General features: G+C 39.5%; 1 protein-coding gene across 1 annotated transcript; it reads right to left on the reverse strand.

Moving 5' to 3' along the window:
- Nucleotides 1-103,244: 103,244 nt before the first annotated feature.
- On the reverse strand, nucleotides 103,245-457,741 carry SGCD (sarcoglycan delta). Its single transcript, XM_045551289.1, has 8 exons — nucleotides 457,626-457,741; nucleotides 435,045-435,233; nucleotides 295,160-295,261; nucleotides 228,865-228,952; nucleotides 222,967-223,086; nucleotides 187,928-188,000; nucleotides 105,474-105,597; nucleotides 103,245-103,640 (listed from the first exon to the last, which is right to left on the reverse strand). Exons 2-8 carry the CDS (start codon nucleotides 435,231-435,233, stop codon nucleotides 103,467-103,469), a joined length of 870 nt encoding a protein of 289 aa, XP_045407245.1. The 5' UTR covers nucleotides 457,626-457,741; the 3' UTR covers nucleotides 103,245-103,466.
- Between the last annotated feature and the right edge of the window lie 118,975 nt (nucleotides 457,742-576,716).

Below are 576,716 nucleotides of genomic sequence, written 5' to 3' on the forward strand. Positions count from 1 at the left end.
TGCCAGTTTTATCTCTGTTTGACAGATAGGAAATGGAAGCTCAGATAGAGTAGCCGGTGTGCAGATGAGCAGGGATTCCAACCCTGGAGCGGCTCCAAAGCCCAGGGCCTCGAGCGCTGTGCGTAAAGGTACCTTTTTGATCTCTTAATGACTACACCCCTGTGGAAGGTGGCAAGGACTGCAGCTGTGGGTTTCAGCTTGCTCCCATTCCCCCCCTTATCACCTTGGTAAGATGATATGTTCTCTGTCCCCAGTCTGTCTGAATGCCACCAACTTGGAGATGGGTGAGGGAGCGTGGAGTTAGAAGAGTCTTTGGGCCTGGGTCTCATATTCTCAAAGAGGCTTAAGTGTAGACCCAGATCTCCAAGGGAAGCAATGTATTCAGGCACAGAGATGGAATGATCAGTATCGAACATTTAAACTATACTAGGAATTTGTTTTCCTCCCTCCTTTAAAGTTGGACGCTGAAAGACTGGGGAAAAAGGGGGGTGGCCTGGGTCCCCTTCAGAGAGCCCTGGTCTCATCATCCTCCTCCCTGATCTTGCCCTTTCTCAATCTCTTATCTCTCTTCTCCACCATGTTTATTGAGGTTCTCTCTGTTCTATGCCTTTCCCATCTCCCCTCCCTCTGAGATGAGGGTGGTATCTTATCTCCCTTCAGCAGCTTCATCAACAAAGCCTTATTTTTTTCTGGATTTGGATTTCTCTACATCATTTTAATCTGTTCCTCTGAGTTCTGGTTTTCAATCTCTTCCCAAACTTAATCTCGGACCCTTCTTCACTGAGATGATGAAAAGGCCTGACCAAGATTGCAAATGCTGACCATGCCTTTTGGCTCTGGGATCAAGATGATCAGAAAAGACAGCAGGGTCCGGCTTCACCATAAATGCCCTGGGTACGCCGTGGTGAATCACGTTTCTTAATTAGCCGAAGACTCACCATCAAATTGATGCTATGACCTCCACTGCCCCTTTTTAAAAAACAATTATTAAAAATTTTTGCCACATATTGGCATGTGGAAAGAACACAGGTCTTGGAGTCAAACTGGCCTAGAACCTGAAGCTGCTGTTGCCCAGCTGGGTAGTCTAGGACGGGTTGCTTGGCTTTGCCTAGCCTCAGTTTCCTCATCTATAAACTGGGAACAATAGTGGTACCCTCCTTGTAAGTGGTAAATGTTGTAACACCAGTAAAGCCATCAGCACAGTGCTTGGCACAGTGTGGGTGCTCCATGATTAGTAGGTGCTGCTGTTGTTGTTAGCAAGCTGAGAGTTGTAAGTGTACGTTTATTGATATTTGCTGGCAGGACCTGTGTAGTTTTCCCAGGGAGGATACATCCAGTGTACATGGAGAACTGGATGCCAGCCATGGGGATTTCTGTCCTATCTCAGAAGCTGAGTATGTATCCCTGGGTCTGAGGTTTTCATACTTTAGAGAGCCTAAGAATGATCTGGGAACATGTTCAAATGCGTATGTCTCGGCCCGACCCCCAGAGAAGCCAAGTCAGTGAGTCTGGAATGGGGTCCTGCAGCTCCTCCTTGCCCTGTGGAGTTCTGAAGCAGAAGTCGGAGAATCACATTCTGACATGTAGATTCCTACCCAATCCCATCTTGCTACCCTCTTCTAAATTCTCACCCTGCTTGGTATTTGTTTGTGTTTGGACCCAGTGCTCAGCTCTGATTTTACTCTTTCTTGGCCCACTGTGGTCAACCCCAGGGCAGTACCCTCTTTTTCTCTGGTTCTTAACCTCAGCTATTGCTCCTGGTTCACAGCTAAGTTCTTTGGACACTCCTATCTGACTGAGGTATGGCTTTGGCTTAATTCTGGGTTCTATCCTCAATTCTTCCAAGGTGACACGGGCCCTCTTGTGACCTCCGTACACCTGGTATGGTCGAAATGTGGGTTCTCTGTGTAGGGTTGTCCCTTGCCGTCTTTTCTTGCCTCTCCTTCATGCCTCTGGTATAGTGCCCCTTTGGGCTTCCAATAGGATGGGGGATCTTGGAATATGGCTCTTGCTCGTGTGTCTTAGTTTCTTGTGTGCCTGGTTATCTTTGATTATATGGAGGTTATTGCATTTGAAAAATTATTTGTAGGAATAATTTGAGGCTCAGAAAAATGTGTGATCTTTTCTAGAAAACTTGCATTTATTTTTGTGCCACATCTTAATTCAAGTTCAAGGCTTTAAGTTCCATGAATCACTTAGGTGACCTGGAGCCAGGTTACAAGCCCTTGTGAGAATAGAGTTCCTACTGGTTCACACTCACTCTCAGAGTATAGCCCTTTTTGTCCTAGCTTATCCTGGGTAGTTGTTTGTCAAAGTCCCTAACTTTGGTGAGTTCTAGGTTTTGGCATGTTTCCTTTAGCTCTATGAAGCAGCCAAAAATACAGCTCAATTTTGCTGATATTCCTTCCAGTTTGGAAAATACATCCAAGGCAAAAGCAACTTTGAGTTTTAGACTTACCTCCATGGACTAGCATATTCTTTAGTTTTAAGTCTACCAATTTTTAATTATTTTTTTTAGCGATTTGATATTTTAAGGAATATTTAAAAATATTTGTTCACCTTTTATGTGTCTAATGTAGGATAGTTGGTCCAAATTACCTAATCAGCATTATCAGAACTGATCATCCTTGAAAATGTTTATTTCCCCAATAGCCTTGCCAACGCTTATCATTAACAAATTTATTAATAAAGCCATTTTCTTCAAAACCAAGATGAAAAGAGCAAAAATTAAAAGTTATATTTAGTTTCTACAGTAAGACTCTACTGTCTAGCTAATAGCATGTATTGATTTATTTCCAATCTGTATAGTCTACTGCCTGGTATGTAATGTTTAGCCTGGAAGTAAGTAGACCAGGGGAAATTCAATGTCTATCTATGAAGAGTTGAAGAATTGCCATTGGGAAGAGGAAGTAGTCTTGTTCTATGTGATTCCAGAAGGTAAATTTAGGACTGGCAACAGAAATTCCAGAAATTGATTTCTGTTTCACCAAAGAAATGTATTACTGAATAATTTACAGTGGTGAACATCATAGAGAGCAAGGTTTTGGGCATCTAGCATTCATTTGTTCTGTTTGTCCATTTGGATTTGTTTGATATCCCTTTTCTGATCTTTCATTATTTATAGGCCCCTTGGAATTGACTCAACCCCCATCCAACAATGGTATGAGAGCTGAGCCTGGCAAATCAGAGCACTGCATGACCCCACCTTACTCCCCACACCCCAATAAGATGCAGTCCTAAGACTTTTGTTTGAGTTATCCAGGATGCTGAGGATGCTGGCCCTAAAGAAGAGAATGGGAGGCTGCCATTGTGCTATCCCACTGAGAGAGCCTATTTGGGAAGAAGCAGAGCTCACATGTGGGAATAAAAACCAGACCCTGGTGACATAGGTTGAGTCTTGATCATGCCAAGATTGAAGTTATGATCCTAGATGGTTCATGATCTATGCTGTGAGAAAGTGAATTTCCATTTTGCTTAAGCCAATTTGGGTTGGGTTTTCTGCCATTTGAAATGGGAAGAGTTTTAACTAAAATGGGTAGCAAATTCCCCATCCATAATAGTATTCACACAGAAGAAGATGACCAGCCCTCAGAGTAGGTATGGATGCCCAGATTATGTGAAAGGTGGGCTTTGAGGACTTCCAACTCTAAACTCTTGGCTTCTCTCAAACTCCTTTGTTTCACTTGTACGTGGACTTGGTAGCCTCAGAGAGACTCCAAGAACAATGGACTGGCCATCCCTCAGGGCCAAGCAATATGGAAGTTAATACATGTCCAGGTCTACGATGCATATTTAATGGATAAATATATAATGTTTAATCCTGGAATGAATGATTTACAGAGAGCTAGATTATTCACTTTGCACTCAATTATCTTTTTTAACCAAAAGAAGGCTTCCTGATGGGATTTGCATCATAGCCTTGGCTGAGTAATGCGTTTCTTTGCCAGGATGAATTATTGATTAGACCTTGGTAGATGCCTGGCAGATGAAGGAAAACTGTTTAACTTTAAAGATGTTCATACTCAGACACATATGCACAATAGAAGTTTTGAGTACTGTACTTCAACACTCCATCGTTTAATCATCCCATGAATATTTATGGAAACTGGATCTGAGTTATAGCGCAGTGTTGGGTTATTTTTAGGCCAATATAAGTAATATTCCCCATCTGTGGATTTAAACATTTTCTCTTCTTTTGTTGCCATAATTATATATGGTTTAGGTCCAGATGTTTAATTTATTTTTTAAAAATGAGAAAATTTCTTTTCAAATCAACTGAAATAGCAAGTACGTAATAATGATGATGACTTACATTTGTGTGATGTGCTTAATTTTGCAAAATGTTTTCACCCCAATTTCCTCGATATATAATAGTTAATTAGCACTTACCAGGTACCAAGTACTTTGCTAGGAACATTACATGGATATTATTTAATTCTCAAAAAACCCTATAGATCGACTACTACTCTTATCCACACTTTGTAGATTAAGAAACTGAAGTGATGGGAGGGTAACTAGCTTTCCCAGAGCCACACAGAGAGGCTTACAGCGCCAGAGTTTAAACACAGGTGCTCTGACCCGCAGCCCAAGCTTTTAACCCATATCCTAAACAATCTCTACAAATCCTATGTTTATTTAAAATTTTGATATGGCCATTTGCATGGGAACCTAGAATTGTACCATTAATTTTAGGAAGTTATTGCATTATGATCTCTATTTATCAGAGGAGGGAAGTAAGACACAGAGAAATAAAATGACATGACAAGGGATCACATTGCTTTATATTGGGCTGAAATTCCTTCCATCGCCAAGAAAAATCAAAGTATTACCTCCAGATTAGATAGCATTGGAGGCAAGATGCCTTTCTTTTGAGTTCCTTCACAATACTTTACAGTTATAATGGAAATGCATTTTAAACAATAAATGCAAGTGTTAAAAAGATCAATGTATTTTATTTTCTCTAAATCATGCTCTGAACTTACAAGCAGGTGGGCTGTCAGGAAAGTAACTTTCAGTCATTTTTGGAGGTTCCCCTCCCCTTCCCAGCGGTAACATCCAAGTTTTAGCGATAGAGGTTGTGACCAGAAAATGGTGGAAAGACTCCTTTGTTTTTAGCCTGTCGTGACCTCTGCTGAAATCTCCATGGTGAAGCCTGAGGTGGGGAGGGTGGGATCTCCTGAACACAGCACTTCCATTGCTGTTGTGCCAAGTTCAGGTGGAATCGCCAATGACTATAGTCCAGTCCCCTCGGTTTCCCAGGCAGCCTTTCTCCTCTGCAAGATCTGGTCACATCTCTCAGGTACCACAATGGCAAAAGTCTCAGGACCTTGTGGATCACCTTCACCTCCTTTTGTTCTTGGGGCATCTCCTCTTTTTTTCTCTTGTTTCAAATGCACCCCCCTCTCTCTGCTCTTCCTGCCACCTCCAAGCCTTCCAAGAAGTAGAAGATCCTGGAAAAGGAAAGCCAAGTGCATCAGTGTTCTGGGGACAACATCTGCTCTTGACTTTGCAACACCAACCTCCCCAGAGATACAGGAGCACAAAGTTCCCACTACGTGGTCGGGGTGGCATGGAGAGACAAATAGGGAGAACAAAACATTAGCTAGTGTCTCAACAAATCATCCTGCCACGTCATACTTTCCTTTCAGTTCCTTTTCAGAAAGGAACCAGCAAAACACCCATGACTGAATCCTGCCTGGGATACCGATTTCAAGTCCAGGTGCCACTCTTTAAAAGGGATGTGAACCTACGAAAGAGATTTTAAACAACGTTGGAAGAAACAGGGTGCTTATTTAGAGAATAATAACTGGAAGTCTACTCTGAACAAGAGGGGTGCTATGGGGCTTAATGAAGAACCAGTCCTAGTGGGTAGAGTGACCAGAAGGCAGATCTGTGACCCATGAACAGAGGGAACTTTCTAGAGAACAGGTGGAATGGTGTGGGCTGCCATCGAGGTACTCGGTTTTCCCGATAATAAAGATACTCAAACAGAGACTAAGAGATGTGTCAGGGTATTGTAAAGGGGATATTAAATAGAAGTTGGGGTACTTGATCTTTAAGGAGGCTTTTTATCCTGAGATTCTATGTTAAGAATAATCAGCTGTGCTTACAGCCACTGTGGGTTGTAGAAAACTAAGATGATTAAAACTATGTGATGAACACCAAAAAACTATTCGTCTTCATAAATTCTCTGTGTGTGTGTTGAGAGAGAGAGAGAGAGAGAGAGAGAGAGGGATCCATCTTTCTGGGAAGGAGTCTGTTTTCCTGATGGAATCTTAGACTTCCAGGCATCCATGTCTAAGAGGACTCCCTGAAGGAAAAGGTCCAGGAAATGCAGCACAGCTGTCCTCAATGTAAAAACGTGAGGTCTTCTAGCAGGATGAAGGGCTGCTGACGCAACCAAGAAAGCCAAAAAGAGGAAAGGAGAGTTCTGGCAAGAAAGGCCTGGTCTAATCCAAGGGGCAATGAAGCAGAGAAAGTGGGGACCTGGCAGCAGCTACTGTTCTTCTCATGAATGCACCATAGACGTCACTGCCTAGGAGGGTGCTTAGAAGATGGTCCAGTTCTAAAGTCTTTGTGTTACACGTGGGCAGAGTGAGGTCTGGAAAGGGCCACGGTGTTAGCCATTAAGCTCAGAACAGAGCCTTTGTTGCAGGCTTCCTTCCCCGACCCCGGGAGAGCTGGGATACTGTGCATCTCTGCAGGAGTGTGTTTCCAAAGCATTCGTGTCATGCCAAGACTTGAGAAAATGGTAAGTTTTAAACATTTTGCAAGGCTAGGCTGAAAAGGGAGAGACTCTTCATTATGTGTTTGTAGCAAACATTTCTCATTCGTTCTACTCACCCTCAGGGCTACTCAAATTTACTGTGGATATGAATCACCTGGGGATCTGGTTAAAATGCAGATTCTGAATCAGTAGATCTGGGGTGGGGCCCGTGATTCTGCGTTTCTAACAAGCTCCCAGCTGCTGTTACGGCATCAATATGGTTTCCTAGTGCCTGCGTGCTGCAGCCAGAGCCCAGGCCCAGCTGTTAGCCCTCCTCGGCTACTCCTAAAACTTGCTACCCCCACCTTCTGCCTCTCAAGGACCTGCACCTGGTAGACTCACCTGAGTTGAGGCCTCACCAATTCCCCGTGAACTCATCATAAGGAAAGTGAGGCGGGACCAGCCATTTCTAACCCCGTTTCCCTTCTGCATGGATGCCCAGGTCAGAGTCTGCTAACGAATTCCGTTTTGGTGGAAGTTCCAAAGAGGCTCCGATTCCCAGTAAGGTAATTTGGCAGCAAGCAACATTGCAAATGATTCCCATTGCATTTAATTTTAAAATCTCCCAGACACTTGGGCTTAACAACACTGAGTGGAATTTGGGTAAATTCTGAGACTGAGGCTTTGGGGGTTTCCTTGTTGCTCTATAAAATTCAATTGAGTGACCTTCACATTCTGAATGCTTGGCGTCTCTTCCCTTGGCCCCCTCTACCCTGCCAAGAAAACCTATTTGGAGCTTACATAAATTCATTCTGAGAATTTCTTCATTGTTGTGCCATTCACAATTCATTATTTAACCTCTGTGGCTGGCAGGAAGTACAATTTTGAAAAGCCCTGATGGAATAAAATTGCAGAGTTAATAATCTCTGCTCTTGGTGTGCAATTGGAAAAAGTGGTATTCTGGTAACAAGATACTAGCAAAAAACTAGTTTGTATCAATTTTGGTAAGATGGAAGAAGTAGTGACTGGAATTATTTTATAAGTTTCTTTTCCCCTGACTCACAAGACCGGGGCAAACTTATGGGCACTGCATTCTGAGGTTGACCTTTTACAGCTTAAAAATAGGGTCCATCTGCAGCTTTTTGTTGTTGTTGTTGCCAAATCCCTATTTCTTTTTTATTTCAGCATATTATGGGGGTACAAAAGTTTAGGTTATGTATATTACCCTTGCCCTCCCCCACCAAATCAGAGCTTGCAGCGTTTTGATACAAATATCAGCATCTAGAGCCCCTTTCCTGGCTCAAATGGTAGAATGTGATGCATACTATTTTGCATCTTCTTCGTTTATCAGTATAGGGATCGTCACATATCAGTATATGTTGATCTGCCTCGTTTTTTAAGTGTTGAATGGTGCTTGACTGCATGGAGAATCCGTACTTCATTAACTGATCACATACTGATGGACATGTAGGATGTTTCCCAGTATCTTTAACTTGTAGTTTTAAGAAGTAGAGCGAGGGGGAAGCGAAAGGAGCTCCCGGTTTTCTCTGAAGCTGGATGAAATGCAGTCTGAGACAAAGCCAAGGCTCAGACTCTTCTTAAGTTTTCTAGAAATTCTTACCGAGAGGAAGTCATTTTTCCCAAATTGGTGGCCATGAAGATGGTTGAGAATTAAGACGGCTATTGTCTTGGCAGGGCAATGAACAGCCGGAGTTCAGGTGTGCAGAGATTGGCTGAGGGGAAGCAGCGTGATGCAGGTGTTTCTGGGGGTCGGGAGAGGCCACTGCCTGCATCAGCAGCAGCATTCATGAGCCCACGATCCCCTCACCTAGGGAGAGAGGCCATAGGTTACTGGATCAACCTAGCAACTGGCCGGGCGCTGTTGCTGAGAAACCCGAGTACAAGGGGAAAGATTTTACTAAATGAATGAGGCTGAGGTTTATGTGAAGCCATTTCTGGGCTTGGCTGACCGAGCAGGGCTGCTCGTAAGAGCCGTTTGTCCGTTTTTGTTTGTCTGTTTTTGCAGCAGACTGCCTGTGTTTGCTTGTATAGATGAATTTGCTCTGTTTCCATACTTCATACCTAGTTAAAGCGGTCGGGAGCCTGGCAGAGACTTGATCAATTTGACCTTGTTCTCTTGAGTGTTTCAACAGTCGATTAGCCATTTCCACTCTCACATCTCCCCAGCACTTGGAAACCAGCATGTTCCAAACATAGCACCTTATTGTCTAGCTTGTCCTTCTGGGGCTTCCTTGTGTCCATCCTCCCACACCCCTACTCTCTTGGTGGCTTCAGGCCCTTGTTATCTCCTGTCTGTACGATCACAGTAGCTTGCTAGCTGGTCCCTCTTCCTATGGTGTCTCCCCGTCGGTTCATCAAAGACCAACGCTCCCAGGGAACTTTCTAAATCACAACTCACACCACCCAAAACCTTCAATGACTCTCCTTGCCCAGAGGATACATCACTATTCCTCAGCTGTGCACCGAGTGGGCTCTGTGAGCTATCACCCCATTGCCGGCACTTACCGTTTTCCACCAGGGGCCTCTACTCTGCCAAAATGGCCAGAAGAGGGGCTCGATTTTCACTGCCTTCCTAGTTTATTTCATGACTTTTTATCTTTTAATGCAAAACAAACAAATTCAAAAACAAATTCAAAAACAAAGAAATTCAAAAACAAACTACACATCCTTAATAAGCCAGAAGGTATGGGGATTGCCACTTTCTGCATTAATTGCGTCTTCTTTATTATTAGAATTTTCTTCTTCCTCTGACCTACTCTCAAATCACAACTACTTCTGGATTTCATTGTTAAAAAAATCTTTCCAACTGTTCCTTTCTGCTCTCTTAGCACTTCCTAAGATGACTAAAAGAAAATTTTATTAGAACAACATTCTGAACCTCACCAATCACTGAAGAAGACTGTAGGTTGGGAAAAGTTTAAGCAATTAGGATGAAGGTAACCTGACCACAACCCTGACCTTGAAAGTGTTTTTCAGTTACCCAGGATGGACACATTATCTTGCAATGTGGCTCCCTCTCTAAAGAAGAGCCAATGTTAATGCATGGTGCAGGGGAGCCATAGGTAACCCCGAATTCCTGTAACCATCACATACTGCTATGAGAGAGAAAAAGTCAGAAGGAATTTTTGAGTTAATGCTTTAAAACGAAAACAAAGGACAGGAGGTGGTCACACACTTGCAAATCCACCCAAGAAATGCCCTTCAATGAACACTTTTTCTCATTTTTTCACTTTTGTGATTTCTTGCCTTTTTTCTTCAAGATTTCTGATGACCACTCTTCCAAAATGTATTCGCCTCTGCCTTTGTGTCCCATTCAAGGCTCTCTGGTGGTCCCAGTTGTCAGCTTCCCCAGGGACAACTTCTCCCCTTCAGTTGTGTGTGAGTCAAAGGTGAGTCTTAGGCACCATCTGATGCCCCAGTGGTTTACTCTGGCAGAGCTCTCATGAGATGGCAAGTGGGAACAGCACACAGGTTAGACGCAGTCAGTGGGGCCGATGACCTCCTAACTCGGTGGGGGGGGGGGAATCTCCATCTGGAGAACATTCTTGGAGTTTGGGGAATCTTTAACCCCTTTCTTACACCTGTGTTCAGTCTGGGTCAGTGACCAGGTGTTTTTTTTTTTTTTTTTTTTTTTTTTTTTTTTCATAAAGGGAGTTTAAGCTATTGTAGTAAGGGTCTGTAAGGGGTCTATTCTAGTAAGGGTCTATGAAGCTATTCTAGTGAGGGTCTGCATCTGTGCTGAGGTGGTCTGGCCTTCTGGAAATCTCTTGGCCAGGGCTGGAAATCCTCAGGCCGGATTGGATCATACTGAAAATTGACACAGTGCCAGCCCTGTGAGGTGTTTGAGTGGGCCTATGGCTATCATTAACCTTATAGTCTTGATATGTCTCTTATAGTGTCTCTTATAAATCTCACCTTGATATTATTTAAACAATGGTCTGACTTGTATTAAAAACAAAAGTTTGGTGTCCCAAGGCACAAGGCCTGCTTTGCCCTGGGTTTCTTAACACCCTGACGTTGATCTCAGGGGACTACAAGAGGATTTTCTTTTGCTTGAGGGTTTTGATTACATGGGGTCAGATGACTTGAAGTTCTCCTTTATTATTAATAATTGGTCAAATAATACTAGAGCTGAGCTTATTGAATTTTATTGACTTAAGCTTTGAAAACTCTTATGTCCACATTCTGGCAAGCTTTTCAAAATAAGATCTACTCCTTTACCATCTGCAGTTTGTGACAAGACAACAACCTCCTCCCTTATAATTTTCTGATTACTACCTCTTGGGGATGGCGGTGAGGCCTTGGGAAGAGAATGAAATAGTGGCCTGGGCTGAGAGATGATGCTATGCCCAAGCAAACTATATATACACCAATAGACTATTTACAAACACCTTGTTGTGAAAGCTGTTCATCCTCAGAGGGGAAATAATTGAGTTGAAGATCAGTCTTATTGATTTTTGTCTGATGCAGTTATTTGATTTGCTTCCAAGTTTTGTTTTGCTTTTCTTATTTTTTTTCTCACCACCAGAAAGTTTTACTTTGTCAATATGCTTCACAGGAAAGAATTGAAGGTGGGTTGGGAGTGTGGGGAAGGGAGCTATACATTTCCCTACTGTGTAGCTCCACCAACGCTAACACCAGATTTATAACTCAATCATTTCTAGGTATTTCTCTTTGGGCTTTACATTTCCCCATTGGGATAACTTATATTTGTATGCAAAGTCATTTAAAATAGTTATGACTAACTTTAAGGCATGCCAGATAATTGCATTTTTTTAGGGTCTTGTTGTCCCCCTTCTCACGAATGATTGTTTTTTCACTCTCCTTGCCAACAGTAAATTTTTGTATGCCTTGTCTTTGTTTGCCACAAATATTTGTTGAAGAGTGGATTTGGATAAACACTTTGGGTAGCTTTCAGCTTTATAAAAGGAAGGGAGATTAAGAGGGCATTTTGCTTAACTGCCAGCATTTTTATAGGACTCAGGCAAATTTCTCTGGTTACCCTGGAAGATTATTCTCAAAAATTAAAAAAAGGGGCTTTTGGAACTTGAAGCCCCTAATTGACCTCCTTTTGGTGGGAGAAAAAGGGCAGACTTCTAGTTTTGTTCGAAGAGGCCCATGTGATATGAAGGAACATTTTTTAAAATTATGTCCCTGGACAACACAACCATAATTGGATATTTTAGAGATATTACATGGTAATTGATTCCTAATGAGTTCCTAATAACACTGCTAAAAATATGGAAGAGAAAACATTCTGCCACTACTACATTTTTTTTTCTTTGGGGTGTGTGTATATTTCTCCCCCATTTTCCCGTGATGGTTATTGGCTATAAATTGGCATCTTCATGAAGTTATATTTATTGCTTCAAATGCTTTTGGCTATGAAGTACCCAAAACTCAGGACCTTAGCTTCATTCTTTTCACAATTTATTACACTTCTAAATAAATTTGTTTTTCCTGTCTTCAATTTTCTTATGCAGAAAAAAAAAGACTCTGGGTTATGCTATTAATATGTAACCTCAGACCTGTTGGTCTACCAAAACTGTGAAATACTGACTGGGCATCTCTTGGTCATTGATCACGCAGGCTTGTCTGAAGCACATCTCCGAGGAGGCAAATGCATTTAAAAGGCTTCATGAATTGCTCTGAAAACTCCGTGAGAACACAGAGTCCTGAAGGCTCTGTCCTTTTTCACCTTTGTGTAATATTGATGGATCAGGTGTGTGTGAGCGTGAGGTGGAGTCACAGCCAGGTCATCTGCAGGCAGATGTTTCTGTCCTTGTAGCCAGTGACTACCGTAGCAGGACGGTGCAATACAAATACCACTAACTCCAGCATAACGGCTTTCTTTTCACATCTCCCCTAGAATTTAATAATAGGATGGGATTTGGGGGAGCTATAACAGGCAGGGGACAAGCATATTTAGCCACAATATCTTATTATTGCTAACACCTTAGACCCACCCCATTCTAAGTAGTAGAGTTACCCAAGAGGAGCAACTCATGAGAAAACATAAACATGCACCCAACAAGGGCTCCAAATGTCAGAAATGCTAGAATTTTATGGGCAAAGTAGTCTCCCGAGTTGCTGAATAAATATCTTTGATCTCTGCCTTCTAAGCATACGCCCACCAACTCATCTCCTTGAGAGCCAATGGGCAAGAATTAAAATGCCACTTTCGGATCCTGATAGGTTATCCCTTGTACATAAACACATGCAAGTATGGTGAGCTACTTAGGGAAATGAAGACCTTCATGAATATGAAAATACTTGCTAACTACAGAGTAAGAATATGTTACGTGCAATTAAATCATAATTGGAAAGCAACGCTTGCTATTAATATTAATAACATGGTTCTAAGTTTTATAGCAGCATCAAGCTGTAGAATTGAAATCCAGATAGCAGAGATGGAGTAAGTTAATGTAAAGGTTGCCGGGAGTGGGGGTTTGTATATGTGGCTTCAGATCCAGCCTTTAGCCCTATTCTGTTTGTGTGGTCTTGGGGAAGTCACGCCACAGCTCTGCACCTCCTTTAACCCATTCGTAAAAAAAAAAAAAAAAGAGTTTGGTTAGGTGATAGCACTGGCCCGCCTGTGGTTATTGGGCATGCCTGGAGGTCTGTTCTGAGGGGTTGGCTCTGCCATGGTGGACAGTTAATAGGGACGCACACAATGCAGGGGACATTGAAGCTCAAAGAAGAATTATCTCATTTAAAATGCTAATCGTGCCCCAGCTGGAAAACACTGTGATGAGCTTGACCTGTCGTGCAGCTGTGATAGGCTATGAATAACAGGGCTCAAGAGAAAGGGGACTGAGAGTAGGAAACAAGAAACCATTGCCAGAGGACTTCTTGATGGGTTTTTATTTGTTTACTTTTTAACAAGGTGCTTTTATGGGAAAGAAGAAAATAGCGTTTCAGCTAGCTTTGGAATTCCTTAATGCCTCTAAGACATTTGTAAATCTTTTCCTATCCCTTTGATGCATTTTTCAAGAAGTACCTGCGGTCTTTCATGGGACATGCATAACCACAGCAAAAAACAAAAGTGTTCTCTCTCATTCCCCTTGGCCTGTCCCTGTCTGGTTTGTGCAGGACGGAATGCGAAGCACAATGTAAATAGCAGATGCCTGCTTCTGCGTGTGGCTCAGAGATTAACTTTTCCAGAACAAAATCAAATAACGCTCTGTGAAAACTGTCACCTTGTCCCAAAGTGATGGGCTAAAAATGTTCCTTTGCCTGGAAGAATTGGACAGTGACCTTAAAGCACAGGATTCAGAGAATGGAGAAGGTTGCTGAGAAAGGCCAATTGTCTCATTTTCTAGATCGGGAAGTTGAGGAAGACTTGCCTGAGGTCACACTACAAGTGGCTCAGACACAAGTCAGTGGCTCAGACGACACCATAGTTGTTAGACGACGGAGTATCTTGGTTTTGTACCAGACCCTTCCCGGGTTTCTTCTGCTGAGCAGAGGCTGATTATGGGGTTGCCCTCACAGCCCAGGCAAAGTGTCAAGGGCCTTTCTGCCCAACAACCAGTTCGCTTCCAGTGTGCCAGTGATTTGAATTTCCCTGATACTGGGGAAGAATAACCCCGACAGATTCTTAGAATGGACCCCCTGAAACAAAAGAAGAACAAGAGAAAAACAATGGATGTTTCTTAACATGTGTATTTCTTAGACACATGGGAGACACCCAGGGAATGAGTTGTTCCCAAAGAGGTGGCTTTGAATTCTAGTCCATGCAGCATCTTCAACAAAGAGCAGTAAATTTTAGAGAATTGACAAGACAAAGGAAAAGGACTTTGAGTCTCTATGGGGAGCACCTTGTGGGTAGACAAACAACTGATGGAGAAAGGCCAGTTAGTAAAGCTTGTTAATGTAGATTCCTCTGGGGCTGTCTCTGGGCTGAGAAGGTTTGAAGTTGGCTTCAGTGTTGAACCTTAGTTCTCCCTGGCAGAGAGAGGGGCAGGATACCTTTTGTCTTTGTACATCTCTGTCCTTCTTTAAGGTGATCAGGGAGGGTGGAGAGCTCTCCTGCATCTGTTTCTCAACTGTCTTTAGCTCAACAATCCTTATTTTAAGGCAGTCTATTCTGGTCTCCTACACCACCACCAGGCTAAGGGCTGTGGAGATACCAAGTGACCCTAACTCGGTCTTCTTCTGGTGGAGATAATTGCCCGGTTGATGAAGACGATTACATTGGTCAGGTCTCCTCCTGTTGGGAATGGCAGAAACGCAATCAGGTGAAGAAGAAGTAAGGCTTTCTTAGCTTCTGTGATCGGGAAGGACGAGGGGTGCTGTGTGATGCTGGGCTCCGAGGAAGCCGTGAGGACTCCCACCCCTCAGCTTCCTTCGCTCTCCACTGCCTCTCCCCTTACTGAAGGTGACCGTGCGTGGCTCCGCATGCACACGGTCGACAGGGTGTTGGCAGTCCCAGACTTAGAGCCTTCTAGTACTGTCACCGCAGAGACACAAAGCAATCTTTCTTATGGGTTCCAGCAGAACCCACCTGCCCACCGCTCCGCCCTGGAGAAGATTCTGTTGGGATCCCATTCCATCTCTGAATGAACGGCCGTAGCCTTGGAGCTGGGGTTCTCTCACTGGGCAGGCTTGAGCGGTACCCCAGAGGTTAGAGGACAAGGTGGGGAAGGCGTTTCATAACTGTGGGGAAAAATCTTTTGGTTATCCAAAACCACAAATATGCACAGTATAAACAAGGCCGAAGTACATACCGTAGGAGATACTTAAGGCTGGAGTTCAAAAATACAGAGTAAGGTGTAAGTCAGGGAAAACTCTACAGAGGGGATAGGATTTGAACCAAACTTGAAGGTTCAGAGAGCAGTGTCGATTTTGTAAGGATCGGTGAGGGGGTGGATTTTGGGGGGTTGAGAGTTACGGAGGATGGAGACCTGCTCTCTTACATAGTATTTATAATTACAGGGACCTGGGTTGCTCCTAGGCACACAGTAGGTGCTCAAAATCCTTGTTGGGTGAATGTGCACAGCAACTGTTACGTAGCATCTCCACTACAGCCTTTTAATTCAGGGATTGGCATTTTCTTTTTTTTTGTCAAGGGCCAGATAGTACATATTTTTGGATTTGCAGGCCATACACTCTCTGTTGCAGCTACTGAAGTGTGCTGTTGGGGTGTAAAAGTAGCCACAGACAACACGCAAATGAATGAGTGAGCAGCGCTGCAATAGAATTTTATTTACAAAAACATGGTATGCCAGATTCGGCTCGCAGACTTAGTTTGTTCTCACCCATCTCCCCGCTTCTACTTCTACAGCCTCTAAGCTGAGTCTGGACACAGCAGCCAGAGTGATCTTTTTCAAGGTATATTCAGAACATGTCACCCTTTTGCACCAGGATGATGAGTGGCTGCCATGTTTATTAATATTTCTGGATAAAAAGCCAACTCCTTACCGTGTGTCCAAGGCCCTGCCTGCTTCTTGAACCTCATCTGGAGCTGCTTTCTCTCCTCAATGGTGTGCACCAGCCATTCTGGCCGTCTTTTGCCCTGGACACTTAATCAGCTGTGTCCTAGCTCAGGGCATTGTACTCTTGCCTCAGCCTGGCACAGCCATTCTTCCTTCCTCCTTGTCCTTCAGTTCTTAGCTAAATAGAACTTCCTCACAGAGACCATCTATAACCCCCTTGTTTAAGTTGGACAACACCCTCCTCACCACTGTATTCTATCTATGCTATTTTTTATCTTTGTTTTCCCAGAGCACTTATCACAACGGGTAGTTATTCGTTTGCTTATTTTTTGTATTAAATATGTTCCTTTCACTAGACTAGAAGCTCAGGGAAGACAGAGACCATGTCTGTTTAACACACTGACTGCCACACTAGGAAAAAAAGTTTTTTCCCTTGGGGCCACGGTGTTTTATTATGAAAATAGAGTAAAAAATTTGAAAACAAAATGATCATTTCTAATTGAATGAAAATCTGTTATTTTGGGGGATATTGTTTTGGATGTGCCTTAGCGTGAAGCCAATACTTTCAGACCATTGGTCAAAAAACATTTTGTACGACAATTCAGTGAAAAAGCGTATATGATTTAACCACTTGAGAATGTTTCTGAGAATGTGGCATTTCTCTAACAATGAAGAATGTCTTCCTGGTGACCGTCTCTTCAAGATCCAGCCACTTCTTGGAAGGGTTCAGGTTGCTGTAGCTCCAGATAAGGAAATACGTATTGACGAAAAAATGGTGCCATTTTGTGGGTGTTATATACGCTTCACAAGGCCTTGGGCTCAAAACTAGCGTGAGTTAAATACAACTCACATGGTAATTAATTTGTTAAATCAGCCTTATGTCCTTAAGGCCTACAAAAGTGCCAGGTATACACTGGAGCTCTATAAATGTCTGAATCATTAAGCAAACAGAAGACTGGAGATTGAGCATTTGGTTCCTTACCTGAATCTTGCCTGACTTCAGATTCAAAATATGAGCTGTATGTATTACAAAATCGGGGTCCATTCAGGCTGTCCAGGACTTCTCATTCTCATGCTGGCTGGTCTTCTCAGCAATTTAGGTTTATTTTAAAAATTATGATATATTTCAAAGATATAGAAAAAGGGCTGTGTGCCTACCACCCACGTCCTATTTCCATGTTTGTTTCAGATTCTTCCTATAATCGAAATATTTTAAGTTCATTTTTAAAAATTTTAAACATCTATAAATTAAATAACTTAAAAAAGAGCATCATTTATTTTCTTCTCAGGCTTTGTTTCCCAGAGTGGGAATTGTTTCTGAAAAAATTCTGCTTGAGAAAGTCTTTTTTTAGCAAGTGTTTCCTGAGCCAGCGCATGTTCCCTTCCATTCTTGGCATAATAATTCATTAGTTTTCTTCTTTCCACTTCCCCTGAAGAACATGAAGCCAGATCATAACAAGGCCCAGTTACCTCATTTTGGATAGTTTTCAGTTTTGTTTTAAGGCAGAGGCCGTTGCCAAAAACTTAAGCTAAGGAAATAGACTAAAATCCAACCAGATTTAACCGAGTTTTCTTACAGGCAAGGTGGAAAAACATGGCTGTCTCTTATGGCCTCGTAAAAGCAAACAGTGATTCTTCAGGAGACAAACTGTTTCCTCCTCTAATGTCAAAGATGACACGCATTTGGCGGTCACCCGGGTTTATTCAGCATTTCCCCATCGTCTCCACGGGCAGCCTGCTTTCTCCTCACTTGATGACAACATTTTTCTCTTTGTGATGCCCGTCTGGATAAAGCCCCACCATGGGCTCCTGCTCCGTCCTTAGCTCTGGGTGCACAGAAGAGAAAGAGTGACGTCCACAGGAGGGTGACCGTGAAGTTCCCAGTGTGACTGTAGGAGGTGATTTTCAGACATGAAATCCTGAAAAACTCACAAAGCCTGCCTGAGCCACAAGAGGTCAGTGTTTAATACTCTCTTCCTTTTAACAGACGGCAGAGCGAAGTGCAGAGCAGCTGGGACTCTCACCACTGAGGAGCTGCCAAGAGAGAGTCTGATAAGCCCTAGGCTCTCAGTCTTAAGGTTGCTTGCTGCCTGTGAGCGCGGCACCTCTTAGATAAATTCCCTACTGTGTGCTGGGGAGAAAACCCTTTCATCTGAGGAAATCTTACAGAGAACTTCCATATAGTATGATGGCAAATGGCTGGGTTTAAATCTTGCTGCTACCAATTACTAGCTGTGTGACTCTGGGCAAGTTACTTGACCTCTCTGTGCTTTAGTTTGTTTGTTTGTTTGTTTTTTTGCCTGTATAATAGGCATATTGATAGCATCACCTCATTCTGTTGTTATGAGAACCAAGTGGGAGAGCACATGTGAAATGCTTCAGACAGTGTCTGGCATAGCATAAGCTCTGGGTAAATATTACTTATAACTTGAAACACATGGAAAAGTAAGGCTGTTCTGTTTGGAGCCCTGCCTGCTATTTCTCTTCATCTCGCCTCCACAGTCCCCCAGCCACTAATTCTGTTCCTGAAACATTTCATAGAATTCCTAAGACTTAGTAAAGCACAATGTGAAAACACTGGACTTGCTGGTTTTCCCCTGGGGTTTTCAGATTCCTTGGTGCACTGAGACTAGCAGGCTTGTCTTTCCACAACAAATTTTAAGATGGAGTGAATGAAGCAGCTGCCCCATGGTTCTCGGGTGTGACCAGTCGTGGTTCCAGAACAGAGCCAAGCCTCCCTGATCGCCCCAGGTGCATCCTTTCTCCCTAGGTGGAATGAGGCAGGCCGGCCAGGGATTCTGGCCCATCCTCTGCTGTTTAGCTCCTAAGGAGATCCCCTGTGAGTCTCTGATGTTTGCTAAAGGTGGGGACCCACAGCCAGCTCCCCTCGGCTTGCAGCCCTGGTACCAGCAGAGAACCTCATATCCTGGAAGGCAGTGAGATTACCTGTTCGCAAACTCATTGTTATGACATCGGGTGCCCAAGATCTCCTCCCATGTGTCCTTGAATCCTATTTTAAAAACTCCTCCAGCGCCACCTACCCCCTATTTTTCTTTTCGCTTCCTCACTCTTCGTGCAAGTCCGATACTCTTTGCTGCATCTCCCATGGCAAGTTGACAGCACCATCTAACTTCTCGCTTCTCTCTCCCGGTTTACTGTCTGTTTTTGACAATCTGGCTTCAATCACAGGCTGCCTCGGAGGAACCTATCCATCATGCCCGCACCACCAGCCCTGCGATTCTGGGCTGTTTCGTTTCCGTCTGCCTGGCCAAGTTCATCTTTTTCTTCGCAAAGTTTTTCCCTGCCACGCCATTGCTCCTCCTTAATCGCCTAGCCTTAAGTCACCTTGGGCTGTTGACATCCCTAACGCCCTCTGTAAGGAAACCAAGGTGCCCTAGTATTTGCGAAAGCTGATTTGCGTGAGTGGGTTCCATGGGAACGCCAAACCTGCTGTGTTTCCCGGGACATTCTTTTAAAGCTGCTTTGACAGATTAAGTTATTTCCAATGAAGCAACCCACCTGCCCACCCCAGAATATTGTCTGATGGTTGAGAGTCGGACCCAAGAATTCTGAAACTTATCATCTTTTCTTATATGGTTTGTGGAGAAGAAAACATTGAGTGAAATATTTGCCAGCTCTTTTTGGTACAAGAATCTACATATAAAATGATGATTTTTTTTTTTTCCTGGCACAAGGGGTAGAGAACACAGGTCTGAGTTGAAGTGTAAGGGATTGGTCTGAAAATTAGAGAAAGGTCCCAGCTTTACCACTTATAAAGATCCCAGTCACTTTCCTTCTCCAGGCATAATTGAATTATTTATCAAATAGGAATTATTTAGACTTACAGGGGCAGTGTAAGGATTGATGTGATGGTGTACTCAGTTCAGTACCTGGCTTTTAGTAGGCAGTTAACAAATGCTAGCTTCTCAGTGGGTGCCACATCTATTCAAAGAAAGGATTGGCTATGAGGCTCTTTAAGTAGGGCATTTGAGTTTCATTTGGCAATGAAATGCAAAAATAACATATTTTTAATTATAAGAGACAAGAAAACCCCAAATGTCAAAGAATAACATGAAAAGAGTTCTCTTCCCCCCCCCCCCCCCCACGGAACAGAATTAGCACTACAATCTTTATGGTTGACACCTCAACATCCATTCTGCCCAGAATGATTTGTCTAAGGCAATTATGCTGACCTGAATCCCTCACCAGTATTTGATTGGGGAATAAGTATTATTAGTTTAGGAATTGAGTGAGTGACTCAATCCTGGCCGTGAAGAGACATAAGGGGAAACTTGTCTTGGGGCCTTTAGAAAAGTTTTCTAACTTCTGAGAAAGAAACATAAGATATTTACCCTTCCTGCCTCTGTCATTACTTGATGTGATGCCTAGAACCGTGGTAGCCACCTTATGGGTGGCAAAGCCATCGCCTGAGGATGGCAGAACAGACGGGTAGAGCAAACCTCTTTCCTTGATGATGCTGCCAAGCTACAAAACTAATCAACCCTGAGAATAGTTCTACTTTTAGATTTCCTATGAAATTATTGTTTAAGCCACTTGAGTCGTAGTTTTCCTATTTGCAGTCCAAAGCATCTACTTGATACAACAATTACTAACATTTGCTAGTCTATACCTGCGCCAAATTATACATCGTGTTAATTACTATTAGTAAACCCTGTTATCTAGTAGGGCAAGTCCCTTTATTCTTTTTTCATTTGTTTGTTTTGAAACAGAGTCTCACTCTGTCGCCCCAGCTAGGGTGCAGTGGCGTCACCATAGCTCACAGCAGCCTCAAACTCCTGGGCTCAAATGATCCTCCTGCCTCTGCCTCTTGAGTAGCTGGGACTATAGGTGTGTACCACCATGCCTGGCTAATTTTTTTTTTTTTTTTTTTTTTTTTTAGTAGAAATGGGAGTCTCGCTCTTGCTCAGGCTGGTCTTGAACTTCTGACCTCAAGCAACTCCTCCTACCTCACAGCCCAGAGTGTTAGGATTACAGGCATGAGTCAACGCACCTGGCCTATTCTTTTTAAGGAATGTTACGATTATTCTTGGTTCTTTGTTCCTTTAATTAAATTTAAGTTCAACTTCTCCATTTATACATAGACACACACTCTCTTTTAAAAAGTAACAATAACAACTAGAACATTAACAATAACACTGGCAGGATAATTTGGAGAATAACTGATAATCTCTATAATAAAATATGCCATGTTGATAGTACCTACTTGTTTTTCAGGTCTTCAGTGTTTTATTAATATAAAATTTTTTTACTTTTTATTAGTAAGTTTTTACTTTATTCATAATTTTTTTATATCTGTTGCTATCATAAATGAGATCCTTACAATGTTACCTTTTCTAACAGTTGCTCATGCATAGGAACACAGCTCATGTCTGTAGGCTGACACATACCCCCAAACCCTTTGAACGCTTGTAAGTTTTGATCATTTTTGATTAGATGCTTTTGATTTTATATATAAAAACATATACCTTGTGAATGTTTAGTTTATTTCTTCCTGGACAATCTTTGTACCATACACACACACACACACACACACACATATTTTTAATGTGTTCTCTGGGAAATTTACAGAAAAGTCACAAAATAAAAATAGCACATGGTATATTTACATACTGTCATTGTATAATAAAGAATTTGGCTGGCTTTGTTCCTGGTTCCTGGGAGGGAACCTCGAAACCCTTGAAATTTCCTGAATGATAGGAAGTGACTCATGGTGGGCCTCTGGGACCATACCAGAGTTAGTGATTAAGGGGGGGGACTGGCTATGCCAGAAAGCCCACCCATGTGATTAGATGGCTGGGATTTAAGTCGGGTGATACCAGCCTGATCTTTAGGAATGGAAGGCTGGAGATTGAGTTCAATGAGGTAGCCAATGATTCAATCAACCATGCCTATGTGATGATGCCCCAGTGAGAAGTCTGAACACTGAGGCTCAGGACAGCATCCCTGTTTGGTGGTTAATCCTACATCAATGTACTAGGACGGTGATGTTTCCTGAGGACCTGGAATTTTTTCATTTGGTGTCTTCTCAGAACTTGTCCTATGTATTTCTTCATTTGGCTTGTCCTGAAAGCTATGATGGTAAGAATAGTTCCTTAGTGTCCTCAGGGGATTGGTTTCCCCCTCAATACCAAATCAATAGACTCTCAAGTCCCTTATATAAAATGGCATAGTATTTACATGTCACCTAGGCACAGCCTCTTGTATATGTTAAATCATCTCTAGAGTACTTACAATACAATATAAATGCTAAGTAAATAGTTATGCTATATTTTTATTTGTAATGTTTTTTATTGTTGTATTGTTATCTTTATTTTTCTTGAATATTTTCAACCCTCTGCTGGTTGAATTCATGAATGCAGAAACTGCATATAGGAAATCCAACTGTGCAGCATTTTCCTGAGTTCTGTGAGTTGTTTTAGCGAGTTAATCAAGCCTGAAGGGGTAGTGGGAGCTCCTGAATTTATAGCCAGGTGGTCAGAGGTGTGGCTGGTCTGGGAAACCCAGGGCTTGTGGCTGGTCTCTGAAGTGAGGGCCGTTTCATGGAGGACTATGCCCTTGAAATTTGACTCGGCTCTGGATAGCTCGTACCAGAATTGCATTCCGGTACGGCTTACCCTGACTCATCCACTGCTAAGATCTTACCCTGTGGGCTTTATCATTTGTAATATTCCTTTCTCTCTCTCCCTCCACCTCTCCCTAAATACTTTAGTGGTATTTATGAAGAATACAGATATTCTTTTACGCAGTAATCAACGTTGGTAAATTTAACATTAATATCATACTTTACAATGCATAGTCCAATTTTGTCAACTGACTTAATGTCACTTAGAGCAATTTTATTCCATCAGTACGGGATCCAGTCTTAGGTCAGATATTGCACTTAGTTGTCCTGTATTTTTAGTCTCTCTTAAGCAGAAACAGTTCCACAGCCTTTTTTTTTTTTTTTTATTATTTTGTCTTTTGTAACATTGGCATGTTTGAAATATACAGGCTCTTCTCCTTTTTTTTTTTGTCTTAAAAGGTTTTATTTTGAAATTATTTTAGATTTACAGAGTAGCTGTAAACATAATACAAAAGTTCCTGCATATCCTTTACTCAGTTTCCTCTAATGTTAATATCTAATATCACCATAGTACCTTGGTGAAAACTAAGGAAATAATATTGGAACAGTAGTATTAATGATAGACTTTATTCAGATTCACCGTCTTTCTACTGATGGCTTTTTTCTGTTGCAGTATCCAATCTAGGATACCATGTTGTATTTCATCTCTTCCCACCTACCCCCCATTCCATTTTTAAGAGAATGTTTCCCAGTTTGGGTTTGCCTTGTGATTATGTTTAAGTTACACATTCATGGCTGGAACACTGTGTAAGTGACATGTTCTTCAAAGAGTGTCACATCTGGAGGCACATCATGTCCATCTCTCCCTCTTTGTTGACATTAATTTTGTTCACTCATTTAAGATTCCGTCTGGCTTCTCCACTGTACTATTGCTTATTTTTCTCCCTTGCAACTAATAATAAAGACCACGCAATTATCCTTCTCTTTAAAATTTCCCTATAGATTTAACATTCATTGATACTTCTTGCTGATCCAATCTTTACTAGGATGGTTGCAAAATGCTAATTTTCCAACTCCAGCATGTCCTCCATACAAACCAGTCAGCCCTTAGCATTCTACTACAATTATTCTACTCTATTTACCTATTTACTTTTCCTAGGAATGAACCCATAAGTTCCTTCATTTTCTTCCAATGGTTTATAATTCATTTACTCTCCTTAATTACTTTGGTGCCCAAAGCTGACTCCTGTGTCTTTGTGACAGACATGCTCTCATCATTTTTTGAACACTACTTTCTGGCATATTCCAAAATGTTTCAGACTCATTTTGGCCAGTCTGGCCATACAATAGATTTTACAAAAGGATAGGTAGTGTATCCCCTGAAATTGTGTTGAGCTGTCTAGTTAAGAAATTTGTCCAAAATTCCCAAACTGCTTTACCAAATGAGTTTTCCTCACATAAGAAGTCATGGGGTAGGACTAGTGCAGTTGTTCAAGGATGTCTTGAAGAACATAAGCTCCTTCCCTATTTCTGTTCTGCATCCTTAGTGTGTGGCTCTCAGAGTCAGGGTTACAGGATGGAGGCTCAATCTCTGGGCATCACATCTGCATTCCAGTCAAGAAGATGGAGTGAGAACAAAGGGCAAAAGATAAGGCTCCAGTGTCCGGCCACTTTTAAGGAAGTACTTGGGAAGTGCTATCAGTGAATTCTGCTCATCTCATTGGCTACGACAGGCTCACATGACTATTTTTAGCTGCAAGGGAGGATGGGAGATTGAGTATTTAATAGGAACACCATTATATAAAACAAAATCAGGGTCCTCTTTGAAAGGGAAAATGGGAAATGGTATTGGATAGGCAACAAGCAGAGATGTGTATTTGTTCATACTGTTTTATTGTTAAAAACCAAAACTGAGGCTGGGCAGTTTGAGGAAAAAGGACACTGAGATTGTTCCCAGGATGGAGAAAGCCCTCGGAGGGGAGATGTGAGGGGAACCCTGGGCACTTCAGCAGCAGGAATCCATGGACTTTCTCTCAAGGGTACTGCCATTTATGGGGCTCAGTAATAAAACAAGCTCCTGGTCACCTTGTTCTAAACTTCAGATTCCTGAGGTGGAAAATTTGGTTGGCCAAGCTGAGGCTCTTTATTTGCCCTGGGTCAGTCAGCTTCGTCTGGGTTACAGCATCCTGAGCATGGAGATGGCCTTTGGGCTCTGCCGTCACCCAGTTACTACAGTTTGTTTCCAGAGACAAGCGAATTCTGGAGGGCTGGGCAGCTATCATTGTTGGTTTGGGCATAGGACAATTTGACATGGTGGTGGAATGCGGTTGTGCCAGGCTCTAGGGTTGCAAATTTCAAAACTTATCTGGGATTCTCACTCCTTGTCAATGAGTTGGCAATGTGTGGGAAGGATGTTCATATGTCTGGTCATAGATTAGTATGTTTATTTGACATACAATGCTTTTAAACAGGCTGGGGATTTATTTAATTTTTAAACTGGGTGGAATTTAGTTAAAACCAGTCAAGGGAGACACTGGGTTTCATGCATGGCCAGAAGGTAAGAATTCTAGCCTAATAGTGTTTGCACAAGACTCACATTGGAAAGAAGAGAGGGTTCTACGTGTTGACAAATTCTGCTTGTCTTTTTGGATTATCCCTGGGAAGGAAACATAGAGCTAAACATTCTTCTGCTGTATCAGCCTGTTCCCTTCAAGGACTTAAAGGTGACTATGCCTTTCTTTTGTAAAATTCCATTATTTCGTTTATTATAGATCTGCTCACTTTTACACCTGGTTGTTTGGGAAGTAGAAAGTAGGAAATGTCTTGCCATTTGTTTTCATGCTACTTTTGTCCTTTTAACATCATCAAATGGTATATAGCATCATGATTAACAATGTGAGCTTTGGAGTCTGACAGATCTGAGTTTAAATGTTCACTATTCATTGGCAGTAAGATCATCAACGAACTTGGGCCACAATTGGTATGATAGATATTTTCTAGGGTTAGTCTTAGCTAGTATATATTTCTTATGTGTGTGGGTATGTACATATAATATCTATAATACCTTTGTCCTTCTTTTATTACTTAACATTATATCTTAGAAGTCCTTTCTTATCAGCTCATATAAGTCAGCCTCAATCATCTTAATGGCTGCACAATATCACAATAGTGTCACTGTGCTGTCCTTTAGTTAACTCATTCCTCCTCAGCAAATGTTCAAATTGTTTCCAAATTTTTATTGTTACAAATTTTACTGCAGCCTTAGGCAATCCTCTTTACACATGTGTAAGAATATATCTATTGGGATATATCTCTAGAAGTATAATTGCTAAATCAAAGGGCATGTGGATTTTTTTTTTAAATTTTATTTATTTATTTTTCTGAGACAGAGTCTCCCTCTATTGCCCAGGCTAGAGTGCCGTGGCATCAGCCTAGCTCACAGCAACCTCAAACTCCTGGGCTCAAGCAGTCCTTCTGAGCCTTCTGAGTAGCTGGGATTACAGGCATGTGCCACCATGCCCAGCTAATTTTTTCTATATATTTTAGTTGTTCAGCTAATTTCTTTCTAGTTTTAGTAGAGATGGGGTCTTGCTGTTGCTCAGGCTGGTTGCGAACTCCTAAGCTCAAACGATCCACCCGCCTTGGCCTCCCAGAGTGCTAGGATTACAGGCGTGAGCCACTGCACCTGGCTGGGCATGTGGATTTTTAATTGTTATAGAAAGAGCCAAATAGTCCTTCACAATGGTTATACCAATTAACACTTCCACCAAGATTTGCTTAGGAGGGCCTGTTTCCTACACCCCTCATCAACAATTTATTTTCAAATTTTTAGTGTTAATATAAAATATTTATAATTTTAAGTTGCATTTTTTAACAGTTTTGAATGTGCATCTGTACATATGTTTAAAAGCCATTTGCATTTTTTTCTAAGTATCCACTTGTAGGGCAGTGGGAGATGGTTTGTCCTCTGTAATTAACTTATCAGAACTTTTTATGAATTGAGGAATTTACCTATTGTGTTATGTTGCATTTTCCTGCTGTAACTATCTTTTTACCATTTTATGGTTTTGAAGTTTTTCTGTAGTCACAGTCATTAATCTTTTCCCTTGGGGCTTTTGAGTTATGTATCTTGCTTTAGCTTTTCCATTCCAATCCGATATTATTCTTTTAGTGGCAATGTTTTCTTTGATGACTTTTACAATTTTATCTTTTTTTACCACTGGAATTTATTTTGGTGTAAGTAGTACTGATACATCTTTATTCCCCCCAGCACCCCACCCCCAGTGTCTGGTCTGTTATCCCACCACCATTTGTTGAACAATTCACATTTTCCCATTGCTTTTAAATGCTACCTTTGTAAGCAATTCTGTGTGTGTGTGTGGGTGGGGGTCAGGGGCCAGGAGGCCACCTTGAACTCTCAGTTCTGTTCCATTAATCTGTCTTTTCTCGCAAAAGCCACAGTTTGAAAGTTACGTGTACTGGCTCATCCTTATCCTAAGTTTACATTCCAAATTTTACTGATAGTCGAAATAAAACACATTAGGGCCACTTTGCTATTTTTGGCTAGCCTCTGGTCCTTGTGTATCACATTAGGAAGTAACATGTGATCTAGCAGATGAAATAGGGTTGGGTAAAATGGAAAAAAAAGAACATTTTACTTCCAAATAACCAGTAACTATTTTCCAATAATAAACTGCCTTGGAGCCTTGCTGACAAATGATGCGGCACATAGACGGAAGGGATTTATGAAGACTGGTGAAGTGTTGAGGACCCAAGGCAGCCCATCACTCATGATGTGCTTTGCTTACACAGATCAAGGCCTGTTTTCACTCTGTGTGACATTATCCTCTGTTCTTAGAAGATATTTGTTGGAACTGTCACTCCTCAGGGCCTTTGCACATACAGTTCCCCTCTGCCTGTAATTCTCTTTTCTAGGATGGCTGCTCCCTCCTATCCTTCAGGCTTCTGCCCAAATATCCCCATCAGGCAGGTCTGCCCCTGACCACCTTATCTAAAGTGTGGTTTCACCTTGTGTTCCCTTTTTTTTTTTTTTTTCCAGAGAGCACATTATTTTCTGACAGGTTTTTATTCTGACCTCTCCCCCATGAGCTCTGTGAGCTAAGCATCTAGAGTATGGCCTGGCATAGGCTATTTATTGGATGAGCAAATAAATACACACTACCATCTCCTCATCTTGACTGCTTATTACTAGTTTGTGACTAAGAAGTTGCTGAAATGGAGTGGGGTTTGATATTTCTCCCTTTTGGAAAAAAAGACTAGCTCACCTCTTTTTGCTTTCCTCTGTGTGAGGAAAGTATGACCCAGACATTGAGTCCTAAGAAGGTTAGCTCTCTCGGGTGGGTGTTCATATCTGTCTGAGAGATGTTGTTGTTTGTACAATGGAGGGAATACTGTCTAGAAAGCTTGGAGGACCACAACCCCTACCAGGACCTATAAAGCCAGCCAGCAAGTAAGCATGTGTCCAAAATGATGCATGCAGAAACCGACACGTTTTTTGTAATGTATGAGAGACTTCAGATTGCAAAATCCTAGGTCTTTACTTGTCAGAACCTTCAGCTGTTCATTATTTCTCCACTAGTATGATACAAGAAGATGAGAGATAAAGAACAGTTTTCATGGATAATATTTTGAATAGCCTTTTAATGACCCAGAATCTTTGCTATCGTGGGAATTTCTACCTATGAAGAATTGGGGCAAATTTTTACTTGTAAATAGTGGTTAGGAGCCTTAAGAGAAGGTTGTGTTTGCAAAGCAAGATTGAATGTTAATTTAGGAGTGATGGTTAATAAAGATTTTAGCATCTCCAAGCCATATTCTCCCTCTGGACATTTAACTGCAAGGAATGGAGGAGGAAAGTCACAGTGCAGATCTCATGGAGGTAGGCATTACACAGCCCTTGCGAGCAGGGGTTTCGAGTGTCAAGGTCCAAAGAGTCTGGTCCCCAGTTTCTTTGTATCTAGTGTGAAGCTGTCTGAGTTCTCAGAGCCTCAGATATGGATAGCATCTCCTCTGGCCTCTTGAATTGCACCTTGCACATTCTTTGTGATAATTGTTTTAGTTATGGTTCCTCAGGCTGCAAGAGAAATTCCTCAGACTAGTTGAAGCACAAAAGAAATTTTATGGACAGCTTCAGGGTCGTTGCATGGAACCCAGGAGAAATGACCCATACATGTATTTTACCCTGGAGACAGAAGTGCAAGGGGTGATGAGAAATCAGGTACCCCTCTGGGGGCTTTATTGACGTTTATATTTACTTCTGTCTGCACACCCCCTGTTCTCTCTCTCAGCAGAGCAGCTTTCTTTGCCTCTCGCTTGCATATGGTGGAAAATAGCATCTCCATCGTTCCTGAGCTTGCATGTCCTCCCTCGTCCAAAACTAGCAAAAACCAATGAGTTGATGGTTAATCTAATTCTGAACTCATGGAGGAGAGCATCTGATTAGACCATCTTGGTTCTGGTGTCATTCCTAGTGCGATTAGCCATGGCTAGAGGTCCAGGGTGGAGTGAAGCAGTGTTGGTCTGGGATTACACCCCTGTGAGATCCCTTCTCAGAGATGGGAGCTACTGATTGGGCAGGAATCCCAAAGCTGCTCTCCATCACAACCAACACTGCAAATCACCATCACACATATTTAGGTGTCTGAATTTTCACTTTTTTGGAAGTAGTATGAGAAGGGACTAGATTGTTTTCAATTGTTACATCTCCACACCTTGCAGAGGATTAATTTTAATGCAAAAAAATGCATTCTTCTCAGTATCATAGAAGTTGCCTGCACCAAAAGACAGGATCAAGGGAAGTGTTTAATGTTTCTGTTTGAGTTATAAAGGCCAGAGCAGGCGTACATGCTTGTTTTGCATTCCCACACACACATCATTACACGCAACACTGATTTTACTTTTGTCTGGTTTGGGTCATTACCTCCTCTGCTCGTGTAATTTTATTTCTGATAGTATTGCCGTTTATTAACTTCCCCCTTTTTTTTTTTACCCCCCTTTTAGAAGGTGAAATTCTCCCTCTCTCTGCTACCAACATCTTTTCCTATTTATTCTTCAGAAGTAACAACAGTTAATTTCCCTATCTGCCCAGAAATCTAACATGCAGATGTGTGGGTGTATCTGTGTTAACATTTTTTTCTCCATGTCAACACGTACATCTATCTCACTTTTCCTAACAGCTCAACATGAAAAAAAATTTAAACGTACAGAAAGATTAAAGAGATTTTATTTTCTACTTAGGTTCCACCATTCGCATTTTACTATGCTTGAGTTACCACATACCTATCCCTCTATTCCTCTCTCATTCCATCTTGCAGATGCTGGTGAACTTCTCCCTAAATTCTTCCTATACATATCATTAACCAAAGTTCAATATTTGTATACATTTCTCTCTTGTGGAGATAAATTTTACATGCAGTGAAATTTACAAATCTTAAGTGTAACATTTGATGAGTTTTGACAAATGCATGCACCTAAGTAACTCAAATCTCTACCAAAAAGTAGACAGTTATATATATAACCCCACAATGTATTCTTTTGTGGAAGGCTTCTTTCACTAAGCATTATGTTTTGTGCTTCATCCATGTTGTTGAGGATGGCAGCAGGATGTTCCTTTTCTTGCTGAGTGGGATAACATTGTATGGATATTACTACAATTTGTTTATCCATTTTCCAATCGATAGGCACCTGGGCTGTTACCAGTGTTTGGAAATTGAGTAAAGCTGCTATGAACATACTGGCACAGGTCTTTTTGTGTGCCTATTTCATTTCTTTTGTGAAAACAACTAGATTGGAATTGCTGAGTCACAGGGCAGTTGTATATTGCAGTTTTTAAAAAGAGATATGCATTGCCTTATATAGATGAACCATAATTTATATGACCATTCTCCTGATGATGGATAGTTAGATGTTTCCCTTTTTTTGCATTTATAAATTTGCTGTGGCAAACCTCTTATATTTTTGCCTTCTTGAGTAAGTGAATCCACAGGTAAATTATTTGCACTGCAGTGATTGAGACAGAGTTTCAACTTCACTTTAAATCATACCTTGCTGGGAAGTTGCTCCAAGGCCGTGCAACTCAAAATGTGGTCCTTGGACCAGAAACGTCAGCATCACCTGGGAGCTTGTTAGAAATAAAAACTCTTATGCCCCCTTCCAGACCTAATGAATCAGAGCCTGCATCTTTACCAGATTCCCAAGCAATTCCTATGTACCTGTAAAGAAAAGAAAATTGGAGGGAAGAGAGCTTTATTTTAACTCAAAAGACCTGCATAGCTCTCTAGTAACTTTTCCTGGAAGGTGTGCGATTTCAAATAGTTAAAGTTGGTACTTACACAGACGCAAAAATAATTGCCTGATGATCTGGTTTTACAATGAATCAAGAAGCATAATTTTGCAATGTTCAGAATGGGATAAGACCTGCAAATTTACCTATTTTAGTGGTTTTCTAACAGTGTTCTTCATGGGGCCTTCTTCCCAGAGTTCCTTTGGCCACTGTGAGGGCTGGGGAACAAAGTGGGCAGAGTTCTGGAATTAGTCCCTGTACCTCTCTCCCTCACCCCATGGAGTCACTAGACTTTTAAACAATTCTATTTATATACTGGGGATCTAAGCAATATTCAGTTTTGACACATAAACTTTGAGGTTGAAGAATTGAAAACCTACAGAAGAGCTGACAATATTAATTTAGACAATGATGTTTTAAAATAATAATTTATATAGATAAATGCACTGAATATCCAAGTACCCTTCATGTACATTCACAGATTACTAGATTTTTGCCACATCTACCTCTCTGTACTCATACCCACACCACACACATACATGCACACATATGCCATACATACCCAATCATACACTTGCTTATAGGTATCTTTTACTGTGTTTGCTTTCATTAGTGAATTGTAGCTATCCTGCCATTTAACCCGAAATGCTTTAGCATGTGTCTCCGAAGACCCAAGTCATTTTCTTACATAGCACTGATGATACATCTAAGAAATTTCGCATGGATACTGCATTATTTCGTATACAGTTCATAGTCAAATTTTTCCAATTGTCTTAGTAATGTCCTTTGTATCTATGGGTTCTCCCCAACCCAGATCTAATGAATAATCGCAATTGTATTTATTGTATTAGTGAGCTATTTCTGTGTAACACATTACTCCAAAATAGAGTGTCTTAACCCAACATTTAGTATCTCATGCTTTCTTTGGGTCAGGAAATCTGGTCCTGGTATGGCCGGGTCTCTACTTCAGTGTCTCTTGGAGGCCACAGTCAGAGTATTGCCTGGGACTCTAGTCATCTCAAGGTTCATTTCACGCTCATGGTTATTGACAAAATTTAGCTCCTAACTGGTTGTTGACTTGAGGCTGCCCATGGTAGCCAGAATTCTAAAGTAACCCTTGTATAATCCATCCTCTTTAGTGCAGGTAGAATCTGTAACTTACCTGTAGCCAATAGGCTATTGCAAATGTGATGGGCGAGTCACAGCCTTCATTAAATTATGTTACTCAAAGGTCTGTCTCAGCAGACTGGATCCAGAGGTGCTCCTGCTGGCTTTGAAGAACTAAGCTGCATGGGGGACCTTGGAAAGGGCCAACTTGCACAGAACTGCAGGGACGTTTGGAACTAAGAGCAGCCTAACAGCCAGCAAGAAAGTGGGACCTCAGTCCTATAACCACAAGAAACTGAAACTTGTCAACAACCATGTGAGCTTGGGGGAGAAGATGCTGAACATCACAAAAGAACATAGTCTCACCTAGCTGATTCCTAGGGGACAGTCTTATGACATCCTGAGCAGAGGACCCAGCTAAGACATGCCTTATCTGTTACGCCTAGCCTTTATTTATTTATATATATATATCATATAGACAGAGTCTGACTCTGTCATGCCAGCTAGAGTGCAGTGATGTCATCATAAGCTCACTGCAACCTCAAACTCCTGGGCTCAAGCGATCCTGCTGCCTTAGCCTTCCAAGTGGCAGGGACTACAGGCATGTGCCATTAGGCCCAGCTAATTTTTTCTATTTTTATAGAAATGGGGTATCCCTCAGGCTGGTCTTGAATTCCTGGCCTCAAATGGTCCTCCTGCCTTAGCCTCCCAAAGTGCTACAGGTGTGAGCCACAGTGCCCAGCCTAGATTCTTGACGTATAGAAAATGTGCAATAATAAATGTGTTTTTTTAAAGTCACTAAATTTGTGGTAATTTTGTTTTACATACCAGTAAAATACTACTGTACCACCCTAAATTCTTTGCCATACAGGCCTCTTCATTGGGGCAGTTTATCCCATGGCATCTTGCTTCCTCTGAAAGTGAGCAAGAAGGGCTGGAAAGAATACGAGCAAAATGGAATTCAATCTTTTGCAGCCTAATCTTGGAATGACTTCCCATCACTGCTGCAGTTTCCTGTTGATCGGGAGCAATTTTCTAGGTCCAACCTCCCTTACACACATAAGTGTGTGTACACGTGGGACCTGGAGCACATGCACACACTCAAGGCATGCATGAGGGTGTGAATGCCAGGAGGAGAGGTAGTCCTTTTACCCTGTGTGAATCATACTGGGAGCCATTTCAGAAGCTGCCTCCCACAGTTGTCCTGTCTCTTTAATCTGGAGTGTTTCTCTACCTTTTTTTTTTTTTTTAAAAAAAAAAAAACAATTTTCTGGCTAGGTCAGTTGTCTTCATGAATGTTCCATCATCCGGATTTGTCCTAGTCTTTCCTCATGACTAAATTGAAGCAAAGCATTTTTGGCAAGAACGCTATTGGCAATGTTGTATGTGTCTACATACTTCCCATTTTATCACATTCAAAGGCATATAATGTCACAGAGTTGGAGGCTGCTTGTATACATTATTTTTCTGTGAATTGTGCATTTATATCTTCTACCCATTTTTCTATCAAGTCAGTTGTCTTTTTCTTTCCCTCAAGAGTTTGTTACATAGCTGGGAAATTAAGCCTCTATCTGTGACATGTATTGCAAATATTTTCTCTCAACATGTCATTTGTATTTTGACTTTTATTATAGTTTTTGCCATTCGACACTTTTTATGCAGCTGAGGTCTGTCAAGTTTTCCTTTAGTTGTATCTAAGTGTTTCCTGCAACCAGATTATAAAGTAATTGATGCAGCTTTTCTTATAATATTTGCTGTTTCTATTGTTTTGGTGTAGATCTCTGATAAATTGCGAGGGTATTCTGGTATATTTGTGAGACATGAACCCAGATTTCTTCCTCCCAATTGTCTGCACATTTTCTCCCCAATTGTTATCCCATTCCATTGATTAAAAATGCCATTTTGTGGGGGGTTTTGTTTGTTTTGGGGGTTTTTTGCCCAGTGATTTGAGATTCCACTGTCATCATATATTAAAAGTCCATGTATACTTGGGTCTCTTTCTGCATTTTTTCTTCTGTACCATTGGTCTCTCTCACTTTCTAGTCAGATGCTAGTACTATGTTCTTTTAATTATAGAAACTTAATAATATGTTTTCATATTTCTCCATTTTTCTCCAAATTTTTGGAAAGCTATTTTGTGTGTGTATTTTTTTTTTTTCTACATGAACATTAAAAACCAAAACAATTGTGTGGGTCTAGAAACAAACTTTTCAAAATTGGGATCACATTGCATTTATAAATTAGAGGATTGTCATCTGAAGTTTATGAATCTTATCCTATAATGAGGAATGTCTGTCCATTTTTTCAAGTCTATTTTGTGACTTTCAGAAATACAATTTGCCTTATATAAGCTTCCTGCATTTGTTTTAGGGTTGTTTCTAAGTATTTTATCTTTTTTGGTGCTATGTAAAAGGGCTTTATCTTCCTTATTTCTTCTAAGTGGATGATATATGCAAATATGAAGGTTATTGATCTTTTTAATGACAATTTTATATCCTACAATCTTACTAATTTCTTTTATTGCTTGTATTAATTTTATCTTTGAGTCTTTTGATTTTTCCATTTGTAATATTATGTCATCTGTGAATAGAAATAGTTATACTTATCTTCCAATTCTCATGCTTTGGTTTGCTTTATGTGTTGTATTGACTAATACTTCCAGTTTAATCATAGTGGAGATTAAGGGCACTCCTGCTTTTTTCCTGATTTTACTGAGAATGCCTGTAATGTTTTCCCATTAAGTCAGGTGGTGATTTATGATGAAGGGATGTGTATCATTATGCTAAGGAAGTATTAATATATATCATTCCCTATATTATTGGGATGGTGAATTTTGTTGAAACTCAGTATCCTGTGTATATTATTTTCCTCCTTAAGCTCTATTAATATGGTGAATTATATTACTGGATTGTCTAATGTTACAATGATCCTGCAGTTATGAAAAATTTTTATAAAGTATTGGATTCTATTTGCTAATACTTTGTTTTTTATATAAATGAAATTGGATTGTACTCTTTGTAGTATGGTTCTTTATTACACACATATTTATCAAATTTAGGTATCCATGTTACAGGTTCTTCATAAAAAGAATCTGAATATTTTCTTTTCTTTTCTTTTTTTTTTTTTTTGAGTAATTTATGTGACATCAACATTACCCAGTTTTAGAAGTTTTGATGGAATTCCCCTGTGAAAACATCTGGACCTTGTGCCTTTGTAAGGTAGTACTTTGATAATTGTTTCTATTTCTCCTATGGAAATTCATCTGAGTTTTCTAACTTTATGAATTTAATTGTGGTAAATTGTGTTTTCCTGGGAAATTATCCATTTTATGTAAATTTTCAATTTTATTTGTGTAACATTGTGAAAAGTAATATCTGAAGAATTTTTTTCAAGATTTCTTCTATTTCAGGGCCTGCTTTCTCCTTGTGATTTCTTACTTGTTATATTTTTTTCCTATCCCTCACTTTTTTCTTCTTGAACAAGAAACTAATGATTTATCTATTTTGTTGATATTTTTAGTAAACCAAACCAGTATTTTGACTTATTAGTTGTACTGTTTTTTCTGTTTTCAACTTTGTTAATTTATACCTTTGTCTTCATTTTTTTCTATTCCTTCTGCTTCCTCCGTTGCACTTTTATTCAGAAATTAATCTGTTGACCTTTAACCTTTTTATTGATACAAATATTTAGGGTCATGAATGTTCTGCTTATTTGAAAGCTTTGCTTATATTTCATGAATTCTAAACTTTTAGCAATTCTGCAACTTCAGTTTACATTTTTCTTTTTAACTAAGCATTTTTACAAAGGAGTTTTCACAATTTCTAGGGAGAAAAACTTTTTATATTTTTCATTACAAATTTCTTATTGCATTGTATTCACTATATTTTATTGCATTGTGATCACAGTATGCATTGCTCTACCCTGTGGAACCTACTGAGTTTGTGTTTTTGTAATCTAATATATGGTCATTTTTTGGTGACTGTTCCACATGGCTAGAGAGGTATATTTTCTATTGTCAGTATGTATAGTTTGCTGTATACTTATCAGATCTACTTTATTGATTTTGAAGTTTAGGAACTTTCCATATGTTCACTTTCTGGCCACTTGATCTTCCTTTGACCAAGAGTAGTGTGTTAAAATCTATTATTACTAGTTTATAGATTATTGTTTATAGATTATAGTTTGTTTATTAGTCTATTTATCGCTGCATCTTTTATAGTTTCTGCTCTATGTGAGTGATTGCTATGTTAATTAGAGTCTAGATATACATAATTTCTATCTTAATTGTAGACTATGGCCTGTCAGAAAATAAACGGCCTTTCTTCTTTTAGGTTGTCTGCTATCAGGTTCGCAGTTATACTTAATGTTTACATTTACCTGGTGTAACTTCACTTAGCCTTTTATTTTTAGCCTTTCTGAATCGCTTTGTTTTAAGCATGCCTCTTGTGTATGGCATAGAGATGAGTTTACTTTGTAAGTCAACTGAAAATCTTTTTCTTCTAATAGATGAATTAAGCCTTTTTATGTATCTGATATGACTTAATATGTTCTCAAATATCTCATATTATTTTTGTTACATTTACTGTGTTCATTTTTTTATGTTGTGTATTTTCTCCTTTAATTTTTTTTTAAATTTAGGAAGGTATATGCTTTTGTGCTACTAGCAACCTTTATAAACGTTTATATAAAATGCCTTTTGTCACCCACACCTTCCATATGAGACAATCAGTATTTTACTCCTCTGTTCTTCTTTCTTCCATTTTTAAGTTGTGATATTTTTACTTTGGCAGAACATTTACCTTTTCTCCTTTGTTTTACTCTCAGTTCTATAATTAAACATTTTTCATTTGTAAATAAAAGATCATCAGTCCTTTTGCCAAAGTTTCCACAATCGTCTTTTGATTGAATGGAGCTTGTCAGACTCTTATGTGCATTGCTAAGATCCCTTGGGTATCTTGTTAATAGGCAGATTCTGATTCAGAAGGTCTAAGGCAGACCCTGAAATTTTGCATTTCTAGAAGTCTCCTAGGTGATGGTGCTGATGGCAAACTATATATCCAGTAGCAGGTTCTAGTAGATTCCTCAAGAAGAATTTGTAGGGTTAGTATTCCCCAGTTTAAAATTGTTTTTCTGTAGCCTTGATACTTGAAGGGGTAGTTGAACCATATTATTGGCTCAAGTTTTCTTTCCTTGAATTTCTTGAAAATGTTGGTGCATTGCTTCTTGCTGGTGAGACTTTAAATGACAACTAACAGTGACTGGAGAGTCATGGAAATTCTTTATCTTCCAAGCATAATTGTTTTACTAAGTTATGTCATGGAGTTGACCATTCTTTGCCAGTTTTTTGATGTGCAGAATGGGCCCTCTTACTATGTAGATTCAAGTCTAGTCTAATATCTACAAAGGTTTTTTGGGGGCTTATTGCTTTAAATTCTGTTCCACATTGAAAACTGGTAATTGTTTTTTGTCTTCAGGGACTCAACTTATGTATTTGTTGGGTCTTTGCTTCTCTTCTAGGTTTATCACTTTTTCTCTTATTCATTTTACCTCTATTTCATATTTTATTTTTTTAAACAATCACCAAGTCACCTCCTCGCAACACACACACACACACACACACACGCACGCACGCACGCACGCACGCACGCATGCTTCTAAATCTACCACCTGTAGTCCTGAGCAATTTCTCTTCCCCAGTAGCCAGTGCTCTGATACACACGATCTCGGCCTGTTTTAAGAACTTTGCCACTCAAGGTGGAACTCTTTTTCCTAAGAGGCAATTCTGTCTGTGTTCCACCAATGTTAGTATCCCATTGACCAATCTTGTTTTCCACTTTGTGTGACTCTGCTCTGACATGAGCTCTGAAAAGGCACTGGTGGTTTCAAAATGCTTATTCACTCAAACATACACATAATTTGAAGTTTAAAGTAGTATGTATTTCCTGGTTTTTTTTAAACATGGGTTTTTATTTGTGTTCTTTTGGAATGGTTTTTGGAAGATAGGTAGACAGATTCTGATTTCTATAGTTGTCATCATTTCCATGGGAACGCAGAAACCAAGATTTCATTTTCAATAAGGTCTTTTACTGCTAAGACATGTAAAATAAACTTGAAATTTGTTAACTATTTTAATATCTCATATTTGAGGGACCACTGAAATATTCTAATGGCTTATGTTCGAATATCTCCAGTGACAAGGAGCTCACTAAGTCCTATTATAACTCATTTCAAAATTAAATTTTTTTAAAGCAATAATGTTCACACTCATACTCAAAATATTTTCCCCTATAGCTTTTTTTTTTTCTAATAATACCTAAATACTGACCTTTGGGGTTACACAAAGTAAGTGTAAAATATTTTTTCCATCTAATGGCTTTTATATTTGATGATGAAAAATCATATCAAAGTTTTCTCTTTTTTCAGTATAAATGAATTCTAATTACTTCAATCTTACTGCTTCTAGATACAGAAATGAGGTATAATATAAGATCATATAGTAATGACCTTTTGTGCTCATTTTATTAGTGGTACTTATTTTTAACTAGTCCATTATCTCCTAAAAGAGCACTTTACACGACAGCTTTCTTAATTTAACAATGCCTATTTTCTTTATTGAACAAAATTTAGACAAATATTTTCTAAAACTGAAGTTTGGCTTTTAGGATTTGCATTGTTTATGTGTATGGTATAATTCTAAGTGAGTTCTGGAAAACTATACAAGTTTAGAATCTGAATACAGTTGTGCCTGTTTATCTTTAAAAATGCCTCAGTTTGAGGGTTTTATTGGAAAGTCCTAAGAAGGTACTAGTAGATGTGAAAATAGTGCAATAATAATGATGTATAATCAAAAGAAGGCCAATAAACATGTTAGGTTTTTATATTTACTGTGGAGATCAAGGGAAACCTAGAGCTGAAATTTGTTTTAACTTCATCCACCTTTCTTTTTGATTTTTTCATTTTTTTATGGGTTTCTCGATCACTTTACTTGTCTGCTGTAGGAGGCTTTTATTTGCTGATAAGGGCTGTTAACCACTTTCAAAGTTGGAGAAATGAAGTCACCATTACACACAAGGCTTGTACGTTATCATACTCGGCTAAACTGATCCTGTCTTTAACTAAACCAGTGGAGGGAAGAGCAAAGACAAGATATTAAAGGGAAACATCCCATAGGGCAAGTTCTGCAGAGGGGTAGAATAGCGAACTAAGCAAGGGGGAGGAGGGGGTGTTTTTGTAACAAATGAGAGAATTGTCTTTTCTGCCTCATTTCCTGATTTTCCAGAGTAAAGCCTCTAAAACTCTAATTAAAAGATAATTTGTGAGAAACACAAACATTAAAATTAGCCCAAACTATTCCTTTAGCCTCCTGATCCTAGAGCTACCAAGGAAGTTAATAGTTTGTGTGTAACACAATCCCCTAGTTTATTCATTGCTGAAAATTAATTCTTCTGAAAGGGCCTATATCTTTTTTTTGTATTTGTTCAGGAGTATGTCTTTAGGTTCTATCATACTGGTCTCCTTCCCCAACTGCCACATTATTGCCTCTGCTGCTGGTGACCCTAAGGCATCACTGTACCATGGGGTCTACTTTCCTCTACCAGAGACTGCTTCTGCTATCACTGCTCAGGCTTGGAAGAGGGGCAACTGCTTTTTTGCCTTAACTTAGGCTCATACCCTCCTAATTTTCCCTCAAAACAACTGGAGACAAGCTTTTACAGAATGATTAGCAATAACTGAAGGGATTTGGAAAATACTCAAAGAATAACAATTGCATCTGCCTGGCATCAGCCATGATGGCTCCTTTGCTTATTCCTGGCTCAACTCTGTGTGCACAGGACCAGTCTGTTTCCTATTACCAGAAACTCTGAAACTCTGTGCTGAAACTCAAGGCAAAAATGGTACCCCACTGTTCCCTTTTTCTTCTTCTCGCCTTACACCCAAGAGACAAGAGAGGACATTTCCTTATTTCCTGCCCTATAATTAGTATTTTTACAGGATAATCAACAGAAAGAATATCCATTTCCTTCAAGGTCATGAATTTCTTTCCTACAGTCTATTCAGTCTTTAAGAGCAACCTGTGAGCCCTAGGAGGGACTGCGCTGACTCAGTGCAGCTTCTTGGCAGCCTCATCTCCTTAAAGACTCAAATCTCACCTTCAATAACCTTATAGCATGGAGAGTACGTGAAGAAGTAGATGAAAGAAGAGGCTATATCACACTGGAATGATAGGATTAGTTCAAGGGCAGTCTTCTATACAAGTTACCTTCGAAACACGCGTCTATTGATAATATTAATCATTTGTCAATCTTCACTTTCAATCCTTATTTCAAATTTATCTCCTTTTTATCCACTCATATTACCTATGCTTTTTCTTCTGTTTTTAAATCATAATCCGTTTTCTTTTCTCCTCTCAAATTATATTTTAGACATGAAGGTAATATAAGTGATCTATTTGTCTATTCCTCCCTGTGGGCAATAAGATCTCTAATTTTAAAATAAAAAATGTCTCTCTTCCCTAAAGTAATTTTGTTTTACCATCACCTCAAACTAAGTTTGTCTCTTTCATTTATAATTCCCTCAAGTCATACTCTGGATATTGTCATTTCCTACTTTAAAATGTGTGGACAATCTATGATATTCATATCTCAGTGGAAGTAATTTGGAGGTAACATAGGAATAGTTAATTAAATTAAGGAAATTAGCAAAGCAAAATAAAACAAAAGCATTCACTGAAAAAAAGACCCCCCCCCCAAAAACCCAAAACCTAACAACAAGAAATGAATTTTGCTTCTATTTATATATTTGTTCTCAAGGCTTATTAGAGTCCTGAGGAATTCACAATTTGAAAGCATACTCATACCAACTGTACCTGGATAATAACTTTCTCAAGGTTTGGGAAGTTTTATTATTTCTTTGAATAAAGTTTCTATCCACTTATTCTTGTTGAGCTCCCTCTTGAACATCCATAATTTTTATATTGGGTCTTTTGAGCTAATTTTCTATATCTTGTATGCAATATTTGTTCCATTTTAATTCTTTTCTTCTCTGTGTATTTTTAAATAGCTTGTCTTCAAGCTCACTGATTCTTTCCTCTGCTTGATCCATTCTGCTTTTGAGAGATTCTAATAATTTTTTTAATTAAAACTACATTTTTATTTTCCCTCTTTTTATGAGGTGAAAACTATATTAATAAAGGTTCCCAGGCATATGTATAGAAAATAATATAGAAATAGTAATTATATAATAATGTATAACCAATATGTTAAACATGATGTATTGGGTAAAATCAGAGTGCTTCTAATTTTTCAGTTCAGCCAATGTATTTCTCAGTTTCAAGATTCCTGTTTAACTTTTTAATATTTCAATCTGTTAAATTTCTCTGATAAATTTCTGAATTACTTTTCTGTGTTGTCTTAGAGATCACTGAGTTTCCTTACAACAGCTATTGTGAATTCTTCATAAGAGAGCCTGCGTATAACCATCTCATCAGGGTTAGTCAGGCTTCTTCCTTTGTCCATTTGGAAAGTCATGGTTCCCTGTTTGCTGTTGCTTCTTAAGAATATGTATCTATGTCTTTTTCATTGAAGGATTAGTTATTTATTGCAGTCTTCTCTGTCCATCTTGTTTATTATTGGATACAGTTGCTTAGAGATTATTTGAGTTTACCTGTTGAATTTCCTTTTTTTCTTTATTCCTGCTTGGTCACTGCCTCCTTTTTGGGACTAGATGGCAACTTAAGCCCAAGTTTGCCTTGGATGTAGTAAACAATTGAGGCACTGCCAGTTCCAATGGCGGGGAGGTCCCAAAGGGGATATCCCAGCATTGTGGGAAGGCTGGCTATGGGTTAGTTTCCAGGGTCCTGTGGTACCTTCTACAGGTTGGTTCTGTTGACCAGCCACTCTGGTTTGGTGTCTTCTTTGGCCAAGTTACAGAGCAGAATTTTAAAGGCTGGGGGTGATAGTCCTACCTGCCCCCTTTGTCTCAGGTTGTCCTCAGAGATACTTGTTCCTTCAGGCACTTACAACGTTTCCCATGGGTTGAGACAGAAAACTAAGATGGTGGGGAAGCTGGTTGTCTGCCTCAATCTTACTTTTTCCAGTACAGAAACGGTGAGTTTGGACAAAACTTTCCATGTACTTGGTATCAGACAGTTTGGAGGGGATAGGCATTGTGAATATGTATGTCCAATTTTCTTACCATCTACTCAAAGTTTTTCCACTTGTTTATGCTCCCAGGGACTGTCCTATCCTCGTATTTGAGTTCTGAGATACTGTTGATGGTAATTTTTGTGCTGTACATTTGTTTTTGGTTTTCAGTGGCAGGGGGGAGGAGTGAAGTCAGATTGCTTCTATATTGCTATTTTGGAACCAGAAACTCCAAACTATCTTTTTTTTTTTTTTTTTTTTTGTGAGACAAAAAGTCTTGCTCTGTCACTGGGCTGGAGTGCTATGGTGTGTAAGCCTAGCTCACAGCACCCTCAAGCTCCTGGGCTCAAGTTATCCTCCTGCCTCAGCCTGCCAAGTAGCTGGGACTACAGGCACATGCCACGCTGTCTGGCTAATGTTTCTATTTCTACTAGAGATGGAGTCTCACTCTTGCTCAGGCTGGTCTCTAACTCCCTGACCTCAAGTGATCCTCCCACCTGGCCTCCCAGAGTGCTAGAATTACAGCTGTGAGTCACCATGCCCAGCCCCAAACTATCTTTTTAAAATCAACATTGAGATAAAATGCCTAAACTATGATGTAAATCTACTTTTCAGGAATACCAACTGTATTAGCTGTTATTCTTTTATCTTCCAGTATATTAAACAATACAGAACTGGCTACGGATTTTTAGACTCCTCAGCAATAGTAAAAATGAAGTCATCAACAATTCAAATAGACTTCTAAGAGTCTGCAATTTTGTATTTTACAATTTTTACAATACAATGATGGTGAACTTAATATGACTAGGTAACATTTATTGAGAACTTACTATGTATTAGGCACTGTGCTGAGTATTTTAAATGCCTCATCTCATTAAGTCCTCACAACAGTTCTGTGGAGGCGGGGTGAGGAAACTGAAATAACCTTAATACCCTTCTAGGTTAATAAGTGACAGTTCTAGAATTCCAGCCTGAACTGTCCAGTTCCTGAGCCTAGATGGTAGCCACTCTACTATGTGATCATCCCTACAATTAACACAGCCTTCCAGTTTTGTAACTTTAGTCAAACATAAACTCATGAGTTATTGCATAGAATAAGGAAATACATTTTATGTAAGCTCCAGTTTCTGCAATGTACTATATCCAGGGCTGAGTAGAAGCATTGAAGCATTTGGAGGAATATTAAAGTTTTATTTTTTCTTTTTAGTGTTTCAATGTGTGGTATATAAACACATTTTTATGTAGTGCTTTTATTTCCTTGTGCAACTCAACTTGTGACAAAAGACTTTTTCTATATACATATCACTCAAGGAAGTATAACATACCAATGGCTTTTAGACATTCTTAATTATTCTGCTAATCCATTACTTTTAGTTTTTAAAGCCACTCGAAGTGTAGAATAAAATAAAACTATATTTTCAAATGTTTGTATTTTCTGAGAACATCATAGTTTTACTCTTAGGCTTGCCCTCCCAGTGTTAGTGTAAGAACCCTAGATTTAGTTAGGCATCTTCTTTAGGTTACAGCCTTGCGAACATATTTTATGCTTGGTATAGGTATACTAGCAACAGCATCAGCAATGACATGAAAATCCAATATAAGTTCAACCCAGCCCTATGCCCAGCATAAAAACTTTGCCATGGCACCCAGGGAAATCTGACCTTGTATGAAGGGCTATGTGCTGTAGATTTTACTGTTGGACTTCACAATGCCTGTGATTTATTTCTAACTCCCCTCCTCTATATCCAACTTCCTCCCATAATTTGTTGAGCAAATTGAAACAGTCTTTTCCAAAGAAGAAAAATATTACTGCTTATCAAGAGCTTACACTGAACAAGGTTGTGTAAAGTGCTGGCACACACCAAGGGTCTGCAAAGTTTTTCTGTAAAGAACCAGACAGTCAATATTTGAGGATTTTGCATGCCAGATGGTCTGTAATTGTAATGGGAAAGCAGCCATAAACAACACCTACGCAAATGATGTGATTGTGTTCCAATAAAACTTTATTCAAAAAGAAATAGGGAGTAGGCCACGCAGCCCGTGGGCTGTAATTTGCCAACCCCTGGCATATATTCTCTTATTTAGTTCTCACAACAACCTAATGAGGTAGGCATTATTATTATCCTCGCTTTGCAGATTTGGATACAGAGGCACAGAATAGCTAAGATATTTGCTCAAGAGCACATGATTAAAATAGTGGAACTGGGGTTTGAATCCAGACAGACTGCCTGAAGAGTCTATGCTCTTAGTAGTAAGTATATCGTACTGTTTCTTAAGTAGAGAGGTAGCAGGAAAAGTATAATTTTATAACTATCATATATTTGAAGTTTCAGGCACCATGATGTGCTTTTACCATGCATAATTTAATCCTTAAACAATCCTTTTCCAATAAGGAAATGAAAGCAAATCTTAAGCAGTTTGCTCGAGGTCATATAGCTAATAAGCAGCAGAGTCTAAATTAGAATTTGGGTCAAATTCATCTCCGTCTGTGTCCCCTTCATGAATGTCAAGGGGAAGGCAATAAAGCATACTGATTTAAAAAAAACAAACCTTTATAAACTCCACTTCTCTCACTTAGCAGAGATGATGACCAAATTTAGGTATACTCATAGGAGTGGCCAAGAGTGTGTTAGTCTGCTTGGGCTTCCATAACAAAATACCATAGACTGAGTGGATTAAACAATAGCAATTTATTTTCTTACAGTTCTATAGACTAGAGGTCCAAGATTAAGGTGCTAGCTGCACCCCTTCCATAATTCTATTTCCTGTAACCTAGTCTCTGAGTACCACCTTCATCTTTCCACTCACTACCTCTAGCTCTCAACTCCAACAGACTTTTAAACCCACCTGGACTTCCAATTTATTAATTGTAAGGCTTTTTCACTACCCTCACCACCATAATGACCTCGCTTTCCTTTTTAAATTCCAAGGTCACTCATTATAATCATTACCTTTCATACACCCTTGACTCGCTCTCACTTTCTCATCCCTGCATCTGTGCAGCTGAACGTGGCTGGAATAAAACATGTAATTGGTCTGGTTTGGTCTCACTTTAAATTCATGACCATAAGTTTCAAGGGGACTCTTGAATGCTGCCAGGCAGGCATAACTACACATTCTTAGTCAATTCACTGTCCCATTTTCTACACAAGAATTTCATATCTTACTTTCTTCCTTAAAAACCTCAATACCTCCTCTCCCATCCTCACTCGGTGATGATCTCATTCCTGTTCCACTGAAAAAATTCACGCAAGAGGGATCTTCCTTGGGTGCCACCGTCACATCTACTCGTTGCCAGCTTTGGCATTTATACCCTCTGTCCTCCCAACTGTGACCAAGGATGAACTGTCCAGCCCTGATCTCACGTTCCACTTCTACCTTAGATCCAGTCACTTCTTGCCTACTCAAGGACATTGCTGCAATTCTTCCCTCTCACCTACATCATTAAATTTTACCTCTCTAATGGATCATTCCTATTAGCGATGAAACAGGCTATTATTTCTTACATGAAAAAAAAAAAAGTTTTCCTGACCCTCTCTCTCCCGTTTTCTCATTAGCTACATTGTTTTTGCTTCCTTGTACATCACAATTTTCTGGAAGAATCGATTCTTGCTGTCTCCAAATCTTTTCCTTTCATTCATTCTTGAACCTGTTCCAAACAGGTTGGCTTCCAACATTCTACTGGAACAGTGACCAGTGACTGATGGCCTCCCCTTGCAAATTTAATCTTTACTCTGATTCTTTATTTTCAGCCTATTAGCATTTGACACAATTCATCCCTACCTCCTCCTTGAAAACCCTTCTCTTGGTATCTGAAATATCATCCTTTCTCCCGTCCTACCCCAAAGACTGCTATTTCTGTCTCATTTGCTGGGTTTTCCTCATTTATGTAACCTATAAATGTTGGTGCACCCCAAGACCATTTCCCTGGGCCTCTGTTTTTCTCCATCTACATCCATCTCTCTGGGTTCTCATTCAAGGCTCTAAATACTGTCCACGTGTGGATTACCCCAAATTTACATTCCCAGTTCAGTCTTTGTCCTTGTTCTGAAGACTGGTCTATACAGCTGTCAACCTGATCGCTCCATTTGATGCCTAATAGGCATTTCAAGTGAAATGTGTCCAAAACCAAAGGGCTCCATCACACCCAACTTCCCTTTCCTACTTACAATCTTTTCTTTCCCTACTGGTTTTCTCTCTCAGTAGATAGATGAGTGTTTAGTAGCTACCTGCATAGGTTTTGCATGTAACTGGTTGCCACATAGGGTACATAGAAGTTTATCTCAGGATATCTTTCCTCAGCATTTAAAATTTAATAGAGAAGATGTGGCATAAACCAATAGCTCTCCCCTAGTAGACATTCTCCTTTCTTCCTTTAGGAATCCTGAGTTGTAGCTGGGCTCATGAGTGACTAATGTCAGGTGGATGATGGCAGTGCAACAAGATAGGAGGGACATTGTTCATCAGCCCTGGATTGCGTACACTCTGACTGCTATGTGACAGTGAAATAAACCATCTCATTTAACCTTCTATTTTATAGGAGCCTAATTGGCATCCTAAGTATGGAGGTAGGAACTCAAGCAAGTGGACTGTAGGATTTCCCAAAATTTGAAACACATCTGGGTGGGGGATCATTCTGGGGCCAGCTATGTAACTTGATTGTGTTAAGCAAGCTATTTATAAGACAAATGGAAGGTGTGGGGACCAGGTGCATTGTAGAGCTGTGACCCTGTCTGAAGACATTAACATTTATTTCAGCTCAAAGAGTCTGCTGTTGGAACTTGGCCAAGCCAGTTTGTCAATTCCCATAAACCAAGTGTTGTTCTAAAATATTTTGTCATTGCTAACAGCATGAAACTCTGTTTTCTGACTAATTTTCTGCAGAATTGAAATACATAGTGCCCTAAAACAGATCTGCTCTGGGTGGGTGGAGGCCGTATTCTTTCTGTTTCTTCCTAACCCTGCAGGTGGGCTCTGCTGTGAAACACAGTTCTAACATGATTTCTCTATTCTTAGCCCCTTATTTAACAGATGGTGAAGCTTGGGCTGAGAGAGATTTACTGTGAAACCAGAACTATGTCATTTCACTTCTCTGAGCCTTGATTTCCTCATATTTAAAACAAGTGTGAACTAATTAATCTCTGAAATCTTTCAGTGAGCAATAAAGGAAGCATATATAAAAGAAAGCAAATGACTAACTTATCAACTACTATGTGCTAGCATGAAAGAACAAATGCTTTGTGTTGTGTTGGTATCAGGTCTGCCAGACACATTTCTGATATCCTAGAGGGTAAGCTATTTCAGAACAACATTGAGTTGGTTATGCACCGAAATTCACTTATTCTGGTAACCGAAATGGCAAGTGATTTTACACTTGCTGGATTCATTGAGTTTGCTTAACCATCCGGTGAAATAACCAGGCTGGGCAAACTTCTCCCCATTTTACAGATGAGGAAACTGAGGGTAACTGCTTTGCTCAAGGTCACACAATTAGCAAATGTCAGAGATAACACTAAAATCCAGGTCTAGTGTTCTTTATGACAACTCATCTTATATTGGAAGACCTAAAATTGTGAATGAATTCACATAAATTCTCATAAATATTTATGGATCACAGGATGTTTTTCCTGCACTATTATTAGCAAAGACACAGGGTACCAGGGTGCACCCAAAGGTGAGGAGGTATCAGGAAGTGATACGGTTGTTCTGCTTGAGCCTAAGACACTTGACTTCAGAGAATAGCTTCAGGAGGCACTAATTAGATGCTACTATGAACAGTTAATTAGAGAAAACAATTCTGGTTTAAGGAGAGTTTGGTAGAAAGTAGTTAAACCCTATATTTTATCCAATATTTGGGCTGGTACTTGCAGCATCCATTCTTCTCGGTTGTCTTCATAACTCTGATATATTGAGGATGACCGGAAAAATTAATCTGTGGCCATTTCATCTGTCTCCTTTTAAAAAGAAAGGCTATTGAACCTTAAACTATATTAAGCATTAAATTTTTATGGTCAAATTGAGATTCTGCACAAATATAGTTAATTAAATTTGTAGATGATCTACTGTCTGGGTTTATATGGGAGCCCTTGATTGAAAATGAGCTATAAAACACATGTTGAGTGAACAACACCCAGCCTCCCCCGGCCAGGCAGCCATTCTGGAGCCAATGGGCTCCATGTCCTGTTCATTGCGTGAGTGTGTGTTAGCCGCTCAGTGAGCCAGGCACAGAATATGCTGGCTGCTTTTCCTCTGTCTGACCTCTACATGTTGCCACCCTCTTCTCACCTCCTTCCCCAGTCTTCCCTCTACCTGATTGTCCTGTAATGTCTAATAGACACTTCAGATGAGCATGTTTAGAACAAAACTTTTGGTATTCTAGCTTTATCAAGCTGTTCCCCTTCAGTCTTCCCCATCTTGGGACCACCTGCCATGATGCTCATGCCACAAACCTAGGAATCACTTAATTCTCCTTTTTCTACTTACCCCCATCAAATCCATCAGCAGGCCCTATTGAGGTCATCTTCTATACTGCAGCAGTCCCCAACCTTTTTTGGCACCAGGGACTGTTTTCATGGAAGACATTTTTCTATGGACAGTGGGGTGGGGGGCAGGTGATGGGAGCGGCCGTAAATACAGATGAAGCTTCATTCACTCGCCCTCCACTCACCTCCTGCTGTGTGGCCTGGTTCCTAACAGGCCACCGACCAGTACCAATCTGCAGCCCAGGGGTTGGGGACCGCAGTTCTATAGTATTTTCTCTATCAGAGTTTTTTTCTCCATCACGCTGGGGCTGTCCTGGTCTAAGGGGGTCCCCAAGCAGATAAGTCACCTTCATATATAGGGTAAAAATTATTCCCTTGGAGTAGACAACTTGTCAAAAGGCTCCTCTTTCTAGGCTGAATCGGCCTCTTGCCAAGTTGCGTTCAGGGTTTGGCAAGACGGCGAGGGCTAGATTTCAACCCCTGTTTGTCCCCTGGGTTGGGCTCATGTGCAGTGCAGACTGAGCAGCAGATGCCATCTGGTCTACTCCCGCTAGTCTTCTCCCAGTGTACCTCCCTGCATCTAGTCTGTTCCTCTGCAACCCTTTCTGCACACCAGGAAAGTGGATCTTTTCAAAACATACATCAGATCATCTTGCTTTCCTGATTAACATCCTCCCTTGCTTTCGTGTTATACGTAGTATGACCCTCATGGCCCAGGCCCTGCCCCCACATTTCCCACCTCACTCTGCTCTGAATGCTCTGGCCTCCCTCCCAGTCTTGAACATGCTAGTTTATTCCTGCCTGGGGGCCTTTATACATCTTTAGATGGTTGGCTCCTTCTCATCATCCAAGTACCAGTTTAAATGTCACCTCTTTGCAGAGGCCTTTCATGATACACTTATCTAAAGTTCATACCAAATGCCCCACCACCATCATTCTCCTTGTCACACCATTACCCAATTTATTTTTCTCCATAGCATTTAACACAATCTGAAATTAACTTGTTTATTGTCTGCTTCTCCAGGATATAAGCTCCTTGGGATGCAAAGAAGTTGTCTGAATTCCTCATTGTACCCATAGCACCTCTAGGGATATTTGGCACACAGTAGGCACTTAATAAACACTGATGAATGAGAGAGGATAGAGCCAGAGTGCTAAGTTAAGGACCAGTGGAAGGGGAAAATGGTATTCAGCAAATACATTTGGGAAAGTTTTTTTAAAAAAATACATATTTATTAAAAAAAAAAACAGCTTGAGATTATTTCCATCTTTGCTTTTCCCTCATCCTCTACCTGTGGTCTTTGATTTTTGAGTCCACAAAGTTGAATGAAGTGTGTGTGTGTGTGTGTGTATGTGTGTGTGTGTGTGCGCCCTGAGTTGCTCATTTTCGGGAGACTCTGCCTCTTCAAGGGTGTTGAACATCTCTCCCAAGCAGAGAGCAAGAGCTTGTCACCGAGGGAACTTTGCCATGAGGAATCCGCCTGGCACCAAGGTTGAGCCTCTTGTTGTCATTTGCTTTCTGGGTACAGCAGAGCTAAGCAGTATTGTTTAACCTTTTGGAAGCTGTGTATGAAATTTGCATTAGCAGGGTGTTGCTGTTCGGTTACAAACCGTTTATCCCATGAATATCAATGTGGCCATTTGCTCTAAGAAATTATCATCTTTCGGTAGAGGAGGAGTCGAGGAATCTGTAACAATATATAGGAGATTGGAGAGAGAGTTCCTCTTTGTTCTGAGATGCCTGGGAAGAGTGATTAGGGAGCAAGGTAACCTGTGCACTCTGAAGAAAGCTTCTGGGGAAATCCCATGGGAATCTTTCTTTTCCCTTACCGTGGATGATTTGGAATAAATATTTTGCTTTGCCTTTCAAAACCTTGCAAAGAGTAGGCACTTAATAAATATCTACTCAAATGAGTTGTCTTTTAATATTTAAAAATACAGATACTTAGAAAATTTACACTTCAATTAAGAAGAAATACAAACATGCAATTAAGGTAATGTCACTCTAAATCTACAATTTGCCACTAAGGACTTTTTTAAACTTCACTTTGAATAGACATTAATGACCAGAAAGGGAACTATGTTTTGTGTCTTTCTTCTTATTTACTGGACTTTATTTTTTAGGACAGTTTTAAGTTTACAGAAAATTAAGCAGGAAACAGATTGTTTCCATATGCCCTCTCTCCCCAGCTCCCTTTAGATTCCTCTGTTATTAACCTCTTGCCATTAGTGTGGTACATTTTTTACAATTGGTGAACCAATATTGATACATTCCTATTAACTAAATTCATAGTTTATATTCGGGTTCACACTTTGTGTTTGACAGTTCTGTGGGTTTTGACTCAGGCATGCTATTATGTATTCACTGCTACAGTATCATACAACATAGTTTCACCACCCTAAACCCCCCTGTGATTTACCTATACATTCCTCCCCACTCCCTTCCTGAACCGCTGGCAACCACTCTTTTTTTTTTGCCTTTTTAAAAATTATGATAAAATATAACATAAAATTTACCATTTTTACCATTTTTAAGTGTAGCATTTAGTGGCATTAAATATATTCAACCACTAATCTTTTTTCTGTCTGTACACCTTTGCCCTTTCCAAAATGTCATACGGAATCACACGGTGTGTAGCCTTTCAGACAGGCTTCTTTCACTAACCAATGTGCAATTAAGGGGCACTATGGTTTTAATAACCTCATCTGAAGTAGTCGTCTGCTGAAAATGTCAGTCATCAGAACTTCAGTCATGGGTGCAGGTTCATGAGCTCTGCTGTCTGGAATGAGGCTGGCCCTGGTAGTCTATTCTTGAGAAATCTAGAAACTTAGACTTGAGCAGCAGTCATCAAGTAGAATGATTTGAAGCAGAGATAGAGTAGCTACCAAATATTTATACGCATAGGCTTGTGATTGCTAGCAATCCTGTCCCTTTAAATATCACTCCATTATTGTTTCTATTTGTTATGATTTTAAACTTTATTTGATCTTTTTTATCTAAAAATATATTTATACCTCTTTGTAAGAAGGACTCAAAATGGCTTTGCTTTTTCTAACTAAATAGAAATATAGAACTTTTCTTTCTCTAATGGAAGAACAAAATAGAACAAAATTATATAATCATCAGTATCCAAACTTACTTAGAACATAAAGCCCTATATAAATGGAAAGAAGGGGAGGTCAAATTATTACCATTTTGTGGAAGAGTTGGTACGTATGGGTGAAGGACAATTTTTGTCAGCTTAAGTAAGATCACAGATGAACCAAGAGATTCCTGACAAACTTAAAATAGAACCAGAAATGGAAATGTTCATGCATTTTTACCAACATTTGGATGTTCTGAACTTTGTAATAGGGTATGGGGATAAATAGCAGGATAGACAGAGACAGAGGCATAGCTAGAGAAAATACCGAGTGTGACTTCAAGTTGCAAATGTCCACCTCGTGGCGATATGTGTGGACCTGGGAAGAGACATTCCAGGCGGAGGGAGTGTCAAGTGCAAAAGCCTTGAGGCTGGAATTAGGTCGGCATCCACTCAAGGAACAGAGGAACGCTAACATGGCTGCATGAAAGTGAACGAGTGGAAAGGGATAAAGATTGGGTTTTGAGAAGTAGACATGGACCACATCGCAGACGACCTGGTAGGCAAAGGAAAGGAATTTGGATTTTATTCCAAGGGCGTTGAAAAGCCATCTGGAGGGTTTGAGCAAGGGGTTGACATGATCTGACTTAACATCTTAAAATAGATTATTCTGGCATCTGTGTTAGAGATGGACTTGAGGAGGGAGGTAAGGATAGAATAAGGAGGCCAGAACAGAATTTGGGGGCTGTTTAGGAGGTCCAGATGAGAGCTAAAAGTGGCCTGCAGTAGGTGGTGCCAGTAGCATGGTCGGAAGTGATTTGGGGGGGATGTAGTATGGAAATAGCTCTGAAAAGACTTGCCGATGGACGTGATACTGGTGGTACATGCGATACAAACAGGGATTTTTGGATTTCAGAAGATGGAGCGTTCTTACTGCTTGCTGCAGAGAGGTAAAACTGTTCTGGGAGACGTGGAGGTGAGCAGGTGGTAGGGAAGGGCATTCTCGTTAGGGAACTGCCCTGAGCAAAAACACAAAGCAGGAGTGTGAACGTTCCTTTAGAGAAAGGCCAAGTTGGAGTCTTGGGGCTCATATAAGAAAAAAGGGGCCGGGCGCGGTGGCTCATGCCTGTAATCCTAGCACTCTGGGAGGCCAGAGGCCTAGCACTCTGGGAGGGTGGATCGTTTGAGCTCAGGAGTTCGAGACCAGCCTGAGCAAGAGCAAGACCCCGTCAGTACTAAAAATGAAAGAAATTATATGGACAACTAAAAACATACAGAAAAAATGAGCCGGGCATGGTGGTGCATGCCTGTAGTCCCAGCTACTCGGGAGGCTGAGGCAGGAGGATCGCTTGAGCCCAGGAGTCTGAGGTTGCTGTGAGCTAGGCTGATGCCACGGCACTCACTCTAGCCCGGGCAACAGAGTGAGACTCTGTCTCAAAAAAAAAAAAAAAAAATAAGAAAGAAAGAAAGAAAAAAGGGTGAGAGAAATCTGCAAAGGGATGTTGGGTGAGACTGGGAAGGCTCTTAAATGCCAGGCTAAGACATCTGATTCCTCAGAGTAGGCCGTGGGGAGCTGTATCTGTTAGGAGTGTATTGAGTAGGAAGTAACTGAAAACTTACCAAACAAAAAGGTCTTCGATTTTCTTTTGTAATAAGAAACCGGGGGAAAATCAGTTTGGATTGTGAGTCTGCTCATGCCGCAGGGACCCGGAGGCTGTCTTGCTACTCTATCCCGTTTAATACTGTGTTGCTTTCACCCTCACACTTGTTACCCTGTGGTCTCCGCAGACGGCTTCAGTGCCCATCTGGGCGCGATCTGCCCCCTGCACAGGAAGAACGGGCGGAGGGGGCAAAACAGCAGTCTGTGCCAGTCCCCCTCTTTTTGTATTGTGGTAAAATACATATAACATAGAATTTGCCATTTTAACCATTTTTTAAGATTTATTTATTTTTTGACACGAATCTTACCATGAAATTAAGTTTTATTAACTGACAAATAACAGTACCTATTTATGGGGTATAATGCAATGTTTTGATACATGTATACACGTGGAATAAGCAAATCTGGCTTAATTGGCATATCCATCACCTTGAATATTTTTGGTGAGAACATTTAAAATCCTCTCTTCTAGCTATTTTAAAATATGTAATACATCATTATTAATTACAGTCACCACTATCACCACTATCTATTTCCAAAAATTTTTTATCACCCCAGTGCGAAACCTTGTAATCATGAAGCAGCAGCCCATTCCTCCCAATCTCCTAGCCCTTGGTAACCTCTAAGCTACTTTCTGTCTCTGCACATTTTGTGCCCATCCATTTGATCAGGAAAATGAATATTTCCAAGACTCTCCATTCAGTACACCCATATCTACTCTCATCTAGAGAGAGATCTTGCTCTCATCTTCACTTGCGGTAAGTGTCTTCCCATGATGAGGTAACAGGAACACCAAAAAGGGATAGATATCAAATAATTTAACAAGGTATGGTAAGGAGTTGAATGAAGAGGCAAAGGTGAGGGGCACATCAGAGGTGATTTTAAGGCTTAAACGTGAATTGTTAAGATAACTGAATTAGAGAAGCAAAAGGAGGAGTAAACTTTTAGAGAAAGATTGGCTTTAGCTGTGGACACTTGGAGACTAAGGCGGCCAGCAAAGAGAGATGCCATTTCCAGTCCTCCCATTCTAATCTCTAGCTGGGCTGGGACTTCTCCAGAGGAGGGAAGTTCTCATCTGCCTGCAGGGTTTTGCACTTAGTTGTCTCAACATAAAAAGCCTTTGCCCACCAAGGGCTTAATCACCCTTTTGGGCTCAACTTGGATGTCTCTTCCATTAAGGAGCATTTTATGAATGTTCCCTACCTGCTTCCTCAGGAGTCCTCCCTCAGTGCATCTATTAGCTCCTCTGCTTACCCGCAGAATAGCACTTGTTACATTGCAAAGTTTTAGAAGAAGCTCAATTTGGAGTTTACCTAGGTTCATGTTTGAGTTCCAGTACCTGTGAGACTTCTAAGTAGGTCATTTTCTCTCTCTAAATCATTGTTTTCTTCCCCTAGATCTGTTTCAGTTTACAGTCCCCACACTCACCTGTGTGCATCTGTTTCCCCACACCTTTGCCAACAAGGAGGATAATACTTCGGATATTATACAGGTTCTAATAATTAAGACTATTGTGAGTCTTAAATCAGACAACATGTGCAATTTACTGTGTAACTTTGGATAGATTATTTCATTGCAATGTGGCTCACCACCTCTGTAAAATGAGGATAATAACATACATTTCCTGTGGATCTATTGTGTGGAACCCCTAATATGCATGTAAAGCACCTTGGTCAATGCCTATTTCATACTAGGATGTAAATAGCTATCACGATGCTAATGTGAAACATCTAATAAAGCATGGAAATATGATAGTTTTTCAAGAAGCTATAAACCTTTGGAAGGCAGGGGTGCCATGTCTTACTCATATTGGATTCCCAGTGTCTAGCATAGTGGCTCTCATGTAGATCTTTATCACTGCTTGTTGAATGGATGGTTTTGAGTTTCCAGCATCCCCTTGGAGCTGAGAAGAGAGGATGCTGGAGACAGATGTTTGGGAGACAATCGGGGATTATTCTCAAGGCAGAGAGAGTGGAAGCTATAGGAGTGCTCAGAAATTGTCATTAGCTCCTCTCTGACTCCTTTCCTTCATTCCTCCTTTTCTCTTTAGGTAAAAATTGTATGTCAACTTTTGAAAGCAATGTCTATTATCTTTCGGCCTGTTCTGTTTTGCATGATTAAAATATTTTGGCAGATCTCCACACTTGATGAGGGATAAAATTGCTTTTGTACTTCTTGAGCTGAGGAGGATTGAGGGTAGGGGGGAGTATAAGGAGACAGTGCTGTGTTGCCAGTGAGTGAGCTCCTGCCAACCTCAGACTGATCCGAGCCCAGATCTGAGCTTTGCTCTTCGCTAGTAGGTTGTTCTCACTGACCTTCACATTTCTCATTGACAAAATGTGGCTTCCCCACCCCTGACAGTTATTTTGTGATTTTTTTACTATGAATTAAGGGTTTCTGGTGCCTTAAAAGATAAAAAGCAAAGTCACTTGTATGGGTGAAAATTAGAATTAGCTGTAACTGAATGCAAAAATAGTGGCTCAAATCAGACTAGATGAGGGTCTACCTACTGAGTCTGACCTCATCTTAACCTGACTAGATCTACAAGGACCGTATTTACAAATAAGATCCCATTCATAGGTACTTAACACATCTTTCTAGGGGACACCATTCAACCTACAACACCACTTCAGGGATTTTTCTCTCTTTAGAATACAATAACTTTCTCTTTTATATATATTGTCTGTTCTTAGCTTTATTTTTTCCCTTCTATATCTACTGTGACTATCTTAAATCTTTCTTCTGTGTCTGTCATTTCATTTCCAATTACATCTATTCCATTTCTCACTGTTTCTAATTAAAAATGGTGTTACTTTATTCTTGATATTTTTCCCCCCTTAGGTCTACCATATTCATTTATATTGTTTATTGGCTAGACTTCAAGAGGTTTTATTTTAGTTTATTGCTTTTAAAATCTTATTAATTCTATTGGACAAAGTACTTGGGAAGGATTCTTGGGATGTGTTTTCTATGAAACCAAGGTATTCATCTTTCTAAATTATGTTTTATGCTGTACCTTCTTGGATATTTTTAGGTTAGCACATTACTCCTTTTTGCATTACTCCTGTTTAAAAGAGCTGCTCAGTATCCTACCTCCTCCTCTGATGGTCTGAGTGAATTCTCTCTGGCCCTCCTTCCACCGTTACCTGAGACCTGTCTTATCCTCCAGCTGTGACTGGAAGGCTCAGGTGCTGAATTCCATCCCCCTCTCTGCAGCCAGTGGGGTGGGGTGGGAAAAGGGAGAATTCAGCTGGGATAGGGTGCAATCATTTTTGGGGAAACTGGTTTCTGTTTCTCCTTCTTAAATTTTGTTTTCAGTCCTAAGCCTGAAATTGCTCCACTTAATGAAGCACAGAATAATACCTTCTAGATCGTTCCTCCAATGTAACATGAGTCCAGTAGCCTATGCTTCTGCACAAATGGATCAATTGGACTATTCACTTCTCTTTGAGATATTATGGTATCCAACTTCCTGGTTTGGTTGTGACTGATTTTTTTTTTTTGTTTGTTTACAACTTTATTTCATTGTTTATGAGAAGAGGGAGAGTCTATGATTCAGGTCATTTTTTCTTTACCTGAATGCATGTCTTGAGCCTGTCAGTTACGCCATGATACTAGCTAGTGTCTTTTCCACTAATAAAAAGGCCTGATCCTTAGATGCTTTTGTAACTAACATGAAGTCCTCCCACCTTTCTCACCAATGCCATTATTCTGAAATCTGATTTTGGAGTATTGCAATGAGATGTCAGCTTATGTTAGGATTGGAAGGCCAGACCACTTATCCTTTTTGTCAAAATGTAAAGCTTGTAGTATGAAATAATAATTATTAAAATACATTTTCACCCCTTTATTTTATTTCAATCAGCAGTCAGACTAAATGTCACCAAATGTCATAATTTAGATCTTGCTGATTTTAAAGCTCTGGAAATTATTACCTTGTTGGAAGTGAAAGAAGTTCTCAGAATGTGTTTCTCCTAATTCTGCTTCAGCCTTCAGTCCTATAGTAACCTCATTATCCCAAATTTAAGATTTAAGGCTGTGCAGAGAGTCACGAAACTAGTTAAACAGAGTCCCTGTCCTCATAATCTCAGATATTTATTTACTTTTCAGGGCTTGGAAGACTAATTAATAAATCAAAGTAATAATTATAGAACAGTTCAGAGTGTTTGGGCTTTTACCTCTTGGGAAACAAGTCTTGCATTTTCAAAAGCGTATTTGTTTTCATGATGTAAGAGAAATACATTGTTGAATACAAATGCTTTGATGTAATGCATATATTTAAGCCAAACAAAATATAGCCAGATTCTCATTACAGAAGTTTAGGAAACTAACCGGTACCTGCTATTTTTTAAGTGTCATTACTTTTGGTGGCCTTTTGTTTCCTGCATCTTCAGGACATGAAGATGTGGGCTGAGCTTGAATATCTAGCAGTCCTCAGAAATGTTAGGACATCAAATGGGAGCTGGTTACTGGACCACTGGGTGTCAGTATTGTCTTTTCTTACCCCAAAAGGACCTGAATTGGGTTGTCTTGTCCTTTTTAGAGATTTTTTGGCTTTGTCGGAATGCAGAATGTTAGATTTTCTCTTCAAACCAGGAGGGACCATCTAGTACAATCAGCTTCCTTCATAGTTGGAGGGACTGAGTCCTGAAGAAGAGACAGCTGATTCCCTGCAGGGTGGTTTGCACCATCCCAGGCTTCCCAATTGCTACATCAGGATCTCAAGCTTAAATGCGCACAGGGTCAGGCTGACAGCAGAGTAAAGTGGACTCTGCATTTGCCTAACAAACAAGACGAGGTACTCTTTTCTTCCACATAGAAATATGCTGTTTTCCATTTCTTCCTGATCAGTCTATTTGGTATATCTTTTATTTGCCCAATATTGATTCCAAAAAAATTTTCCTCTTTTTTTTTTGAAAATCCTGAAAATGCATGATGGTAGAAGGCAAATGGCCCTTGGCCACATGTTGGGGAACCAATAGTGAATGTATAAAGGGGCCAGCAGCATCATGCCAGCAAGGTGATGGGGACCTAGCACAGGTAGAGCTTCAGATTTTTCAAGGGAAATCTGGATTTTTATGTGATGTTTTTTCTCATGTACATAAACAAGTTCAAGCATGTTTTAAAAATCAAAACCCATCTGTAGGCCAGATATGGGACTTCTTAGGATAATAAGCTATAATGTCTATCCTATAACTTGAATGTTTTCTCTCCTGACTTGGATTCTTTTGTCTGCATCTTCTGGTTTGAGCTAATTGGATCCAGTACAATGAGGAAAGGTCCCTTGGGAGATGCAGGGGGTTTATTTGTCTTAGGCAACTGTATAACTTTATTATCCCAAGAAAAGAAGATACGTTGCACAGCTGATTGAGGCATGGTAAACCAGAAATGCTGAATATCCAGGCTTAACCTCATTTGATGCAAGAGAGGTTGGGAAACTTAGATTACTACCAAATTTTCAGTGCTAGGTAATTTTGTGAATGTTAATAGGAAGGGAGCCATGGGAGAGAAGCATCTAGAAGTCTCTCCCAATCCTGAGACTTTGCCTCTTTTATAGATAAGAGAGCTGAGAGTCTGAAAGAGCAGTTTTCAGACTTACAGCAATAGAACAGGCTTTAGAGACAGTCTACGCTAGACATTGACATATGCTGGATTAGGAAGGTGAAGTAGATGGCGGAGTCATCTATTCAAGGTCACATAGCTGGTGGCAAAGCACTCCTGATTCCAGCTCTCCTAATTCCTAATCTCACAAGGAGCTGGTGAGGAAGAACATGCAGCCCAGCCATTGGACACCATCATCTGTTGTATGCAAACATTCATGGACGGTAGTTTTCAGGAGAAAAAAGAATAGTCATATGAAGGAAGAAATAGACTCTGTAAGAAGAATATTTCTACATATAGCAATGGATAGATTCTAGAACAAATGCACAGGAAGCTGACTTGGTCATCATTAAAAAATATATTTGAGTTTGGAAATCATCTGATTTTTAGTGTTCATCACCTGTGCTTCTCTGGTATAGTCTTACTTATTAAGAGTTCTAGAGTTAGTGAAGGAGGAAAATGTTACCATAATCTGTAGGATGAATAACTTTAATTATAAAGAAGCAGGGATGATACAAAGACAACTTGCAGCATGAAGAACTTAAGTTAGATTCACTGAAGAACTTGATAAGGGAGGGTTTAAGATTAGAATGTATTCTTGGCAGAGATAACGGGATCCTCTTTAATCCTGTTATTGTAGCTATCATAGTTCAAGCAAACTGTCTCTGCTTTTAGAATTAGTATTGTAAAACACCAGTCAGACCATATTGATAGTCTTTTTATTTATTTATTTGTTTTGAGACAGGGTCTTGCTCTGTGTAACAGTGCAATCCTCATGCCTCAGTCTCCCGAGTAGCTGGGACTACAGGTGCACACTACCATGCCCAGCTAATTCTTCTTATTTTTGTAGAGATGGGAGTCTCCCTACGTTGTTCAGGCTGGTTTTGAATTCCAGGCCTCAAGTGATCTTCCTTCCTTGGCCTCCCAAAGTGCTGGGATTACAGGCACGAGCCACCTGTGCCTGGCCTGACAGCCTTTTCTTGGTTTGAGCACACAAGTTGCATTATAATGGGGTCTGAGGTAATTTTTCTTGTCTGGAGGTAATCGACTAATTTATTTTTTAATTAAAAACATGAAACAGAACTATCTGTGGTCAAATAAGTTGCGGAAGTGCTAAACACTATGCCTTTCTCATGGAGAATCACGAAGCATACCTTGAGAGCTTCAGGTCTTAAAGTTAAGCCAGCTCTGCTAGCCACAGCCCCTCCCCACCCCCTGTCACTTGGATGCCCCTTCTGCTCCAGCCCCACTGAACTGTCCCTGGGATAAATGCTGATTTTCTCCCTCTTTTCCTTGGCTGACAAACATAAACTCATTCTGTAAGTCCAGCTCAAATGCCAATTTTATCATTTTTTTTCTGTTAACCTTTCCCCAACTCCCATTAAAAGGGTTAGATAGTTCCTCCTGTAGTCACATAATCCTTTGTTCATAGTGTGTTTATCATAATTATGTGGAATTGTAAACCCAGGGGCACTTTCCTTTGCAACCTTACCTGGCCCATCTGGGAATCCCCAGTGCCTGGCACAGTGCTTGCCAACAGACAGTGCCTGATACATGTTTGTTCAATGAGTGAAAATTAGTCTAAGTTCAGGAACATAGAAGCCAGGAAAGTGGGTTAGTGATTATCTTAGTTACTATTACTTCTCTTTGAATACTTACTAGATTTTTTGGGGAGAGGAAACGTTTACTCAGTGCTGGGCTGGGCGTTTTTATATAGGTAGCAAACATTTCTGGGTGTAGCCATTAGCTTATGCATCCTTAGTGTAGTCACATTAGGGACAGGTAAGACTGGAGGATGTGCTTAATTTTATGACACTCATCAAAAGTTAGTTGAGCATGTGAACATTTTGATTAGTTCGTAGATGTCTTCAGCCCAGACTTGGCAATAGGTCAAGACTCTCTCACCTGCCTCTTAGGCTCTTGACTGACATGGCTCCCACCTGACTTCTCTCGGCCACAGTCACCTGTCACCTGCATTAGTGGCCTAGGCATCAGCTCTGCCCCCTGCAGGAGCAGCACAGCCTCGGCACGCTGGCCTCAGTTCTGGCCCTGGAGCATTGCGCACTGCACTCTTGTCCCAGCCGCAGGGCCTTTCCCCTGACTGTTGCTTCTCCTAGCAGAACTCCTCTCCCCGCTCTTCACCAGGTGGTTCCTTTTCATCCTTCAGTTCTCAGCTCACACGTCACCTCCTCAGGGACGGCTTTCGCCTTCCAGTCAATGGCACCGGTTTTCCCGGGAGGTGCGGGGGCAGCAGAGCCGAGAGCCGCCGACAGAGGGCGCCAGCTACCGCAGCGGCACTTCCGGGTTGCTGCTTGCTCTGCAGACAGGGCTGGTGAAATAGGCAAACACTGGCACTTAGAAGCAGGCCTGAGGAGCAGTTTTCAAAGTTGAGTGCGCACACAGACCCTGGGGATCTTGTTAAAATGCAGATTGGTTCTGGAGTTCTTGGAGGAGGCCTGAGATTCTGCAGCCCTTGCTGCTGTTCCGAGGAATCCCGTCACGAGCGTCAAGCAACCGAAGGCTACAGCCAAGGTCAGTCCCAGGGACGGGGAGGCCCTGGTGGGACCTGCGCTACCTTCCTCCCTGCCCATCCTCACGGAGATCTCCCCAGCTTCCCCCAGTCTACGTCCTTTGCGTCACAGATCACAGCCTGAAATGACTGCGTTTGTGGTTTGGGTGACTTGCTCGTTGCCCGGCTTCCCCATTAGGGTGTAAATTTCATGAGGGCATCATCTGCCTCCCTGAGTGTCCTTTCCCCAGGGACTAGCACAGTGCCTGGTGCGCAGAAGAATGCTCTGTAAATATTTATTAGATGGTTCAGTAACTTTTCATAGATGATATACTCATAAATAAACTCGCTAGGGCTATATTTATATCTAAAAAATGTTAAGACCCCCTCCCCTGAAAAAATTTCCATGATTAACACAAATGATGCAGCAAGTTCCAAATACCTTTCTCAGTTATTTTTTTTGCTGCAAGTTTTTTTTTTTCCTCCCTTAAGGCCATAGTAAAAATTTCATCATTAAGCTGATCATGATACTCGACTACCTGTTGCAAATGTGAATGTAATTGTGTTCCTTTGCCCACATCCGTGGTTTCCCAGCCAGAGGACCCCTTTGCTGTCCAACCACACCTCTTGTCTAGTTGGTGGGCTTCCAGCATTTTCTTGCACTCTTGCTGTAGCAGGTGCTGTAAGGCAGAAGTAGGTGGAGGGGGCTTGACATGGCAGAGGGGACATGCCCCAGTAGCAGTTTCTTCTTTCTACCCAATCCTTGCCAGACAGGTGGATGGGTGGCTGTATGAAATATACCTCCCTCTGCTTATTTCTTCTTCACTTTGGTGGCAACAAAACTGTGGTTCCCTGCATAACACTGAAAGATCACTCACTTATTCCTTCACTGCCTTTCTCTCTCCCTGATTAAATATCTATTGGGAGCCTGCTATGTCTAGGCACTCTTAGATGTGCTTGGGCTGTAGGAGTTAACAAAAAAGAAGCTAAACTCTGTAAAATAACCTTAAAAATTTTATTCTGAGCGTCCAGAGAGCCATGCCCAAGAAGCCTTGAGCAAGTGGTCTCGCCATAGCTGGGTTACAGTTTGGTTTTACATATATCAGGGAGACAGAAATTACATGTGGAGTCATAAATTAATACACGGAAGGTGTACATTGGTTTGGACCAAAAAGGTGGGACGTCTTGAGGTGGGGCATTATAGGTTATATAGGTGGGTTTAAAGATTCTTTGATTCGCAATTGGTTGAAGAAATGAAGAATGTTTTAAATTAAGGACTCAAAGTGATGTTAAGTAAATTGATGACCTGCAGGTGTGGTTTAAGCGTTGCCTTGATTAGCCTTAGGCCTGATAATGAGTTACAAAGGATATCTCTAAGAAGGGGAGGGGAGCATGAGGAGATGTGTCTGACCTCCTTTCTCATGGCCAGCAACTCAGCTTTAGGGTATTTCTGGGTTTCCCTTGGCAAAGAGAGGGTCCATTTAGTCAGCTGGGGTGGGGGTTAAGAATTTATTTTAGTTCAGAGTGAACAAGGCAGACAAGAATCCCTGCCCTAATGGAGTTCACTTTCTATTGAAGGAGACAGGCAATGATCAAGATAAGGACATAAAATAGAAAGAATAGAAAGGATAGCAGATTAGTGATCAATACTGTGGGGAAAAATAAAGTAGGGAAGGGAGGAGGGGAGGGCAGGGGGAGGTATTTGTGCAGAGAGCCGTGAGAAGTGGGGACTCACCAGAAGGGCCTGGTCTTCCTCTGGGAACAGGGTTAAAGGGCATAGAGAGAGGAGGCCTCACCCTCTCAAGGTAGAGCACGAAGGAAAGACGGTGAATTCTGGTTGAGAGTCTTGGGGAAAAACAAAGGGAGTCTTGCTTGACTCTTGCTGATTGTGAAATAAAATAGTAGCTGGGACTACAGGAGACTGTCACCATTTTTTCTATTTTTAGTAGAGAAATGGGTCTTGCTCTTGCTAGGCTGGTCTTCAACTCCTGAGCTCAAGTGATCCTCCTGCCTTGGCCTCCCAGAGTGCTAGGATTACAGATGTGAGCCACCACTCTTGGCCAGATAATTTCTTTATGGTCAGTTTTTACACAGAAAGGCAGGGGGAAAGTTAGAATAATATATTTAAGTTTTGTGGCTGGTTTTTGGGAAAAGGGGTTCTGGTTTCTATGACTTGCATTGGGGCGGAGGGATTCTAGTTTCTGTGGCCAACTTTGGGGGCCAGTGAGAGACAGGAAGGCAGGAGAAAGAGAAATTTTTGCTTCTGAGGCTGATTCTGAGGTCTACATTTCGAGATGCTGTTTTCTAAGCCCCAACAGTATAATAGAATTATTTTAATTTTTTAATTTAATGCGTGTATTTTTTTAAAAAATAGGCAATTCACTTAAAGGAGTGGTCAACATTTAAAAGGCACAAAAGCATATCTCATTGTAAAATAAAAAAACTCCCCTCCATTTTCTCTAAGAACTCAGTTTGCTTTTTTGGAGGCAGCTTTTCTAAATAGTTGATGTATTCTTTTGAGGATATTTTACTCATACATGGAAATGCACACACACAGACACACAGACACACACACATATATATATATGTTCATATCTGTATATATTTATGGAATATGTGTATGTAGAGTGGATATATATGCACATATGTATGTATGTGTTACACATGTATGCATGTATATGCAAATATATATTTGAAAGAAGAGTTTAAGATTATTCAGGGAGCTCTCATTTCATGAGGATTCTGCCAGTTGCTGGATTCTTTTAGTTGTCTGTAGCTTACACAAATCACATAAGGCTTTAGTAGGTTGCCTGTCTATTTCAATTTTTAGGAACACCATGATCAATTAGGCGATACTGAAGATCTCTGCAGGGCAAATCATTCTGATAAATGCTTTAGCTTTCTTTCCCACTATGGTAACTATGACCATCTTGTGACTAAAAGCATAGACTGGGAACGTAGAAAAACCTGAAAGTAAATCATAGTTGGGTAGACATATTAATTTTCCATTGGTGCTGTAATGAATTACCACAAACTTAGTGACTAAAAACCAACACCATTTGCCTTACAGTTCTGAAGGTCCGAAGTCTGACATAGTTTTCAGTAATCGAAATCAAGATGTCAGCAGGGCTGTGCTACCTTGAGAGGTTTTAGGAAAAAAATCCATTTCCTTGCCTTTCCTAGCTTCTACAGGTTGCCTGCATCCCTTGGCTTGAGGCCCCTTCCTACCATCTTCAAAGCCAGCAGTGTAGCACCTTCAAATCCCATTCATTCTTTCTTGCTCCCTCTCTCCCACCCCCTCTTTCCTCTCCCACCTCTTCTCCCGTCATATTATCTCCTCTCTGACTCTGACCCTCCTGCCTCCCTCTTATAAGAGATCCTGTGATTATGTGTGACCCACCCAGATAATCCAGGATCATCTGTCCATCTCCAGATGCTTAACACAGCTGCAGAGTCCCTTTAGCCATGTAAGGTGTTAATAACATATTCACAGGTTCTGGGGGTTTAGGGCATAAATATCTTTGGAGAGCCATTCTTCAGCTTCTAACAGATAGTCTTAGAAAAAGTCATTTAAATTCTGCAAGTCTGTTTCCTCATCTATTTAATACAAAATTTTGTTAAAACAAAGCCTCTTCCCACTACATGACAGTAGCAACTGTCCCCCAACCCTAGCTGTGACAACCAAAAAGGGTGGGGGTGGAGGAATGACCACGGCTTGAGAACCACTGTGCTAGCGATTACTATATGCATCCTCAATTTATTACTCCAATTTATCAAGATCATATAATCAGTATTTTACCACTTTATGAACAATGTAAAAACTTTGCAAGGATATAATTACATATTATCTCCCTCTAGTTCATTTTGCTATCGATGTCATATATTTTGTTTTTCTATATATTATGCACCCATGAATTTTATTGTGGTTTTTTAATAGTCAACAATTTTTAAAATTTTAAAATATTCTTTTATATTTATGCTCATATTTGACCTTTTTGGTGTTCTTCACTCCTTCCTGCAAATCTGTGCTTTCATCTTAAATTTTTCCCTCTTGGCCTAAAAAGCTAGTAACAATTTCTCATCTTTTGTCTGTCTAAAAAATTGTCTTTATATACATTTCATTTTTAGAATTCTAGTGTTTTTTCTGTTAGAACTTTAAAGATGTCAATTCTATTATCTTTTTTCTTTCATTGTTTTGATGTCTTTCATTGTTTTTTGATGAAAAGTCAGCCATCATTTTTATTGTTCTCCTGAATATATTTTCAATATGTGCCTTCAAGAACTTATGCTATGTCTGCATTTTAAAAATTTTCCTTTATTTTTGGTTTTCAATCAGTTTGAGATGATGTATATGAAATAACTGCTGTAGTTTTTCTCTGCTGTGTCCATTCTGCTTCAGGTCTAGTAAATAAATTTTTTTTTTTTTTTTTTGAGACAGAGTCTCACTTTGTTGCCCGGGCTAGAGTGAGTGCCATGGCATCAGCCTAGCTCACAGCAACCTCAAACTCCTGGGCTTAAGCGATCCTCCTGCCTCAGCCTCCCGAGTAGCTGGGACTACAGGCATGCGCCACTATGCCCGGCTAATTTTTTCTATATCTATATTTTAGTTGGCCAGATAATTTCTTTCTATTTTTTTTTTTTAGTAGAGACAGGGTCTTGCTCTTGCTGAGGCTGGTCTTGAACTCCTGACCTTGAGTGATCCACCCGCCTCGGCCTCCCAGAGTGCTAGGATTACAGGCGTGAGCCACCGTGCCCGGCCTAAATAAATTCTTAATTTTATATATTGTATTTTTTTCAGTTCTAGAATTTCTACCTGGTTCTATCTTAGAGGTTTTATTTCTTTTTTGCAATTCTCATTCTTATCAATTTTTGTCCATCTTTTCATCGAATTTCTTTAATATATTTTAATAGTTATTTTAAAGTCTTTGCTAATTGTAATATCTGAGCCATTTATGGGTCTGGTACTATTCAGGTTTTTTTCCTGAATTAGGAGTCATATACTACTCCTTCACTTGTTTCATAACTTCTTATTGCATGCCAAAAATTGTGTAATAAAAAAACCGGTAGACGTTGGTGTAAATACTATCTTTCTACAAGGGGAGGGCATGTCCTTTTCCTCTAAGTTAGGGAGAAAGGTCAATCTTTATAAATGAATCAGGATTTGAGCTGGTTTGTGGCTGGGATACAGCATTAGTTAGGTTCATTTAACCTGTTTTCATGTCTTTAGGGCTAACTTGGTCTGTCCTAATATATTTTATAGGCCACTTTCTATAGTAGGACTGCATGAATCTAAGCCCCAAGAGTCGACAGAGTGCTCTCTCTGCTTTTCCAATTCAGTGTTCATGCCACTTCTACACATGCAGCAAAAATTCCATGGGGAAGGTTGGCAGGCAAGAAGAACAAGTTCTTTGCATTTGAAGCTCCTGGAGACTTCAATCCTTTCATGCCAGCCCACAAGGTCTGCAGGCTTTTTCTATATCCCAGCAAAATTCCAGTGCCTGTGTTAACCCCAGTCTTCTACTGGCCTCTGTAGAAACTTTACAGAAGAGAATTGGACCGCTGGATCTGCTTGCCTAGAAAGACCTTATCCTCCTATGTAATTTTTTAGACCATTTTGTATCTGCAAATCTCCAATCTCTTAAATAAGATATGAGAGAGATGGGGAGGAGAATCCAATGCTTTTTTTTTTCTCCCAGTTTATCTGGTGGGAGCAATGGTCCCTCAAGCCCTTCTATGTCCTATCTGAAGGCTGGAAGTTACTATCTTTTAACTATATTTAAGATTGCTAATGATATCTCCTTTTGAATTCCTGAAATTTTTAATTTTTTCTCTCATTTCTGTGCAATTAGTCTTGCCAAATGTTAATTAATTTTATTAATCTCTTCGAAAAAGCAGATTTTTTGGTTTTTTCATTGTATGTTTTCTATTTTTTTGCTCTTCAGCATTTCTTCTACTTGTTTTCACAGTTAATTTGGTCTTCTTTTTTTAGCTTCTTAGAAGATGATTATGTAATTTTTTCAGTTTTTTCCCTTAAAGTATGCATTTGATTTTATCAGTTTCTCTGTAAGCACGACTTTAGCTACGTTCCCCAAATTCTGATAGCTATATTTTATTTTATTAATTAATCAGTTCAAAATCTTTTCTAATTTGCCTTATTTCTTCTCTGACTCATGGGCAATTTAGAAAACAATGCTTAATTTATAAACATTCAGGGACTTTCTAGTTATCTTCTGGTTGTTGGTGTAACGGGGAATGGCTTGGGATAAAAAAGCAGCAAAAAGCTTTTCCAAACCTTCTTCCAGTCTTCTGGGAACTGCGGCCTGGCCTGGATCCCTGAGGCAGGTTAAGTCTTTTGTTAAAACTCCCAGGTGACACCAGCTCCCCAGGTGGGCAGCTGATGGAGTTTGTAGGCTTTGTCTTTGGCAGAGACGGGACATTAGAATAGTGAACCACAGTAATTGCCTGAAACTGAGAACTCTTCCTTTAAAAGCTCTGTATTTCTGCCTGACTTCAGGGAAATTGGGATTTTTGAAACAAGAAGGTCTACCATTTTTCCTCCTTTGTCGGCAAAGTAAACTCTTTCCTTCCTCCCCAAACCACTTGTCCTCGTTCTTCTGATTCCGCCTCGTGGACAAGTGGCCAAGTGTTCAGTAATAGTGGTTTCTAACTTAATTCTACTATGGTCAAAGGACATATTCTTACTTCATGGTCCATTTTGGTAAAGAGACTATGTGCATTTGAAAAGAATATGTGTTCTACAGTTGTTTGGTGTAATGCTGTGTATATATATCGATTATGTCAAACTGGTTAATTGGGTTGTTCAAAAATATATCTTATTCTTTGTTTTTCTTTTTGTTCTATCGGTTACTAAGATATCTGAATTGTTCTCAAGCTGTAAATATGTATTTTTATGTTTCTCCTTTTAGTTTGGTCAGTTTGTGATTTATATATTTTGTGCCTGTGTTATTAGGTATATGTACATTTATATTCCACTAGCATTAATCTATTATTATTATAAGCTATACCTATTTATAGGTAATAACACTTCTCATCTTTAAATCTTCTTGGTTTTATATTAGTGTACCTATACCAGCTTTCTTTTGATTAGTATTTGCAAAATACCCTCTTTTCATGCTTTCTGGCTTTTGTTATATTAGGTATGAAGGAGCTCAGGAAATTTCACGTCAAAATACGACTGCTAGGTATAAACAGTATTTTGAATTAAAGGCCCTTAGCTTAACAGGCTCTTAGAAGAGGCCTCCCACCCCATCTGCATAACCTGGTGTACCTATCAAAAGAACAATTGACTTCCCTTCCCCTTCCCTGTTATATCTCATTATATTCCAGGAAAGAAAATCAAGAATGCAACCAGACCTGGCCCAAATCATTTTAAACATAATACCTGTCTCTCAGGTTAATTTACAAGTCAATCTGTTTCCCCCATCCATTCATTCTCTCAAGTATCTACTCATCCACTCTAGCATCTGTTTATTGCCCCTGAACAGAATTGCCTATACTCCTCCTATCCCCCCTCCCCTCTAAAAAGCATGTATAAAAATATCTGGACACCACTGGGATTTTGAGTAATCACTCTGTGATCTCCCCAGGTGCTTGGTAAATAAACCTCTCTCTCTTATTAATCTGCCTTAATTGTGAGTTGATCTTTCAATGAACTTTTGGAGGAAGGGGAAGGTTTCCTGCACCCCCACAGGTATGTCTCATGGAAGAGACATTTAGTAAAGTTTTTTTTTTTCCTATATTTTCCAATCTAGCCATGTTTGTGTTTTTACGGGATATTTAACCCATTTATATTTAATGCAACCGCCAGTATATTTGGGTTTAAGCCTATTACTCTGTTTTCTGTCTGTCCCACCTATTATACTTTTTTTCACCTGCTTTTTTGGTCATCCTTTGAATTAATCAAATATTTTTATATTATTTTCTTTTCCCTCTAATCGTTAAAGTTTTGATAACTATACATTCTTTTATTACATTTTAGATTTTATTCTAAAGATGACAAAATAAATCTTTGACTTATTCTATCTTAAATTTTGCTTTTGCTACTTATAGGATAAATCAAAGCTTAAAAACTTTAACTCCATTTACCATTCTTGCCCATTTTTTGTGTTGTTACTGTCACGTATTTAAAGTATGTATAAAATACAGTATATTCATTTGAGTGTGTGTATAACTTACTCCCATGAGTTTTAGTAACAGTCAGTATTTTAGATTTATCCATGTATTTATCCTTCACTTTTTTCTGCAATAGTGTTCTTCTATCAGGGATCATCTTCCTTCTACTGAAAGAACCTCCTTTAATATTTCTCTAATGTCACTCTACTGGTGACAAATTATCTCACTTTTAGGGAAGATTATCTGGAAATGTTTTCATTTTCTCCTAAATCTTGGCTTCCTGGGTAGCCTTGAGCTCATTTATTTTTGTCTTTCCAACCCAAAGAGATTGCCAGAATCTCTTGATTGCCACTTTCTGATCCGCTTCTCTGCTTTTCTCTTAAAAAATTGGCAAGGGTACCATGCAGGGAAAAAAATGACAAATGCAGGGATTTTCTCAATACATTTTCCTTCTCTTCAAGATCTTGATCTATTGAATCCTGGCTGCCTTAGTTGTTCTCTGGTAAACAAACAGTTTCTTATAATGTAAATTTATTTTACCTCACTTTTGTAGTTGCTTTCAGTGGCACATTTACTACGAATCAAGCTTCCCTGTCATAGTTAGAAGTAGAACCTGCAAACTATTGTTTGTTTTTAATAAAACATACGGATTCAAAGGAAGTTACTCCCCATCCATATGGTGACCTTTCAGATGTTTTCCCACAGCTCCTGTAAAGGCTGCCTGTCAAGCCTCTTTTCTCTAGATTAAATGGATAAAGTTCTTTCATGTGACATGGTCTCCAGACCTCCCACCATTCTAGCTTCCCAATTTATCTTTCATTTGATTTTTAAGTGGACAGCACAAAGATGATGATGTCCGGTTTTAGAGTAAAAAAGTTACTTTTAAATCCTAGATCTCTAACATTAATGCTTGACCATGAACCAGTTAACTTACTTAAGTCTTTGATTTTTCACTTGTAGGGTGACGAATACCACCAAGCTTGCAGAGTCATTTTGAAATAAAAGAGCACCTTGGTTATAGCAGGCACTCAATAAAGTGAGCTGCTGTAGTTGCTTTCGTAATTGCATCCTTGTTATCTCCTTGATAAGGCATCTCGGTAGGGTAAATTCTTGGTTGTGTTTGTATTGGTTTTCAGAAATATTTTGTGCACCTGTTCTTTACATGTACCTAGTTTAATTAGCCAGTTCCATAAACACTATAGACTCGCTCTCAAGGTATAAAATCTGAAGATACATTTTGCTTCCTCCTCAGCACTTCCCTCTTCTTGGCTGAACAAGAGGGAGAAAAGATTTTTTGGAAGAATTTAATTTCAGTGCAGGAATACCATTTAAACTGTAAGGTGTTCTCTCCCTCTCCACGATGACGCTTTATCAGGATTTCATTGTTTGCCTCTGTTTTATAGCAGAACATTAATACACGTTTTGGATGCAATCATAAGCCAAGGTCGGCAGCAGCTGCTGTGCACTTGTTTGAAATACCGATTTTTTCCCCCACTCATTTCTGACCCTTCTGAATCCTGTTATCAGTGCCTGCACATTTTTGGTAACTGATTGTCATTACATTGTAAGGATGCTGCTGAGACGATTGCTCCTCCACCAGAGATGTCAGCCAGCTGAAACATACCGGAAGACAACAAAGGACATTCCTGACTCCGGAAAAAATGGAGCAGGAGAAATTTACATGTGTTTGACATTTATATTCTTTTGAGTAGATTTTGTCTCTTTGAAAATTCCCTGAACTTACTACCTCAAGCAGAAGCATGGAATCTTAAATGCAAGGGAGAAAAGAAAGTCCACTTTGAAGGTGGAGAGTAGAATGAAGAATTAGAGGTGCTTCTCTTTCTTTTAAGGCCTTTTTTGGTTACGGAAAAGGAGAGAATTGTAAATTAATAAGGTCATAATAACTTTAGTTCCTGATGTGTTGGGGAATTATAGGTCTGTTAAATACATCATGTATTTAAAGGCTTGTGACGCCAATGCTTCCTAATAGCCTCCTCCTACCTCTCCTTTGCACCAAAGAGTGCCAGCTCAGGTTTTTTTGCATTATTGATCACATGTAAAGGGAATGCCTTGAAGGAATGTTGCTTATGTATGGAAATCTCTATATTGGAACAATACAAGTTTATTTGTGTGCTGAGCTCCTGATTGCAAATGGTAGAATTTTACATCAAGAGTGATAAGCCCAAGTGATTAAACCCTAGAGGCAGCACTAGTGTCCTGTCTCAATCTTTATTTTACTTCCTAACAAATGTATGCATGCTCTGGAGAGCAAGAGTCACAGAATCTTATTTTCTAATAAAGTGTTGGCAGAAGTGGGTGATCCTTTTAGATTAATACAATGCACATAATTTACAGTGCCAGAGGTACCTCTATCTATGTGAAACCAGTAGTGCTTTCTTCCCTTAAGACCCTCAATATCTGAGATACCAGAGAACACGATACCTGGATTTATGCTATTTATATAGTTAGAGCAGCTAGTTTCTAATTTTTTAAGCAGTCAAACCCCTTTTTTCACACAAGATTTCCTTGGGAGCCCAATGCGTAAAAGATAATTTTGTAAAAACAATATTTTGGTTGATCCAAGATGCTAAGAGAGTCCGTTCTATTGCTTTGCCCTTTATCCTGACAAATTCCCTGCTACATCTCAACACAATTCTTGGGCTCCAGGAAGCAGAATTTGCAAAACATTAGTCTAAGGAAGCCAAGGAAACATTTGCATTTTTAGGAGAGGGTTGTATTGACTAGACATGAGCTCTACAGGCCAATTAAAACAGTGGCATCCCTGGGGGGAGCAGGCTCTTCCCGTTGTCTTTCTTTTCACAAAATTGTTTTTAAGGACAATATGACAACTTTTGAATTTTTTTCATTTTCATGATCATATTGCCCCAGAACATTTTCAGAGTCTGAGAGAGATGGCTATGGATCATAGGAATATTTTTCTATTTTCTCGTCTTGCAAAATGGCTTAGTGTGATTTGTGATTTCTCTCTCCTATCCACTCATATGCAGTCATCACTAAAAGACACATTTGGCCTCTTGTGAATTTCCATAAATTTTAATCTGGGTTCCATGCAGTACAGAAGATATAGCTTATGGGTATGAAATCTGTGTTTTTAAAGTGAAATGAACAACTTTGTTTCTAGCTTATAAAAAAATCTATGGTAATGGGTGGGAGACTGCAGGAGAGATGAGGATTCCTAAGGAACCTCAAAGTTACATATGTCTCCAGAATTTCAGGCTGATCATTAGATGTAGGCCTATATTAATCAGAATTTGAGTTTGAAATGACAGAAACTGGCTGAAGGCAAAGGAATTTATTGGTTCATGTAACTGAAAACTCAGTGTAGGGCGATCCTCAAGATTCACAGTCATCCAGTCTCTGTCACTCTTGCTTTCTGTGCAATGTTTCTTTACCTAGGCTGTCTCCTATTTTCCCTTCCTCAGACTGGATTCTTCTGTGCATCCGGTGAAGGGGTAAGGTATGGGGCAGTGGTATTGCTGCAACAGTTTTAGGCTTAAACCAATCCAATCTGACAACTCAAGAAATCTGAGACAGTTTCTTTTCCTAGCATCAGATTATAAAACCCTAAGGAAGGACTCCCTTGGCTAGTTTGGGTCACATTCCCATCTGTGGGCCAATCAGTGGTCAGGGAACATGAAGATACCATTTTTAGTCCTGCATCCCAATAGGAATTTTCTTGGCATTTACCTCAATTCTCTCAGGATTCTGGTCATCTGAGTCTATTCTGTCATTTAGAATGTTCCATCACTATGTTATGCCACTTGTTACTGAAAGCTTGGACACTTGTCACGAGGCTGAATCAGAAGGACGTGGACAAGTGGTTTGGGGAGGAAGGAAAGAGAGTTTACTTTGTCAACAAAGGAGGAAAAATGGTAGACCTTCTCATCTCAAAATCCAAATTTCCTGAACATAGGCAGAAATACAGAGCTTTTAAAGGGAGGGTTCTCAGCCTCAGGCAGTTACTGTGGTTCACTATTCTAATGTCCCATCCTTGCCAAAGACAAAGTCTGTGAACTCTGCCAGCCGCCCACCTGGGGCACTGGTGCCATCTGGGAGTTTTAACGACCTAACCTGCCTCAGGGATGCAGGACAGGCTGCAGTTTCCAAAAAGAGTGGGGGAAGTTTTAAAGAGACAAAATCTCTTAGCCATTTTTTTTTTTTTTTTTTTTTTACCCAGGCCAGTCCCTCTGTTTGGAAACTCTCAATGTTTCCCTTCCATATCTATGGAAGGAGGGGTGACTACTCTGTTACACTCTGAAATAATACCTGTATTTTCATGGAACCCTCCAGAGCCACTACTTAAATGTTTTGGCAGTAAAGATACAGTAGCTACTTGGAATTGATGTGGCTTTACCAAGAAGGAATGGGAAACACAATGAAAGCAAAACCAAACAAGGTATCTGAACCGAGTAAAACAATGAGTATGGTCTTTCTTCAACTCAGTAACTCAGAAATGGCAAACACTTAGCATGTGGACCATCACTACCCCCCTTAGGCCATTGGCAAATGGCAGTGGTCATACTGCTCTTTTTCTACTAAGCCCAGACATCGCCTCAGAAATCTTTTCAAAATGGCCCTTTAGGAACTCATTATTCTTATGCAAAATAAGCTTATTTAGCATTCTTGACATAGCCCAAAGTCTCTATACTTCACCCTTCTTTCTTGTTCCTCTCTAACATTGCAGAACCTTAGGACCATTTTTGAAGTTCTAAAAATGGGTGAATTTAAATTTCCTAGTAGAGTCTATATGGGCACATTGAGATCACAGGATGCTGCTGTAGGTGTTTTTGTTCCACGGAAAAGAGGCAATGGACTAAAGGAAAACACAGGATGATGAGGCAATAAAGATACATTACGGTTTTCTTCTAAAATCCATCCGACAGTGCTGTTACTTTATGGCTGGCATATTCTCACTGATGTTGAAAAAGAAGCCAGCTACCTCCCACCCCCCAGCTTACTGTTCATATTAACATAACTTTACTATTCTACTGCCTTCATCAATATAAATTTATTCTTCTAGGAAATGCTTGGCCAGTATGGTAAATCATACAAATAATATTGTTCATTTGAAGACCCATTGACTCTCCAATAGAAAAATATTAAACAAGTTTCTGCCCTAAGACTTTAATATTTCCCCTCAAAATTCTTACCATATTTTGTCCGCCAGTCTTAAACTGCCATATAATTCTTAGTGAATCCTAATCAAGCTTCCCAGATTGAAAGGCCCTGCTTAAAACTAGATATCAAATCTCAGTAACATCTCAACTTTGCCCTTCCCCACTTATCAGAATATGAAGACTGTGTCATGGTAGTGTTCTTCCTTCCCTAGTAAGCAGAAACTCAGCTTTGTCTTACCAGGTGTTTGGGTGTATTTTAAGAGAGGCACCATTTGACAGTGTCAGCAGCTACTCACTATAAGTTTAAGTCTAGCTGAATGTAACCAGCATGTACTGTGTGACTTCTATGTGTAAAGCACTTAGACCTCAGTGGAACGAGCTCAGGACATGATGACTGAGACACAGTTCCTGTTCTCTAAATCCTTACAAACTAATGAAGGCATATAAGGCAAATAACTGCTGTAATACAGTAATACTATCATGTAATTTTGAGAGAAGGAATTAATTCCTACTAGGACATCTCAGAAGGCTTCTTGGAGGTTGTGTTTAAACTTGGCATTGAAGTATGGCTGATATATCCAAAGGGGAAGGGTGTGAGGGAGAACATTCCGGACTGAGGATAGAAGTAGAAGAGGTCAGAGTGCATCCCCAAAACTCAGGTAGACACATGGGCTGGTATGAATAGTGAGAAATGAGGCTGGACTGTTCTATATTTGGAATGCCAGAAAACAGTACCGATCTTATTTTTTGTGCGATGAGCACTCATGGAAGATTTTTGAGCTCACTCTTCCTGCTCTTAAGACCCTCTCCTCTTTCTCTCTCTACCTCTGTCCCTTATCCCTCTTACCTCCTCTTCTGCTACCGCCAATCCTGTCTCTCCCTCCTTTTCCCTTAACCTAATCTCTTGCTGATTATCTTTCTCCCCTCTGGTTCACAAACCACTTTTCCCTTTTGTATTCTCCACCACGATGTTTCTCTCTCTCCTTCTCTGTTTCTTTCTTTCCTTTTTCCTTCTCCTTTTTCCCTCTGCTTGTTTGCTTCCTCTTGTTTTCTTCCTTTTCTTTCCTTTTCTTTTCTTTTCCTGTGTATTCCTAAGAGGGTAGCTGACAAGGAACACAACTGTTACCTCATTCGATTCTTTAGTGTAAATTTCCTTCTTTTTACCAAGCATGGCATTCTAAGATTTCTAAGTGCTGATTTCTTGTTTTGTTTTGTTTTTTGTTTTTGTTCTGATCATCTGGTCTCTGTCAGGCATAAGTACCAATGATTTCTTAATACTGAAGTACCCACCTGCTAGGCTGCAGAGACCAGCTGGGTAGCTTGGTGAGAGACGCTACGATGATCAGACCAGAGCATGATTCTCTTTAACAGAACAGCGAGGGATGCCACAGGCTGCGCGTTCTAATGTCTAAGTAAATAAGCAGAATATCTCACTTTTTATCAAGATTGAAACTTTAAGCAGACGCAGCATGTGTCAAAACAGAACGGAAAATAGCAGTTCACTTCCAAGACGGAGAAAAGCGCCTTTGGTAAACTATAATTGCTTTTTACATTAGAGAAGAGGTATATTGCCGTTCTGCATAAATGGATTTATTTCTAAATATAAAAAGAATAAATGTACATTTGAAAAGTTTGGGCAAGTATATAATAGTACAGAAAAATAGGGGAGGAAAACACTAAGAGTTTGAGGGATATTTCTAGGCCTTTTCCCCCATTGATGTTTTTGATACAGGGCCTGCAGCTGTGAGCCCTCCTCACCCCAGGCATGGAAATAAAATCTTGAGTCCCTTTTGGGGAAGTTGAGGGCACCATCCTAGCCTTGAAATGCAAAGGGGCAACCTGATAACAATTGTCCTCCAAGTGAGCCAGCCTCAGGAGGTGTTTCGGTTCCCTATGGAAACTTCTTAACCTTATGTTCCTGAGTTGTTTTTCAGATAAGGGGGAACTGAGGAATTGAACTCTGACCTCTCCATACTTCGTTCCAAATATCCCTGAGGGGCCTGCTACACCCATCTCAATATTCCTTTCTGCCAATCCACGAAGCTCTGAATCCACTCATTCCCCCACCCTCTTTCAGGGTATCCTGCCTTTTGGGGCCAGGCCAATGTATAACCTCCATGTATTGATTTACAATTTTGCCTGCTTGAATCGTACTTCTCCCTTTAAAAATCCTGGCTCGTAAGCAGTAGAGGAGTTGAGGTTTTAAGCATTAGCTGCCTGTACTTGCACCTGCTGCAACTCTTGGCTTTGGTGTCCCCACTTGGGTTTGGTAACGTTGTATCATCCAAAATGCTGCTGCTAAGGCCAAGTGTACTGGCTCACACCTGTAATCCTAGCACTCTGGGAGACCGAGGCAGGAGGATTGCATGAGGTCAGGAGTTAGACACAAGCCTGAGCAGAAGCAAGACCCTGTCTCTACAAAAAACAGAAAAATTAGCTGGGCATGAGGTATGCACCTATAGTCCCAGCTACTCAGGAGCCTGAGGCAGGAGGATCACTTGAGCCCGGGAACAGTAAGCAGGTTGCCGTGAGCTATGATGATGCCACGGCACTCTAGCCTGGGTGACAGAGTGAGATTCTGCCTCAAAAACAAACAAACAAACAAACAAAAAAACCTGATGCTTTAATTTTGCATTATATATTTCTCAGTTACTTTCATATATAAAATTGCAAGATTTGCCACTGTTTCATGTCTTCCATATTCTTAGAAAACATCTTTAATTATTGGACAAAATATCACAGAATGGTTGTACCATAATTTATTTCCCTGGCGCTCCCTTTGAGGTGTTTTCTCAATGATAAGCTTCCTTGGGCATCTTTAGGGCTAAATCTGGCACATTCTCTGTGTGTGTTTCTGTTTTTTCCCCAACTTCCTTGACATGCATGTATAGTAGGCATAAAGAGCATAATGCAATTCTGTAGGAAATATTCCTAAAATGTTATTTAAATCAATATGATCTCAATATTGAGTCTCTGTTCCTTTAAGGCAGACGGGAAATTTGTTCTCAAACATTATTGGAGCCCAGAAGTGGGAAGCTTATGCCCCTCCCTCGACTAACTGGGAACTTGGGTATGCAGATACTACTGTCATAGCAGAGCATTGTTTTAAAAAATGTACTTTTATGAAACATTTCAAACTTTTCTCTAAAGTTCAGAGGCTTATGTAACAAATACCACATATATTTACCAAACTTTAACATTTTGTTATAGTTACTTTAGATACTTTGTTTAAGAAGTTTAAGAAACCAAGCCACACCAATACATTGCACGCTCAGTTTTTATACCTCCCTGGAAGTAACCATAATTCTAAACTTGGTGAGAATTCTATCCATATTTTTGTACTTTTAAAAACCTATACAGATATTCATAAATGATAAGTAATATTCCTTCTGTATTTGAAATTTTAATTTAAATATTATCATATTGTATATATCATACTTGGTTTTGTTTGTTTTTTGTTTTGAGGCAGGGTCTCACCATGTCACCCTGGGTGGAGTGCAGTGGTGTCATCATAGCTCACTGCAAACTCAAACGTCCTGGCCTCAAGTGATCTTCCTGCCTTGGCCTCCCAAAGACCACCACACCTGGCCGTTCATTCTTGTTTTTTAATTTAGCATGAAGTTTTGAGGATTATTCCAATTTTGCCTGTTTAACTGAGGGTCTGCCATTTTAATTTGTAAATAATATCCTCCTTATCTAAAAACACTACTGTAACCCACCCCATGAGCAAATTTCCATGACCCGTATGTGGTTTTTAAATAATCCTCTTCCTTAACTAACTACTTGACGTTTTGTGAGTTGTTTCCCAGAAATGGTGGATTTTCTGTAAGACAAAGGAGCTGAGATTCTGAAGGCCCCTGGCAGACTTCTGATGACTCACCTGTCCCAGGTATCCCCTTGTTAGGTACACCAGGACCTGTACCCAGGAATGTGGCCCCTCCTTTAAAAGTCTATGATCTCAGATAGTTGGAGAGATGGATAGGAAGCAGCTTCTCCTATTGTCTCAACAAGATGTCTTTAATACTAAAAATTCCTTTCTTTCTTGGCAATCCTGATTATCTCATTAATTGGATCTTTGTGCAATGAGCAGCTAGACCTAGGCTGGAACCCTCTCGTGGTTTTGACAACACTACCATTTATTTACCCATTGTCCCTTTAACAGGCAGTATGTCCTTAAGTGGTGTCCACACTGGTTAGGATGAGATTTTTTTAATTTCTAGACAATCTGAGGAGTATGCAAAGCTATTTGTTGTAGATTCAATTTGTATTTCCTTTTTTTATTAATAGTAGTGTGGTGGAGCATTTAGTCATATGTTTATTAGTCATTATCATTTCCTCTTCAGTGAATCACCTTTGCCTACCTCCTTTTTGCTTTCTGTTGGGTTGTGTGTCTCTTACTGATGAATTTATGAAATTGTTCATATATTCTTGATACTAGTTCTTTGTTGAGTAAATGCTTTTTAGTATCTCTTTACAGGCTTTGGCATGTCATTTTACTTTATTTATGATGGTGTTTGTTGTGTAGAAATGTAAATTCCTAAAGTAATCAAATTTGTAAGTTATTTCCCTTAATATTGTCTAAGAAATTCTTTTTTGTTATGTATTAAAAATTCATCTTCTTATAGTTTCTGCTAAATGTTTTAAAGTTTACTGTTCCTGTTTAGATCTTCATCTATGGAGAATTTATTTTAGTAAATGTTCTGAGGTAGGAATCTAATTTGATTTTACCTGTCCATACTGGAAACAGTTTTCCCAATGTTATTTATTGAGTCCACCATCTTTATCCACCAGTTTGAAGTGCTATTTATGTTATTTCCAATTTTCCATATGTGTATGGATCTATTTCTGGGCTTTCTGTTACACTGTTCTATTGCCTATCTCTGCTTTGATAATAACACTATTTTAATCATGATAGCTTCATAATAACTCTTGTTATCTGGTAGGTAGAGTTTTCCTGCATTATTACACTTGAAAATTATTTTAGGTATTCTTGGCCTATCAGTGCTACAGATGCGTCTAGAAAAATTTTAGTATCAGTTTCTCAGTGTACATGAGAAACCCTAGTATTTTTATTAAAATAGTATTGAAAACTAATAGATTACTTTGGAAAGATTAGACATTTTTCTGATACTGAATCTGCCCATGTATAAGCATGGAATATCACTCCACTTACTCAAATCTCTCACATTCTACAATAACATTTGGTAATCTATTTTAGGTAGGACTGATGTATTTTTGGTTAGATTATATTTAAGTACTTCACAGATACTCTTCCTAGGTTAAATAGGAGAGTTTGTCCTATTATATTTTCTGATTGTATTTTGTTAATGTGTAGAACAACTATTTTTATTTTGTCATCAGGTAACCAGCAAACTTGCTACACTCTTATTGGCTTTATCACAAAGAGATGTGGAATTTTAAAATAACTTTCCAAATTTATCAGATAATCAAATACTTCCTCTTATTTTTGATTAGTGTGGTAAATCACATTGATTTCTTTTTAAATGTTAAATCATTTTTGTATATGTGGGATACATTTTATTAATGCCTGATATATTTGCTTTTATACATATATTTGTAGAACCAACTTGCAAATTTTTTATTATGGTAAAATTCATATAACATTACATTCATCACTTAACCATTTTAAAAATGTAAAATTCAGTGGCATTTAACCCATTTATAATGCTGTGCGACTGTCATCATTAGCTAGTTCCAGAACATTTTCATCACCACAAAAGGAAACCTGTACCCGTTAAACAGTCACTTCCTGTCCCCCTTATCTCTCTCCCTGCCTCCTGGCAACCACTATCCTACTTTCTCTATGGATTTTCCTATCTAGGCACTTCATATATGTGGAATCATACAGTATGTTGCCTTTTGTGTCTGGTTGCTTTCATTTAGCAACTGTTTTCAAGTTTTATCTATGTTGTAGCATCTATTAGTACTTCATTCCTTTTTCTAGCTGCATAACATTTTATCATATGTATGTAGCACATTTTGCTTATCCACTCATCAGTTGATGGACACTTGATTTCTTTCTATCTCTTGGCTATTGTGAATGGTGCTACTATTCATATTTATGTACAAGTTTTATTTGAACATCTGTTAACAGTTATTTTGGGTATATACCTAAGAGTAGAATGACCAGGTCCTATGTTAAATCTGTGTTTAAATTATCGAGGAACCGCCAAACTGGTTTTCAAAGTTTGCACCATTTTACATTCCTATCAGTAGCATCTAAGACTATCAATTTCTTTCTTTTTAATTAGAAGTTGTAATTTAGTTAGGAGATCTAAATGTATTAATGAAAAGTAATACAATGACATTTCTCAAAGACATATGGAAAAATATCTTTGTAACTGTGGAGTAAGAATTACTTATTCTTTTTTTTAATTTAAAAGTATTACAAGGGTACAAATATTTTTGGTTACATGGATCACTTTTATAATGCTTGAGTCATGGTTATAAGTACTGCCCATCACCCAGATAGTGTTCATTGTACCAGTTAGGTAGGTTTTCACCCATCCTCTCCTTCCCACTTCCCCCTGCTTGATTTCTGTTGACTTTGACTTCCCTCTATGCACATGTGTGCTAATCGGTTAGTTCCAATTTAATGAGTACATGTGGTGTTTGTTTTTCCATTCTTTAGACACTTCATTTAGGGTAATGGTCTTCAGTTCCATCCAAATTGTTGCAAAACGCATTAATACATCCTTTCTATAGCTGAGTAGTATTCCATGGTATACATATACCACATTTGTTAATCCACTGATGAACTGATGAGCACTTGGGTTAATTCCACATCTTTGCAATTGTGAATTCTTTTGCAATAAACATTCAAGTGCCAGGTGTCTTTTTGATAAAATGACTTCTTTTTCTTTGGGTAAATATCCAGTAGAGGGATTGTTGGGTCAAATGATAGGTCAAGTTTCAGTTCTTTGAGGTATCTCCATACTGATTTCCATAGAGGTTGTACTAAGGTACAGTCCCCCCCACACTGTGGAAGCATTCGTTTCTGCATCCTCTTTGCATCCACACCAGTATATATTGTTTTTGGACTTTTTAATAAAACATTCTAACAGGGGCCAAGTGATAATCTCATGGTGATTTTCTTTTCCTTTTTTTTTTTTTTATTTCAGCATATTATGAGGGTACAAAAGTTTAGGTTATGTATATTGCCCATGCTCCCCACCCCCCGAGTCAGAGCTTCAAGCGTGTCCCTTCCCCAGACGGTGCGCATCACACACTCTTATGTAGGTATATACCCATCCCTTCTCATTGTGGTTTTCATTTGCATTTCCCAGATGATTAGTGACATTGAGCACTTTTTCAAATGTTTATTGGCCATTTGTCTATCTTCTTTTGAAAAGCCTTTGTTCATGTCTTCTGCCCACTTTTTGATGGGGTTGTTCAATTTTTTTGGCTGATTTGCTTGAGTTCATTGTAGATTCTGGTTATTGGCCCTTTATAGGATGTACAGCTTGTGAATATTTTCTTCTACTCTGTAGGTTGTCTGTTGGCTCTGTTGATTATTTCCTTTTTAATCTAATCTAATTTTATCCAATTAAGCTTTAATTTAGTTTAATCACATCCCATTTATTTATTTTTGTTGTTGCTGTAATTGCCATTAGGATCTTCTTAATAAATTCTTTGTCTAGACTGATATCTTAGAAGAGTTTTGCTACATTTTCTTCTAGTATTCTTATGTTTTCATGCCTTACATTTAAGTCTTTTACCCATCCTGGATTAATTTGGTAAGAGGTATGGATCCTGTTTAATTCTTCTGCATGTGGCTATCCACTTTTCCCAGCACTATTTATTGAATGGAGATTCTTTTCCCCAGTATATATTGTTTGCTTTGCCAAAGACAAGCTGGCTGTATGTGGATGGTTTTATATCTGAGTTGTATGTTCCATTGGTCTATGCCTCTGTTTTTGTGCGAATACCATGCTGTTTTGGTTACTATAGCCTTGTAGTGTAGTTTGAAGTCTGGTAATGTGATGCCTCCTGATTTGTTCCTTTTTACTTGATATCTTTGGCTATTCAGGCTCTTTTATGGTACCAAATGAAGCATAGAAATATTTCTTCTAGGTCTGTGAAGTATGATGTTGGTATTTTGATAGAGATTGCATTGAACCTGTAAATCACTTTGGGTGCTTTGTACCAATCCATGAGCATGATATGTGTTTCCATTTGTTCGTATCATCAATAATTTCTTTTCTCGGTGTAGTGTAGTTCTCTTGTAGACATACTTTACCTCCTTAAGTATATTCCTAGGTATTAATATTATTTCTGTTATAGCTGTTGTGAATGGTACTGATTCTTTGATTTCACTCTAAGCTTGACTGTTACTGGTATATAGGAATACTATTGAATTGTATACATTGATTTTGTACCCTGAGACTTTGCTGAATTTATTTATCTATTCCAGAGTCTCTTGGTGGAATCTTGGTTTTTTCTAGATATAAAATCATACCATCAGCAAAAAGTGATAGCTTGACCTCCTCTTTACCAGTTTGGATACCGTTTTCTTTCTTTCTTTCTCTTGCCTGATTGCCCTGGCTAGGACTTCTAGTACTATGTTGAATAGAAGTGGTGACAATGGGCAGCCTCGTCTTTTTGCAGTTCTTAGTGAGAATGCTTTCAGCTTTTACCAATTCAGTGTGATGTTGGCTGTGGGTTTGTCACAAATGGCTTTTATAATATTGAGATGTGTTCCTTCTATACCTAGTTTATTGAGGGTTTTTATCATGAGAGGGTGTTGAACTTTGTGGAATGCTTCTTCTTCATCTGTTAAGATGATCATACGATCTTTGCTCTTGCTTCTGTTGATGTGGTAAATAATATTTATTGCTTTATGTATGTTGAATTATCCTTCCACCACTGGGATGAAGCCTGCTTGGTCATGGTGGGTTATTTTTTTGATGTGCTGTTAAATTCAGTTTGCTAGCATTTTATTGAGTTTTTTTTACATAACAAGATCACCTTTGCTACCTAGTCAAGCCTCTTCCCAAAACCTGTTTTACTGCTTCCAAGTAAGTCCTCGTTCTTTAAAAACCTTTGAACCTCATTGAAAGACTGAATCTTCATTCTGTGGATTCCCGCGTATACACCTTAAATAAATTTGTATCTTTTCCCTCCTATTAATCAGTCTGCCCCATGTCAGTGGCTTCTCAGCAAACCTTTATGTGGGGACAAGGGCTTTGCTTTCTATAGTATGGCAAAACTGTAACAGAAGTAAAGGTCTGAAAAATGGCAGCGAAATGTTTTGTGAGGTGTCTCTTTAAAAACCCCCACCCTTTTTGGGAATTAAAACCTGCATTCCTGCCCCAGACCAGTAATCAAAGGGGCAGAAAAATGTTATTGGCTGTTTATTTTCTAATATCTTACTAGAAAATCTTCTAGTATTTTAAATCACAGGAGATGGCTGAACAGAATTGTCCAGACAGGGGTCATGGCACTGTTATCACCAGAGATAAGGTCCACTGAAACCACCAATTATAGTTAAACAACAATAGCCCAAAGTCATGACATGTGACGCTTTTCAAGTAGACCTGAGCCCTGCTGCGAAAACCTCTCCTTTTAACAAGCCCTGTATTTCTGCTTAAAGACAAGATGGTGGTCTTTCGAGATGCTAGTCCATTGCCCTCCTTATTTGCCAGCAAATTAATAAACTCTTTATGTTTCCTCAAACCACTTGTCCTCATTCTTTATTCTCACTGATTCGGCCTCGGGAACAAGTACTGAACTTTTGATAACAAAAGTTTGAGCAGCCAGGGGCCTTTGCTTCCTACAAATATATCTATATATGAATTGAGTTTTGTTTATCTTGTTCAGTGCATGTTCTACTTGAGAATTCTTGTATACTTTTTATTTCCGAAAATCCTTACTGTGTAAAGATTGCTTCTCCAACATTTCCTCTCTATTCTTCTGAAACTCCAATTAGACATAACAATAACTGTCTCCAATCTTCATCTTTCTTAATTCTTAACTTCAAGAATTGTTATCTCCTCTTTTCATGCTGTACTCTAGCTGAATTCTGTAGTACCATACTGTAATTCACTTATTTTCTTTTTGATTGTGCTCATTCTAGAGTTTATCTTTTCTGTTAAGTGTTTATACAGACTGAAATATTTCAGACTTTTATTTCAAAAAGTTTTACTTGATACTTTCATATATAGAGAGATATATCTATATATGTATATATACTTATATATAGGTATGTATTTTATACATAAGGGGAAGGAGGAGGAAGGAACTTTTTTAAGTTCTATACCTGTTTTCCATTTTTAAGAGTGCTTTTCTTTCATTTTCCCTTTGGGGATCTTATAGCTACTTGTATTAAAGTCTTATTCAGACTTTTCTATAATATTAATTTATCTAGATTGAATTTATTATTGGCTTATTGCTTGCTTATCTTAGTATTAGTGTCTTTCATATATTTTAGATAATTTTCTTGTCAGTTAGAGGTTTTTCTTTTGATAAAAATGATATTTTATCTGTCTTTTTCTAGGGTCCCCAATAGTCCTTAGTCCAGAACTATGTTTTATATTACTTGCTAAAGCTCTTTCCGCAGAGCAACATCAGGGAAAATTCTGTATGCCCCTAGGTGCTGTTGATGAGATTGTGTCTAATCTTTGCACTGTAGGCAGGGAGCTGCTTCTTACATACTGTGTAGGCGCAGGGGTAGAAAGCAGTGTGCAAGCTTCTCCTCTCCTCTGTCCTGCTCTTAGCTGTAAGCAGTGAGCATATTGCCCTTAGGCCACCTGTCTGCTCCCGGTCCTGGGCCCCAGCAATCCCAAAGCTTTAGCTTACATACTTTGTGTTTTCATCAGTTTCTGTTTTCACTATGTTTATTTTGTTTTAGAGACCATCTTAGGTCTTTTTATGTTTCCTGTTTTTATGTTTAATTTTGGTGTGTGGTTAGAGCAGAGAGGAGGCCTTAAGTTGTAAACTGATTACATTACCTTGCCTGAACTTTGAAGGACAGGACTTTGTCCTGAAGTGTAGGGGATTCTGGCCCCAGGGGTCCAGCCTTCCTTGGCAATCCATGTTGGCTTCTGAAGTTTTGGCCTCTGCCCTGGTGTGGTGTGACATGTCTGCTACTGGTGACTTCTGGCTTTTTCCTCTTCCTGTTAACCTCAAAGGATCTCTATACTGTCCCTTGTTGTTGTCCTCAAAGACACTCCCTTATCTTTGGCTTCTTTTATTACGGTCCTTGATGGTCAGCTACAGAAGCCATATTTAGCACCTTAAAAAGCGTTCTCATTTCCTGGAGGACAGATTAATATTCATGCTCTCCCAGCAGGTGAAAGGCAATAATTGCATTTCATACGTCTAACTCACAGAAGAAAATGAAGATGGGTAAAGCAGCTGAATGTTCAGTCTTTCTAAGTAATGAAGCTAATGACTTGCTGTACTTTTCTAAGAACTTTCTGTTTTCTCTGCTGGAACACTGTTCTCCTAAGTCTTTGTGTGCCTGACTTCCTCTCATCAAATCTCAGCTCAGATGTCACAGCCTCATGGAATATTTTAATTCTATTACTGCATTTTTCATTGTTTGGAAATTATCTTGATTGTTTGGATATTTTTGCATTGCCCCTTCCCAGTAGATTACAAACTCCATGATGATGGAGGCCACGCCTACCTTGTTGTTTGTTATAATCCCAAACACATAGAAGCATGCCAGCACTGAGTACACGTTCGTTAAATACTTGGATGAGGAATCAATTGACTAGTCCTGTTCATGATTCAGCACTGGTCACTCTGATGATAAATAGTTCACAGAGCACTAGGTAAAAATCACCAGATATGAGGGCTAGTGGAGGTCATTTTTGTGACACCTTCATTTTGCAGAGAAGGAACTGAGGCTCAAGGCTTGTCGCAGTCACATACATTGTGACTAGACTGGAAACAAGGCTGACTTTCTTTTGTTCATGCCACATCAACGGTTGTTGAAGGAGCACCAGCCCTCGGAGCCCCTGCCCATGATTGCTGCTCAGTAAATACAGGTGCACTGAACAGATTGCAGATCTGCTGCTGCTCCTATTACCCAGCTCAACTTGCGGTCACTAAGTCTCTCTGGCATTTAGTTTCTCTGTTTGTAAGATGATATAAGTGTCTTGCTTATACTATGGAGTTACTGTGGCCATTAAATGAGATAATTTAAAAGGTTATTTGGCAACACATATGAAACTTTATTTTGACAGAGGCAATAAAAAAATAGAAGCATAAAAGGCATGTCACTGCCCTTGTGTCAACATTTCATACAGACAAAGATTGATGGCCAGGGACTGGGGAAGATATTATAGGAGCCCTAAGACCTGAAGAAAGAGTTAATAGATGTGTTAGTTCATTTTCTGTGCTTATAGCAGAATAACTGAAACTGGGTAATTTATAAGAAAAGGAATTTATTTCTTATAGTTATGGATGGTAAGAAGTCCAAGGTTGGGGGGCTGCGTCTGGAGAGAGCCTTCTTGCTGATGGGGGCTCTCTGCAGAGGCCTGAGGTGGCACAGGGCATCACAGGGCAGAGGAACGGGGGCTGAGCGTACCAGCATGCCAGCTCAGGTCTGTCTTCCTCTTCTTATAAAGCCACCAGTTCCTCACCCATGACAACCCACTAATACATTAACCCATTAGCCCATGATTGGATTAACCCACTTACGAGGGCAGAGCTCTCATGATCCAATCACCTCTTAAAAGCCCCACCTCTCAACAATGCTACATTGGGGAATAAATTTCAACACGAGTTTTGGAAGGGACAAATATTCAAACCATAGCAACAGGCAAGAAGTAAGGTATGAGGAAAAGCTGGTATTGGAAACCCTGGTGACTGAGAAGTTGGCTAGTGGGCCCCTTTCTGTTCCTCTAAACAAAATGTTTTTGTAGCTATCAGAATCATGATAGAATTTTCAGAAAAAATGAAATCAACTATGCAAATTACAAAACATATGTCAGAGATCTGTCTGAGATGCCATGTAATCACCAAATTTTCATCAAATCGGAAAATAAAAACCAAAGAGCTCTGAGTGCTTTCATTTATCTATGGGCAAATTATTTATGAATAATATTTTATGGTTCCCTGAGTTACAGGGATGTCATGGGGGCAGGGTAGGGTGCCTGAACCAGATGGGGTTCTGTAAGGAAATGGGATGGGTAAATGGATGCTGAGTAGGCCGCCAACAGAGTCTGCTACAAACTGCATTCAGGACTAGATGGTGTCAAAGTGGAGAAATGGCCCTTGGAAAACTGATTTGACCATTAGGAGGTCAATGGTGACCTTTTTAGTGGAGAGTATTATGTTAGAGGTAGGAGCAAACATTAGATTGGAGGATATCGTTGTACGCAAATGCTGAGGAAGCCAGCATAGACTATGATTTCAAGAATTTGGGTGGTGAATTTTCTTAAGGTAGGCAGAGTCAAGAGAACACTTTTGGGTCTGTGTGTGCTACAGGGGAGATTTACTGGTAGGTAAAATATAGCAAGATCCAGGGGAAAAAAGAGGCTAGAGAAAAGGAATATGTTTTTATTCAAGGAAGGGAATAAATTATACAGATAATGAAGACTAAAGTAAAAAACTGAATGGGGATGGTTGAAGGTGTCATGAACCCAGATTGTTGAGATTAGAATTTACCAGCATTATTTTTGAGGGAACTTGGTCTTAAACACTGGTCTAGCTTAGACACAGGTTTAGCGAGCACCAAAACCAATGTCTTTCCTCAATGTCTGTACCCATCACTCCATGTTAAGCTTTTTTGATGTTCAGGGTCATAATTTGGTTGGAGAATACTCAGTTGACTGGAGAGGGAAAAATTAAAGCCAGTTGGCCTAGATTACAGTGTATCAGTTATTTAGCTTTTCAAGGGTAGAGAAGGACTCTTGTAGTAACTATCTATAGAACTGAAGAAAGGGGCGATTATTGGCTTCTGAGGATCTTGGTGCATTGTCTTTTATGGGGTCCTTTAGAGGAGAAGGATCAATCGGATGATAGAGAAGGAACCATGAACTGCAGTATCTTGGTAGCTAAGGGGAGGTCAGTTGTGAAGTCTAGAAAGCATGGAAGGGATAGATTCAAGATGTTCCAAATCTGTTTGAAATTAGAGAATATATGCTCTAACTTGACAAAACCAACCCGGAATGTTGAGGCAGGAAGGAGTTGTGGGAGCTTGAGGAATGAGAGTGAATAAACAGTAGCAGTGGTCAGAAAGGATCTCCAAGAGTGGACTACATCAGTAATTACAGTCACAGTTTATAGGCAACTATCCATTTCAAGGTGTGATTAAAGTTTTCTCTGGTTTCTTTTCATGTCTCTTAAAAGGGGGAAGGGTTGGGCCCTTTCTCACTTAGTCATTGCTTGAAACCCAGTAGGGGAGCCAAGCTCCTACAACCTTGGTGCCCAAACAGGGCTTAGATGTGTGGCTTGTTCTTTGATGTCAAATCCATAGTAGAGCTTTGTAACCATCATAAGGACCAGAAGAACATTTTCAAAGGTTTCATTTTTCTGTGGAATGGAAAGAGAGACAACCTTAAATCCCCAGGTGTTCTCTGTGTTCAGAGGTCTTTTCAAATTTGACTCATTGGTAGACTTGAATAAATGGACTGAAAATTAGAAATCAAAATTTTAAGCTAAGATAAAAATGATTTTTCACTCATTTAACAAAAATAATGCTTATAAAATAATTCTACTTAGGAAAGCAGGAATAAACAGCCATATTCATATTACCTTAACACCATAATTTAAAATTATCAATGATCTTTTTTTATCCTTAAAAATACATATTTTTTCACATAGCTTACAGTGTGCTGAATGTTTGTGACCCTCAAAATTTATATGTTGTAATCCTAACCCCTTAATGTGGTAGTATTAGGAGGTGGTGCCTTTGGGAGGTAATTAGATCATGAGGGTGGAGCCCTCATGAATGGGATTAGTGCCCTTGTAGAAGGGACCACAGAGAAATCTTTTGGCTTCTTTTTGCCTTGTGAGGATACAATGAGAAGTTGGCAGTTTGCAACCTGGACAGGGCCCTCCCCAGAACTTGACCATTCTGGCACCTTAATGTAGGACTCCCAGCCTCCAGAACTTGAGAAATAAATGTCTATTGTTTATGAGCACCTTTGATGCTTTGCTATAGCAGCCCAAATGACTAAGACAAAACTGCAATTATCTTTCATGTAATTCTAGGTCTTTTAAATTTATTTTAAACTTGTGACATTTTTTTATGGTTTCTAAAATTACTTTAATACTTATAATATTGCATTGATTGGATATGCCATGATTTATTTACCTATTACTCCTGTTGTTGGAAGGAAAAGGGAAATTTCAGATTTTTTTTCTTTATACCACTGCAGTGAACAATTTTGTTTCTAAATTTTCCTTGTGGATTATTTGTGGGATCAAAGTATGTACAATTAATTCTGTTTTATAGAAAAACAGCAGATACTAATGTTTTTTTCAAAAAGTTTTATTATACAAATAGTATAAACACAAGGATGATAATAAGAAATACCTACAATATCACCATCCAAATAAATCAACTTGCTTCATCTTTCTGTTTCCCTAGATGTCTTGATTCATGTGAATACATCATTTTTACATTTGTAACAGTAAATTTTAACACATTCAAATAAAATCCTCACAAATGTTTTTGAAGGCAGCATGATATTCCATAAAGTTGAAATAACCATGATCCTAATTAGCCTTCCCTTTTATCTGGTTAGGAAGCATTGCTAATTTTTCCCATCTTTAAATTCTGCAATGCCTATTGCTGCTGCTGACAACATTTCCTATTTAAATATTGTTGCCTGGAGGAATTTTTCAAATGGATTTACTAGGCTAAAGGGTATGAACATTTTTATGACTCTTTAAAAATACTGACCAGTTACTTTCTGAAAGAATATACCATTGTCTAACACAGATGTTTATTTATCTTGCTCCTTTTTGACAGAAAAGGTAGATAACTTCACATAATGGAATGAATTATACTTGAAATTAACACTCAACGCTGCCATTTGTAAACAGAATTACCCTGGACAAGTTCCATAATTTCTTTGAGCAATATTTCTATAAAATGGGGATAATAATGTCTACCTTTTAGGGTTCTTTTCAGGATTAAATATAAAGTATAAAACAGTTTTATTACATGGCCCTCAATACAGTCACTATTTAGCCGATCTGGTAGGTTAAAAAAAAAAGAAACTTAATTTTTTTTTTTTGGCAAGGATATGACCACGCTTAAACACATTTATTTGATATATTTAGCCACATTTTATTTAGTAGATTCTAAGTTGTACTTTTCACCGTTTCTAAAATCATGTTGCATTTTAAAGTCAAGGTGAATATGTAATATGGTGGTATTCCTTTGTTTCTCTTGAAAAGAGGTGGTTAATTTTGTTACATCTTCCAGTGTCTTAGAATGGGAAAAAAATGTACATTTTCTCTTGTGTGTATTATGTTCTCATTGGCTCTTTTGTTCATATATTTATTGATGTCTTAATGGTTTTCTTATTAATTTTCATGAACTCCTCAAAGCTCGTAATTTTTCAAAATTTCTCCTATTATTATTTATTTTAAGTTCTCTTATTTATGGAGGTGGGGCAGGGGGGGATGAAAGGACTTGAGAATTGCTTATGCTTGAATGTGTCAGTCTTTCCTCTTTGAGATTTCCTTTGTCATTCTTCCACAGATGGCAGGTAGGCTATTCTAATTCCTGTTACTTTGTATTATCTTTTTCACAGCTCTTTCATACTGTGCTGTAATTGACCATTTTAGATACTTGTCTACCCCACTAGGCTCTGAGATATTTATTCAAGAGCAAGGTGAATGTGTTATTTATTTAGAAGAGAATAAGCATTTAGTAGATGTTAGATGAACAAATATATCTAACTAACTCTGGTCCACTGGAGTTGATTTAAGGTGTGACTCTGAAGCTCCCTCAAACCACCCCCCAAAATTGTTGATCAGGTTTTTTTTTTTTAAATAATCAAATAATCATTACCTTTTCTTTGGTTCGTAATGGCATCCCAGCTATCTCCTCCCCTAGAACTATGTTCTTACCTATCACACTTACTCCATATCTGTGGCTGGCTGTTTTATTGTAAGATTGCCCATTGGTGACCTGTATGAGTACGAAGACCACCATCTTTCTCTCTGTCTTGATAAACGGATATAAGGCAAATTCTTATATTCACTTGAGTCTATTTCTGGGTTTTTCTGGTCTGTTCAGTTGTTTCCATGGAAGTGCCTGGCACTCTGCTGGGCTCAGGTCATAAAATGATGAGGAAGCTGTGCCTCTGTTCTTGAGCCCATATTCTAGCAGGGTGGGCAGAAGAATTAATAGGTTACTTCAACACTAGGACATAAACCATGATAGAGGTATGTCTAGGGTGCTCTGAAAGTACAGAGTTTTACTTGATCTATCGAGAGAACAAGTCAGAGAAGCTTTCCTGGAGGGGAGGATATCTGGGCAAAATCTCAGAGGGTGAGCAAGGGCAAGCCAGACAAAGAAGGCTGGAAGGTGTTTTCCAGGTAGGATATAATACCAAATACAATTGATCTGTATTTCTGTTTCTGAAATGTTATTATCTTTATTGTTGCTGTTTTGTGATTTTCAACAGTCTGTTCAGTTTTTATTATTTTTTTGCCTTTTTGGAGAGGCTATTTATTACCTTTATTTTCTACTTGATTTTGCCTGATAAATTTTAGAATTATTTCGTTTACTTCCTAGAAAATTTGTTGGGATTTTGAATGACATTTTGTTAAATGTTTAAATTAACTTGAAGGAAAATAAGATCTTTGCCAATTGTAGTCTGTACAGCTAAGAGTCTGTACGGTGTCTTCATTTTATACTTATCTCTCATAATTTTTAATTTTTTCTTAGTATAGGCTATGGCAGATCTTATTACATCTTTTCTTCACACATAAATTTATTAATTTTTGTATATAAGCATGTATATTATATTTGTAATATTTATATCAGAAAAGGTATCTTTGGTAGAATTTCCTAAACAAAAATTATTTTACTTTAAGAAACAAACACTAATTTTTACTAATTTTACTAATTTGTTTTTGTTAATTTTTTAAATTGTACATTTTCATTGAAGTTTTCTGTTTTTCCTATGAGGAAATAACATGTTACAATAACACATTTTTTATTTAATGTGTGTGATTTTTATATTTCTTAAGATTTATCAATGTTTTGTCTCTTTTGGATTTTTGCTTTTAATTTTTAAGACGTAAATTTAGAAATACTTAGCCCAACTTAGTTTTATTGTTAATTTTTGTTCTTTTGTTGATTGTTTTGGAATCTGAAGTTTGATACTTTATTTATTTATCTCTCTTTGGTAAGTTTAAATGCTTTTACTATGTTGAAGACTGCAGTGGCCAAGTTACACGATTTGTAGCACTTTTAATTACTATTTTTTAAATAGGCTGGTTCCTTTCTCAAATCACCAATTAGTTAGGCGGAAGTGCTTTTCAGTTCTTAAATTCCTGGGATTTGATGTTAATATAAAATATAACATCTATTTCCCCTTGCAGAGAATATAGTCTGAAACATTTTTAAACTTTTTCATTTTGAGATGTTTGTTTCATTTATATAATCATTGACAAAGAGAAGATTCTTTCTTTGCTGCCATGTGTAGAGGGATGTTTATTTCTCTGCACGCTGATTCCTATTCCCCTCCCCTTTGCCTTGGGTTCTATTCCTAGGGTTGAGTGGGTATAGTATTTTTATATCTTTTTTTAAAGGTCAAGATTGAGAGATATCTAAAAATTGGTGATTTACACCTACTTTTAAAAATTTCCTTCCTTAGAGGAAAAGGAATAGAGCTATTCTTCAGCTTCCCGCTATTTCATCTGCTTTCTAATTTTGTATCAACAATGATGTCAATTAGTTTCACTTGTCAGTAACAGCCTTTCTCTTTGTGTTTCCTTATCTTTTTAGCTAAGATTCAGCTCCACCCCCCCCACCAGTCCCTTGAATGGTGATTTCATTACCTTTGATTTAGATTTTTTATTTTTTGGTAAATTTTCCCAAAGGAGAAGCTAGGTAATAAAATGACTGCATTGTTAGAAATAAATTACACCCTGCGTGGGAATAAAATTTTTATTATACCCTTTTACCTTGAGAATTCTGTAATGTTGCTTCAGTGTTATTTGGAATCAGGAGGTAAATTTAATGAGATGTAGGCTTGGATGAAAACACAACTGGGCATGCACATTAGTTCTGTCATGTCTTGGCTATGCAAAATCTGCTTTAGATTTTCTAGGTGAGGAAATTACCTATCTACTTTATAATGTTACTGTGAACATCAATTGAGATATATGATCAATTCTGCATAAGCTTTAAAAATGAGTATAAGCATTTTAGGGTCCCAGATAGATAGATAAATAGGTAAACCATAGTACAAGGTAGGATTACAAAAATAAATTTGAACAAATTAATGCGGGAATCAAGAAAGAATGATAAAGGCCACAGAGAGAAGACGATATGTGAATTGGATCATGAAGGACGGTATTCTAGGGTGGCTGGTGCTAGATAGGAAGATACTCTAGGCAGATCTAGAAAGTGCAACAACTTGTCATTGTGGAAGGCCAGGAGAGGGATGAGATGCTTGAAACGAAGGATTGATTGTGGTGGGGTAGATCAGAGTGATCTGCCATGATACCTTCTATCATAAATTATCTCACCCATGGCCCCATCTAGGGGAGCAGTATGGGATATCCTTTGGAAAAGGATGGAAAACATGCTGGACCAGGGATGGGTACCAGATTCAAAGATGGCTTTTCCATAAGCTGACTAGGAATGCTAAGGTAGCTTGGTTAAAAGGTTTTACCCAATAGGAACTAGTCAGCCTGGCTTCTTCAAAGAAGAAGGGGAGTGTTACACTGTAGCCAGAGGAGACTGTGTAGGTGACTGGGAGAGCAGTTGAGGAGGATGGCTGTTACCTTGACCTGCTCCAAATCCTGGGGACTCCAAAATTCCAGGCCATGGATGCCTTATAACAAACTCTCTTTTCAGAAGGCAGCCTTGAGCGAATCTCTTCCTGAGAGCCAGAATAGCTTAATCAACACGTTAGGCCACTGATCAAAGAGGCAGAAGAGAAGTTAATCTGAAAATTTATTTCTGAGGTAGAGTCAATAGGAGTTGAGTGATTTATTAACTGTGAGGGAGGAATTCCCTAAAGAAGTGGACAAGGGTGCTTTCCTTCTTACCAATCATTATTTTTATTAATATATTTTACAAGACTGCAGTTGAAATAATATTAAATACAAATTTTTTTTTATACAGAAAGTGTAATAAAGTTAAAATAGTTCCTTGTAATTCATAGCATTATTGCAATGCTTACAAAATTTTTGCATAGAGTGTGCAAGGATTGATGTTACTCAAAACAAAACTAAAAAGCTCTTCTTCTTACATCACACCCAAACCCAGAGAAAACAAACAAAAAAACAACCTCCCCCCCAAAAAAAATAACCCAAAGGCTGAACTCGATTTATGGAAATGTGGTTCCTGTTTTTAAAATCTCCAAGCAAGTGGGACTTCTATGACCTCATCAGCTCTGTTAAGAACATCAGAATCTGGCTTCTTCAGGAGTGCATCTCGCCAGAATAATGATGGATGTCCTCTGCCTTTTCCTTCTAAAGCATGACCTCCTTACGAGGTGTGTTTCTGCTTTGTCACGCTCTCCAAAAGGGAGAAACTTGACTGGGGGATGTGGTTAACGTATGGAGAACTTCATTCCCTCCCTCATGAAAACACTGAATAAAAATTAAGTTAATTTTGTGTTCACCCAAATTTAGGTATGCCAACACTTTCCTTTACTTTGCTAGAATTTTCTCTCTCTTGCAGTTAGCCAGATTTCTGGCTCTGGTAAGGTTAGTTCTCTGAAATCCTTTAAGGGTACTCATCCCTGGCTTGCCATCTGGACATATCCATCATTAGAAAGGAAATCCCTGACCGACTTACCCTAAAATAGAGTCTTTGACATTTTTTCAGGTCATTCCTTTCTAAGCTTTTATGAAGAGGGTTGAGCCATGCAGGCATTAGCCCCAGGACTGAGTCTGTTGGGTATGGCGAGGAGCTCCATGCACAATCCCCCCAGCAGATCAGAAATGTGCTGTGGAGAAAGCACTGAAGAGCAAGATGGACCCCAGTCTCGCTGCTGTGGCCCTCTCTGCTCTGGGTGAAGGCGGGATGACAGCAGGACCTTGACAAGGGCATTCTGGTTTGTAACCTATTCGGATGATCCCTGGCTGAGTTAATTCTTCAAAATGACTTTGTCTTTTATAGATCAAACCCTGATCCCTTTGCTCAGAAGATGAAAGTATTCCAAAGCGACCAAGTTGTAAGGAACTTCAGACATACTCATTTTCTTCCTCCTAGTTGGAATGCCACCAACCTCGTTGCTGAAGCTAAGATGCCAGTGTAAAATGTACAGGCTCAAAGTTAAAGGGTGCCGCTGTTTAAGCAAAAATTGAGAGACAAATGGGCCTCATTTCCAACTCAGATGAGTTGGTAGTGACAGCCTGAGTGCTCTGGTAAGAATTCTGCACATAGAGAAGGCTTTGGCCTATTAGTGATGGCTGGCAAGGTATGGTGCATGGGGGCTCAAGCCGTTACAGAGCCGAAGTGGCCAGCTCAGCTCTGACCTGGAACCCCTAATGCTAATTGAATCCTTGGTGGTCCTGTTTTATTCTAGGGAAATAGGGACAATGATAGCATCCTATTTGATTGCTTTCTTGAGTTTTGCCACAATTACAGGTAGCGAAGAACAATGACCAAATAGCATCAAAGACCTCACCTAAAAGAAAACATTTGTCTTTTGAAGGGAGGTATAAGGAAAGGAAATCTATGTGGATGGAAATGGGGACTGGTTAAGCCACACCCACAGATCACTGAGCATTAAACTTTTCTCCGAAACATGAGGCTAACAACCCAGGTATCTTCCAACCTATAAGGAACATAACACTGACTTGACAAGAATCACAGAACAAACTAATTTTGTTTTCGGTTCTAAATTCTATTATTCAAGCAGACTTCGGATATATGACCCCAGGTAGCTATACGTTAGTCCTGGCTGCTGTTATGGTGAGAGACTACTGAAAGCAGGTAGATGAGATAAAAGTTCTATAGCCTCATGAAGAGCTAGTCTGTGACCTAGTATGGCACGTGTCTCAACAGCTTGAAAAATAGTTTGACAGGTTGGAGACTTCATAGTGTAGTTGTCAGGAGTTAGACTTATTTTCCAGCTCGCCATTTTCTAGCTAAAAGCTTTGGGCAAGTTTCTTAACCTCTTTAAGCCTCAGTTTTCACATCTGTATATTGGAAATATAACCCTACTCAAAGGATTGTTTTGAGAATGAAATAAGTGAATATATGTAAAACATCTAGCACAGTGCTTAGTACACTGTAAGTGCTCAATGAATGTTGATAATTATTATAATTAAAGACTAGAATCCAATTCTTTCCATGTCTTAGGATAGGCTTTGGGTCCAAGAAAACCTCTTTCAGTTTATGCAAAATTTCATGGGTGTGATTCTTCTTGGGGAGAAGTTCTATAGATTTTTACTAAGATTGCCAAAAGAATCCATGGCCCCCCTAAATGTTAGAACCCCATGAATTAGATGAATATGAGAACTAAAGAAACACCATTTGCCTTGTTGACAGTTGTCATCTTCTTGCCCTCAGACAATCCTTTGCATAGTGCTCCTATGTAACCAGTTTGGAGTTTCCCACTTTATAAAATCTGAGCTATCTCTGATTTCACCCCCCACCCCAAAAAGGTAGAAGTTGGTACTACTAGACAATTCTAAGCATACAGGGTAGATTTTAGACAAAGGAGATGTTTTCTTGTCTCTCTTCCCAGAGGGCAGCCTCATATTTGTGTTTTTTAGCTGACCTTAGCTAATGTTCAGTGATGAAGCAAAATCCACTCCCTGACTAGCGAGGGTGTCTCCATGCCTAATGAGGCATTTGGAACACAGCTCTGGCTCCCTATTATGACAGATGGATTCAGACTCTAAACATGCTGCTTGCCTATAGCGAATCTTCCTTTGTTCTATTCCAATTGCAAACCTCAGAGTGGATGCTGATAATACCAGCTGCTGGGCTGAAGTTGAGAAGTGAGCACTGCTGTTGGTTTGAGAGTGTTTATCGAGGGATTTGGTAGCACTGTTAGTACTGTTATGACATCACACTTCCTGTTGCATCAAGGGCTTGAGAGATTCTTGCCCTTTTTCCCAAAGGAAGATGCTAATTTCCTACACGGTAAGGGAGGTGGGGGAGAACCAAAGAAAATGTCATGTGTGAGCCTGCGTTGTCCCAAAGAAGGTGTTTTCTTTTTACACTTGTGCTCTAACAAAAGGAGACCCTCCCACAAGTAATTAATTTCCCCTTTGCCATTCAGACCTGCCTTGAGAAATTTCAAGGACTTCATTATGAAGAAAGCTTTTAAGAACCATAGAAATCACATTGCTTTTGAAAGTGCTGATGCATGTGGTGTGTTGTGTTGGCTGAAGCAGCAGCCTTCAGACTGCTCTATCTCTTATCAGTGGTTTGGCTTTGTGCATGAGAAATTCAGAGGCACCTATATAATTTTAAATTCCGATTACCACAAAGAAAGAGATGTGTCTGACATCCCAATGCAATACCTTTGACTATATTAATGGAAGCATGTTGGAACTGGGGGAACCTTCCACCAAGGCAATAGTGATGAAAGACCTCGAGAGAGACATTTTATCTTTGAGAGAAAAGGCCTGTTTTCTAAGGTTGCTTCTTTTATTACAACTTTTTTCCCTCACCTGCTACTGGGGCACCATGCAAATATCATTCCAGGACCTGCTTGCTTATCCATTTTGTGCCTACCATTTCCCGGGGGATGGGGAAGAGGGAGGACTGGTCTTGTTTGCAATTTAATGAAATGAAATTTTTCACCTTTCATAGAGCCTTGAAAAATAAGTATCAGGTGCTGGAGTGGATCTGTTTGCCTCTTTGGTCCAAACATCATGCTACCTTTTGCGTAACGCAAGGTATTCTTATCTAGGTGCTCCTGTTGAGGGCAGTGTTGCCAATTAATTCCTCTTTCAGCTGTATCCAGATAAAAGGCTGAGGAGCTCCCTCAAGTGACATTGATTAGGGTCTGGTAAATGGTGGTTGTTGACATTAAAAAAAAAAAAAATCCTTCCTCCCCAACACAGATACTCATACTTACAAGAGTCATTCATAGCTGATAACTATTTTGGCAATATTGAGTATAAAGCCCCGGATTAGCAAAAGGGATGTTGACTGATAGGAACCTGCCTTACCACACAGAAGCAGAGATGTCACAGTTCAAACTATGTCCTTTTTTATACTCCTTCTATTCAGAGAACAAAGACCCGGATTCTTGGAAACAAAACCAAACTGGCATAAATGTGGTTTCTCCCAGTAACAGCTTCAGAAAAAGAATTTTACTATATTTTTTTATTCCTATGTATTTTAAGATGCTTCTTCCAATTATTTATTGGTTCTTCCAATGCTTTAGGCCTGGTGTGGCTGGAGGAATAGTTGGTACAACACAAGTGTGGATAACTGAGGGGATGGGGGCCAAAAAGACATGTTAAGTCAAGAAAATGTTCTCTGGAGGACCATGGAATAGGCATCTCGAGTATGGGAAGGTGAGGTGGAAACCTCTACACAAGTGGAAACAGCAGAAATAATCTTTTCAGGAAAGAGATTCTAAATTTAAATCATAGGCTTCCCTGCTTTACTTCCTGTCACACAATGATGCTGACCCGAGGAACCACCTATCTGTTAAAAAAGACTCTTGGAGGATCACAGCTTTCCTTTTCCGCTAAGCTTGCCCTAATTTCATTCTGTCTGTTCCTAAGAATCCTCTGAGCCTGTGTTTCTCTGACAGGTGGTAACTTCCCCACGTAGTATAAAGAAGGACTTCCCTCCTACAATACCTTGCCAAATATTCCCAAGCCTATATGGAAGTGCAGGCTCACTCCCTACTCTCAGGAAATTTGCTCTCTTTCTTGCTATATCCAACACGTCCCACAAATGACCTCTGGGTCAGGGGTCAGCAAACTTTCTATAAAGGGCTAAACAGTAAGTATTTTATGCTTTGTGGGCTATGCAGTCTCTAACACCACTATTCAACCTTGCTGTTGTAGTGTGAGATCAGCCATGGACAACATGTAAGTGAACTTCCATGGCTTTGTTACACTAAAACTTTATTTACAAAAACAGGTGGTGAGTCAGGTTTGGTTTCCAGGTTGTGGTTTGCTGACCCCCGCTCTAAGGTTAGACCTCAAGCAATCTTTGGTCTATGGTTGCCTAGATATGCGATGAACACTATCCAAAGGGAAAAAGACCTAAAGGAAGTTAAAAGCTAGTTCAAGTTTATCAGATCTCTTGGGCAACGCAACAATTACAAAGTGGCCTGTCAAGTTTGCACCTAAATAGACAGATGCTGCCATAAGGGCTGTTGCAAACCTCTGTCACATTCTAGTAGTTTCCCAACACTGAACTTTTATGACATATTGAGCATATATCAAATAGAACTGAATGCTAAACATATTTGGGGATCAGTTTTTAATTTATAAAAATCTTCTGAAGAGTATTAACATACTAGAACTTCAAGTATAGTGAAAATGGGTTTGAAGTCTTCGTTATGCCACCAGCTGGCTTCATCTACCCAAAGGTGTGATTGTCTAGAAAATATTATTGATAAAGATTAGAAATAATCTCATTTTCTTTAAAGTACGGGTTAGTAGATTTTAATGTAAAGGCTATTTTTTTCCGACAATTTGGGTAAAACTTTCTCTCATAACCACAGATAAATATTTTAGTTGGAGGGTATTGGGAGAAAAAGATGTACATTGAGGAACGTAGAATGCGTTTTACAGATTTCTAAATCCTGAACAGAAATACATAATTTAACCCCTACCAAATTTCCTGCTTATTACCTTGTATATTGTGGTCACCTTATAGAAATGAAAAACAGAATTTTATATGATGGCTGTTTACCAGTAGGTCCTTGATTTATATTCTTGGTTGCTATTAACTATTGATATTTTGATTCTCTTTGTGATCTGATTACATCTAGGATTAAATTTGGCATGTGGGATCACACCAGTCTTTTTTATTGGCGTAAAACTTCCAAGAAGATGCTGATCACAGTCTTTCCAGTGATGACAGAACAAAATGAGAGGAAAGAGGTTCCGGGAACTTTTTGCTTTCTTGTCATCCATAGATTATGTACTTGAGATGGCAGAATGCAAAGATATTCTGTCTACTTAAAAAAGAAAAAAAGCAAAACCAAACCTGTCTTAAGGTATTGAGTCACAAAAGACCTTATAGCTATTATTATTTATCTAAATGATATGGGGTGCCTCCTCGTAGCCAAGGAGGGCCTTTCCTGGCTTGGAAAAACCCTGTACGTGGTGATATTACAGCTTGTGGCAGCGTGGCCCTACAGGATGTTAATAATACCGGTCCAGAGTAATCTGATGTCTTTTATGGTTTTAAGGTTTAGACCCTAGTGCTGTCAACCAGCCAATCATATGGTCTTGCCCTAAGATGGACCAGCCCAATTCTTCTGCATGGGATGTCATGTGAGAGTGCTTGGGGTCTAGAAGCCAGTAGCATCACGGGCCAGGCGAGGCCCGCCCATCCCCCCACTTCTAAGTGGCCAAGCAGCACACAGCTTGCCTGTACATCCCATGTGTGCAAGCCTCAGCCGGACGCTTGAATGTTATCTCAAAAAACATCAAGTCTCTCATTCGTTTCCTATGAAAAACCTTTCCCTGCTTGTGAAGTAAGAAACATTGGAATCTCACTGAGGGGGGAAAAAAAAAGGCAACAAACACCACTCAGGCCTACAAATACTACTTCATTTAGGATTGTGGGGCCACTGCTCTCCAAATGGCATCCTAGGACTAGCTAAGCCAGCACCGTCCCCATCCGGGGCTCCTCAGAGTCCACATCTGTCAGCCACTAGGTTTGTGTCTATCAGCTTTTTAGATGCCCAGTCACGACGAAACCAGCCCCTCCAATCACTCAAAATAAACTACAGGTAACAACAAGATAAATAAGATGTGCTTCTCCTTGCTGAGTGCATTGACTTAAGGCATAGGCACATTTCTCCCTCTTTGAACAGAGATGTTGTAATCCCCCGTCCCAGCACAAGAGCTGGCCAGGGTGACCCTGGAGCGTGACGATGAAGGTGGGGCGATGAGAGGTAGCTGATGGCGGGAATTAGAGTCCTGCTTCCCATCCGGGACAGCGGGTGCTGCTGGGCCCCAGGGCACACAGTGATTCTGATAAAGACACTTGACTCCGTCTACGCTAACTTTCAGTGAGCAAATCTGATGGGATCTAGGACTTTAGATCGCTGATTCTTGGAGAAAACGCAACAGTGGATTTAGGAATATGAATACCCCAGCACTGATAAAATACACAATAAGAGCAAAGCTTAGAGAGTTTGTGCACGCCTTTAAAAATAAAAGGCATGTCTCTACATTACATACCAATCCCAAGAAACATGGGAAACACAGGTTCCTTATGCTGTTCTTAATGTGACTTCCATCTCAAAATGGCTTCTCTTGGGATGGGACTTCTGCTCTTGGGATTTTTGATTGACCTGATCGTTTCGGGTTGGAATCTGTTGGATAATGAAGGTCAGAAGTGAGAACATAACAGCGTTTGAGCTGTTTTTCCTTTAAACAGAGACATATTACCCATTTATTCTTTGCCTGTCAGGCCATTGAGTAGCTTGCAGCCGCCGAGTAGCAGCTGTTATCTTATTTTCTGCTGATTTACAGCTCCTAATTTGACTGTGGGAGAATATGTGAGTTTGAAGGGAGCGAGATAGCAGAAGTTGGGGGGAGCAGTTCAAAATGCGCTAAAATTCCTCCTCCTCCATCCATAAAAGCCCTGATCCGTTTGGCTGCAAAGATGGGGCAGCCCTTTTGATGTTCCTACGGCTGACTTGTATGAAACTGCCCCTTCCCTCACTCGAAGAGGGGGAAGTTGGCCAGCTTTATGAAAGCTAAAAAAAAGGAAACCAAACGTCTGTTTTTAATACAAGGTTCTCAGAGCTCACTGTGACTTGGAGATTCCCGCCATCACTCCCTCCTGACGACCCTAAAGGAGGAGATACGCTGTTCCTCGAACACGTGGATGAACATTCGGTCAGTGTCCAGAACGCTGTGTGATTCTGACTAGCCTGGGCAATGTCGGGCCTGAATCAGTGTTTAGGTTTTTGTCACTTTGGGAGGGATGGGATGGAAAATGACAGTGGGCATCACAGGGTCACCCATGGTTCCTTTTGTACTGAAACCTCATTTTATACAGAGGATATATATATATTTATTTATATATATTTATATATATTTATATCCACCCACACAGCAAACACACTCAGGCATACACACACACGCACGCACACACATACACACACGCAAAAGGTCTTTGATAGGCTTTCTGTGTTCTAGTAAAAATAGCTGGCAGTCACTGTCTAAAGCCAAAAAAGGCCTTTATGCTGCCAACAGTGTCCACTATGGATAGTCTCTCAAAGGCAGACGCTTGTGTTTATGTGACAAGTGGACCCAGTTCCTGCCTGGGACAGGAATAATCTCCCGTTGGCGCAGACGCAGATCTCGAAGACTTTCTGCCTCGTTCCTGTAGGCGTGTAGGATCCGTGAGGCAGTCTAGGTAGTTTGATTTTCGCAGCATCTAACTTAATCTAAAGAGAGTGAATAGGAAGGAAAGAGTCAGTCAGAGGCTGTCATCTCTTGACGTTCAGAAACAGTAGGTGAGTGGTCATTTCAACTTTAATGAGCACCTACCATATGTTGATTATTCTGGGAACTGGGAATTGGAGATGAATAAGACAAAGTCCCTACCCTCACAGAAGCTTATAGTTTAGTAAGATAATGCTGCATTGGCCTGTGTTAGCATTTTGCAAAAGAATGTCATGTAGAATGTGAATCGAGTCCTTGAATCAAGGAAATGTTTGAAATGCTACATTTAACAATTTTCTTTACCACGGGACTTCTTAGCTCCCATAGATGTCCACGGGCAAGGTGAGTCTTCAAGAAGACAGTAGAATATGCGACATTTTTCAAGTTTTAAGTGACTAGCGAGCCTCTTTGTTTTTTTTCTTACAAATTATGTGGCTCATATTTTATAGAATATACTGTGAGAAAAACATGCCTATAAAAATAAACAGTGGTGGAAGTTGCCATTAGATTTATGATCAGCACTGATTCTTCCAGAGTTCAAATTTGGATAGCTATAAACTGTGTGTGTGAGGTAGTCACTATTTTTATGTGAGTGTGGTTTGCAGTTTGTGGCTGTTTGGAGAGGCAGTTGTGATAATTGAATGCTTTACCTATTTTAACACAAAATAACTTCTGGCTGGGCGCGGTGGCTCACGCCTGTAATCCTAGCACTCTGGGAGGCCGAGGCGGGTGGATCGCTCGAGGTCAGGAGTTCGAGACCAGCCTGAGCAACAGTGAGACCCCGTCTCTACTAAAAATAGAAAGAGATGATCTGGCCAACTAAAAATATATATAGAAAAAATTAGCCAGGCATGGTGGCGCATGCCTGTAGTCCCAGCTACTTGGGAGGCTGAGGCAGTAGGATTGCTTAAGCCCAGGAGTTTGAGGTTGCCGTGAGCTAGGCTGATGCCACAGCACTCATTCTAGCCAGGGCAACAAAGCGACACTGTCTCAAACAAAAAAAAAAAAAAAACAAAAACACACACAAAAAACAAAATAGCAAATGCTATACCCATCAAAGGGGGGGCTTTTATATCCCCAGATTGGATGCACAGAAGCAGGTGGAGACTGAAAACCCCTCTCATTGAATATAAGGTGGAATAGAGTTTTGCTTTAAATAAACAAATAGGTTTTTTCCCCTCTTATTTTTGTTCTTAAATAGAAAAGTTCACTCATGAACACTTAGAAGGCATTTTTAAATGTTTGCAGTCAAATAATATTTTTGTGGGGGGGGTGTTTGGTTTACTTTGCTTGCACAAACACAAGCAGCATTTCTGTTCACCCAACTGGGATTGCGTTGGGGCAAGAGAATGAATACCCTGCAATCCTTCATTCTCTTGTTGCCTAGTCTTACCCTATTAAGTTTTGCCTTGTTCTGGTTTTGAATAGCTATTGGATCTGATTCTTCATTCTTAATGAAAACAGAAATGCACAGCCTGAAATAACTATAAGTAAATTAAGTTTGTCTTTATCCAGATGTGTGTAATATACAGCCTAATTATGCCGGCTAACTGAATCTTATTTTAAGGTGACAACAGAGAGAATTTGAAAATAGCATTCATTTTTACGGTCATATAATTCTGTATTTGGAGTACATGCCATTATGTTACCCTTTTACAAATAATGAATCATAACATTATGTATTGGGGGTTTGGCTTATAGTCATGTTGCTCAGTTACTTGTTTTGGAAATAAAACCTTCTGCTTGGCACCTTTGTTGATACAGCGTAGGATTTACCTCCAGGAAAGGTTGGCCTGTGGGAGCCTTTTTGGACGTCTGTCCTTCCCAGCCCTCACCTCTCCATCTTTGGACTCCAGTCTCAGCTCTGTTCTGCACGTGGCTTCCATGTTGCCAGCCTCTGCATTGATTTCTACTCCTTTTGGGGCCTCCATCACCAGAGACCGGGTCGGAGACTCCAACCTGAAATACACACAAGACGGAGATTAAAGATCCCATTTCCTTCTTGGTAGATTTCAGAGGAAGGTCATGCTCAGGGCACTGAAAAAGCATTTCAGTATTTAATGAGGGAATTTTTCTAAGTTTTGCTTTAGAAACCTGGTCAAGTTTATAAGAAAGAACATGACAGGTCTAGGCCTTGTCTTCATTGCATTACACTAAGGTTGTATGGAAGGTGTTTCTAGGATCCTGGTTTCATTTTATCTTACATGTAGTTAATGTTTTACTGGCAAAATTAACCAAACTCTTAAGCAATATATGAATACGGCAATCCCAGGTCTAAACTGAGCTTCCTGGAATAGGCAGGTATTTTTTCTACTCTGTCCTGCTTTCTGTGCCTTCCATGGAGGTAGAATAAGGAGTTAAGAAAACAGATCTGGGAGTCAGATGTGCTTGGAGTCAAGCCTTGGGATGGCCACTATGTGACCACGGGCAAGTTTTTCTTTACCTCCTCTTTCCTTTTCTTTCTAAAATTTTTTAAAGCCTCAGTTCCCTCATCTATAAACTGACTCAAACAGTGCCTGACATTCTGGAAATGCAAATGTGTATTACATATTTCTATTATTGCTGTGACTGTTACCATGCCAGCGAATCATAAGGAAGTCTCGGGCCTTCCCCATCAGTGCAGTTGTCAAAAGAAGATTCAGACGAGATCAGTGGTGGCTGGGGTGGGGAGGTGGTTTCGCTGCAAATGGGCAGCATATGGAGGGAATGTTTTGGGTTTTGGAGCTGTTCTGTATCTTGACTGCACTGGTGGTTACATGCCTCTGTGTATTTGTGAAAACTCACAACTGAGTGAATTTTAGAGTACCTAAGATAAAAAATGAGAATCAGCCATACTCCATGATAAATATGATGGCATAACAGAGGATAATACTACTTATAAAGTTTTTTCTTTAATTCATTTCATGAGTAAAATATTAACCGAAACTCAATCATCTCCTGAAGATGCTAGATTTTAATATTACTACCAGATAGGAATGTGACAAGATCCTCATCTCTGTTACAAAGAAAATATCCCAGAGACCTCAGTAATGGCTCTCAAACAGCTCTGCTCCAGCCTGGTTTATTTCTCCATTCTAACTTTCAGGCATCTTGAACATGTTGAAAAGGAACATCATCCTTTCTGCCCATTGCTGACTCCTTGCTCTGTTTCCACCACTCCCCTTGGGTAGGACAAACCCTCTTGGGCCTCAGTAAGTGGTGAGAAGAGTGAGCTGACTAGTGGGATCCACCAGTGAGCACCCCAGCCACACAACACAGATGCCCACAGTAGCTTGTCCACACTGTTCAGGTCTGGGTTCTTGAGGATTGCTCCCAGGCAGCGGCCTTCCCCTGTGATTTTTTATTTCCCTCTCCAATGACTCAGCTAGAATCTTACAGAGAAGTGACAGGCCTATAGGACTTATGAAAGGAGGGACTTGAGCTTCTATTTAAGGAATCCTTTCCTTTCTGACTTCACCCCTTCATGGGTGGCTAAACCCTCTACCATTACCTCTCCGTCTCACAAGACCCACACCAGGTTGTGCCGAGCTGGGTGTGGTTCTGCCTGCTATGATGGTCTACTTCATGTGCATGTGGTTTTTCCCCAGGATAATGTCAAGTGCATTGAGGGAAGGGGGTCTTGTTACCATAGCAACAGGGGATGACTTCAGCAGTACCACCTTGCCTAGGGCCTTAATCCAACTCAGTGGAGCGCCCCCTGTGCTCTTGACCCCATGTCCCTTTTGAAATACCAAGATGGTTTTGTGCCATTTTCTCTTTGCCTCTTTCCTGTACAGTCTAGGTGACCTACACAGTTTATTCTGAGTTTTCTAACTCATTTGTGTCTGCTAATATTGATACCTTTCTCTTTGTAGCATGAGCTTCCTTACATTTTTTTTTTAATTATTTTTTTTAAAGAAAGGGTCTCACTCTGTTGTCCAGGCTAGAGTGCAGTGGCATCACTGTAGCTCACTATAGCCTCAAACTGCTGGACTCGAGTGATCCTCGTTCCACAGCCTCCTAAGTAGCTGGGGCTACAGGTGCATGCCACGATGCCCAGCTAATTTTTTCTATTTTTTGTAGAGATGGGGTCTTACTATGTTGCCCAGGCTGGTCTTGAAATCCTGGCCTCAAGCGATCCTCCTGCCTCAGCCTCCCAAAATGCTGGGATTATAGCATGAGCCACTCTACCTGGCTTCCTTATACTCTTATAATACTGTCTGCTCACTCAGTCCTTCCCCAGGTGAGTCTTCCTGCTATCTTTTCTTTCCCTTTCTTCCTTCCTTCTTCCCTCCTTCCCTCCTTGTACCGGTTAACTGAGCTTTTGACTCACAACATGTCCCTTCTCAGTATATTACGTCATCTCCTACCTGGGCTATTGGAACTGCTTTGCAAATTTTGTCGCTAATTTTTCCTTTTCCTCAATGTACTTCTCATGAAAATATGTCACTTCTGTTATCAAAACCTTCACAAGTTCCTTAGAAAACATCTGAACTCCATTTAGAATTTGGCCTGTCTTATTTCTTGCTGTAAACATCTAGTACATTTTATTGAGGGCTTACGAGGTGATGACATGGTGCAGAGGGCTTTACATGTGTTATTTCATTTAATTCTCATAAAACCCCATCAATCTGGTATTCCTGTGGTTCTCATTATACAAACATGGAAAGTAAGGCATAAGTGACTTGCTCAGGGTTATACTGTCAGTAAAATGGCAGAACCAAGATTTGAACTCAATTTAGTGGACTCCAAAGCCAGTATCTGTTTACTATACCAGATCACCTCCAGAAAAACTGTACTACTTTCTGTCCATCACGTCTACACCCTGTTCTCTATAATGAAACGCCACCTCTGTCCTCATGGAATTAATGCTTGTATTTCTAAAACCAATCTATGTAAATAAGAGTCAGGTGATAGTACCACGTATGGCTGGGTGATGCATACATTTCACCGTATATGATATTTCTCATAACTTAAACAGTCTACATCAGTAATATAAAATTTAGGAAGGTGTTCGGACTTGGAACATAGCATTCCAAGAATGATGCAGTATAAAAAAATGGTTGGGGGGGAGGGGAGAGAAAGAAAAAAAAAATGTATGGAGTTTCTAGAACTTTACCCGATGCAGTGCTGGGTATTTCAGACATTTATTAATATTTTATTAATTATTATAGATAAATTGAGATCAGCCAGTGGGTGCCCAGGGCAGAGAAGGTGGACTCAGAAGTCACTGCTGCCTCTTGGCCCTCTCAGCCTTAGAAGAACCAGGGTGCTGAGAGAGGGAGCTACTCTTGAGTGTCCTACTGTGAAAAGCTACAACAAGGTTTCCTGAAAGCAGAGACGAAAAGGTAACTGGCTTTCTGTTTCAAAGCTCATCTTAATGTCCTCTGATGTTCAGACAGGCTCAATACATTTGTTCACATGCTAATCTTTGCACGGAGAAAAAACTCCTCCAAGCGCCCTGTGGGAGCTGCAGAGAGCAGACAAAGCACTCCCGAAGTGATGTCAATTTCTGAGCACGGATGAACGACCACGACACAATTGCTTAGATGGCATGGAGCAAGGAACAATGGAAGGAGGTTTCCTCCTGACTGGAGGTTGTAGGGCAATTGAGGATCCTGCTGACTCGTCGAAATGAACACAGCTTCCATTAGGCCGAAGAGCCTCACTAAAGACATGCAGAAGGGAAGAATGGCCAGGAAGGGGGCCCCCCAGGGGCTGGGCCATGTCCTCAGGAAGAATGCAAGCATCAGAATACGTGGAGGGCTTGTGAAAACACAAAGTGCTCACCCCACCCTAGGAGTTTCTGATTCAGTAGGTCGAGGATGGTACCCAAACACCCACACTTTTAGCAAGTTCCAGGGGATGATGATGCTTGTTGGGGGACCACACTTTGGGAAGCAGTGCTCCAGAGCAAGGATCACAAACTCGGGTGCCCCCTAGGACTCAACAGGTGATGTCAGTGAGTGACCCCTAAGAAAGCTGTAAGTGAAATAACATCCTCAGCACAGTAACCTATGGCAAGTGGTCCTGGCTTGAGCGTGAACGAGGTGGTAGAGATGCTGTTACAGGGGCAGCTGCTAATCAAATCAGGCCGGTTGTTGCAAAGGCTGCTGATAGGTTTTTCCTAATTTATAACATTGTAAATTGTATTCTGAATTATTAAACTTCAGGAATGGATAAAAAAAGAATATTTATAAAATTATAAATATGGCATAAAGAATGCAAGGGCTTTTGTAAACTGCCTTTTTTAAGAAAAAAAAAAAAATCTTCGTAGCACCCTGAGCTCCTCTTCCTTCCCCAAGAGTAACTACTATTAGGAATGTTGTGTTGGATGTTTTCTTGCTTTTCTTTCCAGTATTACTACATTTTTGGACTTGACACACAGAATAAATTTCACTTACATATTTCTTTAGTGACTTTCTTTCCGGACTTCCGAACATGATGTTTCTGAGATTAATCTACGTTTTAGCACATAGTTGTAATTCATTCCGTTTCCCTGGTGGTATACACCATGATTTATTTGTCCATTCTATTCCCGGACATTGGGTAGGTTCCAGGTTTTTGCTTCTACACACAGCACATCTATGAACATTCTTGTGTGTGGCTTCTGGTGCCAATAGGCAAAAGTCTTTTTTAGACACACATGGGAGAGTAGAATTTCTACTCCTAGGGTGTGCATAGCTGCAGCTTTATTAGATAATGCCAAACAGCTTTGCAAAGCGATTGCTCCAGTTGAATGTCCCACTAGTAGTGTATAGAGTTCCAGTTGTTCTTTCTTGATAACATTTGATATTGTTAAGTAGGCCATTGTCTTTTAAAATTGTATTCCCCTAATTAGTAATGGAGGCAATATCTTTTCACTTGTTTGTCAACTGTTTGGGATTTTCTACAATGACCTGTTTTTGTGTATTTTAATTGTTTTATTTCTATGTTTATTTCAACTGATTTATTGTATGTATGATTTGTAGAATACTTCATATATTCTGAAAAACATTTTGCAGTTCAATGTGTTGACGATTTCTTCTTTTGGTTTGTGGTTTGTCTTTTGTGTTTAGCATCTGTGGATGCACAGAAGTTGTATATTTTAATTTAGACAAATTTATGAACTTGTCCTGTAGGGTTTGTACTTGGTGTCTTATTTGAACAGTCTTTCCCAACACTAAGGTCCTGAGGCTCTTTAATATTGTTTTCAAAGGTTTTATGTTTTTTTTTAATTAAATCTCTGAATCATCAGGTATTCATTTTTATATAGGGTCTGAGGTCAGGCTCTGATGAAATGCAGATTGTCTCAACATATGTTGAAAAGCCAATATTTAGCGCCATTGTATATGATATTTCCATACCTTTATGGCTCTTTTTTGGGGCTTTCTAGTCTGTTTCATTTTTCTATTTGTCTATTCTTTCAAAAAATTCTTTAATTAAATATTTTAGCTTATTTACTAGAGTTTATAAACTCTTTATATTTCATGAGTCAAGTCCTCCTAATATGTTCTTCTTCAAGACTATCTTAGTTATTCTTGGAGCCTCCTCATAAATTTTGAAATGAACTTAAGTTTCATAAGGAAACCCTGTTGGAATTTTGATTGGATTCAAGTTCACTCCATGAACATTGTATCTATCTCTAAGTTGTTATGTTTTCTTTGATGTTGTTCAATAGTTTTCTCCATGTGAGTATCCTTTGTGGTTATTGAAAATGATATTTCTTAAAAAGTATTTCTTACACTCCTATTCCTTTTTTCCTGGAGTATAAATACCCAATTTTTTTGTATGTTAATCTTATAGTCCACACCTAGGTGAATTAATTTTTATAATTTGTGTATAGGTTATTTTAGGTTTTAATTGTAGCCATGAATTATTCTAATTTTGACAGTTTAATATCTTTTCATTTCTTATACCTTTTAGTTCTTTTTCCTTTCATACTGTAGTGTCTAGGACTATCTAATACATTGTTGATTAGAAGTAAAGAAATGGAAATCTTTGTTCTTCCTGACCTTACAAAACTTTCAACAACTTAAGTATTTTTTTTGTTCTAGCTTTTTTCCTCCCTTACATACCTTTTAACAAGATAAGGTAGTTCCCTTCTATCCTTTATCTCCTAAGAGTTTTTGTAATTAATTAATTTTCCAATAATCACTCCTGTGTTTTTGGCATTAATTCAACTTTGTCATTGTGTCATTTTTTTCTATATATTTCTGAACTATTTAATATTTTTAGGATTTTGTGCCTATGTATAAATGAGTTTTATTATCTTTGTCAGGTTCTATCACTTTTCTGTAATACAGAATTGTTTATGAAAGATGAGTTAGTTCTCCCTTTATGTTTGAACTCGCTGATAAACTCTGTAGGCATAAAAAATACACCTTATTTCCATGTAAAAAATAGCATTATACATGTTATATGTTTTTTGTCAGGTTGGCTTTGTAAAGTTATCATGTTTCTTGGTATTTTTCCATTTCATATAAAGGTTTTGGTTTATTGGCAAAGTTTTTCATAATAGCCTCTTTTGTTTTGAATAACCCCTGCATTTGTAGCTGTGTCTTCTTTCTCCCTAGTACTGCCAGACGGTTTTTTAATCAGTCCTTTCAAAGAGCTAACTTTTGGTTTTGTCAGTCTGATCTATTTTATGTTTACTTCTAGTTCTTGAATTTCTCTTTGACTTCTTGTTTCAGACAAGTTAGGGTAATTCTCCAGTTCTAATTTTAATATCTGCATTTAAGGTTATGCATTTTTCCTTGACCGTACCCCAAAGGAGTATTTATAAAAATAGGTATAAATATTTTCTAATTTTGACTTCTCCTGTGGCTTACGAGTTTCATGGAAGGGTGTTCCTTAATTTCTAAATATATATTTCTAGTATCTATTTTCTCCATTGGTTTTGAACTTTTGAATCTTGTTTTTGAGCTGACAATCTTAGAGAACATTTTCTGTTTAAATTGAGACTAGCTTTTTGGCCCAGTACGTATCAATTTTTATATTCCATGCCTGTGTGAAAAAAATATGTTCCTCAGTTTTTGGTGCCATGTTCTATATATATGTCTTATTAATTCAAGACACTTAATCTGTTCAAATCTTTTATGTTCATATCCATTTGTATCTGTTTGATCTATCAGTTACTAAAAGAGGTATATTATTAATGCATACCAGCCAGAATTGTTCTATTTTCCTTATCTTCTTCTTAGTATTATATATGGTGGTTCTCTCTATTTCTTGTATTGCTGTCTTAAAATGCATTTGCCTGTTAGTATAGTCGTTCCACTGTATTTCTGTTATTTGTCTTGGACACATTTTTCTATACTTTTAAATATCAACCATTCTGCATGGTTATGATTTAGATGTGCTACTCATGTAACTGGATTTTTAAAAAAAATTTCAGATGACTTTTTATTGAGGGAAAACTTACATGTATTGAAATGCACAGATTTTAAGTATACACTTTGATGAATTCTGACAAATGTATAGTTTTATGTAATCACCACCCTGAAAGTCACCTCATGCTTCTCTGCAGTCTTACCCCCCACCCGCCCTCCAAAGGCTTTTCTGATTGCTGTCACCACAATTAGTCTCGCTTGTCTTTGAACTTCATGTAGTAAGAATAATAGGTTTTACTCTTTCGTGACTTTTGAAACTGTTGAGAGTCTTCCACGAGGCCGTGTCCACCAGTTGTTCATTCTCTTTATTGCCTCGTAGTGACTAGCCCATGATTTGTTTCTCCATTCAACTGTGACTTGACATCGGGTCGCTTCCAGTTTGTGGCTATTTTGTACAAAGGACTACAAACATTCTTAGGTCGTTTTGAGGAAAAGTTTTCATTTCCCTTGAATAAGCAGCTTTGAGTAGAATTACTAAGTTATAAGACAGGTTTTTAATAAGTGTGGTAAGGCAACACCTAAGATGGTCCCAGTGATCCTTGCCTCCTGGTGTTCACGCCTTTATGGAATTTTCTCCCCTTGATGTGGGCTGGATTAGTGACTCACTTCTACACAAATAGAATATGGCAAAAGTAATGAGATAGCACTTAGGAGATGATGATAAAAAAGACTGTGGCTTCCATCTTTATGCTCGTGTTCTCATTCCGTCACTCTGAGAGGAAGCCAGGTGCAGTGTTGACACCTGCTCCGTGGAGAGGACTAAAACTGAGGGACACAGTTATCTCAGGAGGAACGAAGGTCCTTAATTCAACAGTCTACAGAGAACTGAATCCTGCCCGCACCCAGATATGTGGCTGGAAATGGATCTTCTCCAAGTCAACCACTGGATAAGATCAGGGCCCTGGCCAACAGCTTAAATGCAGCCTCATGGAAGATCTTGAGTCAGAGGCATCAGCTGAGCTGCACTAGATTTCTGACCCACAGAAACAGAGATAATAAACATCTGTGGTTTTAAAGTGCTAAGTTTTGGGGTAATGTGTTACACAGCAATAGATTAATAATACAATAAGACTCTCAAACTGTTTTCTGAGAATTGCACAATTTTACATTCCTACCATCGATGATGTTGAGTGTCTTTTTAGTGGCTAAGAAAATGGTTCTTTATTGGAGTTTTCACTTCTCTGATGACTAATGCCATTTAACATCTTTTCATGTGATTATTGGATATTCAAATATGTTCTTTTGGAAAGAGTCTATTTAAAGCTTTTACCTGACTTTTAAGTTCATAAATTTGTTGTTGATGTGCTATATATATCTAGGTAAAAATTCTTTTTCATATATATCTCTCTCTCAAATATTTTCTCCCAATTCACGACCTGACCTTTCCTTTTATAGCAATGTCTCCTGATGAGAAGTTTTAAGTTTTGATTTTAATTTTGGTACATTTCAATTTATCAATATTTGTTATGTTTAGTACTTCTGTGTCTTCTCCAAAAAAACCATTGCCTACCTCAAGGTCACAAAGATGATCTCCCATGTTTTGTTCCAGAAGCTTTATGGTTTGAGCTTTTACATTTAAATTTGCTCAATCCTAAATTTTTAAGAAGAACATTAGGTTAATTTTTTCCCAATAGGTTTATCCAGTTGTTCCACGATGATTTATTGAAGAGACAATCCTTTCGCCATTGAACAGCACTGGTGCTTTTGTTGACAATCCGTTAACATTATGTGTAGATCTATTTCCAAACTTTTTCATCTGATCTCTTTATCTAAGTGTCTAGACTCATGCTAACTCTTGGTTTTCTTGATTACCATAAGTGTAAGTCTTAAAATCAAGTAGTGTAAGTCTCTTAACTTTTGCAAAATGAAAACAGATCATTTGGTCCTTTCCTTTGCCGTATGAATCTTAGAATTGTCAGTTTCTAAAAAAAAAAAAAAAAAAGCCTATAGGGATTTAGATTGGGATTGTGTTGATTCATAGATAAATATTAAGATCACCTCTCCCCAAACTTTAAGACTGTAATGGATTTTCTTTTTAATCTAACTGTCCAAATTTACTATTCTTGATTTATGTGCTATTGTTATGTATCTTGGTTCTGTATTATTGAATCCTGCAAGACTATTGTTAATACAATCAATTTATATCTATATATATCCATGTATTTATCACTTTTTAGGTTTTCCTTTTTTTTTTTTTTTAACATCAAGCGAGTCCTTGATATTTTCTTTTTGTAAGGGTCTTCTGGGGTAAGCCTTCAGTTTTGTTTTACTGGAATAAATCTTTAATTTGCCCTCCTTTGTGAAAGAGATTTTGTCTGGATGCACAACTCTACATTGACAGTTATTTTTTCTCAAGAATTGAAAATATTATTCGTCTGTATTCTGCTACGCATTGGTGTGATTAAGACATCACCTGTCAGTCTAACCTCAATCCTAGAACTACTATTTGGTTTTCTCTCCTACTGCTTTTTATTTGTGATCATCTGTGGTGTCATTCCGACATGTCTAGATGTGGATTTCACTTTATGTGCTCTACTTCAATTTTTTTTACTCTACATTTGTGGTCTTTTGCCTTTCATTACTTTTGGACAATAATACTCAGGTGATATGTCTTTAAAAACTGGTTTTGCTCCATTTTCTCTCCTCATTCTGGAACTTGCATTACACATTCCCACTCTAGCATCTGTTATTCTGCCTTTCTGGGTAATTCTTTGGATATATTTTCATGTTGACTTACTTACTTTTTCTTCATGTGTTTCTCATATCCATTGCGATTTTGCTTTCTGAGATTACATTTTCCTTTCTAGAAATTCTGTTCGCCATTTTTATATTTATTTTTTACTCTAACATTGTTCATTTTTGCATAGTAAAGATATTATTTCATATTCTTCCTCTACTGATTCCCATATCTGGAGCCTTTGTGGGTCTGAATTGGCTGCCTTGTTTCCCTGCTTGCTCCCTTGTGCACGGGTGCCTTGTTTCTGAGTGTGTTTTGTACTTCGTGACTGTAGGTTCATATTTCTTGGATTTGTATCTTCAGAAATTATCTCAAACCTGCATTTAAGGTGGTTTTCTCTAGAGAGGAATTCACATTTGTTTCCATCAATCACTGGTGCTACCATCAGCTTGGGCCCACTGTAGATTAATTTCTTTGCTTGAGGTTTCAGGCCAACCTAGGTACTACGAGTTCAGGCTACAGACCAGAGGGAGGGCCAGTTTGAAGTTACCAAGCTGTGGAGAAATGTTTTTCTTTCCCTTCTATTCAGTGCTGCGGTTCAAGACAGGCAGTTTCCCTTGCAGTCCTCCGGGTGGAAGGGTTGAGTAAAGCAGACAAACTAGGCAGGTTGAAGAGGGTTTGGTACTTAGGAGTCCCAGGTTTATCTTTGAGATCTCTTATCAGACTGCTCACTTCAGTGGGCCCTGAGATTTGCTTTGTTTCCATGACCCACTAGGCCATGAAAACTGAAGCTGAATTTCATCTGGGTCAACAAAATCTATAAAACGGGCCACAATAATCAGATAACTTCTGTGGGTTCTCACACTTCTTTAGGTTTTCAATTCTGAATAACTTTAACTAATATCCAGCTCATCAATTGCATTTAAAATATTTCTAAAATGTATTTTATCCAGTAATTTTAGTTGTTTTCAGAGGGTGGACTAGTCAGTGTACTTAAACTATACCATAGTGCTGCACTAGAGATCCAGGTTTCTGAGTTTTCAAAAGAAGATGGAATTTGACATTGTATAGTGAAATCACCTCATCTTTCTTTCTGAGACCGTATCTAGGCTAAAAGTTGCCAGTTTGCTAGAAAACTCTACAAGTTTATCAATCAGGGCTCAATTAGAGAACCTCTATGAGAGAGACAAACGTAATTAAGTTTATTATAGAAAGTTGACCTTATACAATTGGAGAGCTGGTTAAACGTTAGCCTGTGTAAGGCTGTTGTGTTTGTGTCTGATGCTGGAGCCTGAAGTCAGCAGGGCAGGTAGTAAGGAAGGAAAGATGTATGTGAAGTGGGGAGAATGAGGATGAACTAGAACCCACCAGGATGAACTTGTAATCCACGAGAACCTCCCACCAAAATCTCTGATCCCAGGGAGAGAAAGCTTCTTCCCTTCTTCCTGAAACCAAGCATGCACTTGGTCCAGGAGGTGAAGAAGCTGGAAGGAGGGTCCAGGGGGAGCCAGCAGACCTAAACCCATACTGCTGACCCACAGTAACAACGGGAGCCCCCAGGTGATTGCCAATGGTGCTTGGTGTTCTGTGCTGATATTCTAGAAAAAAAGGAGTATGGCAACTTCTATACTCCCGCCTTCCAGACCTGCTAACCACCTATAGTCCTGCGAACTGGGGGAAGAAATTATGGCAAATGTAGTCCCAGCTTATCTAAATTGATGATATACTACAAATCCATCCCATCATATTATCCATGTTTTAAGTGTCTGCTTTGACTTGAACACATGGTATTCAATCATCTGAAAACAGTAAGGAGAAACATAAGCTTTTCTAATTAGATAAGTTCCACTTTTAAGTCAAATACGGGTCACTCTGAAACTCAAGCTCCTCTTATCTGCAATAGGTATTTAAATTTTACAAATGATGATGCAGAGTTTGTAGTGATTGGTTGAAAAATCTATGCATAATAGTCTTGGGTTCTGCCCCAAAGATTTAAGAAATGGATTGGATAGTCTCATTTGAAGGCCATTCCTCTCAGAAAAGCAGTGATACTCTGTCTTCTAGAGCAAAACCATTCTGAGATTTGCTTTCATGATATGCAAGCTTGACCATCACAAAAAATTCTTTTGAATCAATGCTTCTTTCTCCCTATAGAGCTTGTTGATGTATTTAATACACATTTATTATACTAGAACAAAGGTGACACAGAAAAGTGGGCTGTATCCTAGATTGGCAGAGTCTAAGTTTTGAGGGTTCATTAGAAATTGGCTCATTTGTTTGTTCAGACATTTATTGATTTCCTAGTATGTGCAAATTGCTGGGGTTTCAGCTATAAACAAGACAGACCTAATTATTTTCCCAGTCAGTTTACTTGCTTATTGAGAACGATGAGATACATTAACTATTTGTTTATGGTCATCAGAACTCTGATAGAGAAGTATAGGACCTTGTAGAAACCTGTAACTGGGGACTGGGTAGTGGGAGGATTTGGGGTCTGGGAAGGCTGACGCTGACACCTGAAGGATGAGGAGGTAGCCTGATGAGAGTTCCAAGCAGAGGGAGCAGCATGAAGACTTTTAGGGGGAAAATAATTTTGTGAGTTAAAAGAAATTCAAAGAAGGTAGATAGAGAATGTGGTATTAGTAAGAAATAGGAGGCAAGTGAGGTGTGGTTTTGCATCATATGGTGATATAATAAAATATTTTAAATGGAGTGATGATATAAGGGGGTAAAAAATATTAGTGCTAGGCACCATGATCTCATTTCCATGTTACAAAGACTACTGTGGTGGCTACTTTTATTTGTGTACTTGACTCAACCACAGGGTGCCTAGACATTTGGTCAAACAGTATTCTGGGTATGTCTGTGAGAGTGTATCTGGATGAGGTTAACATGTGAATCTGAAGAAGGAGTAAAGCAGATTGTCCTTAATGGGGGTGGGCTTCCATTGAGAAATTGAATGGAACACAAAAGCTGAGTAAGAGAACTTTGTCTGCCTGACCACATTATAGTCTTTGGCCTTCAGACTTGGACTGAAACCACACCCTTGCCTCTCCTGGGTCTCTAGCTCACAGACAACAGATCAATAATTGCAGGAGCCAATTTCTTACAATAAATCTATCTCTTCTTGTTTCTGTTTCTCTATTATAGTGGCTCTCCCTACTGAGTGGAGAGTAGATAAGAAGGGGAAAGAGGATTATTGTCTACGTGACAGAAGATGGTGATTTGAGATGAAAAATGCTTCCAGGCTGATTTCCAGTGTGGATTTTGTGACTGGACACTGGTAGGGGCCAGCCACTGCGAAAAGGAACAGTATAAGCAGAATGTTCATGGAGTACAAAGATAGCAAATTATGAGTTCAGTTTTAGATATATTGAATAGGAGATGTTTGAGACATAGACAGTAAAATGGGAGGTATATTTGTGGTTGGTGGTATATTTCGGTATTGCTGAGTAAATGGTATGTGTGTATATCGAACCTCAGATATTTGAAAACACAATCAGCCTCTATGGAGTGTCAGCTGACCATTAACAAGGTGTACTTTGGGAGCTGGTTGTCTCGCCAGTTAGCCATGGAGCTCGTTCCCTACCAGGGTGAACATTTCCTCTGAAATGTTCTCCTTCTACAGCTAGAAAGGAAGCGAAGCCCTGACCACCGTTCCAAAGTGCCCAGCCTCTGTTTTTCGCTCTCTGAGATACTTTCACAGCTCCTGTTTGAAGAAGCACTAGCTTTGGTCCAAGGAGAAAACTGGCCATGTCTCCTAGGTTCAGGAAGCTCTGAAGAGATTTTTCTCTATCAAGCCTTAGTTTCCCGGCACAGTTCTGCATTGATTTGAAGCCTCTCCTCTGCTCAGATTCCATTCTGAGTACCTGTGAAACGCAGGACAGCAACTGTGCCCTTTCCTTCTCGGTTATATTCCCAAGTCTCATGAATCAAAAAAAGCCACAAAACTTTAACTGCTATCACAAGGTCCGTTTTAAAACTCAGAGAATAATTTATTTACTGTTGGCATTATCAGTTTGTTCTCTCTGTCTCAGGCTCATTTTTTGTTGAAATTGTTTTTGTTGAAACAGTGATTACTTATCCAGATTTCTCGTTTTCATTTCCTTCATCATAAGAATCTACATTAATCACTTCCAAACCGAGACAAGCTTTTAGATCATATTTTACTTCCATCCTCAGAGAATGGAGACAATGGCTTTTGTTACTTTTGGGAGCGACCTTCAGAACATCATAAAAACCCAATAATGTATGTGGTAGCTGAAATAGAAGAAGGTTAGCTTTGCTCTTTCCTAGGAAACATCAGAACCACACCAACACCTAGGATTACTGTGTTATAAGTTTGAGGAAAAAAATAATCAGAGAAAGTTATTGAAACGGAAAACACTGAGGAAAAAAAAAACTGGTGGGGGAGGGTTATAAAATTGGATATGTGGTCCATAAAAGTAGCTGCACTTGAGTAGTTCTCAGATTGGCTGGGAAATTTCAGTGTGGTCAGAATCAAATAGGGGAGCGTCTGAAGCTTGGGTCATGCCCCACACAAATTAAATTGGAATGTGGGGGCATCTATAGATGTTTTAATTCCTATGTACAGAGATGGTTGAGAACCACTGACAGCAGATCTTCTAACGTTAATACGGGAGGCACGCTACTATTCCACTGATGAGAACAGCATGGTTATTATATCACTTTGGACAAATAATCCAAGTTGTAACCACAAGAGCTAAATTAGTATACTTGATAAAATGAAGCTCTGCAGTGCCCACTCCATTTCTGTGCTGCCCGTCGAATGACACTGTGTATATAAAACTTCGGCAATTCAGTGGAATTCTCTGTTCAAAAGGTATTTCCAAGAAGGTGACATTATTTAAGGCAACTTTTAAAATCTGTGCATTTTTCAATGTCTTCATTGATCTGAAATACATTAGCTTAAAGTTTAAATTCTGATTCAAGAAAAGTGCTTTAAAAGTTGTATTTTGTGATAAACTAGTGACCCAACAGCCCTTCTTAAGAACACATCTATATCAATGTAATGGGCCATTCAAAGTCATGGTTAGTGAGATTTTAATGCCAGATGACCTTTTAACATTGGGGTATTGGCTACTATCACATTGAACTATGTGGTCCAATTAGTTGTCTGCTTGAAAATTAATAACGTCCCCTCTCACATCATTTTCTTGCAACTCATCCTGTTTTTTCGAGTTACGCTTTTCCAGAGTCTGATTCAAAGGAACCTCAAAAGACCTGGGGTTTTGAAATGAAAGTCCTGTGTCAAGTTCTAGTGACAGATTTAGATTCACATAGCTTAGTGAATCCATATTATATACATATGTATACTGTTCATGTAAGGTATTCCGTCTGGTATTCAGTACCACCTCCATTTGTGAGAGGAGGTTTAGAGAGGTTAAATGTGTGGCCAAGACCCACATGCCTAGAGAGTTGTGGTTTAAACCCAGCTCTCCTGGTTCCTAGCTGTATGCTTTGTAATATTCCATGGTTCTTAGGGTTGCAAAGTAGTTTTACATATTGAGTAGAAATCTCTTTTTCTGTAACCTGCGATGTCATCTGGAGCTTTCAGAGGTTAATATAGCAGATTTTTAAAGACGTACATTCTCGTTATCCTGATGTTTTGTTTATTCAATCTCAAAGGGATCTTCAGCAGTTCCCCTGGCAAGTGGCCTTGAATGGTCTTGGTCATCCTGCCCTGCAGCATATGGTAGACCCACTCTATACTGTAACTCTTGATATGTCTATTTCCTTCTCATCGTTCAAGTCTTCCTTAAATACTAACTCTTTACAGAGGCCTTCCCTGACCACTCCTCTATCACCTAGTGACATTTGCTGCATGCCAGTGGATGCCATATAGAATTATTTGTCTGTTTACTGGTTTTAGTTTCTTTCTTCCTTTAGATTAAGCTCTGTAAGGGCGGTAATTCTACTTGATTTATACCCAGCATCAAGGAAACTGCCTGGTGTTTTTGATAAATATTTGTCAAATCAATGTCCCTCTTAGAATCTGCTACCTTGCATTGACTACAAGTTTCCTATTATGTTTCTAGCAAGGTCTAGGGACCAAAAAAAAAAAACAAAAACAAAAACAAACAATCAAAAAAACTCTTTCTTTTCTTCTCCTTACCTTCCTGGTAAAATTCTGAATGTGAACAATTTAAGATTATTATTGCAGTCTACTTTCATTAGAATTGGCAGTTATAGCCGTATTATATTTAACTTATATTAAAAAAACTTGTGCTGCTAGGTCAACATTTTGCTGGGTTACCTTTTAGATTTTCTATGAGGGCCATAGTTTTCCCCCTGTTAAATTCCTTAAATTCTTCATTCTTCTAAAATATTAGCAATTTCATTACACCCTAGAATCTTTTATTCCAAATGTCTTAAAAGGAAAGGTAGGATAGTAGTCAAAGCTTGAGCTTCAGGCTCAGAATGTGGAGCCCCAAGCACCTCCATCCACTGGATATTTGACCTTGAAGAAGCCTTTTTGAGGCTGAGCTATTTCTCATATTCAACAGGGATATCAGTGTCTCCCTCATAGGACTGTTGGAAATATAAGAAAAGCCTTAGTCAAGGAAAAGGTATGCAGAATATGGTAAGAAGTGATAGGTGTTATTATGTTCCTCTAGATAAAAATTCAGTTAACACCTCTTCATTCCTTCTCTTAAACAAGGTAGAACTGATGATTTCTTCTATTCCTAACTCAAATCCCCTTTCTGCCTTTCTTATATTTTATCACGCAAAAGAAGCATCCTATTTTACATGGTGGCCAGATGACAGACTTTACAAAGAGCTTGAATGCAGAGAGTAATTTTAATACAAAATGTTCAACAGCGAGTAGTCAAAGAAGCCTTCTTCCTTTATGCTATGTTTTGATTGCTATAAGATTTACTAAAACTTCAAGGACTTTGAGAAGGGAAAAGCTTGGCAGATTCTCGGTAGAATTTATTGATTACCTTTGCCATAGGTCAAAAATGTTCACAAATAGCGTGCCTCAGTAGTGTAAGATGGGCTTCTGAATTGTGATTAGAAGCTGGGATGCTGTAGCAAATCATGTTCCTCAGAACCTGAGGTTTCCAAGGTGACAGCATATGAAACCATAGACATGATAATTGCACTTTCCAGAGGAACTCTCTCTCTAATCCTCCCCATATACACCATCCCCAAACCATTACATTTTTTACACTGTAATTCTTTCTTAAGTGAGATAGAAACTAAAGAATTGATTTGAGTATCAAAGAAAGGATGTACATTTCCACATTCCCAGCTTTCATCAGAGTACTAATTTTCAAGTCTTTGCAGTAAGGCCCAATGCTCTCGGAGCATCTCATGACCTATGCAACTAACCTGTTGATTACTTTAATTAGCAATTAAAATTAAGACATTCACAAATGCTATTTGGATTTCTCATTTAAATGAAATGTCCAGCTTTGATCATAATTGGAAGTCAGTTCAGCCCTGTGGGGCAGTGGACCAGGAGGTCATTTCTGTCACTGAGTTTGCCACTACCATGAGGACCCATTTTCTTCCATACAATGAAAGGGTGGGACTGGCAATTGAAAGGGTACCTCTCTCAGCCCTAAAATACACCTCCCATTTTTTATCAGCAAGCATATTTTGGAATACTAATAGCAAATAAGTATACTGCCTGCCTTACGATTATAATGCAAGAGATTTCTTGCACTGACTCAAGTGGTCACAGTGAGCTTTCTTTGTCTCCCATGCGAACACTCAACAGACATCCTCAAGAGTACTGCGCATCTGCTTATTAATATTTATACGTTGTCCAGGAATCTCTGTGAGGACCAAAATAGGTGAGCTACAAAGCTCTAAAAAGGCTTAAAGCAGGAATTGATGTCTCATATGTAAATAATTATCATTTATTCAAATTTAAGGTATTTAATAAAAAATTGTAGCTTAAAAGTATTGCATACGTACTACGCACCAGGCAATGTGCTAAACAAAACAATTCTAGGAGGAAACCCCTGCTAGAACTAATGTTATCATTATCCCCATTTTACACATGGGGGAAGTAAAGCTTTGGGATGTTAAGCCTAAGGTCACACAGCAGAGTGGATGTTCCAACGGCATCTCTATCACTAGAACACACACCTTAAGATGCTACCGTAAAACCGCCTCTATTTACTAAGAATAAGAAAATGTTAGAGTAATAGACTAAGTTTTTAGAGCTCCTGGCGGGGGGAAGTAAATTATAATCAAATAAAATTTAGGGCATACTTAATTTGTGTTGAGAGGTATTTTGGGTAAAGTGGATATATCCATTTAAAATGAAAGTAAATGGTTCACCTTTGGATATTAATTGAAAAACTTATATTTTGGGTCCAGCTATGAAATAATTTGGTCGGTAACTAGCCTACCTACCTTGCAATTTTCCATTACCCTTTCAGGAGCCTCTGTTAGTCAAAATGGTAACATGGGAAGCCTGAGGGGGTGGGCACACTGACAAGCCACCATGACTCAAGCATTACAAAAACAATCTGTGTAACCGAAAACATTTGTACCCCCTTAATATTTTGAAATAAAAACAAATGATGATGATGCAGAGAGGGGCGGATGGCTCTTGTCTTGGGCTCAGTGTGCTTAGCTGAGGGATTATGTTTAACAATGATCACTATGTACTGAGTACCTCTTAGGCTTTTAGCCTTCCACATGGTCCAGGGAGTTCTCAGGGTGTCTTACACGGTACGTGGTAGAATCCCCATTGGACAGATGAGGCTCAGGAAGGTGAAGTGACTTGCCCAAGGCCCCCCACTCACTGACGGGACTCAGGTAATCAGGACTGTTTGGCTTCCAAGTAGCCTTCTCAAAACTTCCCACTGAATTGCCAACTATCACAGAGGATCAGTACGTCCGGTGGGGGTCTAGGGACTGACTCATGAAAGGGCCAGTGTTTTTGTGTTCAGCTTAAAAAGTTGAACAAGGGTGGTGTTCAACACATAAACTATCCCAATGTAATGGAAATGTGATTTATTATTTGACTTCTATCCCAAAGCTTTAGGCAGAATATTTTCCAAGAGGAACAAGAGTGCAATAGAGTAAGTAAACAATCTGTTATGTCAGTGAGCAGATGTGATTTTGGACAAGAGCACAACGTATTCACCTATAAAATAAACGTAATGATGGTTCCAATAGTATCCTTTTAATGTATGTTTATGTAGTGTTTAGCACAGGTCTGGGCTATTCTAGTGTGGTAAATTGTGAAAGCAGATGGAGAAAACCTCTCTGATAGGGCTTAATTGTTGGCGATGCACAATGAAATTGGTTAACTCACTTCTTTCTGGCCACTGTTTTGATATTTCAGTTGATTCCCTGCTTGAAGCACAATTTCAGTTCTCTCTGTGGATGGCCTTTTTGTATTTTTCTTCATTTCAAGATCTAAATGGAATGGCTTTAATCTATAGGGCTTACAAAGTCACTAAAACTCTAGAAATAATTGTGTTTTCACTTCAGGGCCTTTGCAGGGATCGGGGGAGGACAGAAGTCGTCCTGCTTGTAGCTGATGAAGAGAATATTGTACATTTGAGTGTTTTTCAGGCACTTGTTAGAAATGGAGAAAAATATGCTTGTACATACTACTCTTCTTTTTATAATGCAATTTAAATAAAAGCTCACTCTAGAACTCAGGATGTCTCTCCTTAAAAGATCAGAGCAGCAAGACACTGATAGAAATGATAATACCATTTATTAATATTCATGGACTACTTCCTGTATTCCAAGATTTGCATCATCTCACAGCATGCGTGCTATAACCCTATCAGTAGCTGCATTTTGCCCAAGGGAGAGACCTCCTAGCCCAGGCTCACTGCCTCTAAGGCCTTTGCTCTAACCCACTGTTAGAAACATTTGTGTGAATACATGTAGGAGATGTTCATTTGAGGGATAGGGAGTAAATACGGATTTTACTGTCAATGAACATCAGAATGGTAAAGGAATGTGGCCATAAGGAGGAAAACAAAAATAATAGTATAATTATGTGTTATTCTTCACTTAGAGAAACAACAAGGTAAGTAAATGCTTCTCAGAAAAACCCAAGTATGATATATAGTATATACTATATTTTAATGTAAAGCAAATTCTCTGCATGGTGCAGATATCTCTGCTAACAATAATGTTTATCAAGATTATTTATTACAAGGCATTAAAATAAATCTTTTTTTCAATTACTTTCTAATGAAATGTACCAATTACCTTTTGAATGGTGACATATGGCTGTAATCTATTCCAGTGGGGATAAATCTTTTTTATATAAGGTTTCAAGGGCTCCCTCCTGAACTACATTAATTACAGATGTAAACAAAGACAGAGGATTATCATCACATTTATCGATAAATCCTCAGCCTCATTGCAATATAGTTCTCTGGGTTAGACAACATTAATCATGAGGTAATTTCCAACAGTTATAGAGCAAGTCTGTTCTAAAAGTGATGCTTTTCGAGCATGTTTATTAATGTGGTTGAATCCTGGGCTAATGGGGAAAGAAGGTGCACAGTGAAGTGAAAAGAAATTATGCTTTTCAACAACTTTTGGGTTATTGCATGGCCAAGAGATGACCGATTAGGACAGGAAAATGTCAATCACTATTTTAAAAAGCTTTATCTGAGGGATGCTAATGAAGAACCACCAAGTGCTACCAATGCCAAGTGTGTAAAGTGGCTTTACCTTTTGCAATAACTGTTTCCTGAATGGCACTACAGTATTTATTAAGTGGGAGGGGAGATAGGAAGGAGGGTATCATTACTATAAGAATCCCAAAATCTATTGTGTGTTTTTGTTTTGAGATGGCTTCTTTCCCTGTTGAATGGACTCTGGGATGTGTCCTAAAGTCATTCTTCCCTGTTTCTGATTATCTTTTGGTGGTCTTTAAAAACTTTTCCAAGCTTTACTTTACCCAACTGTTATATGAGGATATCACTAGTACTGACCTCATAGGAGCATTGGGAGGATAAATGAGGGACTTAGAGTAGCTTATGGCTACTTTGGTAGTTCAAACATTTTAGCTATTTTACTGTTTATGGAGTTAATGATTTAATATTCATGGGATAAAGAGGAAATTTTTACCTGTTCTTCTAAAACTACCCTCTGTACTTTACATTGAAGGTAAACTTATATAAAAGATGGAAAGTCATTTACCAAGGGAAATACAATGCATTGATTACCTTTTCTGTTTGCCACTGTGGTAGGTAATTCATATATACAATCTTAATTCATGACTTACTATATATAATAGTATTATTATTCCCATTTTATATATGAAGAAACTACATCGAGGGAAAAAAAGGGATTTACCTTATGGAGCATGTAGATAAACAACAAAGGGTAGACCTCAACCCCAGATCTAACTTCACGATTTGTATTCTTTCCAGTATGATTAACAATTTAGTTTCTAGCATATACCTGGTCAACATCTGCTCAATTCTTACTGACATTTTGTATCACTTTAAGAACCTGAGTGTTCTTGAGTTCTATATATGTTAAAGAATTGACTAGAAGATAGCATCAGTCTATCTACATTGTCACATGCCTGCCTTTACCTGTATTAAGGGACAGTCAGGTATTGCTCAATATTCAAATATTCTTTTCTTCACCAAAGTTTAGTCAGGGTTCTGACCTTTCTCCTAGTTTTAAAATCTAGTTTTTGCTAGAACGTTTTCCCCACCTCCCTTTTACCAGTAGGGTTCCTCCACCATACTCCAGGTGATGTCCGACACCCTTCAGCAAGAATCCTATTAGGTCAGTTTAGCCAGAGCTCCTATTACCTGTGATATTTCCTGTTGCTTATTTTACATTGACCACCCCCGCCCCAACCCGATTCCTTGGCTACAAATTTCCAGTTGTCTCAGTAGTATTTAGAGTTGAGCCCAATCTCTCTCCCTGGTGTAAACTCCCATTACACTGGTCCCTGCACCTATTGCAATGGTCCTGAATAAAGTCTGACTTCATTTTTAACACCATGACTTTTTAATAGATTCTGTTAAGAACTTGCCCACATTCCTACAGATGGGTAGAGGAAGAACTTGGATTTGAACCCAAGTACTCTGGTTCTAAAATCACTGCTTGTTTCACTTGCCTCTCCTGTGGAAGACAAACCTGTAAAGTGACAATTAAAATATAGCAGAGGTTTTTTTTTTTGGTGGGGGAGAAGGGGATTGGGGAAGATGGCTGACCAGAGATACCAGCTGCCAGATTGTCTTAGAAAGAATGTAAACAATCTTCGACTGCAGATATCTTGCAACTTCTTCCTGTGGAATCTTGTGTAGGGTCTGGCAATTTTCCTTCAGATTCAACACCAGAGGTTAACCCCCAAGAGGCTTGGGGTCCAGTGAAAAGGGTAAATGGAGCAGTTTATTTCTCACTCCCTCACATCTCTGGCAGTCAAGCAGGCATCTGAGCTGCGGGAGAGCCTTTCCACTCTCATGAGCCGCAAAGCTACAGCTGCCAGTGAACTGGGAGCTTCCTGAGGACAAAGCACCACACTGCCAGCCCCTTGGGGATCTTCCAGTCTCCACAGAGCTGAGCCAAGACAGCAGGTGCTACATTGTGTACCCCTGTCCTCCTCAGGGGGCTTCACCCCTCAGTTTTCCTCTGGCTTTTTCCCCACACAAACATTTCCCAACACCAGCCCAGGCTGCAGGAACTGCAGGGTCCTGTGTAACTCCAGATCCTGGACATTCCAGGTGGGCTGCCATCTGGAGAGAGGGACAGATTATATTTAGAAAAACCCACAGATTCCCCCAAGAGACTCTAGAATTGATAAATGAATTCAGCAAAGTCTGAGGGTACAAAATCAATGTACACAATTCAGTAGTATTCCTATACACCAATCACAGTCAAGCTGAGAGTCAAATCAAAGAATCAGTACCATTCACAATAGCTACAACAGAAGTAATATTAATACTAGGAATATACTTAATCAAGGAGGTAAAATATCTCTACAAAGAGAACTACACTATACTGAGAAAAGAAATTATGGATGATGTGAACAAATGGAAACACACATCATGCTCCTGGATTGGTACAAAGCACCCAAAGTGATTTACAGATTCAGTGCAATCCCCATCACAATACCAATATCATACTTCACAGACCTAGAGGAAATATTTCTATGCTTCATTTGGAACCATTAGCCAAAGCAATCAAGTAAAAGGAACAAATCAGGAAGCATCACATTACCAGACTTCAAACTATACTGCAAGGCTATAGTAACCAAAACAGCATGGTATTCGCACAGAAATAGAGGCATGGACCAATGGACCTTAAAACTCAGATATAAACAATGCACATACAGCCAGCTTGTCTTTGGCAAAGCAGACAACAATATACACTGGGGAAAACAATCTCCATTCCATAAATGGTGCTGGGAAAAGTGGATAGCCACATGCAGAAGAAGGAAGCAGGATCCATCTCTCTCACCACTCACAAAAATTAAAAATGTAAAGCATGAAACCATAAGAATTCTAGAAGAAAACAAAGGAAAAACTCTTCTAGTTATTGGCCTAGGTAAAGAACGGCAATCACAGCAAAAACAAATATTAATAAATGGGGCTTTATTAAATTAATGAGCTTCTACACAGCTAAGGAAACAATCAGCAGAGCAAATAGGCAACCTACAGAATGGGAGAAAATATCTGCATGCTATACATTAGATAAAGGGCTAAAAATCAGAATCTGCAAAGAACTTAAGCAAACAACAGCATTTAAGAGCAGGCATGAACAGGAGCTTTTCAAAGGAAGATATACAAATAGCCACTAAACCTATGAAACAATGCTCAATGTCACTAATCATCAGGGAAATGCACATTAAAACCCCAAGGAAATTTCTCATTACCCCTTTAAAACTTATTTATTAAAGCTTTAAAATAATAGATGCTGGCATGGATACAGAGAAAGGAATGCTTTATACACTGTTGATAGGACTTCAAAAGAATTAACAGTAATCCTACCCTTTGACCCAGCAATCCAACTCCTGGCTATTTACCTAAAGGAAAAGAAGTCATTTTATCAAAAAGACACCTGCACTGAAATGTTTATTACAGCACAATTCACAGTTGCAAAGATGTGGAATCAACCCAAGTGCCCATCAATTCATGAATGGAGTAACAAAATATAGTATACATATACCATCGAGTACTACTCAGCCATGAGGAAGGATGAATTAAGGCTCTTTGCAACCATTTCAATGGAACTGGAGACCATTATCCTAAGTGAAGTATCTTAAGAATGGAAAAACAAACACCACATGTACTTGCTTTTAAACTGGAACTGATGAGCACACATGTGCACAGAAGGAAGTAAAATGCAGTGGAAATCAAGCAGTGGGGAGAAGGGGATGGGTGAAAACCTGCCTAATGGGTACAATGAACACTATCTGGGTGATGGGCACACTTATAACCCTGCCTCAAGCACAATAAAATCAATACATGTGACCCAGTACATTTGTATCCCCATAATATTTTGAAATAAAAAATACATAGCAGAAAGTATTTATTATAAGACAAGTAAAGTGAGATGGAGGATCTAAGCTGGCAATGGGGAGGCAAGTCACACTTTCCCAAGGAGAAAGGAATAGGAGATGGGGAAGAAGCTTCTCCAGGCAGAGTGAGCATAGGAGTTTATTATGCATTGAGGGGAGTGTAAGGGTGAATGGTACACCAAAAATGAAAATGGGCCCTTAGGACCAGTTTGCCAAGGGAAGGAGCGTGGTGTCCTTCCTTTGAAGGCCATTAAACAGGGAGAGACATGATAGGACTGTGTTTAGAAGGACCATGTGGCAGGTAGGTAAAATATTCCAGAGGGTAGGTATGACAGAACGTACTTACACAGGTTAGAGGGTTAATGCAGCAGAGGGATATGGCAACCAGATTTATGTTTGTATGTTGCCATTTAGTCACTTTGAAAGCACAGGACAAGGAGCAGGGTGGAGCTAAGGGGTTCAGTTTCAGACAGGTTCAGGTGCCTATGATATTTTCAAGAGAGATGAACATCTTAGTGGGCTATTATATTAGGCTCTGAGGCTAACCCTGCTCATAATTATTGTAATAGGCAAGGTCTCTGAAAGATAAATAAGAATGCAAATATGTCTAAAGTATTTCAGGGATTTTCAGAATTTTTTAAGTATAGCCATCTTCAAGATGGATTACATGAAGATAACTACTTAGTGACAACACAAGATCAAACAGTGACATAAATACAATTGAGAAGTGTAAAATCCTAGGGAGATGACTAGAATTTGAAAAAGGAAATCTTAATATCCAGGGCTTCAAAGTGACAGAAAATACGGTAGACCGCAAGCATACGATTAATAATTCACCAAGGAGAAATATGGATGTACAAATTAGTAACCATCAAGATAATTAAGAGTTGTTGATTATAAAGCAGAAAGTTTTTTTTTTTTTCCTCCTTCAGAGATTGGAGGATCGTTAACTATTTTGTGATGCAGACACAGTAGTCAATTTGTGAGGCCTGATGCTACCGATTCTTAGAAATTCTGTTCCTGAAACCCTTGCTGAGTAAGCAGTGGGCTCAGGGAAGTCTCCTTGGACAGAGATGCTTGGAGATGGGCTGAAGAGGGTTCTGTCATTGGAGCAAGAATGTGCAATGAGCCAGTCTCTGTGGACCACTCTGGGTGGGGCAACCATTGTGTTTGACCTACAACAGGAGCAGGGGACACTCACCTGCAGAGGAAGGGATGACCTGCCTGACTTACTGATGGTGCCCAATTCCTATCTATGGATCCCATCAGCCCAGTGACTTTGGTTAGAAAGAAACAGGACTATGCAATAGAGTCCAATTAGAATCTAGTACTAAGGCAGCTTTTACCAGATGCCCAAGTGGTTTTAAGACTATCTATTAATAAATCATGGAACCTCAGAGTAGGGAGGCTCTGACCCAGCCTTCCTTGGATAAATGACCCTCTACAACAACACTTCTGATATACAATGCTTCTTGATCAAGCATGGCCCTCCCTTGAGACAGTCGAAGTTTTCCTTAGAGGCAGCATTCTAGACAACTCCTTAAACTCCAGAATCATGTTGTTTGTTAACATCTCCATTATCGTGTTTCATCTTAGATATGTCCCCAATTCAACTGCAGCATTTCCTCCCCAAGTCGGGCCCTCTTACAGTGCTTCCTATCCCAGTGAGTGGCATTGCCACCCTCGGTCACCACCTAGGATTTATTCCTGATACTGCAGATGTCCCACAGGAAACTATGTGAAAGGCTCAATAAAAATAAGCACCTTGACATGTCTATCCTAGAGAAGTTATATTTTACTCCAATAAACACAAAAGAGACATCCTCAGCAAGGCACCAGATCTCAAGTGGGAGGATGTTGAAGGAGAGAGATTTCTCAGTTCTCTCCAGATCATCCCAGAAGATGTGCTTGGATTGATGGCGATGAAGTTCTTTCAGTTCAGTGTGGGTTCCTGCTAGTCTGCAAAAATACCCTGAATGGGGGCTTGTACCCTCTAAACATATCATTCTGAAACTCTAGCACAATTAACTTCTACATTTGTAAATAAGAAAGTGTCTTCATAAGGTCACATCACCTGGAATAATGTCCAGTTATATTTTTCAACATCACAGTTCTATCTTGCTCCACGGTCCAGAAGTTACATAATAGTGATTAGGTGTCTTACATGAACATCACATTCAACCCCGTAACGATGCCCAGTGTTCGGCCACGTGCAGTAAGTTATCTTCCATGGCAGATGACCGACTGGTGAACGTGACAGGCCTGGCCAGGGATGCCTACAGTTACCGTGTTCTCCCTTGCCTCCCATTTCTAAATCACCATGCTATCTCTTGGAACTCTTGCAAATCTGTCATTTCGTTTCCAACTCCAACTGCTATCACCCTAGTCCAAGTCACTGACATCTCTCCTCTGTCCCATTGTTGATAGTTTCCTAACTGTATCTTCACTAGGGTCCCTTCCAATCTATTCTCTACACTGCAGCAAGAGTGACGTCTTCTAAATATACATTTGATCACATTGTACTTTTGCACACACACACATACCTGGCTTAAGACACTTTGGTGGATTCTCACTGCTCGTAGGCTGAACATGGAAAACTTAACATGGCCCATAAAGCCCTACTTTGTCTGGATCCTCCCTACCTCCCACGTTTCACCTCTGATCTTGGTCCTCCACACGGCCTTCCTTCCAGCCCTCACACAAGCCACTCCCTGCCAGTGACCTTCTCCTGCCCATGCTCTACAGCCCAACACAAGGATCACTGACTTCCTCAGGACAGGCTTTCCTAATCTTTGGGCCTAGGCTCCGGTTCCTCCTATTAAAGTTCTACTAGCATCCTGAATCTTCCCTTCATAGCATCTGTAACAGTTGCAGTTTTACATATGTTTCTGGGATTATTTGATTCACTTATTTTCCTTACTAGACAATTAGCTGTACAAAGAGAGGGATATTCTTTCTCTGGTTGTTCTGTTCACTTCTAGATCCCATTGGTAGGACAGTGCTGGTAACGTTTGGGTCCAAAATAAATAGGTATTGAGTAAGTAAAGGAAAGCTCACTATTGAAACCCTGGCACCTAGCTCCAAAACTGGAATCTGCAGGCACTGAATGAATATGTAACGGAAGAAAGATGCAGGAAGGGCAGAACTGAAACCTGAGTTTAACAGGAAAGTAAGCGATTCTCTCTCGTCTTGTCTCTCAATCTTAGATAATGAGGGTGCTCCTTCCCTTTCATTCCTTGTAGAAGTCCTGGGAGATGTATCATTTAAACATAATTTCATCCAGCTCCGATCTTTCCATTAGATTTGATAGTGCAGGCATTAAAGGACTATTCAGAACCTCACTTCAAGTAGGTATATTCTCTCTCTTTTAAAATGTTTAATTTACTAGTAGGCAAGGACTAGGCAAAAAGCTTTTGCTCTGAATGTGGGTGTAGTTGTGATTCCTAAGGTGACTGGATGTTTGCCGGGTAAGATGGAGGAAAGAACATGGCTAGTTCCCCACAAAAAGCGGACAGGAAGTGTATTTTCTCTGTGGCCCCACAGGGTAATCAGAGATTCAAAGGGTAGAGGTAGAAGGGAAAGATTTCAGTCTGTTACAATGCGAAACATTCCATAAGTGGAATGATCTGCCTTGTGGTGTGGTGAAGACTACAGCTAAGGCTGTTTTTAATAAAGTTTGAGTGGCAAGCTCTCAGGGAAGTTATAAATCTAGAACAGGAAGAAGTGTTGGATAAGATGAACTCCAAGCTTCCTTCTCTATATTCTACATTTGTTGTACAGTACATGTAAGCTTGGGACGAGGTACTAAAAGATGGTATGATAAGGAGAGCCTGCACAGCCATAGAAGAATTTATTGTGGTGAATTCTAAGCCTGTAATCCAGGCTCTAGAGTAAGCCCAAGCCCAGAGTAGTGGCTGTGCAGATTTTCTGACAACACTGTCATCAGGGCTTTGATTATAGTTGTGGGAATACAAAAATTATTAATGTGTGGAATGTTCACAGCTTTCCTTCCTCCCCATGTCTGTCAAAAAATAAACTTGGCCTTGCCTGCTCAGATTTGCTGCTCTGTTTTTTGTTTTCTTCTCCAGAACTTTCAGAATTTGGAGACACAGCTTGAGAGAAGAGGCCAGAGTCAAAAAGACAGGAGCACAGAAGGAGAACCAACCACCCCGTGGGCTGCAGGGCTGGAAGGGTGGGTTTGGGGCTAGAGGCGTGGAGAAGGTGGGGTACCAATATCAAATGCTGTGGACTGTGAGGCTGCTTCCCTGTTATATCTTTTAAGAAGGAATTCCACTCGTTATGTACATCTCTCAATCGTCTTTGCCTGTGGAATTTTGTTCCACCCTAGGAATAAACTGTATAGAACTTATGAGGATTACACATTGAGGACATAGTAATCAATTATCTCTGTATCACTCCCCCCTGTTTTTCAGATGTCAAGTACTTTCATGATCAATTGCGCCTGTCCTTCTGGAGTCCACTATGGGAGCAAATGGAATCAGAAGAGAAAGTGAGTGTCCTCCTTTGCTTTGCTAAGGACCTTGCTTCCTATTTCACTATGAAAAAGACAATCAGAAGAGGAGCTCCATATGTTCCCACCACCCCCTCATCCTGCGTCTGCCCTCCTTTCACTGTGCATGGACCCCCCCACGCTCCCACCCTTTGCTTACACTCTGGATCTTGCGTGTACCATCTTGCTCTTCTCTCTTCTGCAGCATCCGTTTTCCTTTCTCTTTTGCATCATTCTCATCAGCATAGAGACTTGCTGCATTAGATCTGCTGATGCCAGATACCTCTCCAGCTACTGCCTAATTTCTCTCCCTTTCATATAAAAAGTCCTTTAAATATTTCACTATTTTCTCTCTCCATTTTCATTATGGGGAAGAACCCACTGGTCCAGTCTCAGTCTAATTAGTCAGTCTCTCAGCAGTGTTTGCCTCTGTTCATTGCTCCCTCCTTCTTGAAACTTACAACATTTGGTTACTGAGACATCTCTCTCTCTTTCAACTCGCTGGCAGAGCTGTCTTAGATTTATAAACTAGTCCCTCCTCATTTCCCTGAGCTCAATCAATATTGTTCACTTCCCAGGTGGATCTTAACCGGCGTCCCAGCCTGGTTACCATCTCTACATCTGAATATATCCAACTTCACACATCTCAAATTTAACACATTTAAACTCCTGATTTCTTCCCCTCCAAATCCCCTTTCTGCAACCTCATTTTCCAGTTGCTACGGCCACAATCACTCAGTCATTGAGGGTATCATTGATGCCTTTTTTTCTCCCACACTCATACACCAATATGTCAGGGAATCTTGTTGTCTCTGCTTTCAGTATACATCAGAATCTAAGCCCTTTTCAAATGTCTAATGCTACCATCCTAGCCTAAGGCACCCTCATTTCCTCCCTGCCCTCATAGTCTTTACTATTCACAGAAGCCGGCATTTAATTAAAGGTGGCACCTCTGGACCGAAATCATCCCTTTACAAGCAAAATGTACCTCTGAGTGAATTAGAAAATAAACAGCATTTCTTTGGGAGATTGCACTTTGGTGCCAGAGTACAAGTCTTGAGAAGACAGCCCTTTGCTGGACACCCTTTGATTCTCCATTGCCCTGATTCCCTGCACTTCTCATAACCTACAGCTGCTGACCATCTCAACAGGGCAAAGCTGCAGGCCTCATGCTAAATGCTGGGCATTCAGAGACGAGCATGGCATGGAATTTAGGGTAGCCCAGCCAAATGAGGAGCAGACACATTTGTATTACATGCAGCTTGCACAGACAGCAAGCGTCTTTGCAGAAAGTGGCTTTGGGCTGAACTTTGAAACATGCTGTTTTAATCAAGAATGGCAAGATATGCAGACACAGAAATGACTTTCTTAAAGGAAGGAGCTTATTCTTAAGTTTGTGAGACGCAGGAGGCACGACATGCCACTGGGGGCAGCAGCGGTGCCCATGAGTAAACACCAGGGCTGGTCAGGGGAAAACGTGGACAAGTGCACCTTATGGTTTCCATGGGAGGGAACGAGCAAGGCACGTAAGCAAGTTTGAGGGCTATGTCAGTGGGGCTGTCCCTAGTCATCCACAATGTCAGTCTGATCATGGAGGTGGCTGGTTTGCATATAAAAGGGGGACTTGCAGGCAGGCAGTTGTCTGCTATCCCCAGGAACTCACTAACCCTGAAAGGGACAGTTCCTTCAGGTCAGCACAATGCCCCATGGGCAAAGCTTCAGAACACAGAAAATAAAGACATTGTAGATGCAGAGCAATTTATCCAAAAGACATGGGACAAGGCATTGCAGGGAGGGCCACACCACGTACAAAGCCACCAATGCCTGAAGGAGCCTGGTGGTTTTGGAGAACGATGCAGTTATAGAATCATGCAGGAGGTGTGTGTGTGTGTGTGGGGGGTGAGTTGGAATTAGAGCAAAGCACCCACTTTGAAGAGAAGCCTTGATCTTATCTCCAAGCACTGAGGTGACACTAAAGGCACACGATTAGAAGTCTTAGTTAAGACACGGAGTGCATGTGTTTCTCTGAGGCATCCGATGTAAAATGACCCATTTAAAACCATTCAGTTTTTCCAGCATCACTGGAAGAAAAACTCCTTTGAACTATTTATTTGCTGTCAACCTGGTGCCCAGGTAAATGCTTTAGATGTTTTCCTTTTTTAGATATTCAATGTATTAATTTCACACATGATGAGAAATCGTATTAATCTCACTACATAATTAGCCAAAGCACAAATACATTTTCAGAAACAAAGATGACTCATGTTGTTTCCTAAGTAAACCTTGAAAGGTTTAATTAAAAAGCATAATTTGGAGAAAACTAGTTTAGAAGGAATTGGGGCCTAACATCCTGATTGTGTGCACGGAAAGCTTCCCCTAGAACCAGGTCTGTAAATGATACAAGCAGGCCTTCCCAGGGGACGGGCCGTGTTTTTCTCACGCATGACACACCGCCTCAGAGATGACAGGGGGAGGGTTAGGGGGAAGAGGGAGCCTCTTAAGGAACCAAAACATTCTGCTACTTCTGTGCACTAGAGCCAGAGAACACAACGGCAAACTGGCAATGCAGCAAAATAAGAGCAACAGTAGAACATTTATGGCATGCTTACTGTATGCCTGGCACTGTGCTGACCACCTTGCATTGACGCCACAGTGATTTCTCATAACCACTCTGTGAAGTAGGTGGTAGTATTCACATTTTTTAAATAGGGAAACTGAGAGCACAGAGGCAGAGCTAAGACAGCTTGTCCGACTTCAGGGCTTTCTCTCCATCACATTCAAGTTCTGTCCAGAAATCAGTGAGAAGCCTGTGAGGCCCAGAGCAGAAAACGTGCATTTGAACTCCAGGTGCTACCTAGCTGTGAGACTTCTAGCCTCAGTTCCTCATCCATAAAATGAGATGATAAAACCTTAGAAGGGGCCAAGTGTGGTGGCTCACACCTGTAATCCTAGCACTCTGGGAGGCCGAAGCAGGGGATCACTTGAGCTCAGGAGTTAGAGAACAGGCTGAGCAAGAGCAAGACCCTGTCTCTACTAAAAATAGAAAAAATTAGCTACTCCTGTAGTCCCAGCTACTCGGGAGGCTGAGGCAGGAGGATCGCTTGAGCCCCGGAGTTTGAGGTTGCTGTGAGCTAGGCTGACGCCACAGCACTCACTCTAGCCCAGGCAACACAGCAAGACTCTGTCCCCCCAAAAACAAACAAAAAACCCCCAAAACCTTAGAAAGTAGTTGTGAGGTTCTAATAAAATAATGCATGTGCACCTGGCAAGGGCAGTCATGTCACCGATGTCCATTGCTGATACTTCTTTTACGAGTACTTCCATCATCAACACTGGACAAAGTTAGTGGGTCCCAGGAGAAGTTTGTGTCAGAGTATTTAGGAGCACCCCTGGGGTAGCTCAGAAGCCAGTCAGAACTGAAGAGAATTCAAGTAGTCAGGCTGTCGTGCAAATTGTTCAAGTTAGTATGTTGCAGACATATTTAGTATAGACATTCTTTTCTGGCAAACAATGTTGTCAGTGTCCTACTTAAAACCACGCAAAAGCATCTGAGAATCACTTTAAACATCCTTACCTCGGCTACCTACGAGGCCCTGCGGGAGGTGGCCTGCCTCCCTCATCTCGCACCACTCTTTGTTTGCTAAGGACACCTTGGCACTCTGGCCACCCTTCTGCTTCTCAGACAAGTACTCACTCTCTGCCAGGCACTGTGCTGAGCATTGATATGTGGATTATCTTATTTAATCCTCAGGACAGCCTTATGAGGTGGGTGCTAATGTTATCTATGCTTGACAGTGGTAGAAATTGAGGCCCTGGCAGGTTAATTAGGCAGCCTAAGACAACGCAGTTAATAAGTGGCGAGCTGTAATTCAAACCCAGGCGGTCTCGCATCACAGTCTTAACACTTAAACATAGACAATATAACATTCCCAAATTCCATCTTGCCTGGCATCTCATAGCAGCTCCAAGTAAATGTGTTTTGCATGAAGGTGACAGTGATGATGAAGTGGCAATGTGGGTTAGTCACCCAGGGTGGAGGAAAGCCACCAGGAGGAGCAAGCCAAAGCTGGCCAGAAAAGGGGACAATCTGCAAACTCTAAATGTGCAAGAGTGATGAGTACACCTTTCTTTTCGGTTTTTCCCTCCATAATCCTCCTCGAGTTTGAAGCTTGACTTCAGCAACCACATTGCCCTTTTCGGATGAGCTTCTACCGGCCTTAATGGCTATAATGTCCTGTTTTTTCCATTTACTCTAGAGTCAGTTCATACTAACTACATTGAATTGAATTTTCATTACTCATCTTATGTAGTCACCACCTCCCCCTCCCCATCATTTCTTAATTAATTTTGGGACCAAGACAAGTGGCGAGCCGTACGATGACTGACCAGACACGTTGGAAAGCATGGTCCATGCTTTCGTGCAGCTTCACTACTCCGGAGGTAGAGTGAATTTTGCCAAATGTCAACTTTCACGGCTCAGTGAGCCCTTTCCTGAGCCTGTCAACAGTGAACTATAAGAAATACAATCTCTTTCTCTAGTCAACAGTAGAAAAGTACATTCAGCCTCCGGTATTTATGGATGTGTATATATAGTTCTCACAAACCTGACTCCAATGGCCTAAGATCAATTGAGACCAATGGTAAAGAAAACCAAAGTGATTCATTGAAAGGATGCCATTTTTTTTTTTAATCAAGGGTTTGGGTTCTGAATGGCTTGGTTTGAAAGAAACAAAGATATAGAGAGTAAAAACAGGTACAAAAATCTCTCAAACTAAGTCTCGCTGGATTAATACAATCAGTTCTCATTATTCACAACAGCTATGTTCTATCAAGTCACCCTGAATGCTGGAATCACAAATACCGAGCCAGCACTCTTAGGGGAAATACAGGGTTAGGTTCCTGTGAGCCTCTGGTCATGACATTTTCATCACCTGATCGATACGTAACTTTATGTGAGCTTCTGTTTAACGACACCTCATTTAATACATCCTGCTGATTCATTCACATTGACCTCACAGCCAAGACCACTGTCTCTCATACCTGATGAAGCTTATCTAACGTGTGTGTTAACATCTTCTCTGTAAGGCACATCACAGCCTCCCTGTGCTCAGAAACACCAGGCAGCATTTCAACACCATGGTTTCAGGCCATTTTAAGTGGCAAAACCACCAAGAAAAAGTACAAAAATGCAAAACATTTGGCAGTAAATAGGCCACAGAAAAGATGCTTATAGAACGAAAGCTGAAAGAAGGCAGTAGAACATTGCCTCGTTCAACCTCAGTCTGGGAACGTGTATGTTGGGCGACTCGAATTTCTTACTACATTATACATTGTCCATGAATAACTGGAAACACCGTGACTATGATTTGGGAGTTACGAAACAATTTTAGCAGGAGGCAAATTCACAAATATAGAATCTGCAAATAATGAGGATCAACTGTAAATACTGATCACAAGCTTTCAGTCATGATTCCTTTCGTGTATGTTGGAGTGAAGTGATTGGGACCAATACCATGGTCCGCCATGAATGGCATAATTATGTAGCTCTGAGCTGGTGAAAAAGCTGATTGGATTGGTGAGGGGATTAGGATTAGGCAGTTCAAAGGCAGGGCCAGTGTGCAATATACCTCCTCATCCTTAGTTGAGAAAATACTAGAAGTTGGTTAAGGTAGCTTAAAGACATCAGAATATTTCACCCCAAAATATACTACTTTGTGGCACATTTTGAGATGTCTATTCAGAGGGGCTGCAACCACAAGAATAGCCTTGAAAGGCTTTCTTCTGTGTGGGAGATTTGCATCTGCAGAGGAAGTCTACATTAGTGAAGTGAAGTCAACAGCAGATGCAAACAGACTTTCTCTGAGGGCCTCCTTATCTGGATCTAGGAAAGATTAGCTCACAGGAAAAGGAGACTAAAGTCTAACACTGTCAAAGTTCTGGCAGAGAAACTTTATCACTGGCTACCATCTATTCTTTCTGAGAGTGGCTACCTGTGAGGGTTCATCTGCATAACAGGACAGCCTTGTGCCCAGGCCTTTCCTCCCCTCTCTCCCCGTGACCTGTCTGATGGTGCTTCAAGTCCCTCTTCATCCTGTAACCTCGGGTTGGTATACAAACTTCAGTCATCTGGTCCTTTCTTTGAGTCTCATACTTTGTATGCCTTCCTTGTCTGTAAGTGCATTAATGAATTTATATACCTTTTCTCCTCTTACTTGCAGCTTATTTTATATATTCTTATTATCAAATCTTCATAAGGAGGGAGGAAAGGAAATTCTGGTCTCCTCTATGTAGCCAAGTGGCAGTGGACACTTTGGGGACTATATCCTCATGCACAATAGTCTCCTTTACCTGTTGAGTCACCCCTAATCATAGGGGATTTGTACCTAACAAGAAATTGATTGGTGGGTTCCTCATAGCTGAACCTACATGTATATATTCAACCCATTTATTGACTACATATCATGTGGGAAGCACTATCTACATGACCGGATATGGAGGTGAACAAGCTTGTCATGAAGCTTCCATTCCAGTGTGGGGGACAGATAACAAACAAGTCAACAAGTGAGACAGTTTCCATTGGTTTAAGTGCTATGAAGGGAAGAATGTGGCAATAGAGAGCAACTGGGTAGAAGCCCAGGATCTTCTGGAAAAAGGGCTGGGCACTGCCACTCTGGAGGAGGAGAAGTAGTAGGAGCCTGTGGAAGGGCTCATGCCAGTCCACGGCCAAGCACAGGCAAGGGCAGGGAGGAGAACAGGGCTTGGTGTGACCATCGCGATGGGCTGGTTCCGCCATGTGACTAGGAAACAGAGTGAGGAGGTGGAGTGGAGACCAGATCTTGCCTCTAGTGTTTCCTGAGCCATTGGAGGCTGGTCCTTGGATTCTGAGAGATGCCCAGCAAGCTTATAATAAATTTCTCTGTTTTTTCTTAACCCAAGTCTGTCTAGTTTCTAATATTTGTAACTAACAATTTCTACCTAATGGGAAAGTTGGTTGGTATAGTTCAATGGGAACATTACCTTGGCTGGGAAAATAAACTTTAACGTATTAAATATGAGTTGATAAAATAATGACTGTCATCTGGCTGCCATAACATTCTCCATACCAACAGCTCGTTTTGAAAGTTTTCCAAAGATCTGCCGAGACTGTAGCATACCTTACCCCATCCTGCAACAACTGGCCCTCATTATCAGACTGTCATACCTCTGCAGAGAGATGTGTTTATGATGTACTTTTGCTTTGGGGAATTTGAGAAAGTCATTAGAATATAAAACCTGATAAACGAAAAATTGCACCCACTAGGTTACAGCTCCCAGGGATCCCTTACCAAGCAAACTCAGGTCAGGGCCTGGGGAAGACCTTTCCCTGCAGCCACAGCAAGATGTCAAGTGCAGTAGTTGCCACTCCTAACAGAGGGCCATCCTCTGGCAAAATACAATGGATTAAGTAGTATCATCCGTATGTTGATGCTGACGGCTGCCAGAGCTGCTTGCATCAAAAAGTTATTTTTTCCCCAACCTCATTTTCCCTCTTATCTCTGCCTGCTCTGGGAGGAAGATAATGAGAGACACATTTGCAGTAACTTAATGTTAACTTGGTAGAGAGCCACTGACGGTGTGGACACACAATGTTTAGTACAGTAGGAAATTCTAGGACTCTGCCTCTATGGGGAAAACATTATAAATCTTCTTAGAATATTGTACTCGGTTTGAAAAGTGGAAATATTTTTCAAAGTACCTGGTATAACTGGCAAGTGATCCTGCCCCAGGTCAAAAAATTTGTTTATTTAGAGAGGCACACTTTGGCTTGTTTTTCTAATGGTATTAGCATTGGCACTGACATCCAATCATCCATTGAGTATTTACTGAGCACCTGTTCACTGTCAAGCCTTGATCTATGTAGAAACATATGCACTTTTTGATTTTTTTCTTAAACCTCCTAGCTTGGCTTTTTTGTCCACCATTACTCTATAAGCCAGGGAGAGAGGGCTGGAGAGCGGAATCCTGTCATTCTTGGTAGACAAGACTGATAAGGAAGTGGGGGCTCAGGAAGCAAGAAAACACCCCCAGGGTCCCATGACTGCAACACTCATTGAGGGCTTTAAGACCGCCAAGCCTGGCCCCTTTCCGGGTACTTTGCAAAGTCTTCCATCAAAAGTCCCTGATGCCCAAGGGACTGTGACACTGGGGTATAGAGGTGCAGTGTGTTTTCCATGATGATTCTTTTCCCAACTCCCCAGAGGAGGAGGGAAGTAATATGAGCAGCGGGAAGTTTCCGCTACTCCATTCTAAGCCCATCACACAGATCACCAGGAGAATGATTTTCTGCTGTTTCTGAACCCAAACCCAAGTTTCTTTCTTGGCAATGTTACTAATGGGTACAGTGAAGGTGCTCCCCTCCCCCAATCTCAGCAAAACTCTAGACTCTATGAGCCCAGAGATGGTACAGAGAGGAGTATGTGTAACAAGTCTTACAAAAACCACCCTTATCTTCCATTAGTTTCCCCCATATATTTACCTTCTGAGAATTTCCTGCCCATAGAAGCTGAAAACCTTTTTTGTCTTCTCTACAAATTATTGCTCTTTTCAAAAATGGCATATAAGCCTTTGGGTCTGACTGCCTCTTTGGGGTTTTCATTTCATTTCTGTGAGGTCCCCTCCCTATACATATGCAATAAACCTTTTTCTCCTATTAATCTGGCCTCTATCAATTTACTTTGCAGGGTCCCAGGCATCACTTAAGAGGGTAGAGGAGTTGTTTTTTTCCTCCCTGACATCCTGTATTTAAGGGCATCCCAGATTCTATATCCACTAACGTAATCTGACACCTTTCCCTTCTCTAAAATACTGGACTTTCCCATTCGCTCAATTCTGCCCATTCAACACCAGGCAATAAATGTGTTTGAAGGCTAGTGGCTTATTCTGCAAATTCAAACACATTTCACATCCATTCTTGAATGCGTCCGTTTGTATGTGTGTTGTGTATGTATGTAACTGCTGAAGTCTTCAAGTAACGTGGATGCTGCAGAAGATGTGTACTGTTTAGATTCTGAAGCTCTATGCACTCTGCTTCATTGGCCAAAGGGGGGAAAACCTCACTTTTACCACACTGTTTTTTATCTTGACAAAAACCAAGGTAAGACAAAATAAAATTGGACTCAATGAAATGTCCTTTTAGATGGCCTATTCAGCAGTGTCGAAAATTGAGTCATACACATTCTACCTGCACTATCATTTACTTACATTTTTTTTCAATGAATACTTTTCTCAAATTTTAAAAGGCAACTCTGTTCTATGACCATATGTGGTAAATCAACATTCCTTGTACCAAAGAAGATAAGCAAAATAAGTAAATAAACACACAACAATGTTTTATCTAGAAGCTGTTACATATCCAAAAGCTCTAATTTCAAGGTTCGTTCTGTTCACTAAAAAGTGGGAAAAAAAATAACACCAAGTAACCCCAAAGCTAACACCAACAGGACTTTATCCTTGGGTTAATCAGGACGGCAGAGTTCACAAGGGAATGGCTCTCTCACTGTTACTTAATATGCCACCTCAAATGATCTCAAGTGACACCAGTGGTATGCTTTCCACACTGTGGGAAACACTGTCATAGTCCAGTCTCTTGCTATGGTTGAACAAAATACAGCTCAGATAAATGAAATGAATTACTTATTAGTGGAAGAGTCAAACTTAGAACCTCTTTTAGACCCTTAAGTAAGTGGTTTTTCCAAGTACACAGAATTCTCATTTGGGAAAAATGGAAAATAACAAAGGTTATTTTTAGTCTCCCTGTCATGTGTGTTTATCATCATTGGTTCAATCTACATCATTAATGGCTTGTCCAATAATCTAGCTCAAGATTCTTCTCATGTTAAGATTATCTCTAAAAGGAAAGGAATAATTGCTTATTATAAAAGATAAATACAGACTAGTTTTCATAAACCAGGGACACATATTTCTCATTTATTTGGTTGTATTCTCTTGTATCCTTAATTTGATTGTGTTCATTTTGGTTGTTTTCTTTCATGTTAGCTCAAGAGCTTGCTGTCTAGAATTACCATGAAACTTTTCTTGTTAAAAGAGAAAAGATGGGGTCTTATGGGAAGATCTGATAATGCATTAAAACATGTAATATTTGAGTACATTCAAGCCCTCTTTTCTGAGAGCAGTAATTACAATAAATGAAGAGGCTGTCTCTCTAAAGGAATAATTTTATTGAATAGAATAGGCATGAAGCCAGTTAGTGGGTTCCATGACATGCTGGTTGGCATAGATTTCTAGTATCCTCTAAAACACCACCCTGTTCTGCAGACAGGAATAGGTGGACAGACCAATGAAAACAAATACTAGTTTGCATATGAAAATGTCTGGTCTTTGATCAAAAGATGCTGTACCAAGAGCCCAGTTTGTGTTTTGTTTAATCTATGAATATACATCTTTATATGTGGACATGTGATAGAATAATATTTTGATATGATAATGACTGTGCTTTTTGTAACACATGTTCCTTTCTATTATTCTGTAACCCTTTTCCCTATTCAGGTAACCGATACTATGTTCCATGCAAACCACTTCAAGTAAGAAATGACAGAAAGATGGAGTCATAAGACAGTCAAGTTCTTGGCTTTTCAGTATGTCTCTGAGAATGGCACAGGAAGGAGCAAGATGTTTCCTACTGTCTAAGGGAAGCAGGAATGTGACATAGACAATGGATGGAATGCAGGGTCTCTTGGTCAGGATTAGGGGGATGCAGGAGTATCCTGGCACCACTCATGACTGATGCCAGTGTACGTGGAAAACGACAAGGGTCCAACTTTTACTGCCCAGAAGCCCTGACATGATGTACTTCCACGATGATTGAGCTACATGATCAGAGCGAGAATGAAGGATGGTGATGTCCTGAATTAAGTGATGATAAATTTATGCTATGTAGAAGAATAGGTGTTCTACATGAATTTTTTAAAAGTTGATCTTTTAAAAATTTCATCCCTACAGGTTGGAAGTTTTACCTGCTATAGATGCATATAATTTAGGATTATAAAATATGCTAAACTACTCTGTCCTTCAAAGAGAAGGGAAAGAAAAGAGAAAATATGGGTTTAAATATATCCTTCAAGTGACTTTTATTATACTATATAAAGTCTTACCAAATTGAATATGATTGTACCAGGTTGGTTGAAATAGTTTCGTAAATATTTTAACTTGTCATAAATTTGAAAAAAAGATACTAGAAGATAGCAGTGAAGGGCAAGATTTAAGTCCCATCACTACTAAAGACTGGCCAAGACAAAAAATAAAATATTAGAGTTCTCTGAAGCAAATTAGTAAGGGACTATTCAATACCTGTGATCACAGAGTCATGACAAAGAAACTCATCTTCCTTGAGAGCTATGCAATGTCTAAGCAGAATCAATGCAATTCAGTCACACACAGCTCATTGCCAATACTCAACATATTGAGTTCTCAGTACAGACTGTATCTCTCTGACCTTCAGCTGGGAGGGACTAGAAGAGCTTTCTATTTGCATATCAAAAGGGTAATCACATGTAAGATGATACAATATCCTTTTAATTTTTTGGATTTATATCGGTCAGTTTCAGTTTAGGCTGCTATGCTGTAATAACAAGGACCCAGTATTTCAAGGGCTTAACAAAAACAATTGCTGATATGACAGCAGACAGAGAACATGGCAAAAACAAGCAATGGCCCTTAAAGTTTCTGCTTGGAAGTGGTATGTGTTACTTATGCTCATATTTCCTTGGTCAAAGCAAATTATGTGATTCCCTGACATGGGCAGAGAAGGGGAGCAAATATATTTTGCTGTAATACAATTTAGATTGTATACAATCTAAATACAACATAGATATCCTTTCTATTATCACAAGTGACTTTCTTTAGCAACCTACCTATACAATTATTGTAATAAGATGGCTCAATTTATAAGTTAGCATTTTAATTTGTGAGTAAGGAAGTACCTACTTTGATTAACTGTCATATTAAGGATGCCTATAACAGTGTCTGCTATACAGGAGTTTTTAATAAAAGTTTGCTAAATCATCATTATGCATGACTTATTATAAATTAAAGATCTTCAAGGAACAGCTAAAATGTCATTTCTCCCAATCTATCTCTAACTTTTACTTTAGATTTGGTTCTTTGGGTTGATGTTAATAGGAAGAAAATAGCTAGGTAGGATTTTTAATTTATTTTATTTCATTTTTTTTTTTTTGAGACAGGGTCTCATTCTGTTGCCTGGGCTAGAGTGCAGTGCTGTCATCATAGCTCACAGCAATCCCAAGCTCGTGGGCTCAAGTGATCCCCTTGCCTCAGCCTCCCAAATAGCTGAGACTTCAGGTGTGTGCCACTGCTGGATAATTTTTCTATTTTTCGTAGAGACAGGGTCTTGCTCTTGCTCTTGCTCAGGCTGGTCTCGAACTTCTGGCCTCAAATGATCCTCCCACCTTAGCCTCCCAAAGCTCTAGGACTATAAGTACTAAGAGCCACCATGCCCAGCTGGCTAGGTAGGATTTTGAGATTAGCACTTCAGATTTTTTTTTTTTTAAATTTAGGCAAGCTACCACCAGATGGATGGTGGTACCTTAGGGATGACTACGCTGGCATCCTACAGGTATTATTAGCCGAATAAAAAAAAAAAAAAGAGGAAGATTATATAGTGAAGCTTTCACTACATTTTAATGATGTTAGACAATTCAGACCAACATTTAAAGCAGTAAAATGAACATACTATTTTATATCTTATCATTACTTAGTTGATACCTGCTTTACTAACAGACTTAAAAGTAACAACTTTCCTATTTTACTATAAATATTTTCTGACTTCAAGAAATTTTTATATATAGTTTCTATATTTGAACATCTTAAATAAAAAGAATCTTTAGGTAAACAATAGGCATCTTTTGTTTATGTTTGCCCATTGTTCATCTCCCATTCATCTAGCTGCAGCAAACTGAATTTCTTTGGGGATCCCCCTCTTTCATGTATTCAGGTAATATTGCCTTTATCTCCAACTCTAGGAAGAGCTATATAACCTATTCCCTGGACAATCTGAGCATTGTACTCCCTTGGCTAACCATTGTTTGTTTAGGAATAAGCGTGTGATCTAAGGCAGGTCACTGGGATTTCATACCAGGATTTTTATTGGAACTGTAGAGAAGAGATTATTTCTCTTTCCTTCTGGGATGAATTAAAGGACGGGATGGAAGCCTGGCAGGCATCTTGACAGAACTATGGGAGAGTCTTCCTGAGAATGAAAGCCATGCAAGGGAAAAAAGAACTTGGAAATGAAAAGAGTAAAGTAGAATTTTAATTAATACAATTTGTTTGCCTGGATCCAGAAGTGTCTGAGGCATATTACCCCCTGGATTTTTCAGTGATGTGAGCCAAACACTACTCTCCCCCAACCCTTTAAAAGTCTGCTTAAGTGTTCTTTCACTTGCAACCAAAGTTCTAATAATTTGCCGGTATGGTGGGGTTCATTTCTCCCTTAGTGTTATATGATAATGAACCAAGAAGAGATGGCAGGTTAAGAGTCATCATTTCCACACTGAGCCACAAAAGCAGTACAAAGCCATGGTTGGTGGAAACTTTGCTCTTTATGAGGCATTAATGGTGGGAGAAAATTAGATCTATACTGTCATAGATTTGTCACATCTTTGTCTTATCATTTTATATTCATTTACTCCTGGGCATCACTGAACTCAGAGTTCCCTATCTCTGTATCCTCAAGGTCCAACATTATGCCTTGCACATTAGGTACATAATAAATGTTTGAGCAAAAGAGTGAATGAACATTCCCTGGTAAAAGCGTTGCCTAGCACAGTACAAAAATGTGACTAATGACGAATCTGTTTATTTCAATCAGTTTTCATAGCATGAACCATTGATTTCTTAAATGCAAATTAAAAAGCAATGATATTCAAAAAACTTTCCAAATGCCAGCTGTTGAATGACTTAGATACATATGTGGAAGGAAGGAAATTCCAGGCAGAAGGATAGCTTGAGTAAAGACAGAAAAAGTATGGGCAAACTCTGAGGCATATGTTTCATGTTCCAGAATTAACCACTATAAATTTTAAATCAGTGTTTTATTTTTCCTTGTTTTAACATTATTTTAAAATATGTTTTTCATAGTTAGCAATAACTGTGAAGAATGTGAGATTTCATCCTACTTGCAGACTAACAAGGTAGCCTGCCACAGTTTCATGGATGCTGGTAGAAGACAGGAGACTCCTGGGTCAGAGATAAGGGATTTTATTACTCATGGCACAGCAAGCACTATAAGCAATGTCATGTCAGTCGACTTCCCTTGCTCCAAATCCCATGCATGGGGATCAACATAGATATGCCCAGATAGATGCCTGTAAATACAGTGCCTTATCTCACAAGACCCCTGAGCTTAGGGAACCCAAAGCTTTTTTAATGGGAAGTAACTTACCTGCCTTTTGCTCTAGAGGGAGGTAGTATTTTTTATTATACTGGGAAGTAAGCATGGCTGCACTTTGCCTTATAGTGAGACACTATCTCTATCTTTTAAAGCTGTCTGCCATTGGAACATCCTTGACAAGAGAGTTTGGAACTAAGAACAGCTAGTGCTTCACTCTCAAAACATGCAGAAATACATGAAACCCATCAGAACACTCTCCTCTCCATCGTAACAGAAATAGAAGAAAATCTAAATTAAAATATTAAAGTCTGACTTTATTAAGCCTTGGATATTTAATTTTCCCTCAAATACAACTCTTATCACATCAGAAAAAGAAGCTGTATAAAGCCCATTTGACTCTGGAGCTTCCTGAACAATTAAAAGTAAAAATCACATTGTTTTTTATTGAGAATCATTTTCTAAAGAAAGTTAGATTCTTTGGGCTTTGGTTTCATTAGGATGAGTTTCAATTTCAATACACTGAGTGTGTTTGGGGATGACTTAGGGAAGGAAAGTATCCACCTTTTTGCTGGAACATTAACTTGATGCCCAGGTAGAATTTATGATAAAAGGGTGAAAAAGTTAATAGAGAAAAAGATGGTGAGTTGAGAAATAAGAAGTTGTTAAGAGGACTGCAAATGCAGGGCTATACCTTTAGGAGTGGAAAATTAATCCCAAACAGAGGGCACATTGGCATGAATGAAGCAAATTTCAGTCACCCAGCCCTTAAGCACTGTTTTAAACAATTGGTGAAGTGCTAACTCAACATTTTATCTATAGCACCCTATAATACCTAAAACAAATGTATCTAGAGTCAAAGAAGGATTAGGCAACTTCAACGGAATGATAAGAATTTAACCTGTAGAAGCCTTATTTATAAATAAGCTAAACAGGGGAGCAAGATTATTTAAGTCTGTGAGACTCAAATCACAAAAGCAACCCTAATATAATCTCAAAAAATAAGGCTGAATTGGTTCTATGGATTTCTACCTACCTATTTGAATTTTTTGCATTTTATTTTTGTGCAAGTATTAAGAATTGGGAGAAATTGAATCTAATGTCTTCTTTTTAAAAAAAAAACATAGTCAATGCATGCAGATGCTACTGCTTTTAGCTTTTTTGTACAAATAAATTATAATATTGGTTATTGCATATCTCTAAGTTCTCAAATTCTAGGGGATACTGAAAACTGAGACTGTTGTACCAGGTCCCCTGTTAAATTTCTTCAGAGACTTTCCATTTTACTAAGGATGAGATCAGCTAGCCCCTTAAAAGCACTTATGGGTCCCTTCCCCATCTAGTCTTCCTTGGGTACCCCTGCCTCTCCTCCCTTCTCTTTCCCATTCCCCTCTCCATCCCCAATTAGATGATTTTGAGGGAGGAAGTGATATGATCTGACTTTGGCTAAAACATAGAAAATATAAACAGTCAATTGTGGAAGCAGGAAGATGATTAGCAATATAATAATCCAGGCAAGAGATAATGGCAGCTTGGGGAAGGAGAGTAGTTGTGACAATGATGAGAGATGGTCAGATGCTGTTTATTATTTTTAAGACAGAAGCAACAGGATTTTCTGACAAATTGGATATAAAGCATGAAAGAAAGAGAATATATATTTTTTTGCCTGAGCAACTGGAAGAATGGGATCGCCATTTACTGAGACAGCAAAAGACTATAAGAGTTCAGCATTGGTGAAAAAAAGTCAGGAAGTCAGGTTAGGATTTGAGATTTCTGTTAAATATCAAACAGGAAAGCAAGTAACTAGTTAGACATTCAAATCTGGAGTTCATAGGAGAAGTTCTGGGCTAGAGGAAAACAAATAAGAGTCATCAGCAGAGAGATGGTATTTAAAATTCTGAAACTAGATGAGATCCTCAAGGGGCTGAGTACAGATAAGGTCTGAGGGTTGAGTCTGGGGACATAGCAATGGGTAGAGGCCGGGAGATGAGAAGAAACACCAAAGATGCTGAGAAGGAGAGGCCAGCAGGACAGGAGGGGAATCTAGAGAAAGAAAACCTGAAGTGAAGCGAAGAAACTCTTAAGAATGAGGAGGGATCTACCACAGCAAATGCTGCTGAGAGATTTAATAAGAGAGGGACTAAAAAAATCCTGATCATTGGGTATGGCAATGTGGAAGTCAGGGACAGATCTAGGTTTGGTGGGGTCCAAAGCTGATGTAATTTTGGCACTCTTTGTAAGAGAGAGAATAATAATTATGCATAGGGACTTGAAAGGGCTCATGAAAATGAGGATCACTAAAGCTTAACCTTTATTAGTTTCGAGGTAAATCCACTAGTTGATTGACCTGTGGAAAAAATATTCTCTGGAGTGATGGAAGAGTCTACCGGAGTAGATCAAGAAAAAATGGGAAGACAGAGTAGAATCAAGGTTTTCAATAATTTTTCCAAAAGGGGAGAACAGAGAACTGCCTTGTGACTAAGATCAAGTGCAGTAACTGGGATGGTGGCCAGGGGCAATGAGGAGATTAAAGGAAGGTTTCTTCCTTTTCTTTTTTCTTGATAGATGAGCTTATATTTGACAACTGATGGGAATGATCCAGAGGGAAAAGTTGAAAATACAGGCGAGGGGATGGTGGTTAAATGATGGAATAATACCCTTACAGGGGTGGAAAGGAATGGGGTCCATTGCAGGAATGGAAGGGATGCTTTAGAGTGGAGTATGGGCACTTTATCCCAGTAAAGGAGGAAGACAGATGGCAAACACACAGGTAGATGTCATGGTCAGAGTGCATGAAAGATCTCTCTTGAATGCACCATTTTTTCCCCATGAAAAAAGGAAATGAAGCCATCAAGAAAAGAGGAAGGTATAGCAAGGGAATGTTCAAGATTTGAAGAGAAAGGAGAGGTATGAAGTAGCTCTTGGGGGCAGTACAGCAGGGAATGGACTGAAGACACATTGGAGGATTTCTGGACTACTTACAACCCACTGGAGGTTAGGGCTCATGACCTTAACGAGAGACTAGTTATTATGGTCGTATGTTGTTCTCTGGCCATTGTCTACTGCCCCAGGGAAGACAGAGGGTAGGCGAAGAATTAGATTAACCAGTGATGGGGTTTACTCAGGCAGGAATGACAGGGTAGTGGCAGGCAAGAGTCAGGCCCACATTCCGCATTCCAACCAAACTGGACTTCTTTCCTCATGTCTTTCCTCTCGTCTCTGGATCCTCCTCTATTCCCCTACTATGCACTTTCCCATCTTGTTCACTTCGCTAACTGCTACTTATCCTAAATGCCACTTTCTCAGGGAACTCACTGGTCCCTCCGACTAGACTGTAATAGACGTGCCTGTCACTTCAACTTTCCTCTCCCATAACAGGCACCCTTTGGTAGTTATTTATTCAATCCACGTCTTTCAGATCTGACCTGGAGCTCCCCACGGCCAGCACAATGAACATGCCGTGGATGGTGTGGTCACATGAATCACGCATCCAACACAAGCGCTGGGATTAGAACCAAACTCTCTGCTTCGTTAGTCGCAGGATGCCAAGGCCCAGGCCTGACAGTGGCAGCCAGTGAGTGACGCCACAGTGAGAATGACCAAAATGCAAGTGGCTAACTCTTCTCTATAACTTTCAAAGACAAGTGTGTATATGGTTCTAGTCAAGAAAAATTTAAGTCAAGCAAACATTTACTGAGCATCCATGAGGTGCCAGGACCTCTGCTGTATGTTTTTACAAATATTATCTCATTTAATTCTTACAACAACTATGTTTATATGCACTGAGACTGTAGACACTCAATATTAAAAGCAAATTACAGAAACCGTCAGGTGAGCAGGAACATTCTACCCACACCCTGATTCATCTTTAGGAATTTAAAACAGTCATTACTTGAAGGCAGAATGATTTGACTGTTTAGACATGTGCGTGTAGACGGGCCCTTTATTCCTTCCTTGACTCAGTGGCCATCAAACCTTAGAGTATGTTAGAATTTTTGTACAGGGTTGAACATACAGAACCATGTACTATAGGTTTGAGGTTTCCAAAGGTGATATATATATTTTTTACTATAATTTGTTCTCTTGGTCCTGCTGACTTTGGAAACTTGCTCCCTTATAATTTGCTATTCTTTAGGTATAATAACTCAATAAATATGTGTTGAATGAAAAAAATACTTCCATTAGAACAGTATTTTTGTCAGAGCTATGCAACAAAACCATTATTGGGTACGAAGGTGGAGCTCACAGTCTCCTGGGAACAGGGGTGGTAGGGAGAGCAGGTAATTACAGGACAATAGCACAGGCTACATACAAAGTACAGATGCCAGATGCTAGGGGAAGTCCAGGAATGACTTTCCAAGATAAGGAAGATTATCCAAAAAAGAGAATCAGGGCTGGGACAAAGGTATTGCAGATGAGGAAAAATAACAGGTTCAAGAACATAGGGCTTAGGAAAAAAAAAATCAGTCCTTTCAATTCTCCTAGAAGTTAGGCATGGCTCAGTTTACTGAAGGAAAGAAGCTTGGATTTTCCTAAATTTCTTTCAGTCAGAAACAAGTCTTCACATTCCTCCTGAACTTGAAGATGTCTCCAGGGGAATCAGACCCAGATGGGTTTTTGCAGTTGGAGGCAATGATGTAACAAGATGGAAATTGGTGACCAGAACACTCTGATCCCAGTTGTCCTAAAAGAAACTTGGAGGCCCTCACTCTTGGTTACTGAGGAGGTCTGTTTCACTCCAAACTTATGTTTAGCTTACATGCGTGAGATGTGCTTTACATTAAGTAGGTAACTGTCTAAGATCTTCATCAATGCCACCGTGGTAAAACACTGAAAAGTCCTTGGTCCCCCAAGAAGTACTCTCGGGTAGGTCTTAAGAGCTCTGTGCCCTGTATCTCCTGGCTACTCTGAAGAAACAGGTTCTGGTGCTAACTCGTCTTTCAGGAAGTAAAAGTGGGTGATGGTAGATCTTGTGGAGTCATTGTAAACCTTGTTCCTATTTTGGCTTGCTGAACTCAGAGCTGGGCTTGGAGTCATGCTCTTCTTACTGGTAAAGATCTCTCTTGATTATAATATAAGGTAATTAGGAGAAAATCAAGAACAATGGTCTTTTGTTTGAAAAGAACAAGCCAATTGCTTGCAGAGATTGGGCAGGGATTCCAATTATCACCTTGATGAGCTAGGTGATTTCAAGCTTCAGAAATAGGAAAACAATGAATTGAAATCACAATTGGAGTCATCAAACTCTGCATGCAGGCTCTTACAATAAAGAAATGGCCTTTTCATCTGTATTTAAAAAAATTTCATTTTTTTCCCATTTATTTTTCATTTGTATATATTCATGAAGTAAAAGTACAATTCTGTTACACTGATATATTGCACTGTAGTGAAGTCAGGGCCTTCATGCATCCATCACTGGAACAACACACATTGTATTTGTTTGACTTTGTGTTGTCTTGTGGTATTCAGTGGTAGTTGTGGTACTAACCAGCAGGCTTGCCAAAGCCAGATGGCCAAGGGGCACAGACAGGACCCAATAGAGTTTTCCCCTTCTTCTGTTCCACTTTTCCCTCTTAGGAAAATGGAGCACCCTAGTGTATGCCGTGATTCCCAGAAATAAATACCCTCTCTATATCTAGACAGCTATTGAGCCATTTCCCATGTAATAGAGTCTCTGCTTTGTAATTTCTGATCCTTAAGTCATTTTGATGGAGAATGAGTTCACAGTATGTCATTTGAAATCCAGGTAGAGTCATAGCATGCCATACACAGTAGAATAAGATATTGGCTTGACTTTGACAACCATAGTACCTGTAGCTTATTCTGTTCTTGACCTTTATCTGAAAATGTCATGCCAGTCTTAGAAAAAAGAAAAAATATATATATTAATATTCTTTTCTTTTTTTTTTTTTTGAGACAGGGTCTTACGCTGTTGTTGCTCAGTCTGGAGTATAGTGGCATCATCATAGGTCACTGCAACCTCAAACTCCTGGGCTCAAGCGATCCTCCTGCCTCAGCCGCCTCTTGAGGAGCTGGGCCTAGAGGTGAACGCCACCATGCCCAGCCAATTTTTTCTATGTTTTGTAGTGACAGGTTCTCACTATGTCGCTCGGGCTGGTCTCAAACTCCTGGGTGATCCTCCTGCTTCGGCCTCCCAGATACACGTGAGCCACTGCACCTGGCTTTAGAACCTTTTGAGAACTCTTTGGTTTGCTTGACTTTTAAGCGACTACTTATTGGATATTTCCTATGGGCCAGGCAACATACTAAATTTGTATATATTTTTCATTTAATCTTCATAATATAATAAGCCAGATATGACTAACTTCCCTTTTGTACGGACAGAGAAATGAGGTTTAAGTACCTTGTCCAAGGGCACCTAGCTGGTCAGGAGCAGAGCCAGGACTCTGAGGCTGGTTTGTCTTCAGGGATATGCACTTTTAGAGTCTGCTTCTATGAAGCCAACTTTCCGAGTCATCATCCAACAGTGACATCAGTTGTCTCTTGAGGTAATGAGTAATCATCGCTAGAGATGCACAAAGAACAAGCCAAATACTACCTGTTCAGAGTACTGTGGAAAGGACACCTGCATTAGTAGCAGATTAGACCATGTGGCCTTGAAGGCTCCTTCCAACTGATTGTTATATTTTGGTAAAAGGCTGACATATTTTTAGAGAGAGTCTTGGGGTACTGAGCTGGTGCCCATGTGAGACCATTGTGGGAACCGTTAGGGAGGGAACGGACAGAAAGAGAAGAGGCAGTCACCATAGAAATATTCACTTTTCAACATGTTATCCCTCCTTCTAGCCTGGGTAGAAATTGCTGGTCCTGCAAATAAATTCTCATGCTACTTGGTCCCGTTCCCGTGAGTGATTTCATGCCTAGAAAGTGTGGGACATCCTGTTCGAGCTGCAATGTTGTTTCTGAGTTGTCCTACACATACTGCCATCTTGCTATTCCTGTGTGAGACTACAGCTCCCCCACCAAGTTGAAAGATGCTCTCTAATTTATAGACAAGCAGGGAAAGCAGCAGGACAGCAGAGCTCGGTCAATTATAACAGCAACCATGGACGAGCACGATGCCCAGAGGAAGCCTTCATGACACGCCACTCAAAAAAAATAAAGATTCTGAGAAAACAAAATGACCCATGTTAGTTATAACCACCTCTCCTTTCTCTTTCTTCAGGCTTAAGAGAGAAAAACACCTCCTTTGTTGCTTGCATCAGTTTTTATCCCGCAGAAATAAAATCCTAAACTGTATATTAGTGGGTAGGTCATGCATGCATTCTGTGTCCATCATCCATCCACCCATCCTGCACACTATCTTCCAGGAACTGGGGGTACACCAGTGGACATGATGAACCTGATTCCTGCTCTTACAGGGCTCACAGTCCAGTAAGGAGACAGTCACAACCGAGTGATAGAGAATCTTCAAGGTAGCGTGTGAGCACGTGGCAGGGCCTCTTAGCTCACATTTGGCAGGTCCAGGAAATTCATGGAAGTAGATAATATCCAACTTGTCTTCCAAAGGATGAGTTGGGATTCTCTAGACCAAGCACAGATGTGTGGGATTTGGGGGAGAGGAGCACAAGTGTACTAGGGAGAGTTTTGTAGTATAGGATACATGGGAGGAGGACAACAAAGTACAGTGTTCAGGGAACAGAACATCTCCAAGTAGTTTCTGTCCACCTCGGACACAGAGTCAGGGGTCCCAGAGAGCTGTACCATTAAAAAAAATCTAAATGTTTTTCTTAAACAATTTCATTGAGATATAATTCACATACCATATAATTCACCCATGTAAAGTATACAATTCAATGACTTTTATTATATTTATGGAGTTGTGCAACCATTACCACGATCACTTCTAGAACATTCTCATTATCAAAAGGAAACCCCATGTTCCTTAGCTGTCACCCCCTAAGGTAATCAGTTTTAAACATGCAAGTGCTCTTTACATGTAAAAAAAAAAAAAAGCTTAAGAGTAAAGTGCTAATTGGTCCAGAGAATAAACAGCCAGAAACCCAAACTTCTGCAATCCAGGATGGCTTTCTATGCCCCTGCAGTGGCAGGGGGTGTGTATGTGTAGGGGATATGTAGGGAGGATGAGGAGAGAAGCGGGTTCTAAGAGATCCTAGAATAATGGGTGACATTCTTCACTTTTAGCTCTAAGATACGATCTTGAAAGCAGGAGTATTTAATTTTAAGAGTTGATATTTGGAGAGAAAGTTTGTTAAGCCCTCAAACATGGAATAGTAAGAGCAAACGGGTTTGAAATCTCCAAGCATGCATCTCTATATCGTAACAGTTTTCCTATACCCAAAACAGTTCAACGAGGGGCAATCAGGAGAAGAACTGAGGCGGGACACATTTAGGCACTGCCTGTGGCCCAGGGCTCCAGGATGCTGGATGGAGAATGTGCATCAGCAAACTGGAACTACACGTAAGTCATGGGGAAGGTTTCCAGAACAAAACTAACCATTGCTTAGCTTCACAATTATCACCAGAGGAAAGCAAAAGTCTCCATGAGGAAATCCAGGTCTTCCTTGGTGTCTGAGTAGCAACGAATGAGTGGTGTATCTAGAGAGAGAATTCCCTATGCTCCCGGCCCCACATGGACAGTTCCAGAGTCCCTAGGTGAGGGGCATCCTCAAATTTTCCAAGCACCCGTAAGAGGTAGCTAATGGCTAAGGACTGGCTGGTAGGCCCTGAGAGGCCTCACGGTTGGGGTAGAGCAAGCACAGATGTTTCATATTGCTGGATAGGCGCTGAAGCTTAAAATCAGTGCCTCATCTCAAGAGAAAGGACAAGTACTGATGACCATGGACCAGACATCTTCCTCCAAGTCAGGAAGACAAGGCATTCTTCTCCACAACTTACATGTCCCATCCGCTGATTCCTGTTAGTCCTGGAAGACTGAACTACTACCTCTTAAAGCCTTACCCTAACTCACAGTAATCTATGCTTTTTCTAAACTTGTAGCCTTGTGTATACTACTCATTTCCTACCAAGAGAATGCCTTGCGTTGCTTATTTTCCATTGATCTTGACTCTCAAATTAGTTTTCAGACATAGCAGACTGCAGTCTACTCCTATAGCAGAACATGCTGTTAAATATTGGATTAATATAACCCACTGGATGTTCAGACTCCTAGTTTTTGGGACAGGATGACTGTCATGTGAGTCCTAGGTCTATTGCTTGGGCAAAGGTTCAGTTTCTCTAAACGCTAGTCAGACATAGGAATTCACATTACTCCAAGTGTTGGGAGGATAGGATTATCAAATATTTACCAGTGTTTTATCTTGGCATTTTCTTTCTCACTTTGGCCATTCCTTCCATCCAAGAGCCAGGCATGTTTTGCTCACTGTCTCAGGGAAAGGATGTTATGGGGGGGGGAGGGGAAGCAGAGAAAACAGGAGTCTTTGGCCACCTTTTGAGCTGGACAAGTTTAGCTGACTACAAGAATGGAAGGATTCAAGACGTGATGAATAAGGGTAAGGTTTTCTCACTTCTGGACCAGGATAAAGTACACTGGGCTTAGAGAAGGATGAAAGACAGAAGTAGGGGTGACAGTTCCTATACTCTGCTCCATGGGCTGAGCCTGGAGGAGAGAAGAACAAAAGAGAAAGGAAGTTTATGAGATCCAATTTATTCCAACACTAGAAGGAGCCCAGGAGGGGTAGAACTTGGGTAAGATTGGCTTTTGGTGTATTAGGCAGGAAGGCCACAGCACTGTTTTCAGGCATTTTCTCTGTCCCATGTGATGCAAGAACAGAAAAATTATTGAGAGCAGCATGCAGAGAATACAAAGCATGTCTGGACGTGAAGGAGCCTTGCAGAAAAGAATGAGGAGTCTCTCAGTGGTGACCTGTGAAGACTATGGATCACATGTGACAATGAAAACCTCACTGGATATCAGCATGGACAGAAGACATCAAGTTCCACACGTACAAGATAAGCCCTGGGGAAATTATAGTGGCCGTTTAAGTTTTGTCAGTCTGGTGGAATGAAAGCTGGAATTAGATAGTAAGTTGTTACAGAAAATAAGGCATTGTATATCTTGTGTATTTGAGTTACGGTTGAAATGTGTACGTATTACGTGCCATAAAATGCTCGCGTATGTGGAAGATCCTCAGTATTTTATCTACCAGCCAATAAATGTGCTATGACTCTGCTGGATAGCAGAGGTTGGCAAACTCTGGCCTGTGGGCTGCATCTGACTTACCACTTACTTTTATAAATAAAATATTTTATCGAAGCAGCCATGCCATTTGTCTGTGGCTGCTTTGGAATAATGAAGGCAACAGAGTGGAATAGTTGCAGCAAAGATCATACGGCTCTCAAAGCCTAAAATATTTATTGACTTGCCCTTTACAGAAATTTGGAGTTTACCAATTCCTGGTGTAGACTCTTACTTGTTACAAGATGTAACACACACACTCAACACACACGCATGCACACATATATATACATATACCACATTAGTCAGAGTTCTCCAGAGAAACACTACCAATAGAACGTGTATGCATGTATATGCGCACGTACACACATACAGACAGATTTCTTTTAAGGAATTAGTCTATTCAGCTATGGAGACTGGCAAGTCCAAACTCTGCAGGGTGGGCCAGCTGGCTGAAGAAGAGCTGCCATTCAAGTCCCAAGCCAGTATGTTGGCAGAATTCCCTCCCCTGTCTTTTTCTGTTGAGGCCTTCAGCTCATTGAATGAGGCCTACCCACATTACGGGGCCTAATCTGCTTTGCTCAAAGTCTACTGTTACAAAGGTTAATCTCATCTAAAAAATACTTCCACAGAAACATCTAGAATGATGTTCAAGCAATTATCTGGGTGCTGTGGCTCAGCCATGTTTACACATCACATTAACCCCCCTCCCTCTCACAGTGTCCTCTGAAGTCAAGATGGCGGCATCCGCCCTTCGGTATTCCTTCTCAAGATTTCACTGAACTTGTTTCCATTGGTTTGCATTTACCAGGGAAGAGAACACAAAAACCCTGCCTAATATTCAGTTACTCAGTGCTCTGAGAAAGAATATATTTTGCTACCATGATTCACATTTTCTCTCGGAGAGTAAGATAAAGGTAAATATTTCACATTTCACATCCTGGTCGTTTTGGTGTAGCACCAGCATAAAAGGCTAAATCCAAGTGGATTTTTATTTAAATCAGCTGCCATCAAAGACGATACATTCCTTTTTTCTCTGTGGGAAAACCAGACGGGCCTAATTAATAAAATGTATCATATCAATCTTCAATTATGCCTCAGTGGGGAAGGAGAATAATGGAGTCTGGAAGTCTGTAGGCTTTGGAGAATGATGGTTTAATTAAATAAACATGTTTTTATTTTTGTATTTAGGAAACAGCTTTAAAACAAAAATACCAGGATCTGGTTTTAAGGAAAAAGACTGACATGTAAAAACCTTTGTTAATATCATTATTTTTTCCTCACTTTTGTCAAGTGGGCACAATATTTACTCTATCTCTCTGTCGGGGTCAGTGTGAAAAGTAAATGGTATTTAGAAGAGAATTTTGAAAATTGTAAAGGACTATATAAATAGACAGTGATAAAGCAGTGGCCAAATAGTCTAGTTGGCTCTAGTTCGGATTTGAACATCAATACCCAAGAAGTTTAAAAAAACCCTCCATGAATGAATGGCTGCTTACTATAGCAAGGCAAAGGCAGGGCGATGTGATTAAACAGAATGCAGGACTCCCAGATCCAGGAGTCAGCGTTTCCTTTCAAAATTACAGTGACTTGGGTGAGAAAGTGAGTCCTGTGGTTTTGACTCCAAAGCTCCCACTGCTGGAAAACTTTAATTAGACAACATAGTGCAATCTTAGCCATCTGAGATGTTATATTTTACCAGACAACCACAGTACCTTCTAGACCTTAAGAGTTCATAAAGTCCAGGTTTGCAATTGCAAATGTCTCCAGGGCCCAGGCAAGGAATGTAAGAGTAAAATATGTCAGAAGTCACTGCAAGTACAATGATAAATGGCAACTGAACCTCTGCCTCCTCGTCAAGGAGATAATGAGGAGTAGAGGGGGCTAGGGAGAATCACAGACCACCCATCCTTTCTGAAGGCAGCAGCTCTATTTGGAGATCCCCAATTCTTGCCATATAAGAATGAGGGGTCCAGAAAAGATAGGAAATCCACCAATTTTTAAATATTAGCAGCTAATTCAAATTAGAAAACCAAATCCCCATCCATATTCTAAACTAAGCATCGACAGGGTGTTGATCATAATTTCTGGCAGAGTCTACCCTTCCCATTTTACTAATGAGGAAACACGACCAGAGAAAAGTGACAAGCACAGAAACAACCAGCTAGAAGGAAGGTCCTTCTGCCTCTCAACCATTTCCTTTTCATTGCTACCCTAAGTTGAGATGTACTGATGCCCCCAACATCTTGATTATTCAACGGAAAACGTGTAACTGCCCCCAAATGTTCTTAAAGTTAAGAATATTTTCTCACGTCCATCTTTCTAACCATTTCTCAAGGTAGAAGTTAAACTATTGCGGAGTGTAAAGAAGGTTTGGAGGTCAGTCCACACAGCTCTTTTCTAAAGTGTGGGGATGTGGGGTGCACTGGTCACTTCTGCGGGTAGTCAGAACGTGCGCCCTGTCTCCTGGCAGGGTTAGTGTGAAGAACAGATGATTAATGAAAAGCAAACATGAGCTCTAAACTCACTTGTTCCCCTTCAGGTCTCTCTTCAAGGTCTTTGTCTGACATACCTGAACTTCATGGAGCTACTGGACTCAAGTTTCAAAGACAATTTGAGTAGAAAAAGTAAAATCTACCAAATGGAACATCTGAGAGTTCTGAGGTTTGGTAGAATAAGGCAGAGAGAGCTTAAATGTATTGGAAGCCATGTTTTATTACAATACTAAATTACTCTGTTATTTGCCCCTTTCTGGAACATTATGGATCCCCACGACATCTGAGAGTTCTGAGGTTTGGTAGAATAAGGCAGAGAGAGCTTAAAAGTATTGGAAGCCATGTTTTATTACAATACTAAATTACTCTGTTATTTGCCCCTTTCTGGAACATTATGGATCCCCACGATCAAGATCAGCCAGGCTCTGTCCTGTACTATTAATAGCTCTGTAATCATAGGCAAGTTGCCTAAACTCCCTGGTTCCCCTGTTCTCTCATCCAGAACTGGGATCACAGAGTATCTCCCTCCTAAGTGTGTACAAGATTAAGATTAAATGAATTAATATTTGTAAGGCATTTAGGACAGTGCCTGGAAGATAGTAACTTTTAAATGTATGTTACATTAAAGTGTCATGTTTTAAACATATAAATTACGTTTTGAGAATAATAACAGCCATTTCATGCAAGGAAAGGGATGCTATTTTGGTAATCTTTTACCAATATATTATAGACTACTACAAGCCATGAGTCCAATTCCAGATCTAATTTGGTTTTCTAGGTCGCAATAACAGCAAGTGGTCGGTGCCTCTATAAGATAATTCTGGATGTTTGGACAAACAGACTTTCATTGATGACTATTTCCCATGCTTAGGATACAGAACTGATTTGAATTGTATCTTAACTTGAATTTTGAACAATATTCCTGCCACTCTTCCTGCCTCCTGCTTCTCTGCTTAGAATCAGTGTCCTTTCCAAGAACATACCAAGTCAGAGTGTCCTTTCCAAGAATAGCCCGAAAGACCTCAACCAGCCACCAACAGAGAGGAGGAAGTCCCAAACTCTCAGTGTGGATGGTGGGGTCTTTCATGTGCCTACTTCATTTACAATTTCAGTCTCATTCTTCTATGATCCAGGGATTGTGTTTCCTAGTTCCTTCTCTTTGGAGATCCAAATTTCATCATCCTTTATGATGAACTCAAGTATCACTTTTCCTATAACTCTTCCCCCACATTTCCCTTCCCTCCTCCAAGATTTCTGAGTATGATGCTATCCTGCATACCCTTTTAGGTATGGCACTGCCCTTTCTAGGTTATTGCTTCCTTTCATACAAAGGCTGAGATTTCAAGATCTTTGGGAATTCCGTAGTGCCTTGCATCAGAAGACTGTCAATAAACATGTGTCACTTTGTCCCAAAGAAGTCCAAGGAGAGCTACTGACCCGACATTTTAAACACATATTTGGAATAATTTTAGATTTAGAGAAATGTAAAAATAGTAGAGAAAGATTCTATGTTCCCTTCACCCAGCTTCCTCTAATAGCACCATCTTACATAACCATAGCATGTTTGTCAAGATTAAGAAATTAACATTAGTATAACACTATTAACTAAGCTATAGACTTTATTTGGATTTTACCAATTTGCCCCCTATATTCTTTTTTAAATTAAAGACCCAGTCTGGAGTAGTGCACTGCACCTAGTGGCTTGTTTCAAGGTCTCAATGGGCACATTACGTAACTGTGGTATGGGAAAGAATGTGGAATTTGCAACTAGAAAAGCCAGGTTTGAGTCACTTTTTAAAGCACCTTATGTGTAACTTTGAAGAAATCAATTAAGCTCTGATCATCGGTGTTTCTATTTGTAAAGGAGATAAGGTAGACCCTGACGTGTTATTTGGCTGTCAAACATCCACTTCTCCTTTGCAGATTTCCTTTTGGGATTTTTCTCTTCACCGAATACAGTCCAATGGAGCCGTATTCTGGGCCCACGCTCTTGGAGCCAAGAGGTGGGCAAAGAACCCAATTTGGGACAATCTGGCACACTCTGCCTGGGACATCACTCTTGAACACGAAGGAGACAAAAACCAGTTGGAGTTTCTTCATCATGATCAGACAGTGCTGGTTCCTAGAATTTCTACTTGCTGGCCTCCTGAAGCTATCTTACTTTTTTCCTGCCTTTTAGTCCTCATTTCCCAGACTTCCATTGATTGTGGAAGCTCCTGCCATGCTTTAAAAAAAAAAAATCCCTCTTTAGGTAGTTAAGCCAGAATGAGTTTGTGTTGTCGACTACCAAGAAACCCCAGGTAAGAGGATACAGGTAGAGTAGCTACTGCTTTTGGTTATTGTGAAGATCAAATGAAAGCCCACTGAAGACAGTAGCTACTACGAATATCCTAGCTGATAAATCTATTTGGTTAAAATCCGTTTGGTCACTCATTCATTCAACAAACATTTAAATACCAAGTATTTATAGGTGGTCAGCTACAATGCTAAAAATAGCAAATGTTTCAAAATGATTATCAAGGTGATGCAATGCTGAAGTGTTCTGCAATCCCTCCTGCTCCCCAGCGAGACAGTGCTGGGTGTCGGGGGCATGGAGAAGGGCTGGTGTAGGTGTCAGCAGAATTTCTGGTGCTTCCTAGAGGAGTTGAATGTCTCTCCTCTGGTCACTGATGCTGCTGAAGTGTGTATCTGGAAATTGAGCCTGTGATGAATGATGGCTACCATCCTTCCCCCCTACACCAGCCGGTGACATGGTGATCAGCTTGGGATGAGCAAGGCTCACGTTCCCTGGCACTGGGAAAATGGCATGTTGCTCTCGTGCTGGAACCAGCGTCGAGTTCATGTCAGTACAGTTTGTCAGCAAATGGCAATTTATGACACGAGTCGATGCAGAGGGAGAGGAGGGTGGTGAATGGAAGTGTTACACGTTTTTCTGGCTGCGGCTGCCTATTTTAGTGGGCATATCATCTGCTGTCGTCTTCCTGTGCAGCTTGGATAGCAGTGACATTTGGGGCCCATTTAAAGTCGTGGAAACAGAGTCTCAGATAGCTATTCAGTTCAGTGACATAATGCCAACACAAGTTGAATTTTCTACCTCCAACACAGAGCTTGCTCGCCTCCCCCGTTTCTCTTTGTTCTGTTTTAGGATCCTTGCTAAATGGTTTTTAAAGAGGAAAAGAAAATAACATGGAATGAAAAGATGGGAAGCAAGGAAAGTTTCACCGGAAACTTGAATTTTAAACTTAAACTTTTTAATTCTGCTGATTTTCAGACTGCTTCCACGCCAGTCTGAGGCCATTTCAGTCCTTGAGATTCCTCATTTGTGCAAATGCTAATTCCTTTGCTGGGTAGGAGGGACGCATCAAGATGCGATAGTCCTGTTAAGTGCTCCTATTGTGTGGCTTCATTTCCTGGGATTTTGTCTCCATGTTCCCCTGGCCTGCTCTGCTTTCTTCCCCTGCCTAATCTGTCTTCTTACTTTGTCACAGTGGCGTATTTCTAGAAATCCATTAGTCCTCTGTGTGCCAGTTCCCAGGAGATTGTAGCATTGTCTGGTGAGGCATGAGCGTATCTGGAACTGCTGATTGCTGGAGCAGGTGCCGCTGATGGACGGCTACTGTGCAAAGAGCTGCTTGGAGCATGGGATATCCTTGAAAACTGGGACTGCCCCCAGAGGGAATCAGACACGTTAATAAATCACAGCCACAGGCTGTTAAATCCTGACAGAGGCTGACAATGAGAGAAGACATGGTCAGCTTTAAGGACTAGCCCTGTGAAGTCTTCAAGATCAAATTCCCTTGTAGCTCTGGCTTTGCTCATAGAATTCCTGAAAGCAGAGCTGATCGGAGATTCAAGCAGAGCCATCCCCAATTACTCAAAGGAGTTATTCAAATTGGTTACCTCAAAGCACCCTGCTTAAATCATTTGATGGATCTAAAGGAAATGTAATAAGCAGCTGCTGCTTTGTCCCCCAGACACTTGCAGACCTGTTAGCAACTGAGTAAGCTTTATGTCAGGTACTGAGCTATTCTGTGTCCAGCAGGGATTCTGTGCAAGGATGAAGACAGCTTGGGACCCACGGTGTGCAAGATACTAGGCTGCCTAGAGAGACTATCCATCAGGGTTCTGCTGCCAAACGAGGCAGTGTCTGTGCTAATCCTATCAGCAACCTTGGCTTCTACTAGGGCTGGAGGGCAAAACAGGAAAAAGGTAGAACAGTGCCATTGCAGATTACCACAGTCCTGACATTCTCTGGGTAGATGCCTCATGGAGTGGACCAGAGAGGAGCTGACCGTGCAAGGAGCAGTCAGTCCACTCTAGGGGTCTTTGGATTTAGACGAACCTGAATTCAAATAACAGCTGAGCCATGTACTTGCAACTTGACCTTGGATTAATAAACTCCTTAACCTCCCCAGGCCTTAGTTTCCTTATCAATGCGATGGGGATTAAAAATAGTACCTGCCTCATAGAATTGTTTTGAAGATTAAATGCATGTAAAGTGTTTCACACAGTGTTCAGTATATAGTAGCTGCTTTCCTTAATAATTCATAGAAGAGTAAATTTTTTCTAAAGTGTTTCTCATCCACTTAGAAGAAAGAGCAGGTAAGTGAAGCCTCATGGCATAAAAGAACATCAGCCCAGCCTGACTTCGCTTCAGTAAAGATTTGTTAAGTAGGTACTGTAGATACTGGTTACTGCCAAGACACTGAAATAAAGGACAATATCCCCGTTGTCACCCCAACTGTACTATAAACTTCTCGACAAGCTATGCGTGCATGAAGAAAACTTAGGAAGGGTTCCAAAGCAGCACATAAGCAAGCTGCAGTTTCTGTGGCTACAGAAACACCTAAATCCCTGGGAGCTATGACCCAAGGCAGAAAAACATTCATTGGGATTGCAGATGGCCTTTCCTGCTCCTCTCCAACCCCTCCGCTGCCTGCTCCATCAGATGTTTGGGAAACTGCTAAAACATCCTCCATGGCAACGTGCCTAAATCCGTTTCCCTCCCGGAAAGGAACAGAAGGAACAAAAAAGATTCAGAGACAAAATAGGATAACACCAGTGACTTTCTGTTTCATACCCACCTCCTTCAGTTTTTTCTCTACCATCTCTCCCTTTTTTACTGTCTTACATGGGCCTGAGTGTCACTTGCTTGGGTGACAGCTAATAGCCGCCCTTGGCTGAGGAGCGCATTTGAGATCCTGCCCAGCCAGCCTCGCCCCTGGACGCCCGAGCAGTTGACTCCACTTCTCCACCCATTTCCTTTCAGCATCTGCCCCTTTCCTTTAATGGCTTTCTAAACTTCCACTCGCAGGGCCTGACGCCATCTACTCCTTTGAGAAGCATTTTTCCCCTCTAGGCTTCTATATTTCATTCCTTTGTCAGCTCCTTTTCTTCCATCTGTTCCCCAAATGTCTGTCTGTCTTCTTTCTCCTCTGCAGATGGCATCCCCTGCAAGCCCTGCCTGGTCTCCTTTGCACTCCTGTTCTATTGCGTATGAGGGATTTCTACTCATCGGGCTTTCTGTTACTTCAAAGAAAACTAAAGACTGAAATTATCCAGTTTGAAGCCCCCACCATCCTGACAACCTTCCTATTTCTCCAGCCACAGTCCTGTGATTCTTCTAGGCTTGACATCTCCGACGGTGTCATTTATTCAGTGAATACTATGATGTGTCAGAGGCTGGTAAGTGTGCGTGAGGCAGGGACTGTCCCTGTCTTCCCCCAGCTTGCTAGGGGGAAAGGAGCAACTGAGCACAGAAATAAAATACAGTGAATAAATGCTCTGATTGTGTTAAAGCCTGAAACCAGTCTGGGGGTTTATAGAAGCCTTACAGGGGGAGATGATGTCTAAACTGGACCCAAAGAGTCAGAAGCAGTTGCAGATAACTGGGATACATAAGTGTTCTGGGCAGAGGATTATTCAAAGACCAACTGGGAAGAGAAAGCATTTGAGAATCTGGAAATAATTTACATATCTGGAGTCTATAACGCAGGGGAGGAAAACAGGGCTTAGGGCATGAAAGACTATTGCAGTCCCCATTGAAAGCACCTATGACCATGACCTCATGAGAGTCAACACTGTTATGCTTTCTTTTCCATCATGGTGTTGTCACTTCGTCATCCTCCCCACCCAGATGCCATCATCTTTTCTAGGGTTCTCTGACCCTCGATGGGCTGAACTCCAGTGTAGACCATAAACTACTCAATCTAGTTTGACAATTCATGATGTCTTACCTGGGGATTTACTTATTCATGCATCCATTCATTGATTTATCAAATGTTTATTAATGCCCTTCTATTAAAATATGCCAGGCCCAGTGCTCAGTACCACCTGGGAATGAACAAGATAAGCTTAGTCCCTGGCTTATGGATCTTAGTTTTATCCAGGAGACAATAAACCAGTAAACAAGTTAAAATGTGCTGAGCTGACACTTTTGCAGTTTGGCCTCATCTTTCCATTAAATCTCACTGAATCAATCTTAAACTCTCCAAAGTTTCCATTGAATTAGAATAGCTACTTTGTTACATTAGATATCTCTATATGCTGGTACTTTGCCTACCCAACCTCACAGAAGCCTTATGAGATGAATCTACTATCATTTGTCTTTACAGATGAAGCAACTGAGCATCCAAGAGGTTAGGAGATTTGCTCAAAGTCACATGACCCTGAAGTAGCCAAGCCAGGGAGTTAACTCAGGTCTCTGTGAGGCCACAGCTCAGAGTACACTGTAGGTATTTAGTGCTTCGTAAGTGCTAGCTTTGTTATTCCTGTTAATTAAGTTTCCAGGGTTTTTTTTTTTTTTTGATTATTTTTGGTGTTTGTTCGTTTATTTTGTCTAGCAAAGGCATTTAAACCTGTGTCAGGCACAATGAAGTATGAAAAGTTCTAGAACCCAGCAAAATGTAATTTTTGTCTGTAGGATTACCCAATCTCTTCTCTTAGGGTTAACCCATACCAGCCGGCTCATTCAACAAATATTTACTAACTTCCGTGTGTTAGGGACTGTGCTAGTCACTGGGGGATAAAACAGAGAGAAAAGACAGTTACTCTGTCTTCATGGTGCTTTTGGCTAATCAGGGATGAAGCAAGAATGAAATATATCTAAAAGTGAATGTGCAATAGAAACAGAAGTAAACTGGCCTGTGTCTTTTTCAAAAGCTCACGCAGTTTATCAACTCAGTAAAATCTTACAGAATGAACAATCCCACATTCAGATATTTCCTACCATCCAGTGAGGTTCCTTTGGTAGAACTAAACATCTCTCTGTATTGGGCATCTATGAGATGCAAAGACCTGTGCTGTTTGCAAAATGGGGATACTAAGCCAGGACCTGTGCTTGGCTTGTCACTCCTCACTCAGACACCCCCACTCCCTGCTGTTCCAGAAGCATTAGTGCAATTCTGCCTTTCCCTTCCTTCCACATTATATCACAGGCTTTGGCCTCCTTCACTGAAATGTGTCAACTGTTTTAATATCTTTTGCTTTCTTGGGGATTCTAAGTTAAACTTCCGGTGTGAATGCGGGCCAGGAGGCGGATGCCTGGGGCCCTGGGGCTGGGAAACACTGACATCAGCTTTGCTCACCTCCCATTAATCTGCTGTGTGTCTGTGTACATCTGCGTGGATGCTCTGGAGACCCTCAATGCTGATGCTGCGCCCAAAGTCATTATTAAGAGCTCTCGAGTGTAAACTAAGCTTCCCTCAGTCCTGGGGCTCGAATACCACGAAGCCTTGGAGAACCCAGCCCTGCTGATCCGACGATGTCCTCCGGTCTCTCTTCACAGTTGGACGTGCTGGGTTCTTCCTACATTTCCAATTAGTTTTCTGCCTGGAACTCTGACGTTCCTTATCCACACTACATTCTTTTTCTTTGTCTTGGTCACTGTGTTAAACTCTAAAGCAAGTCTGAAGTATACTGCCTTTTTGGCAGAAGCTGAAAAGAGTTTTGCATTTATGCAGTTTGCTTTTGGAGACTAGGAGTCAAGCAAAAGTCAACAGATTTTTTTTGTCTTAAAAACTTATTCCAGCTTAACAGTTTTTCCCAAAGATTTCTGTTCTTGCTACTTTCCCACACTTGAAGCTATTTAACGTGGACACTTCTACTGATGCCTCCTAGAATTTCATTTTAAAATTTTCAGGTGTCTGTAACCCCATATGAGAAAAAATAGAATTTTATTTCTCAAAGAAAAGGAAATCTATAAACTTACTATTTATGTGTTTTTGTGCCATTATAGCTTCAACAACAACTATAACGTTGCCACAGCTATATATATATATATATATATATATATATATATATATATAATATTTTTAATTACACATTCTGCATTATGGTTTTTTTTCCTTTTTAAATTACAATCCTCAAATAAGTGACATATGTCATATGTGATCTTTAGTAAGTCCTGAGAAATGCACCAGATATAAAATGCACCTAGCTTTCTACCCTTTTTATATAGACTTTAAGCAGGTTTTCATTAAATCCAGTGGCTGAGAACACACTATTTTAGCTACAGTGAACTCCTTCATTATGCTAGCCCTCAATTAAATAAAAGCCTGCAGAGATTGTATTTTCACCTTCATGACAGCATTTGGTTTGGCAACCTCATTTGACATAATCCATTTTTAGATGGACAGCTTAGAACTGGAATATTTTTCATTTTAGTAAAGTAACCATAAATTAAAAAGAAATCAAGAACATAGATGACAGCAAAAGATTTAAAAATAATTCCAATGATTAATATGGGGGTGTTTCCTTTATTTTGTGATGTTTGTTCTTCCCTATCATCTATAGGTTAAAATCCAAACTTACTGGTGTGACGTGTGAGTCGTTTTATCATCCCGCCCTAACATACCTCTCCAGTGCCATCTGCTATCACCCTCTGCCCCAAACGCTCTGTTGACATTTTCATCATACTATCGACATATCATACATGTACTTTTATGTCTCCATGCTGTACCACGTACTGCTACATCTCCCTACTGAAGTATTTTCACCTTTTTCTCTTTTTTGGCGAATTTCTACCCACCCTTGAGACACAGTCCACACATCTTCTGTTTTCCCCTTTCACATAGGCCTATTATAAATTGACTTTCACACTTTCTAGGTGGTGTGTTCACTGAGGTGGGACCATAGCTATTCATCTTTGCATTACTAGTATCTAAGCATGTATAAGATATGCTTACTAGTTGAGTGAATGAAGTACAGGACTCTAAAAACTCTGGCAAGCCCTTCCCACACCCAAACAGAGCATTTCAACCTGGATTTTCTTACTTAATGGTATTAGTATCCCCATTTTGCAAACAGTAAAACACAATCTCAGAGAGGTTAAGTCCCTGGTAATAAGTGACAGCGTTGGGATTGTCTGACTTTAATGCCAAGATTCATGAGACCAGGCTGGCCTGTGATTGAAAGAGAAAGTAGAGAGTAAATGGTGTAAGAATCATTCTAGTACGAGAAAATACCCGGGCCTGAGAGTCCGGAGACTTTGGTTCCAGTGCCGACTACCCCACTTAGCTGTGTGACTTGAGGCAGGTCATGCCATTGCTCTGGGCCTTAGTTTCCCCACTTGTAATATGACAGAACTGAGCCAGGTAATATCCGAGGATCATTTACATCTTCAATTCTTATGAAGTCTCTTCCCTTAATGGTTCCTTCCTGTTTGTGGCCTATAGAATGTTTACCAGATGGAAACAAGTTGCCACATTGAACAACTCCTAATTACAGTATGAATATTTGTAGCAATATTTAAAGGAAAACTCTGAATGCTTGCCCCAGACTTTTTTGTTAGGGAAGGAATTCTCTTTGTTTGGGGAAAATACTTTGATATGCAGCTCAAGGAATAGGTAAGCCCTTAAAGGCCTGGATCTGTAGGAACCTAAGTAACTGATACTCATGAAAAAGAATCCAGAAACCTGAGGATTAGGAGGAGAAGGTGAAGAAGAGAAGAAAGAAGGAAAGACTGCCAGAGAAGCCAGAGTACCACATAAAGTAGCCTGGAAACTTGGGAGAATAAGAGTATTTACCATTGAATTTTAGCTTGTTTTGCTTTCTCAAAATTTTAGTAAAATCTGTATACTTCAGAGCTGTGCATGAGCAGTCTGTTTAGTGGAAATTAAGTGAAAAATGCTGAGTTTCAAATTCCACTCAATATGTTATCAGATGGCCATCTGAGCAGGACGAGATGCTCTTTTAGGGGCTCCATGCGGGCTGTACATCGACCAGGGGTGTGTGTGTGTGTGTGTGTGTGTGTGTGTGTGTGTGTGTGTGTGTGTGTGTGTGTGTGTGTGTGTGTGTGTGTGTGTGTGTGTCTAGGGGCAATTCAAATCCTAGGCATCATAGATCTGTGCGTTTATTCAAAATTTCCAGTATATGGCAGTCAGTGTCTTGTTCTAACAAAATCACTATGTTATGACAATTTTTCTGACAGATGGAAGTAAAGTGACCTCCAAGAGGGGTATTTTTTTCTCATTTAAACAAAAGTGATCCGTGGTCTAGTGGTGGTGCTTGGTCTTTAATTGCATACATTGACAGAACAGAAGTTCAAAATCAGTCGATCATGCAACTAAAAGGAGGTCCTCAGGAAGGGCATCACATTTCTTGCAATCTGTCAAAAAGTGTTTTGCAACAGTCACTTCTAGGTAGATATTAGAGGAGAGGATAATCTCGGCTGACATCTGAGTAACATATTGACAAAGCTGTACTGGCTACCTCAACAGAAATCCATACACATGCTACTTTCTCCACTTGTCTTTCTGCTGCTCCCTCTTCTATGTGCAGACGTGCTTGAACTTTTATGGGAATCAGAACTAGAATAAAAAATTGATGTGCCCAACGTGGCATAGGTATTCCACAGAATTATCCAGGGGTGTAATCAACCCTGCACAAGGAAATTGTGGGTTTCCCAGGTGTGAAAGATACTTAGTGTCTTTCCCCCACCTCCAGTTACAATGTGAATAGGGCATAAACCGCTCGCTCTGCTCCGTTACTGCATCTGGAGGACAGACAGGGAATTCTCAATTGCTCACGCACACTTCTCTTTTACTGCTTGGTTTACAAGCAATCGTATCACTCCACACAAACTATAATTTCCTCTTTGTTATCTTTGCTTCTTTCAGACAAACACGATTCACGGAAGAAATAGTAATGAGCCATTACCTTTGATGTAACAGCCGCCTGCGCTGTCGAGATGGGAGTGTGCCAAGATGGGAGATTAATGCATAGTTAGGAAGGCAACGAGAATTACACTTCTAGATGATGTGTGGACCCTGTGGTTTGCTGTTCACTTTTTTATATACTTACATATTTATCTAAAACCTCTAATGATTTTTTTGGGTACAGTAATATATAGAATCTGAACTTCAATAAGTTCCACTGTAAATAATTATCTAATGACAGTTATTCTAAGAACTTACCTCCAACAACTATTAATAATCATTAGATTCTTTCTTTACTCACTTTCCCATTCTTCTACTTCTCCACCCACCTGCTTATTCAACAAGCATTTACTGAGTGTTTACTTGTCTGCAAGGCACTGTTTCACAGTATCAGTCTGTTTGCAGATGACAGCACGTGACATAGTACCTGTCCTGTTAGAACCCAGTCCTCAACCTTGGCCACACCCTAAGCAATACCAATGTCTGGGCTGCACCTCTGAAGACTCTGATTGAATTGTTCTGAGATGTGGACTAGGGATCAGGATTAGTCTAAAACTCTCCAGGTGGCTCCAATACAAAACAAAGGTGGAGAATCACTGGTGCAGCATTTAAAACCCAATAAGGGAGATGAACAATAAAGTCAGCAAATGAATAATAATAATTACGTGATGCAAAAGGCCATGAAAGTAAGTGTTTTACTCTTTCTGGTTAGCTCTATCAAGTTTCCTTTCTGAAATAAAGCCCAAAGTTTAAAAGGATGTAACTAAAAAGTAAATTTTGTTATTCTCTGCCTTTGTACATTTTTCCCCATGGTGTGACTGTGTTTGTAGTAACAGACATTTCTCTTGCAGCAGAATGTCAGGGAAGCAATGGGTAGAAAGCTTAACTTCAGGCTTCTCTTACTGTGTCCTCAAGTTACTTTTCCTTATCAGAAAGTGCGAAAGCCTTTCTAAATGAATTCAACTTCCACCATAAGAAATGCAGTATGACATGGAGATCCCTTCTGTCCTGAAAGCAGATCCTTTTTTGCATGGTGGTAGGGTTTAGCAGGAAGAATTAGGTTACAGTTAGGCATATATGAGATTTTTCTGCCCCTGGCTACTTTAACATTCTTTTACAGGTCCCTGAACCTGGGCAAGTCTCTGGCTCCTCATCTGTAAGACGGGGGTGAGTATAAGGCCTTCTCCCAGAGGAGGGTCCCCTGATGTGAAGATTAAATGACATAAGATACACAAAGGAACTAGGTTGGTTCCAGGCCCAGGGATGTGCCTGATAAATGCTAATCCCTTTGCCTGGGTTTTCAAGGCCTCCCCTGTTGGAACACAGACTAGATGAGGGGAAAGGCCATGTCTGGCTTGTTGATCATTGTATCACTAGCACATACGCCAGACACATAGCAGGCATTCCAACAGCTGTAGAAAGAATGCATTCATTTGGGTCGTGTTTATGTATTTAGCCTGGCAAGTCCAGCTAGAGCCCTATTCAGCTGAAATGCACAGACTCTGGCAGCAAATGTCATCTCAAAGCCTTTTGGATGGCTTGGACATGTGAAACGGCACTCGGAGGCTGCTTCGCCTTGTCCCCGCTTGCTAGGCTTTGTCAGGTGGGACATAAGAGCGTTGGTAAACCAAAGGGTTGGCGTTGCTTACCTTGGCTGGGGGTCCCAGTCTAAAATCCCTCAACCTGTTTCAAGTGCTGCCCCAGAAAGCCCAAGGAAGCAGCATTTTGACTGTGTATATTCATCCACTAGACCTCATTAGCAGTGTCTGTGCCAGTGACACCAGCCCTTTGAAAAATACTACTGAGGTTTGCTTTTAATGGCCATAGGGGAGTCTAACTACCTGTTATTACCAAGAAGAATTAATGTTCCTGGAAAAATCACAGCAGCCACTATATCTTACAGGTTAATCGGGCCCAGCAATAGGTTACAGGCAGGAAGCAAGAGTTCAATGGCAGCAACCTGTGGTTATGAGATTAAAAAAAAATCTGTCCAAGCCTTGCGAAAAATAGGTACCCACTTGACCTCCAGAGGGAGGAGAACAACATAACTCGTAAGAGTACGATTTAATGAAGGACCAAAAACTTCATGAGTGTATGTAAAAATAAATGGGCAATCTCTAGGATAGTACAAAATATTCAATTTTAAAAATTAAAACAAAATCTCATTAGAGTTTAATGTAATTTCATTTTCGTGCTATAGTTAGGAGAGAGCTATTGATTCCTGGCAGCAGTTAGCGATGGGGAGAAACCGTAACCAGACAAGGCATCTTGTTTCTGAGATTTTCTGCCTGGTCTGGTCCTCTATAAATGGCTGAAGGAGTCAGCAAGGAGGGTATTTTTGCCACGATAGTGTTAGAGTTAGTAGATTTTAAAACATTTGATACTTAAATGCCTTTTTCCCCATTTTAAGGCAATGCTGCCACCGCCATTCTTCATCATACTACAGTTAAATTTAAAAAAGAGTTCAAAAGCTCTTTCATTCATAATCACAATGCATACCACTTCGCCCTGTCTGTGTAGGGCTTATGTTTCTCGGTTTACCTCTCCTTAGGAAGATTGGGTTCTCTCATGCCTTCATACAGTGGCAAATACCTTTGCTCTAAGAACACTTCAAAAGCAGGGCTGTAGTTCACTTTCAATTTTGGGATCAACCTGGCAAATGAATTGGCTCACATTTGTTTTATTGTCGAGTGGATTATCTTGAGTTGTACAGAATAGGCTATTAACTTCTTGCTGAGCATTATCGATAAGGCACATACAGGCAAATTACACAATCACGGGGACTGACTCCTTGGCCATTCTCAAGAATAAGTTACATTCTGTTGCTTCCATAACAAAGCCCCTGAAATTAACATTTTTGTTCTAGGTAATGTTTGCAGTAGTTCATATACATCATGTTATTTCATTCTCAAAAAGATCCTTTTCAGGTTGGTGCTGTTCTTGCCTCTTTTTCACAAATGAGTGAACTGAGACAGAAAGAGGTTTTTAAACCTTGCCCAGAATCACGTGCTAGGAGGTGGTGACTCTAGGATCCGGCAGTCTGAAGCCAGATCTCTGCTCCTAATTTTCACCTTGTGCAGCCACCAGTGCACAGATTCTGCTTCCCTTACTAACCCCTTGAAATCTTGAGTTATGAGAAAGGGTACGACCTTTTTATTATGCCAAACAGGAGTGGTTTCATAGTAACCCATCGGTTTCCTCATCTGTACGATGAGAATAAAGTCAATGCCTCCCATCTGGCTGTAGGAAGTTTCTGAGGTTTAAATGCCTTGAAATTTACAAACTACTATAAGAATGTGAGTTGTTCTCTAAACACCCATAGTATAAGGAACAAAAAGGAATCAACGCTGGTCACAGATCCTGTCCTTCAACTACTCAATGAATAGAGCTTTTCAAGGAATTTAAGCTTAATGAGAGGTCCCTGGTTAAATAATATCATTGAGCAGCACTGAGAAGACCGAGTCTTAGAATTTTCATGTGAGAGCAGACCTGAACATCATTTAGATGAAATCATCCCTCCTTCTCACGCTTGACACACCTTTGTGATAGTCCTGCTATGACAGTCCCCTCCCCCGTGCCTGGGGTCCGTCAGCAATGGGACACTTATGACTCGCAGGGAGGTAGTTGACCACTCTGACCATTAGAAATTGCTTTCTTATATGAAGTTAGCTCACTTTTGGTTCTGTCTCCCCCACTCCTGAGCCAGTCTAAGTCATTAGAATAAAGTGCAAAATTCTCTTTTTTGTAAGAATATCTTTCCTTGCATAAAGAGAGGGGTTTGTGCCTTTACCTGTTCACTTAACTTAGTTGCTGCAATAGGATTATTGTGTAACAGGGGAAAGAACCGTCCATTCATCAGCATCTCCTGACATGCAGCTTTAGAAAGAGCCACCGAAATACTGAAGTGCTGAGAGTGGGCATGTCCAATCCATTATGGTCATGTGTCTCACGAATGGTCACCAAAGCACTTGCCAATCATTTGCTGGGGTACACAATCAGACAAATCCTAATGCCTTCTGCTCTCCATCTCAATTCCACTCATCACGCACATTTTCTACACACATCTGCATTCAAAGGCTGAATGGCGTTTTCATCATTTCCCAAAGAGCTTTCCAGGAGGACCAGAGGGAAAACCATACACTAATAGATGCATTATATTAGGAGGGGTGTCAAGACTTTCCTTTAATCAGTACACAGTCAATATTCTCCATCATGCATAACTAATTAGCTTCTCAACTCTGTTCCTCAGATGTCACTGCAAAAATCTAGCTGAGGAATGTCATCTGCCCTTAGAGAAGGGACGAGCATCGTAATTAAGTTTTAAGCTATTTCTTCAGCATGAAGCTGCCACGAAGTGTGAAATGACTATAATTCACATTTTTAAGACCCTGAATTTATTAGCATCTATTTTTCTATTCCAGGTTAGGGGTATGGCACTTGGACTGTCAAAGGATTCAAATTCCTCTGTGCTTTGTTATTCTGGAGTGAGTGTGTCTGAGCTCAAATGCCAGGCAAGGAGAATTATCATTAATGAGTCAGGTCTTATTTGTGAAAAAAATCCCAAAGAGCTGGAAGCTCATCTTCCTTTGTGAACAGGAATCGGTGATAAAAAGGTAGAACCAGGCAAAAGAGGACTTGGCATTGCTCTGTGAATCACGACAGCCATGGCGGAGAAGATGAATAGGAACTGTAGGCAAGGTGCTCCAAGCTAAGCACAGGCCTGCCGGAGTGTGACGAGCGCACAGCCCATGGACAAAAACAGGAATGTGAAGTTTTGAAACTGCTGTCAATAAATGAAATAGGAATGGATTGTTCTCTTTTGGAAATGACTTATTATGGATAGGAAAAAGAAAGGCATGGGATAAGTAAGTGCTTAGACAATACTGGAAGCGATCTTTACGCTGGCTGAGCACACACGTTTGGGGAAATGGATTTGTAATGACTCATCTAAACCAAGATCCCTCGAGGACAATGGCAAAGGTGGAAGACATCTCAGTCAGTGAAACCAAAAATGAAACCGAAGGGCAAGATGCTGTGTGTGTTCGTAATAGCAGAACCACAATGAGCCTTGGGTGTGCCAAGAAAGATCTCCTTAGGTTAGGAAGAGAGGTTTAAGCTGAGAGTTGAAAAATACATAGAATTATCCAGGAAGAGAGTAGAAAAGAGTGTTTCAAGAAAAGGGAATGGAAGCATGGAGGCTCTCAGGCATTCTAAAGCAAACAAGGAAAGGGCAGGATGGCTGAAGCCTGCAGGTAGAGGAGAGAGGACTCCCGGGTAAGCAGTAAACTGAACAGCCCCTGTCTACCCGTGCTCCTTCCTGAAATGCTAATAGAGTGACTATAAATGGACCCCCTAAAAAGTCCAAACTCACAAGGATGAGGAAAAATAGAAGAGGTAAGAACAGAAGAAAGGAAGTTGGAAAGCAAACAACAAATGGTAATTTCATTAGTAGATGACAGGAAACTAAAAGCTCAGAGCCTGTGCATTTGGTGAAGCCCAAGCTGCAAGTTGATTCAAGCTGCAAAATCATGGTGAGGCCCAGGAATTAGAGCGACCGGGCACCTCGGCAGTGGGAAGGATTAGGAAGACTTGCTCAGGTATTTGTGGGAAACTGCCAGGCCCCTAGAGACTGTTTCTTCGCTGTACACGCCCTAGCAGGCAGGCTGGCTGTCCTCGGTGGAAGACTTGAGGTTAACTCTGGGCTCGTGATGCCAGGACAGCCGAGGGTAGCAGAGATGGATGGAAACCAGGGAATTAAGTGGAAACCTACATACCAAAGAGTGACCCTTCCCAGGCCTCATCCACTGTGAACACACTGACAAGATTTCTCCCAAGCAAGGGATTAGGGCTCCTGTCTGAGGAAACTAACCAGCCCAAAGAAGATACCTACAGATTCTGACATTTGGGGCCCTCCACCTAAAATCCCAACAGACCATCATCCTACCTCCAAGCCCACCACCCAACGAGTCCCCTTTTTGCACACAAACTTTCCAACAAATTCATAGTGCTCCACTCTTAAAAACAGGCCAGGCATGGTGGCTCACGCCCATAATCCCAGCATTTTGGAAGGCCAAGGTGGAAGGATCTCCTTAGCCCAGGAGTTCGAGATCAACCTAAGCAACTTAGCGAGACCCCATCTCTACAAAAAAATAGAAAAATTAGCCAGGCAAGGTGGCGCGTACCTCTAGTCCCAGCTACTCAGGAGGCTGAGGTGGGAGGATCGCTTGAGCCCCAGAGTTGAGGTTGCAGTGAGCTATGATGATGCTACTGCACTCTAGCCTGGGCAACGGAGTGAGACCCTATTTCTAAAAAAGTAAAAATTAAAAAAATGAATATACATCCAGGAATCACCAACCATTTGATAAAGCTCCAATCAGAAAGCCAGAGACCTGACTGTAAAAAATAAATGTGGAGAACAGAAAACATGTGAAAGTATCATTAGTATAATATAATCAAAAAGAAAAGAGAAGATAGTACATCTATAAAATTAATATAGGATGCTATAAAAGAGAACTGCCACAGAATATAGAACTTTGGAAATTAAAATATGAGAGCAAGAATGAAAGGTTCAGTGGAAGGAATGCAAAATCGACAGGGGGAGAACAGAGGAGAAAGAGAAATAAAAGTAAGAAAAGGCAGAGGGAGGGAAAGGGTAATGGGAGATGACCAGATCAGTCATGTTACGCTTGTGTGGGGGGGCTTTTGTTTTGAAATTTCATCTTCTAGTCAGTGGGAGCCACTGAAGGATAGCAAAGGAGGGAGTGACATCTGGCCCAACGTGGCACACAGCCCATGGTCGGGAAATCAGACACACTTATCTAGCTCTCTCAGATCCTATTGTCTTACTCTCATTTATCTTATATTCTAATGAACCCTAGAAAATTCTGGATCAAGGAAAGAAAAAGATCTCCATGGCTGATATTTTTTAAAAATTCACTTTTGATTCTCAACTTATTTCAGGCGCAAACTCTTGCCAGCTTGTTTCTGTGAATTCCCATTACTCTTTGTTTTAAAAAGGTTATAATTGGAATAAAACAATTAAGACTTTTTGTTTCTACACCCAGCAGGGCCATCCTACAGAGGAGAAAAAAGGGAGACACAAAAGCCATTGTGTGTTTCTGAAGAATAACAGAACAATATACCCCATATTCTTTATGTACTAGATGACAGCAGTTGACATTTTAATCAAGATAAAAACAATAATAAGGGCACAGTGCTCTGTTTTGAGGCAGAAGGCAGCCCCAACTTAGGAATTCTGGAAAATAAACACACTCGGGCTGTTCTGCTCCAAAAGGCTGGGAGGTTAAGGATTTATTTTTAAGATGTCATGTCTTTCCTGACCACATGGATAAAAGTGCAATCTTATACTCTCCCATTACAGTTTTCTCTTTTTGAAACTTTTTTCATATTTTAATCCTTTATATTAAAAAATTAATCTAAATTATGTAATTTTAATGTTTAAATACAAGCCACTCATCTGGGATAATTATAATGATGTTGTCACACTGCCCCTCCCAAATTCAGTTGAAAAGGGGCTGATCGTGACAGGGACAATCGGTGCTTTGCTGTATACATATATCACCGATGGCTCTAGCTTTCATAGACAGTCCAGTATTGTTTAGATGATTTTGAGAGTGGCTTGTGAAATGTTTTGGCTCTCAAGGCATTTCCCCCAATACCTAGTTGAGTTTAAAAGGTTAAAAATCCAGGACCACTTTTGGGGAAGCTGTTTAGAGCATCAGTTGTGGACTATAGTTCCAACTGATGCTGGTTTAAGCCGTGCAAAGAAGTGGCGTCTAATGATGGATTCTGAAAGCATTTTTTTTCCCTTTGATCATATCCCTGGTTCCTACAAGACACAGAGGGGAAGACTCATGGCCTTTAAGGTTTGGCAAAGTCACATAAGATACCTTGTGACTGGGATAATACCCTGTATCAAAAGCTGGTCAAGTGACAAACCATCATCATCCATGCAAAGCCAATGGCATTTCTTTACTGTTCTTACCTGACTTAATTTTTCTCTCAAACTTCTTATCCTCCTGAGTTGTTGGGAAAATTTAAATTGAATTTATCCTGGCAACCTCTCTATGATCCAAAAGCTTTAACTTGTCTTTCAGGATAAATAGTCTTTTGAATTTTCTATGAAGATAGAGGGGAAGGGGTTTATGTGACCTCCTGGTGACAGGAACAAAGCAAATTCAGATTCCAGGAGATAATGTACTTCCTACTGGCATCAGGTATCTGGCTAGCCGTCATGCTGGGGCCCTCAGCGGATGAATTCTGGTTGGTTCTCTTGTGCCCACTCAGCATACACTGAGGGTCTGCTGTGAATGCTGTCGGTAGACCGTGAGATTTGGGCACACCTCCTACTCCACCCACAAGCTGGACTCTCTCCTTTGCAGCCTTCAGCCCTACTGCAAGGTGTCTCCCTAGGGCCCTAGCAGCCTTCACCATCAGCTCTCCATCTGCATTCCCCAACAGGGCCCCACATGGGTCCTTTTACAAACCATCCCCTCTTCTAGGAATTGAAGGAGATACCAGAATGCTGACCCTCACCTTGTTTTCCTCTCTAGCCACATGAGAGTTCAGGTGGTGTGGGACCACCCTGCATGTTGTCCTCCTCCCAGAGTCTCAAATGAAGATGTGCAATGACCCTTTTTTCTTTTTACCTTCCTTCAAACTCATCTAATTGGCTTTTTCCCTCCATCACTCAGAGGATAGAGGCCAATAGGACATATATTTCACCACTTGTTTTTCCTACATTTCCTATCTCCTTCTTCCCATACTTCACCAGAAAACAGAAGAGATGAGCTTTCAACTTCCTCTTCCTTTCTCCACAGGGCTTCCCCTCTGTCCTTGCCTCATTCCCCCCATTGCCTTCTATCCTTCCCTAGTATTGCCCATATACCACGTACCCACAGCTAAGAAGCTCAATACACAATCCTCTGCATGTGTGTGTGTCTCTTTCTATCCCTGTCTTTGTGTGTCTGTCTCTCTCTTTCAATATATACATTTATAAAGGTTGAATAATCCATATCTTAAATATGTGGGACCAGAAGTGTTTTGGATTTTGTATTTTTTTCGGATTTTGGAATACGTGCATTACTGGTGAACATCCCAATCCGAAAATCTGAAATCTGAAATGCTCCCATGAGCATTTCCTTTGAGCGTTATGTCAGTACTCGAAAAGCTTTGGATTTGTGGGCAGTTCAGATTTTGGATTTTTGCATTTGGGATGCTCCACCTGTATGTTTTTAAAAGTCAGACTGTCTATCCAATATTTTTGGCATTGTGACTTTTGGGGGAGGAATGTGTTCACCAAGCCTCTAATTACCTGAGCCCTCGGGCTCTGACAGACTGTTTTGATAGCTTAAATTTATAAATCACTGGGAGCCAATAAATATTTAGTTGGCCATGGACATTCTAAAATAAAATTAAAGAAATAAATTCATTTTTGTCAACCTGTGTGAGCCTTGTCTAATCCTTGTTTCCCTGTGATATACACAGACTTTAAATCTCACACATTCCCAAAGGAGTTCAGATTTGGTTACTTTTCCAATAAAAAAAAAACAAAGAAAAACCTAGAGAATGTTGGAATGCATGCTAGGAATAATAGATGTCTCTTAGAATCTTTCTGCTTTGTTACTAAAACCCTGGTAATATTGTGGATAAAAATAAACAGTAACAAAGTAATGCTTTCTTTATTTTGAGCTTTAGAATAGGTTTGAGGTTAGTGAATTTTTCACTCCTAAATTACGCGATGCACTAATTTTTGAAACTTATAAAAATCCTTAAAGTCTTTTGAAACCATATCTAAAATTGCCTCCGCACAATTTATAAAAGAACAAAATTGTCGTAAGGAAAATTATGTTACAAATCCCCATTTATGTAAATACCCAGTCATGTTTTTTGGGAGTTACAGAAATATGCCAGGCTATTTGCCCTACACTAAATGGCCCCAGAGAACCATTCCATTTGAATTCTAAGACCTATTTACTGGTTTTTACTTTTTCTCTTTTCATTCAATCAAAATGTCACTTTCTTTGGGCAGCCTTACCTAACTTTTCTAGGTACATTTTTGTCATTCTCTGTGTTTTCTTTGGCTTGGTTCATATCTCCATCCTAGCAACTTTCACACTGTATTGTATTTGGAGGTTACCTTTTTGTTGTATTCTCCTTAACTATAATTTGAGCTCTCGTTTTATTTATCTCTGTATTCAAAGTGTTTATCACATGTCTTAACTCATAATAAGCATGCAACAAATACTTGGTAGACAGTTCTTGACCTTCAAGGAGCTGGATAATCAGGTCACCATCCTTGTTATAAATGTATGTAAAGTAAGAGCACATCAGCATATTAGCTGAGTGAGGATGTGAAGAATTGTTTTATAAAGACCTTTAGGTTTCTTGTTTTTTTTTTTTTGTGGTTCCTGCCAAGCTTTGGGAGATATTTAGGGAACCAAAGTTCATTATATGAGCAAGAGTAGCAGTCTACATAATCTTCTTTCTTTTTTCACATTTGCCATGGCATGTGTCTGAGAAATAACATTTCATAGTCTACTTCCTGTTCTTGTAACATCAGAATCCTACAGGGAACTTCACAGTTAAACGGAATCTTTCGAGCAAGGTAGACATTCAAAGGAAGGCTCTGTTCTTATAGAAAATACATATGCAAAACTGAATAGCCTATTTCCTGTCTCAGATCATGAACAGCCTGAGATCAGTGATTTTTCCATTTCCCTTTATATAGACTTCAGGAGGAAAAAGAAAACAGTGAACAAGTGAACATTTAATATATTCACATTTTAAGATTGTGAATTTATTAAAATCCAATTTCAATTCAATATTAGTTTTTCTTATTTCAAGGGGCAGGCACAGTCCCTGGTATATTTTTAAGTATAGCTGGAATCCAGAAGAACATGTCATTACTGTAGAATTACCCTGCAAGGGTAAAGTCAGTAAACATTGCCTGAGATGGATGCCTGGCATAGTCCTTTGTAACACTCACTATTTGTCTGAAGAGAAGCAACCCTTTCTGTGAATTTGAGCTCAACTCTGGATTTATTTACAAACATGTTAAGCAAAAACTACAAGTACAGTAACTATAGTAACTCTGAAAAGAAAGGCAGCAAACCAAAACTGTAGCAAAGCGGAAGCTACCTCTCCTTTAACCCATATCTTCCAGAAAGAAATGCCAGAGGCCTCAAATCTGGTTTTCGTTAACAAAGGAGCAGACACAAAAAGCAAGAGAGAAAAAAACCCTCTAGCAGTCAAGAGAGAGGTTTGAGGACACAACAATTACCCAGTAGAAAAGGTTTTTAAAACAGATACAATTTTCTGACATTTGATTGTTTGGGTAAGTGAGGGATATGTATATTTAAGCTTTTGCTTGTTTATTTTAAAAGACAGTCTATGCATAAATAAGCTGTGGTCTTTTCACTCAATTTCTTTCCCATTAGTAACAAGTAGGACCAAGAAAATCTGGGTAGAGTACATTAAAGAAAAAAACAAAAATCCTTATTAAAAACATTCCAACTTAACTGCAGTGAGAGTTGTAAAAATCTATTAATTCACGTCTCAACAAATAGCTTTTTTGCTACACTCCTTTTTACATTTTGTAATCTAAAAGACATTCAGGTGATTTCATCCCTTTAAATTTTACATAAAGTATAATATTATAGGATTAAAATGTTAATTTCTTAGTTGTGATAACTGTAGCACAGATATGTAAGATGTTAATTTTGGAAAAAACTGAGTAAAATGTATATGGGAATAATCCATATAAATTTTACCATTCTTCTTTAGATTTTAAAATTATTTAAAAATAAAAAGTTAAAATTAAGGGATTAGCTTTTGGAGCTAGAAATGACCTGGCTTTTTAAAGACAGCAGTGCTCCACAATTAGCACAAGATCATATGATGATGTTGGGGCTCAGAAACTGACACCCCAAAAATGGCACCCTGGTAGGCTCATTATTTTACATTAAAGGCCCCTGGAGACCAGGAGAGGGAAGCTGTTCTCTGAAGTCCCCTTATCTGGCTGCAGTCCTGTTGCCAAAGAAGAGAACAATTAACTCTGGTCCCTTCCCTGAGTTTTCATTAACTGAACTCATATCGCAGAAAGAAAAACTGAAGTCCATCAACACACGTAGAAAGACTTTTATCACAAGCCATTGTCTGCTCTGTGGGCCCAACAGACTTTGTCCAGGCCATTGTATGTTCTCCAAGTACATTCATTCTCCCCTAAAAATCATTCAGTATCCCTGAAATTGCTACATTTCCCCCATCTCCCCTCCCCTATAAAGAATGACACATACGCATCTATACCCCGCTGGGTTATAGGGTAATCATTTTCCTATGATTCCCTGGTGCTATGCATATTAAAATACAATTTGTATGCCTTTTCTCCTATTAATCTTCCTGTTGTCAGTTGATTTTCAGAGACCCTTCAGGGTGAAGGGGAAGTTTCTCTTGGACCCCACAGTGGGTTTGCCGTAGGTACCTGACTCCCAGCACAGTGCTCTTTCCCTCCCCTGAGGAGTAGGCCACCTTCACTTCACCTGAAGAGCTCACTCATCTCCACCTGCTGATACAAGGCCAGGGACCGCACTTAAATTACTTCCTATACTTTTCTCTGAAGCCTTGAAGACATACCCGTGTGAACATGGCCCAGTAAGACTGATCCAATGCTAAGCTAAAGTCAGAGGCCAGAAGAGTTAGTCACCAAGTTCATTAATTATTGAGTCACCATCCAAGGTCAATACCAATCAATAGCATAGAGTAAAACGTGACACCATTAAATGACAAATGTGCAACATTCACAGACATGCTGTTCTGGGCTAATGTATCAACCACAATTGGTTATCTTTTCCATTGGTCAGAGACTCTCCTACAAAGTACCATTAAAAAACAATTTCAAAAGGATGAAGAGGCTAAATTATGAACTCTAGGTCCCTGACTCCGTCCAGGCTATCATGATCTTAACAACAGGTGCAAACAAAAGAACAGTTTTAGAATTACATAAGAAAATATTTTTATACTTCCTGTAAAAAAGTTTTATTTTTAGCCTTTGTGGAATAGACTTACTTATAACTTTAAAATAAGCAGGAAAAGTGAAGCAACTACCCCAAATCTTTATTTTTGTTGCACTAGACTTAGGAGGTTTACTTGTAAATTTTGGTGGTTTAATTTTTTTAAGCGAGTTTCAAGGTTTCTCACAGGTTGTATACAGGCACTCTAATTATGTCAATAGCATTATATGAGCAAATACTCTGTTCTATGTTTTTAGGATATGAATGTGGGATAACGCATGGAGAGCTGTCTTTCCATTTGCTTGGGTTGGGTTGGGTTGGGTTTGCTTTTAGCTACAGAAGCTTTATTTTACTACTTGAAGCCATGTTAGCTTAAATCCTTTCCTCCTATATTTCCCAAGTCTTTCAGGTAATGGAAAGCTTGTTCCTTAGGGGAAAAAAAAATCTGTATTGTACTTAGAGTTCAGATTCTTTTAGACAGCACTTTTCTTAAGGCTGATCAGCACTAATTACTGACTACTTCTGTAAGAAACCTGCTCCTACAGAAGGCTGTGAAAAGAAAGGGAACCAGGCCACCCATTAGCTTGTCTCGAAAGAGCTCTTACATCACAGACATGAGGGTTCACCGCCCTCTCAGGGAATAGCTCTTTCTCAAAGAGTCCTAAAATGCAAGTTTCCTCGAATGCATTTGCTTAAAAGATTCCAAGCTCCAGTACCTTATGAGAAACAAAGGATCTTGTTCACAGAAAGTCAGGTAATTTCTGGCATGTAGAAGCTCTGCTGAAAACAGTTATGGCAGTCAAAAGTAAAACCTTGTGCTAGGGTGTGTAATCTTAAAAAATACAACCCACTGTAAGTGGGATTTTGCTATGAAACTGTTCCCATTCCTCACCAATGATCCTCTTCTTTTGGCCCAATTTATTTCCCTATATTCACAAAGACTCACATGCTTGCAAAAAATGCTATGGGCTTTGTAATGAGGTGACATGTTTTCCACTTACTGACAATCTGTCTGTTAAGGGAAATACAAACACCAACATGGCTCTTGCTATTTTAGTAAAGCATAGATCCTGAGACAGCATCATGAAAGAGTAGATATGACTCGTACAATGCAAATACGTTTGCCTATTTTTAATGTCTCTTATGGAACAGTTATTCAATGCCATTGATAGTTATTTGGTGGTTTATGACTGGTTTTAGGTAAAAGAACTACCAGAAATGAAGAAAGTCAATATTCATGGAATTCTTCACAGTTATAATTATGCAACAGAAGTAGCAGTTATATGTGTATCAACATACCATTTTTTAGATATTTCATTTTGTAGGCTGGGTGATGGCCATTTGGTGGCTGGACTGGGTTTTAGGCTGTATCTCCATGTCTGTCTGTCTGCCTTCCTGCCTATCTATTTATCTATCTGTTGTTCTTTGTTGTTTTCCCTAGTTGTCAGTGGTAAGCACACAGCATCTCAGAGACATCCTCTGCTAATGCAGCACACTTATGAATATCTGAAGATTAAAACCAGTGCATGGAACATCCACAGAAGGAAATTCTAGCACCATACGACCTCAAGTAAGGAAGGGCTTGCTACATAGAAAAACATCTGTATTATACTTCGTCTTCAGCATCTTTTAGGTATCACTTTTCTTTGGGCTCATCAGCACAAATTATCAACTAGTTCTGTAACTGGATAGGTTTTTGTTACCTACCACAAAATACAGCAGGAAACAAACAATTGCAAATGAATGACTTTCAATCTCACAGTTAAAAAGCTCGCAACCTCTTATCCCAGACTCTCAATTTTCTTAAGTTCTCAGAAAAAAAAAATTTCCTTTGGTTGTAACTCATCTTCTGGTCCTCTCCAGACTCTCCCAGTGTAGGTATTCATGTTGTGACACTGTTATTATTTATTCAAAACGAATCATTGGCCAGTGGCACAGAGAAAGGCAATAGCCACTAATCAATGCAAACCAAAGTCAGAAGTTTACCTTAGTTCCTTGAAGGGGTCTGCCCTGACATTAGGTGTTTCTATAGATTTAGGGAACACTGTGCCCTCCGCTCCTGTAGACAAAAGAGAAAAGCAAACAGAGGTTGGAGATGTTGCAGGAGTCACCTGGAGGCACAATTAGTACACTGATTGGAGCTAAATGCAGCAAATCCCTCACATCACCCAATACCCACATATTTTTCCACTGGCTTTAGGGCTCCATGATAGCAGAGCTCTGAATCAACTCATGCAAACAGCCTTTGAAAAAACAAGGAACTTCTTTTGAAATTGTCCTTGCTGAGATCAGAGTGAGGCCATGAGGCAAATTCCATCTTGGCTTCAGAAAGAAAAAAGTACCTAGCAATGGTAAGGTCTGACTCCAGTCTCTCATAAACTATTAATAGTCACCTAACTGGAAATGTTTGAAAACCAGCAGCTGAAGCCCTTTTATTGCAACACAGGACACAAATCACACAACACCTATGACATTTAAGCAGTGGGGTAGATGGTAGAGAACACAGGAAGGTATTCACCTAATGACAAGCAGAAGTTTTTCTGTAAATAAAGTCCTACACTATTATCTTGAAAAGCTAAGCAAAACAGAACACTATGAAATACCATGTGAAGTTTGGTGCTTTTACACATTGAGTATTAACATTGATCCTTAACCCAATCTAGACATTTAGCTCTTAACTGTGCAATAAGCTTTTATCTTTACAACTTGTCAACACCAGCTGGACCTTTCCAGCCATAAAGATAGTGATTATCTGATTTGTCTGCTCCCAGAGTGTTTTCAAATCATTTAAGCCTCAGTTTATCACAGACAATTGCACTGGATATTAGTTTATCAATTAAACTTAGCTCAGGCAATATCCTTTGAAGTGAAGATGTTTCTTTTTATACATTTGGTGTATGTCTTCGATGCTGTAAGGAGGGGAGAATAATATCTTGCTTTCATGTGTGAATTTCTAGAATCCTCCTGTATTGTTATGATGTCTGGAAATCCTCCATTCATCACTATTATTCCAAATCTAGACTTATCCTGGCATAATGATAAATCTAGGAAAATTATTTGGTTTCTTTACTTTTGTAGCAATATAGAAATATTTAATCTTTTGATATGAGTAATAGACTCTTGCAGGTAAAATCAGAAAATAATGCATCTATTTAACATTATATGTGGTCATTAAAGGCATGTCTTGATTAATAATAACAATGTTATTCTTAACAAACATTTAGAGTGGCTACTATAGGCTAGGAACCTTCGTGTATATTTCATATGTACTAGCTCATTTTTTTCTCGGCAACAACCCCATAAAATGGACAGTTGCAGTACGCAAACATCACAGAGTATACTTATACAAACCCAGATGATATAGCCTACTGCACACTTAGGCTATATAGCGTAACCTATTGCTCCTAGGCTACAAACCTGTACAGTGTGTTATTGTACTGAATACTGTAGGCAACTGTAACAACAATGGTTATTTGCATATCTAAACATAGAAAAGGTAATACACTGTTCTACAACATTACAAGAGCTACTGTGTTCACTAAGCAACAGAAATTTTTTTGCTTCTTTATACTTTTATGGGGCTACCATCATACATGTGGCTTGTCATTGACTGAAACATTCTTATGTGATACCTGGCTATGTATGTATCTCAATAAGGCAAGGACAGTCATTTCTGTTTATTTACACTGTATAAACTCTTTAGTTCCTGCTCATATTTCCCTTCTTCTATCAAGAATTCTATGAAAACTACACTAGAAAGACCATTACCTCTATTCAAATCAGCCTTAATTGCCTGACTTACCCATATTGCAATTAGTACTGCCCATGGACAATTTTTATGATTTGAACTGCTGTTTTGACACTGTGAAGCTTAATGTTTTACCCATTTGTCATGCCCACTCCTACCATCATTTTATAAGGCCTTTGGAGCTCAAGAATACCACCTATTTCACAACTTTTGACTATGCAAAATATGTGCACACAGTAGGATACAAATCATCCAAAAATGAGGAATGACAGTTTCTCCTGTAAAATGAGTCTGAAATGCCTGGGCCAGTTTCTTTATCCCATCCAAACTTCCTGCTCAGTCTGTTTCTTCATTTGTCAGATATAATGATGAAAACTCATCTGTTGCTTTATTTCTTACATCAGGCTGTACAAGGCTCGAGAAGGAACTACAGCAGGTCCTCGGATAATGTTTCGTTCAGTGTCATTTCATTATAACGTTGATGAGAAACAAAAATTGATGCCTGGCCCGAGGCCCCTGTCAGTGTGCAGTGGGCACATTCTTCCCATGTCTTTGTGGTTTTCCTCCCACATCCTGAAGATGTGCCCGTTAGGTGAATTGGTGTGTCTACATGGCCCCAGTCTGAGTGAGCCTGGGTGGGTGTGTGAGTGCACCCTGTGATAGGATGGTCTGGGGGGGGTGGTTTCCAATCTTGTACCCTGGGCTGCCAGGACGGGCTCCCAAACCTGTGACCTTGAAGTGGAATAAGCAGTTTGGACAACCAATGAAGGAATGAATACAAACAATTGTAAAATAAAAATTCGTAAAGTATACGATAATCATACAATTGCATGACAATAAACGATGCGTTCCAAAGGTTCCCAATGAGCTGGTCATTTGTTACATTTGAACTGCGTCATGGTAGGAGGTGTTCCTGATGATTTTCAATTTGCTAACACTTATTCCTTAACTGAACCCACCACCACCACGACTACCGTCATTTGCCAATTCACCAAAAATTGGGTAAACAATTATCTCACTTGTTCTTATTCATCTCTAATGGTTCAGCTCTGAAAATGATGCCTTTGATCACTACTCTAAACCATCTCCCTAAGAAGAATAATTCACTCCCTACTTGCTCATCTTTTTATGAAATATGAAAAAAATACCATTGTTTATACCCTCAAGTAATGCTTCCTAAATCCCCAACTACCCCTCTTCTAAAAACAATTCACATATACAATGAGATGAGATATTAATACTCCTCAAAAAGACCATTTCTTTCCAAGTCCTATTAGGGTTCCGATTTTCACACTATTTTTCACTTTCCCAGAAGCTCCAGAGTGGACAGCCATCCATCAGGATGAATTCCCCCATCCCATCCTCTATCCATTCTTGGATAATAAATTATTCTCAATTTTATTATTTCAAAAAGGCTTCTATTAAAACCATACCTACTGATTCCCTCTTTTTGACACAATATAATTTACTGGCAATAAATGTTCATAAACAGTTTGAGTGAAAAATCCATAAAGCCATTTCAGCTTTATTTTAAGTTCCATTTAATGTCTCTCAAAAATGATTTCATCAATGTGTTTCCATTAGCTGGTTCTCTGCCCAATAACTTAATTCCACGCAATCAATCAGGAACTTATAAAGCATGTGACAGGATCCATCTAAAGTGTTTTGAATCACCATAAAGATCAGGCCTACAGCTCTTTTTCTCACTAGCACAGGTAGAGGCTAAACTTGCCAAAGAAAATCTCAAATGCACTCCACGGTCACAGTAACCAAAAGGATATTCAAGTCCAGAGCTCAGTTTGGGCATGCTTTCAGCTCAAAGTGTCCCAGATGTCAAGAGACCTGAAATCTAGTCCTACCTCTGTAATCTTAAGCAAATCAGATAAGCTGTGTGGCCTTCAAATTCCTCAGTTGTTCAATGAGGGATGAGATAAGTATCAGAGCTAAAGTGGTTTCCCCTAAATCTAAAATTTCATGAGGTTACAATCTAATCTAAGCAGGTAACTGTCTTTAGTCATACCCTTTCCCTACTAGGAAAACAAAATAACCCTGGAAGACCAAAGGAAATTGCTAAACATTTTCTCCTTCTTTAAGGAAGAAAACAAATACAAGTAAACAGACTTTTGTCCAATTTGAAGTTCATTTACTTGGTAGAAATAATCACCAGAAAATAAGCCCCTTGTAGGAGGCAGAATGGCAGAGAGCAAAATGTATTGTGGATGAAACTAAACAAAAAAACAAAAACAAAAACACATTGTTAGTGATTCCTTTCAACTCCAGAAACTAATGTGGGAAAATTAAATTTTGTGAAAAGTAATAAACACAAATGTGCCTAACACAATCCATGTTAATAATAGCTGTGGACTAAACACTGAAAGAAAAATTTAGATTCGCAAAATCTGACACAGGAAAATTGGACTTGGGAGAAACACTGAGCAGAAAAATTACTAGGACAGCAGCTATAATCAGTGAAATTTGGTACAGAAAATTTATAATGATTATATCTTTATTGTACATAGAGAAGAACTGATCTCTTAAAGGTAATAATTTAAAAAAATTGTCTTTTAAAAAATGAGAAATGGTTTAAGTAGACTGTTTAGAAAATGATTAAAGTAGCTTAATTCAGTTTGCTTTGGTAAATTCTTTCCTGATGATCATTAATATTGGTATAATTATGATTGATGCTTTTGTATTAATGAACATGAACTAAAAATCACCTTTAGGTTTAAACCATGGGGCCAAAATATTCAACAGTCTCAAAAGGCAAAGTTAAAATATCTGATGAATGGTGTTTGAAGTAAAAACATTGTAAGTTTTCTAACTCACATTGCTTGGGCTGATATAACCTGAATGACATCCTTACTACACATTTTTCTTGATAAGCATATATTTTTACATCAACATTAGATTATAAAATGGAGAAAGAAAGTCAATTCTAAAAATAGTGATAAGAGAATGAGAGAATGATTTCGTTTCTTGAAACATGTAAACAATGGGAAATTAAAGACCTGATTTTTAGTTCTAGTTTTGCATACTCATTACATGGGCTTTGTCAATTTTTCCTCTAGCATTATTTCCCCATTTGTGTTATAAAGTGGAGTGGGTGGATTACTTGAGCTACAAGGTCTCTTCTAGTTGTGCCATTTTTAAATTTTCCAAATAACTGATTGGACAAACTCTCTGGACCAGGAGAAGAGCATGATATGTCAGATAAACCCAAAGTTCAATTCATTTAACAAGTAATATCAAGCAGGAGGCTCTAGTGGTGAAGCAAAAAGGCATGGCATTCACAGTGTGGTAGAGTGTGGTATACTCCACTAGTGTACACTGATTGGTTTAAATATTTATTAATTAAATAATCTCACAAATAAAAATACATAGTAGTATAGATAAAGGTAATGACAAATAAAGGTACTGAAGACTTGAAAAGCAACATGTCTTTGAAAGTATAAAACTGAAGTCATAACCTGGTTTATCAGATAAGTTGCCTGAAGAAGTGAAGTTTTGAAGATATTTGAAAAATACTTGGGACTGACCTAGTCAAGAGGCGGCAGCAGTAGAGAAGAATATGCAAAGACTTCAGAGTTGAGCAATTCTAGTTAAGATAAAGAAGACTGGCGCGGCAAGACCATATTCAGCAATAGGAGGACATCATGGGATGAGACTGGGGAGTGACTTTGGCCCAAGGATGGCAGAGCCTAGAGCCCACAGTGAAGGTTTTAAGCAGGAGATCTGACTTGATCAAACTGACATTTTTTCAAAGATCACTGTGGCTGCATGTTGTGGATTGCATGTTTGTTTCCCCCCAAAATTCGTATGTTGAAACCCTAGCCTCCAATGTGATAGTACTAGGAGGTTGGGCCTTTGGGAAATAATTAAGTTTATGTAAGGGCATGAGGGTAGAGCCCCCATGATGGGATTAGTGTCCTCATAAGAAGAGAAAGGGACTGGAGTTCTCTTTCTCTCTCCACCATGTGAGGACCCAGTAAGAGGACAGCTGTCTGCAAGGCAGGATGGGGGCCCTCACCAAAACTCACCACCTGGCATCTGATCTCAGACTTCCCAGCCTCCAGAACCATGGGGAATAAATTTCTGTTGCTGAAGGCACCCAGTCTATGGGATCTCTTACAGTAAGTAGTCCAGACTGACTGAGACACTGCATCACGGAAAAGACACATGGGGAAGTCAAGGGTCCCTAAGGAGAAGCCAGGGGAGAGATGGTGGAACTAGAGAATTGGCAGTGAGGATGGAGAAGAGTGAATGGGTTGAGGAGATATTTAAGAGGAAAACCAATGGGATCTGGTGATGGGATGGACGGGAAGGAGACAGAAGGATGATTACAGAGACCATGGGAAGAGCTGAAATAGAAGATCAAAGCCAAGTGATTAATGCTCAAAGCCAGCTGTGCCCATGGAAACCGTATACTCCACAAATGATATCCAGAATTTTTCATATTGGATATTTAAGTCACAGTAGAAATTGCCTTTACTTAATAAAGGAACCTGCTCTGAATCCAACTACATTTTTCTTATGAAGGAACAAAAAACATGAAAAAAAAAATTTAAATTACATCTCCTACGGTACGTATAAGCAATATATTTTATTTAAAAAATTATGAATTATCTAATATTTCTTTGAGTGATGAACATTCTTCTGTGAAAGATAATCTTCTGCTCACTCCAGAGTTGTAGCTAAAGACATTTTCATGTATCTCCCATTGTTTAAAATCTTTCTAAAATATGCGAGATACAGTTTTTGTCTCTGTAAGTTCGGGCCATGAACACGGTTACATTTTGACATTTAAATATTCTTTAATATGGGACACATTTTCCTACAAACCAATCCCTTCTACAGCACATGGTAGTTGCAGGACAGTGAACTGTGGGACAACTGACCACAGGAAATGCCCCAGAAACAGTGTTTTTTGTATTTAATTCTTAAAATGAATTTTTGGCTTTCTCCTAAAAGTAATAGGCAGTGAAAGATCCTTTTTAAGGAAATGAGTTGAGCTATGTTTAATCAAAGATTCAAAATGAACTGAGCAATCAGTGATGATGCAGGGTTTCCGCAACTTTCAGGATTAAGCACATTGAAGGTGGCTGTCTATTTCTGAAAACCTTCCCCAGACATGAATGATACACAGATGGCAGATAGTAACTTTTATTAGAAAAAGTCACTTGGGGTATTTAATCCCTGTGTCTCCCCAGGCTGCTGGTGGCATTTAATAAGCTGCTAATGAAAAACATCTGTAGTTTCTGTAGTTATTACAAGCAGTTTCTAGGATACGTACCAAATATTTTCTTTTTAGGAATCAGGACAGATTCTCCTAATCCAAATGGTACAGATACTTAATTTATTCAACAAATATTTATATAGGGCCTACTCCATAAATGGTTTTGTGGGGAAACCAGATTTTCTTCTTCAGAGATTGCAAATTAATAGAAATTTCAAAATGTATATAAAATCTGTAGCCATTCCGAGTGTTGTAACATTCATTGTCTATAAACAGTTAACAAGTACCTACTATGTGAAGGGCAGTGCTCAAATAAAAAGATTTGATCTTTGCCTTTAGGATGCTTTATTATAGTTAGAGAAATACCTAAACTGATTTTAAAAATAACAATTATTATAAATCATGCATTCTTAATGGGGATGATATCACTCCCAAGTGGACAAAAATGGGTTCTTGGGGGGGACGAGCAAAAGAAATCTTACTGTATTTATGTATAAAGCACAGAGGTATATCTAGAGATATACAGAGATATATAAATATGTATATATACACATACACATAGTACATAAACAGATATACAGTATATCCGTGAGAGCAACATTTCATGAGAGGGGAGTTACTAGGGGAAAAAAACTCTGAAAAAATAATTTTAAGGTGCTCCTACATTTAAAGTTTGGGTATGGAATGATGAACCATTCAAGGAAACTATAAAGAAATAACTAGAGAGGTAGAAAAGCCAGAATGGGGTAACACAGAAGAGCCAAGAGAAAAAGTATGTATTTCAAGAAGGTGGGAACAGTTTATCTGTGTTAAACAGTGCTGGAAAGTAAGGAGAGCAATTAAAATGTCCACTGAATTTAGCAATACAGAAGACACTTACATCTCAAGGGCCATTCTGCGAAAAGCTAGAGGCAGACTGTCACGGGCAGAAGAATAAGTGGAAGGTGAAGAAATAGATATAGCAACAGTTGCAAGTTTTTGATCAGAGAAATATAGTAAGATAGTCCGGTACTAGATTCGGGGGACTACAGAGTGAAGGCCTAGCTGTGGTTAGAAACCACACTTTTATCGGGGCACCAGTCTGCTTTCTGGGACAGGCAGGGGGGAGGCACTTGTGCTCAGGTGCTTGGACTCAGGTGCACATAGAGTGGATATGTGGGCTCGTCTAGGCTGGGAGTTTTGGCAGATGTGTACAGTGAAAAGAGACTGCCAAGTTCAGAGTTTTCCATGAAGACTATAAAGAGGAAGATGATACTGAACAAGTTAATTTGTTTCTTCTAACCTCAGTTTCACTCTTTGTGAAATAGGAGTAATAATATTTAATAATACTTCTCTCACAAAGCTATTCTAAGGATTAGTGATTATATATATATATGTATGTGGTACAATACATATATCATATATATAAAAGTATATTATAATATATAATGAAATGTCATGTGTGTCTGGCACATCAAAATGCTCAATAGATGACACGTAATTTTTATTTATTATGATAGAAGATAATCATGAGGACAAGAATAGAAGGCCAGAAAAATAAAAGAATATTGTTAAATAATTTGAATGTTAACAATGAAGAAGAATAACATAAGGCAGGTTCCCTTTCAGATACTCTAACAATTTAACCGAACCAGCCATACCATCAAAGTGCACATTTTAAACATTTGTGTAGGATGTGAAACTGCGGGGCAATTTAAGATTCATGTATAGAAACACTCTGGCAGGATATGAAGAGACAAGGAGTTTAATTAAACAAACTCTACTCCGGAAACCAATGGACCAGAACTCATGCTCGGTGTATCATTAAACCAAAACTGGAAAAAAATAAAAGGAACCATCCAAGCAGTGAGCAACCTCATTTCAGTTCCTTATGATTACATTATTTTTGATAGTAAATAAAACTGCACCGTGTAACAAATACTTTCAGCTCACTGGTTGTGTCTAACATGGATGGAACATTCTGGAACAAGGCAGTCTCGAAGTAAGGACAGTATATGAAAAAGAGAGTATCAGCGCCAAGCTGCAAAGGCTACTTGACACTAACAGCAGAGAGTTGCACCCGTGGGAGACTCCTTGGTTCTCAAAGACGGTGCAGTGTGTATCCTGTGAATGACAGAGATGAATGCAGCACTCCCTGCACACCTCCGTGGGACAGGTAGCCAGAAACGGGCCGACAGTGCAGGGGGACAGGGAGAGAGAACCAGTATGAACAAAGTGAACAACTTCAGGAGAGCCTTGGGTCTACCCGCTCCACCACCGGGGTAAGATGGGAGCCGTGAACACTGTTTCCTCTGCAGAGAGCTCAGTTCTCAAGAGCCTCTCACAGGGTGAGAGCAGTCAAGACTCAGATAGTCAATGGATGCTGGTGAGATCTTAAAAAAAAAAAAAGAAAGAAAGAAAAGAAAAGAAACCACGCACATGATTTTAAGGGTTTCTTGGTCATGAAACAGAAGCAGAACATGTTGTTCCTGTGGCCAAGCAAGTGGGTGGTGATGCCTTCCCCTGGAAAAGGAAATTGAAACATTAATTGAGGACCACAGAGAAACACTCTCTCAAAAATAATTGGAGAAACTTATAAAAGCATTTGCAGGAGCTGAAGATGATGATGACCTGAAAAGCGAGAATTAGCAAGTTGAAATCTTAGTAAAGTATCCAAGGTTTCAAAGCATTAAAACAATTAAATGATTTAACTGCAGACTACAATCTTGTTAGGAAAGCAAGCCTTAACATGGGCACACTTAGGTGACTTAAAGAGTAATTTTGATTATATAATGTTTTTTTTTTTTTCCTTGTCCACTGACTTTATCTCCAGCATGTATTTGCTTGTCAACAACCATCCCCTGCTTTTCCCTGGCCTTGGAAATCCCAATATTATTCCTGGTTTAACCAGGGTTAGGGAATAGAGCTGTGGAGAAAAGACAGGGCAACAAAAGATAAAGTTTCAATTACTTGTCTCACCCATCATTGCAAATTTTAGCAAGACACAAAGTCCCAAGAAAGGTATTCAAAATAAGATGCCACCTCTGCCTATGAAGTAAGGGAGGGAAGAAGGGGAACGGTTACAATGCCTTTTGCCTGTTCAACATCATTTCATTCTTTTTCTGATACTAGCACATTTATTTGCTTTGGGGAAACCAACAGCTGGTAATCACATGTCCCTCCCCCAATCCCAACATATAGAAGGGAATGTGATCCAGGACGGCCAATCAGAATACCTGATTTCCTAGAAAGAGTGTTTGGTTCAAGGGTGTGTGACCCAAGCAGGGCTAATGAGTTCTTTCCAAGGATTGCTATGGCTCCCTGAATAACAATGTTTCTGTCTCTCTCCTTCTAAGATAATGTGTGATAAGGACCTGCCCCAAGGAAACCTGTGCAGAGGGAGAGATGCTCAAAGCACCAGAATTGGCCATGTCTAGACTTTTCAGTGATATGAGTCAGCAAATCTCCATTTAAAAAATCATGTTCTTTTCCTTATACTGGAATAATTTTGCTTTGTGTCACTTACAATTAGAAGCATGCTGAAAAATTCATTGTTTTTCTTATGGGGTGGAAGTTTTTATGTCTTGACTATCCCTAACACTCCACATCACTAAAGCAGGGAGACCTGTTCTCTAGAGCCATGGAGAAGTCTGCCTTTTGAGAGTGACCACGACTCCTCTACGACTCAGTGTCAAATGCCTGCTTAATATGAAATGGAAATCCACAGGACAACAGAAGCTCGTCAATTTTCACTACCAGACAAGAGTTGTGAAAACAGGTATGTTAAAAAAACGTTCTTCCAGTCTTCCTTCCATACCTTTGAGGGCATTTAGCATCTTTCTCTTTAACAATCCTAGGGCAAGCACAGCTTGTGAGCCTTTTATAGCCTTTTCCTGCATCTCCATAAACAGCACCAATGTCACACGGTAAAGAAAAAACCCAGTTGTCTATGAAGTTTGAATTATTCAGTGCCAAAGAGTATGTTCTTAGCTGTTGAACTGATTATCTTAAAAAAAAAAAAAAAAGCAAGTGTCAAAACCCATATCCGCAGAGATTTTCAGCTCTATTTGGGTATTTGCTAAGTGTATCGCGTGCTGCTTTGTCAATCCAAGTGACGGTTAATCAATACTAATCTGATGCCAGTTGATTCTTCCCTTTCCCTAAACAGGATTAAAGTATACTATCTATGAATATATTTCATCCCAGGCTGTAAATCCATATGCTTTAATGTAAATGCGTTAGCATCTCTTTTTAAATGGAATGTACTGTGTATACAAGGAAATAAAGATGAATTACCAAGTTGTCCTGAAAAATGCTGTTCTGACCCATTATGGAAATGATTCAGCTTTCAAGGCAGCAGTAAGTAGATTAGACATCTCCCATTATTTTATATTGTGATCTATAGCCCAGTTTCTGGAGGGACGTATTAAGTTAACTCTCAGAATATCTATAGCCATATTGCCCTTCCTTGGCTGGGGCAGGTGAATTTGCTCATTTATTTATTCCTCTGCTTGTTAGTTTATTTATTCTTCCTTTCATTAGTTTATTTATAAAGGACTATTTATTTAGTACATGCTGTGTGTTAGGCACTGCCCTAATATCTAGAGGCATAATGGTGAATAATATAGTAGTATCTATAAGACTCCACAATTTGGCCTAAGATTTCCCAATTTGTCCACAGCCAATTAAGCCAATATACACCTAATGTCAAACCTTGAAATCCTGGGCTGTCTCAGCTGGTTCATGTATACCAGAGCTGGGCTCAAACAACGATATACCACTAAAACATGAAGAACTATGACAGGAGGTTAATGCAACCTCACAGGTTACAATGTAACCTCATAGGTTATTGTAAAACATCGGTGAGAAAATACAGGCAAAACACTTACAACAGTGCCTGGCATACAGCAAGAGTGAAATAAATGTTAAATTATTGTTAACTGTGATAATGATGTTTTTGTTTAGAAACAGGCAATCATAAGCCACTGTGGGGTTGCCTGTCCATCCATCTATCAATTTGTCTGTCCGTCCATCCATCCAAGCAACAAACATTTATTGAGCACCTGTCATGTATCAAGCACTAGGAGAGATGCTGAAGATTCAGTGTTGAATAATCCCGTGCTCTCACACCTCTCACAATTTAGATTTACAGTCTTTGGTATTTGCATTTGGTATCAGACGTCACGGATTAAATAATGAAAAGGTAACAGAACCAGAATCTAGACCAGGAATTGACAAACTCTATCATCTATGGGCCAAATCTGCCCTACTACCTGTTTTTTGTAAGTAAAATTTTATTAGAACACAGCCATATTCATTTGATTACATATTATCTGTGGCTGCTTTCCCATTACAATGGTAGAGTTGAGTAGTTGCAACAGAGATACTAGGGTCCACAAACCTAAAATATTTACTATCTGGCCCTTTACAGGAAAAGATTCCTGGCCTGGATGGTTACATCCTTGCATCCTCTTAGCTGTTCCACCTTATCATCTCTTGGAATTGAAAAAAAATAAAAAGGTAATGGCTTGCCTGCATGGGCAAACCAGTTTGTTTATATCTGATGACATGCTCTAAATGCAAAAAAGTACTTTATAATTTTGACACTACAGATTTTCCTAGGGAAATTCTTTCTATCGATCCCCACAGGAGGCTGAATAACCTTGTGAGAACATTCCTCCAAAGCATGAACTCATTCTTCTGTGGTCCCACTGCTCTCTTTCTATCTATTGTCTCCTTATTAAGTCACAAAGACTCTCAGCAAGCCTTGGTTCCCTTATGATCTCATGCTTGGCCCAATTTTTTCCCATTACGTGACTCACTGGGCAGAGAACACCACTCCTGTGTTTCTCTGCTAGAAGTCGTTTTGATCCATATCACTTTGGCTTTTATTACTTAAGTCTGTGCAGGTTGATATGTTATTGGGCAGGTAGAATTTAAGACTATTTTGCATGAGTGTTTGAAGTATTCATTTAACTGTTGAGTTACAGGAAATCTCCAAGATTCTAGCAAGAACAATGCCTGACTTTAATGCCAGGCACCTTACCTGTACTATTTTATACAACCACTGTAACGACCCAGGAGTTAGATGCTCTTGTCATCTCCATTTGCAGATGAGGAAACTGAGGTTTTGAGACAGTTAATTTTAAAATGATAAAAAATAGTTATACTCATTAAGAATTTGGTATATCTGAGTATAAGGTTTACATAGCTTATTTTATTTAATTCCCACATTGACTATCTAGAAATGCACCATTGACGTCTCCAGTGTATACAGAAGGCTCAGTGAGGTCACCGACTGGCTTAGGATCCCATCTCCAGTTAAGTGGGAGTGCCAAAACTCTATACTAAAATCTGGTTGAGGTCAGGAAGGTGTGTTTTTAAGATAAGCACTTCAAGCTTATGCTGTGGTTCATTCCCACGGACACCTCTCTCCTCCCTCTTGTTCCACTGGAGTGAATGTGGTGCCCGCAGGCAGCTTCCTCGTTGAGTGGACGTTAAAATATTTTGCTTATTTCTTTTCTGTGGTTTAGTGATTAGAATGGCAGAAGAGGAAGAGAAAAACTGGCATGATGATGCCTTCTGCTCAAACGTGAATCAGCTTTAAGCTGTCAAGGATGCCTGACCCCAATTAATTCTTTACTATCTCTTATTTTAAAAGCATATCCCAGCCCATGCTCTGATTGTTAACAGAAGATAAATATTGGAACTCCTGTACATTAAGAAACCTATTCTTTAAATGAGAAGTTACCAACGGGCTGCTGAATTTGTTCCAAGGCATTTCCTTCACATTTTAAATTCCGAAGGTATTTCCCACTCTGGATTTTGAAAACTGAACCGAGTCTCTCTTGGCTCTTGCCATTTCATCTTTGCAGGTGATGAGATATAATCTTTCCATATGGCAAATTTTGGTTCTAAACTTCACCAAGCAGTGATACAGCCTTAATCTATGATAGTGTGGAGATTAGAACCTGGGTCCTATAACTCATTTTTTTAAAATTACACATTGTATTATTAGCATAGTTGTTGTTAGTATGTTCTAATATTGGGGCTTTATTCTTGGATATCCACCAAACTTACTGTGTGACTGTAAGCTTTTTAACTGTTCTGGGAATAGTTCCTATACCTATAAAGTAGGCATTATCCATAGTCTAACCTACAGCTCAAGTTTATCGTGGAAAACAAATGAGAGGAGAATGAGCTTTTCAACCTCTATAGCAAAATACAAATGTTAGTGATAGATGACACCACTCAGGACATTCTCTCTGGATCAAATAAAGACTCCCTTTTAATCTTTAAAAACTTCCCCTTTTATAAGTAGGTTCCCTTAAAGTCAGAAAAGCTAAATATGATTAATTTAAGATTAAAGGCAAGACTTCCATCTAAGTCTGTTAATTCTCTCTATGTATGTTTTCATAGTTCTCAAAAATCCTATCCTAAGGCCCAATTTTAGGGACACTGGACACTAACAAATTAATAAGCCCAGGCTCATTTTTCTGAACCTTCTTACTCAGGCAATGTAAAAACTCCTTCTAGATTTTCATGACAAATAGAAAGAGCTCAAAGAGAAGTTCACTAAATAGATGAAGCTGACATTCCCCCTAATCCATTAAAGCCAAAGGACTTTTAGAGACCCAGGGACCCCACTGAAATCATTCTCCCGCAGGGCAATTGATCATAACTGGAGGAATCATTTCAGGATTGGGCCAAATCAGCTTTAAAAGAGGAGAAGGAAATGTCTCTAATTTCAGCACAACTCAGACGTATAAAGAAACAGATCAAACTATGAGATCACACCTGTGCTACTGTACTCGTTTATAAGGGGTGCTTCTCATACTTAACATACAACTTAGCATTTGCCATTTTACATGCCCAACATGACAGGCCTAACTTCTCCTTTGCCCCCAGTAAGAGTGGGCTTTTTAACTGAGGAAACAACCCTGGTCCTCAGTGGAAGCGGGGTGGGGGAGTGGAGTCTCAAGAACAAGCCTTAAGTCACAGGGCGAGTGTAGAGTATAAAGCAATGCTAAGTACACCTTAGGTGCCTTAAATGTCAGTACTGTCATAAATCTCCTCTGAGGTCTATTTCAACTATAAGATTATATAAGTAAGGGAACTGGATATCCATCCTATATGACAGGCTTAATTTATGCTGTACCAAGTAGAAATGGACTTATCTCACCCACAGTACTATATTCTTTGCTTCACAGACAAAAGTAGGCCATTGTGTTCACTCTGCTCTGAATGGGAGGCAGAGATGCAAACCTCTACCCACGTCACTTCTGTTTCTCCCACTCCAAAGAGGCTTCTCCTAGAGAGCTCTCATCTTGAGTTTTTTTGCTTCTGCCACTACCTGGGGATCAAGGCTCAGGCTAAAGAGACAGCAGGGTCATACCTATCAGTGGTTAACGTTAGTTGTTCACCTGCTGTGTGCATGGCCTGACATCAGGCCTTATAGAGGGGGAAAAATGTAATCTGCAATGTCGAGGAAATAGAAAGGAGGGCTCACAACTTTCCAGGGGGTGGAGGGCATAGAACCAGGGACATGCAGGTTTACTTAGTGGCACTTCAGTCAGTGCCTATACACCTTTCCTCTTGCCCAGGGCTTCTCAACCTCAGCACTATGAATAGTTAGGGCCGGATAATTCTTCACTGTAGGGGGCTGTCCTGTGTACTGTAAGATGTTGAGCAGCATCCTGCCCTCTACCCACCTCCCCTCAGGTTGTGACAATCAAAGATGTCTCTAGACATTGCCAAGTGTCCCCTCTTTGGGGCAAAAATCTCCACCCTCCTCCACCATGCCCTGCTGAGAACGACTATTCAGGCCTAATGTGTTGTAACATCCACTCCCTGCCAACTCCAGGCTAACCCCATCGTCAGAATGTAATGACAGTTTCCACATGAAACAAGAGGCCCTTCCATCTGATCCATATTAAATGCATGAAATGATGTAGACATATCTCAGGGTTTGGAATCATGTCCTGTTACTGTTACAAACTAGCTGAATCCCCAAATTATCATAGTTACTGGACACAATAGGTGCTCACTAAGCACTTACATTAGGACAGGGGCATTGTCTGGGACAAGAGACCTCAGGGAATTCATGGATTCATGAACAGAATTCAGCGGGTCTGTGCACTTTGAAGGGGTACATTTTACATCATTCTTTTCACTAACCTCTAACTGAAATCTAGCATTTCCTTTGACTAGAAAGAAGAGAATGATCTGTAGTAATAATCACTCTGGGACTCTGTCACCAATAAAAATCACAGAATATTTCATATCCCTGTCCAGTTGTAGAAATATCTAAATATCATTTGTGCTCATCACTCCTTTGAAATGACAGTAGTTATTAGACAACGAAAGACATATATCACAACTACTTTGACAACTTTATATAATTGGTTTTCTTTGGTAATCCGTCAGCATTTTGTTTAATGCAGTTAAAAACATAATTCTGAGAAGGGGTCTGTAGTCTTCAACAGCTTGATAAACGGGTCCATGGCAGAAAAAAAGGAAAGGATCTCTGGTTCAGAAAGACCATCTAATATAAAAATCAGGCAAGTGTTTGGAAAACATAGTCAATCTTCTAGAACTTTCCGCATCATCCCCACGGTGTTTATGGGAGGGCCTTACTCATATTGGGGCCTAACTAGTATTTTTGAGAGGTGTGGGTGCCATCTTAATCTCTAAGATGGTGAGTTCTTTCTTTTTTTCCTTTTTCCCCCATTCTGATACCTTTAAGGGTGGCTTTGAGTATCAAATAAAATAATGGCTGAAATGTACAAGTTTTTGGATCCAACCAAATGCTACTAAGCAGATGTGATTACATGTTCAATTCTCTAGGATTTCATCAGTTCTGTACATTATTAGCCCACTTATGAATTGTGATAGCATAGACTTTACCCAGAACTGGTTTCTCTTACTTGTATAATTATTCTAAGAATCATGGAAGGAAAGGAGGGCAGGAAAAAGATGGGGAGGAAGAAAAGGAAAAAAAAACATTTAAAAAACCCCAGTTAATTCAACTCCTACAGCACAACTCATTTTTTAATCCCTCAACTGTCCAGATGATGGACTAAATTTTTAAGCTATAGTTCAGTTTCAAGGCTATACCATGAGAGTGAGAATGCTATTTGATGTTGTTTCTTTTCAGTGGGAACAGCTTCTCCTGCTTGCCCTGACTTCACGCATTGAAATCCTTCAAGAGCTAACTCAAATGCCCACTTCTCAGCAAAGGCCTTGTCTTGAAACTCCTAAGGCTCCAATTCTCTGGGCCACTTGTATGCAAGTCTCTCTGGCACACGTGCCAGCATAAGGTCCCAATGGCCAGTGGAGACCGTGCCTTATAAAGCCATGGCCCCGGCCCCTTTCTCTGTTCCACCAGAAATCTTTGGTCACAATTTGCTAAGGAGAGACCGGCAACCTCTCAGGTTTCAGAGTCCAGGGAGGAAGAATGAGGCCAAAGAAACTTGCTCAGGCTCTCACTCGAGGATGCCCTCATTAAACATACAGCTGAATCATAGAGCCTGAACACTCCCCAATAACCAATCAGCTAGATAGATAGGAAGTCAAGAGGGAAAGTCATTTTCCCTGGCAGCCAAGAAGCATTTAACAGCCAAAGAAGAAAAGCACATTCCCTTCCTTCATAGCTCATAGGCACCCTGCATACTGATTTCATATCAGCTCTCGTCTGTTTGCATACATGCAATCTCTTCCACGAGCCCATGGTACGATACAAGTACTTTCAATGTGCTTTGACATCTGATTAGCTCACCTCAAGCAACTTAGTGGGATGAACAATGCAGTGCCTTCAGCATTCATTGGATATGCCTGTATCTTTCCAGCTGGGATATTCCTGCCCTTCCTCATGGGCTCAGCCTGTTTCCTTTGGGCTAAGAGTAAAAAAGAACAATCTGGGCTGTTTGTGAGTTCTACAAGTCTTGCAGACCAGGCTGCCTAACCTGCTTTTGAGAATGCCTTTTTGAATTAAGCCCCTGAACATAGATCTCAAGTATGTGTTTGGTTTCATGATTAATACATCTGTCTAGCCCATCGTTGGCTAACTCTCCTCACAGTGTCCTGTAAAATTGCAGTCCCCAACCCCTGGGCCTGGTACCAGTCTGTGGCCTGTTAGGAAGCGGGCCTTGCATCACCACCTGAGCTCCATCTCTCACCCCCCCACACACTGTCAGTGGAAAAATTGTCTTCCATGGAATTTAGGAAACTGGCTGCACAGCAGGTGAGCGGGGGCCAGCAAGGAGCTTCATCATGAGTATTTACAGCCGCTCCCCACTGCATCACCACCTGAGCTCTGCCTCCCCACCCACCTCCATGGAACCAGTCCCTGGTGCCAAAAAGCCTGGGGACTACTGCTGTAAAACACAAATTGGATCTTGTCGGTCTCCAGTTAGAAGCCCTTCAATGTCTCCCCAGTGCCCTTAAAGTCTAAACACCTTAACATGACACACAGTGCCCGCTGTAATATTGGCGTTTTCTAACAGATTCATATACACATACACACATATCTCCAGTGAGCCATATAAATATATTTTTATCAAATGCACATGTGCACATAACATAATATATACACATACATAAAATATATACATCCTATACATACATATAAAGGATACACTATGGAAATGTATATGTCTATCTGTGGTTATGTGTACGTGATTGCCAGAGTTAACATACGCTATCCCAAAATACGGCACCCTGGCATTTGAGAACACATCAAAAGCAGGAAGGAATCTCTGACCCGTACCCACTGTTCTCCCCTGAAGCAGATCATGAAACCTAGAAAGTCACTCTCTGGCCTCTACTCTCCCTTCTTCCGGGAGTGACCTGCATGTAACAGGTGTCCTGCCCTATAACCAGAGGGAAGCAATGAAGACACACCGACGCCAATAAGAATTTGAACAAACAGGTCTTGCCAAGTTTCCCCCTATCTAGTACCATTAGCTCATACCCTTTTTTGTCTAATTATACTTCTACACGAATGTCTACTCTTACTCAAACCTTGGGTGTTCATTTCTGCAGGTTCCCATGTCATGCAAAATTTTTTATTAAATAAATTTCTTATGCTTTTTTCTCTTATTAATCTGTCTCTGCTATGGCGTGAACCTTGCAATGGGTGAAGAAAAGATATTTCTTTTCCTCTCCTACATAATATATGGTAAAAGCACAATCTCTTTATATTAAAAAAATTGACTTGTATACTTTAAATGGGTGAATTGCATGATATATGAATTATATCTCAATAATATCATTATAAAAAACAAAATACAGGTTCTAGAGTCTGATTACATGGCTTCGTAGTTCATTTCTGCCATTTAACTTGCTATATAGCCTTGGTGAACTTACCTATTTGTCAGTTTTCCCATATGTAAAATAAGTATAAAGAATGAAAACTGTCTTAGAGGACTGTCATGAGAATTAACTTACATAAAGAGATTAGAACAGTACCTGGTAGGGTGTTAGCATTTAATAAACATGAGCTACTATAATGATCTCTCCCCTTTTGTATCTGGGCTTCTAGCCTCTGTTGGCACTGGATTTCTAAAACTCTTTCTAAAAGGTTATGCGTGGCAGGGCACAGTGGCTCACACCTGTAATCCTAGCACTCTGGGAGGACAAGGCGGGAGGATCGCTTGAGGTCAGGAGTTCGAGACCAGCCTGAGCAAGAGTGATATCCCTGTCTCTATTAAAAATAAAAATAAATTAGATGCGCAACTAAAAATAGAAAAAAATTAGGCAGGCGTGTTGGCGCATGCCTGTAGCCCCAGCAACTCAGAAGGCTGAGGCAGAAGGATCACCTGAGCCCAGGAGTTTGAGGTTGCTGTGAGCTAGGCTGACGCCACGGCACTTTAGCCTGGGTGACAGAGCGAGACTCTGTCTCAAAAAAAAAAAAAAAAAAAAAAAAAAATTCATGCTTCACCAGGACTTTGCATATGCTGTGCCACGGTGCCAGAAACAGCCACTCCACACTCAGCTCTTCTAACCCTTGGACTGACTGACTCTAATTCATCCTTCTAGTTTCAACTGAATCATCACTTCCTTCAGGAACACTTCCCTTCCTTATAAAATTAGGTTACATAAATCTCCTAATTTTATGTTTCCATAGCATTTTGTACTTTTACCCCATAATAACACACATTCTTCTTAAATTCCTCTGTATGCAAACGTTTAAAACATCTGTCTTTCTTGCTTGGCTGCAGATTCCAGCAAAGCAGGGACCCCAGCGTGTCCCTTTGGTCAGCACAGCTGTTGGCCAGAGTTAAGTGCTCAATTAATACGAGTTCAATGTGACTGAATTTCTTTTTAAAGTAGAAGTGCCTATACCACAGTGTGAATAATGCCAAGAAGCTTCCTGTTACTATCACCTTCTTTCTTTTTCGAACCATGGAAGTCCTTGCATCATAAATAATGTTTGTGTCTAACGATACTTGTCTTTTCTCTTTGAAAAGCCACATCCTGCACCACGCGCTGCCAAAACAGAAAGTCCCCGGGAGGCTCTAGCAGAACCCTGAGATGACTCCTTAACTCAGGCTTTGGGGAAGTAAGCAATTCCTGTTTGCTATACACTGATAATGCAGTCTCTTCCCCAAAGAGAGATTCAAATGTGCTTATTTGCTGGAACAAAAACAATAGCAGCTCATCCCACCTTCTCGGCCACACGCAGGGTGTTCCTGGTTTCCCTGCTGCTGCGTGGAAGGCTGCGATTCCTTCCCTCCCATCTGCTACGTGCAACTCTGCCTCACCCCTTACACAATCCTTCTAGTTCTCCTCCAGGAAGTTTCTCCTGACCCCCTCGGTAGGCTTGGTCTACAATCCTAATTCCAGCACTTACCATCTAATCCTCTTAGCTCATACTACAGCCAAGTTCTATCTTATGTTTTCATTCACTTTTTAAAAAACACTTTCACTATTTAATATTTCACTGGGTAGATGCTTTGATACCCCTTACTGGATTATAACCTATTTGTGACCTTTTAAAGAGGAACTTTCATTCTGTGTCCTACATCTCTGTATTGAACTTAGTTTGGTGATAGTTGTACAAATGGTGCTAAGAATAGGTAGAAGGAACAACAGGCATGAATATATTGGGTATGAATTACGTGCTAAGCACTGCACCAGGTACTTTACATATAGTATGTGGTACTCTCATTAGCCCCATTTTACAGATGAGAAATCTGAGGCTTTAAGAGATGTAGAAACTTACCCAAGGTTGTACACTGCCAGAGTCAGCAGTAGAACACAGGAGGTCTATGTCCAGACCACATACTCACTCTCCTGTCCTAGACTATTGCTCTAAAGGGGAGAAACTTAGGCATTTGCCTCTATTCTGTGCCCTGAATAAGTCTGGGCATCTTCTCTCTCTCTCTCTCTCACTTTGTTTGGATTCACCCTCACCATCTTACCCACTATTCCTGGGGAAGACAGTACAAAAGGAGTGAAGATGAAAAGGGTACCACATGGCAAAAGTATAGAGCAAGGGAGGAGGGAAAACATAAGGAGCTTAAGAGAATATTTTTAGTACTCTTTTCTCCCAATCAAATAAGCAAATGAAATTCAAGTCTTCCCCATAAAGGACAATAAAGTTAATTTCCTTCCTTATTCTGTGCACTGAGAGTTTCTTATTCACATTGTCATCTCGTTAAATTCCTGGTGTCATTGTGGAATACCAACATTCCCCCGGCCTCTGCTGGAAAGGAGGAAAGAAAAAATTCTACTCAGGTGACTCTTGGTGGCGTTAAGAATGTTCTGCGTTGGTCGATATAATTAATGAGAAAGGAGGTGATGTACTTGGACTATATGGAAAGCTCCTGACACTGAACATGGCCTGGCAGGAGTTTATCTCCTCATTTGAAAATACTCTGTTTTTGATATTGACTCACAAGAAGAAAATTTTGATGATGAAAACAAGCCCTCAGATGCCAGAAAGCACATTGACTGTGGCTTGAAAGAGAAATCAAAGTCATATCAGTTCCATAAACAAAAAACCGAAAACATCTCCCTCTTTTGGTAAGTGCTGGAATTTGTTCTTTTCAACACAGCCAAGTAGCTAATCTTATCAACTCTTTAATCAAACCAGAAAGCTGACAAATGTCCCCAATTGCCTTTTCTCTCCTCCCTACCCCTCATCACTGAGAGCAACCATGGCATAACGACAGGGAAGTCTGCAGAGACCCCGCGGCTGGGACACTTGGGGCAGTGTACACAGAACCATGAATCCATCACGCTCCTATTAAATCACATCTCCCTCTTGCCGAAAGGGAAATCGTGTGGGGCCCAGCAAATGCCTTTTCCTCCTGCATCAAGAATTAACCTTTCAAGCCTGCAGCTCACGATGCCTCTATGTACAAGGGTGGATGAATGCGTGAAACCAGGCGGTGCAATCACCTAGGTGTTGGGGCTGGATCTTTTAAATTTTTTTTTTTTGGAGAATTATGAGAGTTCTACTCCCTGAAGCATTTCAAATGAAACCCCATTATTATTTCTCCCTTGTACAGCTGTGCTTTTTCTCATTAAGCATCTCTGGTTTAGTAGGTCCGGGGTTGTTCATCTGAGACTTTTTTTATGTTTGGCTTTCTGTCTGCATTATTTATGGGAAACATATCTCTATGATCTAATACATTATTCCTGTATTCCTGTAAATAATAAACCAGCTCTGGAATGAGGTGTCACAGAAGAACTATACAAGCAGCGATTCTTTTTAAACAGCTGAATCCCCAGCAGATTATCTCTGCTAATGATAACAGGGAGTAAAAGGAGGGCCCCGATGAGTTTCAGGCTCTGCTGATTTGCTACCCAAATGTTACGATTAGATCGGTAGACTCTCACCCCTCACAGATCGATGTACGAATGATTCCGTTTTCACCACCCCATATGAGAAACCGTGTTCTGCTCTATAACATAATCCTTCAGCCTCTCTCATGCTTCTTTCCACTTACTGATGAAATACTTCAGAAAGGAAAAGAAAAAAGAGGAGGACATAGAGGCAAAGAGAAAGGAAGGACGAGAGGCTGTTCATTTAGAACCTACAAATCACATCCAAGTGATTTGAATAACGTGACCGACTTTATGTTGCTGGTGAGTATGACAGAAGCCAGTTTTGTTGCATTCTAAAGCCTTTGAGTTCCTTCACATTGCCCCGGTGGAGGATTGGGTATGAAAACCAACAGAACATGGCACAGGGCCCTTGAGTTTTGAGGATGCATCAGGGAGGGTTATCATGGCCTCATAAACCACCCTGGACCCTCTTTCAGAGAAAGAAATGGGCTGGGTTGCTGGGGGCTCTTTGGTAAAGCTCCACTTGGTGAGCCTCTCTAAGTTCTTGCTCTGGAACACCTCCTAGGCCAGCCTCTCTCTGGAGTCCATCTGTTCAAGCTATGTTGATGACTCTGACCCTTCTCCTCAGTGAGCATTTTTTCCTGGCATTTCCCACTGGACGGTGGACCCTTCTCAGACAGACGTCAAACCACAAAGCCTAATATATCTAAAGCTGAACTGCTGATCTATGAACCCAAATTTGCTGTTGCTTCTATAAATCTCTGTTAATGATGCCGCAATTGTCTGATTGACAAGACTTACAACACCAGAGGTAGCCCCAACTTCCCTCTCTCCTGATCCTCCAAATCCAGTTATTTGCCACGTTTTATTAGTTCTATCTCGAGATGGTCTTTCCCATTTGTTCTCTAGCCTCAACACACATATTGTAATATTCTCCTAACTTAGGTGCAAGCTCTTCCTCCCTCCTTTTCACTACACTGTCAGGTGAGTTATGAGGCATTCCAGTGTCCACAATCTTTCAATCCCTTCACGGAACAAATATTACTGAACACTTACTATGTGCCAGGTGCTATTCTAGACTCTGCAAAAGAAAACTTCCTGCTGCCATAAAGCTTACATTCTAATGAGGAGGGATAGGGAAAAAAAGAAAAATATACACCATGTCATGTTATAATAACTGGCCTGAAGACAAATAAAGCATAATGAAGGTACAGACCAGGAATCAGCAAACTTTCTGCAAATGGCCTGATAGTAAATATTTTAGGCTTTGTGGGCCATACGATCTCTGCCTCAACTACTCAACTCTGCCACTATAGTGCGAAAGCAACCAAAGACAAACTTAAACACAAGAGTGTGGCTGTGTTGCAGTAGATATTATGCAAACAGCCTGAGTTGTTTGGCCTGAGTTGGCCAATGGGCTACAGTTTGCCAACTCCTGACGTAGACAGTGACAGTGGGAACATACTATTTTTCTAAAGGGGTCAGGGAAGATCTCTTTGATAAGGCAATATTTGAGCCATAAAGGAAGACACCCATTAGCATTTCCTGGAAAAGAGAATTCTATGAGGATTACTATTTCTACTAAGTAAAAATGCTAAGGTGTGAAAACATGCTTGGGGCCAGTAGTGGGGTTGCCAATATGTCTGGGGCTCCATGATCAAGGGAGAGAGAAATTTTACAAAGTATCTCCCACTGACACTCTTCACAATTTCTGGGTTCTGCTGTCTCATGTACAGCCACTGTGATTTTCCATCATCATACCCCTGATTACTGTAACAAATATTTGCTTTTTTTTTTCTGCCTAGCATCTGCTTAGCATTCCCTTTCCTGATGACAACACCCCAATTTTCCTTTGGAAAACAGCCCTATTTCCCTCTCAGTCATCCCATCCCTAGCTCTAGTAGTGGGAATATGACCTAAGCCTTGCTAACCAGCATATTCTATCACCCTGGTCTCAAAGCCTAGTCCCAGGGTAGGCATATGGCCCAAGGCAGTCCAGGCAGAGTAAAACCCAGGACCGTTGATGGGTTTATATTACGGAAGGTAAGCACTCCTTCCGCTCACCAGCAGAGCTGAAGACAGAATACAAGATTGGAAACCAGTGCTGAGACACAGTAAGAGAAAGAGAGACTAAGTTTTAGTCTCATTATTTGAGCCACTGAATCTAGCCTGCAACCAACTATTTCTCGGCTTTTCAATCACATGAGGCAATAAATTTCCCTGCCTCTGCCTCTGCCTTTGAGTTGCATTTATATCACTTACAACCAAGCGAGTCCTGCATGATAAATATGTGCAATTCCATTAAAGCAAACAATCTCCCTATATCTTTTTTCCTCCCTAATCTATACTCAAGATCTAGTTCAAATGCCCTTAAATGAAAGTTTAAGAAGATTTCTAAACTCCCTCCACCCCAACCCTGCCCAACCATAGCTGGATTTTATAGGCACTTTATTTTTCTCCTTTTAGGCATCTTGTTTCCTTCTTGGGCTCTCAGATCTCCATGTGTGTCCCACCTCCCTGATTAGACAGAGAGCTTCCTAAGACACCAGAAACAGTGGCAATCATCTCTGTATCTCCATGGCACTAGCAATGATTTGGAGATAACATATATATAAAAATATATATGATGGACATGCACATTTAATGAATGGACTACTAAGGCCACCCCCACTCCTTTCATTATAATTATCACTGGCCAGGTTGCAGTAGAGAGTTTCAACAAAAATGAATTCAAAAGGCTAAACATATCATCTGATATAGTCCTAAAAAAAAAAACCAGTTCAGCATCAGACCACATTTAAATTTCTATAAATCTTATGCTAATTTAAATGGCTTTAGATTTAATTAAAAATGTTTTTCAATGGATAATAATGTAACTCAGATAATTAGCATCAAGTAGCATCTAGACGACATACTTAAAAAAACTAATCTACAGTATAAGTAGACCTAATTAACAATTAGAATAGCACTTTATAATTATGCTTTGTTTATAAATACTATAATGTCCAATTCATTGTTCAATGAAACTGGTCATTAATGAAAACCAAAGTCATGTTTTCCCTGATGTCACCATGAAGATGCCTCTTAGGTACACTGGCCTTAATGTCGCCTACTTTCTTGGTGCTCTATAAAGGCCATTCCTGTCTAATATCTAATAATCATGTTCTGCAATTGAAGCTAAACTATATGCTTCCTATGAGAGACTCACCTTATTATTAAAGACAAATGTAGACTGAAAAAATATTCCATGCAAAAACAACAAAAACCCAAAGCAATCAGGAGTAGCCATACTTACATCAAACAAAATAGACTTTCAGTCAAAAACCACAAAAAAAGACAAAAAGGTCCTTATACAATGATGAAGGGGTCAATTGAACAAGAGGATATAACAATTATAAATATATATGCACCCAACATTGAAAACACCCCATTATATAAAGCAAATATTATTAGATTTAAAGGGAGAGATTTACTCCAATACAATAATGGTAGAGGACTTCAACACCTCACTTTTAACAATGGACTCATCATCTAGACAGAAAATCAACAAAGAAACATTGGACTTAAACTACACCATAGACCAAATAGACCTAACAGACATGTACAGAACAGTCCACCCGACAGGTGTAGAATACACATTCTTCTCAACTGCACATGAAACATGCTGCAGGATAGATCATATGTTAGGTCACAAAATAAGCCTTAACTAAGATAGATACCATATTGAGTATCTTCTGACAACAATGGTATAAAACTGGAAATTGATAACGAGCAGAACTTCACAAACTTTACAAATACATGGAAATTAAACAACATGACTCTCAATAAGCAATAGATCAACAAAGAAACTAAAAGAGAAATTTAAAAAAGAAAATTGAGACAAATGAGAATGGAACATATCATGTCACAACCTATGGGACACAGCAAAAGCAGTTCTAAGAGGGAAGTTTACAGCAATAAACACCTACATCAAAAAAGTAGAAAGATTTCTTTTAAAAAAAACCTGAAGATGCATCTCAAGGAACTAGAAAAACAAGAACAAACCCTAAATTGGTAGAAGGAATGAAATAATGAAGATCAGAGCAGAAATATACAAAATAGAGATTAGAAAGACAATTCAAAAGATCAAGAAAACAGAGAGTTTGTTTCTCTCAAAATATAAAGAAAATCAAATTTTTAGCTAGACTAAGAAAAAAGGAACACTCAAATAAATAAAAACATGAAAAGAGGAGAAAAGGAGACATTACAACTCATACCACAGAAATAAAAAGAATTATTAGTGAGCATTATGAGCAACTATATACCAACAAATTTGATAATCTAGAAGACACAAATAAACTTCTGGACCCATAAAGCTTACTAAGATTAAATGTGAATAAATAAATGTGAACAGAGCAACAATGAGTAAAGAAATAGAATCAGTAATAAAAATTATACCAAGGAAAACCACAGGACCCGATGGCTTCACTGCAGACTTCTACCAAATTGTTAAAGAAGAACTAAGACTAATTTTTCTCAAACTCTTCCAGAAGATTGAGGAGGAGGGACTACTTGCAAACTCATTTTATGAGGCCAGTATTACCCTTATACCAAAACCAGACAAGGACACAATAAAAAAAGAAAACTACAGGCCGATATCCCCAATGAACAAAGAAACAAAAATTCTCAACCAAATACTAACACATTGAATTCAATAGCACATTAGAAAGATCATTCACTATGATCAAGTGGGATTCATCCTAGTGAAGGAGCTCTGGAAATTTTACTCCAAAATATGGCTCCTTGATATAAAGAGCATTTTGAATTAAAGGCCCTTAGAGATCAACAGGTGTTGGAAGAGTTTTCCTTCTATCTGTATAAAACCATACAGACACATCAGAAAGAACAATTGCCTTTCTTTTCCCTCCCTGTTATGTCCATATTTTGCAGGAAAGAAGATCAAGAATGTAATCAGACCTGGCCCAACCCATTTTAAAGATAATACCTGTCTCTCAGGTTAATTTAATTTGCAAAGATAATAAAATTTACAAGTCAACTGGTTCTCTCCACCCTCCAAAGTATCTATTCATACTCCCTAGTAACCATTTATTGCCACTCAACAGGATCACCTATATTCCTCATCTCCTCCTCTCCTCTAAAATGAGGGTATGTAAACTTCTGGATCCCACTAGGATACTGGGCAATCACTCTGTGATTTCCCTGTGCGCATTGTAAATAACTGTTGCAATCTCTTTCTCTTATTAATCTACCTCATTGTGAGCTGATCTTTTAGCAAACCTTTCAGGGCAAAGAGGAAGTTTCCCTTCACCCCCGCAGCAGGAATGCAAAGATGGTTCAACATAAGCAAATCAATAAATGTGATATACCACATTAATAGAAAGAAAGACAAAAACCCTATGATAATTTCAATAAATGCAGAAAAAGCATTTGACAAAATTCCATGTTCCTTCATGAAAAAAAAAAATTGACAAACTAGGCCATGTATGACAAACCCACAGCTAGCATCATACTGAGTGGGGATTTCCGTCTAAGATCAAGACTAAGACAAGAATGAGCACTTTCATCACTTTTATTCAACATAGTATTGGAAGTCCTCACTTGAGCAATTAGGCATGAGAAAGAAATAAAAGGCATTCAAATTGGAAAGGAGGAAGCCAAACTGTCTTTGCTGCAGGTGACAGAATATTATATGGAAAACCCTAGAGACTCCATCAAAAAGGGTTAGAACTGATAAATTCAGTAAAGTCACTGGATACCAAGTAAACATACAAAGTCAGTAGTGTTTCTATATACTAATTGCAAACTACCTGAAAAAGAAATCACAAAGCAATCCCATTTAAAATAGCCACAAAAAATAAGATACCTAGGATTAAAAGTAACCAAGGAAATGACAGATCTCTAAACTGAAAACTATAAAACACTGATGAAGTGAATTGAAGAAGACACAAATAAATGGAAAGAGATCTCATATTCATGAAATGGAAGAATTAATATTATTAAAATAGCCATACTACCCAAAGCAATCCAGAGATTTAATGCAATTCCTTTGAAAATACCAATGACATTCTTCACAGAAATACAAAAAACAATCCTAAAATCCATATGGTACCACAGAAGATCCCAAATAGCCAAAGCAATTATGAGCAAAAAGAACAAAGCTTAAAGTGTCACAATACCTGACTTCAAAATATACTATAAAATTATAATAACCAAAACAGCATGGTGCTTGCATAAAAGCAGACCCACACAGACCAATGGAGCAGAATAGAAAGCTCAGCAATAAATTCACACACCTACAGCCAACTGCTTTTCCACAAAGTTGTCAAGAGCACATGTTGAGGAAAAGACAGTCTCTCTTCAGTAAATGATACTGGGAAAATTTGATAGCTACAGGCAGAAGAATGAGAGTAGACCCTTGCCTCTCCCCATGTACAAAAATCACCTCAAAATGGATTTAAGAAGTGTAAAACCCAAGAGGATGAAACTACTAGAAGAACACAGGGGAAATGCTTCATGATACTGGGCTGTGCAAGGATTTTTAGATGAAACCTCAAAAACACAGGCAGCAAAAGAAAAAATTGACAAATAGGATCACATAAAACTAAAATGCTTTTGCACAGCAAGGGAAACTATTAACAGAGTGAAGAGACAAGCTACAGACTGGGAGAAAATATTTGAAAACTACATATCCAACAAGGGGTTACTGTCCAGAATATATAAGGAACTTAACAGCAGAACAGACAAACAAAACAAAATAAAATACAACAAATAACCCGATTGAAAAATGGACAAAAGACCTTAATAGATATTTCTCAAAAGAAGACATATAAATGGCCAACAGGTAGATGAACAAAATGCTTAACATTACTAATCATCAGGGAAATACAAATAAAAATGATGAGGTCTCATCTCACCTCAGTTAACATGGCTATCATCAAAAAGGCAAAATAAATGAATAAATAAATAAAACCCCCCAAAAACAAAAACCCAAGTGTTGGCAAGGGTAGGGGAAAAAAAGAAAACCCTTAACATTGTTGGTGGGAATGTAAATTAGTATAACCCTTATGGAAAACAGTATGGAGGTGCCTCAGATAACCAAAAATATAATTCAGCAATCCTGCTACTGGATATATACCCAAAGGAATGAAATCAGTATGTCAAGGAGACATCTGAACTCCCGTGTTTACTGCAGCACTATTCACAATAGCCAAGACATGAAATCAATCTCAATGCCTAACAATGAATGAATGGATAAAGGAAATGTGTTATATCTACACAATGAAATATTATTCAGTCATAAAAAAGAATGATATCCTGTCATTTGAGATAAAATGGGCACACCTGGAGGACATGACTTAAGTGAAATAAGCCAGACACAAAGACAAATACTGTATGATCTCACTCATTTGTGGAAACTCAAATAAAGCTGACTTCATAGAGGGAGGAAGTATTAATAGAACAGTGGGTACCAGAGACCGGGGAGGGGATGGGACAGGGGAGGATGGGGGGAGGTTAGTCAACAGGTCGAAAGTTACAATGAGGAAGAATAAGTTCTGGTGTTCTATTGTGCAGTAAGGTGACAGTAAGTTACTGTATATTACAAAATAGCTAGAAGAGAGGTTTTTGAATGTTAACAAAGAAATGATAAATACATAGGGTGTTGGATATACTAACTGCTGTGATTTAATCATTAAATAATGTACACATGTATTGAAATATCACATTGTACCCCATAAATATGTTCAACTATAATGTGTCAATTAAAAGAAAAGAATCCATCACCGACAGAACAATAGTTGGCAGGTACCGAGTACTTCCTAGCATGCTGCACATTGTGCTGCTCACTCTAAACACATTTGCCACTCCGTTCTCCCAACAAGGCTGAGAGCCAGGCACTATTCCCCTATGTCACAGAGGAGTAAAAGGACATCTAGAAAGGTGAAGTGACATATCCAAAATCACTGGCTGACAAACGACGGAAACCAGGAGTATAAGTCCGAGCTAACAATACCCCTGTGCTATCAGTTACTCAACTGCATGGCCCCTGCCTGCTCCCTTCTCCCCAAGAAAGACATGCACATACGAGAGATTAGGAAATCTCTACCTACACATATTCCCCCCTCCCCCACATTCTTTCCAGGGTAAAAGTTTCCAGATAATTGAACCCTTCTGCATGAAGCATAGTTATGAGTCTTTTTGCCATACTATTCAAAGTCCCTTGAGCGTGCTCAAGGCTGTCACTGTCCTGAAAACTGAATAGGTGTGTGTGGTTATGCAGAGAAGAATTCTAAAAATTGTTCTGAAACTACCATATCCAAGAGGCGTTATCTTTTTGAGGCCCCTACTGCTTGTTCCTGCTCAACTATCAACTAAAATAACTGACTTTTTATATAACATGTACTTATGCTGCTTATTTTATTCATTCATCCTTCCACCCTTCATTTTGTTCCTTTCTCTTTGTTTTATACAGATGGAAACTAAAGCTTAAAGAGAAAAATGGGCGTGAACAGGGTCGTTCAGATCCTAAGTGGTTGAGCGAGGATTCAAAGCCAGCCACGCTCGACGCCACCGTGAAATGCACATCCAGATGCCAGCCTCCTCCCAAGAGTGCACGCGGGCTGACAACTCAGAAAGACAAACTTCTCATTAAGCGGAAAATGAAATTGCCTAAACTTCTCATTCCGCACCATATGGCCAAATCCCAGCTGACAGGAAGCTCATTCCTGCGACACCCTGGGCACGTTTCACTGAATAGGTTGATTCGAGATTTGTGGGGTGGTCATTTCCATTTACTTATTTATTTTTTGCATTGGTAGCAGCAGTGGTATTTATTTTGATGCTTCCTTTCTACATGTGCACATAAAAAATCAAATGCTCCTAATGATGGAGACAGACGGATTTTATCCTACATTGTTGTTTAAGTGAAATATCACAAATATAACCACAAACCAGAAAAATATCCACCTGCTTCAAAGTGAACGACAACTACAGTCATCTTCCAGTCCTTTGTCTAAGTAATCATGGCATGCGGGTGGCGGTAAGTTCTTAAATGATATCATCACAGAGTTTTGTATGCTGATTAAGCCCAAGTGCTTGGACATTTAAAATTTTCCTGTATCTTTGCAAAGTCAGATTTTAAAGTGGTAAAGTGACTCACCAAAGACCATGGAACAGGAAGTGCCACACCCCTTGCACAAAATGATCTGGGTGTGAGATGACATCATATTTCCCCCTGGGCAATTATTTAAGAGCTGGTACAGCAAAGTACTCTTTAACAAGAGGAGAGCCTGAAGTTTTTGTGTCCCCCTCCCAGCCTAGAATGAACATGGAAAATACCATTTCTGCACATAGAGAAAAGCATAAACCGTGAGAGCTGGAAAGGGCTTACTATGAACATATTTACGTGCGGTCAAGTGCACTGGGGCTGGAGTCCTCGCATCCACAGGCAGGAGTTTGAACACGGATCCTACTGCTTACTGGCACTTGATCTTGGGGAAATTTTCTCACTTTTTCAAGGCTTAGATTCCTCATCTGAAAATGGGATTAAGTCTAGGAGGCAGCAGAGTATAGAGCTTTAAGGTAAAGCTCTCTGCACTCACAACACAGCTGTCAGTCAGTACTATGGCTCAGCTCAGTTCTGTCCTCTGTAGAATAGGGGTGACAAAAACTGTGCCCACCTCACAAGGTGCTTGTAAGGTGTAAATATAGTGATGTATACAAGGTACGGTACCGAAATCATAGCAAGTAGTCAATAAACTATTTTACTTTTTTAAAGATTTTTCACTTAGGGGGTTTTAAAGAATAAGTTCTAAGTGGTCCCCAGAGGACATAGAGGGAGAAAGAATGAAACTCTACAGCTAAAACTCCAGTGTCTGACCTCTACCCTTCCAAATCCTCACCTACAACCCAGAGCAATCTTGGTCTCTTGTCTATTTTTATCTACTGGGGCTATGTACACATTTTTTTTTTTTCTTTTTGAGATAGAGTCTCACGTTATCACTCAGGCTAGAGTGCAGTGACATCATTATAGCTCAGTACAACCTCAAACTCCTCAGCTCAAGAGATCCTCCTGCCTCAGCCTCTCAGAGTGCTGAGATTACAGGCATAAGCCACCATGCCTGGCCTGGAATTTTATTTTTAAAAGCTTCTGTCACTGGAAAATATTTTATGAAAACTTCTGCCCTGGTTTACTCTCATTTTACAGATAGGAAAAGCACAGGCTTGAAAGACAAAGGGAGTTTTTCTGGATAGTGCCATAGGTAAAGTGCTGGCCAAGGGTTAGACTGCATCCCGCCTCCCAGCCTCAGCCCCCTACAGATGGTCACTTCCATTCCCTGACTCTGCTGTGCTGCCAATCGTCAGGAAATTGCTGAAGTTTTGAGATTGGGAGAAGGTGGCATAATGGGGCCAGGAAGAGTAATAGGGAAGGAAGTCAGGGCCAGATACAGGTGGGAGAAGGAGGTGAGGGTGACGGAATGTGCGTGCATGTATGTACATGTGTGTGCATCTGTGCATGTGTGACTATGCCAGGCATTCAAGACCCACTGGGTTTGAGAGGCTGGTGGAAGATCCAGATGGAAAGAAAGATCTAGACCTCAGGGAAGATATTAATACCAGGGCTAGAGATGAAGATCTAAGAGTCATCCAGTAAGAAAATCAGACATGAATGTGTCCTGAGAGAGACAGAGAGACCACCCAGACAAGCTGACCAAGCAAGGAGGTGACAGCCAGGAGAAGGACCAGAGTCAAGGAGGAGAAAGAAGATGCAGAGTACAAATGATAACGCAGAGGAAAATAATAATTTCAAATAAAAATAATACCATTTACGATAATAACACCTAACACTTACTGAACACTTGCAATTTTAGCTGATTTACTATTTTACGTAGATTAGTTTATGCAATCTTTCCAGCAATCTTGGAAGCTAGACATTTCTATTACCCCCATTTTATAGATAGATAAGAAAGCAGGGCCGGGTGTGGTATCTCATGCCTGTAATCCTAGCACTCTGGGAAGCCGAGGCGGGAGGATCGCTCGAGGTCAGGAGTTCGAGACCAGCCTGAGCAAGAGCGAGACCCCGTCTCTACTAAAAATAGACACAAATGATCTGGATAGCTAAAAATATATATACAAAAAAAATTAGCCGGGCATGGTGGCACATGCCTGTAGTCCCAGCTGCTTGGGAGGCTGAGGCAGGAGGATCCCTTGAACCCAGGAGTTTGAGGTTGCTGTGAGCTAGGCTGATGCCACGGCATTCTAGCCTGGGCAACAGAGCGAGACTCTATCTCAAAAAAAAAAAAAAGAAAGCAGGCAAAGAGAGGGTAGATGACTTGCTCAAGGTTACACAGCTAGTAAAGGACAGAAATAGGGTTAAAATCATAGTGGGGTAATTCCAGAGCCTGAGGTTTTAACTACTATGCTACAGTGAATTTTATGGAGCAAAAGGAGGAAAATTAATATAGTTTTAATAGTATTAGTTGCACAAGCAGTAACAGCAACAGTCAGTGCTGCCTGAGTGCTGTTCTGCGGTTGGCACTGCGATAAGTGCATATGACACGGTCTCATTTAACCCTTGAGACAACTCGAGATCGTGGATGTTTTTAGCCTTATTAAGTAGAAAAGGAAACTGGCTCAGTAATGTCAGTAACTCGCCCAAAGTCACACGACTAGTAGTTGACAGCTGGGGTTAGAAGCCAGGTACGTATGTGAGCACACCTCCTCACCCAAAGCTTGGTGTTGAAATACGCCCCAAAAAGTCTTCACAACTTGAGAAACTTTAACCAGGGGACCAGGCTCGGGGAGGTTCGGCTGCCTTGCTTTAAAAGAATCCAGGAAATTGGCCTAAATCACTCTTTTAGAGACCATTTGTCTTAGTTGGTTCAGGCTGCAATAACAAAGAACCATAGACTGGGTGGCTTATAAACAATAGAAATTTATTTCTTACAGTTCCGGAGGCTGAAGTCTGAGCTCAGGTGCCAGCCTGGCCGGGTTCCAGTGAGGGCTGTCTTCCAGGTGGCAGACTGCCGACTTCTCGTTCTGTCCTCACAGGGCGGACAGCGAGCTCCGGTCTCTCCATAAGGGCACTAATTCCAGTCACGAGGGCTCCAATCTCGTGACTTACTCATAATTACCCCTCAAAGGCCCCACCTCCAGATACCACCATCTTGGATTTTGGGAGGACACAAACATTGGGTCCATAACACCATTTCACTTTTCCTCTAAAATGTACCCAGTAGCATCAAACCAATGAAATGATTCAAATTTCCTTACCTAAAACTCTTAATCTTTCAGCTCCTACTACTACTTCGTTGTCATCTGCAGAGAAAAGCAATTTTCCAGAAACGGTTTTTACCTCGAACTTTTTGCCATAAGCCTCTACTGCTTTTGGACCTAGAGGAAAGGGAACGGGGCAGGGGGAGGGAGACAAAGAAAGAATATATTAGTTTCATTGCATTTGACTTCGAAAAGCTTTTCCTAGAACATACATCTGACAAGATTGTACTGGATTTTAATGTTAAGTGGATTGGTTTTCAAAAGCCAGCTGTGAAAATTAGTCTCTTGACTTTAGCCATGTCTTGTCAATTACTTTTAATCATATTCTCTCAGGCTATGATTTTAAAGACCATCATGTCCTTCCTCCAAACTAATGCTTGAATGAGATTTTCCTCAGCTAACCACTGAATTACTGTCAAATAGTTGTGGATTTTTGCTGGAATGTATCAAGGTACAAGAGGCTCAACACTTCTTGAGGCAACTGTGTACCTTTGGCCCCCCCTAACTGTCAGAAAGAGCGTCTTTAAATTCAGCTAAAATCTGGTTCACTGTGTACCCTTCACCCACTGGCTGCATTTGACAACAAAAAAAATCTATTTCCTCAGTATATAGATCACTTCCTGGTAGAAATGGTTATACTGTAATTAATTGCCTTGGAAGCTGTTGAATCTTTTATGCTAGAATTTCATTCAATAAAAAAAAATTAGAGGATTAATCAGATGAGCACAGATGATGTTTCTGAAGGTGGTGGATAAAAGGGAGACAAGGGCCCCTGATATTGCAGCACCCATATTCTGATGGAGACAGACCAACATAAATTTGAAAATGTATTAATAAATAAGCCAGAAAACTTCTAGAGCTTTAGGTACTATGGAAAAAGCAAAACAGGTTAATGAGTTAGAATTTCTAAAAGGAGGAGACATTCCAATCCAAGCTGGATCAACCAGAATACCTGAATTTCAGGTGGCTCCCCAAAGCTGGTCTATAGGAATTCATTAGAATAACCTAGGGGTACAGTCACCCTCACTAACCTAGCTCAGATCAAAAGACATTGATCTCTTTGTTAGAAATTTCTACAGAAAAATTTTTGAGGGTAGAGTCCAAAAATCATGTATTTTCGCAAAACTGTCTAGGAGATTCTGATATAGAATTTTTGTTTCCTTCTAAGTGTTTTTCAAGTGGGTGCCACTTTATAATAAATAACAACGAAAGCATCCCCAATGTCTTCCAGCCAAAGATCACTAGGAACACACCTGCAGTTGACCAAACTGTGCTTATTCCTTACTGCAGTGAAGGAGTAGGCATACCATAGGCACCATGAAGCATCTCAGTAAGAAGCTGCTAGAAAGAACTTACTACAGGATCTGACCTTATGGGGAAGGTTTCAGAAAACAAGGGTTTACTCTGGATTAAATACTGTCAGGAAGTGGGAGTAATTTCATGATTGGGTATCTTAATGAATCTCAGCTAGAAGTCAGAAAGAACAGAGCAATGCTAACACGTTCATTAATAAAGAAACAGCAGTCATTCATGTTAGCCAGGCTAGAAGGCCGTTTTGTCTTCTTTATGATCTGGACAACGTTTACATTCTTGTCTGTGTTCAGACACGGTCAGAATCATCTTTGTTTTTCTGTGTTTTGTTTTGTCTTGATCCATCACGGGCCACTGAGTGGCCTTGTCTGGTGTTGATGTTCTGTGAAAATATTTATGTTCCAGCAAGACAGCTCTAGGCCTGGCTGATGGAGCCTGCCAGCCCCTGGACATGCGGGGCAGCCTTTCTCTTTGTCAAGGCTATCAGACTAGGAATCAGAAGACATGAATCATGTCCCAACTCTCATTTTCTGGAAATGTGACTTTGAGTAAGTCATTGGATCCTTCTGATCCTCAGTTTCTGCATCTATAAAACTGGACTGTCACTACCTACTCTACCTTATAATAGGTTGAAAGGATCAAATGATACTGTGTTGACAAAAGAGATCTGTGGGTGGAAAAATGCTGTGAAATGTAGGGGAACACTCTTGAGGGCATCTCATTGCAGTCATCATTACCATTACCATTTTCTACTGCAATGGTGACAACATGTTGAAGAGAATCAGTGATGAGTGACCTTTGAGTGCTCTTTCCTAGTCACATAACCACATCCACCTGGCAGACCTCATCTCTTGCCAGTACATCCACAGTAAGTCCTCTGACACCAACAAGGGCATCGGAAAGGCTCCTTAGTGAGCGGGAGATCGAAACGGCAGAGATAGGACAGAATTTCCAAAGGTCGTGGGACCAGGATGTCATCTTTCTGTCTGCCATCATGCTGCAGGTGAGGGGAACAAGTGGCATGGAGGCCGAGGCTCTCGAAAGGACACTGAGTGAGCCAATGGCAGATCTGGGTCCGAACTCAAGCTCTCAGAACTGTTCCACAGAAGGGAAGAGAGGTATATTTGTCTCAGAAGAAGGCGGCTGGAGCCAACACATCTGCAGCAGTTAGGAGATGAGCTCTTTGGGGAAGAGGAACAAGCAGAAGAGACAAGTGCCAGAGGGAGATCTCGAAATAACTGAACTATCTGATGAAGGATTCGGAGTAGGCTTTTCTTCACGGTCTAAGACACAGTTGTCTTCTTGATTGCATCAATACCTTCAGTAAAGTCCATATTATTTGTCAATACTTTAGGGTTACCACCTTTTTTGGGTGGGGAGATTGGAGATGGGGAGGTAATGAAGTGCTAATGAATGAATGCATGGCCTCAGGACAGACATACGGTGAGCACAGTGTGCCCATTTGGGATCCATTCATATGGCCAAGCTGGGGTATGACTGCGTGGGGGGTGGGCACAATTGCTAGGGCTGTGCCTCCAGGGACCTGGGCAATAGCATCAGACTTGGGCCCTGAGGAGTCAAGGACACCTTTGTATAAAGTAAGTTTCCTCTGAACTTGTGAACATTTTTGTGAGACATACAGGAGAGTGGATTAAAGAGACTACAGCAGAGAACACAAAGCATAATTAAGTTATCTTGCTTTTCAGGGCTTCACAGAACACAAAATGGAATTTACCAAGGGCCAGAACCATTTGGGTATCTAAAGCTCAGTAATTGGTAGTTTGAGCCCAAATCCCACAGAGCTACTGCTGACTCAATGGCACAGACGCTTGTTCTTTGTCAATTTCACCTGGGGCTGCCCAACTTCCCCTGACACGGCTGGAATCTTAAAAAGCGACTCTAGAGGGAAATGCAAATGGAGCTGGAGACAGCTCAGGAGGTCCCTTGCTGAACCCATTGTTCCTCTCCGGGATGGAAAAAAAAATCACTATTTCTAATGTGAAACTAATCTTCACTTAATCCCCCTGTGTGTGTGATAGCCTATGCGTAAGGAGCCTCCCTAATTAATCTCCTAAAGAGGGAGGAAGACTGGAGCCCATCCGGATGCATCTGCAGTCTCTAGTCGCCACGACCTCAAATCTGGGGGCTGGAAAGGCCTGGCGGCCACCCAGCCTGACCTCTCCCCAACTCTGTTGCTACCAGACCCCCTCCCTACCCCCACACGATGCTGTCCAAGGCACCCCTACCACTTTGCTCCTTGCAGGTCAGGAGGTTCCCTGTTTGGACTCACTACCAAGACACTAAGTCAGCAGCCTTCTGGGTCAAATATGGCCTAATTTGAGAACTTAACTATCCCATAAAGAAAGCATTATTTGCTGTGAAAACATTACCTGAACATCTAACATGAGAATTTCTAATGGACTATTAAGACATTCTTTAGGTAAGCAGAATTCTTGATTCCTCGGGGTGGCCTTAGAAGACCTGACTGCTTAGAAGGCAGGAGTGATTTGCTTTCCAGTAAGTACACCACCCAGTGTAACGGGCGGTAGAAGGTATCATCTGCTGGGACAGCTCGGTGCTTTCCACTGTGTGCATAAATGTAATGTAAAAGGAAAAGCCCAAGGGAAGACTTTAGGGGTCTGTGTGCGTTTTGAATGATATTTTTAACACCTCTATTATCCTTTCTAGAAATCATATTGAAAGGCTCCTGTTAGCTACCATCGGAATGGCTTTTTGCCCAAATGGTTTTCAAGTTAGTTGTCTTGTACATGACCTTTAGAGTCAGGGATAGGTGTCATCCAGCTCCCAACTGGTGGGGACAGAAAAACAAAGACTGTTGGTGGGATGAAGGCAAGAGAGAATAGAGAAAAAAGGGAGGAGGAAAAGGAGGAGGAAAAAAGAAGGGTGAGATGGGAGGAGAGGAAGAAAAAGAGGGAGAAAGGGAGGTGGGAGGAGAGAGAGGAAGGAGACAGAGGAGGAAGAGGAGGGGCAGGGAGAAAGGTGGAGGGGAGGAAGAAGAGGATAGAGAGGGAGAAGGTGAGGAAAAGAGGGGTGGGCAGACAGTGGAGGGAGAAGGCAGAGAAGGAGGTGAGGATGAAGAAGGAGAAAGATGGAGAGAGGGAAGGAAGGAGGAGGGGGAGAGGGAACGAGGGAGAAACATAGACTCTTTTTGCTGAGTAATAGTCATTTGGGCAGTTCCAGCTTTATCAAAACAAAATCTCTCAAGTAAACCAAATCTCCCAGTGCAAATAAATGGCAAATGATCAACAGGCTAAATAAGCTCCTTTTGAACGCAGGAATCTGGGAGCTGGAGGTTGGATTTATTTCCCTCCTAGAGGCAATTTTCACATACGGCGCTTAAATCATTGCTTACTGAAGCTGTTTATTTAATTATTTAGCGTTGTGACTGCGGGCCAGATGTTATATAAGCAAGGCTGCCGATCCGGCCGCTCGCTGAAACAACATGTTTATGCATTATGGGCTGTGCCGTGCAGCCGTTCCTTCCATCCCTGAGTTCCACGATTGGCAGGTGGTCCAAGTCAGCCACCGGCTGTGAATCTCTGGCAGTCCCCACGCATCACTCTTGGGGCTGGGGGCGCCGGCTGTGGGGCTCCCTCCTCAGTAGAAGAGACCCTAGACACACAGGCACCTGCTTCCCCAGGGGCTATTAGTGGGGCTCTGGATAGCTTAGCCACAGTAACAGTAATGTGTCAGGGCATTTGGGTAAACTGGCTTCTCAAAACGTCCATCTGCATACTTTTCTGTTAGCCTTGAAGCCAAACAAATGGCATTTTCTGTCTGGAAGTAGAACAATGGCATTCAGACATACATTCCTTTTCCCTTTTGCTGTGGGGTTGCATAATGCCTCCCTGTTTACCGCCGCTTCCAACCTACAGAGGGGGCATTGATGGTACTGCTCAACACATTACCAAACCACGAGGCCCATGTTTATCATTACAATCATGATTGTGAATAACCAATCCTCGTTTAAATTTCAGGAATATGCAGCTTAAAAGCCAACGGGTGCTTTGCGCAGCTGTTAGGAGCATATCTGCTATATTAAAAGGAACTGTACAAACATATTCAGTGGAGATACATCTGCATCTTGCCATTGAGTTAGGTTCAAAGTCAGCGCATACGGCAAACATGGCATGGATTCAAACTATCATTAAAAATCCCTTTCACGACCCATAAAGTGTGCCACGTGGCTCTGTGGATACTGTGCTCTTCTCTCAATCAATCCAGCACAGCCAGTTTTTCCTCCAGCATTGGAGCGGGGGACTTTTCTTTGGTTAAGCATCAGATGAAGCAGCTAGCTTGAATTTAGAAGCTGTGCTCTATGGAAAATAGATTTTTCCCCCCTACGCAGGTATTATTAGATTTCATAAGTTAAATTATGAAGATTAGATGGGACTGCACCTTTTAGCAGAATCATGTAATACATGCTACATTCTCTTCCTCAACACAACAAATAAATATGTTAGCAGACATTCTTTTCAAGTTCGCATGGCAGTTTCATTTGACCTTCCCATTTCTGAGTGCCCAGCATGGACCAAGCACTGCTAAGCTTCTTCCTTTTCTTACCTGTTATTAGCTGAGTTAGCACTTTAGTCTGGTCATTGAGAATGTTCACTGTAACATTTCTGGCAGATTTGAAGTACAGGGCATTACCCTGCAAGAAGAAAATAAGAGAAACACATGAAAATGGCATCCCATCTCTCTAAGGGGCTGAACTGGTTTTAGCCAAGTACCAAACAATGTGTCTTTATTTGAAAACTCCAAATGTTTAATGATCTCCACACATGTAATAATTAATTGGCATTCATCTGCAATAGATTTGTCCCAAAGAGAGACACACAATGTAGATTTCCCCAGAACACACACTTTTTTTGTTTTCCCTATGCTATCGTTATTTATTTTTTTCACAGATACATTTTTATAGTTGAATCAGAGACAGCTGGGGCATAGAGCCCTTTAGACCTTATTGCAGACATTAGTTAGCCTTGGCACACAGAATTATCAGCAATGACTGGTCATCTCCTAACCTTATCTTCTCTCTAAAGGAACCATGCCAAGTCCTTAAAGGAAAGCAGAAAACTCCTGTGAAATACCCAAGGTCTACCCCACCTCGGGCATGCCTACGACTGTGAGAACCCTCTGTGGAGACTTCTGCAACACATGTATACAAAACCCAGTCGATCTGGCATCCCCCAGTAAGCCTCTTCTCCTTTCTTCCTTTTCATGTCTTCAGATTCCTTTTGCTCCAGATGCTCCGTGCCTTCACCCACTCTGCCCTTTATTAGAAGGGCTCCCTTACCCTCTCTCACACTCTGGTCGGCATTTCTGAGCCTGAGTCAGAACAGGGCTTGCCACACTTTACCTGTAAAGGATCTGATGCTAAAAATGTTAGGCTTTGTGTAATGTACGATCCCTGTTGTAAATACTCAGCTCTGCTCTCCTGGTGCAGGAACAGCCTTAGACCTTCCAGAGATACAGAGGGTCCAGCTCTATATCCCATTAAGCTTTATTCATGGGTGCTGGCAGCTAAATTTCATATAATTTTAATTTTATACTTAAAATTTAACATAACATAAATGTGTCATGATATATTACCTTATTCTTTTTTTAGTTTTGTTTTCCTTCCTTCAGTTATTTAAAAATGTAAAAAGCATTCTTAGATCTCTGGCGATATACGAACAGGCACACGGTTGGGTAGCTCGAAGGCTACCGTTTGCCAAGCCCTGGTTGAGAAGTTAGCCTGTTCTTGGAGTAAACTAAAGCCATAAACTACAGGATGAATCTCAGACAGAGAACATGTCAGCACCATCTAGTTCGTATCGGAAAAAAGAATTTAGTAGAGTCATTCCTGCCTTTCTGAACCTCTGTCACCACGTGACGTATTCCTGCCTGAAAATTCAATAATATCCCTATGCACCAAGCCCCAAATGCCTAAGAACCACTGTCCTACAAGTGGGGAACTGAAGATAAGCAAAACCCAGTCTTTACCTTCAAAGGCTTAGGTTCTAATAGGAACAATGAGACGGTCACAAATACACTAGATAGAGAACACTAAGAGTGATTAGGGAGTTACAAAGTGCTTGGGGGACTTTCCTGAAGGGTGAGCTCGTTCTCATCTTGAGGCTGTGGAATGGGGAGCAAAGGAGACTTCCAGAAGGAATTAACACATCAGCTGAGCCGTGAAAAGACTATAGATACAACTTTACCAAGTTGAAATGAAAAAACAAGGTCGTGGAGGTAAGAAAATTGTGGGCTGACTGTCCAATGTCTTTTTACTTCTAAAACTGGCGGGGCTGAGGACGGGAGGAGCCAGCCCCACCTGCACGTGCAGAGTGGCCGGGCAGCGCGATGACAGGCAGGCAGTGTCTATGCAGGCTGCAGGTGGCTTTCTCAAGGGACGAGAGGGGAGGGCGCTGGCAGCCACCACAGACTGATAGTCTGGAGTCATGGTCTCTCCCACTGAAGGTCAGCTGCTAAAATGGATGGCCATGACTCACGCAGGCCTTGATTTAACCTCGGGTGAGAGCTGCTGACCTAGTGTTGGGGAAAGACGACAACTACTAATACATCCAGCAACCAGAGATTCAGTGTAATCCCCCACAATGGTTTAAAATGAAAATTTCTTCCCCTGATGAGAAAGGTTTCTTTTAAAAAAAAAAAAAAATTGGATCAGGGAAGAATTAATATAATATTGTCATAGGTTTTTTTTTTTTTCCTGCCCATAAAGAAACAAATATGAGTCTAAAATAGTTTCTTCAGCATTGTCTCTGAGCGTGCTTAGCAATTCTATTTACAACTTCAGAATGATTCAAGTCAAGTGAGAATTTAGAACCTGGAACCTGGACAGAAGATTGTATGTTCCTAGAAGTTAATGTGCTAACGTTTCTTTTCACAAATTCAGCAACCTGGCACTGCAGAGAAAAGAGTGGCCTGGACCCAGAAAACTGGATAAATTCTGCTGCCACTGACTGCTATGTGACCTCGAGCAAATCAACTAACGGTTGTGCATTTCATTCTTCGCATTCTCCACCTTCCACGCCAATCTCATTATCAAGTTCATTCGTCGTCGTTGACATAACAGAGCACTCATTATGTGCCAGGCACACACTAGGAGCTCTGGAATCACACCAGCTACTTTCCAATCTCAGCTCTGCCACTTTCAAGTCGTGTGACACTGGGCAATTTACTTAATCATTCCAGTGTAAAGGTATGATGGCACAAATATTAGTTATTAAATTACTAAGATACACGTATTGTTGAAATTATTAAATTCCGCACATAATTACTATGACACATGTGGCCCAGTGCCAGGCACACATGAAGTCCTCAGTAATTGTTAGGGTAAGGAGAAGAGGGAGAGGAGGGAAAGAAGGAAAGTTGGGGGGAGGGAGAAGAAGGGGCAGAAAGGGGAGGGGAAGTGATGGAGACAAACGAGGAAGAACACCTCGTGTGCATCGCTCATTCTTTCCAAACCATCTGTACAGTGAGTCAGGGGATTTTTTGCATTTCCAACATTCTGTTTCCACATTTCAAAGGGTTTCCCTTTATGCAGTTGGCTCACCATTGTCTTTCAAATCCCAGTACTTGCCTGTTCTCAATATTCTTCAAATAATTCTATCATGGACAAATCTCATAACAGCTTCGCTCAAGATTCACAGCAAGGGATATAATAAAACCACCCATTCCTTTTTATTGCCATGCCAAAATATTATAGTTCAGGCACTGATTGTTCTAATATGCTAACATCCTGGGAAACAGAGTCTTCGCTCCATCGGAGTTTAAACAAAGAGCCTCATTCTAGCCTGGGACGTGTTGCTGTAATCCTCCCGTGTGCCTGATAACAGAAAGATCACCAGGAAAAAAAACATGAACCAGCTAGCAAACATGAAGAGTCTCACATGGCAGCTAGGTCAGTGCGATTTTTATTTTGTTCTCTGAATCTGCGCACTGAGACTGCACCAGGAAAATACCAGCCAAGCAAAGCATCCTCGGGGTCTCTGCGGTATTAGAACAAGTGGGAGAAACACTCTCTTGTGTCTGATGAGAAGCTAAATTCTGTCCTTTCAGCCTCTTTTCTTTCCCTGGTCCTCCTTCCCACCCAACACTGTAGCCTCCAGGCCTGGGGAGGTCAATTTCTGCCTTGGAGCTGGTGACTTTCACTAGCTGACCTCAAGGGAACCATCCTAGGGCAAGGGGGTTGCAGCTAGCTGCCTGGTGGCTCAGCTGTGCCGGGCGGAAAGAAGTCTGAGAGACCCATGGCTGATGATGAAGGTCAGAGCTCAGCAGGTCAGGTCGGTCTGCAGCCAGTCAGCCTGCGATTCTTCTGGACACAGTGGGAGGCAACACACCATTTCTCCCACGTGGACAGGACGGTCCATATCAGCACACGCCCCCAAATAACTAAAGTGTGTGGCATTTTGGACTGAAATCCTCATCACACAAACACTCTGATGGAGAAAAATCCCTGCCACAGCTTGATTTTTCTAAAGCAGAATATGCACATGTCTATTTCTCTAAAGTACAACATGCAGAAACCTTTTCCCGATGACTCGGGGCCACTGAAATGAACATTATTGGTTCCACTATGTCCTCCAGTGGCTCCTGTATGTGTGTGGCTATTTGATGACTGAATGACTCCATCAAGCTGACATTTTAAGATGACTGCATCTGATTTTTTAAACATGTATTATTTATTCTTATAACCAAACAGTACCTGTAAATGTCAAACACTATGCACAACGCATATAACAAAGAGCAGCAATTCACACCTCTCATCACTGCAAGAGTTTCAACTTGTCTGGATGTTTCTTTATGTCTCTTCCCTATTGTCAAAATACACTTCTGTGTTATCTCCTGATTCATCAACTTTAGATGTTATCCATTGAATTTCTCCAATGGTATGGACGCTTCCATATAACTTTGGTTAAATCAATATTCAGAATTGACATTATTATAATTATGTATATATTGTCCACAGATGAGCCAAGTAGGATACTTTAATTACATTTCTATTTTTTAAAATATAGACCTTTTTTTTCTCTTTCTAGAGTCAAAAAACACTCCAGTTTTTAAAAAATTTGCTTAGATTTCTAATATTTTTCCTCTCCTCTTGTTCAACCCCTTTTCTATAGGTTCTAGCTTCTGGGAGATACCTTCAAGTTTAATTTTCTATTGATTTTTTTAAACATTTCTACTATATCATTCCTTCTTTATTTGACTGACATACTACCTTCTCTCAGAGGGGAAGGAGAAAGTTGACCGGAAGCTCTGTGTTTCTGGAATGGTGACCCTGCCACAGGTCAATGGTGGGGATTTCACTAATTAAACGAAGAACCTCCAAATGTGAGTAACTATGTACCAGTCAGTAACCCCAATGCCAGGTTCATCAGAGAACAATTCTCCAAAGTCCTACTAGGAAGGTGGTGGGTACCATGTTATTAATAGGTATGAGTTTTGGGTATTAGGGGGAGCTGGGCATTTTGCTGGTCTGTGAACAGACTTTCAATGAAACCTTCTGTTTTCAGTGGCTCATTCCCAGCTTCATCTATGGCTGGCAGCCCACAGCCCACAGTTCCTCTGCTCCAAACTAGTTTCTAGAAAACAGTCCTATCTTCTAATGGGTGGAGATGAGGTACTTGCCTAGCTGAGTCACCTGGAATGGGATCTGGAGATAGATGATCCTTTAACTAGTCTTCAGTTAAAGGCAGATTTTCAACCAGTCCTCAGTCCTCTTTTCCAGCCCCACTTCAGGGGGGCAATAGTGACTTTCCTCTAATAGCTTTTTATCTCCAAGTATACCTAGCAGACAAGTCACCCTGTCCCACTTACTCCGTACCCTGACCTTCAGCTGTACAAGGGTATCTAGTTCCCGAGCCTTTCTAGGGCACCGTATGATGGGTTCTCTCATGTCTTTCTTGCTTCTCTCACTGCAAGATTGTAGATTTCAGTTTTGCCAGCTCAGCTACCTCTCATCTACTCACTTAACATCTTTTAAAATCAGGTTGACGTTTCTTGTCTATCATTTATTATCTCTTTCTCTATGACCATATGAGTTTAGTTCTTTCTAATTTGTCACCATTGACTGTGTCTTTCAGTGGAGTTTTTGAAGGGAACAGGGACCCATGATTTCTCACTGCCATCGGTTTGCCTACCTCTAGAGCCATCTCATACTACTGCCTTCTTAAGAGGAAAGCTGGTTAAAGTCGTATGCAACTCAAGAGCATGTAGTCTTTGGTGTTGGACCAAAGAGCTTCTCTGAAGCATTCTATGAACATATAGAGTTATCTAGGACATGTTAGATACTGTCTTAGGCCCTGGAGAATGGGAAACATATGACCTTTATCTTTAAAAAGATCCTACCTAGCCCAGGATAAGACTGAGTTAATGCAAAATAACTGTAACAACAAAGTGATATCACTCCAATCATGATTTATGCTCTCCTAGTATGAAAGGCACAGATTTTAATGTTTGCATTTGATAGTAACCGTATCATCACAGCCTGTTTTGAAGGGATGTGGCTGCCAGACATTACTTATCATGATAATCCCACTCTGTAGTATATTTTCCTTTCCCTCTGGAGGGCTAACAATCTGATTTGGGAATTTAGATAAATGGAGAAAATGAGACAGCACACAAACAACTTCCAGATTCAGGAAAGGCTTTGAACTCTCAGTGTGAATGAAGTTCAGGGAAGGAAGGGATCAGTGTGGGTAGAATCCTCAGGGAAATCTTCCCAGAGGAGAGTGTGGCTGGCTTTTGCCTTTTCCTCCCAGCAAAAAGGCAGGCTGGTTCACAGATGCCCTATTTCTATTTCTTGCTAACTTAGGTAATGAGTTAGGCTGGCCTTGTGAAGGCAAGGTTGAGTGTGAGCTTTGGAGTCAGACACATATGGGCTTTGATAACAACTCTACTTCTTCACTAACTGTGTGGCCTTGGGTAAATCATTTACTTCTGAGTTTCAGTTTGTGCATCTGTGTAATGAAGTTAAAGACCACATAATGGTGAAGAAAGAAAAAAAAATTAAGAAAAAAAATATATGTCAAGTGTCTGCACAGTGTCTCCAAAAAGACTTCAAAACTATAAACAACAACAACAACAAAGACAAACACAAGCTACATTAGAAAGTTTCCTAGAGAAATGACTGAGTCTAGTACTGGACCAAGAAATCTACTGCATGAGCCTGGAGCATCCATCTTTTGATGCTAGAAAGGAAGTGTTTAAAAAATAAACAAAAAGCAAAAACCTCACAATTATGGGTGTATGTCAACGGGACACAGGAGACAACTGAGAAAGCTCCCAATAGCCAAAGCTAGAAGAATTTGAGCAATAACAACAAGAAAAAAAAAATGATGTAGTATTGGATTATAACCCAGAGCATAAAATAAATATCCAGGAGTCCATGCAAATATAAATTTACAAAATATATAAATAAATGGGGAATAATAGTCAAACCTTCCCATATAAAAGAATTCCAAATAACTTACATAGATAGCTCTTTACTCCTTAAGGGTGGACTGTGGGTAGCATCTTCCTTTCAAAGAGAATGGTATAGAAAGGGGTATCAAAGAGTAAACTTACGGCTGAGAAATCTGACCAACACTACCTCAGCCAGGCAACCAAGGTCAACATCAACAGTGATGTGTCATGTTGATAGCATGTGCCCTTGATAGGACATAAAGAAAATGGCACTTTGTCTCTATGGTCTTCCATCTCAAAACCTGTAACTTGTACCTAATCATGAGGAAACAAATACCCACTGAGGGCCACGTTACAAAATACCTGACCAGTACTCCTCAAAACTGTCAAGATCATCAAAACCAAAGAAAACCTGAGAAACTATCATAGCCAAGAGCCTAAGGAGACAAGAGGACTAAATGTAACATGGTATTCTGGATTGGATCCTTGGACAGAAAAAGGATATTAGGTAACAAACCAAGGTGATCTGTATAAAGGGTGGACTTTAGTTAATAATAATGCATCAATACTGTTTCATTAATTGTGACAAAATGTACCTACTGATGGCAGATGTTAATAGGGAAGTCTGGGTGTGGGATTTATAGAGACACTCTGTACTCTCCTCACAGCTTTTTCTGTGAATATAAAACTATTGTAAAATATAACTTTTTTCCCTTTTGAAAGCTATATTAGGCTGCCAAATTTTAAGATCTGCAATTTAGGAATAGACCTTGGAAAGGCAGCCATCCTCAAGCAGGCAGGGAGTCTCATACATCTTGGACAAATGATTCTACTTTTGGTTTGATCCCATTAGAAAATTCTCCCTTACAGTGAGACAAAATCTACTTCCATGGGATTTTGTTTTTAGAAATACTAAACGAATAGCCCATGGGACCTTCTCGCAGCTAGCTGTTCACCCAGGGCTCTCTGTGCAGTATTTCTTCCCTGGTCAGTTACAGGAAACAGGGTAATCGGAAGTTGCTGTCTTCATCTTCTTTGAAGGGGGTGTCACAATATACTGGCTGTGGTGATCGATATTTACTAAAATAATACTAACTCTGGATATGACCCAGAAACAAACTGACTGATACAAACTTAGATTTGCCATTAAAATCATTTCCAAAGTGTAATTCGTTAAGTTTTTCTTCGGCAAACACCAAATGTCTCTATTATTATCATTCTTATTTTTAATAGGAAGCCTTAAAATATCTCTGAATTGACCCTTTTAAAAGCATGACAAGCATCCCAAAACAGTACTTTGGTACAGTTATTTCTATTTTACCTCGGAGTCTCTTTTTATAAGTCTACTTGGATGGATTTCTATTGTTTTGAAAATTTTTTTCCAGTCATGAATAATGATGCTACACTGTGAAGCATTTACTCAAAATAAGCTGGGAAATTGTCCAATTCTTCCACTGTAGCATTCCTATTCAGCTGCTCTCTGCACTGTGCCCAAATTTGGGTGCATTTTGGTTTCTCTCAACACTTCACTGAGTTGAGTTGTTCTGTCGCAACAATTTCTTTGAAGCATCATGTTAATATGTCAACGCTGCCAGAGGACTGCCAGCTTCTCTAGTGCCCACCACATTCCTGGCACCCACTGGGCTTTCAATAAATATTTGTTGAATAACTGAAGGTGGAGATCAAATTAAGAGTCAAGAGAGTGACAGTTGTCAACAAAAGAAGTAATTAAATGCAGGTTGACAGTAACTTTCAAAGAGAGTCTTCAAAAGGCAAGCCATTAAGCATGAGTGATGTGATGATAATCTCAGCATGGAAAGCTCAGAGTGGTGGGAGAAGGCGATATAGACATATAATCAACAAATATCTGTTTACCACCTAATGCGGTACAAGGAATGATAGGCAATGGAAACAAAGCTTAAGAGATGTGGAGTCTCTAGATGGCAGGGAGAAGCAGCAGTGTAAGATATCACCCCGAATTCTTGCTGGCATGAAGGTTAAATGATGCCCGGAATCCTCCCTGGGCATGTTACACTTATGTGGCACGTGGCATCAAATATGCCCTCTTTCAATTGCCCCTGATCAATCCATTCCACTTGCATTTTAAAAGTATCTTCTAAACAGAAAGCCCTGGACCAAGGGCTGAGCAGACGGCCTCTCATCTCCTAGAGCTTACAACCTGTTAGGACACGTGGACACTAAAGTAAGAGTTCCATAAATGATGATATAATTGCAACTGCAATGTGTGCAATGAATGCAAAGTAGAAGGTGAAATGAGATTACACTCAGTGAGACGTGGGACTACACTAATCCCGGTGGTCAGGGGAGGCCGTTCTAAAGAAGACACACTTCAGCTTAGGTCACAGGGATGAGCGGGAATTGGTTAGCTGAACCAGAAGAGAAAGAACTTTTCTGACGGAGCCATAGTCAAGTGTGCTGGCCTCACAGCACGACGGAGCTTGGTATAATTCAGGGACAAAGAGAAATGTCATTGTGGCTGGAGACTGATACTCAAGGGAGGCAGAAAATGTGTCAGCCTTGCCCACGCTGTCCTCTAATGAACAGCAATGTTTAGTTTTGATGTAAGAAAACATTTTTTTTTCCTCCTAATGGATGACGTCTTGGGATTTCATAATAAACTCTTTTTCCCGTCTTAGTTCATTCTTTGTATTTTCTCCTATTAACATTTGTTTTTTACTTTTCGTATTAGGTCTTTATTCTCCCTGTAGACTACTCTAGTATGCAGTTAGATAGGAATTCAAACAGAAGCCAGTTTCCTCAACACTATCCTCCAAATGATTGTTATTTTCCCCACTAATATGTAGAGTCACTTTTCTTTCTTTCTTTTTTTTTTTTGAGGCAGAGTCTCGCTCTGTTGCCCAGGCTGCAGTGAGTGCCGTGGCGTCGGCCTAGCTCACAGCAACCTCAAACTCCTGGGCTCAATGATCCTCCTGCCTCAGCCTCCCAAGCAGCTGGGACTACAGGCATGCACCACCATGCCTGGCTAATGTTTTCTATATATATTTTTAGTTGTCCAGATAATTTCTTTCTATTTTTAGTAGAGATGGGGTCTCGCTCTTGCTCAGGCTGGTCTTGAACTCCTGTCCTCGAGCAATCCTCCAGCCTCGGCCTCCCAGAGTGGTAGGATTACAGGCTTGAGCCACCGCGCCTGGCCTAGAGTCACTCTGATTATATATTAATTCCCAAATATACATGAGTCAGACTTAGCCTTCTAGTCTGTTCTACCGTCTACCTGTTCTTGCACCAATATCATATTGTTTTTATTTCTGTGGTTTTGTGACCTGTCTAATTATCTTATAGGTCTGTCCACCCACTTTGCTTTTATAGGCCATTTTAAGGGTTTTGAACTTTCTTCAAAAACAAGAAGTCATTGAAAGGTTTTAAGCAGGAGACTGTTGTGGGCTGATCTGCATTTAAACATGCTCACTCTGGTTATCCTGTGGGGGTCTACCAGAAAGAGGACTATGTGATACGGGAGACCAGGTAGGAGCCTATTGTAGTCACCCAGGTCAGAAATGATGGCAGCCTGAACTGAGAGGGGGAAGACAAGTAAAGAGATCAAATGGGGACACTTTCAGCGTTGGCAGGGGTTGGTGATTGACTGGGCTTGGCGGTGAGAAGGAGGCAAAGCCAGGGATGATGCCTGTGTTTCTCGGCAGTTAGAAAGGTGGGTTCCATTTACTGAGCTGCAGAGCGGTGGGTGAGAGACAGACCATCTGAAGAGAGAGTTTGGTAGGTAGGTAGCAGGCTGGGGGATGTTAAGCTTGGGAAATGTTAAGTGTGAAATGCCTGGGAGTCTGATGTATTGGGGTGCAGAGTTGGCATTTCTTTCAATCCTACATCATATCTTTTAAGCTGCACTGTGCATTCCGTGGGATCCTAAAAGCTCCTTTATAAAAATGTTCACAATTACACTATCTCAGCTGTCAACTCTCATACAAAAATCTGTGCATTTCCATGTTGATTCTTTCTGGCAGCTTAAAATTTGCTTTCTGCTCTCTCTAGACATCATCAGTGGGGATCCTCTGATAGGGCAGACATATTAAAAAATACAATTGTGAAGGTAAAGGTAACATCTCAAGTCAAATTTCTCGTAGTTTGAAGGTTACAAAGAATTCAAAGAAAATTCTTAAGAAGTGAAAAATCAGTGGTTCTCCTGGTGTGTGTGTATATGTGTCTGTGTGTGTCCAAAGGCTGAAGAGGGAGGGGTCCAAATTACATATATAGAGCCACGAATAAACAAATCAGAAGAAGACAAAAGTTAAGATTTAATTCTAATTTGCTACTTAAGGTTCCTAAAATGTAGCTAACTGCATAGGAGAAAAATCATGCTGATATATTTTCCTCTTTTGGGGTAAGGTCAGAAGTGAGGGTTAAATGGGATACCTTGGCTAAGAATGACTTCCTCAACATCCAACCAAAGAGCCAAGAAGTGACAGAGCAGACCTGGACCCAATTCTGTGGGAGTGCAGCTCTTAGGAAGATTGTTTTTAGGATGTGTAAACAGGCAGATGTTTTGTCCTTGCTTGGCTGGGGAAGCAAAGGCCAGAGCTCAATCGGTTGCCCTTTTATGGGCACATCAGAGCACTAGAAACTGTAACAGAGCAGTGTAAGATGTAGGGTGAAGGCTTGTGCTGTATTTAGAAAGACAAAATTAACATTCATGTACCATCCAAAACCCCCATGAGATCAAAGACCTAGAATGGGAAGGTGACACTTGGCAAGGTACAATGTAAGCTTCTATACATTACCTCAGGTGACAATTTAATCTTCATGACACGTAAAATAACACCTTTCATAACTGTCTGAACTTTTTTTCTAGCATTTTCCAGAGTTCTGGAGAAAAATTTTCCATATGTGAGTAGCCATTCTTACAGAACTAAATAAATTAAAAAAAAATTTGCCCCTAAAAGGTTTTTTGAAGAAAATAGTTCAAGAACTTCAACCTACTTTCTTCTACCTTCTGGCTGCACAGTTCGTGTTAGTATTTGGTCTCTGAGGAGACCAGCATCACCATAATTTGTATACCTTTGTGTACCCAACAGTCTCAACATTTATTTAATCAGAGAATTTTTTTTCTTAAAGTACATGTTAACAGGAAACACTGCAAAACCTATTTTGGTGAATGCTACTGACATGATTGCTTTAAATACACAAGTTTGGGCTTAGATAACTCCAGCTTTATCTCGTTTAAACCGTGGCTTAGCAGAGAACCTGATACACGATGGGCTCTCAGTAATGCTTGCTGGATGGCTTAATGTCGATAATCCTGGTGAGCAGGGGTTATTGCCATTTTACAGATGAGGAGACTGAGGCTAGGTGTGGGGTACAACTTGCCCAGGCTTGCATGCTGGTTAAGTTGCAAAGAGAGGTCTCAGGACTCCAGCACTGAGCACTTTCCTCCTGCTCTACCACTGTGGAATGTGTAGTCTAAGCTGTAAATGTAAGAGCTGTGATGAAGGAAAGATTTTCTGGCTGCAACAGTTACGGAAATCTTTACAGAGGGGGAGAGAGGCTTGATCAGGGTTTCTGAGAAAGCCAATAAGCAGAAACACCCTGCAGCGTAAGCAAGGAGACAGCTCTGCCTTTTCCCCATGAGGCCAATCCAATTGTCAATATCAAAGCATTAAAACTTGACAGCAAGATTAAAATATGCTTTTCACATAGAAGGTTGTTTTCATGACACAGAGAGCAATATGAAGACTGTTTCACCCCCTCTTTCTTGGTGCAGAAACTTCTAAGGCCAAACTTCTCCAACTTTTGGCCACATTTGCGAACGGGGTCTTCCATGCATGATGTCCTTGGCCTTGCAGTGGCCCGTGAGCACCCCCAGATCTGAAAGCACAAGTCCGGGCTTTGTGGCCGGCCCCCACACATTCCTGGGCTCTGTTTGCCTACTGTTCCTACCCCCTCCGAGGGCTTTGACCTTTCACAGAATGGTGTATGACATTCTCAGAAGCCACAAAGCTCTCTCTGGAAAAGCTGGGGTGAAGACCATGTGAGCCTTTCAGAAGGAAGTTCTAGCTGAGGCTGGAATTACTAACACAGACAGAAAAACAAGTGCTGCACAGGGACTGGCTTACGTCGTGGGAGGCAAACAATTTGATTTGTTGTAGAGGAAATATGCTCAGCTTAATGCTGATGGACCTGAAACAGGCTTGGCCTCCTAAAAATTTAGAATGACATAGGAAAACACAAAGCCCGAACTACTAACCCCAGGGTGACTGGAGCCTTTCTTTGTGGTGTGCTGTTGGGGTTATGTCAGGCTTTAGAGGTGCAGAGCCCCTAGCTGAGACCCTAAGCTTTGCCTTTTCTGAACTAGTAGCCTCAGTTTCCTCAACTGGAAAATGGGGATGATAACAGTACCTCCCTTACAGATCCATTTTTTAAAAAACAGATTTTTTAAAAAAGTGTTAATCATTGATGCTGATGGTAGATAAGCTCTGTCAGCCTCACTAAACTGACAGAACTATTAGGATATGAACAGTTTCTGCTTTATGCTTAGTGGTTAAGAGCATGATTTTAGGTAGGCGGGCTGGGACTTGAAGCTGGCTCTTCCATACAGCAAGTGTACAGGGGGTAACTGAATCTCTGCGTGCCTGTTTCCCCACCTGTAAAGTGGGGGGGAGAGAATAGCACCTGCCTCATGTTGCTCTGAGAAGATAAGACATGCAGACAGCAGCACAGTGCCTAGTAAACAGTACAGACTCAGTGTGTGGTCACAGTAACTACACTGAGAACAAGAAGAGCGCTTTGCATAGAATGGCTGGTGGTTCTCTGGTACCATTAAGGAGGCAAGGAAAGGCCCCTTGACCACAAAAGGTGTCCGTAGGTTCCACGGTCAAGGCTGCTCCTCACCTGTAGGCCTTTCTATCTGAGAGGAGGGAGGCACCTCACTAGCTGCTATGGAAAACCAGGCTTGGGGAGAATGGAGACAGGCCAGGTACCTGCTGATTAAAGTGAGGACATGAAACACTAAGGCCATGTGGGGTTCTGAATCAGGCTCACCTGAGTGGTACAGTCATGGCGGGTAGGTAGAAATGAAAAGGGAGTATTCAAATAAAATATTTCATCACTTGAGACAAAGTGTTTGCAACTTTGTATCCATATGGTCATCAGACTTAAAGAAAAGCTAAGTGATAATCCTCAGGTCACATGGAACTTGACCTAGAACTCAGGCTCATCCTCCAAATTCAGGGCTGTGACTTTCATATTGCCACCCCTCTAAATCCTTATAGCTCTTAAGCAGTGTTAGATAATATGTGTTTTTAATTTTCTTGTCCAAAAAAAGAAATGAGCGTCCAGGTGCGGTGGCTCATGCCTTTTATCCTAGCATCCTCATGCCTGTTATCTGTGAGGCCAAGGTGGGATGATTGCTTGAGGTCAGGAGTTTGAGACCAGATTGAGCAAGAGCGAGACTCGTCTTTACTAAAAATAGAAAGATATTAGCCAGGCAGCTAAAAATAGAAAAAAAATTAGCCGGGCATGGTGGCACATGCCTATAGTTCCAGCTACTCAGGAGGCTGAGGCAGAAGGATTGCTTGAGTCCAAGAGTTTGAGGTTGCTGTGAGCTAGGCTGACACCATGGCACTCTAGCCTAGGTGAGAGAGTGAGACTCTGTCTCAAAGGGGGAAAAAAAAAAGAAGAAATTAGTGTGCATTCCTTCTATGATCATAAAAAAATCATTACTATATGATATGTTCATGATACTATGAATATCAAATATAAAAATTCATAAGAGAATGTGACACATTATTAAAAAAAGAAGTACTGAAAAACCCGGGAAATATGTAAGCTTCTTAATTATTTTTGTGTGCTTTTAATTTCTTTCTTGGCAGGTCAAAATTTCTAATTTCTTGGACAGATCAAAAGAGAGAGAGAGAGAAAGTGATTTTATAGTTGTCACTGATCCTTTGAAAAGAAAGCTGAATTCTGTGGGAAAAGCACATTTGTTCTCTACTCTCCTCATTTAACTAGTGTAATATGTGCATTGTATTAGTCTGAAAAGGTGAGATGTCAAAGAAAGAAATCAGCTGAAGTAACCTTTGATGAAATTGGTGTGGGTCTATCTTACCTTACAAAGAAAGTATCATTCTTAGAAAAGTAATAGTATTATGCACTCAGATACTTGGCTTATGAGTTTTTGCCTTGGTTGCCCACTTAAGAAATATAGCCTGAATGGATGAAAGATTTGAGATTCTAATCAAAAGGGAGAGATAAGGTCCTGTTTTGAGGGGCCCCTTTGCTCCAACCCCACAGCCATGTTAGGGTACCAACAAAAACACAAATGGAAACCAGTTAGCCACAGTGGGACTGGAAAACTGGATAATTCTTCAAACCCACTAGAATGGCCATAATAAATAAACAAACAAACAGAAAATAACATACGTTGGAAAGGATGGGGAGAAACTGGAAATCTCATCCACTGCTGGTGGGAATGTAAAATGGTACCACTGCTATGCAAAGCAGTATGTTAAGTCCTCAATATGTTATGCATAGAATTACCATATGATCCAGCAATTCTACTCCTGGGTATACTCCCGAAAGAACTGGAAACAGGTATTCAAACAAAAACTTGTACACACATGTTCCTTGCAGCAGTATTCATACTAACCAAAGGGTGGAAACAAACCAAATGCTCAAAACAAATGAATGGACAAACAAAATGTGATATAACTGTATTAAGAACTATTATTCACCTATAAAAAGGAATGAAGTATGATACCTGTGCTACAATATGGATGAACTTTGTAAACATTATGTTAAGTAAAAGCAGCCTGACACAAAAGGCTATATTCTGTATGATCCCATGTAAATGAGACACCCAGAATAGGCAAATCCACAAAGACAGAATAGATTAAAGGCTGCCAGGGGCTAGAGGAAGAAACGGAAGTGACTGCTTAATGGGTATGGGGTTTCTGTTTGGGATGAAACTAGATGATGGTGAGGGTTGTACAACGTTGGAAATGTACTTGATGCCACTGAATTGTACATTTCAGTTAAAATGGTGAATTTTATGTTGTATTTTACCATAATAATTTTTTTTTTTTGAAAACCATCTTTATGGACTAAAAGCAGACATACTAAGAAGGGTGTGGGCTATAGCCACAGGCTTGCAGGCAAACGGGTCTAGAAGGCGGCCGTGGAGATTGTGATTGTGGGCTTAGCTCAGGCAAATCAGAGGGAACCTTAAGAGTTCTCTTGAAGGGAGACAGAGTCAATCTCACTGCAGGGAGGTTTACAAATTGGGGGTGAGAGGAGAAGGAAAGTGTGTTAACAGAGGTTAGTGGATAGTTAAAGCAGACTGATGCCTATGTTATATTTAAGAGGGAGGATATAAATACTGAAATCTACATGCTAAAAATTAGAGTGGCCATTAAAATAATTGAAATACAATCTATTGTCTTGAAGCCAGCAGAAAAGAAAAGGAATATAAAAAAATTTAATCCACCAGAAGGAAACACAAATTTCTATTTTTAAAAAAGGAGCAAAGAGAATAGTAGAGAAGAAATACAAACCACCATCGTAAAGAGTATAAAATATCTCTAACATATACAAAACAGTGCAAAGAAATGCTGCTTACAAAAGAAATAATTAAGACAAAACAACGTAGAAAGGCTGGAAATAACGATATAGCAAAAGATATCCAAGGCAAATACTAAGAGAAAGGTGGAGTATCAATATTCAACAAAACAGTATCTACAGCAAAATGCATTAATGCATTCAGTAAAAACTGCATATAAAAGAAAAAATCTAGCAGGAAGCTATACAAATCATGACTAGATATGTATCTATCAATGTAGCTTAAAAACATATTCATTAAAAGTTGTCAGAAGTGTGAGGCTGATTTAGCAAACCCTAGAATTTAACAAAAATCTATTAGACAATTATAGACACTGCCGACCAAATAATAGCAAGGATGATCTGAATACCAATATGTAACTAATTTGAACTAATGGATTATGTGGAACTCTGCACCCAACAAATTGAGGACCTGCATTATTTTCAAATACACAAAAGCATTAGCAAAAACGAAGGATGTGCTAGTTCACAAAGGAATTTTGCACAACAGTGTCATACAGAACACATTTTCTGACTGCAGTGCCATTACATAAATTAAAAAGATAATTAAAAATGAACGGGGGGGAGGGGATCGAGGTATGAATACATGGTGAGTGCCAGGCGCACTGTCTGGAGAGTGGGAGTGGACGCGCTTGGGACTCTGACTCGGGGGGATGGGCGGGACAGGGACAATGTATATGACCTGAACTTATGTACCCCCATGATGAGCTGAAATAAAAAAAAAAAAAAAAAATGAACTTATCGTGGAAATGTAAACATAGCTGTTTTAGTCCGTATTGATTTCCCTGCTCCACTGTTGCCCTCCTAAAGTCTATTATCCTCAGAGCAGTCGGGTAATCCTTTTCAAACTCAACACAGAGTGTATCGCTCCCATGGGGGAAAAACAATCTTCCAATGGCTTTCTGTTACAACTAGGCTTAAACTCAAACTCCTTACTACAAGACCCCACGTGATCTGTTCTGCTGCTACCTCTCCAGTCTTTATTCCTTACTGTGTCCCTCCACGTCATCTCTACTCCAGCGACCCTGGTCTCTTTCTGTTCTTCAAACCAGGTACCTTCACTGCTCCAGAAATTTGCACTGTCTGTTCCCTGTGCCTGGAATTACTTCCCCCCAGATATCCACCTGGCTGCCTTGACCTTCTTGTCTAACATAGTAGCCTCTTCAATCTCCATCCTTTTACTCCTGCTTTTTCTTTCTCCATTTCACTTAGCATAACTTAACATTTTATCATTTACCTATTTGATTATTTTTATCTGTCTCCTCCTACTACAATAAAAGATCAATGAGGCAGAGACTTTGTTTTGTTCACCATTCTATTCCTAGTGCCTAAAACAGGTGTCTCATGGATGGCAGGTATTTAAAAAATATTTTTCAGATGAACAAGTATCAAAGTCAATATGAGTTTGTTGAGTTCATTGATTGCCAGAAAGCTTGAGACGGTAATACCCAAAAAGGAGGAAGAATGGCCCTGCTTTTCCACATATAGGGACAGCGTGTCTGGAATACTATATTCAAATCCAGATACTAGGCTTTAAAGAATGAGGTAGAAAAAGGTGAACAACCAAGATGGTAACTACAGTATGGCCATAAAGTCTGAAATTGTTGGTGTATATACATAATAATGGTTTCATGGTATTTTATTATAACACATGATATGCTCAATGACATTACATAATACGGTCAATGTGCTATTCCTCATTAGCAACGCATAGTTCAATGAACTGTGAGAAACTGCAACAAATGTGGTTCATTACCACGTTTCCCTTAACCTTGAACTTCTGTCTGTGAGGTACTGTCTCAGATGATGTGTGTCTCTAATTTTCCCCTGAACACACCTGCACCTTTAGCAGGTCAGAAGGGTTCAAATCAGGCACACACGTAGCCCACTGCTGATGTCTGTATGGTCCAATCCAGGTTTTAGAAATTATCAACCAGTTCCTCATCACCCCCCCATGTGGATGGTGTACCAGCCTGTTGGAAATACTCTGAGTGATGTTCTAGCTGTCAAGTATAGGCATTAATTGGTCACTTAATATGGTCCAATAAGGCAAACAGACACCTACATTTCCAGACTTCATGGCCACCCTGTTTATTCTGCAGTGCTTTTTGATGGTTCAGTGCAGGAAGAGGAGAGGCTAGGGCCACTTGGTGGTTACAACATGGACACTGGAATCAGACTACCTGAGTTTGAATTCTACCGCTACCTCTCAAAAGCTCTGTATAAACCTGGACAAGTTACTTAATTCTTCTATAACTCAGGTACTGCATGTATATGATAGAGATAATAGTAGAAACTACTTTGCAGAGTATTATGAGGATTACATAATATCAGGAAAGCAATGAAAACTGTGCCTAGCAGAGAGTACACTCTCAATCCGTGTTAGCTATTGTTGTTGACAGGGCTGATATAACATCCCCGTCATCATCCAGCATCCTTCACTGACTGACCACACTCTCTGGGCTGCTTAGTTCAAATTCTCAGGAGAATATGGAATTTTCCACGTGCAGGGGTCGACCACATTCTAACAAGCCATTACCATGTGGTGGTCAAGTCACTTGACTATTGTGAACTCAAACTGTCAGTTATGAGCATGTTTTTGGATGAGATTTATACTTAAATCAGTGGACTCTGAGTAAAGCAGATTGCTGTCCATAATGTGGGCAGGCCTCATAGAATCAGTCGAAGGCCTGAATAGAACAAAGACTGACCTCCCGCGAGCAAGAGGGAATTCTACAGCAGATGGCCTTTAGACTGGAATTGCACACTGGCGCTTCCTGAGGCCTCCGGCCTGCTGGCCCACTCACTCTGCATGTCTTGGACTTGCCAGCTTCCATAATCACATGAGCCATGAGCTAATTTCTTAAAATTATCTATCTATGCATGCATCCATCCACCCACCCACCCCACACTTTGTTCATTCTGTTTCTCTGGAGAACTCTAAGTAGCAAACATATTGAAGGAGCAGAAACCAGATGAGCAATACTAAAGAATTATTTCCTATGAGGAAAGGTAGAAAGAATTGAAGGAATCTGGCCAAGAAAAAAGGCTAGTTGGGCTGTCAGAGTTGTCTTCAGATAGCCGAAGGACTGTCATAAGGAAGAGAGTTCAAACTTGCTCTGGGAGGCTCTGAAGTATAGAATAATTGGTGGGTACTCCATGGACATAGACAAATGTCACCTTAATGAGAAGACAACTTTCTAACAGTCAAGCTGTTCAAAAAATGCAATGGGAGGAAGAAACATTGTTTCCTAAAGTTTGGGACTCAGTAGTACGTAAGATGATTTTAGGTGTGACAATGCTTGGCATTATGTATGAGAAGGTCGCTTTCTTTTCTATTCTTTTTTAATATTTTTGTTGATGTTAAAGATAATGTCTCGTTTGGGGCTTGTGATGACAAGAATAGCTCCGTAAGACATTAACACTTCCATTTTTATCAAAGTCAAAGATGGCTTCAAGTTTAATATCTCGATATTTATAGTTGGTTTTATATCCACATTTCCTTCATGGAAAATCATGCTGATTTTTCACTTAGAATAGTGTTACATTCTCTTTTAAATTACCAAAGAAAAACAGAAGTCTACTAAAAGGAAAATATTAAGTAAACATTAAGGAAGGCACATAGTTATATCTCAAATCATGCTAGGGGAAAACGTGACTAAAGTTTGCATACAACAGGCCTGTGGGGAGTCAGGCAAAGGCTGGAAGACCACAGACCACTGAGTGGATTTGGCTGAGGTTGAGCGTGGGGTACTAAAATGAGCCATGTGAGTAACTTTCAAAAGTAAATAAACACTGGGAATATTCTTATTTTGGGAGATAGGTATTTGAAAAAGTGAGTTTAATTTGCTAAATTTATTTTAAAATGAAGGCTGAATAAAACACACACCTAAAAAAATTAAGTGTTCACTGCTTTGATTCATGTAATTTGGTCAGCAGGCGTGTGTAGGACCATAATGATGGACAGGTCTGTGATATGAGTTGAAAGAGAATAATCTAGGGCTGGCAGGTTTTTCCTTTTAATTATTGAAATTGAAATGACTTTCACTTATAATTAGTTTTATACATTCTTTGAAGAACTGTCAAATTGCATTTCCCCAAGGTTAGTATTTGAACAAATCTATTACTTACTATGGAAAGAAAAAGTTTCACAAAACCTAAATCCAGCCCAAAAATCAAACTGTTGTGCAAACAAGATGATTAGCTTAATTTAAGACAAATGAAACATAATAAATGAGATGAAAGAGTACAGTGGGAACTGCTCCACATTTCTGATTCTGTGAAAGAAAAGTCAACAGAAATTTCTGTCCCAGGAACAGTGAGACTATCCTGCTAATTGAAATACGTCCGTTTTTGAGTCTCTGATCCTTCAAATCTATCCTTATTTATAGGCTGGGAGCAAGGAAGACTCTCTGCTTTTGAGTCTCTAAGATGATGTGACTTCCGAAATTCAGTTGCTAAGTCAATGTGCTACAAGATTGTTAAAATGTGTTTTGATTCATCAAGAGCTAAATGCATAAACAAAACGTAATGTATACATACTATGAAATATTATTCGGCCTTTAAAAATAAGGAAATTCTGACACATGCTACCACATGAAGGAATCCTGAGGACATTATGTTAATTGAAATAAGCCAGTCACAAAATGACAGATACTATGTGATTCCACCTGTGTGAGGTACCTGGAATACTCCAATTCACAGAGGCAGAAAGTAGAATGGCAGTTGCCAGGGTTGTGGAGAGGAGGGAGTGGGAAGTTATTTGTTGAATGGGTGTAGAGTTTGGGTTTTACCAGATGAAAAGAGTTCCGTAGACAGACGATGATGGCTGAACAATGTGAATGTATTTAATGCCAGTCAACTGCACACTTAAAAATGGTTAAGATGATAAATTTCATATGTGTATTTTACCACAATTAAAATAAAAAAAAAATTCATCGTGATCTTGGCAGAGTAAAAAAAAGAAAAAAAGAGAATGTTTTGATACAATTGCTTGTTCCTTACTTTTTCTAATAAATCAATTCATCAAACAACCAACAAACTGACCAGTCCCCCAAAGGGCATACGTCTTCCACCATGAACCATCATATTTAACTGCTTCATTCTTTGCTAATGATTCCAGACAGAAATGAGACCGGGTGTGGCGAATCTTTCTGTGACTCAGTCTGAAAAACCTGAGGAACTGGGGAAAAACTGTCTTTCGGGGAAACCAGGTGGTGGGGCGGTGGTTGCAGTGCAGCTTGTATGGCTCTTCACGCTGTATAGACCACTCCTCACTGCATAGATCTAGAGTCAGGACAACAGGGTTTCTCTCCCAGCTCCACCACCGAGACGATGTGGGCCCCTGGATATATTCCTTGGTCTCTCTGTGCCTCAGATTCATCATCAGTCAAGAAGAGGTAATAATTATACTCACCTCATGCGGTTGATGGGTACTTAGCACAGTGCCTACTTAAGGGTAAGTGTCAATAATTGTCTATCATCACCATCTTCTTCCTATTAATCACTCTCTTAAGTTAATTAGGTAAATATTGTTACTACAACCCCAGAAATAGAAGGTAAATGGAAAGAGAGACCTTCAAATTATATTCAGAATCTGATCATTTCTCACCACCCCACGGCTCAGACCGCCCTCACCTGTTTCCCGGAATTCTGCAAAAGCCTCTCTCTGCTCCCAACCCTCTTGCTGCCCTAAAATAGCAACCTGAGAGGTCATCTAAAAAAAGTGTAAGTTAGATCATGTGTTTCCTTTGCTCGGAATCTTTCAATGTCTCCCCCACTTCCTCAGGGTAAAAGCTAAAACCCTTACAATGGCCTGCAGGGCCCTAGGTGGGTCTGGTGCACCACCCTGCCTGTCTGACACCATCTCCTACTGCTGTCGCCCAGTCACTCTGCTCCCAGGTAGAGTGCACTGGCCTCCAGGTGTGCCTCAGCTTGCCAGCCGTGCTCCTGCCTTTGCATTTCGGTCAGGATCCCTCTTCTAATAAGCCTCATGGCTAACGCCCTCCCCTCCTTCATGTCCTTCTTCAAATGGCCACTTCTCAAGAGGCCAAGCCTGACCACCCTCCTTAACTCTACCACCTTCCCCGCGCCCCTGCCCACTCACCTGGGCCCTTAATATCCTGTATACCTTGCTACGGTTTTCTTTCCCTCCCCCACAGTAATCATTACTTTCACACATAGTACATCATTTATTTGTTCTACTATAGTTATTGTTTATTTCCTGTTTCCTCCCCAGAAATTAAGCTCCGTAGACAGAGAATCTTGGTCTGTTTTGGTTTCAAATGTTTCCTGAGTAGCTAAAAGAGTGCCTGGCACATAGTAAGTGCTCAGTAGATATTTGTCATTTACTTAATTTATTGTCTTCCACGTATAACACATGAGCTTGGCTCTGCATGAGTTATCTTACTTAATCCTTTGATATAAGGAAGACTACCTCCATTTTAAAGAGAATGCAGCAGAAATTCAATGAAAGAGTAATTTATCTAAGATCATGGATGTGAGAGCTGGGATTTAGACCCACGTTCTTGACTCTGAATTCAGCCAGCCTACTTTCTGTATGACCACATGGTAATATGACAAAAGGAAACCCTATGTGATATATAACAAAATTTGATCCATTTGCAGATTACATTCCTACTGGAAGAAGTGACCCCAGTAACCCATTCAGACACTGAAAAACCACTTAAGTCCATTCAATACCATTAGGTTGATTATTTCTACCTTCAGAAAAGCAGGTGACACTGGCCCCTGACCTAACAAGAACAGTTCTAATCTATGTTCCTAACTCATCAAAGCCAAGTTATCCAAGCCTGAATAGTCAGAAAAACTTTCCTAAGACTTTCACTCCTTTGCTTATTAGACTAACACAAGGCTGCACAAATTTCAGCTGGTCTCTTGCTATAGTCTTGCTGGTTAATTCTTTTCAAGTGAAGAATCACTCATTATTCTTTATATATTCAGGTGAGGAGGATTATTTCTAGCAATTGCTTCAAATATGGCTCGGAATAACCCTTGGAGAAGCTCCTGGGAACACAGAAAACCAGATCTGGAAGGGTCCTCAGAGGTCATCTACTCTGACTGCTTGATTCACAGAAAAGGAAACTCAGGGCCAAAGGCTCATAACGAAAAAGAAGAACCAAATTATGTCAATAGAAAGACTTCATTCTTCTGTATGCAGGTAGAAGTTATAGAAGGAAATGTCTCCCCACATTTGCTTTCATTCAACTTTATCCTGCATAATGACTGCTTTTATCTGTGTGTTTCTCTCCCCCTTGGAGTAAATTCTAGTTAATGAGGTTGTTATTGAATGTCCATGCCTGATAAATAACTGTAATTGTAGCAATTATTGACCATATACTACATACCAGGGTAAGAAAGAGCCTTCCATTCATTGGGCCATTTCAAGCTAATAACAGCCTCATTAGTTATGGTCATTATTATCCCACATCTGCCTTTCTGATGAGAAGGCTAAAGATCAGAGACAGTTTACATTTTTACTGACTGACTAAGTTCATGTAGAGAACCACAGGCAGGGCACAGATTTGAATTGGGCAGGAGTTTGTCTAACTTCAAAGTAACTGTTCATAATCACTTTATTACACTGTATTTTTTTTCATTAAAATGGCTTCAAGTTAATTTCATTTGCCTAAAACATGGGGGGTGAGTAGAAAATAAGTCTTATCTTAAAGGCTAACAATTATCCAGTATTAACTTAATAATGGGGTATGAATTCCGTCTGAATCTGAATTTTCAACTTTCTTTTTTTATTTTTAAAGTCTTTCCATTCTATGGATTCCTTGACCCCTCCATTACAACATAAAAACAGCCCACAGGTGCACGGACACCACCACCATACGGACGTCTCATGTCTGCACTTAGCAGGATTGCTGGATATGGCCTGGAGTAAATTTCAGAAACTAGAAGATTTTCTTTCTGGATTTCCCTCTTTAACCAGCTGATGCAACATTATTTAAATTTAATTACATTCCATTGAGCATGAGGGCTTTTCCGCTTTCAAGGGGCTTTGTTGCTGTTCTGCTGCTGAGAACTTGGGGAGGGTGCAATTCTGAGAGAGGGAAGAAAAATCACATTATAGCATGTTTGCTTCTATTAAGAGATGTAAGAGGAAACTGTTACATCTGGCTCATTTTCCTTGCCAAATCCTTTAATCATTTTGTAATTTGAGAAAAACCAAAGGTGATGAAAGAAACCCAATAGAAGTAACTAACCATAAATGCAACAAGCTCCTAACAGACTCCTAAGTCCATCACCATGGCAATGCATACTTGTGTTTCTAACCTCTGACCTCTATTACCATTGGAGGCTTTTTATGGAAACTTCTGATATTGTCCTTTTTTCTCTTTCATCAGAGGGAAAAATTTAAAGAGACCCATAATTTTGGCTCCCTAGGGTTGACAAATATCATTAGACAGAAACTGACAATGCTTTATAATAAATGCAGTGTTCTCAGTACCCACAGAATCTAAAGCCAAAAACCCTCTTGAGAAGTCTTTGGGAAGGTAAATTCCCTCACATTGGCACAGATCTCTAACAAGCTAAAGATTAGAGAACAGTACACGTTTCCTACAGAGGTTTAGGAATTCAGTATTTTGCCTAACAGTCACTGTTACAGAGGACAATGCTAAACTCTTTAATTTGCAGGGTCTCTCAGAGAGGTAGGCATCATTATTCCCACTTTACAGATGAGGAAACTGAGGAGAGGTTAAAGGTCTCATAGCTAGAAATTGGAAAATTTGAAACTTCTTATTCTCGAGTCTGTATTTTTAATTATCATTCTAGTTTCTTGTGGAAACACTGTATCTGGGCCACCATAGATTTTTCACGCAGAAAGAGCCTCAATATCTATCTGAACAGCACACATTTTTTTTGTTTTTCATGTCCTACAGTGCACTCTACCTAGGTTCTATGTTGCAACTTTAATGGTACCAACTGACCTGCAGACACCCTTCTCACATTGGTGCTCCCATAGGCAGAAGCAGCAGCCAGGCAGAGATGGAGCCCAGGGAAGGGGAGGACGGCAGAGGGGGAGTTCCATGGCAGCTGTCTTCATGATGCAAAACCTCCTGGTCTGAGAGATCCAGGAGCCCTTTTGAAACTGGCCCAGTGTTCCTAACTCTATGGGCTAAAACCAAGATCAACAAACTGATAACGTTGACACGATGAGCACTCACATTTTATAGATGAGAAAGAGAAAGGAAGGGGCCTGCAAAAGGTCACTGAGCTAGTGAATAGTGATGATGAGAATCAACCCACTTCTGCCTGATGAGGAACGGAGCTCTCAGTGCTATTCTTCGCACAGCAAATGGACCTGGCAATCCATCCACCAAGTGCTGGCTTCTGCCTTCCAGAGAACTGTTAGTCATATCTCGCGATCGAAGACCAATGAGTACAAAACTTTTCTTAGGTCAGAACACTTGGGTGTCTTTTTACTCAAGGCCACCTCCAAGTACAGACAGAAACACTATCTCCGCATTCATCGGGGATCAGGATGCTTCTCTCGCCACAACACTGGACTCCTTGGCTGATGTCTGAAATTCCTTAGATACAGCATCATTTCATTCACTTAGTGGCTTTGTCCTCCCATTACAAAAATGGAAGGTCAATAATGCTCAGTTATTATCAATCTGCGATTCCCCTTAGTGACTGAGCTTCCATCATAAGTGGTAGCCTTAGGCTAAGTACTTGAGATTATGAAATGCTTAAGCATCATAATCACATCTGATCCATCTTTCTAGCCCAGTAGTTGGTGCAGTCAGACTGACACAGAGTAGGAGCCAAAATATTGGTTGTGCATGAAGGATATATTCATGCATACATGCAAGTAATAACTAATAAGTGTGGGGAAACTAACAGTGACATGACAGGGAGCTGAATTTTGTTTAAAAGAAATGACAGTCACCAGTCATGGGCATCATATGTTGGATACTTCATATGTGCTTGGTGCCATACTAAAACTTTGCATTGATTACCATGATTTTTTCTTCCACAACAAGGTAGGATGCAGGTAATACTGCTATCTCCATCTGACAGGTAAGGGAGCTGAAGCAGGAGAGGATATGTAATTTGACAGTTGACCAAAGATTCAGAGATAATAAGAGGTGAAAACAGGCTTTCACTGTGAGCCACTGGAGTCCAGAGACCACACACTTAACCCTAATCTCAAACTGTCTTTAAAAGACAGTAAAACAATATTTTTAATTTTCTTTACTAATAACTCATTCAGTCCATTCATTCATGCATTTGACATGTTTTGAGTGCATTCTTCATCCCAGGTACTAATATTACACATTGGGAATACAAGAAAGACAGACTGCTTCCTCAATAATGATGTTTCTTTTTTTTTTTTATGATGAACAACTATCTGAATCAGGCTATCACATGAGAATTTTCACAGGTTTAGAGGAAATAACAGACACAGAGATGTGTATTTTAGATATTAAGTTATTAAAGTCCTATATTAAGATACATTCAGTAACATTAGCTCACCCACAGTATTAGAGGACAGAAAAAGAACACTGCTCAGCTTCATGGGGGTGGCAGAGGGAAAGTTATCCTGGAAGACTTCCTGGAGGCAGTACTACTCTGTTGTAAGTTAACAGTTTCAAATCTAAAATGGACATGTGCCTCCCATGAAGGCCACACAGATTTAATGAGAGTAAAACGTCTTCTAATAATCTTCCAGTATGAGGATAGGCAAGCTTTGTCTGTAAAAGATTAGATAGTAAATAATATAGGCTCTACTGGCCATACAGTCTCTATTACAAGTATTCAGTTCTGCTGTGTTTTAAAAGGCACACATAATACATAAATGAATAGGCATGGCTGTGTTCCAATAAAACTTTATGCATATAAACAGGTCACACGCTGAATTTGGTCCATGGTCCGTAGTTTGCTGATTCCTGTTCTAGTATGAAAAACTTGATTCCACTATAGTATTAATTTCACCTTCCCCCACATTCATGAATACCCACACAGCCAGCAGTACTTCCTGGCACAGAAATCCTGGGAAATCAAATCAGCTCCCAATCCCAGCATGCAACTTGCCTAATTATGACTAATACCGCCCGTCTTTATCTGAGAGGAAATATTCCGTGAAGGGACAGATGGTATTACTATGGAGTCTTCAGCATCCTCCTCAGCTGCAGATGTAAATATGCAGGTTACAGGCTGAAAATGATCAACCAACTGGTGGCTTCCTGGGAAAATATTGAAAAGATAGAGATATTCTGCAGATGGAAAATTCACAGCCATGTTTGATTTTCTCAAATGAGGAATTATCTGTTAGCAAGAAGGGAAATCAACAGCGCTAGTTCTTAAAAGCCAGGAAATCACTAAAACTAGAGAAATTGTAAGATATTAAGAGCAGGCAAACCAAGATGCACTTATGACTTACAATGACTTCTTAACCCCAGAACCTGTGAAATTTTCTTTCTAAACAAAAGAAATTATCATGTGGTAAAACATAAGACCCTATATTTGTAAATATGTCTCTATGGAGTATAATCTGTAACTGCAGTTACAGAAAAGCAGCTATCTCCTCTGAGACTGTGAAAATTCTCACATTATGTGCTGATTTACACAGTTGTCCACCAAAAAAGAAAATGTTTCAGAAGGGGTTAAGGTATATCTCAGTCCACCAAAGAGTCAAATAGACATGATTTGACTCCACATTGGTTCTCACTTTAAACCAGCATGAGTCTAAAGAGATGATTATTTTCTTATATATTTCACAAATACGTATCTAGCACATACTCCGGCAAAACAAAGGAACCACCACAGGGATGTAGGGATTAACAAAAACTAAGTTACAATTCATGAGGACCTCAGCATTAGCATTAGTTGTTTTAAGCCACTGGTAACCACAGATGATTTCCCTGCTTTTTAGATTAGCATTAGATATTGGTAGTACACAGAAAGATAGAGCGGAGGGAAGAAAATTCTAGAACATGGCAGAAAAAGGGTAGCAAGGAAGGATAGACCCAAGCTGGACATTGGGAAAGCAGGAGTCTAGAAATCACAGAAAAGGACAAATTCTAGAAAAGGACACTTCAAAAGAGAGATACAGAAACAAAAATGATCCGAAGGCTTTTAGGTGACAAATAATCATGGGTAACTTAATTTTCTTAAGGATTTCTCTGCTCTACTAGGGAACACACTAATATCTGAATGGTTTGGGTTATTTGGAGGAAGGTAAATAAATATATAAGACTGACTCTGGGCCCATCCCTGCTATCTATTGTTTCTTATCATCTACATCAGAAAGTATTTTCTTAGATACCAAGCATTCAAGTTACTGTTAAGACAATTAAGTATGTGGCTGGGGATGACTGACTTAAGAAATGGGAGTTTTCAGGCAGAAAAGACGAATCTTTGGAAGGAAAACTAAGGCTTAAAAATTATGAAAAAAAAATTCATTGACAATAGTATCAAAAAATACTTAGGAATTTGTTTAATAAAAGAAGTTAAAGACTTGTATATAGGAAACTAGAAAACATTGCTAAAAGAAATTACAGAAGATCTCAATAAATGAAAAAGCATTTTGTGTTCATGTATTGGAAGACTTAATATTGTCAACATGACAATACTACCTAAATTGATCTATAGAGTCAGTGCAATCCTATCAAAATTCAAGCTGTTTTTTCTTTTTTAAAGATACGAACAGTTGATCTTGAAAATTCAAATGGAAAGGCAAAGAGCCCCACATAGTCAAAACAATCTTGAACAAGAAGAACAAATTTGGAGGCCTCATACTTTCTAGTTTCAAAACATACTACAAAGTTATAATAACTACAGTAGCATGGTATTGGCATAAAGAAGACTTAAGTGTAAGAACTAAAATGATAAAATTTCTACAAGGAAAAAAGCGTAAATCTACATGACATTAGATTAGGCAACAGCTTCCTAATTATGACACCCAAAGTATAATCAAAGAAAAAGTAGATAAGTTGGACTTTATCAAAATTTAGAAATGTGCATGACAAAGGACACTATCAAGAAAATGAAATGACCATCCAAAGAATGGGAAAAAATTTGGCAAACTTTTTATCTGTTCAGTGTCTAGTGTACAGGATATATACAGAACTCTTACAACTGAACAATAAAATGGCAAATAGCCAATTAAAAAATAGGAGAAGGAGTTGAATAAACATTTCTTTAAAGAAAGAGGATATACAAATGGCCAATAAGTCCATGAAAAGATGCCTGACATCTTTAGTCACTAGAGAAATGCATAGGAAAACTGTAATGAGATATCACTTCACACTACCATGATGGCTATAATACAAACAAAAAAACAGAAAACAACAAGTGTTGGTAAAGACATGGAGAAATTGGACACCTCACATATTGCTGGCAGGAAGGTAAAGGAGAGCAACTACTACGGAAAACACTTTGGTATTCCTTCAAGTCAGTTAAACACAGAATTACTATATGCCCCAGGAATTGTATTCCTAGGTTCAGCGGTCTCCCCTTATCTGCAAGGGATACATTCCAAGACCCCAGTGGATGCCTGAAACTTCCCATAGTATAGAACCCTATATATACATATGTACACACATTATGGTTTTTGCTATATATACAAACCTATGATAAATTTTAATTTATAAATTAGGCATAGTAAGAAATAAACTATAATAAGATGGAACAATTATAACAATATGCTGTAATAAATATTATGTGAATATGGGGTATGCATTTCTTTCCTCACTTGGTTGACTGTGGGTAACCAAAATCAGGGAAAGTGCAACTGCAGGTAAGAGGAGGCTACTGTACATAACCAACAGAATTAAAAATGTACAAAAATATATACACAAATGTTTATAGCAGCATTATTCATAACTGCCAAAAAAGTAGGAACAACCTGCCTGTCTGTCCACTGATGAATGCATAAATAAGATGTGGTCTACCCAAACTATAGAATATTTAATTCAGCCATAAAAAAATCAATTAAGTATGGATACATACCACAACACGGATAAATCTTTGAAGACATTAAGCCATGGGAACGAAGTCAGATGCAAAAGCCCATGTATTATATAATTCCATTTATATGAAATGTCCACAATAGACCCAATAAGGACAGAAAGCAGGTAAGTGCTTGCCGGGGGTTGGAGGGAGGGAGAATGGAGAATGACTGCTAATGGGTATGGGGTTTCTTTTTGGGGTGATAAAAATGTTCTGGAATTAACAGTGATGGTTGTACAACCTAGTAAATATACTAAAAAACCACTGAAATGTACTCTTTTTACCAGTGAATTTTATGTTATATGAATTGTATCTCAATAAAAGATACAGAAGGATTAGGAAGGCAGGCATGGGATGGACATGGGTTGGTCCTCAAATGGATAAAATCAGAGAAACTTATTCAAAGTATGGTAACAAGTGATTTTCAGAGCATCTTAAAGAAGAAATGCATTTGTGTAACTTGGTATCTGCTATGGTTTGGATATTTGTCCTCTTCAAACCTCATGTTAAAATTTGATCCCCATGTTAAAATTTGAGGTGAGGCCGAATGGGAGGTGTTTGGGTCATGGGAGTGGAGCTCTCATAAATAGATTAATGTGCTCCCTGGGGGTAAGTTCTTGCTCTATCAGTTCCCTCGAGAGCTGGTTTTTAAAAAGAGCCTGGCATCTTTCCCTCCCGCCCCCTGTCTGTCTGTCTGTCTCTCTCATGTCCTCTTGCCATGTGATCTCTGCACATGCCATCCTCCCCCTCTTTTCCTTCTACCATGAGTGGAAGCAGCTTGACGCCCTTGCCAGATGTAGATGCCCAACCTTGAACTTTCCAATCACGAAAACCTTGAGCTCAATCACCTCTTTCTCTTTATGAATTACTCAGCCTCAGGTATTCCTTTATAGCAACACTAAACAGACTAAGGCAGTACCCTTTAAGGTGGAAATGAGCTAAAGATAAAATCAGATTTGGGAGGGGTTTAAATCATGGATGAAGTGGGATTCTAAAAACAAATCTAAAAGTATTTTGGGCTGATGACAAAAACAGAGGACAGCTGTGCCCTATTACAACTCAGTTCATAGTACTTTTATTACTATTTTTATCATTAATAATATTATTGCTATCTTAGGGAGAAATAAGAGATAAGGTACCCAGGTGGACAGTCTTATTTTTCCATAAGGTGACTTATTTTATTTTTTAAGTAGGGTAGGGGCTTTCTTCCACTCACAGGAACTCCAAATCCATTTAGCTTGTTTCTACCACTGTACATACGATGGCTGGGTTAAAAACAAAAGCCTTCTGTTTGGATTTGGCTCTAATAAAAGATGAATAATTAACATAAGCATGCTTGCTGTGAATTATTCACAAATAAAAACACAGAATGTTAGCCCCCACTAGGGTAGGGAGGGCAAGCACGAATCTCGGACCACCCCATCCCCACTGCCGTGCCCAGGGCAAGCACTGCTGATTGAGAACTGCTCACTTTCTCTACTGGGTTACGTTCAGTTTCACAATCTCCCTTAACACAGCGCTTAGGCAGACAGGACCAATCTATCTGAGTGGGTGACCCAGAGAAACTGCTTGCTTACAGGCTCTCACTCTTATGTTCTCAGGGGAAATGAAGAGGGAAGAGGAGTGCTGGAGAGAAACACAGGTTGCGTGTCTGTGGCCTGAGCCGTGGGCAGTTCTTGTTGATGCTCCACATTTGAATGGCAACCCCCCAAAGGGGAAGACCTGCTCAGATGTCCCTGCAATGGACCGAGGCCTGGGCAGTCCATAACAGATGCCTCCCCCCACTAGGGTTAAATAAGTCAAACCAAATGTCACAGTATGAGTGACCAGGTCAAGTGAAGAGGAAACTAAACAGGAACCCCATCTATCCAGGTCTGTTAGGAAAGACTTTATGGTGAAAGTAATGTTTTTGTCATGGCTTTGAAGAACAGGAGAAAAATAGTTGAAGCTACAAGAAAAGAAGAATGTGAGAAAGCTTGGAATATGAATGTCAGGAAAGGGTAATTCCTATATCAAGGATGGCATAGAGCATATCAGCAAGCATTGGGGGGTGAGATTGCTAGAGCTTGGGAGGTATTTCTTAGTACCGGAAGCCACTATAACCGGGTTAAGCTAACATACACAGAAAAATGCAAGATCAGGTATGGTTTCTTTCCTCTTTTCCCTTCCTTCCTTCTTCCCTCTCTCCCTCCCTTCCTTCCTTTCTTCCCTACTCATCTCCATTTTTTCCTTCCTTCCCTTCTTTCATTCATTTAATGATTATCAATTTTCACCACAGTTCTAGCCATTAACAATTCAAAAAATAAAACAGAAACTCCCCTGTCCTGTTCCCTAGGATCACACACATTGGAGGAGAGGAACAAGGAAGGACAGACTTGACCGTGGCATTGTGAGAGTGAGGCTATGGTGGGTCAGAGGAGAGCATTCAGGGGCAAGAGTGTGTGTACGTGCATTTAGGGAAGGGTTGTGATGAGACAGAAACTAACTACATAACACGGCTAGTAGGAATAAGTTCCAGGATGAAAAATAAAACAGTACACGTTGGGAATAGCACGTTTTTCATAGAAAAGATGCTCTGCACCCATGGTGACTTTGGCAGAGATCTGGATGAAGTGAATGGATGAGACAGGTAGACAACTCAGCTAAAAACACCCCAGGTAGCAAGAATAAAAATGCAAAGGCCTTGAGGTAGGGGATGTTTGTGTTGTTAGAGGGGCTGAGGCTAAAGAGCTGATGGGCAAGTGTGAGGACAAGGCCAGAGAAGATCTGGGGGCAGGACCCTGTGCAGGTAGCAGGAGCAAGTGTGATAGTGGAGTCTATGTAGGGTACTGGAAGGGTGAGACGGTCAGGTGGCAAAGAAACATGCACACCAAATAAGATGGCTCTCTTGGAAAATGAAAGCAAAGAAGATGACCCACAAAGGCAGAAAAACAAAGCAAGAATTCAAGTGCCATCTTCGTGCAGCATGCTTGTCCCCGAGTCCTTCAATATCCCATTGAAAAAGCATTATGTCCACAACTCTTAAATTTCTGTTTGCTAATAAATGCCTTTCTTCAGTTCCCAGAGGAAAACTCAACCAGGTCCTGGTTTGAGCCCTAACTCAGAGATAACTGCTGGCCAAGAGAAGGGGCTCAGGGAGAGAGAATCTAATAATGATGTTTTATTTCAGACAACTCCTCCACAACTGAAGCCACTTGTCTGTACAAGCAGACGAATAAAATGGAGTCATAAACCTCCCTTCACTGACTCCGGGAGCAGGAGCGCTTGGTGATGTATCTGTGGGACCGAGGGACCCGGGGATAAATCTGTGGTCATAAAGTCAGCTCTCACAGCCTGCACCGGCAGGTCCCAGCCTGCACTGCACCTGCAGCAATGGCAGCAGGGAGACCAGGGTTAGAGGGGACACAAGGCCCTCTAGAGCTTATCACAGAAGGCAGGACATGAAGCAATGAGCCCACGTAGGCGCCAGCATCTCTTCCCTTTTTGCTCACAGCTGGAAAGCCCTTCTCCTGGAATGAGCCTTTCCCAATTCTGCACAACGGAATCCTCCTTGTTCCTTAAAGATCAGATTGAATCCCATGTCCTCCCTCAATGCCTTGTCCATTTACTCAGATAAGAAATACAAATTATCTCTGTGCTTTCCATAGAATCACATAATTTGTAACCTTGTGATGTGGTTAGCAGAGGTAGCAGTGTGATTATGAGCTGTAAGACAGATTTCTTGGTTTTAAATCCTGGAGTCACTTCTTTCTAACTGTTCATCAGCTCTTAAGTTTTCTGCAACTCAGTCTCCCCATTTGTGAAATTGGTATAATCATGGTAGAAACCTCATGGGGGTTCTTGTGAAGATTGAATGGGTTTATGTGTATAAAGAATTTGGAGTGGTGCCTCCTTGACAGTAAGGGCTCAATACTTGTAGTTATTATTTTTATGTAGGGGGTTATTTGTGTTCAGTTTTCACTCACCTATGAGGTGGTATCTGGGAAGCAGAATTATTTAGTGAAAAGGGCTTGGGCACCATAGTTAGACCGACATGAATTAGCATCTCAGTTCAACCCCCTATTGGCTCTGTGAGTTTGGGCAATGGCACGGAAAGCCAAGAGTCTGAGAGGCTATTAGTGGACATTCAGCATTTTAAGGAAGTACCTAAGGATCATGCAACTGAAGAAAAACTAATGCCACAATCAGAAGTAGATGGAATGAACAGGGCCGAGTACAACAGGGTAGCAAAATGAATTAGACAAAATAACATGTATATTTCTGGCCAGCATATTTTACTTCTAGCCCATCTACTGGTGTAGAACACATGCCTAATAAATGCTAAAGCCTTCCAGGTCCCCATCCTCTACCCCACTTCAGAGTCTCTGCACAAGAACCAAACTAAGTCCATGCCCTGTATCTCCTAGGTGCTTGACAAATAGTGTGTTTGATGGAATGGATGGACATCTGTAGCCAAGTATCTTGAACAGTAGAATAATATTTAAAATAGGTTTATGCAAGCCAGGGATATAAAATATCACCATTTTCACAACCAGGCTGACAATCTGAGCTCATCCTGCTTTGCTGGTAGAAATATTCTACATCTTGTTTTACTGAAAAATCCCCTGGAACAGATGTTTTCCTTCAGTACCAATCTGTGATCAAAGATGATACCATACCTTGGGCAAGGTAATACCAAGTTTAAATGCTCATGGAATGTTAAATACTCCTAAAAACACTGAATATATTACTATTTCCCAGATTTAGGGTTTTATTTTTATTTTTATTTTGTTTTCATTTTGTGGAGTTTACATTATTAGATTTTGCCTTTTGACACTGGGAAGGGAATGAGGTGGTGGAAAGGGAGGGATGATCTGAGTAACTTGCCGTCTGCTCTAGCAATTTTCCTAAGTTGACAGGACCTTACATAGCTCAAAGCTGAACCAAATTTGAAAGTGCTGTGATATTTACCTGGAGGTAGGGTATTTTAGAATACTATTCAAAGTTCTTTAAGGATACTCCAAGGAGTCATCTTCTCATGCAAGTTCAGAGACCTGCCCTGTGCTTTTAGTGCCCTCACTGTCCCCTCCGCTGCTGCTGCCTTTCACCCCTCCAGCTCAAAGACAATCAGCTCATCCACCACCACCAGTGACTGCACACGAATGTACTCCAAGGCTCATCACTTGATTCAGGGATCTGCACACAAGGCCTCACTTAATCCTTCCACCACTGTGACAAGGAAGGTCTTATTTTCTGAATTTTGCAAACAAGGAAAACAACACACAGAGAGGAAAAGTAACTTGGCCACGATCACATACCCAGCAGGTGGCATAGTCAGCTCTGTTTAGAACTAAGACCAAAGCTTTCAAACCATGACTTAATTACCAATACCCTATTTCCCTCCAGATCATGGTCTATAATCCTCTGTGCTCTTTCCTTTCTTCATGCTTGTTCAGTGAATTCTTCTTTTGGGTGTTTTCATTTTGTGTAAACCAACTTGTATTTTGGTGAGTAAGAGGCTAAGGAATGAAGCTAAACATCCCGCAATGCACAGGACAGTCCCCAAAATAGTACGTGATCTGGCCCAGAATGTAACACTGCCAAGGTTGAGAGACATGCTCTGGAAGGATCCACAGGACACTGGTAATTAGAGTTATCTCTGTACAGGAAAAATCGGTGGCTGAAGCAGAAGGGTGTTGAAAACAAATACAACTACCTTTCAAGAAATTTAAATTAATTATGAAGTATTCATAGAAGTATAAATTTTTCTAAATAAAACACTTGAGACATAGTTCAATACTTCTTACTTGAAATCTGATATATTCCTTCCTGCATGACAATGCATTACTATAGCCAGTCACCTTCCCTGCAATTACATCAAGAGCCTCCTACTGATCTCACCTCCCAGCTCTCCCTCCACTGAAACTCATTTTTCCCTGATATTTCTTTGTTAAGTAACTTATGATGGCTGCTAGGGTCCACGGAAACAAGTCAGGGTCTTTTCCTATCTTTCCAATCCTAGCTCCATCCTGGTTTATTCCATAGAGTTCCTACCTGACAACATCGTATTTCATAAATTTTCAGTCTCCACAAAATTTCATTTATTCCATAAAGCTTTCTATAATTATCTCAACCCATGATGATCTCTGTTTTGCTTTTTTTTTTGTTGTTGTTTACTTTTGTAGCACTTTAGTGCACAGAATTCAATGAAATAAAATAATCTGAAATCACTCAGCATTAGGATTTCATTCATAGATAGTAAAGTCCACAGTGGAGGTTTAAAGAACTATATTTTATGTTGTTCTTCCTTTGTCCATAGAATCTGTCACAGTAGTAGGCTCACTGGTGTTCAAAATACTTGCTAATAAAATGTACACTTGTGCACACGTTTATATGCCGGCTGACCCTCCAACTAAGAACACAAAATTATGACAGAGAGAGAGAGAAAGAGAGAGAGAGAGAGAAATAATACAGAAGAGTAGAATAAAGAAAGCGATTCAACACTTGTGATATAACATCCAACAGATAATCATAACCCCTCTCTACAATTCCTGAGAGAACGACATTATCTAATCCTGAATTTCCCAAATATATCTCATGGGATATTAACAAGTGTTCCAGAAAAAAGCATTACCTGGTTAACCCAATTTGGCAAATCCATTGAATAAAAACAAGTGTGTATCTTTATTGCAGAGTACCTGAGAATACGCCAATACTCATATCTAAGAGGGAGATCGAGTATGCCGTGTTTTCCAAATATATGTCCCTTAAACATTTTTTTCATGACAGATAGTTTTAGAAATGCTGATCTAGATTAATGCTTTCATTCTTCAAATGAAGAAACTGACACCCATATGACACATTGGATAATTAGTTACAGAACCAGGAGCTGAAGGTGGGTTTCCTGTAGCAGAATCCTTCCCTACTCCATTTATTTTGTGCTCTCAACATTCTTGGAATGTCTCCAATACCCACTTCCCCCCAGACATACCTAGACTTCTATTCCCAAATTCTGGGTGACAAGCTAGGTGCGTGTGCTCCCATTTGCTCGATGACAAAACCCAGGCCTCAGAGCGGCTCACCACCTCAATCACAACCACAGAAACAGTGGCCAAGCTGGGATTAGAAACCTGAGGCTCCAGACTCCATGCCAATCTACCACTCTTGCCACATTCCCTCTTCATTGTAGCAATAGAAATTACTTGTTGACAAAGTCTGAGTGTAGCCCCTTCATATTAAGTTACAACACATAGAGGTCTTATGAAAAGGTGTTTCATTTCATGGGATAAACACTCAAACCAAAAAATTTACTACCTAGAACAATGAGATATTAAAGCAAGGAGGGATTTTAAGAACCGCCTGGTCCAAACTTTTCATTCAAAGAAACTGATGTGCTAAAAGGAGACAAAGCATTCAGCTCTAGTGTCAGAACTAGCATTGAGTAAGTCACCCAGCCAAAATCCTGCTTGGAAGCCAGATGCAGTGGCTCCCACCTGTAATTCCAGCCCTTTGGGAGGCTGAGGCGGGAGGACTGCTTAAGGTCAGCAGCCGGTTGTAGTGGCCTGCACCTGTAGTCCCAGCTACTTGGGAGGCCGAGGTGGGAGCATCGCTTGAGCCCAGGAGTTTAAGGTTGCAGTGAGCTAGGATGATGTCACTGCACTCTAGCCTGGGTGATAGAGTGACACTGTCTCAAAAAAAGAAACAACAAAAAAGACTGCATGGATTCCTGTAAGTACCAGCTGTGTGACTGACCTTAGGCGAGTCATTACACCTTGCTAAGATGTTGTTTTTTTCCTGAAAAATAGGGCTATTTACATCAAACTCTGAGCGCTCCTTAGGCTTAAGGGAGACAGTATATAAAGAAGTTAGCATGGTCAAGGAGAGTAGTAGTTGTTAGTATGATTGTTACTATTATTACCTTTGGATGTGTATCTTGAAGCTTATGATACAAAATAATAACAGTTATCATCATCACTGTTACCTCTTGCCAGACAAATCAATGCTCATGTTTATGCAAAAAATGCTGTCCTTGTCTCGAGTGTTTTATTTCTGTTTTTTTTTGACCTTTAAAAAAAACTTTTACCTTCTTGGCCTTCTGACCTTTATTTTTGTTTTGCTAGTCCATTTGCTGCTGCCAACATAGCAATATGGAATTATTTCAAAACTGGCAGAAGCAAAACCCAAATGTCTTCAAGAGCCAAACAACAGAGCACGGCACTGTCTAAGATTGATGGGAGTGAACGTGTTGACCTAAGGACCCACAGGTTCAGCACTCTGATGACACTGGGATGCAAACACACTGCATATGAGCCCTCCTGTAGGGGCTGAACCTGAGACCCCAGTTAATGCAGAAGTGGCCATCTTTACCTTTTGCTTCTGATAAACATCCTTTTCTTTTCTCCTCATCCCTTGATAGATTCTTCCCCTAGTCTCTACTAGAAAACCCTTACTACAATATTGTTCTGTCCTCAATCTGTAGAAAGTAGTTATAATTCAGACAATGTCTATTTTTACCCTGGGGAACGAAGAAAAGGTCTCCCTTGGTCATTCGCAGCCGACTCCTTGCTCTGGAGCCTTCTAGAGCCCCCACTTTGGATGTTGGGAAGAACCAGACTGAGAAATATGGATGGAAGAGGACTACCACCCACATCCAGAGGCTCCAGACTAGCATGGAAAGAAATGATTGAACTAGAAACATTTCTACCAACTGGAAGAGAAGTCCTGAGCATGGAGTATCTTCCCAGGCCCCAGCCTTGGAAAGCTTAAGGCCTGGGAAATTTGTCATCTTGACCAAAATCAATTCTGACAACCTGCTGCTTCTCCAGTGGATCACTTTGCAATATTCACATGACACTACTCAGCGATTCATTCCAGTTCAGCCCCCATTTGCTATGTGCCACCACAGTGCCAACAGGGGACTAGGTGCTGGGGATCAGGGTCGGGCAGCAACTCGTAAATTTGGCAAAGTTACACATTTTGGATTTTCTGACTCAGCAATTTTCAAATTTCACCATCTACCAGTTCACAAATAATCCTCTTATTTAATTGACAAGTAAACTTATGTCCAGGTAGGTTTAGGGATCCTCCATAGTTTCCACAGGATATTACTCATAGGACCGAGCATTAGAAGGCAAGCCATTTAGCTAGCTCTCTACTGCACGATATTCAAAGCTTTCCTCCGACCAAGGAGAAGAAGGCTAATGGTGCACATCGTCTGTGGCTTCTCTTTGATATTCGCAGTAATCGTCTAGACTAGGGGATATCACTTAGCCTAGGTAGCCCAGTCCTTGTTAGCTTGAAATTAAGGTCTCCCTCCTTAACTCTGTGTTCACACACTGCCCGCTTTTCAGAGAAGAGATTTAATTCAGAAAATCCCTCTTCACTGGAATACACCCAACTGAGCTTTCTGTGCTACTTCCTGAAGAGATGTTGTTAATCTCCTAAATCCTTTAATCACAAAACTGCAGCGGAAGCTGAGCCAGTCCACCCTTTGGACTGACTCCATAGGGTCTACCAGCGTTTATGGAAAAGTTTTTCTACAATCACAGGAGAACAAACTCTTCACTGGCCACTTATTTAACTTTTGTCCTAAAAGTAAAGCCACAAAGGTAGTTTCTACAATGGCGGGCTCAGAGGACCAAAGACTATCTCTGGGTTCTCTTGGATGCGGAGGTGCAGATAGCATCTATAGTAAGGGTCGCTTAAGCACTTACCGTGTCTGGAACTTGGCCCAGCCTCTTACTTTTATTTTCCCATTTAATCCACACAACAAACCCATGTGTCCAGTATTATTATTATCTCTAGTTTGCACAGGGGACATTGTGGCTCAACAGAGTTAGTGACTTGCCCAAGGTAAAGGTGCCCCAATTCTAAGTGGATGAGACCCAGAACAGTGTGACCCAGAGCACATGCCCTCCATCACAGCACCACGTTGCCTCAAGTCTTTAAACCAGTATTACAAACCAGGAGTCCAGCTTTACTACTGGGGAAAAAACTCTGAAGTCACGTGATATTGAAAACAGAGTGGCACTTAGCAAGCACGCGTTGAACAAATAAATAGATTCTCTTACGTTTTTTTCTTCATTTAGGTCACTGGTTATCAATTTTTTGTGGGGAGGCATTTGGCAGACTTTTTTTTACTGGCATGACTGATGTGTATGTGAGGGGCTACATGCATCTACTAAGTAGAGGCCAGTGATTCCATAGTGCAGCGGTCCCCAACCTTTTTGGCACCAGGGACCGGTTTCATGGAAGATAATTTTTCCACAGACTGAGTGGGAGGGATGATTTAAGCACATTACATTTATTGTGCAGTCAAACCTCTCTGCTAACGATAACCTGTATTTGCAGCTGCTCCCCAGTGCTAGCATCACCACCTCAGCTCCACCTCAGATCATCAGGCATTAGATTCTCATACGGATCATGCAACTTAGATCCCTCCATGTGTACAGTTTATGGCAAGGTTTGCACTCCTATGAGAATCTAATGCCGCCACTGGCTGATCTGAGAGGAGGCGGAGCTTATATAGTGGTGCCAGTGATGGGGAGCGGCTGTAATCACAGATGAAGCTTCACTAGCTCGCCCAGCTGCTCACCTCCTGCTGGGAAGCCCAGTTCCTAACAGGCCACAGACTGGTTCCAGTACAGCATAGGGGTTGGGGACCCCAGCTATAGTGCACAGGACAGTCTCCTGCAATAAATAATTTTCCAACCCAAAATATCAATATTTGCAAGGTTGAAAACCCCTGGTCTAGATGAAGCCAGCCAAGCTGATATTTACAGACTATAAAGCTTCTTCTGCCTCGAGAAGGTTCTCAGAATCAGGATCTTCTTTGGTTTCTAGACCTGACTTTAACTTCATTTAGATTTATTTTTGTCTGTATCTTGGATGCTTGTCTCTGTTTACCTGAATTCATATACATAGGCTACATGGTCTGCAGGTTCTAATTTCAAGAAATTGTGGATGAGTATCTGGTTCTTTTGATCTGGAATTCTTGCTCTGTAGTTAGCCCTGATTTGCTGTGATACTCTGGAAAATTCTTTATTTTGAGCCAGTATGTGGCAAGGCAACAAAGCATAACACACGGGATGTGGTTATTGCTAAGGGAAGGCAGTAAAGAAGAGAGATCAAGGCTTGCTCTACACCACCCTCCCTAAGTGGGAATGCTGGGTGTGTAGCTTCTGGTCTTCAAGACAAGTTACTCCATCTCTCAGAGGCTCACTTTCCTGTTTTCTTATCTATGATATAGGATTACCTACTTCACTGAGCTGCTAGGAGCATTACAAGAATTAATATGTGTAACACACATTGCCTCAGAATATATGAAAGAGGGCTTAACTTAATTTTTTCCAGAAAGCTGGTTGTACTTCTATAAGCTGGTTTCAGAAAGTCAGATTACATTCAAATAATGCAGATAAATCATTCTAGTAAACTCTTGCATTTAGATGTAGAATTCAAAAGCAACCATATTTAATATATCCAGTGCAAACTAAACTACCTCAAAGGCCATGACAATTATTAAAAATAGGTGAAATGATTGCATTAAGAAAAAAAGGGGGTATCGGGAATGGTATACTTTGCCAAAAGGAATTGATTTTAAAAAAAGTTAATATCCTATGCTCCCTTCCAAAACATACCCCTCCCACTCCAAAATGCACCTGTTATCTTACAATTTGTAAAGTACTTCCCAGAGTTGCAATAACTTTCATCTTTTTTTCCATATAAACTACATGTAGTGACTTGCCAAATGTAAAGACACTCAAACTCCAAGTGGATTAGACCCAAAGTAGTCTAACCAAGATCGTGTTATAAACAAACACATACAAAGCCAAAGAAAACAGAAGTCATCTTTCCAAACACAGGACATAATCCTCTGGCCAGCTTAGTATACAGTGAATTCCTTCCCTTCCTCTTAACTCTTCCAACACTATTTGGCAATCAATCCTGGAACTTCTGTTGGCATCTTGTAATACGGCTCATAGGAAATTTAAAAAGATTGTTTTTGGGACGGTGGCTTTGTGCTTCATTCCACCAATTTGCTTGGACCAGTAGGAAAGCAAAAAGGCTTTTTTTCTAACTATTTTGATCAATGCATCTTGAAATATGCTTTATTTTCTACTAGGTTTATTCGCCTTTGAAATGTTTGACATTTCAGTAAAGGCAAATGTTCGCATTCATTTTAAACTTCTTATTTCACCAGTATATAATAAACATTCAACAGATGCCTAGCACAATGCTAGTCATTTTTGAAGGAATAAAATATCAAGCTATACGGCATCCATTTAGCCTTTGGAAATAGGATCGTGTTGTGGAAAGATGAGAGATTTTGGAGATAGGTCTCAATTTCTGGTTCCCATATTTCCCAACTCTATGACCTTTGGTGAGTTATTTGACTTCTTTAAGGCTTCATTTCCTCATGTATTAATATAAAATGTGCATGTCATGGTTTTTACTTTATGAGATTGTTATAAAGTAGAAGACTAAATAGCTTAGGCAAGGTTAGCATAATTCCCGACACACTTTAGGGTCTCTGTAAATGTTGGATCCCCTTTCCCTTTTCTTCTTATCATGTGTTCCTTCATTGCCCTCCTTTTGTGTCAAAGAGTTAGTTTATGACCTAGGCAAGACTAGAACACATTTCTTTAAAAAAAGCATTCTAAAAACCAAAAAAAATCCCAGAATCATCCTTCAATTCCACCTTTCTCTTCCTCTCCTCCTTCCCAGTGGCTGTCTCAGCAGCTCCCATCAACTGTACCTGTAAAATACTTCTCAAATTGCTCAGCTCTCCACCTCTTCTGCCCAATCCTGTTCGGAGTTGCCACTGACTCTCAACTGAACGGTTGAGTAGCACCCTCCCTACCTCTCTGTTCTTACCCCTGCTCCTCTAAGGTCTGGTTCTCCCCCCACATCAGCCATAATCAATTTTGCAAGACTTATATACATCCTCCCCCAGCTCAGAATTCTTCACTGACTTCCTAGCTCGTTTAGGATAAGTCCCCAGCCCCTCAACGTAACCTACACAGACTTGCTCCAACTTAGCTTGTACAAGTCTGCCCTTTTCTTATGCGTCCAACTGTATTAACATTTTTCTGCTCCTTGAGCATAGCAAGTGCTTTGCCTTGGAGTCTTTGTATTCACCCGCCTTTGGCCTGAAATATCCTCCTCCCTACTCTTGCCATGGCCAGCGTCCTTGGGTCTCAGAGACATCTTCCGTAACAACAACATCTAAATGAGGTCCTCCTTGCATCATGCTTTGTCTTCTTCAAGGCTCTTAACACAGTTGATATTTATTTGTTTCTTATGTTTGCTGTTTATCTTCCCCACTAGATTATGAACTCCACGGAAGCAGGAAAATGTTTATCTTTTTTAAAACATTGTATCTCCAGTCCACAGCCTCCTGCCCAACACCCATTGGATGCTCAATACATCTTGATGGAAAAAGTGAACTGACTTCCATCAAAATTATGCAGGGCCACCATGCTGACAGTAAGGCAATGGGGGTAATTAGCACACTTCTGAATTACTGCTTCCACCATGGAGAACGCAGCTCATTAGGATGGGATCAGCACTTTTGTATGCGCAGAGACAAAGCAACAAACTATGATGCAAAATAAGAATCAATAAATACCTGTTAAATTAATCACAAGTTTAAGGTCTAACAAGGCCCAGAAGCATTTTAAGGCCCCTATTCAGGGAGGAATAAGTGTTAAATGTCTATTTAAATTATGTGGCTTAGCTAAGGTTATATGTACAAAAGGGAAGACATCTCTTCTCTCTAGCTTTGTTTCAAGTACCGTCACAGATTTAAGTACAAATAAAACAAAAAAACTAGTATACCAATTACTTCTCTCAGAGAGAATATTGTAAGTCTTACCTATCCCCTAAATGGCCAGCTATTAAATACAAAGAAAAATCCTAAATAAAATAAGTAACAAATAATAATACCTTCCTAACATTTGAATGTCTTGCTGTGCTAGGGACTATGGCAAATGCTTTACACATAATATTTCTATTTTATTTCTAGCCGTATTGAGTTTAAAATAATTAGAAAATACAACAGCATGGTCAAGAATATGGAATTTGGAGTCAGGGAGTTTAGAGTCAAAAGTCCTAACTACCTGTAAGTCTTTAGACAAATTAAAAGCCTCTCAGCACCTGTTTCCTTCCCTACAGATGGAACGGGCTTCATATTTCAAAGGGGTGCTGTATGTGTGAAAGAGAAAAGGTTTTTATTATTCACTTAATATTCTGCAGGGTGCTTATAAGTTTCTTGACTCCATGAGCTCATACTCACATTTTACAGTTGAGTAAGATGAAGCTTAGACAGGTTCAACAATTTGTTCCAAAGACTGTGGTTTTCCAACATACCCTTTTTGTCCTTCCGATGAAGTCCATCTTTTGAAATGTATCAGAGCTGGAGCTCATGTCAAGAGGGACACCCAAGTGTGCCCAGCCCAGAAGACACTCCTTCCCTTCCTCCGACAGCTCTGAGGACTACTCCACACACAAAGGTCAGACACAGACATTGGCAGAGTAAGGGGCAGCACTTTTGTCTTGATTGTGGAAGGACCACACGGCACCCTCTCTCAGCGTGTCCCCAAAGGCTCTGCCAGAGGGCCCAAAAATATTATTTTAATTTTTGAGTCCCTTCTGTACTTTGTCACAATACAAACATCCCTTGAATATAATATATGAAACTGTAAGCTATTATCTATATCCCTGACTCAAATTAAACCCCAACTGGAAATTGTTTGGAAATGAATTAAGAATAGAAGAGAGAAATTTTGAAAAGATGAAGCGATAGTGTGAAATTTGCAAAATTGAGCGGAGGCAAGACATCACAGGAGAGGGTGTGCCTCCGTTACCCAATTCCTCCCTCCTTCCCTTAACTCTACTGATTCAATAATCATTTACTGAGCATCTACTCTGTGCCATAAAAATGTATCCAAACACTGAACACAACACTAGACAGAGTGTGGAGAGGTTTAAGTGTTATATACCCAGCAACACAGGGCAAGAAGAAATGAAGGTGTCTCAATTCACATTAAGTCCAAAAACTTAAGTCTACAAACTCTTGCTAAATACTTTCTTAGCAGAAGAGACCAGGAGCAATCATTGAACAGAAACAAAGGGGTGGTAATGGCAGCAAACTCACAGGCTGTATCTCCTGTCAGTCATGAGAGGGAAGTCTCCACGTACAGAGAGAAAAAGCCTTTCTTGATCCTGATCCTCAAATACTCCAAGATAACAGAGTCAGCAAAAACAGGTAACAAAAGAAAGCAACAAACAGAAAAGCAGAACATATTCAACTCCAAATTCTCATCACTTCCATTAGAAACAACATCTTTCATTGCAGTCTGTTTTATCTGTTCTTTAAACATATGCTTTCCCCCTCGTGGAAAATAAAGTGAATTGTTGCAGATGACATCACCGTAACATCCAGTGGAAGCACCTTCAGCCATCCACTTAGTTTATCTGTAGTCGGTGGCAGTTTTGGCCAAAATATTACTCTACAGACTCTGGGGCTCTGAGAAAGCCAAGAAAGATTTATCACTAACCAAGATGCCTTCTGAAAGCACCCCAAAATAGGCCTATAGAAGTCTGGCTACAAGGAAAAAATGAACCATTTTCTCATTCATTTAATTCTTCCAAGAAGAGAAGTCGGTGTGTCTCTCCAAGCCCAGGGCAGTGAGACGGCAGCAAAGTCAGGGCAGCAGAGCGTCTCTCTTATAGCCACTGGTGTGCTTAGTTTTCTTTCCATTCACTTGTGCATCCTGAGTGGTTATCAACATTGTCTTCCTTCACCTGTTAGGGTGTCAAGAACCTTATGCACAGGAGAGGAAGGGCCGGCAAGGCAGCACACCTAACTATTTTACTCGGAAAGTCAGCCAGTCACAGGGCACATTTAAGAGGATGTTACAAATGAAGTTTCAACCAGGCATGAAGACAAAACTGACGTGAAACCACCAAGTAAGGGACCAGATCAAATATGCAGAATCCAGAGAGGAAGTATCAAAGAACACTCTCACTGGTTTCAAAAAGATGTAAGGGTCACGGGAACGGAGGAAAGGGGATTTGTGAATAAATACATTTTGGGGGGGTAGGTGCTACCTTCTAACCTCAAGCCCAGTGAGAAGCAGCAGCTTCCATGAATCCAATCTGAGATCCTGGCCTGTGTTCCCTATCTCCAAAGTCACATGACTTCCCACAGCAGGATCCAGAAGGCACTAGAAATAGGAGAGGGCTGCTGCTTCAGAGAGAGAGACTGTCCTCTCAGAGTTTGTCAGGTAAAGGACATGTATGGTCCTTTTTCACAAAACAGAGGTGGGCCAAGAAGGGCAGAGTGCTGTCCTGGAGACATCTGAAGTCCTACTCAAGAGGACTTCTATAAGGCAAGAAGGTACCACGTGGAACAGAGTGGCAGGTGAAGTGGCCTGTCCAAGAACGCAATGCTTCACCTGCTTTGTCCATGGGAGCTGTAGGAGGAGATGGGTTGCAGTTCCAGGACCGGAACTCTACAAAGAACCCAGAAAATACTTGATGGGGAAAGAAGTCACCTTAACCCTTTACCAGTGCCAAAGAGCACAAAGTCACCCAGCCAAGCAAGAACTGCCCTCTCCTCCATTTCCCTCATCCTCACAGGGCCTAAAAATGACTCACAGCTAGTGAGTCAGAAGTTGACGGGGCACAGACAGCTGAAATGAATCCCACTCCCAGCGAGCCACCAACTGAACGCAGTATCTGGGTAAAATGAATACTTAACTTTGAATGAGGTTGGAAGCACTGATAAATATCTTAGATGGGACATTTAAAATGCCTGAACTGAGCCCTTATTTTTTTCCTGTTAAGTACCACCAGACTGTTTGTCATCTTTGAGTGGGCAGAAAATCCACTAGGGACTGCCCATGTTTTTGTGGGGAAGGCAGAAGAAAAGACCAGCCCCCCTCCCCCACCACATACTTCAAAGGAACAGTGAAAACAAAAATAAAGCTGCATTTTAATTATGTTATGAGTTGTGCTTATTTAACATACTAATTACAAAGTAATTCAATATTTGCTGAGCGCCAAGCACTGTCATGCACAAATGAATATGATGGTGACCAAGTTCTAACCATAGGACTCTTGCCTGCAAAGTGTTCACAGTGGCAGCTGCCTTGATAGAATGTGTTTCTCAAAGCAGACCAGTATCAAGATGGAAAACACGTGCTTTGGGTAGTTCCCACCTGGGTTTGAAGTCCAACTGTTCTGTACACCAGCTGGAGACCATTGCCTAACTATTTTTCATCTCAGTTCTCCTCACCTCCAGAATAATGATAATAGGAACCACTCTATACGACTGTTAGGAGGATTTAAGGGAAAATGTATATAAAGCACATAGTATCCTTCTTGACCAACAAAATCTCAAAAAGTAGTGGGGGACATTACCAAAAAGATGGTGATATGGCTAGTACCCAGACGAAACAAATGACTAAGGCCATTAAATGTTACCATCATAAAATTTAAAATGAAAGACTATATAACAGAAATTATCAATTATCCCTCAATAACTTATGTCTCACCACTCAGCTTTCTTATATGCTATAAAAATGCTCCTTCGACCAGCTGGAGTATTTTTATTTCCTGAACTTTTATTATATAAATAATCAGTACCATATGATCTAGGATTTAATCACCTCATTTCTGAGGCTTTAATTGTCTTCTTGCACAAAGGCTTATCTCCCAAATTATACTGTAATAGCTCATCAAAGACAGGGCAGGCAATAATATTTTGGAATATTTGCTACAATGTTTAAGACTCCCAATAAATATAGACAGAACTGAATAGAAATGACTTAAGTTTTAAAATTTATCATGTAAAAATACAGGCTAATCTTGTACTCTCTAAGCACAAACATTAACATGGAAGTCTTGGTAATCTTTTCTTCACCCAGAAAAAACTCTCCTAGTCAAAGCAGAAGCACTTCTTGATATGTGCCAAGTACCCTCTAACTGATAAGAAACTTCCTTTGGCCTTGAAGTGAGTCCCGTATATTACAAAGACAGGTAGGGAGAGAACAAACTTTGTCAAATAATTCTTCAAGTTGAATTTCAACATGGAATCTCATCGAGTCTGCCAATGGCATTTTGAAAAGAATTTCATTAAATGTTGCTAACATGTCATAAGCTCCCTTAAATGGAAGGGTAATGGCTCATAGCATTTGTAAGCTTTTTAATTTCATGGAATATGAGCAGCATAATCAGGACCTATTAAAGTCAATCAACTGTGCCAAGTGGGGCTACCTACCTTTGCTTTGTTTCTATTTTCCTTGTGGGTATACCCCATGAACCAAGAGGCAACAAGTGCCGGTATCATTCTTTAAGGCTAACAGTGGTGTGTGATATTCTAAACAACCTGACAAAACCAACACAGCTGCATTTGCTTGTGTGGGTTCACCAGAAACCTCTTGGGAAATGGCTTTTGGCTTCTGGAAAATAAAGATTGTTCTTTCCATTTGCTTCAGCTCAGAATGTGCAATTTTGGTAGGATTCAAAATCAGTCATCTGACCAGCATAACTGTAATTAATAAATGGAAATGAATATAAGGAAACTTACTTATATTTTTAATGACATAGAAGTGTCCAATATACCAATCCATCACGACTGATCTCAGGGTTTTCTTCTACCATGAAGCCTTTAACAATAGCAGTGGCCATATATAGTGGGCTAAGTGGCAGACACTTTTCTAAGCACCCTGTTTATATTTTCTCATTTAATTTTCAAAACAATTCCATGATACTACTAATTATCCACATTATGGGCAGAGAAATTAAAGTGCTAAAATGTCAAGTAACATGCCCCAAGTTACAAAGCTAGTGAGAAGGCAAGGCAAGCTTCACACACAATTTTTGTCCAGCTTTAAATTACATGTACTTTACACTACTATACTACATTGTATTCACAAGTGCCCTGATGCAAATCATCCCACAGGAATGGAAATATCCAGAGACAGCATTTCCACATGGGGACTAGAGAGGACCTTCTAGCCCAGTAAATAGGGATAAGTCACACCCCAGTTGAGGGAGAAAAGTACACACCAAAGTGAGAGAAGCAAAGCAGAGTATAAAGAAGATACGGCAAGGCTTTCCCAAAAGGATGATCTGGGAGTAAGGAAGGGTGAGGATGGATTAGGCCATGGAGTAGAGCTGGGTCAGGACAGCCTGTGAGCCTAAGACCATGAACACCTGGAAAGGTTAGATGTCCACTTCTGTACACTGCTGGCTGCATAGTATGAGGGCATGTTTGATGATTCCATGGAGTTGGGTAGGACGAGGTAAATCTTCACAGCAAAAACCAGAGAATGATGTGCACACAGATGGTGTCCAAATATATTCTCTGCATTTAATTATAATTCATGCAAATGATCAGGAAAACTTTCAGCTATTCCATAGGCTGCCATTAATAAGTACTGGGCCAAACAATACACAAATTTATGGAGTTACAATGACTGACACGCATAGCTACCATAACATCTGAAGGAGGTGGAGGAAAAGTTTTCATCCAAGAAGAGGAAGAAAACTTCATCCAAGAATATTTACTGTCCATGTGGGTGTACTATGCTTCTAACCATATTGTGAGTATGTCACTTTGGGTTGGTAAGAAATGAAGGAACAGTTCAAGGAATGAGAATCACTGTGCATTCTTATTATTATGAGAAGAATTTATAAGCTAAGTTGAATTTAGAATGAGGACAACCCTGTCTCCAAAGGTGCTCCCAGATATAATTAAGCCCTAAGGCATCCATTATGTATAATGAATTAACATCTCTCCTATGCATCTACAATGATAACTGGTATTTGGAGAACTGGAAGAACTAAGAAAATAGTCACTCATATTTTCTGTGTTCTATAGTTCAGCTAAGGAACCAGAGTTTAAAAAAAAAAAAAAAGGCTAGGTCTTTGGAAATTTTGAATTTATGTGAGTTTTTACATTAAATAATTTCATATTTGTTTCATTTTGATGGACTCAGAATGAGAAACCAGTAGAGCATTTAGAAATTTAAAAATTAACTTGTATAATTCTCAATAAAAACATATCTGTAGAACCTAGTATCTCTGAAATATCATGGCATTGTTTTTCTGAGTCAAGGACTTAATTTGCACATGGGTCCTTGATTATTTCCAAATAGATACTGCAAAGCAAGGCTAATAAAAGGCACGAATAGAGAGAAATAATAAATAGTGTAGTAGGAGATGGTACAATTTAGGGGATCTGTAGTTGGAATGGAGAAAAATGGGTTCCATAAGAAGCTGGTGACTACATGAGGAAAAATTACAGAAGACAGCTGTCAGAAGGGAGGTGGGGAATGGCCATAGAAATAGCAATTGGTAGAGAAAGGAAATAACATGGTCTCTTCTTCATAAAACGGACAAGGGCCCTATGTGTTTCCTTAGGCTACAGGGAAAGCAAGTTGGGCAAACAGCATAGGCCAACCTGTCATTACTGTCTACTATTTCAAGATAGCATAACATCCAAATTAAGGACAGGGTGTGACAGTCAACCTGGATTGGAATATTTGATGTGTGTTCTTTGTATGCTTTTCTTAGCCTTTGTTCCTCTTTAAATAGAAGATCAAAATGATAGGTTCTTCCTAAGGTCACTATAAGGACTAAATGAGATAATTTTACATTAAGCAATATGTTTGTTAGCTATTACAATGTGGGGGGTTTAATCACACATTATTTACATTCAAAATTCAGCAAATGCTTGTGAGCAATTCCTATGGGCTGGGCCCTCTGCAAGGTTCCTGTAATTTCCACAACAGCTAATCTTTTAATATGTACTAATGTTATAGTGCCTTCAATATTAGGACAACAAAAACCCTGCAGGCACTGAGGACCACGTTAACATTTTCTGAGTATTCCCTACTACCCGGGAGCAGTGTGCCAATACCTGAAGAACAGAACAGTTTGAGTGTCCAGACATCTACAGAGTCCTTTGTTCCTTTACTTACCAGCCTCAGAGATTCTCCCGGACATTGGATTTACTGTACAGGGCTGTGCATCTAAAGCCATGGATGCTATACTTTGAGAGCGATTTAGGGTTTTTCAAGTATAATTTTTAAAACAGGCGCTTTTTGCCATAGGGGCCAACTTTAAAAATCAAAACATGCAGCTTTACCATATAATCAATGTTGCAGGATCCCACAGGACCACCAGCCCTGTGATGCGCTGCAGTGGTGAGACCCCGGTGAAAACAGTTCCCAGGACCTTCACGCATGGAGAGAATGTAGTTGTGCCTCACCATCCACCACTGTATCGGGGCTGGCCATTTTTTTATACTTTATGTATTATCTGTCATAATGCCATCAAATCCTGTTTTCTTTAATTTAACTCCTTACTATCCATTTTTTGTCCCAGTCCATTTGTGCTGCTATAAAAAAATACCATAGCCTGGGTAACTTATAAACAACAGAAATTTAGTTTCTAACAGTTCTGGAGGCTGGGAAACCAAGGTAAAGGTGCCAGCAGGTTCAGTTGTCCGGTGACGGCCATTTCCAAGATGGCGCCTTGCTCCAGAGAAGAGGAACTGTGTGTCTTCACACAGCAGAAGGGATGGAAGGAGTGAAGACTGCATGAAGCCTCTTTTATAAGGGCACTAATCCCACTCATGAGGGAAGAGCTCTCATGACCTAATCAACTCTGAAAGGTCCCACCTCTTAAAGTTATCTCATTGGTCATTAAGTTTTAACAAATGCTTTCTGGAGGGGACACATTCAAAGTGTAGCATTCCCTAACTTCAGTTTTGCCAAGATAGGATGAGGGAGAAAGGAGCTCTCTGCGATTTACTAAACTCTTTGTGGCAGCAATAGAAAGAAAGCAAGGAGGTGAATTCCACAACTCAGAAAATTCACATGGTAAGACTTGTCAAAAAAAAAAATAATTGAATATGCCAAGAAATAAGTGAAAGACTTTGGTTTGTTAACAATTGGATGTGAGGGGCAAACATGGGAACTATATATCCATCCAATAATATGAATACCCATGCATTAATGACTTGAAAATAAATCCAACTCAATTTCTCCTCTCTTAATGAGCTACCACCTAAGAATAATTTTTCTTTCCATAAATACTACTCTTATATTTTTCCGGCATAACTACCTAAGCCTTAACTGATGGTTAAAACCAATCTACACTGCTTGATAGTAGAAAACTTCATTTATCATATAATCTGTAGTTGTCTTTCACTGTAGAAAGGTGCCTCTTTTTATTTTTGTAACTTTGATGCTGCAAAATAGAAGGTGTGGCTTGGTAGGTATGGAGAAATTCACCTTGTTTATTGCACCAAGCAAGGAAGAAAAAATGGCAGTCTGCTTGACTCATTCTTTCAATGTAGTGATTTTTATCACAGTCTATCTCTTCTTCCTCCTTTTCCTCTAACATGCAACAAGTGCATCTACAAAATATTTATCAGTCTTAAAAGCCTCATTTACTTTGCAGACCATTTGGTATGTGCCTAGAGGCAGAATCACGGCTGATAAAAACAGAATTGTTCGTGGAAATGGAAGGTGCCACACTCATAATTTAGGCTACTGCCATTTAAAACATCACTGGTAATGATTTACAGCGCACTGCATCAAAAGGTTACACTTAGCTGCTGATAGAGATCACAAACTCAAAGTGATAACATTTGCTTATGATTTCATATGAAAGGAAGTATTTTGAGCCTCTGAAACTGCATCTCCTGGGAAATTATCAGTGTTTTTGACAATGAACAAGTTTTTTAGAATTAAGACTAACACAGTGTAACACATTCATAGCAATTTTAAAGCACTAGGTGTGAAAAGAGTTGCCAGGAGATGAGTATACATTGATCGAAGCTTTTAAAAAAAATCTTTTTTAAAACAAAACTTTTTGCCAACAATTTAAAAGTGAAGAATAACAAAGCTTTTAAGAATATTTTAAAATATGCACCTTCCTTAAAGCTAGGTTCTCTCACCACTTTTCTCCCCAAGTATTCAGCAGGTATTCCTGGCTTTGAGATGCTCCCTAACTGAAGTACGATCCTTCTTACCACTAAGGGGACAAACCAAACCATGGTGGACTCTGGTATGCATTTTTTCCTCTTAAATATCATTTATGAAAGAACAAAAAAGCAGCCTCAGCACCAAGTAGTCATTATAGGCAGCTGGAATGTTCTTGAAATGAAAAGTGTTAGATGATGTTGATATGCCGTAATGATGATGATGAGAAGCTCAAAGATTTGAAGGACTGGAAGTGCTAATTCTGTTCTGTGAAACTGTCCTGTCTGTAGTACATAGCTCCATAGTTGGGAGCATTCATCAGCCTGTGGATGGCATGAATCAAGGCTCATAGGAGGACAAAACTGCAGAGTAGGGAGAGATGGACTTTACTACCTTCAGTCCACTCTTACCTCTTCCACCTAGTCTGTTCTTACTGCCCCATAGCCTTGCACTGCATAGTGGCTCGTGCCACTGTCTACATAATTGAATACTTAGTATGTGGTTAATAAGGACAATTAGTATAAGCTTCTATTAAAGAGATGTTTGTCTCTGTCTCCCCAAAAGCTTCTTAAGGAATCTTTGAGCCAGAAACTTCCTAAGAAAACATTCATGCATTCATTCCATTTGCTTTCCTGCTGTGTGGCAGGAACTGGTCTAGGAAATAAGGAGACAGTGATAAACAAAGCCAACAATAATATTAATAAATGTTAATAATATATAATCATTACACTCAATTTTTTATAGTGCTTTATATTCAAGGCACTGTACTATAAAGTTTACATAAATTAACTTTCATCATACTATACTAAGTTTATGAGGTAGTACTATTGTTATGCCCATTTTGTAGAGGAGTAAAGGGAGGCACAGAATAGGTCAAGTAACTTGCTCAAGGTCACATCGCTACTAAATGGCAGAGCAAGGAACTGAATCCAGGAAGTTGGAGTTCCAGACTCCTAAATACCACTTACTACCTTTCTCCATCCTTGCTGTCATGGTGATTATATACAGTAGTAGCAGAAGCAAACAGGTAAATGTATAAATATATAATTGTATGATAAATACATATATAAAATATATATAATTAACATGATATGACATAAGAAAATAAAGCTACTGGGTAAGACAATATATTTTAGATCGGGTAGTCCGGGGAGGTCTTCATGAAAAATACACCATTTGAGCAGAGACTTGGATAAAATGAAGCTAGGTTTTGACCCAGTCTGGTAGTTCTCAAACTGTGGTCTCCTCAACTCCACGCTAAAGCCTCAGCACCGTGTGGCTAGCAACAGGGAGGCTAACTGGGTATCGTAACAGGCTGCAAGGATTAAGATCAGGAAAAAGATAAATGAGAATAGGAGGCAGAAATTCCCTGCCCGATCACAACAGCTAAGCTTCCATCTGGTTTAGATTTCATGGTTGCAAGTAAAATTTGGCTTAAAAAAGATTCCATGACTTAAGAAAAAGTTATAGAAAACCAGTGATCACGTCCAACATCTTTAGTTCAGAGATAAAGGAACTGAGACATGAAGAGAAATAACAAGCTCAAGGGCTCACTACTGATTAGGAGGACAACGAGGGGAGAACCCAGATTGCCTAACTTTGAATCTAGTGAACTTCCTATAACACTAGACTATCAGCCCTAACCCCCCTCCCCATCCAGGACATTTAAATCAAATCTCTAGAGAGTACGGATAGAAGGTTTCACCTAATTCAGTGCCTTTCTTTTTGGAAAATTCATAACCAAACTCCATGTTTAGCAACAGCAACCACATGGGGCATTCTGGCCTTTCCCCTATATTCTATTAACTTTCTCCCATCCTTGCCTCTTTTCTAATTGATACTTTTCCCTGATTTTAACACATTACATTTTGGTTACTATGTTACTGAAATATTTCTCATTAGTTGTTTCTAATCTTTTGTAGAGATGTGTGTGTGTGCCTGGGGGAGAGGAGTGTTTACAGTAGGAATTTGGTATGCAAAGAAATGTATGACAGATCCAGAAGTCTTCAATTAAATTGGATTCTCATGATGGAGCTTCATGTACCACGATAGGAAACAAGAAGGAATGTGAGGAAGCCTACCTGCCCAATAGCCCTCAAACTGTACAACTAGACATTCTCAACTTTATATAAAGTTTGGACCCACTTCTTTTACCAGTACTCTAGCTGACATAGTTATAACTGAGATCTGACCAAAGCCCTCAGTAACTTTTATATTTCCAGCCAACATACGCTTCATTTAAGAAAAGCATGCGCAGTCAATTTCTCCCAAATTAAAGGAAGAACAAAAAGCCCATAAGCCATTTTAATTCTATGACAACCAAAAGTCTTTGAATAACTATCTCTGTATTCCAGGATAAACAAACTGACAAAGGTATTAAGTATTGATCTATACAAAGTTTGTGTGTCTTTTTAAAAAAAAAAAAACCCAAGCAGCTGGCTCACACTATTGTCCATAATAAATTACAAAATGTAAACAGATAGATACATTTGGGAAATGGCAATTGGCTTTGCAGTACAGATGGGCTTATAGATGACCCTTCCAATTTTTAATAATATCCATAATTTATGAGTGAGCAAAGAAATGCAAAGATGCCTAATGCACCCCTCTCACTTAGTACAAATCACTTTTATTTGCTCAGGCAATACTTCATGGTCCAGTTAACTTCTTAATTAAAGACAGCAAGATGCTCATGTTCCATGCAAGTAGCATGGAAAATACTGTTTTGTGCGCAATATGTTCAGTTGGGAGTTGAAGCTGTTTTGCTACTGAAGAGAAGGCACTGCAGCCTTCGTTTGGTTTCTAAACTAACCAGGGACGTGGCTGTGCTCATTGCAACCAAATTGTCATAGCCTCTTCAGAAAAATGTGTGCGTGCCTGCCATTCCACGTTACTTCTGCATTTGTTGCCTCTTACACAGCATGTAGAATCTAAATTTTCATACTTTGTGGTCTCTGTCTGCTCTTTCCCAGCATGAGCTCATTAGTGGTTAGAGGAATAAATACAAAAAGGAGGATGTTCTAAGAGAGTCAGGGTGGGCAATGGCTATGGTGGGGTCGTCTCAGCCTCCAGAAGTTGAAAGACCACTACCCCCTACTGAGCTTGCATATAATTTCAAAAGCAAGAAGAACAAAGCTGGAGGCATCACATTTCTGATTTCAGATTATATCACAAAGCTACAGGAATCAAAATGATACGGTACTGTCACAGAAACAGATATATTGACCAATGGAACAGAATAGAAAGTCCAGAAATCAACTCACACATACAGTCAACTCATCTTTAACAAAGGTGCCAAGAATACATGATGGGAAAAAGATAGCTTCTTCAATATATAGTCCTGGGAAAACTGGATATTCGCATGTAAAAACTGAAATTGGATCTTTATCTTATACCATACACAAAAATCAACTCAAAATGGATTAAAGACTTAAAAATAAGACCTGAAACAGTGAAACTACTACAAGAAAACACAGGGGGAAAGGTCTATGACGTTGGTTTTGGCAATGATTTTTCTGTATATGACACCAAAATCATAGGCAACAAAAGCAACATGAACAGCAAACAGGTAGGACTACATCAAACTAAAAAGTTTCTACACAGTAAAGGAAACAATCAACAAAGTGAAAAGCCAACCGATGGAATTGGAGAAAATATTTGCAAATGATATATCTGATAAGGAGTTAATATCCAAAATACATAAGGAACTCATAACTCAATAGCAAACAAACAAAAAACAGAAAGCCTACCAAATAACTCAATTAAAAATGCACAAAGGACCTCAATAGACATTTTTCCAAAGAAGACATACAAATGTCCAACAGGTATATGAAAAAGTACTCAACAACACTATTCATCAGGGAAGTGCAAATTAAAACCACAATGAGGTATCGTTTCACACATAAGGGTGGCTATTATCAAAAAGGTGAAAGATAGACAGTACTGGCAAGGATGAAGAGTAAAGGGAACCATTATGTATTGTTTGTGGGAACATAAATTGGTACAGCCATTATGGAAAACTACATGAAATTTTCTAAAAAAAAATTAGAACTACCATGTGATTCAGCAATCCCACTTCTGGGTATATATCTAGTGGAAATAAAATCACCATCTCAAACAGATAACTGCATGCCCATATTCATTGCAACATTATTCATAATAGCCAAGATGTGAATCAACCTAAGTGTGCACTGACAGATAAATGAATAAAGAAAATGTGGCGTAAATATACACAATGGAATACTATTCAGCCTTAAAAAAGAAGGAAATCCTGTCATTTTTAGCAACATGAATGAACCCGGAGGACACTGAGCTAAGTGAAATAAGCCAGTAACAGAAAGACAACTACTGCATAATCTCACTTTTATGCAGAATCTAAAAAAGTCAAATTCATAAAAACAGTAAGTAAAGGTTGTTACCAGGGATTGGGCAGTTGGAATGTGAGATGTTGGTCAAACAGTATAAACTTTTAGTTATAATATGAATCAGTTCTGGAGACCTAATATACAACATGTTGGCTATAGTTAGTAATCATGTATTATATACTGGAAATTTTCTAAGACAGGAGACCTGAGGTATTCTCACTACACACTTTAAATAAGGTGATTATGTGATGTGACAGATATGTTAATTAGCTGGATTGTGGCAGTCATTTCACAACGTATATTAAAACATCATTAAGGTTGTATACTTTAAATATACACAATTTTTACTTGTCAATTATACCTCAATAAAGTTTAGAGGGAAAACCCACAGGAGGCAGACCACCAGGAGAAACTGGGGCACAAGAGAGAGAAACAAGAAGTGAAGAACAATGAATTAGGAGTGAATGTGAATCTTATGAAACCAATATAAATTTTTTTTTTTTTTTGAGACAGAGTTTCACTCTGTTGCCCAGGCTAGAGTGCCGTGGCGTCAGCCTAGCTCACAGCAACCTCAAACCCCTGGGCTCAAGCGATCCTTCTGCCTCAGCCTCCCAAGTAGCTGGGACTACAGGCATGAGCCACCATGCCCAGCTAATTTTTCTATATATATTTTTAGCTGTCCATATAATTTCTTTCTATTTTTAGTAGAGACAAGGTCTCGCTCTTGCTCAGGCTGGTCTCAAACTCCTGAGCTCAAACAATCCTCCTGTCTCGGCCTCCCAGAGTGCTAGGATTACAGGCGTGAGCTACCGCGCCTGGCCAGAAACCAATATAAATTCTTGACTCCTGCATGAGGAGACATGCACAGTAAGTCCTCACTTAATGTCTTTAATAGGTTCTTGAAAACTGCAGCTTTAAGCAAAATAACATACAACAGGTCCTTGAATAAAATCATTTTGTTCAATACATTTTGTTATAACATTGATGAGAAAAAAATGGTTTTGGTGTATGTCATTTTTCTTAAAGTCACAGTTTCAAAGAACCTATGGACAATTTTGAGGACTTCTTGTACACTCACAATTCCATAAACCAAAGGCTACATCTGCAAGGGACTGCAGAGGTCTATAATATAATAGAGTTAAGCAATTGGGTGTGAGACAATAATGACTGGTGGAGACTGTGACAAACTGAAGAACAAACGTCCCATATAAAGGAGCTGCTACTGAGCTCCAGCCCTTAATAACAAACCCCTCTGCCAGATTTTCTGTTCTTTCATGAGAATCCGAAAATGTATATATTTTTAAATATTAGAAACACATGCATATTAAAAGACTACTATGTGAAGCAAATAAAGTATGTCTGTGAACTGGATTCATTATATAACTTCTGTCAAAAAAGCCTGGCCAGGCACGGTGGCTCACGCCTGTAACCCTAGCACTCTGGGAGGTCGAGGCTGGTGGATTGCTCGAGGTCAGGAGTTCAAGACCAGCCTCAGCAAGAGCGAGACCCCGTCTCTACTAAAAATAGAAAGAAATGATCTGGCCAACTAAAATATATATATAGAAAAAAATTAGCCGGGCATGGTGGCACATGCCTGTAGTCCCAGCTACTCAGGAGGCTGAGGCAGCAGGATTGCTTGAGCCCAGGAGTTTGAGGTTGCTGTGAGCTAGGCTGACGCCATGGCACTCACTCTAGCCAGGGCAAGACAGCAAGACTCTGTCTCAAAAAAAAAAAAAAAAAAAAAAAGCCTTCGTTTCAATAGGTCACTTGATAGTTTATAAGGTGGGGTACTTAAATTACTTAACCCTTACAAGAAATTTATTAAGTAGACAATATCATCACAGTGATTAGATCATGCATAATCACGCTCGGTTGTGTTGCATTATCCACCGTTGTGTCCAGTTTACTTTTCTCAGTGATTTTGAATCCCCCCCCGCAAAGGGACTCAATATGCCTTCTAGTCAGTTATTCCTCATCCAAGGAATCAGCATGTGTAACTCAACTTATACCAAATGAGACAATTATTCACCACCTTAAAGAGCATGATAACATGGAAGAATATTGCAATTCTGGATTTTAGTTCTGACTTTAGCCTGGTATAATTTGGTAAAGTCCCACTTCCTCTCTGGGCCTTAGTGCCCCAACCATTAAATGAAGTGTCTAGTCTAATTAAATTCTTAGGGCTTTCAACTTCCAGCCAAGATGTGTCTTGGTAATCTAAATCTTAACTGACATCACACTAAAATCACAATGGATTAAAAAAAAAACCCTCATCCTTCTGCAAAACAAAGAGATGATAGAACCCAAAGTAAAATTTATCATGAGGATGACCAGAGTTTCAAAGAGTATACAGATGTTTCTCTACTTTCATAAATATTGACAAATCTACATACCCTCAATGGGGTAAAAATACCCATTTTAGATGTGACATTCAGATTTTAATGTGAACCAACACTTACCCAGGCTTTTGTAAAGCACTAGTACGTGTATGTTTTGATCTTTAAATATTTTATTTTGCTTTTGTTATGTTATAAAATGAGTGAAAATGTCATTACTGAATCAAACTATATACACATTTTTAAGGTACTTTACATATACTGAACTATTAAGCTATTTTTTCGGAAAGACTGCGCTGAGAATGTCAGACCTAGCAAAAAATTTTAAGGATAAAAATGAGAGAAAAGTGAGTTAAACTTTGGAACTCACTGAGTTACAACTCAGTGAAAGAAAAATTTTAAATGAAAAGCTATTGAATATAAAATCGGTTTCCTTTGACAGTAGTGAGTTTGTCATTAAGAAGATATTCAAACAGAAGATGAAAGGTAATTTGGTTCAGAGGAAGTTCAAATATCCAATGAGATTTGGACTAGATGATGATGAAGGCAGTGAAAACTATTATTGCCATCATTTTCATCAGAAGCAGGTGACAGCAGGAGGTACCATTTCTAGACACTCACTTCATGTCAAGTTCTGTATTAGCAATTACACAAACATCTTACTTATTGACAACCACATATGATATAGGTATTAATATTGTCTCAGTTGTACTGGCAAGAAAACAAGTGTTTGCAAAGGTTAATAAATTGTTCAAAGACCAAATGGTACTACTGGCTGCTACCCAAGTCCAACAGAGCATATGCGCTTAAACCATGGTGTTATACTGCCTCTTGGTATAAGCAGCTTCTAAGAACCTCATTTATATATGATTTCACAATTCTATGTACCGATTTTGGTGGGTGAGAACATTTTAAAATAGGCAAGTATTTAATAGGGTACAATATTTAAAAGACATATAAATACCCTCAAAATGTATACAATAATTTTTCACTTTATTCGTCTAATACAAGTTAATTTTATTTGATCTTGCCTCCAAATTTTGCTTCTACTCTCTCCTCTCCTGAACTTCTATATTCAAGACAGCAATGAGCTAGGACCTCTATACCCATCCTCAAGTGTAGTTTGAGGTGGGCATGAAGATAAATTCATCATGCAACTTTCTTGTTGCTGTAGGTGTGGAACATAGTAGGTGCTCAGTAAATGCTAGCTTCTCCTCCTGTGCCGTTTCATGTTAAGTTATGCAAAAGCATCATCTAATTCCAGCATGATGAGATGAAAGGTAATAAGCCTCTTTAAAGAAGTAGGGATCTGCCACTTTTGTTCAAGTAATACTTTTTGAGTAAAGGTCTCCTTAGTACTTACTCATTCAATGTATCTACTAGTAACTCCTGACAAAAATTTATAGTTGTATTTAGCAATTAAAAAGATGTCTAATAACATTGAAATAGGGATTCAAATAAAGAGTTTTATAGCAGTAAACTCTTTAATTTTATAAACTTCTGTGCTAATGCATTCAAGTGGTATTTCTAAGACAGGCTGTTATGGTGGAATACTTAATTTAGTATATATCCTTCTCAATCTGAGTGACGTGATACTTTACTACTTAGAAGCTATATTTACATGTGGATGAAAGCTAGGAGTTCCTGGAGTTTTCAATCAATTCCCAGATGGAAATCTTTACAAGGATGAACATTTCTCATTAATTTACCTTCCTAAGTGATTGCTATCACACTAATCAATTTGCAGTGACTTTACCAGGATTGCAAACTTCAATAACGAAATCGGATACAGTATTGAATGCTGTGTAGATTACTTAACCAATCTCAACTGCTCTTAGATCAGTGAAACAAAATACCAAAATGAAGTCAAGTGTTGCTTCATTAGTTATCTTTACTTTGAGGAGCTGACTAATCTTGTTCAACTGGACACTGATCTTTTCTCAATAGGAAAAGCAGGAGGAAATGCCCCATGAAACAGTAGCAGCAGCTGTGATCTACAGAGAAGTGATACTGTAGTTAATTGTACAGAGGAGAGTCTTCCAGAAGTGGTCTACAAGCAATGGTCAAGTATACCAGAAAATAATCGATAAAGCTGAAGATGACAGAGTGGGGAACTGGAAGGTGACAAAAAGCACATGGAGGGTTCATATGAGCATTCACACGAGGCTATGATTTAGTAAATATGGTAGATCCTATTGGTTACCTGCCCAACAGTCATTCCTTCTGCCTTCTTTGCTACCAGAATCTCAGTTTGTTCAACTGGCCATAACCCCTGTGGCTTGAGGGGAGGGGAACCCTGTGGACTAAATCACCATCTTCTAATCTTATTCTTTCATCTTTTTGTGTCAACATACTTGTTTTCAGTATTTGTGATAATCCCAAGACAGACTCATTCTACCTTTGTTGCCACGCCTAGCTCACAGCAACCTCAAACTCCTGGGCTTAAGTTAGTAGTTATTCTCTACTTCCTTCTTCTGCTGATGTCATTCAAAAGGGAAATATTAAAGGCCCATGCATGCCCTGAACCACTTCTAATATCTCTCCTCGGCAAATCAAGGCAATAAACCCCACTGTAGGCAAAAGGAATCTTATTCTTCAGTTGGGCATTAGATAGATGTTTCTTAAAAACATCTTTATAAATTAAAATTTTATGATTAAAATTATTTAGTTACACTTATGGTATGATTCTGCTGATATAAAGTTCTATGGGAGAGAAAGCAGATCAATGGTTTTCTGGGGAACAGAGTAGAGACAGTAGGATGGAAGCAGTAGGATGGAGGGATTAAAATGAGGCAGGGAGAAACTCTTAGGGTTGGTGGACACATTCCTTATCTCAATTGTGGTGATGGTTTCACGTGTATAGACATATTTCAGAACTTATCAAATTGTACACTTTAAATATGTATAGTTTATGTCAATTATACCTCAAAAAAGCTCTTAAAATTTTAAATATTAGATACAGAAAATTAATAATTTATCATCCGTCACTTGTTGACAGGAATATGTTCTGAGAAATGCATTGGTAGGCAGATTTATCACTGTGTAAACATCATAAAGTGTACTTGAACAAACCTATGGTATTACCTACCATATACTTAGGTTATATGGTATAGTCTATTGCTCCTAGGCTATGAACCTATACCTGATGCTTCTGTACTGAATACTACAGACAACTGTAACACAATGGCAAGTGTTTGTGCATCTAAACATAGAAAAAGAACAATAAAAATATGGTAATACAATTTTATGAGACCACAGTCACACAGGCAGTCAGTTGTTGACCGGAACAGCATTATGTGGCACACGGCCATATATTATTTGGAGGAGAACAAAGTTGCAGAATAGTACGCAAACTATGGTTTGTTAAAAAATACATACTTGTGGAAAGTTTCTGAAAAAATATTACATTGTTAACAGTACAGTACTTGCCTCTGCAGGATAGATTTAAGAGATACTTCCATTTTCAGTGATTCACTGATTCAATTTCACAAGCCTCCACTGAGCACATACCGTGTGCTGGGCATGGCAGGAGGGCTGAGGCAGACAGCAGGGAAAACCCATACAGTCTGCTGCTCTTCCAAATACATATTTCTTACACAAAGAAGAATATGAAATAATGACAGTTATAAGGGAGGAAAAGAACAGAAGTCAATGGAGAATCCTCTGCAAAGAGGTGAAGTGACCTGACATTTTGAAGATGACTTTGGCTACAATTTGGATAAAGAGGCTAAGAGTGAAAGGCAGCGGATGGTGAGTTATTGCAAATGAGAAAGGATGGTGGCTGACCTGGGGTGTGGTGTGTGATGTGGAAGAGTGGATGGATTTGGGCACAGGTTTCAGGGAGAGCTCATATGATTTACTGATGGATTTTATTACGTATACATATTCCTAAGTCTTTTTTCTTTCAGTTAGGAAATACTTATTTTGTTATCAGAAACATACAAGGCTATAAAGCTTAATTTATTTACTTTTTTTGAAAGAAAAGCTTTATTAAGAACAATGGTGAATAATGAATTTGAACAGAATTTTCTTTAAACTGATTTAAAAGCAGTGAGTTTAACTCAGATTTTTTCCAATGTTAAAGTAAGTTTTTTTTCTTTTTTTCTTTTTTTTAAATTATCACTACTTTTTAAGCTTACAATCAAGTGTATCTCTGAGTTGGAATCAGCCAACTGTCAATTTTCAGACAGGCTGGCTGGCATGTTTGCTAAAAGTTCAATTCCTACATAAGAACTCAAGAGATCTATCAGGTACCCTGGTTCAGGCCTTCCAAAACACATTTCTCAATTCCTTTATACAACTCTAATTCTACACCAATGGAACTTATTTCAGGTTGTTTTACTTAACGTATGTCAACTATTCTACCCATGATCTTAAAATATACTCCCTGTACCACACCCAAACTCATCAGAACATTCATATATGTATGGAATATATGATATGTAATCCATATCACTAATACAGATTAAAGGGTTTGGTAAACTACAGCCTGTGCCCTATTTTTCTATGGCCCCTGAAGTAAGAATGGTTTTTACATCATTAAAGAGTTGTTTAAAAAAAAAAAAAAAAAAAAGGCTGTTCACTCTCTGGCCCTTCTTAAAAAAAGGATGCCCAACCATTAGAGGGTTATGACCAAACTGAACTAGTGAGTCAAACAAGTTTAATATAGATAAGATTGTTAATCTAAAGTACAACTAAAAACAAGCCGATGACTTAACTAACCAACTTGCCAGGTTGGGATAACTAACTAGATATAGATCAAGAACAACGCATATAATAGGTATTTCTCAAATGCTTGAGATTGACCCTGTATTGACCTGACCCTCCTCGTTACAGGGCCATCTCATTACTCCTCCTAGGGAATAGGTTCCCCAGGGACAGTGAATATGTTTACAATACTCTTGGCACTTTAAGTATCCAAGCCAATGTGTCATAGATTCTAGTTATATTTTATAAACAATCATTGTGTGGCTGAATTGACTTGCTATTTTTGATGATTTTAACATCCTGGCTCCCGCTCTTTTCACTAGGCACACAAAAAAGTAAACTTATTGGCAATTTAGCTGTTGTACTCAAGTTAACACAATTCAGGATTGAGATAGCATTCAGATAAAATTAACCACTGCCCCAAGCTGCTGAATTTCATTAATTATGCTCATCAATGCACACAACGCAAATGAACTTTCGTGTTGTTCCTTACTTTCAGGTGGACCAATCCTAGGCAGAGAAAGTGCATTAATAACCCCTTTCAACCAGCAAATTCGACCAGCCCACTAAAAAACAAAAATGAAAACTGAAGAAACCAACCAACCAACCCACAAAAAAACAAAAAACACCAAAAACCAAAAATTGATTTTGATAATACTGGTTAATACTATGTGCATATTCCTATATACCTACAAGGTAGGAATCACTTCTACCACGATAAAAAAGAAAAGAAAGAATGAAAGAAAAAGCTTAGGTAGGAGATAGTGGTTAAGACAGAAAGCCTGATATCCTTGCCCTGTTACTTGAAAAGTGTACGTACAGCTTTGGAAATGTTACTTCTCCAAGCCTCAATTCTTTAATCTGTAAAATAGAGGCAACAATTGTCCCCACCCCAGTGGATCAATCCATTATTTATTATCATTACATTAAGTGATGACAATGCATGCAAAGAAGCAATGTGCCTGGAGGAGGGCACACACTTTGTAGAGATTACTTAAAAACTATTTCAGAATGTAGTTGCTGATACTGAATTAATTCTAACTATCACTAGCTACACAGTCCAAAGACTTAATGAAAAACAAAATTCTAGTTCTTCAGCTCTGTGCTTCCAGAGATGGCTTTGAAGCACTTGATGATTAAAAACAATAGCAATATTGTCTTGCATTTATATACTATTCATGGCTTTTCTACACTTATCATCTTGCCTTATTTGCAGCATAATCTATAAAGTTGGTTAGAAGGGGTTTTTACCCTCTGTTATGCAAGAAGGAATCAAAGCTCAGAGGTCATCTCACTTGCTTACAGCATCACTGCTGTGATTATATTCAAAGATTCAGACATGAATGCAAATTTATCTCACTACCAGTATCATTCCCCACCCCAATCCTCTATACTTAGCCGATGGTAAGATCAATTTCCCCAGATTTAGATTCCAGAAGAACCATAATTTCCTCTCTCAGCAGAAACTTACTGGTCGGGACCGGATTTCTTTGGCGTAGAGAGGTTGTAAGAATTCTGAGTCTCCTTCTAGTCTGAGACCTTTTTCTGTGATCCTCAAGTTTCCCATTCCATCCTGAAATAGAAACACAGAGATAAAAGGAAAAATGTGATTAGCCAAAATTTCCAAATACCCAAGGGTTGTCAAAATTGAAATAGAATTTTTGCCCATTTTTTTTTTTTTTTTTAGGGTATGGGATGAGAGGGAGTACAAACACATAAAATACTAGGTGGCATCGTTCAATGCAATTATGCATATCACCCTTTTTGTTCACTTATTCTGAGAAATTTCTGTGTTGAGCAGTCTGTAGTGTCCCCTAGTCATTCATGTGCACAGATGCAGGGGCTGTTTTTTGCCAGGCAGCACCGAAAGAAGTGAGGCACAAAGTGAGTGGGAAGAGAGAAAAGGATGATTCTCCAGGTCAAAATGAACGATCCTGTTTCCAAAACTCTATGCAGAAATTTCATACTGGCAGCCTGTGGGCCAAATCCAGCTGTCGGACCTGGCTTGTTTGAATCACAAAACATTTAAGAAGTCAAATTAGTTACTAACATTTTTGTTAATATTTTATTACGGAAATAATATATACAAAAGTAGAAAAAATAAATATCAAACACCTAGGTATCTATCACTCATCTTTAACAATTATCATTTTGTGGCTGTTATTATTTTTTTAAGACATGGTCTCACTCTGTTGACTAGGCTAGAGTGCCATGGCATCATCACAGCTCCCTGCAACCTCAAACTCCTGGGCTCAAGCGATCCTCCTGCCTCAGCCTCCTGAGGAGCTGGGAGTACAGGTGAGTGCCAACATGGCAGACTAATTTTTCTATTTTTTGTAGAGACAAGATATCGCTATGTTGCTCAGGCTGGTCTTGAACTCCTGGCCTCAAGAGATCCTCCCACCCTGGCCTCCCAAAGTGCTGGGATTATAGGCATGAGCCACCATGCCTAACTTGCCATTGTTATCTATTACACCCAACTCCACTCCTCTCTTTTCTTTAAATATAACCATAATCCCAGTACTACCCCCACACACCCTAAAATAAAAATCATTCCTTAATATCAAATGCCCAGTATCAGCATTCAAATTTCACTAATGTATATTTTCTCTCTTTATAATTTCCTTATTTGAATTAAGTTCCCTATAGCAATTGGTTATTACATAAAATACTAGGTCATTCCCTAAAATCTACGAAGTTAGTTTCTCTCATATACATATACATACACTCTATTGGATAATTGTCATTTTTAATAGAATTTCTCAGAGTTTAGATTTTGCTGAACATTTCCATAATTTCACATAATGTGTTCCTGTGTCTGCTGTATTTTCTATAAATTGGTAGTTATATCAAGTAGCTTGATCAGATTTGGGCTGTTTTCTAGAAAGAATATATCCTAGGCAATGGGGTATATTAATTTTCTATGGTTACAGTAACAAATAATGGTGCTTAAAATGACACAATATGGAAATAACATTCATTGGAAATCAAGCAGGTAGGAGGGGGAGGAAGGGATGGGTAAATTCACACCTAATGGGTACAGTGCACACTATCTGAGGGATGGGCACACTTATAACTTTGACTCAAATGGTACAAAAGCGATCTATGTAACCAAAACGTTTGTACCTCCATAACAGTCTGGAATAAAAAAAGATAAAATAACACAAATTTATTATCTTACAGTTCTGTATGTCAGAAGTCTAACCCAAGACTGAATGGGCCAAAATCAAGGTATCTGAAAGGCTATGTTCCTTTCTGGAGTCTCTAAGGGGCAATCCATTTCACAGCTCTTTCTAGGCTCTGAGTTGCCCACGTTCCTGGGCTTATGACCCACTTCCATCTTCAAAGTCAGCAATGGCTGATTGAGCTTTTCTCACATCCAGTTACTCTGACACTGAATCTTTTGGGTCCCTCTCCCATTTCTAAAGACTTGTGATTTCACTGGGCACATCTGGATAATCCAGAATAATCTCCCCACCTTAAAATCACCAGATCAGCAACTGCAATTTTATCTGCAATCTTAATTTCCCTAATGTAAGGCAACATATTCACGAGATCTGAGATTAGGACGTGGATATCTCTTGGGGGGGAGGTTGTTTTTCTGCTTACTACACGCGATATTCTTCCATCAGGAGGCACATAACATTTTTTGCCGTGATGTTATCAGCCATTGGTGACCTTTGTCTAGGGGATTTCACTAGAGGTTTCAAACCAGTTATATCCTAACTCTATTATTTCTTCTTAATTTATTAGCTGGAATATTCTATCAAGAGAAACTGCATCTCAGCAAACATTTACTCACCCTAAATTACAGTTTGTAGAGGAACTTGACAGAGCTTGATTTTTTCCTCCTTTATTTATTTACTGATTTTCAAAATAGTGAATTGGTTACCTAATATCTCCCAAACCAAGAAAGGTTTTTATTTTTAAAATATCACTGTGAACACTTTGATTTGTTTCATTCTAGCACAGTTATTATTCCTATGATCTAACCATCCTACCTCTGGTCAGAAAAGTCTCTTCATGTTGACTCCTGAGTCCTTTTAATATTGCCTGGTGATCTTTGATGGTCCTCTTGCTTCTAGCATAAGATACTCCAGGATTATCTTACATAGTTTTGCCCCAGGCCTGGAATCAGTAATTTCTAGTAAGAAGCCCTGGTTTATCTTAGTGGAAATTGGTGTTTAGAGACCACAAGCTGGGAGCATTGGGTGCTCATTGCTACTGGATTAGCCTTTGTGTCTGTGTACAGAGCAAGAAGGTAAGTTTTGTTTCATTAAAATACACCTTGATTTTACATGAAACTTTAATTCAAATTCAGGACTTAAAGATTTCCATTTGACCTCATGGATTTCACAGTGTTATTACCTTTCTTCCAAAATTGCTGTTTTTAATAACACTAACATGGTTACTTATTTGATTTAACCCACAACACACACTTAACAGTTTAGAATACCAATGGCACCACCATACTAACATTATTTTAATAAAAACAACTGAAAATTTGTCAATTTTTAAAATCTTTAAAGCTTATCCCACTAGGAAAGTACAGTCAAACTGCTCAGTTTCAAAGTCACTTGAAATAATTCCTTTCTGTGTGGTCAGGCCACCAGCCTGACACCCAGTGAGGTTTAATTGTTTCATATTTTTTTTCCTCTTAATTTTTCATGACTACTTTTTTAAAGTCCAATTTTGTTTTATAGATCTGCAAACTATTTATGTGGTACGAAAGTCAAATCTACAAAGCAAAAAACATTCAAAGAAGTCTAGCTCTGTCTCTGTCCTTCTATCAGGTTTCCTCCCCCCAAGCAATGTGTGTGTGTGATTGTACGTGTACACACACACTATGCATACATGTGTTTTTAATGTGTTCATCGATTGTCCAGTAACATTTGAAAACTGAAGTAGCTGAATTAAAAAAACAAAACAGGTTTCTAGCTCCTCCTGAGAACTAGAACCCCTGGCAATTCTGAGACTGCCGTCTCACATGGCCACTGTCCACCGAGGTCAGCAACCACCATGCTTGGACACAATATATGGTGTCTAGTTTGCTACAGTCTCCCCCCGACCTATGTTACTATGTCATCTCAGACTCCTGCAGCTTTTCCCCTGTGGCACTGCCTCTGTGCCATATTCCTCAGTACATTCAGTACAGATTCCACACAGGAGGTTGAATGACCAAGTGGGCAGTGGGCACTTCCCCCTACCCCTTCTTTATAAAAGCACTTCAGCCTGTGGGTCAGCACAGATCCTGCAGGTCAATACTGTTCTTTCATGGATGGCGTGCCATCTGTATATTTCTGTTTCTGGCACGTGCGGGGACAGCTCTGCCAAGAGGGCCCCTGACTGGGCTTTCAAACCCAGCATGAGAGGCAGGAGGCTAGAAGACATGTCCCTGTCTCACCAGCAGCAAGTAGAACACACAACGAAGGGAAAGAAGCAAAAGCAAATATCCGAAGGTACCTCCAACCCTCTCAAAATAGACATATAGATTAGCGCTCATGTTGGGTTATTCTTCATCATTTCTGCTAGCCAGAGAGGCAGACTTTTTCACAGAAACACACATGAAACTTGACATCTATAAACTGACTAAACTGTTTTGGTTTTTATTTATTCGTTTATATTTTTGGCATGATGTGTTTTTATAAAACAAACAAGAACTTTTAAATATTCTTAAATAAAAGATTATATTTGGGGTATTCAGCAAGCTGATTCCAATTATATTCTCCTCTGACATTACATACATATACCCCCTACCCTTTATTTGTTGATTGATTTATGGATTACTTGCCATGCACTGATTACTGTGTGCTTTTCATTATCTCATTTTCTCTATTATTACTAAGAACTACCATGTTACTTCTTGTATTTTATCACGAGGACATAATCTCACAACTGTGAAAGTATTTAACTATAGAGTTCATTACTATGCCAGTGATAACAGGAAAAATAAAAACCTAGGAACTATCTGAAAGTTACATGTTAAAAAGATAATTGAATCTATTATAATATAATGGAATACTAGGTAGCTCTTGTACAGGAATATTTAAGAGCATAGGTAAATATTCATGATGCATTATTGAGGGAAATAATCAGTTAAAGAAATATGAAAAATAAGCTCATTTTTAAATAACTATATTAAACACTGATAATGCATATAATCATGTGGATATAACAGAAAAAATTCTAATGGAAATTTTATAGGGGCAAAATTCTAGGGGGAGATGTATTCAAATGTTAATATTTAGTATCTTTTCATGTCTGGGTTATGAGTGATTTGTTTTCCTTTTTGCTTACCTGTACTTTCTAATTTTTTACAGTTTTCTATACACACTAATTGCAATAAAAACTTATATAACAAAAAATAAATCTTTCCTCAGTGATTTATCTTAAAAATCAACATTTGTCAAGAATGTATACTTTACATCATCTACTAAGTACTACACATATATTATCTCATGTCATCTTTTCAATGACCCTGTGAAATAGTTATTATTTTCCTTATTTGACAAGTGAGCACATTTTTTGGTAAATAATTTGCTCAAAATCACACAGCTAGTTAATGACAGAACCAGGAATTTGAACCCAAGTCTTTCCAATTCAGACTATATACTCTTAGTTATTATCCTAACCTAATCTTCAATAGTATTATCCTTATTGTATCTAGATTTCTTACTGTCACTGATTTTTGCTCATTTGGTAATTGCACTCAGCTGTATTAGATAGGACCATCCTCAACCTCAAGACTAACATCATCTATTCTTATGGGAGAACATCTTCATTCCACTTTCCCAGGATCTAGAGGCTCCTGATTACGACCCATCTGGCTCCCATCCCCAAACACATAACAAGAAGGAATCTTCTGCTGTTTCTGGAAAGCCTTCTGTGTGCATCATTTCATGTGGCATGCCATGAAGAGTCACAAAAAGAGAAGACGCCTCCAAATCCTGTCCTATAAGACAGTTTATAATACAGGTGGTACAAAGCCACAGAAAAAATAGTAAAGGAGGCACAGGAATGACCGAAGTTTGAGAAACACACATCTAATCCAATAGTCAATTAACTCCTTTGTGAGTAATTATTTAATCTTTCCATACACACCTCTCGTGGCAGAAAACTCACCCCAGACTTGTCAAATCTCTATCATTTCTTCCACTTACAGGTTCTTCCTATTCTTATGCATCATTAGCTTCATTCTAGCCTGCTTCCCTGTTTCCAGGTCTGCCTAAAGGTATTTGGTGAAAAATGTCTATCGAACAGTGTGACCTTTTGTTATTGGCCTCTATTTCTAGAGTATAATACAAAGCAGATTGGGTAATCAACTAAATATGTTCCCACATTTAGAAAGTCTCCTTTATAGCTTTGGAGCAGTGAGAATGGATTGGAGACACATAAAAATATCTTGAGATCAGCCTTACTTAAAATCATTTCACCTTTAACTACAGAAAGTATGGGGGGTACCATTAAGATAGGAGTTTTAGGTTAGTTCTGAAGCACAACTTCCTTCCCAGTAAGACATAAAACAGCTATTTAGCAGACTGAGAATCATTCCCAAAGTAATTAGAAAAATACACAATATTTTATTTTCTTCTTTAAATGGTGAAACTAATTTTAAGGCAAGCAGGAACATTCTAGTAGCCAGATAGCTGGGTAGCTGGTCTTGACTGAGGGAGCGCTGTCCGGTGAATGGTCCTGAAGTCTATAAAGTGCATCTGAAACAGAAGTAGGAAGCCTGGCTCCCACTGTACTCCCAGTGAGGGCAGGGGACTGAAGGACTGTCCGGTTCATCACAGTGTCACCAGTGACCACCTTCCACACCTGGCGTGGTACTCACTCAGAATAGGAGTTTTCAAGAACACAGGAGCAAATCCTACTGTTTTCTCAGTCCAATTTAGAGTGTCACACCCCCTCCCCTCAACCAGTTAGATCTTTCAGGGGAGACAGGGCCTAGGGGCAGGGACAGAGGTGGGTAGAATCTGGGGACTGATGCAAGGATTATGGAATATGGTCTTTATTCTTGATCTACTCCAGACTGGTTAGTTGGTTGTTTTGAACAGACCATTTTCTACAAGATGAGTATAGAATAAATAAGAGATTTGAGAGTGGCAATACAAACAGATTGAAGTGTTAACTTGTCTCTTCCCTCATATCTCTCATGCTGGCCTCTGATCCCCTTCCTCACCATCTCAAACAGGTTCCCAGGCTTTGTAATTACTTGCCTTAGAGATTTTGAAAATGAAGCAGCAGAGGCAGCCTAATGGCAATGGGATTTCCTATCTTCTGTAAAAGGTAAATCTCATTAAATGGACTGTGCTAGGTGTGCTGAGAATGGAAGCAAGAAGAGGAGATATTTTCTAACTAAGGGGTGGACCTAGATCTGTGCTTCCCATGAGTTCTAGAGACCATGGTCATGCCGGTGTCCCCAGGAGGGGTTAAGGTCTCATAGGGAAATGGCTGCAGGACTCCAGTCTTTCAGGTTTCTCATCCAAGAGTGGCAGAGGGATAGCAGAACCTCTGGACCTCAAGGAATGCCATGGGTGGAACCACAACTCCCTTAGCATGGCCAGGACAATGACCAGTGCCCCCAGGGCCTCTCCACTGGTGCTGGGCAAGACTCCATGACATCTGCAAAATCCTGCGTGAGATGGACTTTCCTGGCGGCCCTTGTGGGATGGGGGCTGGAAATTGCTATGTTGATTTTAGGAAAGTGCTATTTCTTGCTCCTCTGATTTTCCTGCTGCGTCAGCATCAGACAGGTTTTTAATTCCGTCAGCACATTTGCAGGCTTGAAGTCATGCCAAGTCCTGTTTTAGTAAGCAGGTCTCAAGACTCTCTCTTGCTGGAGCAGTGTTAATGGCAGGCGTTCCTTAGTTCTGATCCAAGGGCAAAACCGTTACACCCACACACAGATTGCATTAGAATGTGAGCTTCATGAGGGGTGGTTTTTTTTTTACTGTTTTGTTCATAGCTGTAGTCTCGGTTCCTAAAATATTGCTTGGCAAATAGTATGGACTTAGCAAATTCTTGTTGAGTGATGGAATTTATTCATTCCAAATAGTTGCATTTTGAAAGGTAGTGTGGGGAGTACAAAAATGTTAAAACCTATACCTATTCCTACACCAGATTCTAATCTTTCAGAACACGCATGTACTCACCATCAAACTGGTACTAACTGATCAACACTTATGTGCACATCTAGTAGTAACATTCATCGGGTGTCAGGCAGGTGGCAGGGATGAGGGGATGGGTATATTCACACTTAATGTGTGCGGCACACATCATCTGGGGGACAGACACACTTGAAATTCTGACTTGGGTGGGGCAAAGGTAATATAAGTAACCTAAGCATTTGTACCCCTGTAATATGCTGAAACAAACAAACAAAAAGACCATGCATTCCCAACCAAGGGGATATAGTCCCCAATGGGTGAAAATTGGTTATTGAAAGGTTGGGAGAATGAAAAAAAATTTACTCTTTTAATATAGAAAGCATAAATAAGCTTATGTATAGAGTATATACACATATATCTGTGGTATGAAAATTTCATGTCAGAGGATAAATAAAAAAAAAACTAAAAAATCCTCCTGGGGAAGGAAGAGGCAATAATTTTTTAAAATTTGAGAAATACTGTGTTAGAGTATTATGTTTTGAGACTACTCTTTCATCCCTTTATATTTTAACCTATAAATGGTCACCTCTACCATTTGCAGATTGAATCTTCTTGTAGTGTCTCAGACTCTAAAATGTATTATGAGAGGAACACCAAAAGTAAAGAACAAATGTATTGATCTGTACTTGTCCACTTCTCCACACTTGTCAGTCTCCCTTTACTATGTCACACAGCATGCTAATGATTTTTCCAAACTCCTTCCCTTTTTGAGTCTTTGTAACTATTCCATGTCCCTCCCTTGGCCATTGGCACTCTTCCCAATCCTGTTCCTCTCTCCTGTCCTTTGGTTATAGTCAGATATCTTTTCTGAGCCCATGTGGGATTTCTAATTCATATCTCCCATCTCATATCTCCTCATATCTTATCTCATATGACATGCCATTGTAATTGTTCATTTATATCTATGTCTGTAGTCACTAGACTTTAAAGTTCTTGAGTTGAGGGATAAGATGTTACTTATTATTCCATCTCTGGGGCACAGTACACTGCCCATACCTAAATATGTAACCGCAAGAGAAAAAAAAGAAATTGGCTAAAACAGAGATTGTTTAGAAAATGTCCATCCATATGAATTTTAAAACATTAATAACAAAAGTTACCATTTCCATGTACATTCGACAAAACACATTATGTGCGTTATAGTCACTAATCTTCATGATAACTGTAGATGGTAGGCACTGTTAACCCCACCTCACGGTTGAAAAAACTGGTGCTCAGAGACCCTGGCAGTCTAACTCCAAAACAAAACTCCTTACCCAGTACACTCTATGCTGTACTATTAAGCTCCAACTGAGTGTCCAGCCCTGTGCTAAATGATAGCTAAAGAGATATGAAGAGTTTCAGACAGTATCCCTCCCTTCTGGAAGCTTCCAATCTAAAGGAAAACATATGAGTGGCCATTATGGCAAAGATGTGAAGATACCAGAAACTCTCATGTACCACTAAGGAGAACACAAAATGGTATAGCCACTTTGGAAAAGAGCTCGACTATTAAAAAATTAGACATAGACTTACCACATGACCCAGCAATTCCATTCTGAGCTCTCTTCGTAAGACAAATGAAAACCTATGTCCACACAAAGAATTACACATAAATGTTCACAGCAGCATAAGTCATAAGAGCCAAAAAGTGGAAATAACCTAAATGTTCATCAACTGACTGATGAACGGATAAATAAAGTAGTCTATATCCATGTAATGGAATACTATTTAGCAATCAAAAGGAATACTAAAAAATAAAGAAAGAAAGGAAGGAAAGGAGGACAGAAGGATGGAAAAAAGGAAGGAAGGAAGGAAATACTGATACATGCTACAACATGGATAATCCTCAAAATCATCATGCTAAGTAAAATAAGCCAAACATAAAACAACATATATTGCATGATTCTATTTATATATAATGTCCAGAGAGGCAAATCTATAGAGATAGAAGAAGATTAGTGGTTGCCTGGGGCTGAGAGTAGAAAAGGAGAATGACTGTAAATGGGCTCAAGGGATTTTACTGAGGTGCTGGAAATGCTCTAAAACCAGATCATCTCACTAGATGCAGACAAAGCATTTGATAAAATTCAGCACCCCTTCATAATAAAAATCCTCAACAAACTAGGCATTGAAGGAACATACCTAAAGAAAATAAAAGCCAGATAAGACAAACTCATAGGCAACTAATTTTGCATTAAGCTTGAGTATTCCTCCTTGGAAATTATTCAGATGATTCAGAAGACTTTCGGGGACAAGGCAATGAGTGCAGCCCAAATAGAAGTGTGGCATAAACACTTCAAAGATAGTCAAGAATCTGTTGAAGATGATCCACATTCTGGAAGGCCTACAACAAGCAGAACACCTGAGAATGTTGAACGTTTACGGGTTAGGTTAAGAGATGCTGGGAGAACTGTATGAGGTCCTAAGGTGCTACTTTGAAAGGGACTGAGGTGTCATTGTCCTGTGTACAATGTTTCTTATATTTTGTATCTGCTTCAATAAATGTCTCTATTTTTCATATTACATGGATGGATACTTTCCGGACAGACCTCATATACTGGTTAGAAGTGTGTGTGTGTGTGTGTGTGTGTGTGTGTGTGTGTGTGTGTGTGTGTTTGAGAGAGAGAGAGAGAGAGAGAGAGAATATTAACGTAAGACATATGTAACTGTCAAATTTCTTTGGTAGCTCAGGGGGTCAAGACTGATTTCTCACTTCTGTTTTGTAAATATCTCATAATATTGCTCTTAATGATTCACAGATCCAAGACCACTGTATTTGAAACATTCCGTATGTCCTGGTTGCTAACAGTAATGTATGCACAGGCATTCTTTACTCTATACTTTTCCTGGGGGTAAGTAAATCAAAGAAAGGAGGATTATCTGCCATTCCCAAAACACATACATAAGGAATAAGTCTAATTTTCTTTACTACCAAATTGCCTCGTTTCCACTTGTCTTTTAGGGCTTTGCTATCAATTTCTTTGGAAAGCCTTCCTTGATTCTTCTCAGTCCTTCAGAAACCATCTTTCCTCAGTAACTAGAGAATACATGCGCACGCGCGCGCACACACACACACACACACACACACACACACACACACACACACAGCCTTTTGCTCTATTGGCTAAGAATATGAGGTCTGGAATCAGACTGCATGGGTCAGAATGCTGGCTCACCCCCTTCCTAGGTACCCTTTCTAAGGTTCGTGCTTTGTATCTGGACACTACGGTAAGCAAGATAATGAAAGCTTCTAGATTGAGAGTTAAAACAGATAATCCATGTGTATCAGTCAAAAGAGGCTAGGATACACTATGGTAACGGACAGCAAAAATCTCAGTAGCTTTGAATAACAGAGGTTACTCACCCAAGCTACATGCCCAGGGAGGGTCAACAGAGTGTCACTGAGGGACAGAGAATGCTAAAGTTGCCACTGTCTTCAACACTTTGCTGCTCTGTATTCTTTGGGTACGTGTTTGACTGTATTTCCCCACCTGCATATGACTGGTGTGGCTAATGAAATTATAGCAATTCAGAGTCAATTCAGAGCATATGCTTTAAGAGCCACTGCAGGGTTGACCATACCCTCCTATTATTTTTCTCTTTCTACATTGCAAGCTTCTAACAACTGAAAAGAACCACAATTACAGCTCCTACAAGGAAGTGCGGCTTAAAAAATCAATAAACCCCAGCCGGTACTATGCTGGCTGGCCATTTGAGGAAACAGCTACATTAGCGTGGGGATTGCCATATACTTCTAGACATTAAAGATTACCCTTAAAAAATGTTTGTAAGGAAATGTAAGCACATGCTATGGGATTACAGGAAGAGTCTATCACTTGGCTTCTGGCCTCGACCCTTCTGCTAGCTGTCGGTACTAACATGGACAAGTCCTTTGAATGAATCTTTTGAATCTGTTTTCTTCCACTCCATAATGGGTAGCTGGACAGTAGAAATATTAAGGTCTATTGTACTTTTTTTTTTTTTTTAAAAAAAAAAAAGGTCCTATTTTATGATATACAGGAATGGGATACAACCTGGACAACAACTAATGTCAGCTGTTACTGGGAACTGATACCCACTACTCAGAGAGGCTATAATTAGGGCATCTTGTGTGACGTGTAGTCTAGCTTAGGAAATGCTTACAAAAACTCTTGTAAATCGCTCCAAATGCACACCTAGATTCAGGGACTACTTAGGCATAAAAACCAGTGCCAGCACATTGTTCTGAAACAGCAACTTGTAAGCAACCTTTAAAAAGACACATTGGCGGGGAATTTATCGATTGTTTGAAGGGAAGAAAATGAGAGATGGATAATAAAGTGCAAGTTGCTACATCCCCTGTCCTAGGTGAAAAATGTGAGCTTATAAATCCTGAGCTATTGTTGATAAAGGAGGGGACTCATTTATCTTAAGCAGGCACATAAAAGAAAATAAGTGAAATATGATTAGGCCTATGCCAAGTGTTCAGATTAAATTCCTACCATGGCAATCCCTGCTGCTGGGTGAGCACTTCCCACCAGTAAAGCCCAATTAAGATGCTGGCCCGAGTGATATTAAAAATGCACGCTGCGGAAATCCTACCCAAAATAGATTCTTTCACTTGGGTATACACCCCAAGGGAGCCACCTGCGTTGTCTTCTATTTTCATTAGGAAAAGCTGTCAGTTGTATATGACAGTGTCTTTCATGAGACTTCAACTCACAGCTTCAAAGGGCCCAGTGCCTTTTTGATACATGTGAGAAAGGTTTCAGGGATAAATTCAGAAATACAAAAGCTAGCATGAATACTCCTGGCACGAGTGCTGTCTTACCTATTAATTTGGCTCTCTCTTCAAGTTTTGATGTCCAAATTGGCCTTCCAAAAGATAGCAGCAGAGGTACTCTCAGTCTTTCAGATGTGTCACCAATTTCCACAATTATGTTTGGCCTTAAGCTAAAGAGATGAAGCAGTTGTCCAGAGAAGATGTCTGTTGCTATTTCTTTTGCTTATACTCCTAAGCTCTTATATTCTTTCCCTACTTCATCCATGTTTTTGCAGAACAGAACAACTGGATACTGGAGAATCCTGTTCGCTCAATGAACAAAGACATGACTTCTTCCCTTCTTTCCCCCTTACCGTAGAGCATCATATGGCCAGAGCTATGAAGTGCTGTGGAGAAGAATGAGGCAGAGTAGGAGGCGGAGTAGGAGATACACAGAAGACTAGAGGTCCATGAAGTTGTCTCTAAGAAGAAACCCAAATGATGTAAGGGAGCCAGGCATGGAAAGATCCAGGTAAGGGAAAAATGAGTTTGGTACATTTGAGGGTCACCAAGAATGCCAACTGGCAATGTGACCAGCGTGGTGTCACGCCAGTCTATGCAAGGTAAGGAGTAGGAAATGAATTCAGAGAGGTGGGAAGGGACAAGGATCAACAGAGCATCCTGCAGAAGTAGTTACCAAGGAGTTTGGATTTTTATTCTTTGTGTGACCAAACAGTAGTGGAATCTGTTAACCAAGGGAATGATGGGAGCAGATTTACATTTTAATTTAAATTCTAAGACTTCCTTGAAAGTACAAAACCACACTTTGATGAATTCACTACCTTAGAATTAATTCCAAAAATAACTTCCTAATAAAGAACTTGCTGATAATAGATTCTGTGAATTTGTTCAACTGAAATAATTTTTTCACAATGGCTTCTCTGCCTCCTTTGTCTAGCCAAATCCATAGACACAATGGTTTCCACCCACCTCAGGTTTTGGAATCAGAATGGTCTCGACCACAGGTTTTGCCCATCTGCTCTGACTAGGACTTCCAGTACTCTGTTGAATAAGAATGATGACAGTGGGCACCCTTGTCTTGTTCCAGTTCTTGGAGGAAAGGCTTTTACCTTTTCCCCATTCGCTATGATTTTAGCTGTGCGTTTGTCATATATGATCTTTCTTACGCTAAAGTATGTTCCTTCTCTGCCTTGTTTCCTTTGCCCAGCCAAATTCATAGACACAGTGGTATAGATCATAGGTTTTAGAACCACAAAGAATTAATCCTAAGCGTGAGGGTTAGATCCCTCCAAAAAAGGAATTTTTGAGTCCAGGCCCCAGGTCCCATTACTTACTAGTCATAGAGCCTTTCCTAAACCTCTATTTCACTTGGAACATGGTGATCACAGCATCCCTCCTGGAAGAGTGTGTGAGTGCACATGCATTTGATCTGCTTGGCGTGGTGCCTGGTGCACTGTAAATGCTCAACAGCAGCCCTGCACTGAGCCCTTCATGCTCTGGGCCCCAGCTCCCACGTCTGTTTCCTTCTTGCTTCCTTTTGTGACTACCTCTTCTGATCTCCTGCAGCAGTTACACTCTGCCACACACAATTTAGCACTTACTTGATTCAATATGCTCAAACTGGCTCGTGTAACAGGGAGAGAAAAGAGAACTAATGATGGAGCTGTCAGTGTCGAAAGGATGCGGAATGAGCAGGTAAGGGGCAGGTACAGAGACATGAAAAGGAGCGTCTCAGAAAGTCTATCTTAGTTCCTAAGAGAAGGTGAAGGGATTAGAGCTCTCCCAATACCTCAAAGCTAGTAATACAGGAGAAAAGGAAAGCAGAAGAGATGTTTTAGGGTTTGCCAAAGTTGAGGACAAGATGGTACTTTAATAATTTTAACTAGAAATAAACAAATCATCAAATACTAAGAGCCCAAAACTGGTTAAAGAGATTTAATTTGTCCCGTTTTTTGCTTTTAATTACAATGTCAAGTATTATCCACACCCCTCCAAACTGCTCAAGCCATCCCTTAGAAAGGGAATCATTAATACTATGAGCAGTTTCAGGGACCCTGATTTGCGGTTATTCCCTGGGCAGGAAGCGCAGACAGTAAGACAACAGTGGAGATTACAAATTCATAGCAAACCCAATTATAACCATTTTTTAAGACTTATTTGGGATATTAGTTGGGATGGTGAAGTTTGTGTCAATTGGACTGGGCAAAGGGGTACCCAGATATTTGGTTAAACATAATTCTGGATAAGACAGGAGAAATAAGCTCAAGAGATCCATTGTATAACATGAAGACTATGGTTAACAACAATGTGCTATACGCTTCATCATTGCTAAGAGACTAGATTTTAAGGGCTCTCACTACAAAAAAAAATGACAAGTATGTGGGGTAATACATATATTACTTAGGTTGATTTAGCCATTCCACAATGTATAAATGTATTAAAATGTCATGTTATACACAATAAATATACAGAATTTTTACCTGTCATTTAAAATAAAAATGCTCCCCGCCCGCCCCAATGCTAGCTGTGATTGTGAGAGTGTTTCTAGATGAGACAAACATTTGAACTGGCAGACTGAGTAAAGCAGATAACCCTCCCTAACATGGGTGGGCCTTATCCAATCAGATGAAGGCCTGAGAAAGGCTGACCCTCCTTGAGTAAGGCGGGATTTTTTTCCTGCCTTGAGTCTTAAACTGAAACATTGGCTTTTTTGGGGTCTTAGGCATGTACACTTGGACTGGAGCTACACCATCAGCTCTCCTGTGTCTCCAGGTTGCAGACTGCACATTTAGGGTCCCATCAGCCTCCCAAGTCACATGAGCCAATTCCTTATTTAAAAAAAAAAAAAGACACACACACACTCTCTCTCTCTCTCTCTCTTGATTCCATTTCTCTGGAGAAGCCCAATTAATATAATTTCTGCTCTTACAGAGGGCAAGTTTGGTGTCTGTAGCAGTGGCCCCAGGCAGATAGCTTTCAGACTCTGGGGAGTACACACAGGTTCCCTTTGTCCTGGTGCACCTTCCACCACCTGTTCCCCAGGGCAGAGGACTCTGCAAGGGTTAGAGTGTTGGAGAACCCACCTATACCACTGGGCTCAGCTGGTGTCATGACACTGCTACCATCTGGGCAGACACAGGGGGATGTCAGTGGGGCTCCAGGGATGTGGAGATGCAGGATTTCTTGGGCCCCAGGCAGGATGTAACCTGGCGGGAGCTGGGCCCTCAAAATGGCATCTTGCTGCAGTGACTTTAGTCTTGGGGTATGCAGGGCCCAGTGTGAACTCCCTCTGAAGAACAGTGCCGTTGCACGAACTCCAGGTAGCTCTATTATACTAGTCTTAGAGCCCACAAGGGCTCAGGGGCTCTTCTGTAACTAGGATAACAGGAGTCCATGATGGGAATGTGCACCACTGGGGATCTCTTGCTTACCTTTCTCCCCGCACTGGGGAGTTTCTCCTGGCTCTGGACAAATCCCAGCTCGGCCAGTTGCTTCACTTCCCCTTCATTCCATACCTCAGAAGTTTCCTGTCACTCCCCTGCTGAATTTCATTGTTCTCTCTTAGACGGTCTATTTGATGTGGGATTATCTTACTCCCTGTTTTGGTTCTTCTTTGTAGAGGAGGCAAGTGCTGAATGCCTCTACACAGCTATCTTGAAGTTCCCTTTTCTACCTCTATTTTATTAATGGCTCTCTGTATATACTTTAGGTATAAGGAAGATGCAGTAAGTTTCACTTTTCCCGACATTCTATACAATGTGAGTATGTCAGAAAGGTTAACAAGCAAGATGCCTCCCACTCTTGTACTCAAAAATTGGCAGAAAAAAGCTGCCTACAATGAGTAGACAGAATAAAACATCCCTCAGTCCACACTTGAAAGTCACGGTGGGGAGACCTCAAGTTAGCCAGAAAAGATTCTTCTGAAGAGTATCTCTGTTTCTCGGGACTGTCAGATATATGCATTATAGTAACAACTTACACTGGCAAAATTCTTTCAGTTAAAAATAAAAAAAGACAAACTTGTTTCCAAAGGTAATGTGGCAGATAGTGCTCATTTATTTTACCAGCACTTTCAATTTTGGCTCAAATCGTATTATTCAGGACATGTGAATTGACTAGCGGGAACATTTCCAGCAACAATATTTTGGAATTAAAAGCTAATTTAACCAAGATGACCCTTGGAAATTACCAAGCTCAGGTAAAAGGAAATTCTTTGACATAAATGGCCATGTGTTATTCATTTTAAGAGGGTACAGGGAGAACTCTTCAATCATCTTTTATTATCTAAGCCACCTTTTTCTTCACACCACGCCTTGGAATGGCCGAGCCTTAATAAAACCTTCATGTACCCATGACTGATATATATGTGAAAATGAGTCCAGGTCCAGGAAACACAAAAAAGGCATTTCAGAGCAGCTGGATAAGACGGGAATCTGAATAGCTTGAAAAAGTATACTTTGTAACAAGCAATTATACAATGAAGATGTCGCTTAGGGAATAATTGAATACTTTCTTAACTTCAGATTTAAAAATGTCTTCTTTTTTTTTTTTAACAGACTAGCATGGTAGCAGCTTTAGAATCGAAGAGACCCATTCTCAAATGGCAGTTGTACTCTATTATTTATCTGACCTTGCGTAAGTCACCTGATATTTTTAGCTTCAGTTTTCTCCTCTATAAAATATGAACAAGTTATCTAGGTGGATGGGTGTATTTAACAACATATTTAAGTCACTGAGTGTAGTACATGGCACACCGTCAGTGCTTCATAAATGCCATTTCTGTTACTTCAGTTAAAAAACAGAAAAAGACTTGGCCTTCACATGCTCTTTTTAAGGCCTTCTGTTAAGGGTAGAGATTTCTGAGGCCGGGATTATTTCAGGTTTTCTCTCTCATTAATGATAACCTCAGGTACTGGAGTATGGGTTCTTTAGTGGATCCAGACAGAAGTCCACAGAGTTATTTCCCTTAGGTCCAAGCCTGACACGTGGGATTCAGTGGAGTTTGGTTCTCTGTTTATTACAAAGACCTGGTTTTCAGTATGTCAATTTCAGATGAGTGGAAGTAGTCACAAGTTTCTTTCAGCTGCTGTAGATTTAACCTTCAAATCCTGAAACCTCTAACCTCCAGGCCAAGACAGCCATTCTGTCGGGTAGCAGGGTACCGTCTCATTTAGCTCAGTGTCCTGAGACTTGCTCTGAGCTGTGTCCCCAAGTCTGTAAGGATGTCATTGGGCATCCTCCAGAAACACATATTTTAAATGAACTGGCTGGACTGGCAGGTAGGCAAGAGTGAATCTCAGTTTAAATGTATAAAATAGCATTGGGCTCTCATTTTGAGGGTCACAACATCATCCTTTACTCATCATGCTGCATATGCAAGGCACCGAGCTAGCTACTGAAGCTACTGCTCTCAAGAGACATTAAGAAATGCAGAAGAAAAGAAAGAATCTGAATTCCCACCATGGTTGACTCCACATACAAATGAAGCATCTGAATGCCCAGACACCCCCTCTTCTTTTTGGTTGTAGGTGAACTTGGGTATGTCGCAGGAGTCAGTAAGCACTGACTGTAAAGTATGCCCCTGCGGTGTGTCAACTGCAATTTCTATCAATCCTCTCTCTTTAACCTCAGGGTGACTCCCTTCTCCCTCACAGTCAGACTTCTGAGATTTGTTGTCTTTGGAAAATGTCACAGTCTGATACCTGTTAAATATCAAACATGTACATGAGAAAAGGAAGGATTCTGTCTAAGGCAAGTCCATGATCTCGGGGCCTCAGCGGCCAAATGGAAGAACACAGCTCCATTCTATCCACACTGACCTCCTTGCTGGTCCTCTGAACACACCAGACAGGTCCAACCTCAGAGCATCTGCATTTGCTATTCCCTCTGCCTGGAATGTTCTTCTCCAGACTTTCTGTACAACTGGCTCTTTCTCTTAGCTCACGTCTTTGTTCAAACATTATTCAGGAGTCCTTCCCAGACCATGCTCTCTGCAGTTGCACCCCTGGTTCCCTCTATCCTGCTGTACACTGCTTAATACCTAACCTTCCATTTTTATTTGCTTGTGTGTGGTTGGTATTACCTACTAGAATGTAGTAGCTCCATGGAGAGAGGGACATTGTTTTATTTATCGCTGGCAGAATGCCTCACATATATGACTAGGAGGTCAATAAATAATTTTTAAAAAATATTTTGTTATGTATGACAGACCACTAAATCCAAGTCATTTTCTTACCTATAAATGGAATAATAATGCTACCTACAATTACCAAGTTTTGTAAGAAAATTAAAATATTTTGAAAAACTACTTAATAAACCATAAAATGCACTAAAATATTAGCAGTTGTTCTTACCACCTTTGTTGTTAACTGGTTCTATCAGAGCCCCAGGGAGCAATGGATTTTAAAGCTTTTGGCTTGATTTATAAATATTTCTAAGAATCGGTCAACTCCTGAAAGTAGCCATCATATTTCATTTTTTTTTTCTTTCAGCTTGAGTTAAAGTCCAATAAATTCTTGCTGGATGGATAGATGGATAAATGTATGGATGGAGTAAATATGGTGCTTATAGAAGAGATGTAAAAGGAAAGGAGATGGGACCAAGTGTGTGGCTCTGACTCATAAAGCTGGGAATTAAGTCAAAACAGCGGATATGATACCAGACCAGCACCCTGAAGAGTAGCTGGATTGGGGCCAAATCCAGAGGTCCAAGTTGAATCACTGGTCAGACATCACTAAAACCGTCATGATTAATCAAATGCTCTGAAACCACAGTATGTCCCCCGCAATAAAGAATTATCCAGTGGAAAATGTCAAAAGTGCTGAGGTTGGAAACCCCTTACCTAGACAATTGAAATATTGCTAGGTCTCAGTTTAACTGAGCAAAACGATACTACAGCACTTGCTCTAACTCTCTATTTTGTAGGGAGTATAGAAATTGATATGTGTGCCTAAGTGTTTTGGAAAGTGCTTTATAAATGTTACTTTTCATTTTAGCCCTTCATACTTCTTCAGATCATACAACTAGGCTTAAAAGGTGCTTATAATCTTACTTATCTATAATACAATCATGGCACTTTGCCTTTAAAGAGGATCTTTATTCTAGAGAGAACACACAGCTTCTTATTTATCAAAGCCTAGTTAGCAAGTATTACTGCCCCTCCTTTCCAGATAACAGAATTGGCAGAAGGAACATCTGACCCCTTCCTCAAGGAAAAAAATAATAGGAGTTACAGGCACTTTGTTCATTGATTCAGTAATTATTATTTGATGTTAATATGTGTAAAACACTAACAAAGTGAAAAAATGTTACCGATCCCTTCCTATGTACCAAACAATGAGCTGAGTGCTCTTACATGTGGCTGGTGGGTACCATATTGGATAGTGGAGAGCTAAGCATATTCTACTCTTTAGCTTTTTTGTTTTCAGGATTTAATTTCTGAAAACTTCCAGCATAGACTCAAATCACAGTGATGATTCAGGCTACAGTGACCTTGTATGACTCCGTTCACCTCATAGCACTGGAATCCTGATCCCTTAGATTTTGTCTTGGCTCAAAGGTTGGTATGTCAGTGTGATTTCAGTTGCTTTGGTTTCCTCAACATCTCATTAAACACCGACAGTCACACAGAGGCACCCAGGTGTGGAAGGGGGAAAGGAGGAGATTTCTCCTTTGAGGGGCTCGTGGCCAGACTGCTTGCTCTGTGGGTCCCGCTGGTTCCTGAATCACCATGTGCAGGTGCCCCCAAAGGTGGCCTAAGAAGCCAGTGTCTGTGGTCTGTCAGGATCAATGATGCAGAAGGATGCAGGTGCCTTTTCACAGACAGCTGATCCTGGGTTCTGTACCTGACCCGGGCTCTGGGCTCTGGGCTCTGACCCTGATCCTGGGTCCTCAGCGTTTCCATGAAATATGCCTGTGTGGCAGTCTCCTTTTATTGACTGCCCCTAGGAAGGGATCTGAAACTCACTATAGAAACATCTCCATTCTCCTCTTTCCTAAAATCCTTTGGGGGCAGGTATTATTATTATCTCACTCTTCTGACAGATGCAGGTAAGAAAATCCCAGGGTCATGTAGTTCAAGAGACACAGAATAACAGATGTTTCAAACTAGGTGCCCGTGGGCTATTTGGGGCTAGCAGATGTAATCTTTTGGATCCACAAAGTGTTTTATTCTTTTATTTCATTTTATTTTTTTGAGACAGAGTCTCGCTTTGTTGCCCGGGCTAGAGTGAGTGCCGTGGCATCAGCCTAGCTCACAGCAACCTCAAACTCGTGGGCTTAAACGATCCTACTGCCTCAGCCTCCCTAGTAGCTGGGACTACAGGCATGCACCACCATACCCGGCTAATTTTTTCTATATATATTTTTTAGTTGGCCAGATAATTTCTTTCTATTTTTAGTAGAGACAAGGTCTCGCTCTTGCTCAGGCTGGTCTCAAACTCTTGAGCTCAAGCAATCCACCTCCACCTCGGCCTCCCAGAGAGCTAGGATTACAGGCGTGAGCCACCGCGCCCGGACCACAAAGTGTTTTAAATAAAACATAAAGCAAAACAAAAACTAAGATATTTGGATTGTGGGTTTCTTTTGCAAAATCCTAACATTTATAGCAAGAAGGCCCATATTCCCACATAATTACAACTGCAGAGGCTGAGTGGCCACCTTCCTTTCTGCACAGTCGAGGACCCAAAGTCCAGAATATCACAGTCCGTCTACCTCCTACAGGTCTTCCCCTGTCCCTTTTTATCCATTTGTTGCTGGTCAGTCCTTCTAGGTTTTTGAGTTTGAGGACCTAGCTTAATGCATTAGAGTTTGAGGTATTTATTTACTTTTTGTTTTAATGAAGGAGACTTTTACCTACAAGAATAAAGGTTTCATGGTAGAATTTCAAATACCAATATTCTAGATGAAAGAATACTTATTTTTATTATGAACCTTCTCTGTGATTTGATGCCACAAGCATGAGCCTAATCTTCCACCCAACACTATGGCATCCATCCTATCACTGTGTTCTTAATTTGTCAGATGACAAAACCAATGCCCTGAGAGATGAAGAAATAGGTTCAAAACCATAATTTTGTAAAATGGCTAGTGGATGCACGGGAATCAGCTCCCGGAATCATCTTTCTATTACTTTATAGAGCTCCTCTCATCCAATTCTCAAGAAATATCGTGACCTTTTACATAGTATTCTGTAGGTATGGCCTTTGAAGGCAATAAAATCTAAGTGTTAATACCTAATGGGCCTCTTAAGACCCATCAAGCAACTTCCTTAACCTCCTGAGATTTAGCTTTCAGAGTTTTCTTAAAAACAAAAAATAAAAAAACTGATTTTAAGTAGCAGCAATTCCAAAGTAAGTAAAGCACCTAGCACTATTCTTGGAATGGAGGCTCAGAAAATGTTAATTCCTTCCCCCTTAATCTGATTAGCTAAAAAAGTCATTGGAAGTTACTATGACTGTCCATGTGCCATAGGCAGCCATGCAGTTTGATGCCTGATACGGCTTGGGGGTTTGGCCCTTTCAAATCTCGTGTTGAAATTTGATTCCCCATGTTGAATATGAGGCCTGGTGGGAGGTATTTGGGCCATGGGGGCAGATCCCTCATGAATGGCTTGGTGCACTCCCAAGATAATAAGTGAGTTCTTACTTTATTAGTTCAGACCAAGAGCTGGTTGTTTAAAAGAGCCTGATGCCACCTCCTTCCTCTCTTGCTCCTCCTCTTCCCTTGTGACACGCCTGCTCCCCTTTACCTTCTGCCTTGATTGCAAGCTCCCTGAAACCCTCATCAGAAGCAGATGCTGGCATGATGCTTCTTATACAAACTGTGAACCATGAGCCAAATAAACCTCTTTTCTTTATAAATTGCCCAGCCTCAGGCATTCCTTTATAGCAACACAAAATGGACTAGCACAACTCTTCTTCCAGTCCCAAGGGAAGACCCTGACTCAAACTCATCAGGATCATCTGATTCCCCTTGCACAGTGATCAGTTCCAGTTGGTCTAATTAGAGTAAAGCCTAGGGTTTTTATTCAAAGGGGTCCTTGGGGAGAAGAGAAGCTCTTTCATGCTCTGGGTGTGTGGTGTGCATGTAATGCCTGGAGCAGCTGCTACCATTTTGCTACTATGAGTAAAAACATTTGAGGAGAATCTAACTCAAGAGAACAGCAAAGGTGTGGAGATCCCAGAAGAATGGAATCAAAACTCCAAAGACTCTTTCTATACTTTTCCATTCCCTACCAGTCAAGTACACTCTGCCTAATCCAGGCAGAGCTGTTAGGTACAGTTGAATGCACTCTTGGGGGGTAAGTCCAGAGAAATGGCTGCCAGACGATGCACAGGACCACGGAGTTGTGCTCACCAGCACATTTCCCTACAGATTGCTCAGAGTGTTTGTGACAGCAACTTGTCTTACTGCTGTGTCTGCCATCCCAGGCAGGTGGAGAAAGAAATGTGAGGCAAGACAGCTGGAGGGCTGAACCCTCCACCCACAAGGACTCGTCCAAGGCCACCACACTCAGCAAGGCAGCAGCTGGTGGTGTCTGCTTTGTTTTGAAGTTGTAGCAGCTTCATATGTGCAGGTCAAAGCAGGTAACTTCTTCATGAAAAGTATTGGAAAAACCAAGAGACCAGACTGCAGCACTTACTGTAATACCAGTCAGTGACCTGTGAGTGGGTGGTCTGTGTCAAAAACACCTTCTACGTCCTCTAGAAGAACACAATTAGGCAAGGAAGGAGAAGGAATTAAATCACTCCAAGACTTTCAGAAAAGCCAGAGCTGACGGCTTCTTAAGTGTCTTTTATATCTTCTCTCGTCTACTTGCCATTGTATGAAGGGCAAGGGCAGCTGTAGGAGTTCTTGGAGTTGTGAGCACAGGTAGGAGAACACAATGGATAGGAGCAACAGGTGTGCTCAGGTCTTAGAGCTTTAAAGTCTGAGGCCGGGGTCCCACAGAGGCAGGGCACATGACCTTGATGAATGATGTAGAGAGAACAGACCCTGACAGGGACAGAATGCTCAGCTCCAGTCACATGTCCTTGATAAGGGTCTTGAAATCTGTTTTTATTAAATATAATGTAAAATGTCCTTAATCTGAAAAATATATATATTTTTTCAAAGGGGTCTCAGTACTGAGAAGATCAAATAAAAATACTGGAGTGGGTGAGTTTGGCTGTCAGGCTAAAGACAATTGAGGGAATTGGTCAGATTAGCAGAAAGGACTAAGAGGTGGTAGCTCTTTGCTTTCAAGAATGGCAACCAGAGAGTGATTCAGCAAGATGGGGAAGGAGGATGGAGGGCGTGTGGATCCCCCCGAATGGCTCAAACACAGACACGTGAGGGGACAGAATGATGGCTACGTGGGTTCCCTTCAGGACTGGAAACTCAACTCAGCAACCTTGGGAGTTTCCACAAAGATTCCTGCGGCTCAGAGTAGCACAGAGGGGACAGAGCTGCCAGCCAAGGCACCTGATCTCAAAAGGACCCCACTGGTGGGGGATTAGCACCCTGAGTGACCACTAGCAGGGCCTGAGGCTGAGGCCACCTCCCGGCTGGGGGGAGGGAGCCCAGCCCAACTCCTGCTATAAGCTACTCAGCAATCTTAGTGAGGGTCCACTCAGAAACTGAGAAAAGATAACTAATGAACATAAAGAAATTCAACATGTCATGAAATAGTCATAACCATTACAGTTGGAAGTATTATTTCCACTGAAAAGATGAGGTAAAGGCCGGGCGCAGTGCCTCACGCCTGTAATCCTAGCACTCTGGGAGGCCAAGGTGGGTAGATCGCTTGAGGTTAGGAGTTCGAGACCAGACTGAGCAAGAGTGAGACCCTGTCTCTACTAAAAATAGAAAGAAATTAGCTGGACAACTAAAAAAAATATATATATATATATAGAAAAAATTAGCCAGGCATGGTGGCGCATGCCTGTAGTCCCAGCTACTCGGGAGGCTGAGGCAGGAGGATCACTGAAACCCAGGAGTCTGAGGTTGCTGTGAGCTAGGCTGACGCCACGGCACTCACTCTAGCCCGGGCAACAAAGCGAGACTCTGTCTCAAAAAAAAAAAAAAAAAAAAAAAAAAATGATGACGTAAGGATCAGAAATGTTACGCAACACCCGAAGTTCACATAGCTAGTAAGGGGCAGCCTTTGCACCCTCACCCTTGAGTCCAGCACCTGGACCCCAGTGGTCCACGCTGCCCCTCCAAGTGTTCTTCCCATATTTCACCCTTTCCCCATCCTTTATTATGTCCTGCACTAGCTACATGGCAACGGCAGTTTGATCCAGAGATTCCAAGAGGATTCTATTAAAACATTATTTTTCTCTACTATCTGTTAACCATCTGTGGAATGAATGTTCTGGAGAATATACTTTGAAAAATGCCACATTTTGCACTTAATGACATAGAATATAGTGGATTTAAAAATAAACTTCAGCTATCTATTTTACCTCCATTACTATTAGCTCAGATCATTAAGACAAAATTTAGATGTAGTGTCTATGGCCTCAAAGTTGCATTTTATTGGCGCTCAAATATTTTTTAACTCTGTTTGCAAAAAAAAAAAAACCAAAAAAAAAACCAGGAAGATGCAGCTGTCAATATTATCAAAGCAACAGCTAGTGAGAAATCCCTGAAAAGTCCCTCACCAGAGAAAGCTTCCTTAACAGAGGCCAAGTGCAGAGAGCCCTGGCACCAGCTACAATAGTGCCAGTCAAGGAAGGCTTCTCTGTCCTCCTTCCTCTTCTCCCTAGAATTACTGAGATTGTTTTGTGACTCAGAGTGTCCAGATGACTCCTCATTATCTGCCAGTGGCCAGAAAAGCCCTGGGGCCTCCTCTACATTTATCCAAGGACAGGGGAAACACTGGGTGTAATATGAGTTCTATGGAGTCTATTGTATTTGGAAGAATAAACTTGCTGTCTGATTGCATCTTATGATCCTCACTTGCTCAATGTACTGGTTCCACCACAGTGTTATATAAAAACATACATAAAAACATATCAAACAAATACCAAATTTTGCTAGTACCATTCTACTCAATGGGGCTGAGCAATACTAGAGGACTCCTTCAACGTAAAAACAGAATATAGAAAGAACTGAGTTTGAAATGTTCTTTCAAACTACTTTTCAGTTCATTTAGCACCGACAATTGTATGGGTTTTCCTTTTTTTTTTCCCCTTTTTCTTTTTCTCCTTAAATTCACTGAATTAATGTTCTAAAATTGCTGTTGCTTGCAGTTCAAGGATATTGTGAGTTCCAACAAAGCTGCTTCTAGGTTCATAAAATATCTTTCTCTAAAAAAGAAATCCCTGCTGAGTTCACAATGCTAAGATCTATTTCGAGACAAACCTGTGACTTAGATCAGTGATATCAGCTGGTGTGGGTGTTTTTTTTTTCTTTTTAAACTAAAAGGATTTAGTTTACCTGTAAGACACCTGATTAGGAAGCTCAGAGTCATTGTTCTAACTGAAGCAGCTGGGATGTGTTCCTCCCTCGGGTGACAATTTTCCTCTACAATGATCTTGCTGAAGAAGTTTGGGATTTACCGTTTACTGTGTTTCAATTCCCTCATGTGCAACATTTAGCTACAGAAGCATTTTACGATGCCCTATTTTTTTGAAGGCATTTTTCTTTTCTCCAGTCTCAGATATGGTTCTTCTATGCCCTGATTTCAAAATTTACTTCAAATGCTTTTCTTTAAAAAGTCTTAACCTTTAAGTCTGTTATGGCTGTTTGAAAATAATGACTACACTAGTATTTGGTCTTCCTAGACTATACAGGTAAAAAAAAATAAAATAAAATAAAGATTGCTGACTCTTTCATCTCTTCTAAATCACCCATCCCCAGGTCCTCTAGCAAATTAATTCTGCTTCCACCAGCTATTCCCACCTATACACACTCAATTCCTCTCTGGAATGTTCTCTCTCCCTTTTTTATACATTTTACCAGTTTTTCAAAGATTAACTCAAAACTTACTGTTTTACTGGGTTAAAATGCAAACCCTTAGAACTGCAACTGGAGGCTGCTGACGGGCCTGCAGGTTCCCCACAAATCCCCCTGCTATCCTTCTACACCCCAAGTTCAAGAACAGCCACGCAGGGAACCACTCCAATGCTGTCCGGTTCTTGGCTTGGTTTGACAATAAATCACATGGAGACCCAGGCTAGCCAAGCCCGCTCAGCATGAGTCAGGAGGAAGGAGTCACAGCTGACTGTTGCCTTCAGCCAGGGCAAGTCAAAACAGAGCAGGCGACTGCCTCTCTCTCTGATTTCTTACTCTGTGGCCCTGGGGAACTTAACCTTCAAACCCCAATGCACCCTGCTCTGAGGAACGTGCGGTGGCTTCTCCACATCTTTATTTTCGCCTCTTCTTTCTCCCTTCCCCAACTTTGGCCTCTTTCCCCACCAAGTGCTGCACAGCTCCTATTTCTCGGCCCCTGCCGTGATCCTCTAGGATTCTAATAGACCTCTTTGTAAACATAACATGCTGAGTCAGGGACCTGAAACCTCCAAAGAAATACACCCTTCTGCAGAACCCTCTAGGAATTGTTTGCAGCTGTTGCCATGTCTGGGGGTGTTTGCTTTGTTAGAGATAGACTGGCTGGAAGCATTGGGTTGAAATGTTGGATTGCAGGAAGGACTAGGAGAACATGGGAGTTATAGACTATCTTATTTCCTCCTGTCTTTGGATGGACTGAGGTCCCTTGGAGAGAGGAGCTAGAGGAATGAGCTGACAGAACTGGTCTGCACAGATTTCTAAATAAGAGGTGCACTGTGCTGCAGCCCATAAGAAAAAAGGCATAGGGTTGCAAGGAGATTTTTTTTTTCCTTTTCTGTGTGGATCCTAGAGGTTCTCTGACCTCTCTAATACCAGTAGCCTTGGGAGAACCCATAGTCTGAACTATCAGCATGAGCTCTGGGGTGCCGAAGCTCATGCTGATGAAGACACATCATGACAGAGCAGGGACATCACCAAATGGGTCTGTGGCCTGCTCAGGCAAGAAAGGCTAGTCAGGGGTAATGATGGCTGCAGCTGAAAGACTGTTAGGTGGGCATGTGGGAGAGACCCTTTTAGGGATGATTAAAAATAACGGATGGGTACCTTTAAGAGGGGCTAACTTATAGTATTAAGGCAGGGATAGCTTCTGCCAACATGCCATTGATAAAAAAGAGAAGAGGGGGACTTAATATATTAATCAGACGCTGGAAAAGCCTGGCATATTTTGCAAGTAAATGGTACAACAGAATAATAGCTCTTGGCTATCATTTATTTAGTGCTTACTACATATCAGTCGCTACACTAAACTCTTTCTCTACATGCATTAGGTCATTTAATCTTCACAACAACTCTATAGTATTGGCATTATTACCACCATTCCATAGTATGAAGACTAAGGCTTATGGCATTTTATTAAATTCCCAAGGTCACATAGGTAGGAAGTACTGATCCACCGAGACCTAATGCACATGCAGCAAGTTAATCCTACCCTAATATCACGGCAAAAATAGACCAAACAAACTCTGGGCACACAGTGAGCATCCATCGCTTTTTATATCCTGAGTTATGAGGTTCCCTTTCTACCTGTTACCCCAATTATCATTTTAAGAATCCCAAATTAGAAAGGGCACATCTCTAGACCGATTTCTGCTTCGCTGGGGACCAAAATTAAATCTGTTTTCCTTTCAAACCCAGCTGGCTGCCTCTTTCCGAGACCAGCTGGAGCATCTCCCACCTCACTAAAGAGAGCTGTCGGCAAGGCTGGAGTGGCCCATGTTCAGGGCTCCCTGCCCTGCTGCTGGCAGAAGCTTTGTCAAAGGAATGAGACAAGCTGCCACGGACGCAGTAAGGAGTCAGCTCAAGCTGCCTACTGGAGAGGAGAGTCGGCAGCCGGGCCTCCAGTTCAGAGACAGGAAGAGTATTCAGAAGCACACAGGACAACCTTAAAGGTGTATGGAACAGACCCTGACATGTACTGCTTGCACAAGGCTGAATCATTTTCAGGAGTATCTGGGACCATTGCATTCCACAGGGGCTATCCCACAGTTTCTACATCTTGCACTACTGACATTTTGGGCTTAATAGTTCACTGTCTTGGGGACTGTCCTGTACACTGTAGGGTGCTTAGCAGCATCCCACCAAATGGCAGCCATGCCCACCCTCCCAGGCTGGGATGACCAAACTTGTCTGCAGACATTGTCAGTTGTCTCACAGGAGACACGATGCACCCCCCACTGCGGAACCACTGAACTCTCCCCTCTTGATGTTTTGTGGCTTGACAGAAAGAACTAGCTTAGGTTGGGAGTCCAGAGACTTGAGTTCCAGGCTCTAATCAGCCCTTTCTTAGCTCTAGGATTTTGGGAAAGCCCTGTTGTTCTCTGGACCTCAGTTTCCACATTTGTAAAACAAAGGGGTTGGGAAAAATTATCTTTTAATTTAGGGTCCCTTCCTAGAATGCTATGTGAAATTTCTAATAGTGTCACACAAAAAGAGCTAGCCACAGTTGAAACTTGGCATGAGAAGGATTCAAATTTATCTAGTTTATTTATCAAACAGCTTCTTTGACACACAGCACTCAAGCCTTGTGAGTATGATAGAAACGTTCAAATGTGACATAGATCATTGTTTCTCAGGATGTGGGGGGTAGATAATCACCTGGAATGCTACTTAGAAACACAGACTCCCTAGATCAATGCCAAATCTAATGAATCACTGTTTCTACAGGGAGAGGCCTGAAATTCTGCATTTTCATAAACTCCTTGGATAATTCTCATGCATGTTAAAGTTTGAGAACTGCTGATGTAGACGGTACTCCCAAAGAGCTTACAATCTCTTTGAAGAGACAGAAAACAATTTAAAAACCTAAAAAGCCGAGTCACCCCACTTTGTCTGCAGTTTCGCTTTCTGCAATTTTAGTTACCTGTGGTCAATTGAGGTCTGAAAATATTACACAGAACATTCCAGAAATAAACAATTCAGTAAGTTTTAAATTGCCCATCATTCTGAGTAACATGATGAAATCTCACTGCATCCCACTTCATGCCTCCCGGGACGTGAATCAACCTTTTTTCCAGTGTCTCCACACTGTAGAGGCTACCCGGCCTATTGGTCACTTAATTAGTAGCTGTCTTAACAGATCAAAAAACACACAGTATATACAGATGTCCCCCAACCTACAATGGTTACACTTAATGATGCAAAAGCAATATGCATTCAGTAGAACCACACTTTGAGTACCCATACAATCATTCTGTTTTTTGCTTTCAATATAGTATTCAATAAATTACATGAGCTCTTCAACACTATTATAAAATAGACTACGTGTTAGATGATTTTGTCCAACTGTAGTCTAATGTAAGTGTTCTGATTACATTTAAGATAGGCTTTTATTTTTTGCTGATGAGTGTATGAATATACCAAAATTTATCTGTTCTTTCATTGATGGATATTTATTTCCATTTTTCAGCTAATGTGCAAAAGCTGCCTTATGTGTTCTTTTAAAAGTCCTTTTGGGGACATATATTTTCATGTCTCTTAGCTACTCAGAAGTGAAATAGCTTGGTCATAAGATACAAAAAATGTTTGACTTTTGAAGAAAACACCAAACAACCCTCTGATGTGATTGTACCATTTTATACTCTCAGCAATAATGTATGAGAGTTCCAGTTACTCCATATCCTCCAAATTTGGTGTAGTCAATCTCTCAATTATAGCTGTTCAAATGTGTGGAATACTATCTAATTGGTGTTTTAATTTGGGTATCCCTGATGCTTAATGATGTTGAGAACACTTTCATGTACTTATTGGCTATTCATAAATCTTCTGTGCAGTGCTTAAGTTTTTTTGTCCATTTTTTTATTATTGTCTTTTTGTCTTTTATTATTGATTGTAGAAATTCTTTATATATTGATATAAATTATTGATATAAATTCTTTACATATTAGTGATATGTATCTCTAACTCTCTTGGGAAAGCAAGCACTTTTATTTTCACAATGGTGTCTTTTGATGAGAAGTTTTTTATTTTGATGAAGTCTAATTAATCATTTTTTCTTTCATGTTTAGTGCTTTTTATATCCTAAGAAATCTTTGCCCATCCCAAACCCATGAAGATAATCTTTTATGTTTTCTTCCAGAAGTTTAATAGTTTTAGGTTTTATGTTTTAGTCTATGATCCATTTCAAATTAATTTTGTGTGTAGTGGGAGGTAGAGGTTGAAGTTCTTAAAAAATAAGTTCATTTTCTCCACCACCATTTGTGGAAAAGGTTTTCGTTTCTCTAAATTGAATTGTCTTAGCACCTTTGTCAAAAATCAGTTGACAGTATATGTATTGACTGTACATGCATGAGTCAACTTCTGGACTTTATGTTTTGTCTTATCATTCAATTTGCTAGTTCTTTTGCCATTACCAAACTGTCTTGATTCTGTAGCTTTATACTAACTCTGGTAGTGTGAATACTTTGACTTTTTTCTTTTTAAATAGTTTTGGCTATTAGGACTATTATCTTAGTCCTTTGTATTTTCAAATACATTTCAAAAATAATGTGTCAGCTTTTTTTTTTTCCCCCCTAAAGCCTGTTGGGCACTAAGTGCAATGGCATTATTACTATAGATCCATTTGAGGAGAAATGGTATACCTCTTTAATTATTATATGTTTTTTTTTAAATTTTCTCATCTAGAGAATAGTCTCTTTCCCATTTTATGCAAATCTGCTGTGTTTGTCTGCTGTAATGATACCTGTATCCTAGAAAGGGGCGGGAAGTCACCCAGCTAATGCTACCTAATGAATTCCCTCTCTCAGAAATTTAAATTTGAAGAGCTAAATCCTTCAGATTCAATATCAAAAAAATGATTTAGGGTTTTTGATTGAGCTTCCCAGAGATGACCTAATCCCTGTACCTCTATAAACTTCAGTTGCTGAGCTTTTCCTTTAATTTAGTGAGTTACCCAATATTTTTCTAAAAATTTCCTTAACTGCTGCTCTTGTGACCAAAAAATTCTAATGCAACACTTATTATTAGAGATGAGGATAATTTAATTCAAATTAATCTGTATAATGATTGCTTGTGAGATGCTCGTGTTCAAATGTTTTGATATGGCACAAATTTGTAACTTGGCAAAAAAACGTCTTTGAGAAAATTCAAAGCAAAAGAAATGATAGAAAAAAGTATCTCAAAATAACAGCAACTTCATGAATAATGTAGCAATCCTTCATAGTTAGGCACATAGCATATGGAATAATTCTTGTTTTAATTTTCTTTTCACATACTATTCCACAAGTGAGCTGACAAAGCTAATGTTGGATATACAAGTATTTTCATACATAAATTTATCTTGCTTCCCACATTTTCAAAAAATAAATAAATTTGAATTTGAAGAAACCTTGTTCACATCCCAAAAGAGGCTAGTTTACTGTACAAGGCAACTTATTTTTCCAAGGGCCATAGCAACCTAGCCCGGTGTGGAAGCACTGAATGTAATTTATAGGTAACTTCCCAGTAGAAGTTGATTACTATGCCCCTCTCTCTAACCAGCATATTTTCTGAGTTTATTAAACCAATTAGAACTTGGAAGAGAGAACTAGCGATGCTAGAGACCTTAGCTGGACCTGGCCCACATGCACACCTCTCTGAACGTGTTCTTCGATAGCTCTGGCCCTCACAGCATCTCTCCTTACAGCAAGTCTAACCAAGTGGTCATCACCAACAACAGCTAATGGAATCACTTGTTTCTTGCAGCTGCTTTCAGTTCCAATCCAACAAATAGCTAGGCGTCCTGTGACAGCAACCTATGAAAGGACTGATCTCAAACAACAAACCAAGAATGACTGTGAATCACCTGAGGGCTGAACGCCATAATACATATAAGTCACTCATTAGAAAGGCACCCAGAAAATGGTAAATACATATCAGCTACCATATATATATATATATATATATATATATATACGTGTATATATATATATACATATACACGTATATATATATACACACACACACACACACATATATATATATATATTTTTTTTTACCATGGCATGATCATTATCCAGAATCATTAAGAAATGAGTGGTTTCACTTGAATTCATTTTCCAAAGTACTGATATTTACACTTTTAAAGGAATCTCATTCTTTTGCTTGAAAATCAGTTCTTCAAGTGTCTGGAAATCTTACTGAAATATATTACTGTGTGTCTTTGGGTGTATGGTTTACTAATTTTAGGGAATAATTTCTCGATAACTTACATTAGCATCATTAGCAATGATAGGCTATGACGGATGCACTCAAAATGTGCTTTTGGACTGTTTGTCTAATGATATGATTTGCAAAACCTTTTGGGTTGTGGCTCTCTAAAAAGTACATGAAAGCTATGGGCCTTTTCTCTAGAAAAATGCACATATAGACCAAAAAAACTACAAAAACTTAAAAAAAAACACAAAACCTCTAATATATACAGATTTTTGAGAGGATTTATGTGATCTTAAAGGCCACCATACATCTCTTGGGGCACTCCAAGAACCCATGGCTAATAATAAGCAGTGATGAGAAAAGGGACATAAGTAGACATTTATGATATGCCAGGAACTTTTTGTACTATGCCAGACAATATTCCAAGCTTCATATGCATTATCATATTTAATATCCCCAACAGTCTTATGAGGGATGTTTGATTTGTACCCATTTTTCAGATCAGGAACTCAAGATCAGAAAAATAAGGAATCCTGTGCAGTGTAACACACTTAGCAATTGAATAGGGGGAAGATTCAAATTCTAAAGACCACAGTTTTAGCACCTGGTCTTTTTTTTTTTTTACATTGTCTCTTCTCTGTTGTCATTTTCCCTAGCAGTCATTATTCCTATCGCTAGTAAGAACTACAGCACAACCATTTATTGGGCACCCTCTGCATGTCAATCAATGACATAAGGACTTTCTATGTAAAATCTCATGCAATCCTCTCACTCGCCACAAACAACTTATAAATATTTTTTATCTGATTGCACAGTGACAAAAACTAAGACTTAAATGAAAATCACCTCCTTAATACCACCGAGTGAGCAAGTAGCAAACCTGGGTTTGAGTCCAAATTTACTACTAAAGGCTATGGTCTTTTCCCTTCCTCCACCTCTCATAGCCACACTGTTTTATATATACTTCCAACAAGGGTAGCCATTTGTTCCTCAGGCCAAAGCTGACGAGAATTAAAGATTCAACAGGTCGTGAACAGAGACCTTTGGTCCACAAATATACACCGTTAATATATGGGCTCCCTCTGTAGGGCCTCATAGTTCTTTTTACTGGACTGAGGCTTAGTCTAGGGGAAGACTTGCCTGCCCTTCTAACACAATTATCAAATGTCCTTTCTCTTTAAGCAACTGCCTGCTCTGCCAAAGTCGTCACAGGGAAAAACCTTCTATAAATTGAAATTACAACGGACAGTTGGAAATCATAATGAAATATGTCATCATGTACCATCTCTGTTTAGGGATTTGTATAAATACACATATTGCTCCTCAATACAGAACGTTTGCATTCAGGAGTGCATAACTTTTCCATACAGGTGCCCTCTGGGAACATAAAGGTGTGCCCACAGCATTTTGTTAGCTTATGCTTGATTTCTTTCTTTAGTACAGTGAGGAAAACTACGATGGCTTGTTCTGATTAGATGAAGCCTAAATAACTGAAATTTTAATGGGGTTCTTTTATTTGGCTATATGGAATACCCCAAAGTATATAACTTGTATCTTTCACCCTTGAATATATTCTCTGGGGGACATTTGATAATTGAATGAATAAGACTGAAATTCTTTTCAATACTATCAATAACGAGAGTGTTAGCCTTAAGTCAGAAGTCAGCAAATAAGACCTACCAACCAAATCTAGCCTGCTGCTTTTTGTTGTAAATAAAGATTTTTTGGAATGCAGCCTTTCCTGTTTGTTCACACATTGTCTACTTTCACACTACAATAGCAGAGTTGAGTAGCTGCAACAGAGACCATCTGGCCTGCAAAGCCTAAAATATTTACTATCTGGCCCTGTACGTTTACCAACTCTCAACATGCTTCCCATGTGCCAGTCACTGTGCTCAGTGATTTATACATCCCAGGCCCACGGTAAACTCTGTGGGTCCTAGGCATTTTTGCCTTTGTGGCTTCTTCCTCCATTGAAAAAAATCAAAACTCGTATTTATGACTACATTGGTACAGACAAAAATACATATAAAAAAATTTTACTTGACTTAAAATTTCATTGCTTTGATTTTGAAGGAAATTAAAACATTTTTGTGGACATTGTCTCCACTGTACTTAATAGAGAAGTCAGCCCTATCTACATCATGACATTTCTCCCACCCAGCAGCCCCCCACTATGAGGAAATCAAATCTTAAAGCATCTAAAGTCACCCTTGCAAGCCCACACAGCTAGTAAGAACCCAAATCCAGGTCTTGCCTGACTCTGGACAGAGTGTGGACTCTTCACCACGTTCCCATACATTCTCTGCACCTTGCATTTTGGCACTAGGGCTAATTGAGTGGCTTGTGTTCCTCATTATTCTCAAAGCTATGAGGTAGTTTAATTAGTGTTTGTAATGTGTTTTGAAAATAAACAGTTGTGGACAAGGGTTAAATATATTTATTTCTTGGTATCTTTTCATCCCCTAGAGCTGTTGTAGGAGAGTCTTGACCAAGAAAAGACATGAAATGACTTCTCTTGTCACCTAGTCCTCCCGTATAGTTCCCCAGTTAAGGAAACACTGCATTTTTACAGTTGCATCTGTGTGCTAAAATATATGACCTGGCTTTTTCACTCTCAGAATATATTGAGAAATAATTTAAGCTGCCTTCCGGTGTTATCTACAACTCGTATATGACACTGCTGGCTGCAGAGAAAGCTCGGGAGGCTGCATAGAAATGAGAGATTTGAAAGATAACTGTCCCAAAGGGGAAGAAACAAGTATACTGCTTTCTTTTTCTTTACAAACACATCCCAACTAAGAACTTTTGAAACAAAAAGAAAATGTCTGTTAGCACAAAAGCCTGATAGTCTGGGGGGTAATGAGTACAAAGAACCATCTACCCAGTAGAAAGAGCTGAGCCCTGCGGCTGCAAACTGTAACCAATACCTGTGTGACATCATCTCCAGGGTCCCAGGATTTCCTCTGCTCCAAAATCTCTCTTTATGCAACTTGCCCGACTCATTTGTTTTTAGTTAAAGCCTTTGAACTGAGTTGGTTGGAACCAGCTTGAGGGTAAGGCAAGTGTGGGACAGGAGACAGTTCACTGTTGATGTGGGTTAGAGAGAGAGAAGACAAAAGGCTTGGAGATACGGGGCCATGAGGGAAAGGAAGAGAGATGCTTTTGGAGGCCCCTGGGGTAGAAGAGCATGAACACTTGATGACTTGGGGAATAACAGCTACAAAAGGAGAGAACATGTGTGTGCTTGTATTTATGGTACTGTCTAAAAATAAATATTGCCAATTTTACAATGTTCCCATGAACCTTGCTACAACTAATTGTAAAAAGTTGACCATGGATTTTGTTCTCCCAAAGCTGACATGGTACATCGACACCTTCCACTAGGGTATGGCAGTGTCTGTCCTTATCCTGAGTTTCAAGATATCTGGGAGGGCCGGCAGCATCAGCATCACGTGGCACCACTCCAAACCTACAGAAAATGCAGAATCTGCATTTTCACTGGCTCCCCAGTGATTAATACACACATTAAGGCTGAGAAGCACCATTTAAGGACACACTTGAAGTACATTCCTACTTAACAAGTAGGTGGGCAGTTTCCTGGAGGGGATCCTAGAGGAAGTAATGCTGAACTCCTCCAATAAATATACACCCCCCAGGGCACAGCACTGTGGGTGAGTGTCCAATAATGGCCGATTTATTCTCAAGTTGCAGTTGAGACACTGAAAACTATGCTTTAAACAGAGCTCAACAAATCCAAAGTGTGCGGAATGACCTTATCCTAAGTAGCATTTTAGTTCAACTACAGAAAAATGCTGTAATTAATTGTAGAGTCAGGGAATGGCTGATGTTTTGACTTTAAAAAAAAATCAATAGCTATATAAAAGCCTTTCAATTATTTGGGGGCTGCAACATCTCTGCTACACTCTGCTCACTCCTAAATGTCATTACATTATTTGACAAAGATAACATGGAACATTCATGAACTGCGGTGTGTTGTATAAGCCGTATTTGTTCAGGGAGAAACCAGCTTGAAAAGGAAGTTAAAGTGCTATTCCCAATTTGTTACGAAAAATGGGGTCTGGTGAGTCAAGCACCCTTTCTCGCCATTGCTTTGATTTCAGCAAGAGTCTTTAAGAGAACTACAAAGAAACAATTTCCTATATTTCTGTACATGTCTATTCTCAAAATGCTTCCATATATAAAATGGAGTTTAGAAATGCAGATTCAAATCTAGATTCTTCTACTTACCAGCAGTGTGATTTGAGGGCAAGCTGTCTCATTTTTCCTAAGTCTCAAGTTTCCTTACCTGGGAAAGGGACATCACAGTAGCAGCTATTTCATAGGATTGTGGTGGGTTTAAATAAGACAGTGCATACAAAGTATTTAGCACAGTATTTGTCACATAGTACATTTAGCTAACATTGTCTTATCCTCATCAGGCAGGCAGTTTTTACTACGTTCATTTTGAGTGAAGTAAGAGCAACAGAGAAGTTCAGCAACTCAACCCAAGGTCATATGCTTCTGGGATTAGGACAACAAAGATCTACTCATTTCTCCCTTGCTGCTCCTTCTAGCCACCCATACCTCAGTAAACCCTAGGCTGACCTCAATGAAAACCATTCTACAGCTACACTGATTCATTCAAAGAATGTATGGTTCACATAAAAAATTGTGCCTCAAAGCCCAAGTGCATAGAACCTTATTACAAATTCATCATTTGCTTGGAAGCCCAAGAACTGCTCCCTAAAAAGGACTCCTTTGGAAAAGTCAACACCTTTTTTGCTGCTATTGATGTGTTTTCTCAGATGTTTCCCAGAGCTGGTCACCCTTCCACAGTGTCATTACAATCTTTACAAGTGTAGGGAAGAGTCTGAAAGAAGAGAGAGATGGGCTTACTTCATGGTGGACTTTTCTCAAGAACAAACCCTTGATGAATCAGAATATAATTAATAAGAATTTATATTTATCATAAATGCCTATTCTTCACAATTCTATATCAACTCACAGCCCATAAAACTATAGCCTTCTATAAAGGCTAAACCCATAAAAATTCTATAAACCCGTGACGTTACAGAAGCCCATGACAGCCTTCCTTCCTCTGGGAAGGTTACGGTGAAGATAAAAATATCTATATTCTAAACTCTTGGGTTCTATTCGTAAGAGAATGCTTTCCTCACTAATATCTCTATTACCAGCCACTCAAAGTCCAATTAATCCTCATTTACACATAATTCTAACAAGCCTAGCTATCTGATTTTTAAGTACAGTGAAATGGACCCTTCATTAGAATCAAGGAGATCAAAATTGTATCTACCCTCCCCAAATTCAATAAATTAAGTCATTACCATTGTGTCTTGATTTCCCCAACAGTAAAAAAAAAAAAAAGGTAGTTAAACTAAAAACTCTCTTTGGTTTCCTTCATTTCTGAAGTTATATATTAATAATATGAATTTCAACAGAGTAGCATCTTAAGTAGAGATAGGTATTGGAAGTCAGGAGATAACGTTAAAACAAACAAAAAAAAATGCATATACATAAGCCTAAGCTAACTTTGAACATTTTTTAAATGGTCCCTTCAGGGTATGAGCTGGATTCTTAGAAACATAATATTTCAGAATTGGCTGTTATTTTTATTTGCATTTGGCTGTGAATTCCTGGCCCATGGTACTACAAAGGCCAAGCTCTCATTTTAAAAGGAGGAAGGACATAACATTGATACCAAAACCAGGAAAGGATGCAACAAAAAAAGAAAACTACAGACCAATTTCTCTCATGAACGTAGATGCAAAAATTCTCAATAAAATCCTAGCAAATCGTATCCAAGTGCTGATTAAAAAAATAATTCATCACGACCAAGTAGGCTTCATCCCAGAGATGCAGGGGTGGTTCAACATACGAAAATCTATAAATGTAATTAACCACATAAATAGAAGCAAAAATAAAGACCATATGATCCTCTCAATAGATGCAGAAAAAGCATTTGACAAAATTCAACACCCTTTTATGATAAAAACACTTAACAACATAGGCATAAATGGGACCTACCTAAAAATAATACAAGCCATATATGACAAACCCACAGCCAACATCATACTGAATGGGGAAAAATTGAAAGCATTCCCACTCAGAACTGGAACCAGACAAGGCTGCCCACTGTCCCCATTACTTTTCAATATAGTTTTGGAAGTCCTTGCGAGAGCTATCAGACAAGAGAGCAGAATCAAAGGTGTCCAAATAGGGACAGAAGAGATCAAACTCTCACTCTTCGCTGATGACATGATGTTGTATCTGGAAAACCCCAAGGACTCAACCAAGAGACTCCTGGAATTAATTAATGAATTCAGTAATGTCTCAGGTTACAAAGTCAATACACACAAATCAGAGGCATTCATATATGCCAATACCATTCAATCGGAGAACCAAATTAAGGACTCAATACCTTTCAAAATAGCAACAAAGAAAATAAAATATCTAGGAATATATTTAACTAAAGAGGTAAAGGACCTCTATAAAGAAAACTATGAAATGCTAAGGAAGGAAATTGCAGAACACGTAAATAAGTGGAAATCCATACCATGCTCATGGATTGGAAGAATTAACATCGTTAAAATGTCTATACTACCCAAAGTAATCTATACATTCAATGTAATTCCTATTAAATTACCAACATCATTTTTCACAGATTAAGAAAAAATAATTATACACTTTGTATGGAAACAGAGAAGACCCCGTATAGCAAAAGCAATCTTAAGCAATAAAAACAAAATGGGAGGTATTGATTTGCCAGACTTCAAACTATACTACAAAGCTGTGGTTCTTAAAACTGCTTGGTATTGGCACAAGGGCAGGGACACAGACCAGTGGAACAGAACAGAAAACCCAAATATAAAACCATCCTCATATAACCACCTAATCTTTGACAAAATAGACAAACACATACTCTGGGGACAAGAGTCCCTATTCAATAAATGGTGCTGGGAAAACTGGATAGCCACATGTAGAAGACTGAAACAGGACCCACAGATTTCACCTCTCACAAAAATCAAATCACGGTGGATAACAGATTTAAACCTTAAATGGGAAACGATTAGAATTCTAGAAGAAAATGTAGGAAAGACTCTCACAGACGTTGGTCTAGGCAAAGAATTTATGAAGAAAACCCCTAAGGCAATCGCAGCAACAACAAAAATAAACGAATGGGACCTGATTAAATTAAAAAGCTTCTGCACAGCCAAAGAAACAGTCACGAAAATAAACAGACAGCCTACAGAATGGGAAAAAATTTTCGCATACTACACATCAGATAAAAGACTGATAATAAGAATCTATTTAGAACTCAGGAAAATCAGCAAGAAAAAATCAAACAATCCTATCAAAAAATGGGCAAAGGACATGAATAGAAATTTTTCAAAAGAAGACATAAGAATGGCCAAAAAACGTATCAAAAAATGCTCAACATCCCTAATCATCAGGGAAATGCAAATCAAAACCACAATGAGATACCACTTAACTCTGGTGAGAATGCCCTTTATCAAAAAATCCCAAAACAACACATGTTGGTGTGGATGCGGAGAGACAGGAACACTCATACACTGCTGGTGGGAATGCAAACTAGTGCAACCCCTATGGAAAGCAATATGGAGATACCTTCAACAGATTCAAGTAGACCTACCATTTGATCCAGCAATCCCATTATTGGGCATATACCCAGAAGAACAAAAGTCATTCTTTAACAAAGACACCTGTACCCGAATGTTTATAGCAGCACAATTCACAATCGCAAAGATGTGGAAACAACCCAAGTGCCCATCAATCCACGAATGGATTAGTAAACTGTGGTATATGTATACCATGGAGTATTACTCAGCTATAAGAAATAACGATGATACGACATCTCTTTGGTTCTCCTGGAGAGAGCTGGAACCCATTATACTAAGTGAAGTATCCAAAGAATGGAAAAACAAGCATCACATGTACTCACCAGAAAACTGGTTTCCCTGATCATCACCTAAATGTACATCGGGGAAGGATACCAATTGGATATCAGACTGGGATGGGGGGTGGGGGGAGGGGATGGGTGTATGCCTACATGACGAGTGCGTTGCGCACCCTCTGGGGAATGGTCATGCTTGAAGGTGCAGACCCGGGGAGGTGGGGGGGGAGGGGATGGAGGTATGACTACATGATGAGTGCCAGGCGCACTGTCTGGAGAATGAGAATGGACGTGCTTGGGACTCTGACTCGGGGGGATAGGCAGGACATGGACAATGTATATGACCTAAACTTATGTACCCCCATGATGAACTGAAATAAAAAAAAAAAAAAAGGAGGAAGGACAGAGAATATTTCCCTCTTTTCACCCCCTGCCCACACCCATTTCTCTTGCCCTTTGGAGAGCATTATATAATAGAATTTTACATAAAGCTTAGTATTATTCCCCTATAAAAAGGTTTTCACATGTTTCTTCCTTCATCCATAATTCTACCTATGGCTCAACTCTGTAATATTCGTTAAAACTATTATATATAGTTGAAAAGCTCAAGGTCTCAAGGTACAATTAGGGTCCCAATTTTCTTGATTTTCTATAGAGCACTAAGGACAATGCAGAACTGATTTATCCAGGAAGGAAGGAAATAGATGTTTACTTAGTCAATCACAAAGGATATTTTCAGCAGAAGAAAGTCGAGTGAGTATAAGATTTTACTCTGTGTCTCCCTTCTAAGTAGAACCCAAAGCCTTATTGCTCCTTGAGTATATTACACTATGGCTGAGCTGTGATTTAATTATTTGAAATGAGATTATAAAAATTAACTCCAGAGTAGAGTCCCTGTCTGTCCTAGTGAGTGAGAAGGTAAAGGACCAGAGGGAAAAACAGCATGAAAACCCATGACAAAAATTAATTTCCTAACAATATTTTATATATGAAAACTCATTTGTAGCATGAAAGATTTTTTCCCCTAAGAAAATTGGATTTCATTATAGCTGTCTTTAATGAAAAATTAAAATTGTTTAATTTTAGCCAATTGTCAGTCACATTAAATTTACTCTCATTTCATAGTAATAAAGTTCTCCTCATTTTCTTCCTTCCAGAATTTCTAGTAATGCTGTCCTATTACTGAAATTGCTATGAGAAGTACAATGCTTATGTTGACAATTGTTGAGTTAACTGGACAGGAAAGACCAGACATATCAAATAGCCTAATTATATGTAATTTTTAACCATTAAAAACAATATGTCTTTGGGAATGCAACACACATCTTTTGCAACCTATTCTGACATTTCCATGAGCTTATTAGAATTGACATTATAAAGAGGGAGAGTAGTTATAAGGAATGAAAAGTCTGGACATAGGCGAAAACTCACACTGAAAGGTATTCATAGATTTAGGAAAATCCTAGCAAAAGAAAACTGTTTTTAGGCCAGGTGCAGTGACTTACACCTGTCATCCTAGCACTCTAGGAGGCTGAGGAAGAAGGATCACTTGAGCTCAGGAGTTCTAGACCAGCCTGAGCAAGAGTGAGACCTCCGTCTCTACTAAAAATAGAAAAATTAGCCAGGCACTGTGGTGTGCACCTGTAGTCCCAGCTACATGGGAGGCTGAGGCAGGAGGATCGCTTGAGCCCAGGAGTTTGAGGTTGCCGTGAGCTAGGCTGATGCCACGACACTCTTTTCAGGGCAACAGAGTGAGACTCTGTGTCAAGGAAAAAAAAAAAAAGAAAAGAAAAAAGGAAACTGTTTTTTGAGCACTTCCCAAAGTATGCCCTGGGAACACTTTCCCTATGAGATGCTGTGGAAAAAAACAAAACAAACAAACAAAAAAACTATACTATGTCTATCTGTATATGTGTGTATAAATACACATATACACTGAATTAATTTCTTTCTTTCTGTGGCCAAATCATTTCAGGAAATGCTATGTACTCTATTAACTTCTTAGAGAATCACAAGGCATAGCCACCTATTCAAGGTTCCAGGAAGCCTGCAGTAAAACCTAATCTGCTTAACTTCATCCCAGTGTTCTGAAAATTTATTTGGCTGGGGGACTCTTTTTCATGAAACATCTTTTAATGCCCTGTAGAGCACACCATGAAACATTATGCTCTATCTCTTAGTTTGGAAATCTGGGGTTCTGGTATACTAGAGCAAATCACCTCTTAGCTTAACCATTTCAGGCTGTGGAATGTATGGGCTTAGACAAAACAAGCCCCAGAATATCATTCATTCATTCACTCACTCACACATTCAACAACACTGACGCCAGACACAATGTTAAGACTCCTCATTCTGGATACGTCACCATGTGGTCTCCCTGTCTGTGACATACATTACTAGGACTACATCCCTTACCTTTCCCATTCTTCAAAGTCCTGGTCAGATTCTACTTCTTTTATGAATTTTATTAGGATGCCTATTAGCCAATGGATCTTTCTCATATTTGAACTCCAAAAGCACTTAACATATACACACTTATGATAATGATTTCTAAATCTTTTAATATTTCTGTATCTTGATTTGATGCCTAAATTTTCAAGCTCTTAAAAGGCAGGGACTATATTTCATATAGTTCATATGTCGTCTTAGTCCAATACATCACTGTTCATTTGATACATGCAGCAACACTGCAGTCTCTGGCCTTATAAATTACATCACCCTAGACTGCCTGCCATTGAGGGTTGTTGTTCCCCTCCTTGAAATGCAGAAATCGATACTGCATTTCCTAGTCTCTATTCATAAACAGGAAATTAACCCCCTTCCATCATTGTTCTAATTGACCTTCGGCTCAGGTTTGAAAGGAAAGACCTCAGCCAGAGAGGAGGCTTTATGGATGGTATCAATCCATTAGTGATGCCTTTGGTTTCATTATAATGGTGCCATATGCAATAAAGAAGCACATTTCAATAGTCTGGGTGGAAGTGGGGGTGCTCTCTAGAAAAGGTTTCCCTGTAAAGGAGCCTGGAACATTTCAGCCAGTACTTATCTCTTGCTTGTTCAAATCTCCAGGGAGCATACAAAGGAAATCCTAGCTAACCTGCAGAGGGAAGCAGAAGTAGGTAAATGCATTCTCTCCAAATGAACCTAGGACTTTCCAAATCAGTTAATCCTCGATAATCACCTCACTTCAAAAAGTCATCAAGATGTTAATTAGTCTTTTCTAATTTTCAGTGCAGTGATGATATGTTAAGTGCATTAGATGTACTACTCCTTTAAATCACCAAGAACATATCAAAAAGCTCATATATATTTACTAAGAGTTCTTTAGAACATAGATACTTCTGGGAGAAGATATAGAAAACAAAGAAAGGGCTCTTAGTTTCTTCCTGTGTAAAATGTGGCCACTGAGCTAAAGAGTTCTGAGGCCCAGAAAAACAAAATTATTCCTCCAAGACATACAGGCAAAATGGAAAACAGCAGCCAAATCTCTTGCCTCTCACTCTCTTAAGACACTGTGCATTTTTAAACAGTCCCTTTATGTGATTCTCACGCACGTCAAAGTTTGAGAAGCACTGTTTGAAGGGACTGGAATAGTAAGTTAGACTGAACTCTCCACTTAGACTATAAGCTTTCTTCTAGAACACAGGACACTGGAGTGCAGGAAACCTATCTTATGTCTATATATCTCAGCATTCAAAACAGTGTAAGTCATATACTGTGCACACAACTAGGTGCTTATAAAGTGGAGAATGGGGGAAAAGGGAGAAGAGGAAGAAAAGAGGAACAGAGAAAGGGCAAAATAGAGTTATTTTATCCAGGGTGCTGGGACTCAGTTGATTTTGTTCCTGCCTTTGGCATCTAATCAAGAGTTTCTACATTCTTACATGCTTCCTGTTCAATGAAAAATAAGATAATGTCAATATTCTTTGAAAGGGATTTTATTCTTCATGATTCAGGTTAATTGCCTTTAAAAAAAAAAAAAAAGACTATCTTTAGTCTCTAATAACCCCCTGCTAAAATTGGCATCTTTCAAAGAGTTTCAAGTTTTGTAGGAAAGGAAGAAATTAAAATCCATTGAAAAACTGCCATGTTCTAGTCACTCGTTTAAACCCTTTCCAAAGATTCTCTCTTGTGATACTCATAACAGCCTCCAGGTTAAATCACCACCATCCTCATCCTGCAAGTGAAGATGATGGGACTAAGCTCGCACAGGCAACTGTTTCTATCCTTAATATCAATTAGCTCATTGAATTCTTACAGCATCTGCATGAAAAGAATATGGCATTTTCTTTTCACACTTTTATAGGTGAATATTTGAGGTTTGGAGATGTTAATCAAGGCGTGCAAAGTTACTCAGCTTGGTTGTGGAAGAGCCTGGACTGGACTGCAGGTCTCTCTCACTCCATCACTTGCACACATACACCCAACATGAGAAAATAAGGTTGGAGGGATTAACTGGCCTCCCAGCCCCAAGCTCTCAAATAGGGACTCATCTCCCAAGACCCCCTGAAGCAGGGCATGAGGGAGATTTACACTTTCCTATCCTTACCTAAAAGAGGCACAGGGAAAGGATCCAGCTTTTGAATATTCTCGGGGAGCTCTGTGTGCCCCAGGCTCAGACATCACTGGGCAGGCGGCCTTGAGGCAAAGGCAGACATAGTAGTGGAAAGAATTTTATTTTCCCCTCTATGTTTTTCTTAGTGTGAGCCAAAGCATGGGTATCAATTTGGTGCCTTAGTGAATAACCTAAAATATCTGAAGCTCCCATTAAGGGATGGGGTATTTGATACATTTTTTGGATGGATGTGTCAAATTTTTATTATACTTTTGGTACTTTTCATTGAAGTGGTTTCTATCTAGTTGAAGTATGTAACTTTTGGAAGTTGTAAAAGTTACAACATAAATTAAAATTCCTGTGAGTAACTACTGCATATTCATTCAAAAAATGCCAATTTAGCCTTTTATATATGCCAGAAATTATTTTAGGAGAATTGAAGGTATAGCATGAGTGACCAGCTTGAAGAAATAAAGCAGATTAAAAAGAAAAAGAGGCTATTTTCAGAAGGATTTGTATTATTAAAGAGAATAAAGGTGCCCCTGCTGAAATATTTACTATCTCACAGAAATACAGTTTCTGGATGGAGTATAAGAAACACAGATTTTCATGCAAGGAAAAAAAATAAAGATAGCATAACAGATGTCTTTTTGGTCTGTGTTCTAGTAAAAGGTAGATAACAAAACAATGCTAAGACCTAGAAACTGAAAATATTTCTTAAGGCAAAGGCTCCAATCAAGACAGGTCCACTGAGACCAAATTACTTTTGGATTAATGTAATCTTTATTACGATATAGAAAATAAAATGTCTATACTCTAACCAGCAAATCAATGTAATCACTATATGTGTTTAATTCAACATTTGAATGAATGAATGAAACTTGCCAAGTGTGTTAGTTTTCTAAGGCTGCTTTTAGAAAACAACTCTTGCCTTAAAACAATGGAAATTTACTGTCCCACAGAGGTGGAGGTTGAAAGTCAGAAATCAAGTTGTCAGCGGGGCCACGATCCCTCTCAGACCTGCAGGGGAGAAACTTTCCTTGCCTGTTCCAGCTTCTGGTAACCCAGTTCTTTTTTGCTAAATAATTCATTCCTCCATCTATCTTTCCTTCTGCACTTTACTAGAAATCAGCAAGGAGAAACCAAGCTGCACCATCTAAACCTGGCTTGGAAATCTCTTCACCTAAATATCCAAGTTCACAGCTTACAAGTTTTGCTTTGCTCCCAACAGCAGAACATAATTCAGCCGAGTCTTCTGCCACTTTATAGCAAGGGGCATCTTAACTCCAGTGTCTAAGAACATGTTCCTCATTTCCATTTGAGAACTCACCAGAAGCACGTTTAAGGTTCATATTTCTAGTAACATCTGTTCGTGACACTGTACGTATTCTCTAAGTGACACAGGCTTCCCCTGTGGCTCTTGTTCTTCCTTCTGAGCCCTCACCAGAATCACCTTCGATGTCCACATCTCTACCAACTATCTCTATGAGGCAGTCTAGGTGTTTTCTATCGAGTGCAGCAAATGCCTCCAGCCTTTATCCATTATCCTATTCCAAAGTTACTTCTACATATTTTGATATTTGCTAGAGTAGTCCCCCATTTCCTGGTACCAAAATCTGTCTTAGTTTTCCACTGTGGTCATAGCAGAGTAGCATAAACTGGGTAGCTCAGAACAACAGAAATGCCTTCTTTTGCAGTTCTGGAGGCTAGAAGTCTGGAATCAAGGTGTCAGCGGGACCATGCTGCATCTGAGACTGAGTCCTTCCTACCGTTTGGTGGTGGTTCTGAATCCTTGGCATTCTTTGGCCTGGAGTTCCATCAGTACAATTTCTGCTTCTAGTGTGACAATTTCTGCTTCTAGCTCTCCCTGTGTGTCTCTGTCTTCAAATGGCATTTTCTTATAATGACACCAGTCATACTGGATTAGGGCCCACCTCATCTTAACTTGGTTATATCCGCAAAGATCCTGTTTCCAAATACAGTCACATTCCAGGTACCGGGAGTTAGGACTTTGATGTATCTTTATTTGGGACACATTTCAACCCAGACAAAAAGTATGTCAAATATCAATTTATCACCTCCCAACTCCAAATTCACCATTCAATGCATGCTTTTTACCGATGGTCGGAATTTATGTAAACATCCCTTCTTTATGGGGAAGATGATGTTGAGCTTTCTCCTGAAGTAACGTTGCAGGAGAAAGAAGCTCTCTTGCTGTTTCTGCCTGCTGCACAGTGGATCAGCACTGTGGGTGTGAGGACTTCCAGTGGCACTCTGACCCACCCACGTGCCTAGGCCACACAGTCCCTCAGCAACACTGCAGCCTTTGCCTGGCCTGACAACCTATCAGCAGCTATTCTGATAGGCACATCACAAGCTCCGGCTCTCCTGCCCTCAAAGATCCCCGATTTCCTCTTCCAAGCCCACACTCAGCTCTTCTGCCACCAGGAGGGTCACTGCTCTTGCCAGTGTGTCATGCTCTCTTTGTAGATCCATGCATGGCTCACCTGTGCTCAGGACAGTTGCTGATTGCCTGTGCCCTATCTACACTCCAGAGGGCTGCTTGCTGCTTGGCCAGTGACCACAGATCAGCTCCTATCTGAGCAAACAAGCAAACTTCTTTGCTATCCACCTTCTCCAATGCAGTCTGAACCCTAGCCTTGGGGAAAAGGCTGCCTTCCAAGTTTAGCCTTCCAAGTTTAGCCGTCCTAGGGTGCTCTCCCTTAGCTCTCAGGTACCATGTAGAGTTTCCTTATGTCTTATAGTTACTCTTTCATTAGAATTTACTATTTATAACTAAACTTCCCCTCTTTAACTTATTGAGTTGTTTCTATACCATGATTGAACCCATGCTGATATAACAAGATTTTATACAGACTTTTTCTGTGTCCCCTAGATTGGCAACACAATGGACCTCAAGAATAAAATAATGACATGTTGGAACTGGGAAGCAAAACAGAAGATTTTGAGTGCAGCCCCTCCTAATGTAGGCATACTTTTTTTAAAAATAATTTTTGATGTATGACTTATATACAATCAAATGCACCTTTTTAAAAAAATACACAATGCAATGAGTTTGATGGTTGCATATACCTGTGAAAGCACCACCACAGTTAAGACACAGAACACTTCTATCACAACAGACTCTTCATGATGCTTTGCAATCCATTATCTCCCATCACCTTTGGCTCTTGGCTCCAGGACACCACTGATCACTTTTTCTCTCCCTAGAGTTTTCATGTTCCAAAATTTTGTACAAAAGAAATCATGCAGTATGTACTCTTCTGTGTCTGGCTTCTTTCACGCAGTGTAACAAATTTGAGATCCATCCACATTGTTGCATGTGCAACTGCTGTTGCATCAGCAGTTTGTTCTTTTTTATTGCTGACCAATCCATTTCCACTGTATGGATGCATCAGTTTATTTATTCTAGGGTGTCTCAACCTTGGGCACTATGGCCATTTTAGCTGGAGAATTCTACATCATCCTTGTATTATAGGATATTTAGCAGCATCCTTGGTCTCTAATCACTGGATACCAATAGGATCCCCATTCTCCACTGTGACAAACAAAAATGTCACCAGATATTGCTAAATGTCCCCTAGTTGAGCATCACTGGTTTATCCACCCATCTACTGATGGACTTTTAGGTTGTTTCCAGTTTGAGGCTACTGTGAATGAAGCTACTATGAACATTCATATTTATGTATAATACTTCCTTTGACAGCATCCACAATGTACAATTTTCCAGCCTCTAACTGAACACGTATGGGGAAGCGTGCTCACTATTTTGTAAAATAGCTAGTTCTGTAATTGGATACTTCAATGCAGTTCCCATCACATTCTCTGCATGAAGGAGAAATCATCTATCTGCTTTACACTGGAGGAACATGTGATAATCCTGTTTCCTCTTCTATATGACAATGCTTAAAATGTTAGTTTATCTCATTCCTCCACTGATTTTTCTCCCCTTCAGTGTAAAATATTTTAGTTTCTTCAGTCTTCCTTCATATATTGATACTACAGTTTCTAAAATCACACTATTCAGTTTGCCTACTTCAGGACACATTTCAATTTGGCAATGATACCTTTAGAATGTAATGTTCAAAACTGAATCAAATACTACTTAATAGTTAAAAAAAGAATATTCATAGTCATTAAGTAAAACTATTCTACTTAACGTAGTTTAGGACTGAGTTCGTTCATAGTAAATTTATGGCCAAGTCACTCTATTGCCAATCTTTTTCATGGTAATTGCTATTAATTAAGGTCTCCTTTATTCTGTGCTTATACAACTACTTGGGACAGGGAGCGAATATAAGATTTCATATTTCTCCACATTACCTTTCATCCTGTTGATATGAGCTATCATTCCAACATGTCAGGATTAATTTGAATCTTCATTGTGTCATTCACTGTGGTATCTTAGCTTTGTGGCATCCAGAAATCTCTTGAGAATAATTTCTAACTCTTCCTCTATGTTTTAAAATAAATGTTGAAGATGAGAATCCAAGAACCCTGTTGGCTTTCACGGATTTGGCATGCATCTACTGAATGTTTTCTAAAAAGCTTGGTGGCTATAGAAAGAAAAAGCTGTGATTATGGTTACCTCAGAAGAAACATTTGGTTTCTGAATAATTAGGAATTCTTTTTCCATGTGTAACCCAAAGACGGAACTACGCTTTTTTCCTTCAAAGAAGTGATGGCTTATAAAGCCTATTAAATGTAGTAGTACAATCCGAGAAATGGGTCGAAAGCAATGGGAGAATGTGGTCAGAGAGAAATGCAGAGAGTTGCAGCTTGCATTATGCAAAAAGAAAATATTGGGGTAAAAAGAAATTCTTTAGAAACACTTAATGAGGAGCTGTACTTGAAGTGTGATGTTTGAAGAAATGCAAGGACCATGAGCTCTGCATAATGAAGATGAAAAATGGTGATAGAAAGAAGCAGTCATTGGAGCCAAGATGAGCATGAGAATCAGGCAGTGGAAACAGTGGGTAAGGCCAGAGCAGGAGCTAAAGGGAAGGTCCTGTAACCACATGGAGTGGCTAGCACAGGCTCCAGAGCCACACTGGCTGGACTTGAGCCCCTGACATGCCCTGTGCCAACTGTGTGACCCTGGACAAGGTAAGTGGCCTCTCTGCCCCAGTTATCTCTTCTGTAAGCAGGAATAATGCTAATACCTGTACCATCCATTTGTTGGAAGAACAAATGCGGTAAGTCACATAAAGTCTTGTGCAGTATCTGGTACAGAGTGAAAGCTCAAAAAGGTCACCAATTTTGTTATCTACCAAGAAACTAGGTGGGGACATTCTCCTTAGCCATCAGCTAAGTGTACTAACTTCTCCATGTGGACAGAAAGAAGTGTGAATGACAGCCACGTACCATGCTGTAGTTTGATGTTCTTCTATGCTGCATCAAGTTAACTATCTAGTAAACTCTGTAGTTCACTAAGTAAGGATTCAGCTAGTATTTCAGAACTTTTGTCTTCTTGGTAAAATCTTTAGTTATAACAACTCCTCCAGATTTGGTAGCAAATCAGTGCCAGAGAGCAGATTTCTCATGTCTATAGCAATTGCAAATCCACCAACTCCAGTTTTATGACTCCACTCTCAGAAGACTTTTCCATCATTGCCTAATGGACTTTGATTGAAAGCTGCTATCAAGATTTTGGTATCTGAAGTAGATAAATTAGCATTTCTTAAAAAATTCCTTCACAAGGCATGATCTCAATACTGTCTGAATATCTGCTAAACATACTCTCACAAACACCACTGGGACCACCCTGTTGGTTAATATCTATATGTTAATCAAGACCCTTTGAGTACAACTGTTCAGCCAGCTGTGAACTCACCTAATCGTCCTGCCGTCGAGACTGCATTTTTCCATCCTGCCCATGAGTATGTAATAAGAGATTTTATTAAATGCCTCACTGAACCCAGACCCAAACATCTATGCTGTTAAACTGATCTTCTAATAAAACCCATCAATTTTTAGCTGAAAAAGGCTGTTGGAAAAAAGTATGATCATGAAAAAGAAAGAAAGGAAGAGAGAGAGAATGAGAATGGAAGGAAGGAAACAAAGAATAAAGCAGAAAAGAGAGAGAGGAAGAGAGAAGAAAGGGAACAGCAGGGAAGGAGGGAAGGAAAGGAATGAAGAAGAAATGAAAGTATAAGCAGGTTATACCAATCCATCTGCCTATCCCTGGAAAGAGAAAATAACAGGATTCTTTCAGGAATGATGGGACTCTTGAGTAAATTTTATTCATTTACTTTTTGCTCATTTTTTTTTGAAATTTCCTACAATATGTCTATATTACCTTAATAATATGAAATTTCTTTCCAAATCATATATATACAAATATACACACACACAAACACACACACACACTCGCACACTGATTTAATTTGTTCCTACCATTGTTGTAAGTTCCAGCTACCCTCCTCTTAATTAGTTTTCATTTAAAAACTAATTGAAATTGTACATGACTTTTACTGTGGTTCGAAAAGGAATGCCAGTGCTTTACTAGCAATCCGATTCCACCCCCATACCCCCACATAATAATAGAAAACAACTAGAACACTGTTTTTTGTTTAATCTCTTAATTTGGAGCACAAAAAACCTTTCCAAAGTAGATACAGTTAACCCATTTGATCTTTCAGTGGATATCTCAGCTTGCTGTATACAACACTTGTTCTGATTTGTTTATATTTGCTTAAAAAATGCAAAGTGAGTTTTGGATGACTTTAAGAACTCTCTCTTCCTGAACCAAATTCCTGGCTCTGGCAGCTTCACTCCCCTCAAGCCTCCCTATCCCGTGTGCACAAGAACATGGATGAGCCGGGGCAGGCTTTAAACAGGGCTCCACGTTGCCTAGCTCTGCACCTGGGTTCCCCTTGATGGTGTGTGGATGTGAAAAATTGACTGTTTTGGGCAATCACAAGCTGCCAACAAAGGTGGCAAATCCAATCTCCAGGAAAAATGGGCAATCCAGACTGCAGCCCACTGACGCTTTTCTGAGAAGAATAAGACAGAACAATATTGAAATATAGTAGCACCTGTTAACAGGGCTCTCTGACCAGCTGCCAGGGTGAGAAGGGTTTTGAAAGGAGGGTGCTCACAATAAGTTTGTTCCCCGATGCTCCCACCCTCCCTCCCATCTGGAGAATGCACAGTTTTTGGCTTTCAGAACCTAAAAGTAAATATAGCCATCCATCTTAATGAATCCTAACAACGCCAGCCTTGCACACACAGAGTTTATATTAGGTCCAGCTTTGGAGAAATTCTGAAGTTGAAAAGGTTTCTTTTTCATTCTCCTCATCTTTTTATTTCCCCCCACCTGGTAGATTCTCAGGTCACCACCGCCCCCTTTCCTTCCCTGTCTAGCTCCCTTCATTTCATTCTTTTACTCACTCATTCCTTCAGTTCACAAACATATGTTGAATCTCTCAGGCCTCGTGCTAGTTACTAGAGATTCAGAGGTGAGGAAATTCAGACTCAGTTCTGCCCTTATAAAACTCATGGTCTCGTATGAAACAGACATGATCCAAATAATCTGACAAATAAGATAAATTTGTAATTCAGAGCCAGTAAAGAAAGCTGCTTCAGTATGTTTAATCAACTTATCTGACTGCAGAAGCTTGTCCACAGTAAAACCTGCTCAATCCCGTAGAATTGATCCTTTGAAGAACACACCATTAGGAAGTGAGAACTGGCTCGTGAAGAAGGGACAGCACAAATGTGTCAGGTGCTTCGTTAAGACCCTTGCAGCAAAGCAAAATAAGGACTTGACACCTTCTCACGTGCTTTAAGCATTGCTGTGGATGAGGCTGTTCCTGCTCACACACTCACCAGGGGCAGTTGCCTGTCGTTGGAATAGGTAACTGTCAAGACTGTAAGTTTATATATATACAGAAGTGTCCTGAAAATTAATTTCCAGGCCACATGAGGCTATTTCAACCAGTCCTTCCAGCTCACGCTGCTTTACTCTGTGAAAAGACGAGATTGCCAAAGGTGTCCCATGGAGAGCTCACTGCTGTCTAGTGTCATACCACAGGCCACGCTAATAAAGAAATTAAAGAACTTTTTTTTTTTTCCATCCTCACGGTCTGATTGAGTGATCAGTATGATTCATCCCCAGTGGAGTGTTCTAATTAATGTGATCTCATTTTACCTTGCGTGAACCCAGGTAGGTGGTCAAGCTGAAATTGATGTCTTACGCAACGAGTCCAGCCCAAGGCTTAGCCAAAGCCCAGAGGTGGAAAGAGAATGGGAGGAATTGTGGGGTAAGATTAGGACAAATGTTCCAACAGGTGGAACCATCCAATGATAGTGGTGCCTCAGGAAGTGCTGACTTCAGTCACCGAGACACTTCAGATAGAGAAACGGTGACTTCAGGGGAGGATGCTGTCCCATGAGACTTTGCAAAGGCAGAGTACAGTGGGCATCGAAAGTACAGACCTAGACTCAGGCAGGCCTGGGTTGGAATTCTGTCTCCTGGGTTTGAAAACTGGTTTGACCTTGTGCAGAACTGCTTAATCCCATTGGCCCTCACTTTCTCCTCCTGTAAAACGGAGATTAACAGAGGTGTCTACACCTCATAGGGCAGTACTGAGAACACGATAATAAAGCTTTAATGTGATAGCTGACATACAGTAAATATTCAGTAACAGGTAATGATTACTATCACTCTTAAAAAATGTTTTTAATATGATTGGATTTTTAAACGTCTAGGTTTCCCATTGGGGTATTGATATCCTATGAGGCATATACAAATTATAGGAGAAAGAAGAATTTTGATGAAGGCAACATGACCATAGTAGGACTAGAAAATTTGGTTACGGGATTCAGGAAGTATGAATTATTTCTGGTCAGACTGCTGTGTTCTTTGACTACCAAATAAGCACTAATTTGTGTGTTGTATCAGATTGAATGTTACATACATTTCTATTTTTGTGTGTGCAAAATGGTCAGATATTGGCAAGTTTATATGGTTCTATCTCTACAGAGATAATTTGCTTCAAATCATACTTTCCTGTCTCACGTGTTAAGTAAAGATTTGATGGTGAGTGGAAGTGGTGTAAATTAACTTTGCTGAAGTATTTATCTCTGTAATGCTACATGACTTCCAATAAAAGGGTGCAAAATTTTCCGTGGACTTTTAAACAACGCACTTAATCCCATCTTTAGAGTCCTGTATTTATCTGTTTAACACCCTCCTGTGTTCTGAGCCCTCTTCTAGGCACAATACACATGGTCTCTGCCTTTGCTTGTGGAGACTTGGACTAAAGCTCTAGTCTTGCCACTATTTGATGTATGACCTTGGGAAATTTGCTTAATTTATCTGGGCCCCCTTTTCCCCACCTATAAGACAAAGGAGCTATAAGTGAGTGCTCCTGGATCTCTTGCAACTCTAAAATTCCATGATTCTATAGCTGGGCTCTCCTGGGAGAGGCCTGGGATGCATATTCTTTCCCACATTATCTCATCCTCATGGAATCATTCCATTTCAGGAATTTTACCAAAGGCTAATTTGCACAACAATTACTCCAACCCACCCAGCCTTTTCCTGGACTGTGTTCTTTCGGCCAGGGAAGGGAGGTAGAACCCCAGCCATCTGTCCTTTTATACTACAAACTCTGTTTTTGAATGGTTGCCTAGGATAAATTTAATTAGGCAAGTAAAACTGTTGGGGGAAAATCACAAAATACATTGCAAAACCAGAAAATAAAAGGGACCTGTGAATAAGATTTTTTTTCTATAACCCTGAAGCTGGCTGCATGTCTGGGTTTCTCCTTATCCCTAAAATAATACCAGTGTCCCAGTTCTCATTAGCCACCAAAACCCTCTTCCACACCTCAAGGTCCGTCAGAATCTTCACTGCTACAGCCAGTTTCTCTCACCTCCTAGCCCAGCACAACCACCTTCATGACTCGCTTTGTCTTATGATGCCTTTCCCATTTTGTTTTGTAAACTCTCCCAAATAGACCTCACTTTTCTTGTGTCTGTAAGGGACACTTATTTTTCCTGCCCAGCACCCATTCCATTTTGCTTTGGAGGAAACCCCTTCTGTGACTGCATTTCCTGGGGTTCTCTGGGTGGAGCTCAGGATCTTGGATGACTCATTCTGTCTCTTGGGAAGTAGCTTCGGCACCAACCATGTGCCAGGCACCGAGGATACTGGAAAAGAACGACAAGGCTCCTGCTTTTTTGGAACTTATATTCTTATAGAAACCCCTAGAGATTTAAGACTGCTTTATTTATTTTTACATTTTTCTCTCTCTAGCAATTAGCACACTGTACAGTACATACCACCCAAAGATTTGGTGAATGAATAAATCATCTCAACAGCACATGATGGTAATAATAGAGTGTGTGTGTGTGTGTGTGTGGGGTGCATGCATGCACGTGCACACGTGTGTGTGACCTTTGGGGTCGGTCATCACTATTTATGAGGATTGCTCCCACAATTTTGCGTGGATAAATCCATTTAATCTGTATAGCAATCCAGTGTGATAAATATTATTGTGATCCCCGTTTGTGGAGAAGGAAACCAAAGCACAGAGAGATTAAGTGACTTATCTAACGTCACAGAGGCCACAAACAGTAGAGAGAGGACTCAAACCCAAGCAGTCCAACTCCCTAGACCACACTTAGGATCATGCTGCTAACGCCGGCTCATTCTTAATCACGGATACGGGACCCAGTGATGGTACCATAAAGGCGGGAATTTATGTTCCTACTTCCCCCTTCCCATCCAAAAGGTGGTATTTTTTGTGTTTTACATTTTTTCTCATCCTCAAATCAAATAAATACACTTCAAAATAGAGTCCTATTTTGTAACCGTTTTGATGTTATGGGTCACATTTTACCAGGAAGATAGAAGGTCAAGATCTGAAGGATCGATACTTTTGGCCATCTATAGCAATGTTGATAAAAATACAGAAGAAAAGCCAATATCGGAGATCAAAACATATCCGTGCATAATACATACACACTCGTCAACATAACACACTGTCAACCGAGATAGGCAGCACTTCCTCGTGGAGCCCCACGAGATTTTTCTAAACTCCTCTGGGTCAGAGTAGTCAAAGAGAAGGACTGGAGACCGGCAGAGTTTCTAGGGTAACCTCTTACATTAGGGCCTCTCAGTGGCAAAGGAAATTCATCAGGTAGCGTTCCACGGAGCCCTGTTTACAGTCTGCGGGAACAGTCACTGGGCTATTATGAAGAACGCTAATGCTCTCAATTATACCTAAATTAAGATAAAGCAGTAACCTAGTTAATGTAAAAGTGGTTTTATTTATAGACAGCAATTTAATCTTTAATATGCAACCACCATCTGTAAAACTACTTAGCCCCATCTATCCCATTTAGGCCTTTATTATCGTCTTGTAAAAACACATGGAGCTTTCTTGGTTATAGATGTGAAATGAGTTCTCTCTCTAACATTTTTTTAAAGCTTAAAAATGTTGATGTAATTACAGTGGATAGAGACATTTTCATGCTGAATGTCCTTCATCCATTATATAGTATAATGAAATTAACCATCATCTATTACAGAAGGAAAAGCAATTTATGATAATTGAAGAGGAGAGGCGTTTTCTTCCTCCAATAGAAGCATTTGTTTCCGTGGCGCAGTGGGGGGCCATCTGGAGGTGGGAGTGGGGGTGGGAGTGGGGGAGGCACAGAGAGATTCCTGTATTCACGACTGTCAACCTTTTCAAGTAAATCATCTCTCAGAAGCAAGCCAACCTCTGAGCACATCCAGCCAGCTGTGCACTTTCAAATGGCATTGTTGGGGGCCCAGCTTTGAAAGTGCCAACTGCCTGCTGCATCAGAACACATCTGGAAACCTAAGCAGCTTCTAAGTTAAGCCTTTCAGCAGAGGCAGCCTGTCTATCCCAAAGGATAGAAACATTATTTTCCAGGCAGGGTTTCTAGGCTCTTGAGGAGTTATACAAAGCCTGACAGCCCCAGTCATTCCTCTAATGATGATGAGTTGACAGGTGGAGGGAAAAGTAAACAAACACATATACACACATAGAAGCAAGCCTTGAAAACCAGTGGGAGATCCAAAATCAGCTAGTTATCTGTTTTATTCAGGTGACTCTTGAGAATGCAGAGAATCTCAATTAATTGAGACTCTTATTTATAAAGGTAGCAGATTTTTACAGCTAGAAAAATGATCTGATTTGGGGTTGGCAGATGCAAGTCAAGTGTGGCAAAACCTCCCTTCTTCCTTGCCCACGGCCAGCAAAAACAGCGGTGTGTTCTTTCTCACTGGGCGCTGACCTAGTGTTCCCGGCTACCGATGGGCACATGGGATACAATCTAGAAGCCATTTCATGACAAACAGCCCCCTCATTATTACAGCTGAGGAACTGAATCCCAGAGAGGTTTAGTGTCTCTCTCAAAGACACACAGCAAGTTAGTGTCAGAGAAGGGAGCAGATCCAAAATACTCCTCCTCCTGGCCCTGGAGTCTTTATATGTCATGAGACTGTTATTTACACCAAATCTTCTGTGACCCAGGGTGGAATAAAACAGGAACCTGCAAACCAAACTTCAATTGATGATCATGAGATCAGCCTTTAATTGGCCCGGTCCAGTTTCTAACACAGTCCCAGACGACGGTGACAAAGACTCAGTCTGATGATTCCTGGGGTGGAAACACTACAGAACCACACCTGCTGTGGCTCATTCATGCTGACAAAACTATTTCCAACAAGAATATAGCTGTGTGTTCTACCAAGGGTTCATGAAATTGTTACTATCTTTTGAAATGTCAGTCTCAAACATTTGAAAAGGAAATAGTCCACAAGAAGGTAGAAAAGGCTAGATGCACTAAAATGTCCATCCACTCCCTCTTTTGCTCCATCATAGCTGTGTCCTTCAAAGGCACCAAATACAGTCTAAAATCATTTTGTGGTGGTTTTGTTTACTATCGGTATCCTCCACTAGAACATAAGCCCTATGAGGGCAGGGACATTTTCTGTCCTGCTTTCGGTCATCATCCCTCATACTTTCCATGGTACGTGATACAAGGTACACAAGGTATTGTATACAATGCTTAAACTGTATTTATTAATCTAAATAATGAATAAAGTTCAGAGCATTTATGAGAGAAGACAAAGGGCTTTTATCTAGATGAACGGCTAGGAAAGGGGGACTTATTAGGCAAGAATATAAATGACAGTTACAAAGATGACTTGGAAACTTGGGGAAATGCTCAAAATATAATGGAAAGAGAAAGAAGCAGGCTATACAATTGTATGCATACTGTGGATTGTCATATACTCTTGTACCTCTGAATTTTATCCTGCAGTGTACACGCACTACCTTCAAAAAAAATGAAATATTTGAACAGCCACCAAAAGAATTTTTAACTCCAATTTTTTCACTGTACAGTTGAGGAAACTGACTTCCAGAGATACGGAGACATATAAAAGGTGCAGAGATAGGGAATGGTACAGCTGATGTTGAAACCAGTGTAAAACAATTCCACCTTGATGTTTTGTCTATTCTATTAGCCAGACTCCTAGGGTTAAGAGTACCCTTAGAGCCCTTATTTGTTAACTCAGTCACACCTGCAGAACTTACTCAACTGATTTGAATATATTTCATCAGCTCAGAAAAACAAAGAAAAACAATGCATTTAGTAGAAGAATTACACTCAATCACCCCCCTGCCCTGAAAAACAACCCTGTTGCCAAATTCTAAACTCAATCTATTGTTTATTCTTCCTGGACCCTGCTATGTTGCTACTGCCACTCAGGCAAGTGCACCATTATTTGAGGCCAAAGTAGACTGCCAGATGTAGAACCTTCCAGTCTCAAACAGCAGCCTGCTACCTCCCTCTCTGGATAAGGAGTTAATTTCATGGAGAGGAAAGTGTGCTTACGACAGTACACAGAGTCACAGTCATTTCTTCCATCCAAATCACCCATTTCCACCCTCGGTTACTGAGAAACTTACCCATTTGCAGCACTCAGGAAGTGCATGAAATGACCCCTCACGGTCTGAAGATGTCCTAACAATCAGCTGCAGAGAGCTGAGTGAGGAAACAGCCTTGGCTGGATTCCACATACTTTTCTAGGCAAACGGCCCCTGTACCTATACAGGTGACCAACAGGCCTCTCATTATGAAACCCACGGAGAAAGACACACCTAAGCTACATGGCAATGGCAAATCTTCATTGAATATGCAGGAGGTTTATCTGCATAAGCATCTTTAAATTAGTCACACTAAAGGAAAAGAACTGTGTTATAGATAATGCAGAATCACTCAATGTGGAAATGAGCGTTTTTAGTTCTGTACCATATGTAATGATTAGGAAAGAATAACGTAGTAAGTGTTAATAATATAAATGACAATGAGAACATCTAGTGAGCCTGCACTACGTGCCACATGTGGAATTAAGCTGCGTACAAAAGGTCCACATGAAGGAGGGTATTATGATCCTCCCTTTACAGAATAAGACAACTATGAGATGGTCATTACTTTGTTCAAGGGCACACAGCTAGCAAGTATATGCCAGATGAAAACTCAGGTCTCTTTTGCTCCAAAGCTGTGCCTATGACCAAGGAGCTACACCTGTTAGAGGTGCACCTTCCCTGTCCTCAGGGTGGCTATACTGTGTTCAAAGTGGGAGGCTGATGACATGTGAACTAGAAAGATGCTGCTCCAAGGCCACTCCCACCAAAACTAGTCTTGATCCAATCTACTTCAGAGCCCAAAATCACAAGAGGAAAGTTCCAATCTGTTACATTAAGCGTTTAATAGCTATAAAAATTCCATTAAAATGCCAGTACATCTTAGCTATGACACCAAAAGCACAAAAACAAAGGGGAAATAAAAACAATGACTTGTACTTTGCCTAAACTAAACACTATCGTGTGTCACAGGACATCATTAAGAACATGTAAAGAAACTCACGGAATGGGAGGAGATATTTGCATTTTGTATCTGATAAGGGTCTAGTGTCCTGAAATTATACAAAGAATTCTTACAACTTAATAAAAAGACAACCCATTTTTTTTTTAAAAAACAAAAAAGGAAAGAAAAGGATTTGAACAGAAATTTCCCTGAAGAAGATACATCAAATGGCCAATAAGGCCAGGTGTGGTGGCTCCTGCCTGTAATCCTAGCACTCTGGGAGGCTGAGGTGGGAGGATTGCTTGAGCTCAGAAGTTTGAAACCAGCCTGAGCAACAGCGAGACCCCATCTCTACTAAAAATAGAAAGAAATTAGCTGGACAACTAAAAATATACAGAAAAAATTACCCAGGCATGGTGGCACATGCCTGTAGTCCCAGTTACTTGGGAGGCTGAGGCAGGAGGATCGCTTGAGCCCACGAGTTTGAGGTTTCTGTGAGCTAGACTGACGCCACAGCACTCTAGACCTGGCAACAGAGTGAGACTCTGTCTCAAAAAAAAAAAAAAAAAAAAAAAAAAAAAAGGCCAATAAGTACAGGAAATTATGCTCAATATCATTCCTTATTGGGGAAATGCAAATTGAAACCACAATGAGATACTATTTCACACCCACTAAGATGGCAATAAGAAAGATGAATGGTAAGTGTTGGCCAGGATGTGGAAAAACGGGAGCCCTTTTACACTGCTGGTCGAAATGCAAAATAGTACAACTGCAATGGAAAACAGTGTGGCAGTTCCTCCCTAAGTTAATCCTAGAGTTACCATATGATCCAGCAACTTCATGCCACATTCAAGAGAACTGAAAACGTATGCCCCCAAATTTGTACACAAATGTTCATAGAAGCATTATTCATAATAACCAAAAAGTAGAAACAACTCAAATGTCCGTCAACTGATTAATGGGTAAACAAAATGTGGCACAATCTATAAAAAGAAATGTCAGCCATATCAAGGAATGAGGTACCAGGGCAGCAACATTACACTGATTTAAAGAAACCAGACACAAAAAGCCACATCATACGATTCCATCTATGTGAAACATTTAGAACAGATAAATCCACAGAGACAGCTACAGATGGGTGGTTGTCAGTGGCTGGTGTGGCTGGGTGGGGGTGAAAATGGGAAGTGACTGCTTAATGGATGTGGGAGTTTCCTTCTGGGGTGATGAAAATGCCTTGGAATTAAAGAGGGATGGCAGTCAGACAACATTCTGAATATCCTAAATGCCACTGCATTGCTCACTTTAGAAGGGCTGTTTTTATGTTATATGAATTTCACCTCAATTGAAAAAACAGACTTACTTTCTGTTGGGTAGGTCTCCTATGAGTTCTGGGCCTCAAAAGTTTGAGCAGAAGACACAGAAGGCAAATCTTGCTGATTTCTTTTCTTTCTTTCTCTCTCTCTTTTTTTTTTTTTTTTTTTTGCAGAACAATCTGATACAACCAGGAAAAGTATTCATTAAGGGCATAAACATAAAGGATTCCTGGCTAATTAAGTGGAACATCTTCCATAGTGAGCTCTCACTTTCACCCAAATTTTCACCTGTGCCTTGCTTTTCAAGAACACATGCTAACTAATGCAGCTTAAAAATGGGGGTGTGGAGAGACTCAGCCATTCTCACTGGGGTGATGTTGCCCTGACGAGATGAAAACTGGTTCCTGATGGCTAAAATTTCTTATTCTTCTCATGTAGAAGGCACAAATACACATACAGTACATACACAGACATGCAGTATATCTGCAGTGTTAACGTCTCACGGTGGGGGGCGATTATGCAAAGAGACTTCAACAGGCCTCTGAGGGGACACCAATAAACAGAAGGATTCTGAAATTTTACCCTAAAGCAAGAAAACCAGGCAAAATCCATTTCTCTTGGGAAATGAGGACGTTTCCCTCAGGAGGAATGCTCACGTAAATAATATTCGTTTGCCACCCAGATAAACGTCAAGTACGTCCTGAAGCACAATGTCCCACCTTGACTAAGAGAGAAAGATCCTCAGCACCTCTGCATTCTGGCTGCATTACACTGAGCAACCAATAACCTCTCTAAACCTCAGTTTTCACAAATGGAAAAGGGGGTTGGAGAGAGCACCTACTTCAGTGGGTTACTGAGTTAAATAGGATTCCACCTCGACGACACCTGAAGCAGTGCCCGAGTCTAACTTCTCTAGAAAGGTCAGGTGCCATCCTTTATTTTTCACTGCTTAGGGGGAAGAGGCTCAGTGGTTAGCAGTGGCAGCTATGAGGGCAGACTGCTTGGGCCTGAGCATTTGCTCTCACTTTGCACATACTCTTAACACACTTCTTGCCTTCAATGCCCCTACAATTTGCCAAATGAAGAAAATAACAGCCACTCTCTTAGGGCTGTTCAAAGATTAAAAGACTGAATTCCTAGAAAGCTTAAACAGCGTTTGCCAGCTAAAACACATTCAATACATGTTAAGTTTGTTATGAAGGTTATTACTACAAGTATTACTGCAGCTATTACTATTATTAGCCTCTCTGCCTGTCATAATTAAACTAGATGCCTTTATTATAAAGGGTACAAAAGACTTAGAAATGCAGAAAATGGGACGCCACTTGGTTAGGGTTCCCTGTGAAGAATGGAAGGAAAAAAGAAAAGAGATGGTAGAACATGACTTAATTGCCAAATATTGCAGCAGAGATGACAGGAACTTTGCAATTTTAAAAGCAAGAGAGAACAGCATGAGCTGGAGGAGCTAAAGCAAGCTTCCTGGAAGAGGTGGGAGTGGAAATGAAGTTTCCTTTCTATCATTTAGAAATGTAAACACCTCTCTTTATGTTCTCCTTGCCGCTGCCCATGAAAACAACCTCTTGAAAAATATCCTTCCATCTTTACTTAACCTCCCATTGGCTTCCTTCCCTTGCTGCAAATTGCCCACCTGAAAGCACATAGAAAACAGAGCCAAAGTCCACTGCACAGAATAATAGGTCCTTAAGCTGCAGTGACTGCCAGAAAATGTCAGCTCTCAGAGCAGGAGCATATGGTCAAAACCGCCAGAAAAGCAGTGGTAATTTTTACAGCAGGTTATTACTACAAACCTCCTTTGAGAGGCCAATTCACAGCTTGTCCTGAACACTACATTAACTCATTTATGGTTTTCCAAAGTGCTTGATCTCCTACTGTCCCCAAATCTGACAAATATGCTCTCCTGATTCATAACCCTCACGGAGACCCTTAAACTCCCAGTCGAGTGTGGTGCCATTTGGAGGTTGCAAATCCAGCCTTCGCAATGCATCCTCTAGGTAGCAGGCTTAGGCATAAGCCTTCAGTCCCTCTAAATGTAATATTCTTTGGGCTTCCAGGATTCTCATAGGTTCTCTGCCTCAAACCTAGAAAATGTGCAGCTGAAAACAATGGGGAGTGACCATTCAAATATCCCCTTGTAATGGGTCACAGTGGTGATTCCAAAACTTAAACTTGGTTATCATTTCAAAAAGTTAACATGTATATTTCCTTCCCCCTCCAAAACAGTGATATTAGTTATCTCCTCTTCATTTTTCCTGAATTACCACCTTTCCTTCTTGGTCAAGATTTAAACAATGAGCAGTCAAATTGTGACTCCCCTTTGTTGCTAAGTAAATATCAATCATTTTCAGCTGTTACAAGGACTCTGTTTTCTTGAAAATTATGCCAAATTTAGATGCTAACACAACACTGTTTATATTGCTTAATCACAGCATTCAAACAGCTCTTATATACTATAAAAGTTGCTAAACATACAAAGAGACCTTAATTTCTACCCTAGGAACTTTTGTGCTATGTATCTTTCTTTAAAAATAACCAAATAGTTTTGGGCATGGTATTAAAACAGAAGACTGTTGACCATGCTTTGCCACAGACAACACTTCAGAGGAATTAAGGTGACTCTAGAATACCATTTTTATTTTCATTTAAATTAGACCATAAATCATTTCTTTTGAAAATTTATGACTATTCTCCTTCAGGGTGTAATGGGAGGATGATAGAATCTAACTATTTTACTAATTATTTTAATGAGGAAGTCATATCCCAAAGCATGATGTATGTACCATCAATTATATGTAAGTTGACTTACATGGTACAAGGATGGTATTTAAAATAATATTTTAAAATAAGTACTAGGAAAAAAAGATTAGCACATCAAACACAAAGTTGCATGAATATTACTAATCAGGATGAACTCAGTATTTCTTTAAAAGTTCATTCAAAGGGAAATGTTTGGTATTTGGATATATCAAAACTGGCAAATGAATGGGAATGAATAAACTATGTGGCACTCTACGTGGACTACATGATAGTGAGGGCCTTTCTGGATACAAGATGTTCCAATACCATGGGACTGACCTTCCTAATTGATTTTTGCAACCTGAAATAATCAGCACCCTGACATTTGGGTAAGAACCTCTTCATTCGAAAGGGGTGGATGTTAGTTACATGTGAACTATGAAAAATTTGATTTGTTTCTGATTCTTTCTAAAACCAGGGAGTTCGGACATTTCCTTGAAAGAGACTGCAGCAAGAATAGCTTTGCTCCTTCAGGGGGCAGAGTCGTGGCACCAGGAGTGCAGTGTGACAGGGAAGGTGATGGGCTCACGTGGAAATACGGATTCTGATTCAGGCTCCACTGTTAATGTGCTCTGTGACCTTAGGCGAGTCTCTTTCCATCTGGCCATGTCAACCACAGAAGTGGATTGGAGGATTTTCAAAGACCCTTTTAACTTCCAGAATGTTATTACTCCTAAGCTTCTGCATCATCAGAGATAAGAAGCAGGAACCTATACCAGCAAAGCTATGAGTTAAATTCTTTGGGAATATTCTTAGCATATGACTTGACTACTGATTTCAATATGATCAGAATCCACTCATTCATGCATTCATTCAACAAATGCATATTTAGCGCTTCCTATGATCCTGTCCATCCTTCAGCCTAGCTCAGAGAACAATACAGTGTTTTAAAACCGTATAGTATGTAAGAATCACCTAAGAAATCTGCTAAAACACACCTTATATAATACCTCTTCCCCTCTGGTTAAGTGTGCGGCACAGACAAGCAATTCAAATTTTTGACAAATAATCCAGACAATTTTCATATGGTTGGTCTGCACTTTGAGAAGCTCTGGTCTAGTGAAACAGGCAGGTGATCAAGTAGGTTACTTTATTTATTTATTTTTAATGTGCAGGGGGTGTGGGAAGGACTAGGCAGGTTACTTTAAGTCAGAGTTGATAGCTGCCAAGATAAAGGGAGGCTTTCAGTGCTGGGGGCACACAAAGGGGGTTCCCATCTGGTCTGGGAGCTAGCAGAGCTACTTTATTAGAGGAAATGATATTCAAACTGAGCATGGAAAGATGAACAGAATTTCACCAGCTCAAGATGAGAACAAACAGCATCTTGGAGACAAAATCGCCTGGGTAAACACAGGGATGCAAGAGTTTCTTCCTTTCCCAACTCAGAAAGAATTCTCCAAAGGCCTGAACTGCCCAATGTTCCTCCATGACTCCTCTTCGGAAGTATTAATGAAATTAATACATGGATAGACAAATAGACAAATTAATTTTTTAAGTGATTGGTAGCCCATGGATGTTAGTATACTTGGACTCCGGAGGCCTATGCTAGTAATAGCATACAGAACTTGCAAAGGAATGCCTGTATCTCCTTTTCCCTTTCCAAAGAGATATTCAAGAGCAGACACAGAAAACAAATTTAGTCCTTAATGTGGCAAGAACTGGTTATCTAAATAGCACTAGTTACTTCCAGCATTTTCTCATGTATGATCCCATGCCAACAAATAAACAAATTACATTTGTCCATGGTATCAGATGTTTCATTTTCTCCACAATTGCAAGTATGGTTAGATTGTAATCTTTTGAGACAAATGTCTCTCTGTAAAAAAGAAAAAAAATAAAAAGTCCTGAGACTGTCCTTAGCATAGTGGCAAAAGGGGAAAACCCCACTTGCAATATTTAATGCACAAGTTACAGGACACAAAGAATCTTGTGTCTAAGGGACACATTAAAATGTGCTAAGCTATGTGGCCTTGGGCAAGGCATACAGTTTTCTGTGCCTTGTTTTCTTCTTGTAAATAGAAGGGCATGATTTAGATAATCTCTAAGAACTGTTTTTGTTCTGACAGTCCATGAATAAAAATAAAAGAAAATTTTTACAGGAATTAATTAATCCTCTGGGGACAAAATGAGATAAACATTTGCTTTTATTCTACATCGCTCTACAGACAATCTCTTCTCTACGATAATCAGATTTGAAGAAAAAAGACCACGTGACATGCTTAAGTGTAACTAGACTTTTCTAAGAGATAGCGTAAATTGAGGAGTGATTCTGTGAAGACGACTTACTTGGCAGCTGTAATTTTACTTCCTCAATGACTGAGCCAATTTTCTCCTCCAGCTCTCTTATACACCTTTAATGAATCCATGTTTCTTTGATTAAATTAACATTTTTGTCTAGCTAATTAGCCTGAAAAACCTGTGCTGAACTGATCTGGTAGCAACTTCATTACTGCTCACCGGTGCATGTTTGTGACCAATCACTGTCAGCTCAGTCGCCTAATGATTGGGGAAACATTAACTTTAGCTAATTTGGCTTTCTGTGGCCATCATCACAGTTCCAACGGCAGGTCAGTCCCCACCCTGAATCGACCCTGTTTGACAATGACAGATGTTTTAATCACACGGCTTCATTCGTTAATGTCTATCAGCATGGCTGGCCAGGTTTGCAGCAACTACCTTTATAGGAAACCAAAACTAATTAAATACTATCTTCATAATTATCTTATACAGTTAGCCTTCTCTAAACGGACCAATATGACAAGGGCTGAAAAATAAAGCCTTAAATGAGATTGGAGAGGAAGGGAATTCCTCTATCACTGAATTGTGCTTTCCTTCTGCATCTTTATTAAGTGGTATGCCTCTGTGGGAGCCATCTCTCCCCTCTCAACTCTATTCTCAGAAAAGTACATCTCAGTTTTGCCTGTCATACAACAGCCAGGTTGTGGAATTTATTTGTTTTCTTAGATTTATGATGTTTTAATAAGATTAAAGCAAAAAAAAAAAATGCCACCAAATCTTCCTTACCAATATAGTCATCCTTCTTTTGGTATGAGCCTCTTAGAGACACACACCTTCTATACTGCCTTTCTAGGTGGTTCTGATAATGTTGGTTCCATCCTTAGCCGCTATGGTGGCACATGGCCTGGGCCTCACCAATGAGCATTTGGCATCTCCTGGTAATAGGTATTGGTTTATAGCCAGGCATGTTACCCAACTGAAGCCAATTAGAAGCAATGAGATTTGATTGTGGGAGTCTCAGTTTGAGCTATGTAAGGAGCTGCCCTGTCTTTCCTGAGACATTTGACATTCAGAGACAAGGTCATCAACTGCTATAGCCATTGCAGAACCACAAGGGGAGACACTTTTGAGAAAGGGGCTTACATAAGGGAAGATGGAACCTGAGAACAGCACAGGGAGCAACCAACTTGTGTTGACATGTTTCGGCCCTCTTACCAAGCTGCACATTGTAACAGACCTACCTGCGAAATTTTCAGTTTTATGCCCTGATTAAAAGACATTTGTGCAAATAAGAGCAGTAACTGATAAGCCCCCTTTAACTGTTCAAAATGCTTTTATATCTGCTGTCCTATTTGATCTCCATAGTAATACCAAAGAGGTGGCAGGGCAGGACTCATTAGCCTCCTTAAGGAAACAAGAAGACGGAAGCACAAAGAGACAGGGGCTTCCTAATGCTCATGGAGCCAGGGCTGAACTGGGGTTTCAAGGTGAGTCAACCACCAACGTGGCCTTTTGTTCTCCTGCTTAAGTTCATGGTGGCTTGTTTTCCAATACGGTTGACCCCAGATCATTAGAATAGTATTTGGGAGTGGCAGTAGAACACACAGATAAGCCATGGCGTTGGCATCAGCCTGGTTCAGATCCCCGTTCCTCCCATTTACTAGACAGATGACATGTGGCAAATTGAGCATCTGTAAGCATTAGTGTCTGCATCTAAAGCAAGGAGAATGCAGGTAGAATGCTCAGCACATAGTGAGTGATTCCCCTTTCAATCAGAAAAGAGACACTATTTTCTAAACTGACTACAATGGAGAAATTAATCTAACATTTTTTTTGTTGAAAGTAACAAAAATTTTCACTTTGCTCTCAGGGGTTCAAAATACCCACCATCTAAGCAAGTTGTTTTTTTTTTTTTTTTTTTTTTAAAGTTTCCTTTCTCAGGACTGTGGCAGTGGCCAAACCCTACACTTAGGTGAATTTAATAACCTAAGGTTTTTTCCAGAATCTGCTCCCAAAATAAGAACATGACAGGTCAAGCTGTTTTCAGCAAAGAAAAAAATTATTAAATCTCATGTGTCTAATTACTAAGAATGAGCCTAAATTAATAGCAGAGAGAATGCCAATTTTTGAAGGCAGTTTAAAAAAGAGGTTGCTTTCTACCTAGGTAGTTTAGGGTACCATCCTGACTCCTCTTCTGAGCTCTTTGACTAAAGGCATGTTGCTTAACTTCTCTAAGCCTCAGTTTCCTCATTTTAAAATGAGAATATAATTATCAGCTTTTGTGTGCACTGACAGATAATACAAGTAAAATGTGCAGAAAAGAGTTAACATAGTGGGCTTGACTGCTGCTATCCTCTGAAAGCCTTGCTTATAAGGTTAGCCCTTGGCTGCAGTTTGGGAACTTGGATTTGGGGACGGTTCCCACCATTCCCAGAACTGATAAAAACGGCTATTCAACTGTTTGTGTAAACAGTATGGTTTATGCTGAACATCTGCTTTCCTTCTGGAAGTGTGGAATGTTGATGGGAGTGTGGAATGTTGATATATCTGAGGAATAGTCTGCCTATGTGACCAGCCCCAACAAAAACAAGCTTCCCTGGTTGACAACATTTTATAGGTGTTTTCACAACTTGCGGTTGGGGGGAATTGTGTTCAGTGTGACTCCACTGGGAGAGGGCTCTGCGCTTTGCCCCACCTGCCTTTTTCCTTTGCTGATTGCGCTTGGTATCCTTTCACTAAAAAAAAAATCACAGTAATGAGTCTGACTGACTGTTTGCTGAGTCTTGCGTCCTCCTAGCAAGTTACTGAACCTGAAGGTGGTCTTGCGGACATCAGATATGTAGCATATTTTAAAAAAGCATGCAATAAATAGACGTATCTATCACTGTCATCATCTTGATACTTTGATGTTATCGCTTTGAACAAAACTGCAGGCGATAGTTACACTGATGTGGCAAGACCACAAACTTGGAATGGCTTTCTCTATCAGCTTTCGAACAGGGATGTGTGAATGATATTTATGCCAAATACTTTCTCACATATATAAGGATTTATGAATGAGGATATTCGTGATTGTGTTATTCGTGGAGAATCGGAGGCCATTTGGGTGCTTTTCACTGAAGAATACAAAAGTAAAACATGTTGATGCATATTATCAAACATCAGGCAACTGCAAAGCAATATTTAAGCATGCATAAACAGTAAAAATAAAAAAATTAGATACAACACAATATCAATTACAAAAATTAAAGATACATGCATGTAAGATGATATACATTTTGTAAGAACAAATACAAACAAAAAGATACTCAATGACTACAGGTGAATAATTTCCTACAGCAAGGGGAAGGAGGGTGGAAATGGGATATGAGAATGAAAGCACTTATTTTATTCTTAAAATAAAAGTAGAGCCTTATACAGACCAATAATAAAATTGTGCCATGAACAGAAGGGTATGATTAACAAAACTTTCTGTCCCTGAGATCCAAAATAAATCTATTTCACTCTATAACTATTATACGCCAGTGATGATAATAATACTATTAGCTAACACTGAGCATCTAATATACCAAAGTATACACTTTTCACACATTATTTTATCCTCACCACAATTCTTTAAGATATGTACTGTTAATATCCCTACCTTACAGATGAGGAAACTAAGGCATAGAACAGCAAAGCAACTGCCAAGATTAAGTCAGTAGATTTCACAGAATCAAGACATGAACCAAGCATGAGTCTAATGTAGGGGTTGATAAAAGGATGCTGAGCTTTAGCCTGTACCTACATGATTACTAGGTCTTGGGGCTATTCTTGAGAGACTGTTTTCCCTCCTGCCCTTTAAAATTTTTTGAGAATATACTGTGTCAGGCAGTGTTTTCACAATCCTAACTGTAACATTCAAAAAGAAATGATGCAAGATACTAGATGAACTTTCACATCCAAGGTGCAGAGGGACTTCACTGCACCTGTATCCTTTGCCAATTTAATATTTTCTTTTTCAGTTGTTTCTAAGAACCCTTGTGAAATGGAGCCTTAGGTCCCTTTGCTAAGACTCATCCCACACTATGAGTTTTGTGTCTGCGTAAATCAATCTGTTTGTGAGTAAGGACTGCAGCCTCGCAGCCTTCACAACTGGCAGATTTCTTGGTCTCACCTTGCACACCATTTCCTTTAATTTAATAAAAGATTAAGTTTCCTTTAATCCTGCCAGCAACCTCCAAAAGGAAGTATTAACCTCACTTTACATCAATAGTTCTCAACTGGGACAAGGGGAATTTGCTTCACAGGGGACACGTGGCAATGTCTGAAGACATTTTTAGTTGTCACAACGGGGTGGGGAGTGTGCTACTGGCATCCAGTGTGGTAGAGGCCAAGCATGCTGCCAAACACCCTACAATGCACAGGACACGCACCACCACAAAAGTCTAGTTGCACAGCCACTTTCAATGAATCCTTTTCTACTATATTTCAGGAGCAGATTCCTTTAAAAAGTTTTGTGATGCTGCTGCCATTGATTAGATTTGAATGGAAGGTGGAAAGAGCAAAAGCAGATTCCTCTGACAGATACCTGTTCAAAACAGGCTTTTCTTTGACGGTCTGAGAAAGAGGAAACAAAGATAAAAGAAAAAAATTAGTGACTGTGTTACTGGGTCACATCATTCTGGCAAAAATGGATGGGTCAGATTCCACGTTTGGGGTGCAAATTGCGATATTGCTTTGGACATTCTGTTTCTGCCATATACGACCTGATTTTTATTTTTACTTAGACTCCTGCTCGCAGCAAACAGTCCCCCCAAGTGAATAGTTCTAAGCCCTCAAAAAGCAATCGGAATGGGAAAAAGAGGCTCAGTGATAAGATCAAGATATGAACTATCAACCCTGGCTACTGGGTGATAAGTTTAACTTTCTGACCTTCATTGGAAACCACATTAGTAAAGTGCTGATAAAACACTCCGAGCCAGTGGGTGGAAGGTGTATGTTTCCAAAAACACTCTACGGACTTGCGGGCCCAGCATAATATGAGGCTGTATTTATCTCTATAATTTCCGGAGGGCACACGCTGTCATTTCGAATTTATCCCAAGCACTGTGCCTGGTGAAGGCTCACTGATTGGTATTAGGACTTATCCTGGAACCAGAGCTTCATCAGAAATCTTTCTAAAGGCAATAAAGAGCAAGTGGAGGAATTTCCCTGCTTTCTAAGTAGCATCTGTGACTCTGAACTGGGCCTCTTCAGGCCACCACTGAGAGGCTGAAGTGCTGCTTAAAGTTCTCATTTACTTAAGGGTCCTTTTAGCAATTCAAATTCTGTGGCTATTGAGATGCCGCCTGTGTGCTCCTGTTATCACCCACTCACTCCCTGCCTCTCCAGTTCTGCCCTTTACCACCACTTAAGAGACTACTATAAAAGTATGACGATGATGCTATAGATTATAAAATTACATGTGTGGCTGGATTTCTTTTGTCACAGGGACAGTCCTGCTGACCTGTGTTTATCAAAGTCATGGTTGTGAAGAAAGCTGTCAGCGGTCATGTCGTAAAACAAAGATAATTATTTGAAGAACCAAACACAAATAGTAATATAATGGAGACGGGAAAATGTTACTTTCATTCCAAGTACCAGAGTTCCTCTAAACAGGGCAGATACCTGTATCTGATACAATATTTATTTGATTACTGTGGGTTTGGCAGATAAGGCCTCGAGTCCTTGGACTGAAGAATGGAGGAGTTTAGCAATATGGCGGAAGACAGACCCTAAAAAAAAAAAACAGCTCATTAGAGATTTCTGGTGGGGTTACAGCCAAAGGGCTTTTGACAAGGGAAGACAGGTATTTAAATTTTAAGTAATTTGTGATGTAAGCTACTTCTGTGGTCCCAAATAACAAGCAGCCATTTGCTTAACTCATAGCCTTGTGTTGGTGAAAACTTGGGGCACTGAAAACTTAGAATATGCCCAGTATAAAGAAGAGACGCAGTATAAATTGATCAGTGAGAAGATTCCTAAACTTCACTAAGGTAGTGAAAGCAAGAATTCAGAGCCAAAAGTGAAAAATACAAAGGTAAGTCTCTTTCCTCCAAGAATTTCTGATGCTATCAAAGAAGGATGCTAAGTTACTCAATGAATATATAACCAGAAGTTTGTGTTTATTTAATTTCAATCTCAAAGAGCAATTTGCCTCAGCAGACATCTAGGATACAATAATAGTATCCATTACTCCTAAGCCTTGTTAGAATATAAGCTTCCTAAAGGCAAGAGCATGGTCTGATTTTTGTTGTTTGACTTTTTAGCTGAATCTCCAGTGATTTACGCGGTGTGAGGCACATAATAGAGGCTCATAAATATCTGTGTGTGGATGAAAAAGGTTTTTAATCTAACAGTGGTGCCCTCCAGTTTACAATGAAGAAACCAATGCTAACATGAGATCAGCAACATATTCAAGGTCATAAAGTTTGTAGATTCGGGGTGGAATTCCTTGCTGCACACGTGTTGCTGTTTCCCCTAGACTATTCGAAACAATCGTTGCGACCTGATTATTATGATGCTTAAACTAAACTTATCTGGTAGAAAGTCCTTGAATGCACTGTATAATCTGGGCTGGGTTATTACTCTCTTTATTAATAACAGCTTAATGGGCATGGAAGAAATGAGGCCATTTCCATTCTAAACCCTTCCACATACTTTGTGCCTGTTCCTAACACTTTTCAGTGCAGTATCCCATGGAAACCATTTGGAGTTGTTTTGTATTTTCTAAAACTTTTTTTTTTTTTTAATTTGAATTTTTTTTTTTTTTTTTTTGTAATTTTCAGGTTCAGCTAAACTAAGCATTTGATTTAGGGGAAGTAACAGAGTTAAGAGAAAGACATTGGGAGACTTAAACATAACAGATGCTTGTTTGCAGACACCTGATTGAGCTGAATTGAAAGCCCCAGTTCAGATGCTGAAAGTCATAAATGTTAGTTGAGTAGAACTGACTCATAACCACTTTGAAGCATGGGGATCACCAGCCATTTCAGAATCATAACACCCAAAATGGCTCTTCATCTTATCCACATCACCGAGGGGTAGCATAACTCTTACACTGAGAAGCAGCCTTCATTTCTAAGAGATAGTAACTGTAGCTTGAAGCTAATTGTCTTAGCAATTACACCATAAAGAATCTCTTTAAAAAGTCATGATGGAAATATTGCATTGATCTCTTATCTCAGCAAAAATCTGAACATTGTTGCCCCAGTAGGTTGAAAAGTAGAATTTTTTTTTTTTTTTTTGTAAAGCAGAAAATGAAATTAGAATCTGGCTTCAATTGAGATGAATTTTTATGTAAACTCTATAGAAATATCAGTCCAAAAAAATCACAGCCCTGTAAAATTCACACAAAATTATCAACAAATTATTTGGTATATTATAGAGAATTCTTCCAATATTCTCTAACCTCCTAATGACATGGGCTTAGTAAAAATGCCCTAAGAACATATTTCATTTGTACTTTCCTCATGCTTTCCATTAGATATTATGTGCTTCACCTTTGAAACAGCTTCCACTGCATTTATGATAGACTGAACATTTTTAGATGTAAAATCACATGGTAGGAATTCACTGGACATTTTTAATCTGATGCTATTCAAACCATAAAGATAGGTCCATCAGTGTTCTGGACTCGCTGAATTAGGATATAGGTAATACTTAAAGAAGGAAGACTCAGGTGTTGCAAAGGAAAAAAAAAACGGTAAAGTTAAAGGCAAAATCTGAATAAATCTTTCTCCAATGTTACCAGGGGAAGAGGTTGAGAAAACTAAAACAAGATACCCCACGGCTAATGGACATCAATCAAGTCTCTGGAAGGGGAGAGGCTGAGGATGGGGGACACAGTATGTCCCAAGAGTCTTACCAGGTTCTGTCACCTGCTGCTATGGAGTCACCCTGGGCAAAGATAAAGAAAAACAGCTCACTGTCGTAGCAGTTTACAAGTTTATTCACAAAGCCTAGTGCCACCCACACAGACACATACTCACCTTGGCAACTGCCACTTATAAAGATGGAATTCCCATTCCCCTGTGTAACCCTGGGAATGGACCTAGGTCATACTTAGTTGAGAAAGATGTTTTTAAATGTTTCAGTCAAAGAGCAAAAACATGGATGGAGGCAGTCCTCTATTGTCTCTTGAGCACTTGCAAAACCAATAAGTATTGCAAATGGTAGGCACCTATCCCTACCTCCCCTTGCTTCTCAAGCCAGTGGCTGACCCAACCACACTTTGTCCTGCTTGCCAGCCAACGAGGGGGACACCTTTATCACATTCTTAGACTGATCCATGAATAGTGGCCTGGTGCCATTCTGAGTGGCAGTATTGTATTCCTGTTCAGCAGAAACTATAAATCTGATTCTAAAAAAGAAATTGATGGAGGTACTACTGTCAGAGACTAAATAAATATCCATATATTTTCTCACCCAGAAAACACCAGTTCCTGAACTTCCTTTCTTGGCTATGCTCTGGGAGACACATGATGGGCATGGGCTGTGGGATCCTGAGAAATCTCACAACACACATAATCTGGGATAATAATATTGCTGTTGACAAAATCCCATTTTTTGGTGAAGATAAATACATCTATTTCTGTTTAAGGGACTGATGATTGAGATTCTTAATTCTGTTTTAGTCAATTCTACTAGTGAAAAAGTGAACCATGTAGTCAAATACTTCCATGTGTATATAATTTCTTGGTAGCTGGATCATCAATGAACAAATGTACCTGCATTCTGTGAGTGGTTGGAAAAACATTTCCAAGAGTATACTGAAATATCCCTCTTAATAGTATGTAATAAGCTAATAAAGTAGGTTAATAAAGCCTACTTCCATTCTGAAACATCCAAGTTGCTATGTATCTCTAGAGACACAATCAGAACAGAATGCTAAAATCAACAAATATAAAAGAAGAAAATTCAACACTAGATGTCATTCTGAATGAGAAAATAAAAGGTAATGCCAAATGTACACTGGTCTAACAGTAGAACAGAGAGCTCTAGGGAAAGCTGAAAGATGAAACTTTTACTTGAAACAAACTTACCTTGGCACAAACCATCTTCAACTACAGAAACTCTTACACTGGAGACTGTAGCAGATATTTGTTTTTGCTCTATTTTGTTTTTTGAATATCTTGCACCTAACCACTTTCTATATCGGGATATCCCCTAATTCTTTGTAGAAATACGGCCCCCATCTCCTTACGGAAGATAAAAGGGTTGGATCTTCCCTTTTCTCTTTTCAGTCCTTAGCAAGGAAAGGCACAAACACACGATCTACAAGCGGATGATCAGAACCTTCCTGTCTGGCACTCTGGCATCCTATAAGGTCCCTGAAAGACAAAGGACTGATTTAAATTCACTCCATGTGATGATGGCAGAGGCTTTGCCCTCCAACAGCAGGGATGGTATCCTCTATATGCTGGTGACACTTCCTGCTCAGTGGCTGCTGGAGCCACCTGGGACCCTGCCCAGTCACCAGACCAAGTCCTTCCCTCCTCACCAATGCTGTGAGCCCCAGTAGCCTTTGTACTTAGGATCAGAGTCAATTTATGTTATTTGCAACCACAAGTATCCAGCTGATATCAAGACTTATTTCATGAAGTTGGAACTCACTTCAATAACATCTTCCACTGGGAAGCAGAATCACATCTGTTACCACACTGAGCACTGTCATGGGAGTGAAAAGACCTCCAGGATCATGTGGATAACTGCTTAGCAGAATGGCCTATGGCAAGGCTTGTCACCATTCTGAGCCTCAGTTTCTCCATCTGAAAAGCTGGGTGTAAGGTTTCGTCTGGGTGGCTGAGATTTCTGAGTCTATGATCTTCTATGAGCTTTGCAATCACCTCTTATGGTTGACAAGACAATGGACAAGAAATCACCCAACCTCCATCTTGAATCTTTTTTTCCAGTCCATGGTTTCCAGAAGGAAGAAGATGAGAAACACTTCTGATGCTTATGAACCAACTGTGACAGAAGATGAGGGCAAGACAGCATATCAGGATACTGGCAACTGCTCTAGACTAGCAATAGTTTGATTTCTGTATACACACCTGCTACGAATGGAATTGTGTCCCCTCAAAATTCATATGTTAAACTGTAACTCCCCATGTGACTGTACTGGAGACAGGATTTTAAGGAGGTGATTAAGGTTAAGTGAGGTCATGAGGACAGAGCCCTGATATGACAGAACCAGTGCCCTTGTCAGAAGGGGGAGAGACACCAGAACTCCTTCTCTCCACCATGTGAGCACACAGGAAGAAGGCAGCGATCTACATGCCAGGAACAGAGCCCTCATCAGAAACCAAACCCTGCTAGACCTTGATCTTGGATTTTACAGCCTCTAGAAGTGCAAAAACATAATTTATGTTCTTTAAGCCATCCAATCTACGATATTTTATTATGATGGTCCATGAAGACTAAGGTGACACCCAAGGCTTTCCCTGAAAATTGCTTGCAAATATTAAGCAAACTTCAAATAATTCATTTGCTTTTCCCCATTTATCTGTGAGGTATTCTTAGCATCATCATTCCCAAATATTTACATAGTGTTTTGCATTTTGAAGTGTCCACGATCATTTATTAACGACTAAAGAGAAATGCTACTGCCTTGTTGCTTGGAATGTTATTTCCAAAACTGAAATAGGGATGGAAATATACATGTGGCATTTGGAACAAGGGTAAAAACAGAGAAATAGAGGATTTTCCTTGGAGAATGAGATAAAATAATTCAACCGAAACATATGAAGCATCGCTGCATTATCAATGTGCGATGTGTTGTGGAAACAGTTTTCTCAAATAGTTTTTTTTTTTTTTTTTGCCCTAAAATGAGTTTGTTTTAAAAGCATTTTTCCCTCCTGCCCTTTCTTCTACTTCCTGCCACTAAAAAAGGATTTTCTTGGCAAAGAAAATCTAAGAACATGATATGGAATTGAAACTGCATTTGACTTAGAGCCAAAGTTTTGGATTCTTCGAACTCATTAATAATATAGGAAGAAAAAAAGCAAAACAATCACAGGCCATTTTTTACTCATTGGAATGACTAAAATTTTAAGTGGGACACAAAGCCCTTGATGGCACGGTTGTGATGGAATTAGTGCAGTCTGAGACTGCAGATAGCATTGCGAATTTGCCCACATTTTTGGAAAGCAACTTGACAATATGGATTCTGAGGCTATAAATGTCTTTTGAACGATTTTTTTTTCTAATGAGGGCAACAGAACAATGGAGACCAGAGATGCGAAGGAGTATGCCCAAGATCACACAGCAAGTTAGTGACTCACCCCCAGCACATAACGCAGGGTTTGCCATATAGTGTGATCCTTATTAAATGTTTGTGAACAAATAAACAAATTTAGGTGCCAAAGCACTTTCTTTTCCTCCTAGACATTTCTACAGAAAAAGAGGACAAATTTGTACGTCCAGCCATGTTTATTGGAGAATTCATTATATTAATAACTGTGGAAAGACACTAGAATAATTGTAATTGCTCTAATAGGAAAAATGGTTTAATTTTTCTAGCAACTTCATGAACCATATATTCACCAAATATATATTTGTCAATCCATGATTCTGTATTTGAAAATACAAAGCCTATTTTAGTTAAAGGTTTTAAAGAGACCTTCCTCTAATTAGTAGTAAATTAGAAACCATAGCTTTGCTCAATTTAACTGCTGTTTGAAATCCACCAAAAGCAGTCTTCACTGATAGGAAACATTACCAGATGGGGGAAATGTTTAGCTTGGTATTTTGGAGTCAAGTGGAAAATAGGCCATTCAGTACCTAGGAGTTCAGTTTCTGCTTTCATTTTCATTAACATGAGCTCTAACCTGGGCTACACTTTAATGTTCTTGTTCAGTCAACTGGACCTGGATATTGAATCTAAAATGCTGAATTATGGCCATTCATTTCATCTCAAGACCAGTAAAGGATTTGAACCTTGTAAAGTACTCAATCTGATCAATGGCTGAGTCATGAAATCAGAGACCCTCAGGGTTGGAAGGGACCTACAGAGCTAGTTATACCCAGCCACCGATCCCATCCATGCTCACATCTCATCTTCAACATTGTCGTCAGGCAAAAGAAATAACCACACAGAATAGGCTTTTAGGTAAGCTGCTTTCTCCTTTCAGTTGGGTTTATTAATGCCAGGTGATAGAAAAAAACTAAAGGTGCATTCTAATCTAGGGCAATATCATGCAAAAGAGGGGCAATGCTTTGATAAAGCAAAAATAAGAGTGTAGAGATTCCAGAACAGTCACAGTTCTAAGGTTTTATTATATTTTAAATTTTGCATTCCCTAAAGATTTTCATCAAGATTCATCTTATTCTAGAGAATGAGATCAGAGTATAACTAAAGATAGATTTTCACTGTTTATCTAGATACTCTTCAAGACTGAAAACTTGACCACAACTGAGGGCAATTACACTCTATTCTTGCATAAATTTAATTAGTTTCCATTTCTACCTCCAAAGAATAAAATACTAGCAATTTCTCTGATGGCATAGTAAAAACATAAATATTACTTATTTGGACTGAGCCACCCAGAATAGTACAAAATCTGATTTTTCATACAAATGGTAGTGTCATCACTATGCTGCTTATAAAACCAATCATTGCTTATTATAACATATCAAATGCTAATAAAATCACTCCATTATTCCATCCCTAAAACACAGTAAACATTAAACAATTTGGTACACATCCTTCCAAATATTTGTTTAATAACACATTATTTCCCATTCTACATAGTTTACTACAGGGGTCACTGCAAACTACAGCCTGTGAGCTCTCTGCCTGTTTTTGCAAAAACTTGTAAAAAGTTTTATTGGAATACAGCCATGCTCATTTGTTTGCATACTGTCTGTGGCTCCTTTCATGCCAAAACAGCAGAGAAGAACAATATGGCCTTGCAAAGCTTAAAATGTTTCCTATCTGGCCCTTTACAGAAAAAGCGTGACAACTTCTCCTCTATAACCTTTGTTTCCAGTCAAGGTTATATCAGGAATATCCTTTCATGATAATTTCATGTACATGTACTGCATTCTTTTTAAAAGATACATATCATTGAATTTTTATAGAATTTTTTTAACTGATATTCTACTGATGGACATTTTAAATGATTTTTATAGATTGGGTTTATAAGTGTTGAGAAACAGGGAATGGAGGGGTATTTAAAAAGTGGAGACTGATAGAGACCTGTAAGAAACTTGCTTTAGAAAACTGTAATAAAATGTTTGTGGAACCACTTCATACTGAGTTTTCCTTGATTATTTGGGATAGTTTAATATTGAATATTATTTTAAGTATTTTAAAGTTCCCCCCAGAAATCCTGGGACTAAAAAAAGCAATTGTCAAGACACCACATCACATGCTAACCAAGGAAATGGGATGCAAAGCAGAGTTCAAAATCCAGCCTTTCTGAAAGCTCAGAAACTCTGCACGACCTATGTTCAAACGAGTACATTTTATCGCTATTTTAAGGACAGTAACTCATCTGACTCCCATCTCCAAAGCCTCAGCACTGTGTCCCCCATTGATAAGTCCTAAGCTCTTTGTGACAGGTGCTTGCTACTATTGAAAAGGCTTCCTTTTCCCAGTTTTCTAGCCTCAGTCCAAGGATGCTAACCTATTAGAAATCCACTTCAAATGTCTGGTCCAACAAAGACAAAGTCGGGTTTACTGAGAAGGCTCAGGAATGAGGTAAATGTTAATACCATGACTGAGCAATTGAGCAGCTGCTGTAAGAAGTTCAAGGTTTCACCCTCGCGACAGGAGCACCCTCGGCCCCCCCACAACACACATACAGCATGTAGGATGCTCTTTTTGGCCTTCATGGTCTAAAGGGAGATGTTAGGTTTGCTGTTCTCCATGCTCTTTATCCCTATTTAACAGCTAAGCTGAGGTGTCACCAATGTGGTGGGCCACCTTCTTCCCATCTCGAGTCTTAGCTTTATTGTCACCGCTCCAAAAGTCTTTCCTTGAATGTTCGATCCAAACAGGGCCCTCTCCTCACCCTCTGCTCACCATCTCAGCACCTGGTGCCTTTAGTTACGGTGTTTATCACAGCGTTCAATTATCCTGTTTCCTCACTCACACGTCTACGCATTCACCCACCAGGCTATGAACTCGATAACAAGAACCAAGCCTGCCTGGTTCGCTCTGCATCCCCCATGATTTGAACCACCTGGCACATAATACGAGATTAATAAATATTTGCTGAATTAAGGAATTGTTCTGCCTGACTGCTAAGTTCTAAGACTCTGGACACAGACTCCACATTAGAATACAGACACCTGTGTTTGTGACAAGTGAGATTGTGGTCAAAAGTAAAACTTAATTTTCCTGTGCTCCTCTTTCCTCATTGGTAAAAGGCAAAAAAAAAAAAAAAGAAAGAAAGAAAAGAAAATGGAACCTAATCCGTAAGATTCGAGGTTCAAATTAGTTTGGTCCTGAAGCACAAGGAATACCCTCAAAAAAATATCTATCCTTAGCTGCTATTTCTATTACTATGTTATTTTTCAATGTATAAACATGGGTAGAAAACATCCCTTTTGTTGCATGTATTCATACAGAACTATAGTTTTTAAAAGCACTTTTATATACTGGTCTAATTTTACACTTTGAAATTCTTGGCAGTTTGGTCAATTGAGGGTCACTCTAATCATTGTGAGTAGAAACGATGAGGAAACTAAAGGCCCCAGCACTGGTGTGTCACACCAGGTAGGCTGTGGCAACGTCAAGTGCTACTCTGACCCCTACCCACTCTCACTTTTCAACATCCAGCTTCCCTAAGTCAGTTTAAAAGGGTGAACATAAAACACAAAGGTAGAATGAACTTTCTATTAAGGTCCACCCCAGAATGCACGACTACAAAGTATTACCTGAATTCCAGACTGCCTTATTGAATTCTCCTCTTAAGGGAACATAAAAATTGATCAGCTCTTGAAAATTCAAAGTGAAGGGAGAAAGGTAATTTTCAGACTTTTCTTTCTGGCAGTCAGGCAGGAAATAACAAAAACAGCCCTAGCTCACAGGTGTATTTTATCAAGTGTCCCTCCTGTTAAGCAAAATAATCAACTTCTAAACACGATTTTACCACAGGCCTGAATGTGCTTGAGAAGTTATTCGCAAACTTTTTGGTGTATGCATCAATGATTTCTGTAGTGTTCTCTTTGTTAGGAGGTGGGGAATCAAAACATCTCTGGGCCTGAAGAATACAGTATTCAATAGTGCTCTGAGCCAGGATCGATGCTCGGGGCTAATCTTACAACAGCCCTGGTAGGCTGGTGTTGCTATCCCCGCTTTACGGAATGGGAAACAGATTCAGAGAGGTTAATCGACCTGCCAAAGGTCTCGAAGCACAGAACAGGCAGAGCCAGGATCTGAGATCAGTCATGCCTGGTTCCTCAGTACCTTGTTCTTTCCACTGCACAGAGCTGCCCTGCCTAATTTCTTAGTGCCTTCGGGGGTAATAATCCTGAACCAGGATTTGACAAACTTGAGCCCACTTCCAACTCCCTGCTACTCCATCTGACCCCTACACTTCCACTTACCCAAAGGGGTTGCACCCTTCTGCTTTTACAGTTTGCCAAAAGGGTGGGAAATGACTTGTGCTAATTTCTGCAAAGCAGATGGAACATCTTGAAGAAAAAGGTTCTGTGCAGAGGCCAAGAAATAAATGGTGCGGCCTAAGGATCAGATGGTGTATGAGCTACAAATTCCATGAAAATCAACCTAGAAAATCACCAGTGAGAGTTTGCTGAGCTTTCATGGTGCAACTAATCAACACTTGTCTTGGAGAAACAAGGCAACAAAGAAAAAGCCATTAAGCAGGGGGAAAACATTAAAAATATGATTTTAAAATAATACCAAAGACTATAAAATCATTTGCTAATGTCATGGGTTTATACAATAAATATGAAAGGGTACCAATTATAGACTGGCATAGTAAGGTCTAGATCAGTAACAATCTCAAAATCTTTCGTTATGTTTTTATTTCATGTAGCGAGAGTTGATCTGGTCCTGGGAGAACAAGAGGGTATGGTCCAGAGAGAGAGAGAGAGAGGATTAGTATTGCAGAAAGAAGAGTGGAGAAAATAGCAGGACAGAGACTGAGAAAAATGAGGCCCCTTCCGTGGGTCAAATAGCTCATGTAAAGGATATAAGGAAGACAGACAGAAACGGCAGCTGGAAAGGGAGCTCCAGGCTGGACCGCGGAGGGGCTTAATTGTCCATCAAAGCTTTTATGAGTTCATTCTCTGGGCTAAAGAGAGCAAGAGGCTGATATAATATCAAATGTTATTTACTGAGTGCAAACTCTATACCATGCTCTATGCTAGGGGCTTCACAGTTTTAATTACTACATCATTCCTGCGTGGTACCTGAAACTATTTTGATTTTCAGGATGTGGCAACTGAAAGTCAGAGAGGTTCAGAAAGCCAGACCAAAATTACTCAGCTAGTAAGATGCAGAATAAGGATTCAAGCCAACATCTGCCACTTCCAAAGCCCATACTCTTATAATAATATTTGACTTCTTAAATCTTTACAATGCTCAGTGGTAGTACTGATCTAGGATTTGTGCAGGGGTCCTAGAATATTAGATGGGGAAGAGTGGAGGAATGCAAATTACTAATAGTAGGACTAAAATATGATAACTGCTTCTTGTTCCAGTGAAAAGAACCTAACCAGAGTGCCGCGGTGAGGTGGGACAGACAATAGCTAACACATGTGGACTGTTTAGTAGAGGAATAGACAAGACTATTATCCATTATTTCATTTACCTTCACAATAACTTGGAGGTAAAAACTACTATTATTATTCCCATTACCAATGAGGAAACCAAAGCTCAGACAAGTTGTTTACCACAGGCCAGAAAATTATTCTGAGGCTGGGCACAGACGCAATCAATACATCTAACCTGTCTACAGAGGGGAGGTGAAGGGGGGAAGGGGGAGGGGGAGGGGAGGGGCATCTGCATGTGAGGATTCCACAGAGCCTGAGGATTGGTAGGACATGAGCAAACAGAAAGGTCAGGTGACTCAAACTGTATGATATGGTCTGAAGCTTGGGAGACTAGAAGAGTTGTGTTATCTTGAATGAAAAAAGGGGGGAAACTCCCATTTTGGACAGAGAAAAGTGTTCATAGTGGTTTCAAAATAGGGGAATTTGACCATTGCAGTATAAAATAGCTGCAGAGACTTCAAAGAGAAGAAAAAAATGAACAAACGCTACTGGATTTGAAATTAAGGAAAAAGGGGGATTTTTAAAAGGTTAAGGGGCAGATGAAAGAATGGTGAGGCCGTGGAGATGGAAAATAGGGTTTTTCTTTTTCAGTGTGGCCAGACAAAATGCACAAAGCAAGCATGGCTTAACACAGAGCCAGAGTTAAAGAAAGTTCATGTCTTTTTAAAGAATAAAGAGAATAAAGGGGTCTTAAGTATATATTTTGTGTTTTTCCTTATATTACTATTCGATGTTTGTCTTCCTACTTCCTAGAGAATATAAACGCCATTCACTGGGGCAAAACTGCAACAGAGGGACCATTATCCCTTTTGTTATAGATGTGGAAACAGACTTTGAGAAGCTCACAGACTTGCCTAAAATCACCATGAAGTGGTAAATTTGACTGAAAGGCTCTCAATTTCCAGGCTATACCTCTTCCATACACACAGAGGTCTTGACCTTGGACAAGACGGCACACCTTTCTTTGGAATGGGGAAGGAGAGAATGACTAAAGATACGCACTTTGAGGAATTAAAGGGAATGTGACTTCAGAGGAGGAGGGAACAAAGGGAACAAAGAGGAAGTTGGCATAAGACAAGAGGTGACGAGCCAATGGAGTCCCATGCGGTTTCCTGCACAGGAAGCTGACAACGAGACACGGAGCTTTCCAGGGTTGCCTTTAGTGTAAGTCCTGTAGGGGCAAGTCCAGAGAGCCTAGGGTGGCTTCCTCATCTCGTTCTTACTAGATGTCCTTACCCCTTGTAAGGTGGTTAAGTCTCTGAGAAGCATTCAGACTTAAAGATGAAAGGACAAAAGCGTTAAGAGGATAAGTGATGAACTTTTAGTAGGTTGTGGCTTTATAATCTCAAATTACATATGCAACAGTAATATTAAAATGCGAATGTAAATATCACTTTTCACGGCCCTTTTCTCTTTACAACATCGTCTTTGAGCCGGACATTTACATTCCTGAAACCAAGTATTCAACGCCATCACCCTCCACTTTAAGGAAAAAAAAAAACCTTTCTTCTCCACATGTGTTACAGATGATGTCATAAAGTGGAAAGTTTGTAAAAGTGAGTTTTGGGAGTGGAATGTCTTAAAACCAATCCCCTGAACACTCTGCGATGGCATAAAGCAGACTTTATCCAATAATTAATAAATAAGAGGAATTAAGCATCAATGTTACAATAAAAACCATATACCTGTGAGAGAAATACACTTGCTCTCCCCTCTTATTTCCCCAACTCTGTGCAATTTCTCTTTGCAATTCTCCTTCTCCTTTCAATTAAACAAATGCTTGAGTCAAGGCACTCCTAGCAAGATCAATAATGGCCCTATCATAGAAAATTTAATTGAGCAGATTAGAATTTCCCTTAGATGTTTCTTCCATTTGATTCCTGTTTCCTTTGCCAATTACAAAAAAAAAAAAAATTATTTATGAAGCTCACGTGTGTTCAACATTGTCCAAGTAGTTGGGCATGTGCGTTAAGATAAAGCGAAGATGATACTGACCTCCTTAAGGCTCTCAGACCAAAGAGAAAGACAGATGTGGACAGACAGCGATGGGAAGGAATTACTGCTTCTTCAGAGACAATGTCTACAGTGCGGTGGGGGCCCAGGAGGCAGCACAGCTCAGAGGTTAAGAGAAGGGCTTTGACATTATAAGCACAGCTTTGGATTAAAATAGTCCCAGGCTTATGTGCTGGCTTAGCAGCTATAAAAACTTGGGCAGGTAACTTAACCTCCTTAAACCTTAGCTCCATCCTCTGTAAAATCAGGGATAATGTCCACCTCATCGAGTTGTTGTGAGCCTTATGTGAGATAACTTGTCTAAAGTGCTTATGACAGGGAAAATAATAAATGTCTTCAAAAAAGTCTACTCCCTGGGGAGGTCAGGGAAGGTGAAGGTGATACTTGAAGGGACTCTTGGAGGACAAATGTAGAAATCACTGGATGAAGGGGATTGAGGAAGAGATGGTAGGAAATTGCACTCTACAACAGGGAATTGCATGCCCCAAAATTAGGGAAGACAAAAACCATGGGGCACGGGAGGGCTGCAGGTAGGTGAGCAAAACCGATCACAGCTTGCACCGGGACAGCAGTAGGGAAGAAGCTGGAAGGGAATGAGAAGGTAGCAGTGCCACCCGGAGAGGAGATGTTGGAGGTTTTCCTGCGTTTAATGAGAAGCTATTGAAGGGTGTCCATGTTAACGGCTCAAGAATTATAACATGATGCCTCGAGGAAGGACATCACCACCAACAATCTTTTTCATGCCATCTCCAAGGTCTCTGGCTCTCAGGTTATTTCTTGCCTTATGGAATTCCTAACAAGCCAACCATGGGCTGAACACATTACAGTCATTCAATCTTTAATGCCACGGACCAGCTGCTGCTAAAATTATTTCTCTCTCTGAAAGAGGGATTTATGCCCAGAGGTCTTTTTTTTTTTTTTTCTCTTTTCTTTAGCAAAGATGAGGCCAAATACAGCAGGTGATATCTATACACAGGAGCGGATAAAGAATCCAAAAGGTGTTGATCAACTATTTAGTAGGGAGTTTTGGCCCCTGCCTTGTAAAAATCAACCCATCCAAAAGTATGTGGGAGCACCCACTGCACACCAGGTACTGAGCCAGCCTCGGTGGGGGACACAGGAGCTAGAAATCGTGGTTGCGCCTTCGAGCCTACAGCTGGGGAGGCAAGACAAAAAGCAGGAAACTTTATATGGGATTCAAAACCATCTTGCCAACAAAATAAATGCTACAACTCAGGCACAAGCTTTAAGAACTCACTGTTAAGAGGAAGGTGATTCCTCGGGGACAGGAAACACCTCAAAACCCTTGAAGAAGTTGCCTTGCAGTGAGCTTTGGAGAGTGGTAAAATTTAGATGACTGAAGAGGAAAGGGGACATTTTCCATCTGTGATTTCTAGACTTGGCAATGTCATTGTTTACTAAAATTCCCAAATAAATCCTATAAGGCAGAGAGAGAATTGACATGAGTTTGTAAATTTTTGCCAAAGTAGGAACACTATGCTCAAAATAGAAAAATGTATCCTGTATTAGGACTATCATTTCGTAAAAGCAAGAATAATCTAACATCCAAAATGAAAGGAAAACAAGCTCAGAATAAAGTGCACATAATAATTTTCTATTGCTGTGTGATGGATGACGATAGATTTAGTAGCTTGAGTCAACAGCCATTTATTTTCTCACAGTTTCCATGGGTCAGAAGCCCAGGCACAGAACTGGGTTCTCCGCTGAGGGTCTCACAAGGCTGAAATCAAGGTGTCACCTGGTTTGAGGCTCCTGTTCTTTCGTTGACTGATGGCTGAAGGCCACTCTCACCTCCTGGTGGCTACTTCAGTTCTCTGCCTGTGTTTCCTTCCATGTGGCCTTTCACATTTCCACTCTCTTAGTCTGTGACCCCTATACCCCAATTTAAAGGGCTCATGTGATTAGGTCAGTAACACCCAGGAAATTTCCCTTTTGATTAACTCAGTCAACTGATTAATAGTCTTAATTGCATCTGTAAAATCCCTTAGGCAGTAACATAATCACAGAGTGAGACCTCATCCTATTTATAAGTTCCTCTGTCACAGAAAGGGAGGAAAATGTCCCAGGCATGCACACCAGGGGGTGGGCCTCTTGGCAGTCCTCTTAGATTTCTGTCTACCATGGTGTACCTCTTCCAAAGAAAGGAAGTGACCAAGTCATACCAAAATAGATCAAAGGATATCATTAAAAATTCTTGAAATGCAAAAATGATCACAGTTGTTATAGAAAACCCATTTTTACGTGAGTAAAAGAAAACATATGTGATTTGCCATTGCATTCTGAGGAAGGATATATATGGAAAGCCCTTTGAGACAGAAGCTGGCCTGACAGCTGCTCTATATGACATGGGCAGTGGGGAGGAATCTGAGATTAAAGAGATGAAATGCAGGAGGCAGGAAACAAGAAAAGAGATTCTAGGTGGATCAGGGGAGAAAGACAGAGGAGGGGCATCCCCATAGTGATCCAGAGAAGTATTGACTTAGGCGAGAAGACACATCTGGTGAATATGTTAAGGTCTTTGCTGTAGGAGGTGAGAGGTAAATGGCTCTCTTTGGCTCGCTTATGAAATCTTCAGTATTATCGACATTCCTCTGTCATGCTTTCTGCTGGACTGGAATTTCCCCCAACAAATATAAAGAAGTGTTGAGTTCTGCACAAAAGATGGATTGGGACAAGCAGAGAGAGAATGCATATGAAGGTGACACTGCATACACTTACACACAGGTAAGCTGAAAGGAATAAAAGCAACACTCTTAATACAAATGTGTTCAATTCCAAAAACTCTAGGGGAAATAAGATGTCAGAAAAGCACCTCCCTCCCAGGTCCTTTTCCATTTTCTCCCTAAAGATCTGGAGAAAAACACATCCATAGAACATATGTTTAACTGCAACGGCTACAGATGAACATCAAGACCTAGATCAATCCTCACGAGGTAGCTGGGAGTTTATCTGAGAGGGATACTGTGAGTGGCACTTGGGGACTGCAATTCTAGATGTGGACACAAACACAGGAGCAAGAAACTCTCAGTGTTTGGCAGCTGAGTGAACATCTGGCAAAAGACCTTGCAAATATCTGTTACTCTACCATTCCTGTTCCTTATCACGAGCTCCAAAGGGAGGTCATTGCAATCGTCTCGGTGAGGCAGAGAATTTGAGGGATGGTGGAGGCTAAAATGATCTGCCTGGGGCTGCTGCATAGCATGGAGCAAAGTTGAAATGAGAACTCCCCGGTGCCTATGCCCCAGGCCTTTGCTCAAGCTTAACAGAGCCTGAGTTTTCTAAAACCAGAAGCTTTTCCTGTTGGTTACTGCAACACGATTATGGAAAATTGTACCAGAGATGCAGGAAGTGTGATTCAGAGGGACACATGACAGTCCACCTGATGCTAGACTTGAAGACGCTTTGTCTCGGTGGCTTACTCTGAAAGCTGGAATGCAGCACTGTGGCTTTTCTTCGCTGGGATAATGGATGGAAGGATGAACAGAGGGAGGCAGGGATATGGGGGCATGTATGTGTGGGGTTTGGGACCTGGGGCTACAGTGTGGACTGAAAGTAACCAACCTTAATGTTTTTAAAACAGTTATGAAGAACAAATATTAACAAACTCCTCATAGGAATGATACCTAACTTCTCTTATCTTGCCAAAAGTCCATGGCTATAAAATGGTACAACCACTGGGGAAAACAGTATAGCAGCTCCTTGAAAAATTAAAGGTATAATAGAATTACCACATGATCCAGCAATTCCACTTTTAGGGATATACCCAAGAGAATGGTAAGCAGGGACTCAAACTGGTATTTGCACGTGAATGTTCACAATAACATGATGCCTCATAGACAAAAGGTGGAAACAACTCAAGTGCCCACGGACAGATGAAAGAATAAACAAAATGTGGTCTATACATACAATGGAATATTATTCAGTCTGAAAGGGGACTAAAATTCTGATACATGCCACCGTATGGATGAACCTTCAAGACATTATGCTAAGTGAAATAAGCCAGACACAAAAGGACAAATACTGTATGATTCTACTTAGAAGAGGGACTCAGAGAAGTCAAATTCAGAGGCAACAGACAGTAGACTGGTGGTTGCCAGGTGCTAGGGAAAGGGAACAATGACGAGTTATTGTTTTATAGGTACAGAGTTTCAGCTTGGAATGATGAAAAAGTTCTGGAGTGGACGGTAGTGATGGTTGCATAACAATGTTAGTGTATGTAATGTCACTAAACTTGAAAATGGTTTAAGATGGTAAATTTTATGTCATGTATATTTTACCGCAAATTTTTTAAATGGAGGGAAAGAACCATGACTACTTGTTTCCTATGTGTATCTCCACTAGACTCTAGGGCCTATGCATGCAAGGACCACTTATTTTGCATATTATCATATTCCCAGGGCCTTGCACGGTGCCTGGTACTTAGAAAGTTCTCAAGAAATAATCAAACCAATCCTGGTCCACTCTTGTGTAGTGCCACCACCTGTGGCTTTATCACAGTCTCTTGCTTTTTGACAATCTATTCATTTTTCTCTCAATGTGTTCACTGTCCCTCAGCTGTATTTGCAGACGGCCCTCTGTAGGCCATGCAGCCCTCTGTAGTTAGGCTACAACAAGGGCCCTGCACAGCTTTGCCACCTTTCAGTCCTCTCTACCAATGAAAGAACATGATTAGATAGTACAGACTCTGCACTGTTGAATAAACACAGGATGTGTTATCTGGATTAAGAAGAATTCATCATAATACTGTACAAGAGAGCATCCTTTATTATCCAAGAATTTTTCAGATAGCCAGTGGGTTCCACTTCTGCCTGGACATCAGCATCAATTAAAGAACTTCTTAAAAATATTCTCTGGCACCGCCCTTTACATTCCTGAGTTAATAGGTCTAGCATGGACCCTGGGAATCTGAATTTTTGTTTGCTTATTTGTTTAAGCTACCATGCAAGTAAGTTTAGAAACCTCTGCTCTAATTACTTTGTGAGTATGTACTGCTTCCCAAATTAGCTTACAAGCTCCATGAGGGCAAGAAATATGTTTCCTATATTTTATGTATCACCTACCATGTCCAAGAGATTAATAAGTGCTGAGTTGAGTGATTGATATCCCTAAAAGCATAAAACAGCATAGAATATTGTGTTAGCCTATAGCTATTCCACCATCCCAACATCTCAAAACATAAAGAACCAAATGCATCTCTTCATTCTTATGCAACTATATGTGTGTGTGTGTGTGTGTGTGTGTGTGTGTGTGTGTGTATATATATATATATATATATATATATATATATATATATATATATATATATCTCCTTTTGGAGCAATATTAGCAAGAGCTGATTATTCCTTTAGGTCCACATCTGTTCTTTCAAATATTTGGAATGTAGCAGACTTATGAATAACACATTTCAAATCACAGGAGTCCAAGAAGTAAAAAGCAGCCTGTTGTCAGGGCCAAGCAATGTGTGTTTAAATGAGAACAGCTGCAGACACAAAGCATCAGAATTTCACTAAACAATAGTAATGTCAATGACTGGAGTTATAAACAGTTCTTTTCCAGGCAATATAGGTTGTGATCAAACCCATTTTTTAACTAGGAGGAGTAAGTGATTTTTTTTTTTTGATACTCGACCCAACAATATTGTCCTTATTATTTTGGAATGAAATCTAAATGCTGTCAGCAGCCACACATTGTTTGTGCTTCAATAGTTCCCTGTCCAGCTGTCCCTTTTAAAATGCGGATGCATTAATTTATAATTCATTGGCACTTGAGTATAAAGTAGGTTAGCATATCCTTAAGTTAGAACTCTAGGTTTAAGAAGACCTCTAGTCAAACATTTTTGAGAAATGGTGGAAAAAGGATCTTTTCTGTTTAAGAGTCCAAAACACACTTCCATGTTGATTCTCAAAGTGTGCTCACTGGGACCAACAGCATCAGCATTACTTGGGTGCTTGCTAAAAATGCAAATTGTCAGGCCCACCTTTAGCCTACTAAATCAGAAACTCTGGGGGTGATGTGTATTTTAGCAGCCTTCAAGGTGAGGCTGGTGCTCACTGAAGTTAGAGAACCACCGTATTACCATATGAATGGTGCAAAAAGGCTGGCAATAATGAAACACATATACTTAAAGCAGCCTGACTCAAACACATTTGCCTCCACACCCCACCCCCATCATGTGACACCTTTTAACTTCTATAGAATCTCTGGTTCCTATGGTACACGTTAGAACTTCCTATACCAGATTATGAATAAAGCACAATATACTCTTTGCATGATTGTCAGTATCAAGTAACAGGAACAAATATTCATTGTGTTATGCTACATGCCAGATCCCAGGAATATCATGGTAGATGTGACAGACATAATCTCTTCCTCCCCAGGACAAACAGTCTACTAGGGATCAGTAGGAAAGCCAGATAAACGACGAATGTGTAAAGAATGTTATGTGTGAAATCCACACAGTGCAGGAAGAAAGGAAGGCACATTAAAGGGGAAAATGGACAATTCAACATTATTTGGGTCATTAATTCACTTTGTAAGCCATTTTCATCCTTCTCTTGTCTTAGTTACCTTGGCCAAGGGGACTGAAGCACCTTCCTCCTGCAGATAAAAGGCTACTCTACTCAGACACATTTGCAGGAAGCGCCAAGTACAAGGGCTCTGGAAAGTGATGGTCATGGTCAAAGGGAGCTGGCCAGTAAAGCTACAATGGACCCCCTCACAGACAGGCCTGTTTTTCTTAGGTCACCTGATCATTTGAACCTGCAAAGGCAGGCCTCTGGTTTGGTGAGCCTGCTGCTTGCAATGTAGTTGAAATTTGAGGAACTGGTGAAAGAGAATATTGCGCCCATAACGGGCAAGGAAAGCCTGGACTTGCATCTTGAGAAATCCTACAGCCAAGTCACATGGCCTGCTGCAAAAAGCTCATTGAGGTGGGGAATTTAGTCTGTTGTATTCACTGCTAAACTCCCAAACTCTAGAACTGTGGCTGATATACTGTACGCACTCAACAAATATTTATCTTTTAGGGGTCAATAAACCCTCTTTGTCAATCTTGTCCTGACCTGTGTATTCGTAGGAGTAGGCCAACTGCTAAAATAGATGTTAAAATACATAAAAGCTCATATACAATAGAGCAGAGCTATCCAATATAATTTTCTGCAATAATGGGAATTTTCTATATCTGTGTTGTTCAATATGGTAGCCACTAGTCTCACATAGTTGTTGAAGACTTGAAGTATGGCTAGTATGACTGAGGAACTGGAGTTTTAATTTAAGTTTAAATAGCTACTGTATCTAGTAGCTACGTATTAGACAACACACCAAAAGAGGTGCAGAATCCAGGCTGATGGGCGCTCTGTCACCCTTAATATATGACATTCAGGTCACCCTGGAAGTTCTCTATCCAGCCAGTTGGAAGAGGAAAAGAACATGGGGAAGTGTGGGTGGGGCAATTTTGTGGGCCAGGCGTGCAAGTGTGTTATTTCCATTTATATCCCATTAGTGAGAACCAGTCACATCTGAATGCAAGAGAGTCTGGAAAATGTAACCCCTGGGTGCGCAGGCAGGCACCTTATGCAAGAGGGGACACATATTATTTTGTTGAATAGCCAGCTGTCTCCACCATGCATGGCTATGATGAAAAAAAAATTTGTTTTCTAGGATCCTTTATCACCTCCTCCCCTCCCATTAACTATAGTCATGGAATACTATGGTTGGATAAAAACCAAAAGATCATTTCATTCAACTGTCCATCAGATGTTCAGGTAGTTCCTACTAGAACATTCCCCTGACAGACCTTTCTAGTTCTAAATAGGCTCCTCAAGAGACCTACAGGAAAGCATCTTTCCACACATTCATTCCAAATTTTCCATTTCTCTTTCTTTTCAAGTAAAACTTACCTGCACTTTCTCTTAGAGCCTAGCTGGATGGTATTAATCGGATTAACACTTGAATGTGAACAGTACCCACAATCCCATCACTTCATACTGCCAAGTCTGAGTTTCCCAGCTGACAAATGTGCACATCACACTGAGGGCTCTAAAGCCTAAGTAGAATAACAACCGGTAAGGGGACTTGAGGCAGGGCCTTGGGGGAGATGGTTCTAGCCAGTATTCCCTGGAATACTTGTACAAAGTGGTTAAAAAGGTTTAGATGCTAACCCAAGAGCAAAAAAGCACTGTGTTACTAAATCCTGCCTCTGTCAGCCACAGGACAGATTCAAAACCACTTCTCAGCAACTGGAAAACATGGAGAATAACAGATCCCTTTGAAGGGAAACTTATCAAACTTGCCCCTGCCCCTGACTGGGGGCTGTCAAAAATCACTTCACTCTGATTCCTTGGAACTCAGCATTTAAAATTCCAGTCTCTTTTCCTGACAACGACCTATGTACTGCTTTGGGGAGGGCTCTGTACTGCTGGTTAAAAACTTACCATGCATTTAAGACTTGTCTCTCCATAGACCCTAAGCTGCTAGGGGAGGCAGGGGTGCTTCCCTACACGTTTATCTGCCAAGCGTTTAGCACTGTGTTTGGCGTGCCATAGCACGCAGTCGACAGCTACCTGCCCAATTTGGTCAGCAGGGCCCATAAAGCTATTCTGGACAATCTGAGTCCTGCTCTTGGCTGTGTGACCTTAGGCAAGTCACTTTCCTTCTCTGAACTTTGGAATTTATCTTCTACAACATGGTTCAACAAACTACAGCCTGTGGGCCAAATCTAATTTGTGGACTATTTTTTTTTTAAATAGCATGTGAGCTAAGAATGGTTTTTATAATACATTTTTAAAGGTTTATGAAAAACAACGAAAAATGTATGCAACTGAGACTATATGTGGACCTCAAAGCCTAACACTTTCACTCTATGACCCTTGACAGAAAAAGTTTCCAGATCCCTGCTCTAAAATGAAAACTATAAACTACGGGGAAAAAAACAAACAAACTTTTTTCTTTTAAATTTTGTTCTCTCCCTACCGCTTATAGGAATGATCTCTCTAAAGGAGACCTGACAGGGAGTTCAAATACTGAACATTTAACATAAATGCCAACCTGCTCAGGTTAATCTAGGGGTTCCTTGGAAACTCCTTAGGTTCCTGGAGTCCAGTTTGAAACCCTTAGACCAAAGTATTGGTAAAGCTCTTTTTGCAGCTCAGACTTTATTTCTGGGAGACAAAAGAACCTAGTGTTTAGTGCTTAGGCTTGGGAATCAGAGTACTTGGGGTGAGTTCTCACTTTATCTCTTACTACGTATAGGCACTGGGGAAGTCACTTAACCTCAAGCACTCAAAATAGCAATCATTATAGTAGCTACTTCTAGGGGTATAGTTAAGGTTAAATTAAACAATGCACAGACAGCATTTAGCAGAAGGCTCGGCACATACTAAGATGTCAGTCAGTATAAGCTATCATTATGATTGTGAGAACATTCTTTCTATGTTTCACACATGCCTGCCTCTTGAAACGGCTTCAACAATAGCATCCAGAGGTCAATACGTCACACCATGCTCCGCACCAGGGAACACTCAATACATATTAACCAATCAATACTGTTGGCAAAAGGCTCATCATCCCTCCGTTGAGAAGCCCAACAAGGGCATGAAATACTTTCTCTCCAAAACCCTGCTTACCTAAGCCCCAAACCCTCCTGATACCCTCCATGCTGCGACAATAAACACACACACACACACACACACAACCACATATATAAATAAAATACTTTGCTGCTAATGAGAGGCAACCCAGCAGTTTTCTCATCACTGCACTGACAAGTTTATGTGCTCTACAATTGCAGTCGAAATATTTTTGCTATTTTCATGATTTTCTTGGCTTCCTTCCCGAGGAATTAATCATTTCTCCAGCACTGGGGAGAAGCTGAGAAATCGCAGACATGACTAAATGACATGATAGTACATTCTTTTCGCCTACGCTGAATCTCTCTCTGTGCATGAAATTAAATCATTCCAGGGGAAAACGGATTGCAGTGGTGGGGAAAGTATGGAAGCATAACCCCTCCAGGGCTTGCTTCATCAAAAGGGTTCAGTTGGCCAGGTAGTTTGACTTCACTTCTTTTGAGTTTTCTAAATTCTAAGTAAAGAACTATGAACACAGTCAAGGTCCTGTGGATATGCCAAAATTAAACACACGGTGTCATTGGGTTGGAAGGAAATAGTTTCTCTGATAGACCAACTAAGGTCATAACTCAGAAGGAAGACTCTCGTGGTCAAGTTTTGAATCAGTGAATTTGACCTAGAAGCAATCTCAAGATCATCTTAATCTCATTTTGCAAATAAGAAAGCTGAAACCCAACAGAACATGGTGGTTAAATCTACAAGCCTTGAATGCAGACATATGTGTATTTGAAACCAGCCTCTGACTCTTTCTAACAAATCACATAACTTCTCTGTAAATGTTAGAGTACCTTGCTCACAGGATCATTAAGAGGAATAGATGTACTGTTCAGCACAGGGCTTGATACATGCTGAAAGACCGAATATACAAATGAACAATGGCCAGATCACACACAAAAACAGAACTCTGACCCCCACCTGCAGCAACCTGCCCAGGAAACCAACCTCCATCTACAATAAACAACTAATGAAGCTGCCTGCTATAAGTCAAACTGGTAAGAATCCAGACTGCTATCTCTACTGACAATCCAGGAAGCTAAACAATAACTCCGTAACAATCTGGCCTAAAATGGCCGGGATGTGATTCATAACTGACAGTTTCCCTAATTTGTGTTTCTGCTTCCAATTTAGGACCAATCAGAGAAAGCCAAATGGACATCCTAACTGATCACATGGGATGCCCCACTCCTAGTTAACCTGCCTCCAACTTCTCTACTCCATGCCCAATCAGGGCATACCTAAAGCTGTTCCTTCTTTCCACGATAAAGCCCACTCCTCTGTCTGCCTTAGAGTCTCTGTCAGAACACAATCTAGATGGTACGTTGACTCCCCTGCTATAGTAAGCTCAGAATAAATAGCCTTTGCTTTTCCCATTTGTTTGGTCCTCACTCATTTCCACAGTACACACACACTTACCCTGCACATGACCTGCATAATCACATACATGCTTTCATTCATTAAGGACAGATACAACCAGTGTTGGGATTTTTCAATCCACTGATAAAGCCAATAGTCAAGGAAGTAATCAATGCAGTATGATGACTCAAGCCTGTTCTAGCCAACATGAATTCTAAAAAGAGCGTATGTTGGTGTAGTATTTGCTCTTCTTTCAAGGGCTTATCCAACTGTTCCCTCATTTGCTATCAACTTTATCAATGAGTCAGAGGCAGAGTCAATTTATCCATTAAAGGACAGTAGGTACAAAGCCAAGACCACAATACTTTTAGAGGACCACAAAAAAGCTTTCATTTCTTTTAAAATCAGGAATAAAAAGCAGATATTTAGGTCAAAGAAGATATTTTATATAATATTAATGTATTAGTTTTTATACCAATGCAATTGTAAAATACAATTTTAAATATGTTTTTGTGGGGGAAGGGGCCCACAAAAGTAATAATTGTCCTTTTTTGTGGACTAGTAATGGTCACTTATCAGTTGTCTATTTCAGATTCCATCTTATAGTCTTTCTTCTACATCACGGGAATTCCCAAATTGGTCTTCCAGCTATTTTCTGATATATAATATTAATACTTTTCATTTATCTCTTCTGCAGTTATTGGAGCTAATACGTTCAAAATACAGAAGAGATCATTACCCAACTTATAAAAAATACTTTAAAAACTTTCTTGGCACCACACAATGCTTATCACAATATGGTCTTAATTTACAATCCTGTGTCATTCACTAGTATCACCCTCCAAAAGCCCCCCATCCTAAACCCAGGCATGACTAACTCAGAGCCTCCAAGATCCTCCTTCACCTCCTCTTGCATTAATACATTCTTCTCGGTTCCTGGTTCACATATCATACTCTTAACGAATTCCTTCCAAGTGTCCAATATGAGACTTTCTCATCTTACTCCCAAAGCACCACTAGATCAGAATTGATTATAACAAGATATACCTCTGTCTTTCACTGCTTAGAATATGGCCTCCTTGAGGGCAGGAATCACCTCCTACCCACCTCTTTTGAGCATCAAGGACTGACATTTATTAAATGACATATCAACAATGCAAACTCACCACCAGCAAACCTGGCACTGGAATCTGAGTCATCTGGGTCCTGGTTCTGCCTCCTTTCAGTTCCACCCACAACATCTCAATAATAGCCAGTCAGATCATAGAGGTAGTGGATGCCGTAGCTGTCAAACATTAAAGACAGACAGCACTTTACTAGTAACTGTTTAACAGGCTTGGGGGGAAGAGGGACCCTGATTTGTAGTGTTTGCCAATCTTTGTGGTTTAAATACTCTTCACCAGGGCTAATTTGAAGCTGTCAACATGACTTCACTGAACACGGAACTGGGAAGATACAGACAGGAGCACACCATGATCTGGTATTTCCACCACTATATAGATACAATAGCGTAAATAACTTTAAGAGCAGAAATAACCATAAAATGTAGTAAGAATAATGAGGAAGTGGTAAGTTTTATTTTTTTAACCTTCTATTTGATTTATCTGTATGTTTATAAGTAACTTAATTTTAACAATGACTGTGTTTAGCAACTGACCTGTTGGCAAAATGCCTGAAAATTTAGCAATGGGCTCCCATGAGCCAGCATGACTTGGCGTCACTATACGATGAACAGCATGACACTTGTTTCAATGTAGCCTATGTGACTGTCGTAAAATAAGCATCCATAGCATTTGAGAGTTTAGATCAATAACATGGTAAAGGCCCTGCTTAAATTGCATTGTGTTTATTCAGGCAGGTCTGCTCTGTCCCTGTCCAGTGCTTCCCTACTACATATTTTCCTTTTATCAACGTGTTCAGTGCCTACTTGTCCCACCAGATGGTAGGCACTATGAGGTTGACGACCTTGTCAATTTTTCACGACAATGTCTGAGGTCTAGACCTCAACAATGTTTGCTGAATGGGTGAAATAAATATGTGAGCATCTCGTTGCTACTCTATCACATTTATACGGACATGATAATGGTGATGTCACAAGACAGACAGCAAGTGTCTCAGAGTTTGAAACAGAAGCCATCACAGGGAAAGTCTTTTATGAGTGTGACCTAATATTTCTTGCATTTGAGAGCTTCCTGCGAATACATTCAATATACATAGTGCTAAAAGGACCAAGGTGGCAAATAGAGGTCGGCTGCAACACATTTCAAACAGTTCATACAAAGCACTAGATGTTAAAACTATGAATTAAAAGATGGCACAGCAAATAACTTCTTATGAAAACTGCAGTGATATTTCACAAGGTGTTACTTATTGTCCACAATTTAAGAAATTTCAACAAGAAAGAAAATGTTAGACTTCTTTGTTTTGCCCTGTACAATTTCAAAAAATGATAGTAATAGCAAGCATGTGTATGTATGTGTGTTGTGTGTGTGTGTGTGTGTGTATGTATAGTTATCCCTCAATATCTGTGGTGGGCTTGTTCCACGATCCCCCGCAGATACCAAAATCCATGGACTTTCAAGTCCCTTATAAAGAGTGGTGTAGTATTTGCATATAACCTACACACCTACTCCCATATACTTTAAATCATCTCTAGATTACTTAATACCTAATAAAATGTAAATGTTTCCTAAACAGTTGTTTCTCTGTATTGTTTAGGAAATGACAAGAGAAAAAGTCTTTACATCTATACATGTTCAGTACAGATGCAACCATGTTTGTTTTTTTTTTAATATTTTTGGCATGTAGTTGGTTAAATCCACAGATGTGGAACCCACAGATACAGAAGGCTGACTGTATATACATTCATACATTTCACACTGATGGGACAGGCTCTGAGAAATGTATCATTAAGCAATTTCACCATCGTGCAAACATCATAGGGTGCGCTTACACAAACCAAGATGGGATAGCATACTACACACCTGGGCTATATGGTATGGCCTGTTGCTCCTAGGCTACAAACCTGTACAGCATGTTACTGTACTGAATACTGTAGGCAAGCGTAACACAATGGGAAGTATTTGTGTATCTAAACACAAAAACAAACAATAAAAATATGATATATAAGATTAAAAAAAGTTCACCTATATAGAGCACTCACCATGAATGGAATGGATGGGAAGGCTCAGGACTTTACTGTAGACTTCATAAACACTGTACACTTAGGCTACACTAAACTGATTTAAAAATATTTTCTTTTTTCAATAATTAATTACCATTAGCTTACTATAACATTTTCACTTTATCAACTTTTTTTTTTTTTTAACTTTTTGACTCTTTTGTAATGGAACTTAGCTTAAAACACAAACACATTGTATACCGGTACACAAATATATTCTTTCTTTATATCCTTACCCTATAAGCTTTCTTTATTTTTAAAATATTTTTATTATTTACCTTTTCAAACTTTTTGTTAAAAACTTAGATACAGACACACAGTTTAGTCTAAGCCTATACAGGGTCAGGATCGTTGATATCACTGTCTTCCACCTCCTCATCTTATCCCACTGGAAGGTCTTCAGGGACAGCAATGTGCATGGAACTGTCATCTCCTGTGATAACAATGCCTTCTTCTGGAATACCTCCTGAAGGACCTGCCTGAGGCTGTTTTACAGTTGATTTCTTTTTTTTAATAAGTAGAAAGAATACACTCTAACATAATGATAAAAAGTGTAGTAAATACATAACCTGGTCGTAACATATTATCATATACTGTACATAATTCTGTGTGCTATACTTTTATATGACTGGCAGCACAGTAGGTTTGTTTACACCAGCATCACCACCAACACGTGAGTAACACATAGCAATACCATGAGATGATGACTATGACATCAACGGGCAATAGGAATTTTTTAGCTCCATTATAATCTTAGGGGACCCTGTCTTATATGTGGAGTCCATCATTGCCCCAAACATTATTATATGGCATATGACTCTGTGTGTGTATAAACTTTATATACCAGGCTCTGTTAACTCATTTAGTCATGTAACAACCTTTTAATGTATGGACTGTCATTATCATGAGGAAACTGAGGCACAGAGAAATTAAATCACTTGCCCAAGGTTACATAGAATGTAATGGCAGTCTGGCTCCAGATTCTGTTTTTAATCATTATGCTATATACTATAGCTGACAAAACAAACACTACTAAAACTCCTTAGACTTAAATACTTCTAAGAATTAGTCCCAGTTGTTCAAAAGTACGAGCTTTAATCTTCTTAAAAGGTGTCTGGAGCAGGCAACCAGTCTCCAGATCAGGAGAGAAACCACCCTAGTTTGGGGATGTATGAATGCCTCCCTTAACAAGTGGAATGAGGTCCAGGAATTTCCGATAGCTGCCCACCTTTGAGCAAGCCTCCCATAACACTTCAGATGGAGGTATGTCTTGCAGAAAAACAACAACAATAAAAAGTGAAGCCTCTATTTACCCCCAGATTAGATAACCAACAGAAAGTCCACGGGAAGAAGACAGAGAGGCTTAACTTTGAAGAGGCTCAGAGAGGGGAAGCTGCGGAAGTTTGTACCCATTCAAGGATTTGAGTGTTTACACGTTTGTGGAGGGTAGAGGGAGGAAATGTACAAATCAGCCTCACTCTAGGTAAGGATCATACCTTCCCCTTCTCTCCCATGCCCCTTACCACATTAAATCAGCATTGCAGGGACACACACATGATGAGATTTCAGTAGATTGTACAAATAACACTGATTTTATAAGACTGGCATGGGAATCTTCTGGTTTCAATATTGTATATTTCAAAATAGCATCTGTATTAGGTCTAAATGCTTAGGGAGATATTTAAAATACAAGTGGATTGCTATCATTCCTCTTCAGCTGCTGAAAGTTATAGCTTAATAAAGTCTTGGAAGATTAGCAAAAGTGGGAGTGAACAAATTTAGAAGTTAAACTTTTTTTGTTCAGTAAAATCCAGAGCTTTTCTGAAAAAAGTTGGAGGGACTGGTCTAATTAACTGATCCAAGCTCCTAGCTGTATTTTAATGTAGCCCATGCATAGATTCTGGCACAATGGGGTCTTCAGACTGCCAAATCCAAAATCAATTTGTAGGAGAAACAGCAATCAGTCATTAATTGATTTGTGATTTCACTCTGTTTTAAATTAAATGACACCTTTGGACTCTTGTAAATGAAATAAAATAATAGTAACTGGGCACATCTGATAGCCATTGGATTGCTGTCCATATCAGACCACCAGGTTTGCCAAAGACTGCCATTCGCCTGCCCCCTCTGTCGTTGAATGAATCGGTCTTCTGTATTTAATCCATCAATTATCTTTCTGTTAATGAACCAGGGTCCATGAAATAAACAGAAATGCTCAAGAAATCTATCATCAGGTGGCTTTTTAAAAGAACAAACAGAGTTCTACTTACATCCTGAATTTCTCAATAGCCTCCACACACACTTGTTTCTGATGATAACTCAGAATCAATTACAGATTGGTGGTGGCGTCAACAAAAAAGGGATTCACTGCAAAATTTACATATTACTTCTTTGTAGCCTCAGAATGTAAAATCCATCTTACACAGATCTTGTGGCTAGACAATCTATCAATATCAATCAAGCCTGAAAAGATGACTTTGCACAACTTCATACCTATTGAATCTTACTTAGAATCTCTCACCTTCTTCAAGATGAAAAATTGAAATGGAAAGAAAAGAGCACAAGAATTGGAGTTAAAGAAATCTTTGCTTCCAGAGATATCAAAACTGATAAGGTCAGTTTTAGACTGTGATATGAATGTGGGCAACGGGAAACTAACACCCTCCACCATCTTGTATATTTCGCTTCATGTCAAAGACAATACTCATTTCCCCTTCAACACACACATTCTCCTAAACAAGCATATTTTTCTTGATGTTGTTTTGGACACTTTTTTTCTTATTGAAAATGCATTTTCTTCTCAACATCTCAGGAAGTTATTTAGAGATCATACTCTATGCCAAACAATAATTCTGCTTTTATAAAGCCATGCCATGCTTCAACAGCTAATTCTTCATCTGCTAAGACAGAGTTAGCAAAGAATATTTTATCTTCAGCGGGGCCCTGTTAGTCCTTTGACTCAGATTATAGGTGCAATACATCATGCCTGGAGGCTCTCTGGTATTCTATAACCTCCCATGCAGAACTTGTATTAGCAAGGAAATGACATATTTACATAGCAATTAAAAATATGTTTAGCATTCCCTGAGGTGTCAACCCCCTCCCCCCACGCCCCAATTGTTTAAGCTAAAAGCACATTAATCATTTGGCAGGGTGTAGTATGATAGAGACAACAGTTGTTTCTGTATCCAGTGTTTAATCCTGCACACAGACACGGAATCTGAATTTCCACAACCTTGAAATGTCACCACACATTGATTATACTGATGCTTAAACATAGCATGCTCTTTCCGACAACAGCATTTGGAACTGTCACATACTGAGATGCATGAGACTCATGTGCTTTCATACCACCCACTTCCCAATAAGACAATTTATTACTGAGCACGAAAAAGAGGAAAAGGGAAGGCAAGCTCATTCCCAAAGGCCTTCTTGATATGGAAGCGTATGCTAGAGAGTTCTCCAGTGCAGTAAGATTCTAGAATCTTCTGGACATTCCGGAATGTTCTTTCCTGACTGCTCATAAATGGCATTAGTTTAAAAGCACACTTTAAAATGAGTATGTACTTCCCCAAACAAAACATAACAAGAGACAACCATGGATAAACATACCTTAAGTGAACTATTTTGAAATACCTTTTATGAGTATTTAAAAGTTTTGGACTGCTGAGATGAGCCTGAGGTGGTTTTGGCTGATGGCAAAGCAATGACAATCAAACGCAGAGACGCCAACACTGATACCCCATCCCTCCATGATCTGGAGCACTCTGCAGCTACAGATAGTGAAGGAGCCCCAAGGCGCTCACCATCAGCAAAATACCACTGACATGCACGTGAAGTTTTGTGCTTCCAAACATATTTCTACATAGTTCATTTCATTTAGGCATGTGGCAATATGATGAGGGACTATCACAATCCCTACTTTACAGTTGAGAAACTGAATTCCCTGAATTACACCTGACTTTTTAAACAACACTCATTTAAAACATTGCAAACTCAGATATTTCTCTTATGTCCAGCACTTCATGCATCAGATGTTATAATGCAGATGGTGACTGTAACCCTTGGGTCAAATGTACTGTCACTGTACACTACGTAACATTTGTATTAAGCTTCAAAATGTATTAATTCATTTAATCCTCATCGCTCCCTTTTATGGGTGGGGACATCTAGACTTAGAGAAGCCAGGAAACTTGCCCTCAGTCACACAGCCAGAAGGTGACCACAGACAGGGTGGCTAAAGAGCCCACTCTCTTCACCATTTACATTACAGGGTCCCCAGATCACACTGCTGACCCCACACTCAGCTTTAGCTTGGAGGCTTCAGTGCTTCAAGAACACTTATGAATAAGTAAACTAAGAAAAGCCAAATAATTATACTATCACTAAAACAGGTTGGAAGGATTTTTTTACACCTAAGAAACACTTTAAGTCATCATTACCTGCTACAAGATCTAGATTTGAGGATTCAGAATTCACGCTCTCTCACTAGCTGTGTGCTCTTGGGCAAAAAGTTTACTCTCCCTAAATCTCCACTTCTCCTCATTCAAGAACAGAGGTGGTAGTGAGAAAGACCCCTGAGGGTAGTTTGGATGACAGTATGAGACCATACATGTATATACCACTTACACAGTGTCTGCAAATTGACAAGGGCTCAATAAATGGGAATGTCTATAATTTTTAAACATTTAACAGTGCATCTAAATCCATAATTCTGAGCATATAAAGCTCTGGTTCTTTGCTTGAGGTGTTCCCTCATCCTGGAAGACCCTGTCTACCTCTCCCCCAACCTTATAATCAGTGACAGTCCTTTTCTTCTCTGCAGGCCAAGATAAGCTTTTACTTCTTCCAGAGAGAGTTCCCAGGTGGCCTAAGTTGGACCCCTTCTCTGACTCTGATATTTCCATACACTTTTCTGAATCACTCTTCCAAATGCATTGCGAAAAGGAAATACCAATAAAGGTTATCCAATTTAAAGAAATTTCCCCCAGTGGTTTTAATTTTGGCTTCAACACGTAGCATCCCTGCAAGGAACTGTGTTGCTTCATGGCCCCTCTTTTCCCCACTCTACTTCTCTCTTCACTTATTCTCACCTACTCCTAGGCTCTGATCTGCCCATACATAAAACTGACTTGGGTTTGAAGCAGGAAATATACCCGCAGGGGACCCTGCTTCAAAGCCTCCCTATGACAAACAAGCTACCATGGTATCCTAGTGCCTGATAACTAAAGAAAAATCTAGACTTTCAATTTAGACATGGCCCAATCTCCTCATTTTACAGGTAGGGAAAATGGAGCTAGAAAGGAGAGGCAGTTTTCTAAGGGTCACAGGACTGGTTACCAATCAAGTGGGAATTAGAACTCAGGTCTTGGAATTCCTAGGTTATGGCTCTTTGCACCTCACTGGCATCTGAATGCAGACCCCTGACTGCCCAGACTTCTGAGTGGTCTCTCCTGGGACTTATAATGGCCTGCATTTATGGCTGGATTCCTGGACCCTCCCAGCCGCACTCCAGAAGACTTACTGCCTGCCCAGGCAGAATGTTACAATGTGCTTTTGCTCCCTGTCCCAGCCAACCTGCTCTTTCTCTTGTCTGGATCTATCCCTGACTCCTCCCCTACATCATTTGAACAACTTCAGCTTCCACTGGAGTTACTGGCTTTCAATACCCACAAGTCTCGTCCCTACTTAAGCCTGATTTGCTGTCTAGGCAAGGTCCCTTATCCAAGCCTATCAAGGCCTGGAATGATAATCAAAATTCGCACATAAACATAGCACAACTTGTTTTTATAGTCTTGCATTAGAGAACACTATTTTAGATTCTGAAATTCTTAGAATCTACCCCAAATCCTATCTGATGCCACTGACAAGAACAGTAGAGAAAAAAACCTATTTTATTACGATGTGACTTCATTTTTTAATCGCATATTTATTCTGGGATACTTCTTAGTATTCTTCTATGTAGATAAAACCCTCAAGATTTTATTTTGGCATTTAACTTTTTAATTTATTTCTGCATTTATTCAGTTATTCAACACACATATGGTGTTCCGCCTCCACTGCCCAGCACAGTGTCTGGCACACAAGAGGAGCTCAATAAACAACAAAGACAAGGTCCTTATTCTCATGGAATTCTCATGAATAGGATGTTCACTTGATGAGGCAAATCACCAAGTAATTACACTACAGGATGAGAAAGGCTTTGATAGGAAACATCTAGAAAGAAGCAGAAGCATAGAGGAGGAGCATGTAATGTAGAATGAAGAACTTCTATTAAGAGCTTGTAGAAGAACAGGAGCTAAGGAAGCAAAGAAAGAGTCAAGAAGACCAGTGAACCAGGAAGAGAGAACCATATACTCAGAGACCTGGAGGGAAGAAAGAACACAGTCCGTTGCAGCAATGCAAAGTATCCACCCCTTCCAGTCCCTCTTCCTCAGCTCCTTCTCACAGCCACTGCAGCTGTGGATCCAACAGCATATACTTGACCCAAATAACCCAAACTCAGCCACAAAACACGTACACACAGACATGCACATAACTGTACACACACACGATATAAACAGCATGGGCTGTAGGATGAGCACGAGAGAGAGATTTGACACTCAGGCAATCTTGACAGTCCTCACATATATCTTACCCAGTCTCTTGCCATATTCAAATGATTCTGGCATTTAATTATACATACATATATATTTCCCCTAAGAATAAGCCAATTACTACATCTGGCATATGGTGCTTAATGGAAGAAACCATGATCTGCTCCAAAACTGGAGAAATGAAGCAGCTGTTTCAGACTCTGAAGAGATGACACGTCATTGCTAATGGGAAGGGATAGCCCAAGGCCATTTGGAACACATCTGTGTTTTGCATTATGGGCACTGGGTAGACTTCGCTTTAGACTCCAATGAAAGGTTCCATTTTGTAGCCAAGAGAATCAAGTTTGCTAAGCAGAACAATGACTCGCCCTGGCTCCACAGTGGCCAGAGGCAGAGCAGCCCCAGGACTCCTGTCTTCCCAGTGCATAACTCTACCTCCAGGCATCAAGTTTTCCACGTGGGTGAACCCTGGTGATGAGCACAGATGCCCCACACAGCACTCGGTCCAGGATTCATGACAGTGTCATGGTTAACCTCCCAGACTCCATCTCTCCTTTTTTACTATAATATCAGTCTTTTGAACCAGGTGGTATTCGTGAATGTCTGTCTACTCTGTAACAACCCTCACTGACATTGGCTGGAGGGCTTGTTACACGCAGGGATGAGCTTGGCTACTGCCAAGGATGCAATCAATTATACTAAATATAGCTATTTATCATAAATGGAATACCTTAGTTTTAGTCACCAGAATGCCCTTATCAACCAGATTAAAATCTAAGAATTCTTTTTCCTAAAATTATACTACTATCTTTGAAAGTCCATAAAGTTCCTTACCTAAGTCACCAGTTCTAATAACCTCAAATTAGATGAGGGAAAATTTGCTTTTGTTTACATATTTCAGTGAACAGAGTTTGGAAAGCTGACAAACTCAATCCCAACATAAATACATCCTCTACTGAATTTAGAACATGTTCTATTCCTACTAATATTATTACAACAAGACAAACTGTATGTTCCTGATTTTCACTACTTTTTGTTTTAAACTCATCATAGCTTTTGAAAATCACAATTTTTTGGTTTAGGTTTTGACTAACAACCTATTGGCATTTGAGCAAAAACGAGAGAGAAACCCTTAGCAAAATTTAGCCTTGATTTGCAAGTGAATCCAGACACAAAAATGCCCTGTCCATCACTCCACTAAAGCTGCTCTTCAGCATTTTCTTGGAACTTACGTTTGTGTACTCTTGATGTATTTTTTTACTTTTATTTCTTATGCATAGTAACATGAGTGAGCTTCTACAAGTCTTTGAAGCCCACAAAACAATTTTGCCATCTTTTTGCTGGCTTCTCTTGGAAGGGAAAAATTGAGGGCAAAGAAGGGCATGGCAATGCGCCACAAGACCATCTAAGAAACACTGATTAAATATTTGGAGAGGGACCAATGAGCACCATGTAGCCAAAGAGCTTGGGTTTTGGAACGAGACACACCTGGGCTTGATTCCTGCTCGCACTATTATTACTTATGTAATTTAACATTCCTGAGCCTTCGGTTTAACGGCCATCAAATAAAGATAAAACCATACATACTTTAACAACTTGTGGGAATTAAAGGAGATAATATAAAAATAATGATGATAATAAAAACATACATTGACCACCAGGTGCTAAGTGTTTTACACAGATTAGTCATTCAATCCTTCTAACAACCATGGGAGGAATATACTATCATTCTCCCATTTTATGGATGAGAAAACTAAGGTAAGGAGGGCTTAAGTAACTTACCCAAAGTCACGGAGGCTTAAATGGTAGAGCTGGAATCCACCCCTGAGCAGACTGCCCCTGGAGCTTCCAGTCAAACTACTGCCCTGACCTTTCTTATTGCTGTGCACCAAACCTTTATAGATCACTTTCAGCTCCAAAATGCTATACACATCTACGACTTCTACATCAATGTGCGCCTTTTAACACAGACACAGATGATTCAACTAGTTGTGCCACACAGCAGTACAAAATGCTAAAATAAAAATTCTTTAACTTACAAATACATACGTGTATGTTTACATGAGGGCTTATAGCTGTCTGAGCAAAGTACTACATTCCTACTGGAACCTAGGGCTTATGAATCAATTCTAAAACAAAAATTGTGCCATGCCCCTGTGCCCAGCCTCCCAAACCACCATCCCCAGAGTACAGATGGATATTCATATTCTGTGTAAAAGCTGAAGACCAATTTGATTTTTCCTGCCTGGAGTAAAAAATGATACTGACAGCTTGATTAGGATTCACAGAGGATACCCATTCTCTGCATCTGCAGCCTTAGGTTTCCTTTTACCATGAGGTTTTTTTTCTTTTTCTCGAGCCCATCACATGGTGATGAGGAGTGCTCAAGCCAGCTTTGCTTTGCAGCAGGGCCATCTTCTCAATTCATAGCCCTCATTACTTTTATTTAAGGGGCCTCAGGACTGCTACCATGTTGCAGGCAACTCACAATCCTGATGACCTTGGTCTCTACCCTGGGTTCTGGTGATAGCTCCAACTCAGTTCTTCCTGAGATGTTTGGGTCTTTGATTTCTCAATTGCCATTCTTTTTAGCAGATGTCACAGGAGAGGAAGGGGAGAGACTATTGGGAGAATTTCATTATTTATTCTCAATTTATTGTTACCTAAGTTATTGAAATGGTATCTCAAAGTCTAGCGATACCACAGTGCACACAACGCCTCTGGAAATGCACCTCACTCCTATCCAACTTGAGAGAAAAAGATGCATCGCCACCACCTTTCCTTTGGCTTTACCCTCAGGTACTTCCTCATAATTTAAGATTAAAATGCAAACCTCAACCTGCCTATATACAGTTCTGGACTCTGTACTATACATTTTGTATTAATTCCTTTGCTTCATACCCCAAAACTCAAGAGATTAGTACTACTATCCCCATTTTACGGATGAGGAAACCAAGGTTTAGAGACATATTTAATACAGCATGGGTAGGAAGTAGCTGAAATGGTATCTAATCCACACCAGTCTTAACCTCCCAGCCATGTTCTATGTATCTGCTACTCAGGCATCGTTATACCTAAAAACAAGTAAAAAATAAACCTTCTAGCCTTTTCAGTCACCATACCTCACACAAGTTATTTGGTAAGATTTTATTTGAATGAACTAACGAGGGTAAGCATGCTTCTCTAGCTTTTGCAGATTTAGCCTGGTCAACCTCTTCTGTTGTACGCTTGAACACGAAGGCTGTGTTTACATTTTTAAAATAAGAAATACAAAATACAAATTATGTGCTAATCAAATTACAGTTCCCTAAGATTTGGTTAAGTAGTATAGCATTGTTGAAGCCTGATTTGGCTTTGGCAAGATTTGTAGTACATTAACTTCCTTGTTACCACAGCAATTCTCTTGGAGACCCAGAGGGAACACAGATGAGCCCCAGAATAATCTAAAGCAGATTCTGTCATGGTAGTTTCCACTGAGAACAGAAAATTAAAGGGTAGGGTTCGAGGCTCAGCCACCAAGAGCTTTAGGTAACACCCACGGCCACAAAGGCAGTGCCTTGAATGGATGGACTCTAGACTGAACTCTTTGTTCTAGTTCAAACACAGGAAAATAATGCTAAACAATAGACACACCAAGTCTAAAACAAGTTCTTAACAGTGGGACATTTAAATTTCATTTGTAGTCAGGTTTGACTTTCTCCTTTTCTCCTAAGATATTTTCTGAACTATCCTGAAGGAATCTTCAAAGTAACATCAGTGGTGTCATCTTGGATTTCTCTTTCTTTTTCTTCTCACCATCAGCATCCTACCCAGCAGAAAATCCTACCAACTCTTCTTTAAAAATATCTCCGTCCCTCCTTCACCATCACCCTGGCCCAAGCCACTCTCTTTTTGAGCTCAGCTCATTGTAACAGCACTCTGTCTCATGCCCCCTTTCTCCCTCTGCCCTTCCCAAGTCTATTCTCATTACAGCAGCCAGAGAGATGCTTTAAATCAAAAATCTGATCATTACTCTTCTGCTTAAGAAGTGGCTTCTTTTGTTCCTCTGAATAAAATCACAAACTTTGTTCTGATATATATACAGACACTCCATGATTTGTTTCCTGCTAACTCTCTGATCTTGTCTCTACTACTCCCTGTCATTATTATAACTGCTTCGACCATGCAGGATACTTCTGTTTCTTGAATGTGCCAGCCACCCTTACACCTCAGGGCCTTTGCACATGCCAGTCCCTCTTAGGTTCTCTGCCCAGACATCTGTATGATTCCCCTACTGCTCGCAGGTCTTTAAGTCACCTAAACGAGGCTTTCCTTGTACTAGCTAAACTTTTAACTCCAATCCACCAATGACATATTGTAATCTCTATTTGTCACTTATTTTTCCTTCTTAGCAACTATCAGTATTTAAAATATATGTATTTCTCTGTTTATCTTATTTAATGTCAGATTCCACATTAGAAGGCAAACTTTATTTATAGCAGATATTTTTTGTTTATTTTCTTTTGCATCTTCAGAACCTAGAATAGTGCCTGGCACGTGACAGGCACTCCAAATGACTATTAAAAGAATAGCTGAATAAAGTAATTAATATATAGGTTTTTGGGTGGAGAAGTAGAGGGAATGGAAATAGATACAAAGATTTGGTACATAGTCGACACTCAATGACTGAATGGATGAAAAATGGATCAATCATAAAATGGTAGTATTTGGGATGGTGGTAATACTTGTGATTTTATTTTATACTTTAGGATTATCTATATTTTATCATACTTCATATAGGATGACATTTTTAAAATTATTTTTCATCTGCATAGAACTTTATGGTTTATGAATTTTTTCCACATACCACATCTTATTTTATCCTGTGGTGGTATATCGAATAGAATTATTTTCCCTCTTTACAGGTGAAGAACTGAGGCCACGAGAAAACAAACTAATTATCCACGAACTCGCTGCTAGTGACAAAAGTGGAAAAATAAGAAAGAACTGATTGTTTTGTTTACATAAAGGGATGGAAGTTGGCTTATATCAGAATTTCGACACACTGAGAGTATGTTGATGGTAAATGACATTGCATGGGTCTGGATAAGTGGGTGGATTTACATAAACCTGGAAAAAAAATTGAGAATAAACTGATTATTTTAAATTGTGGTAAAAATACAGAAACAAAATTGACCATCTTAATTTTTTTAAGTGTATAGTTCAGTCATATTGAGAACTTTCACAATATTGTGGAACCATCACCACCATCCATCTCCAGAACTTTCCATCACCAAAACTCTCTACCTGTTAAACAATAACGCCCGTCTCTCCACCTCCCCCCTAGCCCCTGCCAGCCACCATTCTACTTTGCTTCCCCAGGAATGTGACTACTCTAAATACTTCACATGAGTGGACTCAAACAGTATCTGCCTTTGTGACTGGCCTATTTCATTGAGCATAAAGTAGTCAAGGCTCATCCACGCTGCAGCACAGGTGAGAATGTACTTCTTTTCTAAGGATGAATAATATGCCATTGTATGTCTAAGCCACACTTGGTTTATCCATTCATCCACCAGTGGCCATGTGACTTGCTTCTACCTTTTGGCTCTTATGGAAAAGGCTGCTATGAACACAGGTGTACAAATACCTGTTTGAGTCCCCGATTTCACTTCTTTTGGGTATGTACCCAGACGTGGAATTGCTGAATCAATGGTAATTAGAAATATTTGTGTGTGTGAGACACAATAAGTGTTCATTGTTGTCTCAAGCCACTAAGTTACATAGCAATAGATCAAGAGCACAGCCCACAGAACTTGAGAGTTTTTCTTACACCACAGGGACTTCACATTCATGAATGAATTCACAATTAATGGAAAATATAACACCAGAAACAACACAGTTAACTTTACCATTTAAAAAAAATTATAACAAAGAATAGGGGTACCTGAGGACATTATTGGTAGAGAGTGGATGCTTACGCCTACACTTTTCTGGGCTTGAACACTAGAACACACACCAGTACACACCATTCCCACCCCAAAGTGCACAGCTGGCTTTATTTTCAGCAAGGACATCCACTTATGTAGCCCACTGTCCCCTGAATGCCTGTCATGCACTAGGCTCTGGGAATTTAGCATTGACCAAGACAAAAGCAGTCCTTGCTTGCATGGCGCTTACCATTATTTAGAGAAGACAGATAATGCATAAATCATACCAAATCTTTACTTTTTTGGCTGTGGTGTTTGCTTTAATGAGAAAACACAGTGTGCTATGAGAATACTGAATACACTAGACTGCAGCGTAGAAGCAGCAAGAATCAGGGTAAATTTTATAATGTAATGGGAGTTAGGCATCCATTAAGATATCAAATTTATTTTACAATGTAAACAACAAACGCTAAGCATCATTGAACTACTCCCTCCAAATTTAAAACCACACTCCAGAAGATTCAGAATCATGTTGGTAATATTAAGATGCTCATCAGATGAATTAATTAATTAGCTTAAAGTTTAATTAAGTAGTAGGTATTAAGTTCATTATCCCTATAATACTGGTTTATTTTTAAAATGGAGGCTTGGGATTTTACACAAATTCTTCTCCTCCACACTGTTTTATTTTCTGTTTTAGTGGCTTCAAGAAATGTATATCTTATGGGAAACTGTTGGAGAGGTGAGTTTTATCTTTTTGATCATTGTCAATGGTGATTAGTTTGGGCTCTCATCTGTTAATTAGCTATGCGTGCTCAAAGTGAAAACCAGGATTCAAAGGCCACAAACTTCCTACTTTCACCATTGTCTGTCACTAAATGGAAATTACATATATTTGTAAATTCTATTTTTATTAAACTATTTTAATAAAGAGCACTGTGGGTCACTTTTGATATTAATTCCTCAATAAATCAGGAGAATGTGGTAAGTTCAATCAATTTTTCCTAATAGTGTATACTTTTCCTAGAAAGTATAATTCAGGCTAAAAACATGAAAAAGACAAAAAAAAACCATGATTAGTAACCGAAAACAAACCAAAAATATCTGACATACATAAATCATTTTCATTTTATTCCATTCTAATACTTAAGACTCAGTTACTCCATTTATGAACGGGTGTATTTATACCTGGCCTCCCAATCTCAATAGAGTTAATGCAATAATTAACATATGATCAATGAAAAATAACAAAATCCAACTTGTAAATTATACATGTGTGATATGGATTTCTAGAGACTAGTTCATCAAAGATCTACGTTCACCTTTCGTATTTTGAAGCTGCTACTCAGAAGCAGCTACCAACCAGAAACAGCATTCTCCATCCTTCTTCCATCCACCATGCGGCTGAATTCTTGTCAACAGATGTGTGTGTAAATGATATTGGCCAGTTCCATGCAAACGTCCCCACAGTTCTCTGTATCCTCTCACTCACTCACCTTTTGCTATCTGGGTTAACACTCAAGATGATCTGAGGAGCCCTTGCAATAAAAATGGCAACAACTCCTTCAGCCTGGGTCCTGGACGCAACTGTGAGCAGCAGAGCCCACCCCGCCTGCCACTGTGTTCCAAGTAAGTCAGCAACACATGATTTTATTAAGCCACTGATACGGAATTACCTGCTACACAATCTAGTGTTTGTCTCGTACAGGAAGGCACTGCTATGAAGTCATGGATCTTATATCTATAATTATATCTATAGGAGAAATCAAGCATATTTTAAGCACAGATCTTACATGCTTTCATTACAAAATGTCACAGTCATTTTCAGTGTTCCAAAAGAAGGTTGGCTAGCTCACCATTTTACAGGAAATAATCAAAAGAGAAATCTATTTTTAAAGTGAAATAAATACAGTGAAAATATAGAACATCGTTTTCAAATTAAACCATGTAAGTAGCATGAGATGGTCGATCTACGGTCAGCTAAGTTAGAGAAATTCTAGGATACGTATGTCAGTACTCATATGCTTTTGCAAACCAGTGCACATTGCAAATCTCCAAGGAGTGAATGGAGTACGGGTGGAGCAAGAATTAAGTTTTTCCTCTACTTAGAACGTAAAATCTATTTTCCACAAAATTTCCTGAAACAAGCATTTTTTGGAGCACACTTTGGGAAATGCTCCCATAGCAAGCCTATTGTTAATAGAAAAAAGCTCCCAACTGTGTAAAATAATTGAATCGGGTTCATTGTGAACCAATGTTGGGTTACAATTTGGTTTTCTACATTTTAGAAAGACAAGAATTGTAAGTAAAATCATAAATCAGTACATGGAAGGTAAACATTGGTTTGGCCTAAAAAGGTGGGGCATCTCCAAGGGGATGAAGGTGTTACAGGTTATAGCTGGGTTCAATGATTCTCTGATTTGTAACTGGTTAAAGAAATAAAGCTTTGTCTAAAGGCTTGGAATGTTTTAAGATAAGGAAGTCTGTTAATCAGAGACAAGCCACAATTATAGACTCAAATGATTTGTTAAGCAAATTGATGGCCTGCAGATGATTTATCCTTTGGTCTTACGGCTTATTAATAATTTAGTGCCTTATTGTCACAAAGAGTCAGTTTTGTCAGTCTTAGGGTCTTTGTTTTAACACTAATGCTGGTCAGTGGTTGTATCTAAACTCTAAAAGGGAGGCACTTGTCTCACCTCCCTTCCCTTCATGGCCAGGAACTCTTGTTTTAAGGTTCTCCTGAGGTACCCTTGGCCAAGACGAGGTCTGTTCAGTAGGCAGGGGGGTTAGTATTTTATTTTAGTTCATACCTATTATCTTGAGATTAATATTATCTTTGGTACCACAGGTAACATTGCTAGTGCTTTAACAAGCGCTAGAGAAAAAAAAAAAAAGCTATGAAGGGCATTACTGGGACAAGTGATAAAACTTGAACGTGGCCTATGGATTAGATAGTAACATTGTAGCAATTTCAAGTGTCCTGAGGTTTAATTATTGTACTATGTTTATGTCAGAGAATGTTATTTTTTCTTAGGAAATGTACACTGAACTATTTACGAGCAAACGGCCATACCATATCTAAATTACTCTCAGAGAGTTTTTTTAAAAGCATGTATCAGGGAGCAGAGAAAAAAACAGAAGCAGAGGAAAAGGAAGAGATTGATAAACACAAAGAAAGAGAAAGGAAGGGAAGAAGAGGGGACAATGAGAAGCAAATGAAGTAAAATGTAAGTAACTGGTGAATCTTGGCTCTTGGTAGAGGATCTTCAGCAGCTCCTCCTCCAAGATGCACAGATCTCTCCTCCTGTCTCTCTCCCTCCCCTACCTGGCGGTGGGAACCCCAGAGATTACTTTAGTGTTATGCTATAGCTGGCCACATGCTACTTTTCTCCAGAGCTTTGAAGGTCCAAAACTCCCACTGTTCTCAATTCAGGTATGGGTGAACCTGTGTCGCAGCCATCTTCTGTGATACAGATTTTGGGTAAGAAAAGCCCCCAAATAAAATCTATTTTGGGCTAGAGTAAAATGAGCAATCTCAACACCGAGGATACTGTCCTGCACTTTCGTGTTTTAAACCTTTCTCCTCTCCTAAGGCTCCCTCTTCTCCAGCAGCATTCACTTTGTTCCCACTTCCCCACCAAAGCAACACAGTCTGGGTGGTCCTTCCATTCTCAGCCCTCCCTGCTGACCACTGGGTGACATGGTCACCAGGACAATATAAATCCAAACAAAAATATCCATGGGAATATGACACCCTCTTGGCCTCAGTTTACAACAGCCCCCTTTCCGGGACTTACTTTACTGTTTAAATGGCTATAAAATATCTGAAGCTGGGCAGTAGTATTCTAATCACAACTGCTATCCATTCACTTTCTTTCAAGCACTGAAATTGTGTGAATCTTAAACATTATTATTGAAGTCAGAGTCAGGGAGATTTCTGGAAATGTAAGGATGTTTTGCTTGCTGTGGCATTCTCTAAAATTAGGCCTAATTTCTTCTGGATAATAAATGCTTTCAAAGAGATGGAAAGAACCCTGGTGAATTTCCAAGGTAAAATGTGTAATATACTCTTGTTAAATTAATTCTTAAATGGAGTGATTTTTCCAAATATAGGTTAACCTTGAGCGGTCTTAATGCATTACTTACTTTTAAGTGATTAAAGGTAACTCTTACCAAATCAATAGAAGAGGAGATACCAAAGAGGGAACATTAAAGCTAACATTAGCACTGACGGAGGATAGATACAAAAATAATATGTGAGCCTGGTTTTCTTTAAAAATCTACCACAATTATTAGAGAGCATAGAAAAAGAAATGAGAAGTTGAAAATGTAATTGGATTGGCAAGTGTCCTCCCTTATAGATATCTTTTAGAGGAAATTATACTCGTCTCCTGTAAATTATCTAAAAGACATGAATGCTAACACCAACACAAATGAAACCTATCTGATGTCTGGACAGCTAAATTATGAGCTACTGTTAATACCCAACACCTCTCATGAGCAAGAATCGCTATTTCATCCCTCTGGGGCGGTACAAAAGCAAATGCAAATCATTACATTTCTCTACGCTTTATAAAATGTCATCTTCATTAGGGCATCTCAGACTGAACACACAAGGGCAAGAGAGTACAGGACTGTCACCTAGAAGGACCTGAAGGGAATAGAAAGGGAAATATAAAACCCTTATGGAGAGTTCTTTGAACTTGAAAGACATACGTTTAGAACGTATGAAACAAAAGTTTAGCACCCAATGGGTAGCAAACTTCAGGGATTCAGTGCCCTGAAAAAAAAGCTGAATGTAGCTTTAAAAGCTTCGAAATATCTACTTCATAAGAGGCAAAACTATGTCTCACAGTTCCAAGGTAACCAGCTAAAAGGCCTTATATTCCCCCACGAAGTATTCCGGATAAATTGCAACTCCTGCCTTCAAGGAACTCATACGTTAGTTGATGAGGAAAGATGTTTGTATAAAATCATCTACAAGTAAATGTTAGGTGTGATGACGCATGTTACTAAAATTTCGAAGCAGCCCAAGGGGAGGATGAGGGGAAATCTAATCACAACAGAGGATGGCTTCTTGGAGGAAGTAAATCCCAATGAGCCCTGACTGATGGCTTCTTAATAGACTGAAGGCAGCTGAGAGATTACAGCACCTCATTGCTGATGGCTACTGAACCATGTCCTCTTATTGCATCTCGTATCTGTACAAAGGTATGCCAAAGTGAAGTATGCAAGTCAAATAATAGGTTAACTCCCATCAAGGTGCTACAAAATATCAATCCCATTGTGGCACACCTCTCGGACCATCTTCAACAATGCCTTTCCTGCCTTTTGCCATGTTCTTCAATTTTTCTCTTTTCCATTATAATCTCACACAATCACCTGGCTTAGGTTCAAGGAGGACCCCGTGGAGAATACAAGTTCACCACTGTCAACTCTTCAGACCTTTGCTTTCCATCACTCATTGTTTCATTTTCCAATTTTTAAAATAAGAGGATTAAGGGAAATTCAGTGCCTTCCTAGAAGGATGGCAGAGACCCTGATGGAGACAAGGAGCTGGCAGTCACCATACAGTAGCATGAAATGTCAGTTGCCACACAAATGTCCAAATTCAACATGTGAAAGGCACGTTAGTACAGTCAACATGTCTTGTGTCTTTTGTTACCCAGAAGTCAAAGATGTGCTGTAAACATCAGGCCCAAAGGCATGGAGATAGGAAGGAACATGCCACGGGACGGTGACTGAATCACTCTAAAGGGAGTGGGGAGACATTAATTGGAGAATGTGAAAAGTCCAGTGCACAATTGGAAGGCTCCCTAATCAAGGTGCCCCCCAAATTAGAGCAATTTTGTTTTTATGCTGTTGGCAATTGCAAACTGATGAGCATTTCTCAGGAGGGAAGTGACCCATGAAAGTAGCATTTGAGGCCAGGCACAGTGGCTCACGCCTGTAATCCTAGCGCTCTGGGAGGCCAAGGTGGGTGGATCGTTCAAAGTCAGGAGTTCAAGACCAGCCTGAGCAAGAGCGAGACCCCGTCTCTACTAAAAAAATAGAAAGAAATTATCTGGCCAACTAAAATATATATAGAAAAAATTAGCCGGGCATGGTGGCGCATGCCTGTAGTCCCAGCTACTCGGGAGGCTGAGGCAGTAGGATCGCTTAAGCCCAGGAGTTTGAAGTTGCCGTGAGCTAGGCTGACGCCACGGCACTCACTCTAGCCTGGGCAACAAAGCGAGACTCTGTCTCAAAAAAAAAAAAAAAAAAAAAAAAAAGTAGCATTTGAGAAAGATTAGCTGGGCAGGGCATGACCTGCAGGAACCAGTGGGAATTAAATGAGATATAGAAGGCTTGAATCACAGTGGGGACTATGAAAATGGACGAGGAAGGAAAGACAGACAGGAGAAACATATAAAAGAAGATAAATGTCCCCACTGCCGTCAAAGACAAAAGGCTGACTCAGAGTCAGTATTGCAAACCTGGGTTCTGTAGGCAGTCTGCTAGAGATTAAGGAAGAGACACACATTTTGATCCTAGGCTCAACCTCCCACTTCTCTGAAGGAACAGTCTCAACAACAGGGTGGTGAGCATCTGACGCTTAGTCTCTCTTCCCTTCGTCCCTGCCTGTAGATCCCATCCTGGTTAGACAGTGTCTCCAAAAGGAAACCTTAACTTCTGCTATCCAAGTCCTAGACTTAGGGCTTTTGTCCTTCTTTTTTATTCCTTGCAAGTATCACGAAAAGAATTAGCGGAGTTCCCTACATCGATCCTAAAACCATTTGTCTTAGTAGAAAATAACCTTAATTAATGATTATTTTATCCGTCAACTTATGATATAAATAATTATTCCTAAAGATAAGCATCTTCTAGAGTGGGTTAAAAAACAAATAGAAACAAAAACCCAAAACAACTGGTTTTGCCTGATGCAAACACCAGAGAACTGCCTGTTTAAATTGCTCTCAATTCTGCTTAAAATAATCCCTAGGCATGAAAATATAAGCATTGTTTTCTATATTTAGCAGAAAGGTAAGAAAATGAATTCAACACATTTGCAGTTGCAGGTTTCCTAAATAAGGGAAAAACATGCTCGGGGACCAGGATAGAGTAAAAACAGAAACCTAAGCTGGTAACTGCATGTCATGAGGGGGAAAAAAAAAGTCATTGTTTTTTTCCCTCCAGTATACAAATCATCTACTTACTGGTTTGCAAATGGGAAACAACACAATAAATTCTCCATCTGCCTCCCATAGAATCTTAGGGAATTAGAGGCCAATTATTTTTAAATATTGCTTCACTGACTGTCTTAATATTCTACTTATTTATCATTCATCTGTTTGTTCACACAATCTCCCCCCTCCTTTTTTTTCTTCCTATTAATGTCATGAAATGATCTCTCTTTAACAACTCCATAAAATCTTGTCATGCTTCCACCTTACTCACTCTCGGAATGTGTATGTTTCAGCCTTGTAAGTTTCATACTGACAATTCCATGCAGGTGACAAAAGGTTTCTCATGTCAACATTTACTGGAAACTTATTTTCAGACATCGTAACATCAAAATAAATGAATAAAATGCATACATCATTCATCAGGCCCCAGTGTGCAGAGAATAGTGATGTGCCCTTCGTGGAATGTCATGCCGACTCTGGAAATGCTCTGACAAGGGCAGTTCCCTCACCTCTCCAAGCCTCACTTTCCTCATCTGTGATCCTGTGATAACAGCTCTTGCTTCCTGGGCCTCCAATCTCCTGGGGAGACTGGGCATGTGATGCTCTTAGCTGTGTGTGGCATACAGGGAATTCTCCCTCTTCAATTGCACCATGCACCCCCTGTAGGGGGGCTGTCCCCAATCCCATGGGCCCCACCGCTCTCGGCACTCTGGTGTTCCCCTAGCCTCTATGCTTTTCCTGGCACTGCCAACCATCAATCTCCCTGCGTAAAACCGTGCCTTCCGAGCCCGTGTCTAATAAGTAATTATTCCCCCAAGGTCACTGAGCGCAATCTGCAATCTTCAACTTGGAGGCTGATATCTGGAGAGTGACTGACCTTTAAGGATCGTGCCCTCTGAGAGCACCTGACTCAAGCCATGAAATGCTGAATCATTCACAATTTAGAGCAGAAAAGAATTTAACCAAGTTAGACAACCTGTAATAGCTCTTGTGACTGGGGTCATTAACCATTTTGATGTAGTTCAGGCCAAGCTAACGACTGTGAAGAGAAGGCCCCTGATTCAACTTTTCTATTTCCATTTTAAAACGCATTCGGAATTTCTCCGGTGTCCCTTCCTAGGTTGACACTTTTCCCCACATCAATCGTTCTATTTAGTCCAATAGTTTTTAACCTCCAATATCTATTAAAAAAAAAAACAAAACAAAACCAAAAACTTTGCACATGGTCTGGAGTGCACAGAGCAGAAGAGGTAACTCTAGATTTAAAATCTAACTCCGTCCTCCATCTGTTTTCCTTGATTACTATCAAATGCCTAGAAAGGTTAATAAAGGAAACCTAAATGAGTGGAATAGGCTGGGATTATGCAATAGTGAGTGGTCAGGACTACTATGAAATGCAGAGCACCTCCTCTGATGGCTTTCAAATTAACAACAAAAACAAAGACATTGTCTAATAACACACTTCTGTTTGGCCAACTACTAGTCTAGACGCCTCAAGCTAATCCAAAACCTTTCATTTTACAAATGAGAAAATTTAACCCAGGGAGCTCTAGATGGATTATTTTGGGGCACATAAGATGTAGATCTGCCAGTGGGATCTCTTGACTCCTAACCCAAAGCCCCCAATATCCTCTTCAGCTTGTTCCTGTATCCTTTGGTGACAGAAGGAAATACAACACAAACACAAGGCTCTATGCAGTATCAACTATGTTCACAACTCAGTTCTAAACCATGGGGATGAGTGGAAAAATCATGAATTTATGGCCTTTGGCCTGAAGAGGTTAATTATCTGTTACTTTTTCTGTTAAACCTAAGTCCTCTTTCTCATACACACAGCCTTCCACACACTCTTATAAATCTTAGGGCTGGAAGGAATTACAGGGAATCATCTGGTCTACCTCACTGCCTTTAGGCACATATAGTGTTGCCATTTTTAAAACATGAAGCTACACAGACCTTGAAAGAATGAGAAATTTATTGTAAGTAACAAAAAATCTTGTTTTCTTGATTTCTAGGGCAGAGGTCTTTTCTAGAAGGGACATTTCACATCATAAGAGAGCAAATAATAAACATGATTCTGTGTTAGAGCATACATTATGGGCTATGTAGGCTGAAGATAACTGGAGAGGAACTCTCGTCTCGCGAAGGGTGGGGATAGGCTAGAATGGGTTTTAGCATTTTGGGGGGAAGCGCCTCATCTAAAAAGTATTTAAAGTGCCAAAGAACTACGAACAATGGTTTCCACATAAGGGCACAGATTTCTCAACATTTTTGAAGGTCAAATTTAGCTAAGATAAACCATGCGATTTATCCCTGGCATGATGCTCATGCTGCGTCACCAAGCCTGTGTGGCACCACCCAAAACTATGTAGCTTACGACAGCAACCATGCCAGAGTGGAAGGCCCTCCACGGTCACCAGAGGGGCTGGGCCACAGCTGGGTCTGCTGCCACTTCCCGCCTAGTTAGTTGTGGTTAGGACCAGTCCACAAGGCGGCTGCATGACACATTCCACAGGGGACTTTCCGTGTCGCAAGAGGGAATGGTACAGTCTGTCTAAACGTACCTTCCTTGTCAAAGGTCTACGACTACATGTCATTCTGCATGTTCAAATATGCCATGAAACTACATGATTGTTTCCATGTTAGAATTAACAAATAGACTAAGTCTTTTAAATTAATCGGAATACAGTTCAAGCTTCTTTGACTGTCTATTTGGTGCTTTCTACCTATTGCTGCTGAATTACAATTTCCCATCCCTCCCTCCCTCCCTCCAAGGATTGTTAAAAAAAAATCTTAAAATGTTTATTTCTAATTCTTCAATCTATATTTCACTATCAAAGTGAAGACAGACATGTTAGTTTTTAAATTACTGTCACATAATACATATAATTTTACACAGATTCACAGCTCCACGCCCTATCCTATATCCTTTCTCTACCTCTTTCTGGTCTTTGTGGATGCAAATCTAGCACTTTAGACACTGAATTTTAGATAATTTAACATTTATCTTTTTTCCAACTGCTTATAACTGCATTGTATAGTTTGCACAAAATGTTTAGAAATCTTTCATATGTTAATGGTTCCAAAGCTTACCCCCCCCCATTCATTTTATAGCACAACCCTCTCACTTTGGGGTTCTTACTTTGTATTTAGTAGTTAATTGGCTCGAGCAAACTGTCAGAGTAAAAATTAATGTTCTTTGCGGCTTCAAGTACATGAGAAAGCATCTTAGTTTTCTTCATGTAAGATAAACAACTTCTGTGACTAACACATTCTTGGAATTGGTTTTTCCCTTCAAAAATCTCTAGATTTATTATTGTTTTCTGCTTTCTTCTAAAGGCGAATACTTGGATAAGCATGACTTTTGTTTGTAATGTTTTTTTTTTTTTTCACCCTTGTAACATATGCTTTCCCAGGATGTATCTGGCTATGGTTGTCTCTTCATTCATCGCATCTGGCTCTCAATGAAAACTCTCAGGAGGTCTGGCTCAGAAAAATGTTCTTCATTGTATCTTTGCCATGTTAGCCCCAGGTCTCGCCTCTTCCTCAGAAATTTATTATACTGTTCTCGGGAATTTCTGTAACTTATTCTCTGTCCTCCATATTAACCATATTTATTGTCTTTTGTTTTACCATTTTGCTTCCTTATTGGTTCTGGGAAAGCACCTCATTTTTATTCTTCACTTAGCCGATTTACTTTTTCCTCAGTATGAGTTTCTTGCTGATTCCAAAGTGGCTTTTAATTTTTCTATCATCTTTCCAGTACCCTTGTTTCCTAGGTGATTTCCCTTGATTTTAAAACCTCCTTGTGTCTCCCTGACCTATCCTTACAAATTTGCATTCTCTTGCCATGGAGAAATCACAGTGACCATTACCCGTCCTACCACTGCCTGGCCTGGTTTCTAAATCTTTCTCCTGATTTGTAAAGGAAATCACCTTCATCAGCTTGATGAAAATCCCTCCCAGAGTCTGGCAAAAGACTGATTACCATTCCTAGTTTTTGATGATGAAATAATTCCTCATTCTCGGTTTCATCTTTAGACACATTAGCAAACAGTTAAGAGAGGCCGAGGAAGTGGGTGTGAAGAAATGTCTCACTGTGGTTTTTATTTGCATATCTCTAATGATTCTGAGGTCCAGCGTCTTTGCATGTGTTTGTTGACCATTTGTTCATCTTCTCTGGAGAAATGTCCATGCAAATCTCTTGCCCATTGCTACAACTGCCACTTTTAAAATCAGAAGTCTCCTTTTTACATCTCCCCATTGCAGATGTGTGCCACGTTAGAGATAAAAGCCATTTGAGATGCCACCTGGTTCTGTACGTCCTTGCAACTCTCCATTTTATCAGCGTGCACACTGTGACGCCCAGAGGGAATGGGTAACGTGCCCAGTGTCCCACAGCTTGTGATAAAGCCCAGACCATAAGTCAAGCGTCCCGACTTTCCTTGTGATAGGTGCTACACGGTTACAGAAAGAAAATGGTAATAACAGCCATCTGGAAAAATCTACCAAGTCGTGTGTACTTTTGTTTTACCCATCTTTAGGGAAAAGGAGGAGTGACTCTCATTATTCTTGAAGCACTGCCCTGTCACTAACAATAGCCAGTCCCCATTTCTTATCTTCTGAAATGAGCAAAAATCCCACAAAGGGAGGGATGCCAACCTCACCCGCATAGGGGAAAGTAACCTTCCTATCGTCTTTGTACAAGACTAAAAAGGTAGTGAACCATTACAGATCCTTTGAAAGTCACACACATACTGGATTTCTCCTTCTTCAACTGTTTACAGGTAACTGCAGCCTAGAAAAGGAGCCAACGTTTTTCAATGCGTGCAACTGTCAAATACTTTTCCTTCCAACTGTAAGCCATGTACTGCCTCCAAAGCCAATTTTTCCAAGTGCCACAGTCCTTCTAAATATTCCATGGATTTCATTATGCATTTTGAAAAATGTAGCCCGGAAGCTAATAATAAGATAGGCACCAAAAACATGTTCCTTTTGAATTGATTCTATAATACTGGTTGTTAATGAACCTTGGAGAAATACAGCCAGGAAGAACACTTTGCAGATTGAAAATTCACATACACTGACCATCTTAAGGCAAAAGTCACTCTCAAATCAAGAGGTTGCTCAGGCTTCTGCTGTTACAATGCCAGTATACCTCAGTCCCCTCAGCTCTGTGACGGGCCTCTGACTGCCTTTCCTATATGCCCTTCTCCCTCACCTGGGAAGACTCATTTGTTTTCATTCTGCTCCTCATACCTCCCTGCAGAGTCCATACATAGGCCTTGGGAATTAGGCATGGGACTTGCGACTCAGGCCCAAGCTAGTGATCATACTCGCATTCCCTCGTCACAATTACTGGTATAGTCACAGACATGGGACTCCAGTCAGGCCAGTGAAATACATGGTGAGTTTCTCTGGGTGCTCCTGGAAAAGCCACTTCTGAAAGATCTCATGGAACAACACCCACGCTCCTCCCCTAACAAGGAACAGAGAAAAAGGGAAAATTCATCAGTTTCAATCTATATGTAAAACTTATTAGGGAAATGATGAAGGAAATAATAAAAAAGCTTAATTGCCAATCAAATGTGAAGGTATGCATTTAGATAATAATTGCTTAGGATTAAACATGGCTTTGTAAAGACCTCTGCAACGGCAATAGCTTATGCAGTAAAAGAATGTGGCTTGGTATAACAAAGTTATTCTTCTTAGGAATAGAAATTCTAGAAATATCAGATTTTAAAAGTAATAGCTATTCTTTTTGACATTTAGCTGATCAATGTAATTTGAACTGTCATTCAAATAAACTAAAAAAGCCTAGGTAACTTTATAAGAAGTGAACTTAGGAGAATATACCAAAATCATATTTCTAATTATTATTTTTTTGCTTCAAAAAAATGTTTCCATCAAAACAAAACCAATGCTATTCCAGTATACTTTTCCCATTGCATTTTCAAAACATGAAACATGATTTGTGGGGGAAATCACTGACTCCCTTGATAAAAGTCATAAATCAAAAGAAAGAGTAATGCTTTTAGAATTATGTGAGTTGATGTAGCATTACCAGGGAAGGCTAGAAATGTAGATAAACTGGAATCTGACATTTAGAGGTCAGTAGTAAAGAGGTTAGTGTTTACATGGAAAAGCTATTTGTGCAATTAACTGAAATTAACTATGCTTGTAAAAATTTCATAAACACATCACAGATCTGGATTTTTGACTAATTAAGCTCAATTCAGTTGCAAAACCTAAAGCGTATAAGCTTTTATCAGAAAACCCTGCACACCCATTAAAAGAAAAGAGGTAAAGCCATAGTTTTTAGGAACCATCTGGAGAAGTAAACAATTTAGGGAAAGCTGCAGAGACAGAAATTATAGTCAATTATCCAAGACATAAAGCCATATTTTGAGGTTATTCTGTCCTTCATTTTCTCAAGAGTGCCCCTTAATTAAATGCAAATAATCAAAAATGGCAATTAATAGATTGCTATAATTCCCTGATTAGATAGTGGAGCCCATTTACAATACTTTAAGGTTGCTGTGGACTCGGAAAAAACAAATAGAGTGTGTTTTCATGAATTGCTCCCAATGTATCCTTTACTGGAAAAGTTCTCTACAGTGGTTTACCTTGGAGGCTAGCCATGAGGTTAGCAACCATCATGCCATTGCCATTATATCCACAGCATTTGAACACTCAACTGTCACTGGCATATAGGGATATTGGCTTTGAATGGGGCTTCCAAGAAGGGGGAGGGATTTCAAACCACCTGATGTGAGCATCACACCATACAAATAAAAAATAAGGCATTATTTGACCTTTAAAGGTCAAATGGCTTCTCATGAATGACACAGTGCAGAATGTCATGCATGCTGGCTGTTCCTTCATTGCCTCTTACTCAAAGTGGGTGTTTCTACCATGGAGACTGAATGGCAACTCCTTTTTCTTGCCCTTATGCAGAGATTGCCTACTCCAAGCCTTTTCTCCAACAAGGCTTTTGAAGTTGCCTTTTCTGCTGCCTGGAACCTCGCCCAGCTCTCCCCATACCTGTCTCAATCTCATTTCTTCAGGATTCTATTGAAATTCACCTCTCCAGAGCGGCAAATGCTGACCCATGTCTAAAGCAAGCCTGGCCCAATTTCACATTGTCGTATCTCTCTGTTGAATTCAGAGGACACATCACAACCAACAATTATTTAGTTTACTTAGTAGCATGCTTTTTTATAGGCTATCTTATCCACTAATGAGTTTACTGTGCTTTGATATTGTTGATTTTAAATCAGCAACATAAAATATTTGAGTGACTGTAATTCTTATAACAATGATGACTTTCAGCAATATCCAAGTTAAAAATGCTTTTAAGATTCCATTAGTCATTCCTTTACAAGTAGGCTTATGACTCTGTGCTGAATTTTAGCAACTGAATCCTGTTTTCCTCTTTGTAAGGCAATTCTACAAGTGTGCAGTCCCCAACCCCTGGGCCAGAGCCTGGTACGAGTCTGTGGCCTGTTAGGAACTGAGCGCACATCAGCACCTGAGCTCCATGCTTCCCCCATAGGTGTAAAATTGTCTTCCATGAAACTGGTCCCTGGTGCCAAAAAAGTTGGAGATGGCTGCTCCAAGTGTTGAAGGTGACAATAATAATAACTAGCCCCGGATATGTACCATACTCTACTTTCTGGTTATCTCTAATCTTCCTAACAGCTCTGCAAGCAAGCATTGTTAATCATATTACTAAAGCAATAAAGTCAGGCTCAAAGAAGGTCACCTACTTTGTCAATTTCACCTAGATCACCGGTAGCAAAGCAGAAGTTTGAACCCAGGTCTGTCTTCTCCAAAGCCTGCTAAATCACATTGCTTCTCTCCTAAAATCACATTTTTTTTTTTTTTTTTTGCACATTAGGATTTTTCTGAATCATCCTTTGGCACTATGGCTTCAGAGTAAGCCTGAACAATGACAGCTCAATGGAAAATTAGTCAAGAACCTGGGAAGTCTGGACTGAGAGGATTTGCTCCAGCATAGTGAAGTCTGCTGGCTGATAGGAAAAGAGAACTGATAAGGTCCGTTAGAAAACACAAACAGAAAACAATTTCTCAATAGACTATGTGGGAAGCTTAGCCCCAGCTGTGAATTAGTAGTACTCATCCCCATATGTGTGCATTATCAAGGTTCCAGAAATGAGAGCATTTTAGGGATTCTGTGGGCCATCAGCATTCTTCGCGTGTCCTGCTGTTGACTTTTTGAACCATTCTAAAAATGCCACAAGCATGGAGGCTAAGGGCTCTGAGGAGTAAAGACAGCATCCTCTCAGACTGCAGAGCATCATGGCAAGAAGTTGGCATACCTGCTCGGAGTTCTCAGTTCAGACTGGCTTCATATCCTGGCTCTGTCACCTACTGCAACCTTAGGAAAGCGACCTGACCTCTCCCTTAAGCCTCAATTTCCTCATCTGGGAAAAGGGGATAATATAGGATGCATCTCCGAGGGTTGTCACAGGGATGAGATAAGATGTCCCAGGTTTAGTGTTCAGTATCGTACCTGGCACAGAATAAGCTCTTGATACATGTCATCCTATTTGTGACAATAATTGATCTGTAAATTCTGAGGTCAATATTAATGTACATGTGAGTGGCCAAATATTGTTTTGTGCCAATAAAGAAGGCAAAAGACTTGTTATAAACAAGCTCCCTTTTCCCAATGCATAAAGTATTTGTATGACGTGCAGGGAATGTTATCTGTCCTTACAGGTGAGGTCCCCAATTCAAACACAATGTAGCCAAGGGTCCTTAAGAAAGCAAATGTCATGACTTGCCCTTACTTCTTTCCTACTTATGATTCTGCCTTTCTTTTTACTTTTAAGTTTATTTTTAGTTTTTCTTGAAACGCACAAATATTACCTAAGTATATTCTCTTCACCAAATGCTCAACAGTATAAGGCAGCAAAGGAAAGTTGCTTTCTACCCACCTCTCCCACCTGCCTGCCCTTCCACAATCACCACTATTCAATTCCTCCCCCAGAGGACACTGTTCTCAGATTTTCTAGGGATCCACATACAACATTACTATTCCCTCTTTTCCCCTCGACTCCTTTTGTTCCGCTCTCAATTTTGGCATTGTACGATCATCTGGTCTTGAAAGCCCCTCTTTGCTTATGCTAACCCACCCCTTCATACATTCTTACACCATCCACTTATCACAGCTGCTTCTGTACAGTTCTTTGTTTGATAATGTGATTAATTCCTGTCTCTCCCCCCGTAGACAGAATGCTCCATGAGCGGGGAACTGCATTAGCTTTTGTTCCCTCTTGTACCTCCAAGCACTTAGTTTGGTGTTTGGCCCACAGGAAGAGCTCAAGAAGCCTTTGTTGAGGAAATGAATGTTATTTATTCATTAGGCTGTCAGCAGACTGTAACTATAGCAATAATACATTTGAAGAGGTGAGGATTTCAAATAGGAACCATTCACTTAACTGAGATTAGAAAATTATTATTATTATTGTTATTAAGCCAGAAACACAAGGCTCTCCACTAGTTAAAGAACAAGACACAAATTATCCCTGCTCTCATGAAACCCTCCCTGCCAAGAATTGCAATGGAAGTTTCAACTGAGAATATGTGAAATTGCTTAAGTGAACTATAAAGCATTTATTTCTTAAATATTAATAGCACTCAACGGTGTAAAGCTGCTTTGACCCAGTGAGTGATCAAGGGACCCAAATAATAATTTTTCTCTTTCTTTGGGTTTTAGGGACTGTGCTCCCTATTTTAGAATTAAGAGATTATCAGAGAGAGAGAGACAGAGAGAGAGAGAGAGAGAGAAAAAACATCCTTACTTAACATGGCAGATTACAGTCTTGTATATTAATGGTCAAAATTTCCTGACATTGATCAGCTCAAATTTCATGGTTAGCTAAGAGATAAGAACAAGCTGAGTTCCTATAGACACTGGTTCAGTAAGTTGTCCGAGTCTGCGAAAAGCAAATACTGCCTAGTTCTGCTATCCACTGCTCACTTTTGTTTATTTCAAAGTTGAGAGGTTGACTTTAGTACTTATTAGGCATGAAACCTAAGAGGTTCTCTCCTTAATAAAGCTGGTTTGTAATTAAAAGCTGGTAAAAATGCATTTGGTTAGGTTTCTCCAATAAATAGAAAGGCTATCCTCCTACTGAGGATTTTTTCCCCTATTAATGTTTTATTTCCAAAGCAACAAGTAGTTATTTCTATGTGACTTCATGAAGGCCAAAACATAACTCAAAAGCAACCAAACCATGTTTCTTACAACACCAGTTATGTAGTATCACCCCTTACCATTATTCATGAAGATAAAACTGCTAGAGTAGCCAATGGCTGAGCCAGTGACCACCTACACACTACACACTGACCACCACTGCTACTGAGTATGATATGAGTAAATTCATTACTCTTTATGAGACATATACTTTAAATTTTGACAGTGAATGTTTTCAGACAAAGCTAAGAAAAGCATGAACTTTGAAGTCAGACATATCTGGGTCTATATACTGACCCTGTTACTTCCTAGCTGTGGGAGCTGGACAGGTTAATTAAACTCTGTGCTTTGGTCTCCGTATATATAAAGAGGCAATAATAGGACCCTTCACAGGGTCCTGGTGAGGAATAAGAGAAAACACAGGCAGGGACTTAACACTGTGCCCAAAGAGTGTTCAATAATGCAAGGTGTGGTGTCTGCACACTTAACAGCAGGCAGTGGTGCTGGTATTGTTGTGCCACATGGATGGCCATGACAATTTCTCTATTTATTTTCTGTGGCTACCATAACAAATTACCACAAAACTGGTGGCTTAAAACAACATAATTTTATTTCCTTACAGTTCTGGAAGCCAGAATTCTGAAATCAAGTTGTCACCAGGGCTGCGTGCCCTCTGGAGGCTCTAGGGAGAATGTGTTCCTTGCCTCTTCCACCTTCCTGTGACTGTTGGCACCGCTTCATTTGTGGCCGCATCACTCCAACCTCTGCCTCTATGATCATATTGCCTCTTCCTCTTCTGTCTGTGCCAAATCTTCCTCTGCCTCACTGCTATAAGGTCACTTGTCATTAAATTTAGAGACCACCTGGATAATAATGCATGATAAATGTCCTCATCTCAAAATCCTTAATTTAGCTAAGACTCTTTTTCCAAATGAAGTAAGATACATAGATTCCAAGGACGAGGCCACGGAAATATCATTTTGGGGCCACCATTCAACCCACTACAATTTCCCATCTCACATACTCTTCTAGAACCTTGTAATGCCCCCATGAAGAATTATAGCCTACCTACCCTCCCCTTGCTTGAATCAGGCAGTACTTTTTGTCTGCCTTCAACACAGTAGAGTGGAAGCAACACTACCTGCCTACTCAGTCTAGGTCACAGCGATGCTGTGCTCTTTCACTTTCTTTAAATGGAACACACTCTGGAGCTTATCTACTCTGCTGAGAACCGGCCCAAAGCAGCCCTCCGGGAAGGGCCACGTGTAAGTGTTCTGGCCAGCTGAGGTCCCAGCTGACAACCCGCATCAACTGCCCACATATGTAAGTAAATACACTTTGAAATCATTCCAGCCACAGCTGTTGAGTCACCCAGCTCAAGTACTAGACATCGGGGAACAGAGACAAGCTGTCTCCACTGAGTGCTGCCCAAATTGGAGATTTGTGAACAAAATAAATTATTGCTGTTGTATTAAACCAGTAAGTTTGGGGGTAGTTTGTTGGGTAGCAATAGATAACCAGACCAATTATTTATTAAATAATTAAATGAATTAAGATTAAAAGTCTAAAAAGGCACATGAGATATATTTCCCTGGAACTTAGTATTCGTATCTTGGATCTCTGCCTAACTAGATATAGAGTGAGCAAGCAAACACACTCTCTCTCTCACTCTCTCTCTTTCTCTCTCTCTCTCTCTCTCACACACACACACACTTCTAGAGGAAAAAAGGCTCCCATCTCTCTCATTCTGGGTCAGAGTACAAGAGGACCCAGTAATTAGACAAAGAAACTATCTGAGCTTGGAGGACATTATATATTATCTAATCCAAACTGCATATCTTACATTTTGGGAGAACACAACTCAGAAACAGCCCCTGAACCTCCCTCTTCAATACAGCTCTTCACCCAACAGAAGCAAGAGGTCCATCATGCTCCTCCCAGGCAAGATGAAAAATCTATCATAGTCTCACTATCTTCCTAATTAAGAATACTGAAAGAAAGAGGAGACGGAGCATGAGTGTGTAGAAAAGGTACAAAGCTGATAAAAATGTAGTAGTTATTCTGACGATCTGTTAATCAGATTATGAGAAATTTTCTTCTCTTTCTGTTAAATTGTTTTTGTTTTCCTACCTTTATCTCATGGTTCCCAGTCTTGGAAAGTATCCAGGGCACAGAAAGGAATGGCCAAAAATTGTTGTATGGTGAGGAATGAAGAATTTCTTTGTTCAAGGGTCTTAGCATACCCTCGAAAACATATCTAAGATATAGGATGATAGTAGGTTATTAAATATAGAATGTCCAATTTCCTTAAGTACTAAATTTGACAGTGGTATCTCTGACATTTCACTTTAACACTTTTTTTTTTTTTTAACTGCCAAAGTGCACCCTCCTTCTTTCAAATGCACGTTTTGGCTTGTGATTATCTTTCAATTTTTTTTTAAAGCAATTGTTGTGAAACCATGAGTAAGTCAGATATTCATGTTATTTTGGAATATGAGTTCCATTGTAGAACCAATGCAGCACAGACAGCTCGAAATATCAACAAAATATTTGGTAAGGATGTGGCTAATGAAGTACATGGGGGGTTTGAGACGTTCCATTCTGGTGATTTTAATCTTGAAAATGAGCCACGTGGGTGACCTGAGAGCTATAGTGGAAGCGAATCCATCTCAACCTAGGCATGAATTAGCAGCAAGGTTTGATGTTACTATCCCAAAAATATTGTTCCATTTGAAACAAATGGACAAGGTAAAGAAGCTGGATAGATGGGTACTCACATGAATTAAACAAGCATAAGAAGAGAAATCGTCTTGAAGCTTGCCTTTCTTTACTGCCACAACATAAAGGTGAAACATTCTATACTATATTGTTACGTGTGTTGAAAAACGGATTCTTTTTGACAATCACAAGCATTCAGCACAAATGGATGGATAAAGATGAAGTCCTGAAACACAGTCAAAAACCGAACATTCCTCAAAAAAAGCTCATGGAGTCTGTTTGGTCCAGCGCTGGTATTATCCATTATAGCTTCATGAAACCTGGTCAATCAACTACAGTGGATGTCTACTGCAACCATTTGGATGAAATGATGAGGATGCTTGTGATTAAGCAGCTGAGATTGCACAACAGAGACAGGCCAATTCTCTTGCAAGACTACAAGCTGCAAAAAATAATGCTGTTCAAACTACAGAAGCTGGCCTTGGAAACTCCCTGTCATCCACTGTATTCACCAGACCTTGCACCGACTGACCACTTTTTCCAGGCTTGGGACCACTTCTTGCAGGGAAAAATAGTGAATTCTCAACAAGCTGTGAAAAACACCTTTCACGATTTCATCACCATTCACCCTCCAGGCTTCTTTGCTGCTGGCATAAGCAAGCTACTGTTAAGATGGCAAAACTGGACAGACAGTTTAGGCACAGACTTTGATTAATTATACTTTTTGTTTGTGATATAATAAGCTAAACTTTTGATTCGAAATCAGACATTTCATATTTAATGACCTAACAGATTCTAGACCAGTTCTGAAACAAAGAACTTCCTGTGATAATGGAAATGGTCCATATCCGCTCTGTCCAAGATGGCAGCTACTAGTCACATGTAGCTGTTGGACATTTGTGATGTGTCTAGTGTGAATAAGGAAATGAATTTTTAATGTTACTTAATTTTAATTTCTTAGTGGACAATTTTACTCTGGAAAGAGTATTTACAAAGCTCCCCTGAGCCTAAGAAATCCTAACTGATGAGTGTCAGGCAAACCACCTGACAGGAAACTTCCTGACATTCATTGGTTCTTTTCACAATTTGAATCACCTAACCCCCTTGCCTACCGTGGCAGGACCAACCTTCAGGTTATTTGTGGTAACATGTCCCTTAGGATTTGCGACTTCCCTCCTATGACTGCTTAATGTCTCAGTAAGAGTGAACAGATCTTTGAGATGTGGTTTGTTGAGATGTGGTCACAAGTGATTTCTGAGAGTTATTCAGAGTTTCACAACAACATGACCAACAAGACCCAAAAATTGTGTTTGTGAGCAGCTATGTGTGATATGTGAAGATAAAACTATTTCCAAGGAGATTTTCTAACATTCATTTTCTCAATTCTAGGACCGTAAAAAATAATTGTGGGTGTATGAAAATTCTCGTAAGTGGCAAAGGCCATGACTATTATCCAAATGATAGGATAAAATTACACAGTAATTTGTTTATAATTGGAATTCAAACTTCTCGGTTTGACCTCACAAGAGTCTCTATAATTTGTATTCTGTTCAACTTTTTCAGTGTCAAGCCCCCCTCTCTCCCTCCTTTCCCAGCCTCTCCTTCTTCAGTTCTCAGTAGCAGTTCTAGTTCTCAGTACTAGAACCATCATGTCTGAAGTTTCCCAATCATGTTTAACTCACCTGTTTCCAGGCTATAATCATGCTACTTTCTCTGCTTTAACCACAACTCAGAAGGCATTATCCATCCTTTAAGACTCAACAATCTTCCACTGCCTTCCAACTTAAGCTAATTTCTTCTTTCCTACTTCCTTAAAATATGTGTCATTTTTGGAAGGCATTAATATCGTGCATGTTTTTTTCCCTAGTAAACTGAGTTATCAGAATACAGAATTGTTTCTTATAATATTTAGTTTCTATCCAAAGCATAGTATACTGCACAGTGCACTTAAGAAATACTGATTGAAGAAAATCTGCCCAATAAATTGTATAACCTTATAGCAGTCTTGATTCATGTCATTTTGCAGCAATCACAATACCTAAATCATCCTCGATGATTTACATTCTTGCAAAGGTGTAAAATACAGGATACTTCCAACCAAAGAGGACATTAGAAGGCCATACCCTAGGACCCACCGTGGAATAAAATGAATTTTTGGTTTTTGTATTTCTCCATTACAATTTTCACATTGCTTCAGAAAATAACATTTTGGCAATTTTCAGACAGGTGGATTGAGCTAATGGATTACAAGTGATCACAGGAGTCAAAAGCACTGACAGACGCATGATGGTCCCAGTGTGGAAAGCCGTTCCAAGTCCCCAAGTGCAACTGACACCCACACTGAAGTGGACGCTACTCAAACACACAATATAGTCATTAACAGTGTTAAATGAAAAGTATAACTAACACCAATAATACCATTTTCTCTCCTTTGCTGAGCAAATCTGTATATTAACTAGGATGAAGTCTCCTGCTTCTAATCTATTTCACACACCACTATTACACCCTGCTCTTCTCATATAATTAAAATGTAGCAGATAGCTGATACCCAGGAGGGAGTTTCTGTATTAAAAATATCTTTCACAATAAAATTCAAACACTCATCTCATTTATGATCTGTCTACCTTAATAAATCAACTAATACTTCATTTTAAAAGCCATATAAAGCTCTATTAACCCATCTTTATACATTTTAATTTAGAGTGACTGCCTATTCATAATTTTCCCTTATTCATTTATTCAGTAAACATATTCTAAATATCTAGTATGTCCTAAGCAAGGTGCTTAAAGCTGGAGATACAAAGATGAACAGTTGAAGGTTACTGTCTTCCAGCTTAGTAGGGGAGTTTAATGTTACTGTCTTCACAGCCTAGTGGGGGAGACAGGAAAATAAATAAATGCAAGCACAACATAGCACAAAAGATGGAGTCATAAGCTCAATCTGGGAGGACATCAGACAATAAACGGAAGAAAACAATCTTAAAAAGGGCAATGTTGATAGAAGATCAAATGTAGATATGATTTGTAAGTGAATTCTGACTTCTTTTACAGCAAGGGTATCCAGACCAGCTGTACAGGTAGCAGGACTATGGAAAACGTGAGTCTGCCCTCCTAGGCCACAGCTGATAGGGGACCTGACTCTGTCTACAAGCATGCAAGCAACTACAATGTGAGGTGCAAAATCTACTGGGCCAATGTAAGTCCCTTTCTGGGATTTCGCCTGGGTAGTAACAAGAGACTGGACCAGGTGGAGATGGGAACTGTCAGGGAAAGGTCATTACATAGGGAAGGTCAAGGGCAGACACAAGCTGAAGTAGTAAGAACACAGAAAATGTGAATAAACAGAGGATTCATCAGTAGCACAGGAAGAGTCTGCGAAGAGAGGTGAGTCTTCTAAGGCAAGACTGATGCTATTTGGTCCAAGAAAGCCAGAGGGAGGACATCCCAGAGAGGTCTTGGCTCCTGACAGTGCTCTAGGTCCCACTGCTGTGAGGCTCACCCAAGCTGTCATCGATACCTTGGATTCCCAAGAGATCCCCCCCACCCCATTCCTGCTGCACGTGTATCCTCACTCCCCTCTACTGAGTTAGTCTGACAAGGTCACGGTTCTTTGAGCCTTCCCCAAACAGATGATGTTGTCAGTGTCCCGAGTTATGGAATACACCGGCCATTCTCTCTGGCTTTTACTGTTTTACACTGTGTCCAATTTACAAGTATTAGAATGCCTTCCTCTGACCCTCAGTGGATCTTTATCTTACTTTAGGGTAAATAAATCATGTTTTCGACATTGCACTCAACAAATTCAATTTGTCTTCGTGAAAAATAGCACTGGGAAAATGGGCCGCCTAGGGTCCTGAGGAAGAGCAGTGACTTTGGAGCCAGACTCCCTGCAGCCCATCCCAGCTGCACTGCTCACCGACTGGGTGGCGCTGGGCGAGTTACTGCACTTCTCAGAGCCTCTGCGTCCTCATCCGTAAAGTGGGGATAACAACAGTGCCTACCTCATAGGGCTTCTATGATTACCATATACGAAAATTGTAAAGTAAGTTCTGTATAAGTTTTTATTAAACAAGTGGATCTTCCTTTTTCACGTGATTACAAGTGACAGTGGTTTGGATTTTATAATTTTAATGAATAGATAAACAGAAGTCAGGTGATCTACATAACATAGTTACAGGTAGGTATAATTCACTGAGGACCTACCGTGCGGCCAGCACTGACCAGATGCTTGGCATCCATTATCTCATGTACACTGCCTGCAGAAGGCAACTTATAATGAACAAGCATATACTGAAAGCTTACTGGATAGCAGGCACTAGCAGGGCTACAAAGATGCATACAGCTTAGTCCCTGCTCCTGAGAAGTTCCCAGGGTGGCTGGGGTTCTCAAGCTGGGTCAGAAAACTTTGCTATTCACTTCAGTTCCATCATCAACAAAATAAGGAAATCCGATGGGGTGACTGCTAAGGTTCCTACGTCATCAAATTTTATAGGTACTGGGGTGAGAGATCATGCCACCTATTGATGACGGCTAAGACTTTTCGGTTTTGCCACTTAATAACCACTTGCGCTAAATGATTGTGTAGATGATCAATGCTGCGGTATTTTGAAAGGTCTTTGAGGCCAGGTTATTTGGAATAGGATGCTAGAATACACTGGTAGAAGCAATAGCCCTCTACAGACTGAGATTTCACAAGGCCAAGGGAAACACCAAAAAGGCAAAAATCATAGCATCCAAACAGGAATATGACATCTAGTTCAACTCATTCAGCTATATATTGGGTTCCAGAGGAGAAACGTAATACAGTTCATGGTCACGTTAGGCATCCAGTCTCTGACACTTGTGCTAGGACTTTTTGCACTGCCCCACAATATGTCAAACTATCTACTAGACCAGGCTCCAGAGTCAGACAGCTTGGGTCAAATCTCTAACTCTGCTGCTTATAGCTGTGTGATCTCAAATCAAGTTAGTGAGCCTCTCTCTCCCTTGGAAAGTTTGTATCATAATAGTATCTACCTGGATAAGAATTAAGTGAGATAATATTTGCACACTGCAACATCATAGTGCCTGGCATAGGAAGATCAATGAATGATGACAGCAAACACTTCTAGAAAGCTCTTACTATGTGCCAAGCTGTTCTGAACATGTTAAATTCATCACCTCCTCTAATCTTCAAAACAATCCTATGAGGGAGGTATTGCTATTACTCCTAGGAAGCAGCAAAAGAGGGTGAGAAAGGCTACAGTAAGTAGCAAAACCCAGAATTATACTTAAAACATTGGTCTCCTGTGTCTGAGCTCTGAACTACTACACCATCACAGAGGGTCTCTCATGACTTTCTGTTGCGAATACCGAATATTCCTACATGTCAGATGCTGCTAAAAATGTCTAAAATGAATTAACTCACTGAGTCTTCACACCAATCTATGAATACATGTTAAGTTTATATTAAATGCTTATTACACTAACACAAGAGGACAAAACAAAACGGTGCAAGGCGAGGGTCCTCAACTGCAATGCAAAGAGAAGTGAGATGAAGACTAAACATTCAGAACTAACAGGACATACTCTAAGCAGAAAATGCCACTGGATACCCCAGATGAGAGGGAACTTGGGACTGATGACACAGGGTGGGCAACAAAGATAATAAGCCATTTTATCAGCCTCAGAATTTTGATGAAGAACCAGATCATTACAGCAATTAGGGGGAGGAGGCAGACTGTAGTGGAAAAGTTTCACTATGACGTCAAACACCAGCTTTTCACTCATTAGCTGCGCGTCTTTCAGTAAGCCACTCAACTGCTGAGCCTTGGGTTTTCATTTAGTACAATGGGGAGAATAATACCTAATTTGCAGAGTTGCTTTGAAAATTAAATGAGAAAGTTTTTAAGGGCCATGCACAGGGACTAGCAGAGAACAGACAATTGTTCTTCTGGTTTACCTCTCAGACAAAGAAAACTTGGCTGGATGTTTATGCAGATTGCTAGCTTGAAAGGGCCCTTCCAGGATATAGCCTTGGGGATGGCACAGAATGCAAGTCTGACAACAAAGTAAAATTCCAGATATTCTATCTTGGGATAAATCACCACGTCTTCCGAAACACTTTCAGATGACATCACTCTCCTGGATCGTACTAACCAAGGGTTTTCACTACAGTGTGAGCTTTTCCAAATCCCAAATTACTGAACAATCCAAGCATAAAAAATAGCCACTCTTTCCTCTTGACAATATTTTTTTAAATCTCTGCATAAAATGCTTAACTGCTATCCTATTGATTTTTTCACTCTTTCTCCAACGTAACATTGCTTAATACCTCATTCTGTTCCTAAGATCTTCACTGTCAGTAAATTATTATTTGTGCAATAGAATTATAATTCTAAAAGAATATGTTTTATGCTGTGATTGATGGAAAATGTGCTTTTAACTTGCAGGGCAAGACCAATTTTCTAACACTTCAGTTCTATTTGCTGAAATGCATTACTGCTATAAAGCATCAATTATGGCTAATAACGGCATTATTCTTACCTCAGTAAGTACTTGGTTTGGTAAAGCTTTAAGGACTCTCAACTTTGGCAATCGATTTAGTTAACTACAGGAAAGAACCGATTTCATATAGATTATTACCTTAATGTCATATAAGTGGTGCTCAATATACATTTACATATACCTCTATTAAGCTTGCCAGATAAAACACACTCTGTGAGCTGTATTTGTATAATATCACAGTTATCAAAGTTTGAGCTCATATTTTCCACTACCTTACCCCTACATCTTTCAGGTTTTATAAATTAAATTCATGCCAGATTCAGGAAAAAAAAAAAAAATCACAAAAATAGGGAATTAGCCTCAAACAGGGGATTAGGGGGATACATTAGTCCCAGCTAAGTTCCAGTGGAAGGGTAATAAATTCTATCTTGCATTTTGGGCTCTACCACTCAACCACCTAACCACTAAAAACCTGGCAATCTTCCAAAATATCTTCTGATCCCTCAACTCTGCATCTAACTGGTAGGCAAGGAGCGTCAATTTCATCTTTTAAATGTCTTCTGAATCCTTCCTTTGATGCTATTATCCTAGGTTCAGTCTGCTTCTGCTTAATATTGCAATGCAGAAGGTTTTCTACTTAAGAACATCACAGAACATGCACATCAACAGATGGCAATTGCAGTCACTTGGACTTATGACCAAATGGACCCTGGGCACCCTCGGAGCCCTCATCTCTAAGAAACATTCCCCGTTCTATTGTATCCTCACTTGTTCAAGTTCCCTAGAATGCAAACTTGACCATCTCTCTCTTCCCTGCTTAAATACTTCTCTGCATTCTGCAGGCCCATAAAGAATGTACAGGTTCAAAAAGAGTTTATGGAGTCTGATTTTGAAACAGAAGTTAATGTGCTCCAATACTGCAGAATATATTACCTTAACCCCCATAACCCTATGGAAACTGACCTGAATAATCTCCCAAAGTTACTATTGCAATACAGAAGCTTTTCTGCATTTTTCAAAGGAACTGAACTCTTTTTCTCCCCTCAAGATAGAAATCTGTTACATCAAGGTAATTTTGATTAGATTGTTTCCTAGCTTTAACCACAAGCATTAAAAAGTGAGCCATCCTAAAGCCTGAAGCAGTGTCTGTAACCTTGGTTTATTGAGTTCTAATTAAGTCGAGCACCAACAAGCCCTACCATGAGGGATGGACACAGGCACAAGTAGAAAAGATGCAGCCCGTGCTCTTCTCACAATTCAGTCTCTCTGGGAAACACATGTCAAAATTATCACTTGGAATATGTATAATTAGAGATGTACATAAATGGAGATACAGGAACATCATGGAGGCACTTGACCAGGCAAGGAAGACAGAGAAAAGCAGTCCAAGCAGAAGAACCTGCCCATGCTTTTCCTTTCTCCAACTAGAGCTAAACAAACCTGTGTGGTTTTACTTACAATTGTGAAGTTCATGACTTTCAGAATCCAGATGGTCATGGCCAAGTTCACCAGTATTAAAATCATGAGGAGGAGGACGAAGAAATACAGGCATCTTTTCCGCCAGCCGTAAATCCCCACTTTGTATACTTGTGGCCCCTCAGAGCCGGGCATGGTGCTCCGGTGGTGTGTGTACTGCTCCTGAGGCATCTGAAATAAATGAGGCAAGGGAGAAGCACTCACATTAAACTGCTGAGAGAAGGAAAAAAAAAATCAACTGATGAAGAGATATGGCTGGCTGCTGTCTGTACATTTACACCCTCCTGACAACTCTAAAAATCTGCTTCCCCTGGACAAAAGCAGCTCCTCTGGATGCTTGCTGTAGTTCTCTCATTTTACGCAGCCCTCTCTCTTGATGAGCACTGAGACATCCTCATCCACCCCTATCCTGGGAAGAAAGGGACTCCTAGGAAGTTATTTTCCAAATGGCTCTTAAAATTCCAACATCCTGTGAGGGAGACACTCAAAGACCTACCAAAGGGCTGAAGGTAAAATTTAGAACGACTCAAGAAAATAAAGTAACCCTAGCAGTTCATCTTGATAGCATAAAGATACTACTCAGGCCATTTATTTGGGGGCTGGGAGCGGGTAAACAAAATCTCAAATGCAATCATTCTGTATTGCCAGGTAGTCAGTGGCAAAAGTATTTTAGACTTCAAAAGCATCCTGGTAGACAGAGCTCAAGCCTCAACTTGATTCAGAAATCTTCAACAAGCGATAGTCTAGTAAATACCTCACTACCCTCTGAGTTACTCCTTGTGAGTTAAGCAATTCTAATTGTTATCAATCAACTTATTTAAGAAACATAAAGGAGGGTCAAAAACAAGCAAGACGTAAACGCACTCTCAAGGAGCTTGCAGGCTAATGGGAGGATGAATTAGTTAAACACAGATTATAGGAGAGTGAGATAAGTTGGAAAAGTATTTGTCAGCCTTAAGTCATATGTTAATCCTCTTTAAAATAAGGAAGCTTTCCCAAATCCCTGCTGTTGACACAAATTATCTTTATACTAGCATTACTGATTAGGTACCAACACAAAGCTAGATAGACTCATCACTTTCATAAAACTCTAAAACCAAAGCAAATTTTAAAATTAAATACAAATAAAAGTACAAAATTCTTATCATTCAAAATGGAGAATAATCAAGCACTACAAAATAGGATGATTTGCTAAAACTGAATTGCATGAATGTGGTACCCAGGACTTTGGCACAGGGTCTTCAGATAATGGCGTAGCCATTATTTTGGCATTTTTTACTTCAGTCCTCATGTAGGCATACTGCATTCCATGAAAATGAAGCCTGCTCTATTTATTTTCTTCCTAGCCAATAGCAACTAGATTAGTAATATGTGGTGCCAATGTGACCATAATGACAAACCAAAATTTGGGCCTTCAAATCACATCCTTGGTTATTAGGTCACCTTCCAGATGGTTCAGAATATGATTATTTTATGATTTTTAGATAATCATCAAAATGCACATGTAAAACCTAAAAATCCCTCAGAGAACTCATGGCCGTTAGGCATCAGTGGAATTTCATTTGAAAAATTGAGTAGCTTCATCCTTATGGTCAACTAAAATGCTCCACGAAGGCCTACATGGCATCTGTCTCGTTCTAAACACTACCCAAGCACCGACATCAGTACTGAATATATGTTGGAATATGTGTGTGGAATGAATGAATGAGAAAAAATGCATAAACAATGACCAAATGAATGATTTCCCATCTGTTACTAGTTCTGGTGCTGTTTGGGGATATACAAAAGTCCAAGCCAAACATCACGGGGAAGTTCTTGTTTGTATACTTGCAAACTGCCATTTCAGCCTCCCAAGGCATTGGGTTCCCAGCCAAGCAGTGAGCTTTACACTGTAAGAGGATCACAACTTTACATCTCAGCTCCCGACAAGTGTTTTGTAGATCAGGGATGTGTTGTAAGAAGAGGGGTACAAAACAAAGCCATCAATCACTGGCCTTTTTACACACCGAGATCAAATAAAAATAAAAAGAACATTTTATAAGCCTGAAGAACATCAGGCCTTTATTTTCCATTAAATAAAATTCTGTGAATTAAGAAAATGATCACAAAATCGTAGAATCATATCTGCAAGGTCCTTTAGTTTCAATCAACTAATTTTATGAAAGAGCCAAATTAGGATTAGAGAAATTAATCCACTTGTGCAGGGCTCCGGGGACTGTGGTGGGGCAGGGGAGAGAACAATAATCCATGCTTCTCAGGGGCGTGATGAACAGTGAGAAACTCTTCTCAAATAAATGTACAGAAGCTAGTGACATTGTCACTACACCAGTTGCCTTTTCTCTATCATTCACCCCAACCAGTGGTGTCATTATACAATTTAACTATGAAATGGAAATGTGTTCAGTGACCATTTCTGAGATGATAGGATGGGGATATCGATATCACATTTGTGATTATTTTTTTTTCCACATAGATATTGTTACAGGCCTTGACAGAATGCAGTGATTATCCTGACAGGGGGTCCTCAGTCCTGGATGCACAGCAGAATCACTCATGGAGCTGTCAAAGAATCTACATGCAGGTTAATTAAATAACAATTACAGGGGTGGCACCCAGGTATGTGTGTTTTTAAAAAGGTCCCCAGATAATTCAAAGGGTACACAGGATTGCGTATCATTGGTCTAGAATAATGTCACTCTACCTTGATGATGCATCAGAATTGAAAAGGAACTTAAGTAATACAGTTCAAATTCTGAGCTCCAGCATTAGAATCTCAAGCTCAGGGTGATACATTACTTAAAAGCTCCCCAGGTGATTCCAAGCATTTGGGACAACAACTAAAAAATGGCTTTTTTTTTTTTTTTCTCCAAAGACTAACTTAAGGCAAAAGTCTTAAAAGAAACTCCAGCAAGTCAAACAGCAAAAATCAGAGCTCTTCTCCTGAAAGCAAGAATGAGGGTCTGGCTACTCTTGAGCACCTTCTGCAGAACCCGTGGGCTCCCAGGAGCCACTGATTTTGCCCAGCGTCACTAATGACCAGCTGAGGAGCTCAAGACCGGGAGAAGCAGCTCCCCTCCCACCACACAGTGAATTAGAAGCTGAGCAGAGATTATAACTCAGATTCTTCGCTGAAGGGTACAAGGCTCTTGCATCTCCACGACACCCACTTTAATGAGCCACATGAAACAAAATACTCCAGTGTCCAACTCTGTAACATACATAAATAAGGAACAGGGAAGCGGGTAATTTTCTATAAATGATCATAATAGGAGGCCTTGCAAGGCAAACATAAGGTAATGGATACATCTGTTATAAATAATCCCTTCATGCAAAAAAGAAATGTAGACATGCTGTGTATTTTAATTTTTCTAGTCAAAAATTAAAGCATGCTGAAATGATAAAAAGCAAAGGATGAAAGACGATCTCATCTCCAATCTGTGTTTCTTCTTGTTCCTTCCCGGAAGAAATTTACTGTCCAAGGAATGCAATTAAAGTTTTAAGTCCTCACTTGGGCCAGTCCCTTTGAAGGCCCTGGGAGAGGCCTGAGTAATGCATGAACATAGCCATACATTTTTGTAAAATTGAAAAAGGATGTTTTAATTGTAACTAGCTAAACCCTGTCTTTTTCTACTCTGACATGTCTATTTTGGTAATTAGAACAGTATCTTAAACTTTTTCATTATCACTGTATCTGTTATAGTGACCTATGATCAATGATCTTTGATATCACTATTAACATTGTTTGGTGGCACCACAAAACCCATTAATATAAGATAGCAAACTTGATCAACAAACGTTGTGTGTGTTCTGAATGCTCCACCGACCACCTGGTTCCTCCATCTCCCTCCTTCTCCTCAGGCTTCTTCATTCCCTGAGACATACTGAAATTAGGTCAAATAAGAATCCCACACCGGCCTCTAAGTGTTCAAGTGAAAGGAAAAGTCACATGTCTCTCACTTTAAATCAAAAGCTAGAAATGATCAAGTTTAGTGAGGAAGGCATGTCAAAAGCCAAGACAGGCCAAAAGCTAGGCCTCTCGTGACACTGAAGTTGTGAATGCAAAGGCAAAGTTCTCAAAAGTGCTGCTCCAGTGAACACACAATGGCAGAAAGTGAAACAGGCTTATTGCTGCTATGAAGAAAGTTTGACTGGTCTGGATAGAAGATCAAACTAGCCACAGCACGTCCTTAAGCCAAAACCTAGTCCAGAGCAAGGCCTTAACTCTCTTTAATTCTATGAAAGTTGAGAGCGATGAGGAAGCTGTAGAAGAACATTTGGAACCTAGCAGAGGTTGGTTCAGGAGGCTTAAGGAAAGAAGCCATCTCCTTAATATCAAGGTGAAGCAGCAAGTGCTGATGGAGAAGCTATAGCAAGTTATACAGAAGGTCAAGTGAAGATCACTGAGTGTGGTGGCCACACTGAACAACAGATTTTCAAAGTAGGAGAAACAGTCTCATACTGCAAGAAGATACCATCTAGGACTTTCATAACTAGAGAAGAGAAGTCAATGCCTGGCTTCAAAGGAGAGTCTGACTCTCTTGTTAGGGGCTAATGTAGCTGGTGACTTTAAGTTGAAGCCAACGCTCACTTACCATTCCAAAAATCATAGGGCCTTTAAGAATTACGCTGAATTTACTCTGCCTATGCTCTAGAAATGGAACAGCACAGCCTGGATGACAGCACATCTGTTTATGGCATGGTTTACCAGATATTTTAAGCTCACTATAGAGACCTTTTGCCCAGCAAAAAAGATCCCTTCCAAAATATTATTGCTCACTGACAATGTATCTGGTCAACCAAGAGCTCCAGTGGAGATATACAAGGAGATTAATGACGGTTTTTTTGCCTGCTAATACCACATCCATTCTGCAGCCCATGGATCAAGGAGTCATTTTGACTTTCAGGTCTTATTACTGAAGAAATACATTTCATACGGCCATAACTGCCATAGATAGTGATTTCTTTGATGGATCTGGGCAATATAAATTGAAAACCTCCTGGGAAAGGTTCACCATTCTAGATGCCGTTAAGAACATCTGTGATTCATGAGAGGAAGTCAAAACAGCAACCTCAACAGGAATTTGGAATAAATTGATTCCAACCCTCATGGATGACTTTGAGGGGTTCAAGACTTCAGTGGAGGAAGTAACTGCAGATGTGGTAGAAATAGCAAGAGAACTAGAAATGGAAATGGATCCTGAAGATGGTACTGAATAGCTGCAATCTCATGACAAAACTTGAACGGATGAGGAGTGACTTCTTATGGATGAGCAAAGAAAATGGTTTCCTGAAATGGAATCTACGCCTGATGAAAATGTGCACATTGTTCAAATGACAACAAAGGATTCAGAACAGTACATAAACTTAGTTGATAAAGCAGCAGCAGTGTTTCAGAGGGCTGACTCTGATTTTGAAAGAAGTTTTGCTATGGGTAAAAGGCTATCAAACAGTAAGTATATCATGCTACAGAGGATTTTTTGTGAAAGGAAGAATCTATCACCATGTCAAACCTCATTGTTGTCTTATTTTAAGAAACTGGCACAGTCACCCCAATCTTTAGCAACCACCACCCTGACCAGCCAGCAGCCAGCAACATCAGACAAGACCCTCCAGCAGCAGAAAGATAACATCTCACTGAAGGGTCGGATGATTGTTTGCATTTTTTAGCAATAAAGTATTTTTAATTAAGATATGCACATTTTTAAGATACCATGCTATTGCACACTTAATAGACTACACTGTAATGTAAACATAACTTTTATATGCACTGGGAAACCAAAAAAAATTGTGTCGCTTGCTTTATTACAATATTTTTTTTATTATAGTCGTCTGAAGCTGAACCTGCAATGTCTCCATGGTATGCCTGTATCTCAGCTTGCCTTTATTGTCCTATTTGTTGCTTTGTTTTACTTTAATTAATGCCCAGGGCTTCCAGATCATTGGTTAGCCCTAGGAATCTCACATTTTAATCTTTCCACTGAAATGGCCCATTCAAACACCCCTCATAAAAATTCAATGTACTTTTTTTTTTATAATGCTCATTTTCCTTAGACCTTCTGAAGCTTTGGCCACTGCCAACTTCCCTTCCCGCCTGGAAACTTTGTCTTTCTTCGGCATTCACGACACTGCAGGCCCAGGGTTCTTTTCCTAAATCTCTGATTACCCTCCGTCTTTCCAAACTCTCTAATCTGCCTCTTTGTTTCAAGTTCATGTTATGAGTTAGTGTTATCTGTCTCCCCTCAAAGATAACATTCAATGTCCCACTTTCATCTGCACTTCTATGAGGATGAAACCCAGCTTACTACTGTAACTCCAACTGTCATCTCAAACTGAACCTATTTCAATGTTTTTAGTCCATCTACTCACTCACCGTATCATCACAGAGCATCGATCAAATTCCACATACTGTACCAGATCCTCCAGATCCTGCAAGTTAGCAGAGTTACCCTGCCTTTATGAAATTCACTGTCCAGATGGTGGGAGACAATAAACACTGTGAATGCATAAAGACAGAAAATAAAGTGTGTTCACTGCATACACCAAAATATATCTGGTAGTGCTGCATATAGACTGATCAAGGGAGAACTCTCTGAGGATGTGACATTTGAGCTGAAACTTGAAAGATAAGACAGTGAAGTGAGGACAGAGGTAAAAAAAAAAAAAAAAAAATGTCCCGGGCAGAGGGAAGAAAACTCAGGCAAAGGCCCCAGTGCGTGAGAGACCCATGTGACTGGCTTGTAATGCATGAAGTGGGGAAGAGCACAAGGTGAGGTTTAAGAAGTTGGTAGGAGTCAGATGATGCTGGGCCTTGGAGACCACAGGAAGAAGTTCTGATGCTATGGTGTTAGCTATGGGTTTGTCATATGTGGTCTTTATTATGTTGAGGTATGTTCCTTCTTTGCCCAGTGTGTTACGGAAAAAGTAGTAAAAAACCACAGAAGTATTTGAAACAAAGGAATGATATTCTGATTTATAATTTTAGGAAGCGTATAGCAGTGCACAGACTACCAAAGGTGCTAACTAAATATTTGTTGTTTGATGATAATTAACCACCTTTTTTATCCCACCCTCTATAAAAGTCATGCATCCAAAACACTCTTCAACTTTGAATAACTCAGCAAAATGAATCTCAATCAGTAATAGCATGCCCCCTAGGAGGCTTCTTTGCATCTGTGAGCATGCAGAGAACATGTAAATTTTAAAAAGGAGTCCATCTCCAAATATACCCATCTCCTAAGACTCACAAGACAGTAATACTGCCCATCAGTCTTTGGGAAGCTTCTTCACATTGTTGTGTAACTTTATTTATTTTTTTTTTTTACAGTGACATATGTCATCTCTCTGAATATGGCCTATAATCTCCTAGGTATTTAAAACATCCTTGAACTCTAGGAGCACCTAAAGAACATGCATGTGTATACACACACACACATACACACACGTATGGCTTTGTTCAATGAATAAAAATCAAGCCAATGTTTAAAAGCATATCCTTTAGTAGTAAGTAAACAGCTATAATATCAGAAGAAATGAAAGCTTACACAACTTTGCCTTTTCAAAAGCACATGCAATTGTACCAATGCTATGTGGCCTTATATCCAAAGCATTACTCCTTCGTGAGGCTATTTTTAGTGTTCACCTGTTTATAAACAAATCCGGTTGACTTAAAGATAATCTGTTTCTTGCACATCAAATGCAATAGGATTCTAGTTCCTAAAGAATGAATATAGTAAAACTCTCTGTAGCTTTGCCATTAGGTAGGAAGAAACTACCAATAGTCAAGGAAATGTGATAATATAACTACCCATAATCATGAGCTAATTAAATAGCTGCCAAATAGAACAGACGTAGAGTTTCCAAAGGAGGTCATTCTGGATGGACACGCCACTAAAGCATGCTTGTGAAAGCTGTAACCTCACGGTCTCTGGCATCCAACTGTTCATACCTGAGATCACGTATCATTAAAGAATCAAGACCTGGGATTAATTTGATGTGACCATTTCAAGGAAAGGATCCCTTGTTATGACTTGAACTTGAGAAGAACCCTCCCCTCCTGTTTCAATTCTGCCCCTGGAGCCATCACCGACACCTCAGTGACTTTCCGAAGCCCTTGGAGCTTTTTCCAGTGGCCGCATAAAGACCCAACCTCAGTCACAGGAGCCTCCTAAACTGTGTACAAATCCCACACTTACTGTGAAGTTGTCACCAGGATCCTTGAACCAGGCCCAGCCTAAGTGACACCTGGACCCAAGTGTTATGCTGTCTCTCTGATTAAGGAATCTGCAATGAGCATCAGAGTGATGAGTCCCACCTTCTTTGACAAGTCTTTGACATCGTAACAGAGAAACTGGCCTGATCATACTCTGGTGCTCATTAATTTTATACCATGTTGATTCCCTTTCCTCTATCTGGTAGGTATCAAATAGTTACTATGGAAATCTTTTGTTGCCCCTCTTCCTACATTTCAGCAATAGATGTAGGAACAATGGAAGGTTTTGGGGCAGCAACATACACAGCTATTTACTTTGTCAGGCTAAGCACATAGCCCAGTCTAGTAAAGCCGTCACTTTGTGTCTGCATTCAGTATTTTTGTTCCAGCAAGGTTCATCTTCAAGAGAAGAACAAATGTTTTCCTTTTATCCCCCCCATGTAAGAGAGCTATCTGGAAAATATTAATAGTTACAATATCTACATTATCAATTTGCTGTGCAAGAATGCATTATGTTTTTCAGGGATGATAAAAAAATATTAGTCAACTTTGTGAAACCCTATCAGTGTCTCAAGTTTCCTGATGATTTTTCTTTTTGGCCTGTAAAATTACATGGGCCACGATCAACTCTACTAATAAGGTAGAGTTGAGAAAAAGGAGAGTCACTGGCAGGCAGTTCACTAACACTCGCTTGACTGTGCGCACCACGAGGCTGCAGAATATCTTGTTCCATAAAGGAATTTATGGGGGAGGTGCTAATGGGTGCAGATCTCTGTTCAGTGACGTAACTGTGGGGGAAGGAGGCGTGGCAAAGCACAGAGCTGGCCCGCAAGGAAATCCTTGATCCCAGTCTATCTTTTCAGCAGTGAAAGAGAAAAAATTTTTTGACCATCTATACTACGTGCCAGTAGGCCCTGGAGACATGTAGGTCTTCAAAAGCATGAAAATAATCATATTCTGTTTCCATCAAGCTCCTATTTTCATGGGAGAGATGGACAATAAACAAGTAAATAGATAAAACCATTGGAACTGAAGTTAGGGGCTAGGAAACGAGGGCCCCATGATAGAGAAGAGAGGGTGACCCACTCTGCTCATGGAAGGCCATTCTGACAAGGTGACAAGGTGGAACCTGGGGCAGGGAGGGAAACTTTCCAGCAGAGGGCAGAGCAAGCATTAATGGCCCCAAGAGCTCAAGCTCAAGTGCTGGAATTGAAGGAGCTCAGGGAGGGTGAGAGAGGAGTTTTTAGAAAGATGTAAAGCACCTCCTCCTAGGTTATGATAAAGAATGAAGAAAAATATAACAAGACTAATAACTATGTTATCTTATTTAGAAATGACACGAGTGATACAAATCAGGTGAGCTAATTTTTTTTTTGGTGTTGCTGCTTGTTTAAATTTTGGGCAAATTTAAAAGTAAACAGGAATTACATAACTATTGGACTGTAACCAGTTTATATAAATAGCAAGCACGGGGTTTCCATACAAGCTTGACACAATTTCTAGAATTTGTTGTAGAATCAGAGTCATTTTGGATTATCTTGGCACGTAAACAATCCTTCATTAGCCATGTTAATTTTGAGGTCTCTGATTTAAAATTACTTGCTCTCAAGGTTTGTTTTCATTCAGTCATCCATACAAGGCATTAGTCTTGGATTGCAAGTGTTTGGCACCATTTAGACATTTGTAACAAACTCATCACTTTTAGTTTTGATATAACAATTGCTATTTTTTTCTTATAAAATTTATCCAGAAAGGTAAATGCCTATTTATGTGAAATAACCCAGGAATGGTGTCTTCTTCTTAAACAAATTTTTAGATTAATTTAATAGTTAGGTGTTCCATATTTAAGCTTTCTAAGAACTGGAATATTTAAGAGTTGAACAATTTTTACTGAAAAAAATTACATAAGCAGATGTATTTAAAATAATAATAAAAAAATACTACAGTGAAGAAAATCTCATTCACACCTTCAGCCTCCCTCCATAGAAGCAACCACTAGGACCACATTATTTCTTATCCTCATAGAAACATTCAATACACATGCAGGTTTTATTGAATATGTATGTTCAATACACATACACTTTAATATTTCTTTTTTATACAAACAAGAGCATATTTTTCATATTGCTCTAAATCTAACTTGGCCCACTTATAACTAAGCATTAGTCCCATAAAAACAAAGAAATCTATTTTTTAACAGATAGGCCATTTTAAATTGCATGGATATATGATATTTAACTTAATCAACTCCTTAGAGATGAACACTGATGTTGTTTCCAGTAATGTTCTGTTACCTATGATGATTTAAACCAATAAATACTTCCCAGATACTACCACATGCTGGTATTAGACAGCCAGCAGCAACAAGATAGAATCCCTGCCTCGCAGACCTACGTTTTAGAGGAAAAATGGGAAATAGATAAATATACAACTAACTTATTGTACTTATTCTTGGGAATCCGTTTTATGAAGTTAAAAATGAGGCAGCAGAAGAGGACAGTGTTGGGAGCTCCTGGTTAAGGAACAGAGAGGAAAAGCCTCTCTGTAGTGGAGAGATTTGAGACCAAAACATGAACGAGCAAGAGAGTAAAGCATGAGGATACTGGGGAAGCATTTCAGTTGGTGCAAACAGTACCAGCAAGTGCAAAGGCCCTGAGGTGGGGTTTGCTTGGCACGTGTGAAGGACAGGGTGGCCAGATCAGAGTGAAGCAGGAGGACAGTGTTTCAAAATGCACTTGGGTGCAGGAGGAATGAAGAGTTTGTAGGGTCTTATAAGCCCCAGTAAAAACCGTAGGTATGACACTGATTGTGACAGTGACCACTGGAGAACTGTGGGAATCAGACGATCAGATTTTCCCTTTGGGGTCACTCTGGCTGTTCTCTAGGGAACAGACCGCAGGAGATGAGAATGGAAATGGAGAGAGCAGAGACCTGTGACTACTGTGACTGCCCAGAGAGAAGTGACAGTGGCCCAGCCCTGTGGAAAGGGGAGCGAGAAGGTGGAGAATTGCTGTATTTGGAATCTACTGGGAAAGTAGAGCTGATAGGATTTGCTGCTGCCTGAGACACAGGATGTGGAGAAAGGACAGGAGCGGAGGGGACACCAATGTCCTGGCATAGGCAGCCAGGGGAACGACCCTGCCACTTATCAGGATGGGGACAGCAGAGACACAGGCGGCTTGCGAGGCAGGAGCACATGGAGTACATGGAGGTGGCGGACACAGACAGCTCTGCTAATGCTGAGTACATATAAAACTCCAAGAGGATGGTGTCCCGCTGGCACCTGGAAATGAGGCCGGACTTCAGGAGGAAGAGCAGTGGGCCTTGAGACATAGTATGTAAAGCTCCAGCACATGGATACCACTGAAAGCCACAGGAATGGAGCACACGTGTTTCACACATGGCCAAATACACCTCCTCTGGAAACCAAATTGCTAGACCAAAGTGTACACATACTTTTAATAGATATTATTATCAAAGCAGTGCCCAAATTGTAATACGCCCTGTATTTAAGTATAAAATACTTATCTCTGATGAACCAAAAGATATTTCAGTATCATCACGAGCATCAATTCTCACCATCCTAGAGGTGCAGATGGGGGTCCATGTGAGGCACATGCAGACAGAAGCGAAGCACACACATGGGGATTTGCACCAGGCATTGTCAGATACACGAGTGCACACAGTCCTGACAACACTCTGAAAGATCTGTATAATTAAGACTGCTTTATAAAGGAAGAAACAGAGGTCCCAGAAAATGCAGGAATGTTCTCAAGGAACATTCCTATTAAGTCTGTCAGGGCCTGGGCTCAGGCTCAGGCTCAGGCCCCACTGTCTCTGTATTCCACACCCAGTGAGGCACAGACTTAGCTTTCCCTGAATCGAATGCAAGGAATTCAGAATGACCACAGAGGTGTGTGTGGTGTGGAATGCATTTAAAAGGGCATAAACACTACCAGCCCCCTTCAGGTCCTCCCATGGCTCTGTTCTAGGCATTTGGGATACATCAATGAGCAAAAGCAAAGACCCCGATCTCATGGCAGTGGTAGGAGGTAGTGATGGGGGAGACAGATACCAAGCATGAAAACCAAAGTGTATTAAGCTCATGTTACAAGAGGATGAATGCTAGGAGGAAACGACTCTTCCCCAAAAAGACTGCAAAAAAGAGATCAGAAGTACCATGGGGTGGGGAGTACAGCGGGGTCAATTTTTAAAAGCATGGTAAGGGTTGACCTTCTGCAGAAGGTATTAATAATATTTGAGCAAAGACTTGAAGGAATCAAAAGTATTACATAAAACTCAGAGACATCATTCTGAACCTAGTCCTTGATGTTGTAATTGGAGGACCAGAAAAGAAGGTGTGAACTGAACACCCTTGAGCAGGAAAAATAATTTCAGACACCCCAACACAAATTTAATGGTATCATTTTCACACGCAAAGGATGATGCAGCTCCCCCTTCGTGGCCACTTCTCTGGCCAGCCTTAGCAGGAGAGCAGATCTGCTCAGCCAGCCAGCTGCCCTGTGCCGTACAAGGCCAGGGCTTTTCAAATCCCCACGGACGATTCTGACCAGAACCAGATAATGACAATCACAGTTGAGCTGCTACAGCTCTTCTGTGACTTGGGGACCAAGCTGTGTAATAAAATTATAATGAACATGATTCAGACACTTGAGATCAGAGAGGGACACACAAGTCCTCAGGGAATGTGGACCATATAAAGTCCAAATTCTTATTTAACAGATGAGAAAACAAGGTCCAGGGAGGTGAGGTGACTTAATCAAGATCAAAGAATAAGTTAGTAACAAAATCAAAGTCAGCTAACCCGAAAACCAGTATGTTTCCCGTCAATTCCCGGCTTCAGACCACTTGAACCTGTATCAGATCACTTCTACCAATCACCATACACGTGGGTTTTGAACAATATTTAAATACAAATCACAAAAAATCACCAGTTCTCTAACATAAAGAAAGCACACATAAATGATGCCAAACACGTGTGTAATGGCACTCCGTGCTAGACACTGTTCTGCATGTATTTAATCATCACAGATATGTGATTGTTAGGCAGGTACTATAATTATTTGTATTTTACAATTAAACCAACTGAGAAAGACAGGTTAAATAACCTGCCCAAAATCACTCTGCTTGTTTGGGCAGAATTTGAACCCAGAGTGTTGAACCCACACAGCAAGAACTTGAACACAGAGTGTTCGGCTAGAAAAATCTGTTCTCTCAATTCTTGTGTTAAATATTTCCAGATATATGTGAATAACTGGTTATAACAATGTGATTACTAATTAAAAGTATACTTTTGTGATTGCTTTATCTGGAACTTCTCCACGTGGATGTTAATTTTAAGTCAAATTATTGAATAATTATTGAGCAACTACTGTCTCCAGCCAGTGTGCAATTTAGTCTAAGTATAGGCATTTTCTCCCAGGTAATAAATCGTCTTTGATATGTCTCTGAAACCCATAAATTTTTACAGCATCATGAAAAGTAGCTACAACAAATTAGGAACATCCTGCTATAGTGATTCAATAGTTCCATAAAATTAGCATTGATCCGGTAGATTCTCCCTTGACAATTGCGTTTGGCAAGGATCTTTAGCTATTACCTGTGCTCTTGAATGCTTGCAGTAAAATCTGTGGTCTGAAAAGAAAAGCTCTTCATCTCTTTTTTGGTCATTTAATTTTTTTTAATCAAAGTTTCCAGAAACAAGCATGATAACAATAGCTAACAGTCATTATGCATTTTGCTAAGCACTTCGCATACTTTTGTAGTATATATATGTATGTATGTATGTGTGTTGAGGTATAATTTACTTCTAGTGAAATACACAGATATTAACTATATACAGCTTGATGAGTTTTACAAATCTGCATATCTTTGTAAACTATATCCCAACAAGACAGGTAACATTTCTACCACCCTAGAAAGCTCCCTCAAGCCCCTTTTTAATCAACTCCCATCCCCAGAGGAAGTGTTCTGATTTCTGTCACATTTCAAGTTTTTAATCCTAGCTACAATCCAATGAGGTAGTTATTCCAAGGAGTATCTAATTTCAAGACCTGTGTTCTTGACCAGCATGCTTTCCTCCTGCACCCTTTCCAGTAGATACTTTGCCCATCTCAGCAGTGTTCTCCAAGAGAAGCCAGCCATAGCTTCATTATACCCTAACTTCTCTCCTGTGCATCTAGAAGGGTATTATGCATACTACTCTTTCAGAGAACTGAGAAAATGGCCACTCAAATCATTGTCTACCTTCTATTGCTCAGTTGAGAAATCCTACTAAGAAAAACAGAGCTGACTAATGTAAACACCTAGGGATCAGGAAGCAGAGGGCAGGAGGAGGTCATGACATGAAGTGGGCACGTGTCCTTTCAAAGAAACAGAAGCTGCCCAGAGCCCACGAACTGCTGTGCCATGAGAAATCAGACCACAGATGCCCAGCTTCAACTTTTCCCAGATGATCTAAAAACCTAGATTTTTATGTGCTATCTTAGGATGTTTAAATGTTTTGTAACTAAGTTAATTAAAAAAAAAACTTTGTGAGCCAAAATGCACCTAAAGGCCAAGCCCTCAGGTGCCGGTGTATGACCTGCTGATTGGATCATCAGCCTGGAAACAATGGGAGGAGGTTTGTCAAAGACAGAAGAGAGACCACAGGCCTTTGAAGGTCACAGCCAACTTCAGCAGTTAATGTTTGTCATCACATGGTAAAAATTACGCTTTGGTCTATTACTAGTACTCTTGACCCCTTAGGGAAGCAGACGGTAACTTTGGTAAGCACATACTCAAAGAATGACAAAGAAAAAAGAAATTAGCAATGGGTAGACCAAACAGAATAAAGAAATAGAAGAAAAGATTTAGAAAGAGTATAGAACTAGAAAGAAGACCGAAGTCAACCACAGGTAAGAACAGGAATGACAGGAACATAGTGTGGCTCTGCCCCCCACTGTCCCTACCCTTGAACAATCTTCTTTCACTGAATACCCCACACCCAGTACCACGACCCCCATCAGGGTTAGTATAAGAGGACGCTGTTCAATGATTTGCTTGGAGAAGGGAGCTAACCTTGATATTTATTTCCTCTGAGCTCAATGAAAGCTTCAGCATCCGAAGACTTCAAGCCTAGCAAGCAAGAAGGTTTCCAGGCATTCACAATACATTATTTAGAAGTCAGGGTGCTCACGAGAGAGTCTGATGCTATCACACTGGCAAGGAAAAGTGGTCTGAACAAGGAGGGAGTTTCTAATCCCTGGCAATATAGTTTTTATCAGGGGATTGTGCTTGCTTTAATAGCAGCCATTGCTTGATCAGTTAAAAAGAAGAATAAAGCCATGGAGTCCACATCCGCCTACACACACCCTGAGCTCCATTAATACAACCACCAGCAAAGCTTTCCGAGCAAACCAATCTCACAGGATTTATACGCTAAGTGAACCATGGTGACACGTTCCTCCCCCAGTCCTGCAGACCTGTCTCAGAGGCAGGTCAGAGGCCGAGGTGTACATGGTTTTCCTTATATGAGGCAGTTCATGCTTTACAGCAGGAATTTGAAACAATAATGAAGACCTTTCTGTGTGGCAGCAAAGGTGAAATAAAGGGAACTGTGGAAATCTCTAGAGAAATCTGGGCAACACAGAAAAGGCAACCTGGACAATTCAATATAAAACATTCTCTCCCCCGCTGGTTGTCTCGACTCTTCATTTTGTCTTGATCGGCCCACTTCATTCTTTGTTAGTTTGCCTGGTGCCATATCAGTTAATATTCACCATATGTATATCTAACATGTTTAAGTGCCTCCTGCATGCAAGGGACCACGTTAAGTGCACTATGTGCACAATCTCACAACGCACTATACGGTAGGTACTTTTCTCCTGTCCATTTCGGAGATTAGAAAATTGGAGCAGATGGAGATGATGGGCCTCGCCTGGGGCCACACAGCCAGGATCCCAGCCTGTGTCTGACTCAGAGCCTGAGCTCAGTTCACATTATAACACTGTCTTTCTGCTGCAAGATGATCCCACCTTCCATTTTTCTTTCCTGCGGTGACTCCTCTCCCTCAGATCTGCCTCCTCCTCTTCGGTTACTAGAGGTCTGTGTCCTCATCATAGAATGTGTGCTGGCCAGATGGCTGCAGCCAAGTTCAGGGAACCACATTTGTGACAGGAGGAGGTTAACCGGACTATGTTCAGAGGCAGGTAAAGAGAATAGTGCAGGAAAAAGTGGAGGGAGGGATGAAATAACTCAAGATGCCTGCCTTGAGAAAGGAAGACTAAGACACATTCTTAAAGAAGACAAAGAGTGTCAGAATTATAAAAATCATAGGTTGGTAGATGCCTTAGAGGCATGTGATCCCATTTTACACATGGCAAAACTGAGATCCAGAGATGAATGGAGCCTGGACGTCTTCTAAGATCTCTGGCCACCTCTACCTTAACTTCCTTGCTGAATCCCACTTCTTCACCAAGTAACACCACCACCTCAGATGTGGATGAGAGACTATGGCAAGGGCAACTGTTACAGAGGACAGAGAGGTGATTTGGCTCCATCTGAGGAGGTTTGAGGTGGGAAAGAAACGCCAGCCTCATTCACGGTGGAGTGAGGCTCGCCCCCACTGAGGGCATGGCCATCACATCTGGCTGGCACCCATCAGCAATGCTATAAAGGGGTTCCTGCAATAAATTAGAGATTCAGCCATGAGAATGTTTAACAAACCCCATTCGGTGGATCAGTGTCTGGCTGGCTTCAACACATTCTCTGGGGAGGCTTCAAAAATATAAGAAACTTCCAACTCTAATCTCAGAGATTCTGATTCACTAGGTCTTGAGAAACCATGGAACCAGGCGATTTCCAACCGACCTCCACTGTAATGTTACTTTCTCTAGCATGGATACCGAAGTCTCACTCAACTGTCATTGTTGAGCCAATGCATGCACCACATACACCACGCCAGACTTAGAGTCACGGGACCACCAACACTGCCTTTGTCTTGGAGTGCTTGTGTTCTAAGGTAAGTAATGGACTTTTATGGTCTCAATGTTTACTTATTTAAAATAGAAGAAAGAGATTATTAGAGCAGTATTTTTTCAAGTATATTTGTTTATTCATTTTTGTAAAAATTAATTTGAAGCATCTGTGGCCAATACTGTCCACTGTCTAACCCACAGACATCCTCCCCATCCTTAACTGCTCACAGAACACTGATGCGCTCATCAGCAGAAGGAAAAGCCCTTGATCTGAATGTATGGGTTCCTACTCACGTCCAGATCCAGAAGGTCAAACATGATTGGCCTAAACCAGTCATGCTAATATCATGCCACGATAATATCATTCCAGGGGCCAGTGCCTGATCTGTGACCCAATTCTGGCTGTGTATTTTGAGACAAGGGGAGGTCTACAGGGGAGGCCATCCCTTCCTGATTAAAGGGGCAAAGATCAAGAGGAGAAATATTTTTTCCCTTCATATCCCATCACTTTTGCCCTTATTTGAACAAGACAGCTGGGGATGAGAATGGGGAGTTGAGCTCAAGTACTAAGAATGGTGGAACAGAAAGGAAGATTTGATCCCTGAGAATGTTGTTCAGCTTCTGCAAAAATCCTGAACTGTGTAAGTCTGATCTGTATGCACAAAATAGCAAGCCCTTATATATTTAGACTTCTGTGAGCAGGGTTTCAATTACTTGCAGCCAAATGCAATCTTCGCTGATACAGCATGAAAACCCTCTTTTCAAATAAAATCCCTTCTAAAACCCCAATATGTGGAACAAATAAAAGTGCCTGGGCTGCATTAGAAATTCAGACAGCAGTGTTCCCAAAGCCATTCCTTCCCAGATTCCTGCAGGGGTTCTTCTGTGGAACCAGAACTGGCTGGAAACAGCATGTCTTAATGTGCAGACCGCAGGCCACCAGGAATCCTCAGATCTCCCCAGGGATCTGAGAGTTCTCTACTGAATTCGTTCTTCTGTTTTTATTTTCTTTTTTATTTACTTACTTATGCAAATTCTGTTCTAAAAAATTTAGATCTCGCTGGGCACAGTGGCTCACGTCTATAATCCTAACACTCTGAGAGGAGGATTGCTTCAGATCAGAAATTAGAGGCCAGCCTGAAGAACATAGTGAGAAAACATCTCTACAAAAACCAGAAAAATTAGCTGGATGTGGTGGTGCATGCTTATAGCCTCAGCTACTCGGGAGGCTGAGGCAGGAGGATTGCTTGAGCTCAGGAGTCTGAGGTTGCAGTGAACTATGATGATGCCACAGCACTCTAGTAGCTGGAGTGACAGAGCAAGGCTCTGTCTCAAAAAAAAAAAAAAGAAAAAAGAAATATATATATATATATATATATATATATATATATAGAGAGAGAGAGAGAGAGAGAGAGAGAGAGAGAGAGAGAAAGATGGATCCAATTCATGACTAAGGGCTACTATCAGACAATTAATTGTATGATCATATTGGCAACAGCGGTTCTATTCTAATTGTCATGAATAATGACAAACAAGCAGACTGTGTATGACACAAATTGACACATTCCTTTCAGGTGTCATGGCATGCAAATGAAGGCAGATTTGAAGAGATAAAGTTATGGAAGAAGCAAGTGTCTGTCCGTGACACATGAGTCTGTGTGTAACAACACCAAAATAATCTCCAGATAAGTGCTAGTGCCATGTTCATGTTGTAAGCCTTACTGAATTCCAGTAAAGCATTCTCTACAGAAGAAACCAGTATTGATAATACAGTTTTGTTTAAGTCATACATTTGTTTCAGTGTTATAATTGCTCATGAATGACTAAGAGGTAATAACTATGGGTCTTTGTGGTCTGTACATACTTAAATAATAGTATGATAAAACAATTAACACAATGAGGACACACATCTTCCTTTCTGCCTTGTTACTTGTTTGTACAGGATTCAAACTCAAGAAACAATGAACAAGATGGCCCATGTCCCTTCCAGTTGTTCAAAACTATGATTTCGGGAACCTCCTAATCTTATAAAACCAGTATCAAACACTTTCACCACTGTGATGGTTAATTTTATGTGTCAAGCTGACTGGGTTATGAGATGCCCAGATAGCTGGTAAAGCATTACTTCCGAGTGTGTCCCTGAGAGTATTTCCAGAAGACATTAGCATTTGAATCAGCAGACTAAGTGAAGAATGGCCATCCTCACCAACGTGGGCAGGCAGCATTCCATCAGCTGAGGGCCCAAAGAGAACAAAAAAGCAGAGGAAAGCCTAATTCTCTCTCCTTCAGCTGAGACATCCATTTTCTCCTACCCTCAGACACTGGAGCTCCCGGTTCTAGGGCCTTTGGACTCCAAGACTTACATCAGCACTCCCCACCCCCACCTCATTCTCAGGCCTTTGGTCTCAGACCAGGAGTTATACCTTCAACCTCCCCTGGTTTTTAGGACTTCAGGCTTTCCTGAGTCACCAGCTTGCGGATATTTAATAGTATGTCACGAGAATTCTCTGCCTCCATCATTATGTAAGTCAATTCCTAAAATAAACCTCCACATAAACACACACATACACATATATATGCTATGGTTCTGTTTTCTCTGAAGAATCCTAGTACAGGTTGAGTATCTCTTAACCAAAATGCTTGAGACCAGAAGTGTTTCTGATTTCAAATTTTTAGAGATTTTAGAATATTTGCAGTGTACTTACTTGTTAAGCATCCCAAATCAGAAAATCCAAAATGCTCCAATGAGCATTTCTTCTGAGCATCATGTTGGCACTTAAAAAGTTTCGGATTTTGGGTTTCTGGATTTGGGAAGCTCAACCTGTACAACCAACAATGTGGTGCATGCCTTTTTTTTTTCCTTTTAATTTTAATATTAATAAAAAACAGAATTTAAATTTCTTCATGAGGATCATATATAACACTCTGTATTCCCATATAATAATAGTAATAATAATAAAGTGACCACAGACAGGGCGTTGGACAAGCTTTGCTCACTGGGGTTACTCAGCCGTCTCCACCTGGTCCCTTCACTCAACACTCCCAGCAGAAATATTTTTGCAAGGCACAAATATGGGTTAAAAATAAGGCCTCGCTAAGAGCCTGCCTCCTCCTTACTTAGGAAATTTGAACCCTTGGGTGATGCCATTTTTTACACAATGTGCATTCTGATTACTTCCAGAAGGCAGGGCAGGCTGAACACACGGTCTCCAGTGCTGAAGAGGGTAAAACAATTCTTCCCACTGAGGTAGTGGTTTATCTACGCACTTCCAGCCCAGAAAATCAGTGCCTGGCAGTTTTCGCTGTTTGAGTATGTGTGTTTCATTCCTGGGCAAAGGACTCCTCCCTCCACCCCCACTGACCAGTCTGCAGCCGCTCCCCTGTTCTCTGCCTCCACCTCTGCCCTGGATTTCGTCCTCTGGGTTCTCTTCCCTCCCTGCTTTCCTTTTTTTCATTCCTGTTCAAATGTCAAGAGAGCTTAACTTTTCCCTCCTCTACTTTTCAAAACGAGAAACTACAGTGTTTCTTCCCTGTTTCAGGCACTGCTCTTCGTAATCCTGCAACCTGGGTTGCTATTTCACGCCTCTTCTGCTCCAGGCTTGACGCGCACTAAATTTAGAGGAGTATGACATCCAAGCTCACTGAAGTCTCCTTTTTCACTGACAGGGGGCTTGGCTATGGTTCATGTTAGTTCCTAATTTGTCTTGGCATTTTGCTCACTCAGTAGGGACTTTAGAAAAATAAAAAACAAAGTTAAGTCACCGTCCTGACTTCTAACTGTACCCCCATCTCCCTGCCCCAAATCCTGCAGTTCCCTCACCATCCCCATAGCACCTGATACAAAGATGAGGTTGATAAAGAAAACACTGATGAGCCATCTCTTGGAATAAGAGATCGTGTTGCCAGTCATATCCCAATCCCCTTCTCTGAATACAAAATAAAAAATGCTAACTGAAAATCCTGACTTTCTACCAATAGGACATAACATCTGCCTATGCATTCTAGGTTCTGCACAGAGCAAAGAATGAGAAACTCCAGCCCTCCACTCTTCATTGGTCATTAAACTTACTCTATAAGCTACTTGTTTAGAGATTTTAGGACACTGAAGTAAACACACACCTGTTTTCACAGAGGTCCACCTTTAAGAGGTCTAGTTACTCCCTAGCCACTCAAGAAGTATCCTAGAATCCATTCATTCATGTATCTCCCCAGTTAGACTCTTAGCCAAGCCCCCTTTGGAAAACATCATGTCACAAATCGCTCTGCTAGTAATTATAACACAGTTGCAAGATTCAGTCCAGCTGTATCTGGGCCGAACTAGTCTCTTAAATGAAATTACAATGTTTTATATGTTTTCTAAATGCCACAAATAAGTATATGCAATTGTAATGCACTGTAATGCAATTATAATGTATATTTTCTAAATGCTACACATAAAATACGATAGAGTTTTCCTATGACAGGAAATAATCTATATTGCAATAAAGTTGATATAGTTAAGTAAAAACCAAAACTGAAGAGGAAAACTGAGGTTACTCTTGTGCTGAAAATTATTTAAAATTTGATTTCCTGAAAGAAGCTCTTTTCACTAAGGTATAAAACAAAACCAATCAATCAATAAAACTCACATTATTATGTCTCTTCACAATGATTTTCAATAAACCACTGTTCTGTTACTTTTTTGTTACCTATGTTTCATAAAATACAGAAGTACTTTTTTAGAGTGAAACTGCAAACTACTTCAAGTGAGAAAAGTTGGAAATGATTATAGAAACAAATTACAAATATTGGTCCAGTATATTTCTAGGCAAAGATATCATGAACAGTCAAATCCCAAATAATGTCAAAAATCCCATATAAAAATAAAAAATACTGGGAACCCATATACACATCTGCGTCTACACTCTGAAAGTTTGATCCAGAAGAGAAACTTCAAACTGATTCCCTCCCTAAAATGAGAGCCATTTTCTACTAAAAAAAAACTCCTCTCTCAAAACTCCTGTGAAGCAAAGAACATAGTATCATCTGAAATTATCCTTCCTGCCAATGAACTGTCCTTCCGTGTAGAAAGGAAAAGTTACAGATGGTCGGAGCGGGGTGACAACACAAGGAAGGCGCATACTTCTCTTTACGCAATAGTGTCGCCAGCTAAATCCTAACTTTCAAAAGTGTATCTGTCCTGCTGAAAATCAGATCTTGAGGGAGGGTGGAGAAGGCAAACATTACACCTCTGCACCAAATGTCTAAGGGATCGAGTTCTAACTTACTAATACACACACACACACAGCCAAAGTCAGAGTGCCTGCAAGCAGACAGCAGCCAGCCAGCTTAGGAAGGGAAGAGGCATGGAAATGCCCGAACTGAGCAGTCCCCTACCTCTCTTGTCTGTTTCACAAACCGGCGGAAGACAATCGCCCTTGATCCCTGGGTGTGCCGAGACACTCCGGAGGCTCCGGCCACTCAGCCCACTGAGTGTGAGCAGTCCCAGCCTGTGCTCAGAAGCTGCCCCAGTCAGATTTTCCAACTGCAGAACTGCGGCCAAGTCCCTGCCCATGCCTGAAGAATTTCCTGAACAGCATTCCCGTTCTTTTTCTGACTGCCTTGCAACCGTACTCTGCACTTCAATACGGCTTTGTCAGGCCGACTCACAGCTACTGGGCTGTCTCCAGCTATCAATGGGAAACACATGTGTCAAGCACGGGCTCGTTCCCCTGCAACAGTGCTCATGGCGTCTGCCAAGCTCGTACTCCCCACCAGCCAGGAAACTGCTTCTAGAACCAATGCTGATTTTTCACCCATTCTCCATGCAGGCTCTGCTCCGTGGTGCTAGATGCGGGAGATAAGCCCTCTCTTTCTTCTGCTCAACACTGCTCCTTTTTAACTAGCTCCTTACACTCAGAGTCCCCGGCTGACCCTGTCAGCCCCCTGAGCTCTTTCCAGCCCTGATAACAAGCTTATTACAGCAGAGAGAGGTGAATTCTAATTCCATCTCCCTACCTGCCGCTTCCTAAGCCTCTGCTCAAAATTTCAATTGCTAGAGGGGGAACAGTATTTTTAGCATTTCCAGACTGGCTCAGTTCTTCAGAGTTGTCCCTTCAACCTGATATGTACATCTTTCGCTGCAGCACCTAAAAATAATGCAATTATTTTCCAGGCACTTTCGTTGCTCTCTGCTCTATAACGGTGCTGGTCCAAAAATGTACCATTTTATAGGCTGTTGCATTGTGTTATGGTTATGGGAAATAGAAAGGAGAAACGAAGGTGGCTTCAATCAAAATGTGTGCTAATTCTGTGCACCTGTGATTATTTCTGGAAGTCTCTCTCTCAAGATGCCCTGTGTACGTTCGACATTCTGCTGGATTGTGTGGTCTACCTTTGACATTTCTTCTTTCCATAAAACAAGAGGAAATCTCAAAACATAAGAGAAGGAGACCCCTCTTCTCCCACGCTGAAAAAAACCCCATCTCTAAAGAGACAAAGCTAAGTTGTCAAGGTAACACTGTAGAAAAGAGACGATTTCAAGAGAGAACAGCATTTGTTTAGAACTTTCTTTTTCCTTTTTTTAAGTATTAACATTTTACTTCCAAAAATCACACCTCATTAGCAACTTATTCTAGCGAGTGGCTTGCCAGATTTTAAGTGTTATGTGTTCCTGAGAAGCTGCTGTAAATAATAATTCAGCAGGGCCTTGGGTGTAGCTTCTAATTATAATAGGCATGTTCAGCAGGGTTGGAGTTTTGCCTTGGGAAGGTGTGTGTGTGTGTGTGTGTCTCGGGGTGCATGTGCACATCTAAGGTCAGGATGCAATTAAAGAATCAGAGAACTTTAGAGTTGGAAGAAACCTCAGAGACTGTCTAATCGAAATTGTTTCTACCCTTCATTTTACACAGGGAAGTAGAGGCTCAGACAGATGAGACAATTTGTCCAGGGTTGCAAAGACAGGTAATGCCATAGCGGAGGCCAGAAAATGGAATTGGTGCTCTCTTTTTCTACGTGCTTTCTCCATTCCAGCATAATTTGGGAAGGTGATATCATCTAGCCTTCCCGAGTAGGCTGATAACCAGATGGTCTGGGTCTAATCTTAGCTCTGCCTCTTATTGGCTATGAACCCCCCTCAGCTTGCTGACCCTGGTTTCCTCATCTGTGAAAATGGCAATGGTAATAGACTCTACCTACAGAATTTTTGAGGGATTAGTGAGATAATCTATGGAAAGTGTTTATGACAGTGTCCATAAATAAATTTCAGTTTAGATTTGTTTTATTTTTTTTAATTGGAGCAAAACCCAGATCTTTTATCCCATTGAAAAGCAAAATTGTACTCTCCCATCTAGTATGAGTTCTAGAATAAACTATTTGATTGGGCTAGCTAAATTTTCTGCTACCTTAACTTTATATAATAGGGATTACACCTTAAACTCTGAAAGCTGTCCTAAAGCCTTATTGGAACATTAAGCCAGTCACAGAGCTGCTTTTAATTTATTCTCTAAACGTAACACGGGAGTCTTTCCTCCAGATCAACTCAAAGGAAAGGCAAACGGTGGGACCAAATCAGCGCTTGGTTACAAGAAGCCGAACAAAGTGCCATTCGTAGAGAACTGCACCTTCTTTTTATACCTTAAGGGCCCAAAATGATCATTCTAAAAATAGAAAACCCTTAACAATCATTCCATGACTGGAAACTGCAATGTCCAAAATTAACAACAGCAGCAAAATAAAATATTACGAGTAGGAAATCTTTCTGAGAAAACAGCTGCTCCAAGTTCTAAAGAATCCTGTATCTATCTGGGGCTCCACAGCCTTTGTTTTAGGGCTAATCACAGCAAATAGTTAAGGAACCTCACTGTTTATTAATCACATTTGGTACGGCCAGCTTCCTTCCAGGAAACAAAAGAGAGAAGTAGCTGAAGGAGTTCATTCCAAGTGGTTTACAAATGTTTTGATCATCAGTTTAAAAATATAAACAAATAAACCTGGACAAACCACACTCAGACCTATACACAGGGAGAACAAGGGTGATGTCATTCAAAACACCTGTCCTAGGGTTTCCCTAAAGACTTGCTACGTGGCTCATTTCAGTGTGGATACTGGAGAGACAGGTCTCAGTCTGAGACCCGGCTTCATTACTACAAGGTAGAAAATCCTGAAAAATGACATAGTTCTTCTAATGTTAAGAAAAATTATCCCAAACTTGAAAATAATGCTGAAGGCAGTTATGCTCTTTCAGCCTCATATGTGGGAATTGTTTAACAAGCCCCCTCAAGACAGATTTAAAGGGAATGTGCTTTGTTGAACTGTTTGCTATTGAATAAAAGTTTCAGATTTAGTAAAGTTACATGTTAATTTGGATACTTTTGCCTGATAATTTCTAATAGAAAAATAACCTCGAATGTGATGTTATATTGCCTTATAGGATATTACCAGTTTTGTGTAAATCTAGCTATCTTGATTCCTTTATTAATGCTCTTAAAGAACCAGTCTTACTATTGTACTAATTCCCTTGTCAATTAATGAGTCAAATAAAATCTTTAATATATTTCACGTTTGTATAAATCATGTTCTTAGCTTTTTAAAAAGTACAGTTTGACACTGTTGCATTCTCTTTATCTGTATAAGTGTCAAGAGTATTATGTGAGATAATGCATAATAAAACTCTTAGCAGAATGCATGGCATACAGTAAATGCTCAAACTATGTAAGCACTGCTAGTGTTTAATGCTATTGTACTATACTTGGTTTTCAGTTTTGCAAAGGACTCCAGAGATCACTCATAAGTCTCCTTCCTATTACACCTTTTTAGCCTTACCATTAAGTAGATTCTTGAATCCCCTTGATGATGGACACCCATGCTGGAATTCTTTCATAGATGGTGAACCTCTTTGCTTTTTAGAAGTTTCTACTTCTAATGTTCCAAAATTACAACTGAATATGTCTCCCTATAACATATACACATTCTATGGCTGCTCATCACAAAGGTCAGGTAAAAATTCTCATCTTGGCCCAGCACCTCAGCGGCTAATGCCCGTAATCCTAGCACTTTGGGAGGCCAAGGTGGGAGGACTGCTTGAGGCCAAGAGTTCAAGACCAGCCTATTCAACATAGCGAGACCCTGTCTCTACAAAAAACTAGAAAAAAAAAAAAAAAAAGCTAGGTGTAGTGATGTATTCCTGTAGTTCTAACTACTCAGGAGGCTGAGCCTAGGAATTCTAAGGTTACAATAAGCTAGATGACACAACTGTACTCTAGCCCAGGCAACAGAAAGAGATCTTGTCTCAAAAATAATAATAATCTGATATTGAGAAGCATGTGAGGCAGAAAACTTCATTCTTCACTTGAATATAAACCCCATGAGGGCCAGGATTTTTGTCTCCATCATTTTCTGCCATTTTTCCAACACCTAGAACTGGCATATAGGAGGCCCTTGCACTTATCCTTTGAATAAATAATGGCTTTTTACTTACTTGAAAACAGGGATTCCTACATCATCCTTTTAAAGGGATTATTGTGACTATAGGTTAAACATGTCTGATACTATCGGATCATTTCTCCCCACTATGGTTTAGATTGCTTTTGTCACCTGGTTTGCTTTCTTCTGGGAAAATTTATTTGGTCACTTTCCTCCTTAAGTGTGTTACTGAGAAGTGAACAAATTTTTCAGGTGCGTGGGTCTAACGCACAGGGAGGAGGAACAACCTCCTCTCACTTCCATGAGTGCAATCCATGAATGAATGGACTAGGTTTGAGGGAAGCAACCTTCAGTCACACTGGGTGAAGTCAGCGTGGACCACTCTATGACAGGCGCTGTTATCAAGCTACATCTCTCACATCATTTACCGCTGAGATTCTCAAGCCTCGCTTTATCATCTGGGGAAACTTTTTAAAATGCCAGGATCCCACCCCAGAGATTTTGATTCCATTGGAATGGGATGGCAACTAGGAAGCATTATTTTTTTTTAAAGCCCCTCAGATAATTCTAATCTGAGCCAGAATTAAGAATCTATGGAATTTTTAAAAACATAAACCTAAGTGTGCCACTCTGTGAACTAAAATCGTTACATGACTTACCACTGCCTAAAAGGCAAGCCTGCCTGTGACTTCAATGGCCCAGCTTGAACTGGTCCTGTGCCCACCTCTCCATCCCCTTCTGCCCCCACCCCCACCCCTTCTTCCAGTTCTCAAGTGTCTTTGCACTTGAGGAGCTTGAAAAATGCTGTTCTCTCCTTCTGGAAAGATTTCACTTTTTCCTCGAAGTTACCCTCACTCTCAAGTTTTCATCTATTTAATGCCCATTCATCCTTCAAATCTATCCTCCACATCACTTCCTTCAGCATTCTTTTCCCCCTCAACCCTCATACCCAACAGTCCCCTGTTATATGTGCCCATAGACTAGTACTTACTATAGTTGTGATTACGTATTCACTTGTATTTTGACTCATGTCAGTCTTTCCTGACAGACAGTGGATCGTCCACAAGGGCACGGCATGCACTGCTTTCTCTGGACCGTACTCTAGTTTTTGCACTGCACCGAGCTCACAGGGCACATAAGAGATATTTTTACATAAGTGAATACAGTTTTTTTTAAACCCAAGTGCAAGAACATGCATGTAACTCCCAACTTTCTACATCTGGGCTTTTTATATTTCATTTACTCTTTCTAACTTGTTAAGGTACTATATTGTACTTAGAAAACCGAGTTAAGATGCAAATATTCTCAAAAACCAATAAGCCATTTCTATATTTAACTGAAAGACTTTTGTGAAAAACTAGCAAGCCAGGTGCCTGACAAAGCCAGTAGGGCCCAAGATACAAAGACTGTGATTATACCCAAGAAAGTCTATTGTGCCACTCACTGGCTTTTGGTAGAGGGCGGGGTAAGCTGAGACAATACAGTGAGGTCACATATACAGAGGCACAGAGTAGTTATGGCACAAGCCTAAAAAGAGGTATTCATCAGGACCCTTTGGTTACAGAGGACAGAATGCATTCAAATTAGCCTAAGGAAAAAGCGGAGGGGGTCGGGGTGGGGGAGATGTACTAAATCATGCAACTGTAAATCTAAGAGGTGGATCTGAAGGTGGGACTGAGCATATCAGTTAAAATATAATCAAGACTATCTCCCTCTTCTTTTCTAGGCTTCACTCTCAGTTTTGCTCTCTGCATTGGGTACTAAGACATCCACTGGCGGTCCCAAGCCCACTTTCACTGGGAAAATAAAAGATCACAGGGAATTAAGAAAAGGAGGTAGGTAGACTGAAGTACTATGTGAATTATGGATGACAAAGTACCAAAGACACACTTGAGCATCTTCCCCAGGGAAGGCTTTTTTAGAAATATTATAAGGCAATATTTAATAAAAGGATAGAAAAAGTGTTTACTATATATAAGCCTAAAGCAGTTGAATTAGACTTAAACGAATGGCAGATGATTAACATGATGCCAGCCTTTCATTTGAGGGTTCATTTCACAAATAATACCTGATGGGAAATGATACTCATCCTGCTTTGGCTTTTCAAAACAGGCAGAGCAAATCCAATGCTACTTTTCAATAGCCTAGGGCACAATTATCTGGTTGACTCTGAACAGACTTTTTTTTATGGAAGGAATCAGGACTGGGAAGTTTGGCTCAGTGACAAATCAATGACCCAACATTCTGAGGCTTTCTCTATTGGCCAGACACAGTGTCTAAGCTGCAATCATGTTCTGTTTTGGAAATTCAAATATATACTCAGTACACAATGGAGGACTTTCAAGCTAAGTCATTACTTTGAGAAGAAACTCACATATTTGATAATTTAATGTGACTAGTCATAAAATGCATTGCAAACATACCTTTCAAAAGAAATTAATTAAAGAGCATGAAGCAAATACTGATACAGATGAATAGAAGACTCTATGCATTCTTTCCTTTTCAGTGCAAAACACTGAACAATTTCTTTAAAATTATTTCTGGTCTCTAATTTCTCATTGTATTATATTATACTTTCTGTAAGCAAAACTCTTAAAATACCACATTTTATTTGGAAATAAAATTTATTGATCAATAAAAATGGGTCAGACTCCACAATAGGCATAAATTTATAAGACCTGTGCTAACAAATGCATAGCATCACTCATCTCTCATCTTTACTTTTATAACCACATCAATGCTCAGTGCTACAAAACGTAACTGTTGAGTACAAGGATTCCAAGATAATTATAAGCTCCCTGAATGAAGAATGCTACTTGATTCTAAAGCCAAGTCTAAAAATCCAACTCGAAACGCCAGTGATTATACACCAAAAAAGAAAAAGAAAAAAAAAAAAAAAAAAAAAGGAAGGCTGTCAAAGAAAATTCAACATTATACATTTCAAATTATTTGATCTTTAGGAGTTCACTAGATATGTGACAGACACACAGTTGGGCAAATGCACAACTAGCACAGTGTCTGGCACATAACAGTTGCCTCATAAATATTATTTCACTAATAATGAACATTTCTAGTAATAAAAAATATTCTGGTACCATTTGTGCAGTGGATTGCAGAAGAGACAACAATGTATAATTTTTAAAGCTCACAAATGTTGGGCTGTGGCATTTCTGATCTAGAAGGAGACAGTGTATCATCAAGGTGAAACTTTACATTACTTATATAAGAAAACTGAGAACTGAAAAGAGGAAGTGATGGCCTAAGTCACACAGATAGGTAATAGAGGGAGGAAGTGGGCAAAAGATTTTAAGTTTTCTGCTACCTAGCTGCTTCCTGGGGCAATTACTGTGATCCCAGGAGATCACTATTTCACTTCTTCACTCACTTGGGGAATTTCTGCTGGAGATTCACTTCCTGAAACAGAATTTGTGTTCCATGATAGATTTTCGGGTTATCTACCCTCCTTACCTCCTCTTAATCAGGTCTTTTTTTTAGGATTTCTAAGGAGTAAGCTGATAAAAACTAAATGTAAATGGATAAGGCTGTTTAAAAAAATTAAAACATGACCAATATCTGTAACCCCCCATAATATTCTGAAATTTAAAAAATAAATTTTTAAAAAAAGAAAAAAAATTAAAATGAGTTCAAAGATAAAATATTACCATTCTAAGATAAGGCAGGCAAACACTGTCTCATATTCCTTTAACCCTGTACTTAACAGATCAAGTGCTCGTTAAATATCTGCTAGAATGAAATGAAGAACATTCCTCTATCTTCAGTGGATTGTAGGGCTTAATGGCAAGGGAATTTCCCCTAGACTTCCATTTTGATCAACTTTGGAGTCTTCTAATACCCTGAGCCTCCTCTCTCACAATTAGCAGAAACTGTTACAAGCAACAGACTGGGCCAATCTGGCTGAGTTGTATTATTGTGCTATTTTAGGATGAAGTGTTGATATAATAGATTGAAACAAATACATTTCATGCAAAATGTACTTAGGGGCTATAGTGACATTCCCCCGCTTCTCACTCTCAAAAGCAGTGAGAGACATAAACACCAAGTGGATAAGAACAAAAATACGGAAGTCAGTGTAAAGGGATTGGCTACCTGACCAGCATATTAGACTCTAATTTGACTGTGTTGGCATATCTAATGAAAGAATGTGGCGTTCAAGAGGTCATCCATGGATACATAGAAGAAAGGAGAGCCATAAAAGAGGAAAAAGTAGGTGGAGTTCATTCAAGCACTGGATGAAGGGGTCTTAGCCAGGGGACTGTACTCCTGTTTCATGAGTGGCTGGCAGGTCTGCTGTGCCAGGCATTGGAGACATGGCAGACACAAGACAGGGTCCTTGCCTGAAGGTACTCACAAGCATTTGTGGGGATGATTTCCAGTGTCTCTGATATGACTGACAAAACTATCTCTATTGGGCTGACTTAGCCTGATGCTATTAAGGAATCCTTTTTTATCTAAATCTTCTTTTTCTGATTTGAAATGCACTAATTAACCTTGTCATTATGGTCACTCTTCTGGAGTAGATCTTCTTAGAGTGAGAGAAGATGTAGTTATCTCTATCCAATGAGCTATTTCTCATTTATAATTTTAAAAATTGATATTTCTAATTTAGACATCAATCTCATGAAGTTGATTTGTGTGAGTCTCCCTTTGAGAAACAGACCTTTTCTTGCTGATCCAAAAGAATCAGTTTTCTAAGCCTATTCACTGAAGTTGTCAAAGATATTCAGAGAGGATTCTATGGAAAGAGACATGCCCATGAGTAACTACTGTAACATCTATAAATTCCCAGATGAAGGATGTAGAATGTATTGGCAAGGTTTATGAAACTGTCTGTATCAAATAATGTAAGGCCATGATGCAGGAACTGTTTTAAAAATCTGATTTTCACAGAAGTACAGACATAGCTAAAAGTTAACCAGCCATGGTTCCCTAACTTGCCGTCGTGTAACTGCTTACTGCTGTACCTGCTTACTGCTTAAGTGTCACATATCCTTGACAGATGCAAGATTTGTGACTTCCCCAATTGCTTCCATATATAACATCACTACTGCAAAACCTAAAACTGGTCTTTGAGATATCTTCCAGACTGTGAATTTGGGGAGACCAATTGGCATCAATCAAACCAGTGGAATTTTCTTGGAATTTTCTTTCCAACACTATTTGCCATTGTTTATTGTTATCATTTGTTACCTGAATGTTCAACCACATCATCAGTTCTTGAGAACAATGCACTGTGTGTCTGTCCTGTTCTTCTGTTATCACCAGAGCCTGGCACAATGGCCATGCTGGAGTAGACACCATAATAATTGTCAGACGAAGGAAAAAGGGAAGGAGAAAGGAACTGAAAACTTTTTCCAGAGAGGGAGTTAATAGTTATAGTACAGGTGGATTAGAGAGCTTCATATAGGCAATGTTTATATTATAGTTAATTTTGAGTCATACATCTTAAAATTTTGATTTACTTTATGCTCTGCCTAAATACCTGAAGTACCTACCAACCAATGAAACTTCCATCTCAATTTTATTCTCAGGCTTAAAGACTCAGTTTCAGAAGATAGAACACTTTTAAACTGCCATATTGATTAATGTAGCCTTGGCTACGACACCCTTATTCAACTGGAATAGATTCCTTACCAATACAGCGACCTTCCTCTACATTTAGCGTTTTGTTTGCTTAATTCATTTTTGACAAAACTGGCTTTTTCCGCAAGAACTCTTTGTTGTATGTAACTATGGAGAACTGGAAACATTTCATCACTGATTCAATTATCATGGAATTGCAATTTCTGAAGATTGTCACGAACTGTGAACTAAGATTTCCGGGATGTATAAAAAGGTGATAATATTAAATAGAAAGGATACCTAAATATTTAACAGAAAGAAATTCGAATGGCATGATCTGTGCTACATTTTCATGCACATTTTCACAGAAGTTAAAATGAAGAGCATTTACAAATTCCAGAACAAGCTGCATTAGCCGGGAAATCTACAATTTGAATGTGGCGTCTCCATTTAAGAATGAAAAAAATGCTACTGGAACATATTTAATGGAAACACCTAACACCTTAACAGACTATAGTGACAATACCCCAAAATGTTATGAAACCACCAAACCAGCCACTGAAATGGTATCTTTCAGCAGTTAAGACTCAGATAGCCTTACTAACCCTAACTGATTTTCCAAAGCCATTCTGAGGTATTCACATTTCAGGAATGTTTATTTTATTGGGCGTTATGTTTTGTAGCAAGAATTGGAGAAGATGCACAGACTCTATTAACATAATATTTACATATAACCATAACAGCCAACATTTAGTGAGTGAATAAAGCTCTGTGTATGAGGTGCTTTAATTACATATCTTCCTCTCTCTCTCTCTCTCTCTCACACACACACACACACACACACACACACCCTGTGTGCTTAGTACTATCTCAGGGGGTTGGCACACTTTTTCTGTAAAAGCCAGATAATAAACACGTTAGCTTTTGCACACTGCACAGTCTCCATTGCAATTAATAAACTCGGCTGCTGTAGCTTTAAAGCAGCTGTAGACAATACATAAATAAATGGACGTGTTTTGTTCTAATAAAAGTTTGTTTACAGACCCCTGCATTTGAATTTTACATTTTTAATGTGTCAATAAAGTATTATTTTGATTTCAGTTTTCTTCAATCATTTTAAAGTGTAAAAACTATTTCTAGCACATGAGTCTTACAACAACAGGTGGAAGTCCAAATTTAGCCTGGTAGTTTGCCAACTCCCGTACTATCTAAATATTCAAGGCAGGGAATGGAAACTCAGAGACTCAGTTGCTGGAAAAAAACAGTCAATTCTGACTCCACAGCCCCTTCTCCTTCTGATTCCTGTGCCTCCGTCATTTATATTCAAGGCAAAGGCTAAAATCTTTCTAACCAAGATCTTAAAATGACTGACAAATGAGTGGATTATGCCCGAGATGATATGTTTCTTTTTTGGGTAACACTGAATTCAACCACACACTATTGTCTTCAGTGGAGCTTTTATCTCATTTGGAAGAGAAGAAGCTCTTGCAAAACAAAACTAATCAATTATGCTTGTATTCACTCATTGGTCCTTAAAATGAAAACAAGTTTGTTTTCCTATAACTATATATTTTATTTACATATTCTAGAGTTGGAAAACAACTTTTTAAATAACTTTTTTTTGTTTAAAACAAAAAGCTACTGAAGTCAACTTCTTCTAAAGTAAAAGGGGAAAAGATAAAGAAATGGAGGAAGAAAGGGGGTAAGAAATCAAATATAAATTAAAATTCTCTTTTAAATTTGGATCTTTTAAAATTTAGGAGAAATGTCTTCATAGTTTCCAAGATAAAAGCTATAAGGTTTCTTTCAATCTGCACCTTCAAGCAGCCTGAATCAATAACTAACCACTATTTGTTAAATGGGTATGAGGTCAGTTAACAAACTTTCAAGGAAGAAGAGAAGGGGAGGGAAGAGAAAAAGGAGGAACAGAAGAAAAGGATGCCTCAGTCAAGAGGGGCAAAGTTAGATATATGCGGATCTAGGACAGACTGCTTACACAAGAGGGCATTTTTCATTTCAGAAAAATGAAAACAAGTATAGGTTGGAAGAAAAGCACTGCCAGAGGCTTTGTAAACAAATTAAGCTCAAAGACAGTTAAAGCATGAAAGAGGAGTCATCTAGCCAGTATCTGTGGGGGAAAAAATGGCGCTAAGACAATTCCCTCATGCGGCTAGTTACTATAGTGAATAAGATAATGATAATAATTCCAATTATTTTAGGAGCTAACGCTTTGCCTGGCACCATGTTAAATGTTTTCCACGTATTATTGAATCTTTATAAAAATCCTATGAGTAAGATATTAGAATTATCTCCATTTTATAAATGAGGAAACTGAGGTACAGACAGGTTAAATAACTGCCCAACATCACATTGTGCAAAATGGATAAGAGATAAAGATGGGATTCAGCTCAAGCCTGTCTGATGACAAAGCCTGTGTCCTTAATTGCTATGTTAAACTGCTTCTCATTCCTATTAATGAAGATGAAACTGAAGCAGAGTGGTGTCATGATTTAATATTTTCTATGAGTAATAGACTAATGTAATTTTAATAGCACTTTGTAATTTATAAAATGCATTCACACACACGATGTTTCACTTGCGTTTCTGTATCCCTATGTGGTAGCTAAGGATTATCTTTTCCTAAGTATATCAGTAAAGAAATTTATGTTCAAAGAAGTGACTTGCTCAAGGTTACAAGGTAAATGTTGGTATAGCAGAATGGAAGAAGCTACTAGCTACAGCTGTGTATCTAGGAACTCTGGCCCCACCACTCAAAAAACAAATGTTTTTTGACTAACAAACCCTTTCTAACTCCAGTGTCTGCATCTGAAAAAATGGGATACAATTCTAACTTCTCAGAGTCTTTGTCAGCTAAAAACCAATTAGCCTACTTGAGTGCCTTTGGTACACATAGGCAAGTGACACGTGTGAATTTCTTTCACCTTCCTGTGATACTGGGTATCTCAGAAACAGCCTAGAACCAGAGTCAGATCAGGGCTCTTTTCTGGACCATGCCCTTTGGTGCTGTTACTTGACATTCATTTGTAACCACAGGTTGATACACTGGCTCTCCAGAAAATAAAAACATAAAGCCCTGGTTGTAGCATTTGCTAAATTCAAATAACAAATCTGACGTTACTAAACATAGAGTTGAGAAGAGAAAAGCTCAGGAAGTTTTCATCAATGGGTAAGAGGCATGCCATTAAGTAAAACTGTGATATCTGATCAGTGTTTTTCAAACTCTTTGTAAAAGGAGAAATTTTTTCTCAGCTGATATTGAAACTGTATAGAACTCAAATACAGAAACTCAATACAATTAGAACTCTGATGGATGGAGTAGAGTAGCGGAACAGAGCCCTTCCCTAAACCTGGCTTCTACCTCTGTGTAGATCTGTAAGACGTTACTGAAGAACATATATTCAGCTGGGTCATTTCTTAAGGTCCTTTTAGGATTCTCATTCTAAGATACTATATGATATTATAAGGAATGTTTTTTTTTATTTGATAACCCTCTAGAAAAGATTTACTTCTACACATTTGTATCATTTTAATAAACCATTTGGATTTCTAACCAATGCAATACACAAAAATTAAGGACATTAAAAAACCAAAGTCTCCTAGCTAATTATGTGTCTGATCAAATGACCACCCCTTCTGGGCATCAACAACCATATGACCTCACAGTGACATTCACTCTTTCACAGCACAGCTCATGGATCTAGGCTCTGTGACACTTCATAGGAGGTGACAGACTTTAAGACAGCAGGGATTCTAAGTCTCAAGCAGGAAGTGGCAAAATGGCAGGTGTCAGAGAGTTGGAGAGAGAAGAAAACATTTCTCAGAAAAACCACTTTACAGTTAGTATAGCATTTGATAATTAAATACTTTTTTGGCCTGAATTTCATCCACCTGTAACACAACCCTTTGAGTTTTTATTCACTTCTTAAACTCATCAAGTTCCTTCCTGCCTTTGGGCTTTTGCAGATGCTGTTCCCTCTAACCAGAAGTTTTTCCTGCTCTCCTTTACCCGGTCAACACTACAAGACACTTCCTCTGGGAAGCTTCCTTTCTTACCTCTCACTACCTATTATCCCCTGGTATGTTCTCAAAAATCCTGTGCTCCTTTGCAGAATTACAAGTGATTAATTTCTTGTGACTTTTTTTGTATGTTTGTCTCTTCCTATGGAATAGAAGTTTCAGGAGAACAGGACATGGTCTCTTATTTTTTAACACTGGGTGCATAGTGTCTGAAACATGCAAAGCACTCAAATAATGTATTCTTCCATGCACAAATAATAAAAAAATAAAATAAATAAAAATGGAGTCACAAGAATAGGAAGATGGTGAAACAGGAAGCACCAGAAATCTTTCTCCTCAACTAGACAATAATTTCACTGACAGAATCTAATGTAACTACTTTAGATTCTACTGAAGGATTGCAACTTCCAAGGGAAAGGTGGGACAGTAAACTGTAGTTCATCTTGGTCAATGTCAGATCTTAGCACAGTACCAGCTTCCCACTTCCTGCCTGCTCAGCCCATTAGCAGGCAGCTTGCACACTGCTTGTGGGAGCCAGGATGGGCAAAAAGGACCCTGTCTACAAATACCAAGAAATTTTTGCTCTGAGATGCAAAGAGTCAGCAGCAATTGTTGTTGCACCTCCCCGCATTGTTGTAAGCTCCTCTTCCTCTGACGGAAGTGACTTTTAATGCAATGTAAAGGACGAGGGTCTCCCCCACCTTCATTTTTCTCTTTTTCCACTTGTGGGAGCCAGGCATTAAAAACTAGGACATTTGAAAGCAACTGCATATGCCAGGGGGTGCGTGCATAGAAAGTAACCGTGCATACCCAAGGGAAGGGGCAGGCTCAGAGAAGACCTGAGAACACCTTCAGTTGACACCTCAGAATAATTCTTGGTACAAAAATAGCCTACAGTAAGCAAAATGAAAGAAAAAAAACATCCAGCAAACCCTGGGGAAGAAAGATAATCTGATTTCCAGAGCTACCACATTATTAACGTATCCATTTTTTTCAACAACAAAAAAAATTGTGAGACATAAAACAGGAAACTATGACCTATTCCAAAACTAACAACAACAGAGACTATCACTTAAAAAGATCTGAGAGCATATCTACTATACAAAGACTTTAAAACAACTGTCTTAAAGATTCTCAAAGAACTAAAGGAACATGTGGAAGAAATCAAGAAAATGATGTATGAACAAAACAGAAATATAAATGAAGATACAGCAAACTTAAAAAGAAGCAAAAATGTCATTTTAGAACTAAAAAGTTTAACAACTGAATGAAAAAAAGTCACCAGAGGGACTTAAAGGCAGATTTAAACAGACATAAGAAAGAATCAGCAAGCTTGAAGAAAAGACAATAGAAATGATTTATAGACTTTATCAACAGAAATGATCAAGTCTGAGGAGAAAGAAAAAACATTGAAGGAAAGTTAACAAAGCCTAAGGGACCTGTCAGATGCCATCAAGGAGATAAACATATGCATTTTTTACCAGAAAGAGAAAGGGGCTAGAAAATATTTGAAGAAATAATGGCTGAAACCTCAAATTTGGTGAAAGGAATGAATATAAACATCCATGAAGCTCAATGAACCCAAGGAGATAATCTCAAAAAGACACACACTGACACACATTATAATCAAACCATCATAAAGCCAAAGGCATAAAGAAAATTTTGAAAATAGCAACAGAGAAGTGATGTGTCATATCCAAGGGATTCTCAACATGATTATCAGCAGATTTCTCCGCAGAAACTTTGGAGACAAGGTGGCAGTGGGCTAATATATTCAAAGCACTAAAAGGAAAAAAAAATCTTGTTAATTAAGAATTCTGTATTTTACAAATCTATCATTTAAAAGTGAGGAGGAAATTAAAAACATTCTCAGATAAACAAACACTTAGGGAGTTCACTAACTCTAGACCAGCTCTGTAAGAAATGTGAAAGGGAGTCCTCCAGATTGAAATGAAAGGACATTGGAGACTAGCAAGAAGGCATATAAAGAATTAAGGTCTTAGTAAAAGTAAATACATAAGCCATTATAAAAGCTAGTATTATTTTAACAATGGTGTGTAACTCCACTTTTTGTTTTCTAGATGATTTCAAAGATTGATACATTAAAGAGCAATTAGTATAAAAACTAATGTTATTGTAACTTTTGTTTTTAACTCCACATTGTTTTCTATATAATTTAAAAGACTGCTATGTTAAAAGATTATCAGTTCATATTTTTCTGACAAAGTAAAAATATGTACTTTGTGACATCAACAATTGAAAGAATGGGGACAGAGCTGTTAAAGGAATGGAGGATTTTGTGTTATTGAAGTTAACCTGGTATAAATTCAAATTAGAGTGTCACAACTTAATGATGTTAAATGCAATCCCCATGATAACCACACATAAAATAGCTAAACAATGTATGCAAAAGGAAATGAGAAAAATGTAAACATTTCACTACAAAAAAAATCAACTAAACACAAAAGACAGCTAAATGCAAAAAAGCTAAAAGGCATAAAGATAAATAGCAAAATAGCAACAGATAGCAAAATGACTGAAGTCCCTTCTTATCAGTAACTACTTGAAATATAAGTGGATTGAACACTCCAGTCAAAAGACAGGGATTGACAAAATGGATTTCAAAAAATGATCTAATGATGTGCTGTCTTGGAGACACACTGTAGATTCAAAGACACAAGCAGATTGAAAGTCAAAGGATGTAAAATGATATTCCATGCAAACAGCAATGAAAGGAAAGCAGAAGTAGTATATTAACATCAGAAAAAAAGCATGTTATTTCAAAAAAGTTTACATAAACTACATGACATTATATATTAAAAGTTTCAACAAAGCGAGAAGACATAACAACTATAAGAATTTACATATTTAGACTGTCAAAATATATGAAGCAGAAATTTAAGGGAAAAGTAGATATTTCTATAGTAATAGTTGGAGACTTAAATACCTCACTCTCAATAATGGACAGAACCAGACAGAACATAAGGAAGGAAATATAGGACTTGAACACATTAAACCAACTAGATGTAACAGCACATACAAAAGACTCTACCCAACAACATAATACACATTCCTCTGAAGTGCATGTAGGCCTTTTTCCAGGATAAACCATATTTTATGCTGCAAATTAGGTCTCACTAGATTTAAAATGATATATACTATGCGGAGTGTATTCTCCGACCACCACAAGATTAAGTTAGAATTCAGTAACAGAAGGAAAATTGGAAAATTCACAAATTTGTGGACATTAGACACTTTTAAGCAATCAATAGATCAAAGAGGATATCACAAAGGACTTTAAAAAATACTTAGACACACACACATACACACACAAAACAATATACCAAAACTTATGGGACACAATAAAAGCAGTGCTAAGGGGGCAATTTATAGCTATAAAAGCCTACATAAAAAAAAAAAAAGGAAGATCTTCAATCGACAACACAACCACCTAATTTTATGTAGTGAATGCCTACAATTTATGTATCCTTGACATCCATTTTGAATATAAGTTGAACTCTCTCATACAAAAAACTTTTGACAAAGTTTCCAGTTTTCTACCTACTCCCATTCCCTCAAAGTGGCTGATACAAATGTGTGCCTTACGTAACCACCTCGTGGTGACCACCTCTCTATGGGACAGCTAGAAACAACCCAATTGACATGCTCGACTGAGACACCCTGAATGGAATGTGCAGATATACCACAGTGACCACTCTTCATTCACAGTGTGATGGCTGGCACAGAACTTGTGCCTGCTTACTCTAAAACCACCAATTAGAATGTCCCATGGGAAACCTCTTTGGGTAATGCCTTGGACCCCAAAATCAAAGTGCTGGATCACAGGTTCCCTTCTCTGTCTCTTGCTCCCTACCTTCTGGTTCAACATGCATGTCTCAGAAGGTTCCCCTTTCCCACTGGTCCTGTTGCTCTGTTCTCTCTTGGATTTGTAAGTAATAAAAAGCTGCTGCTATTTTATGTGCCATTAAAGAGTATGTACACACACACACGGTTTGAATGTGTGTCCCCTCCAAAACTCATGTTGAAATTTAATTGCCATTGTAGTAGTATTAAGAGGCGAGATCTTAAAGAGGTGATTAGGCCATGAGGGTTCCAGCCTTATGGGTGGGACTGGTGCTGTTATAAAAGGGTGACTTTTCCCCCTTCTTGCTCTCTCTCACCTTCTCTTTGCCCTCTTGCCATGTGATGATGCCCTCCATCAGATGGCAGCACCTTGGTATTAGATTTCTCAGCCTCCAGAGCTATGAGCCAATAAGTTTCTCTTCATGATAAATTACCTAGTCTCAGGTATTTTGTTATAATAGCACAAAACAGACACACAGATATATATGTGCATACAAAAATATGGATCCTCTTTTTTGGTGTATGTGTATATATTTTTACATATGTGTATATATATTTTTTTCATTGTCCAGATATGGAACTAAGGTTCTAAGAGCTGAGTAGCACGTCCAAGGCCACCCAGCTGGTAAGGAAGAGCCAGAATCCAGAATCAAACCTGGGTCAGTCTGACCCACCACCTCTGCTCTTTCCACCCGCACATTCTGCCCTGGCTTTTCACCACATCTCTCCCATGGAGATTGTAGTCCTCCTTGTTTCTGCCTCTTCAGTTTCACACTCCTTTCCAATCTTCTTTAGAGACATTTCTAAACCTTCTTCCTACCCTTTAGTTCACTGTTTCTCAGCGAGGTCCCGAATGCTATTTGCACCAAAAGGGTTAACTCCGCCCCGCGCGGGTCCGCTGAGTAACATGTGGCGGCAGAGTATGGGAATCCGCATTTGTATCAAGTTTCCTGAATAGGTTATTTTACACAGCAGATTTTGAAAACTGCTATTCTAGTTATTATAATAGCCTTTGTGCTAGGTATGAATTAAAAGTATTAATACTTCTTTTCACAGACCCAATTCCCCCCACACACATTTTCTTCATATCACTTGCAACCTCCCAATATGCTATATGCTGACCTTCTTTGCTGCATTTCCCTTTTAGAATGTAAACTCCATAAAAGCATGGGTTTTTACCTCTTTTCTTCACTGCTGTATCTGTCTACTAACATCTAGCGAGTGACCAGTAAATATTTGCTGAATAAGCAAATGAACAGAAAGGGTCCATTCCAAGCCCAATGTTCTTCCTAATCACCACCCTTCCCGGACAGCCACCACTGACTGGTCCTGTCTCAGCACCCTGTAAGTTCTTTTCATCACTTTTTAGCACCCTTCTTCCAGAGAATACTAGAAGTTCTCAAAAATATTTTACATCCTTTCTTGACTTTCATCCCTACAAAAATCCCTAAGAAGTTACACATGCACATACACAAATTAACATTTCAGGAAAGTAAAGCTCATAATAGTTAATTTAGCAATCTATTCCCTAAATCAAAGAACTGGGTGGAAATCAGCACTTCTCACTCTACCTCTAAGTCTCTCCTCAACGCCAAACAGTTATTCATCATAATTATCTACTTCTTTGGGGTTGAGCAGTCATTCTCAGAGTTTGGTCTGCCACCATTGGAATCACTTGACAAGTGGTTAAAAATTAAAAAAACTTGGGTATGACCCCAGAGCTACAGAGTCAGAACTCTGGGAAAGGGGCCCAGAAATTTGTTTGAACAAGTTCTCCAGGTGAGTCTTGTGCACACTCAAGTGAATTACTGAGTTAGGACCATAAATCACCAGACCATAGACTATCACAATGGAAATGCTACGTCTAACGAATAACGCAGTGAGCAATGGTAACTAATAAACACCACAGGTAATGAACTTCACCAGAGTAGCAGAGATCGCAACACTAGGAGATGATGCAGCAAAATGCTCAGCACAGTTTCAGACCCATGATAAATTCTCAAAGAAGAAAATGCTAGGAAGAATGGAAAACAGAGTAAGTAAGTGTCAAGAAATACTCAAGAAGGTAGGCAGGAAAAGTATGGGCAGGTATGTCTGTTATCATTCTCAACGGGACTGATCTGTGCACCATGTGGAATGAGAGCACAGCCCCATTTGGGGCAAAGGAAAACCAACTCAGTCTTCCAGTTTCCAAATACCATTTATGAATGAAATGCTCATGTGAGTCTTTCCTCAGGACCAATACAGATCATCTTCTCTTTAATAGACTACGTAGTCGTGGAAAAACACTACCCACCCTCTTCCACAACCACCATCTGTGAATTTGTTTCTAATTAGTTAAATGTCCCTATTACATACTAAGTTCTCCAGGGAATAATTTAAGAAAATCAGTCCTGCAGAGTTTGTTATTAGACATAATGAAGAGTGCTCCTTTTCATCTTTCTAAGAACACTAATTTAATCACCTGGAATCATTTCTGAAGTACAGTAAACACAGCTAAGAATCAGCCAATGATATTAATACCATGTACAGAAATCTTCAAAAAAAATAATACATTTCCCTCACTTTAGATATGTGTCATTTAGATAATCCATTTCTATTAAAATAAAAATATTTTGATTGTAAATATTCAACTGAACATCTTCGACAGTATAGACAGATAAGGCCAATTTCCCTCTGTAACAGAAGGGAATCCCTTTTCTTTTATAAAGAGGAATTTTTAAGAGTGTATATAAACTCAATATAGAGAATCATAGTCAAGGATATAAACATCCAAACCAGTAATTATTCAATCAAGTATCTAGTGGCACCAGCCATATTACAACTAATTGAGTCACTGTTCTTTGTTCACCCTATAAGGCTGTTAAATATGCACAGCTGCTTTACAATCTTCCATAAGCCACCAGAGGTGGAAAATATTATTTAACTAGGTCAGCCTCAGCCGCTATTAGGAATCAAAGTCATTCATTCATTCATTTTCTCACTCATTTACTTAGTAAAGGTATTTGAGTGCCTACCACATCCCAAGACTGTGCTAGCTGTAAGGGTTAGAAGGCTCTAGAAAATAAACAACCCTTCCCTCCTGCAGATAATGCAAACACGATAGCTCTATTTTGCATTGCTTCAGAAAGTACAGTCAAGATGAGTAAATTAAAGTGTGTTAGATACCTGCCACATCTGCTTTCCACTCATTTCACCTCCCTGTAATAGTAGAGACCTCATTTCACTTGGAGAACCAAGTCCTCCCATGTTTCTGGTTTACACAGTTTGACTAAGCTGACTCTACCCCTTGATGCCAAAAAAAAAAAACACGTCACATTACCCAGGCCTAGTCTATTAATACCAGCTCCTTCTCTTCACCAGTGATTGGTCTATGCCAGACTGATGACCTGACCATGCTATTGAGACTCAATACTTCAGATTTATGTTAGAACTACTGGAAAATGGAAGCTTTAGCAGCTGAGTTCACTAGCTTTGTGAGAATGAAAGCTTGACACTCTTGGACTTACTATAGTGAGAGAGACTATGGTAGGAGGAGGAAATCAAGCACCAGATGGAGAAATAAACAGTGTTGATAACATCATTTTGTCCATTTCCTGGATCTAGCCATTCCTGAAGCGAAGACCAACCTCTGGATTTTGGCAGGGGAGGGGGGGATCTATTTTGTTCACTATCACATCTTTGCAACTAGAAAAGACTTAGCACATGGCAGACAATAATCATTTGCTGAAAAAGTAAATAGGCACGATTACCTTCCTTTCCTAATACTACTCCCTTTTCCCATACACACTCGCACAGGATATCCACCCATCAAACACTGTCACAATGACCTGAATCCTCTTAAGATCATCATTACTGGCCTTCAATTTACAAATTTTTTTCACATTATTTCTTGGGTGTTCATTATCCCAAAGAGGTGTAAGAATTCAGTAGCCAGATTTTTTTTTGGGGGGGGTCATACATCAGGAACCAGGCTTATCATAGTTGAATTAGTAACCCAATCTCTAAATGAATGTGGTAGAATTAGAACTCAGCACCTGTATTTTTAAACTTAACACTTTCTAAAACACCAACAGGTAAATTTCTTTCCTTTTCCCCCTGATTTATGTTTGTATCAACATCACCTAGATAGTCTCTGGAATTTTACGTGTATTCAATAAATGTTGACTGTTAAATAGATGTTAAGTTAATTGGTTAAAAATCTCACTTTGTAATATTATATTGGGTTTTCATTAATGGATATGTCTTTCATTCTGAGAACTGCCTCCTAATTAAGCAACCTCGCTCTGTGGGTTTGCTCTAATAATGACTTTTTATTCCAATTAATACAATGCAGTGGGAAAACTAATTCAGTGTAAAAAATTCTCTGCATTAAAGCAAAAATGGGTGGAGGCTGGGTCCAAAATGTTACTGGCAGGAATTGTATTCTTAATTCTTATTTTCCCAACACTGAAATGTGCCCCCTCTGTGGATTGCCTGTGCTTGTACTAACTATGTAAATGTATCTCTGATTGATTTTTAAAACAGCACACCAGGGCATATTCAGCCCCTGAACAAGAAAAATATCATCCAACTGTAAATATCCAACGGAGCATTAAAACTGTTTCTTCTCTGCCCTGTGTTATTGCAGAACCCAAAGAGAGAAGAAGTATTTTCTAAAATCTGGCTTCCCATTAGATTGAATCAACGTCAATTTGAAAACCAGGAAACAAAAATGCCATTAGGAAGCCTTCTGATATATAAAATATTCAAAAGTCCCTGTGGCTCAGCAAGCATTTCTAAAACTGCTGGGCGCCTTCCAGCCCGATCCTATAGGTGAATGTTTTAACAGTTTGCATTCTAATTGCACATTGTTATATGTGTGCTCTTGTTCCAAAATCAGACACACTCTATGGGTTTCCAGCCATAATGCATCGGATACCTATTAATACAATACTTTGGAAAAAGCATTCTATTGGAGGAACAATTCTCAGCATCACAAGAGGCAAACTAGGGGCATGACACTGTTGCCAGTTCTGGGCCAATGTGTATGTATGGTTTTTTTTTTTTCCCCTCATTAAAACACCAGCAAAAGTACATACTGCTGAAATTGGTACATATTGGTCAGTGAAATAGTTCATCTTATTTGGGAAAAGGGAAAGACTAGACAATGCATCCAACAGTAAAATATTTTTAAAAAGGGGTGGAACAGGAGGAAAAAAATCCATACACACACACATAAATGTGTATGTATATATACACACATAAATGTATAAATGTGTGTGTCCATATATATGTATACGTATGTTTTCCAATAGTATTTGTTAGTACATAACTTAGGCTCCAACCATTTCACAGAGCAGCAGAAATTCCTATGTGGATTATTTCTGGGACAGCCACCATGACTTGCTGCTATCTGAATGTGTAGCTCCACTCTCCTCTTCGTAGGTTTTTAGAGATTCCCATCTATAGGGGAAGTAATGTAAAAAGAGACCCTTCTGTATTCTCATCATTTTCTATCTCTCGACTCTCCAATAAAAGATGACTTGAAAAACAGCATGGTATAGTTCTTGCTCATGGAAAACAAAAACAAACAAAAAACTCGAGGATACTCACACTTTTCCAACACTTTTCACGACCCCTTTCAAAAGAAAGGGAAACAAATCCTGGTGGTTATGAAAAGTTCTTGAATATATTTTTTATGTTTGTTGGTCTTATGCGTTTCTTCTTTTGTGAACAGTCCATTCATATACTTTTTGCCTATTTCACCATTGGGTTGTTCTGAGTATTTCTCATGATGCCATGTTAACAAGCAGAGAAAGGGGAAAGATCTAATTTCAAACTGGGAGAAATTTGAAGAAGTATCTATTGGGTATAAACTTTGTCGAAATATTAGATTTGCTAACAACATGATCTACATTTGATATATAAGCTATTAATGAAATATTTAGATTTTCATTAATAGAGTCTACAGCTCTATATTTGATTTCCCACATGTAATCTTTTAATTTATACCATAAATTCTGTAAAATTGAATACTCTGGACAATGCTGCAGGTTTCTGGAGACTTGAAAGAACTTAAGACACTTTGTGTTTCCTAACCTGCCCATAACAGACTATAAACACTAATATGTCTTAAGTCTTCTTCAGCTACACACAGAATCCCAGAGCCCGTAGACACTCTTCATGTTCAGGTTTTCTCAACCTGGGCATTATTGAAAATTTGGGCTGGACAATTCTTTGTCGTAGGGACTGTCCTCTGCACTGTAGGATGCTAAGCAGCACTCCTGGCCTCTACCCACTAGATGCCAGCAGCACCTCTCCAGCTGTGACAATCAACTCCAGATATTGCCAAACATCCCCTAAAAGACAAGACTCCTTTCATTTAAAACCCACTAATCTCATTTATACAAACAACGGAAATCTTTGGTCATCTCCAAACAAATTGCTTCCAGTTAAAAACATGTGATCTAGTTTATACATGCAACAGACATCCCTGATAGCCTCCAAAATGGAAATTCAGTCCTTGCCGTGACAAGCCATTTTTCCAAATGCAGAAGAGACAACAAAGTCAAGTAACTTGACCATGGAAGGAAACATTATAGTAGACTGTTGGGTCTATATTGCAGATAACTTTTGAACAGTTAACTATGACATGGTGTGTTCTGTGGTTATACTGCCATGAAAACAGGTAAATACAAAAAAGCAACCTACAATTTCCAAGAGGATAGGATTGAAAAGTACTTGTGAAGCTGCCTCAAAATGACTGCATCATGAATTACTTCAATAACAGTGATTTGAGCCCACATCCCATGAAGCCTCCCTCTCATTTACTCCTGACTTCCAAACCATCATCGAGTCTCCTTGATTTTGCCTCAAACAAACAAACAAAGTATCTTGAGTTGATCCTCTCTGTTTCCATGTCCTCTACCACCCTGCTAGACTGAGTCATCAGCATCTCGTGTTTGGCAATAGCCTCCCAAGTGGTTTTCTTGCCCCCATCCTGCTCCAATCTGCGCAAGGAAGAGCAGCCAAAGTAACCTTGAAAAATAGGTAATTCTAATCACGCTAGTCCTGTGCCTAAACTCTCCCATAATGTCCCACTGCTTTACAACAAGGCCAGGGCTCTTCCCATGGTTCAAAACCCTCCAGAATCGCTTCTCAGCCTACACACAACCACAGCATCTCCTGCTCACTGCGCATCAGTCACACTGACCTTCTTTCAGTTCGTCCTCCTTCTCGGGCCCTCGGTATGTGCTCTTCTCTCTGTCAGAATGTTCTTACTTCCACTCTTAACATGACTGGCACCTTCTCTTTCAATTTCAGCTTGAGCATCACCTTCCCTGGCATTGCAATCTGCTGCTTCCCCCACACCTTTTTCCTTCTCTTATACTAGCCTATTATTTTCCTTTATAACACATATTCCAGTGTGTTGCTTCATGTACTCTCATACCACTGTATGCGTAATGTCCAAGATCAGACTAAAAGTTGTATGACGCCAAGGACCACGTGTGTCTTGTTTATGTTTGGTGACAACACAGTGCCTCAACCACACCCAGCATGAGATACAAATGGTTGGAGATACGAATGATCAAGTGTCCCTCAATGTCCCATCACCTTTACATCACTTAAGCACAATGGGAAAGGCCGGCTTGCCTATAAAGCAAAACATCATTCACTGAGGCAAAAACAATCTAATTATGTCAAAAGGAAAAAAGAAAAAACAAAATCTGCCTGTTCTTTCCCAAGGCAGAGGCAAGGGATAAATGAGAGCTTGACTGCAAACCTACTCAGTCTCTTCCCCACCTCTTCAAAGGGTAAACTGGTCTATGATTTGTCATCCAAGTGCTCTCTTCTGTCCCTCTTTTACTCACTTGAGTTTTATTAAACTGTGGTCAATACTCCTCAGCACATCCTGCAAAGGTTAATAGGCCAGCTCTGAGAACCCACAACCCTCTTTGCATTTTTATGCCCTTTATTCTAAGTGGGCTATTTTTATACCTGTTAGCTGCTAACAATTGGCAAAACCTCAGACTCAGAATAAAATATGACAAGGGCCAAGAGAGGTAACAAAAACACTGCCTGTACTTCAGCCAGCCTACATTGATAATAGCAGGGAAAACGAGCAAGGAAGAGACAGGGAAAGGTGTTAAGAGGCAAAGACACTGTCCTGGGGCAGAGGGACAGGTAAAGCTGGTCTGGCCCATACAGCACTGGGCCCATCTCACTCTTCATTCTCTTAACCACCGCCCTGAAATCCTTCAGGATACGAGATCCTAGAAAAATCTCACAGCCTGGCAGGGCCTCACATTTGACAGTCCTAACAACCATCAGCTGCGTGAGTATTTCTTACAAATAATAAAACCCACCATTTAAAAAACTTTACAAAGTTCTTTCCCAACAATATGTTTGCACATGGGAGAAAAGATGCATACACAAGGATGCTCATTGCTTTGTGGGTTAACAGCAAAATTCCAAAAGCAACATACGCTTTAATCATTAGAGGGATACTTTGCTTTGGAATATCCAATATGCAAGTTTCAGTACATTTATGTTTTGCAATATTACTATATCACTATTTTTAATTGTATACACCAATGATTGCTAGCTGACATGGTGTTAGGTTATTAAGTATGAAATGTCTGATTTTCTTAAATACTAAGTTTGACGGCTGATATCTCTGACATTTCACTTTGACATTTCTTGTTAGGTTTGTTTTTTTTTAATTGTGAAGATACCTCCTCAGTCTTTCAAATGCACAGTTTGACTTGTGATTATCTTTCAAAGTTTTTAGAACAATTTTTGTGATACCATTGGTAAGTCCAACATCCATGTTATTTTTGAATATGAGTTCCATTGTGGAATCAACGCAACGCAGGCCGCTCAAAATACCAATGAAGTATTTGGGAGGGATGGAGCTAATGACCACACAGTATATGTCAGTGGTTTGAGAAGTTCCATTCTGGTGATTTTAATCTTGAAAATGAGCCACATGGGCGACCTGAAACCAAGGTGGATAATGATGAGCTAAACGCTGTAGTGGAAGTGAATCCATCTCAACCTACACATGAATTAGCAGCAAGGTTTGATGTTACTATTCCAACAATATTAGACAATTTGAAACAAATGGGCAAGGTAGGTAAAGAAGCTAGATGGATGGGTAACCCATGAATTAAAGGAGTGCCAGAAGATAAATCATCTCAAAGCTTGCCTTTCTTGGCTGTCACAACATAAAGCCGAACCATTTCCATACCATATTGTTATGAGGAATGAAAAATGGATTCTTTTCGACAATCACAAGCATGTGACACAATGGTTGGATAAAGATGAAGTTGGCGAAACACAGTCCAAAACCTAATATTCATCAAAAAAAGCTAATGGTATCTGTTTTGTGTTCCAGCACTGTTATTATCCACTACAGCTTCATTAAACCTGGTCAACCCATTACAGCGGATACCTACGGCAATCAATTGGATGAAATGATGAGGATGCTTGCGATTAAGCATCTGTGACTGGTCAATAGACTCTCTTCAATCTGAGTCATCATGGCCATACACTATCCTTTAATATAGCACTTACCAAACCTACCTCCTTCATTGGTGAAACCTACTCTAATTCTATAGGTGTCTGAGCTTGCAACTCCTGTGGGGCCTTAGGGTCACAGGACAAGAGGCAGCACATGTCCAAAATAGGAGAGAGTTTGTGACCGGCCAAGATGCCGTGTCTGCTGGAGAAGCTAGGAGCATGGTTTAATAAAATAGTATAGAAGCCATTCCTGGGTTTTCACCCACCGTGAACTTGGTTGATTTCTGCCACCAGAATCCAGAATAAATAACTAATAGAATATTCTTCTTGAGCTAAGTGCTTGTGCAAGTAAGAGCACAGCCATTTGTTATGACAGCTTCACACAGTGCTCTGGAGCCACACTGGAGGCTGGGGCAAAAGGAAATTTGTGTGTTCCTATAAGCACTTATCAGTATAATCTCTCATATTTTGAACCAAGTGCAAAAGAATAAAAGACCTATGATTTAAAAACATGACTATACATAAAGTCTCGTGTTGCCTAATCTGTCCATGGGCCACTCTTCAACCCTGATACACCCACGGGAGTGGCAGGAGGGGATGACAGCCACCCAGACTAGGAACCAGGGACTGACCATTCTCATTGCACAGTAACTTGTAGTCACGAAACAAAAAGGCAACAACCACCTGTTACTTAAAATTTCAATATTAATCATGAACTTTTATACATTGGTTTTTAAAATATTATATTAAAATAGGATTTATGTTAATAGCTTAAGTTATTATTTGAATCGAGTGCTTCATTGCCTCTCCTCTTCCTTGCCCTGGAGTCAAGCCTGCCTCTCACACTAGGGTACCCAGTGCTGAGCTTATGTTTCATTTCATCTCACTCTAAGACAGCCTGTAGCATCACCGCCCCCACCCCCACAGGCCACTGCAGCCCCCTGTGGATGCCAGTGGGCTCCAGTGGTCTCTCCGACCCTCAGGTTTACAAAAGCCTCCAGCAGGACCTGACTGGCCCACACTGCATGGAGCTTCAGCTTCAGTTACGTTCAGTCACCACTGAGGACAGAATTGGGTTTCCTCATTTACCTTCGCTCCCACCAAGAATATGGCAACCTACAAATGCGGCAGCTGCTCTCACACTACTAATTTTAGCTACAGGGGCTTTGTAAAAAAAAAAAAAAAAAAAAAAATTATCAATTTTTCTCACCCTTCTGGGATCCTGTGATAACCCCCAAGTGACTCATCTCCACTTAACCAGCACTGATGACTTCTCCACTTTTAAAAATTCCAAAGCCACATTTTAAAAGTATCCTGCATAGCAAATAACCCAGGCTCTACTTCTCCCAAGGTAGAAGGGGTGCTAAAAATTCTTTTCTTCTAGATGATTAGGCTCTTTCAAAGGTCAGAAGAGAAATAAATTTAGCTCAGGCGGTAAAATGGAAAGATCCCATCACTAGAGTTACAGCACAGCCCGATTAAAAAGTTACGCTGGTGGTGAGAGTGCTCTATTGATCCAAAGTGAGAGAAGTCACAGGTGGCAGCAAACTGACAATGTGCTGTGAGCGAAATTTCCATGTTGTCAAAATCTCTCCTTCTCACTAATCTTGGCATTGCTTCCTACTGACTTGCAAGCAAAGTGAGTTCAACTCAGCCTGTCGGTGTTTCTGTTCTTTCTTCTATATGTGAAGAAAGATATTCTATAAATAAACACTACAAGCATAAGCAATTATTTTGCATTTGCTTTTTCCGAGTTAGAGGAATGGTAAGGACGGATGGGGGTCCCACAACTTGTAGTCCCAGAGGATGGTATCGGGGAAAACAGAAACAAATGGTCCTCATTGTGTAGTCATGGCTTCCCATGACTCTCCTCACTGACCTGACCTCTAATGTATCCTACACTTTTTCTTCTCTACAGAGAAAGTCATCAGGGAAAAGGTGTAAGGAAAGAAAATGTTAAGTTACTCTAGGGAAATTTTTCGTCTTCTAAGGCAAGGGCCAGCAAACTTTTTTTCTGTAAAGCATCACATATTAAATATTTTTAGTTCTGTGAGTGCCAGAGATAATGCAAAAATAACTGGGTATAGTTTTTTTTTTCTTTTAACCAATGCCAAAAACAACAAAAACTTGACTTACAAAAATAGGCTGTGGGCCATAGTTTGCCTTTCCTGGCTCTCAATGGCAACTGCCATTTTATCTTCCTAGACTCACAAGTATCACAAACGGGCACGCAAGCGCCCTACTCTCAAAAAAGAAAAATAGGTAGTCTTAAGCAGAAAGCAAGAAGGCTTAATTCTTTGAAAGGACAAAAAGGCATTCCTCGGCTTTGGAACTAAGTGCCTGTACTCTTTTGTGGCTATTGTTATAATGAGGAACTCATCCTTGAAGCACCAACGGATTCTCCTTTGAATGGAAAATTATAATTTTGCTTCTGCTAAGAAAGGAAAAGCACAACTTTTACATTGGATTTTTCATCCCTCCTTCTCTTTAACATAAACTTTAAGTCAGAAGTTGCCAGAAGTCAAGTTCATTTATCAGAATGTTGGTGTTCCATCTGGGAATGAGCTATTTGGAGAGTAAGGGCAATTCAGGAACTTATCCACTGCACCTGCCATAAAGTTTGCCTGAGCCACTGCTGGCTTTAGCAAACTAACTTTAGACTGTGAGCAAGGGGAGAACACAGATCCATCATATTCTCTGGGACATGCCCTTTGGATCATGATGTATTTACAGAAATAGCTCCCAAAGACTGCTGTCCTTGGTGGACAAAAAGTCACAATCTCTCTCTCCCCCCGACACACACACCCTCTTTTATTCTCAAGCTCAGAAACACTGCAAAAAAGTTGTTTTAATATTTTGGGATCAGGTATTGCTTCAAGTATTAAATAAAGGTATATATTATGTCAGTGAAAAACAAATACAGACAAATGTTTATATGCAATTTCAGAATGCTTAAATCCACAGTTCCCCTCCCCACGCTGACCTGCCATAAATCCCAGCATAAGAAGCTCCTGCTTCAGAGAGATTATGATTTTGTTTACCATCAGATAAGACTGGAATAAAGTTCCAGGTCAATTCACTTTTCCCCACAAGTTCCAGGACCCCTCCACATAGGAAGGCAACCTGCCAATATTTTTCCCATTGTTGAAAGGCTACGGGATTTTAGATCTATGTGTCTGGGCAAAGATTTTTTGTATAAGACCTCAAAAGCATAGGGAACCAAAGAAAAAATAGACAAAGGGGATTATATCAAGCTAAAAAGCTTCTGCACAGCAAAGGAAACAGTCAACAAAGGGACTACTCAGAAGTGGGATACAATATTTGCAAAATATCCATGTGACAAGGGATTAATAACCAGATCATATAAGGTACTCAAACAATTCAATAGCAAAAAAAAAAAAGGAAAAAAATCTGATTAAAAAGGGGACAAAGGATCTGAGTAGACATTTCTCAAAAGAAGACATACAAATGGCCAACAAGTATATGAAAAATGCTCAACATCATTAGTCATCAAAGAAATGCAAATCAGGGGGCCACGTGCTGACGGTGCATGTCTGTAATCCCAGCAATGTGGGAGGCCAAGGCAGGAAGATTGCTTGAGGCCAGAAGTTGGAGAACAGCCTGGGCAATATAGGGAGATCCTGTCTGTACAAACAAGCAAACGAACAAACAAATGATGACATGCAAATCAAAACCACAATGATGTATCATTTTATCCCAGTTAAAGGGGCTTGTATCAAAAACACCAGAAATAAAGAAGCTGGGAAGGAAATGGAGAGGGGGAATCCTCGTATGCTGTTGGCAGGAAAGTATATTAGTACAAGCTACTACAGACAGCAGCATAGAATTCCTCAAAAAACTCAAAGTAGAACTACCATATAAGACCCAGCAATTCCACTACTGAGTACATATCGAAAAGAAAGGAAGTCAATAGATCAAAGAGACATCTGCACTCCCCTATTTTTTGCAGTACTATTCACAAGAGCCAAATTATGAAATCAACCTAAGTGCCCAATAATAGATGAACAAAGAAAGTGAGGTATACACACATAATGGCATATTATTAAGCCATAAAAAAGAATGAAGTCCTGTCATTTGCAGCAACATGGATGCAACTGGAGGTCATTATGGTAAGTGAAATAAGCCAGGCATGGAAAGACAAATATCCTATGTTCTCACTCATGTGTGGAAGCTGAAACAGTGGGTCTTATGAAGACAGAGAGTAGAATGGTGCTTACCAGAGACCGAGAAAAGCAGAGGGCAGAGGAAAATGCAAGGGGAAAAAAAGGTGGGTATATATGTATTTATTACCATTGAACTGTACACTTAAAAAGGATAAAGATGGTAAAAATTATTTTAAAAAGTATTTATTTCATATCAAAAAGAAAAACAAAGGAAGTTCTTATTTTAGCTGAAGGCTTTTTATTAATTCCAGTGGTAGAAGCAACATCTTTAACTCTATTTTTCTCATTTTCTTGTCTGAGTTTGAATGTCAAAAACACAGGCTGGTGTATTTTTGAGATTAAAGGTCGTATAAAGAAAGGAGTCTGGGCGTGGTCGCTTTCACCATGCATGGGACCATGGACCAAAAATAACAACAGGTAACATCTCTTGAATGCCAGGCACTGTATGAAGTGCTCTCACCGCATGATGTGACTCAGCCCTGGCCATAGTCCTATCCAGCAGGCACTGCCAATGTCCCTACTGCAAAGATGAGGAGACCAAGGCTTAGAGGCAGAAAGTGACTTTATTTGTTCCACAAAGCTAGGGAGAGTTTGGAGAGTCAAACCCAGGTCCTTTGGCTTTAGGGTCTGAAGTCTTCTCTATACCTAACACACCACGTGCCGCGTCTCTGGCCTGCCCAAATTATTAATACTAAGCGACCACGGAGATATCACTTGATTGTTCTGGCTTTAGTTAAAAAGTTAGAAGTTGGGACAAGACAACCTTAAAGGTAAGTATCAGCTACTATATTTTATAATGTATGATATTTTGATTATCTGTAATAGTACTATTGCCTACACATGGCTTGTTTTTTATGATCTTATGAATTTAAGTAATTTGAAAGTAAAAACAAACAAAAGACAGCCTAAAAGATGAATTCAATTTCAACTTCTAAATTTGCTGTGGTTACATTTTGCAGATCAAAACGCTATCATATGCCATTTGGTTTTGTCAGTTTACTCGGTGATGGTTGTATCTCAGAATATCTAAAGCTACTCTTGCAGAGGTTTATGTCAGCTACTGTCCCTGGAGCTGGCTTTGTTGGAGCTAGAAGGAGAGAGGCAAAGAAGGCATAGAAATGCACAGTATCACCGTGCAGGGTGCCCCTCCTGTGCCCAGGAAGGGTGATGAGAGTTTTGCCTTGGGCTCGCCTTTGACAATCTATCTGCTAGAAAGGCCGGGACCACAGCAGGTCAGAAGTATCAGACACAGAAGCCAATTCATCTGCTAATGAGTTTTACATTTTCGTTTTCCTTTTTGCTGGCAACAATTCCATACTTTTCTTCTTTGAACGCCTGGGGTGGGGCTGAAGGTATCAGAGCATAAAACAATTTTGAAACATTAAATGACCAAGAAGAAAATCGGAATGAGGGAGAAATTTTATGAGAAGTCTTGGAATGAGAAGAATGGTGAGAATTCTGCAACTTCAACAACAGGAAAACTTAAGATGGGATGGGGCATCATTATTTTTATTAAGAAAACTATTATTTATTAAGTGATTAGCCAATATAAAGCACTTGACACTTGTTATGTGATTATCTCTGCACAATGAGTCAGATTTGATATCCTCATCTTACACATGAGAAAACTGAGTTTGAGAGACTCTAATGACTGGTTAAAGGTGCACAAATAGTAACAGAGCTCCATCTAGAACAGAATTATTAATATTTTCAAGAATATTTTAAAATGCCAAATCAAAAGAGCTATGGTACAAAGTGTTTCATGACAACAATGTTTTGTAACTCACATTTCATGTTAGACTGCACAAGGGCAGGACATTTTTGGCATTACTGCTTTAACTCCCCGTTTTTAACCCTGCCACACACATATTTGGAACATTATATCAACATAGCTGATTATTTTTAACGAGGACAAATTTTTTGGTATGAACTACAATCAATTTAATTTCTTCATCAATATTCTATTCTACCCAGCATTATAAAATAGTTAACTTTGTTCTAATTCCTTTTATTTTTTTTAAATTATTTTCACCAGGATCAGGCTGGGTGCAGTGGCTCACGCCTGTAATCCTAGCACTCTGGGAGGCCGAGGCGGGTGGATTGTTTGAGCTCAGGAGTTCGAGACCAGCCTGAGCAAGAGCAAGACCTCATCTCTACTAAAAATAGAAAGAAATTATATGGACAGCTAAAAACATATATATATAAAATTAACCAGGCATGGTGGTGCATGCCTGTAGTCCCAGCTACTCAGGAGGCTGACGCAGGAGGATTGCTTGAGCCCAGAAGTTGGAGGTTGCTGTGAGCTAGGCTGATGCCACAGCAGTCTAGCCAGGGTGACAGAGTGAGACTCTGCTTCAAAAAAAAAAAAAAATTATTTTCAGCAGTATCAAGTCTTTTCTGTGCAAACTTCAGGGAGGTTTTCATGAAACATTTTGACCATACCAAATGTTAATATTCAGTTTTCCTTTGACTCTAATATTTCTATTAAGTTCAGTGTTTTAGGCCAAAATTTTGCAGATCTAAATGCTATATGCCATGTAGTCTTGGTCAACTATACTTCTTGATAACTATATCTATCAGTAAGTGTGACTGTTTATTGGAGACTTGCCTGAAAGTTTACTTCTATGTACTAGCTGATTCATGAGAAAACTGCAAGCAATTTCCCTCAGATATTCCAGGATATCTCTACTGTCAAAGTTAATCCTTTGGGTCACTTACTCAGCTCTTCTGTATACTTCTGATTACATCATGCTTGTGCATTTGGTCATTCGTGAAGCAAAGGAAAAATTATGGGTTCAAAATGGAAAGGTCACTACATTTTCTTTGAGAATACATTGCATACTATTGTAATCCATAATAAATTTCCTTAGTGTTAATGAACGGGTGAGAGAGAAGATATTTAATTGTCTGGCAAATTTTTCCTTAGAGTACAAGTTCAAATATCAGAATGTTTGGTTTAAATAGTCAACTGGCAACTTAAAGTAGCAACCAGACATCTCAAATTTCAGGCCTCTATAACCATTTTCATGTTTATGGCAGAAAACATATGAAAAGGATCAGCTACATTTAAAGTGGTCAGCTTCTCAAAGGACCATGCAAAACCACCCTTCTTGACTCAGCAAGTAGGAAGCAACACTTCTGAACTTCTGACATCCCTTCATATCCATCCCTATGAGATGGATCCCACTATCCATTGATTTCATTTTGGAACTTCCCTCCCAACACACACATACACACACACACACACACACACACACACACACGCACGCACGCACGCAAAGACTAGGGGAGCAGAGCATATTATTCAGAGTATGAGCTTTAGAATCAGATTGACTCCTTCTAAAAGAAGTAAAGAAACCTCAGTTATAACAATGGATGAGGGCTGAGGCTGGAATTCAGAGATTGACATACAGCTCTTGTATCTATCTGCCTTCAATGGCAAAGCATAAAATCTATCAGTCAAGACTAAACAGACTCAGCTTCTAGTCCGCTGCTGATCTATCACTGTGATTACTGGGTTGCTCCCTGCTCCCCACTTGTCTAACCCACTGCATAAGAGTGGCGACTGGGTGTGTTGAAATAATAAGCTCTAACAAGCTCCCTGCTACTTATTCCAGTTGCAGAGTTTGATATAAACAATTCACTCATTCATTCACTTATGTCCCAAACATTTACTTGATGTCTACTATATTCCAGGCACTGTTCTAGGTGCTGATGAAACAGTAATGTGCAAAATTGACCAACCTCTCTGCTTCACACAGCTGACATTTTAGCAGGTTGGTCAGCTCTCTGAGCTAGGTTTACATGCCCAGTCTGTTGGGGTTTCCAAACCTTATTCTCTGTATCCATGGTAACTTTTCAGTGCTTCCTGGTTGATACTTGGAGTGCTAAGCACTTTTTATACTATTATATATTTACATTACATAACTTAAATCTCAAGCAACTCTGAGATGGATATTATTAGGGTGCACATTTTTCCAAAACAAAAAAGAAAGAAAAGGAAAGGAATGCTTAAAATTGATTTTTTTTGCAAAGTCTCAGGAGCTAGGAAGTGACAGTGCTGGAATTTGAATGTGTGAGTATCTTATTTTGGAGACTTTGATACTAATGAAAACAATATTCCAATGCCACTATGAAAACTTAGTATATATTCCCTATCAGCAAATGTAATTTCTGTATTTGTTAGAGAAATTGCTGATGGTAACAGATGATTTAATTCCTCTGTAGGTAATCTGTCGTTTTTCTCTAGCAGTTTTAAAGATACGCTCATTGTGCTTTGATGCTCTGAAATTTTACTACAAAATATCTAAGTGAGGGTTCATTTTTAATCTTGCCTCTTTAGGACTTGAAGCTTACTTTCAATCTTATCATTCCTAACTTTAATTATGGAAAATTCTTTATTGTTATCTCTTCAAATGTTACTTTCCCCAACATTGCCGTAACTTTCTTCTTCTCTAAATTATACATGTCCTGAAGCCTCCAAACTCTCCTCCATATTTCTTAACTGTCCTTCCTTCCTTTTCTTTTCTCTTTTTTTTTTCCTTGTTTTAATCAATCTAAGCTCATTCTAGGAGAATTCACCAGGAATTTCACTAGGCTTGCTTGATCAGAAGTTATTTATTTTAACCTAATAATTACTATTGAGAATATTCAGAAACTCATATTTCATAGAAGATGTTGGTTTCAATGAATGACATTTTTTCCCCAGGCGGCAGATAATAAAATAACTGACTGGACAAATAAAATATAAGACAACACCCCCACCTGATGATCAGACTGAAGAGTACCACGTCAAGATTTTATTTGGAAAGAAATTCAAAAAGACACGAAGAGTCTGGCTCTAGTTCCCGCCCTGATGCTGAACTTAAAAGTGTTGACTCCCTTCTTCAAGATCAATTCAGGAGAGACTACAGAGAGAAAGTATATAAAACTGTGAACATTCCTAGAATGAGAGGAGACTGTTTTGAAGCGGGAGTGTGTGGGATAAGGGGGTTCACCTGGGGCAGGAGGAACCAGGCATGAAATTAGGAGCATAAAATACTAAATAAACTGTTGAGCCTTGTTCTTGGTTTTTCTCTACCATTGCCTGGGAACAAACAGTGTCTGCCTCCTCCATATCCACCATGAGTCTGATCTCTGGTCTAGGGGTGCCCAGAGAGAATGAGGAGGACAAATCACTGGGACAAACTGAAATAAATTAACATTTAGAAGCCAACATTATACTGAATGGGGAAAAATTGAAAGCATTCCCACTCAGAACTGGAACCAGACAAGGCTGCCCACTGTCCCCATTACTTTTCAACATAGTATTGGAAGTCCTTGCGAGAGCTATCAGGCAAGAGAGCAGAATCAAGGGTGTCCAAATAGGGACAGAAGAGATCAAACTCTCACTCCTCGCTGATGATATGATGTTGTATCTGAAAAACCCCAAGGACTCAACAAAGAGACTCCTGGAATTAATTAATGAATTCAGTAATGTCTCAGGTTACAAAATCAACACACACAAATCAGAGGCATTCATATATGCCAATAACATTCAATCGGAGAACCAAATTAAGGACTCAACACCCTTCAAAATAGCACCAAAGAAAATAAAATACCTAGGAATATATTAACTAAAGAGGTAAAGGACCTCTATAGAGAGAACTATGAAACACTGAGGAAGGAAATTGCAGAACACATGAATAGGTGGAAAACTGTACCATGCTCGTGGATCGGAAGAATCAACATTGTTAAAATGTCTATACTACCCAAAGTAATCTATAGATCCAATGCAATTCCTATTAAATTACCAACATCATTTTTCACAGATTTAGAAAAAATAATTATACACTTTGTATGGAATCAGAGAAGACCCCGTATAGCAAAAGCAATTTTAAGCAATAAAAACAAAATGGGAGGTATTAATTTGCCAAACTTCAAACTATACTACAAGGCTGTGGTTCTTAAAACTGCCTGGTATTGGCACAAGGGCAGAGACACAGACCAGTGGAACAAAACAGAAAATCCAAATATAAAACCATCCTCATATAGCCATCTAATAGACAAAAACATACTCTGGGAACAAGAATCCCTATTCAATAAATGGTGCTGGGAAAACTGGATAGCCACATATAGAAGACTGAAACAGGATCCACAGATTTCACCTCTCACAAAAATCAAATCACGGTGTATAACAGATTTAAACCTTAAATGGGAAACGATTAGAATTCTAGAAGAAAATATAGGAAAGACTCTTACAGACATTGTCTAGGCAAAGAATTTATGAAGAAAACCCCTAAGGCAATCACAGCAACAACAAAAATAAACGAATGGGACCTGATCAAATTAAAAAGCTTCTGCACAGCCAAAGAAACAGTCACGAAAATAAACAGACAGCCTACAGAATGGGAAAAAAAATTTGCATACTACACATCAGATAAAAGACTGATAACAAGAATCTATTTAGAACTCAGGAAAATCACCAAGAAAAAAATCAAGCAACCCTATTAAAAAGTGGGCAAATGACATGAATAGAAATTTTTCAAAAGAAGATATAAGAATGGCTAACAAGCATATGAAAAAATGCTCAACATCCCTAATCATCAGGGAAATGCAAATCAAAACCACAATGAGATACCACTTAACTCCGGGGAGAATGGCCTTTATCAAAAAATCCCAAAACAACACATGTTGGCATGGATGTGGAGAGACAGGAACACTCATACACTGCTGGTGGGACTGCAAACTAGTGCAACCCCTGTGGAAAGCATTATGGAGATACCTTAAACAGATTCAAGTAGACCTACCATTCGATCCAGCAATCCCATTATTGGGCATCTACCCAGAAGAACAAAAGTCATTCTTTAACAAAGACACCTGTACCCGAATGTTTATAGCAGCACAATTCACAATCGCAAAGATGTAGAAACAACCCAAGTACCCATCAATCCACGAATGGATTAGTAAACTGTGGTATATGTATACCATGGAGTATTACTCAGCTATAAGAAATAACGGTGATATGACATCTCTTTGGTTCTCCTGGAGAGAGTTGGAACCCATTATATTAAGTGAAGTATCCAAAGAATGGAAAAACAAGCATCACATGTACTCACCAGAAAATTGGTTTCCCTGATCATCACCTAAATGTGCATCGGGAAGGATACCAATTGGATATCAGACTGAGACATGGGGTGGGGGGAGGGTATGGGTGTATGCTTACATGATGAGTGCGTTGCGCCCCGTCTGGGGAATGGTCATGCTTGAAGGTGCTGACTCGGGGAGGTAGGGGGTGGAGGGAGGGGATGGAGGTATGACTACATGGTGAGTGACAGGAGCACTGTCTGGACAATGGACATGCTTCAGGCTCTGACTCAGGGGGATGGGCGGGACACGGACAAGGTATATAACCTGAGCTTTTGTACCCCCATGAAGAGCTGAAATATAAAAAAAGAAAAAAAAAGAAAAAAAAAAGAAATAGGTCTAAAGGTACTGATGTCTGCAATAAATATAAGTAGACTTAAATTCTCCTGTTCAAAGATAAACACTGACAGATTAAATAGAAATATCATGTGTGTACACACAAACACACAGTTTAGATGTTTCATACTTGTAAAGAGCTGAGGAATGGGGAGTATTTGAAACCATCTAGGGCAGTAATGTCTTCACTCTTCCTCCTTCAAGCCCCCAAGACAGGTAAATTACAATCTAAGTGTCTCCTCTTAATTGTGCTTGTCCTCAGAGTAAGGAATAACTGAGTTTTCTGGTGCCTGGACAGGTCTACTTACCCTAATAGACGGACAAGCGGAAACACAGACCAAGTGCAGTCTCATAAGAAGAAATATTAGAAATGACAAGCCAAGAACTTATTTTTGCCTAATAAATATACTCAGTAAGAAAGGGGAATATATTGCCAATATTAATTTGACTTTAAAAAGCTTAAAAGAACCGAATAGAATTGTTAAGAAAAAAAACATAATAATTGAATTAAGATAAAAGCAGACAAATAGCAGAATAGACATAGCTAAGAAATGGATTTAATGAACTCTCTATGTAAAAATCAGAGATTTTTAAACTGGGTAAAGAAGTAAAACCCAAGTATTACATCTTTACAGAAAGCATACTTTAATTACGGAGATACAGACAGGTTAAAAGTGTTTTTTAAAAAAGCCAAAAAATATACCATGCAAACAGTAGGCCATAAAAAGTAGGCATGGCTATACTGACATCAGAGTTTCTTGACAAACAGGATGGTCATGCATCACTTAATGATGGGGACACATTCTGGGGAATGCATCATGAGGTGATTTTGTCATTGTACAAATATTGGGTGTATTTACACAAACCTAGAATGTCATGGCCTATTACACACCTAAGCTATATGGAATAGTCTATTGCTCCTAGGCTACAAACCTTTACAGCATATTACTGTATTGAGTACTGCAGGCAATTGTAACACAATAAGAAGTATTTGTGTATCTAAGCATAGAAATCATACAGGGAAAATACCGCGTAAAAGAAAAATGCTATACTTGCATAAGGTACTTACCATAAATGGAATTTGCAGGACTGAAAGTAGCTTTGGGTGAGTCAGTGAGTGAGTGGTGAGTGAATGTGAAGGCCCAGGACATTACTGTACACTACTATAGACTTTATAAATATTGTCCACTTAGACTATGCTAAATCTATACAAAAAATTATTTCCTTCAATAATAAATTAATTTACCATAGCTTTTTTCTTATAAATTTTTTTCTATTTTTTTAAACTATTTTACTCCTTTGTAGTAACACTTAGCTTGAAACACAATGCATTGTACAGACGTACACAAGTGTTTTCTTTCTTTGTATTTTTATTCTATAAGCTTTTCACTACTTTTAAATTTTCTTAGTTTTTGTTTTTAAACTTTTTTGTTAAAAACTAAGACCCAGAAACACATCAGTTTAGGCCCACACAAGGTCAGAACATCAATATCACTGCCTTCTACCTGCACATCTTGTCCCCCTGGAAGGCCTTCAGGGAGAGTAACACCTGTGAGCTGTTATCTCCTATTATAACAATGCTTTCCTCTGGAATACTTCCTGAAGGGCCTGCCCGAGGCTGACGTCCAATTAACTTTTTTTTTTTTTTATAAGTAGCAATATGCTTTAAAATAAAGATGAAAAGTAAATACGTAAACCATTAACAGAGCTGTTTGTTATGATTATGAAGTATTATATAATGTACTTATTTGTATGTTATTAACATATAGTTTTTTATCAGTACATTTCTTTATACCAGCGTCACTGAAGATATGTTAGTAATGTGTTGCACTATGACATCATGATGGCTATGGCTATGACATCACCAGGCAATAGTAATTTTTCAGCTCCATTATGACCTTATGGGGCCACTACTGTATTAATATTTGCAGTACACGATTGACCCAAACATTGCTATGTGGCACATGATTGTATTAATAAAAATAATGATAAAAGGACCAATTAACCAGGAAAACAGACTCCTCATTAAGTATATACCAAAAACACAGCATCCTAAATTCATAAAGCAAATGCTATCAGAAACAAAGCGAAAATCCACAATTCTAATACTATAGAAACTGACAAAAGAGAAGGACCAATTCTTCTTCATTTTATGAGGCCAGATAACCTTGTTAATAAAACAACAAAAGATATAAATCCTCACAAAATATTTGCAAATACAATCTAGTAACATATAAATCAGATATAATATCATTACCAATTTGATGTATCTTTGGAATGCAAGGGTGATATATGACATTAGAAAATCAATTAATGGAATATGCCACATTAATATAATGAAAGAGAAAGGTTAATCACCTCGACAGGTGCAGAGAAAGCATTTGGTAACATTTAACATCCCTCATGATTAAAAACTCTCAGCAAACTAGAAATAGAAAGGACTTCCTCTTAATAAAATACATTTAAAATAAATAAAAATGAAAAATCATATTCAACAGTGAAAACTGAACACTCTAAGATTGGGAGAAAAAGAAAAAGATGTTTATTTTGAGTTCTTCTACTCAAAATTTTACTACAGCTCCTAGAAAGTTCAATAAAGCAAAAATAAATAGAAACAAATATAAGGTTTAGAAAATAAGGAAAAACTTTGCTATTTATAGATGACATGATTATATACTTATCCAAAAGAATATAGAGTCCATTTGAACTATTATACAAATTTGGCAATGTCACAGGTTAAGAGATCATTATTTACTAACAATGGGCATTTGTAAAAATATCTTATCAAAGCTGACTTGAGAAACCATCTCCTTTCTAGGGGAAAAAAAACAAAAAATCCCAAAATAACAACAAAAAACAAGAACAGGCACAGCATATTTCACGAATGAGTACTATTGAAATTTCAAGGAACAGATCCAACTTTCAGGTACATTATTACATTTAACAAAACCTGAGGTGAAGGTGAGTATAAACCTGAAACTAAGCTCAGAAAAACATAATAAGGAAGCAAAATTAGAGGCTCATTCTAACAAAGAATATAAATTTTTAAATTCCTTAAGAAAACTTATGAAATTGAGCCCAACAATGTAATATATTATATGATATTCTATCATAAAATTAGGTTTATCTCAATTATGCAAAAAGAATTTATTACAGGTTGAGTATTCCTTACTCAAAATGCTTCGGACCAGAAGTGTCTTAGACTTCAGAATATTTTTTTTTATTTTGAAATATTTGCATATATATAATGTGATATCTTAGGGATTAAACCTAAGTCTAAACATGAAATTCATTTATGTTTCATGTATACTTTATACAAATAGTCTGAAGGTAATTTTATATAATTTTTTAATAGTTTTGGGCAAGAAACAAAGTTTGTGTTACATACTTACACATGAAATTTTCCCCTTGTGGCACCACGTTGGTGCTCAAAAAGTTTCAAGTTTTTGAGCATTTCTGATTTCAGATATTGGGGTTAGGGATGCCCAACTGGTACTAGAAAATTTATAAATGTCTATCACAACAATAGGAGATTTAAAGAGAAAAAAAGATCATATGATTATCTGATACCAGAAGGGGATAGAATGTAACACCTATTTAGAAAAAAAAAAAAAAGAAAACCACACACACACAATTTCTATTATTAGGAATAAAAGGTTTCTTAACCTGATAAACAGTATGTGTTAAAAGCAATTAGAGCAAACATCATCATAAATGGTGAAATCTTCGAAGAATTCCCTTTAAAATCAGGCATGAGTGCTATCACTGTATTATTCAACAATCGTATTGAACTGCTAGGCATTACCATAGGAATTAAAAATGAAAGAAATGAAAAAACAATAAAATTGACATCATTTGCAGATGATAGGATTATTTACATAGAACTCTCCTCCATCAAATATATAGACAAATCATTAAAAGTGATAGACGAGTTTAGCAAGGTGGACTTTGCTACCTTACTCACCGACTATGACTTCATTGATCTTGCTATAATCAGCTTAACCATCCGAGAAAAGTTTAGATTCTCTTGGAGGTAGGAAAAACATTGATTTTTCTCCCTTGAATAAGCTGTCCACGTATAAATGATAATTATTGCGGAATTGTATTCAGAACATCACCCTACACCTGGACTTTCTGCTAGAGGACATTTAAATTGTCCCATTTTCACTTCTTTAAGTTTAACTGACTTTTAGTTTCTGTTACCTAAGGGACCTGAATAATAGAACACAGGCCAGACATGTTTTTGATATACGAATTTATTAGTTGTTGTGTATTCCAGGTGCTCAAAATAAGGATTTTGAATGATAGGAAGTTATATAACAAGGGGAAGCCCTCTATAAGCAACTTACAGGCAATTGGGTTAGTTGCAAGGGAAGAGAAATATGCCAATACATTTTGTCATCTCTGTGATTTTTTTCTCAGTCTTGAATTCTCATCCCAATTCAAATATACCCATGTTTGAAGACATATCTCACAGAGTCTCTTTGTCAAAAATATAAAACTGAAATTAAAAAATTCTAATTTGTTTCTCCTGGTCATTTGAAAAGAGGTATGTTAATATAGGAGCTGTGTGGAGGCTCCATATTGAGTCAGGCAGTGCAAAGAGATAGAGAGTCATGGATCATATGCTCAGGGAAAAGTCAAGAGAAGAAACCAGTTAGGCCTAGAGAGGCACAAATCCCAAGTCACCTAGGCTATGTCCCCTTTGCTGTTCCCAGATTCAGCTCTTCATGGAGCTCAACTCTAGTTTCTGACATCGGTCTGTAAGATACCTTGGTCTGCATTTAAGAAACACTCCTGCTCCCAACATACACATTGTTAAAATTTAAAGTTAGCTGTATGGGTTTCTACTACTCATAAGCATAGAGCCTTGATAAAGGTACATATGAAAAATAAGGTCTTAAAATACATTATGGGGATATTCTATTTTAAAAGAATAGGCATTAGTGATTTTTGAAAGAGTTTCAGTAGAATTGGCACCAGTTCTCCTTGTATGTCTGACAGAATTTGGCTGTGAATCCATCTGGTCTTGAGCATTTTTTGTATGGAGATTTTTTATATTACATATTACTGATTCAATCTTGCTACTCATTATTGGCCTACTCAGGAGTTTTATTTCTTCCTGGTTCAATCCTGGGAGGTTGTATGTTTTCAGGAATTCATGCATTTCCTCTAAGTTTTCTAGATTGTGAGTATACAGCTGTTCACAATAGTCTCTGATGATCTTTTTGTGTTCCTGTGCTATCAATTATAGTATCTCCTTTTTCATTTCTGATTACGTTACTGGCTCCATGAAGAAAAATGCTTTTTTGTAGTTCTCTTATGTTTCAAGTTCCCAGGCGAGTAAGATTTATTGACCAGAACTTTGTAACTTTCTATTTCACTGATACATTCCCTTCCGAGCTGTTTTTTTTCCCCCCAGAAATGGGAGAAGTTATCTTCTTACAGCTAAGAGATAACTATGAGGCCTTACAACCACCTGGCTGTCCAGCGAAGACAAGATGAGACACGCCACCACATACTGCACCCAAAGACCCACTGTGTAATCTACTCCCCACATCCTGCCTATACATAAGACTGAAAGAATGACTACTATTAACCCCTAGCTCATTATATTACTAAAATCTCCACAATCTTTTTATCATGCAATGTATGTACTAGCATGATTTCTCACTGGGCTTGCATGCCCTATACTCTGCCTCAAACATGTAATGATGCTCACTGACTTCATGCATTACTCATTTCACCACTGGAAAAACTGCTGACTCTGTTAGTCGGGGAAGCAGATGTGAGGCAGTCCATTCCTCCCACCTCCTGGTTGATGCGTCCTCTGCAATAAATCTCCTTTCTTCCTTGACAATCTTCATTATCTCAGTAATTGGCTTTCTGTGCAGTGAGCAACAGAACCCCTCATATGTTCATTAACAACTGTGTTTATTTGGTCCATCACTCCCCTTTTCTTGTGGTTAGTCTAGCTAGTCGTTTATTAAATTTGTTTATCTTTTCCAAGAAACAAGTTTTAATTTTGTTGATCTTTTGTATTATTTTGTTGGTCTCTATTTCATTTAGTTCTGCACTGATCTTTGTTATTTCTTTTCTTCTGCTAACTCTAGGTTTGGTTTGTTCATGTTTTTCTAGTTCCTTGAGGTGTGGTATTAAGTTGTAAATTTGTGATGTTTCTGCCTTTTTGATGTAGTTATTTAATGCTAAAAACTTCCCTCTTAGCACTGCTTTTGCTATATCCCATGGGTTTTGGTATGTTGCGTTTTCATTTTCATTCATTTAAAAAACTTTTTAAAGTTTCCATCTTTATTTCTTCATTGACTCAGTGATCATTCAGGAGCATGTTGTTTAATTTCCATGCAAATCAATAAATGTGATTCCCCACATAAATGGAATTAAAAGAAAACCCTATGATCATCTCAATAGATGCAGAAAGAGCATTCAATAAAATCCAAGATCCCCTCATGATAAAAACTTTCAAGAAACTTGGCATAGCTCCAAATAATAAAGGCTGTATATGATAAATCCATTGTCAATATCATATGGAATTGGGAAAAATTGAAAGCATTCCCCCTGAGAACTGGAACAAGACAAGGATGTCCACTTTTACCACTTATCTTTTCAACATAGTAGTGCAAGTCCTAGCCAGAGCAACCAGGGAACAGAAAGAAATAAAGGGCATCCAAATTGGAAAAAGGGGAAGCCAAATTATCTCTGTCTGCTGCTGATATGATCTTATATCTAGAAAGCCCTAAGGATTTCTTCAAAGACTCCCAGATACGATAAATGAATTCAACAAAGTCTCAGGTTCTAAAAATCAATATACAAAAATCAATAGCATTTCTATACATGAACAATGACCAAGCTGAGAACCAAATCAAGAACTCAATCACATTTACAACTGCTGGAAAAGAATTATCTAGGAAAAAATTTAAGCCAGGAGGTAAAAGATCTCTACAAGTAGAACTACAGATCACCGATAAAAGAAATTACAGATGATACCAACAAGTAAAAAAAAAAAAAAAAATCCATGCTCACGGATTGGAAGAATCGATATTGTTAAAACGATCATATTGCCCAAAGCATCTATAGATACAATGCATTTCCTATCAAAATACCAATGTTGTTTTCACAGAATTAGAAAAAAACAATTCTAAAATTCATAAGGAAGGAAAAAAAAATCCTGAATATTTGAAGCAATCTGAAGTAAAAAAAAAAAAAAAAAAATTTTGGAGGCATCACATTGCCTGACCTCAAATTATACTACAAGGTTATAGTAACCAAAACAATGTGGTATTGGTATAAAATTAGACACACAGATCAATAGAACAGAATAGAGAACCCAGAAATAAAGCCACATACTTATAGCCAACTGATCTTTGACAAATTTGATAAGAAAATACACTAGGCAAAGGACACTCTTTTCCATAAATGTGCTGGGAAAATTGCATAGCCACATGCAGAAGAATGAAACTGGATCCCTATCCCTCACCATATACAAAAATTAACCCAAGAGGGTTTAAAGACTTGAACATTGAATGTAAGACCTAAAACAATAAAAACCTTAGAAGAAAATCTAGGGAAAACTCTTTTGGACATTGGCCTAGGCAAAGAATTTATGACTGAGACCCCAAAAGCAAATATAATAAAAACAAAAATAGACAAATGGGATTTCATTAAACTAAAATGCTTCTGCACCACAAAACAGTTGATCAAAAGAGTAAAACAGACAACCTAAAGACTTACAGAAAATATTCACAAACTGTGTCCAACAAAGGACTAACATTCAGAATCTACAAGGAACTCAAACAACTTAGCAAGAAAAAACACAGTCCCATTAAAAAGTAGGCAAATGACATCAACAGGCATTTGTCAAAGAAAGATACACAAATGGTCAACATATGAAAAAAAAATTTTTCAACATCATTAACCATTAGGGAAATGCAAATTAAACCCACATTGAGATAGTATCTCACTCCAATTAGAAGAGCCATTATCAAAAAGTTGGAAAACAACAGATGTTGGCACAGAGTGAAAAGGAAATGCTTATCCACTCTGTAAATCAGTGGTCCCCAACCTTTTTGACACCAGGGAACGGGTTCATGGAAGATGTCCATGGAGAGTGGGGTAGGGTAGAAAGTGTTACTGACTGGGCCCCACTTTAGATCATAAAGCAATAAAGCGTTGGATTCTCACAGGGAACACAATCTGGATCCCTTGCATGTGCAGTTGGTAGTGGGGTTTGACCTCCTATGAGGGGGTTTGATGCTGCTGCTGATCTGACAGGGAGGCAGGCGAGGCAGTGACAGGAGCAACAGGGAGTGGCTGTGGGTGGAGGTGGGGCTTAGTTTCCTCGCCCACCACCTCCCACTGTGCAGCCCAGTTCCTGGAAGGTCACGACCTACACCAGTCTAAGACCTGGGGGTTGGGGACTGAAGCTGTAAACGTATTAATATATTACATAAATTAGTACAACCTCTAGAGAGATCAGGATGGAGATTTCTTAAAGAACTAAAAGTAGATCTACCATTTGATCCTATCATCTCACTACTGGGTATCTACCCAGAGAAAAACAAATCACTGTATCAAAAAGATACCTGTACCTGTATGTTTATTGCAGCATTATTCACAACTGCAAAGATATGGAATCAACCTAAGTATCCATCAACTGATGAGTGAATTAAGAAAATGTAGGGTGGGTAAGTGGGTGTGTGTCGGGGGGGTGGTGGTGTGTGTATATGCTGTGAAGTACCACATAGCAATAAGAAAGAATGAAATAATGTCTTTTGCAGCAACTTGGGTGGAACTGGAGGCCATTGTCCTAAGTGAAATAACTCAGGAACAGAAAAATAAATACCACCTATTTTCACTTATATGTGGAAGCTCCACTATGAAGACACCAGGGCATGCAGAGTGGTATAATGGCTATTGGAGACTCAGTGTTTCCATGTCCAATGGAGGGAGGGGGTGATGGATGAATTACCTGCGGGATACAATGTACGCTACTTGGGTGATGGGTACACCAAAAGCCCACACTCCACCACTATACAATATATACACTTAGAATTCAACTTGTATAGCCAAGTTTATTACAATAAGTAAATTAAGGAAAAAACTATAAAAAGAAGAAAAAGGAAAAAAGGGGGGGGGAGACACTAACGACTTTGCCAGGTACTTCTAAATAGTAGCACCTCATAGGAAGCATTTCATATCAATTTCTAACTGGGACCCTTGGACTCCAAGGGAATCCAGCAACACACCTAGCAAGCATTCAAAGGCACAGGGTAAGCAGGCTGCATCTTTCTGGAGTGTCAAATGCACTAGATATTAAGTAATCTAAAATAACCTTTTTAAAAAAAAAAAATTAAACGAAGGCTTTGTAGGAATAGTTAAGATAAAATACCAGACTTCAAAGAAATTCCCTGCTTGGTTGCAGACTGCTTGAGGCTAAGTTTGAGCCTCCTGGGGCTCACTGCTTTCCTCTGCCATGAGGAGTTCTTCAGAAGCAAAGTTTGAACAACACTCATGCATTATAGTAGCAGTAATCAGAACAATCCAAAAGTAATTCCATTTGCCAACATATATAATTTAGTCTCAGAACTTCTTGACAATTAAACCTCTAATTTTATTTCCTACATAAAAGAACACACAAGGTATCTGGAGGTCTACAATAGCTCCTGAGTATCACCCTGTGTTATTTGTTCACTCCCATTCCACATAATCACATTATTGGATCCAAAATACTAATATCAAAAAGGATGTTGTATTAATGGATTTAAAGGTATTTCGGACTGAAATTATAGAGTAAAACAAGGTTATTAACTTTATAGTTAAGCATAGAGTATTTTGAAGCAAGGATGTTATTTAGAGGAGAGGTTAAATAAAATATGGTTCAAGGGTAATGAGGAACAGTATAGTTAAACAGAATAAGGAAAATCTTAGTGGTTTATCTCTAAGACGCAGTATTGAGTTAAAACACACACAAATAAGTGTAAATCATATAAAGCCTACTTCAAACAAAAATACAAAACTTGGAATAATTCTATATATTTTTTATGGATTCTTGTAAGTATAAAATCCAGAGCAAAAGGTCTGGAAAGATCCATACCAAACTAGTAACAGTAGTTGCCCTTGAGGGCAAAAAGGGTCTAAGCCAAAGATCAGAGGGTCTATCACCAATAGCTCATTCACTTTTTTTTTTTTTTCCATGCAAGCAGAGTATTCCCTTCTAAAAACAATCATTGTGTAACCACAATGTTTCCAGATCTGTTTTAGGCACTGATAAGATACACACAAACACACACAAATCTGTAATTTTGCTGCCTAAAATGCACCGATAAAAACTGTACACAAAAAAGAAATGTGCTATTTGGTTGCTTTTCAAAACACGAAGAAATCCTTTCACAGTTTGCTTTTCTCGTTTCTACTAAGATATTATTAAAGTAAAATATGTTTATATTTTAATAACATTTTAACCTAAGAGTCCTAAGATAAGAATAATTTGGCAAACCATAAAGTTGAGCTAAATTCAATAAACTAAAGCAAAATATATCATTAAATTCTCTCCAGAGCAACGCCTGCCTGCAAGCCCTTGCTTAAGTGTCCATAAAAAGAGCAACGAGATACTTATCCGTCGCTTTATTACCATTACTTCCCCAATGACTTACCCAACATTTTCGGATATGCTTTAGTTTCAGTCTGGATTCATTTCCTACTGACAATGACTCCAAAACAATAGAGTTTTAATTTTCCCTCATCGCTAACTCTCAACTTCCAGGTCGTTTGTATCCAACAGTTAATAATCTGTGAACAAACACTAAAATATACTAGCAGAGTCTTCCTTAAAGGGATTTCAGGATTTCGTTAGAAATTCAGAGAGTGTGTGAATATTATAGACAAAAGGAACAATGGTTCAAACTCTTTTGATGTCTTTGTCTTATCTTTTGTTCCCAAACTGGAGCCGTAGGAGCCTCCTCCAGAGTCTCATAGCTCATTAGCAATAGGGTGGAAGTTGGATACCAATGCTTGGTTTAGAGTGTTCTTTCTATTGTCCCTCTGCCTGTGACATTACTTTGGGTAAAACAAATTATTTGCAGTTCTGAACATGGGATTTTAACATCTTTGAAGCCTCATTAATTTTCTCAGCCATCCTCGTGGGTTTCACACCTTTGCCATATTGATCATCAGAAACATAACTATCACTCCTTTTCTGTACAAAAATCAGGTTTCATTTTATAAAGGTACCTCACTATCTTTGGGAAGTATCAGTGGTGACAAAGGCAGTTTTCAGTGTTTCTTGACAAATTATGTCTGACTTCACAGGAATGCCCAAAAAGAAGAAACCAAATTTGACAGTGTTGATTTCCATGGGCACAGAAGAATACCATGGGCACAGAAGCAGGAAAATGAATCAAAGTTTCAAAGCTCGTTACAGTTAGAAAACTCTAGCAGGGCCAGAGACAGCCACAGCAAACAACTCTGTATCTTATGGTTTTGTAACATGTAAAATCTATGGGCATGTAGGTAAAACCCTGTATGGGCATTTGGCCAGGGAATTTCTCTTGCCAACTGGACAGTGTCAGATTTTTCAAAGTTCTATTTCACTATTCATTTCCTTCCTAAAAATAAAGTTTATGATTTTGGGTTTTCTCTGATTAAAAAAGCAATAATATGCTCTTTAGAGAATTTGGAAAAAAAGCAGAAAAATATGTATCTATAGTGGATTGTTACTTCTATATACAAGCCAATAAGATAATACATGTATTATCTATGTTAATTTTTTATAACCTTGCTTAGTAATTATTTTATCTCAATTTCTTCATAACTTCATAACTGGGGCTTAAAGAGAAAACAATTTGCCTGAGGTCACATAACTGATAAATAGAGACAGCAAAACCTGAATTAAAGTCTTCTGATATCAAGTCCAAAGTTTTTGCCTTATATCATCTGTTTGTCTTAGAACTAGTGAGACAGAGAAAAATCAAAGGTCCTAGAAATTTGCTCAATACCAACTATCAGCAAGATTATTACTGTGCTCCGATCTGGTATCTCTCGCCATCAAAACTGTCTTCATCTTACTTGACCTCCATTCAGCAGTGTTTGTCGCTGTCACCTGTCTCCCCCTAATTGAATACATCTCCCAGTTTCTGTGATATCTCACTCTGCCATTCTCTTCCTACTTTCCCTACCATCCTTCCATCTGTTACAAATTTGCCTTCTTTCGTCAAGTCATAAATGCCAACACTCCTCCAGGCTCAATCCTAGAACCTCTCCTGTCACCTCATAATCTCACCATCCATAGCTTTGATTTCTACCAACCAAAATACATAGAGCCAAGAAATCTCTTTTGCACTCCAAATCTATATATTCAAAGACATTTTTAAATCTTTGACTCGAGGGCTGAAAGATACTTCAGAACTCAATAGATCTTAAAGAAAAGTGATGCCTCCTTCTCTAGACCCAGGCTCCTTCTAGGCTTAAATAATATGATGAGCAAAAACTTCATCCCATTCAGTCACATGAGCCAAGATGCCTAGAATTGCCTTTAACATCAGTTTGTTAACCTCGTCCCCACCCCAAATACCCTGCTCACGCAAAAAGTCTTACCAAGAATGGCTTTTCTCCTTCTCTATTGCTACTGTCCTTGTCTGATCCATCTTCAACTCTTGGCCAGGAACTTCCATTGCCCCCTACCTGATCTCCCAACAATGTCCCAATTCATTTATCACACAGTGGCCAGAGTCATTTCTTCACACTTTAGTGGCTTGCTGTGATCTTAGGATTGAAGTCGTAAATACTATTCCAATGAAGCTCAGCATGAGACAACTTCTACTTGCCTTTTGAGGTTTCTCTTGTATTTCTTTCTTCTTGCTCTCTGTACTTGAACTTCACTGAGCTCAGTTTTAATCTCTAGAAGCCATGATTCATTCCTTTTGGCCACAGGGCCTTAGCAGATTCTGTGCTGACTACCTGGAATATCCCGTTCTTCTCTGTCTCTTTCTTTCTCTTTGTCTCTGTCTCTGCCCCTCTCTCTCTCTCTCTCACACACACACACACACACACACACTATAAACTTTATTCTATTCTCATCTGACCTTCCTACATTCTACTAAATTCTTCTCCTAAAATTATTTCTCTACAGAGAAGTTAGAATGATTACTGCAAATGAATAAATCAGGTCACTTAAATGCCTTGTATAAAACCCTCTAATATTTTAAAGCCTGTCTCCCAATGCCATTACTCTCCATCATGTCACCACTGTATTCCTTTTATCACCATATGCAATTGTTTATTTTTTTCTGGCTCTGAAAAGAACATATACTGCATGAAGGGTCAACAACTACTGCATGCTCCTACGATGCCAGGCACAGAGTAGGTGCTATTAAACTATTGTTAAATGACTGAATGAACACTGACTGTAACCTGTTTTGCCAAGATTCTGTTTAAGGAAATTTTTTCAGTGCTTGCTTTCTGAGCCTCGTTAGGAGCCCCCATTACCCTAAGTCCAAAACCAGAGGAAGCGCACTCAAGGATCAAAAATGAATTCTAATCATTAGGCCCCCACAGAATCCTTCTCAAACCTTGAATAAAATCTACTTAACAATTCATGGTTTTCAGAATTCATATGGAAAAGGGCTAATGTGACACCTAGTTTCTTATCCCTTCCAGTCCTAAAGCTAAGTGTGGCTAACAGGGCAACAGGGTAATAATCTTCATCACCCCTTCCTCTTTTCAAAACTGCTCATGAAGTGCTACAAACAAAAAGGGGCCCACTGGTGCCCCAGGACTGAGAGTCTAAGTGGTGTTTTGTTGTTTATGCTAATTTAGTAGGTTGCAAACTGGTTACTTAGCAATATCTTTCATTGAGATGCTTAGTGTTGGGAGCTTAATTACATGTTTTAGGCCTAAAGTGGTCATTATTAAGCTGTGAGCAGGTGGTATCCATGGATTGGATGCTGTTCTCATTGTTTCTACGGTCTGGAATGACAAAACTCCCAGAACGTGGAAAGCCATTTACAAAAAGATGTGCTGAATTACATAATGGTATTTCACTACCTGGTGACTTAAATGAAGCACCAAAAGGACAGTTTTTAAACAAAATTATTTTAAGGCACATTTAAGTATAGCAATACTCTATCTTCTGCTTGTGGTTTTAAAATTTTTTCTCCTAGTTTTAGCATATTCCTTATTTATATGAAGCTGTTTCCACACTTGCCTTCAAATGTTGTGCATAGAACTTCCTACATCAATCTATTCAGAGTATTTGAAAGAACACCACCACTAAAAATCTAATTTCTCATGGGCTTTAATGGAACCCATCAATATTGTGTCTTAAGGGGGAAAAAAAAATCTATAACCTTTTTTTTTCCCCAAACCGAAAACAAACTATCGATTTTTTTCAATAGAATTTTACTGTTTTAAGCATTCTTTTCTCTGTCACACATCAGTCTCCTGCCTCTATCTGTGTGGCAGAGATGAAAAAGCACTGATTTTATGCAACTACAGCTGACTAAAGAAGTCTCCACGGAAGCAGAACAAACAAATGTAAACAACATAAAATATTTAGATCACAGAAACATTAAGAGTGATTTTGGCTATGGGCGTGAATTATGCTTAGTGGACACACCATCTATGTAACAGCAAGGAGCTGATAATCCTCAAACATTCTTGCATACAATAGAGACAAACCTTGGGTCAGAATAAAAAGCCTAGTAATTTGGCATGTTAAAAAGGCAGCCACCATCAGATGTAAACACAGTGTAATCTGAATCCTGTCACTGGGGTTGTGTGGGTGGTTTTCATTTTCCTCCAAGCTTAGTTGTTCAATATCCATTTTCTCTCATTAATGAAGCCTCTAAACATTTAACCCAGAAAACATGAATAGCCACCCTTTCTTTAAAAGCTGACAGAAGGCTCACATCTGGATCAAACGCACATACATTTGCATTTAGTTAACATATTGCTGAGATCTCATTTATCTGTAATAATTTCCTCTTCCTGTATTTTTTGTTCATATTACTTGTCTTCTAGAATTTCTCACATTCTAGATTTCTCTTGGTTGCATCCTCATGGTGCTATTTAAAGGACTCATGTATCCCCTGTTATTTCCTATAAACTGACTTTTGGACTAGAGGCTTTCTTAGATTCAGGTTCAAGTTTTTGGCTACCTTTGAAGGTGGTTTGTGTATTTCTTATACCTTTAGAGAATGTGTAATGTCTGGTTGTCTCTCTTTTTGTTCAGATTATCATTGAATCCTTGTGCTATCAGTTCAGCACATCCATTATAAAAGTCCCTATGTGGTTTTCACCTCATGGTTTTATAAACCATTACTTATACTAGTAATTGTCTGGATCCACCGTTTCAATAGGGAATGCAAAATGGTGGTATTCAAATTCTATCATCCCTCATTCACTTATTAGCTGGAATTCTTCTATAAAGAATAACTTTCCCTGAACAACTATTTGACTACCCTGAGGTGCTGTTCATACAAGAAAGAATAAAGGTTTAACTCTCCCTTTATTTATCATCATCAAATTTTTCAAAGGTAATATGGTGATAGGATAATTGCTAAGACTGATGAAAAGATATTAGAGTAAGTGGTATGAAATAAATGCCAGGGAGAAGACTATGAAAGGGCACTTCATGTCCTTTTTCATGTACTTATAATCTCACAAAGCAGACTGTCAGCCCTCCTCACTCCTGATGTTAGCCAACTGGCCATTGGCCTCAACAGGGATGCAACCTTGAACCTAATGCGTGACTGTATTGATACCTGGTTACCCACCCCCCTATATCTTATTGGTTATAAGAGATGTTATTGAATAGAGATGTACACTGAAATGTTTACTGATGATATGTTGTCTGAACTTTCTTATAAAGTGTCCTTTCAGAGGGGAAAAGGAGTTTTAGATGAAACAAGATTGGCCATGTGCTGATAATTGTTGAATTCGGGTGATGCGTTTTCATTATATTAAACTGTTCTCCCTAATAGTTTAAAATAAGAGATTATGCTACAGGTTTGCAATTATGATGCAAAATTTTGTTTTATGCTAGGATTTATAACCATCAATACAAGAGAAATAAGCTATTAAATTCTTCCTAGGTGATTCTGGCTTTTGAAATTATTGCTTATCTTTTAATTATTACTAAAAATTGAGACAATCTCAAATTTATAAAAATACTGTCAATAGGAAACAACTTTTTTTAAAAACACTTCGGAGTAAAACTGCCAATCCAATGCCTATTCCTATGGTGCACTTCAGTGTGTATGTCACCATTCTATTTCACGGGGACATTCTATTACATAGCACAGATCCATCAACGTCAGAAAATTAACACTGATACATCACTACCATCTAATCCTGAGACTCCATTCTAGTTTTGCCAGTTGTCCCAAAATGCCTTTCATACCAAAAGAACTTGGTTACTACGTGTCTTTAGTCTTTTTCCACTGTAAATAGTTCTTCAATTTTTTCTTGACTTTTAGGGATCTTGACACCTTTGAAGACATTATTTTCAATTTGAGTTTGTCTAATGTTTTGTCTTCATTAGATTCAGGTCTGCATTTTTGGCAGGAAGGTCACAAAAATGGTCTGTCTGCTCTTATTGCATCTTCCCAGATGGCACATGATTTTGACTCCCTGATTACTAATGACGGCCACTTGGCTGACTTAAGTAGGCAAGTTTCTGCAGGGCTTCTCCACTGTAAAGTGACTGTCTGAAATGAATAAGTAGTTTAGGGTGAGGTACTAGGAAGCAAGGTTAGTACTCATTGATCTATAAATAGTATCATTAACTTTTTTCTATCAGTATGGACTCATTTTTAAATTTTATTTAATGGGTTATAATACATTACTGTCATTTATTTTGTTGCCATTATTGTCCCAGTGCAAGTTCCTCTGAGCTGGCCTCTGCATGTCTTTTTGGCATCTCTCCATCATTATTTGAGCACTGGCTTGTTTTATTCTAAGTAAGATGCTTCACACTCATCTTCTACTTTCCTTGCTCTATCCTTAGAATCAGTCATTTCTTCAGGGACCTCTAGTTCTTTTAGCAAACAATTATACACAGAAGTCAATATTTGAATGCTATGTGTCCTAAGTGCTGCTGGGAGGGCACTGCTTCTATGCTATTTCAGTAAACAAACAGGAAATATATGTATATGTGTTCTTTTATGTATTCTACATATATAAAACAGGTAAATTTATAGCATCACTTCAACCTCCTATCCAATGCCACTAGGTTAATTTTAATTTCCTCCTTTTCCATGTTTTTGATTCCTATCTCCAACAGTAGAAAACATACAGCCCTTATTATCATTAATAGATTTATTTTTTAGATAATTTCCCTGAATGTAACTAATCTCCTATCACTGCCCAAGCCTCTCCACGCAGATAACTTCCTCACCCTACGTGGGATCCAGTATCCCACACCTAGCTACCCTTCCCATTCCAAGTTACCTTCCCACGTAGATACACTCCTCACCTTGCTTGGGCTCCCACACCCTACGCCAGGCTGCCCTTTCGTGCAGACACACTCCTCACCTTGGTCAGCTTCTGACATCTTTTCATGAACCACCTTCACCTTTACCCTCCCAACACTGAAGGCAACCTGTGTGAATACCCTCCTTACCTTGTTTACCATAACAGGCCATCTCTCTCTGGGGACAACTTTGTCACTCTTGACATCCTGGCCAGCCCACATGGAGCCCCTCCTTTTTGCCTTTCAGGTCCTGGCATCCTGTGCAGAATCACCCCCCTGCTAGTTCAATAGAAGGGTCTTTCTCATCCTTCCAGGCTCCAATACCACATGCAGGGCAGCCCCTCTGTGCAACACCATTCACAGCTTGCTCTTTCTGACACCCTGCCTTGGGCAGCCCTCCCACATGGGTGTCCCCTCCTCACCCTGCTTGGCTTTCTTTTTTAATGAAATCTTTCATTTTGAGATAATTGTAGATTTACATGCTCAGGTATAAGAAGTAATACAGAGAGATCTCACACCCCCTTTTTATCCAGTTTCCCCCAAAAGAAACATCTTACAGCATCATAATATCACAAACTAGGAGATCAACATTAATGCAATCAACCTATCTTTTCCAGATTTCCCAAGTCTTGCACATGCTAATGTGTGTATATATTTCGTGCTACAAAATTTTATCAGATGCACAGACTGATGTATACTTTACTACAGTCAATAAAAAGAACAATCCATTGTTACCAGAATCCTTCATGTTGTCATTTTATAAACACACCCATCTGCCTCCTGCACCATCACCACCTCTAACCCCTAGCAACCACTAATCTATAATTGTTAGCTGTTTCTATAACTGTGTTATTTAAAGGAGTTATACAAATAGAATCATAAAGTATGTGACTCTTTGGGATTAGGGTTTTGTACTCAGCCTGATTCCTAGATAGCCATGTAAATTGTTGAATGTATCACCAGTCCATTCTTTATTTCTGCTGCATAATATCCCACAGTATTAGTGTAGCACAGTTTGTTTAACCATTTTCCCATTATAGGACATCTCAGTTGTTTTACTTGGGGTTATCATGAATAAAGCTGCTATGAACATTTGGATACAGGCTTTCTGCATGAACACCCTACTTAGCTTGTGACAGCCTGCGCTGGCCTGCACTCTTACGCAGAGACCCTCCTCAATCTGTCTGAGGGCCAACTCCCATTCGCAGCTACCATGTTTCACAGCCCCCCTCTCCTAATCCCAAGCATGGCTATCTTCCTTGCTCTGTCCTACCTACTGGATTTGAAGACAGGATAGTACACAAAAGGAGAATGCCAGGTGGCTGAGACGAGTGTAAATATCACGGAAAGGCTGCTTTGGCCAATGTGTTTCCAACGCCTGCTCCCATCGTGACTGGCACCAAGTGCTCATGTGATTAATATCTGAGAATGAAAGAAGAGACTTTGAAAATGTGTTTTCTCAAGAAAGTAGGTATTTCTTAATCTCGCAATTGATGAATCTTACATTCTCAGATTAAGAGTAAGAACAAAGGATGTCATAAAAGAGAAAGGAATGGAAGAAAATGTTGGAAAAGGACATGAAATAAATGTAAGGACAGAAGAAATTGGATAGGGCAGCCTAGAACCAAGTGTCCATCCCAGCTACTTCCTCCTACTGTCTATATATCACGTTTTATCCGTGCATGTCCTCTGCAAACCCATAATGAGTCATTCACTCTACATGCCAAAATGGTAAGAAGAGAAATTCTGGAATTAAATTCATTCACTGGAAATCAAATTTCTGAATGATTATTTTCTAAACTTTCAATTGATTCAGTAATTAAGGATCCTTCACATGCACACTCAAATTTTGGTCTCACTGTGAATTTCCAAAGGCTAGTTAGTTAGCTGGGGGCTTACAAGGACTGCTCAGGTGAAGGTCAATTTCTCACGTTTCAAATTTCAGTTTTTCAGCAGATCTCAATTTCTCTATGCTTTATGAGTAATTGGATAAGTGTTTCCCTAAATAAAGTTTACTGTCTTCCATAGATTTGTCAGCTTATGTCCTGCCTCTCACGGTGAAACAGTTGTGGTGAATTGTCTTCAACTCAGTATAAGTTGATTTTTCTGACAGCTTTTAAAGAACTGATCTTTACATCAATTAATCCAGACCCCCAAATTCCTATGTAACAGCGAATTATCCATCCTCCAACTTCTTGAATACTGATGTCTAGTAGTAGTAGTGAAGAACCAGGTTTTGTTATTTGTTTCCTTTTTGTTTTTAAGTCAACCTGCTACTGATTGATACTTTGTAAAATATAATATACGTGAATTACAAAAAAAAAATTGAAAATAAAAACATTAAACAGAAAGACTTAAAAATATAAGCTCCAACTCTTCATTAGATTAAGCAGACAAAAAAGCACTCTGTCCAATTGTTCTGGAAGTTTCTAAGTACTTACTCTCAATTTCAGTTCTTATCTTGTCTGAGATGAGTAACAAATAGTGTAGTCTGGCGCCAGTCTGCAGACCACAGTGACTGGCACTGGTCTATACTGACCCATCTCACACCCAATTATATCTTGGCTTTTTATTATTTTCTAAGACTTCACTCATTTGCATATCTCCTTTATTATATTAGAGACCTTATATGCTCTGAGAGGTCAGAGACATTGTTTTCTATTTTGTTAGCATCCCCCAAAGCATTTAGCCTAACAGAGCTTAATAAATTCTTATTGATCAACAGAAAACAGCTTATTCTAGTCCTTTGATTCCTTCCTCTGCCTTTCTCCCCTGTTGCATTCTACATTTGAATGTAATTCATTTAAATCCTTTTTGGAGGGAGGCATCAGCTGAAAACTGGTGGCCTGCGGCCTGGAATATAAACAATAAATGAGTTTTGTTTGTGCTGCACAATATATTGAAATAACTCTAATATATTAAAAAAAAAACTTTGGCAACCCCGGGCTCACTTCCACACACATTAGAAGGACAGCACTGCATAGGGCTGCCCCTTCTGCAAGTGTGAATCTCTCAAATTCTCCATGGTCCCTCTACCTGGACTAATCCACTTATTTAAGTTACCTGCTTGGGATCTTAAACCTTTTCAAATTGCAATCGTTACTCTAGATTAATAAAGTAGGTGTCGATTAACCCTACAAAACAAAAGCACAAACAAAAGAGCCCAGTAAACTGTGATGGTAGCTTATGTTTCCCTAACAGTTTGTAGGTCCAAAATATTTTGTTACCCCATGTAAGTAAGCCTCACAAAACCACATGAAAGAGACTGGGAAGTAAGTGTCACCATTTACAGGCAAGAAAACTGAGGCCCAGAGGGTGAGTATCTTTCTTCAGACTTCACAGCAAGTAGGTGACAAAGCCAGGCCTAAAAGCCAGAGCTGCTTTGTAGCAGTCCATCGAACAGCCACAAACTAGTTTCACTGGCTTTATTTCCTAAGAATTTTGTATATCACAACTGCAATGAAAAACAAGTTTTCTTTTCTCTAATGTAGAAAAGTAACTTTCATATTCATCTGCTCAACTCTTAGAGCGGATCTGTGATGGGGCAGCTTCTTCAGCTTCCTACTAATAAATTCTTTTCAAAAAGTTTTTCTTATCCACTACTTGGTGCTCCTACTATCCCCCCTGCAATAAGCAAACCTGATCCTTCATTCCTAAATCAAAGATGCTCCACTGGGCACACACCTAAAGGAAAATGATTTCAGGAATGGATGAGGCACTCAAAGAAATCCCCCTGTTTTCCCAGTGTTAGGCTACCGTGTGGAAGGCCTTTGGTCCAACAACAGAAATGTCAGTTTCCTGGACAGGTCAAACCCAGAATTTCAGAAGCTACAGGAGATTGCTGTTTGAGGAATTACATCTACTTATAATTCAGTTGCATGTGTAAAATGATCAGTTGATATTCTTACCTTCAGGTGATAGAAAAGTTAAGTGTTGTAAACTGAAAACTAACTAGATCTGAAATTACTGTCCTTACACTAAAGACAAAGAGACAATACTATAAACTAAATAAGGTTTGTCTTGAGTGTGTAAGAGGGCACACACTGTGATCTTGTCCTATTCCCATGTATAGAACATTTAGAGGAAAAAATTACCTGTACACATTTTGGTCAATTTGTGAAGTGTTAATTTCTCTGGCAGGAGGGGGGACTAATATTAAAAATAATATGAGAGTCTTGTTTTTTAACTTTTCGAGAATTATTTTTTAAATGTGGTTTGGGTATATTACAGCATCAAAAGTATATATAAACAGTTTTTATCACAAGAGAGAAAAAATCCACCACATATTTCCATCTTATGCACCAAATTATATTTGTTTACCTCAAGAATCATTAGATGAGAAAGTGAGGTAGAATAGACCGATTTCATAAAAGTCTCTCTTCCTCTCTGGGTTTCCCTATGTTCATTAAAAAACAGAGGGTAGACTACTGAGTGCTCAGATTTATAAAGAATTTAGAAAAATAAAATACCACACATAAAATAAAATAGTATCCAATTATAACCCTGTCATTTGACACACATCAAATTTTCTAATGAACTCTTACATAATAGATTCGTATTAATCAGAATCCTTAAGACTGAATTATTTGATTACAGTGGTTTTAACTGGAGGACAAACTGTTGTATTTTTAAATTATTTGTAGGAGATAGAAGAGAGCTGCCTCTTTAAGAAATGAAGTTAATTCATAATCAACAGCAGAACAACTCTATTTATCTCTGACAAAGCTCTGAGCTACATTTGTTCTCAGCAAAGACATGTTTACACTTGGCTGTAGGAAGCATATCCAGGTCTGGTATTTCTCTGGTCCCATTTCCTTTCTGTCCTGTCCAGCAAGCACCTTGATGAGGTGACAAGTCAAACCAATGACCAAAATGTATTTTTAACAAATGGAGAACTATGTTCCTTGTTTGCTCATTTCTTTTTTCCTTGCTCTGATATAAACTGTCCCAAAGTCACATCGTGCAATACAATTGATTTTCTGTTTCAGAACAAAACTGTACAGTAAATAAAATTGTAAAGCCCACATCAACTAGGCCACATGCAGAGTTATCCAGATTTGATTTGCAATAATAGGCCTGCGTTACTAACCCTGACTGCATCCTTCAGTCACTGTCACTGGTTCCTCCTTCTCATTAGAATAGTTTTCTCTTTGTATATCCCACGTACCAAAAATGGTGAGGGAGCGCAAAAGCCACATGTTACCAGGCTCTAGATTTTGACTTAAAGGCAACTGTCATAGGTATAATAGGATAATCTTTGAGAAACATAATCTCTTTTATCAGAAATGAATTCCACACTGGTAGAATATACCCACCTTGTGTCAGTAGGTCTCTTTTTTGTTGTTAGTAATAGGAAGGTCTCATATCAGGCATGACTTGCCACGGGGGGATGGCATGAAGATACCCCAACCGCTTTCTCCATCTCTTGGCTTTGTTTCCCTCCTTACTGGCGTTACTCTCAGATGCCATGTGCCAGCATGGTAGCTTCCAGAAACACCGTAACATTTGCCCAGGTCTAAATCCAGCATAGAAGTGTGAGTTCTTTTAAGTTTTCCAGCAAACTCTAGAGACTGTCTCCAGTTGATCACATTCCCATCTATGAGCCAATCTCTTAAGCAAGTGGAACCAAATACTAATTGTGATTGCAGGACCTTAGTGCCATGCTCACACTAACCCCATGGATCACGAGTGGATATAGGATGTTCTTACGGAGGAAAATCATGTTTTTACTTACAGTAATATTGTTATTGTTTTCCAAACTGTGTGGCACAACCCTAGGTCCTAATGAGCCCTCACAACCCTAGGTCCTAATGAGCCCTCTCTCCCACTGGGGAGAGAGGTATTATTGAATAGGGCTTAGGCCTCCCACACATGCTTCTCCTTTAATAGAGGACATTTATTTAAGTCTCTGGGTTAGAACTTAGATGTTAAAATAACTATATCATTTTTGGGTTAAGAGCATGGAAGGACAAACCATACTAGGAGGAAACATTTACAAAATACATACATATTTGATAAAGGACTAGTATCCAACATATAAAAAGAACTCTTAAAGCTCAACAGTAACAGAATAGACAACCTAATTTAAAAATGGGCTAAAACATACAAATACACATCTTACTAAAGAGACAGATAGCAAATAATCATATGAAAAGATGCCTCACACCATATGTCATTAGAGAATTACAAACAGAAACATCAGTGAAGTATCACTACACACCTATCAGAATGGCACAAATTCATAACATTGACAATACCAAATGCTGTTAAGAATGTGGAGCAAAAGAAATTCTCATTCATTGCTGGTGGGAATGCAAAATAATATAGCCACTTCGAAAGGCAGTTCAGCAATTTCTTACAAAACATTATTGGGGAAAAAAAACACACGTGTCTTTTAAAAACTTGAGTATTTACTTTTGAGCTCCTTTGAAGCAAGACAACTGTGTCCTCATTTGGCTAAATCTAACCATGGCCACGTGTTCCCTTTTCTTTGCACACACAAATGTTGATACTATAAGATAATTGTTTCCAAATCCCATCCCCCCTCCGTTTCTCTTCATTTGTCAATGCTCCAACTAGTTTTAAGTTTCACGAATACTCAGAGGTACCTTTAAACACCCTCTCAACCTTGTTTCCCCTGATTCGTACTGAGTGCCCTGGATTTTACTGCTTGCCTCTAGAGTACCACCTTGTTTATCAAAGATTTCGTCAAAGTAAGTGGAATTCCATATGCAGAATAACTGACAGGAGAGCTATGGTTACAGCATTGACATTATGATGTTTAATCATTGGAAGTTATAGCAGTTTTCAAATATAACATTTATAACTCAGTTTTATTACTCTTTATTACAAAGGCACTGCACAAATAATTGCCTTTCTCAGATAAATTTTGGAGCAAATCTTGATATTTTACGTAAGCAATGGATATAGCCTACATTCATTTTCTTACACAATTTTTCTTCTGAGCTAAAAATTTTATCATGGCTCTATTACGACAGGTGAAATGAGTTGTAATTTAGCCAGCTTTCTCTGATGTCCTATTGTCAAGTATATATCCATATTATCCCGCAAAAAGGGAAAACTATGCATCGAGAACTCCCTTCAGCCAATCCGCTGCCAGCTCTTCATCTCTAGCTACCATACTCTAGAGATGGGTTAAAAGACATTTGTTTTCTGTGTATATATACATAAAAAAAAAATTCCTGTATCTTTGTCTGCAGTCTTTTCTGATGGGATAAATGATCCTTTTAATGGGAGGAAAAACACTAGGGAGGTAGGGCAACGTACAGGTAGAACTACAGACTATATTACTCAATAAATATACATGAAGTGAATCATGAAGAAGGGTTAGGCAGAGTCCCACAACTGGCTAAAATAAATGTGATCTGTTTATTACAGGAGATACTAACAGACCTGCTAATATACTGAGAGGGGGCGACAATTCCAGTAAGATTTCACAGTCTGCCAAATCATTTCAGGTTTGGAATAAGTAGAGCCCTAATGACGCATGTTGCATGTCAGTCATTACATAGCATGTATATGTAAAAGAAACACAGCTTATTGTCATTAGTTTCCCAGGGAAGCAGAGTTCAGAGAATGAAATCATCAGATAGCATGTGCAAGGCTCACGATTATAACATGGGTCTTAGGCTGGTTTTTGTGGCCCTAAAAGGGGTAGAACAAGAATCCATGGGCACGTACGTAGACAGATGGGTTTTTGCCACACCACTAGGCAGCTGTCCAATAGTTAGAACTATCTGAGGGTGAGACAATCTAGTTGGAGGAGCAGATAGCACAAGTGCCCAAGGAAAAATAATCAAATAGGGATATAAAGGATTTCATTCATCAGAGTTCTAACCCATGTCACTATGGATTTAAAAAAAACATAAAAATTTAAGCTAATTATAGCAAATTATGAAAGTGTTAAATAGAAGGCTATGGGGGTTTTAAAGGAAATTTCTAGGCATATTCATCTACCTTTGGTTTCATTTTCCTTGATAGAAACACTTGTATTTCGCAGCCTATTTTTATGAGTCAAGATTGGGGCACTTATTTTTTTCAGTCCCCCAATCTAATGTTCTAATGGCTACTGATAGTGCCTCTGAGGATCAATTCTAAAGCTATACCTCAGGCTGTCCTAGTTAATCAATCCATGCCAAGGAAAGACAGACGGAAGGAGGCTCAATAAAGAGGATCCATGAGAATTGGAAACGAGAAGAGGAAAAGAATAAAATTCTAAAACAATTGTTCCTTCCTCCCGACTAGTATGTCTACAGGGTTCAAGAGTCCTGCTCCCACCAAAAAAAGTGAGCCTGGAGTTTGGATTACCCTAGTACCAACCTTCCTCCCAACCCTATATACATCTATAGCTCTAGTACCCTATCCTATGGCCCTAGTTTCTAACTCTACTCATCAAGTCCAAAACCAAATTCATCACCCTTTATTTCCTTAATTTTTTTCTATGCCTTTCCTTTTTAAACAACCCTCCTCATAGCCTTTCCATTTGTTTCCTTGTCCATCCTCAATGTTGAGAAGCTGGTAATCTTTGGATATCAAAATATTTTGTATGGTCCTTAAGAATACTGACTATATAAGTGATGATCAGTCAAAGTGCTGGTTTTATAGAATTTATGTGAACACTAAACATTTACTAAGTGTTTGCTAAACGCTCAGCACAGTTCAAGGCAATAGAATCATAACAAGTTAATGTTCCTGAATATACCCTGTTTCCAATACTTGCCTACAAAGTAATTTCAAGTAAATCCCTATATGCTCAAGCTTTTCATTTATTGACTTTATTCATTCGTTCCTTTATTGATTGATTGGTTGAGACAGTCTCACTCCGTCACCCTCATTTTAGAGTGCAGTGGCGTTGTTCTAGCTCACTGTAACCTCAAACTCCTGGACTCAAGTGATCCTCCTGCCTCACTCTTCCAAGTACTTGGGACTATACGTGTACATCACCATGCCCAGTTAATTTTTCTAGTTTTTGTAGAGATGGGGTCTTGCTCTTGTTCAGGCTATTCTCAAACTCCTGAGCTCAAGCAATCTTTCCACCTTGGCCTCTCAGAGTGCTAGGATTGTAAGCGTGAACCACCACAACTGGCCATTTCTTTTCCTTTAAAAAAGTAAAAATCATACAACTGTGTAAATTCTCATGTGGTATAAATATTATGGCTCTTCTATGAAATTGAGGCAAACTCTTGAGTAAAAAGATAAGGTAGTCTTCAAGTTTTTTTTATTATTACTATCATCTGTTTTCCTTCTTGGTTTTGAGTCTAAATCAAAAATTCTCTTCTGTCAGTTACAATAGCTACTTCAGTAAATGCTCATTCTTATTCTCTATAATTGACTGGAGATTTTAAAGGTAGTATTGAGAGAGACAATAATCAAATTGTAGTTTTGCAACTACAAACTGGTCATTCATTCTTTTAACAAATTGTTTATTCTGATCTAGCAACAGCAGCAAACACTGAAGAATGCTGAGCAAGTGGTCCTGAAGACAAAATTGTGGAGACAGAATATCATTTCACAGTTCTGTATGTTCTTTCACCTTAAATACCCAAATGACAATGTGTGCTCATTAATATCTTAGTTGGATAAATTGTAATTCTAATAATAATAAAAAATCATCAGTCTTTTAAATAAACTGTGCTCATAAGAGGTTTTCTGTAAGCAGCTTCATGTGTTTGACAAACACCCTATTAATCTTTACGATGTGCCAATTATTTTATGTTTATGAAGAAGCTAATATTTCAAAGTAACTTGATAGATTTCTTACTGTTAAGGAGTATTCAGTAAAGAATCAGTCTTGTATTGGATACTCAAGTTCACCTAACTCTGAAATACCAAGAGAAAAAATAAATTTTTCTAACCATGGGCCCTTTGACACCTGGGTCGTGCCATGTTGATTTCTAGTGGCATGAATAGATTTGTGCTGGAGGTTCCAAATAAGGCTATCAGTGATGAAGATATTTTCATTCCTATTTCAGAGATAAAATAGATACAAACAGCTTAAGTGACTTTCTGCAATAAGCAAAATGGCCTACCAATATAAAATGTACTTTCTATGATGTCTCTTTTTGTAAAACATTCTCAAATTTCTTAAAACCCTAAATTGAGGAAGGTTTTGCAATATTATACAATTGGTACAGAAAGATCTTTTTTTAAATATATATTTTGAAAGGAAGACTACAGACCAAACTCATGTCTTGTAAAACACATTTAATCAAAAGACCTAATGCTTGGGACAAAGGCATATGGCCTTTTGATTTGCTCAGACTTTTGGATTAAAGGGGATTATGTGATTATCTTTGTTTTCTGGTTTGAATTATAACTCATTAAGGATGTTGAAGTCACACTTAATTTCTACAAAGAGCTGAACTCTTCTTTTTTTTTTTGGTTTGGTTTTCCTAGATAACACCCTTTACTCCATATTCATACATAGCTCTTTCTTTGGTTGATTTGAGATAGACTAGTTACATCAAAACCCACTGATTTATATTAAACTGCCATTTCACAAAACTAAAATGTAGCCAATGGGGCTAAAATTTGGAAATACATCTCATTAGAGTTCAGCTGCTGTTACTGCTGATGTTGATGGTGGGTTACAACACTACAAATCTATATGGCCCTTTGTTTGTTTATATGCTTGTTTCACAAAACAAGTATCTTCCACTTATTGGGGGGCCATGCCCCTGCACGTTTTGCCTATTTCAGCAGCTAACTGAGGGATAATGGTTTTGCCTCCAAACATGATCAGAAAGTTAATGACAAGGTAGGCTACCAAATTCTTAAGAGAAGGGGCTCTGGGTCTGAGAGATTAGGACTGAATCCTGGCTGTAGCATTTATTGACTGTGCAACCTTAGAGAAGAGTCTCTACCTCCCTATACCTCATTGTTGCCACCTGCAGACTGAGGGTGAAAATTGTACTGGTACAGATTAAATAAAATGCACATAAAACTCTTAGCATAATGCCTGCTATATTGTATGTGAACAATCAACAAATGAGAGCTGTTGCTATGTTAACTCTAATTTGTAACTTCTCTATGTTGACATTTGTTACAAAGGCCAAGCAGAAGTCAAAGAAGATAGAGATCATAATTGGATTCGCTAATTTATGAGCCACTTTTAATTTTACCTTCAGTGGATGCCTACCTTATCATATATGTTGATTTATTTAAAAGATATGCCCGCCGTGATCACTGTTCATTTGTGGTTGTCCTTGGATGTCCTTGAAAGCACTTGTCACACAATCTACATCCTGCTGTTTTGCTGTCACCTCAGCCACAAAGCCAGCAATGCCGTTTATATCCCCCCTCTGCATTCAATGTGTCACCACATCCTGCTGTTTACTCTTCTAAGGCATCCCTAATGTCAGCCCCATGCTCTCCAATCTCATGAGCACAGCATTCTGGTCCTCGTCATCACAAGGTCAAGCTAACTCCAACCTGTTTCCTATGAACCTACCTCATTTGCATCGATTGGTTCCTTAAGAAATCAACAGATACAAAGTCTTATTCAGAGAACTGAAAATGTGCCCTGGGGACTTCTAAACCCAAACCACGACCAACAGAAAACATGTACTCACTGTCCCCAACAGCCTCACTTTGGAACCCTGTTACTCCCCTTCGTTACAGCAAGTTAGTGTAACTCAGGCTGCTTCTATCGTAGCAGGTTTGTTTATTTGAAGAGGGAACCTCTGTACTATAACAATCTCTCTTGGCATCTGCTTTCCAGATACCCCTATCACTCTGACCACCCACCCAGCAATCTCCACTGATCACTTGATAGAATTAAATTTCTTCAGAGTCAATCTATCTAGTGGCCCTGAATTTTCACAATTCTGTGCTATGAATTCCCTTACTTTCAATTCAAAGAGTCAAAATTCCTATTTCCCACGAACTTTATCAGCTCCTTCTCTCATCTGATAAACCAGTATCTCCAAGGTACGAAAAAACTTCACACTGACAGTCACTCACTTCCCTTTGCATTCTTCCAAACAGAAGGCTTGTTTTCATATTTGTAATTATTATTTACATCCAGAGCAATGAATCACAATAGTATGTAGGTACGGGATGGGTGGATGGGGCTAATGAGGGAGGTACATTAGAATCACCCAGGTGGGAGAAATCCATGTTTTAAAAAGCAAATTAGTAATATATGATTGACGGGAAGGTAACCTGAAGGGTGCTTTATCATTCATACCATATGGGGAAAAAAAAAAATTTAAGCAAGTAGACAGGCCCAACAGTTTCCAATAAAATCATAGGAGTTAATTATTTTTTAATTAAATGTCTTTCAAAGTCAAAGAACTATATTTTCTTCTTCCTTTTAGCAGGTGTTTAAAAATGTTATTAACTGTGAAGTTTCAAATAAAATTGAAGTGGAACATTCTTTTTAGGCCCCTCCAGATGGGAGTTTTGTAAAAGTTTAAGAAAACAAGTCCAGAATGAATCCCGTTTCAAAAGCTGACCACTCAAGAGTTCTTTAAAATACCAACTTCAACTTGAAATTCTCTACCACGAAAAATACCAATGCACCTCACAAATTATAGTGTCATCGCCAATGAAAACTCAAGAAAGATGCTACATACCAGTTTCTCAAAACTTGCCCGTTTTACTCCAAAAAGAAAATATGTGAAAAGTAAACGGAATAACTAATATAAAGTGGAATCTCTATATGTACGAATCTCAAAATGTAGGAATTATTGGTATTTTCCACCTTGCCTCCACCAGTCAACACTGGTAAATGGATAAGACCTGAAATGTGGAATCTTAGCAACAGACAGAACTTTAGAAACCTCCTAGCCCAATATCCCTGCCCCTCATGAGAATTCCTTCTACTTGAATTTTGTCTCAATGTTCGAGATCAATTATTTCCAATGACAGGGAGCTCATTCCTTCTAAAAGAAGCTCCTTCTATTTTTTTTTTTTTTAATAAAAAGAGCAGAGCTGAAATTTTTCTGCTAAAATTTACTTGCTACAAGTAGAAATGTTGCAGGAAGAGGTGGGAACAGGGCTGATATCTGGCCTAATGTACCTGAAGAGCAGAATGATTGTCTTCAAGTGTTGACTGGGAGATGTCCATGTTTTACCAGGTGGAAAATAAACAGCCAGAGTCAACTTGGCAAGTTTGTCCCCAAGGCCCTCCCTATCTTCCAGTAGGTTGGTTCAGGCCATGAGAGATTTTCTCCTGCATCATTCCATCTATATTACTGGCATATCTAGTGCACCATTCACACCATCACTTACTAATGCTTTCTTTGAAGATAGAATTCTGTTTTCCAGTTATTTTCAATAGGTAATTCCATGCCTGTATCTGGAACTTGTGATTTATAGTTACAAGGTCAGGAAAAGCTGATGCACTTATTAGACTCTGCTGGATACGTGAGTGAATTCTTCACAGCATTAGGACATGCTAAGATTTAAGAACACACACACCATGTCAAAATGGAACAAACTCCAAGGTACCTTGCTAGGACTCTGAAGTGTAAATTGAAAACCTGAGGAGCAGCACTTCTATAGCAATAAAACTCCAGAAATACACACTCATAAAGGCAGAGCTTTGCAAAGCAAATAACAAAAAAACTGGAAATGCTCCTTCCCTAAACCTGGAATCACCATGACAGCTCCAGTATATGTAAATTCTTAAATACTTATAAAAATTATACCAGGTTTTAAATGAGAGCAACAATGTGTATATATTAATTTTGTCCTATATTCTGCCTCCAGTATTCATCAAAATCTATAAAGGGGTTGAAATAGCTCAAGAAATAAAACACCATAGCCCTACACGTGGGAACTGAAATGCAAAGATCATATTCTAAATTGGCACTGTAACTTCCAACGCAAAACATGCATTAGTTGCCTTGGTATTTTCGTGAATTGTGCCTCTACGTATTTTGATGTAAAATACTTCTCCAAAATAGGGCTAAAACTTCAAATGCTGCACAAAAGCAAATGAGATTATCAGCTCTTTCCATTACTAAAGCTTATGGTGGGCCTCAGCTGTCATTGAATCAACTGAGGTCTAGGTGGCAGAAATGGCATTTGCAGCTATGTCACTAAGAGACAGCAGTAAGCACCAAGGCTCTGGCTCCTATTTTTAGTCTGACCTCAATAAAGTATTACCGAGTTACAGCCACTTCTCAATGAAGCCTCACCTATTCAAATCACAAGGACTCATTTTAACAGACATGGTGCTCCTTAACCATGTGAAAATATTTTTTTCCAAAGCAAGAAATATGCAAAAATATTAGATTCAGAATGCTTTTGTGACACAGTAGGTTTGTATAACTTATTTCTGACAAGAATGGAAATTCTGCCTCAATTAAAGAAATGTATAGACACACGGATGTCCATGTATATTTATATATGTCTACATACATTACCAATGTGTTTATTTTTTCCAATTTTCCACAATTGAATAAACAATTTTAAAAATCTATTTTTTTCCTAAAATTAGTACAACTCTTTTCCCAATTTCATCCTTACCATGCTCTTATAGAAACAGTTGAATGGATGTGAGAGTTCTTATAAAGATGAATAAACTGAGGTAGATAAAAATCCAATCAATTTCACAAGGTCACAAAGTGAGAAATCCAGGTTTTTTGACCTGCTTTGAAAATCTCAACTAAGTAGTGATACAAAAAATAGAGGAAGAAACTGCCCAGAAACATTTATATGATTAAATTACATTTCTTCCTTATAAATGTCTCATCTCTTTTCAGGTAATCACACATTTCTTTTACCAGATAATGACAGGAAAAGACAGCAAGTGAGTGAGTGAATGGGTGATTTTACTTTTACTAGGTACAAAACACCATACAAGGTGTTCTTTGGAATGGAGGTGGAAATGAGACAGGGTTAAGTATAAAGAGGGCATACTCTTTTTTTTCCCCCCCCTGGAAATTCAGGATAAGCATAAAAGCCACAAAAATATGCTAATGCACTTACTATTTATATCGACAGGCTAGATAAACACATGCACATACAGGGAATAGGGACTCAGCCATTCTTTCAGCCACTTACAGAGTTTTAAAGATTGCAAAGAAATGATTATGGTTCTTGTACAAACTGTGACCAGGAAACAGAGTAAGAATGACATCCAACTTATGATTATGGCCTTTCTCATACAAGATCCAGGCCAACCTCATCAAGACCTCAAAAGAGGATTCAGGCACCAACAGTCATCTCAGCAAAATTCCAATTCAGGAAACTGAAGTTGACCAAATTCAATTTTGCCAAATACAAATTGCTGGTCATAATGCTATTCCATCCCAGCCTCAAAATGTGGTGAAGTTCTACTCAACTGGCGCCGTCATATAAAATAGCAAGTCCATTACAATTTTTTTTCTTGCCAATCTTAAATTAAATTTGAGGCGTCTTTTTTTCTTCTCTTTCTTCCCCCAAAGGGTGATTTATGTAATGTCTTTCATGTTGCTTGAATGACAATACCAAAACACCATTTTAGTAAGTATAACATTGCTATTAATGTTAAAATTTTATGAAAGAGATTCTTTCCTTCATTAAGCAAATCATTACAAGAATTTGACCATTATTTTTATGATGAATAAAATATACAGAGAAATAATTAATTAAAACTTTTTACACAGATGTATAGAACAGATCACTTACTAATGTTCTTACAGTCTATTATTATCTGTGCCTGCCTATGTATGGGTCAAAAAAGATTAACATCTTTATTTTTACATTGATTTCTTTATATCCTGCCTGATTAAAAATTTAAGGCAGTTAAACAAATTTAGCCAAGTTCAAAATTTCAAGCATCTCTGGGTTAAAGCATTCTTAGCTCTTCATGTAGGCAAAAAGAGATGAACAAGAAGTGATTTTGTGTTAAAATAAAATAATTTAATGTTAATGATATTAAAATCTGTTGTAATGTTATCCCACATTAATTCCTTTTATCTGAAATTCAACAGTAGAAGGAAAGGCAAAAAAAAGAAAAAAATATGATTTTATGGTTAGCTCAGATCTAGCTGGGACTCCCAGTATTAAGACGAATACAAGTGGTCAAAGTGAGCATCCTTGTCTTGCTCCTGGTATCAGAGAAAATGCTTTTAACTATTTACTGGTGAGCGCGCTAGCTGTGGGTTTGTAATACATTCCCTTTATTGTGTCGAGCTACATTTTTTCTGTACCTAATTTACTGAGTTTTTTTTAAATCATGAAAATATATTCAATTTTATCAAAAGCTTTTTCTGCATCTATTGAGATGATCATATGGTTTTTGTCCTTCATTCTGTTAATGTGGTGTACCACATCTATAAGTTTGTGATGCTGAAACATCCTTGCTTTCCAGGGATAAACACCACTTGATCATGATGAATGATCCTTTTGATGTGCTATCAAATTCACTGCACTAGTTTTGTTTTGTTTTTTTTTTTTTTAAGAATTTTTGCATCAATATTCACCAGGGATACTCGCCTGTAATTTTCTTTTCTTATAGTATCCTTGTCTGGTTTTGGTATCAGGGTAAAGCCATCCTCACGAAATGAGTTTGAAAGTACTCCTTTCATTTCTTTTAGAAAAGTGTTTGAAGGACTGATATTAGTTCTTTAAATGCTTAGTAGAAAATGGCAGGGAAACAATCAGGCCCTAAGCCTTTTGTTCACTGGGAGATTTTTTATTATTGATTCAATCAACTTATTATTGATCTGTTGATATTTTCTATGTATTCATGATTCAGTCATGCTAGGTTGTATATTTTTAGCAATGTATTCATTACCTCTAAGTTATCCAATTTGTTGGCATGTAATTTTTCATAGTCTCTAACAATCCTTTGTACTTTTGTGATCTCAGTTGTACTGTCTCCTCTTTCGTTTCTAATTTTGAGTCTTCTTTTTCCTTTAGTCTAAAGTTTTGCCAATTTTATCACTTCAAAAGAACCAACTCTTAGTTTGATATTTTCTATTATTTTTCTAGACCATATCTCATTTATTTCTGCTCTGATCTTTATTATTTACTTCCTGCTACTTACTTTTGGCTCAGTTCATTCTTCTTTGTCTAGTTCCTTGAGGTGTAACACTAGGTTGAGACATTTTTTCTTTTTTAATTTAGGTATTTATTTTCATAAACTTCCCTATTAGCTATGCTTTTTCTGCATCCCTTAAGTTTTGGTATGTTGTGTGTCCTTTTTTGTTTCTCTCAAGGTAATTTTTAAAATTTCTCTTTTAATTTCTTTGATCCATTTGTTGTTCGGAAGCATGTTGTTAATTTCCATGTATTTATTAATTTTCTGAAACTATTTCTATTATTTATTTCTAGTTTAATGACATTGTGGTAAGAAAACATACTTGATATGATGTCTTTAATCTTCTTAAATTTGTTAAAGTACGTTTTGTGGCATAATATATGATCTATCCTGGAAAATGTAAAATTTTTGGCTATGATCAAAGTTAACTTATTATCAGCTTCAAATAGCTTGTTATACCTTGAAGAGATTTTAGGTAAGCCTCATGGGAACTACAAGCAGAAACCTGCAGTAGGTACACTAGATACACTAGCTGGAGGCTGGATGTGCAGGTGCTATCTAGTTCCTGTGTCTGCAAAGATAGCCTGAATCCTGAGATTGTGGGAGCCAACCTGGAACCTGGGCTCAGAGGAGTTATCCTGAAGCCCGTACCTATTTTGGCTGTTCCAGTCCTGGCCCCTGCAGCTGCTGAAAAGGCCTTGACCCTGGGTCTTGTGGCCTATAGGTTGGGGCCACAGGGACAGGCCTGGCACTGGCCAGGCCTAGTGCCTATGCCCACAGGTGCTGGCCTGGTACCTGTGGGCAGGGGTACTGACCTGGTACGGGGGTGAGTCTGAAACCTGAGGCTACACGAGCTTCACTTGCTCTGGGCTGATCATGGGGCCTCAGAGGCTGGCCTGGCACTGAGTGGGCCTGGATCCTATACATTCAGGGGCAGGGGCCAGCCTCATGACTAGGGCTGTAGGGGCCAGCTTCTTGGAACAGGCGTGAAGCCTGGGGCTATAGGATGCTGCCTGAAACTATGAGGGCTTGGAGGTTCAGTCCATGGGTACTGGACTGGAATCTGAGGCTGTAGGGGTCCAGCCTCATGCTGGCTTTTACTGGAGTTGGCCTGGTTTTGTAGTCTAAAGCAAAGTCGGGTGCTCACTTCTCTGTCCTTCCCCCAAGTGGAAAGCATCTCCCTCTAGACTGTGCTGACTAGGGTTAGAAGAAGAGTGATACAGGCAATATGAAACTGTCCCTCCTGCCTTTAATGTATTTTTTTTCCTATTTCTATGCTATATCTAGGTGCTATAATCTCTCACCTGATTTCTTTAGCTCTTATGAAGGTATTTTCATGTGCACAGGTAGTTGTTCAAATTCATATTCCTGCAGGGGTACAAATTCTAGAATGCCCTATTCCACCATCTTACTGATACCCAGCTAGGAATTTATCTTTACAGAAGTCAAAGCACCAAGCCGGAAGAATATATGTACACAGATGATTAATGAAGAAATAACTGTAAGAGCAAAAACAAGGAGTACAATATTCAATAATGATATTATTGAATATTTTAAGGAATATATGTGGTTGTTTGGTTTAGAGAGTCAAGAGAGACTACCTGTCTCCTTCAATTCATCCAGGCGACATTTTTAATAGAATCGGACTGCCCCAAATCCTCTGGATGGCTGATGTCACACCTGCATCACCCATATCCTCTTGAAGCTCTCCAAGGTGCTGAATCATCAGAGCTTCTAATCATTCCTAGGAACCACAGTCAGAATCATAGCCTATGGCAGTCAACCCCCAAAGGCAGAAGATGTAGAAACATTACCTGAGCTTCAGAGTCACAAAGAACAAATGGCTATTTAAGTATTTTCTCAATATATAATAAATAAAATCTAGAATAGGCCTGATGTTTATTGCAACTGATTTCTACTGGTCATTTTACAGCCAAGCTCTTGAAGGGAGGAAAAATTGGGCTTCAGCCCTCAGTGAGAAGCCGATGAATTGACGGGAAGTTGCTCTCACCTAAGAAGCCTTCTTGGATTAATTCCACCAATTCTAAATATTCTTTTGCACAGTTATTAAAACATGTATTTTTATAGTTTATGTTTGTAATTATCTCATGCATTTATATTTTATCTTTTCCAGTTAAATTGCATGCTTACTGATAATGCTGATTTCTGTATCTATTTAATACCTAAAACATGGTTTTATATAGAAGGTTCTCAAAAACAATGCTTTAATGAATAAAAGAATATAATTAAACACATCAGCCACTTCTGCCTTACCTCACTTTTTGATTTTTCCAATCAGAAAAAAAGGATCCTAACAAGGTGACATGTTGCATGTGTGTGTATGGTGTGTTTGTGTGTGTTGTTGTAGCCCATCAGTAAACATGCTTTTTCCCTATCTCTAGTTCCTGTAATTTTAGAGAAATGGTAGCTTCTTTATCTCACAAGCTTCAAACTTCTATTGTACATAATAATCTATAGACTATTTGCAAGTGGTACTAAAATAATTTTAGGAAAGATTCTGAAAACTCAAGAACAAGGTAACTTGTATGTAGACCTACACATTCCCTATGGAAGTGCCATGGGTTAAATGTAGACAGCAAAGACAGATAGCATAATTAAAAACAAGAATACATTTCAAACTATAAAAGACAGTAAAGATCAACTAGCCCTAACTGATCACATTTAGAAGGGGGGAAACATGTCCAGAAATATTCAATGACTTGCTTTAGGTTATAAAGGACAGTGCTAGGACCAAAAGCCATGCACCCTCCTTGCAATTTAACTGATTTTTTTTGTTACGACTTGTTGGTTTAAAAAAAATTACACTGACTTGGTTATAATCATCTTAAAGACATCAGAGTGCACAAGCAGTGATCTCTAATGAAGAGTATGAGTCACACCCCCTCCCATTCAGCTGACTTTTGCCTTTCTCATAATAGTGGGAGCTACAATTTCCAAAGAGCATTTACAGGCAGGTGTTTCTCGGATCTAAATCATCCTTTCTAAATACATTTCAAATAAAACACAGTTGGTAAGCTCCAAGGGATATGTTCACCAGGCATGTTTTATTAAAATATTTTCGATACAATAAACATTTCAATTTAGGTCTTATCATTCAATTATCTGATACTGGAGCCTGTAAACATGTAGCTGAATACATAGAAAAAAAAAAACTATCAGTGTTTTGAAGAGTCTAGAAGTCACCTTTGAATAATGTGATGCATTTTCACGAAAAGAATTACTTGTTCCTTTGGACATGTATCCACATGCTCTATGCCCCACAAATCCACTAAGAAAAGTTGAGACACAAAAAAGTCTTCAGATGAGCAACATTACATATTGGCAAAGCTATAGTTACAGAATACCTAACTTTTACACCCTTCTGGTTAAATGTCAAGGTGCCCTATACTTGGCTTGGCAAAAATTTAATTTCTAAAATGTTGCATAAAGCCATTTAACCATACTCGTCTTATATTAATTAATAACACATTTTACATTCATTTCTTACCTATCAGAATTGTCACATTTAGGAGTCTAACAACAAATTATGCTGCTGAAGCTACAGGGAAAGAGGTAACCTCATACACTGTTAGTTGGATTACATAATGCTTCAATCCTTGTAAAGAAGAATTTCTTAACATCTAACAAAACTCTATAAAACATTCATCCTTTGACCCGGTATCCTAGCAATTTACCCCCCAAAAAAATATTTCCACAAGAATTAGAAAACAAATGCACGTATTCATGATAGCATTAATTGTGACAGGAAAATATTGGGAAAAACCTAAATGCCTAGTAATAGAAGACTGGTTGAACACACTATAGTACATACACACAGTGGAGTACTATTTACCCATACAGCAAGAAAATGTTCATATACTATTATGAAGGAATATGGAGTTAATTTTTAAGATATGCTGTTAGGTAAAAATAAAGCATAAAATAATCTATGCATGCCTTTTGAGTAAAAAATATAGGTAAATGTGAGTAAATAAACATACATGTACATATATATTCATTTGTGTGCATGCACAGACATACACATCTGTGTACAGCATGTGTGTATATATATGTACACTATTGATATATCAGAAAATTAAAAAATGGTTCCTTATGGGAGCATGAAAACAAGGTGGAAGAGTTAAAGATGAGACTTAGTACAACTTTTTATATAGTTTAATTCTCAATATGTAAGTATTTTATAATTCAGAAAATAAATTTAAAAGGCTAAAAGTCAAACCTAAAGTCAAAGACTTTCAGCAAATAAATTTAACTCCATATTAAACTGATAACATAACCACACAAAAAAGGGTTAATCCAAATAACTTTCTTACTGAGATCTATTCTTAAGATAAAAAGAACTAGAAAGAAGTCTTATACTTCACTTCGTGTGTATCACAATACTCATCTGATAGATATAAGAATTACATGAAAAAATGTAAGTACTTAATACAGAAAACTGGGCATGGGGTATATGGGAACCCTCTGCACTATTCATAATTTTTTGTATAAATCTGAAATTATCCTAAAATAGAAACTGTTTGTAAAAAGTATTTGCAATACAAAGTATACTGCCTAACACAGAAGACAAACTTGATTTGAAAAATCTAAAACAAAAACAAAGAACACCAAATAGATTATTTCACAGATCGTGAGCATTCACAGAACATTAAATGTTGTTGTTGCTGTTGTTTTTTTTTTTGGTGTTGCTGTTCTGGTAGAAATTTTTGTTTGTACTAAGTGTTTGGATCACACAGCACTGCAGTCCCCAAATAGGCCAAGACTAGTTCCAGTCCATGATAAAACAGAAGTCTGGAACGTGTCTAAGCAGTTCTTTATGTTCATTTACCTCATCTGTACCAGAATTAGGACTCAAATCCTGCTGAATCCTAGATCACTGCTTCTCCCTGAACACGATTTATCCTCATCCACACTCAGGGAGATTAGGGTCTATTGATGATAACAAGGCATTGACACATTTCAAATGGTGAGAAATTGATGTACAGAAAAGTATATACAAGTTGCAGTCTCAGAATATATAGTCTACTCTAAAGATATCTAGGATATCCTGTACATTGGTTAAGGGAACTATCATACCGAAAAAAATAAAATAAAATTCACAGGCATTTACCCTTTCGGTAGATTTCTGACACTACAACAGATTATCATCTTATACAATGACAGCCTATATTGGCTGTCTTCCAAGGTCTTCAATAATCCAGCTCCACTCAATTTTTTAATCTTCTCTTGTATTACTCTTTAGCATAAACCCTGCCATCTATTAGCATTATCTATTCATTGTATCTTATAATTTTTAATTTATTTGCCTTTGTGCTATTACTTTACTCCAAATGTAGCCTGTATTAGTTTCTGTTGCTTCCAACTCTTAACTCATACTGACCTAACCACAAAAGGAATTTAATGAAAGGTTATGGAGTTACCCTTACAATCCAAGACTTAAGTAAAGAAAGTAACCAGGTGAGCAAGGTGTGTCTGGGTGTCTGGAAGTTCTGAACAGTCTATTCTAGGTGTATACCATGAGCTTTGGGTTTATCTCCCACTAAATGGAGAAAGCGCAGATTATGGCAGTAAAAATCTGTATGCTGTTATAGGAAAAGAAGAAATAAATGCTGTCCAGGTGAAAATAACACATATCCATCTCATTGCTAAGATCTTAAGATTCAAAGTTCCTGTGTATTCAAGAAGATTTCTCGTCTTTTAAGATTACCATGCAGAAATAATTTTATTACTACATTACTCATTGCCAGAAAATACAACTCACACAAGTTTGCATTCCAATTACAAATCTCTTCCACTGATTTGTTAGTAGTTACTTAAACTATATCTTCCTATTTCACTGAGATCTTGTCTCTTTCAACTGTGGAGACATCTGGCGGTAAAGAAAAACACAAACCAAATTTAACACCAATTGTCTAACATGCCCTGTATGAGCAGCTATGTAACTGTATTAACTCTCTTAATGATTTCATGGCATACTGTTATCACCTCTTTTTCTTAGATGAAGAAACTGAGCCTAAGAAGGATGCTATAGCTTGTCAAGGTTTCATATGCTGACATGTACATAGGAGGTTTTAATAACATAGGAAAGTATGTCTGATTCACTGTCTACACTATTCATTTGGCATGTAATCATATAATATCAATCCAGGAAGCATTTCAGTTTGTATGGAATTGTGTGAGAGAGAAAGACAGAGAGAGTGAGACAGAGTGTGTGTGTGTTACCCCCTTGGTTAAACTAATACCTTTCACCAGGATACCTTACATTATTTGCATTACCCACCATGCTTAGCACACAGTCATATATACCACAAGCCCTCATCAAGTGATCCTGAATGAATTACATCTGATTCATGTGAGCTTTAAAGTCATCATCATAATCATCTTTTTGGAATTGTATCCTCATTCTCACCACATAACAGAAAGCTCTCTGCTGGCCACCCTGTAAGAGATGGGGGTTAAGCTTCTCACTCTTCAGGGGGTTTTACATCTGGAAATACAGGTCCAGTAACAGTTGCTGGAGAGTAAAAACCCAACTCACTGCCCGTGACCTAATAAGTCAAGGTCAGAACCAAAAGACAATGGGATGACACCTTCCACAAACCACACTTTGTGCTTTTTGATGGGTATTTCCAATAACCATCAGTATAGTTACGAGTTTAAGTCTATAGTTGCAAATGATATGGAAGCCTCTGGAATATAAACTTAATGAAGACTTAGTCTCCAAAATACTAAATAGTATGTAGTACATAACACATATGCAATAAATATTCATTAGATTAATAAAAATCATATTGTAGGGATCATAATATACTTTCCAACTTGGAGAAATTCCTATTTCTAGTCTAACAAACGCAATCATTAGTTTAAAAAAATTACCCCTCATGTTTGTTATGTCAAAGTACTAGATGGATCACTGGCTAGAACTCAAAACATCTGGGTCCTGTTTTCTCCACTGCCACTAATTAACTGTGATATTGGGCAAGTGATTTCACTACTTGGCATTTTCAGTGTCCTAATGGATAAAATAAGACATTGCACCAAAAAATTAGAATACTCACTTCCAGCTAGAAGTCTCCAGGAACTGTCTATAAATTATTTTGAGAGAATTCAAGAATCAGATAGGAATAGAGATGATGATCCAATTTTGTTAGGAACATAAAACATGTTCAATAAATGTGGGATGAATGAATAAATAAATGTTTGGGAATTACAATCACTAAACATCTTCACAATTCTAAGAATTTATTAGCCATAGAGCCTCACAAAAAAATCAAATAAGTACCTCAAAACCTATTCTTTTGATGCTACACCTCATCATTGTCAAATATCAAACTACATAGGAACTGCCCCTTTGTGGTTCATCATTCATGTAGTCATCAGGGGAAGATGGTTATGCTGTGATCCTGATTATCTTAATAATCTTGAACAACTTAGAATCCCTACAATCAAGGTTTGATTTCCAGGTAGTTAGAGATTTGTAGAAAAGAGGATATAGACATAATATAATTGAACAAATGGTACATTGCCACAGCAAATAGAGAAGCTATTAAAAAGTATATGTGGATTTGCATTCAAAATTATACAGTGTGGTTGTCCCAGGTGCATTCTATGAAACAGTAATTCTGGAAAATTCTTAAAAAGATTTATGATGATAATCTTTGGGATAGAAGATCACACACTTCACCATCCTCCTAGAGAGTCAGTCCCAAAGCATATAAGTATAACAAAGCTTTGAGAAATCTTACTTTGCTCAAGCCCATGTTTCTCAAACTCGTTTGCCCATAGAATTCTATTTTTATAAAACAATTAAAACCTTTATAACTCAAGCTATACAGAATGCACTGTGAAAAACACTTATGGTGCATGGTGCATAGAGAAAGATGGCAGAGTATGTCCTTGTCCATGGCCAACTGAACAAACTCCAGACACTGTACTATCCATGAACACACTGAATACCTTGATATTGACACTCCTGTGGTATCCTACATAAAGGAGCCAGTTGATCCGAGTCTTCAAAACCTCAGCACTGTAACCTTATTTGGAACCACAAACCTTTTCTCTGGGTGCAATGCTTTAGAAGAGAATTTGAAGGTCTCTTCCAATATGAATGCTTCTCCATGGCCTTACATTCTTTGATCACTGAGGGTCAAGGAATCTCAGGGCTAAAAAATAAACTACAACTGCAGTGGTTTACCATTAGCCTCACATCTCTTTTAATTAACCCACAGGCCATAATCAAGGTCAGACTCATTTAATCAAAGGCCATGTAAGCAACAATGGAATCATAGTACTAAACTCAAAACTGTAAACCAGTCTGGCTTCCATTCCTCCCAGTCAAGTATTTATCTTAAGCCTACTATGTAGTAGAAATGATACTAAGAACAGTACTAAGTTCTGGGGAATCAAGGAATAAGCATTCAATGTACGGCCCAGGCTTAGGCAAGGCAAAGGCATTACATGTAACCAAAATGTTTGCACCTCCTTAATATCCCAAAATAAAACAAATAAAACAAAACAAAACAAACAACAACAACAAAAAAAAAACAACCAACCAACCCACCAAACAAAAAAAGAATCCAATATAAGGAACCATCCAGGAGGGGTGAGCAATGCGTGGGGCCACACTCAAACAAGAGATAATTTTAATGGTAAAGGTCAAAAAAGAAACCCCTATGTGATAGCTTCCCTCAAACAAGGAGGCAATGCAAGTATTGGAAATGTTTTCAATGCTGAGAATGACTTAATTTAAACCTGCATACTTATTTGCAATTCAACAACAACAAGGTGAAGTTCTTCTTTGGCTGTGTGGACCCAAAGAGCTGTTTTCGAAGTCAGGACTACTCAGGGAGTTGCTCAGATGGCTGCTCTCCTGTGGCCTCATTAGCTGACTCACAAGGTACACACTGGAGCAGTGCCCTAGATTCCCACACACCAACTCTGACATTTATAAAGCACTTTCAGTCCTGACAAGATCAAAAACTCAGCATTCTTTCAAATCTCATAATAACTTCCAAATATCTCTGGCTCGGGCTGAGAAAACTGAAAGTGATAAAGCACTTATTAAAAAAAAAAAAAAAACTAGGGAATTATAGGCTGGTCCTCTTCTCTCCTGTAGCATGAGGCATTTGTTTGCTTTTAATAACCCATTTTCCCCTTAAGAAGCACTCATTCATTGCTTTACCTCCCAGACTGGACTCATTGGCAATGGCTATGGTCCTGCGATGCTGGCAACTTTACCAACAGACTGGTTTCCCTGTTAAACTGTGGGCCACCAACCAAAACCTCCTATGGTTATGCTTCGATGTCAATGTGAGACATCCTGACATTGCATGTTGATTGGAGCCTCACTGCTACAGCGGTAGTGAAGAAAGATGTCAGTATATTTGCTGAGACAATGTTCTGGGTTACAGCTTGTGCCAACAGGATACTTGCTGTACTTCAGTTTTTCAAAATATCAAACATGCCTCTTTTAAATTACCATAATAGATGGCATTAATTGTGTACTAGGGAAGCCGTGCTTCATTACACCATTTTATTTTGCTTTAGTTTAGAAAACACATAGCATTAAATTTACCACTTTTAAGGGTATGGTTCAGGAATGTTAAATGTATTCACACCATTGTGCAACAAAATCTCTGGAACTTTTTCATCTTGCAAAACTGAAACTCTACATCCATTAATCACTAATTCCTCCACACCCTTCCTCAGCCCTTAGCAACCACCTTTCTACTTTCTATTTATATGATTTGGACTACTTTAGATAGATATTTTGTATCTAAATGGAATCATGCTGCATTTTTTTGTCCTTTTGTGACTGGCTTATTTCACTTAGCATAATGTCTTCAATGTTCACCCATGCTGCAGCATGTGACAAGATTTCTTCTTAAGGCTGCATAATATTCCTGCATAACACACACACACACACCCCACATTGTATCTATTCACCTGTTGAAGGACCCCTGAGTTGCTTCTACCTCTCAGGTATTGGGAATAATGTTACAGAGAACATAGGTGTGCAAATTTCTCTTCCAGATTCCTGTGTTGAATTCTTTTGGACATATACCCTGAAGTGGAATTGCTGAATCATAATTTGATGTAGAGTTTTCTGAAGAATCTCCACGCTGTTTTGCAAAATGCTAGTATCAGTTTACATTCTCACCAACAGTGTACAAGTGTTCCAATTTCTCCACATCCTTGCTAACAATTATTAGTTTTTGTCCCTTTGATAGCGGCCATCCTAATGTGTGTGAGATGGTATCTCACTGTGGTCTCAATTGCATTTCTCTTATAATTAGTGATATTTAATGCTGATATTCATATGCTTTGGGGGCATTTGTATATCTTCTTTGCAGAATCATCTAATTAAGTCCTTTGCCCATTTTAAATAGAGTTTTTTGCTTTTCTTTGTTGTTGAGTTATAGAAGTTCTTTACACATTCTGGATGTGAACTCCTTAGGAGATACATGATTAACAAATGTTTCCTCCCATTCTATAGGTTGCCTTTTCACTCTATTGATTGTTTCCTTTGATGCACAGTTTTTAAGCTTGATTAGTCCCATTTATCCATTTTTACTTTTGTTGCCTATGCTTTTGGTGTCATATTGAAGAAAGCATTGTTAATCCAATGTTCTGAAGTTTCTTTGGTGTTTTCTTCTTAGAGGTTTATAGTTTTACACCTTACATTGAGTTCTTTCACTCATTTTGAGTTAATTTTTGCATATGGTGTATAAGGGTGAACTTCACTCTTTTCCATGTGGCTATCCAGTTTGCCCAGAATCACGTGTTGAAGAAGAGACTGTATTTTCCCCATCATATAGTCTTAGCACCTGTGTCAAAAATCAGGTGGCCAAATATGCAAGGGTTTACTTCTCAATTCTCTATTCTGTTCCATCAGTCTATATATCTGTCTTTATGCCAGTACCACGCTGTCTCGATTATTATTTCTTTGTAGTATGTTTTGAAATAAGGAAGTGAGAGTCCTCCAGCTTTTTTCTTCTTTTCCAGGATTGTTTTCGCTATTCAGGGTTGACTGAAAGTCCATACCAATTTTAGGATGTTTTCTCTCTCTGCAAAGAATGCCATTGGGTTTTGATAAATAGAGATTGGACTGAGTCTGTACGATCACTTTGTGTAGTATGGACACCTTCACAATATTATGTCTTCCAATCCATAAGCATGAGATCTCTTTCTATTTGTGTCCTTTTTGCTTTGTTTTACATCTTACCACATTAACAGATCCTTTAGTAGACCCCTAGAACATTAAAGTTAAATAAAATTTGTAAGTCATGTAATCCACAACCTGAAGGCCAATTACTTGAAGTCCATGAAGCCCTGACAGTGGGCACGACCTTTTGAATACATGTCTTCTCTGGGGGTGGGCGGAACGACCAATGGGCCTTGTTAGTTAATGGGTCACTTATTTCTTTAGCACAAAATCATCTAATATGTACCTGGCACTGGGAGTAATGCAGCAAAATCGAGAGAAAGCCCTGCCTTCATGAAGTTTATATATTTCTGGTGGGTGAATGATTTGTAAAAGCTCAAAATTATCGTTAATCCCATGCCATTATTTTTAAAAGGAAGAAATTAAGGCATGAAGAAATCAAGGCACCATTTGCTAAAGGTGAGAAGCCCAAAAGATGATTGTCCCACTTGGAGTCCAAACTCCTATTTCAGTGTTCATTTTTCCTTCTACTGCCTTGCTTCTACCACTATTATTAACGGTGGAGTTTGAGGTTGGTGAGGCAGCAATTTGCCTTATATTACATAGTTCCTATTTTCTGAAAGCAAAGTAAGTACAGGGCACTAGGTAAAGGACTTCGCATGCCTCATTTAATTTATTCTTTCCAAACCCTGCAAAGCAGACACTGTTTCTGATCCTGAGTTGAAAATTGTCAGATGGCTGGATTTAAGTCAATAATCAAAGTGAAAAGTCAAGAACCTCTTTGGGCCTCAACTTGCTCTTCTTATATGAAAGTGATGAGACTAGACGAGGGAAAGTATGTCAGCTTTACTGAAGCTCTCACAGAAATGGTAAGGTGCTCTAAAGCTACGTGTTGAAAAGCCTCTAAAAACCATATATGGGTTCCTCAGGAAAAGGTTCAGATTCATGATGTTTTCACTAAGGTGGGAAGGTATGTGGGTACATGTGTGCCTATGTATGTTGAACAGGTGGGATCATTGCCTATGTGCCACTCTTTCCTCATGCCAAGTAGGTAATTACTAAAACACCACTGAGCTGGGCATGGTGCATGTCTACAGTCCTAGCTACTAGGGAAGGTGAAGCAGGAGGATTGCTTCAGCTCAGGAGTTCAAATCCAGCATGGGCAACATCATGAGTCCCTGTTTCTAAAATAAAAAGAAATTAAAATAAGGTAAAAAAAAAAAATTGGCCAGAAAGTCTTGATTCTAAACACATCTACCACGTAAAATGTGTCTCATGTATATAACTCTCTGACATTTGAAGCACAGAAGACAACTCTGTCACACCTCAAGTAAAAAAGAATGTTGTGAGAGATTTCCTAGCAAGAATTTTTTTGTACCATTTGAGTGTTCAGTAAACAACCAAGATGAAACCATCATTTCTTTCACATAGAGGGCCCTGGTCCACACTGAGCAACTTGTAAGAGGCAGTAGAGTGAAGGGCGAAGAGTGAGGGCATCAGAGTCAAACTAAATATAAATCCCAGCCCCATTACTCACTAAGTTAGCAGCCATTCCAGCCTCACATCCCTGATCTACATACCGGGGACATAGTAGTGAGACTCTTGAGAAAATTAAGTGAATTAAAATGCAAAGTGCCTAACACAGTGTCTCACGATTCCAGTACTAAGTAAATTATTATCACTGAATGAAACGGAAAAAATTATTGTTATTTCCTATGTGTGTATAAAGAACACTCATCTATACACCATTCCTAAAAGGCCAAGCCTCCCATCTGGACTTCTTCCAAGAACTCCTAGACTTTTTATCTATTGCCTGCACCTGCCCTTATTGATAAAGGTCATTGTTTACGTTTCCTTTGTTTCTTCCATACATACACAGTGTTCTAAGAATGAATGAAAGAATAAACACCCTTCTGAGGAAGAAAAAAACAGATGTTGGCAACTTTTAACATAAAACAATACCCACCTGAATTTTAATATTTCTGCTATATTTACAAAGAGAGTAGTAGGGACAGGAGCAGAAGGGAGGATAGAGTGGTGAGGAGGATAAGAAATGAGAGCAACGTATTTGGGGTTAGGAAAGAGGACAGGCCCTCCTTTCTTCCTTCCCCTTCCCTCTCTTAGGGCAATTATGTAAGTAGATGAGGTGCCCCAGATATGTGAATTAGCTTGATTTAATCATTCCATATGTGTGTATATCAAAACATCACATTGTATACCATAGATATATACCATTATATATACCATTATTTGTCAGTTAAAACTTAAAAAAAAAAAAAGGATAGGAAAAAAATGAACCAAAGAGAAAGAAACCAAGAGAGAGAGCAACCAACATACTCAAGTAAATAGGCACAAGCAATCACACTGCAATCAAAAGAACAAATACAACCCCCAATTTCTCATGGATTTGGCTTAAAATTCACTGAAAAATGTGGTGCTTCATTCTTTTGCTTGGCCTCTAATTATTTGCTAGTCTCCCTTTCTTATTAATCACTTCTACTTCTTTGGCTCACTTTCAACCCCAGTACAACTATAAAAGCTATTTAGCCAAAATAAAAAAGGAAAATGATTCAATTCTAAATAATAAATGGAGTTTTAAAATGCGGTATTAAGTAATTCAATAGAAAAATTAAAAAAAAAATCAACCAAGACAGTCCTATGAATTAGGGGAGGAAAATATTTTAAATTCTTAATATTGTTGTTTCAAACTAATGTGTGAGGTCTGGGAAATGACTGTCTTCATTTACTGCAAGTGGAAGTGTCCACCGAACAGTTCCTGGAGGGTGCTTTAGCAGTGTACAGCAGAAGGCTAAAAAATCTTCTATGCTTTGACTCCTCCGTGGTACTTTTAGGGCAAATTTTCTAAGGGAATCATTATGAATATGTGCAAATATTTATTTATAAGAAGATTTAAAAGCCTTAATTTTCATATCGGACAATTAGAAACAACACAAATACCTCACAACAGGAAATTATTTAAATAATGGCCATTAAGAAGCATTTACTGGGAGAGTGATTAATGCACAGTCCAAGATGTTCATTATAGATTAAGTGTAAAGACAGGTTATGAAGCATTGTGTAGTCCATGTGCAATTTTAATAAAAAAATTGTAGAAAGCTCCTTCTTTGATAAATTCAAAGTGTATGAAAGTTAAGTATGAGAAACAATTTTAGCCATAGGTTAGTGTGCTAAGGCAGGTTTTATTTCCAAAGAACTAAAATATTATATTCCTAATAATATCTAATCTTTTAAGACATAACCTTTAATAATGTATTTCTAGAATTTAGTACACAGTACTTATTTTTGTCCCTCACTATAGAACACAAGTGTTGACGAGCTTAAGGTCAAGCATCCACTAGTGGTGAAAGATCCATCTCCAACTTTCCTGATCTCCAGTTTCTTTTTTCCCCAAAGTCATGACCAATATGGCGTATCTTTAGTATCAACACTTTTACCTTTTTTCCTTCATTTTATAAAATAAGGACCAAATGCCTTTAATATTAAACAGTTGATATGCAAAGACTGTGACAATGACAAAATTGATCTGTGCATTGGTAAATAGCACGATGATACTACAGCCTGAAGTGTCTGTCCTTCAGCTGATGCATGAAGTCTACACTGGGTTACCCAAACATAGTTTGGGTCATATGAGCCATGTTCAAGCGGGGATGAAAATTGAAAGACAAAAATCAAGAATCCCCTCTCTACGTGGTCACACTAGTCAGGTCCCTCAATTATTTTAACAGATATTTAATGGAATTTAAAACCGAGAAATGGGTCAAGAGATACAGCACTGGAAAAGCCAAGAGGAACCCTGAGACATCACAGAGGAAGTGACCCAACTAAGTGGCTACAACCTCTAAGGCTGGGACAACAGAAGAATACAATTGGAGTTCTCAGACCTAAGCAGCTCCCAAGAAGCCCCTGGGGATCTGAGACCTAGACTTGTGTGGAGGGACCCTCGCTGGCTGGTGCTGGTACCTTCAGAGCTTAGGGGAGGTCCTGCCAAGCTGAAACCTATGCCCCTGAGGAGCCGGTGCCTGAGTTTCACTCTGGGAGTGTAGGAATAACATGAAAACTGACACTGGTGGATACAAGAATCAACTGCTGCCTCTGGCATTAGAATCCTTGCTGAGGTGCAGGTGATGGGATAATGAACAAAGACAGAAAAGCAATTCTATTTGCCAGTCTACCATTTCCCAGTTTTCTTCTTGCTTCCTCAGTGGGCAGGACCTACCAAGGAACCAAATGCAAGCAAGCATATGGTCCTGCCCAGTGCCAGCCACGATATCACACAGCAAGGCCCAGAAGAGTAGGTTTGGAATTGAGTGATGACAGCTTAGTAAAAACTGTAGGTGCATGTGTGTGTGTGTGTGTGTGTGTGTGTGTGTGTGTGTGTGCGTGTGCGCATATATATATATTCATAGAAAACAATAAACACTGCATATACATTAAGATGCTAACAGTGGTTATTACCAAATAGTGAGAGAAAATTATGAGTGATTTAATTCTCCTGCTGCTTTCCTGCATTTTCCAATTCTATATTCACAAAAAGTCCAAGGCATAAAAATTTTGTAACATTATATAAAAAAGCTGACTTCTGATTAAAAGAATGTTAAATGATATCATCTAATATTTGGATGTGAAAGCCTCTGGTGTATTTGTAGGGCTTTTTAGAATACAATTTCTCATTTACAATAATTTCCCTAATGGCATCAGGAACAAAATGCAAACCTCTGTTTACCCAGCTAAACTATGATTAATGCGAAACATATGGAAGCATACTGTAAGACTAATGAATTGTTTTCTCTCTTTGAACGTGATAATGGTTTTGTGAAATAGGGTAGTACACAGTTTAAATGCGGTTACTAGATCAAAACCAAATACTAAGTAACTAGTTAATAATTTTGGCAACACTATTTTCCATGAAAATGGTGAAATAATTCTTACAGAAATGTTTTTCATAAAGAACATTAAAACTTAGCAATAACAGGTATTTCTTAGTCTGTTTCTGTGGTTTCAGTTTTCCCCATAACTTGATGATTGTATTCATCATCACCACCACAACTATTATTTAATGAACACTGTGTGTTCAACATGTATTACAGGTTTATCTGACTTTACTCTTCCCAACAATGCTATGAAACGTATGTTACTATTGTTTTCTTAAAGAGACAGGGTCTTGCTACATTGCCCAGGCTGGCCTTGAACTTCTGCCTCAAGCTCATGAGTAGCTGGGACTACAGATGCGTGACACCACGACCAGCTCCAATCCCATTTTTGAGTTCAGGAAACAGAACCATAAGTGTTTTCACTAACTTGCCCAAGATCATACAAGCAGTAAAGGCAGAGCCAAGACTTCAAAGAGAATTAACTTCTTCAGGATTTTATATTATAATAATACTATAAAGTATTATTAATCAATTTAAGGTATTATATTACTAATCAATTTAAGTTCTACTGTAAAATTAGTCATTTTAAAGTATTATATTCATCAATTCAAATTCTAATTATTTATTTTGTCATTGGGTTGAGCTACTTCATCTGTAGCTCATATATGTAAAATAGTTAAAATTCCTACACTAGAATGTAATACAGTTGACTACTTTTCTCCCCAATGTCTATCATTTAAATTACAACATGTTGGTCATTTCCCAACAATAGTAAAAGTAGCAGAGTTTCATGTATTAAATATGTCTCTTTACAGAGAGTATTAAATGCCCAAATAATTTACTTCAAATGATTGCAGGTATTGAAAATTTTAAATTTTAAAATGCTCAGGGCACAGTCTGTATTTTCTAGGACCCCACCTGCAATTGAAAGTGTCTCTGTTCTTCCAACTTTTTTGATACGAGTAGTTTCTTGAGGCTCTAAGCCAGGGTTGGGGTGTCAACAGCATGCCACCCTTTCAGCCTACAGCTGCCACAGTCTATCCCTGAACTCCATGGAACCCATCTGTGACCTTGAAAATGTATCCATATGAAACAAAAGGCTCTAGAAAAGCACTCTTAATAGATCGTGTATAGGCACAAAAGATGAAATTTCTTAGTTGCTCAGGTCAAAGAACGAAGCCCCATCTCTGTGGGTGAGTGGGCGGATCTCCATGGGGGAAAGTAGACATTCTGACACCAGCTATTGGGTACAAAGAGGATCCTGTGACAACACTTGGAAACTAGGCCTAACACTGTCAGTCAAGGGGACACTATTACTCCCTCTCTGAGCTGTACCAAGTCTTGCCCGTAAGGAGGTGAGACAGGCTGGGATGTAGCAGGTGGACGGGGGGATGTTTTCTGCCATGCAGAGGCCAGGGGGAAATAGACACCACGTGGAAGCCACTAACCTGAAGATACATAAACTACCTTGTCAATCCCATCATCTATTTTCACAAAACAACAGAAAATTGGAGAAGAGAACGAATTCTAGCTCAATTGTTCAAACCTGGACTCGGCTTTGCCACGGGGCAGGCAGGGAGAAGACACGTGTTTCTGTACAGCTGGAGTATTGAAAGGACAGAGGTAACAGTGACTTCAGAAAAAATCCTCAGAAAAAGAATCTTGGAGCACAAAAGTCAAGCCGCTCTTCTTCCACGACCATGCTCAAAGAATTAGGCTTTGATTATATGAAGAGAATCAGCAGATTGTCTTGATTAGATCGTGTTAGACAGAGATCAGCAAACCACTGCCTGAGGGATGGGAATGACTTATAGTTTTAAGTGGTTAAAAACAATGAAAAGAATGTTTCATGACATGTGGAAGTTACATGGAATTAAAATTTCAGTGTTCATAAATCACATTTTATTGGAACGCAGCCAGACTCAGTTGGCATATGGTGTATTGTTTTCACAATGACAGAGTGGTGCAACACGGATCACATGGCCACAAAGTCTAAAATATGTAACACTACCGGATTTTTGCAGAAGTTTGTCAACTCCCACATTAACAGAACCAGTAGAGGGCTTCATAGGTGTGTGCATATTATTAGAAATTTCTCACTAATTGGGAGTGCTAAAATTTCACTGATCAATCATTTCTAAGACATCTGTTAAGTGTCCAAATGCATCACTCTCAGAAGATTATAAGATCACTCCTTTTGGGAGAAACTGCCCCAAAGTGAACAAATATAGATCCCATTATCTCCTATAATTCCCCCTTTCTTACAGAATAGCAATCCCCTGAGAATGGAAGAAAATTACAGATGGAGATTGTCTTTTTCTCCTTGGATAATTCCAAAGTCTCTTCTCTTTCTATAATTTGTATAACCTGACAACTTCCTCAATCATTATGATTCATTTTGGAAGGGTCTTTCTTTTTTCACAGTTTTCTGAAGAAGAGACAGATGGTACTCAACCAGGGAATCCCAAAACTCTCTGTTGGCTGCTGATGGCCAGCCAGGCTCTCCTGCTGCAAAGCCGTGAAAGTGACTAGCTGGTTCCCACTGAGCACCAAGACCCATTGGTTGCATCCCACTGGGCTGTGATCCTGATTGACAGTTTCGCTTCTCACTCTCCTTGAGCTCTGCCTGTGATTTCTTGCCTTTAGCAGCGCACCAGTATAGCCCCTAAGCACAGAACCGAAAGATCCATGAGCTCCATCTCAAAGTTTTGTTGCCCTTGTGTTCTTTTAAGCAAACAGGCAGAGAGCAAGAAGGGAACCCTGGCCTCACGGAGAGAAGCGGACTAGACATGCAGAAGAAATTGTTGGGCATATGCAATTAATATCCTACAAACCTTGGAGTTTAGAACCAACCCAACAATATACCTAACGTATTTTGAACATAATGTAGAATCATTCTGAAAAATACAGAGATATAGTCACATTATGAATTGATACACTGTCACTCCTTTTAATACATCCACCTTTTTTGAGTTTGATAATAAATCCATCTTTTGGTACTCAATCATCAGTACGTTAATGAATAAAAATCTGGAATCTTGACTCAAGGAACTGAAGTTATACTTTGATGTCTTTAAAATCCCAACTTTGGGATCTTCAACTTAGTAGCTTAATTATCTTTCCTTTTGTCACCTCTGTAAGGTATAACTCTAATTATTACACCAGAAATCGGATGATGCTAAGTTATCATCCTGGACATGATATACTCTGAGAATCCAAGAGCCCACCACTGAGCTCCTCTTACATAGAAATGAATTCACCTTTTGACATGCTCACGTAATTCATAGGATTAGTGTGAAAAGAAGCCCTTATTTTGTGTAAGCTATTGCCATGAAAAGTACAAAAATCATACATATTTAAAGTGGTATTGTTTAGAGAAAATTCTCAGAAGCTCCCTTTATCAGGTTTTAAATTTTAAAGAAGGTAATAATAGGTAATAGTTGGTACGGGAGACTAAAATTCTAAGAGTTGGACTCAGTCCTCCTTCAAAACAGGACATCTTGAACTTGCAATTACTGCCTTTATCGTGCTTTGCCTTCTCTCCCATAGTATATATTACCTTCTAACACAATATACAATTTACTTACTAATTTATTTTTGTCTCTTCTGTTAAAATATAAGGTCCTCAAGTGTGGATACTTCTGTCTCTTGTATGTCAAACATGAGGTGTATTGCAGATATAATAGCACACATTATTGATGTGGATACGTTTTTATTTATCCTGAGATGGTATCAATAAGTGACACAGGGCAAAACTTAAAAGTTCCCCTTCATTCTTCCTTCCAGCCCCTTATAATCCTATTTCTCTCCAAAGAAGTTAGCAACCATTAACAGTTTGATAGACAGTCTTCCAGGCAGAATCTTTTCTGTTTTTTGCCCTGGGGGAGGGGTCTGTCTGAAATGCATGGTAAATAGGACACCAGTTCTTCAATTATTTAGCAAATACTCAGTGAGCACCTCAGAGTGCTAAACACTATTCTAGATGATATTCTTGATAATGGCATTCTCTCCAGCTGAGCCTAAGTATGGACTCCTAAGTTGCCATGACTAATGGACCAGATTTACATTATAAGACAAAACTTTCCAAATCCATGTGACCACTTAGATAGGATAACTGAACTAGCCAGGCCATGCACAGAATGCTGAATAAGCCCAATTCTACTCTAGGTAACAGAATGTAATAAAAAGCCCAAATGCAGGTCATTCATAAATACTGGAATGGAAACCAATGCAGATAGGCCTATCCAGATTGCAGATCTGGCACTATTTTTGTCAACATCTTTCAAAGGAAACCTAGTTGCTGTCCAGTGAATATCCACTGAATGAATGAGAACACTGTTATTCTCTAACGCTCTTCCCTGATGCTCCTGACCACAGAATCAGTGGCCTTTAATTGTAGCTTATTTACTTAATGTAGTGTTCAAAGAAATTGCTGTCATAAGCTTTAAGATGCCCTGTTCTCAATGACATACTCTTCTGTTTGTACATTAGCAATGGCATAAAATAGAATCTAACAAACTTCGAAAGTCCAGTGCTTTCTGTCTTTTTTTTTGCCTCATTTATTTTCCTGATTTATTCTTGTCCTTTCATGCTCTCTTAATATCCTCCACTTTCTGCCTTTAAACATCGAATTGCCATGTGTTCTGATGGATAAGCCTTTGGCCATGGTCCCTGTTTTCAGTAATAAAGGCTCTCTCCCTTTATCACTTTTTACAAAAGAGGTTTTCTTAATTAAATGATCTTTGCACTCATCATTTCCTACCTCTCACTTCATATCTGCTTTGTTAGATGATCGCCAAGTTCCCCTTCCAGTTCTAAAATTCCATGACAACTGTGCATGAAAAATACTAAGGAGAACACAGAATTTATCACTTTTCACTAATTTTTTTTTTTTAGCATTACAGCCTGCTTTTCCATTTTAGTGACATTTTACAGTCAATTTGCCTTTAAATTTTCCTCACAGAATCATTTCCAACAACCAGAGGTTTTTGAGCTTCCAGAAAAAAAATAGAACATCTGTGTCACTGGCAAGTACATTTCATAACCACCTTGGTGTAGGTGTTGGAAGAGCTAACACTTTTGGTTCATTGGATGTTAGAGGCGGCGAAGAGAAAGAAGGATAACCCTCTTCTCCCTGGCTGGACCCACAGCAGACACTGCCAAAGGCTCATAAAACGCGTTTCCTGCCGAGGTGGGAAGTGCTCTGAGAATCCTTTTACAATATAGGAAGCTCCAGGTAACCACTTCTGGTTACGAAGGAAGTGGAGTAGGAACTGGAGACTGATCCTCTTAGAACTAGTCTGGGTTCTCCTTTAAAACAAAGCATCTTTACATATGAGCCACCACATTCACCAGGCTCTGCCTTTACTTTTGTCATAGTCCTTACCAGGTTCTAACTAATGGATGATTTACTTTGTTATTATGTTTATTATTTTTTGTCTATTCTACAAAATATATGCTACACAGGGCAGGATCATTGTCAATTGTCTTCTTTTTCTTGAAGCAGAGTCCTGCTCTGTCACCCTGGCTAGGGTGCCATGGCGTCAGTCTAGCTCACAGCAACCTCAAACTCCTGGGCTCAAGCAATCCTCCTGCCTCAGCCTCCCGAGTAGCTGGGACTACAGGCATGCGCCACCATGCCCGGCTAAGTTTTTCTATATATTTTTAGTTGCCCAGCTAATTTCCTTTTATTTTTTAGTAAAGACGGGGTCACACTCTTGCTCAGGCTGGTTTCTAACTCCTGAGCTCAAACGATCCACCTGCCTCGGCCTCCCAGAGTGCTAGGATTACAGGCATGAACCACTGCGCCCGGCCTGTCCATTCTTTTTAATGATGTATGCCAAGAACCTAGAATAATGCCAGACAGACAGCAGGTGCTCAGGAAATATGGCTAACAAATGAATGAATGAAGGAATGAAGGAATGAATGAATTTCTTCTTCCACCAGCATCAGAATCTCAGGGCTTAAGACCACAGTGAGGCTAATGAGGCATGGAGGCATCAGGTGTGAACGACTTAAGGAAGCCGTCACTGTTAGACCAGCCCTGCACTAGCATGATCCTGAGGGTGAGCCCCTGAAATTCTGCACCCTAGGTACCGCTCACTTGCCTCACCCTAAATCCTAGAATCATCACTGTTAAAACCGATTTCTCTCCACGCCCTGTAGGTACTGAAACACAATCACTGGGGGAAGACAGTGGCCTGGAGATTGCATTTCTAACGAGCTACTGTGCCATTCTAACAATTCTGTTGGAGAAGCATAGCTTTAAATTAAGCAGTATCGCGGAGATGAATTTCTCATTAAACTGTCTCTGGCCAGTTACTTCCTCACCTAAGGTGCTTCCCAACCTTTCTGCAGCTTAGCTTTCCCCTATTCTGCCTCACAGAATTGAAACAGCAGTTAACACAGCCATCTGCTAAGCCTCAGGCACCGTTTCTAAGCGCTTTACCATTTATAATGGACCTAATCTTCATACAAGGACATGTGATAGGTGCTATCGGTGTTTCTATATATACATGATGAAAGTGTTTCTATTTATACATGATGAAACCAGCATAGAAAGGTTGAGTAATTCTCCTGAGGTCACACAGCTAGGAAGGGCAGCCTCAAGACTCAAAGCCAGACACAGCCTCACTCCAGAGACTCCATGCCCATTCAGAATGCTTTCAATATTCTAGCTAAAAGGAAACTGTTTTCATACACATCCTAGATTCCTTCCAATGGCTTCTCTTTATTCAGCCATTCTCCTTACTGAGAAAGCCTTTTCCAGTCACTCCTCTGCCAAAAACTTTCCTGCTGAAATCACACCCATTCTCTGTTATCCTAGTAGAATTCCATTTCTTCCAAGAAGCCACCTTCAAGCACTCTACTATGAACATCTTTCCCTTCATTGTGGCAATTTAACTTGGTTTATGATTATCTCTATTTTTCTAGCTATGTTAGGTTTTGTTCTAGAACTAACCAGATACCATTAAATATTTTTAAATACTAACCCTTATTAAGCCATTTACCTATTCTACATACATTGCTTCCCAAGAGGGGAGAAAACACCATAAAAAGAAACAAAGAGGTATGTTCTCGGCTTTTGAGTTTCAAAGCCTAGCACATTGTCTAGAAGGGAATAGAACTTTCTCATGAGCAAAGGCCATTGATTTGGGAAAACTTTTGATGGGTTAAAGTCAGAGATCTCTGGCTGACTCCTCCACTCCACACAGCAAATTGGGTACAAATTCCTTATGGGGAGGAAAAGCAGAGAGGAGGGAAGGAAGGAATGGAGATTCCAGGTTCATGAAAAAGGGGAGTCCTGAAACAAACACAGATATGAGCAATTCAGATTAGTCTGGACACACAGGAGAGCAGAGAGTATCATTTTCAGGCAACAGAGTCCAAGACATGACTCTAAAGTCACAGTTGTATACAGTTGTATACGCGGCCAGAGAGGGCAGTAAGCAGCCAAGCAGAGCAGGGCTCAGGAGCAACACAATGACGTATTTGCCCCAAAGTAGCCCAAAACCAGGTGAAGTCTTGAAGAGTACCACAGATGCTTCGGCTAACATTTGACAGGCAGAATGACCTCACGTGTGTCAAAGTGGTTTGGGAAGACACGAGAGGAAGCTCTACTTGAACTGTTAGGGATGAAGGATGATTCAGCAGTGTCTTGAAAGGACACCAGACCACAGGGCAACAAGAATATCCTGGCAGATACTGGCATAGACAGATAACGACCAGTCCATCCTCACCCCCAGCGACCCAACAACCATGACCCTGACACCTTAGAACTCTGAGAGTCACCCATGTTTATGTATCACCTTCACTTTACACCACAATGTTTATTTTGATTATCATTAACTCCCTAGTTCAGGCCCTGACATATTATATGAGGGACTCAACAGGCATTTGGAAACACATAAATGAAATAGTGGAAATCCCACAACTTTGGAAATAGATTTTTTCTTTTTCCCCAGGAAAATCCTCCAGTGGCACTGGTAGACATCAGAGTGGCCAATTAGAAGGATTTAGAAAAGGATGCTTCTAACATAGCTCATTATTCCCATCACAGATGTTTGGTGCAGATCAAAAGTACCCCAAAGTTCAGAGTGAGTTCTGAAACACAGCAATTATGAACACGGTAAAGAAAGCACATGGGAGAGATGGCTTTTTTTTTTTTTTTTTAACTTTGTAAAAATCATGGTCCACTGAGTCTTTAAAAGTCTCACAACAGAAGTGACATTTGTTGAGGTCCCGCCAGAGAGGGCTTTTGTGAAATTTGTTAAAAATAAATCACACAGTTTCTGGCAAGGTTTCCTTGGGGAAAGTAGATGTTGGATTATCCTTAACTTCAAGTTAATTTGTACATATCAGACAAATGCAGGCCTTCCGTTTTCATCAAGGGCAAAAAAATGATAATCAATGCATAATTTTTAAAAAGCGGATAGCTGAAGAGGACAGAAAAAAATTAGAGGAAGATGAAATGCACATAGTATAATAAAGCAAGTCATTTTACTGTCTGCCCTATCACCAATGAAGGGACGTTTTGAACCAAAATACTTAGATTTCAATTATTTTAGAACTGAAATAACTCAGAGACTTCTTTGAGAAGGAAAGAAATATAAAGAGTCAGTAACCAAGAGGAGTAGTTGTTACACAAATGGTAGTTTGAAGGCCTGTAACAGGGTGTGGGAATCTTGCATATTAGAATGATCATCTTAAAAACCCAGTCTGCTTTGTGAGTTTCTTGTTTTTATTATTAGCCCTTTCAAATAAATACTATGCAGGGGCCCATCTCAGCCTTGGGGTAACAGCAGGCAGCATTGGGTCATTTAGTTATGTTTGATGTAACTGTCTTCTCTTTGGGTTGTCCTATTTCTCTGGCGTCCATCCCTTAGCGTGGTCCTTGTCTTTGGCTATTAGGCAAAATGAACGAGCACCTTGGCGACAGCAAACTAGCAGAGCAAGAATGAGTGAGAAGGTGGGGGGATGATCTGTGCAAATAGTGATATTGCTTATACTTGTATTGAATCAACTGTATTGAATCAATCTTGCCTCATTAGTAAGACACTCCACATTTTAAGTATTTTAAGAAGTCTCATGAACTGGGGACACAGCAAGAAGGGGCAATCAATAATAATGTGAGGGCACGTTGCAGAATCAGGGGATTAGAGGGAGCACAGACTGGGATAGCTTCTTATTCAAACTATTTTTTAAAAAATCCTTCGAAGTATTATTTGTATACCATTTAGCAATCCCAAAGCTAATAAGAAGACTTAAAAGGACAAACAGCTATACCCTTGTTAGCCTTCCCCAGATTCAAAGGACATTTTCAAGCCTTTTAGTTGTTCCTTCAAGTACAGATGGTCCCTCCTCTTATGATGGTTTGACTTAATGACTTAACAATTTTTTAGACTTTACAATGGTGCCAAAGCAATATGCATTCAGTAGAAATTGTACTTTGGGTACCTATAATATCATTCTGTTTTTCACTGTCAGTATTCAGTGAATTACATGAGATATTTAACACTTTATTCTAAAACAGGCTTTGTGTTAGATGATTTTGACCAACTATAGCCTAATGTAAGTGTTCTGAGCACATTTAAGGTAGGCTAGGCTAAGCCATAATGTTTGGTAGCTTAAGTGTATTAAATGCATTTTGACTTACGGTATTTCCAAGTAAAGATAGGTTTATTGGGATATAATCCCATCAGAAGTCAAGGAGCATTTGCATTTGCCTTCATGTTTCCAATTAACATGATTACATTACAGCTACTGATTTTCATAGTTAACTATTATCCACTAGCTTGCTACTATGGAAGGTGAATATTGAAGTCTTTTCTATCACCAGCCACTCTGCAATCCTCAGTATTTCCCCTCTCTCCTCCTCTTGACATAGTTTCATCACAGTTTTAATTAAATCCATAGCTGTATGTGGTTTTTAAAATCAATACTATGACTAGGTAAATATTATTCACTACTAAGCCAAGTCAAGTACTATGATTTCAATTTCATTCCATTTCAACTTTTCTGTTTTCCTAGAATTTCCTATTTTTTTTTTTTTTAATGTTTGGCTTTCTTTAAAATCCATCTAAAGCCTTGTTAGACACTCCAACTTGCCACCCCTAGGGCAATGGCCTTGGCTGGGACAGGTGAAGTAACATGACTCTGCTCCACATGTTTCCCTCCAGGATGCTAGCACAGGTGTGTCCTCATTGTGAAGGCCAAGAGAAGAAGGCGGAAGTGGAAACGTGCAAGTGTTTTCACCAGTCTTTGCATGTGTTACATTTGCTAACATCTCACTGGCCAAGGCAAATCCCATGGCCAAACACAGACTTGAGTGGCAGGAAAATAGACCCCTTGGTAGGAGAAACTTCAAAGTCACATTGCAAATGGGCACAGACACAGAAAAGACTAAGAATTGGAATTGTTAATTTAATCAGTCTACCACAGTCATAAATCAGGTGACCACATATTAATAGGTCTGTTTCTGCATTCTCTAGCTTGTTCTCTTCATCTATTTGCTCTACTCTTACCAAAAGCTAGGCACTTGTCCCCGAGGCTGCACCAGAACAATGAGGGCAAGTGGCTTTACGAGAAGGAAAGAGAAGTTTATTAATTTGCTGGTAAATAAGGAGGTTGGCAGACTCTCATCTTAAAGTACCAATGTCCTGCCTCTGAGCAGGAATACACATCTTTTCAAGGGGAAGTTTTCAGCTTCAGGCTATTGCTGTTCAACTATAGTTGATGGTTCTGATTTGCCCCATCTTTGGCTAAGACAATCTTGCAACCTCCAGCTGGTCAATTCCCTTGAGCCATCTCCTGTGATGCAAATAGCAAAGGACACTCCCCTGCCCTTCCAACCACCAGCCTAGGGCAAAGATTGAAGTTTTAATTCCAAAGGAGTGGGGGAGGTTTTAGGGAGACAGAAAACATTTTTACCCTTTTTAGGCCATTCCCCCTGTTACACTACTCCTGTGCCAATAAATAGTCTGAATTGCTATAGCTTTAGAATAGGTCTTGGTATCTTATGTTAAGTCTTCCAGATTTGTTTTACTTGATTCATGATTACCTTGACTATTCCTAGCTCTCTGCATTTCCATATAAATTTTAGAATCACTGCGCCAATTTCCACAAACATATCTCCTACAATTTTAATTGGGACTGCACTGAATCTGAATGTGTTTAACATTACCTGAGCGCTGTGCTCCCCCAAAATAGCAAAGGTCAAGAAATCTCCCCTACGTCTCTGTGTTCCAGGAAATAGATTACTGCAAAGAAATCTTCCCAATATGCCTTAGAGAAAACTCCAGAATAGACCCCTTGTTTACCTATGACAAACCCAGACACAGATCCTCCATATTTCTATGCTTTGCATCATAAATGATTACCTGATCTCTTTTTACTCAGTTATTAATCTGGACAAAACACCTGCTAACAGCATTTAACTAAACTTTAGTCAGGCTTCTCTCCTTCCCCCAGACCCCTAAACTTTGCCTTTCTTGTACAGTAAAAGCATTTATATGCAGAATGAAGGGCCCCTCCCAAGAATCAGCTGACCACCAAGGAAAAACATCCCCTGAATAACTCATCACTGACACCTTGCTCACCTTATCTGCCAGCCCCACACCCCCAAACCTGGTCCTTTCTAGTCTTGTTTACTGCACCTCACTATAAAAGAACAGCATGACTTGGGAGATGCTTACAGATCTTATGATTGGGGACCCTCACCCTATTGGCACTTCCTCTACTTATTTTAATAATCCCTTTGGATAAAGTCTCTCTCTACCTAATTTGAAATTTTGTTTTATTTGAAACATCTAAGGGTCAATTTGAGAATTAATACATTAACAATATCAAGTTTATCAGTTCATGATCATGGGATAGCCTTCCATTTATTTAGCTCTTCCTTAATTTCTACCAGTGTTTTGTCTTCTTCCACACTTAGATCACATATGTCTTTCTTTAGCTGTATTCTTAATTAATAGATGTTTTTTGATGCTATCATTGTGGTGCAGAAAACATTTCCCCCAAATATGTTGCTCTGACATGCTGAGTGCTTGGAAAATTGAAAGGCCTCAGTAATAAGCCTCAGAACGCTGGTCTCTGGCCTTCCCCCACCCTCCCTGTCTCTCTGATCCTCTCTCCCAAAGTGCTGGGAGAAATACTCTCTGGAATTCCCTTACCTGACTGAGAAAGCTTCTTTCCAAAAGAAATGCAATTGTCTTAAGATGCCCTCCCTAGAAATCTCATCAAATAACCAGGAAAGATCAATCACCAGAGAAGAGACTAGGAGTAGTCACCACACCCAGACAGACTTTTCATCTGTTCTTCTAAAGGAAACTCTGGACAGTTACCTGGGGGAGGGGGTGGGAGGGGTGGTGGTTATCGGCATAGTAAGACCACCTTTGTTCTTGTGCACTTCTGCCTCTCACTTTCCCTGTAACTTGGCCTGTCCAGCTTCCAAAGAGACTCATTTACAAAATAGTATCTGCCTGCAGGTCCATACACCTCTCCCTTAGGCAAAGAGTAGTTAAGCCTCAATGATCTGGCCCCTGTTCCAGTATCACACTGGGTATGGCTCCCATGCCCACATGCGTGTTAATATAAATTTAGTATGTCTTTTTTCCTATTAATCTGCCTTTTATCAGTTCATTTTCAATGACTCTTCAGAGGGCAGAGGGGAAGCTTTATCCTTGGCCCCCCACTATCATAAATGGTATTTTTAAAGTTGATTTTCTACATGTTCTTAGCTGGAATATGTATCCATCTTTACCTAACATCACTTATAAGAATTTGTCTACAGATTTTTTTTTTCATCTACACAATCATGTTGTTGAATAGTGACAAGTTTATCCCTTTCTAGTTCTTGTATCTTTTATTTTGATGTATTGTTGTATTGCACTGGCTAGGATCAACAGCACAGTATTTATTATAAATGCAACAGTGATACATGGCATTGTAAGTAGGAAGGGAGGGTCTCCAGAGAATATGGTAAATCAACAAACTTAAGCAATCAACCAATTCTGCAGCTTTTCTTTATGAGACCTGCGGCTGCTTGGCTGGCTCAAACTAGCCCCTGACAGACCCTAGTAGTCTATAGTTCACTCAAGTGAACTTTCCTCATTACCATGCTAAAGTCTCCACCCCAGGGAGGAGCTATAGCTTCATTACTCTAACACACGACCTATGTGCAAGCACAAAAACTAAGCACACGTGCACAAGGAAAACTGCACCCCTATATATGACATAGCTTTTTCTTTCTCTACTACCTGGTAAAAACTCCATACCACTTTCCCTCGGAGATGTTGCTTTAGACAACACTCCCAGTGCTCTCCTCCCTTCCTGCAAGTGATTAAAACTCCTACTGATCAAGACCCACATTCTCAAGGAGAGTCACTTGTTACTCCCCAGGTCAAAGAACCCCAATCTTTCAGGTAACAGCAAAGCTTTCAATAGTTCACCATCAAGTGTATGTTTGCTGTAGTTTCTTTCTAGTTGTTGTATATATTTGTAATCAGACTAAGGAAATACTATTATACTTAGTTAAGAATTTTATCAAATAATAGCACATGCTTTTTTAGCTAGAATATATTCATAGAGGTAACAACAGACACACTATCTGTATGTGACTCTTTAAACATCATGTGGCAATGAGTTGCTTCATAAATTACAACTTCTAGCTTTAGTTCCCAGTAAAAATACTATGGATATTTCTTTTACCACTTCTCTTTACCACAAGAGAATGCATCCTCTTATGTTTTGTATGTGTTTTCATGTTTCATTAACTACAGTATCATATGAAAAAATTGGAAAATTAATAACTTAATACACACCTATTGGTGTGAGAAGAGAATAAATTACATAATCTAAAGATCATGTATTAAAAGCCGTATCATATGCACATCATTTGACCCTAAGATATTTTCTCAGAAGTGGTATTTTAAAGCATGAAATCCAAAAGTACGAAACTATCTATATACAATAAGATTTATTGAAACATTGTTTTTAATTAGCAAAAGAACATGGAAATAATCCAAATATTTAGCAATATGTAAACAGATAAAAACTTATGGTATAACCATATGATGGGATTTTTAGGTAGCCATGAAAAATTTCATGTAACTACATTTACTGCCATTAAATATGGCATCGGTTTATTAAGTATTTAAAAAAAACAGAATAGCACAGCTATGAAATCATTTTTGTTAAAAAAGTATGTACATATATGCATAAAGTGTAAAAGTACACATAAAATGTTAATAGTAAACATTTAAAAAATTATATAAAATGTCTATTATATATGTTTCTATATTTATTTATTTTCTGTAAGATTGTCATTTATTAAGCTAAGACTAAGCTTTGGCCTTGATTATTCATTTACGAAAACAATGACCAAGCATTAAAGCTGTTAGGAAAATATTATTAATATTTAATAGCATAAAATTTTAAGCAGGGCTAGAAACTCAAATAACACATATTGACAATTGTTAATAAACTCAAAGAGTGAATGCGATCTCTGCTCTATCACCAAACTGTCATAATGATTATCATTTGTTAAACATGTACATGCCTGACATTTGCTAAGTATTTTGCATATATTAGCTGTCCGTGTCATTCTGTAGAAGAAGACAACTAAGGCTCTATGGGTAAAATTTATCATTCATCTGTAAGATAAGATTACATTGAGAACATTTTAATATATATAGCAAGTCAAAGAAAATTAACCTGGGATGTATATGTATAAAGAGATCACTCTCTAACTTGCAAAAAAGAGGTTTGCTGTGACTACTTTTCAACTATTCCTGTTTTGCAAGTACACTTAAAGAACTAAGATTGTGATATGCCACTGATTAACTGACATTGCAAGAGAAGAGGTCAAACTGTTTCCTTATACATCTCTGCCCATGTTGATGCCCTTAAAGCATTATCAAAATAGCATTCTCCTTAGTTGCTATTAAGACAAATGGTACATAGGTAGTCCCTGACTTAAGATGGTTCGATTTACGATATTTTGACTTTAGGATGGTGTGAAAGTGATACAAGTTCAGTAGAAACTGTACTTTGCATACCCATACAATAATTCTGTCTTTCACTCTCACTATATTATATGAAATAAGTTATACGAAATATTCAACATTTTGTTATGAAACAGGCTTTGTGTCACATGACCTTGCCCAACTGTAGGCTAATTCAAGTGTTCTGAGCACATCTAAGGCAGGCTACGCTAAGCACGATGTTCAGTAGGTTAGATGTATTAAATGCATTTTCATCTTAATGATACTTTTAACTACGATGGGTTTTTCAGGATGTAACCCCATGGTGAGCTGAGAAGCACCTGTTTAATTTATGCTAAACTCCCCTCACCCTTAATGCCTCCATGTGATAAATAACCATTGATTTTTTTCTCTGTATGTCAAATTGGTCAAAGTCCTTCATCAAAAAAATATTGAGTATTTAGAAGACAAACCTGCCCAACTCAACTACAGTGGGAAAAAGCAGATCACTGGCCTGCAAAAGGGCTTACGCATTCTTTTGGGGTGACGAAAATGTTCTGTATCTTGATGATGATGGTGGTGATTTCATGTGTGTATACATCTGTCAAAGCTAACTGAATTGTCTACCTTAAATAGAGGCAGTGCACTGTATATAAATTACATATTGATAAAGTTGATTAAACAAACTCCCTAGATAACTGGCGTACAACACCCTCAGGAGAACTGTATACTCAAGCTGCAACTTTACTTTTCATGCCCGTGTTTTCTGAGCCTTACATTTGCAATTTCTCTAGCTCAGTAAGATAAACCCACAAGCCATTTTGCAAACCATCCAGGTACAGTCCATTGTAAATATCTCCATAATTTAGAAAAGATCACCTTTAATTCATTTATTTTTGTTTCAGAGTTAACGTTGAAATACAAAAACTATAGGTTCCTCTGCTATTTAAAAATAACCCTGATTATTTGTCACCTTGTAAGTATCTAAAACTAAAGGCAAATTTAAAAAAAGGTGGGGAGTGGGTATAGAAGGAGAAAGAATGTTTCTGGAAATAGACATATTTAAACTAAAAACCTCACAATTTCCCAACAATTTCTCAGCTCTAATTATAAAACATATTGCTAAAATCCTTTAGAGCCTAAAACAGAGGAAGAAAAAGCACTCAGACTTCTAATGTTCTGTGAAATCAGTCAGAATAATTATTATTTTATATTGCCAGGAAGGTATTCCTGAGTCTTGCAGGAGAACATATGGGATGCTTTGCCTTCTCCCACAAGTAAACAAAACAGCACATGCCATTTTCTTAAAAAGCAAAACAAAAAGACTCCCACAAATATCTAAGACACCAGAACTAGATTGAAATTAGGATTTCAAAAATGGGGCACAGCTTGGTATGAGATAAAAAGAAATTGCTTTTTGTTGTTGTTGTTTGTTTTTTGGTCTTTTCAACATTTTTATCCCCTGGCATATAAAAAAATATGGCATAGGTTTTCCTTGGAGATGTTCCTAACCTTCCCCCCCCCCCCACATTCTTCACATCTGTAGTATATTGCTATTTGAACAAAGCCTGTAAGCAAATAAATCTAGGTACCTTGTCCTTAGAATTGACTGCTGCATATTAAAATATAAATACTAGATAGTTTTGTCTGGCTGGGGTTGATAAAATAGGAGAATGAACTACGACATTCCAAGTCTATGAATTCAGTAGATTTAGCCACGCTGCCACCAAGCATTGAGCCCATTATCACCAATAATAAAGCATGTTGAGTTCCATGCTCTATGACAGTGAGTTACAAACAAGAGAAATTAAGAGAATTGCAAGGCTAGGTGTGGTGGCTCATGCCTGTAATCCCAGAACTTTGGGAGGCTGAGACGTGAGTATCACTTGAAGCCAGGAGTTCAAGTCCAGCCTAGACAACAGGGAGAGACCCCATCTCTACAAAAAAATAAAAAATTCACCAGACATGGCGGTGTGCACCTGTAGTCCTAGGTACTCAGGATCCCTTGAGCCCAGGAGCTACGACTGTGTGACTGCACTCCAGTCTGCTTGACAGAACAAGACCCTCTCTCTAAAAAAAAAAAAAACAACAACAAAATAATTGCAGCCAACATTCTGAATGTCATTAATTTGGCGCGGGGCAGTTGTTACACTATGGCAGCCAAGTAACTTCTCTTATTCCAAAAATAAATGATTCACTGAAAAACAGCTACACACACGCTTATTTAGGTGAGAACGTGTCCATTTGCAGTGAGGAAAATCTTTACTCTTCAAAATAATTGAGGGCACAGTAATTTTGTATTCTTAAAATATAACCTCATTTACTTTCCTCATTATTGATTAATACCATCAAAATGATTTTAATTGACCTCCATAAGAAATCTAAGTAACAGCGTATCATTCTAAGCCCATGACTGCCAGGTAGATTTATTTGGAGTATATTTCCATTTTCTTTTATGCACAAGTGGTTACTATTTTTTCAAAAGACAAATTAAAACCAGAAAGTCCTTGTCATACTTTATTTTCCACTGAGTCACAGTATCTTAGAATGATATATTTTCCTAGGCTAATTATTACGCTTTGCATAATATTCTTTGCAGGAAGGCAAGTAAAGGATGGTATTGATGAAAACTGGCTCTAAGCGTAGAACAGAGATGAGACAACTGTTGGTGGTAAAACCTAGTATAGTTGTTGATTTGTTACACATTAAGATACAAAAATTTTTTCCTGAATAGAGTGCCTTCACAAAGTAAGAGCCAGATGAATTTGTAATTTTCCTCTATTTAGTTAGTTCATTTTTTATTACTTATTGTACTATTGTTCTCTACATTCAGAACTGACATGCATAGTAAACCCTTGAAGGAGTACCTGCATATTAAAAACTCAAGATTATATGACTAATTAATAGTGTTTAAACCTAAATACAATTCACCCAAATATTCTCCATCATTTTTATAGTCTCGTTCCCCTATTCACCCACCAAATTGGTTCTAGGTTACCAATTAAGTTGGTGCTACTGAAATTTTAAAGTCTCTCTTCAATTGACTTGATACTGTTGCTTTATTTAATATATACTCTTATAACTAAATGTTTCTCTTTCCCTAGACTCTCATCTCTCCCCCAGTAAATTTACCGTTCTTGCTCCTCTAATCACATTCTGATCTTTTCCCATCTTATTCCCAAACCCCTGCCAGTGGGCATCTTCTAACAGTTCATTTTCAGCTATAACTTATCATCTGTATATGTTTTGTCCCCTTTAGAGCTATTCTCTCCTCATAACCTCAACCATGACCAATGGTTATCTGGAACTTCAGGAACCATGGAACCATGGTTATCTGGAACCATGACGCAACTGAAGTCCCCTTGATGCATCCTTCAAAACATTGTTGATATCTTGCTCTTCCCACTCCCACACCCCCCACCTTTTGTATCATAACCCTATATTGCAGCTATTGTGCAAGAAAGTGTTAATGGAAAAGATTCTTGAGCAAAACAAGAGCACCAACTGTCTCATTTGGTTGTCCTTATCATCTCTGTACTTGGCTCTTGGGAACCTGAATGAGAAATAACTGCAATCATTAAAACAGATCATTAAGTTCAAGCAGGACTCTGAAACAGCCTGGCTAGAGAGCACAGCACAATCCGTCCCCTGCCTGGATCTCTTACTCCATCTCAGAGCCCTTCTCCCCATAGGTCACCACGTTTCAGCCTACTGTTTGCTCCTTAGATACACTTCTCTGATTCCTCCACTGGAAAAGCCCTTTCCTTAGATTCCCTTACTACTTACTGGCTCTTAACTCAAAGGGCACCTTCTCAGAGAGGATTCCTGTAACCCTCTATCTAAGGCAGGCCTTTCCCCTCTAACCCCACTACCAACCTGTTACCTACTTCAATTTATTTTACAGTTCTTATCTGTATCTCCAAGTGTCTTATTTGATTTCTCATTGGTTGTCTTCCCTAATTAGACAATCTCTGTAGTACAGACACTTTTTTTTTCTTTAGAATTTATCGGCCCACACATAGTAAGCACACAATAAATAGTAAAAGACTGAACTGTTTTAAGTATTAACAAGCAGAATATTCATAACCAGAATATAGATCTGTATACTTTACAATGTGTTCTCAGATCAGTTAAGCCCCCGATGTAAATTTGGCAAGTGGGCTCACAGCATGCATAAGAAAATTGGCACTCTGAGGATTCCTGACTTTGTAAGTCACATAACTAGTAATTGCAGGTGCAATACAAAGAACTTAATTTTCCATATGATTTATCATTATTTAAAAAAGCCTACATAATTTTTTTAAAATTCAACTATCAAAGGGATAAGGATTAAAGTTCAAGTATAAAACATATTATTACTTCATTATTCTAAAGCAAAGAAAATAAATTCAGATATTAATAAGGTTTGGGGTATTTTAGGATTTCTCTGAGGTTCTTCTGTAGCAAAATTATTTAAGAGGGCATTGGAATGAGGGTAAACAAACATGATTCTATGTGTAAAAGTATTAATATATAAAGACATCAATTTAATCTGTGTTGAAACAAATGCAAATGCTTATGTACTTGAGTTTATTTCCTCTTCTTCCTAGATAAAACAGCATTTAGCAAGATGATAATTATTTTCCTTTTCAATTTTATTCCTTTCAGTTGAATAACTATTTGCTTCTCACATTTTTGTCAAGAAAAGAAATGACATTAATTTGGGTGTTGATGTATTTGTGCGTGCACCAATGCACTGAAGCACTAAAGCTATCATCAAGAGCCTTGCAAAGAAGGTTAGTAAAAACCATTTAAAAATAATTTTACACTTCATACCAGGAAATGATCTTTTTGGCAAGTAAACATGTTTCTTTTTGTCCATTTATTTTTATTTCGTATAATAAAGGTTATAATCAAGCAGTACTGAAATTTTAAAAAATCCATTCACATTAGCCAAATTTCTTCCAGGATCAAGAAATTACAATTTTTATCACTAGTCTTTTCTATGTTGCTTAATATTTATTTGCCTGTATTAGAGATTATTAACAGTTAATGGGTTATTTAAATAATATTTAAACTCAAGTAAACAGGACCGAAATCATGTTAACCCAGGGATTAGAATATATTTTTCTGATTAGTTCACACAATTTATCAAATCATAGTAATTTTACTCATACAAACCAAACTTTGGTGTGTAAATACTTTCAGGCCAGCTTATTACTATCAATATCTCCTTATTCCTGTACTGCCAATAATATGTGTCAAGTTAAAAAATAAATATACACAGACACATGCTAACATGAGCATTCCAAAATTTGTTATAAATTAGTATGACAAAATTTCCCTTATAAATGCTCACATCTCCTGGGATTGGTGAATGTTTGGCCAGAAAGAAAGAGTTGGCAGTATCATTCAGAGAAAGGAATGAATGTGGATGAGAACTCAAATGTCACATAAGCCCCCTTCAGATCAAAAGGTTATTTTCCATGAGTCTTAAACGGATTCCACTTGACAGAAAGTTTAATGGTAATATTTCAATTAAGAGGAACTTTATATGGAGGTCATCAGATCAGAGGATTTCAGAGCTGAAAGAAACCTTAAGAATCATCAGACCCGACCTCCTTATTTTATAAACGGGGAAACAGACAACGACAGATGTTTAGGAATTTGCCAAGATCATAGGTGAAAAATGGCAGAGTCATGATTAACCCTAATGCCTTCCGACTCCCTGTTTGAGAGCGGGGGCTAATATTCTGACTCCACTAGCACTAACTGTTGTTCCTGGAGGAGCCGTTCCCTGCTCTAACCTTAGTGTCCTCATCCACACAGTACAGGTCAAATCATCCCTATGTCACAGGGTTATCGATTGCTTCTGGCTCAGGCTTCGTAACTTCTAGAAATTGCCATCATCATTATTCTCCCCCAGTTGCTTCTCATTGAACTGTACGTGCACTGGGACACGGTCTCTAGGGCTGGATTTGAAATGCACGAGAAGATCCCTAAACCATCTTCCTCTGTATTATACCCATTTTTTATTTAACTCTGTTTTTTTTTTTTTCCTCAAGACAGAGTCTCTGTCATCTGGGGCTAGAGTACCGTGATGTCATCATAGCTCACTGCAACCTCCAACTCCTGGGCTCAAGTGATCCTCCTGTCTTAGCCTCCTGAGCAGCTGGAACTATAGGCAGGTGCCACCAAGCCCAGCTAATTTGTCCATTTTTAGTAGAGATGGGGTCTCACTCTTGCTTAGGCTGGTCTCCAACTCCTGAGCTCAAGCGATCCTCCTGCCTTGCCCTCCCAGAGTGCTAGGATTACTGACATGAGCCACCACACCTGTCCTCCTTAACTCTTTGTTTTGATTTTGAAATAATTTTAAACAGAAGAGTTGTAAAAATAATACACTATAAAAAATAATACACTACTATATACCTGCCACTCACTTTCCCTAGTGTTAACTTATGTAATATTTTTTTAATAAAACAAAGAAATTAACATTCATAAAATATTTTTAATTGAAATGTTACCATTAACTACATAATTTGGCTTTCACAGTTCGTCTAACTAATGTCCTTGTGTTCCAAGATTGAATCTAAGATAATATATTGCATTTAATATAACCTAGGTCTTAAATTATATCTTATCTTAATCTAATTTAAAATTATTGCTATTTAGATCTATTGATCAAATTAAAGGGGCTCACAGGTAAGCAGAGAGCATTTTGGAAAAAGTAGTTTATATCCAAGCAGGACTTATGTGAATGGTCCACTTCATCCCTTATAATAAATGCCACAGGCTTGCATTAACCAGCCTTCCAGCAATTAAATTGAAATGTCATTAGTTCTTCCAGAACCCACTTAGTGTGACACAGAAGCAATGCTCTGTGTTTCAAGTTAAGTCTTGAAGTATCAAGTTTAAAAATGCAGATAAGGGCACTGCGATGAACATGCTTTGGTACTTCCTTACAGAATTACAAATTTTCATTTCTGATGCCCAAACCTAAAAGATACAACTTCTAACTTAAGAAAAAAATCCCATCGACAGAAATCACACAGATCCTAAGACGGGTCACTCATTCACAGAGGAAGAATGTTATTTCCTAGCTTGGAAGTGACCTAAAAGCATACCTCATGAATGGTATCCCTCAACGTTTTATAAATGCCCATGCTCTTCTAAGTACTAATTCCAAGCCCTGCGAAAAGAAAGCACATGTGGAAAACTATGGAAAAACAGCACTTTCTTTGCTTGCAAAAGCCACGTGGGGATATATGGGGATTTGGCATGTGATTACACCTGGAGCTTAGCCAGGGCAGGAGGACAAAGGGGTGATGGCCTCTCCCTGTGTTAACGAATGACTTTCCTAATGTGATGGATGTTTCATCGCCATCCTCCTAATTTGTTTTACCTGGCACTGCACTGCCACTACAGAGGAGAAAGGAGGGCTACCGATAGGCTTTTTGGCACCCTTGACCATCAGAAGTTAGAGGAAGGGGACACAGATAAGACCTAATTCTGGAAGTTCTCACTATCACAAAAGCACTTGCTCCCTGGACGGTGCTGAGAAGTGGTATCATCTCCTTGCCATCCTATCCCCTCACTACTGGTACAGGAACCAAACCGATGGCATTTACTGAGCCCTTTCTACACCTGGACACTCTGCCCAAGACTTCTGATTTTTATCAGGATCAAAACTGACCCATCACAACTTGGGCAAGAGTATAATAATTCTACTCTTTATTTTCCGTAATTGATCTCATACTGTTTCTAGCCCACAACTCTAAAAATGGTACAAAATCTTAGTTACAAGAAATTCATGTTACTTCTGCTTTGAAATGTAGTTGTTTTTTTTTTTCCAAGCTATTTCAGGGATTTTCTTTTCTTGTGAACTGCTTCTCAGGGTCTTGTTAACGGTGTCCAATAGGAACAGTTCATTTAAAAAGGTTAAGTAAGACCCGTTGGCTCCCACTTGGTGATTCTACGTCCCTTGAGCCCTTGCTAGTGCTGCTGTTTCCCCAGGGCCTGGCTGCAAATCCCCACATAATCCACCCACGAGGAGCTTACTGGCCAACACTTCCGCCTATCTTTAGCTTTCCGAGATCCTCGGAGTCAATCAGACCATGTCGCACCACTGCCCAGAGCCCTCTACGACCCTCCCTTTAACTCAGAATGAAACCCCAGTTCTTGCCAAAGCCTGTAAGGCTCTTTATGGTCCAAATGTCCCCCCCCCCCACAATCCATGACTAACCCACCAACTCCCCCTTTGCTCACTCAGCTCCAGCCACACTAGCCTCTCCTCCTCGTTCTTCCAGCAAGCCAAACCCTCAGGGCCTTTGCACACGCTATGATGCCATTCAGTCCGCATCAGCTATCTGCCTCCAGAGCTCGTGTGCCGGAATGGCACTGTCCCGTGGTGACCTTCTGTGTATCTCAATTGAAATCGTACCCACCCCCTATTCTCGCCAGCCCCTGCTCCTTGTTTCCCACAGCCCTTCTCACCACCTGGCATCTTATAGCCATTTTCGTGTTGATAGCTTGTCCCCTTTCCAGCCAGACTATAAATCTGATTAAGGCAGACACTGTGTTTGATTCATTATCAACAACCCTTTGAGATGGGTATTAATACTGTTATTATTTCCATCATACAGCTGAGGAAATTAAGTTCAGTGAGTTTAAGTGATTTGTAGAAGCTCAAACAATGAACATTGTCTTTCTATCCCAAGGGAGAAAAAACTTGACACTACATGTGGTTATGTAAATGAGAAAATGTGACAAGACCACTGCTCAGCCGCTAACCCAGGGTCAGAGAGCACCAGGAGCCCCAGAGCTGGCCTGACTACAGTCATTCCACCGTTTCCGGTAAGCAAACCTCCTTGGGGGAGGCCTGTCCATTTTTCAAGTGGTCAAAGCAGCAGATGGGCTGCAGATAGTCAAAGGGCCAGGGGGCGATTCATTTGAATGTTCTGGCAGTGAGAAAGTGGGAGGGCCTCAGCATTTTGGCCATTGTGTCATGCTTGGGAGAGGTTCTTCATTAGGCCTTGAGATCAGATGTTTCTCCTGCCAGCCTTTCTGATTCCTACTTACAAAGGCTGAAGCCCTCAGCCTCACTTCCTCAGTAAACACACTCATCACCCCAGGACATGCAGAAGGTGCGTGGGAAGGGCTCCTGGGCGGCATCTGAGCGACTGCAGATCCCACGTGTGTATTTCTTCCTGCTCAACTGGACTCCTGGGCCTGACTCCCACGTGCCCAATACATCTCTGATCACTGAATTGGCAGCTCACTTCATCAGTCCAGGCCTGGTTTTCTTATCTGCCAAATGGATAGAGCAAAGCTCTCTACAAGGATTATCTGGACAAACAAATAAATTCAAGCAGGTTTTTTTCTTAATAGCAATGCTAGACGAGATGCATTGGCTTTCTTTAAAGAGTGAAATGAGTGCATTGTGAACCTTTTAGGGGGACATGCCATCATTTCACTGGTCTTGTAACATAGTTCTAGAGAGGTAGGAGTTCAGGTTTTTATTAGAGCTACTTATTCATTCAGAGTGGTGACACTTCATATAACAGCCTAAGGAAGTGAAATTCTACGCACACCCAACGAGTTAAAGGGTATTTCAGTTAGCATAATCTAATCACAAAACACTCATATTGCAAATTAAATAATATTGCCCTACAGGAGTCTAATACATAGAATATTCACTTATTCTAAGCAGACAGGAAAAAATGATGATTTTATCTTAGTTATCATTTGATAATTTACTCTATGCTAGGCACTCTGCTGAATGATTTAAAAGGATTATTCCATTTATTTCACAAAATGATCCTATCATGTATGTTTTTCCATTTCTCTGACACACAGAGTTTAAGCCACTTGCTTAAGGTCACAAAACCCAGAAATCACCAATCCATCCTTGCAACCAAGCTACGAGCACCTACCATATACAAGCCCTTACTGCGAAGCTGTTGGGAAATACAATGAGGAGAAAACAGATGCAGCTCTGCCCTCGTGGAGCTTGAAATATAGTTCAGGGTAATACATTAAGTAATCTGCACAAATGAACATACATAATGACAAACTGCAGTAAGTGCTGAGAAGGAAAATTACAGGGCACTATGAGAATAGCAGGTACTACAAGCAATGGGAACAGGGGAACGTACGTGGATTGTCAGATGGGGAAGACAAGTCAGAGAAGTTGCCTCTGAAATGAAACTGACATGTGAGCTGAGCAAGAACTGGGCAGTGAGGGTGATCAGAGTACGGAGGCCAGAGGTGTGTTCTCTTAGAGGCAAGTGTCTGTGGAGATGCTACATTGGAGAAGGGGCCAAGCCTGAGAATTAGGGAAGGAGAAATCAGAAGAACAAAGTGGAGAAGAAAGTGAAAAAAAAGTCAGAGTGGAGGATCAGAGAACACAAACCTACTAGAGAAAAGCTTTAAAATTGCTGGTTTACTGTGGAGTGTGCCCGTCTTCACCATGCAGGTTTGAGAACTGCCTACAAGTTAGGCAGATGACACCATGGCAGGTGTGACTGATTTGGTTTTTCAGTGGGAAGAGTTGAGTCATGTATGAACAGCAGTAAGTTCAGAGAAAGTCCAAAGTTGGTTAAAACTTCTTCCCCAAAACTTTACATATGCTTTATTTCCTAAATTAGTAGACATGTCAGGTACAGGTCTTTGTTCAGTCTGAAAGACTAATATGAGAGCTCTGCTCAAAGGTGGCTATGAACTAACTCAGCTTCATCAACACACCTTGGAAGCTGTAGGCCTGCAGTTTCTCTTAGGTGGTTTCCTTTATGCCCCTACAAAGCAACAAGTAGTAATTAAAAAAAAAAAAAAAGATACACCGAAGTGATGTACTTCACTGACATATTCATCGAAGAGAGGTAAATGTAGTAATAAGAAAAGAGCCCTCTGATAATCCCCAAAAAGCAATACAGATAGTAACAGACATAAGAAGCAAAAGAGAAGCTAGAATCTAAGAGCTTAAGGAACTGCCAAGGGCAGATAGTAGAACCTTTTTCACACAAAGTCGAGTCAACAAAAATGCTATGCTACCATATTTAGCAAAAACATTTGACAGAGATGCGATTTCCTAAAAATTTCAAAAAACATCTTAGCAACACACACTGGTCTAAAATTCTTCAGACATATCTAAGACTTATTTTGAAATTTATTTATTATGAAATTTGTACAAGAAAAACTTAAAACCAAAAGCAACAAGTAAGACAGAGAAAGTACCAGCAATTTCTTCCTAAACTAGCCTATCTGCAACTTTCAAATAGTTTGAAGCATTTAGACTTAGAGATCAATATTTGCAAGATGTCTAAAACTCGTATAGAAAAGCCAAAAGTAACTGTCGACATCATCCTGATTCGAGGTACTCTTACAAGTTCATCCACCTGCAGATTCAAGCAGTCAACCAGAAAAATCAACAGATTTCCAGGCAGTGGGTTGTACAGACTGAAATATCTGGGCTTTGTCATCTTGCACTTTTGGCAATAACAAAATCTAAAGTCCTAAAGTTAAGTAAAAAATAGTGTTAAAATGGAATTTGGCTACTTTTCATAGGGGGCATTGGCTGAACAATTTCCTTACTAAGCTGGATAGGTCTGAAAGAGATTCTATCTCTCAGACCTGCTTAAATTTTTATTTTATTTTATTTTTAAGGAGTTTTGATTTCACACAACGTTGAGTAGCAAGATTAAAGAGCAGACAGAACCATAAAGGGAGGTAATACTGCCACTGAGAATGCCCATTGGCAAGTCTCCCCCACACACATCTTACTGCAAACCATTCACCCAGCTGAATTCCTTTTACCTCAATGAAACTAGCAAAAGTGCAGCTTTGCAGTCCCCTTCCCTCCTGAACAACCCTGTCGCCCTTGCTATCACTACTATTTGGCTCTTATCTAGGTACTATCAGATGAGGTCTCTTGAATTACACAAAATAAATACATATATAACATATTGGCACCCACTACATTTTAGGCTATGATGAGAAGTACTCACACTTTTATTAATAAATGCATTGAATTGGCACAACTCTAAGAAATAGAAAACATTATCATATCAGTTTTGCAGAAGAGCAAACTGAGGAAAGTAATTACTTCAGTCATTATAATCTTTCCTAGTTATTTATGAGCTTATAAATAAAGATCGTTGTTCATGCTTATGAGACCTTAGAGAGCTGGAACCCATATTGTCCAGCTCTGTGTCACTTGGAGAGCCAGGCAGTGTCCTGTGCACATGTACTTATGCCCACGTGTTTTAATTTCATATTGAAAAGAACAGAAAGCAAAGCTTAAACACTCTACAAATGACATTTCAGTTCAATATTGACTTGGAAATAAAGTTCAGGATCCATTCATATTCGATACTAGAACCAAATACCAAATGAATATAAATGGGAGGTATTTCCGTGTCTGCCATTCTTTTGATATTACCAGCATGGGCAGGAACAGGGTAGAAGTACAGGAGAATGTGGGCTTCCGCCCTGGAAAGCAATGATGCTGACCACCAAGGTTCCCTGCCATTTCATGAAGCGAACAGTAAGTAGAAAACAAGCCTGAAAAGGCAGAGAGAAAAGAAAGAAAAAAAAAAAAAAAAAACCCAGACATTCACATTCTGTGGATTAAAAATCCAACGAAAGGAGAGTAAGAAACCAGTCCATCAATTGATAGAATTTTCAGTGCAGTCAACCTAAGCTTCAATATTTATTCCAAGAGGAAAATTGAACCTCATGTCCAAAAATGACTCTCAGCTCCCATTCTCTGCCCAAATACACACATATTTACATTTAATGGTGACTATATGGCTATATTTAAATCCCCAGCTCTAAAAGCTGCAAGACTGTAAATACATTCATTTCGGCCATTTTATAAAATTGTATTAGCTTTCCTTTCCTGCCATTCTCCACAGCAGGCAAAGTTCAGACGTGCAGAAAATGTAAATGATTTCTTTTGATAATAGCACTGGTAGATTCCAAAACCAGAAATCAGTTCCTGCTTATTTCTGAGAGCCTGTTGAGTGATGCCTGCTCATGGCTTTGTGCTAATGGAGTAAATTTCAGCATCAGGAGCCAATGAAAGGTACTAGCTCAGGACAAGAAAAAAAAAAAAAAAAAGAAAAAAATAGCCATTATTTAGAACCATAGCATGGTGTCAGAGCAAACAGGTCTTGTTTGCTGGGTGGAGAAAGCTCAGTAAGCACAGCTGAGGACCGAACATGCCTCCCTCTATGGGGATATCACCTGTGGCTAACGTTGGCGTCTGTTATGGACCCTGAGACACAGTATGGCAAGGTCACGCCGAGCTAGTAGATTCCTCCATGAGTCTGATGAGCTCTTACAGAGGCATGGACCCTGACCCGGCTCCCCAACACTCGATTCTCCAGAGGAAGGGACTTTACTCCCATTTGCCTCACTCCTCAATTTGCACACACAAACGGTGAGATGATAGGCACATCTTAACTATTACCTTCCTCAACTCCCCTTACTTTAGCATTTCCTTATGATCCCTCAATTCGGGCAAGTGGGAATCTAGCATTTCCCAAACAGAAGAAAGCTTATCACGGATCAGTGACAGAAAAAAAAAAAAAAACCAAGACTGTAAAATGTTTGGCTATTAAGTTTAAAAGTCTCCACAATCTACCTTAAGACAGGAAAGATTTAGAGAGAAGCTTGGCTACATTTGCTACCCCCATTCCCAGCAGGCAAGGCTACAAAAGGGAGATCCTTAGCTGGAGGAGAAGCAGAGAAGTTAGATAAAAGCCAAGGCGATTAGATGTTGACAATCACGATAAACTGCGCTTTGCCTCCTCCCCCAGGCTCAGCGTGCCTGCAGACTATAGAACCCGATTAGTTTTAAGGATTTTAGAGTAGAGGGAAATTATGGTTCATATCCTGCATGGAATTTGGGAGGCAGAGTGTTCTAGCTACGCCCTAAGCCCTGTTCTGATGTGCATATGAATCACCTCCTGCAGACCCAGAGCAATATGAGGAAACAGCAAAACACTCCCATCTCCCAAGCAAGGAGAAGGCACCCGTTTAGAGGATAAGCTGGAGGTCCAAAGAGTCCTCAAGGTCAAAAGCAAAGGGGAGTGGTGTAGTATGCACCATGTCTTCAGAGACCATGGCAGGACTTGAAAGGGTAATTGGACATCTCAACAGAAACCAAGGAAAAAAGGAGCAAAATCTAATATTTACTCTCAGATTTACTCAGACCTACCCTGGGCCATGACCATTTGCTCAATGGAGAGCTGTAGCCACAACCATCCTGGCCTCATCGATTAAGACCTCACCTCGCCCACATAGGGACTGCACTGCAATGTAGCCTCCGTCACATCTGCCTCCAAGGCAGTCTCTGGCTCCTAAGCCTAATGCCATCGGCTCACAGAGCCTCCGCCTCCTTCCTTCCACACTCGGGTGCAAAGCTGCTCATTGGACGTGCATATAGCTTCCCCAACAGTTGCCTGCACGGGCTGTTTGAAAAACCCAGAAGTGTAAAGCACTGACCAATGGGAGGAAGCCACCATGTTTATCTGTAGCCAGTTCTGTTATCTAGTACCTTTTATTTGCGTCCTTTTTCGCTCTGGTCACTTCTCTTTTCCCCTCACTCCTATCACCCTGGGACCACACACTGGATATTATTCATAAACAGGTGAGCAAATACTACTGAATATTTTCCACTTGTCCTTCCAGATCGACTCTTTCCTTCTCTATTGTGCCAAGTACCCTGGAAGGCTTGCTGTGCAGCCCCCATCAATGGACTCTCTGGTCCACAACATTTCTGATTGGGCTTGGTCAATGTAGAGCATTGGAGCACTGGCAGATTGGACAGCAAATGGTGAATGAGCTCAGGTCATTTATACTTTAGGCTCCTACCTCTTTCCCTTTCAGAACTAGAAGTCGTACTTCCCTGCT

Source organism: Lemur catta, chromosome 5 (genome assembly GCF_020740605.2).
Source record: "Lemur catta isolate mLemCat1 chromosome 5, mLemCat1.pri, whole genome shotgun sequence".
Lineage (NCBI taxonomy): Eukaryota > Metazoa > Chordata > Mammalia > Primates > Lemuridae > Lemur > Lemur catta.

What these genes read in the sequence shown, in the direction of transcription:
- SGCD (XM_045551289.1), bottom strand. Translation starts at nt 435,233, where the DNA reads ATGCCTCAGGAGCAGTACACACACCACCGGAGCACCATGCCCGGCTCT. An exon ending in TGAAAGATTAAGAGTTTTAG is followed by an intron (nt 188,001 to 222,966) that starts GTAAGGAAATTT and finishes TTTTGTCTACAG; the next exon opens with GAGCGGAGGGCACAGTGTTC. An exon ending in GACCCCTTCAAGGAACTAAG is followed by an intron (nt 105,598 to 187,927) that starts GTAAACTTCTGA and finishes TGTGTATTTCAG; the next exon opens with GTTGGAGTCTCCGACCCGGT.